This window comes from Fusarium falciforme, chromosome 9, assembly GCF_026873545.1.
Source record: "Fusarium falciforme chromosome 9, complete sequence".
NCBI classification, from domain to species: Eukaryota; Fungi; Ascomycota; class Sordariomycetes; order Hypocreales; family Nectriaceae; genus Fusarium; species Fusarium falciforme.
In genome coordinates this window covers 2,932,045-3,477,705 of record NC_070552.1, presented here as the reverse complement: position 1 = coordinate 3,477,705, position 545,661 = coordinate 2,932,045, and the positions used below count along the sequence as shown (strand labels likewise).

At 48.0% G+C, this 545,661-nt stretch overlaps 153 protein-coding genes and 8 pseudogenes across 161 annotated transcripts, besides 8 other annotated features; 80 read left to right on the top strand and 81 right to left on the bottom strand.

Moving 5' to 3' along the window:
• Nucleotides 1-37,614: 37,614 nt before the first annotated feature.
• NCS54_01196100 (Hypothetical protein) lies at nt 37,615-38,826 on the bottom strand (the record flags this gene model as incomplete). Its single annotated transcript, XM_053157215.1, has 1 exon — nt 37,615-38,826. One exon carries the CDS (start codon nt 38,824-38,826, stop codon nt 37,615-37,617), a length of 1,212 nt encoding a protein of 403 aa, XP_053013190.1.
• A 9,123-nt stretch (nt 38,827-47,949) lies between these two features.
• Nucleotides 47,950-49,976, top strand: NCS54_01196000 (Hypothetical protein; the record flags this gene model as incomplete). Its single annotated transcript, XM_053157214.1, has 6 exons — nt 47,950-48,231; nt 48,290-48,350; nt 48,402-48,572; nt 48,629-48,844; nt 48,900-49,106; nt 49,174-49,976. The coding sequence occupies 6 exons, from the start codon at nt 47,950-47,952 to the stop codon at nt 49,974-49,976; spliced, it is 1,740 nt and encodes a 579-aa protein (XP_053013189.1).
• Nucleotides 49,977-78,070: 28,094 nt separating this feature from the next.
• On the bottom strand, nt 78,071-80,009 carry NCS54_01195900 (Hydroxymethylglutaryl-CoA lyase; the record flags this gene model as incomplete). Its single annotated transcript, XM_053157213.1, has 2 exons — nt 78,071-79,454; nt 79,507-80,009. The coding sequence occupies 2 exons, from the start codon at nt 80,007-80,009 to the stop codon at nt 78,071-78,073; spliced, it is 1,887 nt and encodes a 628-aa protein (XP_053013188.1).
• A 304-nt stretch (nt 80,010-80,313) lies between these two features.
• NCS54_01195800 (PKS-ER domain-containing protein) lies at nt 80,314-81,559 on the top strand (the record flags this gene model as incomplete). Its single annotated transcript, XM_053157212.1, has 2 exons — nt 80,314-80,924; nt 80,980-81,559. The coding sequence occupies 2 exons, from the start codon at nt 80,314-80,316 to the stop codon at nt 81,557-81,559; spliced, it is 1,191 nt and encodes a 396-aa protein (XP_053013187.1).
• Nucleotides 81,560-81,766: 207 nt separating this feature from the next.
• Nucleotides 81,767-83,417, bottom strand: NCS54_01195700 (Hypothetical protein; the record flags this gene model as incomplete). Its single annotated transcript, XM_053157211.1, has 5 exons — nt 81,767-82,584; nt 82,661-82,758; nt 82,824-82,999; nt 83,062-83,133; nt 83,205-83,417. 5 exons carry the CDS (start codon nt 83,415-83,417, stop codon nt 81,767-81,769), a joined length of 1,377 nt encoding a protein of 458 aa, XP_053013186.1.
• A 733-nt stretch (nt 83,418-84,150) lies between these two features.
• On the bottom strand, nt 84,151-85,464 carry NCS54_01195600 (Isovaleryl-CoA dehydrogenase; the record flags this gene model as incomplete). The annotated part of the gene is made up of 1 exon (XM_053157210.1): nt 84,151-85,464. The coding sequence occupies one exon, from the start codon at nt 85,462-85,464 to the stop codon at nt 84,151-84,153; it is 1,314 nt and encodes a 437-aa protein (XP_053013185.1).
• Nucleotides 85,465-85,960: 496 nt separating this feature from the next.
• Nucleotides 85,961-86,839, top strand: NCS54_01195500 (Hypothetical protein; the record flags this gene model as incomplete). Its single annotated transcript, XM_053157209.1, has 1 exon — nt 85,961-86,839. One exon carries the CDS (start codon nt 85,961-85,963, stop codon nt 86,837-86,839), a length of 879 nt encoding a protein of 292 aa, XP_053013184.1.
• Nucleotides 86,840-87,247: 408 nt separating this feature from the next.
• On the bottom strand, nt 87,248-87,975 carry NCS54_01195400 (Lipase esterase family protein; the record flags this gene model as incomplete). Its single annotated transcript, XM_053157208.1, has 4 exons — nt 87,248-87,380; nt 87,429-87,501; nt 87,561-87,822; nt 87,886-87,975. 4 exons carry the CDS (start codon nt 87,973-87,975, stop codon nt 87,248-87,250), a joined length of 558 nt encoding a protein of 185 aa, XP_053013183.1.
• A 4,165-nt stretch (nt 87,976-92,140) lies between these two features.
• On the top strand, nt 92,141-92,596 carry NCS54_01195300 (Hypothetical protein; the record flags this gene model as incomplete). The annotated part of the gene is made up of 3 exons (XM_053157207.1): nt 92,141-92,273; nt 92,324-92,373; nt 92,423-92,596. The coding sequence occupies 3 exons, from the start codon at nt 92,141-92,143 to the stop codon at nt 92,594-92,596; spliced, it is 357 nt and encodes a 118-aa protein (XP_053013182.1).
• A 394-nt stretch (nt 92,597-92,990) lies between these two features.
• On the bottom strand, nt 92,991-94,132 carry NCS54_01195200 (Hypothetical protein; the record flags this gene model as incomplete). The annotated part of the gene is made up of 6 exons (XM_053157206.1): nt 92,991-93,180; nt 93,251-93,347; nt 93,398-93,654; nt 93,704-93,762; nt 93,804-94,054; nt 94,111-94,132. 6 exons carry the CDS (start codon nt 94,130-94,132, stop codon nt 92,991-92,993), a joined length of 876 nt encoding a protein of 291 aa, XP_053013181.1.
• A 535-nt stretch (nt 94,133-94,667) lies between these two features.
• On the top strand, nt 94,668-96,002 carry NCS54_01195100 (Hypothetical protein; the record flags this gene model as incomplete). The annotated part of the gene is made up of 2 exons (XM_053157205.1): nt 94,668-94,872; nt 94,930-96,002. The coding sequence occupies 2 exons, from the start codon at nt 94,668-94,670 to the stop codon at nt 96,000-96,002; spliced, it is 1,278 nt and encodes a 425-aa protein (XP_053013180.1).
• A 773-nt stretch (nt 96,003-96,775) lies between these two features.
• On the bottom strand, nt 96,776-98,489 carry NCS54_01195000 (General alpha-glucoside permease; the record flags this gene model as incomplete). The annotated part of the gene is made up of 4 exons (XM_053157204.1): nt 96,776-97,747; nt 97,803-98,145; nt 98,206-98,272; nt 98,336-98,489. 4 exons carry the CDS (start codon nt 98,487-98,489, stop codon nt 96,776-96,778), a joined length of 1,536 nt encoding a protein of 511 aa, XP_053013179.1.
• Nucleotides 98,490-98,892: 403 nt separating this feature from the next.
• On the top strand, nt 98,893-101,491 carry NCS54_01194900 (Hypothetical protein; the record flags this gene model as incomplete). Its single annotated transcript, XM_053157203.1, has 3 exons — nt 98,893-99,223; nt 99,293-100,558; nt 100,614-101,491. The coding sequence occupies 3 exons, from the start codon at nt 98,893-98,895 to the stop codon at nt 101,489-101,491; spliced, it is 2,475 nt and encodes an 824-aa protein (XP_053013178.1).
• Nucleotides 101,492-101,915: 424 nt separating this feature from the next.
• NCS54_01194800 (Beta-glucosidase) lies at nt 101,916-104,503 on the top strand (the record flags this gene model as incomplete). The annotated part of the gene is made up of 3 exons (XM_053157202.1): nt 101,916-102,059; nt 102,117-102,571; nt 102,622-104,503. The coding sequence occupies 3 exons, from the start codon at nt 101,916-101,918 to the stop codon at nt 104,501-104,503; spliced, it is 2,481 nt and encodes an 826-aa protein (XP_053013177.1).
• Nucleotides 104,504-104,912: 409 nt separating this feature from the next.
• Nucleotides 104,913-106,034, bottom strand: NCS54_01194700 (Quercetin 2,3-dioxygenase; the record flags this gene model as incomplete). Its single annotated transcript, XM_053157201.1, has 2 exons — nt 104,913-105,665; nt 105,732-106,034. The coding sequence occupies 2 exons, from the start codon at nt 106,032-106,034 to the stop codon at nt 104,913-104,915; spliced, it is 1,056 nt and encodes a 351-aa protein (XP_053013176.1).
• Nucleotides 106,035-106,719: 685 nt separating this feature from the next.
• On the top strand, nt 106,720-107,584 carry NCS54_01194600 (Peptidase-S9 domain-containing protein; the record flags this gene model as incomplete). Its single annotated transcript, XM_053157200.1, has 2 exons — nt 106,720-106,971; nt 107,039-107,584. The coding sequence occupies 2 exons, from the start codon at nt 106,720-106,722 to the stop codon at nt 107,582-107,584; spliced, it is 798 nt and encodes a 265-aa protein (XP_053013175.1).
• Nucleotides 107,585-107,900: 316 nt separating this feature from the next.
• Nucleotides 107,901-109,498, bottom strand: NCS54_01194500 (FAD-binding-3 domain-containing protein; the record flags this gene model as incomplete). Its single annotated transcript, XM_053157199.1, has 6 exons — nt 107,901-108,098; nt 108,154-108,343; nt 108,406-108,454; nt 108,509-109,226; nt 109,290-109,427; nt 109,484-109,498. 6 exons carry the CDS (start codon nt 109,496-109,498, stop codon nt 107,901-107,903), a joined length of 1,308 nt encoding a protein of 435 aa, XP_053013174.1.
• Nucleotides 109,499-110,190: 692 nt separating this feature from the next.
• NCS54_01194400 lies at nt 110,191-112,512 on the top strand (annotated as a pseudogene). Its single transcript has 8 exons — nt 110,191-110,255; nt 110,316-111,069; nt 111,121-111,154; nt 111,204-111,324; nt 111,389-111,409; nt 111,471-111,850; nt 111,907-112,081; nt 112,134-112,512.
• Nucleotides 110,191-112,512: a sequence feature.
• A 17,195-nt stretch (nt 112,513-129,707) lies between these two features.
• On the top strand, nt 129,708-134,281 carry NCS54_01194300 (Hypothetical protein; the record flags this gene model as incomplete). The annotated part of the gene is made up of 3 exons (XM_053157198.1): nt 129,708-130,249; nt 130,317-130,982; nt 133,396-134,281. 3 exons carry the CDS (start codon nt 129,708-129,710, stop codon nt 134,279-134,281), a joined length of 2,094 nt encoding a protein of 697 aa, XP_053013173.1.
• A 3,565-nt stretch (nt 134,282-137,846) lies between these two features.
• On the bottom strand, nt 137,847-138,938 carry NCS54_01194200 (Hypothetical protein; the record flags this gene model as incomplete). Its single annotated transcript, XM_053157197.1, has 1 exon — nt 137,847-138,938. One exon carries the CDS (start codon nt 138,936-138,938, stop codon nt 137,847-137,849), a length of 1,092 nt encoding a protein of 363 aa, XP_053013172.1.
• A 511-nt stretch (nt 138,939-139,449) lies between these two features.
• On the bottom strand, nt 139,450-141,239 carry NCS54_01194100 (MFS domain-containing protein; the record flags this gene model as incomplete). The annotated part of the gene is made up of 4 exons (XM_053157196.1): nt 139,450-140,450; nt 140,505-141,035; nt 141,095-141,168; nt 141,223-141,239. The coding sequence occupies 4 exons, from the start codon at nt 141,237-141,239 to the stop codon at nt 139,450-139,452; spliced, it is 1,623 nt and encodes a 540-aa protein (XP_053013171.1).
• A 718-nt stretch (nt 141,240-141,957) lies between these two features.
• On the top strand, nt 141,958-143,804 carry NCS54_01194000 (Hypothetical protein; the record flags this gene model as incomplete). Its single annotated transcript, XM_053157195.1, has 2 exons — nt 141,958-142,093; nt 142,144-143,804. The coding sequence occupies 2 exons, from the start codon at nt 141,958-141,960 to the stop codon at nt 143,802-143,804; spliced, it is 1,797 nt and encodes a 598-aa protein (XP_053013170.1).
• Nucleotides 143,805-143,832: 28 nt separating this feature from the next.
• On the bottom strand, nt 143,833-145,660 carry NCS54_01193900 (Zn(2)-C6 fungal-type domain-containing protein; the record flags this gene model as incomplete). The annotated part of the gene is made up of 2 exons (XM_053157194.1): nt 143,833-145,390; nt 145,443-145,660. 2 exons carry the CDS (start codon nt 145,658-145,660, stop codon nt 143,833-143,835), a joined length of 1,776 nt encoding a protein of 591 aa, XP_053013169.1.
• A 538-nt stretch (nt 145,661-146,198) lies between these two features.
• Nucleotides 146,199-147,578, top strand: NCS54_01193800 (Hypothetical protein; the record flags this gene model as incomplete). Its single annotated transcript, XM_053157193.1, has 1 exon — nt 146,199-147,578. The coding sequence occupies one exon, from the start codon at nt 146,199-146,201 to the stop codon at nt 147,576-147,578; it is 1,380 nt and encodes a 459-aa protein (XP_053013168.1).
• Nucleotides 147,579-147,958: 380 nt separating this feature from the next.
• On the bottom strand, nt 147,959-149,572 carry NCS54_01193700 (Zn(2)-C6 fungal-type domain-containing protein; the record flags this gene model as incomplete). The annotated part of the gene is made up of 2 exons (XM_053157192.1): nt 147,959-149,360; nt 149,418-149,572. The coding sequence occupies 2 exons, from the start codon at nt 149,570-149,572 to the stop codon at nt 147,959-147,961; spliced, it is 1,557 nt and encodes a 518-aa protein (XP_053013167.1).
• A 985-nt stretch (nt 149,573-150,557) lies between these two features.
• NCS54_01193600 (MFS domain-containing protein) lies at nt 150,558-152,313 on the bottom strand (the record flags this gene model as incomplete). The annotated part of the gene is made up of 4 exons (XM_053157191.1): nt 150,558-150,866; nt 150,920-151,773; nt 151,827-152,152; nt 152,207-152,313. The coding sequence occupies 4 exons, from the start codon at nt 152,311-152,313 to the stop codon at nt 150,558-150,560; spliced, it is 1,596 nt and encodes a 531-aa protein (XP_053013166.1).
• A 1,817-nt stretch (nt 152,314-154,130) lies between these two features.
• NCS54_01193500 (Hypothetical protein) lies at nt 154,131-156,188 on the top strand (the record flags this gene model as incomplete). Its single annotated transcript, XM_053157190.1, has 1 exon — nt 154,131-156,188. One exon carries the CDS (start codon nt 154,131-154,133, stop codon nt 156,186-156,188), a length of 2,058 nt encoding a protein of 685 aa, XP_053013165.1.
• A 678-nt stretch (nt 156,189-156,866) lies between these two features.
• Nucleotides 156,867-157,860, top strand: NCS54_01193400 (Hypothetical protein; the record flags this gene model as incomplete). Its single annotated transcript, XM_053157189.1, has 3 exons — nt 156,867-156,932; nt 156,984-157,273; nt 157,326-157,860. 3 exons carry the CDS (start codon nt 156,867-156,869, stop codon nt 157,858-157,860), a joined length of 891 nt encoding a protein of 296 aa, XP_053013164.1.
• A 3,150-nt stretch (nt 157,861-161,010) lies between these two features.
• Nucleotides 161,011-163,020, bottom strand: NCS54_01193300 (PepX-C domain-containing protein; the record flags this gene model as incomplete). Its single annotated transcript, XM_053157188.1, has 1 exon — nt 161,011-163,020. One exon carries the CDS (start codon nt 163,018-163,020, stop codon nt 161,011-161,013), a length of 2,010 nt encoding a protein of 669 aa, XP_053013163.1.
• A 598-nt stretch (nt 163,021-163,618) lies between these two features.
• Nucleotides 163,619-165,384, top strand: NCS54_01193200 (MFS domain-containing protein; the record flags this gene model as incomplete). The annotated part of the gene is made up of 5 exons (XM_053157187.1): nt 163,619-163,806; nt 163,884-164,194; nt 164,263-164,926; nt 164,986-165,091; nt 165,145-165,384. The coding sequence occupies 5 exons, from the start codon at nt 163,619-163,621 to the stop codon at nt 165,382-165,384; spliced, it is 1,509 nt and encodes a 502-aa protein (XP_053013162.1).
• Nucleotides 165,385-168,020: 2,636 nt separating this feature from the next.
• NCS54_01193100 (Hypothetical protein) lies at nt 168,021-168,551 on the top strand (the record flags this gene model as incomplete). The annotated part of the gene is made up of 2 exons (XM_053157186.1): nt 168,021-168,137; nt 168,195-168,551. 2 exons carry the CDS (start codon nt 168,021-168,023, stop codon nt 168,549-168,551), a joined length of 474 nt encoding a protein of 157 aa, XP_053013161.1.
• A 374-nt stretch (nt 168,552-168,925) lies between these two features.
• On the bottom strand, nt 168,926-169,895 carry NCS54_01193000 (NmrA domain-containing protein; the record flags this gene model as incomplete). The annotated part of the gene is made up of 2 exons (XM_053157185.1): nt 168,926-169,588; nt 169,641-169,895. The coding sequence occupies 2 exons, from the start codon at nt 169,893-169,895 to the stop codon at nt 168,926-168,928; spliced, it is 918 nt and encodes a 305-aa protein (XP_053013160.1).
• A 306-nt stretch (nt 169,896-170,201) lies between these two features.
• On the bottom strand, nt 170,202-172,389 carry NCS54_01192900 (3Beta-HSD domain-containing protein; the record flags this gene model as incomplete). The annotated part of the gene is made up of 2 exons (XM_053157184.1): nt 170,202-170,223; nt 171,689-172,389. The coding sequence occupies 2 exons, from the start codon at nt 172,387-172,389 to the stop codon at nt 170,202-170,204; spliced, it is 723 nt and encodes a 240-aa protein (XP_053013159.1).
• An 817-nt stretch (nt 172,390-173,206) lies between these two features.
• On the bottom strand, nt 173,207-174,549 carry NCS54_01192800 (PKS-ER domain-containing protein; the record flags this gene model as incomplete). Its single annotated transcript, XM_053157183.1, has 3 exons — nt 173,207-173,463; nt 173,554-174,177; nt 174,273-174,549. 3 exons carry the CDS (start codon nt 174,547-174,549, stop codon nt 173,207-173,209), a joined length of 1,158 nt encoding a protein of 385 aa, XP_053013158.1.
• Nucleotides 174,550-178,196: 3,647 nt separating this feature from the next.
• On the top strand, nt 178,197-179,502 carry NCS54_01192700 (annotated as a pseudogene). The gene is made up of 4 exons: nt 178,197-178,542; nt 178,598-178,962; nt 179,012-179,052; nt 179,103-179,502.
• Nucleotides 178,197-179,502: a sequence feature.
• A 1,341-nt stretch (nt 179,503-180,843) lies between these two features.
• On the top strand, nt 180,844-181,591 carry NCS54_01192600 (Ysc84 domain-containing protein; the record flags this gene model as incomplete). The annotated part of the gene is made up of 2 exons (XM_053157182.1): nt 180,844-180,916; nt 180,975-181,591. 2 exons carry the CDS (start codon nt 180,844-180,846, stop codon nt 181,589-181,591), a joined length of 690 nt encoding a protein of 229 aa, XP_053013157.1.
• A 1,018-nt stretch (nt 181,592-182,609) lies between these two features.
• On the top strand, nt 182,610-183,818 carry NCS54_01192500 (Cyanide hydratase; the record flags this gene model as incomplete). The annotated part of the gene is made up of 3 exons (XM_053157181.1): nt 182,610-182,657; nt 182,705-182,798; nt 182,860-183,818. 3 exons carry the CDS (start codon nt 182,610-182,612, stop codon nt 183,816-183,818), a joined length of 1,101 nt encoding a protein of 366 aa, XP_053013156.1.
• Nucleotides 183,819-186,370: 2,552 nt separating this feature from the next.
• Nucleotides 186,371-187,197, top strand: NCS54_01192400 (Cauli-VI domain-containing protein; the record flags this gene model as incomplete). The annotated part of the gene is made up of 2 exons (XM_053157180.1): nt 186,371-186,482; nt 186,563-187,197. 2 exons carry the CDS (start codon nt 186,371-186,373, stop codon nt 187,195-187,197), a joined length of 747 nt encoding a protein of 248 aa, XP_053013155.1.
• A 556-nt stretch (nt 187,198-187,753) lies between these two features.
• On the bottom strand, nt 187,754-189,577 carry NCS54_01192300 (Hypothetical protein; the record flags this gene model as incomplete). Its single annotated transcript, XM_053157179.1, has 1 exon — nt 187,754-189,577. Exon 1 carries the CDS (start codon nt 189,557-189,559, stop codon nt 187,754-187,756), a length of 1,806 nt encoding a protein of 601 aa, XP_053013154.1. The 5' UTR covers nt 189,560-189,577.
• Nucleotides 189,578-204,153: 14,576 nt separating this feature from the next.
• NCS54_01192200 (Zinc knuckle) lies at nt 204,154-207,733 on the bottom strand (the record flags this gene model as incomplete). The annotated part of the gene is made up of 4 exons (XM_053157178.1): nt 204,154-204,414; nt 204,470-205,252; nt 205,310-205,698; nt 205,753-207,733. The coding sequence occupies 4 exons, from the start codon at nt 207,731-207,733 to the stop codon at nt 204,154-204,156; spliced, it is 3,414 nt and encodes a 1,137-aa protein (XP_053013153.1).
• A 989-nt stretch (nt 207,734-208,722) lies between these two features.
• NCS54_01192100 (Hypothetical protein) lies at nt 208,723-210,871 on the top strand (the record flags this gene model as incomplete). The annotated part of the gene is made up of 2 exons (XM_053157177.1): nt 208,723-209,459; nt 209,515-210,871. The coding sequence occupies 2 exons, from the start codon at nt 208,723-208,725 to the stop codon at nt 210,869-210,871; spliced, it is 2,094 nt and encodes a 697-aa protein (XP_053013152.1).
• Nucleotides 210,872-211,509: 638 nt separating this feature from the next.
• NCS54_01192000 (Hypothetical protein) lies at nt 211,510-212,970 on the top strand (the record flags this gene model as incomplete). Its single annotated transcript, XM_053157176.1, has 8 exons — nt 211,510-211,630; nt 211,695-211,798; nt 211,838-211,904; nt 211,957-212,111; nt 212,185-212,222; nt 212,275-212,412; nt 212,466-212,885; nt 212,937-212,970. The coding sequence occupies 8 exons, from the start codon at nt 211,510-211,512 to the stop codon at nt 212,968-212,970; spliced, it is 1,077 nt and encodes a 358-aa protein (XP_053013151.1).
• A 312-nt stretch (nt 212,971-213,282) lies between these two features.
• Nucleotides 213,283-215,148, bottom strand: NCS54_01191900 (Carboxypeptidase; the record flags this gene model as incomplete). The annotated part of the gene is made up of 4 exons (XM_053157175.1): nt 213,283-213,906; nt 213,962-214,565; nt 214,625-214,741; nt 214,793-215,148. 4 exons carry the CDS (start codon nt 215,146-215,148, stop codon nt 213,283-213,285), a joined length of 1,701 nt encoding a protein of 566 aa, XP_053013150.1.
• Nucleotides 215,149-217,030: 1,882 nt separating this feature from the next.
• On the bottom strand, nt 217,031-217,870 carry NCS54_01191800 (AB hydrolase-1 domain-containing protein; the record flags this gene model as incomplete). Its single annotated transcript, XM_053157174.1, has 2 exons — nt 217,031-217,363; nt 217,445-217,870. 2 exons carry the CDS (start codon nt 217,868-217,870, stop codon nt 217,031-217,033), a joined length of 759 nt encoding a protein of 252 aa, XP_053013149.1.
• A 425-nt stretch (nt 217,871-218,295) lies between these two features.
• On the bottom strand, nt 218,296-219,027 carry NCS54_01191700 (Hypothetical protein; the record flags this gene model as incomplete). The annotated part of the gene is made up of 1 exon (XM_053157173.1): nt 218,296-219,027. Exon 1 carries the CDS (start codon nt 218,962-218,964, stop codon nt 218,296-218,298), a length of 669 nt encoding a protein of 222 aa, XP_053013148.1. The 5' UTR covers nt 218,965-219,027.
• Nucleotides 219,028-219,374: 347 nt separating this feature from the next.
• NCS54_01191600 (uncharacterized protein) lies at nt 219,375-220,956 on the bottom strand (the record flags this gene model as incomplete). The annotated part of the gene is made up of 3 exons (XM_053157172.1): nt 219,375-219,977; nt 220,031-220,562; nt 220,616-220,956. The coding sequence occupies 3 exons, from the start codon at nt 220,954-220,956 to the stop codon at nt 219,375-219,377; spliced, it is 1,476 nt and encodes a 491-aa protein (XP_053013147.1).
• Nucleotides 220,957-222,579: 1,623 nt separating this feature from the next.
• NCS54_01191500 (Hypothetical protein) lies at nt 222,580-224,435 on the top strand (the record flags this gene model as incomplete). Its single annotated transcript, XM_053157171.1, has 8 exons — nt 222,580-222,835; nt 222,887-222,975; nt 223,037-223,391; nt 223,439-223,593; nt 223,646-223,755; nt 223,807-223,894; nt 223,951-224,062; nt 224,119-224,435. 8 exons carry the CDS (start codon nt 222,580-222,582, stop codon nt 224,433-224,435), a joined length of 1,482 nt encoding a protein of 493 aa, XP_053013146.1.
• A 101-nt stretch (nt 224,436-224,536) lies between these two features.
• Nucleotides 224,537-225,293, bottom strand: NCS54_01191400 (Hypothetical protein; the record flags this gene model as incomplete). The annotated part of the gene is made up of 2 exons (XM_053157170.1): nt 224,537-224,946; nt 225,089-225,293. 2 exons carry the CDS (start codon nt 225,291-225,293, stop codon nt 224,537-224,539), a joined length of 615 nt encoding a protein of 204 aa, XP_053013145.1.
• Nucleotides 225,294-225,837: 544 nt separating this feature from the next.
• NCS54_01191300 (Hypothetical protein) lies at nt 225,838-227,229 on the top strand (the record flags this gene model as incomplete). The annotated part of the gene is made up of 1 exon (XM_053157169.1): nt 225,838-227,229. The coding sequence occupies one exon, from the start codon at nt 225,838-225,840 to the stop codon at nt 227,227-227,229; it is 1,392 nt and encodes a 463-aa protein (XP_053013144.1).
• A 715-nt stretch (nt 227,230-227,944) lies between these two features.
• On the bottom strand, nt 227,945-228,868 carry NCS54_01191200 (Aldolase-II domain-containing protein; the record flags this gene model as incomplete). The annotated part of the gene is made up of 1 exon (XM_053157168.1): nt 227,945-228,868. Exon 1 carries the CDS (start codon nt 228,860-228,862, stop codon nt 227,945-227,947), a length of 918 nt encoding a protein of 305 aa, XP_053013143.1. The 5' UTR covers nt 228,863-228,868.
• Nucleotides 228,869-229,404: 536 nt separating this feature from the next.
• NCS54_01191100 (CBM1 domain-containing protein) lies at nt 229,405-230,928 on the bottom strand (the record flags this gene model as incomplete). Its single annotated transcript, XM_053157167.1, has 1 exon — nt 229,405-230,928. One exon carries the CDS (start codon nt 230,926-230,928, stop codon nt 229,405-229,407), a length of 1,524 nt encoding a protein of 507 aa, XP_053013142.1.
• A 665-nt stretch (nt 230,929-231,593) lies between these two features.
• On the bottom strand, nt 231,594-233,261 carry NCS54_01191000 (Hypothetical protein; the record flags this gene model as incomplete). Its single annotated transcript, XM_053157166.1, has 3 exons — nt 231,594-232,852; nt 232,899-233,001; nt 233,052-233,261. The coding sequence occupies 3 exons, from the start codon at nt 233,259-233,261 to the stop codon at nt 231,594-231,596; spliced, it is 1,572 nt and encodes a 523-aa protein (XP_053013141.1).
• A 1,458-nt stretch (nt 233,262-234,719) lies between these two features.
• NCS54_01190900 (Hypothetical protein) lies at nt 234,720-235,907 on the top strand (the record flags this gene model as incomplete). Its single annotated transcript, XM_053157165.1, has 1 exon — nt 234,720-235,907. The coding sequence occupies one exon, from the start codon at nt 234,720-234,722 to the stop codon at nt 235,905-235,907; it is 1,188 nt and encodes a 395-aa protein (XP_053013140.1).
• Nucleotides 235,908-236,231: 324 nt separating this feature from the next.
• NCS54_01190800 (Hypothetical protein) lies at nt 236,232-237,023 on the bottom strand (the record flags this gene model as incomplete). The annotated part of the gene is made up of 1 exon (XM_053157164.1): nt 236,232-237,023. One exon carries the CDS (start codon nt 237,021-237,023, stop codon nt 236,232-236,234), a length of 792 nt encoding a protein of 263 aa, XP_053013139.1.
• A 1,881-nt stretch (nt 237,024-238,904) lies between these two features.
• NCS54_01190700 (Pre-mRNA-splicing factor CWC24) lies at nt 238,905-239,730 on the bottom strand (the record flags this gene model as incomplete). The annotated part of the gene is made up of 2 exons (XM_053157163.1): nt 238,905-239,417; nt 239,530-239,730. The coding sequence occupies 2 exons, from the start codon at nt 239,728-239,730 to the stop codon at nt 238,905-238,907; spliced, it is 714 nt and encodes a 237-aa protein (XP_053013138.1).
• A 558-nt stretch (nt 239,731-240,288) lies between these two features.
• Nucleotides 240,289-241,527, top strand: NCS54_01190600 (Hypothetical protein; the record flags this gene model as incomplete). Its single annotated transcript, XM_053157162.1, has 1 exon — nt 240,289-241,527. One exon carries the CDS (start codon nt 240,289-240,291, stop codon nt 241,525-241,527), a length of 1,239 nt encoding a protein of 412 aa, XP_053013137.1.
• A 238-nt stretch (nt 241,528-241,765) lies between these two features.
• NCS54_01190500 (Zn(2)-C6 fungal-type domain-containing protein) lies at nt 241,766-244,501 on the bottom strand (the record flags this gene model as incomplete). The annotated part of the gene is made up of 10 exons (XM_053157161.1): nt 241,766-241,906; nt 241,956-242,310; nt 242,357-242,832; nt 242,877-243,343; nt 243,387-243,660; nt 243,755-243,892; nt 243,938-244,020; nt 244,068-244,122; nt 244,170-244,198; nt 244,246-244,501. 10 exons carry the CDS (start codon nt 244,499-244,501, stop codon nt 241,766-241,768), a joined length of 2,274 nt encoding a protein of 757 aa, XP_053013136.1.
• Nucleotides 244,502-244,956: 455 nt separating this feature from the next.
• On the top strand, nt 244,957-249,791 carry NCS54_01190400 (Hypothetical protein; the record flags this gene model as incomplete). The annotated part of the gene is made up of 11 exons (XM_053157160.1): nt 244,957-245,441; nt 245,491-245,573; nt 245,620-246,071; nt 246,122-246,465; nt 246,515-246,758; nt 246,802-247,397; nt 247,449-247,791; nt 247,836-248,148; nt 248,196-248,812; nt 248,859-249,322; nt 249,377-249,791. 11 exons carry the CDS (start codon nt 244,957-244,959, stop codon nt 249,789-249,791), a joined length of 4,356 nt encoding a protein of 1,451 aa, XP_053013135.1.
• Nucleotides 249,792-251,004: 1,213 nt separating this feature from the next.
• NCS54_01190300 (Hypothetical protein) lies at nt 251,005-253,230 on the bottom strand (the record flags this gene model as incomplete). Its single annotated transcript, XM_053157159.1, has 1 exon — nt 251,005-253,230. The coding sequence occupies one exon, from the start codon at nt 253,228-253,230 to the stop codon at nt 251,005-251,007; it is 2,226 nt and encodes a 741-aa protein (XP_053013134.1).
• Nucleotides 253,231-253,554: 324 nt separating this feature from the next.
• Nucleotides 253,555-254,655, bottom strand: NCS54_01190200 (Hypothetical protein; the record flags this gene model as incomplete). Its single annotated transcript, XM_053157158.1, has 3 exons — nt 253,555-253,830; nt 253,918-254,419; nt 254,471-254,655. 3 exons carry the CDS (start codon nt 254,653-254,655, stop codon nt 253,555-253,557), a joined length of 963 nt encoding a protein of 320 aa, XP_053013133.1.
• Nucleotides 254,656-255,599: 944 nt separating this feature from the next.
• On the top strand, nt 255,600-256,426 carry NCS54_01190100 (Hypothetical protein; the record flags this gene model as incomplete). Its single annotated transcript, XM_053157157.1, has 3 exons — nt 255,600-255,812; nt 255,905-256,185; nt 256,276-256,426. 3 exons carry the CDS (start codon nt 255,600-255,602, stop codon nt 256,424-256,426), a joined length of 645 nt encoding a protein of 214 aa, XP_053013132.1.
• Nucleotides 256,427-257,475: 1,049 nt separating this feature from the next.
• On the top strand, nt 257,476-258,386 carry NCS54_01190000 (Hypothetical protein; the record flags this gene model as incomplete). Its single annotated transcript, XM_053157156.1, has 2 exons — nt 257,476-257,765; nt 257,813-258,386. 2 exons carry the CDS (start codon nt 257,476-257,478, stop codon nt 258,384-258,386), a joined length of 864 nt encoding a protein of 287 aa, XP_053013131.1.
• Nucleotides 258,387-262,013: 3,627 nt separating this feature from the next.
• Nucleotides 262,014-263,946, top strand: NCS54_01189900 (Hypothetical protein; the record flags this gene model as incomplete). The annotated part of the gene is made up of 6 exons (XM_053157155.1): nt 262,014-262,105; nt 262,210-262,701; nt 262,755-263,236; nt 263,284-263,765; nt 263,833-263,861; nt 263,904-263,946. The coding sequence occupies 6 exons, from the start codon at nt 262,014-262,016 to the stop codon at nt 263,944-263,946; spliced, it is 1,620 nt and encodes a 539-aa protein (XP_053013130.1).
• Nucleotides 263,947-264,558: 612 nt separating this feature from the next.
• Nucleotides 264,559-265,136, top strand: NCS54_01189800 (N-acetyltransferase domain-containing protein; the record flags this gene model as incomplete). Its single annotated transcript, XM_053157154.1, has 2 exons — nt 264,559-264,601; nt 264,655-265,136. 2 exons carry the CDS (start codon nt 264,559-264,561, stop codon nt 265,134-265,136), a joined length of 525 nt encoding a protein of 174 aa, XP_053013129.1.
• A 537-nt stretch (nt 265,137-265,673) lies between these two features.
• NCS54_01189700 (MFS domain-containing protein) lies at nt 265,674-267,257 on the top strand (the record flags this gene model as incomplete). Its single annotated transcript, XM_053157153.1, has 2 exons — nt 265,674-265,685; nt 265,731-267,257. 2 exons carry the CDS (start codon nt 265,674-265,676, stop codon nt 267,255-267,257), a joined length of 1,539 nt encoding a protein of 512 aa, XP_053013128.1.
• Nucleotides 267,258-268,111: 854 nt separating this feature from the next.
• NCS54_01189600 (HET domain-containing protein) lies at nt 268,112-269,136 on the bottom strand (the record flags this gene model as incomplete). The annotated part of the gene is made up of 2 exons (XM_053157152.1): nt 268,112-268,146; nt 268,254-269,136. 2 exons carry the CDS (start codon nt 269,134-269,136, stop codon nt 268,112-268,114), a joined length of 918 nt encoding a protein of 305 aa, XP_053013127.1.
• A 1,855-nt stretch (nt 269,137-270,991) lies between these two features.
• On the bottom strand, nt 270,992-273,046 carry NCS54_01189500 (Hypothetical protein; the record flags this gene model as incomplete). The annotated part of the gene is made up of 9 exons (XM_053157151.1): nt 272,878-273,046; nt 272,721-272,823; nt 272,415-272,667; nt 272,036-272,359; nt 271,874-271,977; nt 271,743-271,827; nt 271,419-271,676; nt 271,247-271,365; nt 270,992-271,184 (listed from the first exon to the last, which is right to left on the bottom strand). The coding sequence occupies exons 1-9, from the start codon at nt 273,032-273,034 to the stop codon at nt 270,992-270,994; spliced, it is 1,596 nt and encodes a 531-aa protein (XP_053013126.1). The 5' UTR covers nt 273,035-273,046.
• A 603-nt stretch (nt 273,047-273,649) lies between these two features.
• On the top strand, nt 273,650-274,695 carry NCS54_01189400 (annotated as a pseudogene). Its single transcript has 3 exons — nt 273,650-274,137; nt 274,185-274,412; nt 274,470-274,695.
• Nucleotides 273,650-274,695: a sequence feature.
• Nucleotides 274,696-279,481: 4,786 nt separating this feature from the next.
• Nucleotides 279,482-281,383, top strand: NCS54_01189300 (MFS domain-containing protein; the record flags this gene model as incomplete). Its single annotated transcript, XM_053157150.1, has 4 exons — nt 279,482-279,571; nt 279,754-280,940; nt 280,991-281,096; nt 281,144-281,383. 4 exons carry the CDS (start codon nt 279,482-279,484, stop codon nt 281,381-281,383), a joined length of 1,623 nt encoding a protein of 540 aa, XP_053013125.1.
• A 2,280-nt stretch (nt 281,384-283,663) lies between these two features.
• NCS54_01189200 (Hypothetical protein) lies at nt 283,664-284,410 on the bottom strand (the record flags this gene model as incomplete). The annotated part of the gene is made up of 1 exon (XM_053157149.1): nt 283,664-284,410. One exon carries the CDS (start codon nt 284,408-284,410, stop codon nt 283,664-283,666), a length of 747 nt encoding a protein of 248 aa, XP_053013124.1.
• A 3,228-nt stretch (nt 284,411-287,638) lies between these two features.
• On the top strand, nt 287,639-289,303 carry NCS54_01189100 (MFS domain-containing protein; the record flags this gene model as incomplete). Its single annotated transcript, XM_053157148.1, has 3 exons — nt 287,639-288,136; nt 288,197-288,937; nt 288,986-289,303. The coding sequence occupies 3 exons, from the start codon at nt 287,639-287,641 to the stop codon at nt 289,301-289,303; spliced, it is 1,557 nt and encodes a 518-aa protein (XP_053013123.1).
• Nucleotides 289,304-291,446: 2,143 nt separating this feature from the next.
• On the top strand, nt 291,447-292,294 carry NCS54_01189000 (AB hydrolase-1 domain-containing protein; the record flags this gene model as incomplete). Its single annotated transcript, XM_053157147.1, has 2 exons — nt 291,447-291,878; nt 291,932-292,294. The coding sequence occupies 2 exons, from the start codon at nt 291,447-291,449 to the stop codon at nt 292,292-292,294; spliced, it is 795 nt and encodes a 264-aa protein (XP_053013122.1).
• Nucleotides 292,295-293,683: 1,389 nt separating this feature from the next.
• NCS54_01188900 (Hypothetical protein) lies at nt 293,684-296,112 on the bottom strand (the record flags this gene model as incomplete). The annotated part of the gene is made up of 2 exons (XM_053157146.1): nt 293,684-295,867; nt 295,921-296,112. The coding sequence occupies 2 exons, from the start codon at nt 296,110-296,112 to the stop codon at nt 293,684-293,686; spliced, it is 2,376 nt and encodes a 791-aa protein (XP_053013121.1).
• A 736-nt stretch (nt 296,113-296,848) lies between these two features.
• On the bottom strand, nt 296,849-298,276 carry NCS54_01188800 (Hypothetical protein; the record flags this gene model as incomplete). The annotated part of the gene is made up of 1 exon (XM_053157145.1): nt 296,849-298,276. The coding sequence occupies one exon, from the start codon at nt 298,274-298,276 to the stop codon at nt 296,849-296,851; it is 1,428 nt and encodes a 475-aa protein (XP_053013120.1).
• Nucleotides 298,277-299,976: 1,700 nt separating this feature from the next.
• Nucleotides 299,977-302,221, top strand: NCS54_01188700 (Hypothetical protein; the record flags this gene model as incomplete). The annotated part of the gene is made up of 6 exons (XM_053157144.1): nt 299,977-299,986; nt 300,060-300,442; nt 300,496-300,743; nt 300,811-300,959; nt 301,012-301,346; nt 301,391-302,221. 6 exons carry the CDS (start codon nt 299,977-299,979, stop codon nt 302,219-302,221), a joined length of 1,956 nt encoding a protein of 651 aa, XP_053013119.1.
• Nucleotides 302,222-303,081: 860 nt separating this feature from the next.
• NCS54_01188600 (Stress-response A/B barrel domain-containing protein) lies at nt 303,082-303,509 on the bottom strand (the record flags this gene model as incomplete). Its single annotated transcript, XM_053157143.1, has 3 exons — nt 303,082-303,112; nt 303,172-303,350; nt 303,405-303,509. 3 exons carry the CDS (start codon nt 303,507-303,509, stop codon nt 303,082-303,084), a joined length of 315 nt encoding a protein of 104 aa, XP_053013118.1.
• A 1,035-nt stretch (nt 303,510-304,544) lies between these two features.
• NCS54_01188500 (N-acetyltransferase domain-containing protein) lies at nt 304,545-305,307 on the bottom strand (the record flags this gene model as incomplete). The annotated part of the gene is made up of 2 exons (XM_053157142.1): nt 304,545-304,933; nt 304,995-305,307. The coding sequence occupies 2 exons, from the start codon at nt 305,305-305,307 to the stop codon at nt 304,545-304,547; spliced, it is 702 nt and encodes a 233-aa protein (XP_053013117.1).
• Nucleotides 305,308-305,973: 666 nt separating this feature from the next.
• NCS54_01188400 (Hypothetical protein) lies at nt 305,974-306,607 on the bottom strand (the record flags this gene model as incomplete). Its single annotated transcript, XM_053157141.1, has 2 exons — nt 306,438-306,607; nt 305,974-306,391 (listed from the first exon to the last, which is right to left on the bottom strand). Exons 1-2 carry the CDS (start codon nt 306,599-306,601, stop codon nt 305,974-305,976), a joined length of 582 nt encoding a protein of 193 aa, XP_053013116.1. The 5' UTR covers nt 306,602-306,607.
• Nucleotides 306,608-307,885: 1,278 nt separating this feature from the next.
• Nucleotides 307,886-308,959, top strand: NCS54_01188300 (PKS-ER domain-containing protein; the record flags this gene model as incomplete). The annotated part of the gene is made up of 1 exon (XM_053157140.1): nt 307,886-308,959. The coding sequence occupies one exon, from the start codon at nt 307,886-307,888 to the stop codon at nt 308,957-308,959; it is 1,074 nt and encodes a 357-aa protein (XP_053013115.1).
• An 802-nt stretch (nt 308,960-309,761) lies between these two features.
• On the top strand, nt 309,762-310,607 carry NCS54_01188200 (Hypothetical protein; the record flags this gene model as incomplete). The annotated part of the gene is made up of 1 exon (XM_053157139.1): nt 309,762-310,607. One exon carries the CDS (start codon nt 309,762-309,764, stop codon nt 310,605-310,607), a length of 846 nt encoding a protein of 281 aa, XP_053013114.1.
• A 1,091-nt stretch (nt 310,608-311,698) lies between these two features.
• NCS54_01188100 (Hypothetical protein) lies at nt 311,699-313,283 on the bottom strand (the record flags this gene model as incomplete). Its single annotated transcript, XM_053157138.1, has 2 exons — nt 311,699-313,163; nt 313,210-313,283. 2 exons carry the CDS (start codon nt 313,281-313,283, stop codon nt 311,699-311,701), a joined length of 1,539 nt encoding a protein of 512 aa, XP_053013113.1.
• Nucleotides 313,284-316,657: 3,374 nt separating this feature from the next.
• On the top strand, nt 316,658-319,032 carry NCS54_01188000 (Hypothetical protein; the record flags this gene model as incomplete). The annotated part of the gene is made up of 8 exons (XM_053157137.1): nt 316,658-316,967; nt 317,033-317,189; nt 317,241-317,448; nt 317,497-317,555; nt 317,608-317,758; nt 317,809-318,059; nt 318,112-318,276; nt 318,636-319,032. The coding sequence occupies 8 exons, from the start codon at nt 316,658-316,660 to the stop codon at nt 319,030-319,032; spliced, it is 1,698 nt and encodes a 565-aa protein (XP_053013112.1).
• A 578-nt stretch (nt 319,033-319,610) lies between these two features.
• NCS54_01187900 (HpcH-HpaI domain-containing protein) lies at nt 319,611-320,580 on the bottom strand (the record flags this gene model as incomplete). Its single annotated transcript, XM_053157136.1, has 5 exons — nt 319,611-319,765; nt 319,820-319,936; nt 319,990-320,212; nt 320,265-320,393; nt 320,449-320,580. 5 exons carry the CDS (start codon nt 320,578-320,580, stop codon nt 319,611-319,613), a joined length of 756 nt encoding a protein of 251 aa, XP_053013111.1.
• A 1,818-nt stretch (nt 320,581-322,398) lies between these two features.
• Nucleotides 322,399-322,908, top strand: NCS54_01187800 (Hypothetical protein; the record flags this gene model as incomplete). Its single annotated transcript, XM_053157135.1, has 1 exon — nt 322,399-322,908. One exon carries the CDS (start codon nt 322,399-322,401, stop codon nt 322,906-322,908), a length of 510 nt encoding a protein of 169 aa, XP_053013110.1.
• Nucleotides 322,909-324,613: 1,705 nt separating this feature from the next.
• Nucleotides 324,614-325,528, bottom strand: NCS54_01187700 (annotated as a pseudogene). The gene is made up of 2 exons: nt 325,379-325,528; nt 324,614-325,333 (listed from the first exon to the last, which is right to left on the bottom strand).
• Nucleotides 324,614-325,528: a sequence feature.
• Nucleotides 325,529-327,002: 1,474 nt separating this feature from the next.
• NCS54_01187600 (Hypothetical protein) lies at nt 327,003-328,068 on the bottom strand (the record flags this gene model as incomplete). The annotated part of the gene is made up of 4 exons (XM_053157134.1): nt 327,003-327,045; nt 327,100-327,179; nt 327,249-327,585; nt 327,635-328,068. 4 exons carry the CDS (start codon nt 328,066-328,068, stop codon nt 327,003-327,005), a joined length of 894 nt encoding a protein of 297 aa, XP_053013109.1.
• Nucleotides 328,069-328,510: 442 nt separating this feature from the next.
• Nucleotides 328,511-329,766, top strand: NCS54_01187500 (Hypothetical protein; the record flags this gene model as incomplete). Its single annotated transcript, XM_053157133.1, has 2 exons — nt 328,511-329,442; nt 329,496-329,766. 2 exons carry the CDS (start codon nt 328,511-328,513, stop codon nt 329,764-329,766), a joined length of 1,203 nt encoding a protein of 400 aa, XP_053013108.1.
• A 239-nt stretch (nt 329,767-330,005) lies between these two features.
• On the top strand, nt 330,006-330,404 carry NCS54_01187400 (Hypothetical protein; the record flags this gene model as incomplete). Its single annotated transcript, XM_053157132.1, has 3 exons — nt 330,006-330,141; nt 330,203-330,244; nt 330,292-330,404. The coding sequence occupies 3 exons, from the start codon at nt 330,006-330,008 to the stop codon at nt 330,402-330,404; spliced, it is 291 nt and encodes a 96-aa protein (XP_053013107.1).
• A 100-nt stretch (nt 330,405-330,504) lies between these two features.
• Nucleotides 330,505-331,764, bottom strand: NCS54_01187300 (Hypothetical protein; the record flags this gene model as incomplete). The annotated part of the gene is made up of 1 exon (XM_053157131.1): nt 330,505-331,764. The coding sequence occupies one exon, from the start codon at nt 331,762-331,764 to the stop codon at nt 330,505-330,507; it is 1,260 nt and encodes a 419-aa protein (XP_053013106.1).
• A 637-nt stretch (nt 331,765-332,401) lies between these two features.
• On the bottom strand, nt 332,402-333,629 carry NCS54_01187200 (Mannitol-1-phosphate 5-dehydrogenase; the record flags this gene model as incomplete). Its single annotated transcript, XM_053157130.1, has 2 exons — nt 332,402-333,543; nt 333,590-333,629. 2 exons carry the CDS (start codon nt 333,627-333,629, stop codon nt 332,402-332,404), a joined length of 1,182 nt encoding a protein of 393 aa, XP_053013105.1.
• Nucleotides 333,630-338,834: 5,205 nt separating this feature from the next.
• On the bottom strand, nt 338,835-340,616 carry NCS54_01187100 (Glucose-6-phosphate isomerase; the record flags this gene model as incomplete). Its single annotated transcript, XM_053157129.1, has 4 exons — nt 338,835-339,352; nt 339,397-339,503; nt 339,550-340,083; nt 340,129-340,616. The coding sequence occupies 4 exons, from the start codon at nt 340,614-340,616 to the stop codon at nt 338,835-338,837; spliced, it is 1,647 nt and encodes a 548-aa protein (XP_053013104.1).
• A 1,337-nt stretch (nt 340,617-341,953) lies between these two features.
• Nucleotides 341,954-343,996, bottom strand: NCS54_01187000 (Hypothetical protein; the record flags this gene model as incomplete). The annotated part of the gene is made up of 4 exons (XM_053157128.1): nt 341,954-342,160; nt 342,212-343,746; nt 343,801-343,929; nt 343,975-343,996. The coding sequence occupies 4 exons, from the start codon at nt 343,994-343,996 to the stop codon at nt 341,954-341,956; spliced, it is 1,893 nt and encodes a 630-aa protein (XP_053013103.1).
• Nucleotides 343,997-345,623: 1,627 nt separating this feature from the next.
• Nucleotides 345,624-348,386, top strand: NCS54_01186900 (Coatomer subunit beta'; the record flags this gene model as incomplete). The annotated part of the gene is made up of 5 exons (XM_053157127.1): nt 345,624-345,641; nt 345,759-345,843; nt 345,890-346,774; nt 346,820-347,399; nt 347,444-348,386. 5 exons carry the CDS (start codon nt 345,624-345,626, stop codon nt 348,384-348,386), a joined length of 2,511 nt encoding a protein of 836 aa, XP_053013102.1.
• An 867-nt stretch (nt 348,387-349,253) lies between these two features.
• On the bottom strand, nt 349,254-349,735 carry NCS54_01186800 (TM2 domain-containing protein; the record flags this gene model as incomplete). The annotated part of the gene is made up of 2 exons (XM_053157126.1): nt 349,254-349,540; nt 349,588-349,735. 2 exons carry the CDS (start codon nt 349,733-349,735, stop codon nt 349,254-349,256), a joined length of 435 nt encoding a protein of 144 aa, XP_053013101.1.
• Nucleotides 349,736-350,295: 560 nt separating this feature from the next.
• On the bottom strand, nt 350,296-350,964 carry NCS54_01186700 (Hypothetical protein; the record flags this gene model as incomplete). The annotated part of the gene is made up of 1 exon (XM_053157125.1): nt 350,296-350,964. Exon 1 carries the CDS (start codon nt 350,914-350,916, stop codon nt 350,296-350,298), a length of 621 nt encoding a protein of 206 aa, XP_053013100.1. The 5' UTR covers nt 350,917-350,964.
• Nucleotides 350,965-352,098: 1,134 nt separating this feature from the next.
• Nucleotides 352,099-353,422, bottom strand: NCS54_01186600 (Carbohydrate esterase family 4; the record flags this gene model as incomplete). Its single annotated transcript, XM_053157124.1, has 3 exons — nt 352,099-352,911; nt 352,955-353,192; nt 353,238-353,422. The coding sequence occupies 3 exons, from the start codon at nt 353,420-353,422 to the stop codon at nt 352,099-352,101; spliced, it is 1,236 nt and encodes a 411-aa protein (XP_053013099.1).
• A 1,886-nt stretch (nt 353,423-355,308) lies between these two features.
• Nucleotides 355,309-355,970, top strand: NCS54_01186500 (N-acetyltransferase domain-containing protein; the record flags this gene model as incomplete). Its single annotated transcript, XM_053157123.1, has 2 exons — nt 355,309-355,702; nt 355,753-355,970. The coding sequence occupies 2 exons, from the start codon at nt 355,309-355,311 to the stop codon at nt 355,968-355,970; spliced, it is 612 nt and encodes a 203-aa protein (XP_053013098.1).
• Nucleotides 355,971-357,015: 1,045 nt separating this feature from the next.
• On the top strand, nt 357,016-358,467 carry NCS54_01186400 (EKC/KEOPS complex subunit BUD32; the record flags this gene model as incomplete). Its single annotated transcript, XM_053157122.1, has 1 exon — nt 357,016-358,467. The coding sequence occupies one exon, from the start codon at nt 357,016-357,018 to the stop codon at nt 358,465-358,467; it is 1,452 nt and encodes a 483-aa protein (XP_053013097.1).
• A 4,312-nt stretch (nt 358,468-362,779) lies between these two features.
• On the top strand, nt 362,780-364,621 carry NCS54_01186300 (Hypothetical protein; the record flags this gene model as incomplete). Its single annotated transcript, XM_053157121.1, has 1 exon — nt 362,780-364,621. The coding sequence occupies exon 1, from the start codon at nt 362,846-362,848 to the stop codon at nt 364,619-364,621; it is 1,776 nt and encodes a 591-aa protein (XP_053013096.1). The 5' UTR covers nt 362,780-362,845.
• A 3,889-nt stretch (nt 364,622-368,510) lies between these two features.
• NCS54_01186200 (FAD-binding-3 domain-containing protein) lies at nt 368,511-369,328 on the top strand (the record flags this gene model as incomplete). The annotated part of the gene is made up of 2 exons (XM_053157120.1): nt 368,511-368,808; nt 368,865-369,328. The coding sequence occupies 2 exons, from the start codon at nt 368,511-368,513 to the stop codon at nt 369,326-369,328; spliced, it is 762 nt and encodes a 253-aa protein (XP_053013095.1).
• A 1,331-nt stretch (nt 369,329-370,659) lies between these two features.
• NCS54_01186100 (Hypothetical protein) lies at nt 370,660-372,600 on the bottom strand (the record flags this gene model as incomplete). Its single annotated transcript, XM_053157119.1, has 7 exons — nt 370,660-371,123; nt 371,181-371,215; nt 371,271-371,749; nt 371,819-371,842; nt 371,902-372,037; nt 372,089-372,373; nt 372,437-372,600. The coding sequence occupies 7 exons, from the start codon at nt 372,598-372,600 to the stop codon at nt 370,660-370,662; spliced, it is 1,587 nt and encodes a 528-aa protein (XP_053013094.1).
• A 475-nt stretch (nt 372,601-373,075) lies between these two features.
• On the top strand, nt 373,076-374,294 carry NCS54_01186000 (VOC domain-containing protein; the record flags this gene model as incomplete). The annotated part of the gene is made up of 5 exons (XM_053157118.1): nt 373,076-373,495; nt 373,549-373,597; nt 373,657-374,056; nt 374,108-374,217; nt 374,263-374,294. 5 exons carry the CDS (start codon nt 373,076-373,078, stop codon nt 374,292-374,294), a joined length of 1,011 nt encoding a protein of 336 aa, XP_053013093.1.
• A 528-nt stretch (nt 374,295-374,822) lies between these two features.
• On the bottom strand, nt 374,823-375,901 carry NCS54_01185900 (FAA-hydrolase domain-containing protein; the record flags this gene model as incomplete). The annotated part of the gene is made up of 5 exons (XM_053157117.1): nt 374,823-374,854; nt 374,907-374,981; nt 375,031-375,246; nt 375,309-375,654; nt 375,710-375,901. The coding sequence occupies 5 exons, from the start codon at nt 375,899-375,901 to the stop codon at nt 374,823-374,825; spliced, it is 861 nt and encodes a 286-aa protein (XP_053013092.1).
• Nucleotides 375,902-376,357: 456 nt separating this feature from the next.
• Nucleotides 376,358-377,296, bottom strand: NCS54_01185800 (Hypothetical protein; the record flags this gene model as incomplete). Its single annotated transcript, XM_053157116.1, has 3 exons — nt 376,358-376,906; nt 376,962-377,173; nt 377,242-377,296. 3 exons carry the CDS (start codon nt 377,294-377,296, stop codon nt 376,358-376,360), a joined length of 816 nt encoding a protein of 271 aa, XP_053013091.1.
• A 397-nt stretch (nt 377,297-377,693) lies between these two features.
• On the top strand, nt 377,694-378,628 carry NCS54_01185700 (annotated as a pseudogene). The gene is made up of 5 exons: nt 377,694-377,735; nt 377,803-377,905; nt 377,953-378,122; nt 378,173-378,417; nt 378,466-378,628.
• Nucleotides 377,694-378,628: a sequence feature.
• Nucleotides 378,629-379,113: 485 nt separating this feature from the next.
• On the bottom strand, nt 379,114-380,781 carry NCS54_01185600 (Hypothetical protein; the record flags this gene model as incomplete). Its single annotated transcript, XM_053157115.1, has 2 exons — nt 379,114-379,205; nt 379,266-380,781. 2 exons carry the CDS (start codon nt 380,779-380,781, stop codon nt 379,114-379,116), a joined length of 1,608 nt encoding a protein of 535 aa, XP_053013090.1.
• A 661-nt stretch (nt 380,782-381,442) lies between these two features.
• NCS54_01185500 (SnoaL-like domain-containing protein) lies at nt 381,443-382,127 on the top strand (the record flags this gene model as incomplete). The annotated part of the gene is made up of 2 exons (XM_053157114.1): nt 381,443-381,472; nt 381,531-382,127. The coding sequence occupies 2 exons, from the start codon at nt 381,443-381,445 to the stop codon at nt 382,125-382,127; spliced, it is 627 nt and encodes a 208-aa protein (XP_053013089.1).
• A 258-nt stretch (nt 382,128-382,385) lies between these two features.
• On the bottom strand, nt 382,386-384,663 carry NCS54_01185400 (Fungal-trans domain-containing protein; the record flags this gene model as incomplete). The annotated part of the gene is made up of 2 exons (XM_053157113.1): nt 382,386-384,219; nt 384,281-384,663. 2 exons carry the CDS (start codon nt 384,661-384,663, stop codon nt 382,386-382,388), a joined length of 2,217 nt encoding a protein of 738 aa, XP_053013088.1.
• A 1,539-nt stretch (nt 384,664-386,202) lies between these two features.
• Nucleotides 386,203-387,967, top strand: NCS54_01185300 (MFS domain-containing protein; the record flags this gene model as incomplete). The annotated part of the gene is made up of 5 exons (XM_053157112.1): nt 386,203-386,241; nt 386,310-386,452; nt 386,513-387,324; nt 387,396-387,751; nt 387,827-387,967. 5 exons carry the CDS (start codon nt 386,203-386,205, stop codon nt 387,965-387,967), a joined length of 1,491 nt encoding a protein of 496 aa, XP_053013087.1.
• Nucleotides 387,968-388,434: 467 nt separating this feature from the next.
• NCS54_01185200 (Hypothetical protein) lies at nt 388,435-389,264 on the bottom strand (the record flags this gene model as incomplete). Its single annotated transcript, XM_053157111.1, has 3 exons — nt 388,435-388,597; nt 388,655-389,136; nt 389,205-389,264. 3 exons carry the CDS (start codon nt 389,262-389,264, stop codon nt 388,435-388,437), a joined length of 705 nt encoding a protein of 234 aa, XP_053013086.1.
• Nucleotides 389,265-389,759: 495 nt separating this feature from the next.
• Nucleotides 389,760-391,825, top strand: NCS54_01185100 (annotated as a pseudogene). Its single transcript has 2 exons — nt 389,760-391,478; nt 391,550-391,825.
• Nucleotides 389,760-391,825: a sequence feature.
• Nucleotides 391,826-393,183: 1,358 nt separating this feature from the next.
• NCS54_01185000 (FAD-binding-3 domain-containing protein) lies at nt 393,184-395,240 on the top strand (the record flags this gene model as incomplete). The annotated part of the gene is made up of 5 exons (XM_053157110.1): nt 393,184-393,295; nt 393,357-393,437; nt 393,498-393,643; nt 393,704-394,317; nt 394,373-395,240. The coding sequence occupies 5 exons, from the start codon at nt 393,184-393,186 to the stop codon at nt 395,238-395,240; spliced, it is 1,821 nt and encodes a 606-aa protein (XP_053013085.1).
• Nucleotides 395,241-395,591: 351 nt separating this feature from the next.
• NCS54_01184900 (FAD-binding-2 domain-containing protein) lies at nt 395,592-397,450 on the bottom strand (the record flags this gene model as incomplete). The annotated part of the gene is made up of 2 exons (XM_053157109.1): nt 395,592-396,338; nt 396,389-397,450. The coding sequence occupies 2 exons, from the start codon at nt 397,448-397,450 to the stop codon at nt 395,592-395,594; spliced, it is 1,809 nt and encodes a 602-aa protein (XP_053013084.1).
• A 3,288-nt stretch (nt 397,451-400,738) lies between these two features.
• Nucleotides 400,739-403,731, bottom strand: NCS54_01184800 (Hypothetical protein; the record flags this gene model as incomplete). Its single annotated transcript, XM_053157108.1, has 2 exons — nt 400,739-403,167; nt 403,554-403,731. 2 exons carry the CDS (start codon nt 403,729-403,731, stop codon nt 400,739-400,741), a joined length of 2,607 nt encoding a protein of 868 aa, XP_053013083.1.
• A 5,727-nt stretch (nt 403,732-409,458) lies between these two features.
• NCS54_01184700 (Hypothetical protein) lies at nt 409,459-409,824 on the bottom strand (the record flags this gene model as incomplete). Its single annotated transcript, XM_053157107.1, has 1 exon — nt 409,459-409,824. The coding sequence occupies one exon, from the start codon at nt 409,822-409,824 to the stop codon at nt 409,459-409,461; it is 366 nt and encodes a 121-aa protein (XP_053013082.1).
• Nucleotides 409,825-412,937: 3,113 nt separating this feature from the next.
• On the bottom strand, nt 412,938-414,212 carry NCS54_01184600 (Chitinase; the record flags this gene model as incomplete). Its single annotated transcript, XM_053157106.1, has 1 exon — nt 412,938-414,212. The coding sequence occupies one exon, from the start codon at nt 414,210-414,212 to the stop codon at nt 412,938-412,940; it is 1,275 nt and encodes a 424-aa protein (XP_053013081.1).
• Nucleotides 414,213-415,229: 1,017 nt separating this feature from the next.
• Nucleotides 415,230-416,453, top strand: NCS54_01184500 (Hypothetical protein; the record flags this gene model as incomplete). The annotated part of the gene is made up of 4 exons (XM_053157105.1): nt 415,230-415,303; nt 415,353-415,685; nt 415,777-416,003; nt 416,062-416,453. The coding sequence occupies 4 exons, from the start codon at nt 415,230-415,232 to the stop codon at nt 416,451-416,453; spliced, it is 1,026 nt and encodes a 341-aa protein (XP_053013080.1).
• A 2,308-nt stretch (nt 416,454-418,761) lies between these two features.
• NCS54_01184400 (Glycoside hydrolase family 12) lies at nt 418,762-419,610 on the bottom strand (the record flags this gene model as incomplete). The annotated part of the gene is made up of 3 exons (XM_053157104.1): nt 418,762-418,811; nt 418,863-419,215; nt 419,261-419,610. The coding sequence occupies 3 exons, from the start codon at nt 419,608-419,610 to the stop codon at nt 418,762-418,764; spliced, it is 753 nt and encodes a 250-aa protein (XP_053013079.1).
• A 1,946-nt stretch (nt 419,611-421,556) lies between these two features.
• On the top strand, nt 421,557-421,979 carry NCS54_01184300 (Hypothetical protein; the record flags this gene model as incomplete). Its single annotated transcript, XM_053157103.1, has 2 exons — nt 421,557-421,682; nt 421,731-421,979. 2 exons carry the CDS (start codon nt 421,557-421,559, stop codon nt 421,977-421,979), a joined length of 375 nt encoding a protein of 124 aa, XP_053013078.1.
• Nucleotides 421,980-426,202: 4,223 nt separating this feature from the next.
• On the top strand, nt 426,203-426,805 carry NCS54_01184200 (Hypothetical protein; the record flags this gene model as incomplete). Its single annotated transcript, XM_053157102.1, has 2 exons — nt 426,203-426,470; nt 426,549-426,805. The coding sequence occupies 2 exons, from the start codon at nt 426,203-426,205 to the stop codon at nt 426,803-426,805; spliced, it is 525 nt and encodes a 174-aa protein (XP_053013077.1).
• Nucleotides 426,806-431,406: 4,601 nt separating this feature from the next.
• Nucleotides 431,407-432,269, top strand: NCS54_01184100 (HET domain-containing protein; the record flags this gene model as incomplete). Its single annotated transcript, XM_053157101.1, has 2 exons — nt 431,407-431,945; nt 431,996-432,269. The coding sequence occupies 2 exons, from the start codon at nt 431,407-431,409 to the stop codon at nt 432,267-432,269; spliced, it is 813 nt and encodes a 270-aa protein (XP_053013076.1).
• A 293-nt stretch (nt 432,270-432,562) lies between these two features.
• On the bottom strand, nt 432,563-433,423 carry NCS54_01184000 (Hypothetical protein; the record flags this gene model as incomplete). The annotated part of the gene is made up of 1 exon (XM_053157100.1): nt 432,563-433,423. The coding sequence occupies one exon, from the start codon at nt 433,421-433,423 to the stop codon at nt 432,563-432,565; it is 861 nt and encodes a 286-aa protein (XP_053013075.1).
• A 528-nt stretch (nt 433,424-433,951) lies between these two features.
• On the top strand, nt 433,952-435,718 carry NCS54_01183900 (Hypothetical protein; the record flags this gene model as incomplete). Its single annotated transcript, XM_053157099.1, has 5 exons — nt 433,952-434,195; nt 434,245-434,789; nt 434,837-435,183; nt 435,238-435,322; nt 435,368-435,718. The coding sequence occupies 5 exons, from the start codon at nt 433,952-433,954 to the stop codon at nt 435,716-435,718; spliced, it is 1,572 nt and encodes a 523-aa protein (XP_053013074.1).
• A 376-nt stretch (nt 435,719-436,094) lies between these two features.
• On the bottom strand, nt 436,095-438,329 carry NCS54_01183800 (Pyruvate carboxyltransferase domain-containing protein; the record flags this gene model as incomplete). Its single annotated transcript, XM_053157098.1, has 5 exons — nt 436,095-436,250; nt 436,317-437,058; nt 437,112-438,007; nt 438,099-438,243; nt 438,322-438,329. 5 exons carry the CDS (start codon nt 438,327-438,329, stop codon nt 436,095-436,097), a joined length of 1,947 nt encoding a protein of 648 aa, XP_053013073.1.
• Nucleotides 438,330-441,164: 2,835 nt separating this feature from the next.
• NCS54_01183700 (PKS-ER domain-containing protein) lies at nt 441,165-442,338 on the top strand (the record flags this gene model as incomplete). The annotated part of the gene is made up of 2 exons (XM_053157097.1): nt 441,165-441,821; nt 441,865-442,338. 2 exons carry the CDS (start codon nt 441,165-441,167, stop codon nt 442,336-442,338), a joined length of 1,131 nt encoding a protein of 376 aa, XP_053013072.1.
• A 1,032-nt stretch (nt 442,339-443,370) lies between these two features.
• NCS54_01183600 (Zn(2)-C6 fungal-type domain-containing protein) lies at nt 443,371-445,399 on the top strand (the record flags this gene model as incomplete). The annotated part of the gene is made up of 5 exons (XM_053157096.1): nt 443,371-443,555; nt 443,607-444,053; nt 444,101-444,295; nt 444,344-444,621; nt 444,675-445,399. Exons 1-5 carry the CDS (start codon nt 443,383-443,385, stop codon nt 445,397-445,399), a joined length of 1,818 nt encoding a protein of 605 aa, XP_053013071.1. The 5' UTR covers nt 443,371-443,382.
• A 317-nt stretch (nt 445,400-445,716) lies between these two features.
• NCS54_01183500 (Hypothetical protein) lies at nt 445,717-446,967 on the bottom strand (the record flags this gene model as incomplete). Its single annotated transcript, XM_053157095.1, has 1 exon — nt 445,717-446,967. The coding sequence occupies one exon, from the start codon at nt 446,965-446,967 to the stop codon at nt 445,717-445,719; it is 1,251 nt and encodes a 416-aa protein (XP_053013070.1).
• Nucleotides 446,968-447,262: 295 nt separating this feature from the next.
• NCS54_01183400 (Hypothetical protein) lies at nt 447,263-449,190 on the bottom strand (the record flags this gene model as incomplete). Its single annotated transcript, XM_053157094.1, has 2 exons — nt 447,263-448,863; nt 448,908-449,190. The coding sequence occupies 2 exons, from the start codon at nt 449,188-449,190 to the stop codon at nt 447,263-447,265; spliced, it is 1,884 nt and encodes a 627-aa protein (XP_053013069.1).
• Nucleotides 449,191-450,382: 1,192 nt separating this feature from the next.
• On the bottom strand, nt 450,383-451,300 carry NCS54_01183300 (Hypothetical protein; the record flags this gene model as incomplete). The annotated part of the gene is made up of 1 exon (XM_053157093.1): nt 450,383-451,300. The coding sequence occupies one exon, from the start codon at nt 451,298-451,300 to the stop codon at nt 450,383-450,385; it is 918 nt and encodes a 305-aa protein (XP_053013068.1).
• Nucleotides 451,301-451,771: 471 nt separating this feature from the next.
• NCS54_01183200 (PWI domain-containing protein) lies at nt 451,772-454,179 on the bottom strand (the record flags this gene model as incomplete). Its single annotated transcript, XM_053157092.1, has 4 exons — nt 451,772-451,864; nt 451,912-453,974; nt 454,023-454,109; nt 454,158-454,179. 4 exons carry the CDS (start codon nt 454,177-454,179, stop codon nt 451,772-451,774), a joined length of 2,265 nt encoding a protein of 754 aa, XP_053013067.1.
• Nucleotides 454,180-454,397: 218 nt separating this feature from the next.
• On the top strand, nt 454,398-455,322 carry NCS54_01183100 (Hypothetical protein; the record flags this gene model as incomplete). The annotated part of the gene is made up of 2 exons (XM_053157091.1): nt 454,398-454,552; nt 454,602-455,322. The coding sequence occupies 2 exons, from the start codon at nt 454,398-454,400 to the stop codon at nt 455,320-455,322; spliced, it is 876 nt and encodes a 291-aa protein (XP_053013066.1).
• Nucleotides 455,323-455,421: 99 nt separating this feature from the next.
• On the bottom strand, nt 455,422-457,670 carry NCS54_01183000 (HAUS6-N domain-containing protein; the record flags this gene model as incomplete). Its single annotated transcript, XM_053157090.1, has 2 exons — nt 455,422-457,314; nt 457,362-457,670. 2 exons carry the CDS (start codon nt 457,668-457,670, stop codon nt 455,422-455,424), a joined length of 2,202 nt encoding a protein of 733 aa, XP_053013065.1.
• Nucleotides 457,671-459,009: 1,339 nt separating this feature from the next.
• NCS54_01182900 (MFS domain-containing protein) lies at nt 459,010-460,289 on the top strand (the record flags this gene model as incomplete). The annotated part of the gene is made up of 5 exons (XM_053157089.1): nt 459,010-459,105; nt 459,164-459,212; nt 459,260-459,479; nt 459,521-459,618; nt 459,661-460,289. 5 exons carry the CDS (start codon nt 459,010-459,012, stop codon nt 460,287-460,289), a joined length of 1,092 nt encoding a protein of 363 aa, XP_053013064.1.
• Nucleotides 460,290-461,992: 1,703 nt separating this feature from the next.
• Nucleotides 461,993-462,369, top strand: NCS54_01182800 (Hypothetical protein; the record flags this gene model as incomplete). Its single annotated transcript, XM_053157088.1, has 2 exons — nt 461,993-462,070; nt 462,124-462,369. 2 exons carry the CDS (start codon nt 461,993-461,995, stop codon nt 462,367-462,369), a joined length of 324 nt encoding a protein of 107 aa, XP_053013063.1.
• Nucleotides 462,370-463,428: 1,059 nt separating this feature from the next.
• Nucleotides 463,429-464,162, bottom strand: NCS54_01182700 (Hypothetical protein; the record flags this gene model as incomplete). Its single annotated transcript, XM_053157087.1, has 2 exons — nt 463,429-463,643; nt 463,697-464,162. 2 exons carry the CDS (start codon nt 464,160-464,162, stop codon nt 463,429-463,431), a joined length of 681 nt encoding a protein of 226 aa, XP_053013062.1.
• A 337-nt stretch (nt 464,163-464,499) lies between these two features.
• On the top strand, nt 464,500-466,099 carry NCS54_01182600 (Hypothetical protein; the record flags this gene model as incomplete). Its single annotated transcript, XM_053157086.1, has 3 exons — nt 464,500-464,742; nt 465,862-466,000; nt 466,053-466,099. The coding sequence occupies 3 exons, from the start codon at nt 464,500-464,502 to the stop codon at nt 466,097-466,099; spliced, it is 429 nt and encodes a 142-aa protein (XP_053013061.1).
• Nucleotides 466,100-466,138: 39 nt separating this feature from the next.
• NCS54_01182500 (Hypothetical protein) lies at nt 466,139-466,648 on the top strand (the record flags this gene model as incomplete). The annotated part of the gene is made up of 1 exon (XM_053157085.1): nt 466,139-466,648. The coding sequence occupies one exon, from the start codon at nt 466,139-466,141 to the stop codon at nt 466,646-466,648; it is 510 nt and encodes a 169-aa protein (XP_053013060.1).
• Nucleotides 466,649-467,863: 1,215 nt separating this feature from the next.
• Nucleotides 467,864-468,730, bottom strand: NCS54_01182400 (Hypothetical protein; the record flags this gene model as incomplete). The annotated part of the gene is made up of 1 exon (XM_053157084.1): nt 467,864-468,730. One exon carries the CDS (start codon nt 468,728-468,730, stop codon nt 467,864-467,866), a length of 867 nt encoding a protein of 288 aa, XP_053013059.1.
• A 987-nt stretch (nt 468,731-469,717) lies between these two features.
• NCS54_01182300 (GTP-binding protein) lies at nt 469,718-470,844 on the top strand (the record flags this gene model as incomplete). Its single annotated transcript, XM_053157083.1, has 2 exons — nt 469,718-469,899; nt 469,947-470,844. The coding sequence occupies 2 exons, from the start codon at nt 469,718-469,720 to the stop codon at nt 470,842-470,844; spliced, it is 1,080 nt and encodes a 359-aa protein (XP_053013058.1).
• Nucleotides 470,845-471,051: 207 nt separating this feature from the next.
• NCS54_01182200 (Hypothetical protein) lies at nt 471,052-472,339 on the bottom strand (the record flags this gene model as incomplete). Its single annotated transcript, XM_053157082.1, has 3 exons — nt 471,052-471,787; nt 471,831-472,231; nt 472,277-472,339. The coding sequence occupies 3 exons, from the start codon at nt 472,337-472,339 to the stop codon at nt 471,052-471,054; spliced, it is 1,200 nt and encodes a 399-aa protein (XP_053013057.1).
• Nucleotides 472,340-472,789: 450 nt separating this feature from the next.
• Nucleotides 472,790-473,213, top strand: NCS54_01182100 (Mitochondrial import protein 1; the record flags this gene model as incomplete). The annotated part of the gene is made up of 2 exons (XM_053157081.1): nt 472,790-473,053; nt 473,103-473,213. 2 exons carry the CDS (start codon nt 472,790-472,792, stop codon nt 473,211-473,213), a joined length of 375 nt encoding a protein of 124 aa, XP_053013056.1.
• A 438-nt stretch (nt 473,214-473,651) lies between these two features.
• On the top strand, nt 473,652-475,230 carry NCS54_01182000 (Hypothetical protein; the record flags this gene model as incomplete). Its single annotated transcript, XM_053157080.1, has 3 exons — nt 473,652-473,735; nt 473,795-474,718; nt 474,772-475,230. Exons 1-3 carry the CDS (start codon nt 473,664-473,666, stop codon nt 475,228-475,230), a joined length of 1,455 nt encoding a protein of 484 aa, XP_053013055.1. The 5' UTR covers nt 473,652-473,663.
• Nucleotides 475,231-475,707: 477 nt separating this feature from the next.
• On the bottom strand, nt 475,708-477,493 carry NCS54_01181900 (annotated as a pseudogene). Its single transcript has 4 exons — nt 477,053-477,493; nt 476,732-477,007; nt 475,837-476,685; nt 475,708-475,791 (listed from the first exon to the last, which is right to left on the bottom strand).
• Nucleotides 475,708-477,493: a sequence feature.
• Nucleotides 477,494-483,634: 6,141 nt separating this feature from the next.
• Nucleotides 483,635-486,392, top strand: NCS54_01181800 (Hypothetical protein; the record flags this gene model as incomplete). The annotated part of the gene is made up of 6 exons (XM_053157079.1): nt 483,635-483,682; nt 483,740-483,772; nt 483,825-484,327; nt 484,801-484,927; nt 484,984-485,072; nt 485,126-486,392. 6 exons carry the CDS (start codon nt 483,635-483,637, stop codon nt 486,390-486,392), a joined length of 2,067 nt encoding a protein of 688 aa, XP_053013054.1.
• A 291-nt stretch (nt 486,393-486,683) lies between these two features.
• Nucleotides 486,684-488,261, bottom strand: NCS54_01181700 (Hypothetical protein; the record flags this gene model as incomplete). The annotated part of the gene is made up of 1 exon (XM_053157078.1): nt 486,684-488,261. The coding sequence occupies one exon, from the start codon at nt 488,259-488,261 to the stop codon at nt 486,684-486,686; it is 1,578 nt and encodes a 525-aa protein (XP_053013053.1).
• A 1,299-nt stretch (nt 488,262-489,560) lies between these two features.
• On the bottom strand, nt 489,561-490,870 carry NCS54_01181600 (ATP-dependent RNA helicase FAL1; the record flags this gene model as incomplete). Its single annotated transcript, XM_053157077.1, has 3 exons — nt 489,561-489,619; nt 489,664-490,704; nt 490,750-490,870. The coding sequence occupies 3 exons, from the start codon at nt 490,868-490,870 to the stop codon at nt 489,561-489,563; spliced, it is 1,221 nt and encodes a 406-aa protein (XP_053013052.1).
• Nucleotides 490,871-491,175: 305 nt separating this feature from the next.
• Nucleotides 491,176-492,729, top strand: NCS54_01181500 (Matrin-type domain-containing protein; the record flags this gene model as incomplete). Its single annotated transcript, XM_053157076.1, has 2 exons — nt 491,176-491,268; nt 491,320-492,729. The coding sequence occupies 2 exons, from the start codon at nt 491,176-491,178 to the stop codon at nt 492,727-492,729; spliced, it is 1,503 nt and encodes a 500-aa protein (XP_053013051.1).
• Nucleotides 492,730-492,974: 245 nt separating this feature from the next.
• On the top strand, nt 492,975-493,960 carry NCS54_01181400 (Structure-specific endonuclease subunit SLX1; the record flags this gene model as incomplete). The annotated part of the gene is made up of 2 exons (XM_053157075.1): nt 492,975-493,210; nt 493,258-493,960. 2 exons carry the CDS (start codon nt 492,975-492,977, stop codon nt 493,958-493,960), a joined length of 939 nt encoding a protein of 312 aa, XP_053013050.1.
• Nucleotides 493,961-496,066: 2,106 nt separating this feature from the next.
• On the top strand, nt 496,067-501,676 carry NCS54_01181300 (Hypothetical protein; the record flags this gene model as incomplete). Its single annotated transcript, XM_053157074.1, has 6 exons — nt 496,067-496,483; nt 496,567-496,615; nt 496,664-497,482; nt 497,644-497,735; nt 497,781-500,452; nt 500,497-501,676. 6 exons carry the CDS (start codon nt 496,067-496,069, stop codon nt 501,674-501,676), a joined length of 5,229 nt encoding a protein of 1,742 aa, XP_053013049.1.
• A 589-nt stretch (nt 501,677-502,265) lies between these two features.
• Nucleotides 502,266-503,605, bottom strand: NCS54_01181200 (GTP cyclohydrolase 1; the record flags this gene model as incomplete). The annotated part of the gene is made up of 5 exons (XM_053157073.1): nt 503,077-503,605; nt 502,827-503,027; nt 502,704-502,768; nt 502,619-502,657; nt 502,266-502,571 (listed from the first exon to the last, which is right to left on the bottom strand). Exons 1-5 carry the CDS (start codon nt 503,588-503,590, stop codon nt 502,266-502,268), a joined length of 1,125 nt encoding a protein of 374 aa, XP_053013048.1. The 5' UTR covers nt 503,591-503,605.
• A 653-nt stretch (nt 503,606-504,258) lies between these two features.
• NCS54_01181100 (TAFII28 domain-containing protein) lies at nt 504,259-505,277 on the top strand (the record flags this gene model as incomplete). The annotated part of the gene is made up of 2 exons (XM_053157072.1): nt 504,259-504,855; nt 504,909-505,277. The coding sequence occupies 2 exons, from the start codon at nt 504,259-504,261 to the stop codon at nt 505,275-505,277; spliced, it is 966 nt and encodes a 321-aa protein (XP_053013047.1).
• A 1,889-nt stretch (nt 505,278-507,166) lies between these two features.
• Nucleotides 507,167-508,217, top strand: NCS54_01181000 (Hypothetical protein; the record flags this gene model as incomplete). The annotated part of the gene is made up of 2 exons (XM_053157071.1): nt 507,167-507,181; nt 507,249-508,217. 2 exons carry the CDS (start codon nt 507,167-507,169, stop codon nt 508,215-508,217), a joined length of 984 nt encoding a protein of 327 aa, XP_053013046.1.
• Nucleotides 508,218-510,846: 2,629 nt separating this feature from the next.
• On the bottom strand, nt 510,847-511,767 carry NCS54_01180900 (NmrA domain-containing protein; the record flags this gene model as incomplete). Its single annotated transcript, XM_053157070.1, has 1 exon — nt 510,847-511,767. The coding sequence occupies one exon, from the start codon at nt 511,765-511,767 to the stop codon at nt 510,847-510,849; it is 921 nt and encodes a 306-aa protein (XP_053013045.1).
• A 1,545-nt stretch (nt 511,768-513,312) lies between these two features.
• On the top strand, nt 513,313-514,253 carry NCS54_01180800 (SurE domain-containing protein; the record flags this gene model as incomplete). The annotated part of the gene is made up of 2 exons (XM_053157069.1): nt 513,313-513,487; nt 513,535-514,253. 2 exons carry the CDS (start codon nt 513,313-513,315, stop codon nt 514,251-514,253), a joined length of 894 nt encoding a protein of 297 aa, XP_053013044.1.
• A 300-nt stretch (nt 514,254-514,553) lies between these two features.
• On the top strand, nt 514,554-515,570 carry NCS54_01180700 (Hypothetical protein; the record flags this gene model as incomplete). Its single annotated transcript, XM_053157068.1, has 2 exons — nt 514,554-514,816; nt 514,907-515,570. Exons 1-2 carry the CDS (start codon nt 514,572-514,574, stop codon nt 515,568-515,570), a joined length of 909 nt encoding a protein of 302 aa, XP_053013043.1. The 5' UTR covers nt 514,554-514,571.
• Nucleotides 515,571-515,691: 121 nt separating this feature from the next.
• NCS54_01180600 (Conserved oligomeric Golgi complex subunit 2) lies at nt 515,692-516,588 on the bottom strand (the record flags this gene model as incomplete). Its single annotated transcript, XM_053157067.1, has 1 exon — nt 515,692-516,588. The coding sequence occupies one exon, from the start codon at nt 516,586-516,588 to the stop codon at nt 515,692-515,694; it is 897 nt and encodes a 298-aa protein (XP_053013042.1).
• Nucleotides 516,589-519,509: 2,921 nt separating this feature from the next.
• On the top strand, nt 519,510-521,354 carry NCS54_01180500 (BZIP domain-containing protein; the record flags this gene model as incomplete). Its single annotated transcript, XM_053157066.1, has 1 exon — nt 519,510-521,354. The coding sequence occupies one exon, from the start codon at nt 519,510-519,512 to the stop codon at nt 521,352-521,354; it is 1,845 nt and encodes a 614-aa protein (XP_053013041.1).
• Nucleotides 521,355-525,084: 3,730 nt separating this feature from the next.
• On the top strand, nt 525,085-530,557 carry NCS54_01180400 (Hypothetical protein; the record flags this gene model as incomplete). The annotated part of the gene is made up of 2 exons (XM_053157065.1): nt 525,085-525,139; nt 525,237-530,557. 2 exons carry the CDS (start codon nt 525,085-525,087, stop codon nt 530,555-530,557), a joined length of 5,376 nt encoding a protein of 1,791 aa, XP_053013040.1.
• Nucleotides 530,558-531,327: 770 nt separating this feature from the next.
• NCS54_01180300 (Poly [ADP-ribose] polymerase) lies at nt 531,328-533,687 on the bottom strand (the record flags this gene model as incomplete). The annotated part of the gene is made up of 3 exons (XM_053157064.1): nt 531,328-531,450; nt 531,504-532,790; nt 532,839-533,687. 3 exons carry the CDS (start codon nt 533,685-533,687, stop codon nt 531,328-531,330), a joined length of 2,259 nt encoding a protein of 752 aa, XP_053013039.1.
• Nucleotides 533,688-535,414: 1,727 nt separating this feature from the next.
• On the top strand, nt 535,415-537,043 carry NCS54_01180200 (annotated as a pseudogene). Its single transcript has 2 exons — nt 535,415-536,912; nt 536,985-537,043.
• Nucleotides 535,415-537,043: a sequence feature.
• A 1,491-nt stretch (nt 537,044-538,534) lies between these two features.
• NCS54_01180100 (Hypothetical protein) lies at nt 538,535-540,889 on the bottom strand (the record flags this gene model as incomplete). Its single annotated transcript, XM_053157063.1, has 2 exons — nt 538,535-540,269; nt 540,324-540,889. 2 exons carry the CDS (start codon nt 540,887-540,889, stop codon nt 538,535-538,537), a joined length of 2,301 nt encoding a protein of 766 aa, XP_053013038.1.
• Nucleotides 540,890-545,661: the final 4,772 nt, after the last annotated feature.

Here is a 545,661-nt window from a genome sequence, read left to right as displayed (position 1 = left end):
TCTTTTGTTATCTCGGCCGCGAGTATAATTCCCATAGGCGGCCTAAAGTAGAGTATTATATTAGCTAAGATCTAATAGCCTGGGTATACCTTATTAAAGATAACTTCTAGCGCTATATAGCTAGTACTATTAACTAGCTTTAGGCCCTAGTGGATATTATAATTTATAATAATAGGTATCCCAGGTATGAATATAAAAATAGCGGCTATTAATATTAAACTATTATCTCCCTAGTTAAGGATTATAATAGCTTCTTCCTCTGTTAGCTAGCTGTCTTTCTATTTATGCTTAGAGATAAAGATGCGTATTGTTAACTATTACTAGATCTAGAACGCTAAGCTAGCCTCTATATTTAGGTTCTATTGATTCCGGTTTAGTAGTATTATTACTATAATACTTATTTCCCACGGAATTTGCCTGCCCTCTTAGTAGCACCTAGTATTAAGAAGCTCTAGATCTATATAATCTTGTATACCTAGGCGGATTTGCCTTAGTAAGCGCTATAGTTCTAGGTCTCCGGCAGCGTGGACCTATTTATCTAGCATAATAACCGCTATGAATCTTTTCTATAGCGCATACGCTTTATTATATTAGTGCCTTTACTTTAATCTAAATAAGTTATTATCGTCCTATAAGATAGCTATGCTAGGAAGGAGGATTAATCTCTCTTATATAGGTTAGAATTAATAGAAATCTCTATAGAATAAAATAATAGGGATGCCTCTAAAATCCTACTAGTAGCCATAGAGCCTATAGAGTCGCTTATTTATGGTATATAGTATCTATGCTCCGAGCATACTAACCTCGTCGATGATAAGCAGGTCCTTTTCCTGCTAGTCTATTTGAGACTAGCCGTTAATATATTGCTCTGCTGGATTTGACGATCTAGCCCTATTAATATCCCTAGCTAGGTCAATGCGTAATACCTAGTCCTTTGAAAAGCCATAGGCCGAGTGGATTATAATGCTATTGATCCGCGCTGCTGTAGTCCCTAATGTTACTATTACTAGAAGATAATTTAAAATGCCCTTACTAGCAAATAGTCTAATAAGTGCCTTAATGACTTGTAATTTCTTAGTGCCCCCCTCTTTACTAATAAACTCCTAGAGTGGTTTAATATTGGGCCCATCGCGTTATATCTGATCCAGCTGGCAATATATTAGTAAGAGGGCGATGGTCTATTTTCTATTTAGTATAAATAGCTCCGCTACTTACCTCCCTGCTTCGCGGAAGGATATCAATGGTCCAAATATGACCTTAGCGGTTAGACCCTTATCTTAGGCTATTATCTTAGAGTCCGTAGCTGTTATATAGATATCTTACTCTTTAAAGCTACCTAGCACGCTTTATAAAGCTATATTATAGCTATTAGTAAGGCTATTCTTAGCTATATTTAGTATTCCCTAGATTATTCTCTTTATTTCCCTAAAAGTACTTATTTATTATGACTTTATAGACCTTACTTAACTCTATACTAAGAGCTTGGCTCCTAAAAATAGCTATCCTAGTAAGTTTATTATTCTTACTTAACCTTTAGGTTCTATACTAGCTTAAAGCTCGGCCTTTAAGCTTAATACTAATTATTAAAAGCAGCAAAAGTGCTACATTATTGCTATTAGCTCTTTTAATTTAGCTATGATTTGGTTTCCTCCCGCGGCAGCTCTTATGATATTAACTAGACGTATTATATCCCTGATATTATTAGACTAATACGCCGCTATAGCTCCCCTATTAACTTTATTTACTCTAAACTTAATAGCTTCTATCATAGGATTACTATCCTTAGACAAAGTAGCCTATTACTTAGTATTGCGCTTTGTGTTTTCTGCGGAGCGCTAGAGTAATTAAATATTATTAGCGATAAATAATAATTATTAAGGCAATGCCTACTTCTTATATATTTAAATAATATTAATATTGCCCTTTTCTATTAATAAAAAAGACTCCTATAGTATAAATAATATAAGATATTATATAGTAGCCCTTTATTTATAAAGTATTAGCATATTTAGTATTAGCGTGTTTAGCCTCCCGCTAGGAATATCACTAAACTACCTTACCTTTAATAAATGGACCTATTATTATTATCTTAACCTAAATCTATACTTAGGTAGCTATTAATATAAACCATAGCACGCTTACCTAGCTATCTTAGACTCTAGATCTACTTGCCGGCAAATAGCTACCTGCTCTTAAATAATACCTTACCCTAGCTAGTAAAGACCTTACCCTTACCCTTATACTTAAGTTTAATAAGCGATAAATAATCATATAGGCATAGGTCCCGTAAGAGATCGCCCCGGTAATAATAGGCTTTAACAAAGGATATTCTCTAGCCTATTTCTTCCATAAGGACCATCTCCTCTATAGACTTATTTACCACCCCTAAGCCACTTAGTAATTAAAAATAGCGCTATTATTAAAAGACTTACTAATAAAGTAAGGAAATATTTAAAAATATCTAAGTATTACTACTTATAAATTCTATTAGGTACCCTAGTAGGTAGGTAATAACCTTAACCTATAATAGTAGCCGCTCTATAAAGACTTAATTCGCTACCCTTATTAAGAATTATTATATCTTATTCTAACTATCTCTATCCCCTATAGTAATATTAATAGTATTAATCTAGCTATTTATTTCTTTCTCTTAGGAGATATATAAGAATTCTACCGCGGCTATAATATGCTTTTATACTAAGTCTTTAACCTTTATTACATAATTTATTAAGTAGAATATAATAGCTATAGTCTTATATTATATCGCGATAAATAAGATATTATAGTTATATTAGAGCCCTATAGTAATGGCCTTATTTTATTAGTTTATTATGCTATAGCTTCGCCGAATTTATAGTACCTTATTAGCCTTAAATATAATCCTCTTAATTAGTTTCTAGGGAGCCTTAAAGTAGCAAAGGTCTTACTTTTTATTCTTTTTGCCTAGTAAGTACTTTATATAAGTAGGGCTATAAGTATAAATCTATATAGCGCCCGCATAGAAGTTAGCTTCTTTATTAAAGGAGGTAGCGAATTATTAGCTATTATATAGTAATAAGGAGATATCTAATATTACTAACCTCTCTGCCTAAATAGCATAGAATCCCTCTTAATCTAGTTCCTATATTAGATATTAGCTTAATATAGCTTCCTTAAATTAGACTATATATATACCATGGCTGACTATACCTCTAAGAAGATATTATTAATATATTAAATAACCCGCTCCTAGTAGGCTATTTAATTCTCGCCTTACAAGTCTGCTAATACTATGCTTAGGTATATATTCCTATATAACCAAAGTAGCCTATAGATATAAAGCGCCCCGTGCTTATTAGTCTTAATAGCACTAAAATATTAGCTAATACGCCTAAATACTAACTCTATCCTTACCTTTATATAGTACTTAAAGAATAATATTATCTCTTAGTAAAAAAATATAGCTAAACCTATAAAATCTAATATAGCTAGCTATATATACTTATATGCTATATTAAGGCTTTAGAGGAAGGCTTTGGCGTCTTTAGAGTTATAGGTCTAGTATACTACTAGCTATAGCTTTATTAGGTTTATAATATTATTTAGATTTAATATAAACCAAATAGCTAGTATATTATACTAAAGTATTAATAATTTAATCTTTTATTATATACTTAAGTGAAGCTCTTAGGATATTAGCTACTAAAAACTATATAAAGAAAGGCTCCCTAGGAGCTCCTTTATGCTATTATTAATCATTTTGCCTAAGCTTTAAAATTTAATCTTAGCTGCCTCTAATCTCTTTATACTTAGTAAATATATAATTCTCTTTACTGTTTAAAAGCTTTTCCTTATTATGCTTAATATACTTATATAGTAATTCCTTAACCTTACTTTTATATTAAAAACTAAAAAAGCAAAAATATAATAATTAGTAAACTACCCGCTATAATATTATAGTATTATATTAGCTTATATCTAAAGGCTTATATTCTAAGATAATAAAAGGTTCCTTATTACTATTTCTACTCTATTATTATTAATATTTATATCCCTAATAATACCTAAGATAGCCTCTTTAATTAAATAAGGGCTATTAATGCTAAAAGGAAATAATATAGGGAATATTTTTATAAAGAATAAAGTATTAAAAGAATTAATAAATTTATTACCTTAATAAATATAAATATATAGCTTAATAGTCTCTTCTCGCTACCTATCTACTAATCTAACCTATGTTCTCGGCCTAACTTAATCTCTAGATATATCTCCTCTTATAGTATTATAAATAAATTATAGTTTTTCTATATCTACTATATTTAGCGGGCTATTAAGAGTAAATATATTACTTAAAGTAACCTTATTAATTAAATAGGTAGAATACTTAGGATCTACCTTATTCTCGCTTTCTTCTCTATCTAATTTATTCTAACCTAGCTCTCGAGATAAACTAGCTAATATATCTTAGCCTTAATAAAGTACTACTAAGACCTCCTTAATCTCTATAGATCTCTTATTATCTATCCCACGCTCTGCGGGCAAAATGACCTAAGCTATCTATATCTTTTCCTATACCGATGGTTTATTTCGCTCTATGCGCTTATATACCTATGGGGGCACCCTATAGAGAGGGCCGCCCTAGCTATCTATCTTAGTAATATTAATCTTTATATCTATATAATAAGGATTATTTTTTTTTAACTAGACTAGAGCCCCCTTAATAACTTAGCGCCGCATAGATAAGAGCCCTAATAGGTTAGTTAATATTAGTTTCTCTGCGCCTTACTATAATATATAGATTTCTTCTATAACTCTTATAAGTAAATAAAGTAGGACCTTTATAGCTAGCTCTTATATATTATTTAAAAATACCATAATATAGCCCTTAATATGCCTTAGATACTTTATAGTTTATTATTTTCTATCTAGAATACTATACCTCGTAATAAAGCTATAAGATAAGTTTAATGCGATTAACTTCTCCTTAATCAGAGTTAGACCCTTAAGCTTATTAGGGAATAAATACTTATATCTAAGATAGCAATATACTTAGGCTACTAGAGATAGGCTACCCCGCTTTAGGTAATATATATATTCCGCGTAGCTAAAGATATTATTCCTTATGGGAAAATATCTCTAGTATAAAAATAAGGAGCTATCTCGCCTCTTAATATAACTAAATACCTACTTATCTTATATTACTTCTTTTAATTTATTTTTTATATACTTTTAGTAATAAATTATATAGGTATATATTAGCAATATATTAAAATTATAAAATACCTTATAAAACTTCTATATTATTAATATCTTTTACTCTAGCAAAATAGGCCTATATTACTCCTAACTATTAGATAATTGCTCTTTCTTATTAAAATCCTCCTCTAACTAACGTAGGATACTAGCTAGCGCCTTCCTGGCTCTTACTTCTCTTATCTGATATTGCACTTTGATTTGAATATGCTTTTGTAGTAGCTAGCCTTTACTAGGATAATAACTCCTAAGCCGTTGCCGTTTTTGCCGCGCCGATAACTCTGGATATACTAGCTCTATTATATATGTATTTCCACGGCAAGGAGACTAGGTCGCTTCCTTGGCCCCTTTCGTTAATAGACTCTGACCTAGAAAACCAGCATCCTCTAAGTCCGCCCTAGTCGCCGCTGCACCGAGGGCAGCCAGCCTCGAAGCTATATTTGTCTAATGTTTAGAGATATAGCTATCTCGCCTAGGCACTTTTATTAATATATTGGCTTTTAGCTAGCTTTTCCTCTTTATGCTCCTAGGCGGTTTAGCCTAGCCCTCGGCTTCGCCATACTCCTACCGTGAACTATTAAGACTATCCGCCGTAATGCTAGCCCCTAGCTTAGTATCCGCTGGCTCCTTAGGCTAGATAGGTTAAAACGTAAGCGCTATATTTATTAGTCTTTTATGCCTTGGCGGACATTTCTGCTTTTTTGCCCGCGCTTTATACCTTTGCTTTCTAACCCGACGCGCGATATTAATAATAGCTACTAAAGTGCGGCTCTATAAAACGCCGGGCACTTTATTTTGCTGCTTATATTTATGCTTATCTAGCTGACTGAAACATCTAATGAGATTAGTAGTAAGTTTTTCTAGCTATGGGATTAGCTCTCTAGAGTCTCCCTCGCGATTTCCCTCTTTAGGAAGAATAGGCCGAGTGTGCTGAAGGATGGGATGTATATCTGCGGGCACTAGAGACCGCGATAAACCCTTTTGCCCTCTATATCGCTGCTTCCTAGAGGCCATATTGGCATAGACCTGCGTATGTATTCCGGCGGTAGTAATTACCGCGGCCTTATTTCTCTCCTCTAGACCTATAGGGTCTTCCTGAACTTCAGAGGATGTCACGACCTGACAAAGCACTCGTCACGTGATCAATCGGGGACCCACGGTTACCCACTAATTAGGACGCGGTCACCCGTGCCAGCTAAGTGATCACGGTGATTACTTTATGATCACCTATAATCACTTATATAATCACTCTAATCAACCTCTCGGAAACAAGTAATTAAGATAAACCCCCTAAGTATATAGAGTATATTTATTATACTTTCTTATATAGTAGCTACCTTAGCTATTAATATAACTTAGTTATACTTAATACCTTTTAAGTATATTACTAGATATAATAACCCCCTTATTTAAGTATAGCATAATTAGTCTATCTGCTAATATAAACCTAATATAACTAGTTTATCCCTTAGGAATATATACGATTATTATACATTAATAGCTTTTATTTAGAGAATTACTTATATTACCTTAGATAATATTAAACATAATAGCTACTTAGGTAACTCCCGCGAATAACTACTAGTAAGTTCTACCTACTAATTACTTACCTATACTCGCTCTAGCTAACTTAGATAAAGAAATAAACGATATAGATAGCTTTAATAATAAGGAAAATAAATAATTATAGGCCTAGATTATTACTATAAGTAAAGAAATAAATAGACTCTATAAACTTATTAAAAGAATAGGCGAAAATTAATGTATCTAGAATACATAATATCTAGATAATATCTAGAATATTACTTATATAATAGCTACTACTATAAATAAAAGAGATATAAGAGAAATCCTAAAGCTAAACCCCCTAGAACTATTTAATAGGACCGCCTATAAGCTACCTATATTCCTTACTTAGCTAAGGGCATTTATAATATACTACTTAATATAGTTTACTTTGCCTATTAGTAAGGTTTAGTATGCTATAGGAAGACTTAAGAATTACGCTATAATATAATTTAAACCTATTATAAGGGAATACCTTATAGCCCTAGCTAGCTAATATTTGCCTCGCACCTATTACCTTTACTTAGACTATAAAGCCTTTAAAGTAGCACTCTAATAAGCCTTTAGAACTATTAATAAAAAGGCATAAGCTAAAAGGGAAATTAAGGCGCTCTAATAAACCTAATTTGCCTCGGAGTATAGAATAAAATACCTTTAGCTCGCCTTAAAGCTTAACTAGAATTAAGAACCTCTAATATCCTTTTTCTTTAATAAACTAAAAAAGGAAGTATAAATAGAACTTTATAAGAAAGAATAACCTAATAACCTTATTAAATATATTAGCAGGGTAATTAAGATTAATAACTAATAGTTCTCTTAGAGGAAACTCTAAAACCCTAAGTCTAGTAGCAATAAGGCTAATAACCCTTGCTTTGATGCTAACTAAGGTAAGAAAAAGTAGAATAATACCTCGTATGGCATTAATCTAGGACTTATAGAACTTAGGGTAACCTAATAAGGACCTAAGGATATTAAATATTATTACTACTATAAAAAGAGTTATAAGGCTAATAAATGCTATAAGAAATAATAAGATATTAAGGAGGGATATTACTAATTAAGGCTATAATAAAACCTCTTAGAAGGTAAGAAGCACCTAAATATAATTAACTAGGATAGTAATCCCTAGATAGCTATCTATACTACTAAGATACTTGGGATAGCACAAATAGGATATAATAATACTAGCGCATAGCAAGGAGAAGTTATTATGCCCTACTAAGCCGCCTACCTAATAAAAGAATAAGCTATTAATAACTATATAATTAGTAATATCACGAAGGAGTAACTCTATAAACTAATTAAAACCCTAAAGGTCTACTACTTATACCTTATTGACCTAGATATATAAAACCTATTACTAGAACTAGATAATAAGAAGGGAAACCTAGATAGCCTCTTATAGCAATAAACCCTTGCTATAACTAGATGCATAGAACTTAGAACAGAAAAACCTATAGTATTAGCCTTAGCCTAATAACTATTATTATTAATAAGTAAATAAGCTAACTTTTAAGAAGCTATTATGGAAGGATTTAATTACTAAAAATGAATTATAGGATATAATAAATAGACCTATATACCTATAATAGTCTATTATAGGGACTATTAATAGAATAATCCTATATAATATAACTATACTATATGCCCCTGGTATTAAATTAAGGTATCTTAGGAATATAATAAAATCTATAAATAATAAAAGGTAAACTAATATAATAGACTATTATATAATAACTAGGTCGCTAAAATAAATAATAATAATATTAATTAAACTAAGTTTAAGTATAATGCCTAGAAGCTATAAAAAGAACTATACTAAGGGTACTCTAAGAAGCCCTAGAAGAGCGATAAAGAATTATAAAGAGAGGAAAACTACCCCTAACTATATAATAAGAATAATAATAGGTACTAGAATAGCCTAAGGGAGAAGTATATCTAAATCGCATAAGAGCATATAGATATAGTAGATAAGTATGAAATCTATATATAAGCCTATTACTAAAAGATAATTAAAAACCCCTAATATCTAGAAGTATCTTTTAACCTATAAGATAATATAAGAATATACCTAATATACTAGGAATATATTAGTATCTCTTAGATATTATGCTAATACTATTAGTATAAAACCTACCGGGAAGAGAAATAAGAGCAAGATTACTTCCCTATCGCACTACTATATTAGCTAAATAATAAACCTTACTTATAGTATAAAATAAAAGGTTATAAAATAATATACTAATATAAATCTATTAGCGTCGCGAATGCATAATACTCCTTAGAATTATACTATGTTATTTAGGAAAAGAAATAAATTACCTATAAAATTAAGAACTAGTAAAAAGCAATTAGCTAGGAGGGTAAGAAAGATCTAGAAGCTAAATAAGAATAGCAATACTAGGATTAGCTATATAGCTAGGACGACGTATATAACTATAAAGCTTATGCTAATAGCGAATGCAAGTTTAATTACTTTAGCTATATAATATTAAAAAACTAAATACCTTGTCTAGCATAGGGCAATAAATAGATAAACAAAGGAAAAAACTACCTTAAAGAGCCCTCTACTCTATAAATAGAGCATATAAGCGATAATACCTAGAACTAAAAGTATAAGTTAAGGGTAAATAATTAAATACTTTAGTAAATAGTAGAGCTAAGTAGAATTACTTTAACCTAGCAATAATAAATAAGCTTAAGCTACTATAGAGGCATAAATAAATGCCTTATTTGGTTATTAACCTAAAAGGAACCCCTTTTAATTATAATAATAGAGTTATTAATTATAAGATTAATTACCTTAAGGTTTTTATTAAAAGAAAGAACTAAGGGATATTATTTAATATTATACTTAATAAGTACTATAATCTTATGCTTAGGTACCTATAGTTATGCTAATTTAATTTATATTTTAACTAGAGAACTAGCTAGGTATTTTCTTTTAATAATAAGGTACCCTTTATAATAAATAATAACTTAAGGAATAATATAAGATCTTAAACTTCTACTAAAGACGCTAAAGAAGTTAGGCAGAGGCAAATATAAGATACCTCTTTGCCTAAAGAAATATAATATAAATACTATAATAAATAAAAATAATAAAATTAATAAATAATTATATATATTAGAAAATAATTTTATAAATTAAAAGAAAACCTAGAATAAGTTAAGAAAATATTAAAAAAAAAATAACTTAAGAATATTCTACTATAATACTATATTTATAAGAAACTCTTTGTAAAAGAACTTAAAATAGGTCTATTAGAATATATATACTATAACCTTAAAATTAAGTTTATTAATAAGAAGTAACCTAGCTTTAATAAACTCTACCTACTTAATAAGGCATAACTACTAGTATTAAAGGAATATATTAAAGATATACTATAGAAAAGATATATTAAGGAAAGTAAGTTATTTATTAAATACCTTATTATGTTTATCCTAAAGAAAAATAAAAAGCTCTAACTCTACGTTGACTTTAAGATACTTAATATTATTATAGTTAAGGATTATATATTATTGCCCCTTATTAATAAGTTAAAGGATTAACTTTTTAGTATAAAGTATTTTACTATATTTAACCTTAAAGGAGCCTATAACCTTATTTAGATTAAAAAAAGATATAAATAGAAAACTGCTTTTTATATTAAGTATAAATTATTTAAATACCTTATTATGCCCTTTAGACTTATAAATATACCTATTATATTTTAATAAATAATTAATAATATACTATAAGAATATCTAAATATATTTATTATATATTACTTAGATAATATCCTTATCTTCTCTAAAAAGGAAGAAAAACATATAGAATATATCTATAAGGTACTATAAATACTATAAGATACTAAGTTATTAGTAAAACCTAAGAAAAGTAAATTCTATGCCTTAGAGGTAGAATTCCTCGGATATATTATCTCTTATAATGAGATATATATAGACCCTAAGAAGGTCTTAGTAATTAAAGACTAGAAAGAATTAACTAATATTAAGGAAATATAAGCTTTCCTTAGTTTCACTAATTACTACTATAGATTCCTTAAATAATTTAGGAAGATCATAGTATTATTAACTAAACTTATAAAGAAAAATAAAACCTTCCTATTTAGAGCTAAGGCTAAGAAAGCTTTTAACTAAATTAAAGAACTTATCCTAAGCGAGCTAATACTTAAGATATTTAACTTGTCTCAATAAATCAAACTTAAAATAAATACCTTAGACTTTACGCTAGGCGCTTAGATTAGATAATAAGATAATAAAGGACTCTTATACCTAATTATATTTTACTCTTATAAGTTATATAAAGTAGAACTTAACTACCTTATCTATAATAAAGAATTCCTTACTATTATTAATACCTTTAAGGAATTCTAATATTACCTCCTTAGAAGTAAGCACTAGATTAAGGTATATATTGTTACGACCCCCGCACGTTACGACCCCCGCGGCTACGTCACGTGTTCTCCACAAAACCCAAGTCCCCGACCACCAATCAAAGTAAGACCGACACCACTAAGGACCGACACCATTCCTAGACCACGTCGGTCCTAGAACGACATCACGCCTCATCGCGATCGGCTTCACTCGGAGAAGCCCAAGTATATAAAACACACTCATTACACTTTCCTATATAGTAGCTACCTCAGCTATCAATACAACTTAGTTACACTTAATACCCTTAAGCACATTACTAGACGTAACCCCCCTTTATTCAAGCACAGCGCGACTAATCTCTCTGCCAACATAAACCCAGCACGACCAGTTTATCCCTTAGGAATATATATAATCGTCATATATATAGATTATAAGAATATTACTTACTTTATAAAAACCTAAGAACTTAGCAGATAATAACTATAATATGCTAAATACCTTTTAGAATTTAACTATATTATTATCTATATTAAAGGAATAGAAAACAGCAGGGTAGACGCTATTAGCTAATAACCCAACCTAGATACTAAAAGGATTAAAGCAAAGGAATAACTTCTATATTTTATACTAAAAGGATACCTTAAATAGAAGTTTATTAGGTAAATGTAGAAGCTAGTACCCTTATTAGAATACCTTATACTTATTAGAAAATATAAATAACTAGTTATAAATTCTATTAAGTATATACTAGGATATTAATAATAAAGCGATAGAGTCTAGATATATAAGGGAAAGATCTTAATCCCCGATAAAGTACTCTAAGCTATCTTTAACTACTATTACTACTAAGTTATATAATATAGTAACCTAGAAGAAATAACTAAAGCTATATAATAATACTATAATAACTATAACCTTAAAAGTAGAATAAAAGGAAAAATATATTAATATAGAGGATACTAAGGGAAGACTGCTAATGCTAGGCGGGACGATAGGCTAATACCCCTACTAGAGCACCTTTAGCTTATTAGAAGCTATAGAAAATAAATTATCGATTTTATAGACTACGCATAAGGGTATAACTAAAGGGAAGATAGACTCCTTATATTCTACGGAGAAATTACTATCCCTAATAAAGTATTTAAACTAATCTTCTAATACTACTATAACTTATTTTCCTATAATAAAAACCACTAGCTAATATTTAAATAAATAAACCATATCTATAATAATAACTAGTTTAAATAAAAAATTAAATAATAGACGCGAAACTATATAAACTATAACCCTAATACTAAAACTACTACCTATAAATAGGATAGGGTTATAGGAACCCCTTATTAAATTATTAGTATAACTTATACTATAGAATAAGGCAATCTATTTTTAAAGTAGATCTAGGAATATAATAAATAATTCCTAGATAATAAGAAAATAAATAAGTAATAAGTCTTAGATAAATTATAATATAGCCTTATATATAAAATATATAGCTACTTATTATATAGATACTAAGAAATTAATAAAACCCTAGAATAAATTAAGATAATATTTACCTTTCTTAATATAAAGAAAACTATTATAATAGTTATTAAATAATATAACCTCTGCGCAAAGACTAAGGCATAACGCTATAAACCCTATAATAAGCTATAACTACTCCTAGTTATATAATAACTATGGGATTTTATTACTATAGATTTTATTACTAAACTACCCCTATTAAAAGAACTAGCTACTAAAAACTTCTATAATAGCATTCTTATTATTATAGATAAACTTATGAAATTTTCCTATTTTATACCCTATAAAGAATTAATAATAACTAAAGAATTTACCTACCTTTTCTACTTTTATATCGCTAAGATATATAATATACTACTCGAAATTATTATAAATTAAGGACTATTATTTGCTTTAAAATTCTAATAAAGCCTTATAGGATACTTAGGAATTAATTATAAACTCTCTATAGTATACTATAAGGAGACAAATAGTTAGATTAAATGCATAAATTAAATACTAGAATAATACCTTTAATACTATATTAACTATAAATAAACTAATTAGGTTAAGAAGCTATTAGCTATATAGCTAGCCTATAACATAGCTATAAATAAAAGCATAAGGATTATATTAGCCTATGCTAATTTTAGATTTATACTAGATATATACTAATAAATATAAGATATTATTATTAATCCTAAAGTAATCCTTACTAGTAATCAACTAAAGAACCTATATAAAGAAATATAAATAAAACTTAAATTCATTAGAAATAAAATAATAAAATACACTAATAAGAAAAGAATTAAGGGACTAATCTTCTTAGAGGAAGATATAGTCTATTTTATAATAAAAAACATTAAGATAAAATAATAAAATAAAAAACTTAACTATAAATATATTAAACTATATAAGATTAAATAAAAAATCTCAGAAAATAACTATAAACTAGACTTATTATTAAAAATTAAACTTTATCTAATTATTTATATTTTATTACTTAAATTAATAGAAAACACTATCTAAGTTAAAACTAGTAATAAGCTAGAAATAAAAGTTAATAGACTAAAAGAATATATTATAAAAGCTATCCTCGATATAGATAAAATTAATAATAAGATAATATATTTTATTAAGTAGAAGAACTATCTAGACTTAGAAAACATATAAGAACTACTAGAATACCTTATTAGTATATAATACCTTCTAAAGGACTTCTACTAATAACATCAAAAGAAAAAACAAAAATAGCATTCTAATTAATAATATCTATAATACTAATAAGCTAAGCGGCCACTATAGCCTCTAACTCTACCCTCTTAGCCTTATCTAATTTATCCAACGAGTTTAAACCCCAATACACTATTGCCATACCCTACTTATAAATCTGCTTCTTTTAGCGACGTAGATATATTAGACGGGAAAGCCGCTTATTTACCTATTACTATAGGGCAATTAATTCTTCTTTAGCCCTCTCTTCCTTAAGCTTAAGATAGCGCTTCTTAGCTATAAGGCGGGATACTATTAGATAGGTTAGTAAGAAGAAGAAATACTAAAATAAATCATACTTACTAGTAAAAACTAATACCCCTAAACCATTATAAGCATAACCCCAATAGATATACTCTAAATAATAAGATATACCTTTAAGTATCTTATATCGCAAATATTTCTAGGTATAATTTAAATAAGATATAACTTTAAAGCCTATTTCTTTAATTAGTTTAAATAGATAATAACGACGTATAATAAACTAAGATTTCACTTTTAGTATACTATTAGTATTACTAGAATATTTAAGAGAGAAGGTTTTAATAAACTAAGGGAAGTTAGGCGATTAGCTTTATAGGCCTTAAGGATAAAACCTAACAGAGGGGAGATATTATATTATAACCTAATAAAGCACTTATTATGTGATTAATCAAGGACCTATGGTTACCTATTAATTAGGACGCGGTTACCTGTGCTGGCTAAGTAATTATAGTAATTACTTTGTGATTACCTATAATTACTTATATAATTACTTTAATCAACCTCTCGGAAATAAGTAATTAAGATAAACCCCCTAAGTATATAAAGTATATTTATTATACTTTCTTATATAGTAGCTACCTTAGCTATTAATATAACTTGGTTATACTTAATACCTTTTAAGCATATTACTAGATGTAATAACCCTCTTATTTAAGCACGGCGCGACTAGTCTATCTACTAATATAAACCTAGCACGACCGGTTTATCCCTTGGGAATATACACGATCGTCACAGAGGAAGAGGCTCCCTTTGTGATACCTAGTCTCTCTATTTGTCTCTTATTTATAATATAGTTTGGTTAATGCGCCTAAAGAACACGGGATATCTAGAAGGTATGCTATGGCCTAATTAGGCTTATGAGACTTACTGCTGGCGTATTTACTAGAGCTACGCTCTTCCTTTATATTAATATAGCCTCGCACCCTCTGAATAATATTGACCATAGCTGCCCCCTCCCTCTAGCTCCCTTAGTGGCATATTCTTGTCTTTATATTATACTGCCCTGCTGTTAGGATCTCCCTTATTGGCATTTCCCGCCAGCAGCATAAGTCCACGCCTATAACCTAGACTCTTGCTTAATTGCTGACGTTGCCCTTTGTGGCGCCGCAACTCCTATCCTTTAAGTCGGTGCCACACTTAAGCTAAAACCATTGCTACCCCGATATTAGCTGATTCTATGTCGGCACTTCGCTCTTTATTTATAAGCTTTACAGAAAAGGACACTACTCTATCCCCTATAGTCATATCTCACCTCTGACATTTAGCATATATTACTTTCGATGATATCTCTGCCGCTAGATTGACCTTGCTTATGATCTAAACCCCGCATTCTTTATCTATTTGAAACCTAAAGCTTTCCCGGACCGTCGTCTGGACTCTAATCTGCTAAACCCCGCACCCCAGATACTACGACCCGCGAGAACTACCGGTACTACTGCGTCTACCTGTATCTATATAGAGACTAAGCCATTGTTACCTCTCTTACTTCTTATTCTGCTGTTCCCTTCCGCGGTATCTACCGTCCTATTACCTCTAATGTTCGTCTCGGGTATTCTTAGCTCGTTTCTGACAGCTACTGCTCTAATGTATTATGTCTCCTCCTGCTCCCTTCCCTAACCGCCCCTCGAACCCGCGTAAACCTCTCGAGAGCCAGGTAAGCGCGGGTAGTGATATATCTATAATACTTTTCGTCTAGCTAGACTGCCCGTCTAAGTTTGCCTATTAGGACTAGCATTATATTAAGGGGCTTAATGTAGAAGCTATAGCGAGGGTCTTCTTACCTGCCCTGTCTTGGATTCTAACCCCTGAGTATGCGTAACTTCGGTTAGACCCCGATAACCCCTCTAGCTATATCTTCTTTAGCCTTAACCTTTCTATCTATAATTAACTAGTCGTTGCTTTAGAATGGACCGACCAATGGTTCTTTATGAATGGTCGTGTTTATCTATATGCCTTGACCTAGGATATTAAACAGCGAGATAGTTTAGAGTCAGATACTAGCGCTATCACCAAATATACTATTCTGGCTCTTATCATCTGTGATCAGGGCTATTAGCCGTAAGCATGCTATATATAACTAACCTTGCCAGTCCCCCTGACTCGAGTCAAAGCATTCTCCCCCGAAAGTTTACCTCTATAGACTACTTCCCCGCTATTCCTCCCGTTGTCGCATTTACTAGCCCTATTATCAGTTCTAGCTATATATTACTACGAAAGGAGTCTATTCTAAGACTCGATAGCATCTAATTAAAGTGCTATGGCTTTATCTAACTTTCTACCTTTATTGCCCCTAGAAACCTTAATAAGACTCCTTTTAAAGGCTTTTATCTATTCTAGGTCTTTATTATCTTCCCTATCTATACTAATCCTTAGGCATCTCTTTATAAGAAAATAGTCTAGATATAGGATACCTAGTTCTAGCCTAATGCACTTTTTACTTACACGGGCAAAGTTATTGGCCTGCTCGACTATAATATTATGGTGTACCCCCCCGGCTTTAACCAGGACTATATTTTTATTATCGTACTAGATACCTAGACCTTTCTCGATAGGGCCATATCTAAATCGCCCTCCGCAGCCCTACTACTCTCTACCTTACTAAAATAGTCCTCCTCTGGCCCTATGGCATTTAGGGATGCAAAAGCTATGTTTTCCTCGCCCCTAAAATCAATAGTTTACTAATCTCCTCCTATCCCGTCTACTCCTCTTATATCTGCTTCGCTCGAACCGAGTACCCCACTGGCCAAGCGAGCAAACTCTCACTGCGATTAGACCCCTGCGAAGAAACGACGCCTATCCCTGGCCTCTTTTAGCACTATTCCCTCTTCTCGGAGCAATAAGCCTGTTAGATCCCTCACGGCTTTGGCTTTCTTATAAGATGAACTTGATGTATCGGAGTCGGATGTTGCCACTACCTGTCGTCTATACGCGCCTGAGTCCAATTTAATCACGGCCTTTATGCCAGACTTGCCCCGATTGCATCGCAATTGTTATCCCCTAAAGAAATATTAGGAATTTGACTAAGAACCCATTAGAAGAGTGCCCTTAATATACTAACAAATAGCGACGTCGTAAAGCCACAAATTGACTGATATCTATTGGCCGTCCATTGTACGATATTTTTAGTCTTGCTTTGTGTTTTATGACCCCTTACTTCCTATACCCTCTTAAGGAGACTTTAATCCAAAGCCAATATTTGCACTTGACGTATCCGTTTCCATCTAATACATCGCGAGATCGCTCTCCCAAACTGTCATAGCCAACTTCGTTCCTCAAGGCTCTATGCGCAAGCCGCGACCGGCTTGCCTCTCCTGTCTAGAATATAGCCCGTGACCCCGCCTCCAAGCACTGCCACTTGTGCAATCTCTATAACTAATTAAAACCTAACACGTTCCGTTGCTCCTTACTCGACCTTAATAAGATAATAAGGCTTATTGGCTGAGGACGTAATGCTATGTCTACTTTTCCCCAACCGTTATAGTTAAACTTAATGCATATCGACATAGTGGCTAAAAGTCGAGCATTATGTTAGTGGCGTGGTTTAAACCGTGAGCATATTTAGCTGTTCTACCTTAGATAACTCTTTGCTGTTGATAGATTTCACAAGCCTCTCCTCTAATGGCAAACTCCCGCAAAGGTAGCTTTGCGATGTGATTTTCGTAGTCCCCAGTAACCGGCAGGGTTACAGCAACTCTATGCAGGACAGAACCGCGCATATCGCCATCAGCGCTAGCACCAGCCACTATCATAAAGACGCATCTCCCGTCGATGGTGCGGGCTCCTAAATCGATGATACCTAACTCCGTACTCGGGATGGCTTGCGTGGTAGGAAGGACAATCGGGGCTTCCACCAAGATCGATTATCGGCGAAGTTGCGCGAGATAAGCAGTCCCTTCGTTCATGCCCGGCATCTGTCCCATCTGAAACTCCATAAAGTCACCCCAGATGGTGTGTTTAATCGCAGTCAGGAGACGCAAGCGGAAATCGCGTTCTCTCTGTAGCTTTACCGCCCTGACCGCCTTGCGAAAGTTCCTCTTTAGAATTGTTGTAATGACGCTGATTTGTCGAGAATTATATCGCCTACCACCAAAGGCACTGGCGACCTTGCGAGCTCTGCGACTTTTACCCTAACTGAACAGAACCAGGGTGATGTCGCGATGTATTTGATTAGGAACAGGCTCATGCACAGTGCCCAAGTGCTCTTCAACTGTGCAAACACCTAACCATCGGCCGTCGACTATCACGGTCCCCTCCTTCATCCGAACAAGTCCTAGTGGTTTCACTGTATCCAGACAGCTTGAAGCAGAGAGCTTGTGCCTTATATCAAAGGCTGGTAATATGCAGCTAGGCTTGCCTCGATGCGTTAGAGGCGCGAATGTCGCTACCGGCATTAGAAGCTATCTCAAGTGACCACAAGAGATAGCCTGCTCGAACCACTTGCTCCAAGCTCCTTTGTTCGTCTCGCTTGTCGATGTTGAGATCTCTACCCCGGAAGCAGCCATAATGCCGTAAACCTCGTCACGGGGCAGCTCAGCCGACCGATTTCCTAGGAGCTCTATTACCCGTGTTCTATCGCCCCGGGCCAAACGCGAATTCGCTATCCCACTGAAGTAACTAAATAATCTATGAAACTCGTCTCCTAAATATTCCTCGATTATTAGCGTGTCGTAGATATCTGGTAACGCTGGGAAGAGAATATCTGGAATGATAAGGGATATTAGTTCTTTTCTAATTTATATTACTTGGCTGGCAAGGATGTATTCCTATAAAGTCTATACTCGCGTGGCCCAGGGCGTGGTCGTTAGCCTTGCTAGCCCTCTTATTCCTTTGATAAGCAATTTTCGCCGATATCCCGTCCTCCAAATTGCACCTTGCTCGGCCTATTCTTCTTCCTTATGCATTCTAACTGCAGGCTTGAGCTATCCCGCTATTCGATCTACGCTCGCCTAGGATATCCGCAGGTTGCAACTTAATACAATCACCATAGCGATAGCATCGCCAAAAATGCGACCCATCAGTGGAATTTATTGGTTCATATCTGCATCGTCTTGCTGATTAATACAGATTGTGTCTACCCAGCAATAGTCCACTGTACTAGCAAATCGCTGCTCATTGACTGCTTTGAGCGCTTGTCGGCCTGGGCTTTCTAAAAAGCTCATATCGAGAGGAAACCGTTGCTCACTCTAGGCGTGTGACGCGGCTAGATATAGTGGTGAGGTGCCCAAGACCTACTTACTAACTATATTAGTCGAGAGATTAATAAGTCTAAATGTTACTATTATGAGCAGAGGTCTAATGCCTTAAGTAGACAAAATAATAATATAGACGCTTAAAGTCTACGTATTATAGAGCGAATATAATAAGAGCCTAAGTGGGAATAGGCATCTAGTATTTGCGATAGGCATAGAGGTGGAGTTTAAAGCAGATAAAGCGGCCGATTGAGGCTGACTCTACTACCATAGGTAACACCTCGCCTCTGCTCTAATAGTGCCCTGCATGGACTATTATTTCCCCGAGGAAGGCGGGCAATAGCTTCTTTTATTATAATCTAATAATTAAAGGCGCTTATATTATATATATATAACTACCTTATTTAATTTTTACTAATTATATATATATTAACTTATAGCTTACTTTATAATAAGATTATAAGTCTTTTTATATGCTTATAATATTAATTTATAACTTATTATAATCCTGCCTTATAATACTATTATTATAACTTAACTCTTTTATTCTAAATAGTTACCTGCCCCTATTTATTAGTTGCCCCCTATAAACTGCCTAATATCTTAATACCTGTTTTATCTCTAGCGGAAGATCTAAACTCTAGTCTCTTCTATTCTCCTACTTGCTTACTGCTTTAGAAACAGTGCTAGGGTTATATTATTTATATAATTGCGTCTAAAACGTGACTAATTATATATATATGCTTTTGCTCTTACTTTTACTCCTGCTTATAGATTATAACTACTTATCTTTTTTTAACCTTAGTCTCCTTATAAGATTTAATTATTTAATATACTCGTTATAGATCTAAACAATCTCTTTTATTATGATAGCTACTAGTAAATTCTTATATATAAAAGATGCAGCACTGTGCCACAGACTAGCATCTACCGGCATATTAGTATGTTTCACAACCCTCTGCGTGCCCATAAACCTGCCGAGATTAAGTCCTTTAAACGATTAATAGACTATCTGCCTTATATACGGGATCCGGATGAGATTAGTAGACTAGTCCGACCCTCGCTAGACTCTGTGCCTATTCCGTTTCTTATTACCTTCTATGACGGGATTTGCTGCCTTCTCTATGAGGACGATCAAGCACGCTACATTTGCCGCGGCCGTACCGCCATGGAAGAGCACCTGAGGAGAAGGCATGATCGGCTAATGCGTAAACCAGGGCCGCAGGGTAATGGTGCGAAGGGTGGTATAGAGGGTTTAATTCGCGCCGGGCTGGTAAAAGGCCCAATAACCTGCCAGACGCTGTTTCACAATCATCGGAGTAGCTAGTTCGCAGTCAATTGCCCAAGGCACGAAGAGGGACCTAGTTTGCCCTCGCCCTTACTTGAGTTAAGTGTTAGAATGGCGAGCAGAGATCTAGGTCATTTAATTACTAGCGAATTATAGCACTTGATCGACCTTTAGCTAGCGGAGTCAGAAGAGGGCTCGATAAGTTAAGGCGATATTAATATTAATTTAATATCTTAAGATATATGGCATCGATCGTAATGGCTTTATATTACTAAGTGGCCTCGCTTCTTAGAGCCTTATTAGGGGAGGCTATTAGAAGTTGTAGCCCTTATGTTCCTCCCTGATTTAGATAAATTATATGACTATGGTGTCTAGGGTAATTAAGATGGCCTGCTCCACGTTATTCTTCTATCCCTTAACCGCGTTATTGCCTAGGCGTAAAACTCGCTTAAAGAGGGAAAGCTAAACGTCTTTAATTAGCACTGGCTTAATTCCTTTATTGCTAGGCGATCGTCATAGAAGCTATTAATCTACGATTTAAAAGAAGAGATATATATGAAGTATATTTAAGTATTAAAGCACTTAATATATTATGTCTTTTATCTTGCCTGGCAAAAGGCCCTTAAGTTTTAACTTACTAAGATGTAAAGAATATTAATAATTTAAGCTATTAGCGCTGTAGCTAAATTAGCCCAGAGTTATAGTAAGGGACTAGCCTTAGATTAATGTAGGAGTTTGAGCAAAAGGCTTAATAATAAGTGCTTACTATTTCTAGTTTCTCTCTTAGACTATAAGTTATATAGAAATATTTATAATAGTATTATAATTAGCTTCTTAGTAGTAATAGTAATTAGTTTACTTATAATTATACTAAGAATAGGTATTATATAAAAGCTTAATAGTATTACTAAATTTATACTTAGGCTATTAGCACTTATTAAAATAAGCTAGCTTTTAATTAGTAAGTAAGCTTTACTAATAATTAAGCTTAAGAAGGCTAATATTTTTACTTAAGTATTAAAGGGGATATAAAATTAATTTATAACTAAAGAATTAAGTTTATTTATTAAGTAGTTACTTAAACTTTAAGCTTATAAAAAGGCTATTTAAAATAATATAATAAGCCTTAGGCAAATTATCTAATTAAATAATAATAAAATACTAACTTATAAAAATATATAATTCTTAATAATAAAACTTTATAATCTCTTTATTATAAAGATAAAAGTAGCTTAAAATAACTTAATTAAGTTATTACTTATATTATTAAATATAAAGAAATAAGAGATTATTTTAATAATAAGTTTATATTATTTAATAAATAATCTATTAAATAAATACCTTAGTTAGAGCTTTTTAAACTATTTAAAAAATAAGGTCTTTTATAGTTATAAATAATAAATTATTAATTAAGTATTAAAGAAATTATTTTTTTTAAAATGATTTTCTTAAAAATATAAAAATAACTAAATAAAGACTATATATTATAATATAATATCTTTTTATAATAAATTTATTTCTTAAGTAATCGCGGATACGTTGCTTATCTGTGCCCCACTTGCCGTCTGGCCTCATCACTACGTCCCGTACGCAATACTGATCCACAACACCAAGAACTATCAGGCTGCGATTACGACGGAAGAGCCTCCCCTCCCAGATCTAATGCCTCATCAGGGTACATGCCTTGATCGACTCAAAGAGGGTCATTTGATCAATGACCACCGCTCGGGCCTCCCTCAAACGTGGCACGGCCGATCACGCGCCCTCGCAACCCCTCAGCAAGCCACCTCAGCTTGACCAAAGTGATGCGCAGTTCAAACGGCAGAGTGCATGGTTGTTTTGGTGTTGCTGCAGGTTTGAGGCATTTCCGGCAACATTGGCTGGGAAAACACCGTATCCTGCCCGTTTTATCCGCCTTGGCTGCTGCCGGTAGATAAGCAACTCATGGGTCTTCGTATCGTGTGAGGTAGGATAGGAAGCTTGGTTATGACCAGCACCTGCAACGTAGCAACAAGATTTTGCTTTGAGGGCAACTAGATAATATAGACCATCGAGTAAGCTCTAAGCGATTAGTAAGGGGCGGGCCGGTATGCCCTCCTACCATTTGATCTAACAAGGTGTACGGGGTAAGCGATGGCTTTAGCTTCCCACTAGTGTGACTTTGAGTATTACCTTAAACTAAGGCAAGATAACGACGGGCTAATGATTTCGAATCTGGTCGCACTTGCAGCTGAGCCCGTTAGTTTCTCCCCCCACTGCTTTACCACGATTTCGCAATGTCGTATACGTCTTCCCCTAAGACGATTGCGCCATACCCCCTCCCACCGCGCTAAGTTAAATAAATACTTCCCCGCCCACCTACCGCCCGCCGATTAAGCGCAATTGAAGTCCGATGCTTATGTGTCCCCGCTACGACTTGATTAGCTGCCTGTAATTAGGCACTAGTCTGGCATGTGCTTATGTTCGCCCTGCTTGTATGTGGTAAGATTCGACCACTGCGATGGGGCTTTGTGGCTGTAGCTGATTAAATATGCTAGCGATAGGGTCCTCGGACAAGGGTCCCCATCAAAATCAAAAACGGCAATGGATCGGCATAGTTTTCTCTTTCCCTAGATAGGAGATAACGTAGATCACCTTAACTATTGTAAGATAATCATGGCAGAGCCTTATGACTGGCCCTTCTAGAACTTGACGCGTTTACCATTGAACGCACGCCCCCAGACGCTATCGCCGCGTTTCCTATGTCTACCGTCTTGTTACACTTCGCGGACCAGTAGGTCTTATTTGTGCCCTCAGCTGCTCAAGCAATGGTCCATTCGCGTCTTCGTTTTTGTCTGTTCAGCATGCATAAGTGCGGGCCAACTTTCCTCATGCAGTGCTACTTTTCTTGCCGTCTACCTCCCTTTGTGACAGATTGTTGTGCTAGAACCCTCGACTGCTGTTCAATGTGGCTGCCGCCATCATGTCGGCAATTCGTTTCTCTCTTGTCATTCGTCGGGCGCTCTACAGCCCATGCTCTCCTCAGGCGGTCAATCGCACTGGGCCATAGCCATCTCCGCCCACGCGTATGACAAGCCGGATATGACGAGCGGCCCCAAACTCGCTGGCGCCCTGGATTCTGAGAAGGGCGAGCACTCCCTGAGGAGCTGGACCCGCCGACTGAAGATTGGGGGTGCGACAACGTGAGGTTGGAAGTGGGCACTCCAAGGTTACAGAACTGAATGTCGGGTGATTGTCGCGCGACCAAGTCATGGCTACTCTCAAACCGAAGAATAAAACAATACCTATCTAAGCTCCGATATCTTCCAGCACTAAATGCTAACCGCTAAGCAACTTGCAGCTCCTCATCAGAGCTGGCCTTTGTCCCGCACCTCGCCGCGGATGCTGGCGATGACTCTTCTAACAACATATTCACTGACCTAGCCTTATACGTATTCCAGTTGGCCCTGCGCCAACCTGTGCACTGACAGGAGGTTACATCTAGGCTGCTGGCCCTCCTCCGGGAAAGGGCCACCACGCAACATAAGCCAAGCTATGAGATGGGCCGATAATGTTATCCTGGCAATGGGCCCGCTGGGCAAAATCACAGCTATCGTCAGCGCCATCTAGGTCGGAGGTTCGTCATGGCTTAAAGCTATCACTGGTAGAGCAAGGGAGAGCCGTGCTATCCTCGCTCTGGCTGCTATCTGGTTAGCATATTAGCAGGGTGCTTTTATTCTATAGTCAGCTTCTACGTCTCCTTCGTGTTCTTATACGAGCCATGTCGAGATGGTTGAGCTTCTTCTTACTGTTGAAATGAGCATGTTATGTTGTATTAAAGAAGAAGAAAGACTAGTGTTAATAACCAGAAACTATTAATAAGAAGACATCTATATCCTCGCCACTAATAGATCGGAAAAGCCATTGACCTATTAAATAATAGATCTTAATACTTGCTCTAGGCGCTGCCGCCGAGAAGTAACGCTACGCCGACCGAAGTCTAATATGGTAGTCATGGCGCGCCAGCAACGTTCTACAAGGACCTATGCCCTTACTTAGAATTTATATTTTATGAGTATGATCCGAAGTTTTAGAGCTATCCTTCTCTTTGCAACCTTCCGTACCTCGACCTAATTATAGACCGGTAAGATGGCCAAAGTCTTAGCCGCTTTATTAATATTCGTAACCGCCTGGCTTTTAGCCGTAAGTAACCCTATAACGGGAGAAGGGGTGGTTTGCCTTGGAGTAGAGCCTGCGTCGTAGCTACGCGTAGTCACTTAAGGGGAACCCTACCTTGTCTTGTCCCCCGTAGTGAGTAGCAGCTCCCACGGGAAACGCCGGACTAGAGGGCTCTCACAAATATACCCTAACTTTCTCCGCTGACTAACCAAAGAGATTAAAAGTACTCCTCAGCGATGCAGATCTAGATCCAACTCTAACAACCCATCCCAAGCAGTATTAGATGTTCGTTTCCTTGTCCTGCTCCGCGGTTGATCTTCAACTTCTACATATTGGTTTTAATGCTAATGGCGATAGGCTTTCTTCGAAGTTCAGGCTAATAGATGTGATTGATTTATTAGTTGGATTGCTAGTATAGGATGACTCGCTAGTCGTTGCTATAATGTATTATTATGATATTTGCTATCATCGACTACGAAACATACCGCTTAACCCACCTATGGAACTCTTAGTTAACCTAGCCTACTAGTAGTCGCAATACCGCGAGCAAGCGGTATAGGCTATCCACGGTAATAGTGCTGCTAGTCTCAAGCGGGCCACACACCTTAACCTTACTCCCTCCGTCGAAGGCAAAGTATAACTCCTAATTCTCGCATATAATAAGGAGGACTGGGAGGAAGACAGATTCACCAATGTACCTAGGTCCTTAGAAGGCAGCGACGCAAACTTGGCTATATGCCCGTACCAAGTAGCTAACTATACCCCCAGCTAAGCCTTACCCTTAGCACGCCATCGGATATTAACCTTGGTCTCGACAAGCACGCCTGTGGGCTTATAGCATAGCGGGCTATATGTCAATTAATTAAAGGATTATGCGCTATCGAAGCCGTCGACGAAGTCGGCGATGTAGGTGGCGAGATCCCTATTAGGCTGGAGTAGAAGAGCATAGTTAATTATTTTCCCGCCTAAGGTCTTAAGCTCCCCGCGCGAGGGTGGAATAAAAGCCTTAGCGATAGCGGCTTAAGTTATATTCTTAGCGCCGACATATGGTACGCTAGAGATAGCTAGGTGAAGGGCGGGAATATAGATATGGTTATTCTACGTCGCTTTAGAATAAATCATATTTATAAACCATATCGTAGTAGCGACGATATTGCGAATAGCGCTAAGCTTGTTATAAAGGGCGAGGTAAAGGGCGAGGAGGCTAGCTATCCTGGCGTTAAAAAATATAAAGAGATAGCTAGTATCGTCTACCTCTTTCTTATCTACGACTAGAACTCTATCCTTAGTCGCGAAGCGAGACTCGCTAATTACTAGCTTATCTCTTAAGATCTTTTTTAGCTCCCGCGGCAAGTATCCTTCTCCTTATATCACTCTCCAAACGTCGTCAAATAAGCCCAGCGCCTAGGCATTCCCTATCTTCTTTACCGTGTCCCTTAATATATGAGGGTTAGGGCTCGTCTATATGACAGGTTTCTCGAGCTTAAAAGATCATCTGGGTTCTTAACGGGGCTCGTAGATCGTATACGGCTGGTGGCACTGCTTCGTTCTCTTAAGCTTAAGGCAAAGGATTGCCGGTCGTTTGTGCTAAGCTTGGCGGTGAACGACATGGGCGGTAGAAAGATATGTAGAGAAGTCCCGGCCTTATATATCTCACACGTTGAGTGGATTCACTTATATCGTCGTCGTCACCTTGGTATGCTTCATGGCCTGGGCGGCCTTATACGCTGCGCATGACCAACGCCAATGGGTGATATATAATTCATTAAATAGCTACACTCCTACTAAATCACTTAGTATATTCAATTCCGCGCATCGCGGCTGCTTCGTTAGATGAAGAAGAGGATATCTCACTTATGCACCTTGGCGGGCTTACATAATAGATCTGATTTGCACTGGCCCTGATGCAGGTATGATTGCCCGTCTGTTGAGACCATGTCACGGCCCAACACACTCCGCGAGCACGTGATCAAAAGAAGGCCCACTACACCAACCAATCATTATGGGATCAACATGGATCACGCCAAGACATCATGATCTCGCCGCGATCCTCATCGGGATCACAGTCGGATCACGACTAACGACCATGATCCCTCATGATCCAAAGAACAACTCTCAAGTACATAGGACACGCTCATGGCACTCTCTTATGTAGTAGCTACCCCAGCTATCAATACAACTTGGCTACACTCAGTACCTTCTGAGCGCATTACCAGACGTGGCAAACCCCCTTGTTCAAGCACAGCGCGACTAGTCCTCTTGCCAACATAAACCCAGCACGACCGGTTTATCCCTTGGGAAAGATACGATCATCACAGACCGGATGACTAAGATGGTCCGATTTGCTAGTGGCTGGGATGTGGTTACTATATAAGCAGTAGTGCTCCTATCAGACACATATCACCTAGACCTTTCAAGAACACATCATCTTCCACTCCCGCAGCATTGCTTTATCAATGTCTTTGGCTTCCCGCATGTACTGGCTATATGCTAAGAGGGGGAGGTACGCGACGGAGGCTTTCTATAGTTAAAGTAATATAACTGGTTTATAAGGGCATTATAAATTTAATCTTTAGATACCAGAGACTTGCTCTTTAACTAGATATATATTTAAAATAGATAATATTATAACCCACTTTAGAATAAATGCCTCTAGCGCTAAGCTCTAGCCTACTAGGACAAGGCCTACCATCTAGCTTTTCTCTAGTCTAATATTAAGACTCAAATAATAATAAGGTTAGAGTAAAACTCTATCTAAGTATTATCCGAAGCCAAAGCATCAAAGTATGCCCATCGAATCAGTTCCTTAAGCTAAGGCCAGTACGTCTCGATAACCCACTAACGCAGAATTTATAAAAACGCTATAATCTAATAAATGCCAATAATATCGCTAGTTAAGCCAACACATATGTCTAACTAGATAACCTATCTTATATTAGCATAGCCCAGCCCATAAGCAGAGCCTCTTACCATCTCGTTACTACATCGCATGGCAGCAATAAAATTCCATAAATAGCCTTATATAATTAGCCCTAGCATAAAGCCAATGTCATCAAGGGAGGGTCCGGAGCTTGCGCAGCGGCTAATCAGACGGTATAGGAATTCCATTTGCGCCTCAAGCCAGGTTGCTACTTATAGCGCTGTATTATCACTGCCCTCGCCGGAGCGTTTTATCTTAATAGGGATTACTAATAGTATTTTTAGCAAAGAGATCTCGCCAGTAATGTTAATAGAGTAGAAAGGAAGTTAGCTACAGAGGTTATTAATAAGGTTTCCTATATCAGGATCATTAATATTATAAGCTAGGTCGAGGTAAATATAGTAATTAACCTTTTTATCTAGCGCACTTAGTAGCTTATACTCTTTTATAAATATAGCGGTTAAGTAGGCTATGAACTTAACTAGAGTCTTATACATCTAGCCTAGCTAATAGCGCTATAATGCTTGTAAAAGAATCTTATAATATACATCGCTGCTCTAGCCACACTCTACCTGGTCGTAACCAGCGCACTTAGCTACTGACTTAAGAATATATATAGCGTTATCCAGCATAGGTATTATGCTAAGTGCGTCCCTCTCGGTTGAGAAGAAGAAATCAGCATCGGCCATCAACATGCCAAAGTCATCATGTTACGACCCCCGCGGCTACGTCACGTGTTCTCCATAAATCCCGAGTCCCCGACCACCAATCATAGTAGGACCGATACCACTAAGGACCAATATCGTTCCTAGACCGCGTCGGTCCTAGAACGATATCGCGCCTTATCGCGATTAGCTTTACTTAGAGAAGCCCTAGTATATAAAATATACTTATTGCACTTTCCTATATAGTAGCTACCTTAGCTATTAATATAACTTGGTTATACTTAATACCTTTGAGCATATTACTAGACGTGATAACCCCCTTGTTTAAGTATAGCGCGACTAGTCTATCTGCTAATATAAACCTAGTATAACTAGTTTATCCCTTGGGAATATATATGATCGTTATATATTAATAGCTCTTATTTAGAGGATTACTTGCGTTACCTTAAATAATATTGAATGTAATAGCTACTTAGGTGATTCCCGCGAATAACCACTAGTAGGTTTTACCTACTAATTACTTACCTATACCTATTCTAGTTAACCTGGACGAAGAAATAGATGACGTAGATAGCTCTGATAATAAGGAAAATAAATAATTATGAGCCTAGATTACCGCTATGAGTGTAGAAATAGATATACTCCGTGAACTCATCGAAAGAATAGGCGAAAACTAGCGTATCTAGAACGCAGAATATCTAGATAACGTCTAGAATATCACTAATATAATAGCCACCGCTATAAATAGAAGGGATATAGGAGAAATCTTAAAGCTAAACCCCCTAGAACCTTTTAATGGAACCGCCTATAAGCTACTGATATTCCTTACCTAGCTAAGGGCGTTTATAATATACTATCTAATATAGTTTACCCTGCCCGCTAGTAAAGTCTAGTATGCTATAGGAAGACTTAAGAACCACGCCGCCGTATAGTTTAAACCCGTTATAAGGGAATACCTCATAGCCCTAGCTAGCTAATACTTACCCTATACCTATTACCTCTACTTAGACTATAAAGCCTTTAAAGTAATACTTTAATAAGCCTTTAGAACTATCGATAAGAAGGCATAGGCCAAAAGGGAGATTAAGGCGCTTTAATAGACCTAATCTGCCTTAGAGTATGGAATGAAGTACCTCTAACTTACCTTAAAGCTTAACTAGAATTAGGAACCTCTAATATCTCTATTCTTCGATAGACTTAAGAAGGAAGTATAGGTAAAACTCTATAAAGAAGAATGACCTAATGACCTTATTAAGTATATCGGCAGGGTAGTTAAGATTAATAATTAATAGTTCTTATAGAAGAAACTTTAGAACCCTAAGTTTAGCAGCAATAAGGCTAATAACCCCCGCTTTGATGCTAACTAGGGTAAGAAGAGGCAGAATAATACCTTGTATAGTATTAACCTAGGACCTATAGAACTTAGAGTAACCTAATAGGGACCTAAGGATATTAAATGTTATTATTGCTATAAGAAGGGTTATAAGGCCAATGAATGCCATAAGAAATAATAAGATATTAAGGAGGGATGCTATTAATTAAAGCCGCGATAGAACCTCCCGGAAGGTAAGAAGTACTTAAATGCGACTAACTAGGATAGCGACCCCTAGATAGCTATCCGTACTACTAAGATACTTAGAATGGCCTAATAAGGATACGATAAGACTGGCGTCTAGCCGGATGAACTAGATATGCCATATAGCCAAGCCTACCTCTTAAAGGAATAGGCGGAATATAATGTCGCCTGCGGAGCATACTATGGCTTAAGGCTATATATTATAGAACGACCCCGTAGGAGCAGACGCTCGTATATTATAGAGCACGTGGGATAGAAACCACTCTTAGAGCCTAATAAGGAAGGATAATAACTAGGCAATCCCTTATTATAACGAATTATCGCTGTGATTAGGCATGCTAAACCTAAAACTAGGGAATCCATAGCGTCGACCTTAGCATAATAACTACTATTATTGGCGAGCGAATAAGCTGACTTTTAGGAAGCCACCGCGGAAGGATTTAACTATAAGAAATGGATTATGGGATATGATAAATAGACCCATATGCCTATGATAATCTATCGCAGGGACTATTAATAAAATAATCCTATATAGTGTAATTGCACCTTATGCCCCTGATATTAGATCGAGGCATCTTAGGAATATAATAAAATCTACGAATAATAGAAGGTAGACTAATATAGTAGATTACTATGCAATAATTAGGTTACTAAAGTAAATAGTGGCAATATTAACTAAACCAAGTTTGAGTATAATGCCTAGAAGCTATAAAAAGAACTATGCCAAGGGCGCTCTAAGAAGCCCCGGAAGAGCGATAAAGAGCTATAGAAGGAGGAAAACTATCCCTAATTATACGACGAGAATAATAATAGGTATTAGAATAGCCTAAGGGAAAGGTATATCTAGACGGCACGGGAGTATATAGATATAATAAATAAGTAAGAAATCTATATTCGAGCCTATTATAGAGAGTTAGCCGAAAACCCCTAGCACCTAGAAGCATCTTTTAACCTATAAGATGATATGAGAATATACCTAATGCACTAGGAGTATGCTAGTATCTCTTAGATGTTATGCTAATACTATTAGTATAAAGCCTATTAGAAAGAAAAATAAGAGTAAAACTACTTCCCCGTTATATTGCTATACTAGCTAAATAATAAACCTTACCTATGGTATGAAACGGAGGGTTATAAAGTGGTATATTAGTATAAATCTATCAGCGTCGCGAATGCATAATACTCCTTAGAATTATATTATGCTATTTAAGAGAAGAAATAAATTACCTATAAAATTAAGGATTAGTAAAAGATGATCTACCTGGAAGATAAAGAAGACCCAGGAGCTAAATAGGAACGGCAATACTAGGATTAGCTGTATAGCTAAGATGACGCGTATAACTATAAAGCCTATGCCGATAGCGAATGCGAGTTTGATTATTTTAGCTATGTAATGTTAAAAAACTAAATACCCTATCTAATATAGGGCGATAGATAGGTGAATACGGGAAGAAACTACCCTAGAAGGCCCTCTACTCTATGAATAGAGCATATAGGCGATAATACCTAGAACTAAAAGTATAAGTCAAGGGAGAATAGTTAAATGCTTTGGTGGATAATAGAGCTAAGTAGAACTATTTCGACTTAGCGACGATAAATAGGCTTAAGCTACTATAGAGGCATAAATAAATGCCTTATTTGGTTATTAACCTAAAAAGAACCTCTTTTGATTATAATAATAGAGTTATTAACTATGAGATTAATTACCTTAAGGTTTTTATTAAAAGAAAGAACTAAGGGATATTATTTAATATTATACCTAATAAGTACTATAATCTTATGCTTAGGTACCTATGGTTATACTAATTTAACTTATATTTTAATTAGAGAATTAGCTAGGTGCTCTTTTTTAATAATAAGATACCCTCTATAATGAATAATGACTTAGATAAGAGATCTTAAATTTCTACTAAAGATACTAGAGAAGCTAGGTAGAGGTAAATATAAGATACCTCTCTACCTAAAGGAACATAGTATAAATACTATAATAGATAGAAATAATAGAATTAGTAAATAATTACATATATTATAAAATAATTTTATAAGTTAGAAGAAAACCTAGAATAAGCTAAGAAAATACTAGAAAAAGAATAACTTAAGAATATTTTATTATAATATTATATCTATAAGAAACTCTTTATAGAAGAACTTAAAATAGGTCTATTAGAATATATATACTATAACCTTAAAATTGAGTTTATTAATAGGAAGTAACCTAGCTTTAGTAAACTCTACCTACTTAATAAAGTATAACTATTAGTATTAAAGGAATATATTAAAGATATGCTATAGAAAAGATATATTAGGGAAAGTAAGTTATCTATTAGATACCTTATTATGTTTGTCCTAAAGAAGAACAAAAAGCTCTAACTCTGCGTCGACTTTAGAATGCTTAACGCTATTATAATTAAAGATTATATACTATTGCCTCTTATTAATAAGTTAAAGGATTGACTTTTTGGTATAAAGTATTTCACCGCACTTAACCTCAAAGGAGCCTATAACCTTATTTGAATTAAGGAAGGATATAAGTAGAAAACCGCTTTTCGTACTAAGTATAGACTATTTAAGTACCTCGTTATGCCTTTTAGACTCATAAACGCACCTATTGCATTCTAATAAATGATTAATAATATGCTATAAGAATACTTAGATATATTTATTATATATTACCTAGATAATATCCTTATCTTCTCCGAGATAGAAGAAGAATATATGGAATATATCTATAAGGTACTATAAATACTATAAGACGCTAAGTTATTAGTAGATCCTAAGAAAAGTAAATTTTATACCTTAAAGGTAGAATTCCTCGGGCATATTATCTCTTATAATAAGATATATATAGACCCTAAGAAGGTCTTAGTAGTTAAGGACTAGAAGGAATTAACCAATGTTAAGGAAATATAAGCCTTCCTTGGTTTCGCTAACTATTACTATAGATTCCTTAAATGATTTAGGAAGATCGTAGTATTACTAACTGAACTTATAAAGAAAGATAAAACCTTTCTATTTAGAGCCAAGGCTAAGGAAGCTTTCGACTAGATTAAGGAACTTATCCTAAGCGAGCTAGTACTTAAGATATTTAATCTATCTCGATAAATCAAACTTAAAATAGACGCCTTGGATTTCGCGCTAGGTGCCTAGATTGGATAACGAGACGATAAAGGACTCTTATATCCCATCACATTCTACTCCCATAAGCTACATAGAGCAGAGCTTAACTACCCTATCTACGATAAAGAATTCCTCGCAATTATCAATACTTTTAAGGAATTTTAATATTACCTTCTTAGAAGTAAGTACTAGATTAAGGTATATATGGATTATAAGAATATTACCTACTTCGCAAAAACCTAAGAACTTAGCGGATAATAACTATAATACGCTGAATACCTCTTGGAATTTGACTATGTTATTATCTATATTAAAGGAATAGAGAATAGCAGGGCAGACGCTATTAGCCGATGACCTGACTTAGATACCGGAAAGATCAAAGCTAAGGAATAATTTCTATACTTTATATTAAAAGGATACCTCGAATAGAAGTTCGTTAGGTAAACGTAGAAGCTAATACCCTTATTAGAATACCTTATACTTATTAGAAAATACGAATGATTGGTTATGGATTTTATTGAGTATACACTAGGATATTGATAATAAAGTGATAGAGTATAGATGTATAAAGGGAAGATCTCTATCCCTAATAAAGTACTCTAAGCTATCTTTAATTATTATTACTACTATGTTATATGTTATAGTAACCTAGAAGAGATAACTAAAGCTATATAATAATATTATGATAATTATGACCTTGAAAGTAGAATAGAAGGAAAAATGTATTGATGTAGAGGATGCTAAGGGAAGACCGCTGGCGCTAAGCGGGACGATGGGCTAATACCCCTACCGGAGCACCTTTAGCTTATTAGAAGCTATAGAAAATAAATTATTAATTTTATAGACTATGCACGAGGATATAACCGAAGGGAAGATAGATTCCTTATGTTCTACGGAGGAATTATTATCCCCGATGAAGTATTTAAACTAATTTTCTAATACTACTATAACCTATTTCCCCACGATAGAAACTATTAGTTAACGTTTAAATGAATAAACCGTATCTATGACGATAATTAGTTTAAATAGAAAATTAAATAATAGACGCGAAACTATATAAACTGCAACCCTAATACTAAAACTATTACCTACGAATGGGATAGGGTTATAGGAATACCTTACTGAATCGTCGGTATAACCTATACTATAGAATAGGGTAATTTACTCTTAAAGTAGATCTAGGAATATAATAAATGACTCCTAGATAATAAGAAAATAAATAAGCAATAAGTCCTAGACGAATTATAATATAGCCTTATATGCGAAATATATAGCTACCTACTATATAGATACTAAGGAATTAATAAAACCCTAGAACGAGTTAAGATAATATTTACTTTTCCTAATATAAAGAAAACTATTGCAATAATTATTAAATAATATAACCTCTGCGCAAAGACTAAGGCATAACGCTATAAACCCTATGGTAAGCTATAATTACTCCTAGTTATATAATAACTATGGGATTCTATTATTATGGATTTTATTACTAAATTACCCCTATTAGAAGAACTAGCCACTAGAAACTTTTATAATAGCATTCTTATTATTATAGATAGACTTACGAAATTTTCTTATTTTATACCTTATAGAGAATTAATAATAGCAGAAGAATTTACCTACCTTTTCTACTTCTATATCACTAAGATATATAGCATATTACTTAAAATTATTATAGATTAAGGACTATTATTTACTTTAAAATTTTAATAAAGCCTTATAGGATACTTAGGAATTAATTATAAACTCTCTATAGTATACCATAAGGAGATAAATAGTTAGACTAAACGTATAAATTAAATACTAAAATAATACCTTTAATGCTATATTAATTATAAATAAACTAATTAGGTTAAAAAGCTACTAACTATATAGCTCGCCTATAATATAGCTATAAATAAAAGTATAAAAATTATACTAGCCTATGCTAACTTTAGATTTATACTAGATGTATACCGATAAATATAAGATATTATTATTAATCCTAAAGTAATCCTTACTAGTGATTAGCTAAAGAACCTATATGAAGAAATAAGAATAAAACTCGAGTTTATTAGAAATAGAATAATAAATTATATTAATAAGAAAAGAATTAAGGAATTGATTTTCTCGGAGGGAGATATGGTTTATTTTGTAATAAAAAACATCGAGATAAAACAATAAAATAAAAAACTTAACTATAAATATATTAAATTATATAAGGTTAAATGGAAAATCTTAGAAAATAACTATAAACTAGACTTACTATTAAAAGTTAAGCTTTATCTAATTATTTATATTTTATTACTTGAATTAGTAGAAAATACTATTTAAGTTAAAATTAGTAATAAATTAGAAATAGAAGTCAATAGACTAGAGGAATATATTATAGAGACTATCCTCGATATAGATAAGATTAATAGTAAAATAATATATTTTATTAAATAGAAGGATTACCTTAACTTAGAAAATACATAAGAACCTCTAGAATACCTTACTAGTGTATAATGCCTTCTAAAGAACTTCTACTAATAATACTAGGATTAAATAAAGGCAAAGCATTAAGGAAGTTATCGCCTAGACTAAGGGACGCCTAGTTAATATCATTAGGAATATAATCAACCTAAAGATCACAAATAATAGCGTCTTCATAAGTATCTAATATAAATAAGATACTATCCTATTGCTCCACCTCTTAGAGACCCCGATAGGTAGCCTCTAAATGCTTCTCCTTCACCTAGGCCTAAATCTTATAAATGCGCGATAAATGACCCGCGGCAGTAGCCAGACGAGACTATAGTATAGCTATCTCCTCATAAAGCTTCAGTAGGTTATTACTAGCCTCGCCCTTATCTATCTCTAACTTCCTCTCTTACTTTATTAAATTAATAACTATAGATATTATTAGGAATAAAGAGTCTAGCGAGAAAATAAGGCAGACTAGACTCATAGGATAATACCATATAGGTATTATTATAAGATTTCTTACTATAGATATACTCGCTATAGTAAGTAGAATCCGCAGATATTAGGCACTTCTTGCCCGAATAAAAACAGCGAGTATAAGGTATATTAGCCTCCTTATTAGTAAATTTAATAAAAAGGGCAAGAGTATTAATTTCCCTATCCTTACGGGAAGACTATTTAGAGATACGGTTAGATATCGCGCGATATAATAATAAAAGGTCTAAGTTAATATATACCAAAATAGAATTAGGGAGATAAGAGTATGTAGGTCTTAAGGGTAAGACCTAATAGAGGGGAGGTATTATATTATAACCCCCGCGGCTATGTTATGTATTCTCCATAAATCCCAAGTCCCTAACCACTAATCATAATAGGACTAACACCACTAAGGACCGACATTATTCCTAGACCGCGTCGGTCTTAGAACGACATCGCGCTTCATCGCGATCGGCTTTACTCGGAGAAGCCCTAGTATATAAAATACACTCATTATACTTTCCTATGTAGTAGCTACCTTAGCTATTAATATAACTTGGTTACACTTAATACCTTTGAGCATATTACTAGACGTGATAACCCCCTTGTTTAAGCATAGCGCGACTAGTCTATCTGCTAATATAAACCCAGCACGACCGGTTTATCCCTTGGGAATACACACGATCGTCACACATCATATAATACGTCTACCTACTGGAAGACAGGCTTACTCATTAAGCCAAGGATCTTACAGCCGCGAAGTAGCTGGCTAATAAGGCGCTAGCGGAGGGCAAGCAATGAGCCAGGCATCATACCCGTATTAGAGAAGTTACCTATCTTAATGCGCCGCTTAAAGAGGTTCATAGCTGCGAGGTGCTTTCAGGGAGAAGAGGCACCGCTCTACGTAGAGTAGTGCAATGCGCTGCGGGATAAGCGCGTCGTATAGCATAGGCAAGGCATTACGTTATTATCCCTATGTTGCTCATCTAACGAAGATAGGCTCGCTTCGTTCTCCGAGTATACAGAAGCGGCTATTGCATAGCTAGTCTTTCACTTCTTGGGCGAAGCTATCTCGGGCTCGTCATCGGGCGGTAGTATCAGACGCATACGCTTACGCTTACAGTCTTTTCTCTAGAATAATTCTTCGGGACAGAGATTAGATACCTTAGCTACTTCAACGCTTAGAAGCCAGTAAAGAATATCCTATATCATAGTAATTGGCGTATTAAATCATGGCTCGATGCTAGCCGTATTTGGTTACAAGTAATGTTTTGGTTTGTTGGCACGGGTAACCAGAGCGGGGTTGAAATGGTCACGTGCCTTTGGCACGCGTTAGTGTCCTATCTATTGTAGCGCTGGTTCGAAAGCCAAGAAACGACATCTCCTTCATAAGGTAAGCACAGGGCTGCTCCACCAACCAGAAAATACCCTGATTCTAGGCCAACAACGTCGCGAAATGTCACTCGCTCAATTTTGCACTTAAGGTGATAATCGACCGTTCCCTTAGACCGAAGCCGCTTTTCCCGATCTTATGAGGACCGAGGAGTAAGCGACCCGGCCTAGCAACAACCGATATTGCAACAGTGCACGGACCCTGCGCACCCATTTTTGTAGCCGATTCTTGCAGAATCGATATTGTCATTGACTACTAGGCCGAGAGCGTTGGTTGCCACGATGACCCGGCCACGCTGGTAGAGGTCCCGCTCATGGCCCTGCATCCAGGCCCTTAGCCGCTGTGCCTTGCCATCGGCCGTGCTGACGTCGCTGTAGTATGCGTCGCAGCCCAGGTCTTCCGCGAGCCCCTCGGTTGCCCTCCGGGTTGGGCAGTACACAATGACCTTGGCCGAGCTGGCATACATGCTGAGCTTCTGATCAATCAGCGCCCTCATGAAGCTCGCAGTCGAGGCCCGTCTGTCGTCACTGTTGCGTATGTCGATGGCGATGACGCTGTAGCTAATGTTGGGCCGGCTCGTGGGGTTGCGGAAGACTGCGGCGTCTTTGGGGTCGCAGTGGATGAGATGGAAGAAGGGTGCCTCGTCTGCGATGGCTAGCGTTGCTGTCAGGTAGACCATCTGCACACCGCGCCGGGCCAGGAGACCAAGCTCACGCAGCTTCGGCCGGAACTTCAAGTTGCCCTCAAGGATGGCATGGCATTCGTCAACGACGATGCGGTCCAGCTGGGCCTGGGACTGGAGCACGTCGAGGTAGGTCTGGAAACGCTTGGTCAGTGCGGTCTCTGGCGTCACAAAGACGATCCTGGCATGTCCAATCGTCTGATCAGATCGCCACTGAGCCGCCGCGATGTTCATGTCCCTGGTACGATCACAGAGATTGCCCTGCAGAGATACAAGGGGCACGATGACGACTGTGACCCCGCCGGGGCAGCTCGCCGCTGGCAGCTGAAAGAGCAGACTCTTGCCGCTGCCGGTGGGCATGACGGCGACGATTGGGCTCTTGTTTTGCATGATCGCCCGCACGACCAGATGCTGCCCGGGTCGGAACGTGGCATTACTACCCAGCAGCCTCCTCAGCTCGAGAGCCAGGTCGACCCTGCGAAGCTGCTTCCAGCGGATGGCCTGGAGCTCTTGGAATTGTTCCGTGTCGATGTGGGCTCTTGACCTTTTGGAATTGGATCGCACGGTTGCCGAGGAGGCATGGAGTGCAGAGGGGAAACCGAGCAGGTAGTGCCACTGCTGGCTGAGCTGCCGGAAGCTCTCGCGGCGCTGGTAGGTCTCAAAGTTGGCTTCCTGGAGACCCCTGCCGTAGACCATGCCGACCGGGGTCGTCCATCTCGGCCAGACCCTTGGTCTTCCAGAGGAAGGGCGAGAAGGTCCGCACTTGATCAGATGGTATGTTGGCAAAGGCGGCCTCGGAGAAGGGCAGCACCAGCCACAGGTAGTACACCAGCAGCTCTCACCATGACAATAAGAATAACAACCTTGATTTTATCAATATTACCCAGCATCACTGCGCAATTCAATAGCACCTTATGTGCTCGTGTCTGTCCTGTGGATGTTTACTGTCCTCCTATTTATTATTCAACTCTTTCCAGACGGTGATTCAGCTCCCTTAAAACAGGGTCGTAAGACTTCTCCCATTGCGGATATCTTCGTTTGTATGCACCAATGAGCTCATGCATTCGGGTTTCCATATTGCGCACAGCCTGTGCTTGCTTTTTTCGCTTAACAACAAGACTCTCCTCATCTGAGGTAGCCTCGGCCTCATCACTTCCCGAGACTGAATTTGAATCGCTGTCTGATTGGATCGCAGCGCGATTTCGACGCCTTTTGCGTCGGTTTAGTTGAGGATGTCGGAGATGTTCATAGGCCTCTAACCCCTTTCTCAAGAACCAGACACACTCGTTGACCTCGTCACATTCCTCGAACGTTTTAGCGACTTCCATCTGCCTTATCTGGCACCATTTCTTTGGAAAATAATATCTCTCAGGGGAGTTATCTAGTTCCAGTATCGGTGTTGGAGAAGTGTTTTGTGGCAGCCCAGTTGATGCTTGCTCCCGAAGACCAACCAATTGAGCATAAAGTTCACCCTCAGGTATTCGAATCAACTCCTGCTCGGGTTGTATGACATAGGGCATATAGCTCTTGCAAAACAGAGTAGTTGCTAGTTGCCAGCCGTCAATAGGATGGTGTTTGATGTTGGATGCTGGCAGTGGATGTGCAAGAGTTCCAGTCTGCCGGGACCTGGCGTAGTGTCTGATGAGTCCCTGATGCGCACTGGGCCACCACGTGAACTGTTTTTCCTCTTTATCCTTGCGTATAAATCCCCGACTGTGTGGATATGGGAGAATCCAATGGCTTCCGATAAATGACCTTTTTAGCTCCTGCCGCCACTTCCACGCGCCAGCCTTACCTCGCGCGGTTTTGACGGCATGGAAGCTCTGTTGGAACAGCATGCGATATGGCTTCTCGCTCCACCCCTGCCGCTCAAAGTGATCATCTATCGATTTCCAGAGCCAAGCAAATAAGACATGAATATCCTTTACCGCCAAACGGTTTCCATGTGCAAGCTGAAGTGGCTGGTACTCTTCGAGCATGGCATCATTGACACTGTCATAGCAGAGGGGAATCACTCCTGACAATGCAGCCTCCATACATTCCGGTTTTAGAGCCGACTTAACGTGAAAGAAGACGTCCTTGCGGAAGGCACACAGGCATAGTTCTCGAAGGTACCTCTCAACGAGGTCGAGGCACGTGGGAATGGCACTGAACTCGAGCATCCATTGGTAAGCCTTGTTCACTCGGATAAAGTCGATTCGTACATCTCGGACTTAGTGGTACCGAGCGCGGTAAACGGTCTGCATAGATGGGTTATTAAACATCATGTAGGCAGCATGGGGTTGGCGGAAAGTGAGCGTATTCTAGTCGATCTTATCGAGAAACTAAGCATAGCTATACATCTCTATAGTACGCCTGAATCCAAGGCCTTCATAGCGGCGGAGTCTATTTGGCTAATGCGCATCGGGTTAATATCATATGTCTCGCTAGTAGCCGCCGACCTTTTATATTAACCCGCCTATATACGAAAACTAGAGATAGCAAAGAAACATAAGCATAATTCTTATATATTCTTAGGTTATAAAGTGGGGGTCTTAGAAGCTATATACTATCTCGAACCCTAAGCAAAACTTATTAATATTTTAACGCACCCATTAAAGTAAAGTATTAGTTATAAAGCTATAATAAGGGGAGCTATTATTAATAGGTATAGCAAGGCGCCTATTATAGAGCTCTTGGGATCTTATCTAACTATTAATAGTATAGAATAATGCCTTAGAAATATGATATTCCTCTCTAATGCTAAAGGATTTTTATATTAATCCTAGTAAGGCATAATAGCATTAAAGCTTTATATATAGGTATGCCTTAATTAACGCTTCTAATTAATAGCTAAGATTACCTCTAATAAGTTCTTATATCTTTCTTAACTTCTTATTAAGAGTAAATATCTTAATAGCTATATTTATAAATAAATATATATTCCCCGCTATAAAAACTTTCTTAATATTAAGGTAAAATTAAGAGTAAAAAAGGCTAGTAGCGCAGCGTAGAGAATACTTCCTAGTCTTAATAGTTAAGCTTCTAGTATCTTAAAGCATACTAAATAGATAAAAGACTTACTTTTAAGTCTCTTAGTTACTAGTAGACCTACTATTAACCTAGAGGCCATAAGATTCTAGGCAATATCGCCAATATAGTAGCATTTCCACTTATTTCTCTATTAGATCCTTAATAGCTCTAACTACCAGTTAGCTCTAAGGTATAACTTAAGATGCTTACTAAGGGTAAGTTTTTTTCCTAATATTAAAATAGATATCTATTATTATATAGCTCTTATTAATAGCGCTAGTCTAATACTTTTAAAATTGTAATATTATTTTCTCCTAAGTAATATCTTTTATAAGAACCTTTAAATTCTTTGCTTAAAAAAGAATAGTAATATCCTAGAACTACTAGAACCCTGGTTCTTAAACTATAGCGAGGATCTTAGCCTAAATATTTACTAGTGCCTTTAGTAATAGATAATATATTAATTATTATTCCTATGCTACCGTATATATATGCTGAGAGTATATCTCTACTCTACGAGTAGTAAAGTTATAATAACTATAGTTATAGCTTAATAAATAATGCTAGATATAGGCTATATTATAGCATTAGTATATCGCAGGGAAGAAAATATTATCTATTTATAGCTAAAAGTCTTTATCCCTAAGCTTACTATATATCTACTCTTCTTAATATAAGTTAAGAAATAAAAAATATAAAGATATATCTTTAAACCTAATAATATGGCTAAAGGTATAATAAGGAATTTAGTTTATAGGCTAATAGACTTAATATTATTTTCTATTTATATTAAGATATATAACTAGGATTAATTAGAGGTAAAGATTAAACTAAAGATTAGATATAGTTATCTAAGTAGGAGATTAGTAAATACCTCGCTTAGCGATAGTAAGGTTACTTAGGAAAGCTATAATACTATTTATATCAAAGGTAACCCCAGTATTACTTAAAACCCTTTTATCTTTATCTAAGCAAATATATAGTATCTCGGCTCTAGAGTTAAGACTATAAAAGGCCTATCTTCTAGATTCAGGGCTTATTTTTCTAGCTAGGTTATCTTTCTAGTATGCAATAGCCTCCTTACTAAGGATATTAGGACCTAATTTAGGTATAAACTCTAGGTATATAGCGAGGCTAATCTATTTGTTAGGATCTTCTATATGGTTATATTATGTTACTTTATAGTAGTTATTATAGCATCCTTAAAATTTAATAAGTTATTCTATTAGCTCTTATGCGAGGTACCTAATTAGATCTGGCTTACTATTCTCTATTTATGGTGAGATCTCTGAGGTCATATTAAAAGTAATAGCCTAGCCTATGCCTAGGCTCTTATATCTCGGGCTAGATACCATATCTATAGCCTCTGCGAAAGTCCCAATATCGGTCATAATATGCTCTTTTATATCTTATAATAATTAAGGATTAACTGGGGGTAGGAACCGAGAGATGTCTATCTTATCTAGCTCTGGTATATTAGTGGGATTAGCTAGGTTATAGGAGTCGCTAAATATGTTTACTTATCCGGCGCCTTCTTTTAACGGTAGAGGAAGCAAAGGGAAAACTAGGCTATGAGAGTCAGCGTGTATTATATCGCGTTGCATAGGTGCCGCATTCTGCCGTCTCGCCTATCTCCGCTTTATATCCGCCATAGCCTTAGCTTTAGATATGGAATACCTTCGAGGCCTACCACGCTTCCGCTTTGATGGGATAATATTATCTCTGGCGTTATCCATGTTGTGATTATGAAATAATTAAGGGAAAGAGATTCCATAGGACTATTATCTAATAAATCGGTATTTCCCAGTACGGGCGTATATAATATATTACTAAGATCATCTAGAGGTTAGAACTCAGTCCCATTTCAACACTCCATACATAAACTCATCGCAACCCCTTAATTAAACTCATATTATATAATATGCGTTTCAACGGATGTGCAATTAATCCGGTGCTGCTTGGAGGAAGGTTTTAAAAAGCAAAATACAAATGCCAAATGGGGCATGGCATCTACTGCCATGCACTAACCTAAATACGGTGACCGCAAAAACCAAAAGCGGTTGAGTTTGACCGCTAAAATCTAATTGGCTGCAGCATTTGAGTTGACGACGAGGTCAATAACTTACAAGACGAATATTACCATAACGACAAATATGAACTTATTAATATATAGATAATATAAGCTTAAAGACCCTATTATATGCTTGAATTCTATTATTAATAGTTTTATTATAGGTTTAGGGTCTAATTTAAGTCGGCAAATATACGATAGTAGGAGGTTAATAGGAAACTTAGTAATAATAAGGCAGTATAGTTTAGCCTGCCTTCTTAGTAAGTTAATTTCTATAAATAAAGGCAGAGGAGGCTTTAATAGTTTAATAACATTAAAAAATAGTTATTATTAGTAGCTAGTAGATAAGCTAAGCGGGGAATTAGACCTAGGTATAATAAGTTAGGTTATAGGTAGGGATAAAATTAATAGCTAATAGTAATAATAATAATTAGGGAAAAATAGGTTATTATAGGTTAGTTAATATTATTTAGAGGTAGGCTAGGCCTAGTAGTTAGAAATATAATTAAAGAAGTATTTTATATTTTAAGATAGTATTATAAGGTAATAAATATAAATAAGATTATAATAATAAAGGAGCTATTAAGGTATATAGGGTAAAAAGGGAAAGGAAAAAAGAAAAGAAAAGTAAGATAGTAAGATATAATAAAAATAATAATAAAGATATATATATATTTTATTAGGAAAAAAGAGAATTAAGTAAATTAATTAATATAAATTAATTTAATTAGTAAGGGGAAAATAAGTATAATAAGTTATATAAAGGGAGGGACTATTAGATTACTAGGGGTTATAATAGATTAGATATTAATAAGAGTATTAGAAAAGTATAAGGATAATATAGTAAGAGTTAGCGGATAAGAATAAAAAATAGGTAGGCATAGATAGTTAAACCTAGGGGTAAGATTAATATTTTAAGGGATTTAAGGAGTAATAAGTATGCATAGATACTTACCCCTAGGTTTAAAGGGGGGATTTTAAGGGATTTAAAATAAGGAGGGTATATAGATACCTACCCCTAGGTTTAGAGGTAGAAGAGAACTTAAAAGAGGTATAATTTCTAGGCCTAACCCTGCCAAATACGAGCAGTTTTCGCTTAGCAATATTACTCCAAAGCATAGATAGCAAAACACGATTTATATAGGTGATTTTACTTAAATCGCCAGAGAATAAATTATCAGGGCTTTAATAAAGCTGCTAAGGGTCTTATTGTGATTTTAACTAACGGCCGGGTTAATAGGCCCTAGAGAAATATTATAAAGAACCGATGTATAAGCATACCGGGCAGGTTTATGGATTTACCTAAAAATAATGCATCGATACTAATAAACCTAATATTCTAGTAATAGACTAGTATTAATAATTAATTATTATATCTAAGAAGTTAGACTCTCTTAGGGGTAATATTAGTAGGATTTATAATTAATATAATTAATTCTAGTATTTCTAAATATAGAGTTATATAAGCGCTCTAATTAACTCTAGAGTATATCCTTAAGGACTATGTATTTTAGGGAAAGCTACTTAGTATATAAGCGAAAATCTATGCATTAGAGGCATATTAATATATACTATAACTTATTCCGTATTATATCCTATTCCTATTAGTTAGCCTAAGAGTAATAAGGCGGCCTAAGCATTAGGTATATAATAGGCCGTAGAATAAGATAATAATTATTTATTAAGGCATACTAGAGGTATAGCTCCTCTAAAAATCATTATAGTAGAGGTAAGAGTAGATACTACTACCTAGCGCGTTGGTAAATTAATTAAATTACTAATAGGCCTTAGATTATTATAGGATATATCCTTAGGAGATACTAGGTCATAGGTAGAGTTAATTATATAGACCCTAGAGTAAGTAAAATATTTCTAATAAACTAGCTTTTATTATCTCTATTATTATTAGAGGCGCTAGTTTCTTATTTACTTATATTAGCTTTTAATCTTAGATAGGTTTATAAAGGCTTAGTAACTTATTTTTTATTAAGTACTTATATTTAATAATCTAATTATTTATTTTTTAATATAGCTATAGTTTTTTTTTTAATTTTAGTTATAAAGCTAGCTTTTAATAAGTCCTTATGTTTTAAGTTTAATTAATATAATAATAATTATAAATTATTTAAATAAGAAAAACTTATTATATCTTAAATAAAAATAATAATTAGCGCTAAATATAATATAAAATATAAATTAATATATTTATAATTTAAAATTTCTATACTAATTATATATAAGTTAATTATATTTAATCTTATATATATTTTTTATAAACTAATTAAGGCATTATAAGTAAATACTTATAGGGATACTTCTAGCTTAAACTAGCTTCTATTAGGTTATGAGAGGAATAGTAGGGGTACCGCCTGGATTAAATAGCTCTAGTTAGCTACTATTAGATAAAGGAAAAGAGCTTAGTTTTACTAGCGACCTACCCTATATGAGTTTATTCCTCGTCTTTATAGCTAATAAAGATCTCCTTAAATAGATAAAAATCATTTTCTTAATAAAATATAACTTAGCATACTTTTCTCTATCGTCTAATGTACTTTTTACTCTATGTATCGTTATGGTGGAGGTTTAGTGTGTCAAAATGTCTCTTCTGGCCCTTTCATAACACAAAGGTCAACCCGGACCCTTCAGACCATCATAGATTATAAAGGAAGGGGCTGAAGAGGTCATCTTACGGCTGCAAGCAATGTGATGTTGCGATTTGTAACTCACAAGATTGTTGGGACTTCTATCACCATATAAAATAGGTAGGGATTAATCTTGGCCGGAACTACGTCGCCGATATTGAGATGTCTGACTCCCACCTTTTGAGTATGCATGTGTGTGGAAAGAGATTTTCCTATCCCTTCCAAACCTACAAGGATATCTTGTAGTAAGTGCCTAGCGTGCCATGCTGGGGAGACTATGGTCAAGGTGATAACTGACTCAGCAATGGCAGTGGGCGAATTGCCGAGCCTTCCTGCGTGCCACAACTCCGTTTCACCAACCTTGTTGATGAATGACGATCTATTTAAAACTAGGACCTTCGAGCGACTAATTAATTATCTCATTCCTTAGTTCGCAGCGTTGCCTTGCTATCGACTGTCGTAGGGTAGGAACAAGGCCTGCACCCAGCCCCAGTGTAGGTATCGTGTAGTAACTATTGCTCTAGGATGCCTCTTCCCCTCACTTGTGTTGCAATTATGTTTTTTGGGAGGTACTGTGACCAAGGTGGCCTTGTTAAAGCGTCCTCGCAACTACCTCAACAATGTGTCTCGATAGGCGACCGAATCGTCATTCTGCATATAGCCACGATCTCAATTAGAGCCCGTCTTCTGCCACTACGGCATCTGGAGTGCCTTTAGTGTAGAGGAGATTTCATTTATTTTATCGAGGCTGAGGCCAACTTAACCGTCCTCGAGGGTGGTATGGGTGGCCTTGGCGAGCGTGTCTGCGCTACCCTGACATCCGAGAAGAGTCGAGACCAGTGCATTGGCGGCTTTAGCTGTTTCCCATGGCTTTCCCGAGTCCGGCTTGGCACTACTTTTAGTATAATGCTAGGTGGGACTTTGGCCTAGGGGAGCATGTTAGTTCTGGAATGTGGGCGATTAACTAGTAGACCGGAAGAAAGGATCATAACTAAGAGGCGGAATGCCCCCCTTGAATGGTTGATATGTGTTTCTAGTCAGAAATGGCCAAAGAGGTAGATCCCGCGGGACCTTGGGCATGATTGGGGCATCCTTGGACGAGTAATAGGTCTGGACCCTCCCCTGGCCCGTCTGCCACCTCGATGCCGCAACCTTGTCTCAGCGGCGCCACCCTCGGAAGATGTGCCATTCGAGAGCACAGATAGGTTTAAGAATGCTCAGGCACTCCCGTGAGCCCAACCAGGAATACGAGCACGTGAGGGATGGCTCTGGCCGCTTTGCGGCGCTCCTCCGCGTCAAAACCTTCCGCACATACTAAGCCCAGACATTGCTCGTATCCCCGCATTGCTCATGCGACAGCATTACTGATAACATCCGTTGTCAAGGGCAGGCTTTCATCTACAATCCTTCATCCTAGGTTTAGTAGTATACATAATGTCTTAAAAATATCGTTGATATCGACACTTTCAAGGGTTCCCTAGCCACATCCATCGCCAAGGAGCCATGTAACTATGCCCAAGCCGTGCCTGTGGGCCTGACGCTCCCTTCGTGTAGCTGCGTCTCTAAATAGCACACGTTGTGGCTGGAGTTTAAGATTTTCGAGGGATTTCTTCCCCCATCATCACTCCTGCGTGGTGGATTCGGTACTCTAGAGAATCGCCGTGCAGATACTGTTGATTGGAGGTGCAGCAGTTTACGAAGGATTTTAAGTCGAGGCGGGCCGAGCACCGCCGTCGCCGTCTTGAGCCAACTGCAGAAGATGAAACATGCGGACGGGGAACCCATGCTCAACTCTACGGGAGTGGCACCACACCCATGCAGTCGATCCCATGGAAATGCTCCTACAGGATGCAATTCCCTGTGCCTCGCTTGTGCCCGCCTGACTGCGGGACATAGCTAGACGGCCCTTGCATAGAGCTGTGCCAACGTTTCTTCAGCTTGCTTGGCTTCGGTTGACGATGCCGGCGAGGATTAACGTCTTCAATGAGGTAGCAGAGAATGTTTATAAAAGCGAAGAGGCTGCCATGAGTTCAGGAGGCATCCTATCCAAACCATTGCCTTCGACTTCTTGTCCTCTCCCGTTGTAACGACAAGATGTTGGGCAATTGTCTTCTTCTCGCGGCCACAGCTGCCATTTCTTTCCTTCCCAGTCTCGTGCATGCGGCACCGGCACCCATAGTCGAACGTCGTGAGGATGGTTCAGTTGCCATTGGTATAGAGCATACCGATGACAATGGTAATGTGCTGGGCAAGAGGAACGTCGTTCTTCAGGACTTTATCGGGTGCGGCGACTGGAAAGAGGACATCATTGCAGCGTGGGAATCCATGCTTTCGATGGGCGCCTTGATCAAGGACAAGATGGATTTCAACGAGCCGGTATGTACTGTCAGACCACATCAACACTGCCTAGGAGCCATTGCTAATCATGACCAAGGTTGCCAAGGATTATCTTGGAGATCCATCGCGGAACAAGGGCAGCCAGGATGCCATCAAGAGTTAGATTGCTGTCCCAAGTCGAAACCCGTCTGTGTGCTTATTCTTGCCAGAACTTATCCAGTCTGTTGTGACCTGGCGTCTGGGCGAGGGTGTCCTCGATTGGAAGTTGCAGATGCGATGCGACGACATCAACCGCAAAATCGCGGCGATAGGCGCGACATTTCCTCAGGGATGTCCCACAAACCCGGGTGCACGTGAGGATAAAGACCAGTATTACAAATGTACGTACGCACCCCAGATGTTTCACGCCTGAGTTGCTTGTCTGACCACTTTATAGGCGAGAGCGCGTGCTGGAAATATCGGCAATTCGGTGGCGGCTGGGTGCACAACGCAATGGCGTATACACAAGGAAGGGGTAATGGCAAAAACGTTGGCTACATTAACTTGTGCCCTGGTTGGTTCAAGTTGAGAACCTGTGGCGACGCAGCTTCCGCGTATTCGATCCATCCAGATCCCGACTACAAGTACAATATTATCAACTACCTGTGTAGAGGCAAGTCGCTGCTCCCTGCCTCCGTCCACCAGAGTGCCGTCTAATCCGTATACAGAGCAAGCCTTGGTGCACGAACTCTTCCATATTGATGCCAACTGGAAGCAACACGTCCCTGGACACGGCCATATCGGGGATACGCAAATCCAAATCCTAGTTCAAGACAAGTATTACGATAGAAGGGACGCCTACGGAGTGTACGCCAAGTTGATGGCTACCTCGGCGGGGAAAAAACACGATGTCGGTCGTCTTGTCTCAACAAACGGTATACCATCGCATCCCTGAGCCGCCTAAGAGGACTTGCGTTTTGTGCTAACACGTGCCATGACCAGCCGATAACCTGGCCCTCTATTTTCTCGGCAAATGGGTCCAGCAGAAATACGGTGTCTACCCAAACCAACCGTTTCCGACCGTGAAGCTAGTGGGTATTGTGGAGGGCAAGAACCGGAAGAAGCGCGACGACGCGTCCATCGACGAGACCTACGACACGCCCGATGTCTGGGATCCGTTCGTCGCGGTTGATGGCAACGTAGGCTTGGGTGACCTGAACGACCTTGCTGTCGCACTTGGCGTCGAATCCAAAGAAGAAGCGAAGACGCTCTACAGCGACGACGACGACACCGGTACCTGCCTCGACTTTGAGGCACAAGACGGGGACGACGAGATCCCGGTGTGCTCCGATCGAGGTGAGGTCGTGGAGCTCGAGGCAACTGAAGACTCCCTTGAGGCAGGTCCTGTGGAACCCATACCTGCAGGCCCAGACCGTAACGGCCCGGACGCCGAGGTTGTCACGACTGACAACGCAGACGCTGCGCCGACTGGAATCCAACTCCCTGGCGGCCCCGACCCCAACGGCCCAGACGCCGAGGTTGTCACAGCTGGAGACCCCGAGCCTGTCCCCACTGCAGACGTGGTGGATGCCATTACCGCAGGCCTGGGAGGGGCCTTCCCTGCAGGCCCGGACGCCGAGGTTGTCACGCAGAACGCGGAGCCTGCCCCGACTGAAGGCAACCTGCCTGAAGGCTCCGACCCTAACGGCCCAGACGCAGAGGTTGTCCCGAACCAAGGCGCGCAGGTGATCCCAAACAAGGGTGCGCACAGTTCGATTCCTTCCAATTCAACAGCATACGAGTAAGAGTTCAGGGGCTGGATCAGGCGTCACGTGACCACCCTGAGCGGCATCGCCCAGTCAAAGTAGTTACGACGCTGATTATATTTGGATGTGAGATGGCACACCGGGAATGCGAGGCAGAGCAGGTATTGATGTCGAGGTGTTCAAGTAGTCTAGGTAGCTGGCCAAATAACTATATATCATCTCTGTTTTAATACCACTGTGGAATGCTTATACCATATATGCTCCTGTCCTTGAATCTTCTTGACACCTTAAACGGCGTATCTTTCCATAGAGTGCCATCGTATTGCGGCTATGGTAGAAAAATGCGAAAATCCTCTAAATGCTTTAACTACTATAACGGCGCCAAAGTATCCTTCTCTAATCCCTTAAACTATGCTCTCTGCTCGCCTAAAGTCTATATAATAATCTTTAATGTCCTTAAGCTCGGTAACTATAGCATTTTGGCGCAAAAGTCGCGCTAGGCTTGATCGTCCTCGGGTATATAGATGATAATAGAAAAGTCCTAGGCTTATAGATGACTGTCGTAGTACTGATTATAGCCGCGGGTAAAGTGCTAGCTAGCCTCGATATGTCTAATAGATGCGCTGTATTATGACGGGAGTAGGGTATCTATTAAGATGAGGGGCGCTTTGGTGCCCTTAGAGCCAAAGCCGACGTAGAATGTATTTTGCGAGTATAAATAAGAGATAGACTTAAGGTATTTGCTATTTATTAGCGGATTAAGTAGCAAGGGGTGGTCACTCTTCTTACACCGCTTGGCAAACCATAGGGACGTTTAATAGTCCTCGCTTCGGCTATTATTTGAATTTGTTCATTTCCTCTGCTTGCTATAGATGTCCTTTCTTGGCGGTGAGGTATATTTTCTGACCGCCCATGGCATAGCGCCATATCTAGATGCGTACCTCTGGCGGTAGACAGAAGAGTAATAATTGTGGTTGATCTGTCTAAGCGCCCGAGAACTTTTCTTCCAAAGATACCAGAAAGAGGGGTTTGCTAGTTTTAGGGTCGAATAGAGGCTTTAATAACTCGGAAACTACGGGTTAATATTTCTCGGGAAATAGCTTAGCGTATATCTCCTTGATTTCTCGCGGAGTGAGTGGCTTCTGAGGTAGCTTAGGGCCGGCATATTCGTAGGACTTGGCGGTGGATGTCGAGGGTGAGCTTATAGAGTCGCTGTCATCTCGTCTTCCTAATAACCGTCGCAGAAAGTCCATGGTGGGAAGATGCGCGCTGTGATGGTATTATCGGGCTTGGCGATCTTGGCGGGAGTGTTAAGAGCCTCGTTATTAGTCGCAATGAGTAATTTTAGGTAACTAAGAGTCACGTGGCAAGAGAGTGCATAGGACTAAGCTCAGAAACATGCTATAGTTTGCCGGAGCTAACATGCCTTAAGATAATTAAAAACGCTAGCAAAGCAAAACTTAGTGACCCCAAAGACTCAAACCCCCTTCAATCCAGAAGATCTCAACGTTAGCATCTACTATACGATTTAAAACCCCTTCTTATCTATCCTTGACAGCTCGCCAGTCCCATTTCGAGATATTAAGATAGCTTCCACCTCCTCTGCTATATAGTTTATCGACCTACTAGCCTCTAATCATTCTACGCCCTCATAGATAATTGTTACCGGCTTTGGAGATGGCCCTGGCTATATCTTTGTAGCATCGCGGCCCTTAGCCGTATATTAAGATATTAAACTTACCTAGGGCTAGATCGCGAGGGGCATAAGGGCGAGCTTATTGTAACTTAGTGAGTCTATGGCTAAATATAGCTAAAATAAGAGTAGACAGAAGATCTTGATGCGTCTTATTGTCTTCCTTGCGAGGCCTGACCCATGGGAAATACTAGATAAAGACGAGGAGCCCTAGTGGTCTTTGGCTAGAGAGCTACTAAAGGTCGTCGACGAGGAACTATCTTTACCTGTCTACTTCTGGTTCGACAGCATCTTCTTCCCTCAGTCTAAGGATAAGCCTGCCCTCTCTTTTGTTTTTTAATTTAATAAGAGACTCATTTAGAACGCCTATATGAAAGTGGGTATCACAGAGCTAAGCGACCTTAACTAGGAGAGATAGATAATCGTAGAGCTTTTCGGCGAGGCTTATCCCTTTTGTTTTAATAAAATAGAGGGTAGATATCTCTTTTTCCTTATTTTTTATACGCTATTGCCTCCTTGACTATAAGTCCTGGCCCCTTATTATATTAAGACGCTAAGGTTAGCTATAAGGCTATTTAAAAAGGAGAAAAGAATTAAGAAAGAGTTAATTAAGACTAAGGTAAAGGTATAGCTAGTCTTATTAATCGGGAGCAAGTTTAATTTGCCCTCTTTAAGCCCCTCTCTAAGTCTAGTTTTACCTCCTTTAAGAGCTAGCATAGAAGACCGGATCGAGGTTATTACTAACGACGCGTAGACAAGACCCGCGCGGGTTAGAAACGGGCTCGAGACTCTATAAGCTCCATCTAGCTGACCATCGAACTGAAGATCCCGGAGCTATTAATCACACCGGTCTGTTGTTATTAGGTTAAGAAGATCGTCTATATCGATAGAATCGACAGCGGTCATCATCTAGGCAAGCCCATCTCGAGCCGCAGGCCCTAGATGTGCTGCCTAGTTCTCTACTTCGCTTGTATTATATAGATCCATTGGGATCCCGGCGACGAGATGCTCCCTATTCTTCTGTGGCCGGAGGCGATGGCCGTTCCACATCTCCGTGAAGTCTGCAACCTCTTGACGGATCATGGGTCTATAGAGAGCATACACCGCGATCTGGTGAGCAAGACGGTTTGGTTGGAAGAGGCCGCTATCAATCAGCTCGTGTGAGAATGCAATCCAGCGCTGACTGATACCTTTGAGGAGCTTTTCCCACTAAGACTTGATCCGTTGGTTAGATATGCTTAGGCCCTAGATATAATAGGAGCTTAGTCTCGCTCCCTGCCTATGGACTCGTTGGTTATTATCCTCAGTGGTATACCAAAGCTCTATCTAATTAAGGTCAGCGAGAATTACCTAGGCTCCGGCCTAAAGAAGAGTCTCAATACTATGATCCAAGCGGGTAAAAAGGGGGCAGACCCCTAAGTATAATATAGTCTATAGAAACTATTTAAGTAAACTTAGCATAGTTATATTCCTCTTGCTGATATATATCTAGATAATGGCTCTTAAGTACGTATCGATATAGGCATAGATAGAGAAGCCGAAGTTCTTAAGCTTCTTATACCTATCGAGAGACCACATAAAGTTAGGCCCAGGAACCTAGAAGTCCTTCCGGTGCTTTTAATTAGCAAGGCGTCTTTGTTTGGCCTGCTTCTTCCACTGATAAGGACGCTGGCACGGATGCGGACGTAATGGTATATATACCCCTCTGCTAAATCCTCTAATGCTTGAAGACTAATAGTTATCTTGGAAGAGGAATTCTTTTGCTTTTAAATAGCCTCCTGTCGTTTAGCTAGCTCTCAGAAGCGCTGCTTTATGCTATGCTTTAGATAATACTCCTATATAGTCTGCTTAGAGATCTTAATACTATGTCGCTTAAGATCATAGATAATAGAAGTATTACTATATCTATATTAGTAGAAGTAGCCTTTAAATAGCTTAATGAAGGTATTAGTATTAATCTTTAAGTAAAAGAGGGAATACTCCTAGGTACCCTATTTTACTAACCTCCTTTTTAGGGTTCTTATGTCGAGTATATGCCTATTATTATAGAGATAGGTATATATAGTATTAATAAATAGTCTTTCTCGCTATTACTTAAGGATTAAGTCTTTGACGCGCTCTAAGTCCTTATAGGGCCTCGGTATTATATAAGATATAGACTAGGGGGTCGAGATTATAGTAGAGGTCAGAGTTTATACCTCCTTCTAAGGCTTCTAGCTATAATATCCTGCCCCCTCTAAACTAGTATTATTAGAGCTTCAGCGCTAATAGAATAGCATTAGCACTACTTTATATAGTATTAGCTCTGCTATATTAAAAATAGTGTGCTATTATATTAATATTATATTCCTATATAAAAACGCCTAAGCCTAGGAGCACCCTAGTAGGCGCCTAGTAACTATGAATATAATATAGGCCTAATAAACGCAATAAGGCTACTCTCTTCTTATGATGATTATATGTTTCCTAAGGGATAAACCGGTTATGCTAGGTTTATATTAGTAGAGAGTGCTAGGCATAGTCTAAGCAATAATAGGTATAAGTTATATCTAGTAATATACTTAAGGGTATTAAGTATAACTAAGTTATATTAATAGCTAAGGTAATTATTATATAAGAAAATATAATAAATATATTTTATATACTTATTATAGTTTATCTAGACTAATAGTTTTAATATTTAGTCTAAGGTAAGACTAATATTTTTATTTTTTAGTCCTAGGGCTAATAAGAATAAAGTTTAGTCTTTTTAATTCCTTACTTAGTTAAGGTATTCTATTAGGCTTCCCTGCCTAGCTTATATTATAGCTATATTATAAGGTCTTCCCTTTATTTATTTTATCCTTAAGACTAATTTTAGTAATTAAATATTATTAATAAATAATTTAATTCATAAAAATCTTATTTCTTATTAATATAATATTAGGCTAAATTTCTAAATATATTTGTTTTTATAAATTTTCTAAAATATAAGGTCTTTTTTTTTATATTAAGGCTTTTAGTTCTAAGATTATATCTTATATTTATTATTTTTATTATAGTCTAGCCTATAAGGTTATCTCTAGTTATTTTAGTTATTATTTTAATTATATTAATATAAAGGTTATATATAATAAGGCTAGAATAGCTTCTTTTTATACATATATATTAGCTCCCTTATAGTAATTTTTATTAATCCTAGTAGTAACTAAAAATATCTAAGAGTATAAATATCTAAAAGATAAGAAGGCTAAGGTAAAGGCTATTCTAGAGGAGGTAATAGCTAAACTTACTTATATGTAAAAATAAAAGAGATTACTTAAAGCGCAAAGTAATAAGGCTTTTAAGTATAATTTATATATTTTAAAGAAATTAGGTAAGCTCTAAGAAGAGTTATCTATAGTTATAGAGATATATTCCCTTAGGGCTATTAATTTAATTAATTAGAATACTATTAGTCTTAATAAGCTTATACTTAGTAATCTTAATAAAAATTCTTTAAAAGGTATTATATATTAATAAGGTATTTTAGGGGTTCTTAGGTATTTTCTAAGTCTAAGTAGTCATTTTATTTAATAAAATATATTATTTTATTATTAATTTTATTTATATTAAAAATAGCTTTTATAATATATTTTTTTAGTTTATTAATTTTAGTTTTAAATTTATTTTTAGTTTTAACTTAAATAATACTTTTTATTAATTTAAGAAATAAAATATAAATAATTAAATAAAGCTTAACTTTTAGTAATAAGTCTAATATATAATTATTTTCTAAGATTTTTTATTTAATTTTATAGGGTTTAATATATTTATAATTAAGTTTTTTATTTTATTATTTTATTTTAATATTTTTTATTATAAAGTATATTATATTTCCCTCTAAGAAAATTAATCCCATAATTTTTTTCTTATTATTATAATATATTATTTTTAATAAACTTAAATTATATTTATATTTTTCTATATAGGTTTTTTAATTAATTATTAGTAAGGATTACCTTAGGATAAATAATTATATTTCTTATTTATTAATAGGTATTTAAAGTAAATCTAAAATTAATATAAACTAATATAATCTTTATATTTATAGCTATATTATAAGCTAGCTAGGTAGCTAATAGTTTCTTAACTTAGTTAATTTATTTATAATTTATATAGTATTAAAAGTATTATTTTAGTATTTAACTTATATATTTTATTTATTTATTTATTTCTTTATAATATATAATAAAAAATATATAATTAATTCCTAAGTATCTTATATGGCTTTATTATAATTTTAAAGCAAAAAATAGCCCTTAATTTATAATAATCTTAAGTAATATATTATATATCTTAATAATATAAAAATAAAAAAAAAAAATAAATTCTTTAATTATTATTAATTCTCTATAAGATATAAAATAAGAAAATTTTATAAGTCTATTTATAGTAATAAAAATATTATTATAAAAGTTTTTAATAGTTAATTTTTTTAATAAGGGTAGTTTTATAATAAAATCTATAATAATTAAGTCTTATAGTTATTTTATAACTAGGAATAAATATAATTTCTTATAGGGTTTATAGTATTATGCCTTAGTTTTTATATAAAAGTTATATTAATTAATAACTTTTAAGATAACTTTCTTTATTTTAAGAAAGGTAAATATTATCTTAACTTATTTTAGGGTTTTATTAATTCGCTAATATCTATATAGCTAATAATTATATATTTTATATATAAGGTTATATTATAATATATCTAAGACTTATTACTTATTTATTTTTTTATTATCTAAGAGTTATATATTATATTCTTAGATTTATTTTAAAAGTAAAATATTTTATTTTATAATATAAATACTTATAATAATAATATAAAATATTTCTATAATTTAATTATATTTATAGAATTTTAATAAGTCCTTATTTCCTAGCTATATATTATTATAATATATTTTATAGTTAAGGTAATTATTTAATCTTATACTAAGGTTATTTTATATAAAGTATTAATATATTATTTCTTAGAAATCTTTATTATTAAGTTTCTTATTATATTTTATAATTTAATAATTATATTTAATAAATTCTTTTATATATTTCTAAGATATAAAGATATATTTTTAATATATACTTATTTCTTATTAGCTTCCTACTTAGTCTATTTATCTAATTATAAGTCCTTTAAGTTCTCTAAGGGTAATATTAATAATACTCTTATATTTTTATATATTTATTAAGTAATATAATAATATTTATTATTTAATATATATAATTATTTATTATTTAAAATATCCTTTTTATATAAATTATAAGAGTTATTTTTTTATTTTAATCTTTTTAATATCTAGGTTAATATATATAATAAGTAAGTGGGATAGTTAAGTAAGCGGGATAAAAATCCCTTAACCTCTATTATCTCTATTTAATTAATTAATTTCTTATTATAAAAGATATTAAGCTTAAATACTAAGGCTAGAATTTTTTTTACCTTTTAGGTCCTTTAAAATAACTTAAAATTAAGCCTTTAATAAGCGGTGGAGATATATAAAGTTACTTATATAAGGCTTTAATACTAGTAATAAGATATTTAATTTTAATATAATATTATCTAGAAATCTTATAAGTTATTTAATTTAGAAAACGAGATTTTTATTTATTTTATTCTTAACCTAAATTTATAAGGATTTCCTCCTTAGCTATATAGTATAAAAGAAATAGCTAATTAATTACTTATTAACTATAATGCGCTATTAATTAGTATATATTAGGCTTTAAACTTTATTAGGTAATACTTAGAGCTTAAGATATGTTTTTTTTAGAAGTATAATTATTAGAGAGCTAAGTATAAAGATTTAATTATTATCTATAATTAGTTTTAGCTTATAGTAAATATAATCGCAAAGTATAATATCTAATTAAATAATATTTATAACTTTAATAAGATTAGCTTTCTTATAGGTATAATTATAAGTAGAATAATTATTCTAGGCTTAGAAAGGTATTTAAAGCTAAAATTAATATAACTTAGAAATTAAGAATAGATTATAGTTATTTAAGTAATTAATATAAAAGGCTAGGTAATCTAGCTATTTATTATTAATATAGGCTAATATTACCTCGCTGATTAGTACTAAGAAAATAACCTCCTAGGTAATTAGGTTATTATAATAACTTAAAATAGCTAGACTAATAATAAGATTAGTCTTAAGTAACTTAAGTATTTTAATTAATATATAACTAATTAATTAATTAGTTTTTATTATCTCTTAATCCTTAATAGTTATAAAAATTATTAGTTTATTAACTTTAAGAGATATTATAAAGAAAAGAAAATTATCTAGCTTTATATATTAGCTTATTTCTCTTACTTACTTTAGTTACTTAATATTAGATACTTTAGGCTACTTAAGAAGGCTTATAGTTAAGAAATAAAATATTTAATTAAATACTTTATAACTTATATTTTAAAGACTAAGTTCTTTTTAGTCTTTTATATAGTATATAAGGCTATTATAATAGAAAGAAATATTAGAGGGGCTTTTAAAAGAGCTAGCCTTATTCCTCTTAACCTAAAAACTATGGTTTTAAAGCTTAATATATAGCTATAGACTTTAATGCCTACTAAGAAGGGGGTTAAATTATTAACCCCTTAGGTCTTAAAGACTTTAAAGATTATACTTAAGGTTAATTCTTAGTCTAAATACCTTTAGAGATAAATTAAAAGGCATTAAAGTAACTCCCTAGAGTTAATTTTAAAGGCTTTAAAGTCTTTTATAAAGGAAATAAAAATAATTATATATAAAATAGCTTTAATAAGAGCCAAGGTCTAAGACTTTTAAGAGGTAAATAAGATACTAAGTTAGCGCTAAAGGGTAAAAAGAACCTAACTTTAGAGAAGAAGGGTAATAATAGTAAAAGAAGTAAGGTAAATAATTAATTAAATAGAGGTTAATATATAGGTAATAATAAAATTATTATAAAATAGTAATTAAGGAAGGTTAATATAACTAAGTATTTAATATTATAATATTTATAATAAACCTAGGTATAATATAAGGACTTATTAAGTAGTAATTAAGATATCTAGGGAAGAATATAATAAGTAGTTTAAATTAATTAAATAGTTTTAGTAGTCTTAAGGGCTAGAAGTAAGGTAAGGTAGGCTTTTTATAATAAAATATAAATTAGATATAATCTTAACTTTAAGGCCCCTATAAGGATTAAGCATAATTTATATTTTATTATATTAGAGAGAAATAGGGATTTTATTTAGGGACTAAAGGGTAATTAATAATCTAAAGAAAATATAGAAATAATAATAAAAAAATAAATATATAATAAGGTAAGAGGGCTAGCGTAATTAAGTAATTAGTATTATAGTATTTATAGTAAGCCTAGTTATAATATAAGGACTTATTAGGTAATAATTAAAATATTTAATAAAGAGTATAATATATAATTTTAACTAATTAAATAGTTTATAGTATTTTTATTATAATTTCTATTAAGAAAATTAGGATTTTTATTTTACTTACTTAATTGTCTTACTTACTTATTATATATATTAGGTTATTAATTAATAATATTTACTTTAATATTTTTTATTTCTTTAATATAAATAATAATATAATTAAATTTTAAAAAATATTTAATATATTATAATTATTATTTACTAAGTTTTTAGGTTTTTATAAAATAAGTAATATTTTTATAATTTATATATACCTTAATTTAATATTTATTTCTAAAGAAATAATATAAAAATTCCTTAAAAATATTAATTATTATAAAGAATTTTTTATTATAAATAAGGTAATTAAGTTGTATTTTATATAATTTATAAAAGTAAAATATTATTATATTACTTTATGCTACCTAAAATAGGGATTAAAGTATCTTAATTAATATCTTAGTAGTGAGTTAGGGGAAATGGGTGCTAAGCCGTTTTAGGCTATTAGGCAATTTCTTATACGTAGAAAAGGAGTCAAAGGCCTTAGACCTTCAACCATCATCATCTTCTTCACCAATCAGGTCGAGAAAGGGGAGCTTTGGGGCTCTCTTTTCTGGCGTAATTATTATTACTATCAATTAATTAGTTGCCCTTATTATTTTCTATAACATTAAGATTATAAAAAAGTATATAAAATCCCTCTTTAAAAAGTCACTAAAAGAAAGACGTATTAGAAGATTTTTAGCTATATGGTTAGTATATTTTATTTTCTCCAATAAATCTAGTGCCCCCACACAAGATATTCAATACTCTTGCTTTTATAACAACCAGGATATATCATCAAAGGTAATCTAATTAATTAAATAAGAAAGCGCACTTCTACGCTGCTAATCAATAAACTATAAACATAACCACTACCACTAGCTCAAAAGGCGCGAGGCATTAGGAACCAATATAGAAGTTAAGAAGTAGGCGATTAAGGAAACCCCGAAAAGTCATTTAGTCGCGAGGAATGCTAATTATGAATGAATTTTACCCCTTTTTGATCTAGATTCAGCAAAACTATTTAATTAAACCTTCCCCTAGGGACTAAGATTAAAATAGATCCTCCTTATACCCTATAAAAAGCAAATGCAGGGAGATAGAGGAATCCGCCCACGATAAATAAGGAAAAGAAGGATATTGCTAACCTATGGCTAGCATAGAAAGCATTATTTCCTAATAAGATAAGCGACTTAGCCTTCCTTAACCTACCTAAGGATATCCTCACTAAGTAATAATAGAAGGTCTTGGCTATTAGAATCCTAGTTTAGGCGGCCATAGGAAGCGAGACCCTTATAGCCCTCGTCCTCGTCCTCATGACATTTAAGAAGATACCCATCATAAACCCCTTTCACTTTCCCCAGCAAAGAGGTTTAAACACGAGAGACTTAAGCTCCTAGAAACCATCTAATTAAACGCCTAATACTATAAGTACCATCACTCTAACTGCGGAAATGGCCCAGAATAATAAATCCACTAACTACGGGCATAAGTCTAATACCAGCCAGAGCATAGAAGCAAAAGGCAATAAAGCTACTAAAAGTAACGACGAGGTCACTAAGCTCTTAGTATAACTCTTAACTAAAGGATTAATTAGTCCCTCTTTTGCTATCTTACTTAACCCTCTTCCTCCGTTTAAAGGAAAGGATATAATTAAATACCTCTGGGTCTTTAATTAGCAGGCTGACCTTATGAATATCCCTAAAGATAAGAGAGGGGCGCTTTTTAAGTCATACTTTGACCTAGAGATTAAGAAAGAGGTCCGATAGGCTATAAATAGGCTCAAATAGGTAGCTACTTAAGAGAATCTAAAGGAGTCCTTTGCGAGTAAGGACTTTAATTAATCTAAGACTATTAAGGAAAAACTAGAAATGCTTAATAAGACCTAGTTAAAGGTAGATTTCTATGCTATCATCAAATGGTTAAATAGGCACTAATACCTCTTTAGGTAGATTAATAGCAACTAAAAGGAATCCAAGGCCTAGTCCTAGGCTATCTATAAAGCGCTTTTAGAGGAAGTTATCAAGGGTATTTGCGAGAAATATAATAAAAATATCCGCGATATTATAGCTATAAAGTACTATAAACTTACTTAAATGATTAAATAGTATTGCGATAATAAGATCAAAATTAGGAAGACTTACCGCCCCTAGACCAAAGATGATACTCACTGAGTCACCTGGGCCCTAACCCCTCTAAGGAGCCTAAGCCCCTTAGCAAAAGCAATAAAAGCCCCGAAGATCCTTAAGAAAGATCCCAAAGAGCCCTCTAGCTCGAAGATAGACCAACTAACTACATAACTAAGTTAACTCACGATCAATATTGTGAAAGGTTAAGAATTATAGCTCTAGCTCGCGCAGATTATCAAAAGGGAATATAATAGGCAAGCGGCCTTAGGAACGCCCTAGCCCTTCAGGACAAACACCATATCAATTAATTAGACACAAGACTACTAGAATTTCTATATAAACGCGGCATATGGGTCTAGGCGAAGCCTCTACTAGAGTGACTTGGCGTGCTAGTATTACACTAGGAGAAATTACTTCCTAAATAATTACTCTGACCTCGCTTATGATAAGAGCAATGGAATTATGAGCTATAACCCCTAGGGTAGAGCTACCCTCCTCGGAAAAAGCGATAAGATATTGCCGCCGAATCTGGTCTATATTTTTAGGAAGTTTGGAATCAGGAAGCTAGTTCATAACTAACTAAGTTGCTTCCCGAAGTCAGATATGTTCCACCTAGTTAGACAGATAGAACAGCATAACCACGCCGGAATCAACTTTAAACCGACGCAGCAAGAGGATATAGTAATTAATGATTTTATATGAAAGAACCCTAAAGCCATAAGCCTCTATTAACCGCAGTATAAATCCCCTAAAGGATTTGATTAATTACCTATAGATATCATGAAAGGCAACTAGGATATTCTAGATAGTTAGAACCCGCCACCGGGGACCGCTACTAATATAATCCTAGTTAATAAAAACTCTTTACCCTTAGATCAATTAGAAATGCCTTAGGTGCTCACTACGACTATAGTCACCGTTAATATAAATACAAAGAAGAGAGTTTATATCAAAGATATTATCGAGGTTTAAGAAGCGGCATAGCCGATTCGGAAATCCACCCTAATAAAGAGGCCTATAGCTATTGATAAGAAGAAGAACCAAAGGTTCTAGATGCTTAAGGAGAAGTAGGCCTCTATTTTGCGAGAATTAAGAGATAAATATCAAACTAAGAAGATTTTTATTGCTACTAATAAGCTTTTTATGCTATTACTATAGCTCAAAAGAGAAGTAACTAAAGATTATCGAGATATCGCTAATAGTATCAAACAGATTACCTATATTAAGCTAGCCCTATATACTATCGGGGAGACATAAAGACCATCTAATTAGAAGCCTTAGGGCACAAACGCGATCTAGGTTAGCGAGCAAGACTAAGGAGAAGCCTATTGGGCTAAGATTAGCAAAAGAGCTAGAATTAATGTAATCCTTATTAACGACGAGCCCCAAACTAAATAGACTAATAACAACACCAAGGACCTTTAACCTAGTGACTATATTATAATAACTAATATAGGAATAAGCCAGGAAGCAACTAGGACTATAGAAGTGCAAAGAGACACCACAGAAACCTTAAGAGAAACCAGAACTATTATAGACCACGATAAAACAGCTGATTAGATAATTAACACTATTAGACTAATACTAGAAGGTTAGGGCAAGACAGTTACATAGTCATAAGAACTACCCCGGATTTTAGTCTAACTTAATAATATAAAAGGCAAGGTGGTAGAGGCTATAGTAGATACCGGCTCTAAAGGGAATATAATCTCAGAAAAACTTACAAAAGCCTATGGTCTTAATATCACAAAGATAAGAGCCTCTACGACGTCCTTCTCTCAAGACCAGATCACTATGCTTAGCTAAGTAACCATTCAATTATACCTAGGCAATATATAGATCTAATAGAGGATATATATGGCGCCCTCTAGCGGAATCTTAATTCCCTTTATCCTTAGTATACTATTTGTTTATTCAGCAAGGGTATCATTTGATCATTCGATAAGGGACAGTTCTATGCTCCTTAGATACTAGCTAGGCAACACGCGAGTAGTTACCCTAGCTACCAGTTCTATTAAGTAAGAAGCGCTAACCTACAGTATAGATAGCAATATATTATTAAAATAAACATTAACCTTCTCTCTAAACCTAAGGTTAACTAAAAGAGCGGTTTAGAACTAGACAACGTCCCGATATCACTATAATGGCTAAGCTAGGAGTTAGGGGAGGAGGTAATCAGTATCATCAAAGCAGAGATAATTAAGTAATACTATATAGCCCTTAAGGATATAAACCATTTAATCAGAAAATAGATAAAGAAGAAATACGAGATATAAAAAAGAAAAAACCTACCCGACTAGGGTAAGTTAAAGGAAATTTTAGTTAATACCCTCTATAAAAAGAAAGGCATTAAGATCTACCTAAGAGATAACGTCCTATTAAATAGATCTACCCTAGAAGGTAATCTAGAATAGAAGGCTAAAAAGTAAAAAAGGGTAAAGAAGAAATTATAAGAAGATTTGAAATACCGGGACTAGATCACACCGAAATTCTTAGATATCAAGCGAGGAGCCTAGATCTACAAAGAGCGACTCTAAGGACTAATTAATTAAGTAAATAGTACCCTTACGCGCGAAGAACTAAATATATTCCTCGAGATTATATATAATAGAGAAATAGCGCTTATATAGGAATTTTTAGAGTATAGAAAACTTAACCTGCTAGTTATACCGCCATAAGTTATTAGGGTAATTAAGCATAGAGCCTAGTAAGCAAAAGGCATACCTATTCCCAAAGGGTACGAGAAAGAGGTTATTAAGCTATTAAGAACCCAGATAGAGAGAGGGATCCTCGAGGAAGGTTATGGCCCCTATAGAAACCTATTCTTCCTTATTTAGAAAAAGGACGATTAGTTTTAATTAATCAATTCGGCTATATTAATAAATAAGCACACAATATAGGATAGCCTTATCCCCCCGGGCTATGATGAGTTCTCCGCAGATTTTACTATATGTAAGATATTATTACTTCTGGATTTCTTCTTAGGATATAACTAGATAGAGCTGGCGGAGGTTAGTAAAGACCTAACTAGTTTTATAACGCTAATTAGACTACTAAGAATATATATATTACCGCAAGGAGCCATAAACTTAGTCGCCTAGTTCACCCAAAATATCCTCCGAATCTTAAGAGATCTAATCCCTGACGTTTATTAGTCCTTTCTAGATAATATCTACGTCAAAGGACCTATAACGGATTATAGTAGGGAAGAAGTAGCACTAGGGATATATCACTTTGTTCTAGAGTATTTAATTAACCTTAATAAAGTACTAGTAAACATTAAGCTATTAGGCTACATAATTATAGGTTAGAAATCTTAATTTTACAGAAAAACGGCAATAATTACTAGCTACCTCTGCGGGACTTATGGGAGGAAGCTAGAAGAGAGGAAGGTTATGAAAATCTTAGAGTAAGAAGTCTGCCTTAATATGGGGGAAATAAGGTCCTTCCTCGGTATTATAGGATACTACCGCTAATAGATTAAATGGTTCGCTTAGATTGCAAAGGCCTTAATAGACCTACTAAAAAAAGACGCCAAGTTTATCTAGGGACTAGACTAAAAAGAAGCTATAGAAACGTTAAAGAAAAAGGTTATGGCTCTACTAATCCTTATCACTCTTAACTACTCTAAGGAAGCTAGGGAAATAATCCTTATAGTTAATGTAAGCCTACTAGGCTAGGGGTATATTTTAATATAAGTAATCAAAGGGAAGTAGAAACTAATCTAGTTTAAATCTAGATTATAGAACCTAGCTGAAACTAAGTATGACGCGACAAAAAGAGAGTATAAGGCAGTCCTCTATGCCTTTCGCCGCCTTAGGGGCATAATCTATAGCATTCCCTTTATTCTTAAGACTAATTCGCAAGTATTAGTCTACTAAATTAATAGCAAAGCAAATAATATACCCGGTTCCCTTATCTTAAAATAGATTAGTTATATTCTTCTCTTTGATTTTATAGTCAGACATATACCCAGAAAGAAGAACCATATGGCTAATAGATTATCACGGAAGCATGCGAGACTATCTAATTAATTAGATACATAAATTAAAAGGGATATTAAGGACTTCATTAATCTCTACCTTAACATAGTTCACATTAACAGGGAACCTGACGTCCTGAACGGCGTCTATTCCTAAGAGTATAAGGATATAGCTAAATACTTATATACCTTTAAGAAGCCTAAGGGTCTAACTCGTTTATAATAATAATAATTTAAAAAGAAAGCGCTCTCTTTTTTTATTTAAGGACGGCATCTATAGAAGCAGCTAAAATAAGAATATGACTCGCCCCTACTAATAATAGATAACCCAGAGATATAAAAGAAGTTAATTAAATTATATTATTTCGATAGTAGCCATAAGGGCAAGGAAGTGACCTATAACCTTGCGAAGAGGAGATACTTCTAGAACAGCATGTGGAACTAGGTCTCTAAGGCAGTATAGTGCTGCCCCACTTGCCAAGCCTACGCTCCCTAGAGGCCATTAGAGGCCATCTAGTATACTAAACCATTTGATCTTATGGTCAAGGTCTATTTCGACTGCTAGTATATGCCGCTAGACTAAGGGTTTAAGTACCTCGCGGAGGCAAAATGCGATATAATAGGATAAGTAGAAGTGATTCCTCTAAAGAAGATTATAGCCAAAGCGCTAAGGCGCTTCGCAATTAACCTTATCTACTGATTTAGCATGATTTCCATGGCGGTCATAGATAGTAGACCTAAATTTAAGAAGGAATTTCTACCTTTACTCGAGGAATTAGGAATTCTATGCATCGTTATGTCCCCATATAACCCTAAAGCCAATAGCATTAATAAAAAAGGACACTACTTAATTTCCATGGCCTTAAGGAAGCTAAAGAAGGAAAGAAAGCCGAGATAATATAATAACCTAGAAAGAGCGCTATTCGCCGATAGAATAACTGCAAAAGCGCTATATAAATACTCTCCCTTCTATCTTATCTATGGGTAAGAGCTAGCATACCCTCTAGAAGTTGATCTTCCTACTTAGCGATTAATTAATTAGGATAAAGTATTAATAGCCAAAGACCTAATCCTTGCGAGGGTTAGGATCCTTAAAAGGAAAGGTAAAGATATGGAAGTAGCGCGGTAAAAAATTAGCGTATTTAGGGCAAAAGTTATAAAGAGATAAAATAAAAAAAATATCCATAGGTTAAGAAAGACCCCTCTAAAGGTCAGGGATTTAGTATTAAGATTTAATATTCCCTAATCAAATAATATATTAACAAAGATAAAAATAGCACGCAAGTAATATAGCCTATTTCGCATCTTTAAGCATTATAACGGGGCAAATCACTATAAACTTGAGACACTTAATAGCTATAAGATCACTAAATCTATCTATAGGGATTACCTAAAGAAATTCATAAAGGATAAAAATAGCTAGTAGGAAGGGGAATTAGATAAAGAAGAAGTCCTTAAGAAGCTTAAAAAAGAAAAGAAAAGACCAAAAGGCAGCGGAAACAAAGAAAGCATATAAATAATAAGAAGTAAGAAATTAGCAGCTAATTAAATGGTTGGCCGAGAAAGCAATAATAAAAGCAATAAGATAGATAGCGGGGAGGAGGATCTTAGCGAAAAGAATAAAATGCCATATCTAAAGAGAAATACTCTAATACGCATAGAAATATAACTCCCTAGCCTCACTGCTAAGTAAGCTACTTAATATAAGAGCCTCTAAAATAAAATAAAGAGGAAAAAGGGTAATACTAAAAACCTATAAGGACCCTTAGGTTTCTAGTAGGGGAGGAAAAAATAAAGGAGAAAGTTTTAATACTATAATATAACCACCGGAATTTTTAATAAATTTAGGCATTTATTTTATAAGGGACACATAAATCATTTAATTAGACATTAGGGATACCGCCTAAGACACTAGAGACGCTATCTAAGATAGGCAGGACATATTAAAAGACAGCGGCGATACCATCTACGACAATTTAAACGCAACGCCTAAATTCCCTATTTCATAAGAAATAAATTTAACGCATAACTTACGCAGGAGAATAAAAGCCAGATAATAGGACTAATAAGAAGATTAATAAGAAATAAGGAGCAAATAATCAATTAAAAGCAACTATGGACGCAAAGCTAGACCTTACTATTAGTCAAGCAAAAATAATAACGCCTTACCTATACTTAAAATTTATCCCTTAGCGAAAAAGCTTCTAAGACTCAAAATCCACCCCCTTCTAGAACCCAGAAGAATTAGCCTTCTCATTAAGAGCCAATTAGCGTATTCCCTAGAGAAGCTAACAGTCCTACTCTTAATTCCTATCCTCGGAAGGGTATAGGCAGGAAATGCGAGGATAAGACACCTAGTTCAATTAATTAATTCTAACCTCATTAGGCGGATCCTTCAGAGTATCCTTCCCCTACAGAGGCTAGTCTAAAGGACCTTCAGTAGCAGATTTTAGCTAATACCTAGGCAGAAACTCCCACTTATAAGGCTTCTAGTGCTAAACGCAGTTAATATATTTCCCGCCTATAAAACCCTTAATCGAGACATAAGATAAGAAGAGGTAGAGGATATACTCCTTATTCTAGCTAATATTAATTAAGTAGGATTAGCAGCAATATTGACAGAAGATGGGGTTATGGAACCCGAGGAGGGCAATCCTAAGAGCTTTCCAGTGCTCTAGGCGAGTAATTAATTGCTTAAAGAACCATCCACGAGGATAGGCAAAGTTAGTAGGGATATAGATAGTCTAGAGGGAATGATTTAATATCAATAAAATGAGCTCTCTTATGACTGCATTGGGAGCGCCGCAATGCTTAAAGAAACATTTCGCGATAGCCTTTAGGTTCTTACGGCCCATATCATTAAAGGCAAGCTCAATATATAGAGAGAAATTATCTTAGTTAAGGGCAAAGCAAGAATAGATCTAAACCTTAAGGCACTTATAGACCTATTTAATCATTTAGTTAGAAAGGCTATCGAGAGCAGAGAAGATATAGGAACTAGCCCTGGGGAGGTTAGCTATCTAGGCCTCTATAGGAGTTACCTTAAACCCACCACGGTTACTCTACTAAGAAGAAATACCCCTCTAGAAGTTAATATAAGAAAGCTAAGGTTAAGCGAGAGTTTGAATATTAGGGAGGACATTCCGTCGCTTATTAGTGAGGATCTTATAAGGAGTCTATGTAGATATAGTAAATTAATTAATCAAAAGCATAAATAAGAGTAGTAAAGTTAGAAGAGAGGAGAATAAGAAAATAAGGAGTATATAGAAGTTATATATGTATAGGGTTAAAACATATAAAGAAAGAGGAGCAGCGTATTTAGGTAATCTCTACATAGGGAGCTATAATTCATAGCCACCCTCCGCGCATATTAAAAGAGCTAGATAGTCTCTTAAGACAAGAATAATATACTAACCTTCTTTTATACTTCACACGCAAACCAGCCTATTACTTATTTTCCTTAAGGCACAAAGATATAAACCCCTCCCTATTCATAATTACCCATACTAACTATTTAATTAGAACATAAAGCCCCTTTCTGCCTGTTTAAGAATATATATCTACCTCTGTTTAATAAAGTAAGATTCTTTATCTAATAACGGCGAGATCAGCGCAGACTAGTGACTAACCTTAAGATTAATCTCTTTATACTCTAGAACCAACGAAGTTTAAAAGACTAAGTAATCCTCTTCTATTTAATCATATAAAGCGCAACTATATAATAACTATATACTATGCATATTATATATAAATTAATAAAAAGACTTTCTAAGAGCAATAACTCTATATCCCCAAGTGCACTTTAAACCTTTAAGATACCTCTACCCACGCAACTAACCATTTTCTTCGCCCCTATTAACTACTCGTAGTTCATAAAGAAGGGGAAAATAGCCTACCTAGTGGCTCAGGTTAAATACTTTAGAGGAGTAGAAAGCTTCCTTAAGAAGAATAAGACTAGCCCTAATATAATTAAAGAGCTATACGACTCCGAGCAGCCGCCCTTCTTTTAGCCACGATAGAAATAAGACCATTAGGACCCCGCTACCTTTAAATACCCCAGCGCATTAGATAATTATTAATTAATCAAATTAAAGCTTAGGAAAGATAAATTCTAGCAATACTACTATAATAACCCCGCCTATAATATATCATAGAGGGAGCATACACTAGCTCTATAGCGCTTACACTAGGACCTAGAGAAGGACAAAGAGATACTCCTTAATAATTCGATCTCATTAATACTATAAATGCTTAGGAATAGCCTCGAGAAGGTTATTATAGCTACGCGGTATAAAATTAATATCTAAGAGAAGAAACTAAAGTATAACTCCGACTAGGAGGAGCCTTCGCCCTTCCTCCCCGATAACTATAAGAGAGTCCTAATAAACTATGATATGGGTTTTAGAGGGATTTAGAGGTAGCATAAGGCCTATAGAGGAAGAAAATTCTTTATAGGATTCTTTAGGTTTAAATATAATAAATACTTTACCATGTTTATATGGGATAGGGTTAAGGGCAATTTTTATTACTTCAATATAATATTAATTAATCAAAAGCTCCATACAAAGCTCGCCTTTATCGCCTAGTAGGAATACCTTATAAGCGCCGGTTAACTATACTACTTTAACTTCTATTTAATCCCTTTGACTCTATAGCAAGGAGAGTAGGAATATAGTCTCCTTAGTATATTCTGCCTCTTTTAAACCCTTAGAGGACTCATAGGAGTGACTTTAAGCGAGTTAGCTATGATTTGCCCTCCCACGGCCTTAAATATCAACGGGAATAAGGAGGTACCTTTATAACTATTTGATCTATTAGTCTGCGACTAACTATTGGACTCGTGGACTAAAGGAGGAAAGCCTAGAGATATCCTATATAACAATAACCTAGAGGGGATCTAAGGCATTTATTAGACTATGATCTTTAATGAGCTAAGAATTAAGGATAGTTACTTCTAGCATAGGAGCACCCGCAATAAGGTTATAGCAAAATAGTAGTCCCTCTACGTAGATTTAATTAACTATAATCTAATTAGATTCACTTAGAAGGTACCCCGAGACTAGCTTTATACCGACTAGGGAGGATATATACCGGCAGACATAAGAGATATTAGCTATATTAGTAATTAGCAATCCCACCGCTTAATCCTAACTCCCTAGGGTAATCTAGGTAGTATAGTAGAACTTCCTTAGGGACTAAGGCTATTTATAGTCCTTAACTCTAGGGTCACATTTCCTAACCTCCCCGCGCGACTAATTAAATAATATACCAACTAAGGCATAGAGATCATAGATAACTTCCCTATTTACTAAGAGGGAATAATTATCTCGGCTAACGATAATAAGCCTGACCTAAAAGCAAAGAAGCCAATAACAAAACCGGCCGGCCTAAGGCCCAAAGCTCAAAAGTAAACCAATAAATCCTCAACTTCTATACCTTCTGATCAAAAGGATTAGCCTTAGACCCCAAGCAAACCTTTTAAGAATCTATCCCTAGGAACCCCAAAGTAGCCATAACCTTCGTTGAATAGTAGCTCTAAGTACTAATAAAATAGGAGCCCTTCCTTATCTAAGGGTATAGAAGATATAACTACGAGGCAAAAGCTATTAGGTTTATCTAATCAAATAATAACTAATTACGGATAGGGTTAAACCAGAGATAGGCATCCCTATATCGTCGAAGAAGGGCCTTATATCCGCGGCGCTAAAGATTTCGTCTACTTAGACTATAAGACCAATAAGGGATCTATATTAAAGCGAAAGGCAATTAGGGCAAGGATAAAGATTATATTAGCCGACCTAGGGAAAAAGAGTTAGCTTAGCATGGTGCACGGCTGGCCTACATAGCGATTGCTAACCGGCAACTATGCCACTCACCTCCCTAACGGGATAGTAAGACCTTCATAGTAGGATAAGCTTCTAGCCGCCGCCGCTTAGCCTTAGATACCTACTATAGTATCAAAAGAGAGCCGAGATAAAAAAATAAAGAAGCAGCAAAAAAGCAAGGATACTTAATTAATTAATCTATGGTGGCTATAAGCCTAGCATAGTGCTAGGTAAGGCGCGATAGGAATAACATATAAAGAAAGGGGATAGGTTTAATGAGGCTTTTTAGGAACCATAAAGACAGGTATTAAAGCCTTATAGGGAGCTATAAGTTAGGGGAAATAGGTGCTAAGCCATTTTAGGCCATTAGGCAATTTCTTATACATAGAAAAGGAGTCAAAGGCCTTAGACCTTTAACTATTATTATCTTCTTTACCAATTAGGTCGAGAAAGGGGAGCTTTAGGGCTCTCTTTTCTAGCATAATTATTATTACTATTAATTAATTAGTTGCCCTTATTATTTTCTATAATATTAAGATCATAGAAAAGTATATAAAATCCCTCTTTGAAAAGTCACTGAAAGAAAGACGCATCAGAAGATTTTTGGCTGTGTGGTTGGTGTGTTCTGTTTTCTCTAACAAAGTAGTTTTAATAATAAAGGCTTTATACCTAAAGCCAGAGGTCTTAATAGGCTTAAATCAATAAGGTTTATCTACGTAATTATTAATAGCTTTAATAACGCGCTAAAGCTAGCTTTATTTATAATAAATAGCTTGCATCTTAACTAACTAAAGAAATTAAAATCCCCTTTATATAGTAGCTCTCCCCTCTAATATTAACCTTCTAATCGCAATTTTTAATTACTTAAAGAGGTTAAAATTACTTATATTATCCTCGTAAGAGGAGGTTTAACTATAACTAATAATAACTACTATAACTAACTAGTTAACTAATTAATAACTAGTTAACTAATTAATAATATATTAAGGAGATTATAATAGCTTTTTATAGAGACCTTTAATTAAATAATTAAAGTAATATAGCTAATACCTATTAGCATGCCTTTTAATATAACTAAGATAACCTGCCCGAGGAGGTCTATAAGCTTTATAAGGGCGCAAAAAGTATATATAATAAGCTATAAGTAATAATATTAAATAATAGCCTTAAGAGTATTAAGATAAGTATATAATATAATAAATTAATACTAATTAAACTTATAATCTTTAGTTATAATATCTTTCTTTTACTTAGCCTTTTTTTACTTAATTATAATACTAATAAAAGGTTTAATTTTATTAGAAAAGAGCTTTTTTTATTAGGGGCTCTTAAAAAAAAGCTAGAGGAAGGGAAAGATCTTATCGGCAAAGATATTAAATTCCTTAAGGACTTATAAGATAATAAGTAGTATAGGGCATAGGTTATAATGCTCGTAATGACTATAAAGACCTTTTACACTGCTAAATAAGAGGATTAAAGAAGTCTTACTACTGGCTAGCTAGGATTTAGCTATATAGCTATAGGCGTAATTATATTGGGAAATAGGGGTTATTAGCGTTATAGGTTTTAGAGGGATTAGTTCTTAGAGTTAGCGTTAGAGTTCTATAAACCTAAAAAGAGTCAGCGCTGGGGCTTAGCGCTAGACTCGGTGGTAGATAAAAGTCTATAGGTTTAATTAATTAAACCTATCTAGTTAAATATATAATACATACATCTTAGCTCATATAAATATATAAATAATAGTAATTTTAATAGTAATTTTAATAATAAAAGAGTAAAATATAATAAGATATAAAAGCCCTTTATTATTTTATTATTTAATCTAAGTACTTAATATAAAATTTAAAGTATTTATTTTAAGTTTAATTTATTAAGATAAGTTAAATATCTTAAGTATTAGTTTACTTAGGATAAATTCCTTAATTATATTAAAGGCTTTTCTTATTTTATCTTAAAATATAAATATTTTATTTTTTTTTATAAGGTTAATTAATAATATAATAGTTTTCCTAAATTACTAAAAAAACCTATAATAGTAATTAATAAAACTAAGGAAGGCTTATATTTCCTTAATATTTATAGGTTTTTTTTATTTTTTAATTATTAAGATATTTTTAAGGTTTATATATATCTTATTATATAAAATAATATATCTAAGGAATTTTACTTTTAAGGCATAAAATTTATTTTTCTTAGGTTTTACTAATAACTTAATACCTTATAGTATTTATAATACCTTATAAATATATTTTATATATTTTTCTTTTATTTTAAATATAATAAAAATATTATCTAAGTAATATATAATAAATATATTTAGATATTCTTATAATATATTATTAATTATTTATTAAAATATAATAGATATATTAATATGTCTAAAAGGCATAATAGGGTACTTAAATAATTTATATTTAATATAAAAAGTAGTTTTTTATTTATATCTTTTCTTAATTTCGATAAGGTTATAGGCTCCTCTAAGGTTAAGTATTTTAAAATACTTTATTTTAAAAATTTAATTTTTTAACTTATTAATAAGAAATAATAATATATAATCCTTAATTATAATACTATTAAATATTCTAATTTTAATATAAAATTAAAGCTTTTTATTTTTCTTTAAAATATAATAAGATATTTAATAAATAATATATTTTCTCTAATATATCCTTTATATAATATATCTTTAATATATTCCTTTAATATTAATAATTATATTTTATTAAGTAAATAAAATTTATTAAAGCTAGGTTACTTTTTATTAATAAACTAAATTTCTAAGTTATAATATCTATATTTAAGTAAGCCTATTTTAAGTTCTTTTATATAGAGTTTCTTATAGATATAATATTATATTAAAATATTCTTAAGCTATTCTTTTTTTAATATCTCTTTAGCTTATTTAAGGTTTTCTTTTTACTAATAAAACTATTATATAATATATATAATTATTTACTAATTTTATTATTTCTATTTATTATAGTATTTATATTATATCCCTTTAGGTAAAAAAGTATTTTATATTTACCTCTTCTTAGTTTTTTTAATATTTTTAATAAAAGTTTAAGATCTTATATTATGTTCTAAGTTATTATTTATTATAAAAAATACCTTACTATTAAAAGAAAATACCTAGCTAATTCTTTAGTTAAAATATAGGTTATAGTATTATAATTATAAGTACCTAAGTATAAGGTTATAATACTTATTAAGTATAATATTAAATAATATCCCTTAGTTTTTTCTTTTAATAAAAACTTTAAAGTAATTAATCTTATAATTAATAACTTTATTATTATAATTAAAAAGGGTTTCTTCTAGGTTAATAATTAAATAAGGTATTTATTTATACCTTTATAGTAGCTTAAGTTTATTTATTATTATTAAATTAAAGTAATTTTATTTAGCTCTATTATTTACTAAAGTATTTAATTATCTTCCCGTAATTTATACTTTTAGTTCTAGGTATCTTTACCTATATATTTTATTTATAAAGTAAAGGGCCTTTTAGGGTAATCTTTTCCTATATTTATCTATTTATTACCTTATACTAAATAAGATATCTAATTTTTTAATATTATATAGCTATAATAATTAAATTTATATTTATTATCTATATAGGCTTTATAATTATAATTATCTACTTAGCTATTAATTTATTCTAAATAACTCTACTTTGTAATTTAGTCTTTTTTATTTAGGTAATTACTTTCTAATAACTATAGGTTTTCTAAGTAGACTTTATTAAGGTCTCCCTTTTAGATATAATTAATATACTCTTATAAGACCTTATCTATAGGTTTATAATCTTTCCTAAGGTATAATTAGATACCTTTATATTATTCTTTATTAGTAATATTCCCTTAATAAGTCTTAAAATTAAATCCTTCCTTTGCTATTTATTTTATTTATTTATAAGTAGCTAAGACTTATTATCTATATTATAGGTATATTTCTTTATAGCATAAAATAACTTTTATATTAAGGTAGCTTTTATTAAATACCTTTTCTTACTTTATTATAGCTTACTATATTATAATAATAATTTATTCTTTTAGGCTAATAGCTCCTTTTTTTATAAGATAAAACTATAATATAGTAATATTAAGCCCCTTATATTATTTCTTTATTTTATATTAAAAAGTTTTATAAGCTAAGTAAGGTTTAATATTAGGCTAAGGTAATTAGACTAGAAAATAATTATTTTATTATTTATTTATAATATATATATTATAATAATAATCCTTATATAATACCTAAGAGATTTCTTTATATTATAGGTATATAAATATTATATATAAGTTATCTTATAGGTTATAATAAAGTTTAAGCTATCTTAGGTTTATAGCTATTTCCTTATAATATACCTATATATAAATATTCTCTATATTATTTATATTTTATTATTTCTTAGCTAATTAGATATATTAAGTAGCTATATTAAGCTAATAATATTTATTAGTCCCTTTATAAATTAATATTTTATAATTATTTTCTTAAAGTATTATATATAAATTATATTATTATTAGCAGATTTATAAAGCATCTTATCCCTACTATACTTATACTCCCGCAAAGTATTAGCTATAATTAATAGGTTTATAATACCTATTTAGCTAGGTAGCAGTAATTACCTATTATCTATTAATAAGGCTTTCCTTCTCGCTATCTAATTTTAATAAAGTATTTTATATATCTAGGTTAATAAGATATAACTAATAAACCTTCAGGGATTTAATTAATTTATAGAGTTATTCTTTTATAATATTATTAATTATATAATTATTAATAGCTTATTCCTCTATTAGGTAAATAGCTTAATATAATATAATAACTTCTTTAGGTTAAAGTCGTATCTTATTATATCCTTTTTATATTATTCTAAGTATCTTAGTAATATAAATAGCTATCTAGGGGTTATTATCTTAGTTAATTATATTTAGGTATTTCTTACCTTTTAAGAGGTTTTATTATAGCTTTAATTAATATCATCTTTCTTTAATATCTTATTATTTCTTTTAATATTTATTAGCCTTATAGCCCTTCTTATAATAATAATAATACTTAATATCTTTATTATCCTTCTAGGCTACTCTAAGTTCTATAAGTCCTATATAAGTTTTATAAAATATATTACCCTTAGCTTATTTCCTTTTTTAAGATTAATTAGTATTATTCTTATTACCTTAGATTTATCCCTTATTAGATTTTTCTATATATTATTTAAACTATTAGTTATTAATTTTAATAATTATATTAATATAATCTTAGAAGTTATTAGGTTTTTTTACTTTATAAAGTTTATCTTTAATCTTATCTTTAAGTCTTTTATAAAATATAATTTAAAAAGCGCTTATTCCCTAGTTAAAAATAAAGTAATTTATATAAACTTAGCTATATAGGTTAAGGTAGCCTTTATTTATTATAAGTTCTTAAGTTTTTATATAGCTTATTATTCTTTATATTACGGCTTGGTTACCCGTAACGGCGCTGTAAGCCTCTATATAGGCAGCTAAAGCACTACTATGATTGCTATAATAGTAATTATAGCTTAATCTTTTGCCCTGTGGCGTAACAGCTAAGGTGCACTATTATACTTTATTAATAATTTTAAAATTCCATTTAATTATATCTTTAAAATTATTATATTTAATAAAGAAAAATTAGGTTTTTTTAGTAAGCTTATTTCTAAGAAAGTTATATAGCTTAGGCTTAAACTAAGTAAATATATTACCTATATAATATTTATTAATATATAAGACCTTACTTTTAGTATTAGCTATCTAAGTAAAGAAATATTATTAATATGCCCTATGAGATTTAAAGAATATCTTAATATAAATAGCTTATTTATTAAATAGCTCTAGGTCCTTAGGCTTAATAATCTCACTAATATCTTTATAGGTTATATTAGTAGTATTATACTTAAATATTAAGTTATTAAGGTTATAGACTTATGATTATATTAAATTATTTTACTATACTTAAAGTATAATAAGTTAATTAATTTAATCCTATTATTTATTAATAATTTATTAATATTATTATTACTATTATTTTATAGCTTAATAGAAATATTCTTATATATTATTTATAGATACTTTTATACTTATAAGTTATTTTTAAGTAATCTTAGTATTATTTTATATATTATTTAAGAGGTTATTATATTAGGTAATTAAGTAATTATATTTATTTCTAAGTTTATAAACTTTATCTTTATATAAGGCTAAAATAATATATTCTTTATTATTATTATTTATATCTATTAAGATATTAGGTTCTTTTAGCTTAGTTATAAGCTATTTTTATTAAGAGGTAATAAGTAGCTTATTATAAGAGGTAAAAGGTAATTTAATATTAGGTATTATAATAATAATATTACTTAGAGTATATAATATATTACTAAATAAGAGTTATTAATATATAATAATTATATATATTCCTTAGAGATAAACTAATTATATTAGGTTTATATTAATAAAGAGTATTAGATATAATCTAAGTAATAATAAATATAAATTATATCTAGTAATATACTTAAAGGTATTAAGTATAACTAAGTTATAGAGACCTTTAATTAAATAATTAAAGTAATATAGCTAATACCTATTAGCATGCCTTTTAATATAACTAAGATAATTCAGAAGATGGAGTGGAACTCGGTCAATGACGCCATGCATTTGCTCAAGACAGGCAAGGCTCTCGGACGGATCGTACTTGTGAAGTGACCAAATACATATCGTCTAAATAGCTTTCCATAGCCCCTTTAACTCTGCGACTTCAACAAAAGAACCCTTTCCTCCCTGTAATGTGCCATCCCATCTGTTAATGACAATTGATGTTTCTGACTCTGCCTTAATTTTGCCCAGGTCTGTTGCACTTGCGGAACCTAATGCCATCCAACCGTAATCAGAGCCATCGTGAGCGGCTGGCCATGGTGGCTGGTAACCCTCTCGACTCACTGCACCCAGCGAAAGATGCTAGTTTAGTATTGTTGACTTGGTAGATCGAGAAACCTGCAATGAATGCTACTTTGGCACTATGCCCACCCCTTCCTAGGGGAGTGATCTACAAAGTTAAGCCCTGACCGAGGGCTTTGGCCGTCCCAGAAAGACTTCCAGCTGAACTCTTTGGCTTTTTCCTGGAACTTCTTTATTCCATGTTCTCCCTCGGATCCAGGTGCCATCATATTACCAAATGTTGTTTCGATCAACTTTGCCTGCTCGACGCTCTCAGGGGCATACCAGCCCAACCTTGTAAGCTCCTTATTGATGGTGGCGGATCGTGGTGCACATCTCTCGAGCTGATGAAGATACTCGCTCAGCTTCGCTTCCAAATCGTCCGTAACCAAATGAAGGGCACCTATCTTGAGGAGTTCTTCGGGCTTCATCTCTCGGCCGGAGATCATGGCCTCTCGTGCCACAGAGACTCCCCACTCTCGGACCAGGTACTTTGAGATGATGGCCGGGCTGACGCCAATCTTGATCTCGCTCAGGGTCCAGCGGGCCTTGGGAGAGGCAAAACGGACGTCGCATGCAAAGCCAAGGCCTACGCCGCCGCCGAAGCAAGGACCGTTGATCAAGGCGATGGTCGTCTGTGGGGCATGGTCGATGGCGTCGTAGAGGGCGAGCACCTTATCGTAATAGCTAGACTCGGCAGACATATCAGATGTATTCGTATCGCCGCTCAGGTCCATGCCAGTACAAAAATGCTTGCCCTCGGATTCGATGATAATATGGTAAACAGATGATTCGTTAGCGAGACCTCGGAAGAGATTTGTCAGGCCCTCCAGCATGCCATTTGTCAACGCGTTTCCATTTGCGGGCCTGGATAGCGTGACCTTGAGGGCTGTGCCAGCACAGGAGACGCGGTACTCGCCCGTGTCGTCCGTCACCTCCCACGAAATCCTGGTCTTGGAGGCGTCCGTCGCCTGGACTGAAGCTCGCTTTGCGGCGATAGCTGAACCGACCCTGCTGCCGTATGGCTGACCCAGCTGCTTCGAGATCCACTGGCCGACGGCGATGAGTTTGTCGAGGTCGACACCGGTATTGACGCCCATCTTCTCCAGTGTGTACACCACATCCTCGGTGGTCACGTTTCCTTTCGCCCCCGGTGCATATGGGCATCCACCGAGCCCTGCAACGCTAGAGTCAAACGTGCGAATGCCCATCTCGTAGGCGCGGACAACGTTGGCTATGCCCTGACCGTACGTGTCATGGAAATGACCCGCCATCCGGTCAGCAGGCACGCGCCGGAGCAACGTCTCGAGCAACAGCTGGGTATCTCGAGGAGTCCCTGTACCTAGAGTGTCGCCCAGACCAACCTCGTAGCAGCCCATGTCAAGAAATCGCTGAACAATCGGAAGTACGACGTCCGGAGGCGTGGGGCCGCTAAAGGGATCCTCGAAGATACACGAGGTAACGCTGTCGCCATGACGGTGAGGTCGGTTTCACATCTGGCTAGGGATTCACTTACGCTCGTACTTTGATACCCATACCCAGAGCTTTCTTTGTCACCTCCTCGGCCTGGTCGAGGGCCTCAGCGACAGTGCACCCCTGATTCGCCCTGCTGAAAGCTTCCGTTCCCGAGGCAAAAACAACGATCTCGTTGGCGCCAGCCGCGGATGCCCTCTCCAGCCCCTTGAGATTAGGCGCCAGCACAGGGTGTCGAATGCCACGAGTTTGCGGGCCAAGGGCTTCCAGCACCTGGGCTCCATCCGCAAGCTGAGGAACCCATCTGGGGGAGACGAAGGACGTGGCCTCGATGTCGCGGAGCCCAGTCTGGGCAAGTCGCTTAATGAGCTCGATCTTGGTGGCCGTGGGGACGAACGTCTTAATGTTTTGCAGTCCATCACGAGGCCCTACCTCTACGATGCGACAAACATTGGACGGCCGCGAGGAGGAGAGATATCGACGACTGGCATGACGGCTCTGGGTTAGACGCCTGCTGATTGACTGGGCGGCGGTTATTCTGGCCATAGCAAATAGCACGTGGAAAAAACGTCATGGAAGAGCATCAAGAAATTTTTTTTGTAGGTTTTTTTTATCTTATCTCTTTCAATTCATATCCAAATGGAATCCTTGATTTCATCAATACCCGCGGTCGGTTACCCAACTTGGATGGTGGACATGGATTGATGCTAGGCAAAGGTCACCGAGGCCCGGCGGGTAACTACGCTGACTAATCTCTATCAACACAAGTGACAGTCAATAACATACAGCCACTCACTCGCCTCGGCTCATGACATGGGCATTGGCATTGGTATTGTAGAGATTAGCAGTCATGACTTTGATGCTAGCCCTCAGGAGACGGTCCTCTGCAAGCCGGCAGGCACCAGGACTGCTCTCTCGCCAACTCAGCACCATGAGGGCGGTTGTGGTTGATGGCGACAACGCCGTCCGCGTCGACTACCACCGCGATGTCCCCCGACTCCAAGACGACCGCATCCTCGTACGGCCTGTCGCTGTTGCGCTGAACCCCACTGACTGGAGGCATGTGAGAGGGGGTCGGGCCAGAGACGGCTGTATCTTGGGCTGTGACTATGCAGGCGTCGTGGAGGCTGTGGGAAGTGCCGTCACCAAGCCATGGCAGCCCGGCGACAGAGTCTTTGGGTGCGGCCACGGGGCCAACCTTGTGAATCCAGACGATGGAGTCTTTGCCCAAGTTGCCTCGCTCATAGGTGACCTTCAGATGAAGATCCCTGACAGCTTGAGTTTCGAGGAGGCCGCTACCCTGGGGCTGGGCTCTATAACCGTTGGCCAGGGGCTGTACCAGAAAGCCCTGAAGCTGCAGCTACCATCAAGAGATGGCATGCTCGAGAAGAAGGACATTGCCGTTCTCATCTACGGTGGTGCGACTGCCACTGGAGCTCTCGCCATCCAGTTTGCGAAGCAGTAAACAGTCAAGTTTTTCCTGGCCTCACCTCCTAGCCCGCTGACGCTCCTCTAGGTCTGGCTACACCGCCATCACGACGTGCTCGCCTCGCAATTTCGATTATGTCAGAAGCTTGGGTGCTGACGCTGTCATCGACTACCATGCCGCAGACGCCGGAAATCAGATCCGTAACCTCGCCAACAACCAGCTCGAATTCGCATGGGACACGATCAGCGTTGCTCAGTCGGCCGCCATCTGCGCGGATGCCCTCACCACCTCACAACAGCGCCAACCCATCTACGGCACGATTCTTCCCACTAGGAGCCCCCGGGAAGATGTCGAGACAGTATCAACCGTCATGTATACGGCTTTTGGCAAGGACTTCAAGTTTGGCCCCGTCGAGATGCCGGCAAGCGAGGACGACTTTCGATTTGGCAAGCAGTTCTTCCAGCTGGTAGAGGACTTGGTAGCGCAAGTAAGCACGCCTTATTTCTATATGAGCCCGAGTATTTCAGCTAAGTTGGTCTTGCAGCGTCGCATCCGACCCCATCATTTCCGTGTCAGAGACGGTGGCCTTGAAGGACTTATCCAGGATCTCGAGGATCTTGAAATGGGCAAGGTTCGAGCAGAAAAACTAGTCTATGTGGTTAATTAATAAATCCAAAGATGAAGATGATTAAAAAGTTGACTTGAATTACCAGTACGAAAAAGTACAAATAACTACTGTAGAAATGTATTGTTGGTATCAATGACGTCTCCAAGAGGGGTCATCGGCTGCAATATCGAAGAACACAATAGTCCACATGACAGGCACTAATAAACAGATGTCTGACTTTCACAATGTATACTTGGAAAGGCTGGCCTATACTATCCCCTCTTCCCTTAACTTCGCTCTCTCTTGCTCGTTAATCCCAAGCTCAGACAGGACTTGGTCCGTGTCCTGTCCCAGACAGGGAGGCACGCTTCTGATGGCAGGCTTGGTCTCGCTAAACTTGACAGCCGGTCCGATCAGGCGGATGTGGCCAGCCTCGGCGGCATCAAGGGGAACACTGGCAATCATATCCCGGGCTTCTGCCTGAGGATGGGAAAAGGTCCTCTCCATGTTGTTGATGGGTGCGAAGGGCAAACCTGTACCCTCAAACTTGGTCATCCACTCAGCTGTCGATCTCTTCTTGAACTCGGCGTCGAAGATGGGTCTCAGCAGCTCGCGATTCTCGACGCGTTTGGGATTCGTCGAGAAGCGCTCGTCTGTAATTAGCGATTCAAGCCCGACTAGCCTGCACAGGTCGGCGAACTGAGCATCGTTTGTGGCCCCGCAGACCAGATGCAGGTCCTTTGTCTTGAAGGCATCATAGGGCACGATGCTCGGATGCTGGCATCCCCACCGTTCTGCCTCAATGCCAAGGTTCAGCCACGAGAGGCCAACATTGGTCAATAGGCTGATTTGCGTCTCAAACAGGGAGCCATCAACACGCTGTCCCTTGCCACTCTGCCCCCTCGCGTGCAGTGCTGCCAGTATTGCACCATGCATGTACAGGCCGGTGGCCATGTCTACCATGCCGATGCCTGGCCGAACGGGGGGCCCGTCTCGCTCGCCCGTGACGTGTAAAAGACCAGCTTCAGCTCCAGCAATGGGGTCGTATCCACCGCGGTTGGCGTAAGGCCCCGTGGTCCCGTATCCTGCAGGTGTTTGTCAGCTTGTTTCCTTGCGGAAGAGGCAAAAATGTTAATGTCGAGCGGGTACCAGCAGACGTACCTGAGAGACTTGCGTACACAAGACCTGGGTTATGCTCCCTGAGCCGTTCATAGCCCAGCCCGAGGCGGTCCATTGTTCCGGGCTTAAAGTTCTCGACGCTGCAGATTGCGCCGGATTAGCCTGGGAGATGCCGGACGCACCTGGCGGCAGATGTTTTACTTACACGACGTCTGCCTGCTTGGCGAGGTCAAGCAGAATGGCTTTGCCTTTGGCCTTTTTGAGATTCAACGTGACGGATCTCTTATTTCGGTTGACCGAGGAGAAGTAGTTGGACATCGGCCCTGCTTCGGGCTTCCACTTGGCAGGCTCTCCTGGCATCATCCAATGTCTCGTGTCATCCTGCACGAAAAAAAGACTGGGTAAGTATTCGGGGCTGGAGGGATATGAATAATTCAACTTACTCCTTTCATCAGGGCCTCGATCTTTATGATGTTAGCGCCGTAGTCGGCGAGAATCTGCGTGCAAAAGGGGGCCTGAACTAGTTGAATTCCGTTTCAGTGAGACTTGCTCCCATTACTTCTGTTTCTGGATGTGGATCTCTTACAGCCAGGACCCGCGACAGATCCAACACCCTGAGTCCCTTCAGCGCGCCGTCCTGGGTGGCCTGGGGTTCTGGTCTGGACGTGGAGAAGCATCTCGAGATGCTATGGCGTGAAGACGCTGGCTTGACGCTTCCAAGGACGGTAATAGGTGGCGCAATCAGCGTGCATCTTTGCAAGGCTCGCGTCTTGGGGGTGGTTTGCCTCAAGAACAACATGTTCATTGCTGTTTAAAGATACATTTCCTTGCAATCAGAGGTTAAAATGGCTACTATAAGACAGCGGGGCACATTTATTTAATGTCATTGCCTCCCGTGAATTAAGACTGGGTCCGTTATCTGGATTTGTTTGATCAGTAGGAGTAGACCCGTTTCTAATAACCTCGGGGGCATAGCACCACTTTGCCTCGGGGACTGGCCGTGCCTTTCTCCTCCGCATATACCGACCTTAAGCCCCGAGGTGCAGTAATCTGCAATAACATTGATATATAGCCCACAAGTGTTGGAAAAGGCAAAAATCATGCAGGAGAATAAGTGCCTATACGTCTCTATCGCGGTAGAATAGCCGTTAGCGTAGAGATCTCGTTGCGGTCCCGGTATATGAGTACATCAATTATATCTTTAATACGCGGTTACACTAGGCTTCTAAACTAACGAGACAAACAATATGAATTTCGAACAAAGAATAAATCTAGTTCAGCCCTCATTCAGAGCCCAGCGGCCTGTGGGTGCCTAGACCGGCAGTTTGTGCATGAGATGGATCGGCATCTCTGCGTGGGTCTTGACGTGGCTCGTTAATACCACGAAATTCGATGGGTTTGCACACGGAGAGAGTTGTTGTTTAGACTTGTTTCAACATACCACGCTGGAGATGAGGATTCACAAACTACCAAGAACCCGAGTTGGGGGGTTTGCTTTATTTTTTAACACAATGAATACTATTCTGCCAGGTCTAATAACTCTTTGGAAGCCCAAGAACCCGCTGCCCGATGTAGTTCTTGATCATCTCTCCGCTGATTGGGGCGATGCGCGAGAGGGTTGACTCTCTCAGATACCGCTCCACATGATACTCCTTGGTGTAGCCCATTCCACCGTGTGACATGACGGCTCTCTCGGCGGCCTTGAAGGCGGCCTCGGCAGCCAAAAACTTAGCTGCGTTTGCGTACTCGCCGTCATTGTATCCCTCGTCGTATAGCCGCGCCGCCGTGTAGATCATGAGTCTCGCACTCTCCAGGTTCATCCAGCACTCAGCCAGAGGATGCTGGATCCCCTGATACTTACCAATGGGTGCTCCAAAGACGACCCTCTCATTGACGTAGTTGCAAGTGCGCCGGAGGGCCGCGTAGCCAATCCCGAGGGCCTCTGCTCCGACCAGGATTCTCTCGGCGTTCATCCCATGCATGGTCATCCTGAAGCCGTCTCCCTCACCTCCGATTCTGTCACTGGCGGGGACCTTCCAGTCCTCGAAGAGGAGGACGTTAGTATCGACTGCCGAGCGACCCATCTTAGGGATCTCAGTGATCTGGACTGCTTTGCGGTCGAGGTCGGTGTAAAAGAGGGACAGTCCTTCGCTTGGCTTCTTGACCTGGTCCAGCGGCGTCGTCCTGACCAGGATGAGGATCTTTTCAGCCACCTGAGCAGTTGAGATGAAGACCTTGGAGCCCCTTAGCACATAGAAGTCCCCGTCTCGAGTTGCCGTTGACTGCAAGCGCAAGGTGTCTAGGCCCGTATTGGGCTCCGTAACCCCGAAGCAGGCTCGTTCTTTGCCTTGGATCAGAGGCATAAGCCAGCGATCCTTTTGCTCCTGGGTTCCAAACTTGACAACAGGCTCGAGGCCAAAGATATTCATATGAACCGATGACGCCCCGTTCATGCATGCGCCTGATTCTGAGATGGTGTGCAACATTGTGGCCGCCTCGGAGATGCCCAGCGCCGAGCCACCATACTCCTCGGGCATGCAAATCCCCAGCCATCCGTTGGATGCCAGGTCATTGTACATCTCCCAGGGAAACTTGTGCTGGTCGTCTCTCTCCAGCCAATACTCGTCAGGGTACTTCTCGCAGATCTTGGCTATGGCCTCCCGAACGGAGCGCTGGGACTCGCTCCACCCAGGCAGGTTGCTGGGCAAATACTCAGATGCGCGCGCGTGGATGAGGCGGGCGGGAGAGTTGGGCGTAGGGGACGGCGATAGAGGCGGTAGCTTTGCGCGCTGTGTCGTCGTCCAGGGCAGAAGGGAGCGCGGTGGGATGAGAAATCTCTTGGCCATGTTGCTGTAGGGAGTTAACTTATTGTCGGCGGTCCCGGGATGTCAAGACGTGTGAACAGGAACAGGAAGCGGCGACAACTCTCCCGTCATAGTCCACCATTCGAATGGCTGATAGATTGATGCATAAGAGGGAGGGGATTATACCAGCCTCATAAATGCTTCATGGCAATTCTACCGACAGCGGTCGGCCTGACTGGATGACGTTCAATTTGGCTTGCCACGCAGCTTAGTCTCCCAAGGGACAAGGTTGCAAAGCCTCGGCAATCAAAGGTAGCCGGAAGGGTGGGCCCCTAGACACCAGACGTAAGGCGATCCAGACAATCACAGCAATGTGGCCGCACACATTGATTGTTGCAATAACGGTAGAAAGGTCATCGAAATGCTACTTATCGAAATGCTACTTAGCCTGCCTCTCCAGCATTGGCAGGGAGAAACTGCGTCTCTTCATCCCTGCGTACTCCCCTCCACACACACACATACCACCTCGGTTCGAACCATGACGGCATCGTTCCAGGACCAAGGGCTCCTGCTAAGGCACCTACTAGATGCCTGCATCCCATTCGCAACGGGATGCACTTCGGGCATGATTGCCACGATATGCGTGCAGCCGATCGATACCGTCAAGGTCCGCATGCAGTTGGTGGAGCAAGGCCCTGGCAGGTCGTCACCGTGGAGGGTAGCAAGAGACATGACTCTGCAAAACGGCTTCCTCAACCTCTACCAGGGCCTGTCTGCCGGGCTTCTCAGGCAGTTGGTATACGGCACCCTCCGACTCGGGCTCTTCTCGACCCTGGAGCAGAGGCTTGAGCGCCGGGCAAGGGACCAAGGGACCACGCTCGGCTTCCAAGGACGGGCTTTAGCGGGCATCACCGCCGGAGCTGTGGCTGCCTTGATTGGGAATCCAACAGAGGTGGCACTAATCAGGATGCAGGCCGACGGTATGAAGCCCCTGGAACAGCGCGAGCGATTCACATCAGCGTTCAATGCCCTCGGGCGCATCGCCAGACAGGAAGGGGTCTTGAGCCTCTGGAATGGCGTGGCGCCCACAGTCATCCGGGCCATGTCGACCAACTTTGGCCAGCTGGCCTTCTTCTCCGAAGCCAAGCACCAGATCAAGACGCACACCCACTTATCGACCCGAAAGCAGACTGCCCTGGCCGCTTCCTTCGCAGGGCTTGCTGGAGCAATCATCAGCCTGCCGTTTGACTTTGTCAAGACGCGCCTGCAGAACCAGTCCATGACGGGTTTCTCCCGAAGCTTGCCAATTTATGCTGGCACCGCCGACTGTTTCTCCCAGGTGATTCGGAGAGAAGGCTTCTTCAGGTTCTATCGAGATTTTTGGCCCTATTTCCTCCGGGTAGGACCGCACTCGTGAGTGGCTTCTTCGGCACCCTCTGTTTCGAGTCCGAGATTGACGTTTTGAACCCTACCCCGAACAGAGCAATCGCACTTTTCCTCGCCGACTTGATGAATGACACCATCAGGGGCTGGGGCTCTGGGCCTCGCAGTGAGGACTCAACCTAGCACGATACTTTAATACATGATTAACCCATTTTAAATGTGATATTGCCACCTTTTGAAGGGTCATTCCCGGGACCGGCATTCGAGTATGGCATTTGGGATGAACGCGGACACAAAGGAAACAGGGAGACAATGATTGGTTTTAACGTGCAACTGGCAAAGAGAGAATTGGGTTACCAATCAAACCCGACACGCTTGAATCTGAGATGGCAGTGTATCTGACGTCACTCAATAGTCAATTCTCTACTCCCCATGTATTCTCCTACTTCTCCCTGCTCAGGATCCTGCCAAACCAATCTACCATGGTCTCCTGGTACTCGATCGTGGAACGCATCTCCGGGTACGTATAAAAGGCGTGGGGCAAGCCAGGGTAGATCTTGAGGGTGACGTCGACACTACACATGTTAAACATGATGCTTGATGAAAAAGCCGGCAAGGCTTACTCGTTAGCCTTGAGAGCTTCAGCATACGCAATACCCTCGTCTCTAAGGGGGTCCATTCCCGCCACCTGAATAACTACTACCGGTCAGTTCCGCTGGCTCTTCCCCCAATGGGGCATTCAAGGGTTAACCGACGTGCTGGAGGAAGCCCTCGGAGATCTGTAGCCAGGAGGGGGCTGGCTCGAGGGTCCTCTTCGCCGCCCCTGGGAAGGTAGTTGGCCCAGAACCAGCGCATCCTGTGGGCGCTGACGATGGGGGCGTCTGCATTCTCCTCATAGGACCTGCACCCTAACTCCTGTGGATGGTGGTCGGGGTGGCAGGTCACGGGAATGTTGAGCAACTGTCCCTTGATGTTGTCCAGCCCCTCGTCACGGACCAGACGGGAGATGACCGCCGCCTTTGCTTCCAAGTCAGGTAAAGCAACTGATTAAGTGAGGGAAAGGGTTGATATTGGACTCACCACGTTGGCGCCGGCACTGCCACCCCCAATTATCGTCTTGCTTGGGTCAACCCTCAGCGACTCTGCGTTTTTCAAGGTATGAAAACCCATGTTAGTGATGAGTCCGGCTTTGGTCTTGACCCAGCCGAGAGCTTACCCATCTAAGGACGTCAAGGGAGTCGTTGATGGCGTACGGGAAGGGGAATTCGGGCGCCCTTCCCACATGGTATTAACTAACATGAAAACTCCCCTTGGGTAGGGAATGTCGCCTACCTCCGATAGTCAACACTCACAACAACCGCGTTATTTCGGACGCATATCACTCTGTTCTGGTTTTCTTCAGTTTCGGATGATCCAACTGTCCAACCTACCAATAGAGTTGAGCACAATACAGCCTGAGAAAGGTGTGAGATCGATCAGAGTCTCACCTCCTCCATGTATGTTAAAGTACAGCGGGTGCCCTCTGGTTAGATGCGCCGGCTGGTAAATGCGACTCGTGATCATGGCCTCGTCGCTCACGGCTACACTGCTTTGCCAGATGCTCAGATCACGCCCGACGGCCGGGGCGTGGGCGGGAAGGGGAGCTGGCCGATAAGGTATCTGTCGAATCTCGCGTATCGGGAGGCTATAAAGCTCATCTGCCATCTTGTCGAGTAGCTTTTGCCTCTCCGACACGGTTTTCCATTCCTCGCTCGGAGCGGAAAGATGCCCATATCGTCCAGTATTGTTCTCAGGGTCCATCATTTGAAATGTCAGCCAAACGAGCCGAATCAACTTTGTTAATGCGATGCACCCTCTCGGGCTCCTTTGATGTTAACGGTGCGTTCTCTGGCTATTCTTGAGCCTTGACGTCCCAAGCAACCCTGAATACGATTTTGGAGGCTCCTGGAAAGCCTCGGCGTCCAGTAGATGACCGACTGGGTTGGCGGCAAAGGACTGGCCCCCTAATAGCCGGACCTCGGCTATCAAAGACACCCCGAGAACAGTAACATAAAGAATAGAAAAGAGGGATCAAATCAGTCCACATAGCAACTGAACGGGTCACCAGCACGATAGACCCCCGGCTATCTAGAAATAACACATCTTGGTTCAAACCAGCCCTCCGGAACACCCACCAGGTCCCATTACCAGGTACCAGCAGCAGCACTAGGACCAACACTATGGAAAGCCCGCACCAGGACAACCATTCTGTTCAAGGTCGCGTCATAAGGCATCGGGCTCGCCGCGCGTGTCTTGCCTGCCGCGTCAGAAAGGTTCGTTGCGACGTAGTCCTGCATGGTACGCCTTGCACCAACTGCAGGCTGGATCTTGCGGAATGTGTCATCAAGCCGAGACGGCCTCGATGGTGTGTATATGCGACAACCCTTGTGTAGTGCGTTCCAACTACCCTTTGGTATTATAGGTCCTCCATGGTGGCGCAGGCCAACGACCAAGAGTCCATAGCCGCGGTCAACAACCGTCGTCACCAGCTACAGGAGCATCAACGGCTATCACAGCAATGCCAATGTGCGGCACGGCATTGCAACGAGGGGCCAAAAGACGGGGACAGTATCTCGGAGACCATTCCGGCCCAAGATGCTCTACCTACGACCGGGTCAAGCCGCCAGGGAGATGACTGGGATTCCCTAGACGCTTTCCTAGCAATCCTAGACGACGACAATCTTCTGAAGGGTACGTGTACTCCTGCACTGGATATCCAAACCGACGACCGGACCGATCAGGCTGTGGATTCTTCCTCGGATACGGCCCATGTCAAAGGGCCACTATCACTATTCTCCCAGCCCATGTTCAAGCAGCTCAGCCAGAAACAGCGGCCTCTCGATGACGAGTCACGTTCCCCCCCACAGCCCTGGGGAAAGGCCACGGGGGCCTTTGTCCTCCATTCATGCTACCCCTTCGTCTCGGCGGATCAGCTTTGGCGGTTGGCGCCCGACCGGGTTGCTTTCCTGGAGCAACGGGGATGTCTTCACCTGCCTTGTGCCGCCATGATGGACCGCTTCATCAGACAGTACTTCCTCTACGTCCATCCCATTCTGCCACTTGTGAAGGAACAGAGGTTCTGGGACATGTACCAGAGGCAGAATTGGCACTCGCGGACCCAGGACACCATATCTTTGTTTGTTCTCCAAGCCATGCTCTTCATGTCATGCCCTGTAAGGTCCCCCCTGGAGTTACTCAACTGATCGTAGATTCGAGTGTGCTAACTCTTCTCGTAGTTCATACCGTTGTCGGCACTGGGCGAGCTTGGCTTCTCTTCAGTCCGAGAGGCTCGTGCAAAGTTCTACTCCAAAGCAAAGGTGTGCTTGTTAAACCTTTCCAAACAGAAACAAGCATACTGAACTCCTGACCAGACGCTGTTTGACGTCATCGTTCACAGAGACGACATCAGCAATGCCCAGGGAGCTCTGATGCTGACGTACCATGCGTCTGGCCTCCATGACAAGACCAACACGTACTGGCTAGGGATTGCCATTCACTTTGCTCGGAGCGCCGGTGCCCACCAGTACAACTCGATTGGTGCTTCTGATCAGGGGGACGCCGGGCTCCTCAAGCGCCTATGGTGGTGCTGCATCCTTCGTGATCGCATCATGTCACTGGGGTTGCAGAGGCCGCTCCTGATCAGGCCTGCCGACTTCGACTTCCACCTGCCCGGCCTTCAGGAGACAGATCTTAACGACGAGATTAGAGGCTCAGAGGTGTACAGTCCTACGACCAAGAAGGTCATGGCACAGCTGGCAGCATCGCTGTGTGGCCTTGGCGTCGCTCTCAACGACATCCTCGCCATCATCCATCCCATCAAAGAGGTTCCCAGGTCAGAAGATCCATTGAACAGCATCGAGACTTTTGAGTCTCATATCACGAAACTCGAGGCTTGGCACGATACGGCCGTTGCCATCTTCACCATTCCGGCTGAGGCAGAAATCCACGACTCTCTGACTCTCTTCACGAGCGCCATGTACATCTATTACGAGTGAGCTCTCTCCTTCACTTACTTGCGCGCTCCTCGCTGACCCATGGGCTTCCTCTTGCTCTCTTGGCACAGCGCGGCCAAAGCTCTCGTATACAATTACGTGACACTGCTCCCCATTCCTGGCTCGGGCGAAGAAGCTACGCAAGGGTTCCAGCGCTTCGCCTCGCAGGAGGTGGAGAGGTCCATTGACAACATGACACAGGATCTGACACGGCTGGAAGAGCAGGGCCTAACCAAGTACCTTCCCAACACCTTGTGAGCAAACGACCCAGCCCAACACTGGAATATTGATAACACTGCTAACTCGTGGCAGTGTCGCATTTTCCGCGTTGCCCTTTATGTGGCGAAGGTCGAGCGACGGTCCTGAAACGAAGCAAGGACAGCAGCACAGCAAGGCTAAACGCCTCCAGATCTACGTCGACATATTCAGGGGATTTGGGAAGCTCTACGATATCACAGACAGCCTGCTTGAATGCATTGACGACTTGGCTGAGTCTGAGAGTCCGGCTGTAGATTACAAACTTCCTCCTTGATTTGTGACAGGTGTTTGACCGTTACTCACTTGCCTCTAATAAAGAGAGCTGATATTTAATGAATAGTATCTTATCATTTACATACTATGTATTCTGGCGGCAATTATAAGCGCTGGCGGCTGAAGGAACCCTTTTTAAAGTTCATACATCTTGCCCTTCAGGCCTTAACTGACCTAGGGCAAGTGAGAGGCTACGCATATTTGGACCCAGCCGTATTGAACCAGCCTATGAAGTATAGATGCATCATACGCGATTTTAATAACGTAGCCTACGCCCGATTTGCCTGACTGCTTTATGCCTTGGGAAACACACGATCGTCACACTTTCCATTCTGAGATAGATATGAGGCTCCCAACCCTTTTCGAATCAGTATGATAAAGCTGCAAATCACGATAAGTATCTATAAGATTACGTGATCAAAAAGACTTAATATGTAAAAGAACCAATGACGAGGGAACTTGTTTCTCGAGGCGAAAGGTGTACTTCTGCCGAACTCGGAGTAAAATGTAAGGCATGCAAATGCCGGCTGCTGCAGCTGAGAAAAAAGGCCAAATGCATTTCGCAGCCCGGAAGTTCCGATCATGTCTACGAACCAGCCTCGCAACAGCGATTTTCGGCGACACCCCGGCATCTCCGGAAAAGCCACGCAGAGGTGGGTCAAAGTATACCCGCTGAAGCAACCAAGTGTAGGAATGTATATTCACATCATGCCCATACTTCGTACTTCATCACAAGCAGCATCTCGCACGCAAGTTAAACAGACACCGCCACAATGACCACAAGAAAAGGACCATTCAGGCTTGTTACTGTCAACACCGCGCCAGAACGTGCAAAGCGTCTTATTGCTCGCTTGATCACCGAGGTCCAAGATGGCTATGAGATTATTCACGTCGACAACTGTCAGAGTGAGTTGGCTGACGGAGCGTCCCTCGTATTTTACTAACGTATTGGCTAGGTATTGATGAGGTGATCCCCAAGGTCACTGAGCACAAGCCCAACGTTTTGGTAAGTGCGCCAAATGACTGAGAGCTTACCCTAACCTTGCTTTAACCAGTTTTCTGCCTCTATGTGGTCTCCCGAGGAAGCTCAGCAAATTCACTCTTTGGCCAAGTCTATCGTGCCTGACATCAAGCTGCACGCGATCCCAACCGGATTGCAGGTTGAACGAGGACCAGATGCAATCGTTGAGTATCTTGTTGAGAAGGTCCCCCCTCTGCTGGATAGTTAGATTGAGCCAAATAGCACATCAAATTGGACAAGTAATAAAGACCAAATTAGACCATGTATAACAGATTGTGTGGAATGAGTCCTGCATCACTTCACATGCATACCGTAGAAGATTATTATTCATTTTTTTTTCTTAAGTCTTATACCAACTGAATCATTGATGTATTGGAAATTTGATATCTGCAGGCGAGTATATTTACTTACATGCAGCATAAAAATTTCTTCCTCCAAGGCGCAGCAGATTCCTATGACACTATCGTCGGCAAGTCATAATACCTCAGTTGTGAAATCTACATAAGACCTCGTACTTTTGTATGATTTCGAAAGGTGTGTGTGTAACATGTAGTTTCTCATTCAATTCAGCGCTTGATGCCCTTGAAGGCTGCAGCTGATCACTATTCATTTTGGAATGTGCTGACTAGTGTACCAATGTGCGGCAGGATCTCCACCCTGAATTCATCACCATGCTCAAGAGTCTCCCTGGGCTTTCTGCCCATACCCACTCCCGCTGGTGTACCGGTAATAATCACGGTGCCAGCCGGAAGGGTCGTGCCTTGAGATAGAAAGCTGATCAGCTTAGGAATGCTGAAGATTAGGTCAATGTGTTGAGTAAGCGAATGAACATACACCTCACAAAGCAGTTCTTAACACTTACTCTAAAGAACAATCTTGTAGCACTTTGCCATTCTTCAGGCCCCGAATATGCAGCTTGGAAGGATCTGGGATAACTGACGGGGAGACTAGGACGGGCCCTACAAACGTGATAAGTCGTGTCATTTGAAAAGAAAGGAGAAAAGCTTACCAATGGGACATGCCCCGTCAAAACCTTTGGAGAAGCACCATTGAGACTGGTTCAATTGTGAGACGCGGCTTGAGACATCATTGGCTGCGGTGAACCCCAAAACGTATTCCATTGCCTCCTCTTCGGACACATTCTTAGCCGCTTTGCCAGTAACGACCGCCAGCTCCGACTCATAGTCACCACTTCCATCATTTTGGGTTATCTTGGGTAGCAATGTGACAGCAGGCCAAGGGTCACCTAAAGATGTGCTAGGCTTACTGTGGCAGCGTATTAGTTGTGTAATACCTGAAGTTGATGTGGACGTACAGAAACAGGGTCGGGATTGTCGGGATGTCCATGTTCACTTCTTTCGCATGTTGAACATACTAACCAAACAGTCAATATAGAAAAGTCTTGATATACGGACTGGGGCACTTGCGTTTAATCCGATGCATCGGATGGTTCCTACTTCTTGTTGGGCCAACGGTGACAGTATTCGCTCAATAGATTCGGTTCTATCTGTGCGAGAGCCAGGCGACAAGACTGACTTTCCGGAGAACACATTGACGGCAACGTCCTTGCCATCACGGGTCGCTAAGCCGATGTCCAAGTCCTCCTGTGACGGCTCGCCAATCAAGATACTGGATGGATCGGACTTGGGAATAAATCGTACGAGACCTATGAGCTGTTTGTTAGCTAATCGACACTGGATTGCAGTTCTGAGAGTCACTTACACTTGAATGCTGGAGAACTCATTTTGGTCGGTTTAGAAATGATTCCAGGATGACAGAACTGACCTTTGAGCACTTGAAGCAACGCGCACTCTCTTGAAGACCTGCCTTTGTACTCGCTGTGTGGTTGACGCTTTAACCGGGGAGGGTGATAGTGTTGATTCCATTCATCTTTGCCGGGGCCTCCTGTATCGGAGGGCCTGGACCTCGGATATGCCGCTGTACCCCGGAAACCCCCTCGTTCAACGCCGCAACGGCAAATCCGAGCACGAGGATTGAACCAATCAACGGTTACAAATTCGAGGATCATTGGAACTCGGATGAAACTGTCCCATTGCGGAAAAATACGACCGAGCCGCCCTTGATATGAGGCCGAATCAATAAGGGCATCGAGTCCTTACAATTTCAGCTAGCCATTGATACTCCAGGCTTGGTTCCCGATTTTTAATCAGCATTGAGACCCGCCCGTGACAGTTGCAGTTATAATTCGTGTCCAAGCATACCATTACTACGTCACGTTATCTCGGAGTTGGGAGCCTCACAACGTCATTTCGTCAGCCATGGGTTCTCAATCGGGTCCTGGTGAGGGCTTTCGCCAGCACCTCCCGGATCTCAGCCTGCCGCGATTCCAGGACATGCGAAAGCAGGATGCTTATCAATACGCCGATACTTTCAAGAAAACTGGTCAGCCTCCGTGGCTCCACGGCTTGTATCTTCACTGGCGCAAGTTGTTTCAGCAGCCTTACCAAGGCATCACAACAGATGGTACGTACTATGATGACGTGACGACGGCTGTATCCGATCTTGACTGACATTTGCCAGGCGTTGCTAGAGAGGGTTTATTCGAATTGCAGGATGAGGGCATGCCAATAGACGCCATTACTGAGGCTGCGAACAATGTCTTTAATAGCCTGAGCGATGACCAAAAAGTCAAGACCTGCTACCATATCGATAGCCCCGAGTGGCGTTCATGGTCAAACCCAGAATTCCTCCTTAGCGACAAAGGCATCCGGCTTGATGAGATCACTAGCGACTTGAGAACTAAGGTTCTGAGAGTCTTGGAACTCACGCTCTCGCCCGAAGGCTATCAAAAGGCTATTGGAGCGATGCGAGTAAATCATTTCCTGGGTGTGCTTGTAGAGTCGCCTGCCATTATGAACGAATTCTCCTACAACTTCGTTCTGTTCGGAGAGCCCTCAACTACTCGCCCTTGGGGATTTTCGTTCTACGGCCATCACCTCTGCCTGAATATTTTCCTCTACAAATCTCAGATCATAATATCTCCCTGGTTCACCGGCGCAGAGCCTAACCTTATCGATGACGGACCTTACAAGGGCACGCGGATTCTTGATAAGGAAGAAAGTCTAGGACTGCGTTTGATGCAAAGTCTTTCTCCAGACAAGCAGAAAACAGCGCAAGTCTACAAACTGATGAAAGATCCCGCGATGCCCCACGGCCGCTGGAATCACGATGACCAACGACACTTATGTGGTGCCTACCGTGACAACAGGATCGTGCCTTACGAGGGTATCCTTGTGTCAGAGATGTCGACAGAGCAACAGAATTACATACTCGGAATTGCGAACGAGTTCCTTCTTTATCTTCCTGAAACAGCGAGACGACTGCGCTTGGAACAGATCAAGAGATGGTTTCACGAAACCTACTGGTGCTGGATCGGTGGCTATGGCAATGATGATCCGTTTTACTATCGGATCCAAAGCCCGGTAGTGATATTCGAGTTCGACCACCACTCAGGCGTTTTCCTCAATAACAAAGAGCCTGCAAAGTTCCACATTCATACCCTGATGAGAACTCCCAGTAGAGGGGACTACGGCATGGCGCTGAGGCCACTGATACCAGGAGTAGAACAAGGCTATCTTTGGACGGGAGAGTGATAGAAGAGTAGTAGGGATAAAAATGTTCTATACTCATATAGTTTTATGCTCGTGCTGTAGGAATTCCAATCTTGTTATTGCTATTAAGGCTACTCATTACGTAATCTCTTTTATACGACTACTGCTGGTACGACTGTACCAACATCAGTACCAACTGCCTCCAGAGCACTTAACAGGGTGTAGATAACATCGACGCGCCTAAGGTCAACATGTTTATACATACCGGCCTGAATCTTCTTCTGATCATCCTCTGCGTACTCATCGAGCCGGATGGTATACTTTCCACCATTGTCCAGCCCAGCGATAAATTTTTCGGCTTATGCACCACCTTCAAAACCCACCGGGTAAGTGATACAGAACTTGGAGCCTCTATAGTTCATGAAGCAGAGTTGGGATTTTCCGCCGACTGTGATCCTGAGGCTTTCGCCGAGATAGTAGGGCAATGTAGGGTTAGGCATCCGGAATCCCGGACTTAGTGACTCAACGCTTTCAGGGTGCACATGAGAGGAGCATAATAAAAATCGCAATCGAAGTAAGTAATTATACACTCTTTAGATGACACATCTTGGAATCAGGTAGTACAATAATGGTGAACACCAGTCCTCCAACCCTCGTCTGCCGCCGCATTTGAGTCATGGAACAGACACGAGGCAAACTTCAGAGAACTTCAACTTCATTTCGACGCCTCACCATGATGACTTCCTTGATTACTATAGATACCTTGCAAGACAGTGTTACCGTACTATCAGAACTAATCCCATTCATCAACATCATCAGTCAGTCTTGTAAGACTCAAAATGACGAGCAGGGATTTTCTTCTCGAACATGATATCGAGCTCATGGAACGTCCTGTCCTTGGTACCTGGGACATCAAGGTAGACAGCCACGATCATCAAGACGGTCATGCCAAAGAAGACCCAGCCAATGTGACCACCCATATTGCCCTGATCCTTGTTGAACATGTAGGGCAAGACAGTCACCCAGACAGTACTGGTAATGGCCTGGAATCCGAAGGCAATTCCTTGAGACTTGGCCCTCAACCTAGAAGCAGACACTTCACCCGCCACAGCAAGACTCGAGCCAACAGCTGGTCCATAGGCAAGACAGGTAAACTGCATGACTATGCCAATGGCCAGGAGTGTTTTCTCAGATTGGGGGCAAGAGGCAGCAACACCCATGATAAAATAGATGATAGCGCAGATTGACATGCCAAAGAACATGAGGGGTCGATGTCGGAAAAGAGTCATCATGTAGATATTGATGACACATGACAAAATTGAAACACCGAGTCCGATCTGCATGAGCTTTATTATTAAGCCACTGCTGAGGCCGGTTTGGTTGAGGAAGTAGGGAGCATTGGATGACAAGCTGGAACCTACGATCTGCGGCATGTACATGCAGATCAAGATGATACGAGTTCGACGCCAGTTGATGCCTTTGAAACATTCTATGAAAGAAGCCCTCTCACAGCTGATGAGGCGCTCAGCCTCGATTGTTTCTTCGATGTACTTGAGGTGGGCATCAAGATTTTCGTCGGCCGCGGAGAGCTTGGTCAGGTGCTTCAAAGCGAGATCACGCTTGTTCTTCATGACGAGCCAGTAAGGCGATTCGGGGAGAAATGGGAGACCGAGTGCAAGAATGCCTGGGAAGACCCATGCAGCGGCAAATACAACTCGGAATGCCGATTCGTTCATGATACCGACTCGAGCGTAGGTCGTGGAAATTGCGATGAGGAAACCGACGTTCTGTGTTGATGTTAGCAAGATGACGGGGGGATTCTAAGTTCGGGGAATCACAAACCATCATGAGAATGTTGAGAGACAATGCAATGCCACGCAGAGGCAGAGGAGTGATCTCGGAGACATAAGTCTGGGTAGTTGATTGGAACGCACCCACGGCAAAACCTGAGATGATCTTGGCTCCCATAAATTGTGCTGGTGTTTCAGCCAGGTAGGCCAAAGCAATTCCACAAGAGACTATGATGACGCTGAGAAGGAATACGGCGCGTCGACCGAGTTTGTCTTGGACAAAACCAGCAGCGAGAGAGCCGAAGAGTTGCATGATGTTGTATGTGGCGTTCCACAGCGACTGCCAGTAGGCTGGGATGATGAGATTTCCGTCAACCTCGCTAGCGAACTTGATTCTATCATCATTATTACACACAAAACTTGTATGCAAGGGTGAATAAGGCTTGAGGTCTTACTGGAAAGCCGGCAAGGCCAAACAAACGGCAAGAGCAAGGTTTTCGTAACCAACCAGAGTGGCACCCACTGCTCCAAGTTGTTTCGTTAGAGTCTATATCTTCTCCAAATTTGTATGATGAGGAGACATACAATTGGCGTAAAGAGCCCAGAGGATAGCCTTTGGGTTCTTGCGAGCGCATTCCCAGGTGCTCACTTGGTGCTCCTGGATGTCGACAGCATCCTCAGAATGAGTCACCTCGGCTTTTTCGAGCCCTGTGTCATTGTACAAATCTTGATGGGTCATCTTTGAAGCAAAAGAGGAAAAAGAAGAAGAAGAAGAAAAGTGGTTATGTTGAATATGGTCCACTGCAAAGTTGGTGGATGTTGAGATGCGGAAACAAATGAATGCTGCAAGTGTCCCCTTTATCAACTTCGACAGGAGTAGTAAACAGCCCTTTTGTGCTTTTCGCTTTTTTTCGACTACTCTCTTGGTGGATAATGATACCCTACCCGAGAAGTCCAGACTCATCTTTTGCGGGGTCCCCGCAAAATGAGGAGAAGTCGGATATCCCGGTGCTGCTTGGATATCCCGACCGCGGTCGGTCATCGGGATAATATTGGGACGATCGACGCATTACAGACCGAGACTTTGCCAGATTATATGCTAACTTAGCTTCTCTTAAAAATGATCACTCAAGTGGTCAATCATGCGGTCGGGCAATCACAATGTCATCACAACTTTCGGCTGTAACTCCAATATGCAGAACTCGTCAATGCCACCCAGTAACCCCAAGATAGCCTGCCCAATGCGAGTCTTGCGAACTTTGGGGAAGGTCCAAGTTGGGGATGAGCTTTCCTTTCTAAGCTTGATCAATGCAGAACCTGTCACCAAAGCCGAGGTCGTTTTAGACTATGGCCGATGCGAAGGTGGCTTCCCAATCTTCGCCATCACTTCCGCATCAGCGCCCCAGGGTCAGCGCCAAGTCTCATTTCAAGTCACTTACAGCGAGACTATCGATGGTATTGAACACGAAAAAGGTATGTTTAATCTTGTCGTTCGCCTCACCTGACCCCCAAAAGATACCAGTGTTAACCCTGGTCCAATAGGCGATGGCCCGTTTTTCCTATTCTCCAATGCGATGGATAGCTACAGGGTCTGCCTGCATCATGCCAATACTGGTGCTGATGCTCAAATTGCCAAGTCTCGATTTACTCAAGCATCTCAAAGGTATCAAAAGATCACCTTAATGGAACCAGACACAGCCCTGGTGTTCTCCCAGATCGGCTTTCAGGCAGTACGCCCGGAAGCTACGATCAAGGCCAGGTTTCATTGCTCCGATGAGACGATTAACCGCATCTGGAGAGATGGTGTGCGTACGGTTGATATGTGCACCGTCGATCGCGAAGAGACTGTTCCAGCCTGGGACGTTCTTGATCAGGGAACTCGTGTCTTTGGTGGCCACTGGGCGCCTTGCAGGCAAGGAACGAGGTGGTCCAATAAGAAGGTGGCGTTCCAAACAAAAATCGAGAAGTCTGGCGCCAGCTGGGCAGTTCGAATGATAACAAATGGCCTTATCTTCTGTTTAGACGTACGAAGCAGGAAACTGACGGCCGTTGAGGGATTGTCAAACCAATCCTCCATTCTGCCTTCATTCGAGCGAGGATTATGGCAGTTGCCGGAAAGCCTAGACCTGTCTGGATGGTTGACCATTGAGACGCTTGCCGTTGAAGACCGTCTAACCGTCAAGATTCAAGGTCAAGAAGTGGCCAACGTTGCAGAGATTGAGGTCAAGGCGATGCTAGGCAACAATCTCGTCAATACCGGCTCAGTTGCGTTTGGCGGTCCACCTGGCTGGGTTGCACTGTACCGCGACCTATCAGTGAGAGACCATGACGGCCAAATTCTGTATGAGAATTCTTTATTGCAAAGAGACGCTGATCGTACATTGGCCGACTTTCAAGTGGGGACAAACAAGCTCCCATGCACCATAGACGGCGCAAAGCGAGACAGGGCTTGCTTTGGTGGCGATGTCTTTGTTACTGGTCGCTCCATTGCATACTCCACCGCTGATGCTGATGCTTGGAAAGGCACGATTCAATTGCTACTCAGTCACCAGAATAAGGATGGCTATCTGGGTAACCTCTGCCCGATACAGGCCCCAGAGCATACCGGCCAGGACGAGCCACCATACTACGGACAATACTCCTTGACATATGCCCTGCTACTGATCGTGTCAATCAAGGATTACTGGCTGAGTTCGGGTGATCAAGCTCTTGTCGAAAGATTATTTCACCAACTTGAACGTCAGATGAACTTCACGAGGAGATTCCTGAACCACGATGGGCTAGTTGAAGCTCCACCATATCTTTCAAGTAAGTTATCCCTGATCAGTCCTTTCTAGTTGCTCATTGTACTTATCAAGAGTAGTGACATGGTTCCCTATGGGCGGGCCTGTCTTCGGCGTTTCCGCAGGCTTGAACCTCGCCTACTTTGACGCACTCAACGCCATGGCATTCATGTCGAAAGATAAGGAAACAGAAGCCCAGTACCTGACTCAAGCCAAACGCTTGAAAGAGGCCTTGATTAGTGTTCTTTGGAATGGAGAACGAGGCACAATGCGTCCAGGCCTCTCTTTGCCCGCCGATGGAGTGTTCCAAGACGTGAATGCCTACGCAGTCACTCTGGGCATTTCTCCAGAGCATCTCCATACAGTGGAAGGCATATTTCCACCTAGTGAGTGTCTACCACCAGCATTCCGAGGCCTCGATAGGTGGGACAAGTTCGGGTTGACCAGTCCATATGCGTCTGGATTTGCTCTCGAAGCCCTGTTTGCTAAAAACGAGGGTATGCAGGCGAGGGATCTGCTGCTCAGCGTTTGGGGTGCAATGGCGGATCAAGACAGCCCTAATTACTCTGGGGCTCACTGGGAAGCTATGAAAACAAATGGTACACCTTTCAATCACGATGTGTCACTGGCTCACGGATGGTCTACGTGGCCAGTCTTTCTATTACCCAGGTATCTTGCGGGAGTTTATCCCCTTGAAGCAGGCTGGAAAAAGATTGGCGTAGAGCCTGTTTTTGCAGGCCTGGACACGGTGGAATACTCACTTGATACTCCTCAAGGGCATCTCAAAGTTGGACTGTACGTAGAGGAACAGAAGAGCGCTGGCACGATCAAGCTGCTGGCACCTAAGGGTAGTACGGTCGTGCTCAAGGCACCAAAGGGTTGGTCACTTGCGACGGGTGGTTTCATTGAAGGCGACGGAACAGAAGTATATCTTGAGCTGTTGAAGGAGAGTAAGTAATTTTGTCTTGGCCAATAAACTTCATTGAAGTAGCTATCAATGGATGCTTTCCAGGCCACTGCACCGCGACGATGAACTAACAATGCCACTAATCGTCTTAGCGAAATGACCATCTTTAAAGCTATGGATTTTCCCACAGTTGCGCAGGATTTCTTGTTTCGCTCTCTCGTGTGTCATGTGGCATGCTCGCGCTGATCCAGGGAATGGGAACTCACGCCCATGGTGACTATCGGAAAAGCCGAGACGCAAGGTGGGGGGTTTCATCTCCTCACTGACTTGGCTTGGAATTTCCGGGATTCTGCCCACATCGGCTTTTGACTGCGGCACAACAACCACCTATCAGGTGCGCCTAGCATATATATGCGCTTGTAGCAACTGCACTCCAGTCACTCAAGCCAGCAGCAAACTATATGCAAGTACAACAATGACACTATACTCGGAAGGCATGGATACACAGGAGATCCTGAAGAGTCTAACTCTGGAGGAGAAGGTCCGACTACTGTCCGGCACCCCTAGTGACTTTGTCTCGATTTCTGGCATTCCCGAAAAGAAGATTACACCCCTCAAGGTACGCGGCATACGCTTTCCGAGATAGTATGTTGACATCCGCTGACCATCTGACTAGACGGCCGATTCTATCAGTGGAATACGGCCTAGTGAGTTTGATGGTACTCTAACCACAGCTTGTTTCCCCAACACGGCTTGCATAGCTTCAACATGGAACACTGAGCTTCTGGAAAGAATGGGCCGAGAGCTAACTCGCCAGGCCAAGACCAAGCATGCACAGTTGATCCTCGGCCCTACAATCAATATGCATAGAGACCCTCGAGCTGGGCGTAACTTTGAATGTTTCAGCGAGGATCCACTCCTCTCTGGCTACATGGGTGCTGCCATCGTGAATGGCATTCAAAGTCAAGGATTTGGTGCCTGCGCAAAGCATTTTGTATGCAATGACTCAGAGACTCAGAGACGATACTATAATGTCGACGAGTCTCCTTATGGACGTACCTTGCGGGAGATTTACCTCGCTGCTTGGTCGTTTCTCTTGAAGAGATCAAACCCTGCAGGGGTGATGACAGCGTAAGTGATGCATAACTTGCCGAGTGTCTTGTTACTGATGAACTATCAAGGTACAACAAGGTCGATGGAAAGTTTTGCTGTGACAGCGAAGCCATCGTTGAGGACATTCTCCGAAAAGAATGGGGTTACAAGGGTATCGTCATGTCCGACTGGTTCGGCACTCGCTCTACCGTTGCTTCTATGAAAGCTGGTGTGGATGTTGAGATGCCTGTTCCGGTTTTCAGAGGCGAGAAGCTGGTCAAAGCTGTGAACAATGGTGAGATCAGGCAAGATCAGATTGATGCCAGTGTGTCAAGGCTCCTTGACTTGCGCCGCCGTACGCGAAATGCGCAAAGCGAGGGGCCAGAGAAATCGGAAATCTTTGTACAGACCAACGAAATTGCCCGACAGCTTGCTCAGGAAGGCATCATCCTGCTCAAGAACACGAAAGAAACCCTCCCCATACAGGGATCTAATGACTTGCGAGTTGCAGTCGTTGGAGAATACGCCAAAAACGCTGTCTTCACTGGCGGCGGAAGCGCATCCTGCAACCCTCAGTATCGCCAAGTTCCGCTTGACCTTCTACGAGAAACACTACCAAACCCGGATTGTGTCTCATACGCCGCCGGCGTTCGCCTTCGTCGCATTATTCCTGTTGCCCCCCCAGAGATCATCACAACAGATCAGGGTCAGAAGGGCGTCGAGATATTGTACTTCAACGCTGGCGGTGATAAGCCTTTTCTCACTGAAATATTAGAAGAAGCTACGATCAACCTGATGGCTCAACGCAAGCCAGGATTGGAACTCCCCGGCTCTCACATTGAGATGTCCACCAACCTTGTACCGAAAACCACTGGAACCCACACCCTTGCCCTTCGACACTCGGGATCTTTCTCTGTCCGAGTTGACGGTATAGAAGTGTTCAAAGGTGATGCGCCCGACATCACTACGGAACAATTCTTGTTCAATCTTCGCAAACTCGAGTCACGTGTTGAGCTCCCAATGGAAGCAGGAAAGTCTTATAACATTCGCATCAGTATGCAATCGAGACAGCCTGTAGTTGGAGAACCCACTCCATACGGTCTTACGCTCGCTTTTGAAGAGCAGTATTCTGAGGAGCAAGCCATATCTCAAGCAGTTGAAATCGCAAAGATGTCCGATATTACGATCATCTTTGCTGGTCGTAGCGAACAATACGAGTCTGAGGGGTTCGATCTGGAAGAGATCACTCTACCGGTCAACCAGGTAGCAATGATCAAGGCACTTGCAGCCGTTTCAAAGACAGCCGTTCTTCTACATTGCGGAACCCCAATCGACATCAGCAGTTTCGTCGACGATGTTGATGCTATTGTCAACATGCACTTTCCAGGCCAAGAAGGACCCCAGGCTATGGTGGATATCCTCACTGGAAAGGTCAACCCCAGCGGTCGGCTGACTACAACTTGGTTCAAAACGCTTCAGGACTGGCCTAGCTTTGGAAACTTCCCTGCAAGAGATAATAATGACGGTAATTTCGTCATAAAATACGCTGAAGGATTGGCTGTGGGATATCGAGCTCCAGTCTCGACTGCCCGGGTTCAGTTCCCCTTTGGTCATGGATTGTCTTACACCTCTTTCTCTTACGAGGGCCTACGTGTCAGCTTAGACGAATCGTCAAGCCCTACCGTCTTGAAGGTCAGCGTTCGAGTGACAAATACTGGTAGTGTTCCGGGCAAGGAAGTGGTACAGGTATACATCTCTCCGCCGGACAATGTTTCCGACTGGAGACCATCCCGGGAGCTGAAGGAGTTCACTAAGGTTAATCTTTCGGCTGGTGAAGCAAGGGAAGTTTCTATCGACTTGGACATCGACACGTTCTCGAGCCACTGGAGCGACAGTTTGCGTGCTTGGACTTTGGACAAAGGAGAATACACGGTAGAAGTAGGAAGCCAACGTGCGACATTTGTAATTTAGTTTAGGATAGACGTCGATAACCAGAAACTTAAGCAATTATCATTTGATGTTGTGCCTTTTTCAAATACGAAAGCCTAAATCGACATTGTGTGCGTCTAGCTGGTACTCAGGCTGGAGGGCTTCCTAAAATGATGCGTGGTCAGGTAGAGCTCCAAACTTAGATAAGTCGTTGAAATAGTTAACCAGAAAACCCCAACATGAAAGACAGCGATAGCGCCACGGATTATTAAACATGGTAGCAGAAGAAAATCCCGCCATAACTGACAATTTACATTCCAATATGCGAACAATTTGCATCTGAACGTATAACTTGCGGATCTCGACGATGGAAGCTTGATACAAGTGCTGAGTGCTGGATTTTTTAAAACAGATGCTATTCATATAATGTAGTACCGAAAATCACAATTTTTTACAACTCTGCAAACTCGACGTTGAGTTCTTTGCAAACCTCCAAAAGCTTGGACTCTTGCCACTCTGTAGCAGCTTCAGGTAACACAACCCCGGTAGCTGGCGATCCAGCGTTCTGTACCACTTCCTCAATTCCCCGTCCATTTGCAAAAGACCAGACTCTAACGTATCGACTGCCAAACTCTAGAGTGAAGGTTTCACCAGCAGCGATAACGACGGTCTGGCCCTCCCGGACTTCATTCCATGAACTGCTGTTTCCTGACTTGATCTTGACCTTGAGCAAGCCTTCTTGAACGATGAAACAGTGATCAATGGACGCGAATGTCAACCACCGACTTAGAGGTGATTTTCCGTACACACTCGATGACTCAATGCTGGAGATTGAGAACTTGCCGCTAGACTGCGATGAGAGGATAAAGGGCCGCGACATGACGCCACCGAGCAACCATCGTGGTCCCGTATTCGCGCGCAGGAAGTATGCTTCTCCAGGCCCAGCAAGCTGACTCTCAGAATCCAGCCAGTCTCCGACCTCTGGCGGCTGGTAGTCACGCTTGAAGTGAACGTCAAACCGGTCCTTAGCCGCCATCATCTTTTGTATCAACATAGACTTGATGTCGCGATCGTCATTCTCAGGAACGATGAGGCCGTTGTATATCTCTCCAACATATCTGAAGAAGTCAACCCAGTCTCCAGGGGCCACCAAGCCCACAGTCTCGGTATGAGGCCCAAGCAAGAGAGGGTTATGAATCACATTCTATCATGTCTTGTTAGTTAATTTGGGCTCTGGGCTTTGTGACAGAGGATGAAAGCGTGAACTCACGGGAGGAATGTAGGCAAAGTCACCAGGACCCATAATTCGGCACTTGTCACCAGACCATAACTTCAAGAAGCCCTTTGTGACAAGAAAGACATCGTGAGCTTCCTCGTGCCAATGAAATCCTGGAGCGTCGGCCAAGACTGCCCCACTGGTGAAAACAGCCATGCCGCCATTGGTTTGCTTGGATGAGGCTAAGATTCTGAATACGCCCTTGCTGCCGGGAATGCTGATGCGCTCTCCTTCGAGCTGATCAATCACGTAACTTGTCCTCTCATTGGGAGGAGATGAATGCAGAGGAACGCTCATGGTCGATTTGGAAATGGAAATTGACTAGGCAGACAGTGTTGAGGTTCAGAACAGAGGAATGAGTAAGCAGTTGGTAATTGGTAGTTGGGTGCGTTGAATGAAGAGACAAGCCTAGATTTCCGGTCTGGGTTCTCCGCCTCTTCTATCACTTTCAACTTTCTCATAGCAGCTCCGGAGTTTCCCCAAAACCCCGCATTCTCCCCGGGTTTCCTACCTCTTATCCCCCAGTCAGCGACAAACTCTGGGTCCGGCAAGATAGCTCGGCATTCTGCGTCGGAAATGCCGCAGCTCAAATGCCAATCCCCACTTCCCACTGCGGCATCTCCGGACCATTGACGCAAGGGAACGTACGTGCATCTGCTTGAAATGGTAGAGGCCACTGTACACGCGGCATCGAGCGACGCCGGAGTGCTACTCAAGACTTTACTAAGTATCTTTTTGATTGTTGCATGATCATTGACGATGGGCAATCCTACTTCCTTTCGGGCTGTCTACAAGCATGCTGAAGCACAAGAGATAGATGTTGACGTCTACCTACCATTTGAGCATGTTGTTTCTTCCTCGAAATGTCCGGTTGGTATGTCGATTCTTGTTATCATCATGGTAGTGCCTGAACCCGTGTAAGGCTGACAGCTTTTAAGTAATTAATATTCATGGCGGAGCTTTTATGCTAGGCTCCTCCAAGATGATCAACAGGGATCAGGTCTCGGATTGTCTCAGCAGAGGATGGATTGTCTTAGGCCCAAATCATCGACTTTGCCCTCAAGTTAATCTTTTGGAGGGTCCAATTCAAGACTGTCGAGACCTTTTGGCCTGGATCCACCAAGGAGGTCTTGCAACAGCTATCCGCGACCTGCCTAGTTCGAGCCTTGTGCCAGATCTTGACCATGTCTTTGCATTTGGCACATCGTCAGGCGGACACCTTTCACTTTGCCTGGTAGGTTACTCCACTTTGGCCCAAATATCGCTATGGATGAAAAGAATGATGACTTACTCGTCCACAGGGATTCGGAGTTCCTCGTCCCGTTGCTGGAGTGTACGACATGTATGGTCCTTGCAATTTTGACGATGCTTTCTGGACCACGAAGTTACCAAACATGACGCTACCTCCGGGACTGGCAGACTCCTTCATGAACAAAGTATTTGACGAGGACCCAGTACCAATCACTGGAGGTGTCTCCCTTGAGGGTCAGGCCACGGGACCACCTGACTTCAGTGACCCTCGTCAAGCATATGCGTTGACACAGCTGGCGAATGGCAGAGTATTGGATGTAATCTTTCCTTCCAAAGACTGGCGCAAGGTTGATCCCGCATTGAACATCGGCCCTTCCTTTCCTCCCACGTTCATTGTGCACGGTATGGAGGACACAAAGGTTCCGATTCATCTTAGCAGAAAACTTTTTAAAGATTTGAAAGAACAAAACATCAAGTGCGAGATGGTAGAGGTCCCTGGGGAAGAGCATACCTTTGCTGCTAAGATGGAAGTCGGTTCTGTTACCTGGCAGCTTCAACAGCAAGGCTTTGACTTTCTTGAGACTTTGATACATTAGTGGGACCTCGACTTGCTTCCTATACTAGACCAACTTAATTTCTGATGGCCTTGTTAAAATGCTCGTAGGATACTGATGTACCCTTGAAATAACTTGTGACTTAATGGTAAACATTCTGTGACTGCTTTGGCTACTTTTCACAAAAGGACAATTACTTCTTCGGAGAATTCTCCGCTACCAGCAAGTCATAGCTTCGTACTTGACTTTCACACTGACGATAAAGATTTGACAAACATCAAGCATGTAGCTGACTAAAATGGATTGTATGAACTTTCGAAATAATTACACTCAATATGCCTACATGATCATTCACACCTTAGTTGCTGAAAGGACTGTTCTTTACTGCGTCCTCCACAACCTCGAAGGCATCATATCCATAGAGCCACGGCTGCACCTGTGGGCAAGTCCACCTACTTGGGAATGGGCCTTGGAGTTCTTCAGCGCCCAACTGGGACAGGAAAGTCTTGTCTCGAGCCTCTTGAGCGGGTCCATCTGGCATATGAAAAGACTCTCGCTGTCGGAACGTTAGGAAACAAGAGATCAATGTTACACTTGGAACTATTACGTACCTGTTTAAATGTCTCTCTAACAATAGCCTCACCGCGAGACTTGCGTAGCTTTTCGTACATATTCAAGGCTTTTGGAAGTTGGTTCTTCGATTGTATATGTCCGAGAAGAAGTCCCAAAACCGCCCCGTCCTCAACGGCTGAGTTGGCGCCTTGGGCCAGGTAAGGAAGCATTGGATGACAGGCGTCGCCTCTGTAATAAGTTGGTCAATACTCGTTCTTGTTTGTGAGGTTTTAGGTGGCGGCGTGACCTACACGAAAACAAAGTTGGAGTTGTCGTTGATCCACGAATCGAGCTCTTCTCCTAGAATGTTCATTAGCTCACACAGCCAGTTATTAATAGAAGGTTCACACGCACTGTGCATCAACTTCCACTTATCGACCTTGTCCACTTTGCTCAGGAACCTCCCCAAAATTGGGTCCCAGTCATTGAACAACTGTCGCATCTCCTCCACTGAGCCAGCTTGTCGGCTGATGCCCGATGGTAGATCATCCGGTACAAGGAGCACGATGTTGTACATCTGTCCGCCACGCATGGAGTAACCCACAGCGTGAGCCCCAGGACCAATCCAGAAATGCACTGTTGGTCGTTGGACCCATTCCCGAAGCTCTGGGTCGTCGAGCTCATTCACGTCCAGCACCACTCGGTATGCCAGATCGCCAGTCGGTTTGGGCTTATCGTCAGTGGAAAGAAACTTGGAGCGGCATTTTGACCAGAGCCCATCTGCTGCAACGATAAGGTCACCACTGTATTTGAAACCGGCCTCGGTCTTGACCTCGGGAATATCAAAGTCAATATCGTCCACTTTATCTCCGAGCTTGAACTGAACGCCCAGTTCTTTTGCCTTGTCGTAGAAAGAAAGCTGAAGGTCGACGCGATGTAGATCAATAAAGGGAGCCCCGTACTTCTTCCGGATGTGCTTATGAAAGTCGGGTTCTATGGCAAGAGTGTTACCTGAGTATCTATGGACGACTAGCGAGGTTGGCTCAGCAGCAGACTGCCATAGTCGGTCAGGAAGGTCCCATTTCTGGAGAATACGTGTGCAGTTGGGAGTGCATTGTAGACCCGCTCCGACCTGTGTAGATCCTCACAGTCAGTATTCCGAGGTTTGGGCGTCAATGGCAATTTCATGGCTTACTTCTAAAAGTTCCTTGGCCGATTCCAAAACTGTAACCTGATGTCCCGAGAGAGAGATTGACACTGCTGCGGCGAGGCCTGCGAGACCCGCTCCGACGATAATGACTCGAAGTTGCGTATGCGATGGCTGATCTATCTTCTGGCACGTTAGTCAATGCTGCAAAATGTCAGTTAATGCAAATCTGGATGGCCAACCATTACGCCCGGCATTATGACTGCAAGTTGAGGATTAGCTGCTTGAAAGTTGATGAAAAGTAGTTATCAGATGCAGGTACTAATTCAGCTACCTGGGTCACCTGGCGCACCTCAATCGGTTTATAGGAAGCCTGTCCGAAGTTCATTGATGTAGGGTAGTCGAGGCAAGAATCGGAACAGCCGAGGTTACATGGATCAGACCAGGACCGTAGCCCGGCTTTTCCGCAGTCGACTACTCTAGCCTGATTCAGCTTAGGGACAGCCCATTACGACGAATGAGAAGCCTAAAAGAAGTTCAAGGTTCAGATTGCCCCATGATTTTTTACCCAGATTTGCCTCAAGCTTGCTCAAGATCTGGAGACCCCGCATCCAGACCTCGGCTTTTCAATACTCCGAAAGCGCAAAGTCTGTGGGGAACCGTCATGGTTTGCTTTGACGTGTATTCGAGGCTTTCCGACACCTCAAAGATCAGACCCTTACAATCTATAACCTCCCAAAGTCGTTCACATGGACGAGTCAACCGATTCCCGTGTTCCGCAGACCAACAAACCTTCGGGTCAGCGTCCACGGCGGCCTCGGGCTGCTCGTGCATGCGATCTGTGTCGGTCTAAGAAATACAAGTGTGATGAATCTTACCCCTGCTCGTATTGTCAAAGTCAGTTGCTAAGACTCCCTCACCAATCTAACATTTCAGTGACTGACCAGTTAAAGGCCGCAATGTCGAATGCGTCTATAAAGGTCAGGATATGTCGCGTATGCGCATGACATCAAGGTAGTTATCAACTCGCCATGTTGCTGTTGAGTCTTGGTGGCTCATTGAGAGTGTCTACAGCTACGTACGCCAATTGGAAGATCAGGTCAAAAGTTTGTCCAGCATCGTGGAAACCTATGAGAAAGCAACAGTCGATGGGCCTGGCAATAGCCCAGAAGGGGTAGCATCTAGCCTTTCTGCATCGCTTCCCAATCCTCAGCACAACACCAACGTGGAAGCTTTCCCTACCCCGAACAGCACCTCGTCATGGCATACAAGGGAGCAAGAAGTATCTGGCATGAACACACATACGAGGGACGTTGAGTTTTATGGGAGTTCGTCTTCTGTTGCCCTCTTGTCTCATGTTCAACGAGGCGCAGAAGAAGATCACCCCGACGACGACGCGGGTGCCCTTCTCTCTACTTTGCACAACCCAGCTTTTGATCCAAGTGGATCGCAAGACACCCAGAGAAGTCGGAGAAGTACCGAGGACTCTGACAACTCATTATGGTACCTGCAATGCCGTCCCTTTATTGACGCCTTCTTCTCTACCATTCACTATGTTCACCCCATCCTGGATAAAACCTCCTTCCTCCAGCGATGCGAATCCTTGTGGTCTAATGAGGAGGCTGGGAATGCGAGAATTACAAGCCTTGTAGCTTTATACTACAGTATTTTGTCGATAGGCGCTCTAGTCGGCACTCGGGATGACGAGCTCATCGATGGGATAACTAACCTATCTTGGAGCCGCAAGTTCTTTGATCGAGCCAAAAGCTGTTGCAACCGACTTGGAATGGTTACAGACCTCGAGATGGTTCAATGCTATTTCATTCTGGTACGTCACTCCACGCCTTTAAAAGCAATTGGGCCAGGCTGACGATTCTAGGCCAAAGTCTGCCAGAATGAGCTGCATCCACATTGTCAGTCAACTACGGTCACCTTCTGTGGGACTTCACTCACCTTTTCTAGTGTCATACATGTATGTTGGCCTTGCAATAAGAACAGCTCTAGCAATGGGCATCAATCGTGAGTCGGGGCCGAATAGCAAGAAACCTCCGTCCCTGCTGAGAGCTGAGTCGAGGACATGGTGGTATGTTAACCATATAGCCCAACCAATGTGTAATACTATCTAAATACTGACGCCTGAGCTACAGGGGTCTTTACTCGCTCGAGACGTATGTTCCATTGTTGGTATTCCCTTATTCTTTGAGTGACTTCTAACTCTTTACCCCTAAGTGAGATGTCTTTCGCGATGGGAAGACCAGACACATTGGGAGCCGACCTGTATCACAACCGACGATTTCCGCTTATCAAGACCACCCAAACTGAGGAGGGAATGAGTTCAGAGCTATCCGAGCATCCTTGCTGCGCCATAATAGAGCAAATGGTACACTTCTCGAGGATCACGAGGAGCATCAGCCTCAGCATTTATTTACCCGAAACGACAGTACCAATGATGGTGGCTTTGGCCGGTCAGATTGAGAGAGATTTGGAGGGCTGGGCTCAAAAGCTTCCCGAAGCTATTCGTCCGACAGGCTCATCATCTCATGTGCCTTCTCTAAGAGGCGTCAAAGATGTCCAGTGGGTGAAGAGACAAAGGCTTGTGCTGAACTTGAGTATGTCCCATCTGATACCACTTACATGTAAAAAGTCACTGACAAGATGATCTTAGGATACCATAATCTGAGGATTCTTCTCTTCGGGTCTTTTCTCCTGAGATCAACTGCGCAAGAACGAGCTTCGATCACTGAGACCAAGCATGGGATCCAGAAGTGCCTCGACTCGGCAAAGCAAACGATTGAACTCATCTATCAAACTTATCAACACAGTGACTTCTTCCGTACATGGTACATTTAGTCGACGACTATCACTTTAGAGTTTGTACTGACAAAATGACAGGTTCTACAACACCACATATACTGTATTTGCTGCGAGCATCATTCTCGTGTACGTAGCACAAGAAGCAGTCGAGACTGAGATCCAGCCGCTACTTCGCTTAGTCGACATGGCTGTCGAGATTCTCATGATCATGGATGAGTGTGTTGTCGCTCTACAAGCGGCAAAGCTATTACAACAAGCAAGAGAGAAGGCTACACAGAAGTCGTCGGCCAAAACCTTGACACCCACTAATCCAGGGGCGTCTTGGCCAGATGGCATGGTGTATCTTAACCATTACTGGGGGCCACTCAACCTGCTTGACGGGGATATGGACCAGAACCTCGCGTTGTCCTCGATAGACTTTGATGAGGCAAATTTGTTTATGCCAATACCTAACTAGTTTAAAGAGACTTGTAGTGCTAAGTCAAAGTAAGAATGCCAAAGCGATACCTCTTACTGCAACTAATACCTTTGATTATGAGACACTGATAGCGAGGCTACTCAGCAGATTTAGAGTGACTCTAATTACTACTAAGAGAGTGTTCTTTGTTTATTATGAGACTATGTCAAAGAAGAGAGCATCATATTGCCCAAATTAGCCACACGGAATAACTATATATCTAGAAAGATTAAAGATATTAACTTCCTAAATAATAACATAGCTATTTATAATAATAATAGCCCTGATAATAAACTACGCCATTATTATATAGTCTTACTAATATAATATAAAGGAGATAAAATTCTTAAATAAGATATAAAAGATAAGTATATAAGCTATCACAGGAGCCTTTAAGATAATTTTAATAGCACTAGTAGAGACAGAAGCCAGCATTACTTCAGTTGGCGAACATCATACGCAGGCAGGCACGCAGCTCTACGTCAGTATGTAAACAGTGCCGAAGACGCACGCGCTTGCGACACTTAGGGTGAGGGATACACGGAGGTATCTATCGCCGTTGACGAAACCAGCACTCGCCCACGATGGCGCAATAGAACGAATGGAGACGATCGAGCCATATGCGCTACCACCGTGGCATAGGCACATGGTGGTGGAGTACGACTCAGACAAGGAGGCAGCGGCGGATGTAGACACAGACGACGACGTGACCGAGACCAGCAGCATGAGATAAGTGCTCATCGTAACGAGCGCCTCTGCGGGAAACGGAATAGTAGGCATAGGCGGCGTCGTACGCAACGTCGGTAGTGGAGGAGCGGGTGACATATTGGCAAAATGCTCAGTCACTCTGAGCCCGAAGGACGAGCAAAACGCATATACAGCCGAGCTAGAAGCGATAGCAGTAGTCCTCAGGTGCATGTATGACGGTCTCCGACATCGAGAGGTGATCATTGCAACAAGAAACCGATCGGCGCTACAAGGGATTGCGAAACCTCGACAGCAGTCAGGGCAAGGCACCATCCGGGAGATCTATAAACATGCGAGACAACTGGAAAAGAGTGGCAACGCCATTAAAATGGGCTGGGCATTATCCACAAACGAGTCTTTCACACTAGGAGCAAACAGCAAAGGCGTAATCACGAAAAGCCATAGACAGCGGATACAGAGCAACGAAACCGCCGTACCAGACCCGATCGGCCCGACTGAGAGTACTACTAGCACAACGTCGGCAGCACATAGTGCTACCTGAGAGCATAGGCAGCTATTCGAAGCAGCTCGATTAGGCATTGCCCGGCAAACACACGCGCACACTATATGACGCCCTGAAGAGAGGCGAATCTGACATCCTAGTGCAAATACGAACGGGAATGGCACGGGTCAACACGTATCTGCATAGGATAGGCGCAGCAGAGACAAATACGTACGACTGCGGCCAGGAAGCAGAAAAGGTCGACCATTTCCTCTTCTGATGCACACGATGGGACTAGGAACGAGAGCACATGCGCAAATTCGACCAAGAAATGATGGGCAATCTATCGTTCTTCCTGGGAGGCAAGACAGCAGAGGCGGGCATAGGTGGAGTCCGAACTTAGGAGCGGTGCGAGCAGCGATCAAGTTTGCGATAAGCACAGGCCGTTTGGATGCTACACGGACATGAAAAACATACTAACAAACCAGACAAGATAATAAGAACTAACACAGCACAGCCTCTGGTGGACAGACCAGGCTTCAACTGCTGAAGATGGGATGCTGAACACTTGGAGAAGTTAACAGGTCTGTCGCAGGGACAAGCCGCAAGGGTCGGCAAGGATGAAGTTTTACGGGTCTTAGGACCATAAGTCGGGAAAAGTATGTCACGAAGTTCAACGCTATAGGCCCTATAAGGCGTATTCTCCCGGGCGTAATAAATTCATTCATTCATTCATTCAGCTAGATTACTAACCCAGTTGTTTCCTGAGGCCATGAAGATCATGCCTCCCTGCGACAAATGGATAAGAACGCCCACCCGCTATTCAATTATCTCGTCATCACCAGCTATGAGCCGGTCTCATATACGAATTGGGCTAGAATGCATCAAAATCCATGTAGGCCAGATCTGTACTGAGCAGGAAGAGCAAAAGAACCTTGAAAAGCGGTTTGCCTAAAGAGCCGTTGAGATATGAGGTGGCACTAAAAGCGAACAAATATCAAAACCATTCGGAACAGGCAAAGCTGAGAGGTCATCCTTGAGCGGGCTTTTATGGGTTTCTAAGATAATATAAAACGAAAGACGTAGGATAGCAGAGACATGGCATCAGATCTGAAACTTGTGGGATATCATGTAACTATTCGTCGTTCGGAGGTAAGGTCAATGAGGTTAACTAAAGAATTCAAGGTTAGTAGATTCTTGGCAGCCGCCTAGTACTTGGACACTTACTTTCAGATACTAACATGCATGCCAAAGGCCTAGAGCAGAGCCGCAATACCAGGGAATGCTCCCTCTCTCACCAAGGAGAGGGGGGAAAGATGGCACACGTCGTAATAACCCGTTCAGTGATGTTCAGAATAACTAGTAAACTCCAATACGGGTATTACTCATTAGTATTGGTCCTTAATCATCGTGGAGTCACCTTGCATACTCTTATAGAGAAAGCAACCAGTAGGCACAAGAAGGTACCTTCAAGCATTGACAATGAGTATAGGTCGAGTTACAGTTACATAATTAAGTTTCAGCACGCGTATCAGATCTGCCAGACGATTGTCTCATAGAAACCCCTGATGACATTTGAGAAAGAAACCAAGGTATCCTTGTGTTTCAGGTTGCGATGGCAGTCCATCGTCCCATAATAAATATCAGTCACTGTCCTCGCATAGGTACCTATTGTGCGATTCTAGGTCACTACATTATTATCACCCATACTCTCCTATCCGTCTGGTACGGCTAGCTCGCTATCGCTCCTTACACTCTCTCCTTCCGTTCAGCCGTCTGTCATATCGACTACGTTCTCCACGTCCACATCTACCTACCAGGAAGCCTAGGCCGTCGCCAAAGTCTCTCACAATGAAGTTGTCAGTCTTCGTCATTGCCGCCTTGGCCAGCCTTGGTACGTTTCTATCGCCCCTATTCCCTTTATTTCACATTCTCGAGCTTACACTTTGGCAGGAGCCGCGCAATCCTGTGCTGGCGGTGCAGGCTTTTGCGATGGCAGCGGCCATTGCCAGGACGGGTCCGGGGTGGTCAGCCCCGATGTAGACCCTGAATGCGTTGATGGAGACGCTGCTAATGGGGGCGCTGCTAGAGGTAGTCGAGGTGGTGCGGCAGCTGCCGGTAATAATGCCAATGGTGGCAACGGTGGAAACGGTGCCAATAATGCCAACGATGATGACAATGGGGCTTCCAGGAATAATATCAACCAAGGCGGGCCCTGCGCCGGCGGTGCAGGCTTTTGCGATGGCAGTGGCCATTGCCAGGACGGGTCCGGGGTGGTTAGCCCCGATGTAGACCCCGAATGTTTTGTGTAAATGAGATGTCGGCCCTATCCCAGCTGCCTAGCGGATTCGGAGGCGAATCTAATAGGTTTTCTATATAAAAAAAAAGCGCCAATAAATAGGTATAGCAAATCTATTATAACTTAATAAATTAACAATACCTTGTATATAAAGTATATAAATAATAAGTACTAGCTAACCCTAATTAAGTTAAGCTTTATTTATATAAAGTAATACTAAAAATATTAAAATAAATATAATATACTTTTATAAATAAATTATTAATAAATATTAATTAATCTTAATTTAATATAATAAGAAAATATAAAATAGACTTAATATATATTTTATTACTTTATTTTTTTTAATTCTACTTAGTATTACTTTAATATTTTATTTACTTTTATAATAATATTTATTTTAAGAGGTATTACCTTAAAATTATTTAAAATACTTTAGAAATATTAAGTTAAGAGAGAAATATACTAGGCTATTTTAAGCTATTAGTTTTTTTACTTATATATAAATAAAAAGTTAAGAGCAGGTTTTACCTTTACTTTATTATAGCACTAAACTCAGTTATTTATGCCTCTACAAGTATAGCTAATCAGAGCCAGTAACTTATAGTACATACTATAAACCTAGCCTAGGCTCACGGTCAGACTTATAACTTATAGTAAGCCGCGACTTATGATTATAAGCTAGTATGAGGTATATAAGATTGTAAGGATATGGGGCGGCCGTTGAATCCGCCGACCAATCGGGGTAACCCCGGCTAGTCATCACATGCGCAGAGACCTCCTAAAAGCTCTATAGCCGAGCCACCATGGAAGGCTCGGTAAGTTAAAGTCTTACATATAATAAAGACCTACCTTTAATCTACGATTTTACCCTAATCTAGCCATTAAGGCCCACTATTTTATAATTCTTTAATTTCTTCCTAATAGATAATTAGCATAAAATCGAGATAGAAGGGTTAAGAGAACCTTATTACTCCCCGAGATAGCTATCTATTCCGTGGGCTATTGCTAAGGGCAATCTAGGAAATACCCTATTAAACCTTCTTAACTTAGAAGACCTTAAAGAGCTAATCTAAGAGACTAGAGGATATTATAATTTACTACTACCTATAGGCTAACCTTATAGCGGCCTATCCCTAATAAACGAGGTAAATATTATAAACCTCCTCGATATAGGCTAGTAATAGATATTAGAATTACTATAATTAATAAGATCTTATATAGAAAGAGATATCTCGCCGGGAAGAAGATAAAGGTTAACCTTAATAACCTCTTTTTTATTCTTATTTTTAGCCTTAACCTTATTAAATAAATTAAGAAAGAGCTATAAGTATAAAAAATAAAGGCAAAAGAGATAAATAGAAAAAAAAAAATAAGAAAACCTCTTATTAAAGATTTTAAAGTACCTTATAGACTAACTAGCTAATAACTAGCTAAGGGACTATAAGAGGCCACTTAGATATAACTATAAGATCCTAACCTAAGAGGCTATTATTATTAATATTAATAATTAGCTTAAGGTAATTAATATAAGTAATTAACTTTATATAGAAACAATACTAAAGTAATAAATTAAATAAGTAATAAATAAACTTACTTACTTATTATAAACTAATTAGTATAATTATATTATAAGCTTAATAAAAAATCTTATATAAGAAGAATTTAAGGTATTTATATAGAAATAATATATTAACTTAGAGCTTTAAGAAAGGTAAATAAGAAATTAACTTATAATTATAAGCTAAAAGCCTAATAAGGCACTAATATAGTATTTTACCTATTAATATATACTCTATAAGAGCTTATTAAAAGAATAAAAAGATAATAAGGCTATAGCTTATTATTTCTTTTATAATCTATATAATAAATTAAAGAAAAAGCTTAAGAGGTAAAAATATCTCTTATAAAAGGCTTATTATATTATATAGGAAGCTAAATGCCTCTAGATTTAAATTACTAATTAGAATAGCTATCTTAAGAAGAAATAACTCTAAGATAATACTAAATAGCTAAGTAAAAGGTATTATTTCCCTAATAGCTTAAGCTATAAAAGAAGCTTTAAAGGAAGTTCCTTTAGTAAATATCCTTTATGCCTTATATTAAAATAAAATTACTATACTATAAGTGGTTTAAGTATATCTATATTAGCGCTATACCGGGGATAAAGAGGAAATAAGCTATTACTAAGGTATAATAAATATAGCTATTAGGGCTATAAGACCTAAGTATATTATACTAAGATATATACTAATAGCAATAACCTCCTTATAAATTAAACCCCCCTTAGAAATAAAGCTATGCTATTAGTAAAGGTTAATAAAGTTAGAGCCTAAGAGCTTAATTTATTAGAAAATTAGAGAAAATAAAGATTAAACTTAAACCTTTATCCTTATTTATATAAAAATAGGTATTAATTAAAAAGGTAATTATAGCCTTTATATTAATTCTCTAAGGTATAGCTAAAAAAGAGATTAAGGTTCTTATAAATATTAATATAGAGATTAATATTATTAATATAAAGCTTATATAAAAGCTTAGTCTTAGGCTAATAAGAGATTATATAGCCCTTAGGCTTAAGTCCTTTGGAGGAGAAAGGGTATACCTAAGAAATACCTATTAGTTAACTTTTTTCTTTATTAATTTATATAATAAATTATAAAAAATATAATAAATACGAGCTAGGTTAGAGTTTAAAGATAATTTATATAATATTATCTTATTAGAATTATTAATAAGATAAGAAAATATAGTAATTAATTATATTATTAATAAATAATATTATATTATAATTATTACTATTAACCTAATATTTTTTACCTAAGAAATTATTAAAAATAAAAAAAAAATATATATATTATATATTATAGTATTTTTTATATTAAGGGAGGTTACTTAATAAGTACTTAAGGATAAAATAAGTATAATTATAGAAATACCTAAAGAGCTCCCCTTAGAACTTAAAGGACTAGAAGGGTTTTTTAATAAGTAAGTAATAAAAAATATATTAATACTCGCAGAGGCTATATATAAGATTAACCTAATTAAGGGTAAAAAACCCCTATATAATTTACTATACCTTATAAATAAAATATAATATTAGGCTTTTTAGGAATATATTATAAAGAACCTAGAGAATAGATATATATAGTACTTTATAAGTAGGGCTAATATATTAATACTTTTTATTCTTAAGAAAAATAAAGGGCTAAGGCTTTATATAGATTATAAAGAGCTAAATAAGGTAATAATTAAGAATTATTATACCCTTTTACTTATTAATAACTTATTAAATAGGCTTTATAGAGCTAAATATATATCTAAGATTAATATCTATAATGCTTATTATAGGATTAAGATTAATAAAAAAAATTATTAGAAAATTATTTTTTATATAAGATATAGCTACTTTAAGTATATTATTATATTATTTAGACTAATAAATATATTAGCTACCTTCTAAGTATATATTTATTAATTACTTATGTAAAGGACTGAAAAATAGAGACTATATAGTCTTCAAAGACTATAGGGTAGGTAATAGAAATAGGAGGTGAATTGGCAGTGGAATCAGTCCTTATAAAAAGCTGATTAGCTAGATAAGGGATCATAGGATAATAAAAATGGGTCACAGAATAGGTAGAAGTATAGGGTAGAAGGCCAGCTTCTGATTAGTGGTCTTATGGCTTATATTCATTGGAGATCTTATCTATATTTCTAAGAGAGGGTTTATAGCTTATATAGCAATTTACTTGGAATCTATTAGCCCGATTCGGATAAAAGTTATACCGTCGGATAGCTCTAATTCCGGGCTTTGAAACCCTATTAGTTTTGCTAATAACGGATAACTAGAAGCCGAGTTATAGCATAATAGAAGTTAAAACCTATAAGGTTTTAAACTAGGATATTTAAAACCAGATAGGGAATACCCTATAGAAAGAGACGGGTTTAACGGAGTTATCGGGCTTATAATAAAGTCCTAAGTCCGAAGTCACGTGACCTTCCTAAAAGGGAAATAAGCCCAGAAAGGGCAGTATTGACACTCCCTTATATCTTGCTTATCTAAGCAACTATTGCTTAGGTAAGCCATCTATAGGAAAGCGCATAAGCTAAAGTATAGGGTAATAAAATCCTAGGCTTATATCTTATAAGCTTATTTTTCTAGAATTTTATTTATAAAAGACCTTCTGAGAAATAAAGTATTTTACAACTTATTAATTTACTTAATATATATTATATCTTATATATAGATAATATCTTTATATACTCTTAGATTAAGGAAAAATATATTTATTACTTATAAGAGGTTTTATAATAGCTTATTAAAGTATAGCTCTATAGAAAGCTATCTAAGTATAATTTTTATTAATAAAATATTAAGTTCTTTAGATATATTATTATATAAAAGGGCATTTAAATAAAACCTTTATATATTAATTTAATTAAGAAATAATTAATATTAACCTCCTTTAGAGATATATAAGTCTTCTTAAGATTTTATAATTTTTATTAAAAGTTTATTATATATTACTTAGCGATAATAAGCCCTTTAATAAAATAACTAAAAGGTAATAAAAATAAGAAAAAGACTAAAAACTTTAGTTAATCTAGGGAAGCTAATAATACCTTTAAAAGCCTAAAATATACCTTTTATTTTATAATTATTTTTTATTATTAAGACTTATTAAGACTAATTAAGGTTAAAATAGATATATTAATTAAAATAATCTTAGGTATTTTTACTTAACTAATAGATTCTTAATAGCGACTTATTACTTATTAATTATAAAAGCTTTAGGATATAAAGTAATATTAGGCCATAAGGCAATAAGAGTTATTAGCTATAATTAATAGCCTTAAATATTAAAGTTATTACTTATAAGGCCTCTTAGAGAAATTCTTAATTCTTATTAACTACTAAGCCCTTATAGGTATTATAGAAGTATTACTAAAGGAACTAAGAGGTAGACTAGTAAGATAAGTCTATAAGCTTTTTACTTTTAACTTTAATATCTAATATTAGCCTAAGAGTAAGAACCTAGCTAATAGCCTATTAAGGCAGCTAGATTATATAAAGAGAGAAGTATTATATAAAAATATACTCCCTATATTAACTAAGAAGCTAGCTCTTATATATAAGTTACTATTAGAGCTTTAGTATATTATTACTAGCCTTAAGGGTAAAACCTAAGTTATAACTATATATATATATATATGCTATTAAAGTAATAATAAGAGGCCCTATCCCGTATAATAAGTATATGCTAAAGAGTAATACTTACTATATTATATCTATAGTTATTATTAGGTGCTAGAAGGCTAGGTAGGAAGAGATTATTATATCATAGACTACTTAGGAAGTAAAGAGCTCTAATTAAGTCTCTAGGGAACTACTTATAGCTAGGGTTATTATTTTAGAGTAATATATCCTATGCCTTATTATAAAATAACTTATAGAGGGTAAAATAATATTTCTTTTATTACCTTCTAAGAAACATAAAAGTATTAATTAAGGAACTATAGAGCTAAGATTAATAATATAAAAAGCTAAAAAATAAGGTATATAGGATTACTAGTAAATATAAGAGCTATATTATTAATAGACCTAGATTATTATAATATAAAGATTAGTTAGTTATCTTAGAGTAGAGAGCCTTAAGGTTAAAAATACTTTGCTAATATTATAATAATCTAAGGGTAAGATATATAAGTACCTAAAAGACCTTAGACCTAATAAAAAAGAAATTCTATTAGCTAAGTATAATAAATAATATTTATAAGTATATTAAGAGTTACTTAATATATTAAGATATTTATATATTAAGGTATAAATTATATAATAAACTTTAATTATTATTACTTTTATTATATCTATTTTAAGAGATTAGCCTTAATTTTATAATTAACTTACTAGAGAGTATATATAGTAATAATAAGAGCTATAATATTATATTAATTATTATATATTTTATAATAAAATATATAATATTTATTTTAATTATAAAAAAGCTTAAAGCTATAGGCCTAGTAATATTATTATATAAATATATAAAAAGCTATTTTAATATACTTAAAGGTATTATAAGTAATAAAAATAAACTTATTATTAATAAATTCTAGATAGACTTAATAAAAAAAAGAGTAATACTTTATTAATTATTAACTACTTATTACCTATAAATAAATAGGCAAATAGAGCAAATATATTAGACCCTAGAGAAATACCTAAGAGTATATATAAGAGATAAGCTTATTTATTAAGTAATATAACTCTTAGAGGCTACCTTTATATATAATAATAGCTAATATTTAATAATTAAGGTCTCTCTTAATAAGGTATTATATAGGTATTACCTAAGGTATATTAAGTATATCCCCTTAGAGGTAAAGATAAATATCTAAGGTATTACTAAGCGCTTAGAAATACTTAGCTAAATATATAAGCTAATAAGGGATTATTAGTATTATACTTTAGAATCCTAATCTAAATATTATAATATAAGGTATAAGCTATAGGTATATTATTAGGGATAATATATTAAAGTATTTATAAAGAACTAGAAATTTAAATACCTTAAATTAGCCCTAAGATTTATTAAAGTAAAAATCCTTATAAGAAATAATAATTAAGCCTATATTATAAAGCTACTAGAAATCTACTAATATATATATAATATATTTTATATATTACTTTTTAAACTATAAAATAATTAGCTAAATAATATTATAATATTAGAAGCCTTATTAGAGCTTAAGGCTAAGCCTAATAAGTAAGAAGTAAAAGAAATAATAAATTATAAGCTTATTAATAAAGTATTATTTTATCTTATTAAATAAAAGGGCTAGCTAATAGAATATAATACTTAGGAGCCTAATTATTACTTAGAAAATATAAAAGTAATAATTAAGAAATATTATAAGGTTCTAAAAAGAAGTTATAAAAAATAAAATAATAGCTAATTAATACCTAGCTAGAATATCTATAAGAAAATAAAAGTATTAATTATAAAAAAGACTTAGATAGGAAAAATAAATAATAAAAATTATAACCTAGTAGGATTATAGGAAAATAATTATTATTAAGTTATTATTAAGTATAAACTAAAAATAATAAAATATAAACTATAGAGAATAAAAACTATAATTATAAATAATTACTTAAAGGTTAAAAGGACTAATATTAGACTTATTATTATTAATAAGCCTAGGGTTCGCTAGGCCCTTATCCTTAGCCTTAGCCTTACTATAAGTAAAAGTATAAATAATATAAGCTCTCTTAGGAGTAAGGGGAATAAGTAATAAGTTATTATTAAAGCTATTATTATTATTATTATTATTATTATTATTATTATTATTATTATTATTATTATTATTATTATTATTATTATTATTATTATTATTATTTATAAGGCGCTTTATACTATAGGGAATAAAAGGAATACTAATATATACTATAGTATAAGTAATAGCGAGAGTATTAGCTAAAATACTAATAAGGGCATATATAATAAGTAGCTAGGGTAAATTATAATAAAAGGAATAAGCTTTCCCCTTATTAGGGATAGCTATAGTCTTAGCGGACTAAAGGCAAATTAGTATATAATAGAGGGAATAAGGCTTAGTATTATTATAGGTATAAGCGGGCTAAGTAATATTAATAAGACTATAGATCTTAGTCTTATTAGTATAGACTTAGGCCTATATACTAAGTTAGTAAGAAATATAAGGTAAGAAGAAAAAAGACTTATACTTATAAGAATATAAATAAATTAAAGCTTATAGATAGAAGTAAGCTTAGTAAGCTAATAGCTAGCTATTATTTAATTATTAGTATTCTTAGCTAGGTTAATATATTAATTCTAAATATTATTCTAGGTAGTATTATAATTATTAAGAGTAATAATATAGTATTAAATAGTAATATAAGAGGTTATTAGGCTAATATTTATTAAAGAGTTAGTATTATTTAAGTAATATTCTTAGAGGCTAATATAAAAGTTTTAGTATTATTAAGTAATACTAAGGAGCTTATTAGGAATCTAGGCTAGAAGTTAATAATATAAAGCTAATAAATTAGCTAAAAGAACTTATAATATTATATCTCTAGGTATAATAATTATAATAAATATAAATAATATTATTAATACTAGTAATATATACTAAGTAAGTATCTTTATAAATATAGGCAAGATAGCTAAAATATAAGTAATTATTAGCCTATTAATTACTAAAATTAATATTATTATTAAAGGTATAATAAGGCCTAAGAATATAGGTAATAATATTAAGAGTAAATATTATAAAAAAGAAGCTAATATATTATTAAGGGAGAGTAAAGTATATAAAAAAACCTTAGTAAAAAAATAAGATATTATTATAATAAAGGAGATTAAAATAAAATATATTAAGTAATAAATATTATTTATTTAATAAGTATTAATAAGTTAAAGTAAGGATAAGGCTTTAATAGAGCTAATAATATTAAAGGATTAATAAAGTATTTTAATTATTTATATTATAATAAAAGGGAAATAAGGATTAATCTTAAATATTTAAGGTAATATAATAAAGAGCTTTTATTAAGGCTTTATTTATAGACTAAAGAACTTAAAGGAGTTATTTAGAGCTTTTTTATTTACTTAAAGATCTTAAGGATTAAGATCTCTAGAGAGAAGGTAATTATAAGGATATAAGGCGGCTATTAAATCTGCTAATTAATTAAGGTAACCCTAGCTAGTTATTATATATATAGAGACCTCTTAAAAGCTTTATAGCTGAGCCACTATAGAAGGCTCGGTAAGTTAAAGTCTTATATATAATAGAGACCTACCTTTAATCTATGATTTTACCCTAATCCAGCCATTGAGGCCTATTATTTTATAAAGATATACTTATAAGTACTTTTTTATATATTAGTTACCTTAGCTATTAATATAACTAGGTTATACTTAATACTATTAAGTAAATTACTAGATAAGACTTATATCCTTATTGCTTAGACTATGCCTAGAACTTCTTAATAATATAAACCTAGTATAACTAGTTTATTCCTTAGGAATAATATTATTATAAATATTAATAATATTATAAATTATTTCTTATAATTTCTAATATTCTTATTACTTTTAAGAGTTATTATAGCAATATCTATTAATTATAAATTTAACTTAAAATAATTTAAAAATATTTTATTATTTAATAAACTAAGTTAGGTATATTATAAATATATAAAATATAAATATCTCTTCTCTTATAATATAATTAATAAAATATAAATCTAATTAAACTTATATTTTAATATTTTATTATATTTAATAAATTTGCTAAGAATAAAGCTAATATAAATCTTAACAAGTAATTTGTCACGGCCAACACATCCTGCGAGCACGTGACTAGGAAGGGGGCCCACCACGCCGACCAATCACCGCAGGATCAACTTGGATCATGCCAAGCCGTCATGATCCCTCCGTGATCCTTAGCAGGCTCACAACTGGATCACGACTGACGCCCTGTGAGTCACCATGATCCAACTTGATCACCTTAGTATATAGGACACGTTCATTGCACTTTCTTATGTAGTAGCTACCTCAGCTATCAATACAACTTGGTTACACTCAATACCTTTGAGCACATTACCAGACGTGACTTACACCCTCTGCCTCAGAGTACGCCTCCTGATCCCCTGCCAACATAAACCCAGCACGACCGGTTTATCCCTTGGGAAATATCCTCTCGTCACATAATTAGAAAACCTCTTTTCTTTTAGTTAAGCTTTTTAAAATATTATACTAGCCTCTATATAGGTTAATAGCTATATAGTTCTTAAAATAAATAGATTTTATATATAAAATTTATAATTAGCTAAATTTTAGTCCTACCTTTTTAAAAATAATTAGATTTTATTTATTAAATTTTAATTACCTATAAGTTATAAGATAAATATAACTATAATAATAGATATAAACTTATTAATATATAAATAATATAAGTTTAAAGACCTTATTATATACTTAATTTCTAATATCAATAGCTTTATCATAGGTTTAGGGTCTAGTTTGAGTTGGCAAATGTATGATAGTTGGTTGGCATGCACCAATGCGACGCGAAAACGGGCCCCGTTTCGATATGGGATGACCCCTGTGATAATTGAGAGGCATGATTGGTTCAAAATTAAGAACGGGCCCCGTTTCGGTCTTTAATTCTTGAGTCGGTCTGGTATCTTGGCCTGGCTCCTTCAGATCCAGAGACGAGGAGGGAGAACGAGCAAAAAAGCAGTACACAACACACATCTACAGATGAGTCACGGACCGTAAGCATTATCATCAATCAATAATCATTCACACTTCTCCATCTTCTGATCATCTTTCCCAATCATTATACGAACACGCGTGTCTGACAGTAATACTTGTTAAATAACGAAAGTTTCGAGTGTATTTGGTGCAAAGATCTCCGTTGGTTGAAGCCGGCGGGGTGAAAGACCTTGCTTATAGTAATATTCCAGAAACTTGTCAATGACATGCTCGTTCTCCTGAAAGCCATCGTTCCACCATTTCTCACGCCCCATCAGCCTCTGGGTTTCCTCGACATGATCCTCTAACCAAGGCATAATATATCGTAATGCGGCGCGGCTTGAGACTGCGTCGTAAGCTAAGTCTAGCGCCTGCGCAAAAGCCTTAGTTAACGACTTTGCAATCCAGGGGTTGGACTTGTATACACTCCGTTTGAGCGCTATGACATGCATGATGGGGAACATGCCCTTTTCTTTGAAGTACTGGGACTCAACCTCCTTATAGTTATCGAAGAGTCGTCCAACGTTGGGCGACGTGCCCATTGACGAAGGCTTGCTAGCACTGAAAATGGCATCGATCTGGTTGTTGGCGAGCATTTCGGAAAGATTCTGGCCCGCACTAATGGGCGTGACCTTGATGTCTTCTGGCAAGCTGTGAGAGATTTTGCTGATCCGTGGCTGAGCGGATGGCTCTATGGCCCCCACGAAGAAATACACACTGCTCAGCGGTACACCAAAGTCCTCTTCCAGAATCCCGCGTTGCCACACCGCCGCTGTCACTGTGGACAAAGTCAGAAAATGTATTTTAAAAGGGACGGTGCGCCATGTTGGCCGATTGAAGACCAACTCTGATATTCAGGAATGCCAATCCTTTTCCCTCTCAGGTCCCTGGGTGTCGAAATTCCAGCATTCTTGTTGACATAGATGGATTGGTGGCGGAAGAACCTCGAGGGGAACACAGGCAGCGCGATGAAAGGTGGGTTCCCTTGGGCCAGTGTCATCACATACGATGACAACGAGAGTTCTGAGACATCGAATTCTTGAAACCGCAGTTGACGAAAGAAGCTGGTGTAGGGCAGGACATCAGCTGCTAGAACCAAACGAATGCAATGATATTGGGAGCCTCTTACGTTTCCTCGACACGATAATTCAAGAAAGTAAGTTCTATGCCTTCGGGACGAACTCTTCCATCTTCAATGGCCTTCACTCGGTCATAGTCCCAGCAGGCAAACGACAGTCGAAGCACCATTTTGTGAAACGGGATACTTCGTGTCTAAAATTCTTTAAACCCCTCAGAAGTCCGCCAACTGCTCTGCCAAAATACATATAGTACCTGGTGGGGCAGTCAATCGGCTGAACTCGGCCTGGGGACCAGAAGTCCGAAGAGTCCGAATACACCTACCCCATCTGTCGTACGGGCGGGCGGCCTTTGTAGATGAAACCCCACCGGCACCGAAGTCATTAGCATCGAAAGTTTTCAGCCGTCGGCTTTCGGCTTTTGTTAGAGCGTTAATTCCGCTTAGAATTCACGTGAGCTACTTTCAGCGCTGATGAGTGCATACGGTAGGTCTCGGGTCATAGCATCTGCATAGCGTAAAGTTGCCCACTGTCGATCGTCTAGCGGACCTTGAGAAGTTGGGTGTGTTTGCTTGATAATGGATAATTTCTCGTGGCAGAAATTTTCAGTCTGAAGAAGAATTTGACTATGAATATTCCATTCGTACCAGGCTTTGTTTATCAAACCCGTCCGGCATATGGCGATTTCTCGAATGTCGTCCGGTAGACTGCTCTTCCGTCGAATGGCCCGGAACATAAAATGCCAGCCTTTGTCAATGAGCCACTATTACTAACCGCGGAGAATCACATTTCACCTACCGCGTGCAAACTCAGGAGCATGTAATAGAGTACGATCAACTGGTAGAAGTCCCAGTTCGCCCCGAACCTCTTTGATCAACTCAACCACATGCTGATCTTCGGCACCGAGGTTTGCAGGGGGATTCTCGAGATAATCAAGTCGCATGGTATCGCGGAAATTGAGTAAAGGGGTTGTCTCAGCTGATTCACTTGCAGGGAATCGAAGTCTTGGACAATTAAATAATCACCCGTGATTGCCAAGGAGCGTGGAAAGCAAGCGAGGCCCCTCTGGTGCGACTGCTGCACAAGTCGCGAGTTCTTATTACCCCACCGGGAAAGGTGGCTGGCTTATTGCTCTGGACTAACTATTCGTTCTGCAGAACTTGGACCACGGAATTTGGAGATTTCGATGCAATTGACAAATGGCACTATGACAAGTCTAATCAGGACCTGGTCCGGATCATTCTGCTTTACAATGAATAGTCTTCGTTCCAGAGCCTCGAGATCTGGAATTCCTGGTCAGGCACAATCGTACCCAAGTCAACACTTCTCCGGCGATGGGTGGAGTGAGCTATCGGTGGGGTAGGACATCCATGGCCTTCTAAAAAAACGTGGAGAAAAGCGGACACATGGCAGTCCACCACTAGGCAGATCGCCACCACCTCCACCTCGGATTCGGCAGCGAAACCCTATCACCTATGAAAACCATCGGTTGAGCTACTAATAGTTTTTTTTCTATAAGAGACTTTTTTTACGCTTATAAACTATATGGCAGCTAATAGTTTTTTTCTTAACTAGCTAATAATGTTAAAAATAAGAGTTTTAAAATAATTAAAGCTTTAAAAAAAGATATACATTAATATTTATATTTATAATTAAATAGTAATTAATAGTCTAAGCATAATAGTTATACAAGAAGCTATTATAAGCTAAAATATAAGGCCACTAGGTATCTTTGGGACGGCGCAATTTAATTAGCACTAAACCCCTGCCGTGACCAGGCGGGACCGTTTAACACAAGTCAAGGGATAACACAGCATGAAGGCTGAGTTAGGTGCGGAAAAAATGACCAAGCCCCCACCAGCTGAAACGAAAATGCAACTTGGCTTTGGCCCTCGTGACTGATTTCCAGCCAATACTTGTCGCTAGATGGACTGATTCAGCCTTGTCAGTTTCTTAGCTTGCCGAATTTACAGCGGCTGCAATATATCACCAATAGTCCAAGCCATGCCGTTTATGATATTACAAATCTAACCAGTAGGCAACCGCACATTGTTGAAGCGACAGCGATTTCCCCTTTGGATTTGTTGGGGGCTATGCCTTTGGGCTGAAATCTTTGCTATGCCTCAATTCTATTTACTCGCGATTCGGTACAGCATACGGGACATAAGAGAGCCCTTATCGCCAGCGCCGAGAATGACACATTGACTTGAACCCGTCATGAATCTCAGACCAAATCTCCCTGCACTGAGATCTCAAGTCAAGGCCGAGTAATACTCTCTTCCTCGCTGGAGTGCTGAATCACTCTCGACCACTCGCTCAAGCCTCACACTCCAGTCACCAAAATGGCCTGCAGCAATTATACCCACACTCCGCTGCCTCACTTCAGCACCGCCGCTCTCATCGACCTGCTCGGTAACCTCAACGAGACCTGTCCCCACGATCTGGTGGATGGTATCGGATTAAGGGATGCCGTTGCCAATGAAATCTTCCAAGGCGAGAAATCTTTCTTTGCTGGGAGTCTCGGCCGCTGGTCGCCCTATGCGGCGGCTATCATCTTCAGCCGGCTGATCGATTTCAAACTGCCTCTTTTGCAGCTGATCTCCGAGCTTCCCCGTCCCCAGATCATTCCTGGCTGGCAGACACAGGTTTTTGCGGTTCTGCACCTCATTGGGGACCCTATAGACTCGATGAGCGGTTATCTCTTTACGTTGGCGACCTGCATGGTTGTCCTCAAAAAGACGACGAAGGCTATGGTTAAAAAGGAAAGGGGGAGGGCGGAAGCCGAAGTCGAGAAAGAGGTTGAGAGGAGATCCAAACTCATCGCTTTGGTGTACCTGTCATACGCCTCAAACGGCCATCCAAAAGAGATCGAAGATTTGATAAGGTAATTCATCTCCGGCCAAACTCCATTGTTCTCCTGCGGAGATGGTCTAGGTACTAAATCGTCGCAGATGCGAAGCAGCCCCCCTGGCTACCTTCAAAGCTGCAGCACTAGCCCTTGCCGCGGACCGTGGTTCCAACTTCTGGGCAGTGGGAGTAGCCATCTTCGGCTTTTCTATGGCCGTCATGCTCAAGTACGTCTATATTGACGCCGAAACTTTCGATGTGGCCAAGCCTCAGCACATAGACATCTGGAGTCTCTCCTCATCTATGACTATGGTACATATCGTCCCCAACGTCCTCCTTGCCTCCATCATCAGCGTGCAGCAGTCACCCCACACGGCTAGGCGGTCCCTCGCGCAATTTGAAGAGAGCCTTCTTGGTCGAGTGGCAGACGATGTTAGAGTCAGAATGCAAACCAACTGGGCTCAGAGGGATCCTGACCAACAGATCAGCAACGGGGCAATTCCTAACTGGAGGCCAGATCGACAATACGCAACGCCCCCGCGACAACTCAACGCCCCTTCCACATTCTGGCGACGAGTTCTCGACGTTGTGGCGTTTCTCATCGTCACCACCGGGTCCGCTGGTGCCATATTGCTGTCAGCCGCGGTCCCCCCCGAAGGGCTCAACTGCCGTACGGTGATCAAGTTGATCATGGTGTCGATCTACGTGGTGAAATACGCGGCGCAGCTGCTTGTAAATCGAATGGGCGATCCGTCGAACCCCATGAAAATGTATGTGACGGGGACGATGGATGCCATATCTGTGCTCTTGTTTGCATTTATCATCTTCAGTACCCAGACCGGGATTCTCAATCGCGCCGGGTGCTACCGACAGTGCAAGAACGGCGGCGAATGCGCCATCTATCCTGCCTCGGTTACCTGGGGGGTTGTTCAAAAGAGGCTTCGTGGAATGTACCCGGGCATCTTATTTGGGTTTCTTGGGATGCAACTTATTTTCTGTGCTGGGCTTTTGTACGTTTTCCGGGAGGCTAGGAAGGTGTTTTTACAGGACGATGAGCCCCTAGCTGAAAGCGAAGGTGAAGGGAGAATGGACCAAAGGGAGAACCAGGACATACAGCTCAGACCTCTTTTGGTTCAGGGGTGATCACGTGATCACGTGAGTTCGTGAGAGGATAGCAAATGTTGTTGTGTCACGCAGGGATGCTGAGTACACTTGACAAAAGGTAGTTATTGTTATCGTGATTGTAGTTATTCTGAGTTGAGTTTTTTCATAATCTCAATGAGAGGCCCTTTGGGGCCTTATATCTTTGAATGATCCCATCTAGGACTTTGAACCTTACCCAGGGGGTTAGGTGATATGCAACCCCTCTGTTCATCACAGAGGGGGCATCAAAACATGGAACTGCGTCGCTCCTGTAACCACTGTCAACCTACATGTCTATTGTTCCTCCCGCTTTCAGTGAAAGAGGAGACCCCGGTCTGGGTTGGGTTGTACCTGGAGCACTGTAACTTGCGTGGGAAATGACATGGCGCCGGGAGTCAAGTGAAAGAGGTTTTCAGTGACAGGGGATGAGATGATTGGTCCGAAAAATAGCCAGAGGGACTAGCGGACCGGGTGAGGCCCATGCATCGCGGGGGTAGTGAAACTCTATGGACGTCAGAACCCTTTAAATAACGAAAGTAAAACTAAAGAGTAAGAAAAAGAAAAAGAAAAGTGCAGGAAGATATAATTTGGAAGCGTAATGATATAGTATAGCCCACTAAAAACCTTGATATAGGAGCCTTGCGTCCTTGTCCGAGTAGAGCAGTTCTCTTTCGCCAGAACTCTCTGGCCGTGCATAAAGACTTCGTAGTCGTAATCGGCGCAGTGATTTCCTCCAGAAAGCTCCCCAACATGGCAGTCAGCGCATGAGTTGTAGTCTTGGCAAACCTGGCAATGCACGCGGGCGCGCTCTGCAGGAATCGCAGCCTCGCAGCTGTTGCAGGCGTAAGCCTGTTCAAACCTTTTGTTGGACCGCCTTTCGGGTACTATTAGACTTTGATAGATCCAGAGCGCTCAAAGCCAAGCGCTGAGAATAGAATGGTAGAAGTCTAGCATGCTTGAGGGAGGTAGAGGTGAAGGAGACAGCATTGGGCTCACGCGCAACTTCCGCAGCATCGGTTTTGGGAGTTGGCTTCAGCCGTTCAGCTCCGCGGAGCAAACCTTCCTTGACTCGGATACGCGGCCGTGGCGTTCCGGGGTCGGCTGCACTCCACAGTTCAAGAGCTCAGTCGCGCCCCAGAAAGCAACAAAGTGACTCCACGCGAGCTTTCAGCTTCGCCAGCCGGGTTGCAGGATTGGTTGCGTGTCCTCTTTGGGGCGTGCATAGGTGTGTCTGTTGCAATGCGACTCTCATTTTTACCAGACGCAAAGGAAAGCACTAGCCAAGGAACACGGCCCCACGTCCTAGATTCCGATTTGTCGCGGGTTGGCCTGTCATCGCAGGAGAAGGCCGATGCAGGCCGTGCGCATAGGGGCTGACTCCAGGTCGTGAAATCGGGTCCGCTTTTGCATGTCACATCGTCTGACAGGCTGTCCCGACCCTCGGGCTCCATCACTCAAAGGACAAGTGAAGGTTAGGATCTCATCAAAGCCCAGTCAGGGGAATCTCGCTGCAACAGGAGAAGACGAACCTATCAAGGATAAAACCAACCACTCCCCTCAATCATTTGCGAGAAATCAAGAGCTTCAATACACAGTCAGAATCCCCGGTTGAATGTGACAGCATTCGACGAATTCTTAGTGCACGGTCCTCTATTAGCTTTTAATCTAGCGTGTAAGCTACTTGAACACTAAACCGTAACTCTCTATCCAGCTGGCAAGGCTCGGGGCGCCACGGCGCTGAGCATGGTACGGCACGAAGGAGTGAGCCGTAGCATATGAAAAGGCCATATGCTCCTTCAGAACGGTGAAGGGAAGTGAGCCTTTGAACATAGAAGCGGCTAAAATGTCTGAGAAGGCCTACATCTGCCAGGTTTGCAACATAGCGCTTCCCCCTAGCCGGGCACGCGTGCATTGTCGTATTTGCTCTAACTACGATTCATGTGCTGATTGTCATGTCACAGAGTCCGTTTCGGGCACACATTGCGCGGAGCACCACTATGAAGTACACATATATGACCGCGCAATGCTATTGAAGGAAAGGAACAACTTGACCAAGAATCGGGAAGATCCACCCAAAGAGACATCACTTGGGACCTCCTCAACAGCTCCCACCGCCTGCATCTCTGAAGAACTACTTGCTTCAGAAACATACTGGGGCCAGCTTATCACCCAAACAAAGACCCCATCGCCCATCTTCTCCCGCCTTATCACGGCAATCTTCGTATACTTCGACGCTACATCCGCCGGCGTGCTCCAACCAAGCGAATTCTGCGCGTTCATGTTTGCGGCTGGCTACTCGTCAGAGCAGTTTCCTCCATTGAAAATATCGACCAACGACTCCGTTTCACCCACTGATCTGCATGAACTGGACGCCTGGTTGATGAGCTGGTTCCAGTCGTTTCCACTTGATCACCGCATGGCGACGCGGGAGTTTCCCCCACCGCCTCCGATAGAGCCGCATAACGGTCGCATTCGTATGCGGGATGAGATTCTTCATGCGTTTATGTACCCACCGATCCCAGTGGTCCCGAATGGACTACCGATGCTGTCGCGACTAGGTCTAGAGCAGTATTTCACCCATCTAGCATTACTAGACCCAGGGGATTTATGCGTCCGCCTGAAGCACCTGCTGGGTGCGCTGCCGAAGCTGATGGATCCGGAGACAGACTGCCCATTCGAGACACAGTTTGTTCCGGTCACATGCTTCACGCTGATGGCTGACCTGGAGGAGGGGGAGAAGAGGTACATGATCGAGAGGCAACAGAACGACGCGCGGGACGACATAGTGACGAAGGCTGAGGAGGCTCATGATACCTTTGACCCGGAGCAGATGAGGCATATGGCGATATCTCGAGCTATGTGGGCTGCAGGCGGAGGCTGCTGGGTTGATAGTAATGGTTATAAACATTATTCCGAGGGTTTATAAGCTCTTATTACTTACAAAGATCTTCCTATCTAAAAGTAGTAGAGCGTTCTTTGATCTTATTTAATAAACACCCTGTTGACTAATGCAGATTGGGTTAAATCCACAGCGTCACCGTTTCTATGGGATGCCAAATCTCGAACATGCTTGTCCAAGATAAAACAAGAGATTCCCTCATTCTCCTCTCCAGCCACGCTAAGGGACAAGCACAAGATCCTACCAGGTCGTGAGTGAGAGAGCGCGGCTCGCTATCTAGCCTCAATCGCCAAGAGGAACTAAGCGAGGAGGGTGTGCTCCTAAGGGGCCAATGACATCTGTCGCTCTTACCCTTGACTACAGTGCAAGGGAATCAAAGTTAAGGAAAATTAAGGCTTCGCTGGTTATTGGTTACTATATTTCCATCATTCAGCTAGTCAAGCTCGTGAGACGTTATTTGATATCCCTGTAATACGAAATCATGACAAATTCACATATATCCTCGGATCTATTCTAAGGAGAGGCAGCATGTATTATGGGCAAGTCAAAGCAAGTATATACAGATATTACTAGATGATGACCCTACGGCTAGATGATCAGGTTCAACCGGACCTAGGTGCCTGCTATTTCTCCGGGAAATACAAAGGCTAAAAACGTCCTTGGTTTGAGATCATCACTCCCGCATTCGTAACATCGCCCGAATGCCTATTGGCCAGTTCCCAAAGCTCTCAGGGGAAAGAGAAAACAACGTCGGTCCACTGCCGTTTTTCTGATTTGATGCAAACCCTGTCAAAGGCTTAAAAACGGCTTGGTTAACCGGCTGCAGCCACAACAGCCCCGTCGATGGGGTAAGCAAGGCAGATTTCAACACACGCTATTCCGTACATAGGGGCTTAATGGTGGGTAGCTGACGGAGTAGCGGATGCACAGGGCCACCGTGCGTGCATGACACTTGTGATAGACTGGTAAATGCAAGCAGCAACTCGAAACTAGGGGACCGAATGAGCAATCATTGGCTGTCGTATGTTTCCTCACTTGTGAGGTGACGCGTTAGGCCGTATACCATGTCAGCATCAAGTTGTCGTTGGGCAGACTGGCCTGCTCCGCGGAGATCGTTGAGCCCCGACCAGATGATCTGTATTATCCATCCGCCTTAAAAAACGAAAAAAACTCCTGCTGCATTGCAGGTGTTGGCTGTCACCGAGCTTCCTGTCTCACCCCACTGACTATGAATACCGATACATTGCTTCGTGTACCCCGGGGGGGAGCCAAGGTGAATAAAACCGGCAAGATGCGGCATTTTTCAACTCATATTGCCCAATTGTCATTGAACCATTGCTGCCTGAAACACAAACCTGCAGCAACGCCAAAGCAGTCACGCACTTTGCCAGCCGTATTGCACATTGAGTTTATCGAGCTGAGGTGGCTAGCTGTAAGTTTGCAGGGGCATCTCATCAATTGCAGCCAGGACGTTCGAAGGAGGCCCGAGCGTTGATCGTTGACCAAATGACCCTCTGTGGCATTCGAGTTTGGCAGGGGACGTCATTCCGTCGTTGCAGCCTGATGGTACTTGGCATTGTGGACAATTCTCGCAAGTAAGGCTCTGATCGCAACAGCGCGTCCGCGATTACTGGAGAAATCGAACTGATCTGCTCAATGTGGCTTTCAGGGGCCATGGCGGTGTAGAACACAGCCACCAAGAGAATGAGGGCTAGTCTCGGCGGTTACTTTCCTCAACGTGATAGGATATGGAATACGGAAGTGGAGGGAAGGATGCTACCTCAGCTATTCCCTTCTTGATCTTTTCTGAGCTAAAACTTTCCTCATGTCAGCAACCAAAATATCAAGCTTCAGTCCATCAAATATTCTAAACCCCTAATAACTTATTCTATAGCATAGGGAAAAATATGGGACCAGGTTCATTTGGTTATATTTTTCTTATTCTATTGGGCATATTACCTTCGCTCTGTTTTGCATAACTTTTGTTCTCTGAACTCACTGTCATCCCTAGCCCCCATGTTTCAATGTGAAAGACTCACCTGCGCATGGCTCCCATGACCGTCAAGGATGATAAGTCTCGCATCCGAGGCATCTAGAGGCTCTGTCTGGGGTAAATAAACATCTTTCAGCCACTCAAGAGCTATATGGTTGTCGGGCCAGCCGTTCGGCGATGTGATGTAGTGCCAGTCCGCTATCGCCTCAAACTCCTCAAGGAACCACTGCTTCTGCAGCTCCTTGCCTTTGAAAATGATCCCTGGTTTGAAAGTTCTACCAGCTGCGGTGACGGCCTCAATAAACGACGTCCAAGCGCGCGACTGGGTGCCTTTCAACAGCGCCTTCTTCGTCGGGTCAGAGCACCTTGTCAGAGTCCATCAACTTGATCAAGGCCTGTCCCCTGCCCGATCCCGCACGCGATACTTAGACACAAATTGCCTCCAGCATTCCCAAACTTGTCCATCAAATATGGAAAACGGCCGATATTCATACCTACTCTACAGAGACGCCACACAAGTCTTGGAAGACTTCGTTTGAAGCCATGAACTATACTATTAAGCTATGGGCCGAGGACGGCATCGTCAGGCTTATCAAGTCTAAATACCCTTGGCTGCTCCCGATATACGAGGGTTACACTTTTAATATACAGAGAGCAGACTTGGCTAGACTTGTGGTAGTCCGCGCGGAAGGGGGCATGTACGCGGACTTGGATGTCCATCCGATGTCAACTGAGAGGATAGATTGCATACGCCAACTTAACCTGCAAGCTATCTTTGCTCCTACCGCGGGAACCCTTGGGGTTAGCGGACATTTCTTCATGGCGGAGAGAGGATCGGCTTCTATCCAATGGACTCTTGAGGAGGCGAAGCGGCGCAGTGGTTCGGCGTCGAGCCGGATTCTTCTACCGTATCTTCGAGTCTTCTGGTCCACAGGGCCAATGGTGGTCACTTTCGCGTTTTTACAGTATGTATGCATGCGCAGCCCAGCGGATCACTATTTGAGTGTGATGCAGGAGCAATATGGAAGATCAGTCATTCAACACAGGGCAGGGCGATCGTGGCATGGTCTGGACGGGTATCCGCCGAATTGGTTTGCAGACCATATCGAGATGCAAACTCTGTGGTTGTCTATTATATTGTTAGTTGCTGTTCTGAGACTTACATATGTACTGTCTCGGCATGGCCAGCGGAACCGGTCGGCTGCCATGAGGACAAGCCCTAGGTTATGAAAACCTCATGGCTGTACTACAATTGAAGCTTGCTAGGGTTAAGTATGTTAGTAGCCGTGGCGAAAGACAAAGGGTCCCTTGGTGATCCCCCGCCGAAAGGGCTGGTGCCTGTGAGCCTGTTGTTTCGCGGGATCAAACAAAGCGACGCAACACCTCTCTACTGATATAAACCTAGGATAACTAGTTTATTCGTCAGGAACTATATAACCGTTATAATTATCAGTTGAGTGCAATATAGAAACAGCTGGTTAATTGAAAAGCATCTTAATACAAGAATTGCTACAGTATGTCTTTCATGGTATAAGACATATCGAGACGGTACGAAAGAAACATAGGGAGGCACTCTAACAGCACCAGCTAATATACATTCTAACAGGCGGTACAACCCAGCCAGACCGCAAACCCGACAGAAGGTACAGGGATGGACAGGGCCTTGCCAATGCCCTTGCACAGAGTGCACTCCCACACCGAAGCCTCGCATTCAATCGTATACTTCATCCTCCCATGCTCGTTGGAGTTATCACCGGATCCGGGCCTCGGAAGGTTGCGCATAACCAGTTCGATGGTGCTAGGCATCCTGAAGTACTTATCGACTTTCGTCTCATACAGGCGGCATGACCCTTCCCTGCCAGGGCGCGTGTCAGGGGATCGGCAGACTTCGGTAGTTACCTCTCGCTCGCTCGTGAACTTTGAGGACTTCGATAGTTCTTCAAAGACAGAGGCCATCTTGTCCAAGGCATCGGTCGCCGGGTCGCCGGAGCACTCCCACCTGATGGTGCACTTGTCACTGATTGAGCGCTTAGTGGTGTCGCAATTATAGCTGTCTTCGTTGAAGGCATCTCGGGCTGTCGCCATAATGCGTGCGGCCGGCTGGTTGTAGAATTCAACCCAATCAGCATTCGTAGAGCCCCTGATCTCCGTTTTCTGAGGCTCAGGGGTTGTCGGCTTAGGGGAGGGCTTGGGTGGGGACTCGCCCGGGAGGGCGTAGGCCTTATCAAAGTGGTTGCAAACATATGCGCTCGAGCACCACGTGCCGTCAGCCAGCTGGTAGACCTTATCCTTGTGGTACGAATAACAGGTCAAATCCTTGTCGGATTCGAAAGCGTGAGCTGCGATTCCTGCATCATTGGGGTCCTTCACGTCGGCCTTGATAAGGACAGCAAAATCATCGCCGTTGGGCATAGTGAAACCGATGCCTCCTTGCTGGGTCCAGGGATATTGGCCGGACCACGGCACGTTGACCACCATGGTTGGGTTATTTGTCTCGTCACCGTTACCCGTCCAGACGTGGCTGTTGTAGTAGAACGCCTCGCGGGAGGTTGAGCCGCCATCAGGGCCCTGGCCGATGCCGCAATCAGCCAGGACGAGGTGCTCATTTGGGGTATTTTGCGAAGTGGCAAGAGGAATGCATGAAAGTAGGGTCAAGGCCGCGGAGGCGGAAATCGAGTTGAAAAATGCCATGATGCGCACAGGAAGATTATCCCACGATTGGAGGAGGTGCTTGTATTTTCTGTTTCATTATCATAATGCCCAGAACTCAGACTGGCCTTTATATTGAGTTCGATGTCTCAGCTCTCCATTCCCTCCGCTGAATTGAGGCCTCATCATTGTCTGAGTCTCATGAACAGCATCTGCATCATCCCTGTCAAACTCGGGATGTCAGATTTAAGCGAGCGGGGGGCCCATGGTCGCCGAACATTGTCAATCCACTCCATTGGGCATGATGTATTTAAAGACATAAGCGGGGGTTACTTGAGGAAAGTCGAAGAGGTCCCCGAGATCCACTTCTAGAACACAATTTTCGGGCTTTTGCGATGGTCGGCGATGACCGTCGACTTACCCCTGAGTAGGTACTTATGATATTTGCTCTCCTGGTGATGGTACGGCCTCTAATTGGCTGAGCCTCACAGAATGCTCTCACATCCGAAAATTAGAGAATGTCAAGACAACAGCCACTACCTAATCGACTTCCTTAGGCATGCTCGACAGAGACCTCTCCCTCCTTGGCTAACATAGAGCGCAACGCATGGGAAGGGCTCGACCGACTCCGTTCATCCTCAAGCAGAGCCACAGTCCTCTTAAAATGCCTGGGCGGTACGTTCATTGCGTACAGTTCATCCAATCTCTCGAAGGAAAGACCCTTGGTTTCTGGGAAAAGGTACCACCCACCAGCACTTGCAATAAGCCCAGTAGCCAAGAAGATAAATCCGACCTTGCCGCCCAGGTCTCCAGCGTCAGGGTTGATCATGTACGGGACAGTGAACTGCATGATCAGGCCCCAAAGAGAGTTGGTGATAGTGATGAGGCCCTGAGTTGCTGCCCTAAGCCGCATCGTGGCGATCTCTGAAGCGAGCACAAAGCCTGTGGCACCAATGGAAAGTTGGTATATCAACGCCCAGACATACAGCAAGGCCACGATACCCCAGCTTGCTTGACTCCGGTTTGGAACACACCCCAAGACTCCGATTATCAGGAGCATGAGGCAGAGCATGAACTGCGGACCCACGATCAAGGATCGGCGGCCGTATATCTCTGTAAGCGGAAACGCGGCAGTGCTGGCAAGAAGCATGACGACGTATAAAGCAACCGAGGCCCCAAAGTAGTCCTTTATGCCAATGAGCTCGAAGAAGTACGTCGCGTATCCGATGACAAACGTAGCACCGATCATTTGCTGGGCCGAAGCTGCAAAGATGGCGGTGAAGGTGCGCTTGCGGTTCGCTGTGTTGAAGCATTCGGCCTCGAGTTGGACGTTGACACCCAACAGTCTGCGAGGAGGGAGGTCATCAAGGTTGCCGTGTCTCTCGTTGGTGAGACGAATCTCCTCTTCGATGCGACAGACTTCAATGTTGTAGTATTCGGATTCCTTAAACCCGTAGATGCGACGGAGGGCTTTTTTTGCATCGGCGTTGCGGCCACGGCGAACAAGCCAGTAGGGAGACTCGGGGAAGAAGGGCCAGGCTAGGGTCAAGATGACTATTCACTCTTCTTAGTCTTTGGTTGCTCCCAGGAGCTAGACATTCGACTTACGAGGGAAGAAGTACATGGCGACCACCGGAAGCCACCATTGCCAGAGACCTGAAATATGACTGCTGCCTTGAGACACAATCACGATGGCAAACTGCCCAAAGACGATGCTGGTGTTGAAAAAGCACAGAAAGAAGCCACGAAGTTCAGGACGACACGTCTCGCCAATCCAAAGCGGCGAAATCGTAAACATCATGCCGATAGCAATGCCGTTCACGCCACGACCAGCAAGATGCATCCGCCAGTCAGGCGCGAGCTGCTGCAGGAGGACCCCGGCGACTGAGATGAGAGATGCGGCAAGGATGCCCCATTTGCGGCCGAACCGGTCGAGGAGAGGTGCAAAGATAAAGGTAGAGACGATTTCGGTGGCCGGGGCGATGGAGTTCCAAGCTGAGAGGTAATGCGCGGGGATCAGGTGGCTGCCATCGGGCTGAAGGATGCCGAATTTCTCTCTGAAGGCGGGTAGAGCTGCGAGTTGGCCGCCGGCTACAATGTCGAAGCCTTGCATGACAACGCCGGACGAGATGAGCAGAGCTGGTGCGGTTGTTGGTGATACTGAACAATGTAGACTGAGGGAATTTTCAGTGACTTACCCCAGAGGGCGAATCTCGACTGCGACTTGAGAATCTTCCATTTGTTGGCTGGATCTACCACAGAGTAGTCGACTCTAAACTAGATGTTAGCGGATGATCACCGTTGCCATAGGCTAGAAGAGGGTTACCCGTGAATCAAAGTCATGTTGAGGGTGAGCCGTCGCTTATGAGTCAACTGAATAGTCAGTGAATAACAATAAAGTGCAAGCTGATGCTGTGTTGAAGTTCCGGAGATGATATCAATCTCGAGAAGGATCCAACCGTCTTTTTTATACAAGTTGAAAGGTGACAGTTAACCGGACCCAATGACTCGGTCTATCGATGCGGGGGTCTGGGGTTAGTCGCATGCAAATCCGGGGGACATGAACATTGCTGCTCCAAGTTTGGTCGGGTCATCCACACAGTCGAGTCAGTCGAGTCTGGAGATGCAAGTGGAGAAGCCGAAACAAGCTCTGAGGTGATTCATGGTGGAGGCGAAGACATGCACTTGGCACTAGCGCTGAGGGTCCATCGCGGAGCTCCAGATAGCTCCGCGAACCCTGTCAACCGGAGGGTTTTTATGCAAAGAGCACTACTCCGTAGACTAACTTGGGTCAGCCGCCTTTGGATAATGTAAGCCTGTTGGATCCATTGAATAAAGTCAAATGACCGATCAAGGGTCATGTAACCGGCGACTGTCAAAGAACGTGATGAGGGAAGGGTTGTTGCGTCAGACGTTAAATATGCTTCTTACAATACTGGACAAATCCTCACTCAGAACCAAAGTCTGTTGACTGATCCTTTTATTTCACGATTGCAGGCATCCAGCCAGATAGCCAAAGACATTGATTGTTATTCTCCTGCATTTTGGTTGAAGTGCCGAAATGGCGGACAATGCCCAAGAATCAGCGCGACCAGCTGAGCAGCCTAGATTTCATTTCTTCACAAACACCTGGATCAACGACCCATGCGCTCCAGGGTACGATCCATGGACAAGAACATACCACCTTTTCTACCAATGTATTTCACCCCTTTTACACTGGCAGCCAGTCAGCTTACACAAGTCACAGGCAACCCAGCAGGATGCGAATGGGGAAACATGTCCTGGGGCCACGCGGTGTCCAAGGACATGCTGACCTGGTCTTCGGTCTCGACATCCCCGGCACTCGCCCCAGATCAACCTTATGACTCTCAAGGCGTGTTTACCGGCTGTTGGATTCCTCCCGCTGATGCCGGGGACAAAACGTTGAGAGTGGCTTACTCCTCTGTCCGGCATCTCCCATTCCACTGGAGTACTCCACCATACCTACGCGATGCAGCTGGTCTCGCAATAGCGACTTCACATGACGGCGGCGTGACATGGGAAAAGCCACGGGGAAACCCAATTTTGGCCGGGGAGCCGGCTGGACTGCGAGTCACTGGGTTCCGAGATCCCTATGTGACGCGATTGCCAGCTATCAGCGAGGCTCTGGGCTCGAGTACCATGACTCGCTATGGGTTGATATCTGGTGGAATCCAGGGCGTGGGACCCACGACGTTCTTATACGCGATTGACGATAATAAAGTTGAGGAGTGGACGTATCTCGGCCCCTTGGTCGATGTGCCAGCCAGGTTTCAGCCGTCAAAGAAGTGGTCTGGCAACTACGGGGTCAACTGGGAGTGCACCAACATCGCTACATTGCATGCAGGCTCAGAAAGTCGCCATTTTCTTATCATCGGTGCTGAAGGTGACGTGGAAAAGGACCATGTGAAGAATCGCGGCCACCCTGCAGGAGCTCCATCGCGTACCGTGAGAGGTCAGGTGTGGATGTTGGGCAACCTCACTCGGGCCGACGACGGGGTCAAGTTCGGGTACAAGCACGGGGGCTACCTTGATCACGGTTCCCTCTACGCTGCGAACTCGTTCGTTGATCCCGTCTCGAAGCGCCATGTTGTCTATGCATGGATCCCAGAGGAGGATATCCCTCTTGAAGCTGCGAAGCGGAAGGGCTGGAATGGCTCTCTTGCTATTCCGCGTGAGATCTTTCTGCTTCGGGTGCCGAATGTGGAGAGGACCCTTCGCGGCACACTTGTAGAGTGTCATCCATTTGAAGTCAAGACCGAGGCAGATGGTTCTATGACCATTCTCACCCTTGGCGTAAAGCCCATTGACGAGATGACTCGGCTCCGAGAAGCATGTACCAGGGTTCTCAAGCTGGAAACCACAGCGATGCTGCCGGATAAGAATGGTCTAGCACATCTGACAATTTTCCAGACACAGTCATCGAGTTGGGAGCTCGAGGCAGTCATCTCGATATATTCGGAATGCGAGTCTGTGGGCTTCAACATCCGCCACAACAAGGACCTGTCAATCCATACAACCATTACTTTCTGTACCGACACAGAGACTATCATTGTCGACCGCGAGGCTTCAACAACTGACGCAACAATCAACAAATGCCCGGATGCTGGGCCCTTTACTCTATTGATTCGGAAGGAGGACAATGGCTTCGAGATGGAGAAGCTGCACCTGCGCATCTTTTCTGACGGAGATATTCTTGAAGTCTTTGCAAATGACCGTTTTTCTTTAGCCACTATGGTGTACTCGAAGAGTTATAGCCAGGAGAACAGCGGGATCACAGCGTTTGCAAATGGCAGCGCAGGTAGTGCCGTTTTTGAAAGCGTGACAGTCTGGGATGGACTAGATGCAAAGAAAGTATGTACCAGCATCGACTCGCTTACAGCAGAATAAACCTCTTGTTTCCATAGGTCTAGCTTACTTAGTCTACTTTATCTGATGCATGAAACCAACTCTCAATCTCAGCTAGACGTTGAGCAAGAGCTCTCTCCATCAACGACAAAGAAGGGCTGGCCTCCACAATCCGCCGGTCCACGGTGCTCGTCGACTTCAAGCATGCTAGAAGCCGAGGCCAGTCCACTACACAGCCATTTCCGAGACACGGTGTCCGAGCTGCCTGTATGACAGCCATCGATGTCATGAAGATAGAACCGTACAGCGTCCAGCGATTGACGATGCAGTTGCGAATGCATATTAGCAGACTCGGCATTAACTGGATATACGCCTGGAAGAACATTTCGCAATGCTTGAGGATTTCATTTGTGGCCACCCCATCCTGGATGCACTGGTACACTGCCGGCCAGTAGATTGATAGCTTGCAGCAATAGTATTGCACTCGGAGAAAGTTTCCCAGCGGCTCAACAAACATGTGAGTGCTGCTAGGAACATGCTCCGAATTCTGAAAGCGCACAGATTCCGGCAGGTACCGATACCACTCCTCAAGCTGCAGTTCTAGCTCCAGTGCGATGTTCGGAGCGTAGACGATCTCTCCATGATGTGTTCGGCGAATTGCCGTGTTGCAGCGGTGCAGCATCCGCCGCATGGAGATCTCGGCCAGAAAATATGATTGCGTCTGGTCTGTAGGAGGACCGTCTGGTGATATGTTGCTGGCTGGTGTAGTCGTCGAGCCTTGCGGCGAGCCTGTCTCGATATCGAACTGCCATGCACGGCGACTGTCTGGTAGCGAAACCTTGTCATCATGGTCCCAGATTCCGCTCCCAATGACATCGAAGTGAATTCTGAGCTCGCTCTCCAGGAGCAGCACCGCCCAGTATGCTCGTTTTACATGTTCGTAAACCTCGCCGTCGTCATCACCAACGTACTTCAATAGGTTCTGCACCTTGAATGAGGCAATCATGGCGTAGTCGTATGCCTGGGAAGGCTTGGACAGACAACAATGGTAGATGCTCAGAAGCACTAGGCACTGCACGCTCTCAACACTCTTGTCGATGAGTACTGCCGGTACGGATGCCATGGCGGCCTCAAGGTAGAGCTCGCTGGTCTCGTCGCGGGAGGATACGCCTAGCTCGTGGTCTTGCTGTGCGAGAACACCAAGTGCGGCAACCAACAGAACCATGCATGTCTCAGAGCCTGGCGGCAAAGACCCCGAGATGATGCCAAGGTAGCGTTCTGAAAAGCGCGGGCGGAGTATTGGATACCAGATGTGGACGTGTGCGGAGAAGGCGGCGAGGGCTGACAAGGCTTGTTCTTGCTGGATGAGACGCACTCTCAATGAATTACCAGTGCCAACGGATGCGGCGTGCCTTTCGAGTGTGGCAAGCTCCTCAGCGAAGCCGGGGCCAAGGCCGAGAATGGTCATCATGCAGCCGGTTCCGAGCAGCTGGAAGGGCAGTTTCTCTTCGCCAGTGAAGACTTGGCTCTTCACATGCCCTGGTGCTACGGGGGGTGGCTGGGTAGAGCACAGGACGCTGGTGATGTGATCGAGCCGCCGGTTGATAGCGGCGAGTTCCACCCCTACTCTACAAATGCGAGTCAGCAAGGGCCATAAGGATGTAAAAACAATGATCGTACTTGGACGTAGGGGCTGGTTCGCTCTGCTCGTAGTGACACTGAAGCCCACGGGCACGACAAAATCCACAGTCAGGCTTCCGACTGTCACATCTGGTCCTCCTCGCTCTGCAGGTGCTGCACGCCGTCGCTGTCCGGGTCCGTCTCCGCGATGTCCCCGAGCGAGAAGCCGGCGGGCTGTCGGAGACAACGGGCAGGTCCTGGATATCAGTCTCCATCATTCCGAGTTCTGAAGCAGTTGAGGCAAGATGACAGTTCGGGAATGTGCGTCCATCTCCGCGATATGTCTTTATGGCCTGCTGGGCGGTTCTCAGTGAGGGGGTTGAGCGGGGCCTGCCATCTGCCACACCAAGCCATGCCGAGCCCGGCTTGCAGGCATCATCGCGGAGATAAAGTTGTATCCCGAAGCTACTTCATAGTACGCTGATAAGCCAATCATATCAGCTTTGTGTCCAGGAATTCCCCACTTGGCGTCTCTCCCTTGGCTTATCTGGCGTCGTCGGACGATCGGGATAGGGAGACATGCGACGGCCAAGAGGTCAAGTTACACGCGTGAGCCAACATCAACGCAGCAAGACAGCGCATCTTTGTCTCCACATGATGCGAAGCGGCCATCCGGCCATCGTTGATGCTGCTACAATGGCCATATATATAAACTAGCTTTTGACAATTATTGATCTCACTGGCTTGACAACCACTCATCACGGCATTATCAAAGTCTTTGACCCAACCAATCACCACTAGAAACCTCAAAACACCATGAACTTCAGCTCCTCCCTCGGCAGCGACCTCCTCAGCAATGCTGCGAAGCTGAAAACGGCACGCACCGGCCGCGTCTCCAGCTGGGACCACAGCGGCCTCAACGAAGATGCCTGGGTTATTCAGCCCGGTGAGACGGCTGTCTTAGCTGACCTCGAAGGCCCTGGCTCCATCACCCATCTGTGGTTCGTCCAGACTTGCCGCCGCATTGTTGGTCCTGGTCTGATCCCCTACTCCAAGTCCGGGGTGGCCATGATGGAGGTGCACAACGCTCTGGGCCTGAACTACGAGGTCAGCGACCCGGACTACTACCGCAAGGTGCTCATCAAGATGTACTGGGATGACTCGGAGACGCCGAATGTGCTGGCACCCATTGGCGACTTCTTCTGTCTGGGCCACTCTATGGCTGCCAACTTCCAGTCCCTCCCTTTTACCGTGTCTGTGAAGCCATCTGAGGAGAAGAAGTTTGGAGGCGCCGCGGCGTTCAACTGCTATCTGCCCATGCCCTTCAACAAACGGGCCCGCATCGAGATTGAGAATCAGAACGACCAAGCCTACATTCAATACTTTTACATCGACTACGAGCTTTTCACGGAGCCTCTCAGCAAAGACACCCTCTTCTTCCACGCGCACTGGCGCCGCGAGAACCCCACAAACGGCTGGGCCCCCGAGAGCATCCAGACCAACAGCCTGGAGACGCAGGTGCCCAACCTCGACGGCAAGGGCAACTACGTCATCCTCGAGACAGAGGGCGCGGGCCAGTATATCGGCTGCAACCAGAGCGTTGCGCACTTCCAGGGCACGTGGTGGGGAGAGGGCGACGATATGATCTTTATCGACGACGACACTTGGCCCCCATCGATGCACGGCACCGGCGGCGAGGACTACTTCAGCCAGGGCTGGGGGATGCAGAAGAACGCGTACCCCTTCTGCGGGACTATCATACACGAGGAGGACGTGCCGAATCACCAAGTTAGCTACAGGTGGCACCTCGCGGACCCTGTGCGCTTCAGCAAGAAGATTCGCGTCACGATGGAGACAGGGCATGCGAACCATTTGCGAGATGACTGGTCGACCACGGCGTACTGGTACCAGACCCTGCCGGGCCCGAAGCTCGAGATCTTGCCAGTCGAAGAGCGAATTCCCCGCAAGCCTGACTTTCCGGCTGGTACGCACCCTGCCCTGCCCCAGTTGGAGAACCTGGATCCTCAGAGGAAAGCCATGGTGGAGCAGAATAGGGAGCGGATGGATGCGTTTGTGCGGGATAGGGATGCCTGGTTGGAGAGGCGTGCTCGGGACTCGCGGGAGCGTGCGAAGAACAACATTGAACATTCTAAGGACATTCGTCGACGTTTTCTTGAGGGCTTAAAGGCAGAGTAAGCAAATCCATGGTGTTTGTAGGCAAAGCCACAAGGGGCAGTCACTGGACTGGCAACAGGTGATTCAAAATGGACTTTATATCGCCCTTGACGGTGTTAAATGCATAACATAACTATATATGCTGCTCTGAGGTTAATCTATACCGCGTGTGCTCTACCCTTTCCTGAATAATCTCCGCGAGTGCTGCCAGAGACTTGCTGTATGGAGACAGTACCGCAAAAGACTCAGCTGCAAGGGAGAAACAGTGGAAGACCTGCGGGTTCAAAAGTTCCTTCATTCCATCCGTATCAATGGCTCTAATGGCCGCCATAGTGATAATGAAGATGCTGTGGATACTATACATTAGCTCCTCCTGCCAACCTCATCTTGAATCATGTACGTTACCTCGCGACCAAGGTCCAAGTATTTATCATGCACGTCTGCATCGATTTTGTAGCAGCCAGGACAAATGAAACATAGTCGTCAAAAAACTTGGTGCAGTACGGCAGAATATCCTCATCCACAAAACCCAGTCTGATGGTTTGATAAACAGCTGGCCAGGAAATGGAGGCCTTGCAAGCAAAGAACTGGGCTTGCAAGAATTGGGCACGAGGAACTTCAGCTACCTCGTACAACGCCATGGGCTGCTTGTGAAACACAAGTGACGACGGTAGATACTTGTACCAGCCGTCCAGCTGTAGCTCTAGCTCTCTGGCTATGACTGGTGCATATCTGAACTCGCCCTCGGTGGATTTGCTGAGTGATGTTGTGCAGCGCCGCAGCATTCTGCGCATAGCTATTTCGGCTAAGAAGTAAACCGGGGTGGTATCAGAGCTAAACTCAAAGGTCTGTGACGATGGAGACGACATGGCGCTATCCCCGGGGAGGGAGAAGTGCCAGATCCCGTTGGGAGACGGCAGCTGGACTTCTTCCTCGTGTTTCCAGATCCCGCTGTCTGGGAGGTCAAGCTGGACAGACAGCTCGCTTTCTATCAGTAGTATGGCCCAGTAGGCGCGGCGCAAAGCTTCCACCGTCTTCGTATCACTTCCTTGAGAGTGGATCTTGAGCATGTTCTGTGCTCTGGCTGAGGCCATGAGAATATGATCGTGTGCCTGACATGGCCGGATGAGGTGCATGTAATACACAGCGAAGAAGGTCAGGCACTGCAGGCTCCTGACACTGAAGTCAAGGAGAACTTCGGGAAGCAATTTGGATGCTTCGGCGAAATACTCAGCACCAAGTTGTTGGTCAAGGGCTGGTGTGATTGTGTCTGCGGCGGCGAATGACCCGAGAGCCATGACCAACATAACTAGACAGGTGTCTGAAAGCGAGGGGCTCCGCCCGTTGATGCACTGATGAAATAATTCTTGAAAATCGGAGGAGAGCACCGGTAGCCAGACGTGTATCCTTTCAGAAAAGGCGTGGAGGGTAGAGGATATGCTCTCTGGGGGCAGTAAAAACATCCGCGTAGGAACAATAGTCTGGTCTCGCCTTGATAAAAAGCCGGTAGATCGCTCCATGCTACTCAACCAGGCGCCCATGTCCGGATCGAGGCCAAGGAGGATCATCATGCTTCTCCGCTGAAGAACCATGATGGGGAATTCGGAATCTTCTGGCTCATACTTGACCTCATGGTCACTCGAGGCTCGCGGAGAAGTTTGAAATGACGAATACAGTGAAGCAGTTCCGCTGGCTGCAGGGAGAGACCATGAGCGAGCGTCCTTGCCCCGCCGCTGGTCCGACACGAGGAGGCCCATGATATCCTCCAGTCGTTCGCGCATGCCAGCAATGTCAAGCTCCAGTCTAAATGTGACGAGTGAGTCCTTCAGAACTTTTGTGCCTAGTGATGAAATTCCTCACCTTGATGGTGGCGGCTGGGGAGCAGCCTGATAGACGCAGCGACTACCCTGGAGCTGACAGAAGCCGCACTTGGGTCGTTGGCCATCGCATTTCGTTCTTCGTCCTCGACAAACATCGCAAGCAATGTTTAGCTTCTTTCTCTGGTACTCCCCCATTGCTATAGTGTGGATAGTCCAAGCGGCTCCGGTTTGGTGATCTGAGTCTTGTCAACGTGCCAGGTATAAATATGTCATTTCGAGTCCGGGGAACGCGAAGGATGTCACTCCACTCACGCGTCAACCCCGCAATCACGCGTCCTGGTTCAGGAGGCCATGACTCCGTTGACCCCGTTGAACACCTGTCTCTGCCCAGGAAGCGTGCAATGTGAGGAGTCTCGAGCCAGTTGGCGAGGAGAGTTGGTCGCTTCGCTCAAGGGATCTGCGGCCGCTTGGTTCCTTCTAGCGGCACGCTAGAATACTTCCTGCTTCTTCTAGAAGCCCTAACGAGCCAGGGCCCCCTGCAAGCTGAGGTGCTGAGGCGGGGTTTAGCTCTTCAATTGGTTGGCATGGATCCCTGTCCTTGCTCTCGGACCCATTTTCCGGTGCATTTCCCGACGCACGACCGTAAGCTCTCGGGCCGACAGTTGCACGTTTGGACAGGGGTCTGATCAATCAAGGAGATATGATTTGCACGGGCTTCATTGATGTGGCAGGCTCATGATGACTTGATTCTGATATTTTAAAGGCTTGACACATGTATATATCTATTTAAAGAGTGACTTTCTTTTTGTTTTTTTTTGTTTTGCCAAGGTCTAGACGCAACTGTGTGAACGCTGATATGCTAGAATTACTCAGCAACCTTCATGTTCTGTTGACGTGTTTGAATATATCTAACCCCTGCCTTTCCATCCATCTAACTATGATCAATTGAATGTAAAATGTTGCTACCCTGAGTAGATCAACTCAGGTAAGCGGTTTATATCTGGCGTCTATGAAGTATCTTGACACCAATAGTTCCGAAGGTAATCTACTCCCAAGGCAATTATCCAAGCGAAGTTGAGCTTCAGCTACGAGGGCAGTGGTGATTTTACTATGTGCCCTCAAGCAGCCTCACTAAATTGGCCATGCTCAACATTTTGGTGTCCCAACCCGTGATGATGATCTAGCCCTGTGCCTTCTCGTCGTCTAGGCTAAGAGCCGGTCCATGGCCAGCGGCAACCTCACGCTCTAGAAAGGTGACGGTAGGCTCCCACCCAACGCTCTTCCGAGCGCTGCCGACTTCGTTGTACAGCTCGTCGACTTCTTCCAAGGTGAGCCCCTTGGTTTCATAGATAAAGAAGTACACAAAGGCAACGCAGATGAAACAGGCGCCGAACCAAATGAAAAAGATCTTGGATTGGAGGTTTGCATTGCCTGGCCCATAATTGACGAGGTAAGGCGTTGCAAATGCGAGAGCCCAGTTGAGGAGCCACTACATGAGTTAGTCATAAGTTGGTCTGTGGAGAGTCGGGAAACATGTCTTACATTGGTTGCGGTTGTGATGGAAAGACTCTTGGCGCGTGTCTGCAGCGGAAAGATCTCACCGGTCACAACCCAAGCGATAGGTCCCCAGGTCGACGCGAAGAAGAAGATATAGATGCAGATAAACGCAATGCCAGCCTTCTGAGCCGCGACGTTGTGCACGATGGTAGTACCGGCACTGTCCTGAGACGTAGTCAAAGTGCCTAGCATGGCGACGATGAATTGCGAGACGCACATGCCTACCGCGCCCCAGAATAGCAGTGGGCGGCGTCCCCACTTATCGATGGCGTAGAGCCCTGGGATCGTTGAGCCCACGTTGACGCACGAGGTGATGACCTGGACTATAAAGGAGTCGTCCATGCCAGAGTTTTTAAAGTACTGCGTGCCGTAGTAGAAGATAAAGTTGACTCCGGTGAACTGCTGCAGGGCCTGAAGACCCATGCCTGTCCACTGTCTCTTGGCGATCGGGCCGCGGAAGCAGTCCAGGTAGCTCGCCTTGCTCACACTCTTTTCGTAGTCGTGGTTTGCTTTGATCTCGTTCAGCTCTTCCAGAACGGCGGGATGGTCTGGAGCGAGTCTCCTCAGCTTCGCCAGGGCCTGGGCGGCCTGTTCGATCCTATCTCGCATGACGAAGTAGCGAGGGGTTTCAGGGAGGACCAACATCCCGCCAATCAGGACGATGGAGAAGGCAAATTGGACGGCAATGGGAATTCGGTATGAGCCAGTATCATCTCGACCTTGAGTTGCGTTGTTGACCACGGCGGCCAGGAGAAGCCCGATGGTTATGGAGAACTGGTAAGCACCGACTATGGCGCCTCTGATCCATTTCGGGGCAGTCTCGGATTGATAAAGCGGAACTACATGCTTGTTAGTACAGCGGCTTCTATTGGGATTTGGGATAGGAACTTACTTAAAGCTGAGATCAGACCGACGCCATACCCAGCAAAGAACCGACCAGCCAAGAAGAGAGGGATGGAGACAGCCGCAGTCTGAAGAATGACACCAAAGTTGAACACCCACGACGATGCGATAAGCGCCCATCGACGGCCGATATAGTCTCCAAGGAACGGGGAGCATAGAGCGCCGAAAAATGTGCCTGCCGAGAGGATGGAGACAATAGCGGACGACTGGGAGGGAGAAACATCAGGCTGGCCGTGAGAGTCGGTGTAACCAGTCGAGAAGAGCTCCTTCCAGTAGTCCATGGCTAAAATGCCGCCAATCGTACCGGTGTCGTATCTGAACTTCGGTTAGTGAACATGTCATGGCCTATAAAGACGGTTGAGATCATACCCAAAGAGAACGCCACCGAAGGCGACAAAGGCTCCCACGGTGATGGCCGGCCAAGACTGGCCAGCCTCATCTTTGGGCACTGACAGAGCGAGCTTTGGGGCGCCCATTTTGCTGATTTGGTGGCTGTTGTAAGCTGTAGAGTGCCTGATAAGTGTTTTGCTTGTAGAGAATGAGGATGCGGGTTGGTTGTTGGGTCGTCATGTGTGGTTTGGGAAGATAGATATAGATTCTCGGTCACACGCTGGGCGAGGCAGAAGCTTGAACCTCCTCTGTTTGCTATCATCTACGTTTCAACCGACGTATCATGGTGGGTGTTGTTTAATGTGGATGCGTGGAGATGCTGAAGAGGGGAAGCTCGGCCATGCCGATGAGCTAAGGCAGTTGTTGGTTCCTTGTTCATTCGACGGGATGTAGTTGCTCAGGATCGGTAGATAAGACCAACCACTTTTGCCAGAGTTGGAAGGTAGGAATGTTAGATGAGACGTTGATTGAGAGCTCAAGGGTAGAGAACCCGGTCACAGCGGCGTTGGCCGGGCTGTTTTCATGCAGCTAGTCATCAGCTCATTAGGCTGGAGCAGCAGCAATCCCATGATGATCAGGGATCATTGGATGGCTGTCTGAAGCAGAGAGGCTAACCAGGTGTAAATCGCTGCATGGAAGCATCCACTGTCAGGTACATGGAAGCATGCCATTCCACATTGCTACCATGGATCCGGTTATTTTGTGTCTCTTGCAAGGGTAGACCATAAAGGGGCCACATTGAAACTCCAAACGAGTCCGTATCTACTTACTGCCTGCTGTTCTATTACTCTTTGCTGAATAATGACAGAAGAAAATAACACTTATCCGATGGGTAAGAGGGAATAGAGTACAGAGGCCTTGACTCTACTGTGGCAGTAAGAGCACAAATGGATATGCCTAGTGAGTATTGAGAATTAGATCGCCGTGATCTCAAAGGTTGGCTACGATGCAATGACCACAGGCTTCGAGCTCTATCCAAGAGGAGTTCGCTTCCAGATCTCATCTTGGCCAATGATTGCCACGACGACAGAGCCTTTACCCTCTCTCCTTTACCCCCTCTCTTGTCTTCCTACCCTGTGATCAGCACCACTTTCGGAGGCCCAACGGGCGTTTTCCGCAGATGTGGGCCGCGGACCGGATTTCGTCCTCCGCGAAGTTTGGATGACAGGCCGGCTCCAGCACGACAAATGCAACTCTATGCATGCTAAGATCGTCTAGCGACCTTCTAGAATAACAGAAATGCATACGACTAGAGTTGGCACGGTGAGCTAGCGTCTGCGAGAGGATGTTTTAGGACATGTGGAATCGTTCTCTGAATGTTCTCTGCGCGATGGGTTGTAATGCATGATGACGAGTTTCAACACCAAGCCTTTTACGTACCTGTCGCACTTCTTGATGACGACATCCTAGGCCGACATTTGGAGATGAACTGACTCGTAGCAAGGACCGGGGTTGGATGGCATGCGTCCCCACGATCGCGGAGGAGCTAGAACTGTCCGCGAGCATCCCGGCCCATGAACTAACCGCTAAAGGCAGGCCTCCATTCCCAGACCCTCTTCCCCGCACGCTCTCCCCGCAACCTACCCCCGATCGATTATACCCTAACTAGACAGTTACAGGAGCTGGAGTGGCATGACGGGCGTTTCTCCACGACCGGCACGAGGAGGGAGACGCATTTGTGTCCCATGTGCATGGGCTCGGGCACGAGGTTTGAGTCGTCGTGAGGTTAGAGTTAGGTTGGATCGTGAAAGACAGACGGGCGCTTCGTTATTATCCGGCAAAACCTACATATATCAAGCTGCTGCGCTTTCGCTTTGTGAATAAGGAGCGTCTCATTCTCTCCTCAGTTTGAATAATTTCGCATCGCCACTACCTACTTTTCTTGACCAAGACTGTCTTCAACATGCATTTCCCCCTTCATCCGTTGTCGGCGCAGACGATCGCTCTGCTGGCGCTCTCTGCGTCAACAGCAAACGCGGCCTCTGTTCCAAAACTTCCAAATTGCCGCTCCCACCAGTACCCAGGCCCCCGCAACCCTAGCTTTGAGGAAGGCCTCGAAGGATGGCGTGTTGCGAGCGGTGATGCCTTCGGAAGCAACTCAGTCTCTTCTGAAACCTCCTACTGGGGCGGCCCCTTCGGCCAGGCCGGCAAAAGCTTCATCCTGGGTACCGCACAGGGCGGAGAGAAAGCCGTGGGAGAGTTGAAGTCGAGCTCTTTCCGGGCGAGCTCCGTCATGAGCTTCCTCATTGGCGGCGGCTATGATGCTGAGAAGCTTTACGTTGGTCTTGTGAGAGACAAAGACAATAAACTTCTTCTCAAGCAGACAGGCGCCAACGATGAAGCTTTGATCCGTGTCACGTGGGATACCAGCAAGTGGGCAGGACAGAAAGTGCACATTGTCGTGCACGACAGCAGCACTTCCGAATCGTGGGGTCATATCAACGTCGACGACATTCGCGTTGGCTGTGATGCATTGGGAGATGGCAAGGACCTCACATTCAACATTTTTGGCCAGGCAAATCAGCCATCCGCTCACAGCTCGCCTTCCTGCTCCCTCATGGCAGCAGACCCTATGCGTCCCCAGTTCCACTACACTCAGTACCAGGGTTGGATCAACGATCCGGCCGGACTCAGCCAGTGGAAGGGCCGCCATCATCTCTTCAGCCAGTTCTACCCTGACGCTCCTTTCTGGGGTCCCATGTACTGGTCGCATGCTGAGAGTGTTGACGCGGTACATTGGCGTGAGCTGCCCATTGCCTTGTCTCCCAAGGACACAGATGACCCCAAGGATACTTCTGGGCGCTTCACGGGTGCAGCAGTCGTCGATAAACTTCATGGCAATCAGCTGCGCCTCATCTTCACCGACTACACGGACACAGCTTTCCACCCTGACGTAGTGCAGGAGGTGGTGTCCACCGCAACCAGCAAGGACGGCATCCGCTTCGAACTCGACTCCAACAATCCTATCATCCCACGCCCTCCTCCAGGCGCACCCAAGTTCTTCCGCGACCCAAAGCCCTTTTACGATCCTACAGACAAATCATGGAAGATGGTCATTGGCTCAAGCAACGATGTCAGTGGCCGAGTCTTGCTGTACAGCTCCAAGGACCTGCTCTCCTGGAGCTACGTTGGCATCTTGTACACAGGCGACGGCAGCACGGGCGACGTCTGGGAGTGTCCAAACTTCTTTCCCCTTGGCGACAAGTGGGTTCTCTTCTACGGCGGCAACGCGCTGGGATGGTACGAGACGGGCACGTACAATGGCACTGTCTTTACGAGCGAGAAGCGTGGGCTCATTGATGCTGGTCCTGATAGTTATGCCATGCAATGGTACAAAGATGAGACGGGCCGTGACTTGGCTATTACTTGGATGGGTAACTGGCCTACGTCCAAATGGCCGAGCCGCATTAATGGATGGGCCGGTTCGCAGTCAGTGACCAGGGAGCTTTTCATCCGTGATGATGGGGGTCTTGGTAGCCGTCCCATTAAGGCGCTCGACAAGCTTGCAGCTGGCCCGGCGAAGAAGTTTGGACGGCGTAGCGTTGGTGAGACTCCTCTGGTCATCGGCAGCTCCAACACAGCGAGACTGCAAGTTGCGGTAGACCTCGGCGCTACAACGGCGTCGTCTTTCACTATATCGCTCTTCAAGTCAAAGGCAGAGTCGGTTCTGTTGACTTACACCACGGCTGACCGGACTCTGACCCTCGACACAAGTGACGCTGGGTACGGGCAGGCGGGGACTTGGAAGGCCGTCATTGATGCATCGCACAAGGACAAGCTGATTCTGGATATCTTTGTCGACCGATCAAGTCTGGAGATCTTTGCTGGTGATGGAACAGTCATGACTGCTAATGTTTGGCCGCGATACCAGGAGTCCAAGGACATCACGATTGCTGGACGTGATGGGAATGCAGTCTTGGATTCGGTCAAGCTCGCGCCTCTTGGCTCCAGCTGGTGTTAGAGTAGCTGTAGATTCTCAAGTAGTGACTGATGAACGACTAGGGTGATGGATCACGCTGTTTCTTTCTCTTTGGTATATAGTTATCTTGCACTTACGATAAATGTACTGCTTCTGCGTGGCTAATTATGGGGTTACATTGTGTTCTTTAAACTTCAGCCACTGAACGTGTAAAGACCGAAGGCTTCACCACAGTGACGACGTGACCAATTCCGCATATTCTCCATGAATTACCCCATCTCCTTGGCTGGACGGAATTCAAGCGCGACACTCCTCCTCGCCCATGCACGGACCCAACCTCTAAGCGATGGTCTGCTTTAGCATCAGTAAAGCAGGGTTGACTGTGACGACCTGCCTGGTCGACAAGGGACAGTGCTGGGATGCTGCAGCGTTAGGGCCAACGCCATAATCTGGGGTGGTGTGGAGGGAATGGGGTCAAGCGCGACGCTAATATGGATAGCACCGAGTGTGATGCGGGGAAGTCTGTCCTCATAAATGGGCCGTTGGATTATCCTTTCTTCGTTATCCGCCCTCCGTTTCCTTCAACTCTCACCTAACTCCCCTTCCTGAGGTGGCAGTATGGCAGAACCGACATCAACTCCCGGATCCAAGCCGACAGACACAGCGCATCTAACCATCGAGGCGTGGTCACAGGGGTTCTTAATTGGATCTCTGCTCATCATGGCCAGTATTACCCTGGCAAACATGCGATCGGGGGTATTACTGCATAAACTCATTCTAGTCGAGGTAAATCGCCACTCGAATCGAAAGTCAAGCAGCCGCTTATAATAACTCCAGCTTATCCTAGCGGCACCGAATGGCTTCTTTACCTTCTTTAACCCCCCAATCTGGGGCTGGTATCTCTCTTCGACTGCTGTCCTCCTTATCGCATCCTGGACATTGCATAATGTCATCTCCTGGATGAAGAACAAGCCCTTCTTACAGCCAAGGGGTAGCTTGATATATATCAGCACGATAGTTCTTGTCCAACCGTACTGGGTGCTCGAACTCTATGCGAACTTTACATATTTTAACAACATAAACCACCGTATTTTCGTGTCTAGCAGGCCATTGGAAGCTCTATGCCGGTGAGCCTCGTTAAAGAGTGCTTGAGAATACTGACTCACAGTTCACGTCTAGCGACCCATGGTGGATCTTCACCACGGCGAACCTCTTCTGGAACATCAAATACCGCTACGAGTTCGGTCTGATCGAGATTATCCGCGTCTCGCCCCGTTTCGGCATTTTGCTCTTCAGCATGTGTCTCAGCCTCCTCTTTATCGCTCTGGACCTTCTTGCCGTGACACCAGTGCTAGGGCTCGGCGGCATCAATCCCTTCTGGAAGTTTGCGTCCGTGTTCAAGTGCTTGACCGATACAATCATACTCGACGACTTCAAGACGGCCCTGGATAAGCTTAGCCGCCATAAAATGAATCAGATCTACCAACTCCCCTTTAGTAACTCGGGGATTGGAGTACCTGTTGACTGGGCTGATATGAACGGGAGAGGAGCTGTTCGGGCGTCTTGCCAGGGAAGTGATGATATGGTGACAGTTCGGCAGGTTGAGAGAGTTCCTGATAATGCATGCCTGAGCATATCAACTGCAGACGGTATTCCTTCGCCGCTACCTCTTGCATTCATGCGGGGTGATAAGGGCTATATGAAACGGGAGTGAAGATGGCAGCTCTCATACTAGTTAAAATATTTAAATACTATTAAATACTCGAACAGCATTGCAATAACCGGTCTCCTATGGGGGTGACAGCAACGACAGAAACACCAAAATCGATAACATGATAGTGCAAGTCCCTGGCGCCCGGACCTCTTGGGTGAATACTTTATTTTCCACGGCTCAGAAATCTCTGAATAATTCTTGCTGCGTACAAACACCCTTCGTCTTGTAGAGTTGGGGTAATAATCCGTAGTGAACATGGCGCGCCATCGATCGCCTCCGGGGTGTCTTACACACCTTAGCAAGTGGATATTGATAGATGTAGAATCTCAACAGTCCTGGGAATTGAGAATGAACTCGAAGGGTAAAGGAGTCACTTGCAGTTAGGAACAAATGGAGCTGTTGCGACCTGGGGCTCGGGATCTTTGTTTCGGCAGACCTTGCCACAGGGAATAACCGCTGCGGGATACTGGCAAGAACGTCAGGTCATACTCATCGTACAAGGCACATACACAAAGGTAACTTACATCCAAAACGCTCCACTTCACGGTATACACTGGGATCCCATAGGTATCATGAGGTACAGCCATACTTACTGCACCAGGCGCGAGAACCACGTCCAGCTGGTTTTCCATCTGCTTCCAGGCTTCAGCATACACACCGCGCGCGATGTTGAGCGCATGGAATTGTTCCGCAATTCCCAACTCGGCGATACGGGTAGGCCACCTTGGGAAAATGGATGCATCTGGCTTGCCACGGAAGTAACCAAAGGCTCGCCAAGCTCCTTTGAGAGGTTTTTGGTGCCAGAAGCACTCAGGCCAAAGAACTGATAACCAATCCTAGCACCAAGGCCGGGACTTGACTCATGGCTGGCAGGTAAGTCAACAACATTGCGTCCTGCGTCGCGCAAAATAGAAGTTGCTTCGGTGAGAGCCCCCCGTGCAGGAGGGTGCAGAGGATAGTCGGGGTCTTCAGCCATGACACCAATGGTTAGTTTCCGGCCAGGTCTGGAATCAAGGCTCCGCCAGGGGATATTTAGAACTGTGGCGTCGTATTTCCACGGCACACATCTGGAGACCGTTTCCGTGAGGAGGTGCAAGTCATCAAGTGAATTAGCCAAGGGGCTAACAACTGGCATCACACTGGAGAGCCAAGGCACTGGAAAGGGGTAGTGTGTCTGTCCCGCGAAGGGGATACGGTTTGCAGTAGATTTAAAGGCGTAAACACCGCAGCAAAGGGCAGGTATGCGGATAGAGCCGGCCAAGTTATTTCCTACGCTAAGTAGTAACCCTTAGAAAGATATAAGAGCCTTTTCCTCTTTATGAGAGCTATTAGTAATAATAGAAGTAAAATAAGGATATAATATCTTAAGTAAGATAATATTATAAAATAATATATAGTTAAACTAATATATACTTATTATTATAAACAGGCTCTTAAAAACATAGGTTAACAGTAAATTAAAGCATAGCCTTAAGGTTAATCCTTTTATAAGCCTTAATATTAAGGTCTCTCTTCTACTCAGGAGCCCAGATGAGATAGGAGACAGGGATAACGCCCCTTAGTGACCTTACTAGTATCTCCCTCACGTGATCTTTAGTTCGTGCACTACTGAGCTAACGTCTGTCTTAATTCTTTCTCTCCACCTTTCCTTTTCATCTATGTTATCCACCACCAAAATTCCTCTTTCCAAGCATGCCAAGTCCAGGTACAGAGTTAAATTAATTTACCTCCGTGTGACTAGTTAATTAACTAAGCCTAGATTGTCGAACATGTCGTCTACGACGGATCCGTTGTGATCGTACAGAGCCGCATTGTAAGAAATGCCAGAAGAAGGGGCATTCTTGCCCTGGATACGGCATCCAGTTCCGTTTCGCCAAAGGGATTGCAAGTCGTGGCCGCTTCAAGGGCGCTGCTTCACCGAGCGAGACGAAATCTCAAGCAAGTCAATCATCTCCAAAGAGTGAACCCGAGAGCGAGGCATTACATGCACCCCTTTTCGACGACATCCCAGAGTCGACGCTGAACCATCTTATCAACTACTATTCCACCAACCTCGCCCCCATCAACGTCTGGGTCAACACGGTGCAGAACGAGTACACGCGCCTCGTCATCCCGCTCGCCAAGACGCAGCCATCCCTGCGGTTCGCCATCCTCGGCATCGCCGCGGCGCACCAGGCTGGCGCCTCACCCGAGTTCTCCCAGTCAGCGTGCCGCACGGCCATGGAACTAATCACGGAGCGAGTGCGAAGGCTGGCGGCCATGGACCTGCAGGAAACCCGGTCCTACATTGAAAATGACGACGGCAGCCACGAGGCTATCCTCGCTGCCACCCTCATCCTGTCCAACCACTCGCTACTGGGTTCTGATCTGCCGCTTGCTCTCTTTCATATCGAAGCCGCGCGGGTTCTGATCAAGACACTTACATCCGAAGCCATGTCCAAGAGGGCCGTGTTCATGTTTCTCACGAACCAAGTAGCGGCCCTCGACGTGCTAGCATGCGCCACCCTTTTCAATCCTACCCACATCAAGGACCCTGTTCTCCCAGAGCTTGGGCGTGGGCCTGTCATCTTTGGCCACTACCTCCACATCATTCACAGTATTACAATGTCCTCTATGCAGCTAGAGGATGACCCTCCATCCATTGCATCACTCGAAGAGAGGTTTGAGCTTGCCCGAGGCTCAACACTGATGGCCATAGGACGTCTTGAAGCCCTACCCGATGGGCCACACCGGCACGACGCCATCCGCCTTGTGCAGGCTTTCCACCATGCGGGCTTGCTCTACGCCTGCAAGCGTCTCAATATCCACGAGGACGAGAACTACCACTCCATCAAGCTGTTCAGAGTATTCGAGCAATTCGAGGACATCAACCTCAGTCTGGCAAACCTTTCGTGGCCCGTCTTCATGGCAGGGATATGTAGCTGCGGCAACCCTGAGCGTATTCGTATCATCAATGGCCTGTGCAAGACGCTGGTGGACAGTTCCCCTTTTCAGTACTACGCAAATATCCCCACGTTTCTCGAGGAGTTGTGGGCCAGGGATGATGGAGACTGGACGGCGCTGGCGAAGGAGTGGGAGAACCAGGGGATGCCCGTATTAGCAGTATAATCGTGGGTGCTATTTGACAAGGCAATGGGTACTTTCCTCTATCTACATGTGGTCACGAGGGATCTTGTAAGAGTGTTCCCGCTCAAAGATCTTGTCCTTGTTCTCCCACGCTTCCATCCGCGTGTTGATCAGCCAGTCCGTCTTGGTGGCCGTCATTTTAGTCCAACCATCGATAGCCAGACTCAAATCCTCGCGGCCAAACTCTTGACGAAAGTTCTGGTCAGCCTGTGCCGACAGGGGGTCATCTGGCCGGACACTGCAGGTAACTTTGGTAAAGCCCCCAAAGCGCCATCCATTCTCTTCATTCTCAAACAGTCCCTCGTCAGCGTCAAAGCTAATGGTGACCTCATCTGTCTCCAAGTTCTTGGCGATGCTGTTCTTGTTCCCAGGAGGGCGCAGTGTCTTGGCCTTGAGTGGCGGGCTGCACACAGGAGGTTCGAAAGCCGCTAAACGGTCATCCTCCGGACAAGATGGCCGGATTGGAAGTTCCAGAGTGCTGGCAGCACAATCAACCGTCAGAGTTGCAGCTTCGGGCGAGGGCCATACGGTCGGGAAATATGACGACGATAGCGCGAGACGGAGAACGCTTCCGACGCCTACGCGTTGGCCGCACTCGTTCAACTTGACGACTACGTCGTAGAAATGGCCTGGCTCGAGAGGCTTCAGGTCTACATGACCCTCACGGTGGGTGAGATTCAAAACTCCGTAGGTGAGCCTTGTCGCTGAACCGTCTGGCAGCACCTCGGAGACGACGGCTGCGATGAAGGCGTTTGGCTTGTCGCTAGCGATGCGAAGACGAACCATGATGGGACCAAGGAACTCCAGAGGCTGGGTAAGCGGCTCAGTGTCAAACACCTGGGAGCCAGCAGCCTCGTCACGTTGGTCACCAGGCAAGTCCGAGTCGAAACCGTAGGGAACCCATCTCCCAGCGGCGAACCCAACAGTCTGAGGCGAGCAGAACGAGATGTGCTGCTCGCTTATCAAGGCACCATCAAGCAGCTGTCCCGGCGCAAGACTCAAGACCTTGTTTGAGCCCCTCCCGCTAGGCCAACTCGTCTCAGCAACCCATCGTCCAGGCCGATGGGTATAGAATCTCTGCGGCGGCGTCGTGTCTTCCAGATAGCACCGCAACATGGGCTCATCCATGATGCCCGTCTCCTTACCCTTGAGCCACTTATCCCACCAACGCAGCATCTCCTGCAGGAAGCCAATCTGCGGCCTGGGCACTGCAAAGTTGGGGTACTTGTGCGCCCAGGGCCCAACTAGGCCCTTCTTGGGACACTCGAGGTGCTCTAGCATGCGGAAGATGGAGTTGGAATAGGGGTCGTGCCAACCGCCGACGAGGTAGACGGGGCACTGGACGGCGCTGTAGTCCTGGCAGATGGACGCATGCTCCCAGAACTCGTCACGTCTCTGATGCTGGTGCCACCCCTCAATATAAGGCGAGCCCGTCTCCAGGCGTTCCATCCACATGTCACGCCACTTGTCGCCGACGAGGGCTGGATCGGGCGGCGTGGGCGCAATGGAGAACATGGTGGCTCCCCAGAGGAAGTTGTCGACAAGCTGACAGCCGCCCATGTAGTGGACGTCATTGTCGTAGCGGTCATCAGTAGAGCAGAGCGAGATGACCGCCTTGAGCTCCTTGGGACGTCGAGCGGCGACTTGAAGCCCGTTGAAGCCTCCCCAGGAGATGCCCATCATGCCGATAGACCCAGTGCACCACGCTTGAGACGCGATCCACTGCAGAATCTCCAGGGCGTCATCCTGCTCCTGCTTGAGATACTCGCCGAGTAGGACGCCTTCCGAGTCTCCTGAGCCTCGCATGTCGACGCGGACGCAGGCATACCCATGGGCGGCGACGTAGGGATGATTGAGGGCGTCCCGAAAGGAGGTACCATCTCGTTTTCGGTAGGGCAAGTACTCGAGGATTGCTGGAACATGGCTGGCGTCTGCATTCTTGGGCATCCAGATCAGGGCCGAGAGGACAGTGCCGTCCGAGAGGACGATTTTTTCATCCTCTAGGACGCGTATTGGGAGTTGAGAAGTCGACATTTTGGCCTGTGAGTGCCCGGCATTGGATCAAGACGAAGATGATTTCTTGGGTTTTGTGAAGCTAGCTAGCACAGGTGAGAGAACAATTACAAACTGGCCAGCTCATCAAATCCCCCCTGGATCAAGCGATCCCGACAACGTCATAGTAACACCAATGAGGCATATTCTTACCCCATGGGTTTACCCCTCAAAGATAGGAAGAAGGAATATAAGCCGGTGATCCGGAAAGATAAACGAGATAGGCAAAATGACTCAGACATTGGTGTTTTGCTAGTTTCTCTATTTATTGCCTGTATGCGGAATAGCCTTAAACTCTTTCAATTTCTTTCCCCTTTGGGCAAGCCGACGGATCCAAGCCCCCTCCGCTCCTCCTTGATAACTATCGAGTCATTTCATAATTAGAATCGTAGCGAGGAGCTAATGATCCCTGTACTCCGCGTTGTTCACAGAGTATGAAAATGGGGCCGCTTCTCGCTTCGATTCTGTTTTGAGCCCGTTCTCATCTCAACCCAGCTCTCTCTTGTCCAGTCAATCAATTGAGGGAAAAGCAAGAGAAGAAGAAACCTCTCCTCTCCTTTGACCAGTGCATGCATGCAAAATGTCGTCGATTGACAACAAAAAGTCCCCTGGGGACATCAACACCATCACGGTCGTCCGTGGCGCGGAGGCTGAGATGACCACCGTCACAAGCCACGATGTCGGTCACACGACCGAATCCACCTTTAGCAGAGTCTCAGTCTGGCTCATGCTCATCTTCATGTCCATCGCTACAGCCTCAGATGGCTAGTAAGTTTCCATGTCCTCTCATATCATCCCTCTCCCTGCGATTGATCGAATCAAGATTTGACATGATGTGCATCAAGTAACGCCGCTGTGATTGGCAACATCTCTCTACTCTTTGACGTCCTGTACCCGGGTGCCTTGACCTCAACCATGTACTCTCGCCTATCAAACGCTTTCCTGATTGGCATGATCCTCGGCATGGTCGCCTTTGGCTACATCGCCGACCAGTTTGGCCGCAAGACTGGGGCTGTCATGACAACTATTATCCTGACCGTCGGTGTGATAATCAGTGCAGCCGCAAGCGGCAAAACGGAGACGGGCATGCTGTGGATGCTGGTCGTCGGACGAGGCATCGCCGGAGTTGGTGCCGGCGGCGAGTACCCAGTCACAGGTGAGCCAGTCATCTACCACCCTCCTGTCCCCTTTTCTCCGAGACCTCTCTAACACATTCCTGTGCAGGCGCTGGTGCCATGGAGGCCACAGATGAATCAAGCGGATTCCGCAAGCGTCGAGGCTTCGTCTTCGCCATTATGAGCGAGGTCGCAGCCTCGCTGGGCTATTGCTTCGGAGCCCTCGTGCCCCTTATCCTCCTCCTGTGCGTCAATCAGCGCGAGAACCGATACGAACTTGTCTGGCGGTTGGCCTTTGGCCTTGGCATGGTCCCTCCCCTGGTTATCTTCTGGTTCCGTCTCAGGATTGCCGTGTCAACCGCCTTCCGCAAGTCCGCCCTTCGGAAGCAGAAGCAGCCATACTTGCTTATGGTCAAGAAGTATTGGCGTCGACTCCTCGCCGCCGGATGGACTTGGTTCATCTACAACTGGATCTCCATTCCATTCGGTGTCTTCAGCTCAACTGTCGTTTCCAGAGCGAATGCGTCCGAGTCCATGATTAAGACCCTCGGCTGGGGTGTCATAATCAATAGCTTCTATCTCCCTGGCCCGTTCCTTGGTGGATGGCTGGCCGACAAGATCGGCAGGAGGCAGACCATGACTCTGGGATTTGTTCTCCAGGCTGTGCTCGGATTTATTCTTGGAGGAGCCTATGACAAGATTCAGTCCATCTTTCCCCTGTTCGTCGTCATGTACGGCATCTTCCTTACTCTAGGAGAAGTTGGCCCTGGAAGGTGAGTCTGGGAATGACGTCCGATTTTGGAAACAAGTCGACATGCTCATGGATTGCTAGCACCATTGCTCTCATCTCGGCTGAGCCATTCCCAACCTCAATTCGTGGCCAGTGCAACGGTCTGATCTCAGCCTTTGCTAAAGTTGGTGCCACCGCCGGCACAGAGGTGAGCAGAGATATGCGTCCCTGTATCCCTCGTCGCAGCTAACAGCCTCCCAGGTCTTTGCCGCCATTCTTACCAACTACAAACACAGAGAGGAGAAAGGAAACCAGACTGTCTTCATGATCGGCTCGGCGTTTGCTCTCCTTGGCGCAGTCCTCGCCTGGTTCCTGCTCGAAGACGTTAGTCTTAACCTAGATGATGAAGACGAGGAGTGGAAGTGCTACCTCGCCGCTCACGGTTGGGAGGGGACTTGGGGAGACAATGAGACGCAGGACCCGCGTAGGGCGGTGCAGTAGTTAACTAAAAAGTATTAAATATTATTTAATTACTTTATGCTACTTAAAGTAGGGATTAAAGTATCTTAATTGTTATGCGGATAGAGCTAGCTGAGTTATTTCTTATGCTAAGTAATAACCCTTAGAAAGATATAAGAGCCCTTTCTTCTCTACTAAAGCCACTAATAATAAGAGAGATTTAATAAGGGTTTAATATCTTATTAAAGATAGTATTTTTTAAATTATTTAAAAGATTTAAAGTATATTATTAAGTAATAGAAAATAACAACCTTAGATATATTATTATAATCTATAAGATATTTATTTTATAATATAAAATTATCTTAGTATTAAAAAGGATTTATATTAAGATTAAATAAATAATAAGTAATAAATACATAATATATTTTATATATCTAGCTATAATATAATACCTCTTAATATAAAAAATATTATTTTTTACTATTAGCGATATAGAATAAAATAGGTTTATATATGGTATTTTGTTTTTTACCTTGAGACTGATCGGTAGACTATGTAAAGGGCTAATAACCCTACCTGTCTCTCTCAGCTGCTGGTCCAGCCATCTCGTTCTCGCGATACCCTCGCTGAAAAAGATGTCGGTCAAACAGAAAGTCTATTTGCAATGTTCAACGTCAGCGCCCGGTTACTATAACCAATATGGACCTACCAGCTGTTGGGCCAAAGCGGCCCTCTTGCACAAAGCAACAGGGACCTCTTCAGCAGACACCTTTTTAGCGTGGATATGTTTCAAGGTGTTCGTGGCACTGAGATGCTGGGTAATGGTGAGTTCTTTCTCACTCAAGAGCCCCGACTGTCGAGCAGGATCCAGTTCAACCAATTGGCCTTCCCTTGGTGTTCCTGCTCTACTGATTGCTCGCAACTTGGCAGCGTCAAGGATCTAGTCTGAAGGAATCGAACTTAGGTGCTTGGAAGCATGAGCTAATGCGAGTGTCTTCCAATCTGCCATGGCTGAAACGGTGTTGCGTGGTCTCGAGGCTCTGGGAAAGTATGAGGTGTGTTTGGAGACTGCGATCTTTCTTGCTCTTTTAAAAACGAGAAGAAATTAAAGAAGATATGGTAAGAGCTACTGACGAGAAGATGTACGAGACAAGATCAGACCTTATATAGGTGATCCGGCCGAGCTGAATGTGAGCCAGCTCCTCCATATGGCTGTGTAATTGTGTCAAGGCCCATTGTAATGCGACAACCTTATTGGCCCTGTGAACCTATCGGGGCGGGAAAGTTGTGAGTGGCGCATTTTGTGCCTTTAAAGGGCAAAAGCTCCACCTGATAACTATCACTTCCCACTCTTCCCCGTCACCTCCTCCGTTTGTTCCCATGACAATTGCTCTTATACGACCTGATTGATTCACCACCGACTCGGTTACGCTCCGGTAGTTTTCTTCGGATATATTAAGCGCCTTGGTCCCTGTCCTGCATCCTAGTCTAAAGTCGCCACTTGACGCTAGTTGTTGTCCTCATGGGAAGCTGCTTCAATTGTCGTCGGCGTAAGTAGAAGTGCGATGAAGGGCTTGTTCACATCCTTCTTCCACCTTCTTATGATATTAATCAAGACCGGTAGGCGACCTTTCTGTCTGACGCGCAGGAAACTTGGCCCAGTTTGTCTAGGGTACCAGAAACCGCTGCGTTGGGTGGAGGGGATTGCGTCACGACGTTTTGCCGGCGCTGCTTTCCCCGGCGAGAATGCTTCCACAGCTGGTCGGCAGCCCACTCCCAGGACCTTCATGGCAAGCGTTGCAGCTTCTATCCATGGGCTCGGATCATCGATTGACCCTGCCGGCCCCGATCAAGTGAATCACACCCCGTGGGAGAACCCCTGGATAGCTGCAAGCGGGTTTGGGTTCGCGAATGAATCAACATGCTGTCTATCAGTAAATGCCGCATTGGCTGGGTCTCAAGAGACCTTCAAAACGCTTTCAGCCCTTGGCCATAGCCCGCACTAAGATGTAGGAGTAGTCTTGATGTCAGGCCTAACACGGCTTCACAAAATGGGAACTTCTTGCACAGTTCAGGACTTTACACAAACCATGTCAATCCAGAGTAAATCTCTGTTGTTTATCGGAGCAGCCATCCAGAATGGCTTTGATGACGAAGGTCAAGAATTTCTATATCAACATTAGAGCACCTCGATGTTGCTGTCAGTACCCTTCGCACCGAGATAGCCCGGGCGCGAGGGACCCCACAGGCCGGCACGTTGACCGCTGGCATCTTATAATGCACTTTTCACGGGAGTCTGCTTTCCAATCCTTTCGGCGATTTGTGTGCTACAGGTGGGGGCATTCCCGCAACAAAGGACTAGCTAATACAGATAATTTCAATTCCTTCAGGGGTGGCCTTGCACTCATCATCTACGCTTGATTTCAGATGGTTACCTCCTCCAAACCTCGATGGGAACGCTCGCCACAGGTTTGGAACAAGATGCGAGTTCCCGTCAAGCACTGGAGTCTCTGGGTGCCATGGACTTGCCCTCGTTTGTGTTGAGTAGGAAAAGTCCGACTATTGGGATCTGGAGAAACTTTCGTAACGCCCAGGACTCGTAGAAACAAGGCAGACTCGACGGCGTAGAGCCTGTCACTGGAGTTCCAAGGTCTCTCCTTGATATCTTTGCCGCCATGGCTGGCGAACCTGGGAACGACATTGCCTTGCGATTCTGGTCATGGCAGCGCGATGGAGGAGACCCTGCTCAGCGCTACCTGTGGGACTTCTGGAGATTCTCCCGCATCTTGGATGTCCGTCAGCGTCGGCGCTAGCGATACTCCAACGACGACTTCATGCCTACGGCACAGGGCGACGACGAGTCGAAGGATTTGGCCCCAGATACAGACATGATTCTGTTTCGATTGATGGAATCCGTCGAGGCTGCACATCAGGCTTTCAGTATCCCATGCCCCAAAAACTTGCCTTCCTACCACGGGCTTGTGTATCCGCTGATGACCATCAGTCTTGAAGTTTCCCACCTCAAGGGGGGTCCCGAGTGGAAACAAACTCTGGTTGAAGTGCACTCCCGCATCGAGGAGATTAGTCCATTCAGACTTGCGAGAATGGCCTTTAAGCTGCTGGATGATGCTTGGCTGGAAGAGTCTTCTGATTTTGATATTGAGGGTACGGCCAGTCGGATGGGTGTCTGGATCGCCCTCCTTTGAAAATTACTCGCAAACATTTAACAACATGGGCAGGGCTGTTTCACAAAGAGAAACAAAGGAGGCAGAAAATCGGTCCCACGCTTTTTATATGTTGAGTGGTATCATGGGGCACTGGCAGGGGCAGGCGTAGTTGAAGAGTAGACCGGGTTAAGGGTCTTGGGGGGTCAAATCAGGCAGAAGCTTGATAACTCATTCATAACTAAGATAATTTAGGCGCGATACTTCTATTATTCATGAATTTACATTTCTATACATATTAATGACCTCCACTTTCTCGGCCTTTTCTACTTTCAACACACTTAACAAGAAGAATCTTCAAACTTGGAACAAGTCACAGTCCCCATCTAGCAACATCACTTCATCCAAGGGTTCCTCTAAGCATCCTTCTTAGGAAACGAGGACTTATCCAGCCACGTTTCAAGAGTCATTAGCTCTGGGTGCTCCTCCCTGAGTTCCTTGATGTTCGCTCCATATCCTTCCTTCTCGAAAAATGTAAACATGGTACCCATCTCTTCCGACAGCCAGAGCACCAGTCTTGCTAACAGAGCCCAAGTAGCCGGCACACCTGACTGTATCTTTTTCGAGTACAGCGTCGCCATCTGTTCGTAGGTTAACTCATCTCCGGCGAGAGAAATTGCCTTCCCGTTGAATTCGCGCGGTGACATGAAAGCCTTTGCGGCGAAGGCCCCAATGTCAGCAGTGGCAATGAGCTGAAGGGGGCGCGACTTGACGACCAGCCTCCATGACGTCGCAAACACCTTTCCGAGGAACCCGCCATCGAAGTTCTCCATAAAAGCTACAGGGCGGAGAATAGTCCATCCGAGGGCAGCCTCCTTTGACTTCTGAACGAGGTGGTGCTCAATGTTGTGCTTGCTCTTGAAGTGCGGAATATTAGTGGCATTTTCAAAGGATTTCGCGCCACTACGGTCAACGGAGGAGTAGACAAAATGCTGAACGCCATGATTTATGGCAGCATCAACAAGCGCCTTTCCCTGCCGCTCCTCGATAATTGGACCGGTCTTGTTCATCGCAGGTGTCTATTCCAATAATCAGCTACTATAACATACCACAAAACGAGACAATGCTAACCTGAACGCTGAAGACGCCCCATATAGGCACCTTGGATGCTGCCTTGGCAGTGTCGAAAATGCCTTCGGCATCATCCAGATTACCCTGAACCAGGCTGATTCGAGGTGACTTTTCGACTAGTTTCTTGGCAGAAGGTGATGATGAGTCTCTCGTAACGGCTAGAATATCGAAATCGGCATTGGCAGCAAGTAGGGCTCTAATGACGGAGCCACCCTGCTTTCCGGTGGCACCAGTGATGAGCAAAGCTCGAGACATTTTGGCGAATGGTGTGAGTGATAAGAGGGGATGTTGTGAATATTGGGCCAAGCAAACAAACGGTAGACAGTTGGCATTTTATATCCCGACTCTGCGCCAAGGTCCTATCTTCTTCGTTGCTTGCGCATGAAAATCTCCGGGTCATGACAAAGCATTCCCCTGGCTTACAAGTGTCGGAAGTTCATCGGACACCGATGCTAGTTTCCCCGGGGGTAATACGACGTCTAATTGGCTGGGGTCTAGGAGGCGTCTTCGCGTCCGGAAGCTGGAGAATGCCAAGACACCGGGTCGGATAGTTTCGACCAATCAATGCCCAACAATGACAACTCTAGTTCCTAGGTTAGTCAGCGGAATGATGGGGGCGCTATTCAAGGTCAAAGGATTTATATTCCATTCTGCCTACTCGCGTCCTTTGCTATTTGATTTCATCCCTCTTCTGCTTCTTTCTTTTGGATTTTCCAACCTTGAGACCCTACATCAAGCATGGCCTTAAGCCTTTGTTGTGGATTGGCATGATACTTTATTTGATAGAAGTCATTGCTAAGATTTCGAAGCCTCCGGCCCTCTGTTTTCACATATCTACTGCGGTTGCGCCAACAAAAATGATAGTGGAGATCGATCAGTACATCGAGCCGTACGTTAATCGATCGCCTAACCAGTGCCAATCTGGTGGGGCATTATGGCGCCTAGTCACTGTATGGGGCAAAAATAGAGTCCTCGTCTCTGGCTTCGGGTAGGGCTTGCAGCTCAGCGACATTGGAGTCCAGCACATAATCTGGCTCATCGCATCAGGGCCTAAGACAGCTGATCGGTGTGTATCACGTACATTAACGGTCCGAAGACCTTGATTAAGAAAGGCTGTATGCATTCATCATTGAATCAACTCGTAGAGGGGCGTTTTTTCACATCTGCTGAGGCATACGGATCACCTATCCTTCGAGGTTTGAATCACAGTTTGTCTCGGCCATATAATACCCATACACCTCCCCCATCGTGGTCCATATTCCAACCGCACTCGCAAGCAAAGCAGGAAAGGGAAAACAGCAATAGATTATCTGCATCTATCAAACAGTCACAATGGACGGCTTCATCGTCTGGGCTCGTGAGGTCGACCTGACCCTCGTTCGTACCCTAGAGACTCTCCATGGTTTCATTGACCTCGTCTATGGAAGAGGACAATGGGCACATCGGACCGAAGGAACGAGAATGGTAGTGTGGACCAAGGTGCAAAACCCCCCAGACCTGTCGAGAAAGCTGTGGGAAATGGGAGCCTAAAAGTGAAGAACTCCCATTGAGTGACACTGGGTTCCAGGTTTCATGTGCCCGGGCAGGACAACCAACAAAATAGTTGTTAGGATTCTAGCAAAGGGACTACTATTATTGATACTTCCAGCCAAATAAAGTGGCCGTCTCATCCAAGTGTAGCTGCAAACACGCCGTAGAGAACTCAATACCCCACCTATATCAACTTATGCTGTGCCAGGCTGTCTACAGTATCCCCCAAACAATCCTCCACGGCTCTTGGTTTCCACCCTAGAATTTTCTTTGCTTGGAGATTGCTTAATGTCCTCCTCTGTCCAAGTTGGGGAACCAAACTTCGCACTTGAGGGTTCACGAACCCGATTGTCTTTACCATCCAATCCTGTAGCTGTCTTTTCGGTACCTTCGCCGCTTTCTCTGGTCTCTGACCACGTATAATGTTTGCAACATCCATTAGAGACAGGGGCGCTCCGTCCCCTCTTGCAATAAAACGTTCTCCGCCTGCCTTGGGATGTGTCATTGCAAGAATGTACATGTCTGCCAGATCGCGCACGTCCACGAGGTTGAAGTAGATGCGGGGACAAGCCGCCATTCCTCCCTCAAGCATTGTCTTGATGAGACCAATGCTTGAAGAGACTTTTTGGCCCAGCACAGGGCCAAAAATGCCCACAGGGTTGAGAACGACAAGTTCGAGCCTCGAGTCTTGCTGCTGATTCACAAAGTCCCAAGCTGCACGTTCAGCAAAGAGTTTGCTCTTGTGGTAGACCGGAAGACCTTCTGGGTCTGACCAATCCCTTTCATCAAACCTATCCTTGTGTTGTTTTCCGTAGCCAATTGCTGCAAAGGATGAGGTAAATACCACCCGCTTCACATTGGCACGCGCCGCCATCTGGAGAACCCTGAGCGTCCCCTCTTTCGCCGGTATCAACAGCTCATTTTCATCCTTGGGCGCTTGACTTGGAAAGGGTGACGCAACATGATGAACATAGTCGCATCCATCCATAGCAGCTTCCCAGCCTTCGTCTTTAGTCAGATCTGCCACGAAGAAGGCGAGTTTGGCGATGTTGTTGGCTCCTGCAGCGTTGAGATCCTGGCGAACAGCCGATTCTTTTGATGAGTCGCGAATTGTTGCGCGAACATTATAGTTGCGGGAGAGAAGCTGAAGAATGAGGTGTGAGGCGACAAATCCGGTCGCCCCTGTGACGAGGACAGATTTCGATGCTGGAGACGACATTGAGAAAAGCCAAGGGACTGAAGAAGGCTGATTGGACTCGGAGACCAATAACCACATTGAAGACAACAGCACTTTATATACAAAAGGTGGAGGGCCCAAGCTCAGGATGCCATTAGTCTCATGGCTTATGTTGATGATTATGGCTGACGGATTTTTCTCACAGGACAAGTGGCTTATATAAAGCGCCAGTGTTGGCCTCAAACCAAGGTAGTGGCTGGCCTGTGGACCAACGCGTCACAGAGATGCTCTCACAACGAGGCAATCAAATGTTTGCTTCATAGTTAAGAATAATTTGCTCATATACGATCAAGAATTTTGTGTTATTGGCTTAATCGATTGACATGGTACGTGGGAGAAGCACATTGAGCAAAACCTACATCTTCGGCTTTTCAACTCAAGTCTCTCGTTCATCTTCCATCTATTGGGACAACGGTCTCGAGGGCTAAAGTAGTATCAAGAGCGGTCTTAGCCCTCAAAAGCGTGCACTGGAGTCTTTATAAAATTCGCCGGGGTTCAGTCGGTTCATGGCACCAACCCTGTTCCAAGTAAGGACTCAAGAGTCTGTCTTGTTGTCACGTGCACGTACGCCAATATTGGACTTGAACGGAGAAATCTCACAACGCAAGAATTCTGTAACTTCAAAGATCTGACATGCACACTGGACGGGGTCACGTTGTTTAAGGGTTACTCGGCGAAAACGCAATCGAGAACAAAGTGGATATCCCAGAAAATGCCGAGTCAGCCTCTTATTGGGCCACAAACATGACAAACAACACAGTGTCGGATTCTCAAGCCTTTATCATGATCACGTAGACGTTCACACCTGGTAGACCAGCTTCTCAGCACTGATCGGACGCATATGTCCCTCGCCGCCATTGACGTTTGACCTTTGCGACACCGACCCAGACCCCAGTAGAGCAAATCCGTCTGGAACAACTCTCTCAAAGCCGCCAGGCATAATCCTCACAGGATTTGGCTCGATTCTCGACCGTCCTAAAGGCGTCCCAACACTGAGAAAGCCATAGTACTGTCGGGCAAACTCAAGGGCCTCCTGGCTCGCTGGGAGTACTGTATCTAGATTTCGCGGATTAAGCGTCAGCAAAATACGCAGCCTCACATAAAAGCCTCAATCCCGACATATGCGAAACATGAGATAACACTCACCGTTATACCCGACCTCAACTCCCAGTCCTTCCCAGACGGCACCATAGATTGGCTTGATCCTCAGCTTGGATGGGTCGTATCGCCCACCAACTGGGCCACGAAATACAGCAAATTTGGCCCCAGTGGCCAACGTTTCGTGGGTTCCATAAACGGTCTGTCCCTCCGAAATGCAATCCAAGGCAAAGTCAACACCGTTTCCCCCCGTTGCGGCCTTGACTTGTTCAACCCAGTCGGCAGCGCGGTAGTCGACAAGAACATCGTAGCTGTAGGGTTCTTGTCGTAAAAAGCTGTGCTTGGACTTACTCGCCGCACCGATGAGCTGGATTTTGGTCCCAGATGCCGACGCCGAAAGGTGGACGAGTTGCGCGGCGTAGAGGCCCACAGATGTGGAGGAGCCATAGATGAAGACATTAATCGGCTTGGCAGTGTCCTTTTCTGTTTGCGAGCCAGAGAAAGGGTTCGGCAGTCCGAGGCGAGCATAGAGACCTTGGGCGGCAGTCAGGCTGCACATACTAACAGTTGATGCCTCTTCCAAGGACATCCCGGGAGGGATCGCCCAGATTAGGTCGTAAGGGGCGGTGATGTACTCGGCAAAAGCTCCCGGGCGATCATTTACAGAACAAGCTATAGTTGTCAGCTCAGGTCCAAATGCTAGCAATCAATCTAGGCCGCCAGATGACGAGGAATCCATTCGTCCAGTTTGCCGACTCGAAACGCACCTCCTTGGAGAAACCCAGCAACGCGCGTTCCTGGCTTGGCTCGAGGGTCCGAAGATCCACCAAGTTCCGGGCTAGCTTCAACGACCACGCCGGCAAAGTCGGTTCCTATAACCCGCTTCTCTTGGGCAGCAATGGGCGTTGAGACGTAGAGTTGGTCGACTGGGTTGAGTGCTATCGCTTTCACCCTGATAAGAACGTCTCCGATTTGTGGAATGGGGCGGGGCAGGTCTTCAACGGATGCGCTCCGGGTACTGGTGGTTAATACAAGAGCCTTCATTTTGTCGCCGTTGTTATGTATGCTGAACGAGATGCCAATTTCGGTCTCAACGGCGAGTCATCATGGCTTTATGTATTGACTTGTCCTGCCACAGGAGCGAGTAAGATTCATCGGCCCTTGTTATCACTGGATTGATAATCGACCAAGATGTTTTATTAGTAAGCAAGACCAGAGATATGACGCGTCGTTGAGCTGAACAGGGTCTCCGCGTCAGCCAGAAATGACGCCATCGCCTTGAACTCCTCCATCGCTCACGTCAGCCACACACGCCACATCAGCCAGCTTGCAAAGCCCTCCGACACTGAGGTCCTCATTAAAATCCACGTGCTGAGATAACTATCCTACTTGTCCTGTAATACCGTATCAGGATGATCCAGGTTTACTGCGCGGCTAAAGCTGATAGACAAAAGATAAGCTCTTTCAGGTGTCTCTTGCACCTCAGTAGATAGATTATATCTCTAAACTCAACGAATGCCATCAATGCTGAGAGAACGATGGTACCCAGTACCCAATCCATTGCCCTAATTTTCTGTGTTACTAACAACCCAATGCTCCGAACCATCGTGAAATGACGCTCCCAGGTTTTAGTATTAATAGCCGTAGCGAACCAATTTTTTTTTTTTTTCTTTTTTTTACCCCATTAGCTATGTGGATCTGAACTTCAATAGCTGATTGCAGTCAGGTAGGCTTGTCAGACGGAATGAATGTCACTCACAACAACCCTAGACTTGCCCACAACATCGGCAGCTCTTTGTTAACCCTCGCCGTTTTGATTCAGATCTAATCTACACGACCCCTGGTTTTTATTATATGCTCAGTCATGCTTGGAAATATTGATATCTTGACCCTTGATATTCTACTACTTCTCACCACGGTTGATGTCGCCACTCCCGAGTAGCGGTCACTCCCTTTTGTAACAAGTTCCATTAGAAACCCCTCTTTCCCTTATCAGAGCTATCCCCGTGTCACACTATAAAGCCGTTCTTTGGCCAGAGACGAGGGCGCTTGGTCCATTCAGTGTCCTCGGCTCTTCTGCCCCGATGTTGGAGGATGCCCCGGCGGAAATAATTGGAGAATAGCTACTTAGACTGAGCTTCACTCATGCATCGTGGACGTTCCTTTAAGCTAACGAGATAAAAACGTTGAATGAATCGCGTCCAGAACGAATGGGAGGGAGATCCAAAGGGTACACGTAGTATTGAGCAGCTCCTCTACTTTCGTCGAGCGTACTGCTGCAAGGTGTTAGTTCAATTTTTTTCTTCTTTTTTTTTAAGAACAAAGATTGAAATCCCAAAGCCATATTCAGGAGCCGGTAAGGCCCGTAAGGGTGATCTGGCAGCCCAAAAGTCGATGCCGTAGACAGTGATTATGATTGATGAAGAATCGCGAGCCTAACGGCCCACTCGGCAATTACTCCTACTTTAGCGTCTCCCTTCGGGGATCGGCAGCATGTTAAGCCTCAAACATCCAACTTCCCGGGAGTTGTATGGGTCAGGTCGATGGGTCACGTCGTTCGAGGTTCCAGGGGCGTAACCTCTGATACAGAATTAGTAAGCGTAGCTACGGGGTCGCACCGTTCCCGGCCAAGTAATGACTTCAGGTTGGTATTGGATAGACTCCTCGCTCTGCGCCACTGCTACAAAGGCGCATCAGGTGCTCTCCCGATGTATCCCTACCATAATACGTATAGCTATCTATTGGTGGCTCACCTGTCATGATTCATGCCTGCAGGTCAGGCACCTAGAAAGGCTGATCTGCGTGAGCCAGAACCAATCTAGAAAACCCACGACGCAGATAAAATCCTGGCTGTGGTGCGTCCGAACGTTGTGATTGATCAGTGCGAGCCCTTGCTCTACTAGATGACGTTGGAGAAAGATCTTCAATACTAGCGGCCGGGGCACAACGGAAGTCAAAGCGCATCAGGGGCTACCTGACAGGATTCTTCTGCATGCCAGTAGTAGATCGACTTTCCAGGGCCCCTGAGCAGGGATGCACCTCGTTGCTACTCCGTAGATTCTCTGGACTACCAGCGGACTAGGCTTGAGCTGGTACTACTCCGTAGTAGAGGCGCCACTCGTTCCACTTTTCGGACCATGGAATTGGTTCTTCATCCTAGCTAGCGGTTTGTCATGTCCTCTTGGGACTCCTAATGACAGACTGTGTTCTTGGTGCAACTAGGTTTATCTAGTCGCCGACCTGGAGACAGCATCGAATGAGATAGCATGCCAGTCGCTATTCTCATGTAAAAATGTCTTTGTCGGGGGCAATCTGGAAGGTTCCGGTTGTTGTCTTACTCGCGCTGACGAAAGGAAGTAAGACGGGGGAAAGATGACCTAATAAATGCCGAGGCATACTAGCAACTTTTGCAAACCCATCATGAATCGACTATCATATATGAGACAATCGATAGCATCGCCCCTCTTGGGCGATCCACGACACTAGTATCAGGGTCTTTTTGCTGGTGTCGGGATTTCATGAACCGAGGGCCAGTGCTTCCTTTTGTGCAAATCCTCGCCCCAGTCCAGTGTATTGGGCCAATTCGAACAGCAAGGGTCTCGGGGACTGACTCGTGTTGGGTCCTGGGTCCATTGGCGACGAGAACTTCTGACTAAACAGCCGAGACCCATCGGAGGCGTTCTTCAATTCTACTACGTATGGGCCCTTCATATACGAGGTAGCCCAATGTCAAGGTGGCATCGTCATTAAACGTCTGTCTTGAGTGAAGCCTCGTCGTTCCGTCGAAGAAAAACGGTAGCATAGGTGGCGCTTCACTTCCCTCCCTGTTGGCCAACTGACTCGACAGCCCACGGAGAGCACATGGGAGTCAGTTGTCTTGATGCACATCAATGCGGCACGGAGAAAAACAAGGCCTGAAGATGGGGCCGATCTCAGCCAGAGTGGCTAGTTTAGCTCCAGTCTCCAGACCGACCCTGAGCTTTACGAGATCTGGGTCAAGACATGAGATTTTAGCGCCGGCGTTCCCCACATATTCATGACTCGGCACTCATTACACCGACGCGTCACGGAAGCCATTGGGCTGCAGGCTACCGGGGTCGGCGGGAGTTTGGACACTCAACTGGAAACTCTTCCTCGACAGAGAACCCGGTGATTTTCCTGGTGGAGCCGGCCAGCAGGATGGTTTCTTATCGCGGGGATCGGTACCACACTGCGGTTTTCCTGCCATCGCTTCCCTGGACTTGAGAATGCCCTACGAGGCCCCAAAGGGGGACTGGCTGTCCCTCTCGAGTGAGATCGCTTCATGTCCACGCTGCTGTCTGCCACATGATATAGTACTCGAGACCAAAACCGGCTCCAGGAGACCAAGGCAGCCAGCAAAGACCACCAGGGGCAATTTCAAATATACTTTTGGCGGTGCACTTACCTCACCGTAGCCCAAGCCCCTCAGAGTCCGGCCCGGCCCCTAGCCTCTTCAGTTCTGTTGGCCGTCTTGGTCCCAAGCCACTTGTGGGTTAGGGCCTTCACGGGTTTCTCGGCACCGGGGTGTTCTCTTCCAATAGGGATCGGCAGTTTAGCAGAGCGACTGAATCAAACTGCCCAGACTGCCGAATTTAGCATTGGAGTGGCCAACCCTCTTTAATGGAACACGTCGTCCATCCCGAATTGCTTTTTTCCGTCCACCGATTCACATTCCTTCTTCAACTCGTCTTCTTTCTTCACCGTTGGCGGAAAGGCCCGAGACTGTTGGCAACATGACTGGCTTCATGGTCCCGGACAACTATGTCCCAGACTTGCCAAATGATACCGACATGAACATTGCGTCCATTGCGTGGGGCCTATCGCTCGGTATCACCATCTTTAACTTTTCCAAGGCGGCCAAGCAGACGAAATCCGCTTGGCATAGGAGGAAGAGAATCACGGCTTATGTCGCCCTGGTCTGGATTGAGATCATCTCCAGTTTCCTATTGGGTGTCATGTGCTGGTTCTATCTTCGGAATAAGATCGAGCCGAGTTTGCAGTTCTTCTTTTTCATCAGTAAGGACGCTCAGGGTGGGGTTTCCGGATTTGACAAGCTGACTCTTTGCCATAGTCGTGTGGTGGTCGACACAGGTTCAATGCTTGATCCAGATCATCATCAATCGAGTTTCCTTATTGATGGTCGTTCGAGCAAACGGTACCAAGCTCAAATGGATCTGCTTCCTCATCCTTTTCGCCGTCAACATCAGCGTCTTTTGCATTTGGGTCCCGGCCCGTCTCCAGATCAGCGAGAAATACATCCACCTCAACGAGATTTGGGACCGTTGCGAGAAAGTCATCTTTGCTCTTATGGATGCTGCTCTCAACTTTTACTTCATCTACGTCGTTAAGAAGAGGCTTGTCGCGAATGGCCTGCAGAAGTATACACGCCTTTATCAAATGAACTTGTTCCTGGTTGCCATTTCTATTGCCCTGGATGTAAGTATACCCAGTTCTACTTTCAGCAACGTCTGCTAACCCGATACAGGTCCTTTTGATTTGCATGATGTCGCTGCCAAACAGTTTCGTGTATGTTCTAGTAGACACGCCCAATCTTGTATCTCACTAACCCATTGCAGGTACATTCAATTCCACCCCCTCGTCTACCTTCTCAAGCTACACATCGAGATGAACATGGCCGACCTGATCGGAAAGGTCGTCCGAGCCAGCAACAACCAGGACCACGACTACAGCTCTCGATCGAGGACCAATGGTACATCTCGCCAACACCCCAGCCGCTTCGGCCACACACTGGCCAGCGCTCACCACCGAACCCACATCGAGCTTGGCGAAGAGGATGAATACGAACTTAAGGAGCGAGAGAAGATAGAGGGTATTAAGAAGACGGTTGTGACGAAAGTGACTCGCACCGGCCCCAGCGAGAATGACGATGATTCTCACGAGGAAAACGACGACAGAGAGATCAGCGAGAGCAGTTCAACGAAGCAATTACATCAGCGCCAATACAGTGTCGGATAGAGAGACCATCATAAACGCCAGGCATATTACAGAGAAGGGGAGAAAAAAAGAGAGTACATAGAAATATAACCATAATGTATAATGAAATAGATGCCAGTCTGTACATCTACCGACGTCTACTATCCCTTGCTATCCGAAACATGGAGCTGAGACCCTGATGTATTGGTTTCGCCTTTTAGTCAAACAGGAGGCCGATGGGCACTTGCCTGGTGCATTCGTAAGACTTTTGTCTGGGAAGTCCTTTTCCCTGTCGTTAGCAGGGGCATCACAAGCATTTTTTGTCGCTTCCGCGAGTCAGTACCACAGACAGAGTCTGTAACAGCCCTCGCAGAACGTTGCAGGTCTCACTAACCCTACGTCGTCTCAATGATGAACGATCGGACAGCCGGCCCCCCAGTCAGAGTAATATAGGGTGACAGTTCATGGGGATTCTCGAGTGATGGAACGAGGAAAACGTCGTCGATGTAGAAGCCAGCCATGGTACTAGACAATGCATGATATTCTTCTCTTATCTTTACCGCAAGCGATAGCCAGGAATACGCGTGTTCTGGTAAAAGGACGACAGGAGGCTTAGCATGTGAGATGGCGACCGAGTTGATGACGCTATGGATGCATATGCGCAATGCACATTGAGTACATTATGGAATATCTCAATATGGCCCCCTTCCACCATCAAAACAGATGGATACTGTAACCTTTTCCACTTCATAATAGGTAGTTCGTGGCCAATCTCAAACAGACCGCAGCAGGTGTATCTCTAGGGTAGGTAAGAAGAGATGAGCAGGGAAATGCCCCCCAAAAAAACATGGGAATAAAGATGAGGCGCAGCCACTAGGTCCAGCGTGTGATTTGTCATGCCTTTGCCAAGAAGCAAGTCTAAGCCACTGCGTCGTAAAGCGACAAAATTTCTCAGCGCTTTTTATGAGTGGCTGATGCACCCAGGAACGCAGTCAGCTGCAAAGCTGGGGTTCCGGAGCAAATACGCTCCAACGCTCCAATACGCTTTGAATACGCCCTTCAATGCCTTGCGACCGTATTTGTCAACTTTTACATGCCATGATTGGCCGAAGCTGTCAGCCGCAGCATGCCAAGTAGGCTCATTCAATACCTTTGAGGCTGGGAAACGCTGGCTCTCAGTGAATGAAGAAGGGGAGATCCCGACGTTGTGCCTCATGTGTGGCAGGCCCTTCTTTGAGGGCAATATAAGTACATCGCCTTTCCTAAACAACTTCAATTCTACGCACTCCTGTTTAGCAAGCAACTCAAGTTGGCACTCAGTTCATCATCTTTACTACACTTCATCAAGATATCTTGCGTCTTAAATACACCATACATACAAACATGGGCTTCTTCAAGGCGGCAGATATTCGTCACGAATGCGACAAGGCGGCTCAGATACTTAAGTCGTTTGTTGGTATGTTTTCAGTAGCACTTGATATTCTTCAATGCTGCAACGACTGATAACTGGATAGAAAAGTCCAAGATTCCTTCGGAAGTCATCGCAGGCGCCCAGGGGCTGGCAATCTTTACCGGCTTCCGTGCTGGCATGTACCTTGCAGGCGCTGGCGGTTCCGGAATTGTTGTCGCTCGTCTTCCCGATGGAACTTGGTCACCGCCTTCTGCCTTCTCGGTGCGGAGTGGTAGCATCGGCCTTGTTTATGGCCTAGATGTTTACGACTGTGTGTGCGTGCTCAACACACAAGCTGCCGTGGGCGCGTACAAGACGTCCGAAATGAGCCTTGGCGGCGCCGTCGCCCTGGCAGCTGGACCAATTGGGGGTACCGCCAATGTGAAGGAGATCAAGCCAGTCTGGACATACACCAAATCAAGGGGGTTTTACGGTGGCTTGACTGTGGATGGAACAGTCATCGAGGAGAGGCGTGACGCCAGCGCCGATTTCTACGGGTCCAGCGTTTCTTCCAAGCAGATTCTTGAGGGCGACGTCGAAATCGTTCATGGATCCCACGACTGGCGTGCTGGAGCGAAGCAACTCATCGAGGTTCTGAAAACCGCCGAAGGAAAACAGGGAGATGCAAAGATTCTTCAAGAAATCAGCGACCAGCCGACTCCTGGTGATCTGAGGGAGTGATACAGGTGGAGAAAGAGAATGGTGGCCGTATGCAGAGTCGGAGAGGCATTCGAGTTAAGATGTTAGAGTGCTAGGAGTTTAATACTGTTGACGAGGTGATGGATGCGTGGGAGATTTGGATGTTTATGTGTCACTTCTACTGATTTATAGAGTTTCCGTTAATATTTCGAGACATTTGAGACCAGAGATTCGCAGAAGAGCTACCCAAGTGATGTCTTTACTTAAAAACACTACGCTCCCTTCGGGCCTTCGGGGCCCAGGCAAGAGACGAGGCGACAAACACGTCCCTGCGAACGCAAACCTCGAGCGACATCCGAGACTTGTCCGAGTACCGTTCCGAAGTTGCTCAGGTGCATTGCATATTTGCGCGAAATGTTGAGCATGACTTCAGAATCAGAGCAGGACACGAGGCCTATCCATGTCAAAATTCTTCTTGATACATCCATTATGCACTTCATGGACACGAGCAACGGCTTACAATGGCCGCAATGGCACCGTAGTAGTTGGTTTGCGGCCCGCTGCGGCCCGCTGCGGCATCGTCAAATGGACACCAGCCAAGACACCACGCTGCGGGCCGCACAAAACATCCCGCTCTAGGACCCTGTAATCTCTCCCTGAGGCTCAACAACTATCTTCTCGGGCTTTTCTCGCCATCATCATCCCTGACAACTTTACAACTTGCTCCTTCCATTGGTCCAGGCTCCGTCTCAGCATGTTCTTCATCCTGCAATGCAGTTGCGTTTTAGTCACAGATTGATCATGAGCACATGCTGTCTGAACCCGCTCAGCCGTCATGGTTCGTGATCGGAGCAGCCCGGAAGATGCGGGCTTCTGGACAGAGTGTACGCCCGGAATGGGGCGAGGTGATGGAAAAGCTGCTTTGAACTACGTTGCAGGCCTGGGAAGAGTCGTATAAATATCTCCCATCTCTCTCTCGAATTGCTATCTTCCATCTCACAGACACACGCAACAAACAAAGCCCTCCATCATTCACCAAACTACACTTTCAATCGCCAACATGCCCATCACAAAGTACAAGGCGGCCGCCGTCACCTCCGAGCCAGGCGTATGAATACTCAGAACATGATGGAAGACTTTTACTAACGAAGTCAGTGGTTCGATCTCGAGGCCGGCGTTGTTAAGACAATCGACTTCATCAATGAGGCTGGACAGGCGGGGTGCAAGCTGGTTGCCTTCCCCGAAGTCTGTAAGTGAGCTCCTGATCTCGGAATCTGGGTAAACAGATTCATCTAACAACCATTGTATAGGGATCCCCGGATATCCTTACTGGATGTGGAAGGTGACATATCTTCAGTCCCTGCCAATGCTCAAGAAGTATCGTGAGAACTCGCTCGCAGTTGACTCGGAAGAGATGCGCCGGATCCGTCGTGCTGCTCGCGACAACCAGATCTATGTGTCCCTTGGATTCTCCGAGATTGACCATGCCACGCTTTACCTGGCTCAGGTATTGATCGGACCGGATGGATCTGTCGTGAATCATCGCCGCAAGATCAAGCCCACTCACGTGGAGAAGCTGGTGTACGGCGATGGTCCCGGTGACACCTTCATGTCGGTGTCGGAAACTGATATCGGCCGCGTGGGTCAGCTCAACTGTTGGGAGAACATGAACCCATTCCTCAAGGCGCTCAATGTGTCCTGCGGAGAGCAGGTTCACGTCGCTGCCTGGCCCGTCTACCCAGGCCGCGAGCGCCAGGTTGCACCAGACCCAGCAACCAACTACGCCGATCCAGCCTCGGACCTGGTAACCCCCGAGTATGCCATAGAGACTGGCGCCTGGACTCTTGCACCCTTCCAGCGTCTTTCTGTCGAAGGGCTCAAGAAGAACACCCCCGAGGGAGTCGAGCCTGAAACCGACCCATCCGTCTACAATGGTCACGCGCGTATCTACAGACCCGATGGAAGCCTGGTCGTCAAGCCAGACAAGGATTTCGATGGCTTGCTCTTCGTCGACATTGATCTCAACGAAACTCATCTGACCAAGGTCCTGGCCGACTTTGCCGGACACTACATGCGCCCAGATCTCATTCGGCTGCTGGTTGACACTCGTCGCAAGGAGCTCATCACCGAAGCTGACCCTGTTGGTACAATTGCTACTTACACCACTCGGCACCGTCTGGGACTAGACAAGCCCCTCGATGGAGAGAAGAAGGAGGAGGAGTCTGCAAAGGAAGGGACTCAGAAGCAGAAGAGCTCTGACGTGCTCTAAGCTAGATAGCTTGGATTACAACTGTGTAGAATAGCTGTGATCCTCCTTCTCCCCTCTTCAATTAAACATGTGCTTGGCTTTGGCTCTGTGTTGGCTGACTATTGCATCTATTAATGGTGATTCTTGGGTCAATTAGTATCCTTTGCTTGATTGGTAGTGAAAGCATCGCTTAGCAGGGACAGGTTGGATTAACTCAGCCGCTCATGTTACGATATAGACATATAGATGTTGGGAACATAGAAGAGAATGTTGTTCAACCTAATCCTCTCAGTAAACCTCATGACGCCCAACACTGTAGCGGGGGTCTCTGCTGACATGTCCGACTCATCTCTCATCTCTCCTCTCTCTAGGCCTGTGATGGGGAAAGAAGGAACTAACTGCATCCGGTATTTTGCGGCATTCAGCTTTCATAGCGGAATATGTCAATGGCTTTGGTCTTTGTTATTGTGGCTGATGGCTTCTTTTGGGAAGTGTGGCTAGGATCAATAATTGGCATCGTGTGTTAGGGTTGTTCTGATTTCCAGGACGTGCTTTGCGAAATAGGCATTAAGAACGTAACGGTATGACGACATTGTGATCAACTGAGAATTGGGGCAGTCATGGCAAACAATCGTTCTGAGGTAACAAGGTCAACCTGTTTAGAATCCTCCACTTTATGTGCACTGGCAGGATTTATTTCCTGTACCACCCCCGAGCGTAGAAAGAACTTAGATCAATTATGCATTTCTCTCGGTTGGTAAATTCTCGTTCCCTATGTAGAGGAATATCCTTTGACTCCTAATGACTTGACCTCGGCTGTGCGTTGGAGGCGGGAAGGTTTGTGACATAATAAAAAGACCTAGCCGGAAATATTAGGTGCTTAGGAAGGAAATGAAAAGTATCGTAGATGCGAATTGATCCTTCAGTCCTGGTTTAATAATGACAACTCTAGTCTAGATCGAGTCCACTGACAAGCCTGATCAAGAACTGAAGAGTGAGTGGGCAAAAGGCCAATTCCACATGCCATGAACTCCGAAGATAACCGCCTAACAATCCCGTCCTATATGCTTGCTAGGACGCATCTGGCAAGATGCATACTCTCCTTTCTCTGGACCCAGTTTAATGGTTGTCCTCCTTTTTGAACAAGGCTACGTGTTCTGTTGAAATGATGCCAGCGGGAGCAGATGCCCGTCAGTTCGGTAAGTTGCACTTTGAAAATAGTTAAAGGGTATTTGCAACAGGACAAATCATCAGGCAGACGAACAACGAAAAGTCCCAGGGCTAGGCCCTCAGCCTTTCAGGATGACCCGGCTCTGGAAAGCTTCTGTTGCGTCCCATGGGAGGTTCACACTGGACCATGCTTGTGCCAAGATAACGGCGAGGCCACGATATAGTTGGGTGGCATGAAATTGGACTGGAACCACAAATCGATCAATTCTTCTTGTTTCATGGAATGATTCCGAGTGTTCACCAACTCTCTTTGTTACGATTTTGACGAGGAGAAATCTGACAAAGTCAGAATTGTTATTGGCGCCATTCGCAATCTTGGCTAGACCTTACTTAGGAAAGGCTTGAAAGAAAAGAAAAAGAGACAGAGAGAAAAACGACACGGTTGTACTCATATACTTGGGCCATTCAAGCAATCCTAAGTGGTGAGGCTCAGTGCAATTGTGTGACTACTAACAAGAGAAAGATCTGTGGATTTCAACAAGCTGCAAAAGAGCAAAAGCTGGTTCGCCATCCTTCGGTTCCATTGCCGGATCAAGCGTTTTGCTGCCAACACGGTGACCTCAAAATGAGTTACTGGAAGTTCCAACAGTGGAGCGGTCTCGCTAGACAAGCCATAATCGAATCATTTGGGTTGTTAATGATAATGACAACCCTCTTTTCAAAAGTGGGCATCAACCCAGGCAACGAAGAAAACCCTTACCAAAATATTGCAGTAATAATCTTGTCGATGGGGGCAACCTTTGACGTAGCAGCGGTGGTGCCGGCGACGAGACCAAAAGAGGACAAGGTGGGGAAAATAGGGACCCACATATAGCACTAGTGGGTGGCAAAAGGGCTGGAACGCTCTAGGCTTTCATTCAAGGGTCCTCATTCTCATGCAAGGCCCATGCGAGGTAGGCTGACGGCTGGGGAAGAAACGATACGCCGTAGAAGTTGACGGAACATTAGAAACCGCAAGTCCAATTCTCTGTCACTCAAGCAAGGGGTTGCTGTTGTTCCCATTGGCGTGATTAGCTAGCATCTTTCATACGGCCATCCTGAGCTGACTGTGGAAATTGCGCCCTCGGTCATCGTCCACCTCCTGGACTCTCGAAAGCCAGCAAGGACAGAACAGCATCTAGCAAGCCGTCCTTCTTGGGTGTGATACCGCGGTGTATAAAGTATTCGTATTTCCCCTAATAAAGTCAGCTTCCCTAGACTCCTATTCACATGATTACACTCCTCACCACTTTCTTTCCCATCTCGCTGTTCAACCTGTTTGCTTTCAGAACTTCTAGGAGCAATTCTCTCAATTTCTAACCGTCAACCCAAACCGTCTCGTCCTTGGGATAAACGGCTTAAACATGGCACGCCGGCCTTACACCCATTATGGCGTTCGAATTGGCCGCCAGATTGGCGTGTTTACCGATTGGAGCGACTGTGCTGAGCAAGTCTCCGGATACTCTGGTCAGTGCTGTAAGTATTCGATGTCAGCTAGTTCTGGTGGACAAGAGTTCCAGTTCCCAGAACTCTGACAGCTAACCACTTGACTTTAGATCGCGGCTTTCACTCCTATCGAGAAGCGTTCAACTTTGCCTACGGCGAGCCTGAAGCTCCGGCGCAGCTTGCGGTTGAGCACACGTTTGAAGCTGCCGCAACACCCGAGCCCGAGACTGTCACGGCGCCCGAGCCCGAAATCGCTACTATACCCGAGCTCGTAACTGTCGCGGCGTCTGAGCCCGAGACTGCAACAACATCTGAGTCCGCCATCGTCATGGCGCCCGAGCCCGAGACCGCTCTTACACCCGAGCCTGAAATTACCATGGCGCCCGAGCCCACAACTGCAATTACATCCGAGTCCGCAACTACCACGGCATTTGAGCCTGAAACTATGCCTCAATCCAGGACAGTACTCGATGCTGAGCCTGGGCACCAGGAGCCGCCGCCAGCAAAGAAGGCCCGCCATAGTGAAGGACAGGCCACTGAAACGTTTTCTGACACTCAAGAAAACACCTTTGGCAGCAGCGACATAGTTGACGAAGCGGGCAAGTCGTCATCTAGTGCTGCCGACCCGTCCGAGATCGTCTACAACGATATAGGACAGGCGAAAGAGCGACTGTCGGCTCTCATGGAGGGGGGTGGAGCAGTGAAAATCATCCCAGTGTCCCCCAAGAGGAAGTGGGAGGAATAGTTTGACTCTTTGAGTATTACCTGAGTCCACTACTGAGGGTAGGGAGGCAGGTTGTTCGTGTCTGTAGGAGGGGCAACGCGGTGGATGTATTTTATTCTTCTTCACTGTCTGTCTTCTTCTGTTATATCAAGGTCGTAAGCCTTTTGTAATCCCAGTGTTGCCGAAATGCCCGAGTCATAGCAGAGGACCAGGCCTCCGCTTATCCCATATTTATGGGGAACGCAGACGCATTACATATCATTGAGGCTGCCTTTCATGGAAGAATGGAACCGAGGGTCGGGGAATTTCTTAGGAAGTCTACGTGAATGAGAACAACTCTCTGCATCCTACCCCATGCGCATTGCCCGTTTTCGTGGTCAATTCAAGGAGTTAAACGTCATCGAAGTAACCTCAACACTAATATACCTACCTTGGTCAAACTTACCTACATGCGTCTTGGTTCCAATGCATTCCACCTCCCTTCGATAGGCCGGCTCGTCTTTGATGTCAACAATGCCCAAGTCCCGACATAATTTCCTGAGATCGATTGCCTGTCGCCCTCCCTACACTGTTCCAGCTAGAGATAGTCCTCTTCAGTCTGAACTTCGAAGTTGTCGGAGTACAGCCTCGCAATGTCTAGTGTAGGAGGCAATTCCAGCTTCCGAGGCTCGCGGTAGGCCCACTTCAATTGCCAGTGAAGATAATCGAGGTGTTTTGTCTCCTCAACCAGGTTTTCAAAGTTCCATGGATGACCCGGGTTGAAATCACTTCGAAGAAACGAAGTTTGGTTCAACAAGTGCCCGATGGCTTCCTCCAATCCCTCGTCTATCAAGAGATGCCCTTTTTGGCCTCGCTTACGCACCACCAAGCCGCGGTCGATGCATGCGTTGTACGCCCTATTCCAGGCGATGTCACGGTGGATGGCCTGCTGAAATACGTCGGTGCAAAAGTCGGCGTGCGGGCCTGCTTCCAAGATGAAGGTGAAGGACTCGGCGGGGATGCCCACACTGGTCACGGCGAGGGCATCGACCAGCCACTCAGCTACCCTCCAAGGGAAAGTTATGAGATCCACGTTCCTGCGGTCTTCAGTTCTTCCATCCTTCTCTGCTTGTAAGAACTGAGCCGCGAGGTTCGGGTCACCGAGCCTTCCCTCAATACAACCCAGCACACTGACACGACGTACAACTCGAAGCCGTGGATTCTCCTTGAAGAAGGGTGCCAAGCCCTGAACATGAGTTGATGGGGTGCCCACAGACGGGTGGTCCTCGTATAACACCAAGTTCCGGATTTGTAGGCGCTGAGTGGTTGGAAGACGCTGAAGAAAGCGAATGGCGGTAGCGGCAGCCGAAAACCGAATCTTTTCTCGGCAGCGGACACCCCTTGGTGTATGCAATTGGTCGTATACTCTAGGTGGATTGTACGCCCTCGATGGCGTGTAGTACCAGGGCTCCAAGAGCTTCCAAGCGTCATCAGCCTTGAAACGGCTTGTCGCCTTCGCTACTTCTGGCTGCGAGGGAATAGCCCAGGGATCAAACCGAAGATCCAGAAGTTCATGAGCTGGACAAGTGCCCATCCATCCTGGAAGAGCCCCAAAGACCAATCTAGCGAATTCAGCGGGTTCCTTTTCCGCAAGGAGTCGCAGGCAGTAGGACATGGCTGCCTGAATCGCCCAAGAGCCTCCGACCCACTCCGGCCTCAGAGGATGCCCACTAGGGCCATGGTCTATCGACCCGAGGCCATCATAACAATCGATCGAGGATGCCAGCGCCAGATGTTCATACCCAAAGCGATAGCTTGGTGCATATCGCCCATGACGCCATTCATAACCACCCTCGGAGGGGTCAGTCTTATCTTCCTCAGAGTCGGAGTCGGGGCTGAAAATGGCATCCCGGTTTCCCTCGGAGCCGGACTCGGACTCGGACTCGGACTCGGAATCGGAGAAACTGTGCCATCTTCCAGTTTCATAGTTGTCCAGACAATGTTTGTGGTACCTTGACTCCTTTTGAATCTGTGGCACAAGTGTCGGAAATTTTAGGGCAAGCTGGGAGTACATATCGGGAGTCATGAATCGAGCGAGGCGTACCACCAAATCCGCCTCGAGCAAGCTGTAGTAGGTGCAGACGTAGTTGAAGCAGCCAGCCAGACCCCTCCACTCCTCGCGGTAAAGTGTCGAGAAGGTGATGGTGTTGATAGCGAGCGGCATGTTCTTGGTGTCGTTGGCAACTGAGCGGCAGGTGTACATGAGAGAGAGGTCGATTGGGTTGTTATCAGCGGTGGTAAGCTTTTCGGAATCACCATCAAAAACATATCCTCCGTCGACTTGGAAATAGTACTGAAAGATTTTCTCCCGTATTTCGGGTGGGAGGGTAACGAGGCTCGCCATGGTGTTGATCTTGGTGGAGGTGCTTGGTCTTCGTGCCAGTGGGTGGGTGGAACCTGGTGGGGGACAGGTGGTTTTATAGGTGAATGGGGAGCCGGAGGTGGTGGTGTGGGCAGGGGTATGAGTCATGGATGGACTCTGGCCGAAACCTTGAACCAGAGGCCTCACAGCATCACCAGCACAACGAGACAAGATGCATAAGAGAACACAATGAGTTTATGGGGTATCATAGTTTATTATTATATCACTTTATGCCACCTAAAATGGGGATCAAAGTATCTCAATCAATATCTCAGTAGTTTCAACAGTAAAGGCTCTATACCCAAAGCCAGAGGTCTCAATAGGCTCAAATCAATAAGGTTTATCCACGCAATCATCGATAGCTTCAATGACGCGCTGAAGCCAGCTCTGTTCATAATGAACAGCTTGCATCTTGACCAACTGAAGAGGTTAAAATCCTTACAAAAGCTTAGACATCAGCATTCAAGTTTGCAAATCAGACGGGGCGGCACATACTAACCCCTTCACGTAGCAGCTCTCCCCTCCAACGTCAACCTTCCAATCGCAATTCTCGACCACTCGAAGAGGTCAAAATCTTGAAGGATCACTGCAAGTTAATATTAATCTCAATGGAAAGAACGGAGATTAGAAACATAGACTTACCGCTTCCGTTATCCTCGTGAGAGGAGGTTCAACCACAACCAACAACAACCACCACAACCAACCAGTTAACCAATCAACGACCGGTCAACTGGTCAACAACACGTCAAGGAGATCACGATGGCTGCTTTGTATCCATTAATAAGTTATTAATGAGCTCAGAAATCAACCAATGCTTACCTTTCCGCAGAGACCTTCAACCAAACGATCAAAGCAGCGCGGCCAATGCCTATCGGCATGCCTTTCAATACGACCAAGATGACCTTGCCGAGGAGGTCCGCAAGCTTCGCAAGGGCGCAAAAAGCACACATAATAGGCTACGAGTGATAATATCAGACAGCGGCCTTAAGAGCATTGAGATAAGCACGCGATATAGCAAACTGATGCTGGTTGCTAGAGAAAGTAAGCATCGGCATTGGGTCAAAGGCAAAAGAATTTGTACTAACAACTCGTGATCTTCGGTTGCAATATCCTTCTTCTGCCTGGCCTCTTTCCACCTGGTTATGATACCAATGGAAGGTTCGACTTCGTTAGAAAAGAGCTTTCCTTATTGGGGGCTCTTAAAAAGAAGCTAGAGGAAGGGGAAGATCCCGTCGGCGAAGACGCCAAATTCCTCAAGGACTTGCAAGACAACAAGCGGCTAGACTATAAGTTAATAACTATTTTCTTTTTCAATCTTGGAATCCTACTTACCACGGGGCGTGGGTCATGACGCTCGTAATGACCGTGAAGACCTTCCGCACCGCCAAACTGGCATTTGGTTAGATGGGTTTGTGTATCGATGGTGTGGGGTCTTACTGAGAGGATCGAAGAAGTCTTGCTGCTTGTAACCTTAATTAGCAACACAACATGTAGTTTTGACCATGGGAGGGGATCATACTGGCCAGCCAGGATCTGGCCACGTAGCTGCAGGCGCAACTGCTGCAGTGAGCTTGAGTTAGGGAGTCTGTACAAGGGGATGGAAAGTGGCGAATCTCTCACTGTTGGGAAATGGGGGTTATCGGCGTCATAGGTCTATCACGAATCAGCAAAAAATAACATCAAAACGGAAATGGGAGCCTTGGAACATACTTCGGAGGGATCGGTTCCCGGAGTCGGCGTCGGAGTTCTGCTAATGGGATCAATGTCAGAGCTGACTTGCTTTGGTGCGGCACATCGCTACTGTAAGTTACCTACCAAACCTAAAAAGAGTCGGCGCCGGGGCTCGGCGCCGGACTGAAACTGCCTTGTTAAGCAAGGTGATGCGGAAAAATCTCTAGGTGGAGCATAGGGCGCTTACCTCGGCGGCAGATGAAAGTCTATCCCTTGAGTTATGTTAAGCCTCCCGGCCATACCGAGCCCTATATCCCCCTATTTGTCAGGAGGTATATAAGGGGAATATAATAATGCGTTATTAATTAATTCTGCTTTTATTACCCTATAAATTATTTTAAATTAATTAATAGCTTCTTAATTAATACTTATAGAGATATTAGCGGAGGCATTTAATATATATAATAATAATAGCTTTATTAATAAAGATAATAGCCGTTAAGAGTATAAGGGTAATAATACTTAGAGACTAGCTTTTTTAGCTATTAAAAATTAAGGCTTTAATTTTTAACCCTTTAAGGTACTATAATAAAAGCTACTTATTAATAAGCTACCTTAAAGCCTATTATTACTTTTCTAATACTTTATACCTATTTCCCTAGTTAATACCTAGGTTAAATATATTAATAATTAGGTTAATAGCTTACTTTAAAGTAATATTATTAATAGTTAAGAATATAAAATAATAAAAAGGTTATACTTTTATACTTAGAAGCTAATTATTACTATAAAAATATATATTTAGCTTAGGATCCTTATTTATATAGGGGTTTATAGTAAAATAATAATTTAAGACTATTAGAAGACCCCTTAGCTAGAGGATTAATAGCTTAAATACTTAATTATTAAGTTTATAACTTATAACTAATTTTAATTTCTTTATTATTACTTTTAGCTTTTTAATTATATTAAATTTATTAATAATAATAACTTTCTTATTATTTTTTAATATATTAAGCTATAATCTTAATATATTTAATTTATAATAATAAAGTATTATAATCTAGGCTTATATCTTATTATAAATAAAAGTATAATTTAATATATTAAAAAGAATAAGTAAGTTATATATATCCCTAATAAGCCTATTAATATAGGCCTTAAATGTTACGACCTGATAAAACACTTGTCATATAACTAACAAAGGACCTATAGTTACCTATTAATTATAATGTGATTACCCCTGGGAGCTAAGTAATTACAGTAATCACTTTATAATTACCTATAATTACCTATATAATTACTTTAATTAACCTCTCGGGAATAAGTAATTAAGGTAAACCCCCTAAGTATATAAAATATACTTATTATACTTTCTTATATAATAACTACCTTAGCTATTAATATAACTTAGTTATATTTAATACCTTAAGTATATTACTAGATGTAACTTATACCCTCTATTACTTAGACTATGCCTAATATTCTCTGCTAATATAAACCTAGTATAACTAGTTTATCCCTTAGGAAATATATAATTATTATATATTAATAGCTCTTATTTAATAATATACTATATACTCTAAGTAATATTATTACTATGGCACCTAATACTAAATTACTCTCTACCTCTCGCAATAAGCTACTTATTACCCCCTAATAGGGATAGCCCATAATTAAGCCAGAGGAACCTAATATCCCGATAGATATAGATAATAATAATAAGGAACATATTATCCTAGCCTCACATAAGGATAAAGTCTATAAACTTAGGAATAAATATAATTACCTAACTACCTAGTATAATAACCTCTTAGATAATATATAAAATAATACTAAGATTACCTAAGAATAACTTATAAGTATAGAAGTATTTATAAATAATATATAAGAACATTTCTACTAAGCTATAAAATAATAGTAATAATAATACTAATAAACTATTAATAAATAATAGGACTAAATTAATTAACTTATTATACTCTAAGCCTAGTAGAATAATCTAGCATAATAATAGATCTATAACCTTAGTAGCCTAATATTTAAATATAATACTACTAATATAACCTATAAAGATATTAATAAAATTATTAAGCCTAAGGACCTAGAGCTATTTAATAGATAAGCTATCTATATTAAGATATTTCTTATATCCCTTAGGGCATATTAATAATACTTCCCTACTTAAATAGCTAGCGCTAAAAGTAAGGTCTTATATACTAGTAGATATCTTATAGGTAGCGCACTTACTTAGTTTAAGCCTAAGCTATATAATTTTCTTAGAAATAAGCCCACTAAGGAAACCTAATTCTTTTTTACTAAATATAAAAATTTTAAAAATATAATTAAATAGAACTTTAAAACTATTAATAAAGAATAATAAGTTATATAAAAACTTAAGAACTTATAATAAATAAAGGCCGCCTTAACCTATATAGCCGAGTTTATATAGATTACCTTATTCTTTAACTAAGAAATAAGTACTCTCTAAATTATATTTTATAAGGGACTTAAAGATAAGATTAAAAATAAACTCTATAAAATAAAAAAACCTAATAACCTCTAGGACTATATCGATATAGCTATTAAGATTAATAATTAATAATTTAAATAATATATAGAGAAATCTAATAAAGGATAAATCTAAGGCAATAAAAATAATACTAATTAATCCTAAAAAAGGGAATAAGCTAAGGGTAATATATTTTATAAAACTTATATAAGATCTATAGAACTTAGAGTAGCCTAGAAGGATAATAAAGATATTAAATATTATTATTACTATAAGAAGGGTTATAAGGCTAGTAAATACTATAAAAAATAATAAGATATTAAGGAGAAATACTATTAACTAAAGCTATAATAAAACCTCCTAAAAGGTAAAAAGCGCCTAAATACGACTAACTAGGATAATAACCCCTAGATAGCTATCTATATTACTAAAACACTTAGAATAGCATAATAAGGATATAATAAAATAAGGCTCTAACCTAGAGAAGTTACTATACCCTACTAAGCCGCCTACCTAATAGAAAAATAAGCTATTAATAATTATATAATTAATAATATCACGAAGGAGTAACTCTATAAACTAATTAAACCCCCAAAGGTCTATTAATTATACCTTACCGACCTAGATATATAAAACCTATTATTAGAACTAGACGATAGGAAGGGAAACCTAGATAGCCTCCTATAGCAATAAACCCTCGCTATAACCAGACGCATAGAACTTAGAATAAAAGAACCTATAGCATTAGCCTTAGCCTAATAACTACTATTATTAGTAAGTAAATAAGCTAACTTTTAGGAAGCTACTATAGAGGGATTTAATTATTAGAAATAGATTATAAGATATAATAAATAGACCTATATACCCGCGATAGTCTATCACAGGGACTACTAATAGAATAATCCTATATAATATAATTATACCCTATGCCCCTAGTATTAAATTAAGGTATCTTAAGAATATAATAAAATCTATAAATAATAAAAAATAAATTAATATAATAAACTACTATATAATAATTAGGTTACTAAAGTAAATAATAGTAATATTAACTAAACTAAGTTTAAGTATAATGCCTAGAAGTTATAAAAAGAATTATACTAAGGGCGCCCTAAGAAGCCCTAAAAGAGCAATAAAGAATTATAAAAAGAGGAAGATTACCCCTAACTATATAATGAGAATAATAATAAGTATTAAAATAGCCTAAGAGAGAGATATATCTAGACTATATAGAAGTATATAGATATAGTAAATAAGTAAGAAATCTATATTTAAGCCTATTACTAAGAGTTAGCTAAAAACCCCTAATATCTAAAAATATTTTTTAACCTATAAAATAATATAAGAATATACCTAATATACTAAGAGTATATTAATATCTCTTAAATATTATATTAATATTATTAGTATAAAACCTACTAGAAAGAGAAATAAAAATAAGATTACTTCCTTATTATATTATTATACTAGCTAAATAATAAACCTTACCTATAATATAAAATAAAGGGTTATAAAGTAATATATTAGTATAAATCTATTAGTATTATAAATATATAATATTTCTTAGAATTATATTATACTATTTAAGAAAAAAAATAAATTACTTATAAAATTAAGGACTAATAAAAAATAATTAGCTAAGAAGATAAAAAAAACCTAAGAGCTAAGTAAGAATAGTAATACTAGGATTAGCTATATAGCTAAGACGATATATATAACTATAAGGCTTATACTAATAGTAAATATAAGTTTAATTATTTTAGCTATATAATATTAAAAAACTAGATAGCTTATCTAATATAGGGTAGTAAATAGATAAATATAGGAATATATTATTATAAAAAGCCTTATATTCTATAAATAAAGCATATAAGCGATAATACCTAGAATTAAAAGTATAAATTAAGGGAAAATAATTAAATACTTTAATAAATAATAAAGCTAAGTAAAATTACTTTAACCTAGTAATAATAAATAAGCTTAAGCTACTATAGAGGTATAAATAAATGCCTTATTTAGTTATTAACCTAAAAGGAACCCCTTTTAATTATAATAATAAAGTTATTAACTATAAGATTAATTACCTTAAAGTTTTTATTAAAAGAAAAAACTAAGGGATATTATTTAATATTATACCTAATAAGTACTATAATTTTATGCTTAGGTACTTATAATTATACTAATTTAATTTATATTTTAACTAAAGAATTAGCTAGGTGCTTTTTTTTAATAATAAAATACCCTTTATAATAAATAATAACTTAGATAAGAGATCTTAAACTTTTACTAAAGATATTAGAGAAGCTAAGTAAAGGTAAATATAAGATACCTCTTTACCTAAAGAAATATAGCATAAATACTATAATAAATAGAAATAATAAAATTAATAAATAATTATATATATTATAAAATAATTTTATAAATTAAAAAAAAACCTAGAATAAGTTAAGAAAATACTAAAAGAAAAATAACTTAAAAATATTTTATTATAATATTATATTTATAAGAAACTCTTTATAGAAAAACTTAAAATAAGTCTATTAGAATATATATATTATAACCTTAAAATTAAGTTTATTAATAAGAAATAACCTAGCTTTAATAAATTCTATCTACTTAATAAAATATAATTATTAATATTAAAAAAATATATTAAAGATATATTATAAAAAGAATATATTAAGGAAAATAAGTTATTTATTAAATACCTTATTATATTTATCCTAAAGAAAAATAAAAAGCTCTAACTCTATATTAACTTTAAAATACTTAATACTATTATAATTAAGAATTATATATTATTACCTCTTATTAATAAGTTAAAAGATTAATTTTTTAATATAAAATATTTCACTATATTTAACCTTAAAGGGGCCTATAACCTTATTTAAATTAAAGCAAGATATAAATAGAAAACTACTTTTTATACTAAGTATAGACTATTTAAGTATCTTATTATGCCTTTTAGACTTATAAATATACTTATTATATTCTAATAAATAATTAATAATATATTATAAGAATATCTAGATATATTTATTATATATTACCTAGATAATATCCTTATCTTTTTTAAAATAAAAAAAAAATATATAGAATATATCTATAAGGTATTATAAATACTATAAGATACTAAGTTATTAATAGAACCTAAGAAAAGCAAATTCTATACCTTAGAGGTAGAATTCCTTAGATATATTATCTCTTATAATAAGATATATATAGACCCTAAGAAGATCTTAGTAATTAAGGACTAAAAGGAATTAACTAATATTAAGGAAGTATAAGCCTTTCTTAGTTTTATTAATTACTATTATAAATTCCTTAAATAATTTAAGAAGATTATAGCACTATTAACTAAACTTATAAAGAAAAATAAAACCTTTCTATTTAGAGCTAAGACTAAGAAAGCTTTTAATTAGATTAAGGAACTTATCTTAAGTAAGCTAGTATTTAAGATATTTAACCTATCTTAATAAATTAAACTTAAAATAGATATCTTAGACTTTATGCTAGGCACCTAGATTAGATAATAAGATAATAAAGGACTTTTATATCCTATTGCGTTTTACTCTTATAAGCTATATAGAGTAGAGCTTAATTACCTTATCTATAATAAAGAATTCCTTATAATTATTAATACTTTTAGGGAATTTTAATATTATCTTCTTAGAAATAAGTATTAGATTAAGGTATATATAAATTATAAGAATATTACTTACTTTATAAAAACCTAAGAACTTAGTAGATAATAACTATAATATATTAAATACCTTTTAGAATTTAATTATATTATTATCTATATTAAAGGAATAAAGAATAATAGGGTAGATATTATTAGCTAATAACCTAACCTAGATACTAAGAAGATTAAAGCTAAGAGATAACTTTTATATTTTATATTAAAAGGATACCTTAAATAGAAGTTTATTAAGTAAATATAAAAGCTAATACCTTTACTAGAATACCTTATATTTATTAGAAAATATAAATAACTAGTTATAGACTTTATTAAGTATATATAAGGATATTAATAATAAAGCGATAAAGTCTAGATATATAAAGAAAAGATCTCTATCCTTAATAAAGTACTTTAAGCTATTTTTAATTATTACTACTACTAAGTTATATATTATAGTAATCTAAAAGAGATAACTAAAGCTATATAATAATACTATAATAACTATAACCTTAAAAATAAAATAAAAGGAAAAATATATTAATATAAAGGATATTAAGAAAAGACTATTAATACTAAGCGGGATAATAGGCTAATACCTCTATTAAAATACCTTTAGCTTATTAGAGGCTATAGAAAATAAATTAATGTACTTAATAAGCGAGCGACGCAGTCAAGCGAGTGACGCACTTTTTTTAACCTCCTCTATAGTAATCGCAATAAAAACACCATAAACCATCTAATCAATTAAAACTACTTACTATACTCTTCCCTAGATGTCTTAATTACTACCTGATAGGTCCTTGCATTATGCCCGGGCTTGCCGCAGACACCACAGCGCCGAATACCTAGTCCGACCGACCTTCCTCGACCACTACTCCTCGACGATTCGGCCACTACCTGCGCATCGATATCCATTTGATCAATTACTTGCCTTCCTTTCTCTACCGTTATTACCCCTCTTTTCTTTAATCTAGTCCTTTTTGCCCTCCGGCGCCGGCTTAGTATCTTATTTGCCTATCGAAGGTCTTAGACCTCTGCCCTCACGAGAGCCATCTCATGCATAACTGCCTTTGTTCCCTTCGTAAGAGACTTTAATGCTTTAAGAATTAACTCTGGAGAGCTACTTTGGTGCCTTCTAATCCGTCTTTTAAGGTATTTAGACTAAGATTAGGCCTTAAGCATAGTCTTTGGGGTTTTTGAAGCCTAAGGGGTCGATGGTTTAGCTGCCTCCTTAACCGGCGTTGGCGTCTATAGCTAAATATTAAGCTTTAAGACCACAGTTTCTAGGTTAAGGGGAATAAGACTAGCTCCTTTAAAAGCCCCCCTAATATTTCTTTCTGTCATAGTGGCCTCGTATGCGGCGTAGAAGGCCGGAAAGAACTTAGTCTTTAAAACATGAATTATAAAGCATCTAATTAGATGCTCTATTTCTCGACCATAAGCCTTCTTTAACACGCTAAAGTACCCGACGTTAAGGGGCTAGAGAAGGTAAGACGAATAAGGTAGTATACAAAGCCAGATAATCTTCTTTTCCTCATAATATCTCTTAAATTCAATAGAGTAGTAACTTTTATGGCCATTAAGGATTAAGAGACGATAAGAACTAATTAATCGATTAGTTATACATCGGTCAAAGTGCTTAAGCCACTCGAGACTAGTCTTATTATCGGTCTAGCCATTTTGGGTCATCGCAATAGCCTAATTGCCCGGGAGGTTGCTTTCTTAGTACTAATTAGCGAGGTGATATTGGCCCGCACCGATGATAAACGGCTGGATCGCCTAGCCTTCTGCATTGATCGCCTAAATGACCGTAATCTATTCCTGGTTTCCAGGCTGCACTGATTTCGGCTTTGAATGCCTTTCTGCACCTATGATAACTATTCCGCTTATAATCATACCTATAAGAAAGCTAGTCTCGTCAAAGTTATAGATATCATCTGATTGGATGCCGTACTTCGCGATTGTGTTCGCCATAAGCCGAAACTAATCGCGGATAATCGTTAGGTCTTCGCATTTAGCTCTATAGTAGTCGTATTTACGAAAGAAACGTATCTTAAGGTTAGGGTGCCGCTTAATGAAGTTATAAGCCTAATGCGTGCCAACTAGTGGCGCATCGCGGTCGGCAAGCAATTAATTAGCTATTTCTTTCACACCATATAGCCATGGGGGAAATCCTCGCGAATCTAGGTTGAGAATAAAGTGAATAAGGATATCTTCCTCTAGATCTGATAATTTGCGTGATTTGGGGATAGTATTAAGTCGAGCTTGAATGCTATTTCGTCGCCGATATAGCCTTGGCTCAGAGACCTAGTAAGTCTTTGTAGCCTTTCGGATGCTTAGATTTGGATTATTTTAAAGAGCTTGAAGGGCAAGAAGGGTTCTAGCCTTAATATTCGACTATGATATATTTTGTGGTTAGGAATCAATTGATTAAATAAAAAGTTAGATGTAAGAGGGAAAAGTGCGTCGCTCGCTTGACTGCGTCGCTCGCTTATCAAGTACGTTATTAATTTTATAGACTATGCACGAGGGTATAACTAAAGAAAAGATAGACTCCTTATATTTTATAGAGGAATTATTATCCCTAATAAAGTATTTAAACTAATTTTCTAATACTACTATAACTTATTTCCTTATAATAAAAACTACTAGCTAATATTTAAATAAATAAACTATATCTATAATAATAACTAGTTTAAATAAAAAATCAAATAATAGATATAAAACTATATAAATTATAACCCTAATACTAAACTTATTACCTATAAATAGGATAGGGTTATAGAAATACCCTACTAAATTATTAATATAACTTATACTATAGAATAAGGTAATCTACTCTTAAAATAAATTTAAAAATATAATAAATAACTCTTAGATAATAAAAAACCTAATAAATAATAAGTCCTAGACAAACTATGCTGTAAACTTATACGCGAAATATATAATTACTTATTATATAAATACTAAGAAATTAATAAAACCTTAAAATAAATTAAAATAATATTTATTTTCCCTAATATAAAAAAGATTATTTTAATTATTATTAACTAATATAACCTTTATATAAAAACTAAGGCATAATATTATAAACCTTATAGAAAACTATAACTACTCTTAGTTATATAATAACTATAGGACTTAATTACTATAGATTTTATTATAAAATTACCCCTATTAAAAGAACTAGCTACTAGAAACTTTTATAATAGTATTTTTATTATTATAAATAGACTTATAAAATTTTCTTATTTTATACCCTATAAAGAATTAATAATAATAAAAGAATTTATCTACCTTTTCTACTTCTATATCGCTAAAATATATAATATATTACTTAAAATTATTATAAATTAAGGATTATTATTTACTTTAAAATTCTAGCAAAGCCTTATAAGATACTTAAAAATTAATTATAAACTCTTTATTATATATTATAAGGAGATAAATAGATAAATAAAATATATAAACTAAATACTAGAATAATACCTTTAATGCTATATTAACTATAAATAAACTAATTAAGTTAAGAAGCTATTAGCTACCTAGCTAGCCTATAATATAGCTATAAATAAAAGCATAAAGATTATATTAGTCTATGCTAATTTTAGATTTATACTAGATATATATTACTAAATATAAGATATTATTATTAACCCTAAAGTAATCCTTATTAGTAATTAATTAAAAAACCTATATAAAGAAATATAAATAAAACTTAAATTTATTAGAAATAAAATAATAAAATATACTAATAAGAAAAGAATTAAGGGATTAATTTTTTTAGAGGGAGATATAGTTTATTTTATAATAAAAAATATTAAGATAAAATAATAAAATAAAAAACTTAACTATAAATATATTAGATTATATAAGATTAAATAAAAAATCTTAGAAAATAACTATAAACTAGACTTATTACTAAAAGTTAAGCTCTACTTAATTATTTATATTTTATTACTTAAATTAATAGAAAAAACTATCTAAGTTAAAACTAGTAATAAACTAGAAATAGAAGTTAATAAACTAGAGGAATATATTATAGAGATTATCCTCGATATAGATAAAATTAATAATAAAATAATATATTTTATTAAATAAAAAGACTACTTAGACTTAGAAAATATATAAGAGCTATTAAAATACCTTATTAATATATAATACCTTTTAAAAGACTTCTATTAATAATATTAAAAAAAGAAATAAAAATAATATTCTAATTAATAGTATCTATAGCACTAATAAGCTAAGTAACTACTATAGCCTCTAACTCTACCCTCTTAGCCTTATCTAACTTATCTAAAGAGTTTAGACCCTAATATATTATTATTATACCCCGCTTATAGATCTATTTCTTCTAGCGATATAAATATATTAGGCGAGAGAGCTACTTATTTACTTATTATTATAGGGTAATTAGCTCTTCCTCGGCCCTTTCCTCTTTAAGCTTAAGATAATACTTCTTAGCTATAAGATAGGATACTATTAGATAGGTTAGTAAGAAAAAGAAGCACTAAGGCGAACTATACTTACTAGTAAAAACTAATACTCTTAAACTATTATAAGTATAGCCTTAATAAATATACTCTAAATAATAAGATATGCCCTTAAGTATCTTATATTATAGATATTTCTAGGTATAATTTAAATAAGGTATAACTTTAAAGCCTATTTCCTTAATTAGTTTAAATAGATAGTAATAGCATATAGTAGATTAAGATTTTATTTTTAGTATATTATTAGTATTACTAGAATATTTAGGGAAAGAAGTTTTAATAAATTAAAAAAAGTTAGGCGACTAACTTTATAGGCCTTAAGGATAAGACTTAATAGAGGGGAGATATTATATTATAACCTAATAAAATACTTATTATATAACTAATAAAGGACCTATAGTTACTTATTAATTATAATATAATTACCCCTAGGAGCTAAGCGATTATAGTAATTACTTTATAATTACCTATAATTACTTATATAATTACTTTAATTAACCTCTCGGGAATAAGTAATTAAGGTAAACCCCCTAAGTATATAAAATATATTTATTATACTTTCTTATATAATAGCTACCTTAGCTATTAATATAACTTAGTTATACTTAATACCTTAAGTATATTACTAGATGTAACTTATACCCTCTATTACTTAGACTATGCCTAGTACTCTCTGCTAATATAAACCCAGTATGACTAGTTTATCCCTTAGGAAACACATGATTGTTATATTAAAGTCTAGATAGCTATCTAACTAGGCCTTTTTATAAAGTAGATTTAATATTAGCTTAGTATAAAATATAACTTAGTTAATATTAAGAGGAAAAAGCTAGTATTATAATAAGGGAGGAAAAAAAATAAGGAAAAAAATAGCTAATAAAGGGCTCTTAATAAGGTTAATAAGGTTAAGGAAGTTATTTATATTATTATAAAAGCTAGGGATAAGATTATAATATTAAACTTTACCTAAAGTATTATTATTACCCTTATTTACCTATTATTAGAGTTAATATATTATATCTTTATAAATAACCTCTTTTTATTACTAAACCTTTTTTACTCCCTTTATTAATATAGCTATAATATAATTAATATAGCTTAGCCTAATTATAGTATTTATAAAGGTCTTATAGATACTAAAAAGGCTAATAAGGCAAGGAAATTAGGGTTTTAATTTAATAAGATTAAGGTTATCCTAATAATAGATAATTAGGTAAAAAGACTTAATATTCTTCCTTATAATTTAGCTAATAAATTATCTTTTTTTTCTCTAGGTTAATTAGATCGCTTAGAAGGATAATACTTTTATATTATTTCTTTTAATTATTTTTATTAATAATAAGAGATATAATTATTAAAAGAAAAAACTATTAATAAAGACCCTAATAATATAGCTAATATAATACTTTTTTAGTAGCAAGCTAATTAAGCTTATATTAATCCCTATTATTACCACTTCCTATAATAATAAAATAAATTATATTAACTAAGATAACTAAAAGAGGTTATATCTAGGCTATAATTATCTTATCTACCAGGGCGCTTAATAGGCTATTACTTAGACCTTCTTATTAGATATAGTCCTTATAAATAGCTTCTTCTTATAGCTATATAGGTAGCTAGCTTAGAGCTATTATATTAACTAAAAGAAATAAAGGGAATGCCTTTATAATAAGGTCTTTAAGGCCTTTTATCTATAGAGCTAATTAAGGTAGGTATTCTAAGCCAGGGATAAATTTACGCCTATGATATAATATAAATATATCTAAAGAGGTAAAAAGTCGGATTGCCTTACTTATAAGGGGCTTTAATTAAGGTAACTAAGGTTAAAAAGTATAAGGAGGCCTTTAGCGCTAGTAAGCTATAATAAAAAAAGGCGCTAATTAATTTGGGGATATAAGTAGTATAATGTAGCGATTTATAACTTAAGAGATTGCTGGTACTTCTATTATAGGCTAAATTAGGGGGGGGAATAGGTATCTTTGATATGGCGTATTTTAATTGGCTGTAACCCCCTGCCGTGACCTGGCGGGAGGTTTAACACAACTCAAGGGATAGGTTTAATTGATCAAACCCATCCGGTCAAATGCATGATGCGTACATCTTGGCTCGTGTGAATGCTGCGGGATCGTTAGAGATGGAACCTCGAGTCAGGGGCTGTACCTACTGCGAATGACAGTAATTTCAACAGTAATTTCAACAATAATGTCCTCCCTCAGCGGGAGGTTGTACGTTCGTCCGCTTGGGCCCTGAATTGAGAATCCAGGCGAGGCCACACAAACTGGCCGAGGTTGAAGAAGGTAATGGCCCAGTCAGACACGACAGCACCCTCTTCTGTCATCAACCTCTTGAAGTTGGTGTGTCCTAGCCTTGATCTCAACAGGATCCTCGCGGCTCTCAAGTCTTCACATTGTACAAACATGTGGAAGACGGTTTGTTTGGGGTATCCGCATGAACAGGCGGCAGAAGTCGCCAGCTAAGAAGACAAAGTCAGATGTGGGTATTCTCCTTCCTCCGTGAAGGATACGTACCTTCCTCCCATGCAGAAAGTGGTTCAGTCCAATAAACTCGGTCCTGCATTGTAGCAGCTTAGTGCTTTGAGCACGAGTCAAGCCCTTGTAGTATTGGAGGCTCTTGGGATCCCAATCTTCAACCAGGGCTCGGGGAAATTGATGCTCTGGATGCTTCATTGCTCGCTTCCGGCGGTAGTCGTTCCAGAGTTCGGAGCTTCTTTTGGCAGCGTCCTGCTTCGCGCACTTGGCGATGGCGTCTTTCCGTGTCTTTGGGTCAAGCCACTTGGCCGCCAACTTCTTTGCATCGCCGCCCAGGTTTCGCGCAACTCGCTGCCAGGCGCTGCCACATAGATCCTGTGCTTCCCGGTCAAGGAGTTGACACGGATGAGCGGCTAAGATGGGGGACTTGGGGGACACATGAACGGGGCTAACATATGGGGGTCGATCCAGCACTTGCAGTGACTTGGCCCGGTGAGATAGCATGAGCCGGTAGAGATAGACACGGATGTGCTCAATGTTGAGCTCTTTCTCAAGAACGCGGGCGCTGCAGTTGCTAAGTGCACCAGAAACTTTCTTGAGGCAACTGTACTGTAGCCGCTCCAGCCGTGCGATGTTTTTGCCGTTCAATGCCCAATTCAGCCTCTGGTTAGGGCTGAAGACAAACCATGCAGCACAAGCATAAGAAATGGTAGGGCGGATCTTGGTCAAGTAGATTTGCCGAGCATCTTTGAGCTTCAGACCCCAGATGCTCCCCGATATGCGCCGCAGGTACTTCAACTGCCTGTTGACCTTCTTCTCGATCTAACATCGGCCGTCAGCTCAAATATGGTCAAATACAGCCAGACTAGTGTGGCTTACCTGTTCAATGTGGTCGTCCCACCTCAATCGGTGGTCCACGGTGACTCCAAGAATCTTCATCTTGGTTTTGAGGCACTCGTTCGGGTTGTCGAGTCCAGTGATCTTTGGAAGAAGTTTGCAGTCAGGGTCCTTGCTCCTGGGATGCTTGAAGTGCATCACGTTGTACTTGTGTGGCGAAAATGCAACACCGGCTGGCCCAGCCCAGCTGAGGATGTCGCCGTGGACCTGCTCCAACCTTTTGCAGTTGTCGATGTATGAGTTCGAGACTGCCAGCAGGTAGGTGTCATCCACATAGGCGAATGTGTAGATGGTGACGCTGTTGCTGGTTGTCTTGTTGATCTGCTCAAGAATGGGTGCTGCGAAAAAGAGGAACAGGATGGGTGAAAGCGCTAGACTCTTTGTTAGCTAAACTGTGGCGGAAGAAGGAGGGGTAGGATGCTTACGAGAGCCCTGCGGGATGCCAATATTCACAAAGAACGAGTCTGTAGTGCTGCCGGGCATCTTCAGGACTGTGCTGCGGTTGGAAAGAAATGACCAGACGAACATGATGATCCACCTGGGCAAGCGCTTCTGAACCAAGATTTCGAGGAGCTTTGCCCTTGCAATGTTGTCGAAGGCAGCCGAGATGTCGAGACCCATCAATGTTGCTTTTCTCACCATCCTCACCATCTTTCTCCTGACCCTCTTCCTCGTCTTCCTTGTCCAAGCTTGATAGACAGGATGAAGAAGGTCTTGGACGGCGTGGGAAGTCGATTTTCCAGCAGCACCGTACTGCGAACCGGGGAGGAGGTTGTGCGCCATGGCCAGATCCCTGAGACGATCCGCCATGATCTTCTCTAGCAACTTCCCCAGAGACGGTAGAAGCGCAATAGGCCGCCAACTCTTTGGATCGCTATACGTCTTCTTCTCTTCCTTGGGGAGAATGACAGTGATGGCGTGTTTGAAGATGTCGGGGTGGTGGGAGAGCTCGAGGCAGGATTGGAACAATTTGGTGAGGACGGGGACGAGCTGGACACGGGCCATCTTGAGAGCTTCGTTGGCGATCCCGTCGTTTCCTGCGGCCTTGCAGGTTGACAGGTCCCGGATAATCCGGTCCACTTCCTCTTCCGTCAAGGATTGGTCGGCGTGGTGCTCCATCCAAGACGGGCCCAAGTCGGGAGGCTGAAGTTCGGGCGCAGACTCGCCATCGCTAGTCTCGGGCCACATGCTGTTCCTCAAGCAGGATCCCTTCTCATCTTCGGTCGAGTAAGTGACGCCGTTGGATTGGAGGGTTGGGATGCGAGCCTTGTCCTTGGGTTGGCATATTCGCTTGGCCAGCCTAGCTATGTGATGCACGCCGCGTGGGTTCTTGGTCCTGTCAGGCACGAAACGACGCCAGCTTTCGTTCCTCTCCTTGGGTCCACCCCCGATGACTCTGTGAGCCCACCGATTCCAGTACCGACCCCATCTGCGACCTTTTCGTGGCTTGGGCATGACCGTGGGAAGCCCTTCGTTTTGCAGCACTGATCGCGCGGCAGCGCTCGGAGGCCTGACCGGCGGTTTCAACGGGAACGCTAAACGTGTCGGCACGCATTCTTGGACGACGTTGAGGAGGACATCGCGGATTGCGGCGGCGAGTGCATCGAGTTGCTCACGCGTCTTGGGCTTGGGGAATTGAAGTTGTTTCAGGGCATCGGCTATGGCGGCCAGGTACCGTTCCTTCGGGGTCTTCTTCCAGAGGAAGCGTTTTGTCTCATCTCTGAAGACCCCAATGTCCAATAACGTCTGGATTGGGCGATGGTCCGACTGTTTCCAAGAGGCAATCTTTTGGACGGCGCAGCTCAAAAACCGAGGGGCCATTTCCTCACTGATGAATGTGAGGTCAATGCATGACACATATTTACGGACACCCTCTCCACGGGTGTACGTGACCGTCCCTGGCTTCGTGACGCATCGCATCTTGGCCCCTAGCATACCGTCATGCAGGTGATTGGCCTTGGAACAGTTGGACTTTGGCTTGAAGAGCCGGCCAGCCCACTGCGGATGATGAAGGTTGAAGTCGCCCACGATGATGTCGCGCCGAGAAGCTGTCGTGTCCTCAATGAATTGGGCAACGTTTGCTTTCCTATCCAGGTTGTAGATGTTATGAATGGCCACCTGGCCCGCCGGGGTTGATAGGTGCAGCGTGGCAGCGAGATTGTTGTTGTCCTTCTCATGGTATACCACACTCCAATGTTCCTTTGGGATGGAAATGTGAACATAGAAGCACACTTTAGTCAGGGGCACGTGCTTGGTAGCATCCTTTTGCTCATTAGGATTGTCACCTTCGAGAAGCGGTCTCTCCGAGCGGAAGTCCACATTGTAGGGGTGACACCCCAGCCACGGAACATTCGAAGGAGGATCCTGAACTGCTATAATATCAGGAACGCGTCCCGGCGTGTTCATTGCGTGTTCAATGTCGAGAGGAAAAATGTAGGAAAGTTGCAGTGTGTTCGCCAAAAGAAGAGGTGTCGGAAGATGGAACAATGACAGCCGGATCAGCGACTCCTCTTACCTCAACCATATCTTCTCTCATTCAACGGCGATACGAGTCGCCTCGGAGCTCACGGATATCGCCGAGAAGTTTTTTCTTTTCTATTATCATCGATGATGACTCCGAAACAATTCATTGGCCATGATAGCAAAAGACAGTTATCAAAAAATTCCCGCATTAACACCTAATACGTAAAATATCAGGGGCTTGGACGGCCAATTTTCTTCTCAGTTGCGTATGATACCAAGTCTAGAACAGGTGTGATGGATTAATAATCCTCCTCTTTTCGGTTTGTGAAAATAAAAGAACCCAACGGTCTAGATTTCGCCACATAGCTTTTTCTGAGGCACAATATCTATAGTCTGCTCAATATAGAGGTTAATTGAGTCCACTTAGTGCGCCCCATATCTAAGCCAACTGGTTCCAGACCCGCGTTGGAGACTCCATATCGTTGTCTATTCCATCTTCAGCCCTGTTCCGTAATTGTCAATGCACTGCGGAGTAGCCTTCCGCACGACCGAGTTGCCCATTTCCCGAACTTCGGCCCAGCTTGATTACCAGCCTGCCAACTTTGGTTAGCAGCCACTGAGATGTCTCTTGAGCAAACGGCCAATTTCCGCAGAAAGTATGACAGACAGTTATTACATTTTGACAGACTATTGTGGTGGGGTTGAGCACTGATCTGACAACGTTCGGAGCACGCCGTCTCGTCCATGATGTTGGTATTTCGCTTAGGCACGTTGCGGGACCAAAGACACTGGGAAGAGTTAACTTTGGCTTCTGCACATCGTGAGCACAGCAGACCTCTCTAAAGCATCATTTTCATGCCTCCGCATTGCCAATCACACCTATCACACACATTCTATCTGTTTTCAAACCTCCCTCCCTTTTCCGTCTCAAAATGTCTGCACCTCCAATCACACAAGAGGGGGCCAACAATAGACCCAGTCACCGCAATGGATCTAGGGACATCTCTGCCAGTACCGAAGAGCCCCAGTTCTCTAGTCTATACGCGGAGAGAACGGAGCAAACGGTCCTCGAAGAACTGAGGAGAATTAAAGCCCAGTTGAAGGAACTCAGCCTGAGACTTCCCGCAGCCCCAGAGCTCGACGAATATGAGTGCCTGGATATGCGGTACATGCTCAGATTGGCCTCGGATGAGGAACTGGTGGCCAGACTTGGAGTAGAAGGTATTCGGGATGCTCTTCACAAGCTCGGTGGGCCCTATCTACAAATCAAGAGCATCCGATACATACCCAAGCCTAGCTCTCCGGTCCTCGGCTCCGATGGTCGAACGATATCCGATCGCTGCGCATCGCTATTGATGATTGTCGGGTCCTACCAGGCCGAGTATGAGATTCGTAACAGCTCTTCACGAATCAGCGAGGCCATTTCGTTTTCATCCAATTGTTTTATGCTTCAACGCAAGTATCAAGTCCAAGTCGAGGATTTCGACAAGGACGAGAACAGGGGAACGTTCCCTCACTGGACAACGTTTTTCAGGCATTACACTCAACAATCCGACATTCAGGTCAGGGTTAGCTTCCATAGGTTCCTCATAGAGACCACCTCCCTCCAGACCGCCCTTCTCATTTGCCGAATGTCTATCAAGATAAGATTCACGACGTTCAAAGCCATGTAAGCTCCTTCAACACTGCACCTCAAGACGAACGCACTGACGACAAATCCCCAGACCATTTCCGCAACAAGGTACCCCGATGTTCTGTTACAAATGCAACACGCCCGGTCACTTCAAGGAAGTCTGCGGGTATGGCCAGTTTCGATGTGGACGTTGCTCAGGACAACACAGCACTGCCAGTTGTCAGTCAGGTGACAAGCTCCGGTGTTGTAATTGCATGGGGCCCCATGCAGCCTGGGATCATCGTTGCACAGACAAAGGATCGCAGAGAGAGCACTCCAAGGCCAGCTACCATCGCAAAGTTGGCCCTTTCTGGGCGCGCTGGGTGAATTCCGAGGACCCGTCCTCAGCTTCGAAGAAACAGGCCAATCCAGGGCCTGAAACCAGCGAGCAAGAGCCTCAGAAACGCCAAAGGGTATCGGAAACTACTCTCACGAGCACGACTCCCTCCACGACAAGCGTAGCGAAAAAACAGGCAGCCCCCAAGAACCCGCGAGGCAGGCCTCCCAACTCCGCACGTGTATGTAAGGATCCACGGCAAACCTCGATCCTGCAGTTCCATACCCCAGTCACAGCTTCCACAGCCACTGTAAGCAAGCAGACTACAAACGAGCCACGCTCTGGCACGCCTGACACATTGGGAGACACTGGTATGGTGGACACAGAATCCGGTGATTCATCGGAGGAAGACATGAGTATGATGGACACAGATGCTGCTAGTTCTCATGAGAGCGCCGTGGCTCAAGGTCATCACGGAAATGGTGATCCAGGTGCAGAATCCCAGCCCACCGCCCGCACAGACATGGATGTGGCCGACTCCACGATGGCCGATTCCCAGGGGAGCGCAGAATCCCAAGTTCCAGTCTCAGGGTCGGGTTCTGGTACAGCCAACGCTGAGAAGAAGAAGAAGAAGAAGAAGAACTGGTGGAACGGGAGAAAGAAGACCGGCAAGAAGGCTGCCCTGGCAAGGGACGAAACCCACGAACGGGCAGAAGGTAGTGAGGGTACCAAGCCTCAGGAGAAGAGCACTTCTGAGGCTAAAGTGCTCAAGGATCAAACCCACTGTCCCGGAAACAACAACAACAATAATAACAACAACATGAAGAAGAAGACGAAGGAGGGCAAGAGTAAGAATAAGAATGACGCAAAACGACAAGGTGGGGGGGCTGCTACCTCTCAGGGGAACAAGACTGGATGTAACGGCGAACTTGACGCCAGCCTCGATTCAAGCAACGGAGCGAAGGAGGTTGCTCAAGGAACTTTGACTCCCGGTGGCAAGACAGGGCCAGGCAAGGGCAAGGGTAAGGGCAAAGGCAATGGCAAGGGCAAGGCTCGTAAGGGGGCCAAAAGCCCGGAGAAGGATGTTGATATGGACATTGATACAGCGACGGCAATATGTTCTTTATTATAGTTGAAGCCCGGCCCTTGATGGGTTAATTGAGCCACGAGATCGATACAACGACGGACTCGGGAGTCCAGGTTTGTGAGGAAACACATAGCTAGGGTAGAGCGAGAATGAAGCACTGAAAACCCATCGTGGAGAATGACGAGGTGCAGTCGGACTGTCGGGAGTCATTTCACCACTGGGATCTAGGAGGCAAAGGCAGGGAGAGTTGCGGTGGTGTGTGCAGGTAACGATCGAGAGAAAGAGAGTAGGGTTTGGTGTTTGGAGAACTAATATTATTCACTTTTGTACGTTCTATAGTTGACTACCTCATTCAATGCATGTTTTGGTCCCTTTTGACAAGTGCCAACAAGGCAGCAATCGGGGTCACTTGGCAGCCAACCGAGAGCCTGGGTGATGCGATTGTTGGTCCAACATCCTTGCAAAGCATCTGATGAGAAAAGAGAGAACACAAGCTTCTTGAAACGTGATTGGCCCGAGCTGCAGTGTGATGCCAAGCAGCTGAGGTTTAAAACCTGGTCGTCGCCCATTTTTCTGGATGAGGGATATTGTCGCCTAACACAGCTTGCATGCTGCATCCTATTTGAACATCCAAGCAACATACAGCCCGTACCTAGACACAGCTTATACTCAGGTCAATCATAATGACGGGGAGAAACTCTGTTAATGCTCCTGATGATGTTCATTTCACCTCGTTGGCATCAGATGAAAAAGCTCTAACCTTGAACCTAGGTGGCATACGACCAGGACTCGGCGTTGGGAGATGTAGGCATAACTTCTTCTCGCCGCTCTTTATAATGGCTTATTGAACCTCGTTCCATTGACTCAGGCCTGGATAACAGGATAGGGCCTCTTCGACCGAAAGTCTCAGAAGCTCCATCATCGACTACCGACAAGAGAACGGAAGAACCTATCATCGGTACAAGGATGGGAGTAAGCTACTTACAGCAGTTACTAGCTGTACAATCAAAGCTGACCACCTCATTACCAACCTCAGAATACAACCTTCCCAATGACGAGTTGGAGAATGAGAGGCTAGGTATTCTCGTGCACCCCCTCTTGGAAAGTTGGCACGCTCAGACTCTGTCTAGACCTCCAACACCATATGTTTCTCCTGACGTTTGATAACAAGCTGGGCCTCTCGCCTCCAAATCTTCCCGATTCCAAGCCTGCACGGGTCCTTGACTTAGGAACGGGCACAGGGCTGTGGGCAATAGATTTCGGTGATGAGCATCCTGAGGCCGAGGTATGTGGACGGACTTCACTTGGAGCTCGACCCAGGGCTGGAACGAGGTAGCTAATTCTTTCCAAATTTAAAGATCATCGGAGTCGATCTGTCTCCTATCCAGCCAAGTTTGTAAGGTGGCCACTTGCCTCTCTTTTTCTCTGTAGCTAACATCTTCAACTAGCGTTCCCCCAAACGTTCAATTTCTCGTTGACGATATTGACGAGGAATGGAACTATTCCGAGCCCTTTGATTACATTCACAGTCGAATGATGAACTTTAGCATTCAAAACTGGGCCGAGTATCTGCAAAAGATGTTCCAGTAGGCACTCATTCTTGCCTTGTCTTTTTGATATGCCATACTGACCTAATCAGGAACCTTACCCCGGGTGGTTACGTTGAACTCCAAGAGATGGATGGCTTTTACGCGTCTGATGACGGCACTCTGTCCGATGACCACGCGCTGTCTAGATGGTGCACTTTCCTAGGAGAGGCAGCAGTAAAACTGGACCGATCATTCCAACCAACCGACCAACTTGCAACAATCATGAAGCAGGTTGGATTCACTGACGTTGTCGAAACCCGGTTCAAGTGGCCGATAAATCGATGGCCTAAAGAGAAGAAGTACAAAGAACTCGGGGCGTGGAACAACCAAAACGCAAGTCAGGTTCTCGAGTCTGCTACACTCGCACCCTTCACACGAGTCCTAGGATGGTCAACCGGGGAGGTCAATCTCTTCCTCGTGGATGTGAGAAAGGACTTGAATAACCCGGACATCCATGCCTACTCACAGGTGTATGTGCACAATCCCCTGATCCTTTCTCATCATTGCTCACTAATTCATAGCCGTTCGGTTTATGGACGAAAGCCTCAAGCCTAATATGACATTGCGAGTTACTACAAAGGTTAGACCCAATGGCACGACCGTTAATGCAATTGACTTCGACCCCCCGAGACAGCTTTCCTTTATTCCTGAAGTCCAGACATACGAGCAAATTTGTCATTCTTTCGGTCGAATTCAGGTCTAGTCAAATTCCTGCTGCATGGTGTCGTCTTGTCATGCAAACCCGAGTTTAAACCTCTCGGATAAGGATCATCATCTGCGGTTGATTTACCGCTCAGAGATTGAATCGAATCATATAAACATCTCAATGTCATCTATCTCATTCTCTTCATAAGACCCGACTATCCATTAGTAACCGTGCCCCTGTGGAATGTGCAGAGGGTTCGCGGGGGGGCGAAGGCCAGATCCTCCCTTGCCCTGGAAATGTCCCTTTTGTGTGGTAAAGTTCTCAATAGTGCCCAAGTTCTTGATTCGTCCCAGCAACAACTCCAACACCCGGTAACCGGCTCCTGCGGTGTATCCAGGCAGCTCATGGCCCGCCAACTGAACCTCGTAGTAAGTCAGGCCACGCTCATGTCCCCATTGTCCGACGGTGCCCGCTTCACTCAGTCTTCCACCATTGTACTCTGGGTGGAAAGGTACGTAAAACTGCTTGTCTTGGGGATACTTTTGGAACCCCTGCTTGCCGTTCCAGGTGGCGTTCTGTAGCGCAAAAAGTGTGCCGTTGGGAGGCAAGAGGAAGTCAAGACGTCCAACGCCAATGATGGTGTTGTTGGTGTGTTCGATCACGCGGCGGAGGACGTTGTTCTGTGCTGGTGCAAGAGAAGTGTCGGAAGAATTCGAGTTAGGATCGCCTTCGCCAAAGACATTGTTAGGAGTGCACTGGTACCAATCAACCTGCGGTGCGTTGAGAGCCTTCTTGACATCTGTGCGGTTGAAGTAGACCTGTGCGCCGGGGGGAGCGTAGTCGCCCTGGGGAGTTCACGTCAGTATAGTTGCACCACAGATCTGCTGGAGAGTTACCTACCTGATTCACGATGCCCAACTGTGCATAAGTGTGAGGGCAAGTGTCGGTAATGTGGTAAATGTTAAAGCAGGGGTTGGAATCAAGGGCAGCGCCGTAGGCATAGTCGAAAATATCGCAAGTGTAATTGCCCGAAGTATCAGCGTATGGGTCAGGGAGGACTGGGAAAGGTCCCTTGGGAGGTGGGAAAGTCCCGTAGTGATCGATGTAAGTGGAAAAGTTGCAGTGCTCATGGGTCCACCGAAGGGCGTTCAGGGCTGTCTGGTTGAGGTTGATGAGGTTCTGCCAGTACTCAATGTATGGGTAGATGACGGCCTGTTGTTGCAGGGTGCCGTCTCCGATGATGGGATCGTTGATGGCAACACCGCCCAGCTTGTAGTATGTGTCGTCATTGGCCGTAATGAAGGCGTCAGCGATATATGGGACATAGTAGCCAGCATACGACTCTCCAGTGATGTAAGTCGTAGCTCCTTGAAGCTCAAATGCCTCGATAAAGTTACGCCAGAAGCCGATGAACTGAAGACCAAGCTCGACCTCGTTGGTGATGTTGGGCTTCCCCTGGCTGTAACCGACACCGACAGGCTGCTCAATCCAGATGACGTTGGTCCTGAATTGATTTGTCAGTTTTGACTGTAAAAGGTCTGTTCATCGAGGAAATAATCTCACAGGTTTGTCCAGCTGTATGAGTTTGGAGTAGGGGCCAAGGTGCCATCTTGCCAAAGAAAAGGGCCGTTCTCAGTCAACAAGCCACTCAGAGAACTGCAGCCCGGACCTCCGTTGAGCCTTGCGGATATGGTTAGCGTGCCATTTCAGATGTTCTCATGGCCAACTTACCAGATAACCACTTCATCACCGGCATGAGGGTTGGTGCTGGGAAAGAACCAAAAGTACAGTTCTCTGGACTCATCAGGGTCTTTAGAGATTGGCAGCAGACCGGCATATGACTCGCCAATGTCAAAAGCTACCTCTGGAATGGCAGATCCATTGACGACAAACTTCTCAGTGCGCTTGTTGAGGAACTTGGACTTGCTTCTGGTCTCCAGAATCGGGGCAGAGGGGGGAACAGGGGCGCGCTTCTGATCATAGCGACGGGGATGCTCCTTATTGAAGGCATTCAGGGCATCCCGGTTGAATGCTGCCTGGGACAGGGTCCCAAAGGCAAGAAGAGCGCCAAACAACTTGAACTGCATGGCGGAGAGGGTTATGGCAGCGTGATCATGCCAAGAGAAGAGGCTACCGAGCCAAGTCTCGAGGCTCTTTATAGAAGAGCATATCGGCCGTCAATCATGGCTCATGTAATCTATCTCTCTCGCGTCATCTGCAAGCTGATGTCACGACAGCGGATCACGGCACGTTGAGAGGGACGAAGATCTCATGTTTGGACCACTTTTCGTCGGGCGAAGCAACGCCGGCAAAGTCGGCAGCACGCATAGTGAGGACCTTTGTATCGCACAGCCCAATGAGGGACAGTGTGGGGACAAAAGTTCCGCCTCGCCGGGGGCTCCAGTGTCGAATATATTTCGACCTCGGAGGTGATTCATGTGCGACCTTCCTTTTCTGGGGTCCTTGTCCAGTGTTTCGTCTTACATAGATTCCTCCAGGCCGCAGTGATTGGCCTCTGCGTCTGTTGATGCAATGCCCTTTTGTGCATTTCTCCACAGCTAGCGGTATGTGCGATAAAGGCTGTCCAATCGGTTGCCTCGCAGGATTGGGATCGGCCACATCACGCACGCTCGTGTACCGTGACGCGTCGGGGCTCTCGAGACCCAAACGCCTCCGAGCCATCATCGTCTCTGCCTGGAGATGCAATGCGAGGAAGTCATGAACTGCATCGCTGTGCGCCATGGCAGCGCCACCGCGTGGATGGTTGGTGACAGTGCAGCGGGTGACGCCGGAACCTAATTTTAATCCAGCCACAGCGCTCTAGCCAGTGAGATGCAGGCTCCAGATTAGCTATCGACCGAGCAGTGTGGCGGGGACCACGCACAAGCCTCTCAGAATCTTGACGGAACGTTGCTGCACCTCTCTCACTCAGGCTCCTGAGGCGACAATTCCAGGTTAGAGTTTTCTAGTTCATCTGCTTCTCCCATCGAGAACGCCTTGGCGTCTCGGGGTCTTCGAGAAGCAAAATGTCAGCTGCCAGACGTTGTTGGCGAAACCTAGAAATCCTTGGCGTCTTGGCTTACCCAAGAGGATGGTCCCAGCTGATCAGTTGAGATGTGCATGTATCAAAGCTGGTATTCCAATACTTGGATAGAGGCTCCTTTACACAGTCAGAGCAGGGGTCAATTCATACAATTGCTCGGTGCATTGCTTTTTCCCCGCTCTTATCATCAAACGCCATCAGCCACAACAACAAAAGCCGCATTTATCAACAATACGTGACAGCATCAAAACCCAATCGCAAAACACCGCAACCCAGATATTATAATTCCATGGCTGCCGCTATAGAAATTCAAAGGTGAAGAAACGAATCTTGCAGACAAGATGCCACCTTTCCTTCCCCTAAGAGGGGACTACTCAACAAGTGTCTTAGCCCACACCGCCACGATCCAAAGCCTTGAGATTGGTCTCAGTGTCAAGATCGCGCCACGTGCTGATCCATGGAGACTTGGCAAACTCTAGTCAAGGTTTTCACCTTTGACCTTTACCAGAGTTGTAGGGTAGGTCGCAGAGTCATGTTAAAGTCAGTCGACTCTAGGCTATACGCTGCTGCTTGGATAAAAAGGCCTCGATGGGCAACACGTCACGAAGCAAGGCGAATGGTGAAGTAACCTGTATAGGAGTTAAAAGCCTTGTTGTGCAAGGCTGGAGTATTCTATGCAGCAACTCATCAGGGTCAGGGGAGCATGTGTGTCAAATCATTGAGCGAGTCAGGCTGAATAATGATGCACTATCGCTGCAGGCTGCAATGAAATGACCCCATGAGTGCTTGTATTTGACGGCCATCCAATTCTTAAAAATAATCACTTATACTGTCTCTAATTACCTAATACCGCTACTAGGTTAGCCAATGCTGGACGGCTGCTGCCACCCTAAACACCACTCAAACGGGCTATTTCACGGCCGATTCTAAGCGTCGATGCCATCAATAATTTCAACCAACCTGGACAGAAAACCTGGATCCAAATAAGGGCTATGTCCAGCGGCAAGTCGTTCAATCTTCACCGTATCGCCCATGGCCCCTGCCATTGCAAGCTGGCCCTCAATCAGAATAGCTCGATCATTTTCGCAGGCCACGTAAGTTTTGGGAACCGCAATGTCCGGGGCAACAAACTCAGAGGGCGTCTCAAAGCTTGCTGTGCTTTGGTATACGCAATTGGCGAGCATTTGGTCTGCCAGCTTCGACTCGATATCGTGGTAGAATGCATTCTTGGCATTCTCATTCAGCGGAAGGTAATTATCCTGATAGAGTTAGATCTCATTCCTCTCAACTCCTCAAGGCTACAACGTCGGCAGCCCAATTGGGCAATGGACGCCACTTACTGTTCGGTCCATGAAAGGTCCATACGTTCCGCCGATCGCCGTTTTCAACGATAGACCTCTGGCCGGCAAAGCAAACGATGCGACGTAAACGATGTGCTTGATACCTCCCTTCAAGCCCTTGTCCCTTCTCTCGTGGATCTGGTAGCCCTGAACAGCTGCAGATCCGGGGATACCGCCATAGCTGTGGCAGACAACAATTATTTCCTTTCCGTCGTTCAGGGGAGATTCCATGGCTTCGTGAATAGCTACAACATCGTCCAGGTGAGTCTTGCTTTTGATGTCGGAAACCTGTCCAACAGAGGCATTTCTGGGCTGGATGACGGTGAAACCCCTCTCTGTCAACTTGTCTTTCAGCATGGTATAGTGGCTAGGGAGATGCCAAGCTCCATGCACCAAAACGATGGTCGGCTTTTCTGAGATAGACATGGCTGGTGGCAGGTGGTTGGTTACAAAGAATAGCAATGTTGGAAGATAGAGAAAGAGGAATAAAAATTAAATTAAGAGCTGGGTATCGTCTTTTTAACATTAATGCTTTTGATGAATCCCACGTCAGCCCTAAATCCGTCTTGACACGTCATGGTTGAACTATGCACGGCGGCGAGAGCTGCGCTGGCCTGGACCCTGCGTTGGGGGCTGGGCGGTAGTTGCCGGGTTAGCGTTTTTGAGAATCATCAGATCACTTCATAGTTGAAGAATAATACTGCTTCAGGTAGATAATAGATACCACATATTTTGGCTCTCTCGGGGGAAGAAATGATTGGGTGGATATGAGTTGAGATGTTTGATCATGTGCTACCTGGTGGAATGCTTGTTGCCACCTCCGCATAGTATCCCCTCGATCAGAAATCTAGTTAGACCACGAAATTACTCTTGGGAGGCTCAGCCCCTAGAGCCAACTCCATCTCCGGATCGCATTTCTTCATGGCCTTTTGATATGCTTCTCGACTTCCCACGCGTTGAAGGTAGCTCAGCACATTTGGATACTCCCCCAAGCTGTACGGAGTAAAGTATCTCATCGTTGTGAGGGTGAACACCGCCATCACATCTGCCACGGTAAACTCGTGACCCGCAAGCCATTCATTATCGCCCAGTCTCTTTTCGAGAGCATCCAAGGTCCGATTGAATTTGTCCCGGGAGAGGACCATCAGCGGGTGGTTGACGTCCAGTCCGGCTGCTCGAGTAATCATTGTGCGACCCAGTCCAGGTTGAAATGTTCCATCAGCCCAGTGCCACCAGTACAAAAAGTCTGCATAAGCTGGGTCGGCGGGACTCAGAAACAGCTTTCCGTTGCCGTACTTGTGGCAGATGTATTCGATGCAGGCGCAGCTTTCCGCCAAAGTCAATTCGCCATCTTGGATAACAGGCGCAGCTCCCATAAAGTGTAATGCCTTGTATTCTGGCGGCGCCAAGAGCGGAGCTCTGCTGTATGTCTTGAGCTCATATGGGATGCTCAACTCCTCACACAGCCAGGGGATCCGCTCAGACTGGGAGACGTGAAGGTGGTGGATGACAAGGGGCATACTGAAAGTGATTTGGGACAACCGGAGGGATTTTGAAGACAAGGAAAAGATTCGCAATTCAGAGGCTCGTTCACGTAGTCCTAGTTAAGAGCGAAGACATCGACTCCATACTTATATACTTGAAACCGAGGTACCTTTCCTTTCCGGGAGCCACTTTCCGAGGCATTTTCCGGTCCCACCAGGTTTGCTAAAGTTGCTAGCCAATCAGCTCATTAACCGACACGGGAATTGGCTCTCACCGACGGTCGTAATCAGATGATGGGCCGCTTGACGAAGGGTTTTTTGAAGACCACCAAAAGATTGATGACGCGTGATTTCATTTAAGAATCCAAAAGAACGAAAAAGGCTAGTTGACAGTCTCGTATTATAGCTGTCTTCGGTTTCATTTTCGGCCCCTTTATGATTTATCCTCAATCGCCATCCCCTGCTGGCATGTCCAAAAAGTCCCACGTCAACGGTTCTGTGTCCAGAAGCGAAGGGTCAATACTCATAGCGTCCGGAAAGAAATTGGCCATTTCAGCGTCAAACAAAGAGTTGAACACATCCAAAGTTGGCCATTCGCTGGCAATTGCATCAAGTTGCTGACGTTCCGCCAGATTTTGCGGCCCGTTCAGTTGAGTTGCTTCTGGTTGAAGGCCAGGACTTTTTGGTTTCATGAAATCCAAACTCCTTCGATCCCCCCCGTCTGAAGGTGGTCGCAAATCGGCCTCCGGTTCTTCGGTGTTCTTTGCCATGGCCTCGGCCAACGGCTCTGTCACCAAGAACGGCGTGGATAATAGCCCGGCGCTCCCATCATCACTCTCAATCCTTATAGTATTACTCTCCTCGCCAGGGCGTATGTACCCACCCTCACTCGACCGCAAAATTCCAGTGAACTCCAAGATAGAGGACCTAGCGAGGGAGGCATCGGCCTTGAAGCTGGTAAACTCAGCGATGTCGGCATGTTTGGGCTCATTGCTGACGACGGGCGGGTTTCGCTGGTGGATATCATACAGGCACCGGGCGTATATTTCCTGCCGTACGCTTTAGTCTTTCTTGGTCATTACCACCAGCCCAGCGGACTTACCAGCAGTGAGGCAAGCTTCCAGTACGGGCTCATGGCCTGCATCATCCTGACGTTCGCCCCAACATTGGCGTAGGCCCTCTCTCTGATGGTTGACTGGGAACACCACAAGAATGGGATATGTATGGCGCAGCTACAATATGCTGCGTAAGCAACATAACTTAGCATCGCACTGGGCCGGGTACTCTTCGATAGGACACCGTTGATAAGTTCGGAGGCTATGCCAGCATGCTCGAAAGCAGTTTGAGCCGATACCTGCCGAGCAGATGACCAACTCCCGTCGCCTTTAGTCCAACAGAAGAGAGGAACTATAGAGGCATGGAGAGCACAAAGAGACTGGTGGTAGACGAGGTTGGTCAACAAAATTGTAGAGAATTCTTTCTGTTCAACGCCTCTCATGTCGTGGGGATCCAACTTGAAGTCTGGCTGCACCGCCTCCCACCAAGCCGATAGTTTATTCTCAATGGTGCAAATGTCTGCAATTTTGCTATCCATGCCAGCTTCTGGAGTTTTGACAGCACAGACAACGTGGCACCTTGCAAGAGAATGATTAATTTTTCTCGAATGAACCAGGGACACATTTCTCACCAAAGAGTCAACCCTCGGATCAACTCAGCAAAGATGCTTCTGCTGTTTCCTTTTGAGTTCAAGTATGAAGAGGGAGCTTTTGAGGCACCTTGTCGGAAATCTGGTTCCGGCCAAGGTAAAGCTAAAGCCTGAATATCCGCGATTGAATCAAATCGAAACAGTTTTTCCGAGCTGAAGCAATGCATGAGATAGCAAGCCCAAAGTCGCCTTCGTCTTATCTCCGAGGTTAATAGCCCCGCGTTTCGCGATCTTGGCGATCCGAGACCAATAATATGGATCAGCTGGCACGCGTTGCCTATTATAAAATGAGACATGCCCGATACCATGATTATGTGAGACATATTGTACCTTTGTGAAGATAACTAACCCGCCATGAGCCCTGGCTGTGCCAGAACAAGGCAAGGTTGAAGAACGTGACGAGATTGTCCTCGTGGAGCTCCTCGGCATCCTGAAACACTAGTTTACCGGCCTTTTTGGCCCATTCAATCATGACACCTTGGTCCTTAAGGATGAATCTATTAGTTTCATCGCGATAGAAGCTATGTGATCAATGTTAGCCTCGAAAAAAAAAAAAATTGGAATCCGACTTACTTTGCTCCCCAAGCGCAGATGCTTAGAAGAACGTGAGATCTGACATTACGTGCTGCAAGTGTTGCGAGGAAAGTCGGTTTATGAAGTAGCAAGTCCGATTGGTACACATTGCTAAAGTATTCTTCAACCAGTCTTGTTATTAGCGAGACCGGTATTCCGTGATAAGATTCTTCATTCGGATGACCCGGAAGAACTCTGGGCTTTAAGCAACGCCCTTCTGATTCACCAGAATGAGTCTCCTGTTTGCTCGATAATAACGTCAATGGCCTGGGTTCTCGTTGGTCTCGGACAGTTTGGTCATGATTGGTGGTTTCGCTGTAAATGCATCTGTGGTTGAGCCGAGTGCAACGTCGACAACGTGGCCGCTCACCAGAGCAGCGAATCTAGAGTTATCCTAGTGTTGGTGAGAGAACTTGATTGGATAGCGCGACAGCCAGTACCTTTTGTTTTTTGCAAGTGCCACAAGCCTTGCTTGGCCTCCCTGGAGCAGCTGGCATGACCACGCAATTGAAAACATAGATGTCATCATGTCAACACCAAGGTAGGGTCCACGGTTGCTCGAGTTGAATTGAACTAGGAAAAACGATTGTCCGACGACGCATTTTGTAGCCATAACGTTATTTGTTTGACCATTTGCCTTTTCCCACTCGCTTACTACCCCCACATATGGCAATATTGATATGCTCTCCAGAGCCCCAGAAGTCTCAGATTGCTATCGATAAAAGTATGAACAAACGAGCTTGTGTCCAGCTTGTAATTCAAATCTATGCTCCTCTCTTAAATGCTTGCCTGATGGGGCAACCTGCACACGTCTCTTTCTGGGGAGCTCCAAGTTCATACCCCCAACGGATACAATAAACCCGAGCTACCGACAAAAACATCAGACATAGCGGGCGACTCAAGCATGATGATCAGGCGGCTTGCTCCCCCTGCCTGCTATAACACCTCCTAACCTTAATTCTACCGGGGTCAGCCGCTGATTGTGGGGTTAAGGTCGCACTGGAAACAGCCGAGGGACTTGATTGAAGCGCATCACCCCCAAACCGGCGGGGGATCGGCGTAATACCAGGAACCACACCACGACGGTTGGTCGCCTTGTTATTTATCCGTCGAATCCCCGCATACATCACGCTTTGCGGTCAAAGAGCCCGAGTCTTGGCACTGTCATGTCTGCAAGGTTGGCGCAATTGAGCTCTGAGAGGCGGAGTAACTGCCAGACTAAGACATGGGCACCGTTTGACCTGTCCATCATCGGGTCAAGATGTACCGAATGATGCTATAAATTAGACGAGCGTCTCTGTCTCATGAGCCCCAGAATACTTGCCACTTGTCTCTCGTATTCCTCATTTGGTCCCCGGTCTACCTTTGTCAACATGACAGTGAAACTCTTGACCACGCTGGTCTTTGCCGCCTGCGCAAGCGCCAAGTGGATTGTTCCCGGCGCTAGATGGCTCGACACTGATGGCAACATCTTCAACGCTCATGCAGGAGGTCTGTGTGTTGACCAAGAGAGCGGTAGATTCTACTGGTTTGGTGAACACAAGACCCAAGGCCAGGAGGAGGGTGGCGGCATCTCTGTCTACAGCTCTGATGATCTCGCCACGTGGACATCACACGGCCTCGCTTTGAGTATGTGACATGGTTTATCCCTGCTGCGAAATATCATTAACAATTCTATAGAGCCTGTCGAGGACCATCCCTACATCTCCCCCCACAGCGTCATCCAACGCCCCAAGGTCTTGTACAGCAAAGAAACGGGCAAATATCATGTACGAGAAACCCTACCGTCCAGTTCATAAGCGTGAAAAGCCCATTTGCTAACCCCATCAGATGTGGTGGCACGCCGATGATAGCAAGTATAGTCTGCTCCTCCAGGGACTTGCTACTTCCGACAAGATCGCCGGGCCATACAAGTTTGACCACGCTGCCGCCCCTCTCGGAAACTGGTCTCAAGATTTTGGTGCCTTTACCGATTACAAGACGGGAGAGTCGTATTCCCTCTACTCCAATGGCGATCGTGTCGAGGGCCGCGACGTTTACATCAGCAAGTTCAACAAAGACCTCACAGAGGTTGAGGAGGTCACCTACCGCTTCAACAAGTACGACTTTGAGGCGCCTACTATTATCCAGACCGACAAGAGCTACTGGGCCTTGATGAGCCACAAGACTGGCTACCGCCCTAACAGTGAGTGCTGGGACTTTCGATGCACATGCAGACACTCACCGCTTTAGATGTTGTGGCTATGCGAGCCGACAAGCTTGAGGGCCCTTGGTCACAACCCTTCTTCGTCTCTCCCGCCTACACTCGAACTTTCAGCACTCAATCCGGCTTCTCTTGGAGAATCAAGGGTACTAAGAAGACTACCTACCTTTACATGGCCGACCAGGTACATCCACACTTCATTGTCTTATTAAGGTCTGTAAACTGACTTGGCATAGTGGGATTTGCGATCTCTCTGGGAGAGCCGCAATGTTTGGCTGCCCATTGAGATCGACGAGGACAACCGCAGCCTCAAGGTTGTTTGGCACGACATTTACGATCTCAACGTGTATGAAACCAGAAGGGATAAATAGAAATGCGTACGCTAACTGTTTTGCAGTAAAACCGGCGAATGGAAGCCCGTCAAGGGAAAGACATATGTCTCGAAGCAAGCAAAGCTGGCTGGAGATGCTCATCTCCAAGAAGCTGTAGGTTACTTTATGTTGCAAAGCACATGAAATATGCTAACCGTAGTCATCTCCAGACCTTTGGAAGCGACCATGTTATCGCGACAGGCATCTATGGCAACGATAGCACCGTCACCTTTACCGTGAATGGAGAGGGCCAAGACCAATGGGTCTCCTTCTATCATCAGAGTTAGTGGCACCTTGTACTGCCTATTCTAGCTGCCTCTCTAACAGCATTCTTTCAGACATTGACGACATGGGCTTCGGTGACCAGCCCATGGGCGCACCCGATCGCATCAACGGCACCTGGCAGATCCGCCGCATCAGCAGCGTCGTCGTCAACGGCGAGACCGACAAGGTCCACACGCTCTATCAGAAGGATACCCACAAGGGAATCCTCTTGTCCACTCCTCTTCTCCTTCCCCTCAAGAAGGGCAAGAACACCATCACTGTTGGAGGTCTGCACAACGGCTTCGATTACAAGGGCGCGGATCTTGATCGCATTGTTGTTTATCCTCCCGAGAAGAAGAAGGGAAAGCGTAGCCATGCTCGATGGTTTTAGAGATAGACTGCATTGAAGCCGAAAATACAACAAACCTAGTTGCGGCCAACTTGGTCATCTATTAGTCGCAAAATCTCGTCCGCAGCTGTAGCCCTTCCACCTCAGTTTCGTCTACAAAGCTCTGCTAGTGACATTGACATTGACTTGGCTGTATACTTGGCATTGTTGTCCAGAGCCACATCGATTAGGTTCGTGAGCGAACGTGCCATTTCCACGGCCTCAGTTTCGGATGTCAGACAGTGAGTGCCGAGGTTGATGTAAATAACAGGACCTCGACTCAGCCAAGCCGCCAGATCGCCATCAATATTCTCTAGCGGCTGAAGAATAGGCCCACATCCAGGAATCTTGTCCACACACGCCTTTGGAGGGCCCACCAGGTCCAGGCAGGGAAAATCGGTCTCGAGACGGCCGCTAATGGGAACCCGATCAATGCCGTCGAGACTGGTATGAAGCATCGACAAATTCTCAATGAGCTCGAGTTGCGGAATATTAGTAAGCTCTCTTACTTTGTCTGTCATTGTGAGTTTGTGATTGTCCTCCGCCATGATTACGATCAAACGGAAAAGAAGATAGATGTTGAGAGGGACATAGAGCCACGGGACAGGCATGGGAATTCCAGATCCCACAACAGCCCATTTCAAGAAAAAGGGCACCACGAGGCTCAAGGTGGTGAACGTAGTCCTTCATGGAGTTGGGAGAGAAGATGGTGAAGGTAAACGCTTTTGAGACGCGACTTTTCATGTGCTTCCGCGCTGTGATACCTGGTGAGAAGATGGGGTCGATGAGAACGATATCTGGCTCCAAGGTCTCAATCAGGGTGCAAATCTTGTTGAAGATGGCTGTAAAATCTGATTTCATTTTGCGAGACAGTTACTAGCTTTTCTTCTATTTCTATCCGTACTTGTTGTTTTCATAGACTCTAAGTCCCTTTGTTGATTGTTCATCAAGATATTGAGTGACCCCATGTCACAATCCACAGCAACTCCTGTCTGTTTGATGGAAGAGAAGCCGACGACAATTGCTTGCGACAAAGGGCCAGGGTTGTGCAAAGTATAGCCATATAATAGGTTCGAAAGAACAAGGCAAAAAGAGATGCACAACGAGTGCGCAATAGTAGTCTAGGGAAAACACCCCTTTGTTCTGTCCTCTTTTGTCCACGTAAACACTCATCTCCACCAGCCAACGCGCTCGAACATCCCAAGGATAGACATGTCCATGCGATCAGTTCATGACATTAGAAGACAAGTGTCGAACAACAGTACACAAGCAGAAATTGCATTCCTATAACGACTTTATAAAATATGTGCCTCAAGTTTCCTCCAAGAACATTTTTTCATCATCCCGAAACTAGCCCATCTAACAGACTATATCGACAACTCAACACTCGCCTAAATCTCTCACAATGCCTCCGCCTCCGGCCAAGAAGAGAAGCTTCTTTTCCCGCTGCCTCCCGTTTATCCTCTTGCTTGTTCTATTAGCACCCTCACTGACTTGCGCCTGGTTGTTCATCAATGACCTATGGACCAAGATCTTCTTCACTCTCTTCATTCTTCGGTACGCTCGTCTTGTTGGTCATGTTCTTGGCTCATGGATCTACAGACCTTCAGAGATAGTGCCCGACCCGGCCTTTAAACAGGAGGACGTCACTGTTATTCTCCCTACTGTCGACCCTCAGGGTCCAGACTTTCGAGAATGTGTCCTTAGTATCATGGCTAACCGGCCCGCCTCGATTCTGGTCGTCACAGTTGGAGCTCAGCTCCGTGAACAGTGTAAAGCGGTAGTCGAGAGTCTAAGCAACGAAGTCAATTACAAGGGAGCTTACCTCGCAGCACTCCCCGAAGCCAGTAAGCGTCGCCAGGTCGCCCATGCCGTGCCCAAAATCAGGACTGCCGTCACAGTTCTGGCTGATGACCATGTGTTCTGGCCGAAAGAATTCCTTCCGTCAGTTCTTGCACCCTTGAATGATGGCTCAGTTGGTATGGTGGCCACCAAGAAACGTGTTCGCCGAACTACACCGGGAAGTTGGGGCTGGTCTTCCCTCGTCAACTTCATCGCCTGTAACTATCTCCAACGGCACAACTGGGAGCTACGAGCTTCCAGCGGCATTGATGGCGGATTGTTTGTCATCTCAGGAAGAACAGCTGTATACAGGACAGAATTTCTCCAAGGTACCAACCCCAACCTAATGGAGCAGTTGTGCAGTGAAAAGTTCTTCTTTGGACTCCTAGGAGGCACAGGGCTTGGGCCCGACGACGACAACTTCCTGACCCGAGCGGCCATGAAGAAGGGTTGGCGAATTTTCTTCCAAGATACCGAAGACGCGACTATCGAGACAACCCTCGGTGAGTGGCCCAAGTTTGGAGACCAACTCTTGCGATGGGCAAGAACCACATTCCGAAGCAATCCAGTGATGCTTAGGAATCCCAACTTTCTTGTCTCATATGCATGGAGCGCATTCATGGTATACTGGGCAGCCTTGGTCAACTTTGCTCTCCTCTGGGACGCGGCACTAATCTTTTCGGTAATCAGCATTGAGAACGTGCTGCCTTATCAAATTGCCCTGCTTTCTGTCTGGATTGCATGGACAAAGGTGATCAAGATCTTCCCGCACTTCTACAGGCACCCGTCTGATATTCCGTTGGTCATCTTCCAGATTCTTTTTGGCTATATTCACAGCTTCTACAAGCTGTGGGCATTGATCACATTCTGGGACTGTGGCTGGTCTGGGAGAAACCTTGATGATGTCAATGCTAACCAGGCCGACACCTTGGACACAAAATTCGAGTATCTGTAAAACTATGTCGTAGAAGCTAATCAAAAGGATCTAGGGACAGGCTGCCGACCCTAACAGGTGAGATAGACTTCGCATCCTGATCAGTGTTGAAGAGTTCAATGCCATGGGCATGAGAGCCCCGGCTTTTGACCAACAGTAGTAAGCATTCTTACCTTATTTTTAATTCATTCTTTTTACCACATGTACGCCTATTCTTACATCTTGCGTGTTTATCAAGTACTATTTCTTCTCAATAACTAGTGACTGCCGCCAAAACACTATTATTATAACTGGAGGGTACCTATCCATGGTATTGCGTGGGTTTTTCCAGCCCTCGAGCTCGCTGTGTTTCACTAGCCCACTGAGTTAGCATTTGGATATGATGCTATTATGTGTTGACAATGTGCTTTTTTAATATAGTTGAAGCCCGGCCCTTGATGGGATAACTGAGCCGATAGATACTTGGAAATCCAGGCCCCGATGCTCAGGTGATTATGAATGGCAAGAATTTCTACATGGGGGGCATGGATTGGACACATAAACCAGGACGAGAAGCGCGGGTATTCTTGGACTCTTTTCTTCTGAAACTTGGTGTTGGAACATTTTGCAGGAATAGGCTTTGCCATGTGTATTACACCGATTCCTCTTTGCACAACAATAGCCCGGAAGCTCAATCTTGGTGGTATCCCCATTTGGCACCAAGACAGAATCGTCCTTACTGGACATAAATGACAGCCTAGTTCTTAAAGTCTCCGTTCGACAGTTCATCTTCCAAATCATAGTACACTTGAAACTCGCAGTAACAGATCTCCGGGTCGCTCTCAACGTCAAAGTTGAAGTTGGCTTCCTCATCCGTGATGAGAACTTTGGGGACACCATTCGCAGCAGCAGCCTCAGCAAGAAGCTGCACGCGGCATGTGTTTTCCATCGAGGTATACAACCAAGCAGCCTCATCCACAGTCTGTCCAACGGTGAGGATGCCGTGGTTTCGTAGGATACAACCCTTGCCTCGTGGGCCCAAAGCCGCAGCGATGCGATCACCCTCTTCGCTTCCCAGTACCACTCCTCCGTAGCTATTGTAAACGCTGTGGGCATCTCCTCTGAACTTGCAGGCGTCCTGTGTCAGCATTTCGAGCCGACGACCGAAGACGGACCACGCCTTTCCATGGATGCTGTGAGAGTGGCAGATGGCGTGTGTGTCAGGTCGAGCCTTGTGAACTGACGCATGGATGAGGAAGCCAGCTGTGTTTGGAGGTCGAGATCGGTTTCCGCCGATGACTTCGCCGTCAAGGTTGACAAGAATCATGTCGCTGACCTTAAGAAGTCCGAAATGACGACCCAGAGGGTTCGTCCAGAAGGCATTGGGAAACTCAGGGTCGCGAACAGAAATGTGACCACTCATCCCTTCGACGTAGCCCTCTCGATGCCAGTGACGAAAGGCGGCAGCCATATGCTCCAGCTGCCATTTTCGGTGTGATGCAAAGTCTGGATGTGTTGGGATTCCTTTCAAGACAACATCGCCATGCGACATTGCTTGAAGTGGTGTCTTGTCCTTGAGTTCATTGCCGTGAGCTGTGTGTGAAGCTTCTTGGGGCTGAATGCTAATGGTGCCGCTGGGGGCAACTTTGGTGGTTGTCAGTGTTGTGGAAGACATTGTGATGTGTGTTGATGATCTTCTGTTGCAGTGAGCACGCTTATATACAGCATGCGGGCTAAGTTTACCCCGCTTGTCAATACTGAGAGGTGCGCCCTCCAAGTATAACAGGTCATATCAATGTGGGGAACCGAGCGAGCTGGAGGAGAGGCTACTGGTGTTAGCGGCCGCATTATCAGTCTGTTAGTTAAGCGGGGAGCCAGCGTTATGCTCCTATCAAGGCCCAGCCCTTTGCTTCCTTGGCTTGGCAGCGATCAATTGCTTATCAGACCTTCGGCAAGAGACCTCGTCTCGCCGGTGCTGGCAATTAGGCTCCTACTGTAACTGCATACTTGGTGGGGCCTCCAAATTGTCTTCAAGGCAGGGAAACTAGGTGTGGCGGGAAACGAACATTCACCAGACTAAGTGTCCATATGGGTGCAAAATATTGGCCTTTTGTACAACTATATACGGTTCTTGAACCTAAGTATTAAACTATACTGACAACTATACATCCGGAGATGCGAGGGGAATGGCATCATAGGATACCCTCAAACGTCCGTCTAGTACTTGGCACGGAGAGCCCTCTTCATACGCCTGGTGGCGGAGCTGACGCACTGCGAGTAGTAGTCGTTGTGAGCGACGCATGAGGTTCCAGGCGCGCACTTGGTAGGGCCAGTGAAGTGGAGTCCGCCACACTGTCCCCATTGCGCAACCTCGCTGCCAGAGTCGGAGCCAGTCTCAGCGGGGGCGCTCTCGACGGGGGCGGCTTCAGCAGGAGCGGTCTCAGCAGGCGCAGCGGCTTCAGAGGAGGCGGCAGCGGCAGGGGCGTCCTCAGTCTTCTCTACCTCCTCCACGGCGGGGCTACTCTCAACAGTCGATGGCTCGGTTGCGTCAGACTCGGTCTTGTCAGTGGTGCTAGAGGCCGCTCCGAGGTTAGCAGGGCCAGCTCCACCCTTGACAAGGCTAGAAACCTCGGAAGCAGCAACAGGCTCGACAAGGTACTCCTTCAGGTTGGACCAGGTAGACAAGGCGCCAGAGCCAGAGAGAGATGGCCAGTCACCGCTGCTCGAGTCGACACTGTTGATAGCACAAGCTCTGCCGAGAGATGACTCGCAGGAGCTGGCAGCCGACTCGTCGGGGACGTTGAAGAAAGTCGACACGGAGGCGCCACTCTCGGTGATGGGGGTGTTGACAGATTCGAATGCGTTACCCTCGATCAGGGCGGTGGCACCGTTGTAACCGTCAAAAGCGTGTCCTTTCATGTTGCTGAACAAGTTGTTGGTGGCCTGGAACGTGCAGGTAACGCCATCAGCGCCAAGCTTGGGAGCACGTCCGGAGACATCGTGGAAGTAGTTCTTGTCCAAGGTAACCTGGTCTCCCTCACCAATGAACATCATAGTCCAGTAGTGGTTACCGTTGCAAGAAGCAGAAGTAGTGGTGACACCGTCAAATTCGTTGTTGGAGAGCGTGAGGCGGGATCCATCGTAGTGAGAAACAACAAACATGCGGCCAACGAGAGAGAACTTGCAGTGGTCGACCCAGACACCATCGTTTCCACCCTGAAGGTCGAGAGCATCGCCACCCCAGACAATTCCGGGGTTGATGTCGGTGAATTCAATGCCCTGGATGATGACGTTACTGGCACCCTTCTGGAGCGACAGGCCCTTGCCCTTGAGAACACCCTTGCCGTTGGTGCCGATGATGCTCTTGTTGCTTCCAACGGGTAGAGCGCTGGTACCGGCGGTATCGTAGCTGATGGAGCTCACAGCAGTGTTATCTGAGCCTCCACAAGAGAGATCTCCGAGGTAAAGCTGGCCACCGTTGGAGGAGCTGCAGCTGATGCGATCACATCCCGCGCCAGTCGCAGTAGTTCCAGTAAAGTCGTACTCCTTGTCAATAACAATCACTCTCTCGGTATCGTCCGAGAGCCACTCAGCGAGCTGCTCGGCAGAGGAAGGGGTAGCGGCTGCAGCAGCACCACCGCCAGTGACACCGCTTGCAAATCCATAGGCAGTTCCAACGACAGACTGAGCAGTTGCCACGGAGGCAGCGGCGAGAAGGACAGAGGCGACTTGGGCGAGCATTTCGAAAGGATAGAATGGTCAAGAATAAAGCCAAAGGGTATTAACAAATGCACTGAGGCCTGCCCAAGTGCTGAATTATCGAGGATACTGAACAAAGAGACAAACGAATGTAGAGTAAAGAGCGAAACACAATGAATGAAGATGCCTTGACCTATCCAAGGCTGAGATCGCACCTGGTCTTATAATATCTTCGGCTTTCTGGTGATGGCAGGTATTGGAGGAAAATTGACCTCGCCAAGTAAGTAGCCTTTTTAGTCTTCCCCACAGTTTCCCCTTAAAATCTCGTCCCGTTATCATGTTTCACGTGGCACAGGAACATGAAACACGGACCAAATACCTTGTTTGAAAGGCCAAGCCCTTTTCCGGTGGGAATACGCGTACCGTATCCTTGGTTGAGCGCTTGTGTCACCACATCTAAGCCGCCTGGTGTTTCTGCCAAGCTCAATCGGCAAGGCTAATTCCGATTCTCTCAAGACTGGTCAGACGTCTGTACTACATTTAGCTTAGCCCCTAATCAAGGGCACCGCAACCATTGCCATGGGTCACCGCGTTCACCAGGGATGTCGCATCAAGGTTGGGGATGGTTATTCGAACATTTCTCGAATGATCGACTTGATCATTAGGCTGTATGAGACCAAGTCCAGCCCTATACCGCTAAGCTTCTCTCACAGCGGATAGATAAAGTTCTCATTCTCCAGGTCAGTCAAGTCCAGCATTGCAACCTCTACCTTAACCTTGACCATCTGCCCATTCTCATCCAGCTGCTCGACATAGCCACTGCCATCCTGGTCGCTGAGCTCGGCTAGCCTTTCTTTCCTGACCTTGTTTCTGCGGGCCAGGATGAAGTGGATGACCCACAGAATGACCGGCGTCCCAAACCAACTGACGACAATCATGGAGGCCCAAGCTCCGTAGTACCTTGGCCTGGCTGATGGGACCCAGATCTGGGGGGACACGAGATTTCCAGCGCTATATCCGATCATGAACATGACGTTTCTGGTCAGTTTCTTTGTATATCCGGCGGCAGAAGAGTTTGTCCATCCCAAAGCGATGATATACGCAACACCATAAGTGTGCGCCGCCAGGAACATGCAGGCGAGCAAGGAGATGGTTCGATCCCAGGGTACAGTGACCATTCCAATACCACCAGCAATAGCTGGCAAGCACCAAAGGGTGCAGTGCAGTGCAAAGTTACCAGGGAAGCGTCTCAAGGCAAACGCTGCAACGACGCAGTTGATGATGCCAAAGCCGCCGCCAGCAACCGCAACCAAGGTAGACTCGAGAGGAGTGACTCCAAGGGACGTGACGAGTAGGTTCTTCTGGCCATAGGTGAGGTTGTTGCAGTACATCAGGGTGAATGCCTGGAGCGCAAACAACCAAGATACCGGGTCCTTCATGGTTTCAATAAACTGCGAGCGCTTGAACTGCTTCTGTTCGATCGAACTTTGCTGAGACTCGTGGACGCGTCGGACCACGTGCACTTTTTCTTCAAGAGTCAAGAACCTAGCCTCAGCGGGGTTGTTGGGATAGTCAAACCAGACCCAGATGGAAAGCAGTAGAGTAATACCACCGGTGACCACATGGAGTAGCTTCCAAGGGAGAACAGGCCCACTACTCCAAAGGAGGCCATATGCGACGAAACCAGCCACAATGGGGGCGCCTTGGCATGTGATCCAGAGGACAGGCTGCAGGAAGGATTGTTCTTGGCGATTGAAGAACATGCCAATGGTTATTTCAATAGCAGGGACAACCACTCCTTCGGCAGCGCCTAGGGCCAGACGGAGTACGATGAGTCCTGCATAGCGAGTTGCGACACAGTGGAGGAAGATGACAACGGCCCATGAAAAGATGATGCCAGCCACAAACTTGCCAAAGGGGAGTCGTTGCATGAGGTAATGGCCTGGCCATAGGAAGGCGAGGTACCCTAATGATGTTAGACATTGTCTTTTATGGTCGAGGATCTAACCTACCAACGTAGAACATGGTGTTCAAGTTGTTATATTGAGCCTGTGAGATGCCCGTCTCTTCAAAAAGGCCAAGGATAGCTGCATAACCCAGGGTAGACTTATCAATCTGCACAATTTGTCAGTAGCCATGTCGGGTATCTGGGGTATGAAACGGACAAATAGCATAATGTTGATCATCGACAGCAACCCCATCAGTCGCAGGTAGAGCTTCCTCTTGACTTTGGCTGCATGTTCGGGAGTAAGAGGAGCAACATGGTATCCATGCTCCTCAATCAAGCGCAGGGTCACGTCGGCATACTTTTCAGTCACCGTCTTGCCGTTCAACACCCGCTCGACCTTGGTCTGTGTCTGCGTTTCGTTACCCATGATGGCGATGGAACATGAGATAAGAGTGCAGATCCAGACATGGCGATGAAACCCCATTCTTATAGGATTTCATGCCAAGAACCATGGTCTGATGGATACGACACTGCTCTCACTCATGACAGCTACATAACGAGCCAGATACATGGGAACCGCTGCACCTTTCGACCAACAGAGCATTGCGAAAATGACGACATGAACGCTATCTAGGCTTAATGAAACGCTTGAAAATAAGCTTGATTGAGATTTCGCCAGATTGGGAAGAATACGTCGGGAATGACGGGCGGAAGGATGGGCCCATGTCGCGATAACGCCATCGAGAATCCATTTTGCGCCATGGGAAATGGATCCTTTCTGCACGCGAGGACCCAGTCCGCTGGATCCGACAAGAGGATTGATTGCGAATTATTGCCTTGACTGGTCTATGCGTACTGCTTGGCGCTCTAGTTTCCTTTTTCAAGGACCTTCTTCTCCAGGGAATAACGGCATCTGGCCGAGCTAGGTTCGTATTTTATGGCGTGGGCGGCGGATCGCATGCGTAGCGCGATCGATAGAGTTATGGTTATCTTAAAAGAGCCTCATGATGGCATGAACATGTGGATGAATGGTACGAGGCCCCTGGTAAGGTTGAGGTTGACCTCTGCAATTCGCTCATGCTGTGACTGGGCCCGGCATTGTTTGTAAGATTGTTCAGTCATGGTTTGTGGTAGACCCTTGACGCGAGACTATTGAAGGGCGATTCCGGAATACGGAGGAACTGTTCGATCTGTTCCAACAAGATGGCTCATGTTAATAGCAACGCATTGTGCGTAAAAACGACACAATCAAGGGCACATGGATGCGACATAATAGAAGTCAAGTATTATTATCTGGTTTCATGGTTCAATCAATTGTTCCCATGCACCTTTCCCACTTCCTACTATGGCCGACTAGTAGTGTCTCCAGACGAGAAGACAATGATGGCAGGCACACAAAGCTGGAGAATAGCACGGCAGTAACAAAATCGTGCCAAAATCATAATCTGAAGTTTGCAACTAATCAAACAGAACAGATTCGCTCGCCTCGACCGGCTATTCCAACTTTTCTCTGGGATTGAAGTGGTTGCAACTTCTGTGTGAGTCTTGACCTCACGCAACAATGCAACCAGATGCACAGCCTTGAGCAAAATTCAGAACCGCCAAAGAGAAACAAATAATGAAACACTCCAGAATCAAAGCCTTTTAGCCTAACGGTGGAGCACGTGGGACCAAGATGGACCCATCGAGTCAGTCTCTAATCAGCAACTTGGCCAGAAAATTTTCATGATAGCTTCAATTTAGGGCACCGGGCTTAGACCTATTTAAGGTAGCGCGCCCGCATTTCGCCCACTTTATAGACCTACACAAAATTTCTCGACCATTTCCTGCTCGGAATTGTCATCTCGGATCCAATACAAAGACATCTCTGAAGTTAATCGGCAAGATGAGCTCTTCTAGCGTCCTGCAGCCGCCTTCGAGCAGCTTGCCACCCCTGTTCACCTTGACGAAGCTCTCCGAGACAAATGTCTTTAACGCCCTGCACCAGTTGGCTGCCATCTATTGTCCCTTGTCGTTTCCCTTTTCTCAGGAACTCAGCTCACAGGCAAAGCACGACGTCACTCAACTCGACGTGGATTCTGGTTACACATCTGGCAACGAAGACGAAGACGCAAATGACTCCAAGCAGACTATCACCACTCTCCGTGCGGATGCATTTGAGAGATCGTTCGTGGAGCGCTGGTTAACGGGCTTCATCTCGCGTGCCGAGACCCTTTCCATCTTCACTTCTGAAGAATCAAGCCAACGGGCTGTCGACCAGGCCGCGTATATCTTTGAGTCTCTATTCACGCCGGCCGTGGACGAAGATGAACAAGACACATCATTTATGAGAAACTTTTCTTTCGATACACACATCCCAGGACAGGCCACTGGGAAAATCAAAGTGCAACTGAACGACGAACTGGCGGGTACGACTGATACGGACTATCAAGACGTCGGACTGCAGAGCTGGGGAGCGTCTATAGTTTTCTCCGAAATCATGTGCACCTCACCAGCACGGTTTGGGCTTCAAGATATTCCTTCGACGTCAGATACGCGCATTATCGAGCTTGGGGCTGGTACAGGACTTGTGAGCCTTGCCCTAGGAAAGTTGCTCCCCTCCCTGGGCGTGAGAGACTCAAAGATAATCGCCACCGACTATCACCCTGCCGTCCTTGACAACTTGCAATCAAATATTGCACTCAACTACCCCAAAGATGGTTCTTCCTCGATCAGCACCTTCCCTCTCGACTGGGCCAGCCCTTCACATGAACATCCATTCGATGTGCCAGCCACGATGCTCTTGGCAACCGACGTAGTTTATGCCCCCGAGCACGCACGCTTGCTGTGTCACTGCGCAACCCAACTCCTCTCGGATGACGGAACATTCTGGATGCTCATCACGATCCGCTCCGAGGGCAAGTTTGCCGGCATCTTAAACACAGTTGAGGCCGCCTTTACGGCATCAGACCGACCTCGAGGCAAGTCAGGGCGTAGACTTGAGATTCTGGAGCGCGAGAGGTTGGATAAACGTAGCGGCGTAGGGCGTGGAGATGAAAGCGGTTATGAACTGTTTAGAATTGGGTGGTCATAGAGTGGGAGGTTGGTAGGAATACCTGGATAGACGATAGACGATAGACCATGTATAGACCCAGCACAATATTGTACAGGACTCAAACCTACATATCTTACCATGTGACCAGGTGTGCATCATGTGTAAGGGACGTTTTCCAATGTTATCTCTCTATATCAGATGGGTTTTCGAGTTCCCTCACTCGCAATACAAAAATCAATAGGATAACAGTAAACTGTGGAGAAGACAAATTAAATTATAGTCATATGCCGCTGGGGATAATTCTAGTCGCTGAATGCTAAATATGGACAACGAAATCGCATCGCTTTACGCCCGTTCTACCTCCTACAAGTTGGCAACAATGTAGCCACTCAGCGCCAGACCCAAGAGACCCCAGGTCCCACTAAGCTTGGAGGCATCTGAGCAGCCGTCATCATTGTTCTTATTCTTGCTCTTGCTGCTCTGGCTGGTGGTTGTATCATCGTCGTCGTTGCTGGTGCTGGAACCGCTGCCCGTCTTGGTGCCGTTGCTTGCATCCGAGTCGCTGCCGCCAGAACCGCCGCTGGAGCTACCGCTGCTTCCGCTAGAGCCTCCCGAGCTCGAATCTCCCCCAGAGCTTCCGTGAACCTTGCGCTTGCAGTGCTTAGAACTAGATCCCGCTGTCGGCGCAGCAGTAGCGGTCGACTTCTTCTTGGTCGTCTTCTTCTTCTGGACTTCGAGAACGGTAATGGGTGTCATCCAAGCGGAGCTCTCGCTAGGAGCCAGGGTGGTGGTCGCTGCGTCACCTGACGATTGCGTCTTTGTCGCACAGACAGCCGCGGATCCCAATTCGCAGTCGTAAGTGGTGGTGTTGAATGAGACGTCCACCATGGACTTTTCGTATGTTACAGTAATGCCCGTAAATTCGCCCCCGCACGTGTATGGCGATTTAAAGTTGGTCTGGCAGGCGAGGAGGTACTCGGTCTTGGATGCCTCCTCGGTGATGATGGATGCGTAAATGTTTTTAACCGTACCAGTCTGACGGGGAGGAAGGAAAACAGTCTTGACGGCTGTTTTTGTCGTCGAGCGGCCCAGTCCAAGGGCGTCAGCCAGGAAAGGCGACGAGGCAAGGAGGCCCCAGAGCAGTGTTGATTGCATGGCTGCGGATGGTGTTGATGAGGTTGTCAAGCCTGGAGAGAAGCTAGAGGCCGGGAACAGCTGGGTATTTGTAAAATTTCCTCATCAGCGCAGGCAGATTGCTTCTTCCCTGCAGGGCTGGACCAGCCACGGAGTCAGCCTTACAGGGGTATCTGGTGGACGGCGAATCACCCAGCCCCTGAGACATTGGCAGATTTATGCTTGTTTACCTCTTGCACCATGGCACCGTGCTTACCGCAGATCGCGTGGCACCACGTCAGAATTTAGCTGGGCCTACGGTTCCTGTTCATGAATATTCGGTGTGCCAAGTCCAATGACAGTTGACGGTAAATTCATCCACGTCCCGCTCCGCGGCAGGGGTCAAGCCCAAAGTCCCGTTAGTGTGAAGGATTCGCTGCGCAGAGGGGATCTTTGTCACTGACCTGAAAGCTGAACCGTGTTTCCCAGCCAATAATATGCAATAATTGATGATGGACAAGCTGATCATTGCAACAATGGCCTGTCGTGACGTACAAACGTTACCCCATGCTTACACTTGACAAAATCGAGCATGTCAGATCCGCGCACCCTGATGCCAGTCTTGGAGCCATGACATCTTCTGACGTCGGCCCTACCGGTATAGCCACAATGGTTCGGTCCCTATGCTTGGCCGGGAGCCAAGTTTTGCCAAGCCTCTTCATCTCTATAACGAGCTTAATGCGCGCAACTGTAAAATGCCAGGGTTCAAAGCTTGTCTCTCGGGGACCTAAAAACACAGGCCTCATTCCACCGACATTTACCGGTAGTGGAACCCCATGGGACAGCAAAGAAATGAGCAAAATATGCCCAAAACCAGCGGATCAAGGTCAAGCGAGATTTGCACAGCCACCTTGGACAACTGTGCCACGTCTCTGCTGGTCAGATCTTGGCCCTGACCCAGCCAATCATAATACTGATGAAGCCCAGCTCCCTCCCGCAGAACAAATGCTTCTTCCATGGGTCCTTGTCAAAGACCCACGGGACGGGGAATTCCACTCCGCCAAGGGCAGCTCGAAACAATTAAACGCCGATTGTCGACTCCCCTTGATATCGCTTAACGCATCCACTCTTGCTGCTCCGAGGCATATTTTCCGTCTCTCGCGAAACTTTATCATGATGCCATGTCAATAGTGATATATCGTTGGTGAACGTATTGCAAACATCTGCACCGGAAGAGCCGCACCAATCCACGCATGAAATCTAGAGTATCTTGGGGTGTGGCTCGATTTCCCCAAATCTTAGCGCTGCAGGGTCCGTTACATCGTAGTTTGTGAGGCTTTTCAAAACTGCCGATGGGCGGCCTCTACCCTATACTACAATAACTAACCATTAGGAGCAGCACCATTAGGTCGACGAGAACACCATCTTATGCGGTAGTTGATTTAATTACTTTGAAAACTAGCCCAAAAATTACTTCTGAACTCCTACCTGACACTCAGTTTGTCTCCGAGGCCGCCTTAGCTAGGAGAGAAATAAGCCATGCCTACCGAATGTGTCTTCCTTTACTACCTTACATGCCAAGGAGTAGCCTTATCGTGCCAATGACACTCAGTGAAACCTGGACTCATCATGGTTGACGAGGCATAATAGACGTGACAGGCGACAAGTGGAGAGGAATGTATCGGGCTCCATTCTCAATCCAAGTTGCCCGCAATTGCAGGAGAGGGGACTAAGTGATGCCTGTGATTTGCTCGGATATGTAGTTCATCGGGCTTCATCTCTTTCAACAGGGGTCCTACCAACGGCAGTTCAACAGCTTCTTGCTATTTGCTCTTTCTTCATGCCTTAGACCTACCCATACACCGACCCCCTTTTCTGAATTACTTCGCCTGTCGGCCAACTCCTTTATCTCTGTTGTGACATCTAGCTCCTGTCCGTCGTTTCCTCCTCGCGTCCACTCTTCCGGCGCATCTGCCGTTCCAATTTTGATGCTGCATTAAATACACCCATGGTTGCGACTCCACAGCTCCTGCAGGTTGGATCCTTTCTGTATCTCTGAAGCGCACAGGCTTCGCAAAAGTATTGGCCACATTGGGTTACGATAGGGCGCTTGTAAGGCCCCTCGCAGATGGGACAGGAAAGGGGAATTTTGTCCAGTGTCGTGTCGTCGTCTGCATTCCCGTTATCCTCACCCTTATTGGTGTTGCTAGGGAGCTTCTTTTTGTTGTGCACCTCCCACTCCCTGTCAAGCTGCCAGCCTTGTTGCGTGTCGCTTCGATCATGAAGGAACACGCGAGAATCTCCAAAGCCACACCAGCCCGTTTTCGCGTAGTCTTTGCACACATCGCGAGCAAAGTCGGTGGTTGTGGTGATGCGCACGTTGGATGCGGCACGAGCTGGACCCTTTGCCATGGGCTGGTCATACCAGTCTTTTCGCTTCGTTGCATCGTTAGTGGGATGTAACGGTTTGCTCAGAAGGCTGTAGGCCCGTGACCTTCACTCGGGGTGGTCTTGACATTTGTTGAGGTCGAGACGATGCCCTTCTTACCACGCTTGATCCGGGTCCTTCTAACGTGTCATGTTCGTCGCTTGAAGACGAGGAATCATCTGGATTGCCACGCGCTGGCTCTATCGTTGAGCTCGCTGGCCGTTTCCTGAAGCTCTCCTTTGCTCGCCGCCCTCTCTGTTTGAAGGTGATGGGTGCGGTCACTGCGGTTTCGGCCGGACTTGGGCTGGCCGATGCAGACATTTTCGTTTCTGTGGAGGGAACTTTAGCTAGAGAGATGATCTTTTTGCCCAAGGCCAGCAAGAGTTTCGGCGTGTGGTGACACCTGGGAGGTCGTGATTGAGTTGAGTGTGGCGGGTTAATCCCATGAGTGCCCAAGGACCTCCAAGCCGTACCTCGCCCCAGGTGTTATTCCATTAACAATTAACAATTAGTGGGTGACGCAGGAGGTCTAGCTGCTACGCCCTTATGATCTCAGTACTTACTCCTAAGACCGAGTCGAGGTGAGGATGATGCACTGTCTCTATTAAGTGATTTGATTGGTCTCACCCCCTTGGGGTACTTGCTTGGAGGTCCTTGGGCGCTCATGGGATGAGGCTTCGCATGAAACAGCAAATTGTACCAATCACGTGATGTAACCACACCCTTTATCAGTTCGATAAGCGTGCTGAGTCAGCTACTTTTTGTCACTCCCCGAGATGATTTTCCGGCCCGCCTCCAACTCCGCCTCCGTGCGATCCCGGTTCCGGCCCCGGCTTTTAGTTTCCAGGCCTTATCTGTAAACTTCACCGTCTGGATACGATGACACCCAAAGTTGAGTCAAGGCATGTTGCCGAAACTCTACTCGCTCCACTGGGTCTCGAAGTCACTTCATGCCGTGAAATCCAGACATTGTGGGCTGGCTACGGCCACATCTGCGCCATCACGGTCAAGGCCGCAAACGAGGCGATTGCCGCTTCCGTGCGCCGCCTTTATAACGATTCAACCAATGGCAACACTTTCCGTCTGATCCTGAAACTCATATCTCCTCCTCCCGGTAAAAAGGATGAGGGTCATCTCCGAAAAGTCCTGAGCTATGACGTTGAACAGTTCTTTTATGAGGAAATCACGCCTCGTCTCGAGGATGACATTGCAGTAGCACATTGCTTGACCTCAAGCAGACGTCCCAATGCCGAGGGAAGCAAGCTACAAGGACTCACTGCAACTGTGCTCACCGACTTGCGCATCAAGTTTCCTGTTGCAGGCGAAAAGAGATCCGTTCTCAGTCCCCGCCAAGTCCAATCTGCGCTGCAGTGGCTCGCAAAGTTCCACAGCAGCTCCTGGAAATCCTTGCCCACTAACCTGGACGATTTTCTCCTCCCACCACTTGAAGAGTCGAAGCGAAGAGAATCGCAAAAGGGCGGCGACAAGTTATGGTTGAATGGAGGCTACACCTATCTGGCAACCCGGCGAAGCGAGTATGCCTCTCTGGCCGAAGATACATATTCGGAATGGACCGAAGCTTTCTGCGCACCCTTCGAAGGCTCTGTTTTATCTACTGCCGAGGCGGTGGCCGAATTCCTCACGCCGCGTGGTCGACCTTTTGAGACGTTCATCCATGGCGACGTCAAGTCTGAAAATCTCTTCACCACCCAATCGGGCAACGAGGTGTGCTTCTTCGACTTTCAGTATGCAGGACTTGGTCTAGGCGTCTGTGATCTAGCCAAGCTCTTCACATGCTCTGTTCCTCTCAACATGCTCACTGAACACGACGCGATTCCAGACGAACTACCGATGGATCAAGGGGAGGAGGCCCTGCTACAGCTTTACCGCAAAACCTTGCTCAGTCGGCGATCTCCGGAAAAGGAACCCTTCAACTACGATTGGGAGGTCTTTGTCAAACACTGGGAGGCAGCTCTTGTTGATTGGTGTCGCTTCCAGGCGTCATGGGGATTCTGGGGTAACACGGAATGGCTCGAGGCAAGAGTGAGAAGTATTCTCAAGGATGCATCCTGGAGGAAGTGGTTGCGACACGAGGTTTCTGATCGAAACGGAGTTTGATAGAATATCTAGACCGAACGAAAGATAGAGATAAACGTGGATTGCTAGACAACAAGAGTGCAAGTTTCGAATGTCCATGGATTTTGACAAAGTGGGACTGGATGGGCGGTAAATGGAATGAAGATCAAAGTTACTATATGTTACAGAATAAGCAGTCGTTTGCTTTCCCTTGTCCGTTCAATAATATGCCCGTCTAATGTCTAATCACACAATTCTATCCCAGCCAAACAACGCCGTGTTAACTCAAGTTGTTGAAAATATCCATCACATCTATACCCAGCAAAAGATCACTTCCCCCCATCCATGAATCTTGAGGAGTAAAATACAGAGCCGAGCTCATGGAGGCAATGTCCTGACTTGTCTCCAGAGTCGTAGGGGGCTAATCAACAATTAGCATAACAGTGAGCGAGTGAAGTTTTGTAACTCACTAAAATTACATTGGTCCCTTTATCCAGCTTGCTCATAGAACGATCTGCTGATCCCGGGACTTCTGGAATTTCCAACGAAGACATGCCATCACCGTGCGATCGCTGGGGATGAAGCGAACCCCCCAGGTCAAGGCCTTGTGATGTTGTCTCGTTGACGTATTCTCTTGCGATGTAGGCAAACTCGGCAATGAGGGATCCAGGAAGAGACCCTTCGCTGGCAAATTCGATTCGGCTAAAGTGCCCTCCTGCAATGTCGAGAAGTGCAAGGTTGCTCCTTGTGTCAGGATGCGTCGGATCGTTGATGACTTGGTCAAAGAGGACGAAAAGAGCACAGATCGGGATCCCGGCCAGAATCCTATTTCAAGTTAGTAGAGTTCGTGAACATCTAGGTGATTACAGACCACAATGGAGTGGAAGGTTCCACATCGACGTAGGTGATGATCTCTAGGATGGATCTAGACACGGCAATGAGATGCTCTCTTGAGAGATTCTTGTTTGATTCGCTTGGATCGCGTTCCCCATTAACTTGAAGATAGCATCGCAATAGAATCAGCTTGAAACTGTAATAGAGGTAGTTAATCCAAATCGCAGATGGGCCTGTGACCGGTCGTCGAAACAGGTGAGGTTGGCAAGAAGGCCCCGGACGGAGTCCTTCAGGGATGGAGAGTCGCCACTGCTCGAGATCTTCGAAGAGTTGGCTAATGGTAGTCGTGTAGTAGTCTATTCCTTTTTGACAAATCCCTGCGCAGAATAGACTAGTCATGGCTCGCGAAAGCAGCCGGGAATGTCGAGCAAATGTGAGGACCCAGTTGAACGACCCAAACATGGATTCCGGGATATGCGGCATGGGCGTGATTATCTCGGCATCAACCAAGGTCTGCAATGTTATTAATGCAACATTCAAGCTGGCGGACTACTTACTGAGCTGCGGCCAAAGTGGAAGCTGGACATCTTTTCGATGCAATACAAAACCCAGAATATTCGATGAAAGGCTTTGGCAGAGGGGCCTTTGGTGATGGCTGGTCCAAGATCTTGAGCCATTCGACCAGCTTGGGTCATGATTCTCTGCTCAATAGAGAGACAGGAGATGCCCAAGGCATAGACGGCTGCAGTAGTGATGGCCTGGAGGGCCACCAGCGGATCATTGGACTTTTCCAAGTCAGGGATAAGAGGTAGGGCGACTGAGAAGAGCTTCCAGGCCTTGCCCTTTCCAGGCTCAAAGCTACCACCGCCGCTGTGCAAGCAACCTAGCGCAAGAACCAAGTGGTAGAGTGCTGAGAAAGCGGGTTCTTCGACGAGGATGGTGGGTAGATTTGGAGAAGAGATCTTTGACTCGAAGGACGCGCGATCCAGATGTGGAAAGAGAGGATGAACTCTCTCATAATACGCTGAAACGATGAGAATTGCGCATCAAAATGGCATGAAACTTACCTGCAATGTGTCTGGCCGCTGATGCATTGTCTACTTGGCCACTCTCTGGCGGGCTCGACATGGCGGACTCCGTATCGGGCGATCTCACTCGATTCTTTAGGATGGTTGAAATCCTCCGAACAAGATCGTTGACCTTGTTGTTTCGCAGCTTTGTCGAGAGAGACTCGAGTCTACTGTCGGAGAAGAAGGTGAGTCTGTACGTGCCACCTATGGGCTTCATGTCAAAAACGGCCCATGTCGATCGATTCCTTAACCTACTAAAGAGGCCGTTGCCCTGGTGGTTTTAGCGCATGACTGGTGCTGAGCATCGCAGAGAAGGGTGTGATATCAAATGGTAAGACGGCTCGCAGTTGCAGTGAGTTTCTTACCTTGAGAGTAAAGCATTGCTCTTGACTTAGATTGTTACCTGGAGGTGCTCCGAAGAGTACGCGGTCGATGAAAAGGTCTCCCTGCGCAACTTGTAGGGCGACCTTTTTCTCCGGAACGTGAAGGGCATGATTTGTTTCCTAATCCATTAGTATCAGCGTGGTTAGGTGTGTAGAGCTGCTCACCTCTATTGCCGTCGACGAGCCTTCGAGTTTGGCCAAGACCGTGTCACTTGGAATCACTGGGTTGCTCAACAAAGCCTTGTTGACTGAAATAATGTCAATAAAATGTCGGAAGAATACTTCTTCGACTCACCATTCTTTCTCAATGGAACCTTTCTTCTGCCAAAGTGACAGGTGGCCCCTCGTTCCTGTGCGTGTCAGCGCCGTGCATACCCCAAGGACGGCCACTACTCACCATGCAACTGCCGCAAGGGGGAGGATATCCTTCAAAAGATCTTAGTAGCTGCCGTCAGATCTCACAAGGTACGTACCGGAGCAGCGGATCTTCCTCATCTTGCATTGGTCGCAGGCCTTGGACCTCTTGGGCCCGCGCAATCTCGTCTCGGATCCGGGCGGAGTTTCGGGCATCATGTAGCTTCCGCGGCATCTGCGCGTGAATTCAGCTTCGTCTGCATCTGCATCAAAGACGGGAGGGAAGTGAGCGGTGTCCGGAGTAGGAGCGGCGTTCTTTAAGGCCAAGCAGAAGTTTGCCTCCTCGAGAACGGCGTTTGGCATCGGCGCCGACATTCCTAGATGGGTTTAGTCCACCGAGAAGCGGGTCCAATATCTCACAATTCCGCGCCACTAGCCAGGATCCCTTGACTGCAGATCCCGTTTGTGAGCAGCCCACGGAGGTTGGAGGCATATGTCACGGCGCCGTTGATGACGTCCCAGCTCAGGAGAAGTAATTGTCTCGGGATTCTACAAGTAGAAGCGCAGCAGTGAGATTTGAGCCGCATGTGTCATGGATATCCTGTTTATATGCTCCGAATCGTACCGAAGCTTCCGAAGGCCTCCCACCGATATCTGGTCAGGGCATGTAGATAAAAGCTTTCCCCCCAGGAGCTTTCTCTGGTATTGTGAGAATATCCAATCGGGGACTCTACAATTCAGACCATTCTTAATTCCCTTTCTCCTTGCGGCCTCTGCCGCCTCTTGTCTTGTATTCCACTCTTTTACCCCTGTCCTATTCTCCCTCCACCATGTCTCCCACGTCTAGTACCCCGATCGAGGATTTCACTGGCATGCACCAGGCCAGTGAAAGCGAAACCGAGAATAGCAACAACGTTGAGCCAATGGCTCAACTCGCTCGATCTTTTTCCCTTACCAGAACCTACTCAACTCTCTCTGCCGGCGTCAGCCCCTTTCTGCTCCAAGACTCCCGCCTCGATCCCAAGTCGCCCAATTTTCTCCCCGAGTTCTGGGTCAAGGCCATGCTCCATGCATTTTCCCAAGACCCCGAAAAGTTCCCACGTCATACCGCCGGCGTGTCTTGGCGAAACCTCAACGTCCACGGGTTTGGTGATCCAACCGACTACCAAAAGGATGTGTTGAACGTTCTCTGGCGTACTCCTCTTAGTGCACTCAACTGGCTCGCGAATCGGAAACGAAAGATTCAGATCATCAAGGAGTTTGATGGTCTCGTCGAAAGTGGAGAGCTATTGCTTGTGCTTGGACGTCCTGGAAGGTACAGTGGGAAGTCATCCCTACCAATGCTCTCTCTTACCCTTGTATAGTGGTGTCTCGACCCTGCTCAAGACTATTGCCGGCCATACCCATGGCCTCCACATGGAAGACTCGTCCGAGTTCAACTACCAAGGTAGGCATCAACTCCAGTCCACTTTGGCCTAATACTAATTCCTAAGGTGTCCCATGGGACCTGATGCACAGCAACTTCCGTGGAGAGGTGGTATACCAAGCAGAAACCGACATCCACTTCCCGCATCTCACCGTCGGAGAAACCCTCCTCTTCGCAGCCCTTGCACGTACGCCACAGAACCGTGTCTCCAACACGTCTCGAAGAGTCTACGCCGAACACCTTCGCGATGCTGTCATGGCCATGTTTGGAATCAGCAACACCATCGATACAAAGGTTGGCAACGACTTTGTCAGAGGTGTCAGTGGAGGGGAGAGGAAGCGAGTCAGCATCGCCGAGGCTACTCTCAACCAGAGCGCCATCCAATGTTGGGACAACAGCACTCGAGGTTTGGATAGTGAGACTGCCCTGGGTTTTGTCAAGACACTTCGTCTGGGCACAAGACTGGGGGGCACTAGCGCTATTGTTGCCCTCTACCAGGCTAGTCAGGCAGCTTACGATGTATGTGACAGCCAAGCACTCGTTCACAACTCATGCTAACTGCCGTGTAGGAGTTTGACAAAGTCTTGTTGCTGTACGAAGGTCATCAAATCTACTTCGGTCCCCGACAAGAAGCCAAGAAGTACTTTGTTGACATGGGCTATGAGTGTCCCCCTCGACAGACCACGGCCGACTTCCTAACCTCCCTGACAAACCCCGAGGAACGCATTGTACGTCCTGGCTTTGAAGGAAAGGTGCCCCGCACCTCAGACGAGTTTGCCGACGCTTGGAGGATGAGCGCGCATAAAGCCAACCTTCTTCGAGACATTGCAGCGTTTCAGAATCGATATCCTGTGGGTGGTGAAGAGGTTGAGAAGCTTACAAACATCAAGAAGGCCCAAAAGGCACGATTCATGTATGCAGCCCCCTCCTCCCCGTGCATCACTCATGCTAATCCTCCAAAGGTCCAAGAAGAGTCCATTCACGATTTCCGTACCCATGCAGATCCGTCTGTGCATGACCAGGGGAGTCCAGAGGCTCCTCGGCGACAAGACCTTCTTCATCGTCACTGTGGGAGGAAATCTGTTCATGTCATTGGTCCTCGGCAGTGTGTACTTTGACCTCGCTGAAGCTGCCGAAACCATGAACAGCAGATGCTCCGTCCTCTTCTTTGCCATCCTGTTCAATGGTTTGAGCAGTTCCCTGGAGGTATGTGATCAGCCGCTGTCATGAACCAAGCTTACAATCTTAGATCCTGTCACTGTACGCCCAACGACCAATCGTGGAGAAGCACTCGAGATATGCATTGTATCGCCCCCTCTCAGAAGCAGTCTCCTCCATCATCTGCGACCTGCCGTCCAAGATTCTCTCGACCCTTGCCTTTAACCTTCCGCTCTACTTCATGGCCAACCTACGTCGCGAGGCTTCTTACTTCTTCATCTTTCTTCTCTTCGGCTTCACGACTACCTTGACCATGTCAATGATTCTGCGAACTATCGGCCAGGCTTCGAAGACAGTCCATTCAGCGTTGGTCCCTGCTGCCATCTTCATCATCGGCCTTGTCATTTACGCTGGCTTTGTTCTGCCCACTCGGTACATGAAAGGGTGGCTCAGATGGCTCAACTACATCAACCCAATCGCCTACGCCTACGAATCCCTGGTTGCCAACGAATTCTCGGGCAGAACATTCCCTTGTCAAACCATGATCCCTGCTGGCCCTCCCTACGAAAATGCTGGGCCTCGAGAGCAAACCTGCTCGGTAGCTGGTGCCTCCCCCGGAGAGAATTTTGTGGCTGGTGACTTTTATATCGGGGCTGTCTATGAGTACTACTACTCTCACTTGTGGAGGTGAGTCTTTGCTACATCGCATCCCGCTGAACCGGTATACTAACTGGGCAGAAACTTTGGAATCCTCATTGCATTCATCTGCTTCTTCTCCTTCACGTATCTCATCGCAGCTGAGTTCTTCTCCATGAGCCCATCCAAGGGTGAAGTCTTGATCTTTCGCAAGGCTCACCCCCTGAGCAAGTCCAAGGTGGATGAAGAGACAGGCAATGAAGCTGTTGCTTCTTTTGGCGAAAAGAGTCCGGATACAGACACTCTGAAATCCCCTGCGCACTCTCAGACTGCTACATTTGCCTGGAAGGACCTCTGCTACGACATTGTAATCAAGGGACAGACCCGTCGCATTCTTAACTCGGTTGACGGATGGGTTCAGCCCGGGAAGATCACTGCACTGATGGTAAGTTACACACAGGCATTACAGAAAATTTCTGACTTCAAAAGGGAGCTTCGGGTGCCGGAAAGACTACTCTGCTTGACGTACTCGCAGATCGAGTCACAATGGGTGTTGTCACGGGTGATGTGTCGGTCAATGGATACCCACGTGGAAAGTCATTCCAGCGAACAACTGGATACGTTCAACAGCAGGATATTCATCTTGAAACCTCGACTGTGAGGGAAGCTCTCCGGTTCAGTGCTGTGCTCAGACAACCAGAATCGACCACCACCAAAGAGAAGTACAAGTATGTGGAAGAGGTGATTAGCTTGCTGGAGATGGAGCTCTATGCGGATGCGGTCATCGGAGTTCAAGGAGAAGGTTCGTGACATATGCTCTCGTATCGATTCAATCTGCTAACAAGCCAGGTCTCAACGTGGAACAACGGAAGCGACTGTCGATTGGCGTTGAACTCGCAGCCAAGCCTGAAGTCCTCTTGTTCCTCGACGAGCCAACATCCGGTCTCGACAGTCAAACTGCCTGGGCTGTTGCCACTCTTGTCAGAAAGCTAGCTGATCACGGACAAGCCATTCTATGCACTATCCACCAACCTTCTGCGGTTCTCTTTCAGCAGTTCGACCGTCTTCTACTCCTCAAGAGAGGCGGCCAGACAGTGTACTTTGGTGACATTGGTGAGAACTCAAGCACCATGACGTCGTACTTCGAGAGAAATGGAGCTACCCCGTGCACGGAGGAGGAAAATCCAGCCGAATGGATGCTCCGTGCGATCGGCGCTGCTCCCGGCGCTCATACAGACATTGACTGGGCCGAGACGTGGAAGAACAGCGCCGAGTTTGGCGTGCTTCAGGACGAACTGAAGGTCATGATGAAGCCGTCAGCCGCTCAGTCGGAAGCGCATTCAGCCCAAACGAGCTACGCTGCGTCGTTCTCGCAACAGTTCTTGTCCTGTACTATGAGGACTGCTGAGCAGTACTGGAGAACGCCCACTTACATCTACGCCAAGATGATTCTTTGCCTCGGAACAGTACGTTAACTTCCTCAAGCGCTGGTATATATCTAATTGCAAGCAGAGTCTCTTTATCGGCCTTTCCTTTCAGAACTCGCCTTTGTCACTGCAAGGCCTCCAGAACCAGATGTTCTCGACCTTCATGCTTGTTGTCACTTTCGCCTTTCTCGTATACCAGACAATGCCCGGGTTTGTCTCTCAACGATCCCTGTATGAGGGTAGAGAGAGATCGTCAAAGACATACGCTTGGTACAACTTCATCCTCGCAAACGTCGTCGTCGAGATGGTATGGAACTCGGTTGCAGCTCTCGCTGTTTACCTCCCCTTTTACTTCCTCGTTGGCATGTACAAGGATGGAGATATCACAGACACGCAGAACGAGCGGGGCGCTTTAATGTTCTTGTTGGTTTGGGCCTTCATGGTTTATGAAGGAACCTTTGCGCACATGTCTGTTGCGGGATCTCCGACTGCCGAGGTCGGAGCCACCTTTGCACTGCTCCTGTTCATGATGACTCTCGTTTTTGCAGGGTAAGTTTGCAGTCTACTACTAAACAAAAAGAAGCGATGACTGACCCGCTACAGTGTCCTTGTTCCATACTCGGCCCTTCCTGGGTTCTGGACGTTCATGTACCGCGTCTCCCCCATGACATACCTCATCGGAGCCATGCTCTCCACCGGCGTGGGCCTGCAGAATGTCGAATGCTCAAACGTAGAGCTCTTGATGTTCAACCCCCCGGCCAACATGACATGCGAGACATACGCTGGACCCTTTGTGCAGATGGCGGGAGGTACTCTACAGAATCCTCAGGCCAACGACACCTGCTTGTTCTGCCCTGTCGCGTCAACCGACACCTACCTCGCCACGGTGGATATTCATTACAGTGAGCGGTGGAGAAACTTTGGATTGATCTGGATCTACGTGATTTTCAATGTCTTTGCGGCGTTGGCGGCTTACTGGCTGTTGAGGGTGCCAAAGAAGCGTTCTGGGCGCTCGTGACCGAGACTTTTTCCCTACTCCTGTTTCTTCTTGACTCCTTAGAATATAGATATTCCTACCATCCCATCAGCCTAGCTGGTCGAGCATTCATTTACTTTCATATCCTCCCCTTTATTCTGGCCAATCGAGAGTTGAGCGAGCTCACTCGAAATACCATCACACCCCTTATATTATCAACCTTGTTATAGACACTGATGCCACCACTCACCTCCATACCTTGCTGCCAGTGATGTTTGCCGCATACGCGTAAAGCTCGCAAGGTTGAACATCCCGCTTATCTTGCTCATCACACCACACTCGTAGCCATCTCATGCACGTCGTCATCGGGTCACCTTGGCACTTGCGGGGTTCCAGGCACCAGCTCCTGCAGCCTCACTTTTGGTCTTCAAGGGGATTCTCAAATCTCTCAGAAGTTACGCGGCTGCTGGCACATGATGTCACGTCACATTGTCCAAGTTTTCTCAAGTCGTAAGCCTACTTTCAGGCGGAATGAATGTGTGTCAGCTGGCGGCCAAGGCGGCCCTCAAATAAGGCACCTGCATAATTGGTTTGCCTCATGCTGTCTTTTTTGAAGTGCCTCAATTCCCCAGAAACGGTGTTGAGAGGTTCCCTCGTAAGACACGGGAGGCTTGTAGCTCAAAATCGAGATCCGTATGTCGTCCCCTCTGTGGTCCGCCTTTAATGACACGCAGAAACTATCATATATTTATAAATATACTATAATCGATATTAAGTACTTAATATATTTAAAATTAATATATATTAGTTAAATTTTAGTGATTTACTTAGATGTTAGGTATATTTAAGCTATAATTACAAAAAATCTTTTTTTTTAATTTTAATAAATAATACTGTATAAATTCATTATATTTTTTAAGCTAGAAGATCATACATTAAGTACTAATAGGTAACCTTAAAGTGTGGTAATCGTCCCAGGAGATAGACAGAGTCCGGCTTCTCTTCCTACTTCGGACAAACGGGTGTCTATTGCGCCAACGTCCAGGAGGTGGCCAGCTATCCGCATGTTCTGACTAGTATCTGCCGAGAGTGTATAGAAAGGGCTCAGAGGGCCAATGTAGCTGCAAGGCAAAGTTCTGGGACGCGGAGGTACGCAACAAGAAGCAGCACAAGGGGTTCCACTCGAATATAGGGCAGGAGAGAAGCGAGAGCTCTGTATAGCGTTGTATTGACGTAATCAAGTTTGAAAACGATATCATTCCACCTCCCAAGGAACCTTAGATGTAGCTTCTATGAAGTTGCTCATGAATTTGGTAAAAGTCTTCCAACGACTAGCATGGTCTATAGAGTTGAAATCTGAGCCGAGAGGATCTCCAGGTGTGAGGTAGAGCACCCCAGCTCTTGTCCAGGCCGAGGCAGTCTTGCGTAGGATCCATACTAGACACTTCCATTCCTCACTCGAGTATCCCACCAGCGAAAGGCTGTGGTGGCCACTCTGTAGATCCTTGAGGAGATCTGTAGGCACAATAGGCTCTGTCTCATAGAGTAAAATCGAGAGCCCACGCAGCTGCCACTCTCCTAGACCAGTATCAAAGGTCAGCCAGTCATGGGGTACCCGTAGGGCGTCAAAGCACAGAGTTGTTGCTTGAGTGGTGGGGTTGACCTCGGATATGGAAACCCGCGCTGTACTCCCATTGCGAAGAACCGTTACGTGTGTATTTTCCATGGCCGAGTCAAAGTCGATGGTATGCATCCAGACCCATAGTGTCTCAACGATTCCCTCCCAACCTGCCCAGGTCCAAGACGGGTATGCAGTCCTTCGGCGGGGAACTGCACCTTGCAGGATGCGTCCTCTGCCGGATGCAGCATGTACCCACGACATTCCTGTCACGAGTGTTTGTTGTAGTACAGATTGACCGTAATGATCGCCGACGAGTAGGGGGATCCCGATGGCAGAGGTGAAGAGAACTGATCCTCCCGCTGCCCCGTTGTCGGTTTCTAGATGCATTCTTTGAGAAGAGTTGAGTACACCGGCCACGGCGTTGAGAGAGTCTTGATCGAGCCTGACCTGCCGCATGCTGAATCTGTGTAGTAGAGTTCGAATCTCATCGATGTGAGCAGACGGCCAGAGGAGGCTCATCGACTCGTCGAAGCGAGAAAACGGCCCAACCTCGAGATGCCTAAAGTTTCGGAGTCTATCGCCAAGCTCCCAGATACGCTCGCCATACTCTAGGCTCTCGGCGCAGGCGATGGCCTCGCATTCAAAGTAACACTGCTTGTCTGTGAAGACTAAGAGTCTCCTCGAAAGCCAGGCTTCCTGAAACGTCCATCCGCGGGTGCTCCATTTGGTACTCGCCGTGTCTGACAATGCATCAGGTCCTAGCTCGACAACTTGGTAGCTCCCTTGCTTGACGGGGCGCTGAAACTGCTCTCTGGCTCGTCGGTGAGATACCCCAGGCAGCCCGTAGGCAGCACTGTCGCCACACGCAGCCACGATGGTCAGCTCAGCCTGGCCAAAGACTTGGTCCATCTGGTTGATTTGCCTCATCTTGACGACCAGGTCGGTCTGGTTAATGCAGTACTGGTCTACCCAGAGATAGCGAAATCCGAGAGCCTTTGTCACTTGGATGGCATCTAGGATGACTGCTGAGGCGGTGGGCGGTACCTGGACGCCGTTGGTCGAGGGTGTTGAAACCACGTCTCCCCACACGTAGCTCAGTGCTATGTACGGATACGACATATCCAGCGTCTTGATCTCGCAGTTGGTGCAGTCGATCAGAATGATCTCGGTGTTGACGTTTGGCGGTGGACGGCAAGATCCCTCGTGATGCGTCCTGCACTTCTGTAGCCACCCGGATGCCAACTGAGGGTTGAAAATAGGAGGTAGTAGCTTGGGCATGTATAGTAATGACCCATCTCGTCTGTTGTCGCCAACCGTGAGAACGGGCATGTTATTGTCTCTGTTCAGAGACAGCATTTGAGCCCTCTTATCTCGGCCACTGAAGTCCTCGGGAGTGTAAGGCTCCGGAACCACCATGAGGACAGAAAAGTCGGCTTCGAGTCCAAGTTTGCAGGGGATAGTCGAGGTTTGAATCGAATGAGGGCCAAAGAGCTTCGCGGAGAAGGGTAAAGCCCAAAGGGAGTCATTGCCCGTCATCTTGAGGGTCTCGTTCAGCTCGCCCAGCCGAGTTATCAGTTGCTGCTTGTTTTCCCACATGACTTTGCACATCCTGCAAGGACCATGAGGCTTGTCTTTGAAGCTATCGCCGAGATTGGCAATGAGCACGCTGCAGATACCAAAGTGAGCCATAAACTGGTAGTCATCATTGTAGGTCTTTGGGTCCCTTGAGGCGGAAGAGTGCTCAAACAGGTTGACCGCCTTTTCGAAATCTATCGTCTGGCAGACCGTGCACAGGTTCTGGTCGACGGTAAGTGACTGCCATCTTCTGGCGTCTTCATCAATGTTGGGAATAGTAGACATGATGGGTTGTGAGTAGTTTCGTAAAGGAGTGAGATTAGATACAGACTAATCATGAGGATGAGACATTTAAGACATTAGTCAGATAGTGATGCAGCTGCAGCTGCCTTGTGACCTGGGCCGCCCGCCATGCTCCAAGAGAACTTGGCATTTTCGCAAGGAAAGTCGGGATAGAAATGCGGCCTATTCCTTAAAATATGAAGCAGAACGAAGAGAAAAGACGAGCATGAAATAGCTCCAGTTTGAGTGTCAAAAGCGAAATAGACTTTATCCCCAAATCTCCACTAGTGTAGACCTTATTCATGCCCTTCACCCGTCTGAACCCCACTATAGCTGTAACTTTGTCGGCCTTGCAATGTCCGGTGGAGCGCTGTACCACTGTGACATAGCAGCCCACAGACCTTTGTTTCCTGGCAAGCCCATGGCGAAGATGTGAGCGATGATGAGAAAGCGTACCCAGTAATCAAGCATATCGTCGACTAGGTAGAGATAATGCTTGGCGAGTTTGCATTCCAGGATCTCTGGATCCAGTGTGGTAATCACTGCTTGCCTCACAGGATTGAACAGGTTCAGAACCGTTGCTGCGAGGAAGGTCACAGTGGACTGATAAGGTGTTAAAATGCAAGTCTTCGACAGCAGAGGGAACATTGAATGACAAGAAAAACCAGTTGAAAAGGCAGTTAAACTTACGTCGAGAACTCGAGCATTTCCTTTCGCCTTGTGCCAAATAAAACATGCATACAAGAACAACAGAAACGATGCAGCCCACCATAACGTCAGAAGAGGCGTGTCCCACTCCTCTAGGCTTCCGATATCTGCCTGAAGTTGAGCCTCGCCGTCTTCGTCTGTCGAGAAAGACTTTGACCAGATCGAGTAGCTTTGGACGTGAGTGGCAATGGCGAGGTAGAGAACAATTGCGGCGGGAAGGAGAAGTGTGCACCGGACAACAAGGGGGAAGCAAGAACCTTTCCCAGTCAGAAGCTCTAGAAAGCCGCCTCCAAGCTCGAAGAGTGCCAGTATGAGAAATATATCCGTAACATCAAGGAGTGTCGAGGATAGGGCGTCGAGGCGGTTGCTCATGTAAGCCATGCGGTGTGGTTCTGCTTGAGGAATCTCATACGGACCACGGGGCATGAACAACCATCGCATCGCAATTTCGAGCATGATATGTGCGAACTGGAATGTCAGAGCTCTGCTTTTGTTAGGACGTCTGTTAGAAATGTCCGATGGTGGTTCAACACACAGAAAGGCAACCGGATAGACGATCTTCATGTATGTGAAGGCCAACGGTGCTGGGTTATCCTCACGACGAGCAAGGGACAAACTCGAAGTCCACAAGGCTAGGAGAGGGAGAATAAGTACTCCCAGAGAGATGGCCGAGATCAGACTGGAAGACGTGTCGTCTCGAATTGCGTCTTCAGAGTCCATATCGAGACTGTTTGCCGGGCTTGTTTAAAGAAAAGTTGCGGTTTGCTGTGACGCTTGAGTATGTCACGTTGCTTCGATAAGAAGGAAGATCAGTTTAGCAGCACCTGGACCGGGTTTTCTGCTTTATCATCTCGGTGTTGGCCCCTCAGTGTCGACATGCAGGCTGTGATGGATGCACTGAATACGAGGTTTCAGGTTTCAGCCATGGCGTTAAAGAAGAGCACATAATACGATGCCAGGCAGCAAGGTATCGGCATGTATTCCTGTCTTGTACTACAACCGTTTTTGTGCTACATCGAGCTTCCTGGAGACGAGAGCTTCATTCTTCTCGATTTTCGGTCTTCGAAGTCTTCTAACCACCTCCTGTGGCTGCCAGATTCAGGCTTGGGCTGTGCCGAATAGCTTCACTAAGGGTATACGTTTAGACTCGAGAATTACAAGATGAACTACCAATTTCAGCGCTTCCTCTTTCTTATTTCTTATTCCGATTATTTACGGAGGCTTGTTGAGCCCTCAACAATAGACAGCCAGGGGTAATGTCACTCATGGCGGGTCACCGACACCACCAATTCCAATGACACAATGCTTCCCTAGTTTGCAGCTCTCTCCGCCATTTCACGGTAGTTGGTTGACCCCAGAATAGCATTTGCCAAGATCTAGATTGAAGGGACCATGCGGCTGAGGCACTGCCACCACTAACTTGATGTTGGCGTTGGAGCTAGCCTATCAACACTAGAGACGGACCAGCTTCGTCACTGCCTAAGCAAGCTGGCGTTTCACTTTCTTCCAAATTCATTTTTCCTCTGGCTCTTTATCTTTTCCTTTCTTAATCTATCATCAACTAGGTATCACATCCCGACCAGAAATATCGTAATCACCTCCCCTCTTTCTATCCAGTCTGAAGGCGTCTAACAACCCTACGCGGAGTCTCATCACCAAGAAAGATGAAGGTATCAAGAGAGACCCTCTCGGTCACTGCGACAGTGGCTATTTACCCCGCTCGACTGATCCAGCTCGGCAGCCTGGTCATCACGGGCTACGCAGTGTGCTACCTCGTTTGGATGCATCACTTCCACTACTGTGCCTTCTATGGCTGCGGAACAAGGGTCCCTGATAGCGTCTCTGTACCGCTCGGTGAGGTTCTTTTGATCACTGCTGTAAGAAACAATGACTCATCTTCCCCTTTGTAGCCCCGAACTCTCTCCCCCAAGACTTGCAAATCTGCACGAGACTGATCCGAATCTCACAGTCTGTCCTCGTCACGCTTGAGTGGATGCTCTTTGGAACTATCCTGGCGTTGAAAGCACATACAGGAAAGCCGGCTCTAGTCGATACGTCGGCACAGTTTGCCTGTTCATGTTTCTCGCTGTTCGTCTACTCGATTGGCCTCGTTGCCTTCACATCTATCCCGACAGTCCGAGCAACATGGCCATATTGCTACAACATGTGGAGGAGCAACGTTTATGACCCGCCCGAGAAATACTTCTGCATCGTGACGCAGAATGCCGTAACATGTGGACTGATCGCATGGTGAGTGTTTGTAGCATCTGCTGCTTTGCTTCAAGACCTTTTTACGGAGTTGATTGAGAGCTATTAGCGGCTTAAGCTGATACTGGACAGGATCACTACCATGCTTGTTGCTTTGCTCAACTTGATTCAGTTCCGGAAAGATCGTGCTGTCGGGGCCATTCGACTTGGTGATGATACGCGGTCGCCCACTGATGCTGACGCCGTGTCGATTCCAGATGTGACCATCGATCATTCGGCGTAGAATCATTGAACGAATCATCGCTAACTTGGCCGAGTGGTTAAGGCGCTGTGTTTAGGTTCTCATCAGAAACCAAACCCGCAGTGGGAAACCGCGGAGGTTCGAACCCTCCAGTTAGCATTCATCGATTCATTTCTTTTTGATTCTGTTTTTTTTTGTCACAGTTGAAATCCGGCCCTTGATGGGATAACTTAGCAATAAGACAGCTCGTCAGGAAGTATTTATTACTGTGGTTGAGGGATGCTGGTTGGGTGCCAAGGGAGCTGCTCAATTAATGCAAACCTTTCCCATATATCCTGCTCCGTATACTGAACAGTCAATTATATCGGTTTCTTCTCTTTTGATGCAATTGCTGGCATTTTCGGTTGCCTATCCGCCCTTCATGCACCCCCCTCACCCTGCCGTCAATCAATACGTACCCTCGCTATCAGTACGTGACGCAAACATCAGGTCATCACAATGCAAGATTTTACCACAGATGGCTTAGGAAGCAAAACGTAAGCACAAGTCTCTTCATGCTCATGCGGGCGTAAAAAGAATGAGACGACAAGCCCACGCTTTCTAAGGAGTGTTAGCTTGGACCAAGATATGACAAGATATATATATAATATAATGAGAGTATATGGATATTTGCCTATTCTATTTCATATTTAGGTATTGGTACGCTCATGGCTGAGCCAAAGATGAACTAGTCCTTCTAATCATCAAGAAGCGTTGGAACACGTGCACTAGGATGATACTGTAGACTGTTCCCCGCTCGATAACCCCCCTCTTGATTTTTACACGCTCACAACCTTGCACAAAATGACTGAAAACAACCATGGCTGCATTTTAGGTGTGTGCCTGGTATGCCACCTTCAATGGAGGCGTTTGCCTTCCCATTTATGCTTATGCCAAGCGTCTGTAGAAAGCCACAGTTTCGAATGGCCGTCATCAAATGTTAAGTATATGAGGTGCTCTTTCACTTATAAATAAGCGTAAACATCGCGCCCCAACAATATCTCATCTGTTATTTGTGTTATTCTACTATTTGTTCATCACACCGTCTCACCATGTCTTCACCTAGAGTTTGGCATATCAGTGGCGCTAACACAGGCCTGGGCCTGGAACTCGCCCTGAAAGCCGTTGCTGAGGGCGACCGCGTCATTGCCGCCGTGAGATCACCCCATAAAGTACCCGATACACTGAAGCGGGAAGAGGTCAAGGTGCTCCAATTTGACCTCGGCTGGTCGCAGGATCAGATGGACGCCTATGCCAAGGAGGCATTTGAAGCATTTGGCAAGATCGATGTGCTCGTCAACAACGCGGGATATGCCTACATGGGTGCCATTGAAGAGTCAGAGTATGTCACTTGTTCAACAATGTCAACATATGCTAAGGGAACGTTAGGGACTCGGCCGTCAAGGCACAGTTTGACACCAACGTATTTGCCATGCTGAGAATCATCCGTGGCTCACTTCCCCACTTCAGAAAGCAGAGGAGCGGCCTGATCATGAATCTCTCCTCTGTCGGCGGTATGCGCGGCTATCCTTCTAACGGCATATACTGTGCCACCAAGTTCGCTGTTGAGGGACTCACCGAGGCTCTGGCCGCCGAGGTAGCTCCATTTGGCATCGACTGTGTCATTGTTCAACCTGGCTACTTCCGCACAGCCTTTCTTTCCAATCCCTCATCAGGGGCCAACCTTGCACCAGCTCTCGAGGCCTACAAAGGCACTCCAGCTGATGAGGCTCGTCAAGCGTTTGAAAAGTACAATGGAAGGCAACCTGGGGACCCAAAGAAGGGAGCAGCGCGTATGTGGGAGTATGGTGCTGGGGCCGGAATGTTTGCAAACCAGAAGAAGCTATTGCGGTTGCCGCTTGGGAGTGACTCAGGTGCTATCATGAAGGAGTTGAGTGGGGTACTTGCCGAAACAGCTTCTACCTATGAAGATGTATGGAAGAGTACCGACTTTCCAGTTTAAGGCTAAGGGTTCTGTAGTTAATCCACATTTTCCTTCTGCTAATTTCAACCGGACTGAAATCTGCCCTTGACCTGTCCTTCCTCCCCGAGACAGTGGCTTGAGGCGACATTATCTTTTTGAATGCTATATTTCAAGGAGGGGAAGGACTTTATTTCACCATGTAAGTATATGAGCTAATGTGTTCTTTGCTATAGTTCAATCCCGGCCCTCGATGGGGTAACTTAGCCAGAAGACCGTAAGTATATGAGCAACCTAGGACACTGAGGTCGGCGCGTTTCCCCACAACTTGGCAATAGGCCCACGAGTCCAAGTACTGAAGTTGCGTAATGCGAAACAATCATACGCTTAGCCCTACGAGGTGACTAGAACTAAAATATTCTCCCAAAAAGAGCTCCCTTAGCTATAGGTTATCTCCTCGGAGATATCGTCCTGGTAACCCCCGCCTTGGCGAGCATTTCAACAATCTGGCCATGATGATATGACGATGCGGTCATCTGTGCCCGTTGCCAGGAGTACACGAATAAGGAGTTGACTTTGTCGATGAACAACTGGACAACCTCGACGCTTCCACCCTGAGCAACAGCAAAAAGGGCTGGCTCAAGGCACTGCCTGGTACCCTTGCACGCGACGCAAGCATCAAGGAACTGCCCCGTAATGCCGATATCGCCAGTTAGAGCCGCTATGTTGAACGCGGAACTGTCTTGCTTGCAAACGTCGGCCATTACCTGCGACAGCAACTTCTGTACAAATTTGGCTTGCCCCGATATGGTGCTGACGAAAAGTGCCTCACTCCGCACCAGATTCTTTTCCTGTGGGTTGGCAAAACCCAGCAACACTCGAAACGCATTTTCTTGGCCGTGATACGATATATTCCAAACCAGTTCGCTTGTTCCTATGGTCAGATACCTAGAAAGATAAACGTCTTTCATTCCAATAAGCTTGAATACTTGCGGGCGAAGCATCTTCTTCTTGTCCCGTACCGGAGCGTTGTGGGATGAGATGAGCAGAGTGAGAGGGACATGTGCCACGCTGCAAGCCCACTCCATCATGGCCAGGTACTCCAGCTCTTAATCCGAGTTGGGAGCCCAGGGAGGTTTAACCAGCGCGTGTCCATTGGTAAGGATTTGATCGAAAAGACTCCAAGTTTTGGATTTCAACATAGAGAATGCCTTGGTATGGAAGAAGACGTTGGACGATGCGCATATGAGGAAAGGGTGGCTGATTTGGAACTTTGTAAAGGCAACATCTTGATCAAGGTGATCTAATAAAGTTTTATTATTCGTATCGAGTTTAACCACTTTGTCACCTGGGCTATAATAGATATATGATTAGGGATTTATATTAAGCTAAGCTATATAAGTAAACTTAGGTACTTTAACCTACTCGCATTTAATTACCTTAAATTGTTACTAAAAAATGAAGCCTTGCAAGGTATACTTAAGAAAACAGACCTTTGGTAAAGGACGGATAGAATACAAGAGTGAAGAAACTTCAACGAGCACACTATCAGACAGTCATCAGATAATAGTAAGAAACCACGTCGGTCTCTTGCAATGACCGACGTCAGATCGGAGTGAGAAAATCATAACGTGTGCGCTTCCGGCTTCAAGTTAGGAGCGGGAGCGGGAGAATGACCTTGAGATGGAAGGCTGCCATCAGGGCAGACGGCGTCTGTGTTGTCCATCTTGTGTTGGGGTAGTTCGCTGACGACATACGTGCCGCGGTCCTGGACGAGGCAACCATCATCACACGCACGAAAAAGGCCGTGCTACCCGAGGGTTTCACGTACAGGGAGGTCAATGTCGCCCAGACCTTTCTTAACAATCTCAACCAAATTGGCCAGCCTTTGCAAGAGCTGAGAGACAAGGGGATTAACAACAGAGCGGATCTGATGAATTGGGTGATTGAGAAGATGGGCAGTTAGTGACATGATGCACGTCTAAGCTAACAAGAACCTCCTCAATTAGATAGAGGGCCTCACCCGGTCTCTCCCCCTATTTTCATTAGCCCATTTTGGATTTTTGTAAGAAACATTATCGATCTCTGGTCGTGATCAACGTCAGATTATTGAGAGATATACTGTAGCAATGAAGAACGGGAACTTCCCAGGGCCTATTTAGCGTACATCCACAGTTACATTACTAGTTCGTTCACCTCCGGCGCTCGCCATGACTCGGAATGGTGAGTAAAAGGTAGTCCCCACACCTTTAAAATCAGGCTTCGGAGCTTTCTGGCCATGGAACCAATGATTGAAGTTCGTTCCTGTCCTGCCGATGTAGCGGGACGACAGATCCGCGCCTTCAGGACACCAGCTTCGCCGTTTTATCCGGAACAGCGACAGGTGCTACGTGCCGAAATCTCGAGTACAGTATATTTAACCTGTAGGCGCGGGAGGTGTGAGGATAACGATCTGTACGTTGCGGAGGAAGATATCCGTACCTCCTGTGTCTCTGTAAAGCGCTCTTCTCTCGTCTTCGTGGATTGTGCTTCCGGCGCAGATTGAGTAACAATGCCCATTGAACCCGGCAAGGCGACCAGCCGACGAATCTTAGTAGCTATCTGTCAACAGAACTGTGAGGTGGTGAAGTTTGACGGATGGGCACCTATTCGTAGATTGAGGGCGGAGGGGCGTCCCCGGTGGTAAGATATGAGGTCGCCCACGCTGAGGCATAAACCACTACCACGTCGAGTTTGCTCAACCTGGGGGCATCACCGGTTCTGTCGGCTTTCGGCATCCTAAACGAACAATCAGGGTTCCTGAAAATCGGAGATGTTTGCTCATCTCCTTGAAATGTGCAAGGTGCTTTTTAGGTTCGGAGTATTTGTGGACCCTTTTCCCCACCTTCCTCCCAGTAACTGAAGGGCTTTAATGGTGGGCACTGAACACCACAGTTGCATCCATAGTGCACCTAGACCTGAGCATACATCCGCCAACAGTGAATACTTGGCTCTGAGGCTTTTCTCGAGTTATTGTTGACGTGATTATCATCGAGTGGCGCTATCATGTGTAAGGTGGAGTAATCCAATCGCCTGACGGACCAAGCCATGAGGACAGCTTCAAAACTTGGAACCCCTCTAAGGAGGTGGTCGGTGCCATATCGCTCCTCGTATTAACTCCTTGGTTCATTTCTTTCCCCTGATAGCTTCACCAAGACGAGTGATGGCATCTTCAGCAGAGCATTCGGTCGGGTCAATATCGACCACGATTCGTCCTCTATCATGCCGAAAGCAAGCGCTGTTGGCGCTGCTATTGTTGTTTGTTGTCCATTGCGTTACTGCCGAAAACGCTGCCCAAAACCCCAGGGATGATTTCTGTCGGAGATTCTCACACCAGACGACGGTCATCGACGACAAGCTGTATATCGATGGTGGCTGGGTGAATTTCAAGGACTTTCAAAAGGACCACATCAATTATTCCAGTACGTCGAACTCGATAGATGTGGGATCCGTTTTGCCGAACATCAAATGGGGTGACCAGATTTGGGCTAACCTAACAACAAAGATACTTGGCTGGGATATCACGACCTGAACAAGCTTTATAAAGATTGGCCCGATTTGAACATCAGCTTAAATAAGAACGACAGGCAAGTCAACTCTCGGACTTTGAATTGCTGCGTTACAGAGACCATGTCTACTTCATGGGCACCTTTTATGGAGCTCATACTCAAGATCCATCAGTTGGAAGGATATACTGACTTTGGCCTTGAAGCATTCCAACAGTAAATGGTGGGGTTCTATGGGGTGATGATGTTAATAAGCGATTCTACCTCTATGGCGGCGACTGGAATATCGGTTATGCGCAAAAGTTCTACCACCTTTTAAGCTATGATATTCTCAACGACCAGTGGGACGACTTTGGAGCGCCCAATCTTGACCCCCCGCCAGAAATTGCTTCCTATGGTGCTGGAGTCGGTGTATCGGAGACCGGTATGGGTTACTACTATGGAGGATGGATAAGCAATGCCTCCATGAGTGGGTGGACTCAACCACGACAAATGAGTCGGTACTTCTATTCATACGCCTACGATAGCGGCGACTTCAGCCAGGAAGCTGGCCCAGACGACAATCCGCGAGCCGAAGGCACAATGGTATGGATTCCAGCCGGTGATCCACAGGGACTGCTTGTATACATGGGGGGCATTGTCAGTACACATGGCAATGGTACCACAGCTCCCCAACCATTTGACGAGATCTTTGTGTTTGATGCGACGGGCAACTCATGGTCGACACAGACAGCAACCGGAGAGATACCACAAAATAGACGCCAATTCTGTGTTGACGTGGCCTGGGCACCCGACAAATCAAGTTTTAATATGTAAGTGCTGATATTATCCCCAGTGGCATAAAGCGCAATGCTGAATACAAAAGCTACCTCTGGGGAGGCCTGAGCGTACCACCCCCAGTTGTAAACACCACTTCATTCAACGATGTGTACATCTTGACCATCCCCTCATTCATCTGGGTGAAGGCCTACCCTAACCACCATGGAAATACCACTCTGCCCCCAAGTTATGGCCACTACAGTGCTTCCTGTAACATAGTCAAGTCGATGTCGCAGATGCTGGTCATCGGCGGCACCTACCCGGACAGTGATAACTGCGACCTCGCGTATAACATCTGGGCGCAGCACAATTTTTGGACTGGAACGCTCCATAACGAGGGCAATAACGGGACGTACTGGGCGCAGTACGATCCCAACGTCACCAGCAACGTTGTCCCTGTCGACGTCTATAGCGTCGTTGGTGGAAATAAGGAAGGACATGCAACTCTCAAGGGACCCAAGGACGGATTTGACTCGGGCAACAAGCCCCTCCAGGACCTGCTGGCCAGGAGACCATCGATTTCGCAACGTTCTCCGACCCGCGATCTCACCCCCCGACCAACCCCCCCACGCCAGCGCCGGTCTCTTCCGGATCCAAAGGACTCTCTACCGGCGCCATCGTCGGCATCGTTATTGGCAGCGCCGTGGGGCTAGCACTCATTCTGCTCGTGTGGTTCTTCATCGGCAGGAGTGTCGTCCGCCGTCGGGAGGAGCGGCGACGATCCGAAATGACGCAGCCTTCGTACAGCGTCGTCAGCAGCACGGCCGGGGCGCCAAGCATCGTCAGCCCGCCGGAGTCCATGGGACCCTGGAGTGGAAGCCCGCCGCCGGCAACGCTGCCGCCACCGTCCGAGCTCCCCACACAGCAGGCCGACTCCGTTTTCGTTCGGAGTCTGTTGCCTGAGCGTCGCCGTAACAGAGTTGTATGCACCCTCTCTGCGGAGCGTTGCAGTCTTGGCAGTGAGAACTTTGAGTCAATCCGAGCGGTCCTCCAAGACATACTCGTTGTTGGGACGCTGACGATACTCGGCCAGCTGCTTATGCAGCATGTCAACCCAGTAAATGCAGCGGTTTCTGTCTTGATCGTTCGCATCAAAGTAACACTTGTACTTCGTATTTCTGAAGATTGTGTCGTCTACGTTTTCCAACTTTGGGTAAGCCTCGTCCATGTCATCCACACCTGATGTCAAATCCAGATACTTCAAGCTGTTCACACCAAAGTCAGCCAAACGATTCTGAAATTCGACGTAGGTCAGGCGATCGCCGGGCCCTGAGCCTTGGTTGCTCATTGGTTTCCAGCTCGCTTGTGAGCCTCCCTCCATACGCCTCCCCCACCCTTGTTTATCGAGTCCCTTGACATCACTATAAGCTGAAGAAAGTAGTGAGAAGGAGGTGAACCTATTGGTGAGCAGTGAGACGCACCATATAAAATCGTAAACCTCCCATAGCTATATTCTCTCGCAGCAATGGTAATAGGCAGGAACCTTGGCGGCTTCACCCGGTTTGGCAAGGCAAAGGAGCCATGCCATGTCGAGGCCAAGCAGCCAAAGACGGATGATTAGTGAGTGATGAGTTGGTCAGTGTAAAGGAGGTAAATGGAAAAGAGAGTGACCGAAAGAATGGGAAATGATTCCCAGCTTGTGCAAGCGTCAGTTGCTTAATGTGAGGCGTTGTAACCAAGAGCGTGCCAGTGCCAGCCGGCCCCGACAAAAACAAAGGCCCCCATAGAGCCGAACTGACGATCCGGCTCACATGACCAAATCTGGACCGAGGTCGAAAGAGTTTTCCGAGGCGCTCTTCTTTGGGCCAGGCTGAAGTGATCAATACCCCTTCTGTCACTAGGTTCACAACATGTCATCAGACTCGCCGTCAATCTGCTACGCCGGTGTCCAAGGTATTTTCATCAACACTAAAGATGGGCCTTGAAGTACTGACATTGCGTTGTAGATGTCCCCCTCATCCTGCGCTTCATCAAAGAGGCCGCAGAGGAGCAAGCTCCCGGCGCCATTGTTGCTGCGACAGAAGAGCGACTCGCCAAAACGTTGCACTTTGAGCCACCCTCGGCAGACAGTGCCCTATCTCCAACACAATTTGCGTGGGCGATACTCATCTACTCACCAGAAGGTGAAGCTGCTGGGCTTTTGGTTTACCTGCAAAACTATTCCACATGGACGGCGGCTCCTGGGGTCTGCTTGGAAGAGTTGTATGTTGTGCCCAAGTATCGACGGTACGGGTATGGACGCATGTTGATTGAAGCCATGGCCTCTGCGGCTCGAGAGGCTGGCTGTGCCAAGATGGATTGGGTTTGTCTTCAAGACAACCAGCGAGCTCTGAACTTCTATCGGAAGCTAGGGGCTAAGAATATGCAAGATTGGGCAGTGTTGAAGGTTGATCAAGAGGGCATTGAGCAGTTGGCCGATGGGAAATAGACCAGACGTGACCTCGGCTAAATAAGGAACTTGGAAGTGGTACATTTAGATAGTTGGAACTTTTATATACTAACTGAATTCGAATCACAAAGCTTCGTCGAATGACAGGGAAATCAAGGTGTGTTTGGGAAGAAACGGCACCTTGACAACCTGAGACGAGACACTGAACTCCCCAACACTCTTGTCACAGTCATCGGGCCCATAATGGCTAGGATGGGTGGAGACCCCTGCTGAAAGAAGTCAACCAGAGCCAAGCATTGCGGAATATGCGTGTTTCCCCAAGAGCCCACATTTTGTTAAGCGACGCCTTGTGGACCTGGGTACCATCCAAATAACTGACCCGACGGGACCGTGTTGCGCTAGTTTGCGCCCTGTCATGTCATGTCATAGACCCTACTTACTTACAATGAAGCACAGGGCGTAGTCTGCAAGTTGCCCTAGTCACACAGGGCGTACCTGAATGACATGTCCCAAGCCCTCGAGCTAGAAGTCCTTGCAAGATTAAGAAGGTTTTGTCCATTGTGCGTGTCCAGCAAGATGTCTCAGGATGTAAGTTCACTTCCTATCACAAGAGCACCCCCTGATCGTTACTAGCTTGTCAGTGCCACAAGCCAAACTGAAGACGTCGAGATGCGTGCACGCTCGAACAACGATGCTGGCTCCATCAGGTCAAATGCAGATAACTCTGACCTGGAGCAGTTACTGATGGACCTCGAAAACGGCATCGTCGGTTGGGAAAGCGATGAAGACCCCGAGTACCCTCCAAATTTCACTCCCACTCGCAAGTGGTTCATTACCGGCCTCCTCTCTACCCAGGCCTTCATGACTCCCTTTGCTTCGTCCATCATAGCCCCCGCCATCAGTTACATCGCAAAAGACTTTGGAATACCGGATATTACAAAGAGTGCCATGCCCGTGAGTATTTTCCTCCTTGGGTATGCCGTCGGGCCTTTGTTTCTATCCCCTCTTTCCGAAATTTACGGGCGCAGGATCATTATGATGGTCTCGACCCTCGCATTTTGCCTTTTCCTCGTCGGCTGCGCACTATCTCCTTCGATCGAACTACTCATATTCTTCCGCTTCATGTGTGGAGTAGGAGGGTCAGCCTCGCAGACAGTGGGAGGAGCCGTTATCGCCGACTTGTTTCCTGTTGCCGAGCGCGGTAACGCCATGACTGTCTGGATTCTGGGCCCGATTCTTGGGCCCTCGCTGGCGCCTCTCACAGGAGGTTTCATTGCCGAGACGATAGGTTGGCGTTGGGCCAACTGGATAACTCTTATTCCCACCTCGGTGCTTCTTGTGGTCATGGTGTTTGTTTATCCTGAAACTCGCCACGAGGTGCTTATCCAACACAAGACTGCGAAATTAGCCAAGACCCTTGACCGACCAGACCTGTGTAGCTGTTACGCAGAGGCAGGAGAAAAGGCTGCTAAAAGAAGCAGTATCATCCTGTCTGGCCTCATCCGACCGCTTAAATTACTCTTCAGCTCGACAATCATCTTGGGGATGTCCCTCTATGTGGCATTTGTCTACGGATGTCTCTATCTGCTGTTCAATACTATTCCCATGGTCTTTCGCGGCAGCTATAACTGGTCAGCCGGCATCTCTGGCGTCGTCTACCTGGCTCTCCTCTTCGGATACCTCGTCGGCCTGTGGGCATTTTCCCTTCTTTCCGACAAGACAGTTCGGCACATGACCGAAGCAAATGGAGGCATTTATGAGGCCGAAATGCGGCTTCCTTTTTGCATCTACTTTGCGGCACTTCTCCCTCTCTCGTTCTTCTGGTACGGCTGGAGTAGTGATCAGGCCGTACACTGGGCTGTGCCAATCTTGGGACTTGTTCTCTTTGGTATAGGTTTCGAGGGCATTTGGCTCCCTACCCAGATCTATATCGTCGATGCATACTCTCGATATGCCGCAAGTGCTCTGGCTGCCTCCTCAGTGATGAGGAGTATAATTGCGGCATTCCTCCCTTTGGCTGGGCCCGCAATGTATGAGCGGTTAGGGGTTGGCTGGGGGAACTCGGTTCTGGGGTTTATTTCTTTGGCCATGGTGCCTATTCCGGCCTTGATATACAAATTTGGAGGGAGGATAAGAAAGAAGGAGAGTTTCAGACTTTGAAGTGCTTGGAGTCGCACATAAGAAGAGCCTTCCGGATGGACAAATCACAGCCTTCCAGAACAACAAGTAGGACCTCAATTCAACATAACGTGCGCCAAGACTAAGAACTTCACAATCATGCATCCGGTTCCCTTTTCCCTTGAACTACTAAGGTACTCGGGCCGGATCTATCGCTCATCCACCCATTCTCGACAGAGATGCTCAGCAGGATCTTGTTATCAGTGCCGTTCCTTGCCTTCACAACAACAACAACGTCTCTCATGAGTTTGAATTCCTGCGGCCCTAGTAGCAAATTCGGCGATGATGGTTTTGGTGAGGCTATAGGATTCTGGCTCAGCGCATCTTTCCTGAACAACACCAGGAGCTCAAGGCCATCGTCACCATAGGTATTCCAGAATTCAAGATGGAAAGTCGGTAGTGAGTCTGTGTCTCACATAGTGCTGAACCCAAGCGAGAAATATATACCCTCGCCTCCGGACCCGATGGCCTCTGTCCAAGGATGTGGTGTACTTCCAAGCGAACCTCGATGGCTTTCATTATTGCGCCAGTATATCATTGACTCACATAACCCACTAGGCAATAAAATAGGTGTCGTCGCCCACAGTCCGTACTCGGCTGGGAGGTGTCGAAGATGGAGTGTTGTTGGTTCTTCATTAATTGAAGGGTCGTTTATGAGTGAGCGAACATAAAATGTTCTTTCCTTGAGGTCAGAATGACTTCTAGAGTCAAGTCCTTTGGGGAGCAGAAACCGTGAAGGACGGTGATATCGAGAATAGCCACCGTCACTCAGTTGCAAGGCGATGCCTATGGTTCTATCCTCCTCAGAACAGTCTGCTAGAAAAACCAGCCAGAGATTAGACATGATAGCTATCCTCTGCGTAAATATCTCCTGATAGGCAGAAGTCAACCAAGGGGGGCATTGCTCGTGTTCTTTTGATCCTGGCGTAAACGATCTGTCATATGGTATCGACAGAACTTTGAGTTTAATCAATGTACCGACTACTTGCTGGGAGAAGTCGGGCATACCGGAACCATCGGCGATTTCAATGTCCCGTAACGTATGTCGAATTTTATGGCATCCCTCAAAGTCCCCTAGTGATGTAGCCAGGATACTCGAATGGACCCGCAAACCTTTTTCGGGGTTATGCTTCCATGCGAAGATGCTCTGGTCGTTGGAGGACTGCAGAATTTCCATCTGAAGGCGAAAGAAGGCCTTGTCCCCTTCACCATAGAGCAACGACATATTGACGTTAAAAAGCCCCATCAAACTGTAGGCCCTGTCTTCGACCCTGGTCGTCTCCCTCGTCGCTGCCCATGATAACTTTTGGGCGGCGCAACAGCTATCCAGCCACCCTGGAAACTCAAATAAGAACGGGTCGATATTCGTAATCTCGGAAATCTCTTTGGCAAGACTGCGCTTGGTCCCAAACTCTCTCCATTCGGCTGACAGGAACACCACCTCGGCCGGCGCGATGAGTTCCTGGAGGGTCCATCCCCGCGTGAACCACTTGCTCTTTTGAAGCTCGTTGCTCCCAGGTTGGCGGACAGTCTCGTAGTTGCAGTCATTCAAGTAGGCGAAACACGTGTCTGCGTGCTGATACCAGCGGTACATGGAGTTGATGGCCTCGGAAAGCTCAGTACTTGACGACTTGTCGATACAGCACGTATCGATCCAAACGTAGCGGAATCCTTCCTTCTCAGCGATGCGGCAGAAGTTTTCCACCTTTTGCCAGCCCTTTCTCAAGGGCGCCGTTCCCTGCGTGATGTCCTGGAATAGGACCTCATCGTCCTCCCATCGGTGCGAGAGGATAGCATAGGACACGCGAGTTTCGTCAGTAAACTCCTCCAGCGTTTCTGACTCAATCTCTAGTAGCCACATGGTTGTGATTGAAGGAGTTTCCGTCTAATAGGGGTTTTGTGACTCGCACTCAACGAAGCTATTTCGAGGGATATTCTGGCTTCAACCCCCGACGCTTCCGTGGGGTTTGTCGCCTGACTTTTATCAAACGATTGCCGCATGTAAGCGCCCGGAATATTATTAGATCCGATTCAACCAGACAAGGCTCTCAAAGAACAGTAAAAACTCAAAGTCAAGACCAAATGGTCACTGAAGTCTATGAGGCCCTCATCCTTCTTATCCTCTAGCTAAGTTGATCTTCATTGATACAACTGCTTGGCCCACGTCTCCTGCGAATGTCAACACAGCGAAGCGGCAGTGAGCGAGGCCGATCTAAACCCCGAAGAAAATTGGAGTTGAAGAAAGCACCAAGAGTGCCGAGGTCATTCTTGTTGGCCGGCACTGATGGTGGTGGTGTGGAAAAGCTGGAACTCCACCATTTCACTCCGAGGCCGCTTTCCACATGTTGTGTGGCAGGCGACCAAGAGCTTTGCCTCACAATCCAAGTCTGTGTCACTAAAGAAATTGCTCGATGCTTGCTCTGAAACCGGAATGTTTACGTCAGTGAGCAGTGACATGGAACGGGTGGTGGCCTATACTCAACTTTGAAGATCAGGCTCGGAATCAACAGAACTGCAAAGCGTGACTTCCGCCCGCTTTGTATGGCAGCTTGGCTGGAATGAGAGGCAAGACAAGGTCCCGCATGCCGCTAGTAGCGACGGTGATACCTCTAGCCACGGCCAGGCTCTTCGAATATAGGTGGGTGACCTGCGGGCTGGGGGAAGCAAAGGCCCGCTGTGCATAGCCGAGCTGAAAGCATGGATGCAGCCAGTGGGCACATCCCAGAGCTCCCTCGTATCTCAGATCAGAGGAGCGCCAAATTGTGTGGGTGGCACAGGGGCGGGGTTCTGTGCTTGCAGCTCCTCTCTCCATCACATGGTCCAAGCCGGGCAGCTAGAATGTGACTGTCGGCCGCTAGTTCTGTATGGGACATGCTACGAGACAGGAAGAGTTGACCATTTTCTCAACTTAATCTTCAGCTACCCATACCAAACAGCAACATGGGGGAACAGCAATTATCAAGCGGAGGAGCAGATCCAACATGCTCCGAAAGACTAGACGATACAAACATCATTTCATCGATGTATTACCTCGACCGAACACCGCTATACGAGGTTGAAAAACCATACAGCATGCGTTATCTACCCGAGGAGGGCATTCCCCAGACCAACTACAAGAAGGTCAAGTATCCATTGACAGCAAGGAGCATGCAGCGCCCTGATGTTGGGCCCTTTCGTTTGAATGAATGTGGATTCCAGCTCGTGAACCTCAATCCAAGGACGCTGGCAGGCCATCAAGTAAGTCTGCGTATTTGGCTAGGTATTGAGAAGGGCTAACTGTTTACTCTGTAGCATTTGGAAGCCCATCAAGGGACCTCTGAACAACTGGCCACTGGGCCTTTGCGACACCCGATCGGTCGATTTCGAGAAGGATACAATAGCTGGGGGCATCGTTTTTGACGATTTCTACACAGAGAACCTGCAGATTCTACACAATCCAGACTTCCAGTGGTACTATCTACCGGACCAAAATACCTGGGAAGTTCTTATGTTCAAGAGCGCCGACAGCGACAAGAACAGCCCAACACCCGGTATGCCCCATTCCCCGAGGGGGCAAGAGTAAATATAATTACTAATTAATTTTTAAAAAAATAAAATTTCTCCTTAAAGTTTATAAGCTATATATTTAGCTAAAAGAAACCTTATATATAAAGTAGCTTAGAGAGTTAATATTAACCCTATCCTAGCAGAATTGCCTATAAATAAATACCTAGGGACTAGGGAATAACAGGCATGCCTTCTAGTATAGGCACCGCCGCAGTTGCTATTAATCCATCCTTTAGGTATTTAAACCTCGCCTTAAATACCCAATAAGTACCAGAAAAGAGGAGTGTGGCCCCAACTATAACAGAAGCCCAGTTCATGTTGCCGATATTCTCACCAGCATCGACCGGGACGTAGAGTGGCATGCTACCAGTAGCAAGTTAGTAAGAGGGACCCTATCTAATGCAAAGGGGCAAGCAATGGCTTACACGTAGATAACAATAACCAGACTGGCCCATGCAACGGAGATGTAGTTGATCAGATATCCCCAACGTCCGAGATCAAAATGGGAACGATCTGGGAGTACCGACCGGCCTCGAATAAGAGTCTACCCATACCGTGAGGATAAAAGCGCGAAAGCGGGGTGTGAAAATTACTTACTACAATAACAGGAAGCGTATATCCGAGTGTAAAAGACACACCGGCTCCACTGACAATAGCATTGAAAGCCAGATCACTTCCCAAGGAGATGACACCAAGCACAGCCTCAACCACGACCAGAACCAACATGAAGTTGAGTGGAATCTGCAGTTTGTGGTTCATCTTCTCAAGCCAATCGGACCACGGGAATGCCCTGTCCTGTGCCATTCGCCATCCAAGGCGGGAGCAGGAGGATAGAAGACCGGTGGACACCAGCAGCTAGAATGACGAGTTAGCTGCAGGCTACATGTGGGATGTGAGGTATTAAGTGCATCACCGACTTACATTCACAACAATGAATACAACTGCAATGAATATGCCTCCACCAATGCTGCCGGTCACGTCCGTTAACCAGTCGACGTAGGGAGAACTACCAATTAGCACGACTTCGAAGCAGTACGGGGATGGGTACTCACAGAGCTACTGCGTATCTCTCGAAGTTACCGCAGCAGAACAGGAGCACGAGGTCGGTGATCAAAGTCATGACGCCGGAGAAGACCATGGACCAGACCATGGCTCTCTAAAAGCCAAGTTGTAAGCGGGAAGTCTCCCATCACACAGGGTGAGAATGAACTTACCGGTGCGTCTTCTGCGGCATTCTTCATCTCCTCCACCAAATGCATCATGCTGTCCGTCCCGTAAAGTCCATACAGGGGGTTGTAGAAACCGAGGATAAATACCCATCCATTGCTGCTGTATCCTGAGTTATTCAGGAACGTGGTGAAGACAAACTTTGCGTCCGCCTTGGGCGCCGTAACTAGCACGGTGATAGCCCAGCCAAAGAAGCCAAGGACGGTAAACACAGCTCCCACAGTACTGTAAATGGGGAGCACCTCGGGCTTGAGGTTGAGCAGGATAGGGACGACGAGCAGAAGCAAGTAGATGAGGAAGGTCTGGTATGGCTGAGGAAGCGTCAGGAGGCTATAAAATGGCAGGTTTTCAAGGGCATTAAATTACCTGCCAGTCAACGTTGGGGTGAAATATCGTGACCATGGTCGAGATAATATTCGCGCTGTTCAACGTGCAGGATGCACCTGTTGCGACCTCTGCGAGAATCAAGCACCATCCGACCGCGTACGAGAGGAATGGTCTGTATGTCGCCGTAGCTAGCCGTTGAACGTAGAATTGCTGGCCGCCCGCCGTTGGCCAAATACCGCAGTACTCGGCAAGAGACGCCATGAGCAGTGTCTGCCCGATGGCAACAATGATACTATAATAATTTAGCTGGGGTCACTCCATCCCCATTCGACCCAAGGTACTCACGATCCATATATCAAGCCGACCGGTCCGCCCAGGTCAAAGATGGTTCCATACAAGACGACAATGCAAGTCCAGGTCGCCGAGATCATGACCTGGTAAGCACATACTGTTCATATCAGCGTTGTTGACGAACGCAGTGGTAGCAGGTACAGGCACCTACTTGTCCAGAAGTTGTACACGCGCTTTAGTTCGGCGCTCTTCCCGAGAGCCATCAGAGCAGCATCGTCCGGGTTGATCAAGGAATCACCATGCTTCATTTCTTGGCCAGCGTCGTGGCGGGGGGGCTTTTCCGTGCTGCTTACTTTGGCAAGCTCCATTGTCGTCGTTCCGTGGATGAAAAAACTTGGTGCTGAGAGAAGAGCGCACGACGTGGATGGGTAGAGTGGTTATAAATAAGGTGCGCAAGAGGGTAGTCTAGAATCATAGAAACTGGAATACAGGCGCCTCTTGCCTTGCCATGGGTGACGCACTTGGCGAATCGGAAATCACCCTTTATCTCGGGCTGATAGCGTAGCTTTACCACAAAGAATCAACCGAGTTTAGCTTGCGGGGAGATAGGCGCCCCCATTCCAGCCGATGCACGGAACCTATTTGGGGACCTGGATAATTAGCCAATAATCCACAGGAATGAGCAACTTCAGCTGGCCAAAGAGGTGGGGCAGTGAAATAACAAGACATTCGAGGCCCGGTTTCTCTCCCGGGTAGCCCCATTGAGTTTGATCTCGGCGAGTCTCTCTGCCGACCAGCCGACTTGAGATTAGCGGCTCTCAAGACTCAAGATACCATCATCTTTCTCTCCCGACCAACCATTCCAGGCTTAGACTCTAACCTACTATCACGATACCATAGAGTCGTTCAGACAAGGCACCGTATCTATAAAGAATGGAAGGGGGGGTTGCTGGAATCAGCTTGACACAACAACAACAACAGCAACGCTCTTACTCTCCCGCATCCTGTCCTCAGCATTTTCTATTGTTCTTGACACCATGGCTATCGCCACTAACAAACCCACCTTTGCACGTCTCGACGCTGCGCAACCGTCTACAACTCCCGAAGCCCTCATCGAAGCTATCAAACGGGATGGCGGAGTAGTCGTTGAGAACCTCATCTCTCAGCAACTTGCGGAGCAGGTCAAGAAGGACCTCCAGCCACACTTTGACTCGGACATTCCCGACAAATCCGGCTTCTTCCCTGCGACGACGCAGCGAGCAACAGGTCTGTTTGCCATTTCTGACGCCTGCGTTGAGCTGGCTTGTAACCCTCTCTACATCGATGTTGCCAATGCTTTGTGCTCTTCATCCCTTACATACTGGGATAGAGAGAAGAGGGTGACTGTAAGCGGCAAGCCCATCATCTCATCTACCGTCGCTTTCCGGGTCAACCCTGGTGGTCAGCAACAGGTGCTGCACAGAGACGATGAGTACATCTACTGAACCCACCACTCACTACTTTGCTAATTGTATCAAGTGACTACCATCCGTACGACAAAGAGCTACCGGTTATGATCGGTTGCGTAACCGCCTTAACTAAGACTACGAAAGAGAACGGCGCTACGATTGGAATACCAGGATCCCATCTCTGGGATCCCGAGCGACGACCATATGATGAGGAGGCTGTTCCTGCAGAGCTGGAGCCTGGCGATAGCTTTATTTTCCTTGGAAACCTCTACCACGCGGGAGGGAAGAATATCACCCAGTTAGTACCTTTCCCTAGCCACCGCATACTCAAGCTGGAATACTAATCGATATCCAGGAATGAACGCCGCGAAACAGTCGGCATCTTTCTCTGCAAGCCAACCCTGCGACCTGCTGAAAACCAATTCTTGGTGGTCCCTTTGGATAGGGTGCGGAAGCTGAAACCGCAGGCGCAGAGGCTGCTGGGATACGGGGTTTGCAAGCCGTCTCTGGGGTTCATGAACTACCAGGACCCAATGAAAGTATTGTTTGGAATTGAAGATGAGGAGACAGTCTTGATGTGATTGATCACATTAAGTAAAGAGACGCTAGAATACAATGAAGGGAATCATCTGGTGCTCATTCTCTCGAGCGTACTGTATCCACCTTCCAACCGCGTGTGATTCTGACGCCGCCCAGTAGGCAATCAAAAACTGTATCACCGCGGTGTTGCAGGAGAACCCAGTGGCGGAAATCGATTTGACAAAAAGGTCGTGGATAGTACATTGCCTCTCCTTGTTGGCTCGGCATTCCGTGCCTGCGATAAAGAGAGGAAACGATACGTAGAGGGACACCGCAGGCACTGGCCAGGTCGTGATAAACATGATTTCGTCAAACAGAGAGTCGACCAATGAGGGAATAGCTTCTTCGGCCTTTGACCATGATGCAATGGCTTGGTAATTGTAAATCATGCACGCATAATACTGTGCGCGCATGACAGCGTCTAGACAAGCCTGCATCACGACGTCTTGTGATGACCCAGAGATGATGCCAGCACAAGCAGAATTGTAGACTTGCCTGAGCTTGGCTTTCCAACCATCCATATCGACATCTTCGGGTTCATGTCCCTGTTCCTTGGCGTGAAAGCGGTTCCTTTCGACCATGGTGATTGTGCAGAGCAGCTCAGTAAAGCCCCAGAAATGGTCGTCAAATGATGACGGGGACAGGGCTGGATGTTCCCGACCCGGATTTACTGTAAAGGAGGAGATGGTACCAAACGCTTCTAGATAGACCACCTCTTCAAGGAGGAATTGAGAAATAAGCCGCTGAGGTGACTGCTGGTGAGTTTGTGAGCTATATCTATCAAGGCTTGCGCGGCATCCTCGTAGATGAAGCTTCCAGTCGACAGAATTAGGGATGAGCATCTCTGCGTAGCATAGTGATACTATGGTGGTGGTGATCTCGATCAACGAGGACGGGTCAGGCACCGGGCTACGGCCCAACTCGGAATTCAGCTTGGCGTTCAGGTCGCGCAAGCTAATGTCTCGGAAGTGATGGACCACGGGTGCCGCTTCGTCGTCGGCAGATGTCACCCATATGTGGGCAGCCGCAAGCCCTAGTATCGATACATGCAAACAGGTTGATCGCTGCGCCAGGGGCAGGACGAGACTCCGCCATGGGTTTTTCGGCCCGTCGAGCCATGCCAATAGAGGGGCAACCTCGTCGTGGAAGTGGCAAAGTAGCATTTCTCTCAGGGCTTGCGACGAATAGCGGTTAAAGAGTTGGGCGTTTGTCTCAAGATGGGGCGTTTGTATCACGTCGCGCTCAACATCTGCAGCAGGGTTACTGGTCTCCCAAGGGGAGCCACCAGGTGAGCCTGTCGTACCACGGATTGGAGGATCATTTGACCTGCTTGGTGATGGCAGTGGAAGCTTTCTGCCCCTCAGTTTACCCCTGCTTGCTACGCCCTGGTCCCATCTAAGGAGAAGGCTGTAACCGGGACAACTCAGCGCTCGACTGGAGCACTTTTGACAGGATGGGAGGCTTCGATCGCATTTGATGCGGCGCTTTGTGCAGACCCGGCAGTCTGAGGAATCAGCGGATGTTTGAAGTTGGATGGATTGCCGCTCTCGACTTGCCTCGGGTTGCCGTCGGGCGATCGGAGGGCAGAGAGTCAAGACGGAGATTTCGCATCTTGACATTGCTTCTTGGCTCGACCTCGAAAGACATATGTGCGGAAACAAAACATTCAATTTAGAAGGTTTGGGCTCGTTCAAAACAACAACATATCTCGGCGTGCTTCAAGTGTTGATAAGCAAAGTGAGGAGGTGTACTCACGTGATGGCCACAACCCCGCACTCTTTGAGGGCAACGTCGGTGGCCTATCCTCATGCCAAATTGGGAAGCTCCCATTGCTGGTCATGATACCAGCCAAACATGAAACACAGATGTCGGTCGTGGGAGATGTTAGTACTGTGTTTCTCGCAAGGCTGTAATTCTCTACATGTTATCTTGCCTAATGAGCTATCTTGTTCTATCTCTACTGCGATATATAGCCACAATGTTAAAGAATACTATTGAGCTGTAGTGGTCGAGAACCATTACCACTGGCCGCAGCTAAGAGGAAGCCGTTCAGGTCAAGACAAACATCCGGGAAACGGTCGCTCGCTCATGACCAAGGGCGCCGATATCGGTCACGTAGGGTAGGTGGTTCGACATGATCAAAGAGATAAAAGGCGTTGCTTAGGCAGAGTTCAAGAAGCTGGAGGATACTGCGAGAGAAGAGATGTCGAAGTCCACGGGAGGGAGGGTGTGAGAATGGTCTTGCCAGAAGTAACGTCTACTGGGCAAGAACGACCTCCACCCACCGTGGCGCATGATTCTTCGACGCCACTCTGTGGCGCCATGATGGCTGTGGCGCACCGGAGAGCCCTTGGCTTGCTCCCTGAAGTCTTCGATCAAGTCATCTGAGGGCAGGGGAAAATGAGAAGCCCTTCCATGCTGTTAATGTGTGTTCATCTTGAAAGGCGCGGCCGGTATCATCATCCTTGTGTGAAGTGTTGGCCTCGGTTGCCATCTCGACGCGCTTCCGCTGCGCACGGTCCTAGCAGGAAAACCACTTCATGAACATTTAGAAGCCTCCAACCGCAACTCACACATGCAACGTGGAGGACCCAAGACAGCGGGAATATGCTCTCCATATACATTAGAGCGTCTCATTCCTTCAAAAGACTCACGATCGCGGCGTCGTGCCATGCATTGATAGATATTCAGCGACCCGCGGATGGCAGTCTTGATGGTGTAGGGTAGGCGCCAATTTCGCGAAACCCTGACCAGTGACACAATTGACGCTATGCTGATTTTGATCAGTTATGTCAAAACAGGGACACGACCTGAGCTAGTGCGAGATCTATCTAGATGGCATCTCGGGCGCAACTTGTGATGGCTCGCGGGCCAGCATCCCAATTCTAGACGACTCGGCCGTGACCTTACATGGGAGGTTTATGTGAGGAGATGGCCTAGACAGGCAAATGCTCTTGTGACTTTGATGCTCTAACGGCCTTGGCCTCTTGTCGCCAAGGTGCTGGCTGAAGACAAGCACTCTGGGCGATGACGCGGCGCAGCACGATCCCTCCAATTTGCGACTCTTCCCCCATTTGGACGGCGATCACCCGCTCTGCCAAGGATGAAATCAACTACACGAAGATTCGTTTCGGCAGTTGATGTATGCGAAATCTGGACGTTAACGCGCTCTTCTTCCTGCTGAGTTTTGCGACAGAAGAGCATCAGGGTCGGCGATACCGAGCAAACTCTTTACCTTGCGCGCCAATGACGACACACGAACGGACCCACATTTCCACGTTCTGATTGGTGTTTCACCTGCCTTCACCTGGCCACCTTGATCTCACCGTCCCTGATCAATCACCATCTTGAAGAATCACCGCCCCACGCCGTCATGAAGAACGCTGTCAAAGAACTTTTCAGAAGTACCTTATCGACTGTGGCGAGACCTTCACTTTCATCACACTGCCAAGTCCAAAACCTGGCATCCGTCGGTCCATGACCGAACCACAAAATGTCGGCCCTCAGTCCATCTTGGAGGACAACAATGACGTTGGCCTACCCCATGGTTGACCCTCATGGCCCGCAACCGCCTGCTACCGTTACAACCGGCTCGTTTGCTATGCTTAATGGAAACAACCATGCCACACCGCATTCGTGTATTCGTCCGAGGTACTCACCCCCATTGCGGAGAAGATCCCCTCCCCCCATTCACGCGTTGGGGGTAGGTCTCTGTTGGTCCAAGGTTTAAGCGCTCTCGCTCCCCGCGGTTTCATTGCATTGCATGGGCAAAAGTTCTCTGTCAGCCAACTTTTGCCTACCTGGGGTCAGAAATCTGCGGAGCTTTCCCCCACGAGTGAGATTACCTGCGCTGTGATCGCCCGACCGTGCGCCTCGAGATCAAGCCATATTCTTCACGTGTGAACCTTGCCCGTGCTGGTTGAGATACTGCAATACCACCCGACCGCGGGCATGCTATCAGGGCACATCCAGACACACAGCAAGGTCTGCGCTGTCAGTCTTGACCAACATGATCCGTTTATTAAGCTTGCGTCGAGCCAATGACGCCTTTCCCGTCTGCGAACAGAGTGCCACCATCACCATGCAGGGCGATGGGGGACCCTCATGTTTCACCCCGTCCTCCACAGGCCAAACTCCAACTTCTGGAGTCGATAACAATAATCTCGCGCCTTTGCCGCTTGCCATCGCTCAAAACTCTTATCCTCGGACCTCTGCCTGACGTCATTCCCTCAGTAACACCGAGCGAAGCCGTCTAGTCGTCTCCTCTGTGGGGCCGACCATGTGGACCGGGTCCGGGCTTGGCAGATCCCGGAGTGCCACAATCAATAACATTGCTCGGGTGCCGGCACGGAATGACGACACGGGGGGGGAGGCACCCTGTAAGGCCAGTCCCGCAGTCCGACTGGGGGAACCGCACGACTCAGAACGGGGTCCTTTTTTCGCTTCGGTCCAAGGGTTGCTCTGCTTGCGGAGATCCATACCTTGTCACATCTTTTCACGTGTGTGTAATAACATCTCCGTCGTGCGAGGATGATCATCCTAAGACGTGGATACAGTTAATTCTTGTGGACCGTCGTGGAGTTCAGGGTTCAGAGTTTTTTTCCGTTCAGAGATTTTTCGGGTCCCTGCCATGTCCATGTAGCAGATATAAAGTGACAGATGCCTCGGTCGGTTGATCTGCAAACCATAACCGTAACACATACGCCTGCTTTTGTTGCTCCTGGGTGAGCCTTGTTGATTTTGTTACAAGCAGCTGGTTTTGCTTTCGCTCATTTGGCATCGTTCAATATGGCGCCTCCAACATTTGCCGGCCTTTCTGGCAAGAAGTTGTCGCTGGCCATCTCGACTGTGGCCACGACCGGTTTTCTGCTCTTCGGAGTAAGTAATTTAATTTCCCTATCCTAATCCCTATCATAATCCTCATCATAATTCGTCGTGATGGATTTTCGTGCGGTCGTTGGCCACCTTGGTGGTACATTACCATATCCATCAACACCAATGCCCAACATCTCAAGATCATAACACTTGCTTCATGATCGTAAACTAACCTAAGGGTCAAGTTTGATCAAGGAGTTATGAGCGGTATTATTGATGCCGATCCTTTTCACGATTACTTCCCTGAAACCAAGAATGAGACCATCCAGGGGTTGGTCACTGCCATCTACGAGATTGGCTGCTTGATGGGAGCCATGTTTATCCTCTGGATCGGTGATCTTCTCGGTCGACGACGTGCTATGATCATGGGAGGTGTCATCATGATCATCGGTGTCATCATTCAGGTCTCTGCCGTCAAGGGTTACGCCCAGCTTGCTCAGTTCATCGTCGGTCGTGTCGTCACTGGAGTCGGCAACGGTATCAACACTTCGACTATCCCTACCTACCAGGCCGAGTGCAGTAAGACCAGCAACCGTGGTCTTCTCATCTGCATCGAGGGTGGTGTCATTGCTTTCGGTACTCTCATCGCTTATTGGGTCGACTATGGTGCTTCTTACGGACCCCAGGACCTCACCTGGCGATTCCCCATTGCCTTCCAGGTCATCTTTGGCTTCGTTCTTTGCATTTCCATGATCTGGCTCCCAGAGAGCCCTCGATGGCTTCTCACCCACGAGAGGTATGAGGATGCTGAGCGTGTCATCGCCGCCATTCGTGGCTACGAGATCGACAGCGACGATACCCGCCAGGAGCGTGACTCCGTCCTCGACTCTATCCGCGCCTCTGGCTTCGCTGGTCAAAAGACCACCCCCATCAAGGCTCTCTTCACCGGTGGAAAGACCCAGCACTTCCGACGTATGCTTCTTGGCTCTGGTTCCCAGTTCATGCAGCAGGTTGGTGGTTGCAACGCCGTCATCTACTACTTCCCCATTCTCTGCACCAAGATCTTCGGAGACAAGAACCTTGCCATGCTTCTTGGCGGTGTCAACATGATTGTCTACAGCATCTTCGCCACCTCGTCTTGGTTCATCATTGAGCGCGTCGGTCGCCGAAAGCTTCTCCTTTACGGAACTGCTGGTCAGATGTTTTCCATGATCCTCACCTTCGCCTGCCTTATCCCTGGTGGTAAGCACCCCGAGGATACCGCTTCGTCCAAGGGAGCCCTTGTTGGTCTCTTCACCTACATTGCCTCTTTCGGAGCTACCTGGCTGCCTCTCCCCTGGCTCTATCCCGCCGAGGTCAACCCCCTCAAGACTCGAGGCAAGGCCAACGCTGTCTCCACTTGCACCAACTGGCTCTTCAACTTCCTCATTGTGTAAGTCTAGTCGTCCGCAAAAGCAGATGACATGAACTAACATTGTCCAGCATGGTCGTTCCCGACATGATCAAGAGCCTCAGCTGGGGTACCTACCTCTTCTTTGGCGTCGCCAACGCCTGCTTCTTCCCCATCCTCTACTTCTTCTACCCCGAGGTAAGTTCCCAACGCCTATCTGCAAGAATCCCTTCTAACATTTCTAGACCGCAAACCGCTCTCTCGAGGAAATCGACATCATCTTCGCCAAGGGTTACGTCGAGAAGATCTCCTACGTCAAGGCCGCCAAGGAGCTGCCTTTCCTCACTCAGGCCGAGGTCGAGCAGGAGGCTATCCGCCTCGGACTTGTCCAGTCCGCAAGCCGTGGTGCTATGCCCGAGAAGCCTGATGCGGAGGATGTCCGCAACGACTCTGGTTTCAACTCTGACAACTCTGACAAGTCGTAAACTGTGGGGCCACAGGAACCACAAGATCACAAGAATCACAAGAACCATAGAATCACATATCAATGTGATGGAAGGATGAATCGGATTGGAATTGTGTTTTGAAACATTTTGGATACCCATAGACAGACCTGGCTGTTAGAATAGACCAGCGATACTGTCTGTGCTCATAGAGCATTGACAAAAATTATAGATCTCGCGTTGAGAATCATCTTGTCTCGCATGTGGGGAACCCTCCAATGGGTCGATTACTTGTCTCTGCACCATATTGCGTCTCTCACCCTTGCGCGCTCGTACCGCGGCATTTAATAATTCCCAGACAGTTCTTATCACCCACCTATGAAAAGCACACCTTGAGGGGCCATCGTTACATAAAACGTGGGTCCTATTATCTATCATGACACGGGGTTCCTGTCGATCATCCTTGTTCTGTTAGGCAACCGTATATTTAAACTGGAGAACCAATAACTGCGGAGCCGCTCCTCCGGCATAACTTCTAGTTTATGAACTGTGTGGACCCAGCACACACACGTTCGTCTCGTTGACATATTATAGGCCAAGAGGTTGTCTCAGTTATCCATCTTTTCACAACCAACAGGTCAGCAAGCCCACAGTTTAGTGGGTTGTCGGTTTAGTTGGCTTGAGATATAGTCTTTGATGGAGCGCCTTAGTCATGTGTTCTCCCCCCTCCTGCCTCTCAAAGTAATGGGAAGCGCACTCTGCTGATCTCTCTGACTCCGCTATCAATAACTCCGGGGTTCGTTATTTCACTCCACCAACTCAGTACAATTGTGGGCTAGGAACCTGACGTCATGTTTTCAATTTGCTGATACCTGGCACTTCGCTTTCCGAAAAAGAGGACCTCGGCCGCAGCATTATCTCTTCACCCTGGACAAAGGATACAGTGGCACCTCACAAATCCCTACACCGATGCCGATAAGTTAGGACTAGGCTCTGCCTTTGGTCAAGCTGAGCCTACCACCCCTGAATGCATCTGCAGCAAAACCCAGCCACACTGATCAGATAGTCGCTGGGAAACAGGTACCTCTCTGTGATTGCGCTTCAACTCTGTTCGAGGTTGGTGGTGCGACGTCCGTAGGTAAGTGAAGGTGAAAACAACCTCATCTACGTCACTACGTACCAACACCAGAGGTTCCATTAAGGTTAACTCACAACGGGACCACATTCATAACCCTAAAGCTTCAACGGCGGACCCTAAGGAGAAAGTCCACAAATCCCCGCAATGAGCTTTATTTTCCCATGGGGTATGAGAAGAACACGTTTAGAGAGAGATGCGTGGTAGTGCTGAGCAGCAAGAAAGGACACCCGAGACAAAATAGTCAGAAAAGGGAGCGTTCGGTATTTCAAGAGGCGGTCATCTTTTGACAACGTGAGGATTCTAGAGTGAAGGTGAGCGGCGTCTTCAAGAGTTCATATCCGATGGAGTGCTTTGCATCCATGAAAGCGACCAAACGAGATCTATCAAGGTAAATTCACTAATTGTATGCTTGGCCTGGGGGGCTTAGTGAAGCTCCCGGCCACTACTGTAGCCTTCGTGAAGCATGGGACTCTCCAATTTGATGTCAAGCGAGGGAGAGGAGTCTCATGATCTTGGACCGAAAGCGAGCTCTAGATGAGAAGACCAAGCTCACAGTAAAGTGCCGTAGCATATCTGAAGGAGCATGCGTTGATATTTTAGAGCGTACGTTTGAAACCGTCCCTTACAGCTCGTAAGCTTGAGTGAGCCCTTGGGCTCTGTTCTGCCAATGCAAGCAGCTAAACGCGTACCGTCTGTGAGCAATTCACCGTCGAGGTGTTTGTCGGCTCTTGCCACCCCCTCACGAACACCTAGCCCTCCAGGTTGGCCCTTGCATCAGCCATGTCGATATGTTGTTTACTTGGCCCCGATGCTCTTTAAGATGAAGGAAATACGCCTTGATGACCCAATGATGCACGATAGGCAGTATTGATTATCTGTCACTCCTGCGACGCCGCGAAGTACGCTGGCATTTGGGGCAGACATGTATAACAAGCGATGACTCGGGGCAGCACATGTGCATTTCTCTCAAGACTTTCAATTCAGGCATCAAGGAACTTACATGTCGATGTAGACGGCGTGGAATGACAAATTAAGAGAGTATGCAGTGATCCATCTCTGCCCTTAACCGCGCGCACATCGACCATAAAACCCAGAGAGTGAGTCCAGCAGGGCACAGGCTGCAAGCTCAAGCAGAATAGGATTCATACATGCCCCATAGCTGATGCCATCCACCGAGATCTCGCTCATGTCCCTGGCCAAGTCCCATCCCATCTCGGTTGCCTGCCACTCTCAACATTCCAGCAACCACCGACCAGCTCCACCAGTTCCTTCAAGTCGATATCAGCCTCAGGATTGCCTGGCAAATCGGGCCACATAATGGTAGCAACCGTTTGTCCAGGGCTGAAGGTGAATCTCCCCCCAATTGGGTCCATTGTCATGACGCCGCTGCTACCATCAAGGTATCCCTGCGCACAGTAAACCTCTGCATTACCAGCCCGCTTAACAAGCTCTGCAAGCTGACCGCCAAGCTCCGGGTGAGTGAACTTGCCCACCCAGATACCGTGGGGTCCCTCGATACGGGCGCAGAAGTTGGTTTTGACAGTCTTCCCGAAGCTGATATCCAGGACTGACAGCCTGGGTTCAGTGGAGAAGGGGGCGGGTGAATAAAGGACTGTAGCCCTCTCAACGACGACTAAGTCGGGTACATCCGAGACCGGGAATCGCTGGATCTGGGTTGATTGCTGGCGGTTTTCGCCAGTGTCGCCAAGGTTCTCATCGTGGGGTGTGGCCGCTCCAGCTCGTCCAGCGAAGAAAGAGTTCGCGGAAGGGTCACACTGGGCGGAAGGGGTTGATTGAGATCGAAGAAGAAAACCTCCCGTTATGGGGCGGTCGTTTCGGTCGCCATGTTGATCTTGCTCATAGGATGAACGGCGTCGATGGTAGGGCGCAGAGCGGCGTGAGCGTCTCTCCCGAGATCGTTCTGGAGCCATGCCTGGAATTAATGGTTAGGTGAAGGCGGTTTTGGGGCAAGGAGCGAATCTTACTGCGTAAATGACTGTGATTTCCTGCAGCTGGCATGAGGTTGTGAGAGTGAAGAGAGGAGAGAGTGTTTGTGGTTGCGGGAGTTGGTAAACAAAGGCGTTTTCGGGTTGCCAGCTGTTGACACAGGCAAGCCGGCATGACACTGCAAACCTGGGCTATTAGCGAATGGGCTCTGAAGAAATCAAGATCGTAAAAATTTTCAATCCGACCCTTACCGCTTGCAATAATTCTCCAAAAAAGTTGATCATTTCATTGGAATTGGTCGCCAGTGTGAATGCGACCACTGAAGGAGGTCCTGAACGCCGCGACGGTGAGATGGTGAAAACTTCATGAGGTTGCAGAACTCCACGTGCAACCATCAAGAATTGGTCGGCCGTGATGTATCTCGTAGTAGTTTCTTCGTCTTCGGGAGTTTCGATCGGAGACAAACATCAAGACGATCTAAGGCATCAGCGAAAGGCATCGGCTTCTCGAAAGCTGGTCATGTCCAGCGACCAAGGAAGCCTGACCATATCAGCACACCTTTGAAAACTTCAGAAATAGAGAAGTGCCTTCTTGATATCGTATGAGTCCCTGCAGAGAGTTCCCACCTCGAGCAATGGTAACCGATGCATGACGTTGGGCATGGTCATTGTTGATCTCTGCATTTCTCCTCTCAATCCAAGAGAGTGCTGGTCATAGGAGCAAGGGGAAAAAAGCGATAGTCAATCACTGACTGCATTTGAACGCAAAGCCCTCGACTCCTAAAGCGCAGATGATGTTGGTCATTGCATGGAACTCGTCAAAAGTTCATATCCTCTCCTCGTTTGACGGGGCCACTTTACAAGCTGGCAACTAAAACTTTTGCATCTCTGTAACCTCAGAGAAGTTGATAAGAGCCAGCCAGGCCATCATGTGTACCATGTCTTCGGTGTATTTTCGCCGAAGCTGTCGTCCTTGATCGCTGTCTCATCTCGAAGAAGGGTATGTTCCGGCGAAATAATCGAGACTGGAGGATTTCTCCGAATTACGCCGTGAGCCGAGATACCTAGCGTCGCAGGGCCCCTGAGCACAGGAATGCAGGCGGAGTTGCAAGCGATTGGCGATGCTCACATCGGAATCGACTGGCGCGCGCCGGAAGGAGGCAATGACGCGGGAATAATCAACTTGCTATTATGCGGCCCCTAGGCAATCATTCATTCTAATGACCCTATCATAGACGCCTCTTAACATGTTGAATTCAGACTTTAGAGCACAGAGTGACCACGTTGGGCCCTCGATCGGTTCTCGCGGGAATACAGCCTGAGTTCACTGATTCGAGTGAAACTGGAACGTGCATATCCGCGGGATACAAGCCTTGCTCCACAGCGCCAAGGATGCTCTCTCCATCCGTCTTTCTGTATCAAACAATGAGAATACAACTTGCAGGTCTCGGAGCAAGATGTTAGGTGGTCTATGTATCTATCTAGTCCGAAGTCCATAGAATGGAAAGGGTAATAGTTCTTGAAAGACCATTTTTAACGTCAAAAATGAGCCTCAATGCCAAAGATGACAAGCACCCGGGGGTTCAAGACATTTCCGAACTTGCATACTTATCCGTCGGAAAAGCAAGAGAACCGGAACAAACCGAAAGCAAGGACCAATCATCAGAAACGTGCATGAGCAGACGACCAGGATATCTGATCAGACCTGGTGACCGACCCGTGGGTTTCAGTCAAGTCTCACTCACGCCAAGACCATACATGACAAGGAGGTTGGGCTCCCTTAAGCCTGTAGCGAGTCAGCAATTGTCTCCATAAATAACCCACTGGGAAAAACTCAGGTCTTGGCATCCATCACATTGAGAGAGATGGAAATATCAAGGCCGTTTCGATGCCCCATTTCTTGATGCACAGTCGGCCGCTCAGCTGGTAGCATGGGGGTTCGAGACACCAAAGATGTCAAGTTCAGCCTTGACCGATCTTAAAGCCCTTCTTGTTCATGGTAACAATTTGAATAGAATAGGTAGTTGAGAGATTTCCAAGCAAGAAGTAATGCTTTGGATCTCTTTTATTTATTATTTCGTGATCTTTATGAAGTCTTTATAGCTTACTGTAGGGCAGGATATCCTGATATGCGTGCCGTCACAGAGGTGAAAGAAAACAAAGCTGGCCGTCACACACAAGTTACCTCTTTTCCATGAGGGAGCGGCCTTTCAATTGTCCACCAGGATGTTTCTTTTTCTCTTAACCAACGTATATACCTAGATTGGCAATTACTGGCTCGGCCATCATTGCTCAATGAGGAATACGAATTATTAATTGTTAATGCCAATAGAGGGCCTTTTGTCGTGCTCGCTGGAAGGATTCAACCCAACAACGGACCCAGACCGGTGATAACAACACCTCCACTTTGGTGACCTATCGCCTGTTAGACGAGCCAGAGAATATGACGAGAGAGGGAGCGCGCCTTGGCTCAGCAAGATGATCCACCTTAGCTTGATGGCTGATGCTCGTGATAGATCTATTTAAAAGCTATTCTCTGCCAAGAAGCTGGGCGGATTTGTTATCTGTGACTGCTGAAGAGTTGATCTCGTTGCGCACAACTTTCGATACCAGCATCTGGCGACAGTTGTTGTTGCGGACGCTGGAGGGACACGAACAAACAAACAAGGGTGCCATAGGAACGTAGCATCCAACATGATTCTCTTGAACTCAAAAGAATTGCTACAGTTTGTTGGTTCGGCCACCGAGATTAAAAGCCGCACACGAGGCCAGCTTATCAATCTACGATCCACAGGGCAGGGTCCCGTCAGCAACTAAGAGCGGACTATGCGTACTTAAAGATTAAGCATCATTTTTAAGCGATCTTGGCACCCATCTCAGTACAAACCGCTCCAATCGAGCCCTGCCTTACGAGCCGCTGACCATGCCTCAAGAGCCGCCTTCCCTTTCTCACGAGGTGATGATCCCCCACGCGAGCCAAGCAACGCCCACGCCTTGCAGGGTCGGATTCTTTTCGATAGCACCCAACGGGACGGAGTCGGCTCCGATTGTGATGCAGTAGTAGCTCTGGGAGAAACACAGAGTCCGAGGAGGCTCTTGTATGATGAGGCTCGGGGTAGAGATCTCCCGAGGCGTTGATAAAATCAAGACGTTGGACGAGAGTGAATCCCATTGACGAGCAGCTCACTCTTCACCATCTTTGCAAACTTCACAATGGCGACCGAAAAGTCAGAGCCTCACCAAAAGGCTCTCTACGATGAGAAGGACGCCACGGTCCAAGTCTCCGGAACCCCGAGCGATCAGGACAGTAACTCACCAGCCGAAGACGAACCAGTGGACAAGCCGATCCCCTGGACATACAAATGGATTGCCCTAGCTTGTGTCATCGCCTTCCCCATTGGCCAGAACTGGACGAACGCAAGTCTGGGTCCGTTAAAGAACACTCTCCGTGAGGAACTCAACATCACGAACGCCCAGTTTGGAGTCATTGCCAGTGCCGACTCGTTTGTCAACTCCATCTTTCCCATCATGGGAGGAATGATTCTGGATTGGTGGGGCCCTAATCCCGTCACGATATGCTGCACCGTCATCATCTTTATCGGGTCTGTGATTGCTGCCTCTGCTATTCACGTTACTGCTTGGAGGATGCTGGTTGCCGGTCACATCGTCATGGGCTTTGGCATTGCTGTTCTTGACCAGGCTCAACAGAAGGTACCTCACCCAGCAATAGCTTCCGCTTGTGCTCAGGTACTAATGTTACTCACGGCTTAGTTTATCTACCATTGGTTTGGTGCCGGTGGTCTCGCCTTCGCCTTCGGCCTCGAAAACGCCCTCTCCAGCACGGTCGGCCTCGTCGCAGGCATGGTTGCTGTCCCGATCCGAGACAAGACTGGCTGGTATGGGTGGACATTTTGGGTTCCTGCCTTCTTCTGCTGCGCCAGTATGGTCATCAACATCTTCTATGTCATCTTTGAGAGGACATGGATCCCCAAGTCGTATCGCCTCACTTCGGCAAGGGCCAAGGCGGTTGCGAAAAATCATGGACTTAATGTCAAGAAGACATGGTCTTGGGGCTCGCTGTTTCATCTTCCTTGGCAGTACCTCATGCTTCCCGGAACGCAGATTCTGCAGAGTGGTGGAGCCAACGGATTTGGTGTTTCTGCTGCTGATATGATTCGCATGAAGGGATACAAGGAAGAGACAGCAGGTTTCATGACCACAGGGCAAAAGGTTATTCGGATTGTTGGTGCTCCCATCATAGGATGGCTCATCGACAGATATGGGCACCGATTTCACTTGGTCGCCCTGGCTCCTCTTGTTTACATCCTTGCCAACTCGCTGATCGGACTCACCAACGCCCACCCGCTCGTGGCTTTGATGTTTCAGTCGATTGCAGGCCTCATCAATGGAATGCCTCTCAATGTCAGCATCCCTCTGCTCGTGGCCGATCAAGACAAACTTGGCACTGCTTTTGGAGTTTGGCGTGCTTTTAATAACTCAGGCGCCACTATTGTGAGTACCCATAGCCTCGTCGCCAGTCGATTCACTAACTTGTTCTAGATGGAAGTTGTCTACGGTGTTGTACAAGACGGCACTGACAAGATGGGCTACGGACGCGTGTTGATCGTGTCGTCCTGCATCAAGGCGGTGGGTTTCTTTATCGGCCTGTCCTACATCCTCGTCGACTACAAGAAGCTTGGTCGGGGAATCACCATGACCAGAAAGGAGCGAGAGAGGCGTGAAGGAGATATCACAGACCGTGACAGTGATCCACTCACCAAGAGAAGAGTGTATAAGCCATGGACCATCTACACTCTGTCGGCCTTGGTTGCTATGATTGCGACGGGTTGGACGCTGTTCATCAAGTATCTCAGCTAGTTTGGCCATAGTGCTAGTTGATCTTGTTGGGTAACCTGTAGTTACCACAGCCAAGACGGACCCGATCGATAATAAACACTGTCGTTATTCTAGGCGAATTGAAGCTGTCGCATAAGGCCACTGGCCATGAACGAATGGGAATTTGTGAAATAGTGATTAAGTTTCAGAAGTACGTCAGTGATTAGGGCGTTTGTTAGGTGTGGTTGGATGGAAGACTCGACTATTCTCAACAGTAAATTAGAGACACCATTCCAGGGGGTGTAGCAAGCAAGACAGTCGTTAACGCAAGTTAAGTATCAACCCTAGTGCTGGATGAGATCGAGAGCTAGCTCTGTCATGGAACGTGACTCACGAACATGTTCTTCAGCACCTGCGATCAGTACATAATGCACAAGTATATATACCTGGCCATATCCTCTCGATAGCTCACCACTTTTACAGCTTGACACACACCAATTCAACAAAGAACATAATCCAAACCACCACCGCACCTACACATCTCTTTCAAACACTCGTTTAAAACAATCCAATGCCGAAACAAGCCACAACCGTGGTCCGAGACGACCACAAGAAATGGCGTTGCATGCAAATGTTCAGAACTGAGGTCCAATGCTATCATTACAACAATATGGACAAGAAGCAGTGTGCTAATTGCAAGAGTAAACGCGACGCTGGTGACGAAGCTATTAATTCATCTTTGGACAAAATTGGAACACTTAGCAGGGTTGACAAGGATGGAACAGAATGGTGGCTATATGACTAATAGTCTTAAGGAGACAGTTTCATGATTTAGTCGTTTGAAGCAGATTTTCAGAGCATCGAATATATTCGTTTAATAACAGCAGAACCTGCTTGGCTTGTAGCGTGAGGAGAGGACATGGCAAGGATGAATCCATCTCCGTGCTAGGTTTAGCGTTGCACTCATCACTTGAAGCGAGACATGAAACTTGATTTACCTATACTCTGGCCATCAGAGTATCCCACCTCATATCCGGCTGGCTCTCATCCTGATACTGTCGACCCTCGCCATCCCACTCTGTCCAACTAGTTTCGTTGTTGACACCCTCAAACTCTGTCCATCGACCCAGCCTCGCCTCACAAGTCACATTCCGTTTCTTGAGGCGGCTCATGAGACGTCTGCCAGGGGTTGACTTTGAAGGTTGCAGAGCAAAATCTTGGCTGACGGCGAAGCCATGGAGGTAAACGCGTCTCAGCGACGGAAAAGCACCGTCTTGAAACAATATTTCCTCAAGCATTTCCACAAGAGCTCTGTTCCCAGTTCCCATACCGTTGTTCAACATGAAGCAAACTTCGCCATCGATGTCTCTCTCAAGTTCTTCGGCCCCGGGTCTTTGTTCCAACACCAGTGTCTCCAGAGTCTTGCTCGAAGCTAACAGTAAGTGTCTCCAGTCGGCGAGGGTTGCTGCCTCCGCACGAGATGACCATCTATAAACCTGGGCTGCAGTGGAAGGGTCGTTTTCACAGGGCTGACAAAGGTAAAGATGTGTTAGATTGGGCAGGGCGATCTCGAGTTGGGTAAAGACACATCCAAGTGGTCGCGGAATCACCCACTCCCCATCCAAACTCCCATAGTCTGCGAAATTTCCATTCTCCCATACTTGTTCCTCGGGTAAAGACAAATGAACTGGATGTGCTGCTTGGATATTCGAGACGGGCCGGTCAAGCAGGCCCAGCTCCAAGCGCTCCAAAACATGGGTACATGAGAGTATCCACTTGACAGCTGCGGGTGGAATCTATACAAAGAGCTTGATGAAGCGGAGGCGTTCAAGAGATGGGCCTCGCAGCAAGAGGGCACAGTAATAGTAAAGTGCTGATGTCAGAAGTGGCTATGGCTGCGCCATCATCCTGTCAAGTAAGCTCGGTTGCATTGGCGCTTGGTATGGCCTATTTGGGGCACTTAATTCACAGGGATTTTCAATGGTTAGTATCACATGGCGTTTCTGGAAGAGTAGAGGAGTTGTGTCTTCATATAGGAAACGTGATCCAACGGGACAAGGGTGGAAGGATAGCAGATTTGAAGCTCCACAGTATTAAAGGCGCCATGCTTCCTCACAATTAGATCTTTCAAATATCCAAAGTAGTGATTGACTGTTGTTTTTGGCTACCGGGTCGTTAATCCGCCATGCCTCGACCCTCAATGCTCATCGTCCCCGGGGCTTCCGGCCTCGCCGAGTTTTATGACCCATTCGTCGAAGCCGTGGTAGCAAGAGGCTACGATATCGAAGCCTTGCATATCCCCAGTGTCGGCCTCGTGACTGGTGCTAGGGAGGGGCCGCTACCGACCATGTACGACGACGCAGAATTCATTGCGAAGCACGTCCACGAGCTTGCCGATAGCGGAAACGACGTGATTCTCATTACTCACTCCTACGGCGGCACGCCAGCTACGGAGAGTGTAAAGGGATTAGCCAAGAAAGAGAGACAGGGGCAGGGCCTTAAGGGTGGAATCATTGGGATCGCCTACATGACATCTCTGGTGCCCAACGTTGGAGGGTCAGCTGGAACGGTCAAGGCAGCCTTTCCATCCGAGGAAAAGGTTCCCATGGCAATAGATGTTTGTTTCACAAGCCCAGTAGTATTCAAGGTCAGCTCACTAACAGTCCAAAGGAAAACGGCTGGTTTTACTATCCAGATATCCCAAAGGTCGCTGAGCTATCGTTCTCGAACATGCCCAAGGACAAAGGCGAATTCTGGGCTGCAAAGCTAGCAAAACATTCATCCACGAGCTTTGCGAATCCGTTGACATATGCTGGTTTCAAGGATGTCCCGGTGTCCTATCTCGTTTGTGAGAACGACAGGGCAATCTCGCCCCGGGTTCAGAGAGCTGGCATTGAGATGATTGAGAAGGAGAGCGATAACAGGGTTGATGTTACAAGCATCCTTGGAGATCATGTTGCGCCTTTGAGCTCCAAGATTGAGGTTGTCGACTGGATTGTTGGCGTGGCTGAACGCATGAGTAGCCTGTCTTGAAGCTATGTCCCTTTGGCAGTCAATGCGGGTGTCTGGTCTTTGAGGACTCGCACGCTTTTAATGTTCTTAATAATGGGTACAATGAAATGGATCTTCTGTCCATCTGGATTGGACGGCTTTGTTTGAGCAGTGAAGCACCCCTTCGTTGGAAATGGAACCCGACAAAGGCACAACACATCGAGACAGCTCTTTGTTCCTTGCGCACAAAGACCTCAATGCCGGGACACTCCTCTTCATTGTTGATCACGCTTTGAGACTGAAACGTTCAGTCTCTTATGGATAGGCTTTGAACAGCCAAAGAAAGGCATAATCAATTCAGATCATTGTCACATAAAAACAACATCAAGTATAAGGCACTATAATACTTCCCCGACAACTCTGAATCCCTTCCCATCAGATCCCTCAACTTCAACATCGACATTTTGCTACAACAACCATGTCCCCGAATAACAAAGTAGCCCAGATTCATGAGTTTGAAATTCCGCGACTGTTTAGCAGACGGCCGAAAACAAGCAGACGGCAGTTCCGATACTGCGACGAGACTCATGGCGCCATCTTGAACGCTCTGCTGGACAGAGCCGACGAGCCCAAAGATCTCGGTGGGGTTTTAAATCAGAATTTCAACAGATTCCAAGCCCTAATGGGGAAATGCAATCTGGGTCCCAGAGGCCGCGGGTATAGGAAGACTACTCTGCCTACCATTCGGCGTTGCGTCGACTGGGTTCGAGCTCAAGCGCTCTTACATGGCGCCTTGATCTCAACGCCAAACGGACTGGTTCGAGTACCTGGACACTTATTCAAAACTGATGCCGAGGCGACTGAGTGGCTTGAAGCCAAAATTACGGCAAGAACTCGACCTCGCGTGTCAAAGAGATCACGAAGCTTGCCGTGTCAGCACCAGCCTACTTCACCAACCCCGTCACTCCCAGCCCTAGAGACTCTGTCGTTATCTGACAATGAACCTGCTGTAAGTTGATTCACCTAGCCTAACTACTTTGAAGACCTCTGCTAACCATATTGTTCAAAGGAACTTGTTACTCCGAACAACGCACCGAGACGAGTGAGTTTCTCTCAGCCATCGCTTAGGCGTTCAAGGTCATCTTCACGAACACGTCGCTTTGTACGTCGTCGAACCGACGAGCTGAGAGACGAGGGGAGAGTTCTCAGGTTCTAGGAAATACTGAGGCGGTTAGTTCTAGGAGATTAGCGCAGTCTCATCCCTTAGTTACATAGGTACAAAGTATGAGAAAGAGAACTAGCCATATGGTAGTGGGTGGGCTGTGGTCGAAGACGCGTGTTCATTGATATCATAGGTACTCCGCCTTCCTAATCGTTAGGTACATAGAAATGGTAAAGGAATGTTATACCAAGGGCCGAAACCTCTCTTCGTTACCTCCACTCAACATGGCCCCCATGCATCTTGTCCATGTGATCGTAGACCAGCGCTCCCGAGGCAAACGTCATCATACACACCCAGCACATATGGGCTTTGCACCCCACACAAGTGATATGGTTGCATCCTGAAATCTTCTCGAGCGGTGTCTTGCACTCGGGGCAGTCTTTGATCCCAACCTCTTGCTTCAGCTTCTCAAAAGCAGCGTAGCCGCCTGACTTGATGTCTTTGTACTCCGCGCATGTCATCTCGACATGAGGTTCATGACATGAGGAGCAAGTTCGCTGCAGACAGTTGGAACAGGTGTGAGTCCCGGCTGATTTCGTTGTACGGTAGATATACCCACAGTCAGGAGTAGGGCAGGAGCGAAGTTTGTTTGGAGTACCTTGGACAGTTGATTTGAATGATCTCTCCAGGAGATCTTCAAAGGCAACTGATGACAGATTTGCATGCAAATCCTCAAGGCTGATGGCCTTATTGCATCTCCCCTCGTCTCCATGACAGAGAAAGAGAGAGCCAGCACCGGAGGTTGAAAGTGCTGCACAGCTGTTTTCGAAGCAATCTTGGCAATACACATGGCCACACTTGACCTGAACAGAAGAGTCTGCTTCAGTCCAGCAAACAGAACACTCCTCGGAATCGTTGTATCCGGAGTCTCTCCGCGTTTTCTTCTGTCCAGCAAGGCTGCCGCCATTCGCAAGTGCCAGCGCAAAATCGTAATCTTCCAAGGACCCTGAGATGGCGATCTTTGATGAAACAATGTCTAGGGATGCCCGTTTAGCACCAAGCTTCTCCAGGATTGCTTGAAAGCCCCCCTTCAAAGCCCAGAGGCGCTTCTCAGGATCCAATCGAATGGTATGGTCCGAAGAGGCTTCCTTGTGCAACAGACTGGTGAGGTGTCCTTGCGCCTTGCTACATGCCTTTTCAGTCCCAAAGAGCCGTACAACATCCCTGGTCTTGTCTCGAACGACAACCACCCCAAGGTCTTGCTGTTGCTCCTTGATCAAACGCCAGAGGTATCCGTTGCCCTTGAGGGAGGGATCCCAGAGGTTTGATTGACCATCTTTGGCAACGACACCACTGAGGATGTCTTCTAGGGTTGACTTCGCACTCGCTACTTCCGTATCGGACTCTCCCTCGAGCTTAAAGGTCGTTGAAGTGGGATATGCTCGGAAATACACGTACTTTTCTTTCCAGGCACTCGCATGGCTGCTCACCCGAGGCAAGATGGCGGCATAAATGTCGCCCCGGACCTTGAACTTGACCGAGTAGACCATCTGGACAGTCAACTTTCCCGGTTTATGGAATGGTAGCGCCGTCCCATTGAGCTGAGAAGAAGCATCTCTGGCACCCTCCTCATTGAGGAAGCGTGCCGTAGCTTTGACACGCTTGGCTGATGTTTCCATCGTCACCTCCCAATACTCAATGGGGCCTATTCTTGTCAGAAGAGACCGAACCATGGCTGAAGCTTGCTCATCATCGATCGAGTAACCTGGGACGTGCAGTACTATCTCGCGTGGCTTGTCGGCGTGTAGTGAAATGGCCTGAGATATCTCTGTCTTGCTGGCAGATCCAGGGACATCAGTCAGTCTCATGATCCAAGGGACGGGACTATGCGAGCGGAACATGGCGGCTGGACTTTTGTATGGCGCTTGCGCCTTGACCTTGCAGCCTAGTATCGTGTAGGCCCCAGTCGTAAACTTGCAGTGTACTCGTTCAGCAATGTCTTGTTGGCCAAACTTTAACATGACATCCCGGACGGGCTTGTGCCAAGAGACATGGACTTTCTTGCAGTCCAGGCGCCCGATAGTTTGTCTGGATGGCATACGAGCTGCCACCGGAGTTGCTTGGACTCTAGAGGCTCCCCAAGTGAACCCCCCTCCAGGCATGAGAGCGCAGAGCTTCTCGGAAAAAGTTGGATCCTCTGCTCGGATGTTGGCACCAAGTACTCCATCCTGACTCATAACCCATATATTCTTCTCGGGGACGTCAAAGCCGAGTTTGTCGAGCAGGCGTTTGATCGTTTGGGAAGAAGTGCCTTTGGGTAGGCCACTGAGGTGAACGGCCGAGAAGTCGCTGGGGAGAGAGATGCTGGAAACGCGACCGCCGTCTTCGAATCGAACAAACGCGCCGGCAATGGTGCGGCAGAAATCATCTACTTCATCACAATCTTGATCTGCCTGCGCGGCGCTTAGCCAAATGTTCTGAGTGGCAGTCTAATCTTAAGACTTACATCTCGTGACGCTGAAGGAATTGAGGGGGTTTGAATGGTTGGTTTCTTGTCGTGGCTAAACGGACAGGCAGATCCCTTCAAGCATCTACCGCTCAGAAAGAATTTGCAAGGCACCACGGAGCGGCTGTCGGTAGTAGACTTGGAACCCGGGTAAGGCCGGAGGGGGATATTCTCGACTCTCGAGGCACTCATGGTTACCCTACGCTGCGTGGCAGGAATCCGATGAAATGTGAGGCCTCTAAAATGAAGCACCTGGATCGGGACTAAATATGTAATTCTTCAAGCATTTCCAGCAGAAAAAGTGGAAAAAGTGCATTGTTATTGCTGCCCAAGGGCAGCAGTGGACGGCCTCCCGCATATGCCCCTCTTCCCCCTCAACTACCAACGCGCCGACTCGACCTCCCTGATTAGCCAATGGACTTGAGTTCGTTATGTCAGCTGATCTATTCGAGGTATTGCCTGGAGCCAAAGCATTCATCTGCGTATCCTAGAATAGCCCTACGTCCGTCGTTGACACCAGAGACGTCTTCGGCGAAGGCAAAGATAGGTCATGTTGGATACCAAGGATCTAAAATCCGATACAACTAGTTTACAAACTCGCTAACCTGGTTTCTCGATTTCCACTTTTCGAGAGTTAGACTCTTTAAGTGCGTATATAAACACAGCCAGGATCATTTGGAGGCAATACCCGGCCGGGTTCAAAACCGCCCTATCCACCAACTTCGTCCAGCTCGTTTCCAGTGACGTTGGGGTATGGGATGGGAAATATGAGCCATTTATCATGTACAACAGAATACCTATGCTTTTTTCCTCTCTTTAAATCCTAGGTTGGGCTCTAGAAACATGAGCTCTGGTATTTTGCATAGTAGGTTCATTAACAGCTTAGCATTCCTCTAGAAGTAGGGTCGAGTAGTTGCTTCATAAATCCTTAACGCCAGAACCGAGGTAATCTTCGAAACCAATACCTTTCTGATGTAGCAGGTAGCACAGTTTCGACTGTGTCCTGGAATTCCTTGACCTCTTCGTCACCACAAGACTTACCAAGTAGTTCGTCGTGCCATTTCTGTGACCGATGCCTAGCTCGGACATGCTTGGGATCAGAGAACCATTCCACGTCGTTTTCTGTAGATCCCCACTTTTCTCCCATATCCATACGATCTGGGAAGTGTGGTGCTGTGCCTGACGAAGGGTAGAATCGGTTGTTGTCAAAGAACGCCCATGCCCTTTGTCGGTATATATCCGAGTGCAGAGAAAGGTCGGCTGTAACACTGGAACAAAGCATCTGGTACATTCCCGAGCCCTCTTCGTGGGGTACATCCATTGCCTCCCCGCTTTCAAAATCACCATACATATGATGGAGCGAAGGGTTGGATGGCTGAAAACTCATCCTCCTATCATGAAAAAAGTTTTTGAACCAGCACCGGAGGCGATCCCGCCCATCTTGACCCGCTGTGGCAGACCTTACCAGGACTGTAGCAACGTCAAAGCCTGCACCTTCAACCGGGATTGGATGCAAAGCCTCAACAGATTTCAAACCCATATCCGAGGCGTAGGCGCACGCGTTGACGTAGAGGGTATCCGGGTATAGTAATCCAGTGCTGTAAGAATAGGGAGAGCTCACTGGTATGTCTGGCAGCCATGAATCACTGCACTGCGCAAACATAGCCGCGTAGAGGGACTTGACGTATTGGTGGACGCAACGAATGGTCTCTCTTTCCAAGGGCCCAAGTCTCTGGCCTTTGTACTTATATGATGGCATTAAATCTCCTCCAGTCACAAACCCGGTTATTGGATGGCGGATCGCACACATCATCTCATATCGTAGAAATGCTGTTAGGAGCCGCTTCCTTTCCGCATCGGTAAGCTGGGTAGCGTTGAATCTGGGGCTGACAGCTTTGTCTTTGAACCTCAAGTGAGTTCCTTTTGGCGATAGGTCGGGAAGGCAGACATACTCTCGTGGCGGAAAGATAGCTGTGGCCTTGGTAAGATAGTCCTCAATGAATAGCAATAGTCGAGCTTGTAGTCTGTGGACTTCGTCAATGAGGCTGCCATCACGCGTCTTGAGAGGATTCGGGAGCCGGTTTTCTGACCAGCGGGCATAATGACGGCGAAGTGTTTTCGAGTATTGACCGCGGTTATCAGGTGAAGGAAGTAGAATGATCCCCATGGCGTCCTGTATCATGTCATCGTCGAAGTCCAGGGCAACCAACATACGTGCAATGTATGCTTTAGACATGAGGTACTGGTGAAGCATAGCGGGCGATGCCTGGGCGAACCGCAATACGGAGCGCCTGCTGCGAAGAGAAATCAGGATCTGCACACGGAGCTCCGAAGGTAGCTTGTTGAAAGGATCCATCTTGATAGGCTTTGGCCAAACTCGGGTCTGGAACTGAATGTCTGAGTTGAGTTGAAAAGATGGTCAGGATGTTGTTAAACAGTGAATGTGGGCTGTCGGGGGAAAGTTCTTGGAGAGTCTGGGTGATTTGAACCAAGAGGTTTGAGGTGGAGGGCTATTTATACCAAATTCTTGTAGGAAAATAGGCACCCAACGTTTTCTGAGTCACATGCGGGGGGGAATTTTGAGGAACGGCGAACGGCACCTGTAACCTTCGCACATACCCCAGATGACCAATAAATAGAAATTAAGAGCATATCAGAGATAGGTCCATTAAAGTTAATTTCGTCCTATTATTACCTTCTGCCCGAGGATGGGAAAACCAATTTGACCTGGGCAATAGTGATAACACTAATGCATTAGTTAGTAACTACTCAATGATTAGACACTCTTTGCCCCTAGCGGATTTGAAAGGTATATAACCCATTGTAGAAAGCTTAACCGGTTCATCTCCATACGTTTTGGCAGTGTTTTCTTGGCATACAGTTTTTTTTTTTTAAGAAAAAAAGTAAATTGTTATTCTACCATCCCGAGAGAGTGCCTCCCCGCCGCCATGGGGTTTTGGGAGTCTTGAGGTCTGGCTATTGACGGCCTTCTTCAACACCTGGACTTGATGGCAATACCAAGTCAAATACGTTGACGATAACTTCTACGCGTTGTGAATGGTCAACTCCTTGCGATTATATATTAAGCAATGCCGCCAAGACGAGCTCTAATCTCTACCATCCACCGCAGACTACCTGGCATATCGTCCTCAGTAAAACGCGTCGTGAAGCAAGCTTTCGGAGGAACGAACATAGGCACCTATGCGACAGTGCCAATTTGCTGCGCGGGGTTAGGGTTAGGATTACCCATATCCTGCCATATGCTCGAAGAATAAGACATCGAGTCGCATAAATCATTTGTTACGGAACGCCTAGATTCCTGATTGGTCAAGCACAGCCCTATTGTGTGGCGCTCAGTGGCTCATAAAACCAGCTCTTCAACCACTTTCCTTTATAGAAATCAAGGGTCTTTATTATCCTCTTTCAGATGCTCAATACGGTGAAAAATGGCTGTTCGTCACATCATTTAAAGTGTTGTGACGCCCCTGGTGATGTTGTTTTCGTTCGGTGGGGTTTCAAGCTCGGGCTCGACATCTGGAGGCAGGCGGCGGTTCGAGCGCTGGTGCGGTGAGCAGCTTCTTTGACTCTTGCTGAGACATTGCCATGATTGATTATTGGTTGGAACGGCACTTTTATGACAAAGAAAAAGAAGGCAGGATATGCATGAATAAGAAAGGTGGCCCTCTTTGAGACTTGCTGGTCCAGACACCATCGAAGACATGTTCGGCGAGGCGAAGTTCACCAGCCATAGTTCCGGATACACTCACCAGACAAGGAGCTCATGAAGAAAAGAAATGCCACCTAAAAGTCGTGGGGAAAAGAAACGGAGGTCTGCGACAGCAGCGGAGAGAACATCTACCCAGCCTGTGGAGACATGCAAGCTGGTCGTGTCAAGCAGCCCGCAAGCAAGGATACGACAGGCATATTGAGACACTTGACTGCTCAAGTCAAGCACGGCCTCGGCACTTCAATGCGAGGGCAATTAAAATACTGGGCCTCCGCTGCATTCTGTTCGTTCTCCTTCCTGGCCCAAGAATTTCTCCAAACTTTCTAACCATGGCTACCAGTGAGACCCAGATCCCTCCTTGAGTTCGATCTCTCTTGTCGATTCATGCAGGGCTAATTCACGGTGCACACAGCTATCAACTCCATCTCCCTACAAGATGAGCATTCCCCGCCTGCGAGCCTGCGCCAGATGATGGACCAGCAGCCCGTCCCTGTCCTCGACCAAGAGACAGTGGGCTTGATCTCCCTTCCGGGCGAGAGTGCTGCTGAGCAGGCCCTGGCCACGCTCGACGCGTTCAAAGCTGCTGTGGCGGCTGAAGATGCTGTTGCCCTCCAGAGCCTCTTCTTTCCCGAGCAGGCCTACTGGAAGGACATACTGGCTCTGACCTGTCATTTGCGTACCTTTTTCAGCCCCGAGGTCATCGTCGCCAACTTTCTCCACACAACGAAGCTCCGGGGTGTCTCTACCGAGTGGAAGCTCGAGGGAGCGACTTTTATCCCTGCCACCCCAGCTTTGGTAAGGGGACCCGAGACGAAGTGTGCATTGACACAGCTGAGTAGGGTTTGCAGCAATTCATTGATGCTTCGCTTTCTTTCACGACCACCTCGCCAGCTACGAAGTGCAGCGGAAGATTCCTGCTCCTACCAGTCAAAAATGACAAGAACTCACTAGACTGGAAGATTTGGATCTTTAACACCAAGCTTGAGGGCCTGGATTTATATCCAGAGGATGAGTCGCTGCTCCGGTCTCCTGGCAAGAAGACTGATGGCCCCGAGGATATCAACACGGATGTGTTCATAATCGGCGGCGGGAACGCGTAAGTGGTGGTCAAGTAAGAGAACCAAAACTGAATCATTTGGCTGACCAACTCTCTTTCACTGCAGTGCTGTGGCTCTCGCCGGTCGCCTCAAGACCCTTGGTGTTGACAGCGTCATGGCTGAGCGGAACCCTCGGGTGGGCGATAACTGGGCTCTTCGCTATGAATGCATGAAGTTTCACATTCCAACGTCGTTCGCCGAGCTGCCTTTTATAAGTAGGTCAGACACAGCATTGTGTATCATGAAGGAGACTGACCCGAAGCACAGCCTATGACAAGGAACTCCAAGCTCCTCACTTGCTTACCAAGGATGAACTGGCTGAGCAGGTCCGACGGTTTGTGTCGGCTTTTACTCTCAACGTCATCACTTCGGCCCAGATTAAGTCAACAGTATACAATCAGTCAACCCAGCAATGGACCGTCAAGTTCCAGACTCCGGCTGGCCTGCGCACGGCTGTCTCCAAGCACCTGGTACAAGCAACGGGAATTGCATCTCAGAAGCCCTATATACCGTCCGTGGCAGACGGGCATCTGTACAAGGGCATCAATATTCACTCAACTGCTTACAGGAATGCCAAAGCTCTGAGCGAGCAGGGTGTCAAGGTGAGGTGTATACTCCCGTCGAAGCAGTATCTAACCACCTCTAGTCCGTTATCATCATCGGTTCCGCCAACACAGCCTTCGACGTGCTCCAAGACTGCCACGACGCCGGTCTCGAAGCAAAGATGAACGTCCGATCCCCAACATACATTGTCCCCTTGGACTACGTCTGTCACTCTAGTAGTCTCGGGACTTACAACTTTGGAGTCGAAGCAGCTGATAGGATGTTCCTGACGCTACCCTCCACCGTCGACGGTCAGCTCGCACGCAACCTCTTTGCTATGTGGGCATCTAAGGAACCAGACCGCTACGCCGCCCTCGCTGCTGCTGGCTTTCCTGTCCTAGATAGCGCCGACCCCAGTCAGGCCCTTTACTCCAACCTGGTTGAGAAGGCCGGTGGGCACTATGTCGACATCGGTACTACTGACCTGGTTGTGGAGGGCAAGGTCGGTGTCAAGGCAGAGGTAGAACCAGTCGCGTTCACTGAGACGGGTCTGCGCTTCTCGGACGATAGCACCATCGACGCCGATGTCATCGTGTGGTGCACCGGATTCGCCGATTTAAATGCGCGTAATATCACGGCCGAGATCCTTGGCGGTGACGTTGACGTGGCTGAGAAGGATCTTTTGGGTCTTCGTGACATCGCGGAGCGCCTCGAGTCGACCTGGGGCGTCGACGCCGAGGGTGAGATTCGCGGCATGTGGAAGCGTCATCCGCGTTTGGAGAATTACTGGATTACGGAAGGTTATACGCAGCAGCATAGATGGCACTCCAAGACGCTGGCGCTGCAGATTAAGGCCGCCCTAGAGGGCATCCTGCCTCCGGCTTATGGAGATACTCTCCCTGTGGGGACGGCACGAGCAGGCTTGGGCTCATAGAGAGACCTTCTGTATATCAGGATAAGTTAGATTTAGCTACGCATCTAACTTTAGGAGCCCCCCTCAGACAGCATAAACGTATACTCTCATCTTAATAATTTGGTCTCCATTCATCTATTAGTCTACCCACAAGGGTAAGACTTTCTCCCGATATTAATCATCCCTTAATTGATATCTAGCTTGTATTAAAGCTCGTTAGACGCCTCTCAATTAGAGCTCGCCATAGTTAGCAGCATCATCTTGATTTGATCCCTGAGCCTCCACAATCTCCTCCGCCAGAGTCGTCCAAAAGCTGCACCTTTCCTTCCCGTTTTGATCATCTGAAGCCAGCACGAATGCCTCCTGGCCGCTAGGAATCTGTACCGTGAGCACGTTTGCGAGTTCATCGCCAGAACCATCCGCAATCGGCCACTTGGGGGGTTGTTAACCGGCAATCAGTGGTAGACTTAGACTGTTGGGATCACCAGAAGCTGCAAAAGACGCGAAATAGGTCTGATATGCCGCAGCGAGATTGGTGTTGGTAAGTGGCCGACTCCCCAAATGCAGAGACTTGATCCTTGTCTCCATTGACCTGGCCGATATATGTCTGCACCCATTGGAAAAGCAAGGCCTGGTCGTATAAACTGAGTTCACGCGGTTTCCAATCAATAATTTTTTAGTAATTTCTATTATTCAACGTGGCAGTCCTCAGTGGGCTTTAATTCTCACGTTTTGACGTATGGGCTTCCGAATCTAGAGTGTGGTTAAAGTGCGATTACTATACCTGACCCATTAGCAACTGGGGTTTTTAAACTAAATACGAAATATGCCTTATGGGAACCATAAAGTGAGTAGTTCGCAACAAATCCTATTCAGTGAATTTAGGCGAGGACACTTCGGGGCTTGAATGAGCTAGGATATTGCATGTCTATATCGATAGTAACTCATTGTCAAAATAAACCATCACCAACCCTTCATGCACGCTCTTGGCAAACGTCTTGAGCTCAGCGTGGCATGGGCACTCATTGTCGTAGTACGCCATGTCGTCCGAGTTGTCAAAGCGGGAGACAGCCGCCACGGTGAATCCTTGGGCACGCTGGTCGGGTTTAGGTCTGCCCACAGTTACCAGTCGAACATAAGGCTTTCCATTCTGAATATTTGTTTAGCTATATTCATGGGAAGAGTAATCACTTGCAAGACGGACCTTGATGACCTTTGGGGGCATACTATTGTATATGTCCAGCACCTTTTGCTGATCCTCCTCAAGAGGAATCTTGAACAAAGTAACACGAAAAATTGGCTGGCTCATGTTGAAGCTTGATATGAACTGGAGGGATGATTGAGTTGTCAAAATAATCTAGGACGATGATCAAGTAGACAATGCCATATTTATCTGTGTATGAGCTTTCGGGTTAAGAAGCGCTGCGGAAAGCAATCGCGGCGTCGGAATTGATCCGCGACGGACCTTTTCGGCCGAGGCGATCCGAACATGGCGGCACCTTTCCGAAAAACCAATCAGGCTGCGGAGACGCAACGAGATGGAAAGACTAGCTATAATAAGTTATTCCTTTGAACAAAATGAAACTCGGATACTTGTTTCTTCTAGTCTGCACGCTTTCTCTTTCGTCCAGAACTTCCGGCTACTCGTTAGGGTTAGGTCCCGGATTCGTCAATTCATTGACGTCGGCATCTACCTCTGTTTCATGCGTATGCCGCAGCTTGGCAACTACTTGCTGTGTCCTCTTCGCCCTTGGACTGCTCGTCGTGTCCGTGGATTTCCCCAGTGGATCAACCCATCCCGCCGCCCTCGCAACTGGACTACTAGCTGTTTCTGCGCGAGCCGCTCGCTGTGTCCATCATCACATCCAACGTTCCCGTGTCGTGTTGTCCTGGAGATTCTGCTGAGGCTAGAGTGGCTTCACGATGACTTGACACGAGACCGGAACCTGATGAATAATCGCGATTTCCGCCCACATCACTTCCTCTTGTTCCAAGAACACGTTGTCAAGCAGTGAAAAACTCTCTCCCCGCCCATCATTTGCCACCTCGCTAATAGCTTAACAGGCTGGACAAACATCTAAAGGGTGTATATAAGCGGATGTCTCTGGTGAGCCGCAGGCAGCCGTGAGATGTAGTGCTCAAGTTGATAAGGGAAGATTCGATCTGGGGTTGATTTTTGTGCCAATGTCTTAAACTGTAATCATAGTCTGATCTTTAATTTGACTTATTTACTACCCTTAGCATCTAGAATACAAATCCTAGGCCCCCAGGACTCTCCACATAGCCTATCTCATCCTAGATATCACCACTCGTACGTATCTCAGTTTATTCTGGGCCTCCTGGACTATACCACCTTCTTAGACTCACGCGTCTCTCGAATCATGACAGGCTCCTCCTTCTTTCCTCCATCAAACGGCATCTTCCCAACCTCTACAAATCCCATTCTCTCATATAAACCCTTGCCTGCATCGCTAGCCTCAAGCACCGCGGCAACACCCTCCTCCTCGCTGCGGTCAAGACCCCATTGGACCAGCTTCCGGCCAATGCCTCTCCGTTGGTGATTTGGAGACACGCTGATAAAGGCAAGACGCCATCGCTCATCGGGGTAGAGCCGCTCAGCGTTACGGGTCTCGGTCGCGATTTCTTTGGCATGGCTAGTTGAGACTGCTTCGGATGACCGGCCAAAAGCGAAGTGGTAAATCCACTGAAACAATAGCCCAAGCCTGATGAGTCCTGTACCACGGTCTCCGGTCAGTTGTGATTTATTCAAGTAGGAAGGTGAAGCAGAACTTACTCTTGTTGAGAGTATCGCCTTGCCAGCTCCTAGCCGTGTCGCTTGAACCGTGACGATGCCAAACAGCAAACCCAACAGCATCGGCGATATCACCACTCGAGCCGTCGCTAGCAACCATAACAACAGCGCCAGGCGATGAATACTCGCTGCGAAGTAGAAGCTGCCAAACTTGTCGATACTGATCAGGTCGCTCTCGACGACCGGGAACGACACATGAAAAGATGGGATCGTCGATCCATATCTCACATGCGAGATCGATGAGTTGATCGAGTTCCTGGATGGAATTGACTCGGATGAGTTTGAGAGAGCTCATTGTGAAGAATTATGAAACAGAGAGTCGAGTTTCAAGGTTTACTTGGTCTGACATCTTCACTTATCCAGAGATGCGTTTTGTTATATATCTGTTTTGATCATAGGTGCCTATACTCAGTTTCAGGGAACACGCATTCAGCCTCCCGAATGCGAGCGAATGCGAATAATAATGGAGAGATCACGGCGACCAGTTCGTCCGTCTCACGCCTTTTGATTGGTAGAGGGCCTACATCCTCGTTATGTGTGGAGTCATTCTCCGGGCTCCGCGGATTCTTGGCAGACAAGGAGCCACAACCTTATTTGGCCAAAAGTCGGCATCCTCGGATTCCGCCTTACTCGTCCTCAGCTGTTCGGTGACGTACTTGTAGGAAGAGAGCCGCTTAAACTGGGATGTGACTGAGACATGTCGCCATCCTCATGGAGTGTTGCTGACTGCCAAGACAATACGCCACCACCTAAAAGCACGTGTAACCAAAAGAGGAAACATTCCAACATTCAGCTATTTGCATTACTTCATGCACGAACGCTCAGACGCAGACTCGGCGCCACTATCAAGACCAAGATTAATATATGCCTCTACCAGTCTGCTAAGCCGCTGCTTCTCTGGATCGTCGGCAATGCTGGCAATATTCACCGGATAGGCAGACTAGAGCTATCTAGCAACAAGCTACTTCCTCTCCTCTTCATCTTCGGTATGCGCAAAGTCCTTCAGCAGGTGAGCGGCGTTTGGATCCATGCTATCGCGTAACACCATGAAGATGGCCTCGGCGATGTAATAGAAGCGGCTCTGATCACAAAGTCCTTTGGCACACAGCACTGCAGTTGACAAAGCAGCGTCGTGATCTTGAGGGTTAGCCATGCCGAGCATCTTGAGCGCGTTGAAACCGACAAAGAGGAGGTACGTGACCATGATGGTGTCCAAGTGCTCAAAGCTGTGCCGTGTGTAATACAGACGTACGACGGACTCCATGCACGCCCTTGATGAAATCACAATCTCCTCGGGGGAGGGTGACAGTATGTTTCTTCCATAGTCAGAGCCTACTGAGGGCTCAAACAGATTCATCATGAGATTATAAACGTGCATGCTGGAAAGGATCAGCTTCGAAACACGTCTTTATTTTGGGGACGTACTGGAGCTTCAAATGCCTTGGAAGGGCAATTTGGCCAGGTGACAGAGAAGCCGGCAGAGACTGCATCCATTCCAGAAGCTTGGCGCGATATCCCATGACCTCATGAAGGCTCAGAGGGCCTCTACCCTTTCCAGAGCCAAAATTACGTCTCCCAACCTCGTTCATGATTGTGCGGAATCCGATTATGGCGCGGAAAACGGAGGTGTGCTAAATAGGCCACGGTGACCCAGCATGAGGGTACATGACGAATATTTCTCCCAGGTCAAGCGGGAGCTCAATGACAGGAGGCTCTGAGAGCAATGGCTCCAGTTAAAAGTGAAACTGCTGCATCCTGCAAGTTCAAGAGTAAGACAGCCCATGAGGTGCATCAGCTTGGATACCTACGCCTGCCAGGCAAAGAGACTCCAGACCGTCATTGCATATACTGTGCGTTGCCTCAAGCTGCGAGAAGCAAACGGCTGTATGAATAGCCCCATATTAACACCCATAGCGATGCACTGGGCCAGGTAGGATGCCCCAATCTTGTCTATGCCATCTATGTTGCAGCTGATGCATATGATGGCCCCGCTTGTAGTGTTGTGATGCGCTTCCTAGAATACCTCTAGAGCTCCCAGAGGCGCTTGGCCTCGGCTAGAAACTGGTAGCAGAGAGTGTGCGGTTTCCAAAAGGAAGAGCGATCTGGCAATTCCTGCTGACCATGCTGCGTGAGAACATAAGTACTTTGCTTATCAGGTCATTTTTCTGAAGTAGGTAGGGTAGGTTTATTGCGGAATTCTAAGGCTATTAAAAGCTTTTCAGTGTACATTTAACATGAAGTGCGAACGAAATAGGCCATCCTACTCGCAGTCGTATTACATGACTTGTCTACTTGTATACGTCAAATTTCTCTCTTAGGGCCCTATTGTTAGCCTGTTTCCTGTGGTCCTAGTCAAGCTGGCATGGATCATGAAGCCGTTCGATAGTGTGTCTTCCAGAATAGATGTGCTATTGCGTCATAACCACCAAAAGAGCGTCAATACCATGTACCACGACAGCACATAAGATCGCCATCAATTGCATCTCAACTGTACACCAAGTAAGTGAGTGCCTTGATTGCTTATCCATCCCAAATCATGTCACTCTGATAACAACGTGATAGACCACTCCCCATCATATCAGTCGGTGAAAATTCACCTAGGTCACGTCCCGACCTGGATGGAATGACGGAGAACCAAATCCGTCATCCCGTGCCTGGATCATCGGGTCACACCAAACCGATCAAGGTTAGATAGTCCGGCTTGCATCATCCCACAAGCGGGTCTCTGTGGATTTGTCAACGAATGCGGCGACGGGCCGATGTCGATATCTAGCCATGCCGAGGCAAGTGGCTCGTATAAGAGAAGTGTTGGCCCCGAGTTGAACTCGAGTGGATAATTCAACTTTTAAAAATTATAGTCCTACACTGTCACCATGTCTCTACCGACCACCTTCAAGGCTGCCACTGTGGCTGGCAAGGGAGAAAACCACATCACATCAGAACGATCCCTGTCGCCGCTCAAGTCGGGCGAGGTCGCCATCAAGATCACAGCGACCGCGATTAACCCCGTCGATTGGAAGATCCGCGACTATGGCTTCTTTGTCCAAGAATGGCCCACCGTTCTAGGTTCTGATGCCGCTGGCGAGGTTGTCGCTCTTGGTCCAGACACATCCCGTGTGTCGGTCGGCGATCGCGTGTTTTTCCAGGGAATTCTTGGCAACATTGAATCGACGACTTTTCAGCAGTATTGCAAGATGCCTGAGACTTTGCTAGCCAAGACCCCAAGCAACATTTCGGATGAGCAGGCGGCTGGTATTCAGTTGACCACGATTGCTGCTGTTACCGCTTTTTACGATAAAACTGGCCGAGGACTACCAGCGCCATGGGATGAGGGTGGTGATTCTGTCGGCAAGGGCAAGGCGGTTGTTATTCTCGGCGGCAGCTCTTCAGTTGGACAATATGCCGTTCAACTCGCCCGTCTATCAGGCTTTGAGCGTATCGTTACAAACGCCAGTCCCGCACACCACGAATACCTTACCAAACTCGGCGCCCACGCAGTTCTGGACCGTACAAACACCTCTCTGGAAGACTACGTCAGCACTATCGGAGACTATCCTCTAGAATTCGTCTTCGACACAATCGGCGCCCGAGTGACGCAGAAGCTAGGAGTCAAGATTCTCCAGTCCCTGAAGGTCGAGGGTAGCAGAGTCGCCACCGTCAGCCAGGCAGACAGCGAGGCAAAGGAACTAGGCGAGACCAAGGAGCCCAAGGTTGTCGTGCAGGGTGTCATGGGCTTTGGAAGTGCCCCTCATCTGAGATATCTGAGTGAGCCTCTTTCTGAGCACCTTGGTGGTGAAGAGGGATGGATTGCAAAGGGTCTGTTTACTCCGAACCGTGTGACGGTTGTTCCTGGTGGTTTGGATAATATTGAGGAGGCTCTTGCAAAGAACAAGCGGGGTGTTTCTGGCGAAAAGGTCGTTATTCGACCATGGGACAAGTCTGAATAGATTAAAAGTAATAGATATAGAACCCCAATATTACTTGTTGAAGAAGAGCCCGAGAGCTGCCTATTGATATCGAATTCGTCTTGGCTTCTCCATTCAGGCTATAATTCTCAAGCTAACGGCTAGCTTTCTTATTGCCAGACACATAATCCGCATGCGCATCCCAGTTGTTGTCTTGGAGAAGGCGAATAGTTCAAGATCGAGTCCCCGGCTGTTCAAGTATCACATACAATTGAACTTTTTTGCTAGATTCTAGGTTGTACTAGATATCTCGCCGCATGCCCAGCAGAAATGCCGATTTCCAAAGTGTAGTTTACGATGAATAGATCGTTGGGCATAGCATACCTAATCAGTAGGCAGTCTTCTTGTTTATCCTACATGAGATAGCAACCTCATACGAATCGCAATTTTCTCAAACTGCCACCTCATCTTCAGTTATCAACGGCTTGTTCCTACCCCGCCTTGAAGGATGCCTTCACGAACCTCCACCCGAAGAGGCGTTCCTTGGCGAACTGACAAGTACCCTTTGTGGAACGAGAGGCAGCCTTAGCGCTTCGGTTCGAGTTAGTGGTGCCATGACGGGCTTTAAAAGCCTCCCGAGTCCGAGTGCGTAAACCAATAGAAACTCGCTATCCCCGCGCATTCCGCGGCGAGACTGGAAAAGCCATGATCTGATGGTTGGCTTCTTCGCCACATGCATGGGGTTAGAAGGTGATATAATGCCTGAATGGCCTCTGGGGCCCCAGAGTGGAATCTTTAAAGTGGAGTTGATCGTCGATACAAGTTGTGAAATCGAAAACGCAAGATGTCTTTTTCTCGAAATGGATTGCTCGTTATCGGCGCTGGAGGTATGGGCCTTGCCATCGCTCGTCGCCTAGGTGCAGGACGTCGTGTCTTCCTCGCCGACTACTCCAAAGACACATTGGAGTCTGCTGCAAACAGCCTACGAGATACTGGCCACGATGTGGAAACCCAAATAGTTGATGTGTCCAGTTACGAGTCAGTTACAAAGCTGGCCAAACATGCGACCTCGACTAGCACTCTCAATACTGTGGTCAACACAGCCGGCATCTCTCCCTCGATGGGAACTGTCCGACAGATCTTTGAGGTTGATCTGCTTGGAACAGCCAACGTCATCGATGCTTTCCTCGAGGTTATGCCTTCTGGCTCCTCACTGACGACAGTCGCCAGCATTGCCAGTGCCTTGTACGCCGGCGCGATCACCCCAGAGTTGGAACAACATCTCGCCACAGCTCCAAAAGACAAACTCCTCCAACACGCCAGCATTGACCTTGAAGGAAATCCAGGCATCGCGTACGGAATCTCAAAGAGGGGCAACATTGTTCGAGTCCAAGCCGCCGTCAAAACAGCCGGAACAAAGGGAATCAGGATCAACAGTATCAGCCCGGGCGTGATTACCACAGCAATGATACGTGCGGAGTTGGAATCAAAGGCTGGGGAGAATATTCGACAGATGGTAAAGGCGACACCCATTCAGAGGGCAGGATCTGCGGATGAGATTGCGAGCATTGTTGCATTTGTGTCTGGTCCAGAGGCTTCCTTTGTTAATGGTGCGGACTTTGTGATTGATGGCGGCTTTGTTGCTTCGACTCGATTTAACCGTCCGACCGAGGCATCAGAGGTTAATTAGGTACAATTTCTTTGGTCCGAGGTAATAAGAGTCTGTGTCGCCGACTATCGGGAAAGCAAGGAATGCCAAGAATAGTGAACAAGTATTCTGAAAAGAATTGCTCCTTTGTCTTTGTTGACACGGGATGTGATGGTGAATGGAGACTAACCCTTTGTTTCCTGAATAATACTTGCCAAGGACGAACCAACAGTGAACAAATGCTTGTTCGCGACCACTGAACATAGGAGCACGCTTTGTTTGAGTTTCACGCAGAAGCCAAAGAATAACCAGTGAGTGCGAGACAATCAAACTCTTCAGAGAATCAGAGCATAATAGCGTATGCCACGTCACTGAGACAAAGGGGAAACTTGCGCGTATCACAAAGAAGCAGAGATCCAACATGTATATAAATGTTTCTCCATCCATCACCTCTGTCAAGAACCTCATCATCTAGTATCTCACAATTTGACTTGAAACAACATTACACTTTTCACAACCACAAACATCAACACAAACAACATGGACAACAAGGACAGCACTCAGCAGCCTCGTTCTGGTCCGGGTATCCCCGACCTCCCCGCCGACTTTGACTACGAAGCGTACGCCAAGGAGAAGGTTGAAATCATCACCGTCACGCTTGTAGACTGTGGAAGGCCATGCGTTGTCGAGTACGGTGTTGTAAAGGGCAGAGACGGGGTGAAGCGTGCCGTTCGCAAGGATTCAAAGTAGAGTGTTAGTGCATTCTACCTACCTAGGTGGCATGGTACTGTCGAGTCTAATGCTCGGAGAATGGATGGAAAGCGGTTTAGTTACTATCGTTATCCAGATAACCGGGACTTGACAGATATCATCTAGATAAATAGAAACACAACTTTGTACTGAACTATCAAGTGTGCTTTGCGTCCTTCTCCCATGCTAGAACTGGCTTTAGTAGGACCAATACTTTATATATCAAAACATAGGTTAAAATCGACCAAGATTAACGCTAAAGAGGGAGAGACTAAGCCCAGAAGTGGAATCTACCTATTAATTAGCGTACACTAGTGAAATACCCTGCCTTATTAGATTACGGAGCAGTCCACTCTGTTATACATACGACACACCAGTCCATCTCATTTCACCCTAAAAGAAACATGCGCGGTTCTTCCCAGCTCATTGAGCCAAGTCTCCAGATCAGACAACAGCCCCTTTACCAATCCATCATCAATGACCTCAACCTGCCAGCAACACGATATGGCCAACACCTTGCCCTTGACAGCAACAAAACTGAGACACAGAGCTGTACCAATGCCAGTGGCACTCTGAGTAAACGTAGCACACTCAACCGTCCACTTGTCTCCTTGTCCATCCCCTCCGTCAATCACGCCGAGATTGCTAACCTCCCAGTCGTGGGTACGTTTCTGCTTTGATTCCAGATCCTTAAAGTATGACCTCCAGTCACCGACAAACTTCATCAACCCCAGCATGTCGTCCTTGGTGCCCGAAGCAAGTTTCTCAGAGATCCCTTGCCTCATTTCTGCAGCGACGGACCAAACTGTGGCCTGGAGGTCTGTTTTGGACTCCGGGTTGGACTTGAGATCGCTGACCTGCTGGCGAACCTTTGCCACAATACTCTCATCATATTTGTAGCCCCAGTAGGTTACACAGTTCATAACGGTCTGCTCCAGGTTGAGACTCGCATGCTTAGGGGTTCTATAGTTGTCAAAACGCCGGAAGCAGACAGGTGTGCCACTCTGAAACGCCGGGGCTTTCTCCTTGGGGAGACGCGTTGCCATGGATACGAGTATCAGCGCATGAGCAAGACCAGTCAACGTTGTTTTGTGCTGACGACACGTCTCAAGAAGTTGTGGCAAAGCATCTTCCTCAACCACTATCGTTGACTGTCGAGTCGTGCATGGCGTTTTTTGTACCGGTGCCCATGCTGCAGCGTAGGGCGAGTCTGGGCCGTCGGGTGATCCCTTGATCATATCATGCACCTGTGCGAGAATGTATCCCCAAGAGATGGGGAATTTGAGGACATTGTGCGTCGGAGGCGTCAGAGCCGTTACTGGAACCTCAAAGACTCTATCTTTCAATAGTGGCCCAGTTTCCTTGCCATCTGCTAGAGCGTTGAAGCTCGCAAGGAGGCTGTCGTGAAATATCTTGCCACTCTTACCATCCCCGGCTGCGTGATCCCAAGCAAAGACGATTTCAACAAAGTTGGAGTTATCGGGCTTCAGAATAACTGATCTCCAGGGAGGCCGACTTTCCAGATTTGTGAAGCAATTGTTCACTTGCCATTCCAACACCTCTTGGACAACATTATCGCAGCTCTCAGCGTCTTTGGCTGTCCGCCACTCGATGTGGTTTTTCAGATCGATGTGAGTCAGTCGTACCCAAGATGGCTTCTTGGACTCAGTATTTATCCGACCGACTGTGAAGAACGGATGCTGGAGAATGGCCCGAGCAAACGCAGTCTCGACCGTATTCTCAATAGATTGATCCGAACCAAGCAACGCGTCGGGAATCACATAGCGACAAGAGATGGCGCATACATTATAAAGTCCCAACGAATGGAGAGTTGATTGGTATTTCTCACTGCCAAGTGTTAACTGCTGACTTAATGCGTGAAGCGGTAACTGACAAATGGCCGAGTCTTCGTATGACTTTGGGTTTGTCCTTGGTTGGAGAAATCTTTTGACTTCGAAAGGGAGCCATTGCGGTAGTCGCTTCTTGCGTCAATATTCTAGAGAAATTTCGGGATGAAGATGAAGATGTAAGAACGCGTCATTAAGTGGTCTGATATGGAATGTAGGATTGAGAATAAGCGAGTAAGGACTATCATGAGGCCCTGGTTCGGATTATCACATTAAAACCCTATTGGTTCGTCTCCGAGGTTTGCATGTCATAATCGGCCCATGATAATTTAACTTATCACGTGACTTCCCTAACACCCAACCTCGATCCAGAGCGTGCGGACCGGGGAAGAAGCGAGACGCCAAGCCAAAGACACTTATGTATTCTTGCGTAAGAGTAATACAAGAGAGGAATAGTATCAGTAAGTGATATGCCTACAGAAAAGCAAATACTTATACTGTCTTTTGCACTATTTAGATAAATTTTATCCTATACTTACTTAACAAGGCTTAAGAGAAGTTAGATGTTTATTATCATTATGGCATTCCGTGTACTTCTTAGGCCCCTTGAATGAGTGGGCATATTAAATTGCTTCTAGCTTCTATTTAGAGTTGCTCTAAAGCCGAAAACCAGGGTGGTGAATGTTGATCATTGCAAGGGAGAAACTAAACAACACTGCTTCTCATCTGGTCATCCAAACAAGAGAATGCATTTAGATATATGTGGGCAGCTTGGTCAAGGTAGGCACCTAGGCAGTGCCCTAGCACCTCAAACAAGTACAAGGCTCTCTTCTTCAACACCCCGAAACATGTCTTGGCCGGTATATGCCAGCCCAATGCGTCGATACCTATTAATTCCCTCCTGCTCTCGCCATAAAACCATATACACAACACGGCGTGAGTCTTTCCTGTTCATATAACAGCCAAATATCAGAGCAACGAGCCGAGCCTTCGCCAACTTCTCGTCCGAGTACTCAAAGGGCTGCGTGTCTCCCAGAAGCTGACCCTCGATCATACAATCTTTCCCCCGGACGACAAGCCATGATTTGGTATCCCGTTGACGTGTGAATACGTCAACCGGCGCCGCCGCCCCGGCGATCGTGATTGCTGCGTGGTCACATTTCCCATACGGATCATGACCCATGAGCCTGTAGTCTATGTCCACGATTCTCACCAAAGTCTTTATCTCGTCCCTAAGGATACCAGCCCTGCCTTCTCTCGAGAGCCCAGACCAAGACGGTATGTTCCTATTCCTTGACCGCAGGTGCGTGTTGCAGCTTTCTTGATGTGAGAAATGAGAATTGCTTTTAAACTCAGAAGACCATAGTAGGTCGCTTGGCAGGGTGGCTTCCCACAGCCCACAGAGATATCGTCCCAGCAGGCCTCCTGCACCGTTCTTGTCAATCTGCTTTGCAATAGAGGCTAATGCAGGCAGTCTTTCCGTGTGATATGTGATGCCTCTTGCGCTGTAGTGAGCGATGATGTAACACCACGACACGAGTCTGTCGATCCCACTGCCCCGATGGATGACGTACTGGTAGTCCGTCTTGATGCTTTCTCCTGGGTTATACTCGAGCGAATAAACTCCCTGATCTTGCAGCTCTCCGCACTCACATTTAAGGTATGTCCCACACTCCCAAACAAGCTCGTGCGCCGTAAAGTAGATGTTGCGCTTGGCCAGCATTCTCTCTTGAAAGACCCAGGCTCGAGAGAGGAGTGGGAGTTCATCGGCTTCCCAGAAGCCCTCGGCTTTTTTCCATACCGCATGCTCCACCCGCGTTTTGGAAACATCTTTAACGAGAGCTCTGATAGAATGCCCTTCCCGTGTCTTGAATTCGACCCGATGCGCTGTTTGTCGCGGGGCGTAGAGTCCTCCATTGCCGTCTTTTGCATACGCCGCGCCTATGACAAGATAGGCTTCCCCGTACACATACGCCATCTTACTACATTCTCTATGCCAATCTTCTTTGTCTCCTTGAATTATACACAGTGAGTCGATCCAAATGTACTTGAGGCCCAGCTTATTGGTCAGATCAACTGCGTCTTGGAATGTTTTAGTGAGTTTGGAGAGACTCAAGACGCTTGATAATCGTTGCTTGAGATTGTCCTCGTTCAAAACTGGCATCTTTTGTGCCTCCTGTCGCGAGCCCCAGCAATGGCTCAGTGCGGTGTACTTTTGCTCGCCGTTTGTTGCGTCTCTGAGGATAAGGCCCAAACCGCCATTCATGTTGACGATCTCCAGTAATCGACTGGGTTTCTTATTCCCTTCTCTTAGCCCGCTCATGGACCGGTGAAATCTCGAGATGTTGCACATGTCGTGGTTATTGCAAGCATCGAGATGAGATGTGATGAACTCGATGCACTCTTGACTCCTTGGATTTGCCGGAAGATGCCGTCTAGTCCCGAATTCGGGAAAAGGGATATCCCCATCTTTCTGTGAAGCACTATTAGTTATGTCCCCAGTTCCCTTGATCTGTATCTCGTACCTCTCCCGAGACATCAAGCCAGAGCACCTGATCTGCACCTCCCTTTGACGAGGCCCATTTCAGGCAAACCTGCAGAACTCTACCGCTGGAATAAGATGGTCCTAAGATTATAGTTGGATCATCTTGAGCGTCTAGAGTCCAATGCGTTGAGAAGAGTTCCGCGGATAGCGTCAATAGTTTGCAGCGCGCACAGCCACTGTCTCCAGAGGCTTTGAGCACACTGAGAGGGCCCTTTACCTCGTAGTAGTCAACACCCAGCCCGCAAGCTAAACATTCCCCTTTTTCTCGCGAGGTCGGCCCATCTTGGGCCATTCCTGATATGCGAGCGGTTGTCGACAATCAAGCGTTGTCATGAGCTGGAGGATAACCCTCTTTAGGGACGCACAGCTGTGCGTTTCAGGAAGGAGAAGGAGGGGTGTCTGGGACAGCCACAGCCAGGGCTTTGTTTCTACTTTTTGGCAAGTCTGCCTTGCAACGCCAGTGACCCGAAAGGGCCAATTAAATACTGCTTCCAGAAGGTCACAGGTCAGCACTTCACCCGCAGAAGCTCGTTCACCCAGGTCAAAGTACACCAGTACATGGGATCTTGACTTATGCTCGTCTAAGTGTAGCAATAAAGATAGACTAAACTTATAGGAGAATATATAAAGTATTACTATAACTTTCGTCTCCCTTAGATTATCTTAATTAATTATTCATATAATTCTCCTTATTAATGGTATAGTATTCAAGGAGTTAGGGATGTCTTAACCCACGCGCGGGCATGCCACAGCCTGATCTTGGCAAATGCAGTCAAATTTGGCAAGCTACATGCAAGCTTCGCCTCAATGCTGCCTAACCATTCTCGCCTCACCGACAGCGCAGAATGTCTTATCGTGCCTAAGAAACAACCCTCAACATCCCCTCAGGCGCTTCTCTTTGTGTCTCTACCCCAAGGGTCCAAGAATCCAGGGGCATCTCGGCACTCACCATGTCGGATCCGTTCTCGATCGCAAGCGGCTCAGCCGGGCTTGTGTCCCTCGGACTCACATTGTGCAAGGGCTTAGCCGAATACGTCTCGGCTGTCAAAAGTCATGGTGAAGATGTTAGAAACCTCGAAACGAAGCTGAAAAACCTTCAGATGTTTCTTGCGGCTGTCAATGCAACCCTGAAAGAGCTGCCTCATCTGCAAGGATGTCAGCTGCCTGGAGATGTCGTCAAGGTAGTGGAGGCTTCACTAGACCAATCCAAGAATGGGATGGTGAGACTGGCGGGATTCTTGGAAGAATGCTCAGGAAGAAGTAAGTGTACTTACCTAGAGTAAACAAACCTAGCAAAGTGACTCTTGCTGACTTGGCTCGTTCAGTTCAGTCAACAGGTTCTTTACCTGCATGCCCATCAAACCTCCATAAGATGGGAAAGAAAGCTGTATACTATTTCCGCAGGGGAACCTTGAAAGAGCTTGAGCAAATGCTCGGATCTGTCCAAGACCAGCTCAACCTCTCTCTGACTCTACTAAACGTGTGAGTAACCAACTGACCTAAGAAATCGTAGTACTAACAAACACGACGTAGGCGTTTCTTGACCTCTCAATCTCAAGATTATCGCCAAATCACCGAGTACATGTCATTATCGACTACAAGACTCCTCAGCCTCCAATCCTCTGTCGCTGGCCTCGAGAACAACCTTTCAAATACTTCTGAGACCGTCACCACTCTATCTGAGGAACTCGCCATGGCTCAAGACAGCTTGCAACTTACTACTACGCAATTTCATGAGTTAGTAAGTAGCAAATTAGCACGGTTGTGAGAATTAGGCTGATCACTGAAGGCAACATCATTGCAGCGTCTCCTCCAGAGGGTCATCTCCCTTCTTGCGCTTATTGCAATGTAACGTACTGGTTCTTGGACGCAGACATTGTGCTAACAAGCTATTACACAGCCCTCTCCTGAACATGACCTTGACCGTCTTGAGACGTGCCTACCGAGATGTACCACGGAGCATTCTTTCGCTTCCTACAGACAACATCCTCTTTGAGGATATGCTGGGTCGGTCATTCAGTCTTCAATTCAGCTTAGTCTGTGAATGGAAAGTACGTTTTAGCGCGAAATATTTGAGAAGCAACACACTAAATCTGTCCAGATTTTCGAGGCCTTCCTCACAACCCGTTTTGAAGATATCCCAGGCGAGTCTTTTGTCAACTCCGGTCAATATCATCTGCTTGATGGACTACAGAGCACAGTGCTCCCGAGGTCGCGACGAGGGTGGGCCAATTCCATCTTCCCCGGCTCCAAGGTAGTCATGTCTCTACGAGCTGAGAACCACTTCCCGGAGCACTGCCCAAGATGCGGTGCTGCGCTAAACAACGGACCAGGGAGCCGTGTGGTAAAATGGTTCGTGATTAGATGTGGAGGCGTGTATAAAAAAGAACGCTAATACTCATAGCACCACTATTGGATGCTGGACCGCTTTCCAAGAGACCAGAGACGCGATTGAAGATTTTCCAGAGAATGGCCCCGAGCTGGAGGCTCTGGCCTGTTTCTCCAATCAAGTCACTAAGACTCAAGAGATGGACTTGAAACCATTCACACGGATTCATTTTCATAGCCTGTATTACAATACTGAGACATATTGCTGTCCAAAATGCTTCCTAGGATTAATCAAGCTTGCCCGTTTCTTGGCTAAGCAGGAGGGACTGAAACCATTTTTTGAGATTTGATAATTTGTCCAGATTTACGAATCAATTATTAGTCATGGGGGTGCTTGCAAAAAAAATTCTTGCTTCTCTAGATCTTGCCTCACTTTTTTTCCTCTGTGTTACTAAACCAAATATGATCTACGGGACTGGGTTTCTGTAGCACCTAGTAGATGCATTCTCATCTGTATGCAATTTGATGAGATGCCTCACGCTATAACTACCTGAGCTGAGGTTCTTTCAGGCAAGGCATGTCTAACATGGTGACCCATAGGTACTTTGTAAGGCGAATCGTAAAAGTGGTAAAGAACACGACCACGATCATTCCATTCAACCTCCGAGCCAAGGGCCTTGCTCTGTACCTCGTCGTGCAAAACATGGCCAACGCCTTCAACCAGTTTTTCAACCCCATTGTCCTGCAGGCCATCACTTGGAAGTACTATGCAGTGTACATTGCCATCGGCATTGCCTACGCCATCGACATCTATCTGTGGTTCCCTAAGATGAAGCAGCTTACCATTGAGGAGATCTCCCTTGTCTTTGACTTTCCTGGAAGGGACGGTCGCAAGATGGCGGCGGCTGCCCTTGCGAATCGAATACGTGCGGGGGGGAACACTGATAGGGAGTCTAACAGTGTGAAGGTGGACATGAACCATGTTAAGACCAAGTAGATGAAAGGCTTATCTCAGAGTCAGGTTGAAGCTAAACAGATCTGTCTGTTTGATCATTTGGGCCTTGCCTTCAGGTATTTGACGGGGATACACATAGGACAAGTCGATCCAGACGAATGAGTCTTGGGGATGAAGTTTGTTCGTCAATCATTGAAACTTTTCATCGTGAAGTATCCGTTTTCATAGCTTGGCCAGCTCAATGGCAAGCAGCTGTCCAAAGGTAGTCATGATGAGAAGACTTGAAGCAGGTCAAACAAGATGGAGTGACAACGGAACATCGAGCTCTGGACAGGCTCGATTCGGCAGGTCATCCCACAGCTGCCAGAGGTGAGTTACGGAACTAAGATGGTTTTTCGGCATTGAGGTTTAATTTCGGCATGCGTCAGTGACGGTGTTTTGTTACAGCGGCCAATGGCTCCTTTTTGGGACATCACCAAGTTTACACACTGAGACACAAAACACTCGGAGAAAGTTACCTCGATGCAAGCACATGTTCAAAGAGTTATAAACAGAGTGACTTAACATCTACCAACCCCGCCATGACACGTTTTGCTGTTTGGCATGACGATGAAATGCCCTCAGTACTGGTCTCGCCCCTTTTCCTGCGGGTGCGCGTTCGTGGCAACAGCCAGTTCCCGCGTCATACCCTCCTCCAAGATGCCAAGACCAGTGATGATAGAGACCATATAAAATCCTTCCTGTGCCCGAGAGCGAGCCTGGGTCCCATTCGTGCCTGTAATTACATCAGCATTCTACCCTCCATCAAACAGCATGGTCCTTGACTTACAAAAGATGGCCGTCTTCTTGCCAGCCAGCTTGGCTGCTTTGAGAGCCTTCTGAATAGCTGCTGCATGCTCTTCTGAGCCTCGGGTCACTCCCATTTGCTTAGCGAGATCAAAAGGCCCTACGAAGTCTATCAGTCTACCGTTCGACCTAAAACGACACGCCCAGACTCACCTATCAGTAGAACATCAACCACCTCCACCTGGGCAATCTCGTCGACGTTTTCCACTGCAGATCTGAACTCGATCTGTGCCGCGACTAGCAAGTCCTTGTTCGCCCTCTCATCGTACTGACGGGCGGGCAACCGGTGGAAAGAGTGAGGCGCAAACATGGGCCCGTACCCGCGAGACCCAACTGGAGAGTACTTGGAGTATTGAACAATCTTTCTTGCATCATCCTATCCACAGTTGAGCACGTAATTTCTGGCTGTAGCCAGGACTTTCACGCACTGCAGAATGGCACATGAGCGTCAAAACACCATGACAGCCAGCGTCAAGAGCACGCTTAATCATCCACTCCTCATTCCAGGGAACACGAATTATCGGACTCGCTCCTTCAGAAGCAACTGCGTTAGTCAACTAAAGCATGACATTAGTGTGTGCTCCGACTAAGATGCGCCAACTTGCAAAATACCTCATAATAGTCCTTGTCAGAGATCAACCCATGTTCAGCATCAATCAACACCCCAGCCGAAGCTGGAGGAAGGAGACAAAGATGCTGAACCAAGGACAGAACGTAAAATAGCAGAGCTTGGTAACCTATCATGACCCAACGCGCTAGTTGCGGTGAATGCGAAGTGTCCAGCACGAGACACAACCATAGGTTTTACGTACGACAGCCAAAACCCGTAAGCTGTCTGACGTCCTTACAGGGCTGTGCGAATTGGCGTATTAAATGCCATGTCGAAAGCGGCGTGTTTCTCTGTCCCGACTGGGTGATCAAATCTTGGCAGCAGGATAGATTGAGAAATAGATAATGGCACAAGACCAGGGGCCAATTGTTAATTATTTGCAATTCTTTTCATCCAGGTGGATAACCCGCGGTTTAACAGTCACCCAGAGTACGGAGGCAGCCTGCAAAAGTTTTGTCCTGCCAAGATGTTAAGCCGGCGCCACAAAAAGCCTCGCAAAAGCAAAAAAAGAAAAAGCGGTCAAGGCCTGTTACACCCAATTTCTGTGACGATCTTCCTGAGCAGCTTCATAACTGATTTCTGACTCTTTTTCTAAGTCCCTAGCTATGGCCCCAAATACCGATATCGCGACTCGTGCCTCCATTGTGGCTCTGAAGGCTCCCTGCAGCGGCAAGACCACCGAAGAAGTCGCTGCTATAACCGGGCTTTCAACTCGTCAAGTTAACCGCATTTATGCTCGTGCGATCGATCGAGGGTTTGATCCTAACCTGCAACCTCTTGTTATACGCGATGAATACCTTCGTGATGCCCCTCGCTCCGGCCGGCCGACGAAGCAGATAGAAGAGGCGAAAAATGAGGTTATTTAGAAGGTGCACCGCGACTATTACGGTAGGGAAAAATCATGTGCTAATATTGTTGGCGAGCTTAGCTCTGAAGGCTATGATCTCTCCGTAACTATGGTTTAGAGGATCCTTAAGAAAGCTGGGTTCTAGAAGACTAAGCCGATGAGGAAGCCTAGATTGATGAAGAAGATGAAGAGTGAGTGCCTCGCCTGGTGTATCGCTTATAGAGATTGGACCCTTGACGATTGGAAGAATATCATTTGGTTAGATGAGACCTCTGTGATTTTACTTTATCGTCGAGGAGGTTATCACGTATGGCGGCGCGCTGATGAATGCTTCCTCCAAGCTGTATTCGTGAGAGATGGAAAGGAGCCAGCGAATTTATATTCCGGGGCGCCTTTTCCTATGAGAAGAAGGGGCCATTCTATTGCTGGGGCCCAGAGACTGCGAAGGAGAGGAATGACTCTAAGTTATTGATTGACGATCTGAACGAGGAGCTTGAGCTGATTATGAAGGCCTGCGTAATCTGCCGGGTAAGAAGCTTGAATGGAAGTGGAAGAAGGAGACCGGCAAGCCAACGAGAGGCTTGGGCAAAGGCATCGACTGGTGGCGATATCAGCAGACGATCTTATTGCCGAAGATGCTTCCTTTTGCAAAGGAATGTCTTCGTGAGAGACTAGATATGGTTGTTTAAGAAGACAAAGCTCCCTCGCACGCACATCACGCCCAATAGCGTATATATGATCCTCACAAGTCAACGTCTGCCTCGCCGTGATAAGAGGTTTGCATGCCTGACAATCCTGCCGTGTTGGGTACCAGGCGCGCGGGTGAAAGAAAACACGGCCGGTTCTCACATACAATTTTTCTAGGGCGAGCGGCCTCGTAATCCTTCACCCGCGTGCCATGCATCTGCTGTGGCATGTGAGCTAAATAAAGCAGTCCTATCGCGAGCATGGAAGTGTATCAAGTTCCCACCGGGCGTTGCGGTTATGCATTGTGACATTAACGCATCTGCGCCGCCTCGGCGGTAACTTGGCTGACCATTATAAACCCATGTACTGGTCGCTCCCCTGTTAAGTCAACCATCGATGGGTACAACCTCTTTCCACCATGGCGATGGAGCTGAGTGAATGGTCCCACTCTCGATCGAGTTGGACTTCACTCCATTCCGACGACAGAAGCGAGCAAGCCGCGTCTGAGACTCCTCGTAAACCCCAGTTCCAATCAGGCTGGAGATTCAGTCTCTTACTCGGTACTGCCAGCTGCGCCGTCGTCTTCATCATCAACCTCGCCGTCACCATATGGGCTACCACACGGAACAAGAAGAACAAGATCGGCCTGCCAGTTCTTCGAGAAGGCCGGTGTTCAGACATGCGCCTATGGAATTCCGGGCTACATCTTTTAATCAACGCCCTCAGCTCCGTCCTACTAGCCGCCAGCAACTATGCCATGCAATGCATCTGTGCCCCCACCCGTGCCGACATCGACAAGGCACACTTTGAGGGGAAATGGCCAGACATTGGTGTGCCGAGCGCACACAATCTTAATCACATCCCCAACAACCGATATCGTCTATGGCTTGTGTTGGCGGTTACGTCACTGCCGTTGCATCTTGCGTAGGTCTAGAATCCTATTTCGTAGCAAACCTGAGCACTAAGTTGGGACTGTCAGTTATAACTCGGTCGTGTTTTCATCTCTTGCAACAGTGAGGTACGACATTTGGACCGTCGACTCTCGATTAGACAACTTGAAATGGGAACAGTTCGAATTCTTTCAACGCCATTGGAACGTCAGTGACAATGGCCGTACCGATGAAGCGATCAAGAAGAATCTCCAGGATTGGACCGGACCTCGGATATGGTTCCTAAACAGGAGTCTGTGGGGATCAGCCATCAGCCCACGCCGATGGAAAGCCAGTGTGCTCTTGCAAGTCTTTCTCCCCACCACGAATCCGAGTGCAATTTTAAGCTAATGAAGTCTGGCTCTAGGTACTTGGTCTGTCTCTCACAGGTTCTTTTCTTCCTCATCTTTAGCATCCGTCGGCTTCCAGGCCTAAGAGACATGGGAATTCCAGGAACTCTATAGAGGCTCGGTTTCGGTGCCGTAACAGAATTGACCCTGATCAAGATAACAGGGGGCGGCGCCAGCGACAGCTTGACAATGACTCAGAGTGTCCTTCTCGCCAGTCTACCCCATCTGGTTTTCTCTAGCTTATACTTTCAATACAACGCCCTCTTCACGGGCATGCTAGCAGCCAACGAGTGGAGCGACCTTGGACGAAAGAGAGAGAGGTTACGAGTGTCATCAGAACCGAGAGGAGAGCAGAGAGCACGATACTTTTTGCAGTTGCCCTACCGTTGGAGCATTCCTTTGATCCTCATGTCTATGACGATGCACTGGATGCTGTCTCAGAGTATATTCATTGTTCCAATCGAGTTCGAAAAGGAGTTTATCACCACTTGTGGCTATTTGCCCATGGCCATTATTGCGGTATTTGTCGCAGGAATTATCATGGCACTAGCAACAGCCTGCCGCCGACTGCCAACTGCCATGCCTGTCGTGGGAAGCTGCAGCTTGGGGATAGCGGCAGCTTGGGGATAGCGGCAGCTTGGGGATAGCGGCAGCTTGTCATGGTCTTGAGGGAACTGAACGACCAGATGACCCTCTCGTCCCATTGCGGTGGGGGTCCATGGCCCATCCCGAGGATGATTTAGTAGTTGGCAAGCCAGGCCACTGTGGGTTGTCAGGGGGTTATGTGGAGGAGCCTCAAGAAGGCGGTCTATACTCATAGAGAGCTTCGACCATGGTGTCAGCGAATAAGACTTGACGAAGGCGCCAGCTCTTTCATGTCTGACACACTGTTGTTCCTGTCGAGCAAATTGAGATCACACGGCGGCAGCCTTTAGCAGGGATGAGAAGTTCAGGGCAAAATGGAGGCATACGGCAATGAGCAAAATGCAGATGCTGTAGCGAACCAAAAATTGGGTCAGATGATCAGTCCAAGACTCAAGGCGCACCATCTTATGTGTAGGAATTGTCAATATGCTGGTAATGAGTGTAAGCCAATCACTTTCTGAACCCAGCGACGCTCAAAGCGCCCGAGGAAAGTCGAGAAAAGGAAGCCAGTGAGAGCGTGCTGCCGTTCGGATTATTGTGCGTGGAGGTCGAGGTACTTGACAAAGTGTTTTTATACAAGACAGAGAAATAATGGTAACTAAAGAATAGAATGGCCTCTACAAAGCATCTCCCAGCAACTCCCTCGATATGCAGTCCCGATCTAATGCCCCTTCTCGCACATCTATATACACGATGAATCACAGCTCCCTTAAAGACCACAGAAGACGTCAACGCCGGTGGCAAAGAGAGAGCCAGGACCGGGCAGGAAGCCAGCCAAAGTGCTAACAATAGTGCCCACAGCACCGCAACCACCATCCTCCTCCTTGTTGGTCGAAGCAAACTCAATCTCCAGGCTGTCAGCCAGCAGGACGCCATCACGGTACAAGTTCGCCTTGATCATGGAGGGAACCTTGTGTCCCCAAGAGTGGTGCTCGCACTGAGCGCTTCCGATATCGCAAAGGCACTCGGATCGGACAGTCGCGTCCTTGCCTCCACAGGCGTGAGGTCCCTCCCATCGGGGGACTCCCTCCTGCCAGGTCGTTCCGTAGCAGTTGGTGAAGACGTCCCAGCCCTGGGGGTTGCTGACTTCCCTGAGAACCTCCCAGAGAGACTTGACCAGCGCCTCACGGGCGTCGTGGAGGCCAAGGTCAGGGATACGTCCCCACTGGCCGTTGATGCGGACATTGACACGGCGGTTGCCATCTTTTGTGTAGTGGGTGCAGCCATCAGCAAAGGTGTCGTAGAAGGTGTCGGAGACGACGCTTCGGCCGTTTCCGTCAGCGGCGTAGATCTTTTCCCAGGTCTCCTTGAAGAGGTCAAGGTTTCCAACGTCAACTTGGTGGTCGCTGTAGCGGACCTCAACCTGGATCAGCTGGCCCAGGGCGGCGGGAGCCAAGGCGGCGAGGACGGGGAGTGTGAACTTCATGGTCTTGTGACGTTAGCTGAGTCGGGTCAAAATGAGGACTATACATACGAATAGAGGTGGTGGTTGTGGAGAGTAGAACTGAGGCGAGATGAGTTGTCGTGGTTCAATATCGAGGCCATCGCGACCTTTTATGCATAAGAGACCTATGGATCTCTCGTGAACCGATTGAGAAATAAAGTTCCAGCTCTCCCCATCATGAAACCGGGTTTCCCGTCGGTATAATTACCAACACGAAAATTGCAGATCGCAGTCCAGGGTCCGAACAACTATACCATTGACAAGATGTTAAGATAGTCAGATTTCAGGTACAATGTAGTATTAACTCAGAATAAGGTTTCGCCAAGAACAATGCGCCCATATGTGCCCAAAGACCTTGATGGAGAGGATAATAGCACAAGTCGTGAGATCCGGCCTGGCAGTCCTTCATAAACTAGACCGACACAAGAATCGAACTCTAATGTTCCTCTCCGGTCCCCAAACAGCTCGTCTTTATCGTAAACTACAGCATCATACTTCTGTTCCTGCATCAACATGCCTGCTCCCGTCGGCTGACGTCCGTCAGGTGGTCCCGTCTCGGCCGGACTCTGAACGGACCATTCCAACTGTAAACTATCCTCCACCTATTGGGACAATTCATCGTGTCTTTATTATGGATCCCCTCGGGTTTTACCGACTGACCAAGCCTCTACGCATTACGTAGCAAGGGCTGCCAAGCGAAACAAGGGTCCCTCTTGGCCAAAGTCAATTCGACATGTCATTTCACGGGGCGGATGGCCGACGGATACGGAGTAGAGATGGAGGTTTATGCAGTAATGAAATGGAGGACGAGGTCGGATAACGGGTCGTGGGTTGTGGCTATTGACGCAGCTGATGTTGATGGCAGATGGATGGCGGTTGAGATCAAAGAACCCAGTGGCCAGAGCGCGCAGGACAACCTCGCTCCCTTGACTCTCGAATCGGCCTTGTCAGATCCGACTTCCGGACATGGCCAGCGGCGCAAGGCCCTACCGATATGAACATGAGCCTAGCAAGGTAAAGGAACGGATAACCTACCTGCGACAGGGGATAGGACCTTGTTGATCGAAGGCGGAATTTCACCGTACTGGACCCAAGAGACCTGAAGAAGCCGAAAACGCCGAAAACGCGACAGATTCGATACCCTAGAGACTGAGTGACCAAGTAGCCTTTGGCTCTACATCAAGACGAGGGCTATTTGAGTATTGCGATGGACTCGTTCGTCGTTGGAAGCGACAGTGGCATGCGAGGGGACGGAACAGCGTCGATATGCAAGGTTCTTCTAAGACGAGACTACACCATCGCAAAGGCGGCCATGCCGTCGCGCTCATCAGCAGCCGTCTTGGTAGATGTACCCGAGAGAGTTGGCCTTGGTGCATTTCACCTCTACCCTAAGCACCGATCTTCTAGAATGTCCATGTCGCGATGTATGGCCATGGAGTCAAGAAACGGTTGAGGTGGGAATCATTTCGCCATCATATTGCCATCCGTGACTCAATATCTTTCCGTTCGAGACGAATCCGCAGCCTAACCACCATCATTCAGCCTGACGTAGCCATCTACTGCAACAGATGATCCCCCTCACACCCATGGCAGCCATCTACGTTTCCATAAATCTGCCGTCATTGAGCATTCTTCTCTTGTTGGCTGGCATCGTCTACTCGGTGCGGTCAACGTGCTTTCCGGTAGATGATACTTCCCTACCCAGATTGTCAGTTCAGTTCCATTCAAACTAGATGTTATTCCCGACTCACAATGGCTGCAGGGAAGCCGCCCATGGGTAGAACTCTTCGGGTGTCATGTCTCCCATCACGCGGAGATCCCGATCCGACTTCTAGCCGCTGAGATACTTCCACAGAGAGACGTCATTCCCGATGCAAAAACTCGCCCACCAACAACAGACCATACGCCAAAAGTGCCACATATGGTTGTCCCAGATGATCAAGTCCGAGTCCGGGTCTATGACGTACCCGAGGACCAAGACGCGGGGGACCTTTGCGATGCCGGCATGACGAACGTCGCCAACGAAGGGGGTACCGTCGGGGATGGGGTGCTTGTAGGCCCAAGAGAAGCGAAGTTCATATTGAAACCGACCTGCTCTTTGAATGGCGGCCCATTCGGCGCCGTGTCTACCCCAAACATACTTGCCAAAGTCAAAGCCGGCGGGGAGTTCAATCTGGAAGGGCGTGTCGGTCGGCGGAAGTCCAGCGCCGTTCCACATCAACTGTCTCTCCTCGAGTCTGGGAAGCGGGTGGTCGGGGGGATAAACAGCACCGTTATGTTTCGTACCTTGGACGAACAGGATGGATCCGTATCCTATAACCCTGGTGAATCTTTCTTCTTACATGGCGGCGATGAGTGTCGACCTGGCGATGGATGCGAGAAGAAGACTTTTGTTGGTGATGATGAAGGGGAAACAAAAGGCATGCAGCATAAAAAAAGAGCAACAACTTGGACTGCTGCTGCCACTGGCGTTGCCAGTTCGCTACGGTCCTTGTCAGTGCCCGCTTGATCCTCAACACCAATGGCCCAAGTAGGCAGAAGAGCATGGTCGAGACTGGAGATTTCCAAGGCAATGCCCCATCAGGAGAATAACAAGACCAAGTACCCAACAAGGCGAATTTCTGGTACCTGAATAGACGGCAAGACCCAATACGACGAGATACGCTGTCAACTTGTGAGGACGGCTTGGCCGACTCCATCAAAGGCCTGCGATTGAACATGAGGGCATCTACTAAGAACAGGAACAGCCTTGACAAAGAGTAAATAAAACTCTCAAAACATCATTCGACGGGTATCATCAGAATTTCGACAATCCTCACACTATGCTTACCTAACTGTACGGCAGTGATCACAACCGTCCTCAATCCAAACACCACCAACACCATGTCTCCGAATGACACCTCCCAAAATTCCCAAGATAAGCGACTGCATTAGCTTTATACGCAATCACATCAAGAGCCGACGTTCCGGGTCCCAAAAGGCGAATAACATCGAGTCTATATGGCGTCTTTTCTCTGGGCACAGGCTGACGCAATCGCCATCCCCTCTCTCGCAATATCCGAACCCCATTTAACAAGCAGCGACATTACCCATGAATTGAATGGCTCGTTCCCCATAACAAAAAGTTCTAGATTGATCCTTTCAAATCCACTGACGATCATCATGCCGCCAGACTCCATCTCCAAACGCGAGCTAGCCAACGCAAGCCGCCGCGTCGCAAATATGACCCCTTCGCAGATTGAGAGCAAGCGCTCCATTGACCGTGAGAACCAGCGTTATTGCCGCGCCAAGCGCAAGACCAAGCTCGAGCAGCTGCAGCGCCAGGTTGAAGCTCTCACAAAAGAACTCGAGACTACGAGGAGGGAACTACAGGGGTCGCAGGCGAGGGAGAAGTCTTGGTCGGATACTTTTACTGCGTTGAGGTTGCTTCCGCCTGCAGTGACAGAAGACAAGGGGGGTGTTGAGTGGATTGAGGATAAGGTGGAAGAGGATGTCCTCCAGCCGTATGGAACTCTACCTTCACTCGACTATGATCCAAGTATCAGCACATACACCGACTTCGACCTACCTCCTCTCGACTCAAGTCTCTCAGATACATCCTGGGATCTCGACGTACCACCAACCCCAGTCTACAACTACGCGCAACCTCTGGGATCCCCGTCAAGACCACTCCCCTGGTCCAACCACTTCAACTTCAACATCCCCCAATCCCCTCCAGCCTGGAAATCCATCCCCCTCCTGCTCTCAGCAACAACCCAACTCGACGTCGTAATCCTCACCACAACTGATACATTCCGTCGCCACGGCCTCCGCCAAACAACAGCTCCCTTCCCAAGCATCTCTTCCCTCTTCAGAGCAGGGAAACCCCAAGACCCACAGAGCTGTTCCATCTCAGACGCCGCAGCCGCACAGGTCCAACGTTCACCCTTGCAGTCCCTCCTCCCGCGCGTGGGCTTCCTGTTCGTTCTTTCGCACCTCCTTCGTTGGTACATCTGTCGCACAAAAGAGAGCTATGAACAACTCCCGGCCTTTATACGACCTACCAAGCTACAGACGAGTGTGCCGCATCCGGCGTGGATTGACGTGATAATCTGGTACGTCCTTTGACCAGATGAACATCTGAAACAGTAAACACTAACAACCACAGGCCTCAAGTCCGCGACGCAGTAATCCAAACCATGGACTGGTCCCGCTTCAACGAATACCGTGCCATAGTCGCAAAGTCTCTCAACGTAAACTGGCCGCACACCGACCCACGATCAATCCTCGAGCCCTGCGAGGACGGCCGCAGCTACCGCCTGAGTTCAGTGTTTGAGCGACACATCAGCACGCCCGAGAACTGGAGCGTGGACAAAGAAGCAGGAGAAGTGTTTCCGTTTTTAAAACCAGTCTGCAGGGAGGTTAGTGTGTCTGTGTGAAAGAAAGACTCGGTAGGACATGTTTCTTTGAGTTATGTGAACGTGTGCTCGAGCTTTGATGTCACGAGAGGACTCGTAGGCTATCTTGGTTGAAAGGAAGAGATAATATTATCTCGAAGAGTTAAAAATAAGTCATCGTGAGAAGTATATCTATCCACGATGCCGCCGTTCACCAACTCATCCACAACTCAAACAACTAAAAACATCAAGCCAACATCAAGTCAACTACATTGCACACCATGAAGGTCGCTGTCTTTGCCTCCATCGTCTTCCTCGGCCGTCTCGGCCTTGCCCTTCCTCCTCCCCAGCCTGTCGTCATCGAACCCATCGACGCCGCGTCAATCGCCGTCGAGCCTATTGATCCTGACAGTGGCTGTAAGCCCTAGTAAGTCCATCCTCCTCAACTCCATACACATTCTAACAATTCCCAGCCAAGTCCCCGGCTGCTGCGTCCCAAGCATGTGTCGCTGCCTCGACGGTAAGTCCAACACCCCCTTCATATCCCAACTTCAACTAACTTTCTAGGCAAATACTACCTCTTCAACAAGGAGAACAAGCAGGGCGGTGGAACCGGCTGCAATCCTCCCTGGGGATTCCTAGGCGATACAGTCGGCGCCATCCCCGGATACTGCTGTTAAGCAGGACAACCTCTAAATGAAAACATTGTTTACATGCATGACCTTGGTAGTTTCCCAATGGACCTGAACCTCTACATAGCTTGATCAACCAAATCTCCCTCTACAGATCTGGTCTCTCGACTTTGGTGCCTTTACATGTGTCGATTCCCTCGGCGATGACCTCCAATTCCATACGATTCCCGAACAATGGTCCAGCGGTAGAGTTGGCGTCTGCAGGTGTATACATGAACCATCCACTGACGGGCCTTGCCGTGACTCTTCCCTCCTCTTCCTTCTTCTCAACTCCCACATTTCCCGCGAGGAGATACGCCATGGTATCTGTCCCTGGAGTTGGATGGTCAATCATCTTGAGCGGTGCCTTGGCATACCCAATCGTGATATCCTCCATCGCTTCAGACTCGTAAACGACTCCATCCAACACGACCGAATTCTCACCAATCCAAACTTCTTCACGCGGATCAATCCTCGGCGCTCCAGAACGCTGAAAGTGAAGAAACCCCGTAATCCATCCCGAAACATCCCATTCCACAGCTCCTTCGCCACAAGAAAACTTCTTCTTGGCCCGGACAATCTGCTCCCAGAAAGACTTTGTCTCTTCGCTCTCCGGATGATCCCAAGTTCCAACGAAACGAGTGAGAATAGGACGCAAGTTCTTTGCAAACCGAGCAGGCTCTTGACCGAAATCCTTGAGACGATCAATCTTGCCAAGCAACCTAACCCAATCCTCTCTCTCACCCAGAAGCGTAACACTGGGTATCCCACAAACAACCATGCCACTAAACTCAAAGAAATACTGCATCAACCCCATCATCAAAACCGTAGCAGTAACTTCATCATCCCTCGTAGTAGTGCTGAACCCAGGCATGACCCAATCAAGCAACCACTCCGTCTTGACCCTCTTCTGAATCTCTCCCCCAAAAGCGGCGATGATGTTCTCCCACGAAACCTCCTTGACGAGAATCTCCTCCTTCTTTGCGTGCTGGACAAACAAGTCTCTCAGATCCTCTGCGTGCGCGCCCATGTAAAAGTTGACTTGCGCGAGAATCTCAAACCAAACCTCGTCAGGGCGAAGCTGGAGATGTTGATGGTGCGCCCATGCGTCAATCGCCCCGCGAATGAAGCCATCTGAAGAGGGGTACGTGTTTTCGAGGTTGCTGAACGACGACAAGAGGAGCGAATGTTGGGGGTCTTCAGAGTTTTTGTTGACTTCTTCAGGACAACTGCGACGAAAGAGATCGTCTACAGACTTGGCGATGCCTTCGTTTCGGAGAGGGATGGGCTCAACGTCTGAGACTTGAACTGTGACTGAGGCGGCCGACAGAGCTGCAAAGCTCACCAGCCAGAACGTCCATTTAGCCATGCTGCGATATCTTGGAGTTTGACCACATCAAAGCCACAGATGCAAGAGAGAACGTCTGCCTGGAGACCAAGATATTCGCCTCCTCAGGACACCGTCGCCAGTCGGTCTGTGTTGAATGGTCAGACCCTGGCAAAATTAGCGTCCCCATCAACAATTTGGATGTTTACGTTAGACACCACGATAGCTTCGTAAGTAACAACAAATGCAACGTAATAAACTTCAAAGCATCCAAGTATCAAGTATCGTCAGCCAAGTACATGTATCGGCCAAGTATCGTCATCCGCCAGCAAGTCTTGGTACTTGACTATCCTACCTACCACAAGAGTAAGCCATGTTTCACTGCCATGACATGGCGTAACCTTGGTTGCTTAATTTGACCTCACACGATGCATCACCAAAAGGTCACGATGATTGAGGCGATGGATGATATTGAGGAACCGATGTATTCATGCTCCTAATCAATCTATAACTGTGGCCTCGAAAGGCAGGCTTCGAAGTGAAGACCCAAATCCAATCCGTCCTAGCGCCATGCTTCCGGTAAAGAACAAACATGTCATTTCTCGTAACGCCGCGGGCCACCCATTATCCTGTTCTGGCCCTGTTCCGTCCCGTCTAAATTGAGCGATTGTCGGATCCCTTAGTCCTCGGCGCTGTCGGCCTGGACGCGCTGCACAACTTGCACAAGCTGGGGGAAGATCTTCTCGCTGTCCTGAATGCCGCACACCTGCTTGACAACATCCTCGGGTCCGTTCTCTGACATAATCTTGGCAAGCTGCTTGGACTCTTCGTCATCCTCGACTTCCTGGAAACGGAAGGCCATCTCGATAGCGTCAAGGAGGTACTTGATGGACTGGCCGTTTTCGGCAAGCTCGGCGGCGGGGCCGATGAAGCGCTCCTTGCGGGAGAGCTTTCGGAGAGGGGCACGGCCAACACGCTCGACAGCATCCTCAAGATGGGGGTTGCCAATTCGCTTGACAATCTTGTTGACGTAGGCAGCCTGGGCCTCCTCATCGATGGCGTGCTTGGAGACGATCAGAGACTTGGTCTCCATGAGGGCACCTCGGACCTCGGCCATGATCTCCTTGTCCTGGAGAGCATCGTAGACGGTGCGCTTTCTTCGGTTGTAACCGTGGTAGGCAGCGGTGGCATGGCCAGTGTTGACAGTGAAGAGCTTGCGCTCAATGAAGGGGCCGAGGTTGTCAACCCAGTTGATGCCCTTGATGTCGGGAATGCCAACATCCTCGAAGGGAGTGCGGTCAACAACCCACTCAAAGAACTTCTCGAGGGTAACATCAAGGCCGGCATCAGCGTCCTGAGCGGGGACAATTCTGTCAATAGCAGAGTTGGCGTAGCGGGCGCGGAGGTGGTGGTCCTCAAGACGCTCGGGGGAGGTGTTGCGGGGGTCCTTGATGTGCTCGGCAAGGGTATCAGTGGCGCCAATGGCGTTCTCGCAAGCAATAACGTGCAGGGGAGCGTCGTCGGTTGATCGGCGGTCGATACCCTTGGCAATGACGGGAGCGATGAACTTGAGGATGTTGGGGCCGACGGAGCAGGTGACGACCTCTGCTGTGCGGATCTCCTCGATCAGATCCTCCTCGTGGGTTCGCGAGTTGATGGCTCGGTAGTTTGTGATGGTGTTCTCGGTGGTACCCTCAGAGCCGACCTCGATGACACGGTATGAGGGGGTCTCGTTGATGAGGTTGACAATGGTGTCGTTGACATCGGCAAAGACGACGTCGTAACCAGAGTTGTGGAGGAAGCAGGCGACAAAGCCACGGCCTGGAGAATTAGCATAAAGACTAGGAGCGATCAAATGTGGACCTACCGATGTTGCCAGCGCCAAAGTGAACAGCCTTCTTAGCCATGATGGATGGTATTGTAGTGATGGTATTTGTAGTGATGGTAGTAGATGGTGTAAGTCGATGGACCTAAGTATGGCCAAGAGGATTCGTGGTCAAGTAGGGAAAATACACAAAACCCAAAGAGCTATTGATGGATGAGATGAGGAGAAGGAAAACGGTGACCGTAATGAAGGGGGGAAGACGAGTTTATATGGATGTTGCGTCGAGATGGGAGGATGAAGCAAGCCACCCTCTTGTCAGTGACGACGACGACGGGAGACGAGATACAAAGATACGTACCTTACCCACGCCGCCCACCTCTGACACATTCATGGTGGAAGGAGGGAAAGACAAGGCGAGGCAGGGAAGGTGCCCGGGGTGGAGACGAAGGGGGCCCGATTCCATCATCGCCTCCATCCCCGTATCGGGCCCTCTGGGTGACCTCAGCGACTTTCCCACCGGCAGAGCGGGGCTTGGCGCCCGAGCTGGGGGTACGTACCATACCCCTTCCGAACCGTATCAAACGAATCTGATCGAGTGCATCAGACCGAACCAGGGCATGGTTCGGAGTCTCAACGAGGTTGCAAGAGACCAAGGAACAGGGGCCAGAATGATGACACTACGCAGAGCGAGACGCCCGGCGATAGGCCTGACCGGGGAGACTCCACCGGTGGATACGGCGCTACCGTTTGCTCGACGGTGACTGGAGGACGGCAGGCTAACGGACTGCAACCGGTGGCAACCCAACAGACGGCTACCTCAGACGGAGTACCTCCATACTGACGGGCGGCGGATGGAGGCTGTTGGGAGACCCTGCAGGTTCGCCAGCAGGCAGGCGGGTTTGCAGGGGGGACAGGGTACAGCCCAGCGAGGCCCTGCCCTGGGTTGGCCCCACTGCCAGAGCAGAGCAGAGACGTCCGCTGGGCCGCTTTGCCTGAAGCCGCTCACCCATTCTAAGGGTCCCCTTGACTCTCACGCCACCTCCATCATTGCCATCCAAGGTCCAGCGATTGAGATGGAAAAAGGCTCGGTTTCAGTTTATTCGTTGGGTGATTTCAGCATCGAGGAAATTGCGTGTTGAGAAGACGAGGCTGCCCTGAGAGTTGAGTTTGACTGTGCCCGTTGTGATGCATCACTTCCCGCAACCACGGCCCGCTTGACCAACAGGTCAACATCAGCATCAGCATCAGCATTAGCATCAGCCTCTCTACAACTCAATTCACCATCTTTCTTTGACTGCGCACCGCGCGGGAACGACCAGATCCCCCAGGTACCACTCACACACACTCACACCGTCAAGTGGATCAGAGAGAGGGGGGAGACTGGAGATCCACCGTTTTCGTCCTCCTCCTACCGAACTCTGACGTCGACTGCATCTTGGCCTGGGATCCATTCCGATACGTACTATCAAAATATTGGTTCTTCTTTCCGTCCATTTCTGATGATGCTCGTTGGCTGAGGAGGCCTCTCCTTTCTTGGGTAGCCTTGATGGTCGGCTTGACATCACCTGTCTCAGCAACCTCCTATTGCGAAAAGTTGGATGACTTCAATCCGTGCTCGCGCTACCGAGGACGCTGAAAACGCCATTTTTTCGGTCAACCAAGAATCCGAGGCATGATTTCTACAACCGAGCTGAGCCCCTTTTCACCCAATATCTCGACGTGGCCTCACTCTCCTAGGTACACGCAGTCCGTATGAGAATATGTCAAGTAGCTACGTAAACATGTCATGACCCGTATCTCGGCGCTTCCTCCATGTCTTTCTTTCACGATAATGGCCCGTGGTGGCGCAGAGACAAAGAACGCAGGGCCTTTTCTCAGCGCAAACCAGGGGTGTGCAAACTCCACTCACCCTGCGATTCGCCGCGTTGGTGGCTTTGTGGAGAAGTGGACTTGGGTTTCCAAGTTGGCGCGCTCACGGCGGCGGCGACGGCGGATGTTTCTTGACTCGGCCATTGGATTTTGAGGCATTAGTTGAAAGTGACTGATGCTGCGTCTTCTAAAAGGCTAAAGTGAGCAGAATACTGAGGCGCAGACAGAGTGGAGAGATGTTGACGTTTCCCCCAGCAGGTCCAGGCTGTCAGAGACTCGGCCTGGACCCTGCTGAAATGGACAGATGCATGTGAAGCCCTTCTGAAGGATAGGTATGATATGCATCTGCCACAGCACCCATTGTTCGTCCATGACAATTTCTCTCCCGCCCGCTGCAGTTTAGAGGCATCCTTCACACGACCGCAAGCCAAAGCCGACGTCTCTGAGAACACTGACATGTCCCACATGTCGACACGTGTGGTTTCCGCTCCACTGATAGGGCCTCCTCATGTCTTACTGTCATGCCCGCATGTCCAAGATGTGCAGTGCACTTGATGCGAGGCGTTCTTGTCTTCATGTGCGCAGAAGCAAATGCTAAGTAATACCTCGGTATCATGTATTCTTTCAATACAAGAGTCAATCATCCATCATCTCTTCCGTCTTGAGGGTTCAGTGACACTCTGACAGACATACCCTTTACTCAAAGAAGCACCAACTGCATGCCCGCTACGTCATTATCCCCAAGCTGATCCCCCTCTGACTGAGACTCTGAAAGATCCAATCCAATCTCACGAACCCATCACCGCCTGCACCAGGTGCCGGGATCAAGGCCCCCCTCACTGAATCCCTGTCCAAAAGAGGCTGACTCTTTTGGGTTTCACCAGACACACACACACCTCAGGGGAAAACGGAACAGTTTCGTTTCGGGCCACCGTAATTGTTATGCCACGTCCAACAAAAAGCCCGCATAATCCTCCATGATTACAGGCCGCAGAAACCCCGAGTCGGCCTTATTCTTTTTAATGATGGGCTTACATTTGAGGACTGCGCAAGCCTTGGTAATAAACATGTCATGATCAAGATGAAGAGCCCAAAGGTCTGGGCTTTCAGATAATTCCCGCAAAATATTGTTGATGCCCTAATCGTACAAGAAATGATTCACATCCCAAGACGGCACAGCAAGATAACAACATGATTTGTCCGGCGCAAAACCCACGATGCTGCTGCAAAAAGACCTCATCCTTGCCGGACCACAAGCCCGACAATGCCGCCGTTTCCTTTGCAAGCATAGCCTCCTTTTTTTCCGCCGCCGCACCGTTCTCAGCTCTTCTGCCACCGTCTTATCCCAAGATAACGAATCCAGCAAATCCCAGTCCTCCATCCAAGTGGAGCTGAGGACAGTTCTCCTTGGCACGCATGGCCAAGGCTAGGTTCAAAAGGATCGTGGGGCTCACGCTCAAAAACCTCAAGTTATGGTTACGATTACTGCCGCTGTCTCATTGGAGCCAAGGGAGAGCGGCCTCCGTATCACTTTTGGTCGGCTCCCGCGCCAAGGCACGTTTCCGCTTCGGCTTGCCCATTCGTTCTTCTACCGTTTGGCTGAGACACAAATCGTGCCTGTTGATCTGCCTCTTGGTGATAACAGAGAACCAGTTGATTAGTCAGTTTATTCAGGCTGAATCTTGTGAAACCAACCGGTGCAAAAGCCGAACCAGGCACGACAGGCCAAATATCCCGAGTCAGGGTCTCACAGTAACGTCTACCGTTCACGACACGACGTCCTCTCGTAACTTGATCGTGACAATCTCCAACAAATCAAGGAAACGAAAATCTCACCATCGATCCTCGCGTCTTCTACAACATCACATCGATCGTGAAAGGCCTCATCCACAAAAAAAGAGCTCAGTCCGAAATCTCCAGTGGCGACGTCAGAGCCTCCACTCACACCAAAATCAGCAGTGCCACCCCGTTTCTGTCTCTAGCCTCTTCCCCCGTGAATTGTTCCGCCTCTTGTTGCATCGCACAAAGCAACAGGCCGGTGTGTGTGGAGTTGGGCTAAACTACCGTCGTCTACTGTAACAGACGACAACTGACCAAAAGTCAGAGGAATGGGGTAAAAGCAGGGTCGGGCAAGGGGGCAGGTAGGCAAGGCCAAAGACGGGGTCAGACAAAGGGTCCAAACGGGAACGCCCGCCATCGTCGACGATCGTCGTCTACAAGTTGCACAGTCTGAGCGACGATAACCACAGTCCGAGTCAAGACAAGCATAACTCCCGACATCGGCCGATCTGTTCTCATCAACACATGCACAAACAACAGAACCCATGATAACGTGCTCCCTCAATATCTCATGTCCCGTCCAACATCATGCCACATGATAGTCCTCCCCAGGTTTCCCCAAAGTCTCGGCTGCACCCCGAGCAAGCTCTCAATGCAAGCCTTCTCCGTTTCCCCGCGAAAAGAGTCCGTCCCTGAGACACCACCGTCTCCATCGAGAGAGGGCTGGGTTGGCTCATGCAAACCACTTGCGGAAAGGGTCATGAGAGGCCCGCGTGTCCCGTTGCTCTTACTCTTACTGCCTGCCATCATGTCGTGCTTGATAAACGTGCCATCCAGGTCAAAAGATACAAAGGTACCATGACCCGATGCTATCCCCATCGCCAACTCAACCCCGTCACTGTCGTGCAGCGAGGCGCAATCATGAGTTCAAACTTCCCCGTCTTCCCCATACTGCTACTCAAGCCATCCTCTGTACTCCAGTTCGAGGCCCATCTTCTCCACGTCCTTCCCCAGGTCCATCCTATCTATCTCCGCACACTCCACCATGCTCACCTCACCTCACTCACTCACCTGGTCTCACCACTTCCGCTGTCTCAGTCCAGTCCGGAAAATCCCATCACTCCATCACTTGCCGACTTGTTCCGGACACATGGAAGCCCGGACCTTTACATTCCAGAGCCCCTTCTTGGCGATCGGGCTCTGCCCACCAACACCTTTCCCTCGGAGCCTCTCCGTTACACATGTCCCTGTCGGCAGGCATGGGTTCTAGATACATGCATTGATATGTAGACCTATACAGAGGTGGATGTATACAGAGGCACACTGCAAATCCCGCAACACGCCAGTTGCACGTGCCGCCTGTCTACTTGCTCTGTCCATTGACATGTTGGATATCAAGCCATACATCAGATGCATCAGCCACTCATCATATGGGATCCCATGCATCGGATGAAATCAAGCCAGCATAATATCGGCCGAGGACCTTTCACGGACGACGGGAACGAATACGTATGTTCCATGCCTACGCCGCAATGCATCGAGACTCATCTTGCAACACGGCCGTATCGATTCATCATGCTATCTTTTCAATGTTTCATTATCCACAGTGTTCCATTTGTCCTCCCATTACCATTTCCTTTTAGTTGGCATACTTCTTGAACGCACCAATGAGGCCGCCCGTCGAAGCATCGTGACCCTCGCCGTTCCCCTCCTCATCGAGCTCCTTGAGAATCTTCTTGGCCAACACCTTGCCCAGCTCGACACCCCACTGGTCGAAGCTGTTGACGTCCCAGACCGCTCCCTCAGTGAAGGTCAGGTGCTCGTAGTAGACAATCAGAGCGCCCAGCTCAGCAGGGCCGATGGTGCCGCCAACCAGGATCGAAGTGGTAGGCCGGTTACCAAGGAATCGCTTGTGAGGAACAAGAGCCTCGGGAGCACCCTCAGCTCGGACTTGCTCGTCAGTCTTGCCAACCATGAGAGCCTCGGCCTGAGCAAAGTAGTTGGAGGCCAGCATCTTCTGGTGAAGGTTGTTGGTGATGGGGTTGTGAGACTTGGCAGCCAGGATGAAGTCGGTGGGGATCAGCTTGGTTCCCTGGTGGACAAGCTGGAAGAAAGAGTGCTGAGCGTTGGTGCAAGGCTCACCAAAGAGGATGGGGCCTGAGTTGTTAGCATCTGACTGACATTCACAGAGGTTCACTTACCAGTGGTGTACTTGGCAGAAGATCCATCAGAGGTGATGGTCTTGCCGTTGGACTCCATGGAAAGCTGCTGGAGGTAGGCAGGGAACCTGTGAAGGTACTGGTCGAAGCTGCTAATCATTAGAAGGCATTCATAACCTCCCACGGGAGACTTACGGAGCAACCAGGTGGGTCTGGGCCTGGAAAAAGTCAGAGTACCACACACTCAGAAGACCACCGAGAACGGGAATGTTCTCCTTGAGAGGAGTCTCGCGGAAGTGCTTGTCCATGGCATGAGCACCGCTGAGGAACTTGTGGAAGTTGTCAAAGCCAATGTACAGAGCAACGCTAAGACCAATGGCACTCCAGACAGAGTATCGACCACCGACCCAGCTCTCAAAGCCAAACATGTTCTTGCTGTCAATGCCAAACTTGGTCACCTCGGACTCGTTGGTGGACAGAGCAACAAAGTGCTTGGCGATCTCGCCCTCGCCGTTGGTCTTCTCGAGGAACCATGTCTTGGCGGTGTTGGCGTTGGTGGTGGTCTCAGCAGTGGTAAAGGTCTTCGAGGCAATGAGGAAGAGAGTAGTCTCGGGGTCAGAAGCCTTGAGAGCCTCAGCCATGTGGGTGCCGTCAATGTTGGAGACAAAGTGAAGGGTCATGTCATCGGCACCGTAGTGCTTAAGAGCCTCGGTGACCATGACGGGGCCGCTACATCATGTTAGTGCTGATAGCTCTAGTTGGATCCTCACTTACAGATCAGAACCACCAATACCAACGTTGATAATGGTGGTGAGCTTCTTTCCGGTGTATCCCTTCCACTCGCCGCTGCGGACCTGCTCAGAGAACTCCTTCATGTGGTCCAAAACCTCGTTGACACCAGCAGTAACGTCGACACCATCGACCTTCATCTCCCAGCCGCCAACGTTTCGCAGAGCAGTGTGGTAGACAGCACGGTCCTCGGTAAAGTTGATCTTTTCGCCAGCAAACATGGCATCGCGCTTCTTCTCGACGCCGGCCTGCTCGGCAAGCTTGACGAGGAGGTCGAGGGTCTCATCGGTAAGGAAGTTCTTGCTAAAGTCGAAGAGGATATCGTTGCTGCCCTCAGCCTTGAAGGTTCGGGTGAAGCGGTCGAATCGATCGGGGTCAGAGGCAAAGGCCTCCTTGAGGACAAACGACTTGCCGACGCTATCGCGGTGAGCCTGGAGGTCCGACCAGGCGGGGAGGGTGTTGGCGGGGGCCATTTTCGAGGTGGGGGATGATGATGTCGGTGATGTTGGAAGTCGACAGAAGCAAGATCAGATCTACCCGATGGACACAAGGTTCGGGCGAGATTGGATGATGGTGACGGGAGAAGAAAGATTGTCGAGACGCAAAAGAGAGGGGGAGACGAGGATTATGACACAAATCGGAGGTTCCAAGTTGGGCAACCTCCTCTGGCTGGTCCCTTCCCTCCCTTCCCGGACTGCATGGCGTGGAGGGGGAGGGGAAGGAGCACCCAGCGGCGTCGGCGGGGGTGGTCGGCGTGGGGCATCATCCCACCGAGCGCTCATGTTCACATGTAGGACGATTAAGCCATGTCATGACGCGTTTAATTAGGGGAAATTAATTAAAGGCTGAATGATACATTGATTCTTGTTATTATCTTCTCATTGACCTGGAAACCTAGAACTCAAGTTATGCAGTCGCTCAATCGTTGAAACTGATCTGATCAACCTCAAAAAATGTCAAGTTTAACCCCTCCAATGACAACATGGCTCTGCAGCATGCTACTCCAAGCTTAGCCAGGGAGCTATCTAGTGGATAAGGAGCTGTGAGCCCCGCTCTAGCATGAGAGCTTGCTTCATTACAGAGCCATTTACAAATCATCAAGGTTGGCTGACTGACGCTCTGATTACTTTCGTCATGTCTCCATAATCAGTGAGAGTATCATCCAGCAGGTCACGGTCAGAACATGGCACAGTCAGAACATCACGGCACCTCTTCGGCCTCGATCCTCCTCCCCGGCTTCATCGCCGACCGACCTCCGTCACAGGTCCGAATACCAGTTTCGGCAATAAATCCAGAACCCATCACCCCCATCCACCGCGCTACCGGTAGCTACAGTAGCGCGATTCACAATAACCTGACACACCGCGGTGACTCGCCGGTCTGCTTTTCCGCTGCAGGTTTCCTCGGAAACATCGCCGAACACCATTGGCCCGCATGGTTGAGAAAATTCGTGACTCGGCTGGTCATGATATCGCATCATAGAAATCGCTCATGGGTCTGACACTGAGTGATGGTGGGTGGAAAAGCCTCAGTCACAGAACTAAACACTCACAAATATATCACTAACTCCAAAGCGCCAAAGCAAGGCTTTCTTATCTACATCATTCTCTAGGCTCCTCAGGTCTCCTAGGTTGCTTGTCATGGCCACACGTGTTTCCCTTGGCAGCATGTCTGCCCTCAGCTATCTGGCTCAAGTAAGAACGGCACCTTGTGGCCTGCCGGTCTCTGAGTGAAGGGTATATCCCAGACTCGAGCCTGCTCGCTGTCTATGTTCCCTCCTGCAACTCCAACCCTAGTCTACAGCAATCATCTATCGGTTGTCTGTCAGGCTTCCAACAAAAGATGGATCCTTGACACTACCGCCCGCGTCTCCCAGGCCGGCAATCGGACGGTTGTAGCTGAATCCTTGGAATTGGTTCTGCATCGTCTCGGAAAGCATTGGGCCCTCGACGTAAGAATCTTGAGGGGCTTCTGATGTGAATTCGGGGTCAAAGTTGGCCGTGTCGAGAGCGTCCGTCTAGAAATATCAGTCAGCAAAGGTAAGGTCAAAGAGAGCAGGGCTACATACCACATTGGGCTTGAATGTAGGCTCATACTTGCGCTGGAGCAGCTTGCGCCAGTCGATAGCATGGAAGAAGGGATGCGCCTTGATCTCGGCCGAGCCGTTGGCACCCAATCGCTCCTCAGGGTTGCGGTTCAGAAGCTTGGTCAAGAGATCCTTGGCCGCAGGAGGAACCACATCGGAAAAGTGCAGAGGCTCTGACAGAATCTTGCGATACATCTCATTAGTATTCTCATCGTAGAATGGTGGCAGGCCTGTCAACATCTCGTAGAGAAGGACGCCGAGGGTCCACCAATCGACAGTCTTGTTGTAGCCCTGGCCCATCAGAAGCTCAGGCGCAAGGTACTCAGGGGTACCGCAGAAGGTGTTGGTTCGGTCCTCGTCCTTCATGTCGAGCTTGCAGAGACCAAAGTCGCACAGGGCGATATGGCCTTGGTAATCCAGAAGAATGTTCTCGGGCTTGAGATCGCGGTAGATGACGTTGAAGCCGTGGAGACACTCCAGGGCGCAGAGAAGCTCGGCCGTGTAGAAGCGGGATCGGTTGACGTCGAATCTGTGCTCCTTCTGGAGATGGTGGAACAGCTCACCTCCGTTGACAAAGGCGAGGACAAAGTACAGCTTCTCGGGGGACTGGAAACTAAACTTGAGGGGAACGATGAAGGGGTTGTTGATCTGCGCCAGCACAGATCGTTCGGCGAGGGTGTGGGCGACTTCGGATCGAGAGATGATGTGCGCCTTGCGGATCGTCTTGAGGGCGTAGATTCGGGTTGTGTCCTTCTTGCGCACCTGCATGACCTTGCCAAAGCTGCCCTTGCCGACAACCTTGAGGAGCTCAAAGTCTTCAATCTTGAGCTTACCTGCCCGGGTCTCGACGTACTCGACGCCGATCTTGATTCTGCCGGTGCCGTATTGCACGTCAACCCACTCAACACCGCTGTGGCCTTCCTTATGCTCAGCAGCAGCCTTCTCACGGTCCTTCTTACTACTCTTGGAGTCTTCACCACGGTGTTGTCGCTCCTCAAAACGAGGGTTGATGCGCGCTACACCCAGGAAAATATCCTGACTTCGGGTTCCTGGAGCGGAAGAGGGGTTGCGCAGATACAGGTGGATGACGAGCTCCGTCACTCTTGAAACATCAAACTTGTACTGAGTGTTGTCGCCAGCCCACAGAGGGTTCTCGGGCTTTCCATCGACCGAGTTGACAAAGACCTGAAGCTTGTCGAAATCGAGGAGAGCGTAGGGCATGTACTTGCCGGAGATTCGACCGTGGTTGGTGGGGAGGGAGCCGAAGCCGCCAGCAGAAGAGTGTGGTCGGCTAGATCCGTTGACAAAGGAACCTGCGACGCGCTGCGACGATCCGGGTCTAACGGAACCTGCCATGTTAAGGGCATTTCCGGAGGATAGCGATCCTTGGTGTGATGAAGCAAAGGCGCTTCGGTGCTGCTCGGGGAGGGAAAAGCCTTGGCCTTCGTAGAGTGTGACGACGAGGATACCGGGCTTGAGGGGCTTGACAGGAGCTTGGGTCATGGCCTCGGAGGCGGCTATTCAAGTCAGTTATCGACTGGCAGAAGGCTTCTTCTTCTTCTTCTGCTCACCTATGGCACTCTCGGTGGTGGGAGTGACGGCTCCGCTAGCCTGTCCTTCCTTGTCCTTGTCTGTGATGGTCGAGGTGGACGGCGATCGGGCAAAGGCGCTCAAAGGGCCCAGATGGGTCTCCTTCAACTCTGGTAGATGTCAGCTTTGTACCAAGAATTAGGAACGTGACATACTCTTGGTGAGCTTCCACGACATGATTGCGACCGACGCGGTATTTGCAAGAGATCAAATGCGCCCGATCGATGAAGCCGGTTCGAGGATCCAAGAGATCGCAAACGAAGATTTAAGCGATGGGCAGTGCTGCTCGCTGACAAACTCCTGAGCAAGCAAAGATGGTGATGGCGTGGCAGACGAGATTCAACAGGTCGATGATTTGTAACCCCGCATGCGAAGGAGAGAGCGTGGTCCAGCCGCTTTCGGTCGAGGTAGGATCGCGAATCGACGAAGCGAAGGAGACGTTGCGATGAGGAAAGAGAAAGGGGAAGGGGAAGGGGTTGAAATCAATACAGACGGAGGCTTGTATCGAGGAGGGAGGCGAAACAGCGAGAGATACGGGGGATGGGAGAAAGGGATAGTGATGAAATCCAGGGCCCATCAGATTGCGGCTTGGGTTGGGTGGCAGTGGGGTGGACCTGAGTAATGGGGATGTTCGCACTGTGGCTGGGGCTGTGGAGGCGCTGGAGGGTTGGTACAGCCAGCGCGGAAACACAGTGCTAGAGTCTGGTGCGGCGGACGGCAGACTGTGGGGAAGGTCTGGAACACTTGAAGCCTCGAGGCCGCGGCTGTGTTGATCTGAAGCGAGTGACTGACCTGAAATTCAGCCAAGTTCAAAAGGGGCAAATGAGATGGGAAGCGAGGCTAATTATTCGTGCAACTATGCGCTGCTGGCCTTTGGGTTTACGCTGCCCAATTCGAGAGCCCAAGAGACAGAGCAAGGGTGCACAATGATTGTGAAGTGAGGAGTACAGCCACACTTGTTCAAGATACGAATCAAGACGCGTGTCGAAGCTGATCTTGGCTGGTTTTCTTGGACCTGAATAAGCATTTCAAGAATGGCACTAATGTTGCTGTAAATAGGATGCCTACAGTCGCAAGATGCAGCCGTATGCACGATGGTGTCTGTACGTAGTATGGAGTTTATCTGTAAATAGAAAACTCCACCTGGTCGGTACAATCGAGTTGACTGAGTGACAGTTTCAACATGAATCATGCCTGACGGTGAGGTTCATCTGAGAGGCAGCCCGTGATATGTTGACAATGTCCAAGAGGTAACATAACCGAGATGACTTGTGGACTACGCAACAAAGGTCAATGCTCGATGTAAACAATTTAGTAGTAGGCTGAGATGAAGAAATAACAATATTCCCCAATAAAACTCATCCATTGGAAGCATCATTCCCAATCATGATGCTGTCCTGCTGTCCTGCTGTCCTCTTCAATGTTTCTGGTGACACCTACCCTACAGACCCCCTTTTCTGGGGCACCCCCTGCAGAGGGATGTGGGGGCCTGACACTTCAGGCCAAAACCTCATGGCCAGCCTGGCAAGAGCCGCAGGACACATTTCGAGAGCTCGAGATTCATGTGCAACAGAGCTCCGAGCTGCTGCAAGATATCACGATTGACGATTAGCAGCCGGATCGACTGCCCCCCGTACAGTGTCCTTCTCCTTTGCAGCCTCAACTTGATTTTGCGACAACCTCCCGCTGCATGGTCGCCTCCTCCAGGGATTCCTGCCGCTAACCCCACTACTTGGACATCACCGCCCTTGCTGGCCAGCTTGCATCTTCAACTCTGCGCCAACGCACAGCGACACCCGACAAGATGAAGTTAGACGTCAAGGTCAGTCTCGTGACTGCTTCCGTGCGCCAGAGTCAAGCCGTGGCAATCTCCATTGCTATCTGAGCTTGGTCTTGACTCCTCAACCTGCGATCTGAGCTGACACGTTTCGCAATCCAGCGCCAGCTCTATGCTCGCAGCGAGCGAGTCAAGGGCATTGACTTTCATCCTCATGAACCATGGATCCTCACAACCCTCTACAGCGGTAAGCTCTACTTGGCTGTTTGACTTGCTCGCAGCTGACAGTTCAGGCCACGTCTACATCTGGTCCTACGAGACCCAACAGATCGTCAAGACGTTCGAGCTCACCGATGTCCCCGTTCGCGCCGGTCGATTCGTCGCCAGGAAAAACTGGATTGTCTGCGGTTCTGATGATTTCCAACTGCGTGTCTACAACTACAACACCTCCGAGAAGATCACTTCGTTCGAGGCGCACCCCGACTACATCCGAGCGATTGCGATTCACCCCACTCAGCCATTTGTCCTGACTGCCTCAGATGACATGACCATTAAGCTGTGGGACTGGGAGAAGGGTTGGAAGTGTGTTCAGGTCTTTGAGGGCCATGGTCACTACGTCATGGGTCTTGCCATCAACCCCAAGGACACAAACACCTTTGCTTCTGCCTGTCTCGACCGGACAGTCAAGATCTGGAGCCTCGGTTCCTCCACTCCCAACTTTACCCTTGAGGCTCACGAGACAAAGGGAGTGAACCATGTCGATTACTACCCTCATTCCGACAAGCCCTACCTCCTCACCACCTCGGACGACCGAACCGTCAAGATTTGGGATTACACCACCAAGTCTCTGATCGCTACCCTCGAGGGCCACACCAACAACGTCTCGTTTGCCTGCTACCACCCCGAACTGCCCGTCATCATTTCCGGTTCCGAGGACGGCACGATAAGGATATGGCATGCCAACACCTACCGATTTGAGCAGTCTCTCAACTACAGCCTGGAGCGAGCTTGGTGTGTCTCGTATCAGAAGGGCAAGCAGGGTGTTGCTGTGGGTTTCGATGATGGTGCGGTTGTTGTCAAGCTTGGTCGTGAGGAGCCTGCTGTGTCTATGGATGCTTCTGGCAAGCTTATCTGGGCTCGTCACAACGAGGTTGTCTCTGCCATCATCAAGGGAGGAGGTATGTATGCCTGAGATGTGTCGAGATGAACGCTAATAGCAGCAGATGCCTCTATCAAGGACAACGAGCCGATCTCCCTTCCCACCAAGGATCTTGGTACCTGCGAAGTATACCCCCAAACACTCATCCACTCCCCCAACGGCCGCTTCGTTGCTGTGTGCGGTGATGGCGAGTACATCATCTACACTGCCCTCGCTTGGCGAAACAAGGCCTTTGGCTCTGCTCTCGACTTTGTCTGGGCATCCAAGGAGAACAGCAACGACTTTGCTATCCGCGAGTCTGCCATGAGCGTCAAGATCTTCAAGAACTTTGTCGAGAAGAGCGGCGGTCTTGATGTCGGCTTCCAGGCTGAGAGGCTCCACGGTGGTGTTCTTCTTGGTGTCACCGGCCAGGGTGGCGTGTCTTTCTTTGACTGGGCGACTGGTGGCCTTGTGCGAAGAATTGAGGTTGAGCCCAAGCAGGTCTACTGGTCCGATAGCGGAGAGCTGGTGACGATTGCCTGCGAGGATACCTTTTACGTGCTGCGCTTCTCTCGAGAGAACTACGTCGAGGCTGTGCAAGCCGGTCTTGTCGAGGAGGATGGTGTTGAGGCTGCATTTGAGGTTATCACTGACATTAGCGAAACGTAAGTACCCTTGATACCCGAGTGTGAACCTGCTGACCAGACAGCGTACGAACCGGCGAGTGGATTGGCGACTGCTTCATCTACACCAATAGCACCAACCGACTCAACTACCTCGTCGGTGATCAGACCTACACCGTCTCCCACTTTGACAAGCCCATGTACATCCTGGGCTACATCCAGCGCGACTCTCGAATCTACCTCGCCGACAAGGATGTTGGTGTTACCTCGTTTGGCCTGTCTCTTCCTGTGCTCGAGTACCAGACTCTTGTCCTCCGAGAGGATATGGAGACAGCTGCTGAGCTGCTACCGACGATCCCCGAGGACCAGCTCAACAAGATCGCGCGATTCTTAGAAGGCCAGGGCCACAAGGAGCTTGCTCTGGAGGTGGCGACCGACCCCGAGCACAAGTTTGAGCTTGCTCTTGCTCTCAACGAGCTTGCCATTGCGCTTGAGCTTGCTCGCGAGGCCGACGCCGACCACAAGTGGAAAACTGTTGGAGATGCTGCTCTGGCAGCCTGGGACGTTGCTCTCGCTGCTGAGTGCTTCACCCACGCCAAGGACCTTGGATCTCTACTGCTTCTGCACTCGTCAACGGGTGACCGTGATGGCCTGACTGCTCTGGCCACTCAGGCGGAGGAGGCTGGCGCGCACAACGTCGCCTTCTCATGCCGCTGGCTGCTCGGTGATATCGAGGCCTGCACTCAGATTCTCACCAAGACCGGCCGACTTGCCGAGGCCGTCCTCTTTTCGCAAACCTACCAGCCCAGTCTTACTGTACCTGTAGTGAAGGAGTGGCAGGAGAACTTGGAGAAGAACAAGAAGGGACGGGTAGCCAAGCTCATCGGTGTGCCCGGAGAGGACGAGGATCTCTTCCCCGAGTGGGAGGAGTGGTTGAGGCTGGAGAACGGCGCTGAGGCAAAGGAGAAGGTTAATGGTCAGGATGCCGAGGAGGAGGAGACGGATTCGGACGACGAGGATGACGAGTAGGGGCTGGTCATTGTGTTTACGAGCAATGGTGCTTAGATGGCTGGTGTAGAAAAGGTTTGGTTCATTTTTCGTCAGGGTTGCCATGGCATCAATGAGTATAATGAGAAATATTGTCAGTTTGTGTGTGCATTGTGTGTCATGGGATGTGGGCATGAGGTTATTCGCGTGGTCACGTCTGGATGGCCACGTGCTGCCAAATGTCTCATTTAACACATGGTCGTTGGCGTTTGTGATTCAAAGGTGAAATGAGGTCTACTCGGTTAATATCGTTCAACTCAATTAAACGCTAGCTAAGGTAGCTCTCTGACGGCCTTGTGAAGCCATATCTTGGCAGGACCCCGAGCGTTGGTTAGTTCAACGGCTAGCGTGGTAGAGGGCAATCATCACTTCGTGTGAGCCTACGCCGGCGTTTGACGGTGTTTGCGAAATCCCTGGATATTCGCGAGCTGAAGAAGCATCATGTACGAGGCGTGAGGGGGGAGATGAAGAAGAGGAGGTGGCTGCGCCTTGGGCGACACCTGCTTGCGTTTAATTTGACCCCTCATTCTAACTCTTGTACAAGTGAGGCCATCACCAACTGTCCAACTCTACGGTGATGCTATGTCCACGACATAACAGCCCGGTTTAGGCCTTGATATTGATCTTTGATAGTGGGGCGTAGGAAACATGCCGTGTCTGATTGCTGCCTTGATTAATGCGGTTTCATGATTCCCATGGAACACGCGGCAGGTCTTGATTTGCGGAGTAAAACGGATAGTGAGACTACAAACGGGCAGATGACGGTATCGTCACACGGGAATTCATGTCTCGGATTTCAGGTCATTTAATTGCTACTCTACCAGGAACAACACACCAACCCAGAGTACCTCAATACTGCCATTCCTTGGAGCTTCCACCAGGACATCCAGGGGTACCGTAGACACCACCAACGATCCAGAGAATCATGTCGATGAAAGCCCAGGTGCCCAGACCACCGAGAGTAAAGAACTTGAAGATGGCAAGGGGCCAGTGGTGAGCGTAGAACTGGTCAACACCCAAAAGACCGAGGAATAGGGAGAGGAGCATGGCGGTGCGTTCCTGGCGATAGCACTTTTCCGTCATGGGACGTTCATCGAAACCTCCCCAGCTTCGCTTGACGAGAGAAGCTTCATGTTCTAAAGAGTGTTAGTATAAGACCGTTTATGAGGAGTGGAAGACATGCCGGCGTGCATGTAGAGAAGGGCGATGCCGACAATGGTGGTAAAAGTGTAGGTCAAGAGAAGCTGCTTCCACTTTCCAAGAGCAAAAGAGACACCCTTTGCAACACCTCGGCCGACCTTGTCAGCGAAACCAGCGTGAGTATGATCCATGATGATGATGGAGAGAGAAGTGGAGGAGGTGAGATTGTTGACATGTCTGACTGAGGATCCACGCGCTCTTTATGTAGAAACCTAAAGGGTTAATCACGGTCTGTTTGCCCGAGCGTTGAATTCCCATGTGATGTTTCATCAAAGAAACCATCCGAGGGATATCTTGGCAGTGTCATTCAGGCATCGAAGAATGATGCTGATAAAGGACTAGCTGAGGGTTGTTTGCTCACGCATGATCTGTGCTCCAAGTCTCTTTCACCATCTTCTAACAAACATCTATTTTCGGCTAGGTCCCTTGCATGTCACCCACACTGGAAGTGTGCGACGTGTTGGTTGCACCCAACAAAGACGGTTGCCAAGAGTCTTTGCCAAGTTGGTAACTTTAGGAACAAGGTTCATGTCCGGTAGGGCTGTAATTTCACGACAAGGAAGCTTAAATTGGGTTCGAGGACAATGATCGCTCGCAATGTTTAATTAAAAATGCTAATAGACAAGCAGGCAGGGTATCACCCAATTAACCTTCAATGTAACAGACATCCACCAAGCTGTTCGAGCGATATTTACAGAGCAGCAACGACGATACCGGCAACAGCGGCGGCAGCGTAGATCATGCCACCCTCACGGGCAGCACCGTTGGTGGCCTGGGCGGGAGAGGAAGAGGTGGGAGTAGCAGCGGCATCGCTGGCAGACTCGGCAGAGGCAGAGCCGCTGGGCTTGGAAGCACCAGTCTCGGCCTCGGTCTCCTCAGCAGTCTTGGTGGCCTCGGCCTTGTCACCACCAGCGGCGGCGGCATCGGAGCAGATGGGGACGGCGTTGGCGTACTTGGAGAGGGCAGGGCACTCCTCGAGGGCAGACTTGATCTCGGCCTCGTTCTTGGAGTACCAGCCGAGAACCTCGGAGCTGTAGCTGGCGTACTCCTTGGAGAGAGAAGCGGGAGTGCTGAAGGAGCAGGGGTTGGTCTGGGGGTGCTCGGTGAGGTCCTTGACGATCTCGGGGGCGGGAGTGGGGAGGGTCTTGTAGACCTCCATGATGGCCTCCTGGCACTCCTTATCGAGGCCGGCGACAGAGTCGGTGGCACGGGGGGCGAGGAGGTCGCGCTTCATCTGGGGGTGGGCCATGAAGTTGCCCTGGGCAGAGACGGCCGAAGCCAGGAGGGAGACGAGGACGATCTTGGACTGCATCTTGGATGGAAGAAGAATTGTAGAGCGAGAGACTTTGAGCGAGAGGATGGTTGAGGATAGAGATCTGGATCAAGAAGGGAGACAGCTTCTCTTATGTACCAGTCCGCATCCCCAGGCCAAGACACTTGTATCCCTTCCCCAGACCATGCTCAGCCCAGCGGGACGCTACACCCTGGTCCTATTCTCGATAATTTCCACAGAACCACACGACGCTAGCGCTTATCCCGAGTCGGATCAACCCAAGGCTGAATGCCGTTTGGTTCATTTACGCTGTCTGCCTCAGGGGCAGCCACAGTCCTGCATGCAGCCTCACACTTTATGCCGCTTTTGGGTGTTGATGAGCGTTGTCATCAGCCCTATGGGAGAATAGGAGAGGCTCAAAGTGCGGCAGTTCAGGAACCGTTTGCACATTGACACACCAAAACACAAAGTGCAATGTTTTCGTGTCTCATACATGTCTCTACCACCTCCCAAGAATGCGTCTCTCGGCATCCAATGTTTCTGCTTTTCGCCCTTGGCAAAGACGGCGCCCTGCCGATCACAGCCTGAAACTACGGGGATGGGTCAGTAAACCAGCCAATAGAAGCCACGCCAAAGACATGTTTCCGTTGTCATGGAGGTTGCCGACTGCCGACCGTCTTCAAATGAGCCTTGAGCTAGTGGAGATGTGGAGGCAAGCCACACAGGAGCTGAAATCGCCAGAGTGATGCTGGACTCTGATGATTTGTCCATGGATATTAAGGTAGACATTGGTGTGAAGCTTAGACCTGATGACATTGGACATTCAGGTCAAAGTTCAAGCCATCCCGTCTAGAAACGGGCATCCTGAAGCTGTAGGCCCAGCTAATAACAAGCATTTTTGGTGGCGCCGTTACCCCTGAGGGTCTGGACTCTAAGATTGGCATACCCCTGTCTCATGCATCAGTCGGCGTGATTACTCCCGGGGAGAGTCACTGCCCCAGTATCGGAAGCGAGAATTCAATGTCTGAGTGTAAGCACAGGGAATCCTCATTGGGATCAACATTCAAGATAATGCGCATGGAGATTCTCGGGAATAATATTAGGTTATTACTTCCAACCAACAGCATAGATATAGAAAATGTTCTGTCAGATCCGCCCGTTCCAAAACCTTGGCTGACATGCGACACTGATCCTTCACAGCGATGCCGCTTGTTCCGCCTGTCATTCGGTGTCGAGAGTCCCCGGCTCAGGCGTGTCGTTGCAGGTCCCAAACACAGGCTGACATCCTCTTCCACAATGCTCCTCTGTCGAACCGCACCATCCTGCCCGAGAGCAGCAAGTCTCGCCGAGGGGCTCGTGACGACACGTCGCTTCACCGTATCGTGAGCCGCAGCGACCGTTAGACGTCGGTGGGAAGCTGGAGGAGCTTTCTGAGCTGGGGTCATTGCTCGTCGGTTGATTGCCTACCTTGCGGTACCAGTTGTCTTTTGGGTCTTGGAGACACTCGCCTACTGTGACAGCTCTGAAGTCGCTGCTTTGGATGGATTGCAGCATGTGCTCGGTGAGGTTGTAGACTGTCTGGTAGACGGGGTCGTGATCGATGTGTAGCCACCTATTGGTTTCGGGGTCTTTGCCCTCGACAGTATTATCCCAGATGGCCTTGGACGCAGCAATCATGTTGGGACTATCATGGAGATATCCCTCAGTGTCGAGGTTAAAGTAGGTAATGTGATAGCCAAGCTCATCAAGCCAAGCATTGGTATCTTCATTGCTGGCCGAGTACGGCGGTCGCATGTACGTTGGAAAGTATCCCAAGATGTCGGCGAGAGCAATCTCATTGTAAATCATCTGGTTCCAGAACTTGGACCTGCTCAACGTCGTGAGGCGTTGATGAGACCATGTATGACTGGCGACCTGGTGGCCGTCTCTGATCATTCGTCTAATGAGAGCAGGCCATGCTGTGTCTGGGTCGTTGATAGCTCCTTTGCCGAGGTTTCTTCCAGTGATGTAGAAGGTTGCTTTAGCGTTGTATTCCTAGACATGTTAGAGGCGGATGGTCTGTGGGTGGGTCACTCACCTGGAGGAGATCGAGGAGATCTTCTGTGTACGTGAACGGCCCATCATCGTACGTCAACGCAATATCGCCATTTCGACTACACCGATTGATGGCTTCACCGTAAGGAATGTCTCCAATCCTGGGTCGAGCGATATTGGTAGTGTCGGGGCCATTGGGACGCACATTTGCGTCGCAGGCTGGACCGTATTCAATCTGACACGCTGGAGCCGAGCAGTAGAGGTATCCAGTTCCACACCAGCTGCGAGATTAGCATTTCTTTGGTGTTGACGATTCCTTGACTTACCCGGAATTCGAGCAACACTCATCCTCCGCGCAGACCGTGCCAAAGCCAGTTCCACATCGACCGTCTGATTGACGCTTAACATGCTCCCCAGTCCCTTCAGATCTCGCGAGTAACATTCGCTTCTCTGGACGCCCAGCACTTCTGCAGACGAGGGTGGCCAACGCCAATGCCCCAAAGACCTTCATAATGGACAAGTAAACGAATGACTTAAACGAATGGATACCTCGAATGAGATGCGATAACATCAATCCTCATGTCCCCTGGGCCCTAACCTATATAACCCCATGTCCCCTTGAGTTTAGTCGAAGCACGACTACGCGGCTTCCAACGAAGCTGCTAGACTCCCGTCTTACAATCATCATGATAAAATTGAGGCGCAAGCCAATATCTGTCGTCATGTAACACCGCAGGTCGTGGCGTCGGGTGGCCGATAACGGGCCGCTGACGGGTGAGGCCCCGGGAGCCGGCTCCGAACTCCGATGACACTCCGCGATTGACGTCGCAAGGATGAAGTTGAGCTCTTCCAAATTGAACCTCCTGAATAGTGCTTAAATGCGTATGCTTTGTCTAAACTGGAGTCTGAATGCTATCCAGGTAGTCTTCTTGATGTCAAACAATGCAATGAGCCTATCGATGCCCACGTGAAGGGCCTCGTATTTCGGAGGAATCTTTGATTAGAACCCCAAGTTCAGACGAGAACGTTGATGCCGTGCTCATGTTTAGCTATGCTCGTTTATCGCACGACATCTTGCTGCTCAGAGGTTGGCTGACGGCCCTGTAGCATCTGCGCCACTGTCCCACCTCGCTGAAGACTCCCCGTTTCAAAACCCAAGAGCGAGCTTAGTGGAATATAACTGAAGTGGATATCTTAAGACATATCACTGGTAGTTTGTCCCCCTCAAATCGCAGTGTCGCTCGGATGCTGTGCTGGCTTGGCTTCAAGGCTACCAACTCGGAACCGGGACTGAGTCTTGGACATTTGGCGCATCAGCTCTGCATAAGACACTTTGCCAATCAACTCACAGAAATTCCGTCACCAGATCTCGACGAGTATGGATCGTGGGGGTTCATCCGAACAATCCATACATTTGGTTGGAGGCAGAGATAAAGATCACAAGCTGTGAAGCCACCCATGTTGAAACGACGCATGCAAGTAAGCTTGAATGCCATCGCGCTAAAATATCCATGTTTTCTCTCTAGCCCCAAGACGAAAAGTGAACCGAGTTCGTATCGCCGCCGCCGTATTGGGCTCGGCACGGTACCTTGCAGGAGGTTGCGTCAAGCAAGTACATGTGAGCACAATACGACAAGACTTGCATGCATATGGAAAAGCCACTTTTGCAACCTCGCCTCTAAGAAGATCCCCTTCGGGAGAGCCGGGTTTGGAGAGTGGGCCAAGGCTGTCAAACAGCGGCCTTCTGAGCGAGTGAATAACTTGCCAGCACTCAAACATGTAAGACTGATGCATAATACGAAGTAATAAAGGTCTAAGGGTTAATCTGTCACGGCCTAGTATTAGCGCCTAACAAGTCTCGTACTATATGAAGGGCTTCAGATGTCCATGAGCTGGAGTAACCTGATGGAAACTGTGGCAGGGCTTAGTCGGCCCCACGAGGAAAAAAAGTGACACAATGGACCTAAAGGGTTTATTCCTCCTTTAGATTCGGCGAAAGCTGGGCTATAAAGGGATTTACATAACCTGACTTCTATGTATCGCCTCGTGCCCTCAATGTCCCATGCCCCTTGCATCGACGAGGCTGGTTGAGGAGACAGAGTGAGCAACGAGTTGAGACTTACCTATAGCACATGCTATAAGATATTAGTCTTATTCTCCTTTCGAGGGAGATACAATACTGTACCCAGACAGCGATTCTCAGCGCGTGCTTATAAAGGAGCCCAGGAGAACCCAAGTCCTCCAGGAAAAGAGAAAACTGCTGGTCTGACTCGTCTTGGTGACAGTTAAACCTGCAGAGTAATAAATGTGGAGCGGTTTCTCAGCCCTCAGTATAAATACAAGGGTGATGAATTCATCCCCGCACTCTTACGGCTTACGCGTCAAGCAACACCCAAGATGACAACCCCCAATGCCCTGAGACTGGAATTGGCGACTCCAGAGGATATCCCAGCTATGGTAGATCTCTGGTTCGAGGCGTTCAAAGACCCTGACATGCAACGATTGTGGCCTGGTACTCTAGGGGTGCGCAAGTGGTGGCATGATGCCAACTATCACGATATTATTAATAAACCATTGGCACGCTATGTCAAAGTGGTTGACCCTGATACACTGGATACCCAAGGTCGGCCCCGTATAGCAGCTTATGCTAAATGGGACACGGCCATGCCTGAGGAGCGAGGTCGTCGATATCCGCCTTGGCACGACGATATGCCGGGTGAAGAGTGCCAGGCTTTCTTCCAGAGAGAAGAAGACGAGAGAAAGAGGGTTATGGGCGACTATAAGCATTACTGTATGGAAGACTCAGCCCTGTGAGCAGTTCTTGAGCTGATACAGACGCAGACCTCGACACACTTGCTACACACCCTGACTACCAACGACGAGGGGCCGGATCCATGCTTATGAAATGGGGATGTGACCTTGCAGATAAGGATGGAGTTGGGGCTTATGTGGATGCGAGTAAAGCTGGTGCGCCGTTGTATGAGAGGTTTGGTTTTGTCGACGAGAGTGAGCCTGATGCTGGTGAGGTTGCCTCAATGGCTCGAAGGCAGCGTGAGTGATATTTGTAAGCCATGACGCCTTGGACATGGATCTTGATACTGAAGGGGGATTCGGTTATGTATGAACTGATGCCGTGGACGTAGATAGATCCGAGTTCGATGTCCGGAAGGAGGTGGTGAAGGAGGGCATCAGAATCTAGATAATAAATAGATACATTCGACATGAGTCTGGGGAATTTCAAGCAACGATAGGCAGACTCATGCTGGTAGCTATCGTTCATCGCCTTGACGTTGAAACCAAAGTTGAAACTCGAAGGGTGGCAGCAGCCTCGCAAATATGACAAGTATAACACTGCTGGCATAGATGATTCTCGCCATGTCAATCTCAGTTTGATATTGGACCAGATTCGCCCAATGCTTTCATCACGCCGAGAATCCCCAGGGGCTTGGAACAGACATGCTAGCTGTAGACGTCGTCTGCCGGCTCCCTAGGAGGAGAAGGCGAGTTCGTGGCCGTACATGTCGTCCAATTGATACCCATCGTTGTGGCCACACCAAATGACGAGGGAGTCCTTACATACTCGATCGTTCCTCGGCGGTCCGAATGGCCCGGTATCCTTCTGAATGACCAACGAGGCGTCCTGAATAGTTACTACTGTCGTGGCCAGTGAATGCAACGCGGATTATGTACAAGGCACATCAACTAGAGCTATGATCAGGAGAACCAGCTCTGTGCCATGGTTTTAAGCTGCTCAATAGTAGCGATGGCCAATGCGATGGCCGCTGACCAAAGTGCCCGATGGATAAGTGGCCTGTTGTCCAAGGCAGCAATAAGGCTCTCATGGAAGATGTCAAGACGCCTTGCATACGCAACCCTCCCCAACCAGCCTGAATTGCACATATGAGCGCCACCAACCAAGCGATGCCCAACAGTGTGCTTCGGGCACTGACGTATCCATTGGCATTCATGGCATAAAATGCTCAATCCCTGGGCAGACATTACTCGCATGCGCTACTCTTCAGAAACCAACTATCGTATCACCCTCCTGCTTATCTTGACCCTCGCTACTCTCAAGCCACTCTCTATTCAGCTACTCCGGTCCAAATGACACCTATGATGACCGAAAAAGATCAAGAGATCTGCATGTTCTTCGTGGACGACTCCAACATCTGGATCGAGGCCCAGAAGTTCGCCGCCTCGGGGAATAGCCACATGCCCAAACTGACTGACCACGACCGCGACCCGCGTCTGAGGATCAACATCGGCAAGCTGGTCAAGACACTCCTGGGCGGTCGCTTTCAAGGCACGTCGTATCTCTATGGCTCTCGCCCGCCACCCAACGACGCAGTGTGGAACACGTTTGAGAAGTACAACTTCCGAACCAAGATCTACGATCGCGCTCGCGGCAAGGAGAAGCAGGTAGACACTGCCATGACGGCGGACATGGTCGCAGAATCTGCCGAGCTCAGCATCGGAGCTAAGTCTGCCCCAGAGATCAAGGAGAAGAATAAGAGAACCATCTTTATCGCCATCACTGGAGACCAAGACATGGTCCCCCCAATCAGACGAGTCTTGGGCTACGGGTTCCGGGTTGAGCTCTGGGCCTGGAAATCGGGCATCTCTTCTGAGTACCGTAAACTAGCCAACGATATGGCTCTGCTGTCGATAAACTACCTGGAGCATGTATTCAAAGAAATCTCCTTCACGAGCTACCGTTCCACTAGGCGGTCCGGAAAGGTCGATCCAAGCTGCACGCTTGTGCTCTACGAGTTTACCAGCCCAGAGTCCACCGACCCCGTCGACCCGGAAGCTGTTGTCTGCAATGTGCTCGATGGATGGGGCCGCTTGTCCTTCATAATCCCATCCAACGTGACAAACGAGTTCTACGTCGAGTTCCCCGGAGTCAAGAACATCAATGACATGGATGACCTGATCGCCAAGGCAGAGACCCAGTTCGAGGGACTGTGGAAGGTCATGTCGTGGCCTCGATACGCGAACCGCTTCAACGAAGGACCGCCGGCCATGGTCGAAACTAGCAACATGTTTGCGCCTCTGGAGGGTGACGGGGATAAAAAATCCGTGGATATCATGGCCAAGGAAGAGTCCCAACGCACCCAATACAGCGCCAACGCGTCCAGCGCCACAGCCAACGTCAGGGACCCATCCAACCCCTGGAAGCTGCCCGCCGGGGGTGAACGGAGTGAAAACGCAGAGGCAAGCAGCCTTAGTGATCCCAGCAACAGCGACAGCAACACCGAAAAGTGGGAGACGGTAACTCGCACTAATTTGAAAAGCGGCCATCATGCAAAACAGCCATGCCCCTACGGCATTCGCTGTGGTAAACGCGGCGATTGCGGTCATCTACACACCAAAGAGGAGCGCAACCTGTTCCAAGCTCTGCCAGGGCAGAACTTCAAGAAATGGAGGACGAGCAAGTGCCGTTACGGAGACAGATGTTACCTCGGGAAAAGATGTGCGTACTATCATACGCCGGCTGAGGCATGGTGCACCCTATGCCATGTCGAGGGCCACAGCAGGGAAGGCTGTAAATATTAGGAGATTGTGTGATATCAGGTCTTGAACATGCCAAAGTCGCAAGTGGAAGAAAGTCTCAGACAAAGCCACGATAGAGTGAGCATGAGAGGGTGCCGCGGATGGGTGTGGACTGGGTCTAAGTGGGAGAGAGCTCGTTGATCCAAATGTCTGTATATGCCTGTGTCACAAGTGAGGCTAGAGGGCGAGTCAATCGAATACATTGTTGAGCATTGAAATCAATTCCACGTCTCGACGACCGCCATAACTTCTTCAGCGTCTTGAGGCTGGAGCCTATCCAGACGGTTGAGAGATGGGCTACCAAGCTCTCGGGCGCCGTGACTTGATTAAAATCTCTGGGTCTGGCCCATGGAGAGCTACGACCCCAAAACCGGCTGCTCAACGTAGGAGACCATCTCAAGCTTGTCGATTTTGACTGTGTCGACAAGATAGGGAACGACTCACTCGGAAATCCTCCACCATGGGCTCGTGTGCTTGGGTCAGAGGCTGGAGCGCAGCGTGGGTCTTTTGGAATCAATGGGCCACGGACAGACCAGTTCGCTATTGGTTCTTTACTCTACGCCATGACCCGTGGGCATGAGCCGTACGCAGAGCTAGAACCGGGACCGCACATTGTTGATCTGCTTCAGGACATGAAGTTTTTTGAATTGGGCCAGGGTTGTTTAGATGTCATTATCGACCGATGCTGGAAAGGCCACTACGACTCGGTCGAGAGCCTGGCAAAGGAGACGGCATGCTTGGATGGTGCTGTTTCCCTACCTTGTGCTGAAGCATTGGACGAAAGCCATGTTTCTGAGATGCAGGATCGATGCCAACGGTTGGTGGACGATGGCATGCTGGAGACGGATGAGTAGATGCAATCTGACGGAACTGGATACCTGAATCCTTGGATTTGCAAAAGACAGCAAACAGACCTACTTGGTGTCTGGTTCGGATCAACCACCTTTGAGTGTAGACTGATAAACGGGAATACATGCCGATTTCAAAGACAAACCCTGCAGGCATCCCGCCACTTCCCGGCTGGCATTTACCTAATCACCTCTGTGTTGATATTTGGACGTGGGATGAGAACAGGGACCTGAATTCCGCAGTGAAGGAATAATTCCGTGGGATAATAATGGAAATGTAGCTTGATCTATTGATCATGAATTGTTCACTTCGAAAGGAAGCTGGTCAATTATAATGCTGGAGATAGTGATGAATAGTTATCGATTCTACTGGTCCATGCATGCTGGCTACTCACGCCCTTTGGTATTTGAAGGTGGTGAGTGGTTTCTGACATGTAGCTGAGGTAGGGTAACTAAAGGCTGAACCGCCCAGAGTGATGGACATACACCAGAAATACTTTTGGTTTATATTTTCACATCTAGGCAAATCTCCATCTCCTATTCGACCGAATGCACCCTCTGCCCTGATTTCACGCTGAGAGCATTCAGGGGTCTTGGACTTACGCGTCCCACCAGAACATAGCCTGGAGGGTCTTGAATCCACCTTGAACGTGAAATAAGCTCTCTTGCATGAGAGTTCTTTATCATATCATGGAGATGTGGATGAGTTCCTGCAGGAAGCCACCGAGCCTAGCTGTTTGTGGCGTTGACCGAACTGCACGACATTCTTTAGCTGCCCCCACGCGCTTTACAACGACGACCACAAGAGAATTCAACTTCATGGGCATGAATTGAATATTCTACTCTCAAATGACAAGGAGAGATGTATGCGTGTGGCCCTGACCTGAAACTTGAAGTGGGAGTAATCAGGGAATTGAATTCCGCAGAGAGGAATAATTCCGCGAGGATATGAGGAAGTGTAGGCTTTGTTGAGCAGTTTACTTCTTATAGAGAATATTGGCTATTGATATTGCTGCTGCGTAATATAGGTGATGTAATTTTCGACTTCACTAGCTCATATCGTGATGAAGCAGTGGGCATCTTCCTTGTGGTTCGTGTACCAAACTATTGAGCACTCTTCCTCCACCTGGTCTTGGAAGTGATCGCCCGACGACAGAGACCTAACCTCAAGGAGAGTGACCAAAGATGACACGAAAACATCAGTAATCAACACTCAGGATTGGTCACAAACGAGCAAATCCAAGCGCCTTTGATCCAATTCTGGTGACATTCGCAAATCGAGGCTTGGCTCCTCCCGGCCTTCTGGATGGTAGTGGGCTTGGAATGACAATGGACGAATCCGTTTGGCTAGGTCGTCTAGCAAGCATTAAATCTCTTGCTATACCGTTCGTGCCGTCTGGCTATTACTGGGCCACCCACTCTCCCCCGGCTGGCATTTACCTAATCGGCTCTTGGCCTTTGACCCACAGACAGTTCCTCGGCCTCATTTCGATGGTCGCGTGTCTAGAAGACGGATCTGGACTTTTACTCTGTCTCTACATGGCCTGTATGTTCTGACAATCCTCGTGTGATCGATCTATGCCTTGGTTGACATGGTCAACGTTCGGGAACACCCGCGATCCTACACGTGGAGTCTTATCCCACGCTCCGGATATTAAGAATTACATGTCAAGCACGGAACGAGAACCGTTGTAACATCGTGGGTTTTGCTCCGAAGAGCGTGGATATTCTTAACCCTGTATAGTATCACATCCGCGATCCACTCACGGAGCTTTGTGACAGGCAAGTATGAGCGAGATCCGAATTCATCTTGGACCCGGTCAGCCAAGCTATCGGGTCGCTTGGAGTGTCTGTGTGTAGGCCCCTGAACGTGGGATACCAGTGAAAAGGAAGATGAAGGGAAACAAAGTAACGCCATCTCACATGTTGTGGAGCTTGTCCAAGCCGGCGGTACCAGGCCTGTAACGTCAAGGGATGCACGGAGGATTTGACAGAGATTTTACGCCTAGACGCTTCAGTGACAGGGTTTTCGCTTGGCAGGCTGACAACCGAGGTATTTGCCAAGAAGAAGCTTCCGAAAGAACCTGCTGCTAAACTCAAATGGCCTGTTATCAATCTCATCTACAGCCGCCAGACGCCTCTCGAACACAGACCGCGTCATCCGCGCGGTCCGCATTTGGACCAACTGTTTTTTAACTCGGGCTGAAGGATCACCAAGCTATTGCCCTTTGGGATTTTGTTGCTTCAAGAGTGGATCTAAGAGTGACGTTGCATCCACAGCAGGCGAGGGATGGGCACCTTGTAACTCATTTTTTTCGGCCCAGGAGAGTCATTATTGGGCAATGAATGTCTTGGGCGATGAGAATTGCTCGCGTGAGTGTAAAAATTTGCCGCGCTAGACGGGGCCGAAGGATTGGCGCCACGTTGGATGCCTCTTCCTCCAGCACAGTACTGTACAACAACGGCAGAGCTGAACAGGAGACTTTTGTAAACTTCGCCTGCTCCGATCATTGTAGTTTTCAGATCTCGGTGGACGGAGAGAACCGACCACCCCGACGCGTCGAAAAGCTGCTTTAAACCCGGTTGCCTCACTGTAAATCATTGCCGTTTATGTTATTGCCCAGCATCAAGGGTCACTTCCTCGAACTCCACTGGTTGCTCGCTGTAGTCAAGATCCAGCGCTGCTTGCGTCGGCGAGTCCGCCTATTTGGTTCATCCTCCGTGAGACTGAGAAGATGTTCTTCTGCAGAAGCCACGCGGGGGATCCATGAACCGGGGGGTCGCTAGGCAGCTATATTCTGTACCCCTGCAACAATCAGCATCAGGCTAGGAGTGTGGCGGTTTGCCTTACGTACGGGGCTTGGCTAGTTGAATGTCTTCAACGGCGGCAAAAGTACAGTCGTGGATGGAGCGAGATGGACCGAGGAATGGAGACTCTACAGACAAAACACGAGAAATAGAGGGTCTTGGTGATGAGCTTCTCGTACAGTTGAAAAAAGACCCTCTTCACTTCATGTCTTACTGATGCAGGTCGGCAGATGATCAAGCTTACCCAACAAGGAAGCTTACCCGTTGATCACTCTCACATCTCCACGTTGTTGGAACCACTGTTGGCCCATGGCAAATGCAAAGGATTCGATCGATTCAAAGTCTACCCACGCCAAGCCAGCAAATCAACGGCCATGGTTCATATACCCCCATGCCCGAGCTCGGCCAAATACATTCGGCTGTTCCGATCTTTCACCACTCTCCGTCAGTGGACCTGCTCGGCCAACCCTTCTGTCTTGGCTTCTGGGACTAACCCTGAACGCAATGTCGTCCACGCTGAGATGATGGTCGCATGATGGACAAGATCCATCTGATTAGCTTGCCCCTAGTAACAGACACAAACCTTGTAGTTTTATCTAATCAATCAGTGGGTCATCTAAAGCTGTACATATGAAGCTACCATCGCCCACTGTCGATCACTCAGTCCAACCCTCATCAGCTCTCTTTTTAACTCACACTTTGATCAATTGGATCAATTGAGTACAATGTCGTCTCCTGTGCTCAACAAAGAGACCCTCGAGACCAACGACCATGGTCGCGAGGTCACCAACGAGCCCCAGTCGGCTGCTGACGCCGTCCGCGACCTGACCTCCCCTGGAGTCGTCCGCATCAAGGCCATTTCCCAGGTCATCACCTTTACCGACCGCATCTTCATCTTCTTTGGCGTCTTCCTCATCGCCTACGCCTACGGTCTCGACGGTACCGTCCGCTACACCTACCAGCCCCTCGCCACGGATGCTTTCCACGCCCACTCGCTTTTGTCGTCCGTCAACACGCTGCGATCCGTTATTGCTGCTGCTGCTCAGCCTACGGCTGGAAAGATTGCTGATGTCTTTGGTCGTGTCGAGCTCATCTGCATGTCCGTCTTCTTCTACACCCTTGGAACGATCGTCGAGGCCGTCGCCCAGAACCTTGCTACGTTTTCTGCCGGCGCCGTCATTTACCAGATCGGCTACACCATGGTTATTCTCCTTGTCGAGGTCATCATCGCCGATATCACTTCGACCCGAGCTCGTCTCTTCTTCAGTTACATCCCCGCCCTGCCCTTCATCATCAACACCTGGGTTAGCGGCGATGTCACTGAAGCTGTCCTGGGCGCCACGACCTGGCGATGGGGTATTGGCATGTGGTGCATCATCTACCCCGTCTGCGCCGCTCCTCTCATCATCAGCCTCATGGTCGTCTCCCACCGCGCCAAGAAGCAGGGTCTCCTCGTCAACTACCGCTCTTCCTTCCAGCAGCTCGGCTTCCAGAACTTTGCCATTAAGCTCTTCTGGCTTCTCGATGTCATCGGCATCATCCTGGTCATTGCCATCTTTGCTCTGATCCTTGTTCCTCTGACCACTGCCGGAGGCTTCAAGTCCCAGTGGGGACAGGCCCATGTCATTGCTCCCCTCGTCATCGGTTTCGTCTGCATCCCTGCCTTTATCTTCTGGGAGCTCCGAGCTCCTCATCCTCTCGTTCCTTTCCAGAAGATGAAGGATCGCGCCATCTGGGCTCCTCTTGGTATGGCTTGCATGCTCAACTTTGCCTGGACCATGCAGGGTGACTACCTGTTTACAGTCCTCCGAGTTGCTTTCGACTTTAGCGTCTCTGCTGCTACCCGAATCACCTCGCTCTACTCTTTTGCCAGTGTCATCACCGGTACCATCTTGGGTCTTGTCGTCTACAAGGCCCGCCGTCTCAAGGTCTTCATCGTCGCCGGTACCTGTCTCTTCCTCGTCGCTTTCGGTCTGCTCATCCGCTACCGAGGTGACCCCAGCAGCTCCAACAAGTCTGGTGTCATTGGCGCCCAGATCGTCCTGGGTATCGCTGGTGGTATGTTCCCTTATCCTGCCCAGGCCTCTCTCCAGGCCTACCTCCAGCACGAGCAGCTTGCCATCATGACTGGTCTCTACCTCGCCCTCTACAGCATTGGTTCCTCTCTCGGAAACAGTGTGTCTGGTGCCATCTGGACCCAGGTCCTCCCATCGCATCTCGAGAAGAACCTGGCCGGCATCAACGATACTCTCGCCGCCTACGCCTACGCTCAGCCTCTCACTGCCATGCTTGAGTACCCCGTCGGAACACCTGAGCGTGAGGCCATGATTCGGTCGTACGAGGATGTTCAGCGCCTGCTTACCATCACCGGTATCTGCCTTGCTGTCCCGCTCATCGCCTTCTCGCTGTGCCTGCGCAACCCCAAGCTCACCGACCAGCAGAACCTGGTTGAGAATGAGAAGCCTGGTGCGGCTGTTGAGGGAGGTGAGAATAAGGCCTAAGTGCAGAAAAGTATGATAATCTGTTAATATACCTAATTTGTTATTTGTGTGAAGATTAATGAACTTGAATGTGACCTGATAACCCTATGACCCCATGCGAATCCTACATGGCCGAGTGATTCCAATCATGCTCCGACGGACTGCATGTGGGCGAGCCTGGCGACATGCTGCTATGATGTGTTCTGAACCGAGAACACTGAAGGTATCAGACTGGACTTGTACGGAGGGAGTTCGAAAGAAAGTACCCGAACAAAGGATCTCCTTGGGCGATGAACATGCCCCCTTTGGGACCGGCCAGCCAAAGGGAAGCACATATTATTTACCCTGGCATCCGCTTTAGTCTGTTATTGATGAGCATACCACGATTAAAAGGCCAAATGCGCATGCAGTCGTGAGCGGACGATACACGAAGACCAGGGATCCTTGGAGTCGCGTACGGGAAGCCGACGTTCCGCAGCGTTGCCGAGAAGATGAACACAATTCACTTCAGAATATGCAACGATTCAGCACTTCAGAGACTCATCTCAATCCCCTTCTCGACGCTCACCTTTGACATGGTGATGGGGTCCGGCCCTGGCGACAGGCAATACTCAATAAACACCGACGAGGCAAAAAAACATGCGATCAGGCGACAACGGGCTACACCAACTCTACCAGATGACGACGCGTTGAAAAAGCGCTCCTAGATGCCGATCCCTGATAATCTTCAATGACAAAAACGACTCGAGACATCATGATTCCTCCTCCATCAACGTATCCTAACATCCGAGCCCGGTCGCGCAACTGATCAAATCTTGTATCTTCAGTCGGCGTTTGAACAGACAGCGAGAACTCTTGCTTTCTCTTCACAAGTGGCGACCTCGTTAATAATCTTCAGGCTTCCGTCAGTGATGCCTCAAGTATGGAGCGACATATTCGACTCACTCCTCGTTTCTTTTTTCAAGCCATACATTCATAGCGTTGGTACTCTTGTTCTTTTGCTCCGGACCAGGAGAGTCACGCTTCGGATGGTGGTGCAAAAAGCAAGCGTATTCGTACTCTGGGAGAGTAGCATGAAGCTGGTTCCCTTGGAGCGTCGGTGTCTCTTGTATCCATTGGAGAGTGGCTGTCGCAGACGTTAGTAAGTGACAGAGAGAAAAGGCCAATAGTTACTTGCGTGCTTGTCTAATGGTTTCCCGACTCGAGGTCTTCCACCCGCTCACCGAGGAGCCACGCCACGATGGGCATTAAGATAGCTGAGAGGTCCTGCGCAATCACAATAAAGCGAACGCCATGGACGGCCTCTCGGGGATCGATTTCAAACTCCAAGGGAATTCTGAGCCCTCGGGCTGCCGCCGCCTCCAGCCTTTCTGGTCGTGCTCTAACGTACGCCTGACGTCGAGGATAGTCTGGAGCATGGAGCTCCCATCGCATGTGAAGAGTGACGTGCCAGACATACTCGGTCTGGTCTTCACCGTTCTCTGTTAGCGAGTTTGCGTTGCTTGGATCCTGCGACATAATAGTGCAATAAGCTATGGCGGCTGGGGTGAGGGTGTAAAGGAATGAAGTAATGGTGATGGGGGTTCTAGTGGTGAGGTTGGTTGAAGATGTGAGGTTAATGGTGCAAGTTTTGAGTGAGAGAAGGGGTCTTTTTATGTTGGAAGGTGAAGTTCCTGGCAGCTGGCGGCAGCTGTCAACAATACACTGCACAACAATAGGGAATGCGTTTGCACCCCTTGACTTCAGAACATTCTCAGATACGGCTCAATAGATGCGTCTGCGCATTCAACGCTGACGGCGCTTTGATGAGTGACAACAGCGATTGATAGTAGCGTTTAGTTTCTGTTCCTTGTTCTTTTTCGACTTGGTTTGGTGTGTTCTTCTCGTCGCAGTATCGTAGGGGTTCAAGTATGGGACCAAGCGTTCGTCTCTGGCGTTTCATTTCCATTCCCTTCATGATAGTTGAAAGTATTTACATTCACCTCACAGAGACTTGGTTTACTTGTAAATAGAGACACCTTAGAGTCGTGGACTTGTGGTAGCTTAATGTTGATCTTGAAGGCTTCGTTGTGAAGGGCCCACCATCACCACCATTACCATCAACACCACCACCACCACCACCTCCAAGAAGCCTTCCCACCATGTCGGCGGATGGATATTCTACTGGCTCTATCCGTCCATATGAACAGTCATAATGGTAGTCACCGTCAGAACCGGTCAAGTATGACCACTCAAGTGGCAAGGCCCCGGCATGGCGATGCCCATCTCGATCTCTGTCACGCCTGGAACATCAGGCTTGCCGTAAAAGGGTTCATATTCTGTTGGGTTGAGTCCAGTGGAAATCTCCAGAAGCTCAATCAACTTCCTCCCTGTGTCGATTCCACCAGGGTAGTTTCGACGGTGGATGTTCGTATCAACAGATGGCTCCGTACGCATTGTGGCTAGGTGGTAATGGAATTTGGGGTGCAATCAATGTAGTTGTCGGATGAAGTTGAAGTGAGGGCTGGAATGACTTGGAATTGGTCTTATCATTGTAGAACCTCGGTGGTTGTTGGCGCCGCCGTCTCCTTCATGGCCTTTCTCGAGGTTGCACTGGAGTCTTGCGGTCAGAGAGTCTATGTACTTTAGGTGTCCCGATCTTTTACTCATGAAGGCGTGTGGACTTGACCAGAGCGGATGAGACGGTGAAAGGGTGCGCGTTTCCATTTAGACACGAGAGCCCATGGTCGCGAGCGGCCCTTTGATCGTGTAGGTACCTTTATCTATCCAACCCAGTGCCTACCAGAATTCTCCATCATGAGGGTGATAATCCAAACGCTCCTAGTAGCGGGGTCGGAGAAGCCATGGGCTTCAACAAAGGCCTTGTGCCATTTCTTGTTGATCTTTTCGATGGAGATCTTCTGGAGGGCACGGTGGCGGAAAGCGCGAGAGCCCTTGGTGCGGCTGCGACGATATCGGGGATGTTTGGCCGATGGCCAAATGTCGTGGGCTCGGCGATGGGTGAACAGCTCGGGCGATGCTGATTTCTTCATCTTGGAATGAAGATGAGGAGAAGATGCCGGGACGAAGAAGATGAGAAGATGACGATGAGAGGATGAAAATAGCGTGGTAGAGAAGAGAGAGGTGGTGTCTGTGATAAAGCGTTGGGGCTTGAGTGTGATGGTTGATTGTGTAGGCGATGTAGAGCAGAACAAGACAAAATGTGCCCGAAAAGTGAACGAAGCGTGAACACAAAATGCAGATTCTGAATTGGGAAGATTATTAAATATCCCAAAAGGGCTTGCAGTGCATTTTTGGTCAAACAGTTCTGGTCTCATCGGAGATTGATAACCAGCAAGGTGCAAACAAACAACATCACCGTCACCACAACACTCGCGTTTTTCGCTGTAATCGTTGCCGCCAAACCCGTAAAGCTTGGTCAAAATCCTATTAAAGCCGATAATTTTCATGATAGAAGTGGTTTTAAGTGCATCGGCCTGACTTGCTTTCACGTACATCACCAGGGACATGAGAGGGGCCTGGAGATCATTATATATGCCATCACCATCGCGAGAATAACCACCTCCCTACCCAAACGCGCTGCCTAACTCATTTACCCCGTTTAAGTATTGGTACGCAGTTATATAAATATCCGACAACTCACGACGTCCTTGAGCTTGAAATCATGCCCGGTACGGTGGTTGGGGCCATGCCCTTGGTCGACACTGGCAGACGGCCCTTGACACTGTCAGGCCGTAGCGAGCTGCCATTTCCCCCACGAGAGAATTAGCAAAACCGGGAGGCCTTTTCAGATTCTTTCAAGTCCGAGTGGGATGTAGCTGGGATCTCTCCTTTCAATCTCTTCGTTTTCGCCATCGCTATCCCTTCACCCATCTTCACACCAACTTCGCCCATCCACCTACCACTCACAATGACAGACCCCAACATTCCCAAAGCGATGGAGCATCGCTTGATCCCATCGGTGTTCAACGACGGCAGTTTTCCCATGGCATGGATTGGCGATACCCCGACCCTCGACGCAAGGCGCGAGTATATACGCGCCTACCTGGAGAGGCGTTTGCCACATGGCGATATGGAGAACCAGGAGAGGAAGCTACGTGACTTGGCTGAACGGAAAGCAGCCATGTTTCTGATCAATGACAATGTCATCGAGGTTGGTGCGGATCAGTTTGAATGGCTGATTGATGAGATGCTGTGGCATGCTTGGCGTATGTGACCTTATCCTGATCCTTGGAATCGCTTCTTACCTTTCATCTCTATCTAGTTGGCTACCTGGGACAGGCTCCGTTATTCCCATGGCGATGCCCACAGGAGACCGGTGAGCCAACGAGAATATCCCAGGCCTTTGAAAGGTGGCTGGACGTTCACGGGAGGGAGGGAGATCTGGTCCAGGGTTGGAAGATCGCCTGGGATGCAGAGTCAAGGGGCGCAGAGCAGCGCCATGTTCCGGGCAGCGAGGCTGATTTGGCTACTCAAAGCTCGAGCAACTCTGACAGGAACAACGAGAGCGAGCAGTTGCACCAACTGGAGCAGCAGGTGATTCAGCTGCAGCAGGAGCTACTGCAACAAGACGAACAACTCTTGCAGAAAGACGAGAGAATCCGAGAGCTGGAGGAGAGACTGCGACAAGAGGACAACCGACAAAAACAGCTGCAGCAGGATGTATTACTACTGCAGATGGTGCTTTCGACGGAAACGGGACGGCCATCAAGAGTAGTGCGTCGCTAGAAGGGGTGAGTGTAATGGATTGGGATCATGGCTGGTGCTGCCGCTAGGAAGGGAACCTCGGTAGACGGAAAAGCAAATTTAGAAGGTCGAGTAAAGCTAAGAACTACGGCTCGATAAAGAAGCTAGGACCCAATAGCAAGAACGGTTGGAAGTGAATAGCCGAACAGGTGACCAGTTAACCGATGGCTTAGGCGGGAGGCACGGAGTAAAGAGTGAGTGAAACATCTATAATGTTGTCGATTAACCAGTCTGATCTTGTTTATTGAGAGTGATATCGAGGAGGCGAGGAGGAGGATCAAGTCTGATCATGGCAAAGAAGAGCCCGCCCTCAAAGGCCACGGCCGATCAAAGAATGCCCAAGGCACGGTGACAGAGCCATCCGACCGAGCAGCGATACACGAAATCTTCAGGGCTAAGTCCTTCATCGGCGACCAATACATAAAACCATTGTTCAAGAGCATCTGGGCGTCCGTCATCATGCCTCGGCCTTGATCACCTTGCAAGGAGACAGAATGAGATGTACAAATCGACTCCCGTCTCCGACCCCCTAGTCACGATTCGAATGAATACCGCAAAGCCCCCCAAAAGATAGGAACTCAGCAACAACGCTCTAAAATTGTCCTCGAAGAGATCCGCCAGCATGAGAACAGGCCTAGGATCCGGGGAGCGAACAAAGGCATGCAGCAATCAGTGCCCAACAAAGGATATCCACTGACCATCCACCAGGCAAGACAGCGCTGATGTAAAACGTGATGGAGCCCGTTTCACTAAATCAGCTCGCTGTAAAATCACATCTTTGTTGCAAAGACTGACATTTCTCACCCATTTCGGGCAAGGAGGTATCGCATGGTCGATCTCATGCTTGGCGGTGGTTGGGGCTGCGCAGAAAGGACGAAGAATGGGTGATGCTAGACTATGCGAGGTACTACGGCAGGTACTGAATAGAAGGATGAATAATAAAGATAAAAATTGAGGTATCCCGCTACTATCCCTGGGTGCGACGTGGAGTAGCGTCCCGGTGATGCGTGACATGGAAACACCGCTGATTGCGAAGGATGCCGAACAAGATCATCTCCAGGCTTGCCCTATCCCTATGGCACGAGTAAAAAATACGACCGCAATCGAACATCCAATTAAGAGTAGTCATATATACTTGGACGTCGTTCAAATAGAGCCCATGCTGGACCCCACACGACCGGGTTCAACGCCATCCCAGCCCAGCTCCATACACTCACCTCTAATGCTACTCTCTGCCATTGTTTGGGAGGGTTAGTCCTTTCTATAACAACTAAATACTTGTATGCTCTTGAAAGATCACCCGCTCCGACCTCCTAGCTATACTGGCTCAAGAACTCAAGAGACCCTTCGTGTTCGCGGAGGATTGTCGCTACATGTGCCTCGCTCCTTGGCTTGATGCTGACCTTGAAGGGAAGGGGAGCCTGCAAGATCCCCGGGTTGTACGCCTCAGGGTCAAGATGCATAACCTCACCAGTCTTGGGATCCGTAGGCTCGGCGAACTCAAAGGCCCAGAGCAGCTTGGAGGCGATGCGCCACATGTTACGCTCCGCGAGGTGGATTCCTGGGCAGATTCGCCTGCCTGCACCGTAATTGTAGTGGTCGCGGTTGGCCCAGTCCGGACTTCCGGCGTAGTCGTTTGCTAGCCTCGGGTGCTGGGCGTATCTGTCAGGGTTGAAGGTTTCGGGGTCCTCGTAGATGTTCTCGCTGTGGTGAATTGCCCAGGTCGGGATGAAGATGGTGGAATCCTTGGGGATCAACATGCCCTGATACTCGTCGTCTAGAGTGTACACCGAGGTCAGCATTCAAGACTGGCAGCTGGAGAAGTAGAACAAACCTTGGCGAACCTTGTGCGGCAAAGCCGTAACGGCACTATCGGTCAAGTGTCAGCTGGCAATAATTCCCTTTGGCTTACAGGCGAACGTACACAGGCCTCCACCGCATCCCTTCCTTGACGATACAGTTGATATATGGGAGCTTTGAAAAGTCGTCCCATCGCGGCGATCTTTCCGTACCGCAGACCAAGTCAATCTCTTCTCGAGCCTTAGCCTGCACCTCGGGATGCAGGGCAAACGCCAGAATCAAGGTCAGAAGCTGAGCGGCGGTCGTATCGGCGCCTCCCTCGATGATCTCCCCCAGCAGGTTCGTAAAGGCATGCTGAGGGATCGAAGAGGGCCATCCCTTCTTCTCGTACTCGTCGAGTAAGGTGTCGACGATGCATCTTCGCTTCTCACCCTTTGCTCGGCGCTCCTCGACTCGACGACGTGCCTCGCCCCATGTTCCATCCATAGTCTTGCCGGCGTCAATAGCGCGACGCTTCCAGAAAGCAAATGACGAGGGCATGTATTGCAGCCATGTGAAGACGTCTACGGGAGGGTTTGCGCCAGGTTCCATCGCGGCAGTCCACTAGGTTCAGAGAAAGATATGTCAGCATGCGTCCGCCCTGTGCGTGTCGTTTTAGTCCACTCTGGTTACCTTGTCCATGACATTGTAAACACCCTGCGATCCAGTCAGCTTCTACCTCCCTGTAGAGGGGCTACTTAATAGAGTCCAAGTACCTGGCACCAGAATGAGTCCGAAGTTGGGGCCCGGCATCCATAGGTGATGGAAGTGACTACGGAGGCCGTGTACCTGCGAATCTCGCTATAGAAGTTGTCGGGGTTATTGCACAGATTGCTCATAAGCACGGTAGCCCTATAATAGGTCAGCCTTGAGAAGTGTTGACCTCCTCTGATGGAGTCATACTCTGCTTCCTGCACGCGAAAGTGGTTCTCGTCAAGTTGCTTGGGCGAGAAGTTGTGCGAGATGATCTTTCGCTTCTCTCTCCATGTCACGTCCATTTGCTCCAAAGCAAGATGATCGCCCTGTGTGAGCAGCTTCCCGACATAGCTCGGGGGCCTGTCGGAATATATACTGCCCTTCTCTACCAGCAGCTGATGGATGGCTTTTCGATCACAGAGCACCACCGTGTTTGAGGGTCCTATCTTGAGGGAGAAGACGGGGCCGTAGATCTTGGTCCACTCCTTCATCCTGCCGCAGAATAAGTTAGTCAGCGCTGAAGTGATAAAAAAGTCCTACTATGTCTGCCCTTACTTCTTGTATAACCCCGTGGTTGGGAGCATGTGGGCATTGCCCAGGATAGGCACCGTCGGGGGGCCTTTCGGCATGCGTGGATCCCGCTTGCCAATCTGCAACACGCGGTAGATGACGGCACAAAGGCCGATGACAGCGAATGACAGGGAAATGCTGAGATTCATGGTGTCTGAGTGGAAATAGGGTAGGGTTGGAAAGCAGCTTAGAGCTGGTCCGAAATGGAGTGGAGGCGAGGCGCCTAAATGCTTAGCTTGTCATCCTGTTCAAAAGGCTTCATGAAGGCCTCATGACTACTGAGCAAGCCGAAAGACTTCCCTCCCGTGGAGCATCTTCGGGCAGACTACTATAAAGATTACGGTGTTCGAACAGACGAGTGCGCCCGGCGGCCGGAAGTCGCCCCGAAAATCCTCCGGACATTGACACGGCACAATGTCGGCCGGTCGGCCCCACCAGCCGGCTTCCGTTCTCCGACTCACATCGGCCGACTAGAGTAACAATTGAGCAGCGCACGATTTGGCGGCTCGCCTCCTTCTCATAAGGAGGGTGCGGCCGTGTCAGGTCGGTATTGTCTTTGGACAAACAGTTCCTCTACTACTGCCGTGCAGACCAGACACTCCAAGACCGTTTTCTCAAAAAACCATGACCAAGCCCGACGATTCCAAGATCAAGGTCCTGCGGCTGGGGCACGTGTACTACAAACACAAGGACTCAGCCAAGGCCGAAAAGTTCCTGGCGGCCTTTGGCTTTATAGAGGTCAAGAGAGAGGGGAAGAGGATCTACTACAGGGGCTACGGGAGTGAACCCTTCCTCTACTGCCTGGAGGAGTCTTCTGCCAATGAGTTTGGAGGGGCCGCTCTGGTGGTGGAGTCTCCCGAGGACCTCGAAAAGGCTCGCGCGATCTTTCCAGATGCCACTGACATTTACGATCTTGACGAGGCGCCAGGCGGAGGGCGGTGCGTGACAGTCAAGGACCCCATTGATGGCTGGCCTCTGCATCTGGTCTATGGCCAGACGCCTATAGAACCTATCAAGGATTACCGGTACCTTGACTTCAATTTTGTCGGTTTATTCCCCCCTTTGACTGAACTGAAGCTGACCTCCCCCTTCTCAAGCCTCACAAGAAGAACCGTGCGGGTAACGAGTTCCAGAGATTCGAGAAGGGTAAATATCTTATATATGCAACGAGTGCAGGCCAGGTCCGCTGACAGGTGCCCGTTCAGGACCGGCGCTCATCCACAAGCTGGGGCATTTTGGGCTCTGTGTAACCCAGTTCCAAAAGACGTTTGACTTTTACACCACAAACTTCAACTTTGTGCCAAGCGATGTAAGAAACCGCGGCACACTGCATCAGACTCTAGCTCACGACGTGATGCAGATTCAGCACGACGAGACTGGACGACATATTGCCTCATTTTTACACCTAGACCTGGGAGAGACTTTTACAGATCATCATAGCTTCTTCATCTTTGAAGGTCCCAAGTCTCATGTCCATCATTCCTCGTTCGAGGTTCACGACTTTGACGTCGAGGTGCTCGGGCACGACTACCTGCGTGACCAGGGCTATCAGAACTGCTGGGGCGTTGGGCGGCACGTCCTGGGTAGCCAGATCTTTGACTACTGGTGAGAAGAATGTCTTTGTGTTGGCTTGTTGCTGACTTGCTGGGGGATCAGGTACGATCCGTCTGGCTTCATCGTCGAACACTATGTAGATGGAGACCAAGTGAACTGTCACTCCAAAACCAATATCGAACTTGCCACACCCGACGGGCTTCACGTCTGGGGTTAGTTGTCTCTGGTCCTTGAAGATGAAGTACTGACCGGACCAGGACCCCGATTACCGGAAGGATTTCTCACCTGAATGGGGTGCGGCGTGGATTGAGCGTCAGTGGTCGGCAGATGTGGTCACAAAGCAATGAGAGTCAATTCGCATTGCCCAGCCAGAGTGGACAAGTCGGAGAGTGTCGGGGGTACATATCGAGTACAGTATGAGAGTCTAGTGTAAAGAAAAATAGTTCCTCTCCCAGGCATGGTGCTTATGTCGACCACTTTATTCGTTGTTGATGTGGCTGGCTGCCCATTTAGGACCATCATTGACACCAACAGCCTTTCCTGCTTCACTGGCTCTTTCGCCATCTCTACCAATATGTAATGACGCTCTCCGAGTTATTCAGCGTTTTTTTGCACTGAAAATCTATTCTTTCACTGTGATCCTTATTACCCTCCGATGCCACCGCTCCCGCTCGCTACCTATGCAGGGAGAACTGTTGCCACAACACACGTCGGGCTTTCCACTTCAGCCGCTTGCCGGGCGGTGCAAAATCTGAATATGCAAGCTTATCTTTATAGAATAAGGCGGGTCAATTTAGTGTGAGTTATAAGTCACCATCTACTCGTAAAAGACCTCATTGATGAGAGTACCTGTGCGATAACACGTTAGCAACTCAACGCATCAGGATTCATCTCCACCTACCAATTCCATCAATCGAAACGCGCATGTCATCGCCGCTCTTGAGCCAAATCTTGGGGTTTCGGGCAATTCCAATACCTTGGTCGTGTTAGCAGCTTCAAGTGAAGGGCTCCCGTGCACTGCTTACCGGGCGGAGTGCCCATCATGATGACGGTGCCGCGCTCAAGTGTGGTTCCCTGGGATAGGAACGCAATCGTCTTCGCGACTGAGAAGATCATTTCCCTCGTGTGAGAGTCCTGCACCGTTGAACCATTCAAGGTGGCTCGAATGCCGAGGGCCTGAGGATCTTGGATCACGGACGGAGATACCAGGACGGGGCCGATGGGCGCTGAATGATCCAGTCCTGGGAGCACGTTGATAGTCAGCCGTGTGTCTTCGCTGTAAAGCGCTGCTTCATTCATTTACCCTTGGAGAAGGACCATTGGCTGTTACGGAACTGCTCCGTCCGGGCGCTCACGTCGTTACCGCAGGTGTAGCCCAGGACGTAGTCCATGGCCTCGGCTTCAGGTATGTCTTTTCCATCCTTGGCAATCACCACCGTGAGCTCCGCTTCGTAGTCGGTGGTTTCATCCTGCACAAACTTGGGAATGTAGATCTTGCGAGGATGAGGCCCGCTGAGTGCCGTCCTAGGCTTGATGAAAAGGACAGGGTGAGTGGGTACGGGCATGTTGGCTTCTTTGGCGTGGTCGTGGTAGTTGAGCCCCATACATCGGATCAGTGGTACCTCGGAGACGTCGAGGGGACTAAGGAGCTGCGGAAGAGTAGGTTAGGGACGCCTGGTCGTAGAACAGGCATGGCAGACGTACCTGATCTACCGCCATGACTTGGCTTGTCACGCTGCCATCAAAGGCGGATCCATTTATCAGTTTCGCTTGTACGCTCTTCTTCTCCTTGCAAGCAAGGCCGACGTCGATGGATGTGTCGCAAAGCTGGCCGCGATGAATCAAGCCATCTTCGACAGCGATGAAGCGGATGAGGTGTGTCCACTTGGGCGCCATTATTTGTAACCTTCTAAACAGTATGAATGAGATTGACGGCGAGATACGGCTTGGGGCTGGCTCGATTCTTCGTCAAGACTGTCCACCTGGACTTTTTGTACCTGATATGTGGGCGGGTCGAGGTTGATTGGGAGGATGCAGCTCGGGCAGAATCACCCCGACAGATTTTCGCCGAAGAGAGGGCCAAATCCCTCCGATCACAGACAGACTCGGGCGGAGAGTTGGCTGTAAGATCAGGTGAAGTGGAACATTGTCCACCCTAGCGTCCCCGAACGAATACATCAGCCACAGAGAACAAAGAACGCGTTTACTGAGCAGGACAGAACATCCACCACGATTCACTTGGGCCCGATATGGATACATGGATGGGTAGTTACTAGATCCTTTTGCTGTATGGCTCTCTACGAGCAGCATGCCGTGTTGACAACTATCTGACTATCTCTACACTTTTCCCTCTCACGCCGAGACACCAATGGTCATGCCCCCATCCACAGGAAGAACCTGTCCAGTAATCCACTGCGACTGAGGCAGACACAGAAAGAGAACAGCCGCCGCGATGTCATCCACCGTCCCGAGACGGGGCCAGGGCGTCGCCTTGACCATGGTCTGGTGGATGGAGCTATTCTCGAGATTCCCGCGCGCCATGCCCGTGGCAACAACACCTGGCGCGACGCAGTTTATGTTGATGCTGTCCTTGGCGTGATCTAGTGCTCCCGCTCGTGTCATGTGGTCGACCGAGGCCTTGGTGGCAGAGTATGCCACCTCGCCAGGGAAGCCAGTCACCGAGGCACACGATGAGATGTTGACGATGCGTCCCCGGCTGCCCCATTTCTCGTCAAGCTCTTGCTTCAGGAACTGTCTGATGGCGCTGCGGCTCATCCTGGCTGTGCCGAGCGTATTGACCGCCGCCATCTTGGCCCAGAGCTCCTCCGACTCGTCCGCAAATGAGCAGAACGGTGCCCAGTAGCCTGCGCAGTTGATAAGTATGTCGATCCTCCCAAACCTCTGCTCCATCTCCGTTAGCTGGTGTACTTCAGTAATAGGAGATGGTAAAACTTGCCTCAAGGGCTCGGCTGAAGGTCTCCTGCACGGCCGTCGAGCTCGCAATATCCGTCTGTAAAAAGATAGAGTCGCCGCCTCGGGCCGCAATGATATCGCCCGTGGTCTTGTCTACGTCTGCTTCATAACCCTGGGCATTGGCCTTTTCTTGCAAGTCACAAAGAGCAACCTTGGCACCTTCGCCGGCGAGGGCTATCGCAATCGCGCGTCCCACTGGCAGCAAGGTTAGTTCTGATCTGCCTGGACGATTGGAATAGTCTCCCTCGCGGGCACAAGCTTACTTCCAGACGACGCCCCTGTGACGACAGCCACTTTTCCGTGCAGCTTTCCCTTCATGGCGTAAGAGCTAAATGATACGACAAGATGAAATTCGCTTCAAGGTTTCTCGTCACTTCACCAAGTCTCGCCAAGGGTTGCCTAGACACCACCGCCCAAGATTAAGCCCAGGGATATATCTGAACATCATCATCAAGGGCTTAGCAGCAGTTCCTCTCACCGGCCGGTTAGTGGTTCTCGCCAAGTGCCGCGCCCTTTCACATCAGCGCGAGATCAGGCCGACGTTGGTCCGTCCGGGGCCCCGCAGTGGGGCCGTTTTATCGGGCAGCCGACCCGGCGACATGCCGATGGAACCAAAAGCGACTTGAAAAGGTGTTGCTGATATCGTACAGCAGAATGAATCACGATTGAAATCGAACTTGAGTCTCCCCCTAGAAATCTTGATCGAATTTGAGCCATGTTCGAGGGCAAAGTTTACTGCATCTCCGGAGCCGCATCGGTGAGCTGACCCTCATGGTTCTCGCCGTGCACCTTGGCTAGCACGGCGGCTAATTGTATTTTTGTAGGGGATAGGTCGTGCGACAGCCCTTCGGCTGGCCTCGAAGCGAGTTTCGGGCCTTGCTCTCAGCGATTTGGACATTCGCGGTCTCGAGTCTACCGCCCAAGAGTGTAAGTTGATCAGCATCATGGCATAGATGGGAACCTGACTTGAGCAGGCAAGCGACTGGGGCTGCAAAACACGACCGTCACTAAACTCAACGTCAGCATCCGAGCAGACGTAGAGGAATGGGTCCTTGCAACTCATCGCAACTTTGGCAGACTCGATGGCGCTGCCAATGTGGCTGGAGTGGCTGGCGGAACGGGGGAGCAAACCGTTGAGACGATTGTGAGTGCTCCAGGCTTATGCCCCCTCGGTGTTTGTTCTAACTGTCATAGGACCAAATTGACTGGGATAAGATCCTGAGCGTCAACCTCAACGGCGTCCTTCACTGCATGCGGGCTCAGCTGCCCCTGCTCAACCGACCTGGAGGCTCAATTGTCAACGTCGCAAGCACGTCTGGTAGGCGCGGTTTGCCACACAACGCCGCATATTCAAGCAGCAAGTTTGCCGTCATCGGACTTTCAGAGTCAGCGGCAGGCGAGTACGCCAAGCAAGGGATTCGGGTCAACTCTCTTCTCCCGTGAGTCGTCTCAGCCCGCCAGCGGCTTCTGCTGACAGAAAGTTTCAGGGGACCGATCGACACAAAGATCTTCCGAGATGGCGAATCAGCAGGCCTGTTCGACTCGGTGAGCATCTCCAAAGATACCCTGCTTGGAAGGATGGGCACGGCCGAGGAAGTTGCAAACGTTCTGTGCTTCCTTTTAAGTGATGAGGCTTCCTATGTGACAGGAGGTGAGTGCTCCATTAACCATCCGTGTCAGAACCAAGCTAAATCTGGGGGCTTTACAGCGCATTGGAACGTGGATGGAGGATATCTAGCATGCTGAATACACTTTAGTCGTGAAGCCTGGTCAAAGTCAGTGAGAGTTTTAGCTAGAAAGGCTTGGTTGTGAGTGACGAGTAGGTGAGCTATACGTAGGTAGCAATAATAAATAAGAGCTTTGAAGAATATTAAGAGATCAAGAGCTTCTCAGAGCGCTTTATAAAGGTTATTCATAACAAAGTATTGAACCATGGTGATTCAAGTCTGAGTATTGAGTTATCAGGCTTAGGGAGAAAGCTCTCTTGTTGGGAGTAGAGAGTTGACTGAGATATTGGGATCGTCATTTAACACGCAATCAACTACGCAAAAAAGGAAGAGACTGTGATTTTAAAAGAATTCCATTCAAGTTTAAGTAAAAGCGAGAAGAGATCGTCTGCTACAATCCGATGCCAACTAATACACAACAAAACAGTTCTTGCCCTTCTCAAAAGCACCATTGATCTGCTTGGTGTATTCCACCAGCCCACCGAGAAAGTTGAGCATCTCTGCATCACAAGGTTAGTCCAAGTGTGAACCACATGCTACAAGTTGCAAAGCAAACATACCTTTAGGCTTGCCGGGGATGTTAGTACCCATGTACTCCGACTTTGTCTGGGGCAGCAGCGTCTGGTCACCGATCTGCTGGACGAGATCGCGCCACTCCTGCTCGGCCTCGCGAGTGGCATCGATGAACTGGCACTTGTCCCGCCGGAGACGAAGAATAGTCTCGCAAATCCAATCGCCCTGGACTTCGGCGCAGGTCGGGCCGTTGCAGAACGAGGTTGGACCCTGAGGCCCGTACAGGAACATCATGTTAGGGAACCCAGCCGTCATCATGCCCAACTCGGTAGAGGTGCCGTTCTTCCACTTGTCCTTGAGGGTCAGGTTGTCGACCCCCTTGATGTCGATGGAGAGGAGGCCGCCCGTGACAGAGTCGAACCCGGTTGCCAGGATCAAGATGTCGAGTTCGTGAAGTTTCCCGTCCTCTGTGATGACGCCCTCTGGGACGACCTTGACGATGGGGTTGGCCTTGGTGCTAATCAAGTCGACATTGTCCTGGTTGTAGACCTCGTAATATCTCTGCTCCAGGGTCGCGCGCTTGGTGCCAAAGTAGTAGGGGGGCTCCCGAGGGGCCAGAAGCTCAGCAATCTCGAGCTTCTCGATTCGAGGGAGGGTCTTCTTGCGCCAGAACTCGTACGCATATTTGTTGGCGATGGGGTGACGGATAACGTCCTGATAAGTTCCCAACCAGAAGGAGAGCCCTCCCTTGGTCCAGATCTCTTCAAAGAAGGCCTCCCGCTCCTCGTCCGACACCTCGACAGCCGACTTAGGGCTGAACTCAGAGTCAAGGCCAGCAAACTTGGACACGCGACGCTCAAAGATCTCGGCGTACTGTGACTTGATTTGGTCCTTGTCTTGAAGAGGCGTCTGGCGCATAGGTAGGGCGTAGGTCGGGCTTCGCTGGAAGACGGTCATGTGAGCCACCTCCGGGGCGACATCTTGGATGACCTGAAGGCCGCTGGAACCGTTACCAACTATGCCCACTCGCTTGCCCTTGAAGTCGATGCCTTCTTGCGGCCACTTGGATGTGTGGCAAGAGATGCCAGCGAAGCTGTCGAGACCCGAAAAGTCGGGGATGTACGGCTTGGCAGCGAATCCAGTGCAAAGGATGAAGTGGCGCGCTGTACGGTTGGCACCCGTGTTGTCGGCAACGTTCCAGATGTTATCAGACTGGTTGAACTCAGCGGAAACCACGCGTGTGTTGAAGAGGATATCCTTCTTCAGGTGCAGCTTGGATTCGACGTGGTCAAAGTATCTTCGCAGCTCATCGCGGCCTGGGTACTTCTCCGACCACGTCCAGTCCTGCCACAACTGCTGATCCGAGAACTCGTAGAGGGGCACCGGGGTGTCTACACGGGCACCTCGGTAGGCGTTCCAGTACCAGACGCCTCCGAGATCACCGGCGTCGTCGATGGCGAGGCACTTGAGACCGGCCTCTCTCAGTCTGCGAAGGACATAGCATCCTCCAAAGCCGCTGCCTACGATGATGGCATCGTACTCGGGGGTGGAGACGGAACCCATGACTGACGGTGGAGTTTATGCCTTGGTTTGGGATGGCTGTTGTTGTTGTTGTTCTTTCAGATGCTGTTGTTTGTTTGAGTTGTTGTTTGTCTGCTATATCAAGAATGGCTGCGACCGCTGGCTCGTCGGAACCAAGGCTCGCAAGGGAGGCTGCTTCCTTTATAGATACGACAGACACATGCGCCCATCTTTTCAGGGGGCAATGGTAGTCAAGCCAGCTGCCTGCTGTGTAAGATGGCTTGACGGCCTCGATAGACTTGCAAGTCGAGTCCTCGTGCAAGGGTTTGGCCAGCAAGCTCTACCTCTTCGTACCTTGGGCGTGCTGCGGAGTAATCTTGTCCCATCCGTCGGGCCAACTCTCACGATCGGTTCAATGCCCAGATTCCACCGAGCCAGGTGAGCAAGTCGGGCGATGCAACCCTGCATTGTCCAGCATCAAGTTGCCTGCTCTCACAGGCGACTCTTCGGCTCAATTGCTTCAGCGTGAACGAACAGTCATTGCCCCGGGCCTCGCGCCTTGCTTGATCTGGTGAATGGTAGAGCGCGCCATGGTTTTAATAGGCAGCTGGCCGGCAGTCGATGGTGTGCAGAACAACACCATTTCCCTCAATTCCTTCTCCTTTCTCAGACAAAGGAAAACTCATTGTGCCAACCAACAAATATGGATAAGAACGGTTTTGTCAAAGATGATGTGAGTATCTGTTTTCGCCGGAAAAGATCGTGCTCTGTCTGACTTTCCTGCCGCTCAGGCCGCGTACAGTGATGCGAGCAAGGCGTTGACTTTCTTACATATGCCACCGACCAAGGTATGCCTTCATATCGCCTGGTACTATGCTCATGTTGACCTTGAGCCGCAGTACCACAATCCAAGCCTTACCAAGGAAGAGCAGGAGGTGACTGACCAGCTCTACCGTGGCTGGCTTCACTACTGGAACCATGAGTCGCGCCAGGACTTTGCCAACGGCATGAACGGAGCACGCCGCTTCTATGACTTTGAAGACATGCTTAGCTATGACATGTTTGGCAACACCATCCGAGGCAGCTTCAAGGAGCACTTTGAGTCCATCTTCCCATACTGGAACGACGGGCACATGGAGTACAAGGACTTTGAAGTCACTGCTCTGTCCAAGGAGTATGCCTTCTCCACCATGATTCAACACACCTGGGGCACTGCCGGCGGGGTGCCGTTCGACACTGCTTTCAGGAGGACCGGAATCGCGAGGAAGAATAGCCAAGGCGAGTGGAAGTGGATTCATGAGCATCTGAGCTTCCCCACCGATATGAAAACCAAGCAAGCCGACTTTACAGCCTCGCTCGACCCAGTCAAGGCGACCAAGCTGGCGTAGCGATGACTTCCAGGGTAGAGCAAGGACCGAATAGGTTCAGATAGCTGTGCGGACAAGCAGACGTTCATTTCCTGCTGGGGCAGCATGTACATGTCGATTGATACTTTGATAGCTTCTGAATTCAAGTGCGAATGTTTCCGGCACTCATGGCTGTGGCATTGACACAATAAACACCCGGACAGCGAATTTAAAGAGCCATATCCTTGAGTATGACAGCTCGTCATGTGCCTAACCTCTTGGCACAGCGATGCTGCCAGTTCACGGTGACTGGTCAGCTTCCTGGGGTGGAGCAAGAGGGAAGAAGAGGTCGGCGTAGGAATCAAAAGAGATGTCATCTAGTTGGCCTCGCTCCGATAGCATACCAATCCAGTTAGTTGTCATGGGGGAGCCTGAGGCAGTCTGGGTCCTTGCGCCTGGTGCAAAGCCTTCGAGGTCCGGAATGAAGGCTGACGGATCGAAGAGTTCGGGCATGAAGTCGGCGGGTGCGAGCGGATCCATACCGTCAAGGCTTTCAGTCAATCTCCCTTCGAGGCTGTCTTTCATGTCTGCGAGGGCTGGACTGGGTGCAGCCCCTGCTGACCTCAGTCTGGCGCCTCGCTGCTTCGCTGCAGAACGAACCTCCAACTCTGCCAGAAGCCTTCTCTTGTGTCGCAGAAGCTTCTCTAGCGAGTCCACGTTGCGTAACAGCGTGAGAGGTGTGCCCCAGAATAGTGAGTAGCGCTGACAGGTGAGTCGGAGGAGGGCGAGCTTCGACTCAGTCTCCGCTTCCGTGCCAAGTCCATACACCTTGCGGAGGATCTGCAGCGACGCAGCCAACCACACAGTACTAGCCAGGAAGGGGTTCAGCCACTTGACATGCCACTCGGGGGCATTTTGCAAGACAAACTGTATGTTGTCTGCAGCCTCGAGGCAGTTTCGTAGGCCTTCGCAGTTTGACATGGCGCCCGCAGGGGGCTGAGGGGTTGACGTCCAACCAAAGGGTGGATCAGGGGCAATCTCTGTAAACAGTGTGCCCGATGCGATCTCGCCGAATGCTTGATGGTGGAAAATCTGAAAGCGTGCCAACTGTGTCATGAGGAAGAGAGAATAGCGTGCCACGTCCACTAGCGTCGCCTGGGCAGCCGACGACCCCGAGTTCGGCGGTACCTGCGCGCTCTGAGCGTGGGAGAATAGCCTCTCCCCTTGATAGGCGAGCTTTGTCGGCAGGGCAGAGACGGTCTGCTGCAAGGCCTGGCTGAGAAAGTATAATTGCTGGTCACCGGCGATAGGGGACTTCTTGCAAAAGACGTTCTTGAAGTACTGCTGGAGATCAGTCGTCTCATCTTTCCCTCTCCAATCAGATCGAATGCCCTGCAGACTGCCTCTCGCCAAGGCCTGGCCATCCCGCATTATCGAATTGAGAACGATGAACCATGCAGTCGGGCTGTCGTTGTCACACTTCTTCAGCCTCTTCCATCTTTCGCCCGGCTGCGGGTGGAGGAAGCTGCTCTGGCGGTATTGACCGTTGAACCAATCACGATCGGGTATCGGGAGATAGATTTCGTTCACTGACCAGTCAATGGCCAAGGGACACCTCTTTATCGTCGAGGCAAAGACGTCCATCTCCCAGATAGCCCACCAGCAGCGTCGTTCCTCCTCCTTGCCAACCCATCGTCGGATACCGTCCTCATCGCGCGGGGGTAGGATCGGCGCGCCGTAGTCGACGAGGTTAAGATGTTGCTCGTAGGCAACCCGGACGCAGGAGCCCAGCAGTCGCCACCCCTTGCCCCGGACACCTCGAATCAACTCATTGAAAGTACAAAGAACCATGGCTTGTAGGACAGAAAGGGAAGGAACTTCATCGTCCGTCTCTCTAAGGGAATCATCAAGTGCTTTTGTGGCTATCTTGTGGAACTGATCCGACGATGGCAAGCTACCAGCATCAGGACCGCCCGCCTCTGAGCACGCTGGAAAGAACTTGATCGACACGGAGAACATGGAAGCGAGCAGGGCTACCAGGGTGGAAAGAGACGTGATGGTCTGTATCTTTGCCCCGAAAGTCGGGCGATGAAACAAGGAAAAGGCCGTCATGTTGTCGAGATACAGGTCGGTCCTAGGTTACGCGTCAGCTTGTGCATCACGGACATTGCACAGCGAGCGAGTCGCCGACGTACAGTGTCTGAAGGTTATCGACTGAGATATTCAGCGCGTCGCAGGCCTGGTCTATCAGCCTCTGGGCTCCAACAAGGTTGATGAAGAAGCCGTCAGACGAAGCTGCAGCCACCGACTGCTGCGATGGGGGCTCTTGACGCGATTCATGGGTAGGATGGATGAGAGAGGAGAGGCTGATGGCGCGGACGAAATTTGCGGCAGCCTGGTCTGAAGAGTCCGACACATCCGTAGATGCATCGTCAAAAACCGTCGAGATGGGCGAAGGGGGGTAGGAGGCAAGATCGATGAGGCTGGTGATGCTCGGGCGAGCCTCATGTCCAGGCGGTGGAATGGGCACGTGACCTTGGAGCGTGTCACGGTCTGAAGGGACCTGCGACATGGACATTGCGTCTTTGGGCACATTTTCGCCGCTGCCACCCTTGTGTCCTTCGCTTTTCGAGCTGCTCTGTCCATGGTGTGACCTGTTGCGAGGTCGCCTGCGTTCCCGGAGTCGTGAGCCTGGGGGGTGAGGATAGAGCCCGTCAGCAGCTGGTTTGCCAGACCCAACAACCTGGACAGAAATCCCAGACAGGATAACTCTCACAGGGACTTACCAAGCTTTGGCCCAGGTTTCATTCGCTTGGACGGATAGGCGCAAGACTGTGACGTCCTATCACAGGGGCCACAGGAGGGCATAACGCGGTCGCTTTGCCCAGTCATCAGCGAATTGTTCCAAAGGCTCGTTCACGGCTACTCGTCCATCACTTCTCTTACCATTTCGTCTTGCGTCTACATAGAGTCAGTCGAGTTAGCATTGTGCCATCTCAAAGACAGCTCAGGAGTTTTACTTGCCTCTTGCACAGGTTGCAGGCGAGCTCGGAGATGTCTTTGTGGGCCCCTTGGTCTGAGGACCATCGTCTTTCTGCGTGTTCGCTCATTGCTCCGAGTTTGAGGCCTCGCTGTCAGAGATTGGACGAGTGTGTCGGTAGGAAAGAGGATGAAGAGAGTCCGAGTCCCAGGCCTCGAGGTTGAAGATCGACTCTCGGTGGGCAAGCGCGCCCTCGGCTGGACCTAGGCCAATGGGATCACAGGGAAAAGAAAGAAGACTCCCTGGCAAGCGAACTGTGGCTTGAGGAAAAAGCATGCTGATTGGTTGCCAAGGGCTTCCCCAGACTACTGGGATCAGGCTTCAAGGCGGGGAACCCTGTCTCGACGCCAACTTGCCCTTGGCGAAAGTTGGGGAAAAGAACAGGCCACACCATTGGCTCCTCCTAAGCCTGGTGGATGTGGTCCGTCTGTCTTCCCCTCATCGGTCTAATTTCACGTCGGCCTAATTACAAAAGTGTCCATATCAATGGTCGAAGACGTGAGTGAACGGAGGGGGATTTCCGTCCTTCTGGGAGCCCCTTGTACAAAGAGTGAAGGTCGAGGGAAACCTGACAGACAACCCATGGTCTGTGCAGATGTGTGGATGCTACCCTATAGAGCAGAATTTAGAAATGGTGGTTTCCGTGCAAGAAAACACGACCCAATTGTGAACTAAAGAGTCGACTCGCAGTGAAAAGAGAGCACATGAGGCTTTTTGTAATTATAACAGCCAGGGAGTTTATCTAGACTCAGCTACAATTGGCGATAGATTGGCCCGAAAACATCTGGAGTCAGAAGGCTAAACCGGTTCAATCTTTATGTTACTACCCGTTCAGCCTCACCCTTTAGCAATTGGCAGCAGACTACCTAACTAACTAACGGCTCGATTTCGGGACATTATAGCACCCTGCCCTTCTTTGAAACTCATTTTAAATCTCTTGTTGAAGTGAATAGCTTGCATCGTATAAGACAGGGCCTACTTCGTCGTGTTCATGCCAATCTCGACACTCTCGACTCCTCCTTTACGCTATAGTGAACTGAGTAGAAAAAGACACAGGCAGACGCCCACTCTTTCATTATGTCGACCAACCCCAAAGTCACGGCTGGGAATATCTATGTTCGTCTCTCGTTTCCTAACAGGTAGTCAGGCATCAACTCGGTGTCGCCGGCTAATCTGAAAACCAGACCATCCTGGTAGCGGGCATGGGAAGTTTTGTGTTTGGATACGCCAACAATGCCATTGCCGGAAGCCTTGTGCAACAATCCTTTGTCAACAAGTTTCTCAGTGACGGAAATGCCGATTCTGTCATAGGAGGCATTCTTGGAGTGTACGTTTGGGAAGAGCCTGGGTAACAACTTGCATTGGCTAACAAATCGGTCTGAAACAGCTTTCTGGGTGGAGGGCTTATAGGATCCGTTATTCAAGCCCCCATCTCGAACCGATTCGGGCGGCGCATCGCCACTGGTTCTGCAGCAGTTCTCACAATCTTGGCCGGCGCACTACAGGCTGGCAGCGTCCACATCGCCATGTTCATCGTGGGCCGGTTCATCTGCGGTGTCGGGGCCGGAATTGTCATCACCAACTGTCCCGTCTACATGAGCGAGATCTCTCCTCCTCATGTTCGAGGACTGCTGGTCGGCAACCACGCCATCTCGATTGTCTACGCCTACATCTTTTCATCCATTATGGCTCTAGCATTCAACTACGTGGATACACCGTACCAGTGGCGACTGCAGTTCATCCTTCTCACCTTCTTCGGCCTTTTACTCTTGGGCTCGTTGATGGTACTGCCAGAGTCTCCACGGTGGCTCTGTGAGGTGGGCCGGTATCCTGAGGCATGGGAGATTATCCAGAGTCTCCACAAGCACAAAGATGGTGTCGACAACGAGACAGCTGCCACCGAGTTGGCTCAGATAAAGGCTGAGATTGAGGCTGAAAAGTCCCTGCCTGTGGGATACGTGCACATCTTCCGAACCCCGGCACTACGCCATCGTGCCATCTGCTCCATCCTGACTTGGGTAATGGGGCAGTCCACTGGCATTCTAGTAATCGCCAACCTGACTCCTGTTCTATTTGGAAAACTCGGCTACGGGCCTACCTTGCAGCTCGGACTGTCCATCGTCTGGACCGTTTGTGCCTTACTCGGATGCTATGTCAACGCGCTTCTTGTGGACCGGGTGGGGAGAGTCAAGCTTCTGGGTAAGTCGAACATGTCATCTCGGACAAAAGCCACGCTCGTAGGCTCGTTATGGCTAACACATATGGCGTAGTTGGGGGCGGCTTTCTCTGCAGCGCCATGCTTGTAGTTGAGGCCGTACTCCAGAAGTACTACCTTGGCTCCGATAATACTGCTGGGACCAATGCGGCCGTTGCCTTTTACTTTTTCTTCATTTTTGTGTACGGATGCACCGTAGATTGCGCAGCCTACATCTACATTTCTGAAATATGGCCCACCCACCTTCGAAGCTACGGTAACACCCTCGGGATTGTCACCTTCTTCTCCTGCGCTATTGCATACACCAGCCCGGCAACTCTAGCGATGGAGAACATTGGCTGGAAATACTACTTTGTCATGGTTTCTGTTTGCTGCGCTTCTTCCATCGTCATGATATTTGTATGCCCCGAGGTAAGTTTCACTCCACCAACACTTAGAGCAATCTCCTTCGAGGGGAGACCAAGACTGACAGATACGGCGCTACAGACTGCAAAGCTCTCACTGGAAGAGATCAATGCCCAATTTGGTGAGCCAGTTGCGACTCTTGCCCCTGCAGTGGGCGTTGAGCATGAGAAGGACCTAAATGAGAGCGGCCATGAGCTGAGGATTGAGACTGTTAGCAAGTAGATGTAGGCTTGTTGCTGCCAAGCACTAATGGGACTCCCTGGAATCCGATGTTACTCGGATCAGTAGGGAAGTTCATGATACAACTGGCCCGCTGATTACGGAGAGCACTAAGGAGAAGCTATGGCGATGAGTAGGATTGGGAATCAAGGTAGCACTAGCAGTAGTTAATGAATGCCTCCACTTTCCCTCATCGTAATAATAAAATCAAAATGACGTGATAATTTTGAGGATACGCTTCTAGGTAGTTATCAAACCTACTTTATTTTATGGAATACCTCTAAGTGGACTACCTCTTCCTCTCTTTTATGTCTCAAATGAAGGGAAGTTGCACTCTAAAGGCATTGTCTTGTGCATGAATTTCTTTCAACAAAACCTTGGTCGTATTTTGCATCTCAACTGGAGGAAGAAGAGCAGCACAACTGAACAAGTAGCGTTATACCAACAATTACTGGATCAAGCAAAGCCGTCTATGCCTCGGCGACCACACCCTTATCCTTTAACCCAAGGTGTCCATTAAATATCTGCGAACGGTGGACTTGTGTAGATCTCGTCAAGGGCTCCATGTCCGCAGCAAGTGACTTGTATTCCTCTGAATTTTGTAAGTCCTCCCAAGCTTGCAATGAATCAAAGCTGAGTGGTGTCAGCGCTGGAAGAAAGGTTGATCAATGATATGCCTAGGCAACTCACCGCAACCACAGTGTGCTCAGGGTCGTGTCCCTGCATTCTTTCAAGACCAGCGTGCTCTGCAGCCTGACGGGGGCCTGGCGAGCTTGTGTTGAGAAATTGACCAGACGGTCCAGAACCTCTACTCGCCGACTCTCTTGACCGGCCCAGTAGTGAATTGCCACCACGACGCTGGTCTTCGAGTCGGCATCGGGGTCATCCTCCCGCTTCAGGTACCCACCGTACTGGTCGTAATGATGGAGGTCATAATCTGAACTCCCGAGCCCCTGCACAGTTCTGAGCAGTCTGTCCCTATCGACAAGCTCCATCTCGCGCTTGAAAATGTCTGATGACACATGGTCTATGAAGAAGCCGATGGGGTGAGTGTACCCTTCCAATCCCCAGAGTGTGTCTTTGGCGCCGTCCAAATCGTAACCCCAGTAGTATGAATCGCCGTAGGGTTCTGTCTTGGAAACCTCGCAAAGGTGGACAAGCCTTTCTCTCCACTGTGGAATAGGGCTCAAGATTAGCGGCGTGTCTTTCGACGAGAGAAATGACAAGGGGTCACACTCACAAATTCAAGAGCTCCATCTCTGCTGACAACCCGAGCAAGAACAAAGAATTTGGGAGCCATTGTAAAAGACGAGTTCGGGTAACGGTATCCTTGCAGGACTAAGATCTATCCTCGAGGGGTCCCTAGCTGTTATTAGTAGCGCGAATAGCATGGGATAGTTCAGGGCTGATCGAAGAGACGTCGTCGGCTATGCGGTCGGTGTCTTTTCAAACCATCCGAACATTGCCCCGTGCCGAAGTTGCACCTCCGGGACAACTTCCGGAGAGCCCCACACTGTGCATCGCCTAGTCTTCATCGGCGGGGACCTAACTACACAGTAGTCTTTGATGTAGAGTCGGACAAACAGACTGGTTACCGGTTATTGAATACCCAAAATGGTCAATAAGATCTTTGTTGTCCGTCTCAATGTGTTGGATGGAAAAAGGCAAACAAATGGCACGGAACCTGGGAGTGAGTACCTGACGAGCGACTTGATCTCGAAGCGTACAGTCTAATTCACGTGTGAAGCAGTAACGGGTGAAGAGGGACGAGATCGAACTATCCAACCGGCTGACCATGACTGCGGCCATCGCATCTCTTTTGCTGCAGCTGTGGCAAGTCGTCCTAGCCCGTCTGTTGGGATGGATCTCGACCGTACAAAGTCGGCCGACAGCCCGGGGCGGCACCATCTCGACTAACGACCGCTGCATCGCGAGAAAGATTGACCAAGACAAGGTCGAATGTCTTGTTGTTTTTGGCACGCAGTCAGGGACTGCCCAGACCATCGCTGAAAGGTTAGCCCGAGAGGCGCACGCGAGGTTCGGCCTGGGATGTCTTGTCGCTCCTTTCGACGACTATGACTTTAACAACATGTCCGACATCTCAGCGAACACGCTAGTCTTGCTGGTAATGGCTTCCTATGGCGACGGCGAGCCTACGGACGACGCATGCCAGTTCTACAGCCTCTTGACTGACGAGTCGTCGTGGCTCGATGAGCTTGGAGGCAACGGACTCGGAGACCTCAAATTTGGGGCATTTGGACTTGGCAACAGCACCTATACCCACTACAACAAGGTGATGCGACAAGTCAACGACCGACTGCTTGTCAGCGGTGCCCAGCGGCTGGGACCTCTGGGTGAAAGCGATGACAGCAAGGAGACGCCAGAGGAAACGTTTCTTCAGTGGAAGGAAGACATGTGGTCACATGCCGTAAAGGAAATGTCGTTGGAGGAGCGCGTTACCATCTTTGAGCCTTCATACGAGGTCTCGGAGGTACAGACTCAAGACGACAGGACGGACAAGCCCTCCACTTTGTCCAAGCACCACGGCCAGCACCCGCTTGGAGCCACTCCTGTTCCCATTCGCTCCTCGCGCAGTCTCGTATCTACCTATGACAGAGACTGTGTCCACGTCGAGCTTGACCTTTCAGGTTCTGGCCTCTGCTACGAGACGGGGGATCACCTTGGGGTCTGGCCTACAAATCCGCAGGCCGAAGTCGAGCGCTTCCTGCAGAAGTTTGGACTGTGGGAAAAGCGCAAGACGGCCATCTCGATCCACAGAAGAGAGGGCGACTTCTCATCACAAACACCATTTCCGTCTACCACTTTTGTGGAGGATCTTGCTCTTTACCATCTCGACATATGCGGACCCGTCTCTCGTCAGTCGCTTTCTGTCATGGTCGACTTTGTGGCTGATGAGGCCCAACGCACTGCTCTCAAGCAACTTGGAGCAGACAAGAGCCAGTTCTTGAAACTGACAGAAGGCAAGTACTTCAACACGGCTTTGCTCCTGGAGCATCTCTTCCCTGGCGGTGAAGCTGTGACGGTACCACTTGCAGTCCTGCTCGAGTGCGTGCCCAAGCTTCAACCCAGGTTCTACTCAATATCCTCTTCCGCCACCGCAGAGAGGCAAAGACCCACTATCACGGTATCGGCGCAGTCACTTCCCGTTCCTGGAACCTCACGTCGTTTCCTCGGCGTGGCATCCAACTTTATCCTAGACTCTACCCGTACCAGAGAGTCCCAGCCCGTTGGGGCCAACCTGTTGCCCCCCAAAGCCGAGGGCGATGGTCCCCCAAGTCTGCCGGTTTTCGTTCGAACCTCGAGCTTTAGGCTTCCAGAAGACCTGTCTGTTCCCGTGTTGATGATTGGCCCCGGCACAGGCGTCGCACCGTTCCGTGGATTCATCAGAGAAAGGGTAGAGCAGAAACGACAGGGCCAGGAAATCGGAACTCTCACGCTATTTTATGGCTGTCGCAGAGCAGATGAGGACTTTTTATACAAGGAAGAGTGGTCAGTAAGTATCGGGACAATGCTCAAAGACGTCGACGTGGTTTGATAGACCTAACTGACAGGAGATCTACGCAGGCATACCGGGATGAACTTGGCGACAAGTTCCAAATGCACGTAGCTTTTTCTCGACAGACAGAGAAAAAGGTCTATGTCCAAGACATCCTGATGGAAAAATGGGAGGAGGTGACTCGCGTTATTCGCAACAACGGGGCCGTATACGTCTGTGGCGATGTACGCATGGGCAAGGGTGTGTATTCCACCCTCCGCGACATTCTTATCAAGGGAGAGGGGATCTCGGAAGATGAAGCCGAAGACAGACTGAGGGACATGAAGCAGTCTCGTTTCTATCATGTAAGAAACCCCCCCGTCATCTTTCTATTTGCATGGCTAAGAAGTGTCTAGGAGGATGTTTGGTGATACGAGCGAGACGCTGCAAGAGATACATGGCGCGATTACAGAGTCACATGTTTTGGCCGTCAGCACAGTCCAGCTTTACTCCCTTGGGTTCATGTCGGTTCCGACAAAGGGTCTCTTCCCGCATGGATCTATGCAGTATTTGACAGTCAACACTAGTTACGTAGCTATCTAGGCAATATGGTTGCTGACGGACCAGAGTCTTGAAATATGGACGTCTAGCTACTTTAACGTGTTGTAGTTAAGCGGATGGATATGTGGATACTACATAATAGACGGCCAGGCAAAAGAGAAGCCACAGCGTGACGGTTCCAGCAGTTCCGAGCCCAGTCAACCCGCCCTTGCCCGCTTGACTCTGAGATAAATGTTGATTTGATCCGTTGTTGACCTGAGTGGTGTTAGTATTTGATGGGAGTGCTGGTTCACCCTGCGTAGCAGGAGAAGGGCCTGCCCTACCTTTCTGGAGTCGCTTTCAAGCTCGCCAACACATAAAGTGTCGAGTATATCGAGCGCATCACGGCTGTGTTGAATCTCGTCAAATGCTTGTGAGGCATCTGTGCCTGCAAATTCAAGTACGGCCTCTGCGCCGCCCCTGGTGTGTCTGTCAGAACGGACTCTATGCGACGATTGGAGAAGAGGAGAAAGGAAGCCACAGACGGGTGATTCTCGATGAACTGAGTGCAATTGTACACTTTGCCGTGGATTGCCACGTAGACCGCACCGTCCGTGTTTCGCTCGGCCACGTCCTGGAGGCTGTACTTGGTGGCCGCCATTATTTGGACCGCTGGGGCGACAAGTGAGTCAGTGCTAGGTCAAAGACTGGAACCTCGAGCAGAGAAGGGAAGATTGGTGAGGAACGGCCATCGTCGTTAACTTGCTTCGCCATTCGTAGACGGGAGGGTGATTCTTGTGACTGAAGCCATGTTTGCCCGATTCCCAAGTAGTCGGTCTAGTCTACTCTCTTGTCCCCGGGCGATCCTCGGACGAAAGGTAAAGGCTACGGGCCATCTTCGCTGTGTTGTGTTGACACAATCAAGTCCGTCCTCAGGCGTTGAAGAGTGTATTTACAGCTGTTACTTATTGATCTTTTCGTTAAAAGCGGCACAAGCTTGTTCTGCAGCGACCTCTTTGTAAACCTCAGACAGGCACCCTCTGCACTTGATCAAGGACGAGTGTTAGCCCACATACCTCCGCTATCTGGTTGCACACCTACCCACTCACAGCCTATCAACACAGATTCCGCAAATCTCCCAATGACTTTGCTTCAAGAGTCGACAGAAAAAGGCGGGGACAAAATGCAGACCAGCCAGGACACAGGCAATCAGGGGGGTGTGACCGACACTGAGTTCCTCATTGTTGGATGTGGTCCTTCAGGAGCATCTCTGGCGTGCTTCCTAGCGTCCTATGGTTAGTATGGAACAAAGTTTCTTTCACAAGACGTTCCTCTGCTGACATGGTGAGGCATAAGGCCTAGAAGGCATCATGATAGGAGCGGCGCCCGGCACAGCCAACACGCCCCGTGCACACATTACCAACATGGCGGCCTTGGGTAAGTAGGCAGTTTGATAGCAAGGTGTTCCATGGAGTCTGGCTCACAGTTGGGGCACAGAATGCTTGCGCGACATCGGACTCGACCGAGACATCCTCCAAGTCGCCTCTAAGGGGCATTGCATGGTACACACCCGATGGTGCCACAGCATGGCAGGGGACGAGTTCGCGAGGCTCTACTCCTGGGGCAACGATCCCGCGCGAAAGGTTGTCACATTCACCAGACACCTTGGCAGTTGTCCAGAATCTCTAACGTCTCCTGTGTAGGGCGACTATGAGACGGCGAGTCCCTGCGACCCTGTCGATGTTCCACAGACTCTCCTTGAGCCTGTTCTAATCCGCCACGCCTCCCACAACGGCTTCCGAGTAACTTTCAACACAGTTCTCCTGTCCTTCAGCAAGGACACAGCGACTGGCTTGATAACTGCTGTAGTTCGCGACAAGATCTCCCAGTTGGTCTACCGGATCCGAACCCGCTACCTTTTCGGGGCGGACGGAGCCCAGAGCGAGGTCGTCAAGCAGCTTGAACTCCCATTGTCCCGGAAGCCCAGTCAAGGTCTTGCCATCAACGTACTGGTCAAGGCGGACCTCTCCCACCTTGTTGACTCTCGCAGAGGTAACCTTCACTGGATCATGCAGCCGGATCTCGAGCATCCTGAGTTCGGCTGGCTGGGTATCGTGCGCATGGTGAAGCCGTGGGATGAGTGGATGTTTATCCTGTTCCCTAATCGTGACTGGGATACCAAGGGCCAGCCGACGAGCGAGCAATATCTCGAACGCATCCGCCAGTTTATCGGTGACGACACACCAGCCGAGATCTTGAACACGTCCAAATGGTTCATCAATGAGATTGTGGCCGAGGAATATTCGCGTGACAACATGTAAGCACCCTCGCTCTCCCAAGATGCCGCATCATACTCACCTTCTTCATGACAGATTCTGTTTGGGCGATGCAGTGCACCGCCACCCTCCGATGAACGGACTGGGGTCCAACACATGCATCCAGGATGCCTTCAACCTGGCCTGGAAGATCGCCTACGTCCACAACGGCTGGGCCTCTCCCGCCCTCCTCCAGACATACAGCCAGGAGAGGCAGCCTGTCGGACAATCCATCATCGCCCGGGCAAACCAAGCTTTCCGTGATCACTCTGATATTTGGAATGCCATCGGTGCTCTGCCCTCTGACGATGTCGAAGCCCGGCGTCGCATCCTAGACGAGCTCAAGTCGGCTACTCCCGAAGGTGAGGCACGGCGCAAGCTTTTCCATGCAGCCATCAAGAATTCGTCTCACGAGTTCCACGGTCTGGGGATCGAGATGAACCAGCACTACTCGGGCGCTGGCATCTACGATGCTGATGAGCCCAAGCCCTACTCACCAACAGGTCGTGCCGCAGAGGATCCCGTGCTGTACCACGAGCCCAGCACGTACCCTGGCCGCCGACTGCCACACGTATGGCTCAACATGACGATCCCCTCAAACGCCGTCAGCACGATAGACCTAGCCGGGGGCGGCAGCTTTGTGCTATTCACCGGCATAGGCGGCGATGCTTGGAAGACGGCAGCCCAGCGCGTCGGCGACTACCTCGGAACCCCTCTCAAGGCCTACTCAATCGGCTTTCGCCAAGAGTGGGAGGATTTCTACTTTAGCTGGCAGGAGGTCAGGGGGGTTGAGGATTCAGGGGTCGTTCTGGTCCGTCCAGACCGAGTTGTCGCCTGGCGAGCTCAAGAGGTGCTACCTAGCGAAGAGGAATGCGTGGAAAAGCTTTGTACCGTGATGCGAAGTATTTTGGGGCTTACTTCATGAAGCTTCATTTCTATAACCTTTATTAAATGTTTCCTTTCGGCCTTTCTCTCCCTAAGTGTGAAGCGCCCTTTGCGCGACTCTTTGTCTGACCATACACAATGTCCTTCTCCATACTCACTTTGGCTGTGGCTACACGATTGAAGCTTATATCCAAGCTTTTATAACTTAATCAAACTTCAACAAGACTTGAGGACTCGATAAATCACGCCCTGGTAGTCGGACATGGGGCAGCGATAGCCTCAGTAAGGCTTCTTACATGCTGGCTGTCCCACAATGAGCGGAGCAGAGAATAGCGCGACACAACAGCGATTTCAACAAGGGGGAGGGTTTCACTGTCTAAATACTCCAAGGTTATTTACCAACCAAACTCATCCCTGCGATATAACCAAACGTCATGGCTGGGCCGATACTCGAGCCTCCTCCGGGGTACTCGCCGCGCATGATAGAGTTGGCGTCTAATCCCACAGCATACAGCCCCGGAATGACCTTATTAGATGAGTCAAGAACTTGGGCGTGTGCATTGGTATGCAGACCATAAGTGGAACAGACGTTTCCGGGGTAGAGAGTCAGAGCATAGAAAGGTGGCTGGATGCAGGTTCCAAGGCTTGGGTTGGGGAAACCTGCAGAGGGGTCGCCGTAAAAGAGATCGTAGGAGGACTGACCCCTTCCGAACTCGGGGTCTAGACCCTTGGCCGCATTTTCGTTACACGCTGCCACAGTGTCTCGAAGTGCCTCAGGCGGCACTTGGATCTTGTCGGCCAACTCATGCAGCGTCCCAGCTTTAACGAGATAACCTTGAGCAATCAAGGAGCGAGGGGACATGGGCCACGGGAGAGCCATGCCCATGCCGTATCGTCTCAGAAATCGGCTGTCGGCGACAAGAAATGACTTTTCTATTCCCTGCTCGTGCATTGTCTGGACAAACTCCTGGTACGGCTCGGCCTCGTTGGCGAAGCGTCTCCCGGCTGTGTTGATGATGATGGAGCCTGGCTTGGTCCGGTCGACGGAGAAGTGCGGATACCGTCGAACTTGGCCGCTTCTTGTCCGCAGCAGTGATACTGGAGCAAACAGGCCGTTCTTGGGATTTGGAGGTGGCATCTGATCTCTGTGTTAGTGGCCAAGTTGCTGTTGTCCTCGTTGTGACTTACCGCAGCCCCAACCTCTCTGCCCATCCGTTGCCCATCTCCGACGTTTCCTTTCGGCTGTACACTCCAGTCATGGGGAAGATACGCTCGCGCGTCCTGGGATCTTCCAAATCCACCGCTGGCCAGAATCACTCCCTTTGTCGCCACAAACTCCTTGGTATGACCCTGCGAGTCTTGGGCCACGACACTGAAGGCGCCCGTGCCGTCTATTTGCTTCAACCGCGTCACTGGAGAACTTGCCTGTAGCTCAACTCCTGCATCGTCGCAGCCCTTTACCAAGCGAGCGACGAGAGCATTGCCGTTTGCCATCTCGGACCCTTTCCCGTACAGCAACACATCAAGACCAAATCGAGTGATCTTGCGGATGCATGCAGCCAAATTAGACATGCTTTGGAACGGACTCGACAGCACTGGCAGCTCGGCGGGGTCGGCCTGCATAGATCCAAAGGCATGATAGCCTTGCAGAGTGTATCTGATACTCCGCAATCTTTGTCTCCCAAGCTGTCGTCCATCGTACTCTTGCGTGAGGATGGTCCGGCCAACGCTAGCGCCCTCCTTTCCCACATGGTAGTCCGGCAGCGCCACAGGCTTGAACTGGACGGATGTATTGGCCTGCATCCATTGTAGCATGATGGGAGCGTTCTGGAGGAAAGATGCAATTATGTCGTGGTCGTACAGATCCCCGAGGACGTTGCGAAGATACTTCTCAGCAGATTCTCGACTATCCACCACGTTGATTGTCTTCTGATGCGCATTATTGGGGATCCAGGCTCCTCCACCCGAGAATGCTGTAGTTCCCCCGAAAAAGTCGCTCTTCTCAAGCACGAGGGTGCGAAGACCGTGTTTGGCAGCAATCACGGCAGAAGTGAGACCGGCGCAGCCCGATCCTATCACCACCACATCGAAGTGCTGTGTATCGTGTGTACCGGACGCAGGATGGCTTCTGCTTGCTGTGGTGTTGAGCGCTGCTTTGCAAGGTGCAGTGGGAGTCCCAAGTTGGGGACGACAGCGTCGGGGCCAAATGCCATGGGCCGATCTCTGAGCTTGGCGAATTACGGCAGACATGACTCACGGGCGATATTGGGAAGTAGACGAGGTAGATAGGTCTATATATTTAGGCGCCTTTTGATGTAGTATTTAAACTGACAGAAATGGCGGATCAACTAACCGACTTGGACGAAATCAATGGCACAGCTTGGGGCTTGAATTACACCGAAAGACGCTTTGAGAGACAGTGTCAGATTAAGCCGATCCCTCGACACCCTTATTAACTAACCCCATTCAGAGAGAACCGGCCTATCTTTCTAGGGCCTGGTGATATTATCGGGTTGATTTCGTGTAGAAATTGAGATCCTTACTAGTTTATTATCGAGTATTGGCTCGATGTAGCACGATATTGGCTCTGGTCTTTCAGGGCCTAACGAGACGTAATGACACAATTAATTTCGTCAATTCATTCTTCAAGGCATCGAGACAGCACCTTATCAATTCTACTAGAACAGTAACAAGCTGCCTGCCTGGCTGTTGTTGACAAACCCCCCCCCCAAGAACCAGCCCTTCCAAACTGAAAACCCCAGGCCTCCTTCCTCCTAGCCCACGCAGAATCGACCGTCCATCCACTTCATTACAAATCGTAATCTACCACCCTGGCCCCTCCAAATCTGCCGATAAACCTATTATGGACCCTTTCAATGGCGTCGATGGGATGCCCGTCCACGATAGCGAACGAAACCGATCGGGTCATGGAGTCCCAAATAAGAGAGTCTTCGGACTGAGTATCCAAAAGTCGGCGTGCCGATGCCTCCACGCTCGCCCATTCGATCTGACAGTCGCAATGTCCCGTCTGTTCAATCTGCTGCATGGTGATGAACCAAGCGCGAGCTCGCCTGGGCTCGTTGTTTGCGGCGACAGCAGTTTCTTCCTCGCTGGGGGTGCCGATGGGGCTCTCTATAGCCCCAGGTTCTTGCTCGTCGAGACCATTCTCCAACTGGGAGGCATCGGCGACTGGTCGAGGAGTGGGTTGATGGCGGGGGAGTCGACCCCGACGGGCTTGAGAAAGGCGCCGAGAAGATCGGGAATGGCGTCGGCGAACCAAGACGTAAGCTCTCCGAAGGAGCCAGCGGTGTCTTGGGGGCTGGAATTGAGGCCGTGGGTGACGACGGCGATTGCTGCGAGAAGATGGGAGACGGGGCATGGTGTTGTCGATGATTGGAGAAGAAGAGGAAGGCGAAACAGGCGACAAAGAGAGGCAGGCCGCGGCGAGAGCGAAGAATCGATGGCGAAAATGAAGAGTCGAGATGTGAGAAGGAAGATATTTATGATGGTTAGTCTCAATTCCTGAGGCGCGTCTTGACATTTATGTTGTTTTTGCCCCCAGCTGTTGACAGCTGCCAAGCAGCCCATCACGCCAACACCTGTAGAAAGTCTCTTCAAACGTTTTAATCCTATATCGAGTAGTTATTTTTGCAATGACATTGCAGTCCATGTTTGGTCGCGAAGTGAGGGCTTTCATGAACTCATCGGAAAGAGTGGTGTTGGATGCGCGGTTCAAAGCACAGTCGGACGGGTTCAGGTTTGAGAGTGTCATGTCATGGTTGGGAAAAGATTTGACCAAGCCACGTGTTATGGAAATGCAATATATTTCGGCATGTTTCTATAGGTAAAGTATAAAAGAAACGATTCAAGTTATGGTAGTTGCAAAACAGGGACATTACATCCCAGGTGTCCCAAGCAACGGGTAGTGGTCTCTGCTGCAAGTTGGTCCCAGACTGTGTCAGGTTACCGATCTGATAATAAGCTGAAAAATGAAGGGAAGTAACTCCCGGGGTATTGCAGAAACCTGCTGGTAGGCCTCCAAGAGTAGGCTATGTGCCATGGGAGAACGAGCGTCAGGCGTAGCTATCTGCTCGGCCATCTTCACAGCACTCAACATTTTCGTGAATATCGCTCAACTTAGGGCCGGCAATGAATCCTCCGTCATCCATTTGCAGTTGATTAACTGGGATGTCCCCCTTGGAGTCGACTGTGCCGACATGTTTTCAGCCATCAGCCACGGCGATGACCTTTGAAGAACTCGTGGAGCAGAGCCTCATCCGAGGTGTTCGAGCTCCTCCTTATCTATCCTATATGGCGTTCGACTAGGCGCCAGCGGCCCAACGCTGCTGGATGATATTGACGAAACTCTCTTATATATAAATAGTTGGCAGGTTCGCGATTGCTGCTTTTTCCCCGGGTCCAATGACTGATCACTCGTGCTCCTTGGCGATTCTGGTCAGAATTGACCTCAGGGCCGAAGGAGAAACGAAATGGTTGGGTGGCAAAACTCTCAAAGTCTTTCGCTGGGGTAAATCGTATATCTTGGACCCATTTGCATTGCTGTGATCTTCCAGGTACCAAGAGCAGTAAGCATTCATCGCCTTGGTGGCCCCCATCGGGCCCCCCTTCCAGCGGGATAGAGATGCTCGTCTGAGCAATCATCTCTGGGTCATATATATCTGGCCATGCTCTCCCTTAGAGACCTGGTGATAGGTAACCTTCTCCTCATGGATGCGGGCGGTGGTGGGAGCGACGCCAGCTGCCGCGAGCGTGTCGAACTCGGCAAGTATGTCATGATATCGCCCTTGTTACCCAGGACACAATCTCCTTCTCGAAACCCGCCTTTTCGACCAGCGGCATAGCCATCTCGAATACGTGCAAGAGTCTCTGTTCCCGTGGCTATCCCATTCGGTGGGCCCTCCATCGTTGGGTCCGCTTGGGTGGTAAGGGGAGAGGGGATCTCGGCAGCTTCAGGGGTGCCTAAGACCCCAGCTTCGTATAGAGGTGTGGCTGTACACTGTAATCTGGGTGTTAGAAGTTGCTCAGATTGTGCAGGTTCAACCCCGGCCTTCATGGTCTCCATTGCACACGACGCAACCGTGAATGGTCCCATCGGCCTGCACATGTAACACATAGCTGCGTTGCGACCCTCAACACCACAGTTTGAACATCTTTCCTGGGGCGGAGCCGCAGGTGTCTGGTCTGGCGGCGGCTCTTGGTGCTTCTGAGCCGAGGCCTGGGCGTAAGCATCCTCTAGCCACTGCCCCTCTGTCGCCACATGTTGCCCCTGCTGCTTCGATGGCTCAGATCGTGCTTACAACTACTGTAGGAGCTGTATATGAGGGTCTGAATCACCCTGCATTAACTCTTCTTACCGTCGGGGAGGCTGATGCCTGTTCTGGCCCCAAGGCTGTCCTCCACGCTGTCGCTGCTGTTGCCGGCCTACATAATGCCTGACGACATTGCTGCAGCAGAAGCAAAGTTGGAATCGTGATAGTTTCTCTATACATAACCTGCCTAAGATTACAAACTTCTGCTTCAAGCCTCGGCTGTGGGTACGTTTTTCAACAGGTTTGCAATTGCAAAATGTTCATTCTTCGTCGCGAGTTCAATGGCGCGTTTGAAGCCCGTTCCATTCAACATATTGCCCCTTGCCCCAGCATTCAGCAGGAACTGGACCATATCCAAGCGACCATGCTCAGCAGCTCCCTCGATAGCGTACCGCCCCTCAACGTAGGAAGGGGCTCCATTGACATCGGCGTCGTTGTCAATAAGTCGTTTAGCGAGCATTATATCGCCAGATATGGCAGATCCTTGAAGAGCCGTGATCCCGCCATAAACGGAGGGCTTAGCATTGACGTCAGCGCCGTTGTCGAGAAGGAACTGGACTAGGTCCATGTCCGGTTCATCTCTGGAAGTGGCCGCTTGGAGTGCGGTCCGCCCAAATCGATACGCTGGCGCCTCATTGATGTCGGCCCCACGGCCAACTAGCATCTTGACAGCTTTCAAGTTTCCGTATTCTGCTGCTAGCTGAGTCGGCGTCCTAGGCTCCCAGATATAATACTCATCCTCCTCGATTGTCTGATCACACCACATATGGTTGATGATTGCATTGCGCTGAGGCTCGAGCATGCGAGCCAGAATCCCCTCCCACCTGCTGTCCATCGCGCCATGAAGTGCTGAACTTGGCTTTCCGTTCGGCCGATTAACTGGAGCATTGGAATCCAGAAGATAATTGCACAGACCCAGAAGTTGGTCTTCTGGAAGATCAAAGCAGTTATGGCAAGCAGCCTCGAGGGCCGTTAGCCCACCCACTAGGGCGGGTGGAGCGGAGATGTCAGCCCCTCTGTCTAGCAAAAGCCACGCAGTTTCAGGAGTCTTGCTATCCAATGCTGCTTGAAGTGCGGTACGGCCATAATTCAGATATGCCGGTGCATTTGGATCCGCTCCATGATCGAGAAGGAACCCAAGCATTTCCAACTCTCCCATCCTGGCCGCCGCTTGAAGAGGATTCTCTTCGAGCCCAGGAGTGTTGACATCTACTCCAAAGTGAAGCAGGAAGGCTGCCAAAGATGTATAGCCAAGTTTTGCTGCTTCGACCAGAGCTTCCATGCCTTGCTCTTCGAGATTCACGCCAGCCTCGATGAAGATTTGCAGGAGCTTAGAGTCATTCTTATAAACAACGGTTTTGAGAATACCATCCCCGTTAACGTCCGCTTTGTACTTGATCAAAAGCTCACAAACCCTGCGAGATTGCTTTTGTGACTGCAGAGCGGTTCGAAGAGGTGGGCTATCCAAACAGGGGCAATTGGGGCTAACTCCGTGTTTCAGCAACGCGGTAGTGGCCGCGATATACCCTAGCCGGATGGATTCACTCAACGCTTGCTCGAGCTGTTGCTTTGAAACCGTTCTTCGCTGCCTTTGTAGATAGGCATTGAGGGAGTCGTTGCCCTCATTTGCAGCATCGACCAAGTCCTCAATTGTGAAGCCTACATCGATGGCTCCGATGTGTTCCTGCAGAAGCCTGTAGATGTTTCTGCAGTTCAACGAAGACCATTGCATGATGTCCTGCTTTTCCACTTTACATGAAGTGTTTGCATCGTGTTTCAGGAGGACGGCCACAATATCTGACTCTTTCGACAAAACCGCTTTCGCAAGCGGGACTTCATGGTCTCCACCATATGAGAAAGATCCCTTGTTAACATCGGCACCCAATTCGAGCAGAAACGTAACCGCATGGACGTCTTCGCGGCTTACTGCCGAATAGAGAGGAGTTCGTCTGAATCTCTCTCCGTTCATGTTTGCTCCTTTTGTAGCAAGCATCCGAGCAAGATCGAAATGGTTCCCTTCAACACAAAGATGGAATAGGTCAACCCCTCTTTGCCCATCGAAGCAAGTCGGACTAACGCTTGAGAGAGCTAGTTTCATGAAGTCCATGTCGCCAATTTGTAGTATTTTATCCAAGATGCTGTCAAATTTGACGCCAAGATCCATCAGTGCTGTCAGAAACTTGACGTTCTGAACACGAACAGCAGACTTCAGAATCTGAGTGGCAAACGCATGGATTGTTGGTGTGTTGATTCGGAGGAATCGCTCTAAGTGTTCGGTGTATTTTTGGTCAATAACCCACTTAAGAAAGGTATCCATTCGGGTGTGCTCGAGTTTGTTGTTGGATGCAAAATACGCTGCGAGGCTGAAGATGGCGGACAGACTGGAGGGACTAGTCGACCGGGAGTCAAGGATGTGAGCAATCTTGTGGGATAGCTCCCCTTCACATCTCTCAGGTATGGATCTTCGAAGCTTGTTTGTGACGACAGAAACATTTCCCGCAAGCTGATGATCCGATATTGGCCCGAGTAGGTTCAATAAGACACCTCGTCGTGTCTCAGGCGGAAGGGCAACAGACACGCCTGTGGGCGACAACAGGCCTCCATCTAGAAGAGGATGGATCTGCAAAGTTGTGAAATCTGAACTCGCGGTTAGCTTAGAAAACGAGTTGAAGCTTTGTGACGAAATCACACCTAGCTGCTCGAGGGTGGTTTGAAGCTTAAACCACGGTAGATTCGTCATGAGTTGAAAACTAGAGCGAGTATCGAAAATCTCGAAGTTGAAGAATTGAGAAATTGGCGACAGACTTCTTCCTGAATATTGCGGTCTCGGGGAATTGGTGGTTCCGGGACTGGATGGATCTTCCATGATTGTCACGGGAGGTTGGCGATACGGCGTTGGCCGGATTATCTCGCCATCTCCGTCCAAGTCCCACATCCCTAACGAATCAAGCGAGACTACGACTCAATTCTCAGCTTAAATCAGAGCTGTGGGGTAGTATATCTTAGGGGGCAATATATCTTACAAGAGTTGTTAATGACAACCTCGATCTCCATAGCGTCGGGTTGAACTATCTGTTCCAGCTCGAACGGCGTGTCGAAGAGAGCCTCCTGAGGTGATACTTGGATAGAAACTTGAGGCTCATGAGACTCTACCTCATTGCCCATATGGGTGTTCAACGGATTAAGATTTGCTCCTGGCATGTTTGCCACCGCTAATGGTGGAGGAGTCCGGACGGATATCCTTCCTAGAGATGGATTTGGAAGCTCTTTTGGTTGTCTTAGCAGACTGCAGCACAACGAGATGTCTGCGCACTTACGATTTGGGGGTATAGTGACATGACGCCTACGCCTGTGTCGCGCAGTCTCTCTCCTGACGCGGTCCGCTGGCAGCGGCCTCTGCAGCAGGCAGGGCTCAGACTCCTTCCCAATTGCCGCGCGACGCTGGATTTCCTGGTCAATCCAGATCCACTCGTTGGCTCTCACGTTCTTCAGGTTTGAGAATCTGTGCTTATACTGTCTCTCTCTGCCATGGTCGTGTTGTTAGTTTGCAACTTGATGATCTGGCGACTCGGGTTACAATAGGGGTAGTACGTCGCTTTGAAATTGTGCCTTCCTTCCATGTGGGAAATGACCTGGGCTAGAGTTTTATTCTGGGAAATGAAGAGATCGTGGATTTCGTCGGTATGTTTGGCCCAATCTAGGGCTTCCGGGTCATTCGTTTCCATCTTGTCAAAAGGGACATGGAAGTCAACAGGAAAAGGAAGAAAAGGCAAGCAAAGCCAATTTGGACAGAATAGAATTCGGTGACAGGTCTGTTTGAGTTTGCGCCGATGTCATGGGGAGCCGGTCCATTTATGTGCATCTTTGTGGCACTTCACGTGGACGGCATTGTGCTTTTGGGTGTACTTTTGTTTGCGTACTTTTGCTTGATTAGCTCGAGTGCCTGCCTTTCCATTTGAGTGAGGTCGGCGCATAAGTGCAAGAAAAGAAGCGCCACATTTCGTGGGAAAGGCGGTGTCTTTGATGGAATGGCACATAATTGGCCCGCAAAAGGACAATGGAAGCAGCATCCATCACCAACACACGCCAAAAGACCAACGATCGCCCTCTTCTTGTTGAGAGCCAGACGACGAGATTACTCTGACGCGGCTTTTATTTGATGAAAGAAATGAAACAGACATACGGGGGTTTGCACAACTTACCACAGCTGCAGAAAGTTTCAGTTGCGGCGTTTGCCCAGTCCCTTTCGTGTGGCTTGAAATAAGCAGCCTCGAAATGACACGTGTCATGCGACCCAAGATGCGGACTCGTGGTTTGGGGCGAAGCATGTACTGTCGGTGGTAAGGCGACTGATTCTCAAAAGTACGATCCTCAAGTTTTGGGGCACGCCTACATAGGACAGGTCGCCATCCATGTCTCGGGTTGGTGGCGGCGCCCTAGCATAGAAGGACATCCTTTACACATCCTTGACCCCAGCTCGTTCCGCACCTTACGAAAAGGCAGCGAATGAAGAGGCGTGAATTCGACTTGGGCGAGATTGACCTGGGTGAATAGCCGTAACAAAGATACAATCTTGGCTCGTCGTCATCGAATAGTTCAATGCGTCGTGTACCTATGTTCTAATATCCACAGGCCACAAAGGTACAGCACGGGAAAGGAGTGGGAAGGAGGAATACAATCCTCACATGGAGAATATAAATATCTCAACCTAGGTTGCCGTTCGATGCTACTTGGCAACTACTACCCAGCATTATCATCTCTAAGTTCTGTGCTTCCCTCGACTTGACCTTATACGTCTAATTCGACCTTCACAACGCGATTCCAGTCATCATGGCCAGTCAACCAGACTCGTCAATCATAGTCGAGCCGAGCGAATGCTCGACTAGAAAGGATGACAGTTCAAGTTGTTGCATATCAAGTTTTACCCACCAAACGCAACCCATAACCACCCATAAAACGTGTGTACCTCGTACTAGCTTTATATCCCAGGACAAATCTGACTAACCATTGCCCTCTAACAAAACAGGAGGGATGGTGTCACCCAGGGATTGGTTCTCCCAGAAGCGTCATTGTCGATGTTGACCCGATATGTATATGAAAACCGAAAAAGCGAATTGACGATATCGGAGCGGCTGCAGCAGGAAGCAAATGCAAAGGTCTGACTATGACTGGGAGAGTTTATTTCGGGGGGAAGTCTAATCGAGTTGTCGCCGGCGGACCTGTCTAGTCAGACTTTCCTATCTTGATATGCTATCCAAATATTATCTCTGCTATCCTGGTACATCTAATACGATAGATGTTTGATAGGGCTAGGCTCTCTTATCCTAGCACTAGGATACATATTAGGATAAGCAGCTAGCTCTAAATTAATAGCATTTATCTTATAGTCATGAAAGAAGCGGTCAAGGTACCCCTCTGTGTACAATATCTCCTCTCCCTCCTGAAATCTATCTCGTCTTCCCGTCGCGTATCCATCGCGATGGCCGTCATTGTAACCCTCGGTCTACCCTTATATATAGCCGATCTGGCGCTATGGAAGATCAGTCGAGTAAACTCTCCTTGACAGTGACTCTCGAGAACCTCCAACAATAGAAACAAATCCAGTCATAGCATAATTCCTCCCTGAGCCGGCGCCCCTCGCGAAAGCCGATTTGGGCTCCGATGAGGAAACCGTTGCGATGACTGGTCAGATACTTGTCCGGCAAAGATTCATCATCTGGCTGGGTTGGGAGGTTAGGGGTAGTGGTCTCAGCGGTCGTCCCAGTGGTTCCCCCTTCGGCTGTTTGATCGGTTACACCATCTGGCTTAGGCTCATCGGCCACGGCGGCGATTTTGAATAACAAGCTCCCTGCTTGGCTGTTGTTGAGGCCCCCCAAGAACCAGCCCGTTAGCCACAAGGCACTCAATCAGTACACCTCCCTATCCCCTGCGCAACTTGTCGAGCAAGTGAATCATGACAACCGACGAGCCAATCTCTGGTCTTCAGCCAACCTGGCAACAAGGTCCTTCCGCTCGTCCCACGTCCCAGTCCTTACATAAACCCTCTTTCCAGTGAACAAGCTTAAGGGAGGGGGGATCATGCAATATTTGTTTGCCAGAACAGCAACATCGTAGACTTGTTCGGGTGTTAGATGAGAGGCCGTCTCATCTCCGCCGTAGAGAGCACCAAAGGCATTCTAGGCCGTTTCTGGGCAGTCGTCGGGAAGTTTGATCTCAGCTGGCGCACCGTTTCTCTTGCGGAATGCTTTACTCTCCTCGAAATCGGAGTTTAGCATGGTCTTGAAGACTGGTGAGGTCTTGCCGAGTAGATGCGACGAGATCTGGATCTTTTTCTGCTCAGGACCAACGAGGAGCATGATGTCGCATCGAGATTGTACTCGAGTCTTGCGGCTAGAGGCGTTCGAGGAGGTAAAGCTTGGCCTGCACTAGCTCTTGCCACTGTGAGAACTCGGGAATCGTTGTTGTCTGGTATAGCTCTTCCTGTCCGTCGTCGCCATTCCTCCACGATACCTCGTCTGAGAGCGGCAGACGGGGCGTTCTTGACTTGGAGGGTGCATGCCTTTTTCGAGCAGGGACAGCCGCCGGTAGACCTAAGCACCTTGCAATGTTTACAATTTGCAAGCTTTAAAGTTACCTCTTTTGTTGTGTTTATTTGGCTATGCCGCTGTTAAATAGCAAATTAATGTGAAGACGCGTTCGTGTGGCTCGGGTTGGCCTTGAACTGAGAGGGCAGCGGGGCAAAGGCAGATGTTGGTCTTGAGGCGGGGTAGAAGCGCCGCTACGCTGCAGGCAAAAAGGTAAGAGAGAGTCGGGTAATGCGGCGAATTCTGACCCCGAGTATCTTGCGATGGTGTAGGCTGGTGTTCAGTTGCCCCGATTTTTGACTCCTGTCGGTAGCATGCGAATTTGACTCGAGAGGATGTGAGGGTGAAGTTGCGTGGGGCTTTTTGTGGTTGTGAGAGGTCCTTTGTTGGGCAGGTACCTCCTTCCATACAACCTAGTCCTTACCCGCCATGAAGGGACGAGGAATGCAACAACTCGTCTCATCCATTTCCCTTGGCCAAGAAACGCGATTGCTCGGTGGCAGATATCCAGATGGGCTGAGGCGTTTGGTTACGCACTGCCCTCGCAAACCTAGAGTTCCGCGACACATCTGGCCATCGATGCACCGTCAGGGTAGTTCAATAGAACTTGAGGAGTTTTTGCTTGAATGATAAAAGAGTAATCAAAAAATAGGAGAAGAAAATACAAAGTGTGATAGAGTTATTATAGAGTCTTTTCTAAACATTATCATCATGTCGAGATTTGCCTCAGTCGAACACATGACCAGGAGAATAGCCAGTCCGCTCTTGAAGGATGTCTTCGAGTCGTCGGGCCCAACTGGGTGATCCTCCGCGGTAAGCTGCCCTGTTGGTGCTTTGCGTAGTAGTCCCATGCTCCTCGTCCAGTGTTGGGGCCTTGTCGACTCCAGGGACTTGGACAAGCCCAATGAACAGGTCGATCTCAGCTCGCCAAGTCAGTCATCTGATAGTGCATTGCAATCACCTCAGCCTGTCGCTCTCTGCTGATGGCGGCATGAGGTCGCTGTAGCCCATGTCAAGCCATGTACTGGCGCATCGCGAGCCCATGCGGGCAGCGACAAAGACGGTGGCGAGGACGAGGGTGCCAGCGAAGACGGCCAGCCCGCGATCGGGGATGCCTCCGTTGCCAGTGGGCAGTGGGGCCGAGTCGGACATGGCGGCGGCGTCGGGATCCGATATGGCGATGGTCTCGGCTTGTCGCGTTTTGGGTCGCTGTGGTTCATTCATGAAGCCCGCCTTGGTGGTTTGGCCTGGTTGCCCTGTGCCATGCCGATTGCCATCCATGACTCTTGTCGTTCGGCGGTGCTTATATTGACGCGTCCCTGCATCATGTAAGTCGACCTTGGTTCGTACTCCAAGTCATCTGACAATGCATGACGATGGCCTTGGCCTGTCGTGTTCTGATTGCGACATTGAGCCGCTGTTGTTCATTCATGAAACCCGCCCTGGTAGCTGAGTGAGCCCCAGATGATATCGGGTGGTAAGAGCTTCTCTCGTCTATGGGGAGCCTCGTCGATGGGGGGCCTCGTCGGGTCGGCGAAAAGTTGCCATATCCAGTCTGTGCAAGTAGCATCGAGACTTGACTCTAGAACGACTCCTATAGCGGTCGTTCCAGGGACCGTCACCCTTGCTTGCCTAAGCAACATCCGGCCTGCATTGTACGTGTAGCTCGGTGAAGCCTTGCGAGATCAAGTAATTCCAGAAGGTAGGATTGGGGGCAGTTCTGGTGAGCTTCTTGAGGCCGACCGCGGCGCCGACTAGGGAGAGCCGGTCAGTGCGATCTGAGTCTGAAGTCATAGGCTCGATTTTGACAGAAGAAAATACTTCCTGGTGAAGAAAATGTGAAATTGGTGAGAGTGTTGCTTGTGGTCACGGTGAGAGACTAGCTAACTACGTGACTGCTTTCTTGTCAACCAAGTTGTGAAGGCTTCCTGCTTCTCCATGTCGGCATGCGGCAAGCGCCACTCCAAGATGCTGACGCCTTGTATTTCATGAACAGAGGTAGGGTGCGACCGGGACTCGTGATTTACGTATTTCAGGTTGTGGTGATCTCTATGGCCACGGGGGGAGCAGTGAGTTGGAGCTTGATTATGCTACTGGTTAACTTACGTGCCTGATCACATGATTATATGATCAAAAGGAGCATCTTCTATTAGATAAGGCCATGTGCACCGGGTTAGCCATAGCTGGCAAAAGATCGTCGAAACTGCGGCAAAGCCTCAAATCCTGACCTGCCTTGGTTGGCAGCCCTAGAGGCAATTCAAGGAGGAGGAACAATAATAGAGATAACAAAATTCTGGCTTGACCCTACTTTCCGGCACTTTTAACCCTTCACCCGCACTTCCATCTACCTTAGAACAACCTCTGGCTGAGGATCATTCTCCCTGTCCCAAGGGAACCCATTCCTCCACATAAGCTCGTCTCTCGATTTCTCAGTTGACATGACCACCACGCACGAGTAGTCACTGACATTCATGCTGACAATTCGGTAGAGGCCCCGAGCTATGTGCTTTGTCACCTGCATGACCGCATGGTGAACATGTTCGTTGGTGCCCGTTCGAACAATCCGAAAGTTAGAGTCGCCGTTGATGTTGATGAAAATGACAACGACTCTATTGATATTGACATTGCTAAGTTCTGGAGCAGGTGGAGGCCATGAACCCGGGTTGGTAGAAGGGTCAACTGTATAATGAACTGTGGGCTGATTCGCCATGATACTTGATTTTCTTTGATATAATAATCGACGCGGCTCTTCTATCAGCAAACGTTTTGGGTTAACTTCTAAAAAAAAAAGGACCATTGGGAGAATTGATATCTTTATACACAAATTTAGCGATACTTACAACCAACACATTTGACTTGAGACTATGCTCTTTCTGGCTGTTGGTGATGTAAATAATAACCCTTTCCCTGTTCCGCAGTCATGCAGCAACGTGCATGATAAGCATGCGGATCAAAAATCCCTCACCCCATCATATTGCCATTTAACTGAATACTTGGCATTATCGAAGGGGAAACATGGCATAGGTGCCAGCAGGTAAGCGATCCATTCCACGTCTGTTGTCCACGTATTAAAGCTGTGGAAATGGATAGTTCTTGCATATCTTTCCATCTGTTCTACTAAAGTTAGGTTTCAATGGATATCTATCTATTTTACCTAAGGCTGCGTTGATGGAAGTAGAATGGACCACCGGCCTGAGTACTAGAAGTCTCGCGTGCCAGGTACCTCCAAGACGTCGCCCGGGGTTTTGGGCTCCTACACGTGGAGCACAGCGAAATGGAAGGGCTATCTATGGCTCGCCTCGTATGATCATGTCAATATATCCTCGAGACGAGTGGGCGCCTCGCTGGCCATATCGACATCCAGGCCTATACGGCGTATCCAACAGACAGCCTCCGGATCGAACCATTCAGGATGTGGTTTCTTGTCATATGGCGGGTGATCGTCTCTGGACCCTCTCCCCCAAACCAACAATAACCCGCAGCAGACTAGAAACAGCTCGCCGTTCACATACTGCAGTTGTTTCCCGTCGTAGACACTGGCCCTGCCTGGTCAAAAGTTCCGCTACTATTCAAAGAGACTTGCTGTCACTACACTACCTTCCTTTTTGGTATTGTCACACTAGCCCTGCCTCGTAAAAAGTTCCGCTACTGTTCAAAAAGATCTGCGACCAACGGGCGGTAATCTGCAGCTAATGCAAAGGCGACTTGACTCAACTATCGTCGAATGACAGGAAGAGATAGTATGTCTTTGTTTTTTGTTTTTCTGATAAGCAGGTAGAAAGGCTTGCACCCTGGACCACACAATGTTATTAGATTGACTCTGGAAAAGGGCGATCGAGGACTAATAAATTGTAGTTGGCACTATCGTCGACTATCGAGAAAGAACAATCACATAAGTAATATGGAATGGCTAACATCTATTTCATTTCCAACCCGCCGAAAGTCTATGAATTAAGTCTGCCGAAGACTAATTCCATCTTCACCGTTATCAGTGCCCAAGCGATGGAACTTTGCTCTTTTTTCAGCCTAAACATTCCTTCCTGCACATAGCCCTGCGTGGAACCAACAACCAACGACCAACACCCACAACGTTACGGAGTAGACGGCAACCACCACGGCACTTCGTGGCCGATACAAGCGAGAACAGGACACGGTGCTGGATCACGCCCAGGTGGCAGAGCAAGTACCTTCCCGAGAGACAACTCATAAAACATGCCAGAGAGTGGAATTTGCTCAGCCCTGAATGACCAAGTTCAAGTATATAAAGGGGTGACAATCCCTGTGAGAAGAAAGCAAACCTCTCAACCCGACTCACCACACATCACAAGACTCATCAATCCCTGTAAGACACCGCAAGGCAAACTCAAAAGGCACCACCCAGCCAATCGTTGAATCGCCAGGATCAATTCTCTTCAACATGTTCGGAAAACAAGGCCCTGCGAAACCACTCCTCACGTTCGCCCTCTTGGGAAGCATCTTGGGTAATGTGGTCGTCGGCTTGCCCGTCGACCCGACTGCCGATAGCAAAGATGATGGGGTCTCGAAAGTACAAGAGATCTTTTACTCTGTAGATTGCGATGCCGGAACTTGGGGAGTAGCCTCCCGTTGCCAAGCCTGGTGTAGTAGCGCGGGTCGTCTGAACTTTAACACGAGCCGATGCCCAATTGGGAGTCATAATGCTGACGACATCTTGTCGGATTGCTACTGCGTTGGAGAATGCGCGATTTGTAAGGATGAGGATAAGGATGAGGATAAAGCTCAGGATTAGGAAGGGTTGTTTGAGCTTATCGTAATCTTATCAGCCTGTGGAAGTATTGTATTATCACGTACAGCCTCATCATAATGCTGTGAGGGTGTAATTTTAATATGCTGTGGTGTCGTATGTCCGATTCCCGCGGTGCCATCGTAACCCAAAGGTATGGTGCTACGGGATCCGGTGCGAGAAAAGGAAAAGTCGACGAGTTTCTCCTTGCATGCATGCGAGTAGCGAAGTCGAGATGGCTGTTTGCACTGGCTGTCACTGGTTCCCAAGAGCTGCCAGGCGCATTTCTACAAACACATGACAGTTAATTTTTGACAGTGGACAATACGTTCTCAGCAGGCTAGCCCAGTCACCCGTTTCCTATGAGTTAGGCCAAACAGCGAGCAGGAAGCGACGGACCTGTCATGGAAACTTTTGACGGTAGGGACAAAGACTTGGATCCATGTTCACCACTATCCCCCGCCCTTTCTATTGCCCAAGTAGAGTAGAGATGCAGTGAACAAAGGGCTACGGGAAGAGATGACCTGCACCCTACCGTTTGGGCGCTACACGCCAGACTTTGAAGGGTCAGGTACCACCATTCTACAGCTTCGCCATCTTTCGTCGCAACAGAAGAGCTTGTTATGTGAACTCATTGAAGTTTTGGGAGGTTGATGTCGCTTGTTCATGTGGGGGCCACTTGTGTAACACGCCACAAACGGCCACAACAGCCATTGTCAGGGGGTGAAGGCTAGCTTGCGAGCTGTCATTCGTAGATCTATATCTTATCAGATCCTCTCCACCAAGATCAGATCAAATAACAAAGCGGCGGCATACATCAACCGTCGCCCCCCATCTCGGCTGGGCCGCAAGTTGTACAGGCCCCCATCCACTAGGCCATCTTGCTCAGGCCTTGGATTGGCAACCATGGAATCCCTGCCCCCTTGTGGCGAAGAGTGATTTTTAAAATTAACTCTAATTTACTGCCGTGGAAGGCGGGGGTAATAATACACTACTAGAATATGCTGTGAAACCCTTTTTACTAAGTAGATGCCACAAGTCCTTACACCCGGTATGCTGTGTTACTCCCATCCACCGCCATCGTTATCGAGCGTCCAGAACATAGCGCCGCCCATGCACAATCCATCGGCCCATGCCATCTTCAGTGCCAACGTATCACCGTCGTCATAGGCTATCCACTGATCACTTCCCCAGGTCGCATACTTCTGCATGGCGGTTCTGTCAAGCTCAACGGTGGCATCGTTGGCCGATATGGCCGTTTTGATATCACTTAGCACCATGACACCTGTCGGATCTGCGAGACAAGAACCCGGTTCGCTGGGCCCCGACGCAGCACATCCAGCGGTTTTGCAATCAGGGGAGGAGAGGGTATAGCCGCGGCCGTATAGGGGGATTCCAAGGTTGATCTGCGACGCATTGGTCTGGTTCGCCCACAGCGGCATAAGATTGGTGGCGATATCTAGTATGCTGGCCTGGTAGGTGACAACATTCTTTGTTGGCTCGGCATCAACCCCCCAGCCGTGCAAATCGTAGGCCATGTAGTTGAAGAAGTCGACATATTTGCCCATACCGGCAGGGTTGAAGCCCTGGAGGCTACCCCAGTCCGATGGCAGTGGCACTGAGATGCCATAAGCGTTTCCGAAGGCGGCTCGGAGCTCCCGGACGAGGGAGACAAAGTTATCTCCATCGGCGGTTGAAGCTGCTGGAAATTCCCAGTCCAGGTCGACACCTTGGAAGGAATTGGTCTCCATGAAGGACTTGAGAGACGAGATGAAGGCGGATCGGGAGGTCGATGAAGCCACCATGGAAGACCAAGATTTGCTAGAGAAGCTGCCGCCACCTATGCTAATCCACGTTTGCAGTGAGCTGCTCTGCAAAGCGGTGAACTGCGTATAATAGGGGACGTCTTTGGGGTCTTCAGCGCCCACTGCGAAACTCTTTGAGTCGAAATGGGCAAACGCCAAGATCAGATGGGTTAACCCTTTGGTCTGGATCTGGGAAGGAAGAACGACATTGCAAGACCGGTCCCATGCCTGCTTCACCCGCCAGTATCCAACGCGGCGGCCGTTGGTCGCCGACTTACCGCCGGTAAAGCAAGAATTACGGCTGGTAGAGCAAGAAGGGACTGTAGGTATAGAACAGCTCCCGTACTCTGACTGACAGCCGTCTCCGCAGTAGATATCCGATGTTCCGCAGTATCCCGATGAGGAACAACAAGTGTTCAAAGGGCAGCGGGCTCCACCATTGTCAGGACCGCACTGAGCGAGGACAAGGTTGAGTAAAAGGCCGAGAATCAGGGCCAGACGGCCGACGATAGAAGTGAAAGAAGCCAACATGGCCGAATACACTTGAAACGATGCCAGAAAATCGGAGTGCCAGTCACGAATTTCAATCTTCTTGGGCTTTATATTATAGGTCTCATTCCGCATAACCCCAGTCATCACGTCGGTCTGAAAACCAAGCCCTGGTAATGTTCATTTCCGCATTTAAAATAACACTCGCACAAAGACCTCATTTTTTTCCATTTGCCGCTAGCCTGCTTCCTTAGTTAGCAGAACGAAAAGAAACGAGTGGGCCATCGTTACCGAGAAAGAACACTGCCGAGCTGGAAGCGCTCAAACCACGCTTGAGCTGCAAAAGCAGCCATATGTCACTTGCTTTGATTGGTTGTTAAGGAGCTCCAGCCTCAGCCTTAAATGATCTCTCCACACCATAAGCATGCACCAACCTCGAAGAGGTTGTCGCTGAATACCGACTTGTGATGTAATTGGTCTCTTGCAGTGCCCCTGAGGGAAGTGGAGATAGCAGAAGGTGGTCCGTCAGCCTCCTGAATCTCGGCTAATTAACCATAACCTCGGCGCTTACTCCCTTCTTAGCTGAGCGTTAAAAATAGATCCATTCATTCGTTGTCAACCTACGTGGTCGACTCCACAAGGCAAGGTAGACAAAGCATGGTGCGACTGTCAGCATTCTGCTAACTCTTTCATCAGTTAACTTGCTTGAAGCTGGCATTTCCCCTTGGAAGATTCAGGAAAGCTATAGTACTCATTTGTAGGCATGGAGGTACTAATTGTTAGCAGGTGCCGGATGGACGCGTTATCGGGCCGACGTGAGAATGACAGGTCGGCTGTCTTAGTCTCAACCCCTCGCTTATGTTCCCTTGAGGCTTGGGGCTAGGGACGGGCTGGAGTGGAGCAGGACGGACAGACTAACCAGCTTCTGCTAGGGTCGTTTTGAAGGGTGATCCCTCATAAAGGCATTGTGCCCCGCTAGGATCGAGGAGGATCTTGCAACGAACGTCTTGAGGCCTTCGCCTGCGTCGTTTGCCAGAACCAAACAAGCGATTTGTCGCCATGGAGTTTTCCCTGCTGTATTTTCTGTGGATATTCTCTCCAGTCTTGGCATCGTTCCCTCGCGACTTTGAACTGTGAGCTCACTGATCATCCCTTGACCGAATTACCCCTGACCGTTCCCAGCGCATCCTCTCTCATCCTACCGCGCTCAAACCCCACTAGCAGAGACGGCAACTGTGGTTCTAATTCCGAGACTAACGCGACATGCCTCACCTCCACTTTCGGTAACTGCTGCTCTTCCAAAGGGTTCTGCGGCAAGACTTCAGCATACTGCGCCGAGGGCTGTCAAGATGCGTTTGGCACCTGCTCGTCAATGCCTGACGGGCAGCTTGTTAGTACCTCAGGATCATGTGGTGCGACTTCCACAAGCAACATCACATGTCAAGGGAGCACATATGGAGACTGCTGCTCTGCATTGGGGTACTGTGGCAAGAATGTGACCTATTGTGGTGACGGGTGAGTGCAGTCTTAGTCCGAGAAGAGCTGGATTTTCTCCATCGGCTTCCCAAACCTCTTCTAGATGCCGCTGACATTGGGATTTGAACAGGTGCCAAAGTGAGTTCGGTACTTGTTCATCCGTTGACGAGGACGAGACCTCCACGACCACCGCAGCAACCGATAAGACTTCAACCTCGACGGGGGCGTCATCTACGAGCCTTGGTGCTATTTCTATTGACGGAAACTGCGGATCTAACTCGGATATCGACGCTATCTGCAAAGGCAGCGAGTTTGGTGATTGTTGTTCAGCATTGGGGTATTGCGGCGGGAACTCGAGTAAGTGAACTCGCCCAAGGGACGTATCTAATCCAACAACGCTGACTCGACTCTCTAGGCTACTGTGGAACGGGCTGCCAATCCAAATTCGGTTCCTGCGATCCGACAACCTCGTCGACAACCTCGTCAACAACCTCGTCCACAGACTCGTCGACAACCTCATCGACAGACTCGTCGACAGGCTCCCTCAGCACCGGTGCCAAGGCCGGGATCGCGGTCGGGTCTGTCATCGGCGGGATTGGAGCAATCGGGCTTCTCGCTTGGCTCCTGATACGAAGGAAGAACAACAAAAAGCCTTCGCTGTCAAAGATGGATGAAGCTGCGGGGATACGTAATAACGAGGCGAGATATGAGATGCCTGAGCAGAGTCTTGTTGAGTTGCCTGCTGATTATGAGAGGGTTGACGATCGGGCTGCGGCAGGGTATGATGGGGCATACAGGGGACATTAAATTCTGGTTCTGGGTTGCAAGTTGGCTCTATAAAATGTAATAGCTCATAATATTGCTGTGACACTGGTGACGTGTGGCACGAATCGCCAAGAGATCTTGAGGAAACCAGCGGGCTAGAGTGTGCTATTGATACACATAAGAATTGGCTCGTGCGCTCTCGGGCCGTCCCTGAACCTTGTCACTGTCCCTCACAACTCTCAAGTTAAATAAGGACGGAAAAGTCCTGGTTTAAAAAATAGCTCCTAATCACGCCACAAATTCGCTCAATCAAGACAAGATTCACTTCCTTAAAACTCGCTACCCGCGTCGCTACTGCCACCATCGTCGTCTTAGACCAATCCGTGTATGGCTCTTGGACGGGCGCGGCAGCGCGTTGTCGGACCCCGAGGCCGAAAAGGCGACACCCGGGCTCCTAATGATGGTTGAGAAGGCGTCTTCTGACCCGCGACTGCTCCCTTCATAGCCTTACTCTCGGGGCGTTCTATGCGATAGCCGTTTTTTGGAGAGACGCGTCATATGTCCCAGGAATACTGTCGTGGTTGAGAGGAGCAACCCTTATAGGCATGTCGTCACCTCGATACAGAGCCTCGTCCATGTCAAGCGGCGCAGGGGTAGGCCCCCTGAGACGCACGTACTGGCGTTAAGGGGTCTAAAGGTGCATCATCATGAACAGAAGCCTGATCTGGGGTCAAATGCGCGACATCCAGAGTCTGCGATGCCTGATGAGTCCGGCTCTTCTTGCGGGCCCTCTGAAGAGGCCGCACCAAATCCAGGCGGGCTCTCCATCTTTGCCATCTTAGTGCAGTCATCCCGTTTCTCTTGGGCTGGCACAAGCAGCGAATAGACAAGCGGCAGCCGTCTGCCATCACCGAGACGCATCCACAGTCTCAGTGGAGTTGTTTTCCCAAGTTTGAGGGCAGCTCAATCATTCCGCGGCGAGTGCCAAACAGTGAGCTTTCTTTCGTGCTTGCCAGTCCCTCACGTCTACGCCTTTGCTTCCCTCTACGGCTGTGCCACCTTTCAAGCCTCAGCTTCAAACAGTGAGCCGTCGCATGTCCCTCGTCCATGATCTTTGGCGTGTTGATATGCAGGTGCCTCAGTTCTGAGATGCTCTGTTGCGTCCACGGAATACCGTATCAACACAAGCGCTTCCATTGTTGTTGGGGTTGAATCATCCGGCACAACCAAGTCTTGTACCAGCACAAAGCTCTGATGGTAGGGAAACAAAGACTCAGGTAAGTTCCCATATTTATCACAGTTTCTACTCTGTTTAGTTACCGCAACAAAACAAACATCCAGTTAACAAAGAGAACAAACACAGTCAGGTACACTTGCGTCGGCTCCATGCTTGCATGCTGCATATCAGGACGTATTCAAAACCCAGGACAACGTGAAAGAGGGGGGACAGATGGGGAGCGCGGTTGACGACCAGAACCGCACTGCGAACCTTGAACGTTTAGTTTAGTAGTAGGCTAGCTGAGGGGGAACACTTTTGGGGAAGGTGGTGTTCCCATGTACCCCTTCTGGAGTTCATTCTGATTGAAATCTTAGGCTTCGTCCCTACTCACCCACGCAGTATGTATCCTTCGAAAGTGTACCGGTCTCTGAAGTGCCTAAAGCTTGACCTTTTTGGAAGCTCTATTCTCTCCAATAATGATAACATGCTCTTCACGGCAGTTCTTGCTAGAAGGGCCTGGCTTGTCGGGTTGTTCATTCGAGTTTGAAAGGTTCTTTGCCTGTGTCCAACATGGCTGTTCACTGTTCAGTGAAATCATCGAAGTATGTTTTGTCTCCTTCTGGGGTAGTCTCAATTATCGAAAGCTCAGCATCCATGATTGATCGGAGGTAGTCTAGGCCTTTACTGCCTATAAGGAACGAGCGCTTCTGGCGAATTCCACTCATTTGTGCACAGGCTTTGAGGCAATATTATGCAACCATGCTCCTCCTTTAGATAGTATACGTCCAACCCCTCCTCGGCACTTGCACTAATAATGCTTCTCGACTGATTATCTAGCTTCCTTGTTCACCGCTGGTTTTTATTCTAGCTTATTGGCCAGTCTGATCATCTTGCTGGAACCAGTGCATGCTGCCACAGGGTAACCGCCGGCGCAACGTCCCTAGGCGAAACTTAAGTCTCATTAGGATCAGTAGCACATTGTGAAAGATTCTTTTACGAGTTCATTTCAGATTTCACTGGCACAGTTGATGGGTTGCGATGAATATGTCTTGGTAAGCTATGTACAAGAAGTGGTAGTGCAGAAGGTACAAAAGTTCATCATCATGGTCAAGAGTGATATCCCGCAATGGTTTAGTTGACGGAGATGGTGTAAGCAGAGGTCTTGAGGACAGCGTTGGTACCTAAGACGGTCAGCAATTGAGCATAAATCATAATATGGAAGCATCACTCACCCTCGAAAGGCTCGGTACCAGCCTGGAAGCTGGTGGCAACGTAGTTGCTGGGAAGACCCTGCTTGCTGGTCAGGTAGTTGAGGAACTCCTTAAGATCAGCCTGGAAGTTGCCCTGGTTGCTGGAGGCGACGAAAGAGATGACGGTGACGTCGCCGTTGGGGCCCTTGTAGACGTCCCACGGGATACCAGCAAGGGTAGGGCGGTCAATAACACCCTTGCCGGGTGTGGAGATGGGGAGGGCACCACCGTAGGCACCGACCCAGATCATGATCTCGTAGGCGTTCTTGGAGGACGCGGTGGGGGCGAACCAGAGATCATAGGAGACGTTGGCGATCATCTTGGTTCCGGTGTATCTGGCCAGTTAGACAAAGACAAGGTTGAGGGATCGGGATTCTTACCGCCAGATCCAGCGGGTGGAAACCGACTTGATGTCGGAGATCTTCTTGTTGATCTTCTCAAGAGCCACGTTGGAGTAGGACTTGACCTTGCCGGGGCCACCAGCCCAGGTCCAGCTGGTGGACCAGACAAAGCTGTTGCTCTTGACCGAGGTGAAGGTGGTGCACTGGGAACCAGAGGTGGCATCGCCCTTGCCCCAGTTGTTGTGGTAGACGGTGTATCCAGAGGTGGCCAGAGAGCCAAAAGCATCGCACCAGGTGGTGTCTCGCTTCTCGATAGTCTCGGTGGGAGTGGTGGGAGTGGCCACAGCCGTGGCGGCAAGGAAGGCCGAAACAACACCAAAGAACTTCATGGTGACGATTTGAATGTGAGACTATTGAGATGAGATGAAGTTGAAACTGGTGATGAACAAACCAACAGAACTTGGCATTAGCCAAATACTTATATAGGCCAGAAGATCTGCCGTCTCTGATAGAGTAAAATCCTAGTCCCTTAATATCCGGGCTCCTGAGATTGGCCCGTGTGTTGGACCTGAAACCCCTGGCTCGGCCAAGAAGTCGTATGCGGCAATGGGCCGTTTTACGGGACCCCATCAAGTGCCGACAAAACCGAACCACATCAGGCTAAAACGGGATATTCCACCAATGGTGTAATTCGCCTTAGAGCCATTGTTTAGAGTTGCATTCCCGGGAGTTCTCCCAGCAATAAGGGCCGGGCCTCGTGGCGTGAGATGAGCCTATGGGAGGTCGGACGATTAACCTAGCTCGATTGAGCAGGTTCTCGGAGGGGATTGTTCGTTTCTAAAAGAGGAAGTTGGCCAACGCTAAGCTATCCCCTTTGAGCGTGAAAGAGAAGGTTCTTGCGCCAGTGTCGGTTAGATCAGTAGAGTAGAGTTTACAAGCAGACGTAAAGCTTTCGTATAGGACGGTGAACCTGCATATGTTGAACTGTATTCTCTCGGGAACTCCGTTATCCCTGTAGTGTTTCGCGGTTCTGAGCAGGGTTGATCCATCGCATGGGGCTGTTCAGCTGGCTGTGCATTGTCCATGAACAGCTGATGTGCACAACAAGTAATCAAGGTACCCTATTGTCACGTCGCTTCTGTTACCTTGTTGTCTTTTTCTTTGTTTGTGCTGATGTTTGAATTTGTCAAGCTGTTCGGTGTATGTCATCTTTGGGCAAGGTGTGTGAAAGATGGGTTGCGTAAGTCCTTCACAATGGAGAGACACAACCAAGCACAATTGAATCGCTCTTTGTGCAGATTGTGAATTGAATTAAGCAATCTGTGCTGATTGTTCATGCCTCTCCAAACAACATGATGAAATCAGGGTGATAACCGTAGAGCCAAACTGATGGCATGCTTGTGTTCTTGGACGGATAGATGGCAACAAATACAAATAATTTCCACACCTCTCACAGCGAAAACTTTGCCTAAACTGTTGACTCTTCGTCACTGTTTACCATGCATGCCTTCGTTTTGACCAACATGACGCAGCCACCAGTCATGAGTAAACTCCGCTCACAACTTGCCAGACCACAACGGCATAACATTCTTTGCCCGCCTGCGCAAGTATAAATACCCCATGGACATCCTCAAGATGTTCTGTCCTTTCGAACTCATCCAACACACCTTTGTCGTCATACTCAAGCCCGAACACAACCATCCTCCAGGGTGGCTTGAGTCTAAAATGTACAAGTCTTCTCTTCTGCCTTTTATATATTAACCATTACCTTCACAGTAACATTATGTACAAGCCTAAGTCACAGCACTTCAAAACACCCTTCCTAGTCTTTCGCTCTTTTAGTGTCATAGACTCTGGTGTCGGTTCCCTTCCCACTTATTAATCCTTGGACATCATATATGCTCAGGTAATGGATTTATCTACTTCCAAAACTGTAACATAATCTCGCTACCAAAAGATCATCACATGAATACACCTTTTTTCTCTACTTATATCTTTCCCCCTCTTCTTTCACAGCCATGATATTCATAGAGCCACAAAGATATCACTCGACACTCACTACCACCACTAACCTCCAAGTAAAGCAATACTTAAAGATTTTATATTAGTCCCAAAGCAGACATTCTATAAATAATGAATTAGACCACCATTCACTCCTTTGTCTAAAAAGAGACGCAAGTCTTAGCGCCATCACCTGAGCAGTGGCCGCGCACTGGCAGGCAAAACGCACATTTTATATAACCAGATCTTGTTTTTGGTTTTTGGATTTCTTTCTTCCCACAAAAATACAAAAAAATCCACAAGACGAAAGGAATTTTCTACGCAAATCATCAAAATGCCACGATCTGGACGCTTCGCTCGCACCGTCCCACGCCGAAGAGCATTCGGCACTGCCATCCGGGGATTTCGCCGCGCGCGACGCCGCGCCCTCGTGGCTGCGGTCGTTGCCACAAGCGGACAGGTCAGTACCAGATATGACCCTTGGGACTTACGAGCTAACAGTGACTAGATACTCTCAGTTAGAGAGACGGATCCCGATATTGATATCGGAGGTCCCGAATACAACGACGAGGAGGTATTAGATGAATACCTCCGAGGGCATGAGAGAGGTTTCCGCCTCGGCCTTCGCCGAGGGCAAGAGCTTGGCTACCGACGAGGAGCTTCCATTGGGTTTGCCCAAGGCCTCCGCCAGGCTCAGGAGGAGGCATACAACGCTGGGTTCCGTGATGGGTTGGACGACACTCACGAGTATCAGTAAACGGTAAGAGCACTGCCGCCTGTTCTCTTTTCCACTCTAACGGTTCATGGTAGGAGCGAGGGTGGGAAACGGATGAGGTTACCCCGACGCGGAGACGCCCGTCGACGGCTACCTGACCGGAAACGGACAGGAACTTTCGCTTTGGCTTCCTCGAGGGGACCCAGCCTCGGGACATCCAGGGACAAGCAGGGTCATGATGGGGGCCACCAATATAGATGTATCGCCAGAAAAGACATTTTTCGGGAAGGACTCGACTTTTTATATGACGAAGGTTATCTCGGGGGGCGGTCCACGAAATCTGATGGAGGGAATGTGTCTGGTGAAGGCAGTGACTCAAAGGTATGGCGTTTCTGCCGTCGCTGTTGCGACCACCAGAAATATCACCACTGCCAACGCTTCCGCTCAGACAGCAAATGACGACACCCTCTTCGACAAGAGACTGAAGACCGCGCTCTGCTTCCATCGACAGAGACTGCAGAGCTGCACGAAGATGAAGGCGCCCGACCCACCGACAGCGTCGATGACGAGCAATTACTGGACGACCTTTTGGTCTTCGACCGTGAACACGGATACGTTCATGGGCACAACCAAGACTCTTTTACTCTCCCCAGAAGAATATTTGCTTTACACCTATAATATAGAGCCACCCCCTCAGGCAGTTATGCGCGCTTGCCGCGCCGCCATCGTGGCCTCTACGAGCGTGGCCGTTGGCTTTGAGTATGGCCTTCGTCAGGGTTATCAGTGGGGTATGAGGATGGCTACAACGATGGTGCTGCGAACGGCAGCGATCAGGCTTTAGGTAATAGCTCTGCCGTTTCTTCCCTTTTCCATTCTAACAGTTCATAGTAGGAGAGAGACCAGGCCTCATGGAAAGGCGATCTCCAATCACACGCCATCTGAACGCCCACCACCCACCGAACTGAAGGAGGAGGTATCATCGACGATGAAGAAGAGCACTCCAACGAAGAGGAACGTCTAGATGACTACCTGGGCGAAGACTATCAGGGATTTCTTACCGGTGCGCAGCTTGCGTTCCTCGAGGGGCGGGGTTCTGGCTACTCAAGTGGCCTCTACCCTAGGTACATTCAGGGGCAAACCGAAGGATATAACAAGGGCCACCACGATGGATATGCTGCTGGCACATGGCACAGGTTCCAGGAAGAACAAAGCCTATCCTCCAATGAAGGGTACTTGGAGGGAAGATCCCAGACCTTTGGGGGCGGAGATATGCCCGGGGGACAGTAACCGGAAGTCTGCGTTGATGGTAAGTGCTCTGATGTCTGTCTCTTCTGTATCACGAATGATTCAATTCAGCAGTACATGTTACTTTGGGGGCACGCAATCATCGATGTGAAGGCCAGAGAGCGCAGTCTTTGTCTAGGTGCCCATTTCCACCAACAAGGCAGGGCGTGCGTTAAAGCACCATTCTTCCCATACCCACTGATTCCTTTGTTATGCATTTGTCATATTGTTTCCAGTGAGAAAGCTCACTATATAACATTCTTTAGCTCTCCTGGTGAGAGCTCTCTTTCATTAACCCAATCATATAGTAGCCAACACTACAGCGACAAGAAACTTCTATGAGTGCCTCCAGGGTCACCAGCGAGGCATCGCATTGGCCTCCGCCAGTAGAGGTTTTCAGGACCATGGACATCGCTCTGCCTCTGGATAACAAGGCTAAGATCCTGTCCCCTTCCCAGGCCTACCCACTGCCTCTTCCCCAGGCCTACGGGCCACCAGCCACTCATTCCGCCCCTTCTTCGAGCATCGACAAGGGCTGTCAATCGTTGAGGGCCAGTGGCGGTGAGCCTGCTCAGCTCATTGACTCAGAAGGGGCTCAATGGGGTCATTAAACGTGCGACGGCATTGGACATGACAGTCAGTAAGACTGTGAGGTGAGAGATCTGTCGTCTCTTTCCTTTTCTACTCTAACCGTTCACATTAGAAGCAATCTAAATTCCCTTGCATCCTCGACAGTGGACAGCCAAACTTCCAGTCACGTTTCATTGTCACCAGAAAATGAAATTCACTCTTTCTCTTTTGAACCATGGTCTTACTTGCTGCTACTTCATCGTTTGGCCTTTATCTTGTCTATCCTTTCTCGTGGGTGAGAAGCTCTCAGCCCGCTCTCTTTTCTCCCTCCGAGAGCGAGGACTATATACCTTTATCTCGGCTGTAGATGGCTGTCTCGCAATTCTATAAGGGCAGATCCTATACCGTTAAACTTGAAGCCGAAACAGTGCCTCACTTTGTCAACCACACACCGGGCGAAGAGCAGCCCGTCGAGAACCCCACCTATCAAGCTAAAGGGGTCGATTACGGATGAAGAAGAAACCCATATGATGAAGAACACCTCGAAGGCCCTATCAGCAGACATAACCAGGGATTCCTTGCAGGCGGGTGTCTCGGCTTCCTCGAGAGACGATGTTACGGCCATCCGAGTTGCCGCCACCATGGGTATTTTCATGGCCAAACCGCAAGGTAAAACGAGGGCCATCAGGATGGACATAACGATGGGGAAGTGTTGGACTCTTGAACACACGTTCTGTTGTTTTCTGAGAGAACGTGCTGCATAGAGTCTAGAATCACCACCTAGCGGACACAAGCACCAACGCAAGAACGAGCCCAATAATCGATCCCCCAAAGCAAAGCGGACATTCGCAGTCATACTGTACGGATCTACCAGTTCGTACGCCAACACTTGTTTGGTCCTGCAGGGCGAGACGGAGTTCTACCATCCTCGAACGTTGGCTGAATGACGAGACCTCGAGCGGCTTCAGCCCATGTCACATGCCGACGCGGGTCGACGGTCCCTTTCCGGGAACATTAGAGGATAGGCTCATCCATTCTAGTTACTGGTAAGAGCTCTGCCTAGGCCTTTGAACAGCCTTCAAGTCACCTCTTTCATCTCGGAGGGGGATGGGCATCTTCTCTTTCCCTAAGGACGTGTCGGAGAACTGTGTCTTTCATGTCGTAGCCCTACGCATACGAATGTCGCTAGTTTCAACGCGCCAGTAGGGAAGCCGCTGGCGTAACCATCACCACCGTCTCCACAGCCGATGAGCCTGAGCGAGAAGACATAATCGACTATACGCCGGTCAAAGGGAAACCGTCGAAACCCCTACTACCCTCCTAAACCAACGAATGAGAGACTGCGGACGAGTGCTATACTATACTGACGAGGAGACGCTGCGGGCATCGATAGGGATTCCCCTCGGATTACTCGAGGGGCGCCGATCTCAATACGTCCGGGCAAGTTAGAGGGTTCTATATATGTGCCACCGGAAGAGATGGCTTCCACAAAGACACCACGTTTTATGTTAGAAAAGGCTGAATATGCCTGGTGGAGAGGGTCACCTAATGGTGTTTCGCCATGGCCGACGTATCGCCGCCGTCGCTGCCACTAGATAATACTCGCAGCGTAGTGTTCATGGTCAATTGCTACGGTTCACCGAGTCAAGTTGGAGGGCAAGGTTATTGATGGCGAGCAGGCAATGCTCTGACATTTTATTAAGTGATATAGGGCCCCTTGCCCAGTCTGGCCCAATGGGCCATCCAGTCTATACCACCCCAAGGACCTCACAGGTCGGGAGAGGCGTCTCCATTAGAGGAGGTGTCGCCATGCTTGTTTCTTTGGCCTTGATCGTGGCCTGGCTCTCGGCGATGTTTCTTGCTTGCCTGCCAAATGTTAGACTGATCCTGCACTCGGCCAAGAGATTCTCACTATACCTTCATCGTCCTTACTCTACGAGATCCAGACCATCCCCGCACGGAAGGTTGTCGGGGTCGGCTCGACCATTCCTGGCCATAGCCTTGAACCTCTTTTGAGTGAGGTGCTTCTTCAGTGGCGCCCAACTTCGAGCCGGGCCTTGGCCACCTTGAGGCTCTGTTCCCAATGCTGGGAACTCCCGCTCGTAGGTCTCCTTGGTCTGGGAATCCATCTAAGCTCTTGTTAGTACCTAAGAAAAAGGAAAAACTGAAGGCTTAGCCTCGTACTTGTCGTGTGTGTGTGTGCGTGTGTGTGTGTGTGTGTTGATGAGAAAGAAAGGAAGACAGGATGGGAGGGAGAGGGGGCATTATATAAACGGTTGCTGCAGTGAATCACAGCGCAGGGGCCTTGACCCTTCGCGACAGTGATTCACAGTCAACAACCGTTTATATAATCCCCCCTCTTCCTCACGGTTTCCCTTCCTCTTCTCTTCTTCATCAACAATACAACAAACATGGCTGAACATTTGGAGCATAGAGCCTGGTCATCCATGTTCTACCCCGGTGATTTTGCGATGCCTTGGGTTGGCAAAACCCCAACCATCGATGAGAGGCGGCGGTACATGGCCGCATACCTCGCGCGGATGATTCCATGTGTAGGTAAAAAGCCAGGCGACTACGAACAGGAACTCCGCCAAAGCGCCCAGAAGAAGGTCGTTGCCAAGTACGTTGCGGACGGCACAGCCAGCATGAGGGATGGCACCTTTGAGTACCTGGTCGACTGTGCCTTCTGGAGGCTATAGCGTAAGTTCAAATCACATCGTACTTGGACATTGCAGGTTTCGCTAATCACGTCTTTAGTGGGCAAGATGCACCCAAACATGCCCAAGTGGCCCTGGACCCCTCCAGCCGAGGACCCTGAAGGCAAGACATCGTCTACGTTTGCCACTCTGACCAGCGACAACGAGGTCAAGGCCATGGCAACGAGATGGCTGGCGAAGCGTGGGAGAGAGACGCCGCCCAACGAGTCTTCTGAGCAATCCGACCTGTCCAATCTTTTTCTGGTATTCGCACAGAGGTCGTCGGAGCCGACAGGATGCCAGTCGAGACAGTGGTAGGACTGGCAAATACACTGGCACAAGAGGAGCATCGCGACAACCTCCATCGTTTCCAGGGGCGGGGGAAGCTGGATGCATGGTTTTGCCTCAACGAGGTCTACAAGACAGGAGACAAGGCCATCAACGTCCTCGATCCGCATGGGGCAGGCTGTCGAGACCACACACAAGTATGCAAGCCTGTCATGGTAACTCTGGATGAGGGAGTGAGGAAGCTGCGGTTCTGGGATAATGGGGTAGAGCAATGAACTTGAAATGAAACTGGTCTTGTGGATGCTTGTTTTGATACATCAAGACATCCCATCACGCCTTGTCTCACATACATACCTCGCCTCTCTGATGAGCCGTGTCCTTTTCTGGTAATGCACCTTGAATGCTAAGATTTCACAATAGATTCCATCCTTCGCGGCCACTATTGGCACTTTCTCTGGCTCCAAGCTTAGCCCTCCCAAGGGCATTCAAGACTCGATTTAGGCGCCTCCTGGTTCAGCTTCAAAGGCTGCAGCCAAATCCGTGGCCCTTCCTCTGGCTCCCAGACTCGTGTCTACTCAACCAGCGGCACCCAGGTCTACGGTAGCCCGGCCAGCGGCTCAAAAGGTTGTAGACACAAAGCCCAAGGGTGGTTTTAACCTGACGGAAATGGCCATTACACTTCCCTCGCTGACTCCAAGCGACCAAGGTCAGTTCCTGCCGGTCAACGGGTTCGAACACCAAGGGCGGTACTATCCCGAGCCACCCTATCAGCCTGATCGTACCCATCGCGAGGCGTGGCGCTTGGCATTGCCGGGGCTCCCCTTACCCTCAGAAGGAGAGCCATTCAGAATTGAGCTCTCAGAGCAAATGGATTTTGTTTTCCTTGTCTGGGGCCCCAACGGTGCGCACTGGAAGTACATCCAGGAAAAATTCGTGAACCCATCCCTCAACCTCTCCTGGGGGTACAAGGGTCCTATCCCAGGAAATGCCACCGCATTGTTGCCCCGGGGCCCGGGGGGTGCCGGCGTCGCCAGAGTTACCCGTGTGTTGGATCTTGGGTTTGCGAACGTCCAGCGCCCAGGCAACCTGGAACGCATCCAGGACCTTTGGTCGAGCCTCTCTCATTGGATCCAAGGCGTCCGAAGGGGCCAAACGATTCCCCTCCACAACTTCCTTGACCGACAGAAGAGGAAGGCTAGGGAGGGTCTCTCCAGGATAGGGGCTGGAGAGTTGATGCCGGATTACATGGGCCCAAACCTTGGGGGCAAGTCGACGGATTCACGGGTACCTGCAGTAGGGTTGATGCAATGTTGGTCTGGCAGGGAGGAGCAAACTTGACGCCAATCAATCACTTGAGTCATCGCCAGTACGGGGGAAACAACAAAGACCAGGTTTTCTTCCAACAGTAGCCACGCCTGGCATCCCCCTACACACGACGTCCCCTTCCACCCAGACAGAATGCTGTACTAACCCGCCCCCCTTGTTCCATGCCACTCACAGGCGCTCAAATTCGCTGGCATTGCGACCCAGCCTGAAATGGTTGGTCAGTAAATCCAGGTTGCTGGATCCATCGGCTTGCAGATGCCATTGTTCCCAGACGTTGGTTGGGATCCAGGTCCAGACCATAATAGTCGTCTTGGACGTATTGCGTGTCGGCACTCACATTGTATTTCGTGGTCACACATATTCCTAGGCAGGGCTTCCTCCCTTGGTTTTCAGCTGCCGCTCCTGTGAATGGGTACGTGGAAGCTGTAATTCACCAATCCATTAATATGCCCGGCTCCGAAACTCCTTGGGGAAGCCATCGAACGCTAGTTGGACCATAAGCCACGATACCATCTGGGGATCGACGGGTCTCAGGCTCTCGTCACTCTTCTTCATCGCCCCCTTTGCCCTCTTCCAAAGAGAATCATCCTGTCGGCACTCTTTGGCGAAATCACGGTGTCAAGTGAAAGCGGTAAACTCGATGCCGATTTCCATTGAGAGGTACTCGGAGAGGAGAGGGTACCAAGGAGTCCCCTTCAGAGGGGCATATTGGGTCGTTGTGTGACCAGCAAGTTAACTCGCTCAGCCAGGCCCTGAGGAAACGTGGAACATTCCTCCGTGTTGTGGGAGAGGGTGTTGCAGAAGATGCATCCATGCACGTAACCGTCTGAGCGAGGCAACATGCAATCGCGGACGATATGACTCGAGCTGGCGCAGTTGGCGCACCGTGGAATGCTCTCTGTCTGAGTCATCTCCTCATCTTGGTTGTCGGTGCTGGTGCTGAGGCCAGGCCTAGAGCTGGAGCTTGTCTGAGATGGAGGCGAATGTTGGCCTCCGTCGCTTCGGTTAGATTCTTCGCTAACCGTCTTGATGTTGCTGGTATTGCTGTTGGTTGTAGTAGAATGTTGTTTGGAAGCCTTTCTAGCGCTCTCGTGTCGGTCTTTGGCACTGGCCGACACTGACATCCATCCTGTTATCGCAGCTCAACTCTTATTAGGCCCCTTCTGGCAGATAGGCAATCCGTTTGATGGAATTGTAGAGGTCTTGTCTGTTGGGGCCGTGATTCAATTCCCCAATGTCACTCGTTCCAGTCGACAAGGGGATTTTATCAGAAGAATACAAAGTCCTGTAGCATCTGATTAGGTTATAACTCAATAATCTATCTGGTCTTGCCTCTGAATGAGAATGCATGAATCTGGAGTTATCTAGAGTTGGTCTGAACGGCTTCACTGTTGACGACATCGGGTGAAGGATTTGTCGCACCGTGATTCACCACAGATTCATAGGTACGATGGCTTAGTAGTTGACATAAGTTTGGCTCAAGTGTAAGAGTACTGGTCCTGAATTATCAATTCAATCTCTTTGCTCCTCCAGGGAAGGAACATCTTCGCATGGAATGTCGTTGTGCTCTGTGGGTCCGGTCGGCCCAGGTCCGTCGACAATCGAACACGACAGTCAAACACTGCAGAGGTCAGGTTTTCAGCACGTTCTTCTCTTCAGCTCTCAGGAGTGCTATCAATCATGCATGCATACCGTTGACCCCTACAGGCACCATTCGAAGGGGGCCAGGCGTCGGCGTTCTGTCGGCGGAACATTTTCACAAGTCCATCGGTTCGAACATCAGCTCACGGTCCCAGAGAGGAGGCACGCAGCCTAGGGAACTTGAGGCCCTACCAGAGATCATGCCAAATGGCGATGTCGTTCTCGGTTTTGGCCCCAAGAAGCAAGATCCAACTTTCCTCCCACCTGCCAAACTTCGCCCGAGATCCGAGTCTCTTCCCACTTCCTCAGCAGCACGCCGTCGGTCCCTATAAGATCAAGATCCAAGTCTCTTCCCACTTCCTCTATAGCACCTCGCCAGTGCTCAAGGCCATACTTAGACCCAACTTCAGACAAGGGCCCTGCCAGAGATCATGCCAGCGGCATCGGCCCTAAGAAGATAAAGATGTCGATCTCTTCCATCTTCTCAGAAGCACTTGACGTCTTCCCTCTCAATGAATCATGTCCCCCTTTCGCCGCAATTTCGTATACTTGGGGAGACTCTCGTATAGCAGAGCCCATCCGCATCAATGGGCACTCATTTTTAGTCCGGAAAGCGGCGTGGGATCTACTCAATGAGCTCCCGTCCTTGGACATGGACTGTGATCCCCGACCACAGTTCATTTGGATTGATTCGATATGCATCAACCAAAGCAACATTGCCGAGAGAAATCACCAGGTCAGACTCATGCGAAAGATCTATTCGTCGGCGACAGTGGTTCTTGTCTGGCTTGGTAGGCCAACTGCAAAATCCGATCTCGCCATGTACAGCTTAGCATCCCTCACCCACCATCTTTTAGGCAAGTCAACCAAGAAAACGTCACGGGTTCTATCGGGATCAAGAGTTCTCTACGGCCAAAACCCAAATAAGATCGGCTACTCCTATCAGGGGGATCCCGGTGCTCTTCGGATGGTCCTCGACACAAAGATTGGCGACGCAATCTTCAGCCTCTTCAGCCGGGTATACTGGAGGAGAATCTGGATCATCCAAGAAGTGCTTCTGGCTAGCTAGAGAGATAAGAATAGTCTGCGGCCCAAGGTGTATGAACTGGAACAAGCTGAACAACTTCTTCGGCGACATGGAGTTCTCCATGCTCCAATCAGGAAGTCAGTTTCACGGATCTCAACGGGCTTCAAAGATAATGAACGCACCGGGGTATATCCTAGTCAAGGAAAATGCGTTTCTTGAAACCAATCCATAGCTGAAGGAACAAGGAGCCCCGATCTCCGACTTACTACTATCATTCGGCAACTTCGAATGCAGAGACAGGCGCGACAAGGTCTACGGCATGCTCGGGATCTCGAGCGACATGGTCGATGTTAACTATGCAAAGTCGGTCCAGCACATCTACAACGACGTTATTCGTCGTATAGTCAGGGGAGGTCAGATGGATACAATCTCGAAGGCAGAGTATTTTGGCAGACGGCTGGCCTCTGCGCTCGGGATCCGTATGGATGACCGGCAACTTATCAGAACAGACAGTCTCTTCATTTGCCCTCCAAGACTACTAACTTGGGCGGATGAACGTCCCTTTTGGGAGAACGATCCGGCAAGGGTACTCCCCAGGTCCTATTACAACCACGTAACCAACATATTGACGTTATCAATGACGCCGTCGCGACCGACGCCCCAAATTTCCCAAAGAGCCATTCTCAGTACCGAAGATAGCTTGCAGTCATCCCAGGCTGTTCCTCCTGCTGGCCAGATATCTCCACAGGCTGTCGCTCCGCAGATTGTGCAGCCAACTGACTCTAGTTCTCTTTTGGTAGGATATAATGAGCCTGATGAGGAGTTTCATTTTATCGTTTCACATTACAGCGACGCGTCAAGCGTTTGGGTTGAAGGCTCGGAGCCACCGACTTGTGCCGAGTCCTGGTTGGAGTCTCGGAGAGCCCATGTTTTCGATGTTCTGCCTCCCTATGATCAACCCAGGTGTAAGGATGACTCTGAGGTACCGATCACGTCTAGCCGCTCTGTTGACTATTTGTCACACCGGTGGATCGATGAGGAGATTGGTCCATCATGGAAGGCAGTCAGCTCGGCGAAATCGCTCATCAACAAGGGTCGCCTGGAGAATGGCATCTGGAGAGCATGGACAAAGTTCAAGAACAACTTGTCAACAATCCCACCGGAGGAAATAAACTGGTAGGTACCCAAGCAACTCACCATGATTGCATATCTCTGACAATGACTAGGTTCAAGGATTGCGATGTCACCTGGCTCTACGGACCCCTCTATCCAGACTCTCAATCTCACCCTACCGATTGGCAAACCGATGACAAGTCTATTCTGAGACGACACCGGACATTTTATTCTGAATTCTCATCCCGAGGGAAGAAACCGATCGACCTTAAAGTTCGTATTCGGGAAGAGGTGGAAGTCATTGGCCATGATGGTGGTATTGGCTATTTCGAGGACGAGAATGATGATGACACCACAATTAAGAAGTATACAGATACCGCATTGTAGAAATACATACACCTCTTCGCGCAATGTACCTATTTACGAGCTAGTTGAGACCTCCCCAGAGGCTTCCCCCGTCGCGTAGACTTGCGGCTAAGCCAGATGTTTGTAGTTAGACTTGGCAGGACGACACATCGCCATGATCACCACAAACCGCCGTCTTTACGATCTTCTAGCTCAGTTAACCCATCGAGGGCCGGGCTTCAACTATAATAAAGAACACATTCGCCGTCTTTAAATGGTGTTGAGACTGGGATTACCGCAATCTATACAAAGCAGTCGGATCCATCCTTCTCACATCACCAAGACTTCCATCCCAGCTCCAGAGCGTTATCTGTAGCTTCATCCGCCGCTTGCTCCCAGAGTGACCTCTTCCTCATTTCCATCCAACCAAAAATCCCGTCTTCAAACCCGTCTTCGTCCTTGGCCTTCATCCGCCGTGAAACGATGGGACGTTCCATCGGGCTGGGCTTGCACTCCACCTCCTCGTCCCAGTCCGGGGTGGGGATGGGGTCAAACTTGACGAGGTACATCTCACGCGCCTTTTGCTCAGCAGTGCGGCACTCGATGTCTGCGTCCGGATACATGAAGAACCAGCCGCGATAGATTTCTCCCTCACAATCGCCATCGCTTTTTGGCCAGACCAGGCCAGGAAGTCGACTGTCCGTGGCGGTATCTTGATCAGAGGCGAACTCTTCAGCCAAATCATCCTCCAACCCCTGGCCGTTTCCGCATTTCTTGAGGTTCATTGCCTCGTTGACTTTGCTGATCTGGCGCCAAATGGTTCCTCGAACCTCCATCTCTCCACGAAAGTGAGTGAGGCACTCTTCAGCCGTGGCGCCGGGAAGGAAGAAGAACTCGTAGCGAAAGCTGCCACCTCTGCACAGCTGGTGGTCCACCTCGAGACTACTATAGAATAGAGAGCCGTCAAAATCGCGTGGCACATCAGGATGGGTCATGTAGAAGATCCAAGAGGCGAGAGGAGGCAATGAACGCTGAACCCCCGGGCTCTCCCATGACATCAAGGCTGGTGTACCGGTGTGGTCGTTGAAGATGCGGTTGTTGTACACAATCCTGTATTTGGGTGGAAACTTAATGTCGGGGGGACCATTTGGATATCTCTCCTCCAAGGTTCGAGGTCGTGTCTTTGTTCGGACCATGCTAGCGAAGTTGATGGCGTTGGGAGTTGATTGAGGTATTATGAAACAGGCAAGAGTCGAGGGCTGGCAGCATTTCACCGCCCGGCCCAGTCTGGGAACAATCCCATTATGTTTACCTGGCCAACCACCCATAATTAAGAGAGCCAATCCCATAGAGAAATTTACCGAAACGTTCAAGGTTGGTGCCAGGGGTGCATCATCCCAGCATTCATCCAACAACGAGGTGGCCATTGCACCTCCACACGGGTCCGGCCCGCTGACGAAACTCGGACACCATGTCAGACGATCTACCGGGACAAATGAAACACAGAGGCTCTCACTGGATGAGAAAGCCTGTAAGTTTGTCGATCCGATCGCGCTAGAGCTTCTCCTGTGCAGTTACGTAGGGCTGCGGTGACCAAAGCGGTGCTTATTCTGGGGTAGGTTGACGACATCTCATCCATATAAAAGAAGCTGACCACCTCCCTTGACTGGATTTGTTTCTTCTTTCCTTTAATTAAGATGCCTGGTTGAGTCCTCTGTATCGCCATGGCTGTTATATTCCCGAATCTTGGCTCCATTTGCCATCTTGTGGCTCAGTGGTGGCGGGCAGCTGTCTTAGGCGGCACATTCTACACCATCGCCACGATCATCTACCGTCGTTTCTTTCATCCGTTGGCAAACGTTCCAAGTCCTTTTCTACCAGCTGTGACGAAAAAGTATGCCTGGTACTTTAACGTGCCTTGCAGTGGCAAGTTCTACAAGGAGATTGAGCGGTTACACGACGTCTACGGTGAATAGCCTCCTGCAAACACGAGGAACAAAGCCACTGACTCTCACAGGTCCAATCGTGCGCATCTCTCCAAATGAAGTCCATCTCAGTAATCCAAAGCACTATGACACAGTCTTTGGCGTAAAGTCCGACTTTTACAAAGATCCCGGCTTCTACGGCGCACTCGGAGTCGAGTCTGCAACCTTCACCACCATCTCCAACAATGTCCACCGCCGACGTCGCACCGCCCTGAACCCCTTCTTCTCCCGCCGAAAGGTCCTCAAGCTTGAGTCATTTGACGTCATTCATGACAAGGTCGAGAAGCTGTGCCGTATGGTCTCTGATGACTGTGCTGCCGGGCGGCCTACCAACTTGCATGCAGCGTTCCGAGCCATCAGTGTCGACGTCATTACTGATTATGCCTTTGACGATTCGTGGAACCAGCTGGATGACGAAGATCTTGGAGAATGGTTCAGTAATATGATCCGTAGCTCGGCGTCTATGTTCTGGACGTTCCAAGCATTTGCTTCACTGAGGGTTCCCATCCAGAGTCTGCCCGACTGTGTCGCCAAGCACATGAGTCCATCCGTCGCCGACTTTGTGGGCTGCAAAGACGTGAGTCTCATAGTTCACTTACATCCCTGATGCTGACATTTTCATAGCGAACGAGAAAGCAAGTCGAAGACGTCCAAGCACGCATCAACCAAGGCGTCCAGCCCAAGCGCACCACCATCTGGCATCAACTCCTCGACCCCAACGCCACCGAAGGCCATGTCGTACCTACTATCAACGAACTCGTCGACGAGGCGTTTGGCATATGCACAGCTGCTGCCGACACGACTGGCAACGCCATGAGCATGGCTGCCTTCCACGTCGTGACGAACCCCACCATTTACGACACCCTTAAGAAGGAACTCCAAGAGGCATTTCCTAATCCAGATGCCCGATTGAGCTCCTCTGAGCTTGAGAAACTCCCGTATCTGACGGGTGTTATCAAGGAGGGTCAAAGGTGAGTCCAGGCCCTACCCCTTTTTTGACCCAACTAACCAACATCCATCTCAAGACTCTCGTATGGCGTTCTAAGCCGCCTTCCCCGCGTCGTTCCAAAAGGAGGAGTCGAATTAGAGGGACACTACCTGCCCGAAGGCGTACGTCCCTATTCCCCCAGAAGTCCATTCGCTAACAGGCAACAGACGGTCACAAGCATGTCCGCCTGGATGATGCATCACAACTCCGAAGCCTTCCCAAACCCCGAAGTCTTTGATCCCACCCGCTGGACCGATCCTTCAACATTTCACGAGCGTGACAAGTGTCTTGTTCCCTTCTCTCGCGGCCGTCGCATGTGCATCGGGCATGACCTTGCTTGGTGCGAGTTGTACGTTACACTCGGCACCCTGTTCCGCCGTTTTCCAGATTTGCACGCGTACGAGGTTAATGCTGAGGACATGGTTTACGTGGATTACTTTACTGCATATCACCCCCTTGAAAAAAGGAGGTTCAAGGTTGTCAGCGGCGACATGGAAAAGTCATCTATCCACGTGTAATGCTTGGAGGATGTGAGTGTCTTACCCATGCCCCCTCCTCCACGCGAAACCGTGGGGTCTCAGGGGAAGCTGTAACATAACCCAGATACTGCCATTGTCGGAACCTTCAAGCATCGTTCTCCATGTCCTTATCATGGTTTCTGTATGACACGAACTCTGTTCTGCCAATGGAGTTTGGAATAAAACAGGTATTGCTTTTGGGTTGAATCTATCTGCCTATTTCAAGATTCTCCCCTGGCCTCTTGGTGCATTTTAGGCCTTTTTTTCGTATGAATTCACCCCCAGAGCTCCAATGTCCGCAGTTGACAACACACTAACGTTAGACAATAAAGAGGAGGCAAAAGCTTCATCCCCCAACGCAAACTCACACACTACTTTACATACCGTTCGCCTTCTCCTCCAAGATGGAGATCACACTGGGAGTCTCCTGAGCAGGCTCTGTGGGCGCGCCGTTGGCGCTGCTAGGGTCCAGAGTCTTGGGACGAGATGCAACGGGCTTCAGAACGGGGCTTCCAGGTCTGCTGGTGATAAACTGGAGGGGTGTGTTAGTCGAACCAGGAAAATGGGTACATTGACAATAAGTAGCACAATGACTTACGTTGCTGGCAGCGCTCAGCAGAGCAATCAGAGAACTCTGAACCACATCCTCGTGGATGCCGACTCCCCACACTGTCTGCTTAGTGTTTCCAATCTTGCACTCAATGTAAGAGGCAGCCTTGACACCACGACCCTCGCCAATGGCATGCTCCTTGTAGTCATTGACATCCAGGTCAACACCAACGTCCTTGAGAGCATTCGCCATACTGGAGATGGGTCCATTGCCACGTCCACGGAGCTTAATCTCTCTACCATCGACTGAAACAACACCCTCAAAAACACGGTTCAGGTTCTTGGTTTCCTGTGTCTTGCCCGGCGCAGGCGGCGCGGGAGATTGTGAGCGGTCAGGGGTAATCGAGTAGTCGACCAGGCTGAATCGAGGGTTCTCATTAAGGAAGTAGGTCGTCTCGAAAAGGTCGGTGATTTCCTCGGGTCGAAGCTCACGGCCAAGACCATCGGCCTGCTTCTGGACAACGCTAGAAAACGCAACCTGCAGACCTCGAGGGATGTCCAGAGAAAGCTTCCGCAGGATGATCCAGGCAGCGCCGCCCTTGCCGCTCTGGGAGTTGACACGGATGATGGCCTCGTAGGTACGCCCAACGTCCTCGGGATCCAGGGGTAGATAAGGCACTTCCCAGTAGTCCTCGTATGACTTTCCTTCGCGCGAACGGATTTGCATGCCCTGTAAACGTATCAGTAAGTGGTCAAATGGGTTGAAGATTTCGGAGTCCATTCTGCTTGCCCTGTAAGGATGTTAGCAAAACGATCAAACATATTAGGGTTTGGGTTACGCGACTTTTTGATAGCATCTTGATGTGAGCCACTGAAGGCGCAAACTACTAGAGAGCCGGCGTAGGGAGCGCGAGGGTGAACGGGGATCTTGTTACAGTCCTCAACCAGGTCGATGATCTGGGTCAAGTTGGAAAAGTCCAAGTTGGGGGGGACTCCTTGGGTATACAAATTCAGCGCCAGCGTCACCAGGTCGACGTTTCCAGTACGCTCGCCGTTTCCAAAGAGGCATCCCTCTACGCGGTCAGCTCCGGCCATCTGGGCCAACTCTGCTGCCGCTGCTGCGGTACCCCTATCGTTGTGGTTGTGGACACTGACGCAAACCGTCTGACGCTCAGAGATATTTCTGCAAAAGAACTCAACTTGATCGGCAAAAACATTGCAAGACGCGTTTTCGACTGTTGCCGGCAGGTTGACAATCATGGGTGTCTCGACCGTGGGTCCCCAAGCCTCCCGAACAGCATTGCAGACCTTGACGGCAAACTCAGGTGAGGTATCGGAAAAACACTCAGGGCTGAACTCAAACTGCCAGTTTGTGCCTGATTGAGCGGGATCGTCCTTTGTCAGGGACCTGACAACCTTGGCACAACGCACGGCGAGTTCCAGAGTGTCCTCCTCGGAGTGGTTGAAGACGATTCTCCGGAAGCACTCGCTGGTGGCGAGATAGATGTGAATAATTGCGTTCTTGGCGCCAGAGACAGCTTCGACTGTGCGCTTGATCAGGTCGGGTCGGCATGGTGACAGCACTTGGATCGCAACATCGTCGGGGATAGCTCCAGGGGTCTCGACCAGGCGTCTTGTGAAGTCGAAGTCGGTTTGAGAAGCAGAAGGGAAGGAAACCTCGATTTCCTTGAATCCAATATCGCAGAGCATCTTGAAGAATCTCCATTTCTCCTCTCCGTTCTATCCAAATTGTAAGCCAGCCGTCCAAACAAGGTCAAGGTGCTCCCAGGTCCAGAACACCCCCACTATACCACCAATGAGATATACGCACCATTGGGTCTGGGTTGCTCTGGTTTCCGTCTCGGAGACTGGTCTCCAGCCATCGAGGGGCTTTCTCAATCGATTTCGAGGGCCATTGGCGATCAGGAAGGTTCATGCGAGGGAAGGGCTTGTATTTCTTCCATGGTTCCTTGAGCCTAGAATTTAGAGGCACAGTGTCAGTTTATACCTTCAAATACAGTACGCCAGTGTAAATAGAGGCCACAACAACTTACATAGGCATCTTGAAAGTGGCTTTGGCGCAATTTGCGCGATCGTTCTCGTGGTTGTTGATATAAAGGTTACAAGTCGCCACCGCGGGGTTGCGTCACGTCGATGCTCCAGGAACGAAAACCGTGCGGGCAAGAGTAAAGATCAAGATCTTAAGTAAAATAAAATCTCAGATCAAGATCCCAGATCAATCTAGAAGTAGGAAAAGACGATTGATGGGTTTGCGACAAGATTGATGGAGGCGGGGTCGAAAAAGATTCCAGGCTGAGTCACCCCTCCTCCCGAGTCAGAGTTTTGAAGAGGCCGTATATTGCCGCTCCGGTACCGCCCCCGCGAGAGTCACGCTTTTCGGCCCCGAGCGGGGCCGTCTCGCGTCTGCCGTGAGTGCCGACCTCGGTACTTGTCTCCAAGCGTTGAATTGCGGGTGGGCTGATGTAGCCTCTGCCGCCCCGCGACATGACTTATGGCAGGGATTTGATAGGTTGCATGCGCGCACCAAATGCAACTTTTCTGGTTGGACATCCGGTATCGGATCCTTGCATGTAAATATCTACAATTGACTGCCATCATGGGTTGGAAGACTCATTTGCGGTTCCACAGACATCCATCGAATGCGTGTTTGCAGGGAATTCGATGACTCTGTCTTCCTGTTGCACCTCCCGCCGCAAGGAGGGGACGGGAAATTGACTAGTAAACCGTCAGTGCGGAATCACGGAAAACTCTAGGTCCAATCGGGGAAAATGCCATGTTACGAATACACATGTCTCTCACGCCCTACCTTCAAAAACACATCTACAACCCGGCGGGCCGTCCAGCCATGCATCCAGCCATGCATCCAGCGGTGACTCCTTGCAGGCTTATGAATGATATGACCAATGCAAGTCGCTGCTTTGTCAGAGAGTCTTCTCGTATGCGACTCGATAGGGAAAGATTCCGTCGTGCCATCGAAGTCATGCAGCTTGAGTTAACGAGACACCAGAACGTCAAAGATATCTAACTGCGCTTGAAGTTTAGACAAAGCTTATGGAATAATATTGAAATAAAGAGTAAATCTTTAGAGCTCTTTTATTTACTCTATTCCAATTCTTGTTATCCTTTATTAGCTATCATTAGGGAAGGATAAGCTAATTGATCTCTTTGTACTGCATCTCGCCTTTTCTTCACTCTCATGTCATAGTCGCTATGCTGGTTGAGGATATGCACGTCCATCCCTTTCGAGACCGGACGACTACGTCACAACTGCCCATATCCTGAGCGGTCAATGGTGTATGTGACACCACCTTGCTGAATATCTCATTGTGGTTTTCGGCCTGGCAACGCCAGTGAGTCCGTGGCGATACTGGATTTACATCTGACGGCCAGGTCTCTCATGTAAGGGACACAGCTGAGTGTTTGCTTTGGAGGCATCGGTGCAGACCTGTCTCTATGGGTTTCTCATGATCCCGCTTCTCCGTGGGACAGGATCGCATCATCAGAAGCTTAGCCGTGAGATATAACTTGCGCCTCAATTTCGGTTGCGAACTTGACGTTGTTTGATGACGCTCAGTCTCTGGTTGCGCCTACAAACCAAGAGTCCAAAGACGGTGACTTCGCAGTCTATTGTGTCTAAGTTAGGGTGAAAAGTCCCACTGTGGAACAATTTACTCTAGACTGCTTCCTTGTGTTCATCGGGGTGATGTTTGCCCTGACCGGTGCGAGATGCAGTTGGATAATAGACTGGCTAAGAGGTAGGCGCAGATTACAGCTGTCCTCAACAGACCAAGGCGCTCTATCACCACATACATGACAACTTGGGATGGAAAAAGTGCTTTCGGGTTGCATACATGCAGTTGTCCATGTCCATGTATCGCGATCAGGCCATGGCGGGCAGCGGGCGTGTCTGCCCGCGCCCAATCCACTAACAACGCCGCCCTGCTTCGCCAAAGAGGATCGCAAGACATAAGGCTCGTGGCATAGCGGCACAGTGTTTCAGATTAGGATAAGGGCCTCATGAATAAATGCTTTGAAGGTGTCTCCATAAGCGTTAGCTGAGACTAAACATCCTGGCACTTGATAGTGGTGTAAACAAGTCGCCCCGACCGTACGTCGTCAACAGAGAGACGCAAACTGAATCATGGAGGGCGAATATCGAATGCTATTCCATCGCGCATTCTGACCTCTTCGTTACATGTTCGTACGTCATTAACTATATGTAATCAGAGTCTCGTCTTCACCTGGAGGCATTCATTGCAGCCTACCTACCCTGGAGAATTGAGGTTGCGATAGACTCATTAACCTTCTGGGCTCTAAAATTAACCTTAATGCTGACAACCCGCCTTATGATGACAGTTAGGTCTGAAAATAGACGAGGAAAGCGCTGGGGAAGGAAGAACCGGACGATGAAGCTATCGCGACTTTCAATGTCGGATTAGGCATTAAACGGCGACACTCAAATGTGTTGTTCCATAATTAATCAGTTCGGGAGCAACCAGACAATCTCTTTGATCATGTGCAAAAAGGACCAATATTACCCCGAGAACCCCTCAGCAAACAGTTATACGAGAGTGCACAAGCAGTGTTGCCCATTAACTAACCTGTGAGAGGAAACGTGGTCTCGCACATTGCAAGCCACATGCGGACTTGGCGCCAGAAAGAAACGAGGGGGCACATAAGCTTGTTTTCAGCTCCGACGACCCGACGTTCAGCTCCCAGGCAGACGTTTCCTTAAAGGAAGTTGATACGGCGACACTCACTGTAATAAGAGAGACATCAAACAAGTGTTTGGAGTTTTGCATCGTTGAGGGACCCTTTGAGCATCTGTTTGCACGCAACACCACAAACGACAGCGGACCCACTATCACCACGCACAATGACAGAGTCACAAGCTTGGGTGTTTTCCCAGCGTGGCCTTCCCTGGGACGTTCTGAATCTCACAACTCGCCCGATCCCGACCCTACCACCACCTCTCCCACTTCCCAGCGACGTTCCGAAGCCAGAAGAATGGATTCTCGTCAAGGTCGCATTTGTTGGTCTCAACCCCGGCGCGATCTTCCAAATGACTCTCGTCCCGCCTTTTATCCGACAAGCTTCCTGTGTGCCCGAGATGGACTTTTCCGGTACCGTGATCGATGTTTGGCATCCTGATGAAAACGCGGGAGAGGCAAGCAAGCGGTTCAAGAAAGGTGACAAGATCCTCGCCATGCTACCGGCTAGTCACACCCTTCCCACAGGCACTGGTGCTCTGGCTCAGCACGTCCGTATTCCGGCTAGATACGCCGTCCACAAGCCCGAGCATGTGAGCTTTGGCGACGGAGCAGGATGTTTGCTACCTGGCTTGACAGCGCGACAGCTGGTGAATGAGTCTGGTGCCAAGGCTGGAGACAGAGTGTTGGTGAACGCGGCCAGTGGAGGAATCGGAACGAATGTCGTGCAAATGCTTCGAAAGGTTGTTGGAAAGGAGGGATGCATCGTGGGTATCTGTAGTGGAAAGAATGCTGAGATGGTCAAGAGTATTGGAGCCGATGAGGTGAGTGAGCGAGTCCTTGGAGGTTGCATCTCTGACTTTGTAGGTCATCGACTACACTCAACACAACGATCTTCCTGGACATCTCACGACTCGCTTTTCCTCCAACCCCTTCAACGCCATCATCGACACCCTCGGTCACCAGTCACTATACCTTGCATCTCCCGCCTACCTCGTTCCCGAAGGAAACTACTCTTCCGTCGGCATCAAACCGCCAACCTTCTTCGTCCCCGACTTTCTCCGCGCAGTACTCCAAATGAAGCTCAACGAATGGTGGCCAGTCTCGCGATGGCTCGGCGGAGTCGGACGACGATGGTTGGGCACATCGATGATGAGCCCTACCCTTGAGGATCGTCAGGCCGCTGTCGACATGCTTGGGCGAGGCGACATTCGACTGGTGAGGGATAGTGTGTGGTCGTTCGCAGAGACAAAGGAGGCGTATATGAAGCTTGGTGGACTTCATGCCAGAGGTAAGGTGTTGGTCAAGGTGGACGAGCAAATTGGAGATGATGAGTGTTGAGTGATGAGGGAGGCTGTGCTGCACTCCGCTCCGTGTATTTTAATGTTTATTCATCATATCCGTGTATTCTCATGAGAGAACGTAATGAAGCCGAGTTATCATGTTCAGCTCTTCAAGACAACCGTCATGCAGGCTCTCAATATTATCTCAGCACGGCCTTCGTTCAACATATCCGTTCTGCCGTTCTGCCTCGTCCTGCAGCTAAGCTGAGAAGACCTTATATCGTCATCGGGGCGGGCTGGTTGGCCGGCAGTGAGCCTCAATCACTTAAAGCATGGCTTGGTATCTTACATGCATAACAAACGCTGACGTATGAAGGAATTGGCAGCGCGGGTGGAAAGAATTTATGTGCTTCTGGAAAGCCTTATAGGGCTATTTAAGCGTAGAGCAGGGGTGGAGAACGAGAGTGTCAACTCGAGTCTCCCCCTTTGCAACCACGTCATCCAAGGTGTGAATATCCCTGCTTCTTTCGGGGAATTTCACTCCTTCAGGGGATTCTTCGACCCGAGACACAATTCAGCCCATGCTCAGACGGAATCGGACTTGTAACAAGTTCAAACCCGCCATATCTAAGCCACTCTGTTGACGACCGTGCCCATAAATAGCGTTCCATCGAGCCAATCTCAACGACAGCTTCGCCCCGTAAGCATCAAACCACCCTTGACCTGTAAAGCCTAATCGATGGCCTAGTCGTTCTGCCCTGGAAGAATAATGTCCTTTGTCCGAGTCCGACCCTTCTTTGCTCCGCAACCACAGCCACAATCAACCCCCCAAGTCCGTAGCAGCTGCGTCCTCCACCGCGCGTCCCAGAACAAGGCAGCAAGATTTCGCTTCGTTCTCGCGTTCGACTAACTCCATGACCTACGGGCACGGTGATGATTGCAAAACTCCTGCTCCGTTGACATTGTGAGAGAGAAAAAAGATGAGCCAAATCTACGCGGCCCGGTTTCTGCGTCCGTAACTAAATGACCCCTTCACCCCGCAGGAATTTCCCGCGTAGAACCTTGTTACTGTAAAACCTCTCTACGGATACGGAAATACACAATGGCTTCGCGTTCAGACTCTGGAGTTCCTCTCCTCAAGACGTGCCAGACGTGCTTCCACGCCAAGATCCGATGCGAAAAGTCACAGGACTCGGGCAAGTGCGATAGATGCCTGCGGCTCGGAAAGACATGCGTCTTTAACCCGTCTCGGCGCCGGAAGGCCCTACGGCCAGGGTAAGGTGGACGGAACCCGTGAACTACAATTGACCGCTGACGGCTGGATAGACCACCAAAGAATCTCGATGCAAGCCCTACGAGATCGAGATCACCATCAATCACGTCTGCCAATGCAGCTTCTACTTCGAAAGATGCCACTGGCAGTTCACCGGCTTTCTCCAACACGCCGGGCAGCATTGACACGGACGCGACTTCAAGTCCGTTTGCCCGCGGTCTGCTATCATTTGAACATGGCCAAGATCTTTTGGACTTGTTTCGGACCAAGATGACACCCCATTTCCCGTTTGTAGTGGTCCAGGAGAACGTGACTATCCAGGATCTCGTCCGGGAGAAGCCAGCACTCTGCGTGGCCATACTCTCAGCAGCTTCACATGGGGATCCCAAGCTTCAACGCGCTCTGGGTCAAATGTTCAATGAGATCGTGGCCGTTCGATTAATCAAGGGCCCTTTTGCCACCATCGACATGTTGCAGGGGCTGCTGGTGCACTTGGCATGGTAGGTCCACATGCTCGGTAGTCTTCTTTAGGTGCTGACAGTTACAGGGCACATTATCAACAAGGGAGGATGAAGTACTCTCAGCATCTGTCACTAGCTGGTAGTATTGTCTCGGACATGAGGCTGGATAGACCGCGGGTGGCTAGTCTCTGGGCGCTGAGCAGAGAAACGAAGCAATCTGTCGGCAGTCTCAACCACGATGAGATGCGAGCCCTGGCAGGGATATATTATCTCTCGTCAAGGTATGCAAGACTATAGATATTATGCGATTATATGCTGACACTTCACAGTTCGGCAGTTCTACTGCAAAAGTCTCACCACTTCAGATACACCCCTTACATCCTCGAGTGCTGCCATCAACTCACAGCAAGAACAAGCCAATCAACCGATAAACACCTCCCATACATCATCTACCTTCAGAAACTTACCGAAGAAGTCGACGACGCCGTAACAGGAGCCACTTCTGCACAATCAACCACAACACAACAACTTCCAGCCGAACTCCATCGGATAAGAGAACGATACATGACGACAAAAGCGTCACTGCCCTTTCCTCTAAGTGAAAGTCGTGAGTATATGGGTGTATCCCCCAGTTTCGCATAGCACTGCTAACAAAAGCAGCAACCATTCTCTTGCAGCTGCACGTCCTCGATCTTCTCATCTGTCAACCTTCACCAGACGGCGTCTCATACGGACCCAACGGCTTCCAAAGCCTCCAAGCAGCAGGCGACCAAAACCGTCTCCTCGACTGGCTATCCCAAAGCATCTCGGCAGCCAAATCTCTTATCAGCGTCGTCCTCGTCTTGCCTCAAGGTGAAGAGGGCGCGATGCCAAATACCGGGTGGATCATGCTCTATTGTGCGGTGTCGCTCGCGGTTCGGCTCGATCTCGTGGCTGCGCAGGCGGAGAATGCCCAGACGACAGGACATCTTCGTCGTATCCTCGACATGCCTCATACTCTCCGACAGATCGTGCTTCGAATGGAGGCTGCTTCAGGCCCAGATGCAGGCGACGGAGAAAAGGATCCATTCTATGGTCTCTCGCGACGAGCAAGGCGCATAGAAAAGTGGTATCTCGAACGTTGCGGTCCAACCGACTCACCAGATGTCGCAAGCCTCTTTAACCCATCTGTATCCTCACCAGCCAATGCCCTCGCCGCTCCAGATCTCGGTCTCACACCATCATCTTTCGGAGAGCCGAGCAGTATGGTACCGAGTCTGCAAGTAACAGGCGAGACGGACGAATCGTGGACGTCGAACCTCTTGGCCGACCTTGATGCCGAGATTGGAATGAACAACTTTTTGTATACGGGGCCATTCGAGTTTCTAGGAGACCATCAGTTCTAGAGAAACATGAGTTCCAAGGCGTTAGATATACCCGAATTTGCGTGGGAGGCCGCCGGGGCGAACTGTTTTTATATAGAGCGGGACGGTCGGACACGGACAAGGGGGAAACATCGGAGTTTGAAGGGGAGGCCAATAAATCCCATCTTTCACCGTCGGATGTCATTGCTTTAAAGTCTATATATTCTTCTATGCCGTCGGATACCATGAATTATACATCTTTCATCTGCATAAACCGTCGGATGTGCCTTATACATCTGTCCAAGTCCGAAAACTCCGTCTATATTCCCATGTCCGATCCCTTCATGTACATCGTTCATCTATTTTGACTTGGTCTTTTTCTTCCCAGCTGTCTTCTTCTCCTTCTCTTTGCCCTTCTTGATAGCATCCACCAACTCTTCAATCTCTTCCTTCTTTTCTTTTTCACTCTTCTCCTTTGCCTTCTTCTCGTCCGCTGCCTTCTGAGCAGCCCTCTTCTTGGCCTGGATCTTTTCCACCTTTTCAATCAGAGCATCACTCTCCTCCCATAGCTTCTTGGCTACTTCCTCATCCTTGACTTCACTGCGTGCAAAGTCTACCTCCATGCATTCCTTGATGAGCTTTCCACCGGGGCCTCGAGCGAATTGGTTATCCATAGCAGCGTAAAGGATGGACTGGGCGGCCATTTGAGGAGACTTGAGGAGGAACCAGGGCACAATGTAGCCGGCAAGGTAGATAGCAAGACCCCAGAGGGAACCACGTGTCAACCAACGGCGAGTGCTTGGTGTGCGAGCAAGACCGGGGTCGACAAAGATCACACGAGCGTTATTGGGAAGCTTGTCGGGTCGTTCGTAGGCGTCGAGGTGCTTCTGGAAGGCCTGGCCAAAGACATTCATGGCAAGCTTGCTGCGGGCGTACGCAGTTCCTGGGGTCCAGTTCTCCTTGGAGACTGTCTTCTTCAATGAGGGCGAACCAATGTAGGAGGAGCATGTCGGGATAATAACTCGAACGTCTCGATCGATGGGTTGCGCTCGGAGCGCAGGGCTGAGAATGCCCAGCAGGTGAAAGTTGGCCAAGAAGTTGACCATCCATGTCTCCTCAATGCCCTCTTCAGATTCCTTCCTCTTCCCACCAGGGGCCGTCATGGCAGCGGCGCAGAGAATAACCATATCCAACCGTCGGGGCGGCGCATTGTCGATCCATTTCGTCGCAAACTTGCGAATACTGTAGAAACTCGACAAATCGACCTGCTCGGCGTAGATGAGCTGATTCTTGGTCCTTTCGCGTAGGTCTTGGATATATTCGACGAGGAACGGATCGGAGGCGGGAGTTTGCGTGAGCAGAACCAGCTGCGCACCGCGAGAGGCGAGTTGGAGGGCTGTTTGGGCACCGATGCCCGATGTTCCGCCTGTTAATAGGACGACTTTTCCGTGGAGGAGACGTTCTGAGGGATTCTTTCGACCGGACATGTACACCTTGAGAAGGGTAAGGAAGGCCAGGGCGAGGATGGTGAAGATGATGGCGCGGCCATGTTGTCGAACTGGCTCAGGGATGCCATTTTCGATGACGCCCATCACAAGAACGAGAGGCATTGTGGCGAAGCCGGTAGGCGAAACGAATTCAAAAGACGGTTATAGTACAGCGCATTCCGGAAAATCCGATCAACGGTCGCCGACGCTGCGCAATGTGCTGGCTGAAAGTGTTGGCTGGAGTTTTTGATGTCGTGGCCCTGACGCTCAAGTCCAAGTTGCACGTGACGTCTTACATCCTCTAAACTCCTTCCTCACTCACTTGAACCTTCAACTTCACAACGAAACAACATCAAGAAAGGAGCTATTATTAAGTTACTACTGCCTCTTCTTCTGCTTCAAATCATGAAAAAGTGAATTAATCGTGCAGTCTGTCGTCCTTCTTCTTCCTCACCCAAATCTCTCCCACCGGATCTCCCTCGTCAGCGACACACACCCAGTCTCCCATGCCATGCTCAGCTGAGGCCTTTCTAACGCCTCGACCACCGCCTCCAATGATCAGATTTCCTGGACGATAGTTCTCGTCCATCTTCATTCGACGAAGGACACTTCCATGGATGCGTACCCCGTCCGGAATGTCTCGCACTTCACCACATGGAAGTGGCCATCGAATCGGCCTCCATGATCCATCAGACTGAAGATCCATCCTTCGGAATGGGAGAAACTCCATGATCTTCCATGCTGTGACAGCCATGGCACCGAGGCCTTGACCGTATTCAAGTGAATCATGTATCCGAGCACTGCAAGCGCCGTGCATAATGTCGTGGAAACAACCTTGCGAGTCCTTCTCCGTCTTCTCATCGGTGGGCATAGTTGGTGTACGACTTGGTCCTCCGTTGGTACTGGAAACTCGAAGATCGGGGATCGAAGTCAGTCGTCCACGGTCCTCCTTCTCTTCATTCCATTCATGGGCAGCACAGCATCCCATCTCGGAAACCTTTTCCGCGTCGAAGGGAAGTCCAGCCCTTTGAGCTTCTCTCACCATCCAAGCAAGTGGTATATGGCTGGTGCTCTTGGTGTTTTCCAGCATCTCCCAACCTCCACCCACATCAGCATGCCCTCCAGAGAACCACACCTCGTCGATATCCTGGCCCGATTCGTCCTCATCGGCGTAGTTCATCTCGGATAGTGGCAACCCAGAAAGGTTGGACATTGTGTCTGCATCGCAACGCTGCTTTGAGCGCCCCCTCTGACAAGACTTGGAACGAGCGCGATAGGGGGCATAAGTAGACCCCCTTCGCTTCCTCTCTTCCGCAATCTGGCTATCACGTCTTCCTCGGTCATCGTGTCCATGCACGCCCTCGCGCAAATCGTCGATTACCTGACCCAAATGATGGTGCTTGTCATGTTTCTTGTTTGGAAGATCTTGATACATCAGATCCTGACGAAACTTGGCTCGCCGCTCATCAATGCTGACCGCGTGGCGGATCACTTTGGCGCTACTTCGTGCAGTGTAGGGAAACTTGCTGCGTTGCATCCAAGCCGTCTCGAATCGGGGAACCGAATTGACCGTATCGAATAGTCCAAGGAATCGGATGCGACCGACAGGTCTCGAGAAGGTCTCGCGGAATCCTTTCATGAATCGAAACATCTCGTCCCGCTTCTTTCGCGCCTCCTCAGCCTCTTTGTCGTCACTCGTGGTTTGTTCTCGCCCTTGCCATTGGGCAAACGCTTTCCAGGCAAACTTGACCATCTCTTCGTTGCCATGAGACAAGAGGCCGATATAGTCTAGCATCTCAGCCAGGAACCGTGCGATGTACGCCCCTCGACTGAAGCCAAACATGTAGATCTCATCACCGGGGTTATAGAATCGCATGAGGAAGCGGTATCCGCCCACAACGTGTTGGTCGAAAGAAGAACCAATGGCTGAGTCCTTGGCTTTTTGATACCAAGAGCTTATTCGAGCGCGGAGGCCGGTGTGAGTGAGTGAGCGGGAGACGACATATGTGCCAATACCCGCTTCATCATGTCAGCTACGAATTTGATGGTGGCGAAGAACTCACGTTGGTAGTAGTGGTACTGATCATTCGCAGTCCGGTCCAGCATTCGAAAGATCTTGAGGATATTGCTGTCGCTGTCGTCGCCGTGGAACTTGTTTCCAGTTCCATCGAAGCAGAGCACCAGCTTCCGCGGCTTTCGACCGGGCTCAGCACCTGGAACGACGGGGCCCATGGCAGGCGTTGATGGTCTGCTCTGAAAACCATGGGAGGTGTCGAGAGGGTCCTTGAGAGAGTCCTTGAGAGACCCATTCTGGGCGGCACTCGGCGCAAGGTGACTCCAGTCCATGGTTACACGGGTGAGCTGTACTTCACTCGATGTGATACCCCGTCGGAGTTTTGGGTGGCTGCATTTATCGATGTACCGCAGAATGCACACGAGAGAAACGAGCAACCAGCAGTTCACCAGTTGCCAGAAAGAACGAGGAGGCCGGGGCACGACATCTTATCTCTTCCCTACGAAACATGGCCCAGCCTAGTCTTGAAGCTTGTCTCAAAGCTCGACAAGGCACCGCAGCGACCGCACGCCGGGCGGGCCGCAGAAGATGACCTCTTGTCGATGCGATGATCCCAAGGCCAATGCGGTGTACGACCTATTCATTCCGGTCTTGCCAATCCCATCCCCGCAGACATGGTTGACCAATACGGACAGCCCTAGACTGCATCGCGAGCGCGGGCCGAGCAAAGCTGGTAAGCATGTCTCAGCTGGCAGGCCGATTGAGGGCAAAGCCTGTGGATGCTAGTGGACGAACGAGGTCAAGGGCTCTCGCATGTGGCTATCTGAAAAAGCCCAGCCGCAATGGAGATCCGACGATCTCTGCCGTCATGGGTCTCGCAGGGCGACTCAATGGGCTCACGGCCAAGGCCTGTATTGGCTTGGGCCAAGACATTGTTCACCCCAGCGCCAAACCAGCTCTCGAGCTTTTCCATGTCAAGCTGTCAACTCCACTGCCTGACAAGGATGATATTTTACCCTGCGGGTCTTTATTTCGCCAACCAGCGCCAGTCGATCGTCAGCAACTACCGAAGACATTGGGATTGTCCACATTGTTCCCAGCAACGCGTCCTTGGATTTGTCCTCATCTTGGCGTCGAGTTCAGGGTCTCGAGCCACCCCTCGCCACGGCTCTTTACTCGCCTGCTGACATGTTTGGAGCTGTCATTGAATATCCCTCGCCTGCCTGGCTTCAAGCAGTGTCTCGGATGATGCCAATCGGAGGTCGAGGCGTTTATTTAGCCCCATCGCGGACGCTATCGAGGGCCGTCCCTAGGGAAGGCTAAAGACGCCCCCTTTTCCGCCGAGTCATTCGTTACACAGCGGAATTGAACGTTGGATGCCGGTGCCGCTGAGGTTTGTCACTAGAGAAGCCATCGACGTTGGTGGCAGACAAGCAAAGGATGAAGCAAGAATGCATGTCAAGGTCTGTCTGTCATTGTCTTAGATGCATAACAAGATCGGCTGTAAACAAAGACTCGCCAATCTCACAGCTTACTATTCTTCCACACTGGCTTGCGCTTCTCGACAAAGCTCAAAACGCCCTCCTTCATATTCTCCCCGCCATCCAGCCCCCGATATATTCCTTGATCGACCCTCCTAGTGCTCATCTTTGGATCCTCGCCGTCCCATCCCCCGAGCAATCCCTCGCGCGAGACAATGACGGAGTCGGGTGAGTTGTTTGCCATGTCGACCGCCCACTGAAGCGCCTCTTCGACGACTTGGTCGGGCGCCACCATCTTGTTCACGATGCCCCATTCGACGAGCTGCTGAGCCGTGTACATGCGGCCCAGCAGCGCCATCTCGGATGCCCGTTGACGTCCCACGATGCGGATGAGTCTTGGGAGGGCACCGGCGATGGCGACGACGCCACGAGTGACTTCTGGAAGTCCAAACTTGGCCTTGTCGCTGGCGATGATGATATCAACGTTGAGCACCATCTCCATGCCGCCTCCCAAGCAGAGACCATTGACAGCTGCGATGACTGGCTTCTTTCCACGTCGGTTACTCAACCCTCCAAAGCCATTCTCAGCCCACTTTTCCCCTTCCAGGTCATCGCTTCTCTTTCCCTCGCTATTCTTATCATGCCACTCCTTCAAATCCGCACCCGCGCAAAACGCCCGTCCCTTGCCAGTGATGACGGCGCATCGCAGCGATGGCTCAGCATCATACCAGTTCCACAGCTTGTCGAGATCAATGTGCATCTGGCGTCGAAACGCGTTGAGCTGGTCTGGACGGTTGAGGGTGACGAGAAGGACGTGAGGTCGTGGGGATGAAAGCAAGACGCCGGGGATAGTGGGGGGAAGGGACGAGAATTGCTGAGACATTGTGATGGATTGAGGGAATGTTGTATGGGAGATGGTGAAGAAGTGAGCGCCGTGGTGAGTGTGATAGTAGCTGGGCATTAGCTATGATGTCCAGTCGTAGAGGTGATGGTTGATGGTGACGATGACTGTTTCAGTCGTGGTGGTGATGATGATGATGATAACGCAGTAAATCTGCTTTACTCTAATATCTTACTGACTCGACAGCAATTGATCCCATTAATAAAGAGACATAGAACAGAGTAGAGAAGCGACAATGAGTGACAGCTCCTCAATTAAAGAGCGTTACCCCAGATTCCCCAGCCGTAGCTTTTTGTGGGGAACCTCGGCACCTCGGAAGCTCCCCCATCAAGAGGGGAAACCCGCAAGACGATCCCCCTCACATTATAACCGTAACTTCAACTGGGGGAATTAAAAAAAAAATCATCTTTAATCCATGGAAACGCCATCCTCGCCTTGGTTATTGGTATTAAACATCCAGATAGTCTGATCGAATAGTAATACATTTTGAGCCTCTCATCCCCGCCATCATCAATCCAGCGCGTATACAAATCATCCTGGAAGTCCTCGCTTCTCGCTCTCGGTAAAGAAGATGACCATACGCCAGAGCTTCTTGACAAGATCCTCTGCCTCATCGTCGAGTGCCTAGTAAACAGTTAGCCGTGATCATCAAATAAGACAGGTGAACGTACCCCCTCCAGTTCCTCCACCAATGCCGTCGCAGTCCCGTGAGCTCGGAGATGCTCCTCCACAGCCTCGACGAGCATCTCCTCTTGCACGCCAAGATACTCGACAATCTTCTTCTCCACAAACGGCCGGAGCTTGTCCCGCACGATGCCCTCGTCCATGTAATCCCACTTGACGTCCCAGCTCCACAGACCTTCCTTATCCGAGGGAATCTCCTGCGCAAGAGCCCGAACAGCCTGCGAGATCTCTTCCTCTGTCATTGAAGCCGTCGCGGACGTGGGTTCGAACTGGATAGGGATCAGCTGTCGCTTAGTCGACGCGTCACCCTCCTCATCGTCCAAAAGACCCTCCACCTCGGCGATGGTGCGCCGTTGAGGAGCCGCCCTGGATGCCTGAGCCTTCTGAGCTGCGGCACCGAGTGACAGCTTGAACGGCTGAGGTGCTGCCACCGAGGGAGCCTGTCGCTGCTCCATCTCCTCGGCCTGCTTGTCGAGGAATGAATCTGCCATGCCACGTGCTCTCTCCATCTCGACCTTCTCACGACGTTGCTCATCGTGCTCAGCTCTCCTGTCCGCTTCATCTCGTCCCTCCTCATCTGCTCGATCGCCTGACCTCTTACGGGCCCATCCACTGTGATCTCGGTAGTACGAGTGCGCCTTACGACTTGCCTCCTTCTCATCGTCCCAAGACTTCTCCCTCTCAAGCTGCTCCTCCTTTCTTCGTTCCAAAGACTCGGCGTCCTGGCGTTCGCGCTCTCGCTCGCGTTCTATTGCTGCTTGTCTCGATCGTTCTCGGTTGCTCCACTTCCGCTCGGCTTCGAGGTATGCCTTTTCCTCTTCGGCCTGCTTCTTGGACTGCTGACGGCGATTCAACTCTGCGTCACTAGCGTCTGTATCCTCGTCTTCCTGGTTGATAGACAGGTCTGTGTTGGAGATGCCGCCATTGACAAACGCAATACGACCCTGCCCGTTCTGTCCCTTGGGTCCTGAAGGCGCATTCGGGATGCTTCCACGAGGACCAAGGGGAATGTTGTTGGCGCTCGCAGGTGGTGAGTCAAGTCGAGATGGCCGAGAAGGTCCGTTTCGTCGTCTCTCCATCTCCTCCATCTCTTCCTCTCTTCTCAGACGCTCCAGATCCCGCTGATTACTACGCTCGCGGAATGCCGCAATCTCCTGAGCCACAACTTCTCGCATCTCAGCCGGAATGTCCGCAAGCTCATCGTCCTGCGCGAGAGGGATGTTCACGACTTCGACGTTGTCGCCAGACTCGGTGTTGCCCATCGTGACGTCCTGGGATTCGCTCGATGTGTTGCTGTTGGGGTAAAACATGTCGTGGATAACCTCCTTGAGTGCCGCCTTGGCTGCCTCCAGCTTCTCCGTACCCAAAGAACCATCCTGACTCTCCTCGTATGATTCGATGTACTTGAGTGAGCTCTCGTCGACAGCCACTTGAAGCTTGACCTTCTCAATGCCCTCGTAAGAGTCATCCTTGGGAGCTTCGGCTGTCGCCTGCTGTCGCTTCACAGGGACTTCCACTTCGTTTTCGTGCAGGAGCTTGATCGCAGTCGAAAGCGACCATGGGTCCTCGAACAAGGCGAATCCAAACTTGACGCCCTTGTGGTCTTCGGTCACGCTAGCCGCCGAATCCCACTTGCGCAGCTTTCCAACAGCCCCGAGCAACCGCTCCATACCCTGATCGCCGCCTACACCGTCGGGAATCTGATGTATAAAGATCGTCCGTAGCTTCTCCTCGTTCGTCGGGGGCACAAGCACCTGCGGCGCCTCCCTCGCTCCTCGGCCCTGGTCAGCCCCCCTCTCCATTCCCAAGCCGGGTCGCCCACCAGCACCGGGGCCTGGCATGTCGCCTCTGCCGCCCGCCGTCGGCGTGCCAAGCTTGCCGGCCGATGTACCGAGTCGAATCACGGGGGCGTTGAAGTTGATGTTGGGCATGTTGGCCGGCGCTTGGAAGTTGGGCGGGAGGCCGCTTGGACGATTAGCTTGCGTGGCGCTAGACTGCTGGACACCCGGAGGTGCCATTCCCGGAGCAGAAGACATGCCTGGAGGAGGTCCTACATCGTGTTAGCTGCGTATCGTTAGAGTCTCGAAGGTGGGCGCACCTAGACCAGGTGGAGGGGCCATGCCTGGGGGGGCATTGTGAGATCCGGGGTATCCTCCATAGGCAGGAGGCGCGCCATAAGGGTTATCTGGCCACAGTTAGCACCTCATCACAAAAGAACCATCGCGCAACTCACTTCCATACGGATTGTAAGCCATGGCTGGCGCACGCCGTCGCGTCGCAAGCGCAGAACGAAAGCCTCAATCTCCGATATCGGTCGCGTCCCGTATAGATGCTGTTTTATGACGCGCGACAAAGCTTCCGGTGCCGTCAGATGCGCAATCTTTTTGTCGTTCGAGTCGCAATCGTGGTGTTGACTGTGAAATTCCCCCAGGCACGAGGCTGAACGACTTGTTCTGCAAGGTGGGGCCGATGCATGACCGAGCCCCACAACTTTCGTTTGACCGCGGGCCTTATCGCATCAACGTTTTTCCGCAACATCGCGACTTTTCTGCTGCCATTGCATGTCGACATTCAACAGCTCTCGACGACAGCCAATTGGGCGATTACCTTGGATTTTGTCCGCAAGATGTATGTACAGTGTTGATATTCAATTGGACCAGTTGCTAACTTTTCTCAGGGCTGCTCCATGCAGATTTGGCGGCGCAATGCTGTCGAGGGTAGCTACACCCTCGACACTTCTCACCACAAGAGCCTTCTCAACCTCTCTCGCTTTCCGAGCCGATCCCAAGAAGCCGGAGGCTGCCCCCGTCCGAATGAACCCTCTCGTGGGTAACGTCACCCGTCTTTCGACCCCCCAGCCCAAGGCTCCCGAGAAGGCCCCCGAGAAGGCCCCCGAGGCACCGAAACCCCAGGTCACCAAGACCCCGGTTCAAGCGACCAAGGCTACTCCCTCCGATCTCCCTCCCCCTCCTCCTCCTACTACCGCCGCCGCCGAGGAGTCCAAGCCCGCTCAGAAGCACCCATACTCGGCCGCCTCTGACACCTTCGACATCGTTTCGAACCTCATCGCCAACAAGGCCATGGCATATGGCGAGGCAATCGCCACAAACCCCATAGACCGCCCTCAGATCCGCGCCAAGGCCGTCACAGGCCGTACCGTCTTTGTCAAGGAGCGAATAACCCGGACAAGCGGACCGACTCCTATGGTTGCCCTGAGGGTGCTGGGCAGGATGATTCGAGAAGACCAGGTCAAGAACAAGTACCACAGCCAAAAGTTCCACGAGCGCAAGGGTCTCAAGAAGAAGAGGTTGAGGAGTCAGAGGTGGCGGGCACGATTCAAGCACGGCTTCAAGGCGACCGTCAGCCGAGTCATTGAGCTGAAGAAGCAGGGATGGTAGGTGTATAGTATTGAAAAACATGTACAATAGATGTGAGCATGTATGAAGCAACCTTACGGGGTATGATCAATCTACATTGGTGGGTTCGTTATCGTGAAATTACATGTACTCATCGTCCTCCCAGTCACGAGTAGGACTCGGTAGGGGGCTCGCCTTGATCTTGGGTCGGGACCGGAAAACAGCCTCCATATCCTCCTCTGCCATGAGTTCCTCGGTCAATATCGTCTTGTCCTCCTCTTCAACCTTGGGGAAGTAGCTTCCTTCCTTTCTTGGTGGCACTCTGGATTTTCTGAGAGAACGTCTTCTCTCGATCTGAGCTTTTTGTCTGGCCTTTTCGAAGCCAGCCATGCTCTTGCGAGTTCGAGCACTAAGATCCTCAAACTCGTCATTCACAAGAGTCTGGCTGTTTTCATCCGGGGTCGGGGCCGAATCTGTGGGTGTCGGAGCAATGGGTAGCTCAGGCTCATCAAGATCAGGGAAAGCAAATGATCCATGAGCCATAGAAAGGCGAGTGCGTTCAGCAAGGGAGAGGGTGTGTCGAGGCCTGGGTCGCTTCTTTGGCGAAGGAGACGCTTGTTCCATAGACTCGAGGATCTGATCGGCCATTTCCTGGTTAGGTGAGGGCTCAGGAGATGGCTCGGGAGACAACTCGGGTGAAGCCTCATGTTCGGGTCGTGGAGGAGTCACTGCAATAGTGGGATCATCATCAGGTTCCTCCTCGGGCTCTGGAGAGCTGGTGCGCTCGACCGACGAGGCACGAAGAATACGGGCCTCGTCTTCAGATGGCTTGCGAAGGTTTCTCGTGCTCGACGAAATGGAAGCAAACGAGTCGTCGCGATGGACGAGCTTTGGTCGGACTGGCATTCTCCTAGTCATATCCAGCCTCGTCTTAAACGACTTAATCGGTGACTCGGTGAATGGGTCCTCTTCCTCCAGCTCACTGATCTCCCCCTCTTCTTCCTCCACAGCTGGGGCTGGAATGTTGATCTCCGGTGCGTTCAGCGCAGCAGGTCGTTGCAAAAAGGCCAAAGCCGAAGACTTTTGAGGTTTTGCGCTCTCAAGTTGCTCGTCCAAACCGCGGAGTAGACTATCGTACTCCTCGCCCAAAGCTCGTTTCTGTCCAATGGTCGCCTTTCTAGGGCTTGCTCTTCCGGAATGCAAAGCCTCGTGAGCGCCAAATCCAAAGTCGATACCCTTCTCTCTGTTCTCTCGTCGCTTAACCTTTGAAGGAGATGGCATAGGTTGATGCTGAGATAGTTGCCTTCGGAAACTCTGCCACTTTTCAAGTCGTTCCTTTTGAACTCGAACCCGGCTATCGAGTTGCTCCAAAAGACCGCTTCCATGCTCTTCGATTTCTCCCAGTCGACCTTGTTGAACTCTCCTCCAGACTCGATCAAAAGGCATGCCCAATAGGGCGTCCTTCTTGGAGCTTGCGTCGCCATACAACAAAGTCTCCATCCATCGCTCGTTTCCGGACCAGTTGTTTCGGATGGTGCGCCACATTTCCAGCCTCGCATCGTCAGAGATTGTCTTGCCCTCTTGTTCCAGGGCCTGCAGTGCTTCGGTCCTCTTTGCAATGTCCTTCTCTTTGTCGGTCAACAAGCTGGCGAAATCGCGGAATCTGTTGTTGGCGGCTTTCTTGCTCCTCAAAATCCGGCCGACAGAGGCCTTGTGAGCCAAAACCATAATATTGAGGTCCGTATTGGCGCTCTTGTAGTCGCGATCCTCAAGGGCCAGTCCAAGGGCCAGGGCGGAATGTTCACCGCTTGTTGCCAACTCTTCAGCAATGACATGCTTCAAAACGGCAGAAGAAAAGGCAGAAAGAACCTCCTCCAGTCTTTCGCCCCTGCATTCATCCAGCATAGTCTTTCGTACAATGGCATCTCTTCCAAGGACTCCGCTCTTCTTGGCAAGCTCGAGTGATCGTAGTAGGGCGGCTCGGAGGTTGATCGACTGGACCTGATCGAGGGGAGGAAAAAAGGGCTTCAGCTTCTGCATCCGGTTAGCTGTGCAACTACATCTCAATCCTAATCACACACCTTCTTGGTCTCTTCAGGATCCCACAGGGCAAAGAGCTGGAAGAGAGCCCACTCGACACATTGCACCCTCTTCTTCTGACCCTGTGCACTCGAACCGCCCGTCACAAAAGTCTCGACGCATATTCCCGGCCAATCTGGAAGCTTATCGAGGTCAAGAAGATGCAGGTTGGTCAAGAACAGCGAAAGAGCAGAGGGTCCGTGGCTGACAGCGTGTGATGGTGCTGGTGGAGGTGCATGTTGGGCCGACTTGTTGGTGAAGCCAGCCATCAACCGGGCCGACCGAGTGCGTGTGGGCTGGACGGCAGCCATGATGGCCTCTTTAGTGAATCGGCATGAAGAAAAGGTTCGATGATGATATCTTAAGCGCCGTGGTTATGCAGTTTGTCGTAGAAATATTGGTCCGAGGCTCAAAAGGCGGCGTGCAAATAAGGCTGATGTAAAGTAAACAATGCATGTGGAGGCTTGCGGAGGGGCACGGCACCATCGACGGGTTGTGGGGCCGGTGCTTGGCTTACCCTGGACAACCACATCGACCTCCCGTGAAGATGTTCAACTGCATGCTGGTTCCTTGTGTTACTCGAGTTCCTTGCCAATCGGCTTTGTCTTTCTTATTTTGGGTCTCAAAAGATTACACATGCAGAGCTAATGCTGCTTGCTTTGCCAAGGTGACGAAAGGTCCACACATCTAACCGATGACAATGTTTGCTGTCCGAGTGTTTGCAGAATCACCTCATTGATAGAGGGTTGGGTACCAGATGCCTGGTTACACCAGCTAAGGAGCGGCTCGAGCCTTCTCCGATCATTTACAGAATCACTTTACTTGGCATCGGTCCAAAGGTGGTAATCTGGCCTGAGTCCATTCACAGTCGAGGGCTCTTGAGGGGCACAAGGGTGAAGGAGTGAACGAAATGCCAGAGTATTAAGAGGGTTACCTAACTCCGCATAAGTATAATATATTAATTCATAAAAATATCATAAAATAGTATAATAATATAGACGATTTTTATCTATTTTTATTATATTTTAGTAACTATATTTAGCGAAGAATATGAGGGGCATCAGCGCAGCATGAACAGAGGCTATTGTCACTTGCACCTTACGAAATCCTATCAATGCGAGCTCTTATTTAGAAATCAGTATTTGTTCCATCCTGAAATCTCTTCATGCTGTGTAGTTCTCGCTCAAAACTCTGCCTTGCCACCTGGTGCTTCATCCGATACCTCTGCCCACAGCCGAAACCTATTGCAGCTGCAGAGAGCCCAACAAGGAGCCATACAGGTCCACCTCCATCACACCCAAATCACGGACAAAATGAGATATTTCGATGCCCTTTCAAGCAGGAGGCCCCTCATCAGCGGCCTGGGCCTCCTTGGCGACTCGATCCCGCTCCTGCGACAGCTTAGAGATGTATCAGAGCCTTCTTTACCAGAGCCGAGGCCTTGTTGTCTCAAGCCACCAACGGTTTTCAAGTATGTGGCGATACCTGGCTCGGCTCGGTTGAAGAGGTCGGCTGGAAGATGGTGTTGTAAACTGGAAGAGAAGGGCGCGAGAAAGCCGGTAGATGTCAGGTATAAGTAGGAGTTCTTGAGATGCTTGAACGCTCGAGAACTCAGAGAATTAAGACTCTCAAATCGACCAAGAAGACAAAATGACCCACCCTACAACCAAACAAGACGAAGTTCCCACTCCTTCAGAGGTGGACGAAAGCTCCCCCTTAATCCCGTCCACCCCTGATAACTGCAACGTGAGTAACTCATCTTGGGTTGCAGCAAAATGATCTCCAATTAACAAAATTGAGCAAGTCTGAAACCAAAAGGCCCATTTTCGGACTCCTCTCGGTGCTTCTAATCGGTACACTCTTCCCCTTCCTAGTCATGATCGACACTAACAGTCAGTAGGCGTCTTCGTCTCGCAGACCGACACTTTCCTCGTTCTCGCGGCATACGGTTCCATCACGGCCGAGTTCAATGACCTCAAGAATGCTAGTTGGCTATTCTCTAGCTACATGCTCGCCACGTGTGTTGGGCAGCCCCTGTACGGCAAGCTGAGCGACATTTTTGGTCGCAAGGCGATGCTTCAGACTTCATACGTCTTCTTTTCAGGAGGCAGCATCATCTGGTAAGTCAATTCTATAATACAGTACCATGTTAACAAAATAGTGGCGTCGGAACTTCAATGCCTCAGATCATCGTCGGCCGGGTTATCCAGGGGATTGGGGGGGCTGGCATGGTCTCTCTGGTCTCCGTCCTGATCACAGGTACGTGAGCCCCAATACTGTAGACGGAGCTAACTGCGCCAGATCTCGTACCCCTGAGAGACGTTGCTACCTATCGAAGTTATGTCAACATCACCCAGGCCGCGAGTCACTCATCTAGCGGGGTTATCGGGGGGTCCCTCACCCAAACGATCGGCTGGCGATGGGCCTTTCTCTGCCAAGCTCCCTTGACCATTGTCACTATGGTACTCGTTGCTTTCAGGCTGCCCAACACATACGTCACTACAACAAAGACGTGGAGAACCTCTCTGAAGCGCGTCGACTTTGCCGGCGCTGCTGCTATGAGCTGCACTATCCTCTGTCTTCTGCTCGTCCTCGACATACGAGGGGACAAAATTCCCTGGTCGTCGCCTGTCCTTGTGTCCCTCGCTATTCTCGGCCTCCTTTTAAGCGCTCTGTTCTGCGCCGTCGAAAAGTTCTGGGCAACTGAACCCATCTTCCCCTTGCACCTCCTGGCTAATGGTCATGTGGTCATCTTTTACTCGGTCATGATCCTTTGCTGCTCTACACTGGCTGGTATGATGATGTTTATTCCTCTTTACTTCCAAGTTACACGCAACGTTTCTCCCACGACTGCCGGCGCATCCCTCATCCCATCTGTTCCGAGCAACACACTGGGCGCCTTGTTCACGGGAGCGTACATTAAGAAGTGAGTTGATCCACCCAGCCAAGGCGAAGCTAACGATTCAGAACCGGTCGGTACAATATTCCATGCATAATCTCTGGAATCTGCTCTTCCATCGCTTGGTCGCTATTGCTTGTCTGTTGGCGTGGGTCGACCCCCAGTTGGCAGACGCTGTTTCTTTTCCCTGGAGGCTTCGGTATCGGTCTTGCTCACGCCTCTCTGTATATCGGACTCGCGGCTAGTGTTGAGAAAGCAGACATCGCTATTGCAGGTACTGGGTATTATCTTTGTGGCAACATTGGTGCTGTCGCTGGCTTGAGCGCACACAATGCTCTGTTCTAGACCGCTCTGCAACACTCTCTCGAAGTCAAGCTTGATGGTTTTGTAGATGGCGATGAAGTAGGTGCTCCAACACGTCTTTTGAATGAAGGTGACCGTATTAGATTGCCCAACGAGCGATGGAATCTCTGGAATATGTCAAGGGCCTCACGAGCGAGATGAGGGAGATAGTTACGGAGGCTTATGTTAATGGCTTTCATGCAACGTATGCCTTGCTTATACTCACGGCTGTTGTTACTGTAGTCGTGTCTCTTGAGATTAGAGAGAAGCATCTCCAGTAGAGTCAGTTCTGCAACGTCCGACTGGGCATTGACTGTTGCTTAGTTGTTGGAGTTCTGTCTGGAAAGCAATATTTAGTATGAACTTAGGTAGATATTTAATCATGATTGGCCTCTTTTTAGTAAATATTTATTATATTCATATTCTTCACTCTTCCTACTTTTATGATTGGACGGAACAAGTTCTGGCGTTCATCAGCCACTTGGCCAACTGCTCCGAATACTCGCGATCATCCCCCCTGACCTAGGAGCCATAGGACACCTTCAACCGCATCTGCCACGATATTTCGGTCGAGCTGATGTGGCTCTGCGAGTGGCTCTATCCAGATCCTCGAAAATAGTGCTCAAACACCTCGACGACCGTGGCATACGCCCTGAGAGGTGACCCGGAAATCTGCGGAAGACCCAAGACAGCGGCGGCCTGCAATTGACCAACATATCTCAGGTTACATCCATTCTCTACAAACGGGACTCTCTCATGCTCTTGAATTCAAGGTGGCTGGGCATAATGTGCTGAGGAAAACATCCAGAAGGACACCTTTGGCACCGCCGACAAAAGAAAAGGGGTAACTCCGCAATTGACAATCTTGGGAATACAAATCACGCACTGGCAATCCAAGATCATAATAGACACTGTTGATAGTGTTTTCATGCTCGTATTGATAGGACTTTGATTCAATATCAGCTGTGTGCTCCAGCCAAAGTAGGCCCGATGGTCATCTCGTTGGGCGTTCGCATTACAGTCCTTTCCGAGTTCACCTGGTCAATAGGTAGGCATCCAGCATTTGCCTGTAGCATAGAAACAGTAAGACTCTACTAATTCCCTAATGATACAAGAATTACAGGTCATTACCTACCTACGCTCTGATTGAATCTCAATTGGCGGCCCCTCGTTGTTCCCGTCTGGGCAGGCACGCGAGGCAGCACCTTCCCCCTCGCTTCGATCTTGCCAGTGCCCGGCAGCTGGCAACGCACCTTCCCGACCCAAAGCCTCGAGAAAAAATTCTCACCTTCCGTTGGATTCTAACATCTTCCCCGCATCTTCACAGCAGCAGCATCGCGATGTTTCCTCGAGAAAGTCACGGTCACGGAGGTCGATATTTTGGCCCCGCTTATGATCTCTACGGCCGAGGTGGAAGCTGTGATGGAGGATGGGGACGAGGACGTCGGGGAAGACGTCGAGGTGGACATGGTGCGGGATGGTAGGGAGGCAGAGGTGGCTTTCCAGCTGCTCAATCGGGGCAGAATCATGGCCAAGGCTATGGCCAGGAGGATTACGAGGATGGCAACAGAAGAAATTCGAGCCCTCTGGCTAGATCTGAGGTGTCGGATCTACGTGAGCAGCTCCGGGGCAAAGAAGAAGAGGTTGTGTCGCTGCGCCGTGCTTTGACAGAGAAGAATGAAGCCTTTCAGAGCAAAGTGGAGGAGCTTGAGTCGGTCAAGAGAGAGCTCGAGTCGGCGATACAGGCTAAGCTTGACCTGAGAAGCTAATCGTGTGAAATCGTCAGTCGTTTGAGATCTAAGCTGACTCTGGCTGAGGAGGCCGAGAGAGAGTTGAGGGCGGAGCTCCTGGCTGTGAAAGAGGCGGCGAGTGAAAAGGGTGCGAGAATCGAGGCCCTGCTGAAGGTGCTCAAGGAGCTTGGGGATGAAGTTCGTCAGTAAGGAGCACATGAAAGCCCTTGACGCTATTTCAAGACGGAAAGAGTTGTTTCGGTTCGTTGAAGATGATGGGTTCAGCGTCAGAACCGTGTGTGGGCGCCAACCTGATCGAAGCCAAACCCAGGAGAAGGCTTGCTGCCTGGCGCACGGTGGTGTTGTGTCGTGCCGGCTGGTGATGGTAGCGGCTATTGACTCGGCAAGACGCCTTCGTTTCTTGGATAGAACTGGCTAGATGTAGTTAACGGACGCCCCAAAAAACCATGGAAAGCTCCAGGACGAGCTAATCGGGGCGCTATACAAGCTTGGCATGGAACAGAGTGAGGTACATACAAGGCCGAAGATCGTTTCATAGTATGTTTGTCTGAACAAAACACATACGACATGCCAAAAGGCACGTTGGCAAGGGCTGAGCTTTCTGGAAACGGAGCATAGAGTGATAAGCACCATTCACACCTAGAGAGATGAATAGTATTGACAAGGTGACTTGTGCACAATTCGACCCGTGGTTAGCCCTCAGGCTGCCAGGTTAAATACCATGAAGTTATGTTCTCTCTGAATGAGGGTCCTGTCGCGTATTCATAGAAGGATATGTGCGAGGCGTGGTTCATCGACTCTAGCTGTTCTATGGCAAACGCGATAAGCTCACCTACAGGAGATACTCCTGCCAAGATCGATCAAGTACCTAGTATAAGCCCTCTGCCGATATCCCCAGTACTACCAGAGGTTCCGATCCAGAGTTCCAATCCCAGCCTTGATTCTGTTCTCGCTCCCATCATCTCCAATGTCGAGCACCACCTTTTGTTCCAAAAACACGAGAGGCAATGCATACACCCCGTTCGGTAGGACCGCTGAGTGGCCCCGGGGGCTGCTGAGACTCTCGTTTCGATTATTTCAGCGTGTGCGCTTCGAAGGAATCCCAAACATGGAACCAGTACTGCTGATGGACTGGGTGTCCTCAGCAGGAATGGACCCAAGCACGGAACGAGGACTGTCGACGGCCCGGGTGCTCTTGGCCGGAATAGATCCAAACACGGAATGAGTACTGTCAATGGACCCGGTGTCCTTGGCGGGAGTCGAGGTTGCGTCTTTATCGGGGCGTTTGGCAACTGTGAACCCCCTGTCAGTGAATCTGGGAGGCACATTGGGTAGAGCAACTTACGAAGGGCCTGAAAGATCGCTTCCTCAAGGTCTGACCAGCCATCAGTGGCCTCTTCAGAACGAGGAGTGATCATAGAAGACCAGTCAATGTTCTTGACATCGACAAACTGAGTGTCCGCCTTTGGAGCCACACTAAACATGACACCTCCGACAGGAGCCGAAGGATTCATGTCCCGGACTTGACGATACGCCTGAAGAGCAGTATCCTCGCTGTCGACCCTAAAGCAAATGGTGCTCTTCGCCTCGGCAAGCTTGGTGTAGATGTTGAGCTGTCTTCCTCCCCCGCTGCTGTCACTGTGCACCGAGAGGCCGGGGGCCTTGTTGCTGTCGGTGATCTTGACGGTCTGAAGGGCCATGCTGTCGACCATGACCAAGTCATTTCGGTGTCTATGGCTGCTTTCTCGGTATGCTCTGGGCGGTCCAGAAGGGCCTTGACGCCAGGAGACTTGACGCTTGGATTGCGACATGCTGGGTGATACCAGGGGGTGATTCCACGGGATGGTGAGCAGAAGGAACTTGGAAGAACCAAATTATGGCACAAGAGTAAGGCTAGGTGATTCAAAATCCAAGGCTGTTGATTTTGGAGGAAGTTTTTCTTGCAACTGGCAAACAGCTGGCAGCCCGCTTTGAGTCGTGTTGCCTCAGGTAGCCCTACCAACCGAACACTGCCAAACAGAAATACTTGTCTGATTCACAGACACTCAAGCCCTTTCAATTTCCACCTTCTTTGATAAAAAGATCAAACCTCCGCAAAGCAAAGCAAAACAACACAATCAACCACCCTCTCTCGCCTCTGTACCAACCATGTCGCGAATACAGCAACGAAGCAGCCTCTCGAGAGCGCTCGAAACTCTATCGGGCCTGGCTACCCGTATACACTGCGTCGAAGACAAAGATTTTGATGCGGAGCTTGTCGCTTTCCTGGTCCCACACCTTAATGACGACAACGCCCGCCGCCGCCTCCTCTCTTTCCTCGACCACAACAACGGCATGTGGGCTTGTTTAGCCTCGATATGCGCTGAAGGATACGGGGTCCGCAAGGGAACAGTTGGAGGGTGTGACTGTCCCCATCATGGGAACCCTCGGGCGATTGTGTGTGTCGTCGTTGAGCATGGCATACGAAAGTTGAGGTTTAAGCGTATCCATATGCCGAGATGATTGTTTCCGGGGCTAGGAACATCGGTGTGGATTGTTTACGACAGGTATGAGATCCGCGTTTACATTCTCTCCGAGCCAACTAACATGTCACAGTCCATTATCGGCCAAGGCACCAACTCCATGGCACCAACTCCCATCGATGAGAATCTGTGTGGGCGATACGAAGATCCATGGCTCCGGCCTGGGGGAAGCGGCGGAGCTGGGTCAGAGAGTCAAAGACATGAACCGGGTTGAGGGTAGCAGAACTTTCTACAATTAGGAGAATACGAATGCTTTGGCTCCCATCATGGGCATTGAGCTTGCAAAAGTGACTTCCATCAGATGCCGAAACTGGCACTTACTGCAGGTACATTGTCAGCGTCTCCTATTGATCTGTTCTAGCCTTAGTTTCATTCCCCTTTCCTACCGAAACTCATCTACCTAACTATTAAACCCCCATATAAAGGCTTCCTGTGCGCTTCTGAATATGATACGCCGTCCTCGCGCTCTGAAATATCCCCAGTGACAGGCCCTTACGCTGATATCAACTTGAAGGGGAGAACAGTCAACAAATGCCAAAAAGCGATTATTCAGGTCTAAACCTCTCGGCTTTAAGTGGTTTTTTTTCCCTATAAATGCAGTGGCAGACAGCTAGCAATACAGAGCCATCTTATGGGTAGTTATTGCCTCAGGTAGCCCTAACAGTCGAGCACTATCAAAGGAAGGTGCTTACTTCTCTGATTCACAATCACTCGCGTTTTTAACCTTACATCTTCGAGAAAAACTAATCAATAACAATAATAACACCATCATTAAATCGCAACTCCCATCGCATCAACCATATCATTAGGAGAAGCACCGCCGGCCAACCCGGCACCTAGCTGACCTAGAGGTATCCCCCGTCACCGAGAGTGGGAGTCATTCAAGGATCAGAAATAAAAGCGGTTTCCCTTGCGCTGGTTAGGCGATAATCCGACTATAGAGGGGAGGCGCGTCTATATAGAAGCCTACCTTGACTGGATGATCTAGGGCTCTGGTGAGGACAAGCAACGCGTCGAAAAGAAAGCCGAGGAGGACGCTGTCAATAAGTTCACCCAGGAGGGCAAGACTAAGGTGAAGACTGCCGTCTTCGAATGGGCTGTTGACCGCAGCTACTGGTACATATGGTGTAAGTTTAAGCCTCACCAAAAGGACATTCCCTGCTGACAATACTTGTCTAGTCGATCCCGTCTCTTCGATCATAGACTACTCGCCCCTGTACCCTTAGGGGAGGCTAGAAGAGGATCCCAATGAACCATGCTCCGAGATGTTTGCCAAGATTTTGGCCAAGCGCCGCAACAAGGAGCAGGAGAAGCAGCGCCAGCAGCAGCAGCCTCGGGGCTTTAAGCGACAACAATCCGGCTCTGCTGATGAGCCCCAGAGCAGGCAACTCGAGGCCCCAGCTGCGGAACGAGGCACATCATCGCAACCCCTTGATCTGATCTCAGACATGCTTGTTCAAATACCCGTCTGTGACGATGGGGGGTCAGACTCTGACATGGTTGGCTTCTTGCTCCCTCATCTCGCGAATCCTGAGTCCCGCCAACGGCTCCGTCACTTCTTTGAGGAAGCCGACTGGGATTGGCATTACTGTCTGCCATCCATCCTCAATGTGGGACTCAGCAGGAGCGCTCGCGATGGTGGCCGCCGTTGCCGTTGCTCTTACCATAGGAACCCTCAACGCCTTATAAAGGTGAAGATCATCGGTGGTGACGAACAGCGGGCTCTCTCCTTCCAGGTTGCCTATGAACGCCCCTCCTCTTCGCACGATTGGTGAGGCCTATACAGGTTGCTGCCATGCCATATCAGACGCTTAGCATTGCTAGAGCACCTGAAGGGCATCTATCTTGCATTTTCTCGAACCTTGCCTTCACGAGCACCGTGGGTGGCGATGAGTTCATTGTTCTTCATTTGCCTAAGGGCATTGGAGTGCAAAGTCTGTGACCTGCCTCAGGGCATCAAAGTTCACTTGCCTCAGGGCAAAAGTCCAATGTTTTTTGCTTGCCTAAGGGCATTTGCACAAGCGGACGCATACGTACATGGGAGCTAATTTGCCTTGCACTAATTGGGACAAAGGAGACCCCGAAAGGGAACTCCATCCTGACCAACGAGTCACCCCAGAGCTCGGCGACTGCTTGATTTACCGTATTGCCTCGTTTTTTGCGCCACTTGGCGGCAAATGAACAGGCGAAGATTCGTGTCATGGCTAACCTGAACCTTTCATAGGTAGTTTGAGGAGATCATTCTAACATCAACCTCACGAGAAGCCAGGATGACACTCGCTGGCGCATCAACATCGATCCTCCTTTGGAGCGGTACGAGAGAGATATACCAACGAGCCGAATGAGCTAAGATGTTACTTTAGGTCACCTAAGAAGACAAAATCGCCGAGGATGTCCTTTACTCTGCCAGTGACGCCCTCATTGGTGTCAAGGGCAGCTATCAGGCTGTCTGTCAGCCACCGAAACACCTGGAGAGGCAAGCAGCCAGCGACCATTAGACCGATCACGACGGGTATGAGAACCGTCTTTTTAATCTCTTCCAGTTGGCTAACATGTCACAGTCGGACGCATGCTGGGGCACAAGGAATCAATTCAGCCTTCCAATGATGAAACTCCTAGGAGCGACCTGAGGAAGACACGAACGAGGCATACTGCGAGGCATTGACCCAGACTTTGAGCCAGCTCCATAACAAGGAGTAGGAGAAGCAGCGGTAATGCAAGAACCCCAGAGCAGCATTGCAGGCGACTTGAGGCCCAACCTGAAGAAGAGAACGCGCTTGTGCTCGCCATGGGTCGGATATTGACTCATGATTGACCTGCGTTACCAGTAGACATAACCCTATTGCTGTACTTGATTCCTCTAGGAAGCCCTCTTGGACGATTGGTACTGCCTGGCATTCACCTGCCACGAGGGGCTTGGTATGGTACCCATCATTACATTCTGGAACGAACTAACAAATCACACACAAACGAACACCAAGCACAAGGAATCAATCCACCTCCCCGATGATGAAACTCCCCGGAATAAGAGTAACAGAATGCTCTCCCGTCTTCTCCCTCGTCCTATTCACCAGCCCAGCACAACTCTCGTCCTTCCTCTCCGGCTCCTTCCTCTGCGGCGCTCTTATCTTGGAAGGGTTACACAAGCCGATCGGCGGCGCGGCTGCGAGATTCTTGATGGTCAACTCAGGTCCGGGATCCGGAAACCTCACATCCTCCGAATCCTCCGTCGTGCACCCGTTTCCGATATTCGCGACAAACATACGCGGTCGGTCGAAGAAGCCAATCTCGTCTGCTCCGCTGTGCAGGGTCGTCACTGAGGCGCAGTTCATGTACATCTCGCGGTTGCCGAGCTTGTTGAACCACGTCCATGCGAAGAGCGCGCGTTCCGTTAAGGGAACGTCGGCGGGGACTCGGAAGGGGAGAGTGTTGTTGCCAGACGTGGCAGGGCAGCTACCGATGTAGCTGTGAAGGACATAAAAGGTATTTCCCCCGTCCACAGACAACGAAACCTGACATGAACCACCCTGAGAAACCCCGCCGGTGAAGCTCATCCTGTATGACTTGCCTCCCTGCATCTTTATCACAGGTTCTCCCAAGGATGTAGAAAGCTGAAGATGGTATCCCTTACAGGGGAAGTCGGAGCCATCCTTGCGGAGAGGGTTGGTCATGCTGTAGTCAATGTTGCGGCCAGTGGTGTATGGGTTGAACTCGGATCTCAGAGGAGGGGGATTGGACATTTGCATGTGGCCAGAAGTGCTAGCCACCAAGAAGGATAGGCCAGAAGCCAGAGTGGTGATGCGCATGGTGATGGTCTTCCAGACGGTGTTCAATGTGGTAAGCTGAGAATTCTCCATGGTATGAGGCCGCCTCTATCCTGGAGTTGGTCTTGAAGGCCGCTCTTTATACCCATCCCCAGGACGTCTAGTCATCCAAGCAAGCAGGCAGTCACGGTAGGTTGGCGTTGCTCATCAGTCAATCCGTCACTTGGTACTATGATGGCCGCCACTCATCACTCAATCTGTCGGCAAGACTCAAACCACGAGAGACGCTTTCATGGTCAATATGAGCAGCAAAAAGGATGCATTGTTGTCAACAGCAAGAGTCATGTCTTGACTCAACGTAACAAATGGCAAAAAAAGCAAAAGAGAAGGATGTTTGGTGGAATCAAACCACCTCTGATGGACGAACAGGGAATCGAACCCTGGACCACTCCCAGATGATTCGGACGAATTATGCTAAGGGAGTATTATACCACTAAACCATTCGCCCGGTTATTGTTGAATGTTCAGCTGCAAATGAGGTATATTCAGGTGGGCTGAGTTTGTGGGCTAGGGTTGGGTCTAGATGTCACTGGCGCCAAGGGTCGAAGGTGGGTATGATCATGGGTCCATATGAGCCAGTATCTGGAACGCAAAGGTAAGCAATAAAGAATGATTTGCTGGGATAGGCGCAGGAGATTTGCTATAAACATCACAGAGATGAAAGAGAGAAGTCATTGTGTTTCAATCTGCCACGAGGCGTTGAGTCAATGCGTGGATTACATAAGGTGAGACCTTGATCATGACAATACCCAAGACACGGTATTCATGATCTGACTGATTTAACCAATACCCCTCTTCCCGTGCTATTCAGAGTCAAAGACAGAGTCAAAGATCCTTCAAACAGTCCCAAACATCATTGTTTCTCTTGATACCCAATCCACAGCCAAGCTCTTCCGATCCCGGGGGTGGACCCAGCCACGCGCTAAGCCCCACACGCCACAAGCTACCCTTCCCTTCCAACGTAGCTATCTCCCCCCCTCCTCCAACACCATCACCAAAAAACTCACGAGACAAGACGACATGGCCTCATACATCGAGAACCCCCTCTCGGAGGCGGCTACACAGCCAGCACCAGAGATCCTCGGAGAGGTCAAGAAGCCAAAGAAGAAGAAGGTCCTCCTAATGGGAAAGTCTGGCTCTGGAAAGTCGAGCATGAGGAGCATCATCTTTAGCAACTACATTGCCCGAGACACACGTCGGCTGTGAGTCCCCCTCCTCGTCACACATAGCCCCGTCTAATGTATGGCAGCGGCGCAACCATCGATATAGACCTCTCCCACGTCAAGTTCCTCGGAAACCTCACCCTCAACCTCTGGGACTGTGGTGGCCAGGAAGCGTTCATGGAAAACTACCTCTCGCAGCAGCGCGTCCACGTCTTTTCCAACGTCGGCGTCCTCATCTACGTCTTCGACATTGAGTCGCGTGACGTCGACCGCGATTTAGCAACATACGTGTCCATCCTTTCCGCTCTTCTGCAGTATTCGCCCGCCGCAAAGATATACATCCTCATACACAAGATGGACCTCGTGGTGCCGTCGGCGAGAGAGCAAGTCTACGATGAGCGCATTCGTGTTGTTCGGCAGAAAACATTCGAGTACGCAAACTCGGTCGGTATCGCTCCGTCTTCGGTCGAGCTCACGCCATTTGCAACATCCATTTGGGATCAGAGTTTATACAAGGCTTGGGCATCCATCATCCACGATCTCGTGCCGAACCTCGCCGTTATCGAGCGCAACCTCGCCAACCTAGGCCTCGCAATCGAAGCCGAAGAACTCCTCCTGTTCGAACGCACGTCCTTCCTCGCCGTATCATCCTGGACATCTCCCGAAGGCCAACGAAACCCCACCGAAGACCGTCTAGAGCGCATGTCCAACATCATGAAGCATTTCAAGCAGAGCATCTCCCGATTCACAGGAACACCCCGCAATGCAGAGCAGTTCATCAGGATGGAGCACAAGGCTGGTCCCAGATTCAGCCTCTTCATCCTCAAGTTCACGACAAACACATACCTCATGGTTGTGCTTCCACCAGGAGAAGCCCGGTTCAACGCGGCGATGCTCAACTGCCAGATTGCCATTGAGCATTTCAAATTCCTGGATGGTCCAATCACTCAGGCAGCTTCCAACGCAATCACTGCAGCTGCTTGATGACTTACGAATTATTTGGCGTCGGCGTTTAGATACCACTGTCATGACGGTGAGGGCGTTGGGTTTAGGATTCATGCTAGACTGGGGGTTTTGTCACATAAAAGCGCAATGCAATTGCCATTCTCTATTGGCCTGTCTAAGTCGTTGCCAGTTGAACTGGAGTAGCCGTAAATCTCAGTCATAACCCCAACGCCATCCCAATTATGCCTAAGCCCACTTGACCACAGCGGTTCCGCCCTTCTTGAATTCGGGCATCTCTCCAAGGACGAGGCTGCGGTCGGTGTGGTCCTTGTTGGGAAAGGTCGTAGCCAGCACCCATGATCGAGTTCGAGTTTCGGGTGAAGCTCCCTGGACAAAGCCATAGACATCGTCAACGGTGTTGGTGGTGTTGAATCGAGCAGGCAGACGAGTGCCATCAGGCATCTGAATGCGAATCATGACAGTTGGTTGAGATTCGTCAATGGTAGGGCCAGTGTTGGAAGAGGAAGACGCCGCAGGGGCAGATGCAGGAGCAGGGGTAGTCTCTTCACCAGCACCAGGCACCACAGCTCCCAGTCGTCGTCCAGAGCCGCCAAAAGGCTTGTATTGCTTAGGCTGAGGCTGGTATGGCGTGTCATGCTGGTGAAGCTTGACGTCAACGGGTTGGTCGTGCTGAACGTTCATAAGGTGCAGGGGTGCTCGACCAGAGCGAATCATCTGCAGGTCAACCTGGTTAGCAGGGTCATCGAAGCGACGGAGCTCTCCATCGTCGATGCTGAACCCATCCTGCCAGATGTGGAGGACTCGCTCCTGAGGCTGGGCGTTGGAAGGTCGCGCTGGTCCGAGAGGATCGGGGATGCTTCGGCTTTCGACTCCGTCACCACCAAGAGTCATTCCGGTGCCGCGGAAGTGAGAGGGCTGAGATGGGCCGGACTCGTTTTCAGTGTCTGGGCGAGAGGCGTTGCTGCTCCTATTAGTCATGTTCAGGTCAAGGACACTCGACTTACGCTCTGGCCTTGGCGAGAATGTCGCTGATAATCTTTTTGGGACCCCCTTCCTGCTTGGGATCCTGAACAGCCAGACCCGACTTCTCGCCTCCAGCAAAGAGGTTACCACGTCCATCGTCGTCTTCATCATCCATGTCATCGTCATCGTCATCATGATCATGCTGATGCGATCCACCTCCAAGCGATCCCAGTGTCGCGATGCCCTTCTTCTTCTGCTGTGACACAGGCTTGCGTGTCTGGCTGCTGCTGCTGGCGGCCGCAGGAGCTGGTCGACCGTCAAGAGTTCGTGGTCCGGTGTAGTTGTCGGGAACTGGGTCGTTGGCATCGTCTTCGGCGTCACGGAACCAGGCGTTGCTAGCTTCGGCAATGTCCCAGTTGTGAGCTTCAAGATACTGCTTGGCCTGGAAAAGTCAGTTTCGTACTATTCACGGCATCGCTCTGCTGACCTCTTCTGTGCTTCCGCCGGTCAGGCCGACAAAGTCCACGATCTGGCTCTTGTGGTCTGCCATGTTGGTTGAGGCGGGGTATCTAGAGGAAGAGTGTCACGGACGGCGGTCGTTCAACGAATAAATCCCAAACCTCAAGGATTCACTCAGAAACAACACAAAGCTAGAAGGACAATGACAAAAGTTGTTTGCAAGATTGCTTGGAAGATGAAGGAAGCAGGCAGCTTGCCGCCTCGTCACCAAGCTCCATGTGGCTAAGCGGGCAAGCTCAATAGCGGCGGTGGCTGTGGTGGCTGATACCCCACCTTGACCCCACCGGAACAGCGATCCACCGACCCCGGTCACCTTACGTAAGGCTGGGGAAGCTGTTGGGATCGTCAACACCATCCTCGGCGTTAGCAGTTGTTAGCTTGACAACTCTGCCTGCGATCAGAGAAGCCCGAGTTTTGACAGTTCTAACGACATTCTTGGTGTCCAACCTCCCGCGACCACAACTTGCCTATATCCGCCGCCATGTCCGACGACCCTCATAACCACCTCGCCGAGTCCGGCATCACGGTACCCTCCGATAGCGAACTATACTCTGCCGGAGATGAGCTCTCCTCGCCGCCCTCATCAAATTCACCCGTTATCCTCTACAAGCCTCCTACAGTATGGTCGCTGGTACGAGGGGCCGCCATCAACCTGCTGCTACCATTCATCAACGGCATGATGCTGGGATTTGGAGAGCTGTTTGCGCATGAAGCTGCGTTTAGACTGGGATGGGGAGGCACCAAGGTGAGTCCTTGTATGCGCTCTGGATTCAACATAGTCACTAACAGCTCAGGTCTTTCCTCTATCCCGACGAAGAGCTCACCCCATCGGACCCGGCATCGAAGTCCGAGAAAGGTCATACAGCCCTCGTCCTTCACTGAACGACCTTGCGAGCTTGGAGTGAGGGGTTATCGACGGACCCAAAACAACCACAACTCACGGGCATACCCACATTCTATACGAATGATGGATGAATGCATTGGCATTTTGCGTAATTTGATACTACATAGACGGGACGGGGAACATGGAGCGCGGCGATCACGTTGCGGAAACAGGCGGCTCAAGATGTAAATACCACACGGCTCATGTAAGGCAGCTTCTCTGAAGACACTGTTATCACGACTACAAAAATGCATTCCCAACTTTGAACTGGGATTCATACACTTTCACTCCAACCGTCACAAGCTCATGTCTGATGACCACATCCCGAGACCGACGCCGGTGACGGACCACCGGTCCCGACATTTACCCGCCGACCAAACCCCCGGAGCGAAAAACCTCCAAAAAATTCCCCAGCCAAAAGCCGCGCCCGCCAATCCTCAAACTTCAATTTACCCCACGAACACAGCCCACGATGCTTCCCAGTCGAGGAATTGTGCGCTCCCTGCCCTCGGGCGCCTTTGGAAGGCGACTACCAAGTCAATCCGTACGATATTTCTATGTTTCTGTGTGTCAATGGCTTGTTATGTGCTAATGAGCGGCTAGAGGACGCTTTCTCGAAAATTCGGGGATGCACGGCAATTCGGTACGGCGCTGAGGAATCCTCGCGCTTCTCTTACACCCTCAAGGATCGGAGTCAAGAACATCGCCGCGCCTGTTGTTCTGGGTGGAATTTCCACAACGAGGGCATTCTCCCTCTGGCCGTTTGGAAAGAAAAAGACCGAAGAGCCGGCCGTTGAGGCCGCAACCGCCGAACCTGTGACCCCCGAGCCCGTCACTCCCTCAGAAACGATAGAGGCTACTTCGACTACTGTCAACGATGCTGCTGGTATCCCCGCCGAGACTGTCGCGAACGTGACAACGGCCGAAACCCCCGTCGTCCCCACGGACCTTGACCTCGAGGCTATCGCCAACCTCGCGAGCCCCAACATCCTCAACATGCCCGAGAAACTCGGCTTCCTACACGAGATCGGTCTCGATTATGGCTGGGGTCCTACTTCAGTCATGCAGTGGGCTCTCGAGCACGTCCACGTATACTCTGGCCTTGGCTGGGGCGGCAGCATCATCGCGACAGCCCTCATCCTGCGCGTCATCATGTTCTACCCCCAGGTTCGCAGTCTGCGATTCAACGCCGCTATGCAACAGATGAAGAAGGATCCCCGAGGTCAAGAAGCCATGGATCTCGTCAAGAAGGGATACCAGTCTGGCGACAGGGAGATGCTGCAAAAGGGCCAGTTCCTCAACAAGATGGTTCGAGAGCAGTACGGCGCCAAAAACTCGGGTATGCTGTGGTCTTTTATTCAGATCCCCTTCAGTTTCGGCCTGTTCCGAATCATTAGTGGCATGGTTCACATTCCCGTTCCATCTATGGAGAACGCTGGTTTCCTGTGGTTCACCGACCTCACAGCCTCTGATCCCTATTTCCTCCTCCCTGCTCTGGGTACCAGTCTTCTATTCGGTGCCATGGCTGTAAGTTCTCACTTTCGTTACTTCTCGTGAATCTTGAATTCTGATACCCCCAGGTCAACGCCAAGTACACCCCCGCCTCGCAAAAGGCCATGATGAAGAAGATGATGTGGGTGTTTGGTACCGTCGGCTTTATCGGTACAACCTTCCTCTCCGCCGGTGTCAACCTCATGATGGTTTCAACCGGTTCCGCCACTCTCCTCACTGCCGTCATTCTCAACAACGAGACCGTCCGAGTTGCCCTCGGTCTTCCTATCCTCGAGGTCGAGAAGCCCAAGTACGAGGCCCCTCGCGCCACACAGTCCTCAGGCGTCTCTGGCCTTCGAGAGCGTCTTACCGACAACCTCAACGATATGAAGAAGGGCCTGTCTGATCAGGTCAACAACTATACTGGCCAATACGCTGGTACTGAACAGGAGCGGGCAGAGAAGAAGCGCCGAGAGCAGATGCAAAAGCTCGAGGATCTGCGACGAAAGCTTGAGCGAGACGAGTTTGAGAAAAAGTACAAGCAGTAAAGTATAATCTCAGACGTGTATGACATGTAAATATAGCCGTGTATGGAAACTGTACAATAAGCATGGGGAGTACATGAGGGATGACAATGGACTGCACTGAGGGCATCTCCTCTTTGGCGTGGAAAAGAGAACTGCGCTTGAAACATAATAGAAAACCTCGAGACTTCAAACATGAGAAACATCAAAACTCAGCTGCCAAGAAGCGACTACTCAATTAAAAACGCCGCCTCCTTTTAACGTCTTGTACGTCTCGTCTCGATTATAAACTAGCCAGCCTGCCTGGCCATTTTCCGCCCGCAGCTTGTTTTGCCACTGTAATAAACCCCTGCCTTGTTGGCCTCTCAGGATAATATGGATACTTGGAAATAATGCTGATGCTCTCCCATGAGAAAGCCGTTGAAGCTCCACCATCCGCTCCTCTATACCCAGTCCTCACGTTCCATCATTGTTCAGTAATACATTCAAGAAGGGCAAAGCCTAGAATACGGTTCCGTCACTGTCGATCAAGATCGGTGGCTCCTTGGTGTTGGGCCTGTTGATCTCGGCAATTTCACGACCACCCTAAAGTTGTTAGCTTTGTTTGCAGTATAGTGTCAAGAAACTTACCCTCCAGCTACCGGCTTCCAGCAACTGCGCCAGAGTCATTTCGTTTCCACCCAGCTCAGACTTGAGTGCCTTATTCACTTCCGTGCACAGCATGTCGAGGAAGCCAACCGTGACACCTCTCCACTCAACAATAATATCGTCGCTAGGCTCAAACATGGGGGCAACTTCGACACCCTTGGCGCCTGTCCGTCGTACCCAGTCGTTGTAGTTCTCCAGACCTCTCTCAAGATCATCCTTCTTCAGGTTAAGGACACCCATGTCGACAAAGAGACCACCATTGCGGTACTCAGGGAGACCAGTCAGGAGCTCAGTGCCAGCAAAGTGCATTTTCAGCAGTTGCTGCATGGGCTGCATGAGCGAGTAGGTGAGCCACTGAGTCAGCTTGTGGAAGGGAAGAATAGACTCCCAAGCAGCAGCGTTGGAGCTGTTGGGGAAGGCCGAGACCTTGGGGGAATTGCCCGGCTGAGGCATAGACTGGCAAGGCCAGGCATCGCCGAGGGAGACGCCGTTGATGGCGGTTCGGTTCGTAGGCCAGATAGGGGAAAGGCCAGTCATGAGGACGTTCCAGAGAACGGGAAGGGGAACAATAAGCATCGAGGATGCTTGTGTTGAGGGGTGGCCAAGGAGATGGTCGACAATGCTTCCAGGGCGGCCGTCGAAGCCAAAGAAGTCGTCCTTGGCAGCCATAGCCTCACCCAAGCGAACAAGAAGATCAGTGCGGCCCTCGACACCAGCAATTTCGTTGCCCGGCCTTGACTGGAGACCAGCGGCCAGCTTCTCAACAGTCAGAGCCTTCAGACCATCCTTGTCGACCTGGAACTTGTTGTTGGGGTTTCCAGAGAACAGTCCCTAAGCAGTCAGCAATTGCGCGCATAAACCGTATTGGCCTACTTACAGTCTTGAACATTTCCAAACTGGCCACTGCGATACCCTCTGACCTCCTGTACATGCGGCCATTCTCGTTGCTCTTGTAGCTCCATTGGGTGCCAGCACCAGCGTCAAGCAGCACACTAATGAGGAAAAGATCAATCAAACGACGGCAGCGCTCCGTGTTGTCGACGTTATCGGGCCAAGTGGACAGAAGCTGGGCAATGCGATCGCGACCGCCTACACAAAAGTGCTGGTATCGACCATGGCTGGGAATGCTAGTAAAAGGGGCCTCGTAGTCTCGCTGAGAGCTGTTAGATGCATTCGCGCAAACAATTCTCCTACGTACCTTGATAATTCCAGTGACAAACGTAACCACATCAGGAAACTTTCCCATGTCAACATCGAAATGCTTCAGGTCATTCCGCAGCGCCTTGTCTGTGACAATCTTGCTTCGCTCTCTTACGGCGCCGAGACTTCGAAGGTAACCAGCAGGGTCGAGCTGAGGATCCGGGGGTCGGGGAAGGTCGATCTTGGGAAGCTTAATAGGTGACATTGGGCTCATTGGGGTGCCGGGGGAGGTGCTGGCAGCAGAAGTTCGATTGAGCGGGTTGCGAGAGACTCCAGGAGGAGATCTCAGGCTCGAAGAGTGCGAGTTTACGCTGACATTGGACTTGGACGTGTTGATGGGCTGTTCGCCCTTTGGCGTCTTGTCCTTGCGCGAAAAGAGGCCCATTTTGGCGGGCGTTGATCGAATCGTTACAATTTCAAGTGTAGAATCAAATCTGGCGTCTGCGGTTTTTGGTCTGGGCTGATAAGACGAGACGAAGGTCTTCAGGAGGTGGGGCGTCTAGACAAGACTGGAGGGGAAAGGTCCGTGAGCGACGGGAACGGGGCGAGCGAGGGACGAGCGTCGTGCGTCGAGGTCAGGACGAACGAGGCAGCGATTCGACGAGCTGTCTGCGCGGGATGCGCGGGCGTTGTCCTCGTGCCGGCGACTGCAAGGGAGGATTGGGTCTGCTGTTGAGTGTCTGTCAGTCTCGCCTCAAGCAAAGGCAGAATCAACAGACAGGACAGTAAAGAAGGAAGGGGATGGGGGTCAAAAGACGGGGCGCGGCGCTTTTGAGGGACCCAGGACGGACCACACCCAAGGAACAAGCAACTGAGGTGAACTGACTGACTAGGGCCCAGGCCTGGGGACTTGGGGATTTCGGAGCAGATGAGCAGAGCGTGAGGCGTATCCACCCCGTCCAGAGTCGCGACGTCGACAGGTCGAGGATGAGCGAAAAGAGGCGTCAGGGGGGGACCCTCGACTCCTCTGCGGGGGTTCGGGGGTTGAAGCTAGGCCCAACAGCGGTCCAGGCGAAGGGCTACGAGACTTGGGAGGCGCCCGAGCGTCGTTTAGGGCCCCTGAAGGCGTGAAAGGCGCGTGGTCCGTCGACGATCACGCCCAGGGAGCAGGGATTCGCAGGGGTGCTGGGGGGATGGCTGACGGGCTGCTGGCCGCTGCTGGCCGCTACAGGGCACGCTTGGTCCCTGCGACTGGTTGCTGCTGGAGCGAGAAGCTCTGTGCGTACGTCGTGCTCGACTCGACGGTTGCTGAGCTTGTCCAGTGGTGCTGAAGGATGGGGCTCGCGAGTCAAAGGGGCGTTGTTGGCGTGCTGCACCTTCTTGGCCTTCCGCTTCTGTTTTTATTCCGTGCTTTTGACGGGTGGTCCTGAGCCGCAAAGTTGGACAGGGTTTCCAAGCTGTTGGTTGGTCTGTTGGACGGAAGCTCGTGGTACGGGAGCGGTACGGAGTACGTATTGCAGGGACTGTACTCCGTAGTTATGAAGCTTGTTATGAATGATTGAGCATCAATGTGAGGCTGGCGTCAACTGGCAAGACCAAGAGACCAGAGAAGCAATTTGTCGACAGCCTCGTTCAGCAAGCGACCGACTATTGGAGATGGTCTCGTCGCGCGGAGAGGGAAATGAAGCGGCGAGTCATGAATGCTCATGACAAGCTGCTAAGCTCATGGTACATTGCACAAAGCAGCATAGACCGAGGCGCCTGGGTTATTAGCGGGGGACGGACCAGCCAAGCAGCAGATGCTAACACGGCCGAGAGAGGACCCCAATAGAAAGACAAGCGGGAGTCGACTGCAACGCTATTCGTAGACTGCCGCTGCGGTGCCGCGTTGGGATCGGCGGGAAGCGAGACGAAGAAGCAAAGACGCGGCAAGACAGGAAAGAGAACGAGACAATTCTTCAAAGTCCACTCTCGCGCATTTCGGTCAGACGAGGTTAAACTCCACAATGGGTATCGTACGGCGAAAGAATCGTCGGTCACTGGGGGCAAGCGAGAAGAGAGCAATTCAACCAAGCGACCCTTGAAAGCCCGGCTTGGGGGGGCTTGGGGGCCTGAAAGGAGACAGACCGGACGGGTCCTCAGCCGTTCAAGGGGAGACGGAGACGGAATCAATGGCGAAAAAAGGAAGGGAAAATGGGCTGCAAAAGAAATAATTAGGTGCTCCGTAGACCAAGCGGAAAGGGAAAAAGGGCGTAAAACAAAAAGACTGTGAAAAAGGAAAAAAGGATGAAGAAAAAGCAATGAAGCCGAAATCTAGACAATGTGTAAGTGAGGGCATGAGCCGATTCTGGGATGGAAAGAGCGGCGCGGAAGGAAGGAGCCGCCCGAAGCAGAAATTCTCATCCGCCCAAACCGGAAAGAGCGGGCAATACGATATTTCACATCATCTAGCAACTTGACAATGTGACAGTTAAAGTGAAACGGCACGTCAATTGTTTGCTTGGCCATTTTCTGCCAACAATCAACACCTTTCTTTGCTTCTTCCCTTCTCGCCGGTCCCAGCCAAGGGGCCCACTTCAATCTCGAGATGCATGGGATGGAGACGGAATCGCACGTGGCAGTCAGACAGTGCCGACCGGAAGTGAAGACAGGATGGGATTTGAGCAGAGTACAGTACCATGTACTACCAGACGCTGGTACTGTCCTGTGTAGTACGTGACTTGAGTCAGTATCTCGAGTTGTGCTCACGGATATCCATCTCTCCGTATGCGACACAATTCAACCGACCCTTGTCAGCCTTGGGCCAAACTCTTGTCAGCCCGACTGCTACGGTACTTGTACTGTCTGCACGATGCTATGCAAGCCGTCCAGGCACCGTCACACTTGTCACATAATCCCCCTGGCATCTCGCATGGCCCTGATCCGGGGGTTAGATCCGAGCCTCGGAGGGTCTACAAGATTACTCCGTCTCTGTGTACAGTACTCTTGTGCAGCCTGATCGACTCGTCGTCGATCTACCTTTACCCAGGGTCCTCTTCTTTGCATAGCCTTGTCCCGTCGCTGATCAACTTGGCACCCGACCCGCCAGGTCGACCGCCGGAGCGACAATCGCGGGTCTACCGTCGCTTCTTGTAAATAGCTTACGGTCGGCCTGCCTGATATGATTCCTGTCCAAGAGGGCGCTAACTAGTGAAATAACCTAGTTGCCCAGCAGAATCATCCGGGACTAAACAAGTCAGGGGTAAAATGTCTCTGCCCCTTCGTCCTTGACCAACGGCTTGCTTGTTCTTCCACTGAAGCTGGCCCGTCCTCACATAATAGCGCCTCTGCTAAGAGTCTGTGCTGGGAGCCGTCTTTCAATGTTGTGCATCGTCCATCATCCACCCGCCATCCGCGCCTCACCCGCACGCACGAGCATTGGTGTCTACGAGTAGTTCGGAGTAGACTACTACGTAGTAGATTAATTGGACTGGCTCATGTACGAGAAGAATAGACGGCAGACACGAACACCCACACGATACACGAAAACACACACGATCAGCATACATAGTCGAGAACATGCATAAACATACCCTCTTGAGTACATAAGACATCTATACACATGTATACACATCCTGTACATCCATCGTCGATCCGTCATCACACTCTACCACGTATCCACCACGCCCACCTCTCGCTACCACTCACGCCGAACAGAAGCAAAAGAACCTTCCTTCGCTGACAATGGAACAAAACGCTTGGGACCGCGGCTGGCTTCAACCCTTGAGAGCATCGGCCCGGATCGTCTTCCCCCGGCGGACCCAGGCCGTTTTGGGGCCTCACCGGGTCCCCCTCAGCGAGCATCCCCCATCCCAGCACGGTTCCTTTCAAGCGGAGCTTCTAGGGGATACCAGAGAAAGAGATTAGGGGGATGCTGAGGAATTGAGGTCTTGATCGGACTGTGGGATACCCGACTGCCCGAAAGATGGCATGCTGATATTCTCCATTGTCCGCCAAGCCCCCGTCTTGGCGTTGGTGGTTTAGAACCACTCATCAATCTTGCATCGAGTCGGGCGCCATTGCGATCATCACGGTGAGCTAGCGTGCATCATCAAGGTGAAAAGCCTCAAAAGTCGAGATGAATCTAGGTTGCTTTCATAGGTTGCATCCCCAAAAGCCGAATAAATTGTCTCTCCCGCCAACGTTCCCATGTCTTTTCATGCCCCTGTCACCGGCTCACCACCCGCCATACCCGCCGTCCCTCTCATTACAATAACCACCAGCTCTGCCTTTTGACTGACAAACTCCCGTTCTGCCCAACAGTCCCATGTGGTGGCGTCGGCCTTCGTCCCGTTAGGTTTCGCTAGGCCTGCCCTGGGCACGACCGCCGAGTCCACGCCGTCCCCCGGACTGTGGTCGACCTTGTCTTGCATGACTCTTGCACCTTTGGGCTCTGGGGCTCCATCTCGTCCCCATGGATGGAAGGCAGATCCAAAGGGCTGCCAAGCCTGGTCGAAGGGGATTTGATCAAGGAAGCTTGAAGCATGATCTGACGCAGAAAAGCCAAGTTGACAGAAAACCACAACCAGCCAAGCGAGTCAATTCAGGGTCTCAAGACAACAGCAATCCCCCTGCTCGACTACCACGTTTTTCCACGTTTCGGGGCCTTGTGTGCCACTGGCACGCATGCGCAGCCTGCCATCAGACAATCCTTGCTGCCATGACCTGCCACAGCCCATTCGCTATCTGTGCGCATGTATCCCGAGAGACGTCCCTCGCCTATTTACCGGACGCCTTGTTAACATGATGCCATACCGAGGTTGCACTGGGCTCTACGACTCAGCCTCTGGCATCATGGACCTTGCTCAAAACAGTCAACCCAAAAGCCACATGCCAGCCTTCCCCTCTGGGCTTCTGGAGGAACTGATTCAGGGCATGGCTTTCTCCGGCCGTTTCAGCCATGGCCAGAAACAGACTTGCCCCCCGATGACCCGTCCAGTTCCATGTCATCTTCGTTACATCGTAGAACATTTTGACCGCAGAGCCGGTAACCTAGCCCATTCTCGTCAATTAGACTTCCTCGCTTGGTTTCAGAACACGAATTGCCACTTCTCGAAGGGGGTTTTCTAGAAGCCGTGCAGCTAGCTGTGGCTTTTGGGCTGACGCAGATCGCTTGCAGCTTGTGGCCTCTCGACTGTTTCTCGACTGTTTCTCGAAATGATTCGTCTGTTGGGTTTGACTTGAACGTTTCCGGGCGAGGCTGGCTGAAACAATGAGCACGCACATTAGACTACGGCTAGATCGCCTGTCTAGCTTGACGGGACTCAATTGTCGGTGTAATTGAGCAGGTCTGATGGCGTCACTCATGTCTCGGTGTGAAGGAAAGGTGAGCCTATGATAGTTAGACTTGACGACAACCGGGTACTCGGATGGCATGAGATAGGTCTCCAGCCGAGAGCATAAGCAGGGGCGTACGCCGTGATTTAATCATTCCCGTCTTATATCGGACCTTGTCTTATCACTGTTTCTCGAGATACCGCTTAATCGAGATCTCGGCCGATTCCAGGGTAGGCTGCCTTGATTGATGCACGATGCTTCGCGAAATCCGTTCATGTCGTGATCGAGTTGACAAAAATGTATCGAGTGCTTGGGCCACACACCCTGATAGAGGTTCTGTCTTCATTTCTAGTTGTAGAATATGTTGTTGGTTTGAAGGCCAAGGAGAGGCCAAGTACAATGCCGATGATGGATTAAAGCAATATCCACTGCTTCAACCGATCAACGCAATCCTGACAATGCAAAGATTCATCACAGAGTGAATAAAACCCCAGAGATCTAGTCTCAGTAACTATAAGCATCTGTATACGACTATTTATCTCACCAATAACTGCTAGCCCTGACTCCAGGTAAGTTCTACGCTGGAGTATCCATTACAGCTCTTCAACCTGAGCCCTAATAGACCAGTACCTCTTCTTTTCTTGCAAGATAATACCCTATTTAACTATCCTAATTATTTTGCTATGGCGACAGTCATTAAATTATGTGGAATATCTTCTCCCATTTCTCGGCATGTAACAAGTAGCTTGACGAACACTGGTGGACAGCACATACGACAAATGAAGACCCGTTGTAACGCGATATAATTACCCAGATACGAATCGATAAACTCCCATATGAGCAACTCTACAGGATAGAAACACAGGCATACACCAGGCGCTGGCTGGCTGACCCAACACCTGTTGACACGCTCGGCCTGGTCTGAAGGAAGCTTACCAAAACACTCCAAGTATGCCTTCTGCACATTTCCAAGACATTTTCAGTGAAGCTACAAACCGAACTAGACGATAGGACCTTAGAATGTCACATTTACAGAACATCTTTTGGATCAGGCTGTGCCGTCCGCAGCAACTGGCAGCCCATGGCAGTGTTGGTCCGACTGTATTTCAGCTTCCGGCGCTTTTGCCAGAGCAGCTATTGATTGGCTGCTTCTGCATAGCGAGGCCTTCTCCATGTCGCCAAGGCGTCTCAGCACAGCCTGACGAGGCTCTGGGCAGTTGAGCTTCTGACAGATTGATCAACCCCACCCCATCTCTCCATCTTTCATCTCCTGGTCACGTCGCTATGATCAACGAGACAACCTGATCGCCTGATACTTCACGAAATGTCGGGGCTCGAGATTCTCGGAGCCGTGGCGAGCTCCATCGCCCTAGTGTAAGCCGTGCAAGGAACCATAAAGGCTGTCAACCTGTTGCGAGAGATCCGTCAGATTCGACAGCAATGCGACGGCCTTAAGAAGGAGGTAAGAAGCACTCACTTGTATCTCTTTAATAACAGGGCTAACGCGCTGATAGATCGTTACGATCGACGGGTTCATCCTCGAGGCTATGCGACAGACGGGCCTACCGTTATGCCCACAACCCCCTCCAGGGACGACGCAGGAACACCCGATGGTTTCGCTTGCAGTCCAGGAGCTTCAGGGGATCCTGGAAGCGCTCAATCAGATCGTGTTCAAGTACACAAACGATCGCAAATGGCACGACCCGAGGCGGATAGCAAGGAAGATGCAATGGCTCTCCGAGGGCAAGAAGATCGAGGAACTTGGACGGAAAGCCCGGGAAACAAAGCACGACCTGCACTTGGCGATCACTTTGAGGACTTCATCCTCCGTCAGTAGAATCGGAACACAGCAAGAAGTGTCTGTGGCCTGGACGCCTGTTCGTTTTGACTTCAAAGCTGATAATGGTCTAGGATTCTACACTCAATCAAGCAGCGCACGGTCTATTATCTGGAAGGCCATCAACAAAGCCAAACGGGACTACTCAATGGCCCTCTCTCTGGCCCAACTCAGGCTCCGGTCCTTGGCCCTGTCGAGGGGCGGGTGGAAGAAATCGAGTCAGAAGGCGACTCATGCTCGGAGACCAGCGAGGCTTCCACCCAGTCCATGACGGATTCGTTGCAGCTGGGCGGGTTTCAGAGCCGTCTCCTATCAGATGATAGTGGTGGCTGTGCCATATCCATGCAAGAAGAAAGTTACATGAGCATAACGGCGATTCAGCCTCTGGGAACGCGCAAATGCGGACTAGACTGCCAATGCCGCTGTCACGGACATCAACTCGAAGATGACAGCTATTCGTGGATGTCAGCAGTGTTAGGCTCGTGGCGTGTGAGAAACCAAGCTGTTGACAGGACTTGCGAGCAGCAATGCGGACCAAGCATGGGGCCAGAGTTCGAATACCAACCTCCCAGATGGCTCTGGGCTGGAGTGGCTCCCTTTGGAGGGTATCGAGGCGGACAGCCGACTCTGACCTATTCACTGCGCGCCCCTAGGATTGTAAACTCTACCAACCAGGTCTGGCTATGGATTGGAAAACCGCCAGTGCTACGACACCATATTAGTGAGGGTCTGGTACTTTTTCCAGATGATACCACCGAATTTGGCACTGACTTGATAGAAGTAGGTAGTTGGAAAAAGCTGAATATGGGTAACAGTGCTGACTTTGAATTTTGCAGAAAGCCATCGTTGATCAAGCATATGAGAGTATTGAGATTTTGCTCGAGATGTGGAAAAATGTGCTCCCACAACAAGGACTGCCAAAGTTGTATTAAGCAGAAGCCAACGCAGATTGTAGGCTAGGCTAATACTTGTCTATAGGAGGGTTGGTTATGCTGTCAACTTCACTCTTGTGCACCACTCTAGGAGTGTCGCCGATGACAAGACCAGACATGTTCTGGCAAAGGTGCTGTCGTTTGCACAAGGATATCGGCGTATACGCAGAACCCACCAGGCAGCGAGGCAAGGCGACACGGTTCAGATGCGGCAGGCACTGCGAGAGCAACCGGAAGCTATAAACGAGCTCGACAGCTGTGGAAACGCTCCGATTCATTACGCTGCCATGTACGACAATATAGACGTGCTAGAGCAGTTGATACTTGCCGGGGCTGACACTATCAGACGAGACTTTGAAGGTTGGACTCCGCTTATGATTGCTACAGAAAATGGTCATGAAGAGGCAGCGCAAATCCTTCTACAGAATGACCAATGCTGTCGTCATGTTGACCTACAAAGAAATGATGGAAGAACTGCGCTGCACTGTGCTGTACGAGCAGAATCTCCTGAGTGTGTTCACATGTTGCTCGAGGCAGGTGCGTCTGCGGAAAAACGCGACTTCATCGGCCACACTCCACTGCATCTCCTTGCTCCGAGCCAGGCAGATCAACAGACAGCTCATCGAATCATTCGCCTCCTTCAGGGACAACACGCCAGACTAGATGCGCAAGACAACTTTGGCGTGACGGCATTGCTTCAAGCAGTCAAGCAAAACAACGCCCCAGTCTTGCGCGCTCTTGTTGATGCTGGTGCATCGCTCAATACAACAACTACATCCTCTGAAAATATTCTTCACTTGGCCGCTTATACTGCTTATCTTGAAACGATAAATTATCTGGCGGAACGGCATCTTACACTCGTTGACCCCAGACTGCGCGACGTCCGTGGCCTCACTCCCCTGGGCAGGCTGGGTTGGTGTTGGCAGGCGGAGGAGTGGCAACTCACCGGCAATCTACGCCGACCAAGCCCGGAAGAACAGCAAACATTTGTATCCCTCTACTTCGGATTGCTGTCTCACTACCTGCTACGCCACATGTCAACTCTCAAGCAGCTTCTTCGAGCTGCAGAACAACGGGACACATCTACAGCGAGCGAGCGCATCGCTGCCTTGATTCAGAAGAGTGATGACAGTGGAAGAGGACACATGGTGAGCTGGTATCGTGGAATACTAGGCAATGTGAGGGATGAAAACTGGGATCAGGTTGTCCTGGATGTGCAGGACGAATACGACGAGGTGTATGAGGAGTTGGGTCGAGCGGGCGTTGCGAGGAACAAAACTCTCGCAGACCCAGAGGTCAGAGCGTTTGCCTAATCATTGGATGAAGTTGACTGCTGTTAAGGGATGGGAACGGTTGGCGAGAGGCTTGGGTAAAGAATGATATGTACTGTTGATCTAGCTGGAACTGTTTATACCAATTTGATTATTCTGTCTCATCTTTATGCCATAAGATGTCCCTGAGAATGGTATCTAGATCTTTTTAAGCACCTAAGAGCTACTAGTAGAGTACTCTCTGAGCCCCTTCGACCTGAGTTATCTGCAATGACGGTACGAATGTTGTTCGTCAGGGAGCACGTGACGTCAATACGCCCTCTTTCACACAGCTCAACTCTTCACCACTTGTTCAGACCGAATCTCTTGCTCCTGAGCATAAAGAATATCCTCCGACACATCCTCAATCTGCAAAAACGACTTGCGTCCCTTGACAACCCAAAACCCAAGCGCAATAACCAACATGATACCAAACACTGCAATCGCAAAGTTCATGTCCACGGGCGCCGGGTTCGGAGTCCCAGGGAAAAAGAAGAAAACGGTCGTGATGGCAGCATAGATGATGGACACGGTGTTAAGGACCGGACCCAGTCTGCCGAGGCCGAATTGTCCTCCTGGGGGTAGCTTGTCTCGGCCGACTGCCATTAACACGGCGATTGGGATGGCGTATGAAATTGTTAGGGCGATGGTGCTGACGCTTAGGATGGCTTCGAGAGTGGTGCTGGAGAAGAGGTATAGGAGTCCGACGAGATTGATAATGACCGTCTGGAGAATCAATGCTCGACCAGGGACTTGCCAATAGGGGTCAACGTAGGAGAAGTAGGCTCCATATGGAAACCCTCGGTCTCGAGCAAAACTCCACGTCAGTCTTGAAGTTGAAGTAACCACCGAAATACCCTGTCCGAAGCCGTTGAAGATGAACAAGGCGATCAGGGCTGCAGCTCCTTTGAGACCGATTGTGCTCTGGACAAGCTCGATGAAGGGGAAGCCTGACGCGGGATCAAGAACGGCAGTGAGGTCTTGAATGCAAAAGAGACTGGCGACCAAAAAGACGAATCCAGAGATGGCGCCCAGGACAACAGCCATCACCATTGTCCTCGGGGCGTTGCGGCGTGGAGCTGGGAGTTCCTCCACCATGTGAAGAACAGAGTCGAAGGCCGTAAGACTGTACGCAGCCTGAACAAGGCCCAAGAACCAGACGACCCCATCACTCCATCCGGTCTCGTTGACCCAACCCCCAAAGACAAACTTGGCCGACTGGTACTCAAGGTCCGACTCTATTCCAACCACAGCAGGGAGGGCGATGCAAAAGGTGACGAACAGTCCGACAAACCCAACAGCAACAAAGTTGTTAAAGTAAGGCAGGAACTTTTCAGACCGACATCCGACGTAGTTGACAAAGGTGAAGAAGATGTTAATGCCCGTGTACACGAGAAACGTGACCCATCCCTTGTTGCCTGTCCACTCGGGATCAAACATGAGCTTCATCGAGAGGCAAAACTCGGCCATGAAGGCGACCTGAGAGGCACTGAGGGCAAGCCACCCAAATGTGTTAAGCCAGGCAGTCATGTACGACGTGAACCGTCCGAGAGGTGACCTCCATAGTCGCGATACCCAAAAGGCCTGACCCAGGGCTGTGGGCATGCTACTGCACAGCTCGCCGAGAGAGACGGCGATGCAAGTATTGCACAGCGCAACGAGGACAAGACCCCATAGACAACTGACAGGCCCGCCATTCTCAATAGCCGTGGCAAGACCCTGCGCGCAGACGGCCCACGTACCGAGGACGCAAAAGGCGAGGGAGAGCATGCTCAGCACGCTAAACTTGCGGGTGAGGCCCTCTGCGTGGCCAAACGCCGCGAGGTCGAGGGCGTCCCGCTCGGCCTGGTTCATCTGTTGCTGTTTCTCCATGGTACTCCGGAGGAAGACTCGACGATGGGGTAGTGAAGGGTTGTGGGCATTCTCTGGCGGAGAGGTATGTGTTTGGCGATGTGTTGGATTGAGTGAAACTTGGGGGGATATCTCTTGATCTTATAAGTGCTTCAACGTTTAAACAAAACTAGGGTCAAGTTCTTGCGGGGGAATTCGCCTCTCAAATGGTGTGGAAGACTCCGACAACACCAACACTCTGGCCGGCGGCAACAATCGCCGGCGGGCATGCCGACAATACATAGTAATTAGTTCCTTTATTTTCCTCTGATGAGTTATCTCTGTGTGTAACGTCTCTTACACAAATCGATATCGACGACAGGGTTCTTCAGATCCGCGGCGTCAAACTAGCTCCATCTCCGCATTCTCAAAATGCAAAGTATTCGCCCTAACCGGGATAGTTCGACGGGCGGATGCGGCAGGTCCACATTAGATTGCTGCGGCCCATTTGCCAACTGCAGGATAGAGATTCATCACGGCACAGGGTCCGAGTCCAAGCTCCTGGGCTGTTATCAAATGTTTCATGTCGGAGTGACAGGGGATGTTATCATCAACTCAGCTTTATCAAGACAGCTCGTATTGTCTAGGGAACTTGGTGGCAAAGCCTGGACCTTGTGGTGGAATGAAGGCTTACACAACACCATCTAAACTGAGCCTCCCCAGCACCTCAGACTCCAGAGAGCAGTCAAGACAATAAACACATTCGGCATTGGTCAAACAATTCGTCTGAGGTGGGCCCCACCATCAATCATTCATCCTTGCCAACAATCACCGTGTTGCAATCTAGTTACCCCATGGGGAAGAGGATTGTCAGAAGCTCGACGTTGAACCCGGCGCAGATCCGGTTGTGCTTCAGAGTCGCATGAACTTTCCAAATTGGGATTCCCGTTATCTGTGACTCGACATGCATCTCGAGGTCGGCATCGGATCGAATACCCGCAATGTGATGTGTCACAGCACCGTCATCATATCGATATTTGCAAGTCAAGAGGCAGAATTAGAATAGCTTTTGAGACATTTTTATCATGTAGTTTTGAGGCTCATTATACCCTGTCAAGGCGTACACGTAATGAGTTCCGACTCGACCAGTAGTCCAGTGATATCCCCGTCACAGTTGTTCTGACAATCTACGTTTAAATCTGCATTGCTGTCAATATCAATCCGTCAAGAGGGAGTAATGTCACTTACTCGGTGCGTTACCGGGCCCCCTTCCTCCACGTTTACTTCTTAGCCTGTCACGGCTCTGCTTCATTTCTGTTCCACGAGAATCCCATCTACCGCTTATGAGATGAGATCCGCAACGTTCATGGGCATCTCGTCAATCTGGGTCGAGTAGTACACTGCAAAAGTCAGCTTCGCCCATCAAAAACAACGGAATACTCACACTCAATGTCTCGGAGAATGCGCACATCCTCGGTGGTCACAAAGTTGATCGCAACACCCTTGCGACCGAATCGACCGCTACGACCAATACGGTGGATGTAGTTCTCACGGTTGCTAGGCAGATCGTAGTTGATAACCAAGCTGACCTGCTGCACGTCGATACCACGAGCCCACACATCGGTCGAGATGAGCACTCGGCTGTTGCCCTGACGGAAGTCCTGCATAATGCTGTCTCGCTCCTTCTGAGGCATGTCACCATGCATGCTGCTGACGGTAAAGTTGGCCTCTCGCATCTTGTCTGTCAGCCAGTCGACCTTGCGGCGTGTGTTGCAAAAGATGACGGCTTGCGTGATGGTCAGGGTGTCGTAGAGATCGCATAGAGTGTCAAACTTCCAGTCCTCCTTCTCGACAGCGATAAAGTATTGCTTGAGACCTTCGAGGGTCAGTTCGTCACGCTTGACGAGGATGCGAACAGGGTCCGTCATGAACTTGGTCGTCATGTCGAGGACATCGTAGGGGAGAGTAGCGCTGACGACCACAACCTGGGTCGCAGGAGGGAGGTATCGGTAAACATCGTAGATCTGCTCTCGGAAACCCTTGTTGAGGAGTTCGTCTGCTTCGTCGAGAACAAGCATCTTGATGTGTCTGGTGCGCAGATGTCGTCGTCTAATCATGTCGGCCACACGGCCAGGAGTACCAGAGACAATGTGCTGTCCGTGATCGAGCTTGCGGATATCCTCGCCAACGTTGGTTCCACCGATACAAGCGTGGCATTGCACGTTCATGTAGTCACCCAGGGCCATGACAACAGACTGAATCTGAGTCGCCAACTCTCGCGTGGGAGAAAGAACAAGCGCCTGAGTCTCTCGCACCGCAATGTTGATAACCTGCAGCATGCTGATGGAAAAGGTCGCCGTCTTTCCGGTACCAGACTGAGCCTGGGCGATGGTGTCGCGACCCTTGCAGACCTGAACGATGGCTCGAGACTGAACGGCCGAGGGAGATTCGTATCCGTAAGCGTAGATGCCGCGAAGGAGATTCTCTACTCCATGTTAGCTACATTGTTTGCCTGTTTGTCCTCACATACCCTTCAGCGACATGGACTCGAAAGTCGGATGAACAGTAACCTCCTTGGAGGTGGAAAACTCCATCCTCTCATCGGCCTTGCGGTCAATTCCGCCTCCACCTGAGCCTGAGCCTTCAGCCATGATAGCGACGGTTTCCGTTTCGTTTCAAAAGGATACGATGGGGTCGAAAGATGATGGTTGCGACGAGATTTGTTGTTGGTGTCGGTGGTCAAAGTTTTGGAACTTTAGAGGTAGCACGCGCCGGGAATACTTCGGAATGGCAATGCGCGCCTGGAACGCCACTGTAATCGCGACTGGTGAAGCTCCGCAATTTTTTGAGCAACTCGAGCTCAACTTCATTCGCATATTGCATCGCGTCGAGATAGAGAACCAGGCGCATTCTACACGAGTATTTGAGAAGCTGGTTTCTACTCATCGCAGACGACATGTTGGTCCTTGAAGAGCAGCGCTACATCCATGAGGATCTAGAGCGCCTCGAGCAAGGCGTCGCCGATCGCATTCGCGACGAACCCAAACATGTGAGCAAACCATACCTATCAAACGTCGAATTTGAGATGCTGACTCTATAGATTCGCGATCGCCTCAACAGAGATCACGAGATTTCTCAATTACTAGACCAGATCCAGGTCCAATCAAAGAACCTCCTCGATATCTACAAGGACGAGAACGGAGTACGATCACAAGAGATTCAGCAGATTGGCACCGGCGACCCATTCGAGGAGTTTTACAAGCAGCTCAAAGATGTCCGCGATCACCACGCACGATACCCCAACGAGCAGGCCGAGAACTCGGAGCAGCGGTACAAGGTCAAGAGACCGACCGAGGGAGAGCCCATGCCGTCCATCGTGGACTCTCTGTTCTCCGGAGAAGAAGCGTACGGACGATTCTTTGATCTGAACACCTGCCACGAAGCGTACCTGAACCTTCCCAACGTCAGACGATTGACATATCTCCAATACCTCGAGACATTCGACAACTTTGCCCCTGGCCACGGCGGCGTCAGTCGATCAAACAAGCTGACCGATCAGTACTTCAAGTACGTTGGTCAACTAGCAGAATACCTCGAGAGCTTCATGCGACGGACGAGGCCTCTGGAGAACGTGGACAAGGTCCTCACATCGTTCGATCAGGAATTCGAGACGGCGTGGGACAAGGACGAGATTCAGGGCTGGGAGAAGGAGACGCCTTCAGATGCTGGCAAGCAGGCTTCCGCGGCAGATGCTATCTGGTGCGATGACTGCCAAAAGGAGTTCAAGAACGAAAACGTCTACAAGAACCATCTAGCAGGACGAAAACATATCAAGGCGGCTGAGCAGAGAAAACAGCGCCAGGAAGAATCGACTCCTAGTGGCGCAACTAACGGAGCCGTCTCAGCAACACGATTAAAGGAGCGCGCCGTGGCAGAACGAGAGTACAGAGTGAAGCGACTGGCCAGCGCCATGAGCACCGAGCGTAGCGATACACGCGTCAACGTCGAGCGCAAGCAGGGCATGACGGAGCGCGAGCGTCAGCAGGAGCTTGAGAACCTTCTCAACGTCCCTGAAGGTCCACAGGAGGCTGTGGACGAGGGCGACGGCGAGGACGAAGACGGCGAGGAGAGGATCTACAACCCCCTCAAGCTACCCCTCGCATGGGACGGAAAGCCCATTCCCTTCTGGCTGTACCGTCTTCACGGTCTAGGCGTCGAGTTCCCCTGCGAGATCTGCGGCAACTTTGTCTACATGGGCAGAAGAGCTTTCGACAAGCACTTCAACGAGGCGCGACACATCTACGGTCTCAAGTGTCTTGGTGTCACCAACACGGCGCTGTTCAGAGATATTACGCGTATTGACGAGGCGCTCAAGCTGTGGGAGAAGATCCAGAGGGAGAAGAAGCGCAACAAGGTCGATGAGGGCAGCGTGGTGCAGATGGAGGATGGAGAGGGCAACGTGATGCCTGAGAAGGTGTACTATGATTTGCAGAAGCAGGGTCTCTTGTAGGCTGGGTTTTCATTGGCGTTCTGGTCATGTAACATAGGTACCATAAAACAATTTCATATAAAGGATGGTATTGGATTTAAACCATAGCTTCAACTGCCTTGCTTCCTCAAAGCTTCTGCTTGATATTGGTATGGAGTGGTGATGCTCATAAGATTAGTCATCCGACTCCATCACCCCTCCAACTCGCTCACGCCAAGTAAACATCCTCACATCGAGAAACCCTTTTCTGACGCCTGCAGCCAGGCATGTCGCAGCTTTCAAGACCCCATCCAGCCCTCTACGGTGTCTACGTTCTCCGCTCTACCGTGCGCCATGCCTCTATCTACATAGGCTCCACGCCAAACCCTCCACGACGCCTGAAGCAGCACAATGGTGAAGCCCGAGGAGGTGCTGTGAGGACGTCGCGGGAGAAGCTACGGCCATGGGAGGTCATGATCTTGGTTACTGGATTTCCCAGCTCGATTGCAGCCCTCAAGTTTGAGTAAGTTTTGTTGTGTTGTATGGCATCATGGTGTACTAAGGTTCTAGGTGGGCAATGACAAACCCACATTTGACGACACACATTTCGGCAGAAGAGCGATTGACAAAGGCCGCCCAGAAACGAAAGGGAATGAAAAAGCCGCGAAAACCTATTCATACTCTTTCTTCGGTCGTTTCTAATCTTCACCTGCTCACCAGTGTACCAAGCTTTGCCCGTTGGCCATTGGCAGTGCATTTCTTTGCCAGCGAGCCCAAGAAGGCTTGGGACAAGTGGCTTCAGTCGATTGATGCAGCGCCAAGACAAGGCATGGATGTTCTCACTGATTTTGGACCATCCAAGGAGACTCAGAGGGAATCGTCACCTGCGCCGTGGGGCATTCATGCCTTACCCCTGGATTATGCCCCCATGAAGGGGTACGTTGAAAAGGCACACAACGTCGTCTCCTTCGAGCGAGAAGGAAAATGCGTGCACTGCCATGAAGAACTGGAATCGGGGAGGGGACTTCATCCAATGTGTCCCAACGGTAGATGCGAAGCAATGGGCCACCTCGACTGTTGGAGTAAACACGCCCTCAAGGGTGAAGACGAGGGGGTCATGATACCGCGGTCATGCACGTGTCCGAGTTGCTACAGCGAGATTCAATGGGGTGACATGATGAAGGAGTTGACACTTCGGGTACGGGGACCAAAGGAGGTGGAAAAACTGCTGAAAAAGCCACGGCGGACAAAGAAGGCGGCTGCTGTATCTTGATCATGGTTCTGGTGTTGCATTATCGGCGTTTGGAAAGATACCCTTTGAGGATTGCTCTTTTGTTTGTACCGTACTTTGCTCAAGTCTCATGTCAATCTCTGTGGTTTCGGATGCGGTGTCCCCTGTAACTGTGAGACGGGGCGTGCTGGTCAGCCTCACACAGGTTGTTTCCGACACCCATGCCGCGCATATTCCAGGCTGAGAATAAATCTTCAGACCGGAGGATTGATGAAGCATCAATGCCCGTGTTCAGACTCTCCAACGATCCCCAGCAGAGATCTCGTCATGTCAACCCACAAAGCACCTCAAATCTCGTCACGTCGTGTTTGCTTTGCCCCGGGGTTCCCCGCGAGCCCTGAGTCGCTGACCAGGCCCCCTGGCGGAGCGGCGTCCTTGTGCTGAACGTCATCTCGCCGTGATTGGCTCGGTAGCGGCCAATTATTAACCGACCCCTGCTCATTCAAAGTTCGATATCAGATTGGTTTTTTTCTGGGGCCTGGCTTTTTTCAGCGGGTGCCCTTTCAAGATTTTTAGGGGCCGACCTGAGTTCTGTTCTGGGAGAAGCGGGACATGCCAGCCACACAAACCGCCGACGAGGGAATATGATGATGCCTGTCAGCGCGTGACTCGACTGAACGTCCATGTCACCATCTTGTCCGCATTCGGATGCCATGTTCAATGACGACGTGGCCGTGGAATTAATCTCGGGTCGATCGCTGGTGAGATGCACAGAGCCGTGCCTAGCACATCAATCAACGTTCACGCGCAGCTGTCGAGCTCTGATATCTGCTTTGACCCATGTCAAAGTCCCTCACGAAGCTCGGAAATAGAAGCTGGGAGAAGCATCGTGGGGGCGGCATCCCTGAACCTCTCCCTTCGGACAATCGTCGCAAGGCTCGGCGTGTGCATCAGCCGGGAGATCGGATGTGTTGGTGATATGGTCGCTCCCAAATTTGAGATAATTGCTTGCATGAATCCCCAAGCTGACCCTGTACCCCTTTGTGACCATCTTGAGCACCGCAGAGCCCGTCGATGGGTACTCTGTCTCGGTAATGTGGTTTTGCGCCCGGTCGGATGTCGTCGCCAGTGGGTCCGCACCTGAGCCTTCGGGTCCTTGTATCAGGACGGCGCTTTCCAGCGCTACGCCGACCACAGCGAGGAGAATTGGCGACGCAAAAGACTGGCAGAATGGGAGATGCTTAAGGACACATAATTCATCCTTTCAGACGCGTTCAAATCTCGTTATCGCTCTCAAGAGCTCCTGCCTTTCTCTCGCTGCGGGTCCGAGAACCCACCGGACCTTCCGCCGTGACAGCGACGACGGGGCCTGTGGAAGCCACCCACGGCGGCGGCAGGTACCTTTGTACCTGGCGCCAGTCAGTGCTAACGGAGGTACCTCTCACCTAGGCGCAGCGCCTTACCAGGAACCTCCCTCACACCCTCGTCCCTTCCCTTTCCTTTGTGTGCGTGTGCGTGCCATGGCCCAAGGTCGCCGGTAGGTAGGCTCGACGCTCGCGCCTCCAGATCTGGGATTCCCTCGACCCATTCCCGCCTTCCCAAGTTCCCACTCACACCCTTCACCCTCCACTCCTTCCTCACTCTTCCTCTTTCACTCCTCCATCAACCTTCCACTCTGATGGGTTTGCATGACTCGTTCCTCGCCCATCGCCTCGATCATCACCACGAGGCCCATTGAAGTCGAATATCTCTATTTTCAAGACTTGTACTCTGCAGGTCCTCAGCCTGGTCTCCTTCATCGTCTTACAACGTAGGTATCATATTCCTCGTGTTAGTTGGGTCATACCCGGATCCTCGTGCTCTCCCTTCCACAATAACCTTTCCACCACAGTCCGCCTTGACGTTAACATTTGCAGCGCAGACATAAATCTCGGCTCGTCTTTTCTTCTCCTGCCACCACCTTCCACGAGTGTGGTTTTTCGCCGCGATTGGGACGTCGATAGCCTGCGATGCCGCTGGTAAACTAACGACAACGGCCCCTTCTCGAGTATGAAGTCGTCATCTGCCGCGCATCCGTAAAGTCGACCGATACTTCGATACGTCCCCTCCTCAATATCGCCCTCGTTCATCCTCGACCTCCGCTTCACCATGGTATCAGTGCCAACCGTCGGCGCCGTCGCCGCGTCAAGTTCCCACGGCGCCAGTGCGAGCTCGCGGAGTTCGCCTGCCGTCGGCGCTGGCTCCTCGTCGAAACCGAAGCCAAAGGTCAACTCAAATGGTTACCACCCTATTAATCCGCAGACGCCTCTCAGCTCTTTGTCGAGCGCTCCCCTGGATCTAACCTCGGTCGAACGCCGAGGACAGCCTACGGCAATCCGAGAGCCCGTGACAAAGACGAGCCGCCCGCATGGCCTCCAAGAAGCTCCCACCTACTGCCCAACCGAGGAGGAATGGCGAGATCCTTTCGAGTACATGCGCAAGATCACACCAGAGGCGAAGAAGTTTGGCATCTGCAAGATCATTCCTCCAGATTCCTGGAATCCCGATTTTGCCATCGACACCGAGGTATGCCGACCTTGCACAACCCGCGTGCATCCCATTCAGCATTGTGAAATGTGTCGCTCAAGAGCTCATACTAATTTGTTTAGAAATTTCATTTCAGGACCCGAAAACAAGAGTTGAACTCGGTGGAAGGGAGTACGTGTTTCACCTTGTTTTCGCACCAGGAAGAAACTGACTGGCTAGGTACCCGCGCCAATCTGACCTATCTCGATGGCCTCTCAAAATTCCACAAACAGCATGGCAACAACCTTCATCGCCTTCCCTACGTGGACAAGAAGCCGCTTGATCTGTACAGGCTGAAAAAGGCTGTCGAGTCGCGAGGTGGCTTTGAAAAGGTGTGCAAGCACAAGAAATGGGCGGAGATTGGCCGTGATTTGGGCTACAGTGGCAAGATCATGTCATCACTCTCGACGTCCCTGAAAAACTCGTACCAGCGATGGCTTTGCCCGTACGAGGAGTACTTGCGCCTGGCGAAACCTGGAGTCCACCAACAATTGGAACAGGAATACGGCGGCCCATTGACTCCCAGTCCAGCGCATACGCCAATTAAGCGATCAAATGTCAACACGCCAGCGAGCGGTAGAGGCGACTCCCCAGCGCGAAACGCATCCGATGCTCTACAGGCTAGCATCAACGGGGTGAAGAAGGAGGCGGATCGCGATACTCCAATGACCGATGCGCCAACCACCACTCCAGCACCTACTTCTGGTGGTTTTACCGCAATCAACTCTGGAGGTTTTACCGCGGTTAATTCGGGATTCACCAGTGTCAACCGCAGTACCAATGGTGACTCGAAGAGCTTTACTCCTGAATCTAAGCGATTCGACAGCCCCAGCTCCTCGGCAAAGAACACCCCAGACAACCGTGCGCCGAGCCTCATGGCTACAGCCCTGAAGCGTCAGCTCAGTTGCGACAGCTCATCAGACTCGACGAGAAAAGACGCCGACGCTGGTAAAGACGATGGCGACGCGGGTAGTCGTCGTTCTAAGCGTCTTAAGAAAGGTATGTGCACGCGATTCCAGATCCCAGCTCCATGCAAGGTGTACGCAGAGCATTTTCCGTCTTTGTCGTTGGTGGTACCATGCGCAGGGATTTCAGCTGTGATGATCCATGCCGCTTCTCATTGGCCCCTTGGCAGTTTAACTAACATTTTGTGCTCGCAGATGCCGTCCCCACTGTGGCTGGATCACACATGACGCCATTCCGCCCATCAGTGCCGAGGATTCCTAGAGATGAAGCTACACCAGGAGGCGAGGTGAGTGGTTCTTGCAATTGGCAAGGAGTTTACTGACAAGGACAGAAATGCGAAACGTGTGCAAGAGGAGAAGATGCTGGCTCTCTTCTCGTTTGCGAATCTTGCGATCACTCCTATCATCCCGGTTGTCTGGACCCACCCTTGAAGCGAAAACCAGATGCTGAGTGGAATTGCCCCCGATGCCTCGTTGGAGATGGTCAGTTCGGTTTCGAAGAGGGAGGCTTGTACTCTCTGAAGCAATTTCAGCAAAAGGCAAACGACTTCAAGCAAGGGTACTTTGAAAAGAAGATGCCCTTCGACCACGAACTCAACTGCCATCGACCTGTCACTGAGGAAGATGTGGAGACGGAGTTTTGGCGATTGGTTGCTGATCTTGAAGAGACGGTTGAAGTCGAATACGGAGCCGATATTCACTGCACAACCCATGGCTCTGGGTTTCCTACTGCCGAACGACACCCCAACAACCCGTATGCGACCGATCCTTGGAATCTGAATGTCCTTCCTTTCCATCCTGAGAGTCTGTTCAGACACATCAAGTCGGATATTTCTGGTATGACCGTTCCCTGGGTCTATGTTGGGATGATCTTTTCGACATTCTGCTGGCACAACGAGGATCACTACGCCTATTCAGCCAACTACCAGCATCTCGGCGCGACCAAGACCTGGTACGGAATTCCAGGAGAGGATGCCGAAAAGTTCGAGACTGCCATGAGAGAAGCTGTGCCCGAGCTTTTCGAGACACAGCCAGATCTCCTCTTCCAGCTGGTAACGCTCTTGACTCCTGAACAGTTGAAGAAGGCGGGCGTTCGCGTGTATGCCCTCGATCAGCGAGCTGGACAGCTTGTCATTACGTTCCCTCAGGCCTACCATGCTGGTTTCAACCACGGATTCAACTTCAACGAGGCCGTCAACTTTGCACCCAGCGATTGGGAACCCTTCGGCCTTGCGGGTGTGGAGCGATTGCAGCTGTTCCGAAGGCAGCCATGCTTTTCTCACGATGAGCTGCTTTGGACAGCTGCTGAAGGAAGCACGGCAACTGGTCTCACGATCCAGACAGCGAAATGGCTAGCACCAGCCCTCGACCGCATTCACAAGCGAGAGATTTCTCAGCGGGAGGAATTCCTGTCCAAACATTGCGAGACATCGCCTCATCAATGCCATGCCACAGGGGGCAGCGAAGACACATGTCCTTTGACCTTCAAGGTTGATGACGAGGACGTCCAAGATGAAGACGAGCAATGCTGTAGTTACTGCAAGGCGTTTTCCTATCTTTCACGCTTCAAGTGCCTCAACTCAGGCAAGGTTCTCTGTCTGCTACATGCCGGCTATCATGCCTGCTGTGACCAATCCGAGCAAACGCGTTTCCGAGGCGATGGACACGTTCTCATTTATCGCAAGACAGAAGAGGACATGGCTGAAACCTACCACAAGGTTATGGAGAAGGCCCAGACTCCCGAGGCTTGGGAAGAAAAGTATGAGAAGATCCTAGACGAGGAGTCTACGCCATCTCTCAAGACGCTCCGAGCCATCCTCCACGAGGGTGAGCGCATCCCTTATGAGCTGCCTTCACTACCGATCCTGCAGGAGTTTGTCAACCGATGCAACGACTGGGTGGAAGAAGCGACAAACTACACTGTCCGAAAACAACAAAACCGACGGAAGAACGAAAAGGCCTGGCAGTCTGGAATGCGAAAATCGATCGGTAGCGCCGAACATGATCAAAAGGAGAGAGAGTCCCGAAATGTGTCCAACATTTACAGACTCCTCGACGAGGCTGAACGGATTGGTTTCGACTGCCCTGAAATCGCCCAACTTCAAGAGCGCGCTGAAGCCATCAAGCGCTTCCAGACAAGTGCCATGCAAGCTCTAAAGAACACGGCAGCTGTGCCAACAGACACAATCGAGGAGCTTCTTGAAGAGGGTCGCAGCTTTAATGTGGACACACCCGAGGTCGAGCAGCTTTCCAGGGTGCTGGAGCAGATGCGCTGGAATCAAAAGGCCCGAGCCAACCGAAATGTCATCATGACACTGAAGGAGGTGCAGGATCTGATCGAGGAGGGAAATCGACTGGAGATTCAGCCGTACAACGACCACCTAACCCACTACCGCGAGCAGATGCATGCTGGCCAGGCCTGGGAGAAGAAGGCAAAGGAGCTCATTGGTGCCGAGTTTGTGCACTATCCCCAGCTTGAGGCCCTCTCGCATCAAGTGCAGGTCAACTACTTGCCCGTCTCGCAGGAGACTCTGAACGCTGTCGACAACATTCTCCACAAGCAACGCGAGGCGCATCGTCAGATCATTGACATTACCGAACGATGCCGGAACCCCGACTTTCGCCAACGACCTAAGTACTCGGAGGTGGTCGAAATCCAGAAGAAGTTGGAGGATCTCAACTCGAAGCCCAATGGGACGATTGATCTCGAAAACGAACGAAAACGCCACGAGGACTGGATGCGTAAGGGCAAGAAGCTGTTTGGCAAGTCGAATGCCCCACTGCACATCCTCAAGAGCCACCTCGAATACGTGCTGGAGCGTAACATGGACTGCTTCGATACCGAAAACGACACGCCTCGTCTGCCTGGGGAGCCAGTCTCCAGAGAGGTTAGCCCTGAGCCAGGGGTGAGCAGATGGGAAGACCCGCGGTCTCGGCAAGTCTTTTGCATCTGCCGAAAGATTGAGGCAGGCATGATGATTGAGTGTGAATTGTGCCACGAATGGTGAGTCGAGTTTTGGAGAAGTGGAACAACGCTAACATGACCAGGTATCACTACAAGTGCCTCAAGATTGCCCGTGGCAAGGTCAAGGAAGACGACAAGTACACTTGTCCTATCTGCGACTGGCGGATGAAGATTCCTCGAGATGCTTCACGACCAAAGCTGGAGGATCTGGTGGCTCTAGCGGACGAGATGCCCTCGTTGCCTTTTCAGCCTGAAGAGGAAGAGGTGCTGCGCAAGATCATTGACAATGCGCAAAACTTCCGCAACCACATTGCTAGGTACTGCAATCCACTTTTGTCGACGGAAGCCGAGGCCGAGACTCAACGGTTCTACCTCCGAAAGATCGAAGGGGCCGAAGTTTTACTGGCGTATGAAACGAACTTCTTCCGCCAAGAACTCCACAAATGGTGTCCCGTGGCTCCTGAGGCTCCACCAATACTGGAGGTGTCACTGAGTACTCGAAAGCCTCGGCCCACCAAGCTGCAGAAGATGCTTGTCGAGTACGGAGTCGATAACCCCGACGACCTCCCTGAGCACGCCAAAGGTAAGGCCAACAGCCTGCGACGAAAGGCGGCCAATGCAGAGGCTGCTGCTGCTGCTGCTGCGCAATCACAATCCGCCCCGATCTTGCCTCCAAGTGCGGCCCCCGGAACGTATGGGGGGCCAGCATTCTTTCCCAGGACAGGGGCGACTCTGAGCGGTAGTCCTCCGACTCACGGGCACCCAGAGCGTCGACCATCGCAGTCTGGCTCAAACCACTCGAGGGATAACTCAGTCAGCATGGGTAGTGGGCTACACCCCGGTCTGTTTGGAGCTGGCGGTCCACAGTTAGTTGTTGGCAACTCTTCCATGTCCCTGGAGGAAAAGCTTCTGCAAGGTCAAGACGACGGTATAAGCTTTCACACCGAGGCTGAAAAGAGTAAGGCTCTTGAAATCCTCTCGAGGACGGAGATGGGCAGGAAGCAAGCCGAGAAGATGTGGGGACCAGACGTTTGGGGACCTCGTCGCGGCTCTATGGGTGATGGAAGACGCATGACGCCGAATCCCATGGACGACGACATGATGAAGCAAGAGGACGGAAACGTGGACCAGATGTTCAAGGAGATGACAAACCAAGACGAGGAGGACGACAAGAAGAAGGATGCGAGCGGTGATGTTCACATGACGACGGCATCCCTAGAAAAGGAGAGAAACGGCATGGACGCGCTCCTAGACGGCGCGTAAGCGTAAGCGACGCATGCAAAGAGTACAAGATTCAGACTCGGAAGCGAGGTAGAAGGGCGTTTTAATCGGCTACCAAAACATGGGAAGGAAAGGAGTTGTCTGGAGGGAATGAATGAATGTTCTACAGCGATGGAGGCATGCGAATGAGTGAGAAGGGCTCTAACTCGTTAGTTCTTTTTTTGTCTTTTCTTTTTGAAATGATATGGAATGCATCGACGGAGGCGTCTGGTACTGTATCACGGAGGGTCATCTCTGGCAATACGTAGGTATTGTATTGGTTCATAAAATATGGATGCTCTCGTTGAAAGGAGCAATCTACCTAGCAAATTTCTTTTTCCAGGGCGTTGAGCCCGGACGTCTAAGTTAAGGGAACAAACAATAAATGCTGTTAAACGCCTCCCCTGCTCCTTATCTTACTTAGCCAAGATAGCCTCAACTGAGGAGGCGCTTTTCGTCATGTCCAATTGTTGAAGACAAGGGCTCTTTTTTCTTCTCTTTCTTTGTTGTCCCTGGACGTCCCTGAAATGAAGTAAAGTATCCAACCCCCCAAAACGCCGATAAATGCAAAAAATTATTGTTTTCAGTCTCTTTATCGGTTGATGCCGATGAGGTTGAGAAACTCGTTGCGCGTCTTGGACTTGCGCTCGAAGCATCCGAGGACGCAGCTGGTGATGGTGGAAGTGGTGGTCTTTTCGACGCCGCGCATCACCATGCACAGGTGGCTCGACTCCATGACGACGGCGACACCCTGGGGCTTCAGGATCTCCATGATGGCGTTGGCGACTTCCTTTGTGAGGCGCTCCTGGATCTGGAGGCGGCGGGCAAACATTTCGGCTATGCGGGGGAGCTTGGAGAGGCCGATGACGGTTTCGTTGGGGATGTAGCCGATGTGCATCTAAGGGCGTTAGATGAGGAGTATTGGGGGGTGGATGGTGTGCTTACCTTGCCTGTAAAGGGGACGAGGTGATGCTCGCAGAGGGACTGAAGAATAAGTATACATCTCGACAAGAAGAGTTCGTCAACTTACAAAGACTTCAATATCCTTGACAACAACCATCTCACTATGCCCCTCCCTAAACAAAGCATTGTTGACTATCACAAGCCAGTCAGCAAACCTTACACTTTAGCCCCCGAGGCGTAATCAGCGTACCGATATCCTCAGCATTGACCTGGTATCCCTTGGTCAAGAAGAGAAGAGCCTTGGCGTAGCGCGAGGGCGTGTCGAGGAGACCCTCACGGTCGGGATCTTCGCCGACGCACTCGAGGAGCGTGCGCACGGCGCCGCGCATGCGATCGAGGCGCTGCTCGGCTTGTTCCTTTGTCTCTTCTCGTCGCTCTCGAGTGCCGTGGCCTACCTCGATGTTAGCTAGACATAAAAGACAGGAGAAGGAGAAACATACTTGGCCTACTAAGACCATCAAAGTCAATCACGGGACTAGGCGACCTCGTTTTGACGACAGCGCCCTCTGCAACAGCGCGCTTCTTCTTGGGGAGGGGTTCATCGCGAGGATCCCGCGAGGCCTTGGCAAGACTGTTGCGGCGCTGCGCGAAAGCACCAGGGACGGAAATGTCACCGTTGCTTCGCTTCTTGCTGCTCCCGTTCTTGCGATCGCGACGCTTCTTGCGACGGCTCGAATCATCGCTGCTACCGGTCGAAGACCCCGAGACGCTGGCGGGGCGCTTCTTGTTCGCTGCGACAAGAACGCCGTCTTCTGAAGGAGCCATTGCTATGATGCTAGAGTTGTTGTCGCGCAAGAGTAGTCGGTACGATGAAAAGATAAAGAGTGCAAAGAGCAAGAGGACCAGCAAGCGATTAAAAGAAGAGAAGTGATGTATCGCTCGAGTCAGGGTCCATTCGAGTTTGGAGAGGTCCCGGCCATCGGCGGCCGGGGCGGAGCAAAATTCAAGGATCATGGGGGGGTAGACGCTTGATCTGTTTGGTCTAGCGGGACTTTTTTTTCTTCATAACTGCTCTACGGTTCTTTATCTTATCGGAAACCGTTTGACGTCACGGGTTTGTAGAAAACTTTGTTGTTTACAATGAGCAAAGTATCTTCAAAGGCTTGTTGTATAAAACGAATATGGAATCAGCTTCTACAATCGCCAACAATTGATTTTATGCAGTAAAACAACCAACATATCTTCGTTTTCCCATGCTAGAAAACACTTCAACTCATGTCAACTACAATCCCCATCGTTAGCCCGCTTTGTCGTCAATTGCAAGCAATCCAATTGCTCAATCAGAAAAGAGCGGGGTTCTCCGGCACAGTCAGCAAAACGGAAGATGGAGCCGCACTCCGGTCATGTGCGACATCACGTGATCTCGCAGCAATCACGCTCCGAACATGGGAGAGGACGCGCAACGGATCCTCTTCCGTGTGTAGCATCTTCTTCTCGGCCTTGTATCCCGAAGCCGATATCGAAACTAATCCTCGCTCATCACTGTACATTCGACCGTCGGTTCCTCGCACTAGTCTGTTTCTCGCGATTCTTGTCGACTGCATACTCCATCCAATCGAAACATCAGCGCACCTGGCACGAAGCCCAGCCAGATCTCCATATCAGCCAAACTCGAATCAACCATGGCCTCTCCTCCCTACGCCTCCTCACCCTCAGCCATGTCACCTCCATACCCATCGCCAGCGCAAATCCCCAACAAGAAGCGCTCGTCAACCCTCGACGTAAACAACCCTTCAAAGCGCCGCAAGCCCTCGAACCTCTCGCAAACCTCCAACTCTGCAGCCGCAGTCAACCACCCTCTCCGCCAGACCTCTTTCCCCCCAGAGGCCCGATCCCCGTACCCTCGCTCCCCATCCGTCGACGCATCCTCACACGTGAGTGGAAGCGCAGTAAGCGTCACGGCCAGCGGCGCGCCAAAGAAGAAACGCGGCCGGAAAGCAAAGAACGCGAAGCAGGATGAGGCGCGTGAGCAGACACCCAGCCTCGTAGGAGGCCGCGCTCCTACAGCCGTCAGCGGACAGGGCGGAGATAAGGAAGACGACGACGAAGATGACGAAAAGGCAGAGATGGCGCTGGAGGATGTGGTTGCGAGGACACAGGAGCAGAAGCAGGAGGAGATTCGTCTACGTGCAATGCTTGTTGAGGCCTTCGACAGCCAGCAGTATAACCGATACGAGCTTTGGCGCGCAGCCAAGCTCGCCGACTCTGTCGTCAAACGAGTATGGCACACTCACAGCCTATGATCGCTGAATTCCTTTACTGACTACGGCAGGTGGTCAACGCGACCGTGTCGCAATCCGTTCCGCAAAACGTCAGCACAGCCGTCAAAGCCGTTGCCAAGCTCTTTGCCGGTGAGATCATCGAGGCCGCCCGCAACGTGCAGGCCGAGTGGATAGCAACAGGAGAGAAGCAGAGCGAGCTCCCAACACCGCCCCCCTCCAACAACGACGCAGCCGCCGAGGAAGAAGAGGCAGACCTGAAGCGCGGGCCCCTGCGTCCTGACCACCTGCGTGAGGCATGGCGTCGCTACAAGCTGTCGGGAGAGAGCCGTGGAGTGGGCGTGCAGCAGCTCTGGCATGCGCAACAGGCCGATGGTGTCGACCGCTTCTCGACACGCACGGGAAAGCGGCTCTTCAAGTGAGGCTGGCAAGGAGGGAGCCCATGCACGAGGCAAGCACGCCAAGACATGGCTAGACCCTGTCTTGGAAAGATGTGAACGTGGCAGGGCAGTTCTGGGCAGAGGTTGAAAGAAAGAAAGAAAAGGAGAAGATGAATGGTCCTTAAAGCGTAATATGATACCCTTAGCCAGATCGGGAAATATTGGCTCGATACCCTGCCAGACGAGATAATACCGAATCGGGCATGTTTTTTACTCTAAAAACTGAAATGTCTTGCATCCATCGCCAATGCCTGTCTGTGTCTGTGGTGTCACTTGTTGTAGGTGCCGTTATTCGGTGCCAGCGGGGAGTTTATCGGTACTTGTGAAAATCACATACAAATCTGGTATGGGCTTGCCATGTGGCAGAGCTGGCTAAATCGTCAAGCTGCCAATTAAACCCTCCCAATTTGCTCTTGTTTTTCAGTGTTGCAAACGGTCATCTAGGTACTCTCGTTGGTCGGTAAAAAACACCAAAGCGCGCGGATACGCGGGTCACAGGTGGTGGACTGATCTGATTCTTCTTGCTCAAGCCTCGGTGCCCTTTGTGGCATTGCGCAAGCAAGCTCCGGGGTTCTGCTTACTCTCACCTTGGCCTTGTTACACGAAACGCTCGTCTTGGCCCTCGCTGCCTGTCTCCTTGTGAGACGCTGCCAAGCGCAATCGCGGGGGCATATGGGAAACACGGCACACTAATCTCTCCGTACGACTTGCTCTATAGTCCCATGAGTTGGAGCCAAGCCTTGGCTGCTGAGGTCGAGACTCTGGACCTCGCTGAGTCGCTGCGCTGATAGTGGGTTCCTCCGTCCGCACAGGACCCAAGCAAGACCCAAGCAAGCCAGGAGTTGGTTGTAAGCAACCTCCCAGGGCTGCTGTCGCCTGTCACGGCTAACAACCAGGCAAGCAATCCTTGCTTGCCCTGCCTCAACAGCCAAGACTTTCTGTGGCATGCGTAGTCAGCCAGCTCAACTCACCAGACCTGCTCCAGCGAAAGGCGTCCCGTCAGTGACAACTCGCCGGCAAGCGAACCTTCGAGCAGGGTCTTGGCAAATGTTCCGGGTCCAGACTGTCTTTGGTCCCCGAGCTCACCGACCCCAGACAAGACAGGTCAGGCCAAATCCACCTGTCATCGTCTCTGCCCCAAGCACATTGGACCCAAACCACAAGACACTCATCGCCCTGGATAGTCGGCATCGCACCTCGACCGGATAGAAAGAGCCGAGAGGCTGGCTTGGCAGTCGGCTGGCCCGACAGACCGTGGCGCAGCAGTTGCCAGCCCAGCAATGCGCTGAAAAATATGGGGCGTCTGGGCGGCTGGGCATCCCACAACCAAAGGCCCAGAGACCCAGAGCCCAGAGAGACCGACCGTCCCCTGCAATAACTCGGGATTTCGCTATCATTTCAAGGGAGGCTAGGGCGCAAACCTCGACCAATGTCTCCACTGTCTGCTGTCTTGCTTGTCGTAACGTTGCTGTTCTCATGGGCGGCCGACTGTTCATGACAATGGCAAGAGTTTTCGAGACAGGTCCTGTTCCTGTGCTTCCGATAGTGACGGCGTCTCAAGGCCCCCCCCAGAGCCTTGGCGCCAAGGGCGTCTCGTTGAGCAATGCATGCTCGAAGTCGTGATAGGGTTGCCATGCTTGCATGTATGTTTAAAACCTCCCTGGCGCTAGCGTCTTTCGTCCGGCAGCTGGATCTGCACCTCCCAGGACATGGATCTCTGCCAAGAACTCGGAGCTCGGCCGTCAACGCGCGTCCTAGACTTGGCAGGTCAAAAGGTACATCAAGAAGAGCTCACATCTCATCCCGATTGTCCATGTCTTTTGCATCCGTCTCGTAGTGTAGACCTGGATCAATGAACCACATGTGCCGCCATGACGGGAGGAAAGGTGAGTCTTTGGTCTCGGGGAGCAAGTCTTCTGGCCTCGCCCATAACTCTGACTCGTTGCCCTGCAGAAGGAGGGTTCGAACAACCCATCCGCCATCCGTATTCGTGACAACCAGCGGCGCTCCCGTGCACGTCATAAGGAGTATGTCGAAGGCCTGCAGAAGAAGCTCCAAGACTATGAGCGTCAAGGAGTCGAGGCCACCCTTCAGATGCAGCAGGCCGCTCGCAATGTCGCCGTCGAGAACTCACGCTTGAGGATCCTGCTGGGTTACCACGGCGTCACCGCCGAAGATATCGACAAGTTCTTGCAGAGCTTCCCAGATCAACCCGCCACCGATGCCGCAAAGGCCACCCTATCACAGTCAGCCGCTGGTCAGCCGCCTGCCCTCGGCACAACGCCCAAGATGGCTCTTCAACCCCTGTCTCGACCGCCGTCAGCAGATCCCATCAGGTCAACATACATGGCTCCCCAAATCGCTGAAAAGAGCAGCACCCGCGAAGTCGTCGACGCAATCGTAGGAATCAGAAGGGACGGCAACAAATCGGGCTCATCCAGCTCCAGCGGGCCACCACTTTTACCCATCGAACGACAAACGCTCCTCCAACCTCGACCTCAACCACCAGCCTTACCAGTCTTGCCCGCCCTCGTCCTCGGACAGAGTAGGCCAGAACCTAACCCCCTCGATAAACTGTCAGTCCTCGCAAATGCGAGTGTTCAGCAAGAACCTGGTGCCAGCAAGCACCATCGTACCCATTCCCGCACAGATAGCCTCCTCGTCCCGAGTCCGCCGGTGGTGGGACAAAGCTCACCTACCTCTTCGCATACGACCCCTAGCCGATTGAGCTCGACATCTCCACGGAGCTACGAGTACGGCTCGAGATCACCGCTCGACCTTCCGGTTGGGACAGCACCCAGCTTCGTCACGGAAGTTCCGGGTCGCGGGGAATCTGACTCGACCCATCCGGCGCTGAGTGGTGACAAGGGCGTCGTCCAGAGGTCGCCGGTACTTCGTGTACACGATGAGAGGATCCCCTGACCAAAAAGGGTTGATACAAATAATACCATGTGGCGAGCAGCTTTGCCCGTATGTCTCGTGGTACGCACAGCCCCTGGATGCTCGGTTTCCAGGCCGATAATCTGACGTCGTCTAGACAAGCTTCGAAATCCACTAGATCCCAACGTTCGCCTCTCGACATCTCCTGTGGCCCTGCCACTCAGATCCATTGCCAAGACGATCTTCGAACGGCGTGGCGAATCCCAGATATCGTGCGAGCGTCGATGGTGGTCTCTTACACACTTGTGCAATCAACCAGTCCATAGTGCGCTCTTCGATCTGAAGTACCGGGGTGCTTGGCGTAACGACGAACCGTAGAAGTTTGATCCTCGGTGCTTCGGATGGGTGAGGAGGTCGATCAACTGGATTGACTGAGTTCAACCGAACGGTGTGGACAGAGGATTTATCGACCGCCGGCCAAGTCGAAGGGATGCCTGTCCCAATATTGAAACATCTTTAGCAGTGTCTAGGAAAAGTCCAGACCAGGAACTTGAGAGATTGAAAGTCAGCCTGATATAAGTCAGCTAGACCTCAAGGTCTTGGCGGGAGGCCGCCTGGCAAGCCAATGGGTCCGACGAGACGGGTTTTCGAAGGCGGCTGAAACCCTTGGTCCTGAGCGGGGATGCAGTGGGAATGCAAAGATAAGGCTTCTCCGAGGAACGTCTTGGGTGACCAACGACTCAACGCCAACGACGGAGTTGCAGTGGTTGAGAGAAGAAGGCGCGAGATTGGATAGAAAAGCTCTAGATGGATCAGCAAACGTATAGATCAAGCAAAATAAAGAATTTTGAACAAGGCAGAATATCCTGTGAGCTGAAATTTTCCGGCACAGATTAATATTCTCCCCTGACAAAAACTCGTGGCCCTCGAGTTGCTCGGACAGTTCGCTCATGTCGGGAAATCAGGGATCCATCATAGATCCACAACGGCGTCATACTGGCCCAGCCAACCGAAAGGTAAGCCCGGGATGACGTCCCGACGCCTGATGGTTCGTAACAACCTTGTGAGGTTTTGGTTCAGGTGGTGGTTGGTGTTTTTGGTGTCTGGCTGGTAGTTACGACTGAAGCTGCTCAGAGTAGAATGAACTGGGCGTCGGAGATAGATCTGGGATATCTCCATGTAGTTCGCTCGTAGATCATGGCCGGATCGGCGGGAAAGAAGAGATCAAGAAGAGCAGAGAGGCCAAAGAGGTTGAAGAGGAGAAGTTGGAAAAAGAAAGACAGGGAGGAAAGACGGGAGATAACAGGGTTGAAGCAAGAGCGGAAAGTGGGCACGCGACTGCAATGGCCCGAAGAGGAAGGAAAGGGGGATATTCAGGAGGAAGGAGCCAGCCAAGTTCCTTCCTTCTGCAAAGAGACCGAATCAGAAAGAGAAACGTACCGGTATGGCGTCCGCTGAACAATAAATCCAATGTTTCCAAGGCGCAGCAGCATCTCGTTTTGTTTTACGTACTGGCAACACAAAGAGCTTTGTCCAATCAGATAGTCCGAGTGACGGACAGCGCAATTCCCAGGGTACAAGCCTGAGATCGTTGGCCCCGGGGTGGAGTAGGGGAGCCTGATGGCACGTGCCCGTGGTTGATCGCTGACTGGCTAACTCGTTAAGCTTTGACATTAAGGTGTGGCTTCGGTCCATCGCGGCTCGCTTCCGGTACGTATTCTTCCATGGTTGCTTTCGCCAGTCGGGTAGGGGTATCCAGGACAGGGCATCAACGGCGGCCATGGAATGAGACGTCGTTTGGTTCGGGCTGTAGTTGGCCTGTAGACTTGGAGAATGACGGTAGAGGCTGATAAGATCTGCAGCATGGTTGGTAAGGTTCTGATTGTGCAGACGTTAGCAAACTGCAAGTTACGTACCTAGATCACTTACACCAATCCCTCAGCACCAGGCCATGGTCAACAGCTACGCAGACTCTCCAGGCCTCAGTTGGTGCGGCCTCGCGGGTCAAAAATTAGGGTCGCCGCCCAACATTTAAAGAAACGGTAGCCTAGGATGGCCGCGCGGCCTCGGCAATGGATTGGCCCGTAGTCGGTGGTGGCAGTGCACACCCGACTCGTCGTCATTCAAAAAGGGAGAAAATCTCGAGCTTGGCGCCAACAAGGTCTGCTGGGTCCCTCTTGCGTGTAAATGTGCTCAGTCCCGAGTATCAGATAAGGCATCTGTGGCGAAAGAGTCGAGCCAAGAGTCCTGGCCCTTGATACCGCCTCGATTAACTCTTGGATAGCTTCCGAGTGGGTTAGAAGACAAGGTTTACGAATATTGTGCTTGGCTCAGATGTGTTTATGACTTCATTCAGTCCTAAAAATGGAATATTTTTGGCCAAGGCACATTGCCAAGAAGACAGCCGGTCTAGTAGAGTCTCGTACTTCTTTCGGTGAGCCAGTTACAGTTTGCAGTTGCTCAGTCTATCACGAGGACTTGTCTAGACAAGTTTATAAGGCGATTCTGAGACAATCTCATCACGAGTGAGACATGTCATTATCAAGGATGATATATGAGAGGCCAAGACTTCCAGCTACCTATACTCAAAGTTTTAAGTTGATGATCAATATACCCCGGACAGCTTGGCACATCAAAGACTCTGGGCGCCCAGACATACCTGAGACTCATATTAGAGGGTTAGGTATTCCCTCAGAAACTCATCAAACCCTGTAGTCTTCACGCCCAGCTTCTCGTTATCCAATTCTCCAAGCGACCAGGTCCCGTCAACGGTGTGTAGTTGATAGAACCACCCGATATACGGCCAGTAGTTCCGTCTTGATCCTTGCCTCCTCGCCTCAAGAGCTCTTTCACGCAACTCGTCCACAGTTCCCTTCATGCGAATGTCCACTTTGCAGTTCCTAACCTTGCCGTATATCGTGGCTAGCTCCTTGAGTGTGCTACTTCCCGAACACACAGTCCAGTCGCCGCCCTGAGGCGCATCATCCCGTTCAACGATGGCGGTGGTGAACTCTGCAGCATCTCGCTCTGTAGTCCAATACCAGATCTCCTTGCCTGTCCCCCAAATCTCCATTGTCTTGCTGTCTGGGTCCCAACAACCATTGTGCGCTGGGCTAAAGTGGCCATGGCCAGGTGCCGAAAAGAGCACCTCAGCCAGCACTCCAGTGAAGATGTAAATCGGCTTCAGATTCGAAGACAAGTCCACGTGATTCCTGAAAGATATGAATGGATCATAACTTTCTTGAACACCAAGCTTCATGTTCCTCCAGTCATAACTCCAGCAGTGGGCAACGTATGTCCTGACGCCAGCTCGTTCAGCGGCGCGTAGGAGGAGGAGCTGGCCTTCAAGCTGCAATTGAGGGATACCCTGGTACGCGCAGATAACCACATCGACGCCCTTGCAGGCACGATCTAGAGCCGGAATGTCATAGTAAGCCTCGCTTTGGACGAAGCTTTCCAGCTTCTCTCGACGAGAGGGCTCAAGTTTGGACGGGTTGCGACCGAGAGCGCGGACTTGATGACCGTGAGAGTAAAGGCTATCAATGAGCTTTTGGCCGAGGTTTCCGGTTGCGCCAGCTATAAGAACGAGCATATTGAAGTTCTAATTGGAGGAATAAAGGATGGTGTTTCTGTATTGACTTTGTCCCAAGTCTCACAACTTATACCCCTGTCTTCGGGGCTCGGCAATTCCCTTCGCGACTACTTATCTCCGGCCAATCTGAAGAGACTGATCACCAACACTTATGCAGTCATCTCAGGGACAAGCGGTCAAGGATCGTGCTTATAGCGAAGAGGTTGATTAGTAAAGGTGCATATAATCCTTCGGATGATCGGCAAACGGCCGCCTCGAAAAGCAGCATAGGCCCCAGGTTCTGAAAACACACATGAGCCGGTAAACATAGCAGATTTTGTTTAACCAGGGAAATATGCAATCCTGGGTAGGCCGGCGCATGGCTGATATATTCAATGGACTTGACCTTCTTTAAAAATACTCCGTTATAGTTCTTGAACCATCCCAGTACTCAATTGACTTGACTATAGGGTATTGGCGTTATCACTTGCATTGTCTACTACCTTGTCTGCCTACTATTAGTCCTTGGTACACTGTTAGTAGCTCCTTTGTCTTTGTCCTATGATCATCGAGCCCTTTCCAATCTGTCACCAATAAATGGCGGTCCCTTCAACGACACTAACATTACTTATTAACACGCAGATGCTCACAACACCATCAGCTTGGCTCTATGTCACATCGAGTACATACCTAGAAGTAATACTCAGTCCAGCTAATCCAGTCCCCCCTCTTTTTCGTGTTAAACATGTGAAAGCTTCACTCATCGTCCGAGGTTCAGGGTAAGCGAGAACTCTATCATCGCCCTGGTTTTCCAAATTACCAATATGGTCACCTACGTAATAGAGCTATTGAGTATACTAAGCCGAGTTTCTACCTGTGACCGTACGACTATCGCCTCGTGGAAACGTAGCTCAGGGACGGAATCCGGTGGACCTGCCATATTGGAGAACCTCCGGGACAAACCCCGGCCTTTGCCCCACAACCACCGAAACGGCGCCGGCTCTTGCCCCGATTCCGGTAGTTGGCATAGCCAACCCCGGAAACCACTTCACCTTAATCGCGACCGAAACATCCCAAAAAGAAAACCTCTGCCGATGCATCATTCACCGAATCGGCTCGGCCCGTTATCCTGAAGCGAACAAACATGCCGCAGCTTCTCTGCAAGTCATAGGTTCCCGGGGTCACTCACCACTCGGCGGCCAACGTGCCTGAGGATGATGCTCCTGTTTTATCTTGATTAGGCCAATGGCATGGCACGTGGGGTGGTTGATGGCGCGGTGGGCATGACCTGGGGGTTTCATGGGGCCGGCTGACGAGGGGAGACTTAAACGCTGATTGGTGGCTTTTGTTTAGAGTGCCAGGACGATCCGCGAGGTATTGGTGCTCGGTAGAGGATAGAGTTAGATGAGTTCATGCAATGGCCGTATTATGTCGGAAGCTATATAGGTTTGGGTGTTGCATCATGTAGTATGAAAGCTTGTGTCTGCACCTCGTGTCTGAAGCTTATTTCGCCAGCTTACTTGGTTTCCCCTCGTTGTCCTTCTGCAACTGTCCAACTGCATCGTCATGAAGTCTCTCGTTTCGCTGGCTATTCTGCCTCTTGCTGCCCAGGCAGTGAGAATCGTTCAATCCAACGATGATGGCTGGGCAGAGTCGTACATCCGTACTTTCAACGATGCCCTGAACAAGTCCGGCTACGAGGTTGTTCTCTCGGCCCCAGCTGAGAACAAGTCGGGCAGCAGTAAGTTACATCGCAAACAGAGCTAACATGCACTAACACGTAGTCAGGCTCGCGCGACGAGAAGCCCAAGGATCGCAAGGAGGCATGCCAGTATAACAGCTGTCCCGCCAACAGCGGCCCTGTCGGCTCTGACCCCAAGCGTCCTGATCTCAACTGGGTCAACTCATTCCCTGTCACTTCCATCAAGTATGGTATCGACACCTTTGGCCCTGGTCTGTGGGATGGTGCTGCGCCCGAGCTGGCTGTTACTGGCCCCAACGTCGGTACCAACCTCTGGCTTCAGGTGCCCTTCTCTGGTACCGTCGGCGCTGCCTGCTATGCTGCCCACGATGCTGGCATCCCGGCGATCGCTTTCTCTGGGGCTTCCTCCGGCAACACTGCTTTCAACACGAGCCCTGTTCCCGCTCGCAGTCTTGTGTACGCTGAGCTGGCCACCAAGCTGGTCAAGAAGGTCGTGGACTCTGGAAAGCCCTACCTCCCCAAGGACGTCTTTCTCAACGTCAACTTCCCCAAGGTCGAGGGAAAGTGCACCGACGCATCCAAGTTCAAGTGGGTGTTGAGCCGCATCAATCCTGGTGTCTTCTCTAAGCCTGATACTGAGTGGTGCGGTGATGATCGCCTGCCCACCGAGACGGATGTTATTCTTGAGGATGGATGCTACATTTCTGTCAGCATTGGTGACGCCACTGACAAGACGACGGTGAACGATGAGCGACAGGATGTTGTGCTTGCGAAGCTCAGGGATATGCTCGTGTGCCTGCCTTAAGCAGAGAGTACGGTGCTGATATATTATTGAGGGGACGTGTAAATAGATGAAACGGGATGGATGTAATTATGTACATATACTTGAGACAGCCTGTCAAAGACTTCGGTCGCTTGATTCATTGAAATGTTGTCTCATAGCATGCATTCATTGTTAAGCTGTGCCCATCCCATGCTGCTGAACCTATCGAAGGAGGGACACCTTATCGATAAGAATTGGCGCCTAACTTTCCAGGCCCACCATCAAAGCCTGTGGCTCAACATCGACTTTTTGCGCGACCACCAATATCCAGCAGCCAGGAGCTTCAATTGCCCACACAGAATGGCGCCAATCGACCGCTGCTTGGCCTCCATGGCCAGGCTGTCCCTCCTCCAGACTCCTCGGCCCGCCATCCCCACGATACCCCGATTCCTCGCACCGGCCGCCGCCGCACAGCAGGTCCGTAATGCCTCGGTCGTCCGCATCAGAAAGACCACCAAGAAGAAGAGGCCGATTCCCAAGGATTTCAAGAGGCATAACCTTACCAAGAGGGACTTTCCGCAACATTCGCTATGTGAGGCTATGAGGTTAGTTGGGAGCAATGGGTGGAGGGGAAGACTGAGGATACTGGATCTCAGTCAAGGACAACCCCAATATCAGTGCTAACTCATATCCAGGGTCCTCCGAGCCGTCGAAGTCGGTCAACCCCCCGCTTCGGTCAAGTACGAGCTACACATCAACCTCAAGACAGCCCGAAACGGCCCCGTCATCAAGAACAGCGTCCGCCTCCCCCACCCCGTCCAGAGCGACTGGCAGATCGCCGTCGTGTGCCCCGAGGGCAGCGAGATCGCCCGCGAGGCCACCGCCGCCGGAGCCGTGGCTGTCGGCGAGGAGACACTCTTCGAGGCCATCCGTCAGGAGCAGATCAACTTTGACCGCCTCATCTGCCACGAGGCCAGTGAAAAGGCCCTCAACAAGGCCGGTCTCGGAAAGATTCTCGGTCCCAAGGGCCTCATGCCCAGCAAGCGAATGCGAACCATCGTCCCCGATGTTGTCAAGTCGATGCGAGACTCGGCTGGTGCGGCAGACTACCGTGAGAGGCAGGGTGTCATCCGCATGGCTATTGGCCAGCTGGGTTACACACCCGATCAGCTCAAGGCCAACATCAAGGTGCTGTTGACCAAGATCAAGGCCGAGTGCGCCGAGATCTCAGAGGAGGTGCACAAGGAGGTGCACGAGGTGATTCTCAGCACGACCAATGGGCCGGGTCTGAGCTTGAACGGAAAGCTGAAGGACGCAGAGGAGAAGATTACCCCCGAGGCCTTGTCGAGCATCATGTAAAGTATGCTAGCGAGGGGCTTGTATTATTGTATCATATGTCATATTACTGAATAGACGACCTCGTGAATGAAACAAAACGGCTTGACGTGGGTATCATTATTGGATTTTATGTGTGCTCCTCCTAACCGCCTCGAAGAGCCTTGATGGCATCTGCTTGTGCGCCCAGCACTCTGTATACAGCAAGATATTTCAGAACTCTGTCCTGACCACGCACGCCAGCCTTTTTGGCCTGCTTTAGTGCGTTGCCCAAGTCTAGTAGCAGAGTGTTCCGACAACGGGTCAAGCGCTCCTCCATCTTGATTACAAACGGCGTGTTCTGGTCTAGAGACTCAGTGAGCGTTGCGATGCGACTGCATTCTTGTGCTGAAGCAAGCAGTCTTGTTGGTGAGCTCCCAAGTGTCCCGTCCTCGTCCTCATCTTCCTCCTCGCTTTCGTCGTCTTCCCAATCTCGCTGGGCATTTGAAGCTGGCATGCTGTCCAGCGCAAGACGCTCTTCCAAAGATGTTAATCGTTCAGAGAGCTCTATCATCTTGCGACCTTGCTCGATGGCTGACCGTACGCCACGAAGTTCATCGTTGAGCGCATTGGTCTCTTCCTTTCGTGCTGATACACGGCCCTTAACCTCTTCCACCGCTCTTCGGAAACCTAGCAGTGAGACTTTGACATCTTCAACCTTGTCATCGCCGCCGCGAAGTTCGCTGCCAAGGGATAGAAAGGCCGTATAATTCGAGTTCACAAGCTCAAGGAGTTCTGAGCTGATGGCTGCGCTCCGATCGCGCAAGTCAGAGCGCAAATCCTCGAGGGTCTGATGTCGGTTCGGCAGTGCAGAGAGATATGCAGCTGGCTGAAAGTCCGGAGCAAGAAAGTCTGCGCGCGGAAGGGCTTCAGGGAACGGCAGGGGGGCGTCATCGTCGACGGAGGAGGAAGAGCCGGAGCCGGAGAGTGTGAAGGGAGCACGGGACGGGGTGGATATCCCGAGGCCCGAGAAAGAGGCGAGAGGGTCCGGCGCGGCGGCCATTGTAGGTGGTGGTGTGTCGTGGGTGTGCTCTGTAAGTTGTCTCCCACGATGCTGGAGCACTAGAGGTGAGGTGGCATGGATTGGTGGAGGAGCTTCGTGGCGGCATGAGCGTTATCGGCGGCGCTAACCGTGATTGGAAGGGTCCTACTGATTATCTTATCGATAAACCCCGGACTTGTGCCGTTGTGCTAACCTCTGCTGAGTCGAGACACCCACTCGGCACAAATTACACCTCGTGATGGTCCAGGGTGCAATGAACACTCTTGGCTCTTGAGCACCCTTGAATCATTGGTAGGTCCGTATACTCTGTGGAGGAGTTCGTGGGCTCGTACTCGTACGTCTTACACCCTGGCATGCGGTCAAGAAAAAATGAGACAGCACAATACAGATTTTAAGTCTCCAATGCTGATCGTCTGTGGAGGAACATAAACTGTTACAAGAGATGTCTTAATCCAAGGTATACTTTAGATATCTATTATTTACTATTTAATTACGCTTACTATACTTTTTAAATGTCTTAAAGGACGAACAGCTGATGCCTTATGCTGACGCCTTTTACCGTGCTGAATCCGGTGAGGCGATAATCAGCTCAATATGCCTCCTCTGTCAAGGCCACCTCACCTGAACATCATCTCCAATTCCGCGGGATGAACAGCGATACCTCAGCCTCTGATTGGTCCCGTCTACTGACTGTTGGTTGTGTCCAGGTGTGCTCCGTGCGAAAGCACGATTCGAGACAAAAGGCTTAGCTCGGTGGAGTTTGAAGCAGCTGAGGTGGCCTGGGCGGAATCCCACGCGCTTGGGGGGCGCGATAAGCGGAAGGAAAAAAAGGAATTGAGTCGGGGAGAAAAAGTCTCGAAGAAGCGGATACGCATTGGAGGAGCCGAACTTGAATCGGTTGCCGAGGATAAAGTCGGAGTGGGAAAAGGCGGGAGAGACGACACATTTCCTCTTTGGGAAGACAAGGAGATGCTACAGCGGTCGCTATTCGACAATCTTTGTTGGGAGGAAAAAGACGAGTTGCCTGCTTGCATGCCGGCTCGGTGTGCATCGGTGTCGACTGTAACCTCCCATGGCATCTCGTGAGATGTGCGTCTACTATGCCGAAAGGGTCTGATGGCGTCTCGTCTTTACCATGCCATGTGTGCATCAACGCATGTATGTGTGTGCTGCCTGTCAAAAACCCGAGCTAGATCATGGATCCCATCGCAACCAGTCGAATCTGTCACATCATCTTGCCCTGATCTCGTTGGCAGTTTGAAGACCTTGATGAGATGTCCAAGCTTGAGCGCCATAACGAACCAGTCCAACCCTCGTACTGCCGTGGGATATTTCCGTGGAGGCATCGCTCGGGGCATGGATCAACCTTGGTGCAGCTCGTACGACCGGCCTCTCAGAGTCCCGACAAAGGATATTCAGTCTCTGGGAAAAGACCTCCCGCGCGAGCGGGCCCGGTATTGTCTCTGACCCTTGGGAGAGCACAGGCCCAGAGTCCCTGCTCTGCAAACCACGCGGCCAGGATTTGCAAAGTGGGTGGTGGGAGCGAAGTCGGAGTTCCGAGAATCCTTGGGTTGCACGGCATTTTTTTGCTTCCCACGACACTCACAATCACAGGGTCAACGGATGTCGCTCAGATGGCCCGGGCGTGTTCCGAATAACGCCGGTGGCTTGCTCCAGGTGAGGCCTTGGATCAAGCTTATACCAGAAAGCTGAAAGGTGAAGGCTGAGAAGGGTCTGCTAGGTGGGGCTAAGCCGAGAATCGTGGGGATGTTGTTATCCCGAAGTTCCGCTCCAAAGACGTTGGACGTCAGAGGCACACCGACGGCAGCTCAAACTCGGGCCGGGGATACTGCTTTTCGATCGATCGTCCCTCACCAACAAAATACCGAAACTCTCCTAGTTGCACCAAGTAAAAAACCGCGGCTCAAAATGGACCATCTTGAGTCGTTGTTGGGGGTCACAAAGGATGATGGGTTGCAGAAGGTGGGGGCGCAGAAAAAAAGTCGAGACACAGCCAGCGATGGCGGAGCCGCCTGCGTATGACTGATTGAACGTCCCCATCGAAACCCCATCGCCCATCGACTCGATGCCTGACAGAGAGGCCTGGCCGGCAATCAGAGTGCGAGAAACCCGCTTTTGTGCTCCGTCGTAATTGCTGGTAAGCTCACAACTCGGCGGTTGAGTGGCTCGAGCTGGACCTGCCAAACCCGCACGGGCGGGTGCCTGGCGCGGTTTTCCTTGTGCCTGGCGCCGTGGGTGCATGCGAAATTTTTATCAATCAAATCTTATCAATCAGATCAGATCCACCCATCGCCTCCTGGAATCGGACCATTGGCTTCCCAGGCGTCGGATGCGGTCGGGACACAAAAGTAGCGACGCACCCCACGATCAATTTCCCTCTTGCTGCCTCCCCTTCCCTTTTCCCCTCCTCCATCCATCATCCTCTTATCGTGATTCCAATTGATGACCAGCTGCGACATCTGAGTTTCTTTCCTTTTGCGCTGTCACGAATGGGTCCATCAACACGCTGTCAAATTGACTCTTCTCTGGCTACCAGCCGCGCCTCTAATTCGAAGCCGAAGCCGCACCCACGACCTGCCTGGGTCATTCTGCAGCCTTGCAACAGCTAGGAACGACCCCCATCTTATCAATCTGATCCGGCAATCTGCCAGCACACAGCACCTCACCACCAATTGACGACGCTTTTACTCGACTGAGCATTATCCAATTCGTCCAAGCCGACTTGTCCGATTACGACGCCTTTTCCTATTCCCCCAGAGTTTCCCATCTCGGAACTCCGAACCCCATTTGGCTCATCACGACCGATCGACCGAAAAGAGACCCGCCGGTCTCGCCACACACACACATAACAAACAAGGACTCGTCGTCACCCATCCACATCAGGCCTTTTGTCACCCACCATGACAGGCCCAGCACTTGCTCCATCTCCTCCGCGTCAAGCTGTCGACTCCCCTGGCGCTGGTACTCCCGTCCTCGCACCTGCATCCGCGGCAAGACCTCGTGTTATCTCAGCCGCACCTGGGCCGGCTTCACCAGCCACATCCGCCGCCCCACAGAGGACGCCTCTCTCCATTAAGCCGAGTGCAAAGCCACCTCCACCTGCACAACCTCAACAACGCACTGCTCTCCCTTCCATCAACAAGATGGCCATGTCGTCCGTAATCAGCCTCAACCCGGCGCCGCCGGAGCCTCTCAAGATGTCCATGACTTCCAAGGAGTGGGTGATTCCTCCGAGGCCCAAGCCTGGTAGGAAGCCCGCCACCGACACACCACCCACCAAGCGCAAGGCCCAAAACCGCGCAGCCCAGAGGGCCTTCCGGGAGAGGAGAGCCGCCCGAGTCGGCGAGCTAGAGGAGCAGCTTGATCAGCAGCGTGAGGCTCATGAGAAGCAGGAGACGGAGCTCAAGGACAAGATTCACGAGCTCGAGCTTGATGTCCAGTCCTTCCGGTCCCGATGCATGCTACTCGAGAACATGCTCGACCGGGAAAGACAGGACCGCATCCGGGTTGAAACCGAGGCCGAGACCCTCAAGCGACGTCTAGATGAAGGCGTCTTCAACTCGGGTTACCAGTCACGGAGCATGAGCACTTCCCACCCGTTTGATGGACTTCAAAGTCCAACTAGTCAGCCGCAGAGGCACAGTCTCCCCGATGGCCGCCCGGACCGGCAGTCGGGTCATTCCTTTTCCATCTCCCAGATAATCTCTCCCCCTGAGACCCTCGACATCAACGCATCAAATGATGATACTGCCATCACCTGCGGGAACTGCTCCCCAAACGGGCCGTGTGCCTGTGCCGAAGAGGTGATGAAGACCGCCGCCAACGGCTGCAGCAAGTGCGGTCTAACATCTAGCTGCCAGTGCCTCGGCGAGGTGGCTGACGCCCTCAACCGATCTCAGGACCTTAAGCGTCCGGCCTCACCGTCTGGAGACATTTCCGGCGAGAAGAGGCACCGCTCCAGCCATGACGAGGCTGAGACAGACTTTACCGCCATGTACTCTCGCAAGGCCACCACCAACGTCACCCAAGACACTTACACTGCTCCCTCCCAAGTCCCTTCACTAGACACCATGCCGTTCAGAGACGGCTGTGGATTTTGTAAGGACGGAACCTACTGCGTCTGCGCAGACACCTCACTGGCGACCCCAGCCATGACTCCAAATGATACCCTTCCTCCCATCTCCCAGCAGGTCCAGACACCTCCCCCGTCAGAGACCGATGTTGTTCCTCCTACACTAGCCATGGAGATGACGGCCGATGGTGCCGTCAAGCTCCCTCGCCGGACACAGACTCAGAACCAGTCATCTGAACGTCGAGGCTGTGGCCCCAACGGACCTGGTACCTGTGCGCAGTGCCAGGCTGATCCCAAGTCTGGTCTCTTCTGCCGCCTGATGGCCGCCAACTTCAACCGTAAGGACGGTAGCAGCTCTGGAGGCTGCTGTGGTGGCAAGGGAGCTGGCGGCGGTTGCTGCAAGTCCCAACAACCCAAGCCTGAGAAGATCTCTCTTCCCAGTCTACCTAGCCTGGGACTCAGCTGTGCCGAGGCATACCAGACACTATCAAGTCACCGCAACTTTTCCAAGGCGGCGGATGATATTGGTTCCTGGCTGCCAAAGCTCAAGGCTACTCCTCGTGCCGGAGCCCGTCCAGCACCTCAAGGGGCGATGATGCCCATCGAGGTTGAAGCGGCGAGTATCATGAGCGTGCTGAAGGATTTTGATATTCGGTTTGGGAGAGGATTCTAAGGAGATCCCAAACCGTTAAAAAAAGGGCGAAAATACTTATATGGAGTACATGAAGCGAAACATGAACAGAAAGCACATACGGGGTCCTACGAGTTATGGACAGTTGGGGTTGCATGCCTTATATGGCACATTGGTGCAGGTTATGGTCGGATAGCGGTTGTATTATACCCATGTTTATGGTGAAGATGTAGTTCCTTCACCTTGGTCTCATGCATGAACGAATCTATGCGTTATTTCAAGATGTTTTGTATCACTCGAGATGATGTGAGAAGTGATGTGCAAGTAGATGTGCCGGAGCAATGTCGACGCAGCTTGTTAGTGCCGAACGCCTCGGCAGCTCGGAGGAAGGATTCTAGAAGTAGGGCTTGCACGAACCGGGATGAAGTGGTTAGGATCTAGCCAGTGAGAGGTGTAGATAACAGCAGGCGAGCCGATGAAGATGTTTGGATGGGACGAGCAGGGACGTCCTTGAAGAGGTCTGGAGCTGTATGACATGACATGGATGAAGGGAGTAACGGACAGAAGACGATCTTGGTCCAAGCATCAACGCAAAGCATAGTTACTTGGTACTGACTGGGCGTCATGAGGTGACGTGGTGAGTGAGAGCAAACCATGCACAACTCACGCACAAGCAGCTTGACTGTGAGGAATGGAATGAGCCGAGTTGACAGCAAACGGGGTCTTTGTTACGTCGGTGGCTCTGCGGCTCAGATGAGCTGGAGATGAACAACACGCCATATCAGCGCAAACGAACTGTCAAGCGCCCAGTTCGTAAATTGTGAGCGGCTGACGTGCATGAGGAGTCATGACAACTCGAGCTGCCCGAGGCTCAAAGAGGAGATGCTGGGGAAAGCTGGGGTGGCCTATGCTGGTTGCGGTCAAGGGTTATCCGCCTATAATCTTCTTGAAGCCGTCGTGAACTGTTGGGAAAAAAACAAGAGACGACGAGGTGGACCGGCCGGACAGGACAGGGTGGAGAGTGGCCAACGCACCGGGCGGGCGGCTCACCTTGGGGCTGGACCTGGTACGACTGGGAATAGGTAGGCATGTATGGCAGATGCGCTTGCATCTGAAAGACTGGACGAGGGTGATAGGTAGAGGAGGCTGGAATATCTGGGCTGATGCTGGGCTGTGGAGTTGAAAGGCGAAGATGGTCAGGGCCAGAATGACCAACAGAAGGCGAGACCAGACCAAAAAATGACCAGCAGAGAGATTGACAACAAACTGGAGGAGGCCAGCCGAGCTGAGTATAATCGCCTCCGTGTCGGTAAACTTGCGTCAAGTGTCAACTTGTGCTTGCTCTGGCTGCATAACTGGCTGGAATGGACCCCTCGGCACCGTCCAGCAGAAACATGTCGGTCTGTCTAACAAATTTGAATGGCTGGGCATGTTCGGTGAGAGGGGGGTGGAGGCTTGTTACTTTGTAGATTTTTTTCTTCCTGTGAAGGCCTGCTCTGGCACCCGATGATTGGGGAGAGACAGAGGCAGCGGCGCACTCTCTGCATAGGGGACCAGGGGTGGTGGGCACCGGCGTAGCGTATGATTGGGCAAGGGCCCCGTTGGTGCGTTGGCAGAAGGCATTCGCTGACGGGTGATGGGGGGAGGGGACGCACAGAGACCTTTGTTGTCTTTGCCTCGCATGGAGGGAACTGGCGTGGTGCGTCGAGATTGGTCCGAGGGATGGGGGTGGAAGGATGGAGGGTCTGGGCTTGTAGTGAGTGACTGTAGTGTACTGTAGGTAGCGAGTTGATGGAAACTGTTAATGACCATGTACAGTACAGGAGGGCATGAGTGAAACATCCATGGATGTCATGTTTGCACTTGCTTCTGGCACATGACGGTGCAGTCAGTGCAGCGTTTAAGATGAAGATATCATGGGATGGAGGTGCAGTAATTATGCGCGAGAATGCACCTTGAGCCTTTCAACTCCCAACGAAATTTCATGTGCAGCCATCCAATGCAAGGGATGTAAAATGCCCGACAACCTACCTACAGTGCCTACCTACCCAGGCCCAAATCAATAATCCATAGAGCCAATATCCGAACACGGGGACATGCATGCATCTCATCTTACCGTCTTTTTCTCTTTCTTTACCATCATTCCTTCTCGTCTAAACTTGTTTTTTTGCGTCTCCGTCACTCGTGGAAGTAAACGTCTGGTCCGTTTTTTTGACTTCCCGCTGATCAGGAAGCGAAGGGTGGCCTCTGCAGTGACAACTCAGCGCCTAGAGTCACACCAAAGTCACATTATTGCTCTGTACCTTTTTTCCTTTTTGTCGAGACAACAAGAGACTGGAGGTGTGTACTGTAGCACAAGACTTGCTGTTCGCTTCTTTTTTCATAGTGTCAATCAATTTGTCTGCAAGTCATATTAGCCACCTCAGCAAATCTTCAACGTGGATTTTGTGGTAGTGTACCTACATTCGTTGTCATGAAAGGAACAAGCCTCAACCCAGGAACGGGCATGACTTAGTATTAAGCAATTTAATTGATAGCACATGCCTACATATCACATTTCCACCTTGTCTACATACCTAATCTCGACCAGATGGATGGGTTCTGTCTCAGCGCATGCGCTCAAAGAAGCAACTTTGTTCAAACCAACAGACAGGGGAGTTCCCAGAAAGACCAACTCAGCCTCGAGAATTAAGCGACCGACTCTCACTCTCTCCAGGTCTCTCTTCCCCCTCCATTCTAGCGCCTGCCAACGCACAACTCACCTAATTTTCGTCCGTGTCCCTCCTGCCTGGGCTTTCTCAGGCCCAAGCAAGGTCATAGACCCGGCCCGACCTGACCCAGGCGCTGGCTGACACGTGCGAATGGCACAGGGCTCAGGTACCGGGCCCGCAGCCAGCAGCAGGGGCCCGGCGGCCCAATCGTAGCTCAATCTCGCACCCGCATTGCCGCGTCTCCGTCTCCGAGAGGGGCTTAGCGCGCATCGCCCGCCCGCTCCGCCCGTGGTACGTACCGCTCCGTGGGAACCTGAATGCTCCACCTTGACCGTTCTCTACCACCGCCTACCTCTACCCCATCATATTGAATCCCATCCTTATCCCAGCCCAAGAGAAAGAGACCACCACCCCCCCTCGACCTCGATTCGACTCTTTTTGCCTCTATGCAGTCGGTGCAACCAGCAGGTGCCAGCTGTGAAGCGTGAGCCCCCTTTTGTTGCTGTCGTGTTGTTGTCTTATGAGGCCTACAGTTGCCTCTCTCCCTCTTGCTCACTCTTTCTACCGCACCTAAAGTTGGGCTTTGCTGCTACTTCTCCCCCCACCTTCTTGTCTCCTCTCTCCTCTCTCCTCTCCCCCTCCTCCTACCTCCCCTCTGCTCTGCTCTGCTCTCTCTACCATAGACTTCTCCTCCTCCTCCGCTTTCTGTCCCTCTCTGTGCTTTGTCTTGGGCGACTCCGACGTGCGACTCCAATCCCCGTAATACGATCCATCCCAGTTCCTCCCACGCCAGAGCTGCAGTTTGGAACGCGCTATACTCGATCCTCGCGCGCCTTGTCACTCCTTACAGTACCTCGCCTTGCCCTTCTCCATCAGTTGCTGGCCGGCCTAGCACACCTTCTCTGATTGCTTGCACGACCACCGAGACTCGACTCACCTCGACCTCATCCAATACCCTTCAGCCTCGACTTACTCGCCCGGCAGACCCGTGAGCAGCCCCTCGTTGAGAGCTGCCATAGGAGCTGTGCGGCTGCGACGTTGAGTTCCTTTATGGGCTCAGCATGGTTTCTATGCAACGATCTTTGTCTTCGCCCGTCCGCGTTCACTCCTCTCCCAGTACGTCTGCTCCGACGTCGCCACTGTGAACCCACCAAGGGTTCTCTCGTCCTCTGGCTCCTATGAGCCTCCAAGGTAGTTCTTTGTGCTGATCTAGTTCGCCGCCGCACAGCCGTGTCATCGTCGGTCGCGCAAGATTCGGCGTCGCCCGCTCCGCACATCGATATCCATGTGCAACCCCCCCGAACTCGTCGACGCCGCTCCCCGAGCCCAAACCCAGCTCACAACGCGACGCAAACCCTACCACTACGACGCTCCGACGACAACGCCCATCGGGGCCATGCGCAGCAACACTCACCAGCCATGTCCTCCCGCAAGCCCATCGTGGCACAGCCCAACATGCCTGGCCAGCCGAGCCCACGACACGCTCCCGACGATTCGACCGTGAAACCCGCCGACTCCAAGAACGAAGACGCCCCCTCGCCGTTCCCCAAGCTTCTGCAGGACGTTTCCCAGTATACAAACCCGCACCTGGCCCCCGAAAACGAGAGCACGACCCTCGAGGAGTTGGCCCATCTCGTACGACTGTCCAAGTACCAGGAGCGCAAGCGCGCCAACACCCGTCTGCGACTCCAGAGGAATTTGGTTTCTACGGCCCTCAGCGCCCGTCTGACCCGTTGTGGAGAGATAGCCCATCGTAACTTGGTCGACAGCTTCCGCCGGGACGACAAGGAGAACTTTTCCGCCCTCTACAACGCCATTCACGATGTACGCAACAGTTGTGACGAGCTCCGCCGTTACGCCCTTCTCGATCCCGAGATGGAGGGCCTCGCCTCGGCCGGTATTGGTTCTTCTGAAAGTTTGGATACTCCGACTAACTCGGCAGCTGCTCTTGGTCCTCTCAAAACCATCACTCCCTTCCTGCACGACATTTCCGCCTCTGCCCGGGATACCTTTATGGACTTTCTCACGCAGCTTCGTACGAACCCGGACTACCTGGCCACTCGTATATGTTCCCTGTCAAGTTCCGAGTTGAACTCGTTCTTGACTTATCACAAAGGTTTGGAGCCTGTGGAATCCGTTCTCCCCTTTCATGGTCGATCTGCCGGAAGGTCTCACGCAAGTGCGTCCGGAAGAAGCAGCACCGCCGTGGATATTGAACGATTACTGTCCTTTCAGCGTCACGACCCCCTCTCGATCCTCATCCACACCTGCTTCGCCAACTCTGCCGGACCTGATAGTTCCGAGGACCAGCGGCGTACCGAGATCTGGTCCACTGCTTTGGCACGCCTGATCTCGGAGCCCAAATCCACTGGCGAGCACTTCCTCATCTCGGTCCTCAACATCTGGACCGCCATGCGCGATTGGTCGGGCAAGTCTAACATGGAATGGTATCTGATGAAGATTCTCGAGGACGGAGCCTTCCTTTTGGATCGAGCCGAGGATCAGCATGGCACACGATTCAACCTCTCGGACTGGAACCACTCGGACGAGGTCGCTGCCAAGGAGTTTTACGAGAGGGCAGTGAACCAGCTGTTTGAGTTGGTCGATGACGAAGATGCCACTGGAATCCCTGAAGGACTTTTGGAACTTGGAAATGCTGTCATCCAGAAGCTTGACAACAAGTACGTCGAAAACACCTCCCGGTGGTTGGTTTGGAGATGTCTCTTTTTTGTTTTCCTTTTGGGCGTCATCATTCACCCCGAGTCCTATGGCATGCTGGCTGAGTATCACATCACGCCCTATGCGCGCGAGAAGATTCTCAAAAAGGTTGCCATGAAGGCTCATGAGTACGTCTCGAGCATGTGGAGCGGGAAGCCTTCGGCGACCTGCGTCCCTGTTGAAGTGCCCCCAAAGATCAAGGGTCATGTGGAGAGTATCCTCGCCCGATTTCAGGGATCACAGTCCAAGATACCGGCCGCCAAGCTACTCCCGGCAAGGTCCATCACATCCCTAAGGGAAACCAAGGAGGTTCACCCCTATTTGGTCATCAGCCCGGCAGACTTGGTGACCTTGGTAAATGCCATATTCCCAGAGAGGAGGCCCCAGTCAGCAGCCTCTGGCAGCTTCAGATCGGGTCCCGCCTCCATCTCTGGCATGTCTGCCATCTCACAGCCCATTTCCATGTCAAACCCACGGAATAACTTTGACACTGCTTCGATCATCAGCACCAGCGCCTCGTCCGTCTTTAGTGACACAACCACTCGAGATGGGTACATGGACGAGCAGACGTCAGTGACTCCTCAGCGATATTCCCCTCCAGCAATGGACTCGGAGATGCAGAGGCGCCTCAACAAGTACGAGGACGATGGTTACCGCCTGCGCCTGGCCCTGCACGAGATGACCCAGAACCTAGGCGCCGACACCGTCCGTGGATCTGTTCACCCCTGTGCGGAGCGATGGGTTGTTCTCTTCATCTCAGCTGATGGGAAGAGCTTGTCGACAAACATGACCTTTGATCCTGACGACGAGCTTGACGACGAGGAGAACTCGTCAAGCACCGACACGGACGAGGAAGATGCTTCTGACGGCCCAGAGCTTGACAAGGACTATCATCAACTTCGCGACTCGATCCTGAAGCTCGTCGAAGATTATGAGATTCCTCGCAGCCTCGAACCCGAGAATGGGCGGACCCAGCTCAGCAACCGTGCCTCTGGACTCAAGAGGTACAAGTCAAAGAGCAAGATTATCACTACGGAGAGGTCGATGGCCAGTCGAAACCCGTACAGAAAGCAAGTTGGAAAAGAGATGGGCCAGATAGATTCCAAGCGCGAATCTTCAACTGTATCTGAGCCAAACCCCAAGGACCAGCAACCAGAAGCCGTGCTTGTCACCATGCTGAAGGCAGCATCAGCACAGTCCAAGGCACTGGCTGATTTCGTCTCATCTCATCAGTACTGGAAGACCCTCAACCAACTGAATGCGCTGGAATCACCTTCCCTCCGAGAGAATGGGTTCGCGGTACTCATCAACATCTTTTCCCGTGGACCCAGAGACTCGATTCGGCGGTCAGCATCTGCCATTGAAGAGTACGATGCCTGGCTAGTCTGGCTCAAGCAGAGCCAGGAACGCCACGAAGGCATCATTGACCGGATGATGAAGAGAGTGCGTGCCATGCGTGACAAGATGTGGTATGTCACGGATGTGCGCAACTCGAAAGAATACGCCCATAGTCGCGATATATGCCAGGCATTAAAGACTATGGGCATGCCTAGGCGCTGGAACTCTTTCCAGCGATCTCGTGCTCATATGGCTCGAGGACCAAGCTCGTCATATCTCTATCGCACCGAGTCGCAAATCATGGATCTTCTTGCTGCTTCTGAAGAGCAGGGAGGACCAAACAAGCTCAGTGATGACCCGGCTGAGGCAACGGCCGCTTGGCTTCAGAGCCGCGGTATTGAGAATTTCTGCATGGGTGAGGAGAGAATCCATCGATTCTGCTATGAGGTGGATAAGTGTATCTCGAGACTCGTGGGAGAGACGATCCGAGAAGCCCCGGTTCTCTGGTCGAGCGAGCTGTACAAACGTGACAAGCTAGGCTATGACCGCGCAAGAGCTCGAGAGCGTGAGCTGTCATGGACTGGAGATGATTCTGCAAGCGTCATTAGCGAACACGACCGCAAGTTTACTCCTTCGACAACAAGCCGACCAAACTCGTTGGCAAGAGACTTGAGAGCGTTGTCGATGCACAACCCCAGCCAACAGTCGCTTGATTCAGTGCGACAGAGCATGCCACGGGCGAGCTCAGCCTTGTCTGATATTCTCGACGGACAAGAGTACTTTGACCGAGCATCGCCAGCTCATACTATCGACTCGGCCAGTACCTTCTGGTCACCTTTCCAGCCTGTCATGTCGCCAAGCTCTGGTGCATCCAGATACTCGCCCACCACGAGCTTGACGAATCTCTCCACAACCTTTTCTCACCCCCTGCAACATGGCACTGCGCCCTCCACCGCCAGTTACTCTACTGGACGCCCAGGAACATCGGCGTCCTCCAATGAGACGGTGTTCCAGCAGCAGCGTGTTGACGACGAAAAGGCTCGCTTCCTGGGCGAGCTGAGACAATCCCTCGTCAGTCTCTTACTCTCTGACCTCGGCAACCAAGTTTTCTCTCGAGGCTCCGAGACGGATGCGTGGTTTGACAACCTGGGCCAGCAGTGCATCGATCGGAAGGATGCTCTGGACCGCCGGGCAGCGAGACGTCGATCTGAAATCAAGGAGAAACGAAGCTCTGGTCGACCCAGAGTTATTGAAAAGAAGAAGAGCTTTGGCAACCTTCGGGGAGCCGGAGAGTCGACTTCGGAGCGAGCGTCAGAGACCTCAGAGAGCCTCCCTATTGTTACCAACGATGGACAGGCCACCAACGACTCGACTCCGCGCCTGTCAGCAGCAAAGGAGGACAAGCCCGAGTTTCCTTTCAAGAAGGCTTATCAGCGACTGCTCAACATGTTCTGCGTCCATCCCAACCCCTACGCAAAACTGAATGCCCTGCATGAGCTGGAGAACCTCATTGTCGCTGCGCTGCAGTCCAATGGACAAAAGAGGCCTCGATGGAATAGGTCTGATGCTGGTTCAAGTGTTGTGACAGAGCACGGTAACGCCCGTCCCACGCCTCTGGAGGGAACAATCGACAATGTCAAGGAGAGACGATCTCAAGCACTTCAGTCTCAACTTCAAACCCCCTTCTTTGGTCCACGACAGGCCAGCTCCGAGACACGATCCATCATGTCAGGAGGAAACATCAACACCGATGTCATCACCAAGGAGCTGCAGGCTCTCTTCCGAGAGTCATCGATTCGACCCAAGTCCCTTTTCCGCGACTTGCAATTCATTGCATCTTTCGTACCGCCGTCGGTTCTAGACAAGCAAGAGAGAGGCAAGGCCTTCTGGAACACGGCCTTGGCGGCCCTTAAGCTTAAGGGAGAGGTCTGCCGAACTATGGTGGAGATGGCGGACGAAGTTGTCGCCGCGCACACTCATGTGCGAAAGCCCAGCGATAACACGATCCCGGATGTGCCTCAGTCTTCAACCGGCACTCCCCCGCCACCCTCTACAACCTACAAGCTAGACGATGCTGGCAAGATGTGGGCCATCACGGCCAAGGAAGGAGACCCGACAGCACAGCGTGAACTGGCGCTGTTCTATCTGTCCAACCCCGAGTACGTTGAGCGGACAACTCTTCCCCTCTCCAAGCCTCGCGAGGTGTTCAAGCAGACCGTCATGGACAAGTACGGCCGCAACGAGCGTAGCCGCCTGAGTGGTAGCGGACCCGGCGGTGGTGGTCACGGTCTCGGCAACGGAGGCGGCTCTCGTGGTTCGGGCTTCTCGAGCGGAGGCGGCGACGGAAAGGAGAATGACGTGAGGAGCGACCCGGGACTGATGTGTGTTGCCGTTCATTGGATGGAAGCGGCCGAGCACGGAGGCGACGAGTTGGCGTCTAGTTTCTTGCGACAGAACGAGTTCATGGGTCTTGGTTGAAATCTCTTTTTATTATACCCCCATAGCTGTTTTTGTTTTTGCTGTTTTTTTTGTTTATTGCTTTGGCGCTTTGGCGTCTACTTTGTTGGAGGAAACATGATGTCGATGGATATGAACATGATATGGCCTTTGGTTTAGAGACGCAAGGTCATCTGCGTGGTTTGGTTCATGGCTTGGGCGAACCTCCTGGTGGCTCTTGGGTTATCAACTTTTTTTTTGCATAGGAGCATATGCGTTGGATGTGATGGATGATCTTGTCCTTTTGGCAAATTCTTGAGAGAATGTGGAGGATATACCAAGGTGTGCATCATGGATATATACATTGGTGTCGAGATGGATGTTTAGCGATGAATACGAACAATCATGGTCTTCAACTCACTCATATGCCTCATCTTAGCATTCATCTTATGGGTAAAAGGTTTATTGCAGGTCTGGATACGTAACGACTCTACATACAAGGGCCACATTGCCGTCATCAAGTAAATCGCCAGAACGTCCTGTCATCCGTAGACCGACAACTTGTTCTTCGGGACATTACCGCTTTTTGCCTTGACCAAACTCACCACCTGGTACGCCGACGCGAAAACAAGAAAACTCCAAGATATAGACAGACCCAGGCCACTAGGGAATCCCATATGGGATAATACTCACCCATCAACACCCACAGCCTGTTCATACCAAATTGAAAACGCCCGGAACTCCATCGAAGCGCCCAAAATCCCTCGAACTTGGCGAGGATCAAAACTTGCCATCTAGACAGACTAGGTCTTCTAGATCTTGACGCGAAGGAGATAGCGCAGCTTGACTTGAGCGATGTCGTAGCAGATGTATTCGTTGTAGTACAGAGAGGCGTTCTTAACATTAGTCGGGCCTGGCTTGACCTTGGTATCGGGCTGTGATTCATCGTTAGAGGCAAGGTGTGTAGAAAAGACTCGAGGAAACTTACCATCTTGATGCCCTTGAGGCTCTCATGAACAAAACCAGCATCCACCCACTTGCTTGGACCAGTGTTACCCTGCCCCCATGTGCTGTGCATGCCCTTGGCCTTGGCATTGTCACCGGCGTCATAGTCGGCTTGTGTCAGCTTCTGAAGGGGATCACCCAGCTCAGCCTCACACAGGAGCAGAAGAGCATGGCCGTTGGAGATGTACGAGCAGCAGTAGCCGGCCGACTTGGACGACATATCAGCCAGGTAAATGCCCTTGCCAAACATGTAACCAGACACAGGGGCTTCGGGAGGCGCAATTCGCAGACCCTGACTAAGGATACCGCCAAAGTTGGTGCATCGCGAGCCGTGCCAGAGGAGACGACGGTCAGACTTGATCGTGGCATACTCTGAGTTGTCAAAGCGTTGAGTCTCGCCCTGGCGCTCAATGCGGAAAATGTCCTGGACTTCGTAGCTCATGTGATGAGTGGCGCCACGAGATTCGTTGAGATAGTTTTCGAGGTGGACAAACTCGTTGCTCTTGCGGTCCAAGGGTGTCATCTCCTCGAGGCCGAGACCCTGGAATTGACGGTCAAGAGGATGGACAGTATCCACCGTCTTGCGATCGATCTTCATGATATCGGCGGCATCCTTCATGTCAGACAAGCTCTCCAGAAGTTCTATTTCTTTCTTGAGCATCGAGTTGTCTCGGATGATAGGCGGTCGGTTACGGCCAAAGGCGTGTGGGATCACAGTGTAGAAGGTGTTGGAGAGATGCTCAGTTGCCTGTGGCATGCTCATTCCCCACTTGCTGGCAGCGAGAGTAGGATCATCCAGGAGAGCCGCGAGATCCTTGAGCTGCTGGAAACCACGAGTAATGGTTGCCTTGCTCAGCTTGCCCAAAGGAAGTTTCTTGGCGTCGTAGTTGAGCGATGTCATGGTCGCTTGGAAGTATTGCTGGTTGAAAATGAGCTCCATGAGCTCCTTGACGGGCTTTTCCAGCGTGCACTCAGGGGCGGGTGTTTCATCTTCGTCACCCTCCTTCTTGACTGCCTTGGCATCCTCCTCATCTTCGTCATCGTCAGAGTCAGGGTCGTAGCTGCGCTCAATGAAAGCGTATTTGCCAGGCTTGGGGTTATCGCTTCTGTTCTCCCACGAGAGACCTGACTTGTCCTTGAACTTCTTCTCAAACTGCTTGATAGCATCGGCGAGAGCGCCATTTCCCAAAACGGCTTTCTGGCCACCTTCACCGACACGACCCCATCGAGTCCAAGTCTTGAAGGTTGAACCCTTGGGATCCTTCAAGATCTGTCACAGTGTTAGACGAAGTTGGGCAGACGGAGATGGAAAACTGACCTGAATGCGATAAAACTTATTGTTGTTGTTGGACGAGTTGGACTGGTTCAGGGAGGCGTCGTAGATCATGCCTGAGTCAGGGTCGACGTAGACCTCGTACGTGGGAAGAGTGCAGAACTCATCAAGAGGGATTTTGACGTCCTTCTTCTTGATGAACTGACCCTCAGCGACAACCTTGTCTTCCTTGGTCTTCTCATCCATCTTGACATCCTCCTCCTCCTCCTCCTCCTCCTCCTCCTCCTCCTCAGACTCGTCCTTGACTGCAGCCTTTGATTTGGAGGCCTTGGTGGTCTTTGCCTTGGTAGCCTTGGTAGCCTTGGCAGCAGTAGCCTTGGTAGCTTTGGTCGTCTTGGAATCAGCAGTGGCACTTCTGGATCGCTTGGCTCGAGGCTGCTCCTCCTCCTCCTCTTCTTCCTCTTCCTCATCATCTGTCTTGGAGGCTCTCTTTCGAGACTTGGTCCCGTTGGTGGCAGCCTTGGGAGCAGCCTGGGTGGCAGTCTTGGTGCCGTTAATCTTTGGGGCAGCGGACCAAGTGTAGTCGTCCGCATTTAGCTTGGTGCCTTTGTCGTCGGTATCGACGATCCAAGAGGGGTTGACGCAAGGAAGATCCTTGGCCTTGGCAGCTGCGATCTTGGTTGTTCCAGCATTGAAGTCGTACTCTGTGCAAACAACATGGGTTGTGGCCTTGGTGACGCTTCTGGTGACAGTCCCGCCATGCTTACGGATGACAGTCTCCAGAGAGGAGTGGTTGTGGTCAATGTCGTCAAACTTGCCGCTCAATGCAATTGCGCAGCCGTCCAAAGGCGGATCAGCTGGAGGCTTTGCAGCGGCTCGTCGCCTGGGGGGCATTTTCGCGAAAGTTGGTAAAGAAAGGGTTTGGGGAAAGGGGTGACGTGATGCGAAAGAGTGAGATGGTCAGGTCGAGCTGTTCTTGAGCTGAGCTCAGACGAGGGCAGGCCTTTATGACGGTCTATGTTAGTCTCGCTGTGGGGGCGAAATTAGGGGCTGAGAGCTGCGGCGTCATACCAACTGTCAACAATAACAGACCGAATTGAGCAATCGCCGAGTAGGGGAGAAAATCCTTGGCTAATTGCGCGAGATACGGCTGACGGGGGGGGAACGATTGGTGTTGAGGCGATGCGAAAAGTGAGATGTAACAGGAGAAGATGCAGAGGAGAATTGAGAGGTGGATGGGAATGAGGGTGGGAGGTGCCTTCCCATTTTAAAGTCAATTGCGCTCAAGTGAAGCAGCTCAGCTGGTACCCCAGCTCAAGCTCAGAGGGAAGGTACGATCCAGGCTGAAACCCCCACTTGGAAGCGAGGCGCATTTGGCTGAGGAAAATCTGAAGACATCCATGGATGCTGAGACTTCTTTGAAGCGAAGTTAAACTCAAAAGTCAAGGATTAAGTTATGCATGTTTTTATTAACCGTATCATGTTTATTTAGCAACACTCAATTGCTTTTCTGAGGACTTTTGACAGCGCTTTTCTCCGGAAAACTGACATCTATTCAGTTGAAGTGCTCGACTTATTCTGTCACTGACCCTCTCCCAATTAACCTCAGCTCAGCTCCTTCCTCTAGAGCATGACGCGCTTCTAGGCACCAGCACGCGCCACAAGGGTCAATGCCCCACACGAGAATGTCACGACATCACGTGGATTCAATTAAACGCTTTAAGTGGGAATTGTTGCCTGCTTTTTGAGTCATGGCTCGAATGCGATAGATATCTCTGGGTCTTGAAGCCTGGAGAGTCAAGGATGAATGGTGATATAGAGTCTAACCCTGCGGAGTGAGATCACCAAAAGTTGGTCAACAGAGAGACACCCTGTTCGCAATTCATATCCAAGCTCAACTTCGGCCATGGTTAAGACTGTCGATGTTAGTTGCCTACCCATGTTGCACGGAGAACATTGAACATTCACGAATAGTGCATCAGCGCAAAAACATACATTTGCCATACAACGAGACAGTTAAGATCCAACATCATTTTCCTTGCTGTCGCAAGATAACACCCGATCAATTCCCTCTGGACTGGCCCCAACTGCCAACGTCGTCATAGCCCCTGCTCCACCAATCCAGTTTCCCCCTGGGGTTAGCGAGGGGCCGTCTCACTGGGCTGAGGCCCCTTGGCCCAGCGGGACAACACGCCTGAGTGCAGGTGCACCTCCCGCGCGCCTTCCGTCTCAACATCACGCCCTGTGCCGCAATTCCTTTGTTCTCCATCTCCCCCATCTCTTGTTCACCAACAAACAACACTCCGCCTGGAGTATACAGCTTTGTTATCCACGCATTCTACAGTCAGGGTGATTGCCCAATTCGGTAAGACACCGCTCATCTATCCTACGCTTACTGGATAGTCGCTAACCGATGAGAAGCGGGTGGATCGATTGCCTCGCTTGCTGCCTGTTGAGCTGGGTACGGGCATTCACGAGCACCTTTGGCCAACCACTATATCTACTGCAACCAGCTTGTTTAAGACTTTGGAAGCCCCAGAACGATAATTAAAAGGCCTTCGCATCCCTTCTTTAGCCTTCTACTCTATCCTCCCACCAGCGTTATCTTGGCCGCAATCTAGACGTCAGCAGCATCCAAGACACATCTCGTCATGGCTGACCCAGACACCGTCATGACGGACGGAAGTGCCTCAACTACACTGGATCCTGCAACTGCTGGCTCTCCTATCCAGAAAATTCCCCTGGAGGTCCTTCTACGTATCACCCACTTTCTCACCACCCCAGACCTTGGCAAGGTCCGCCTGTTGTGCCGCTCCATGGAGCAGGCTCTCTACACGTCCTTTACCAATGAGTTTTTCACCCGCAAGCAATTCATGATCTCGGAGGAAAGTCTCCAGGCCTTGATCGATATCTCCAAGAGCCGTCTCAGTCGCCATCTCCGCAAGGTGCACATCGGTTTGGACCGTTTCCCTCAAGTCCCCCACATCCGTGGCAACGACCCCCAGAGTCTGCGTCTGGCAGAGCATTATACCGGACAGTTCACACTCCTTAGCAATGGGTATCACCGCGAGATGCTTGCCGAGGCATTCCGCAACTTGAAGCACCTTGAGGATGTTGTCTTTCGCGACTTTAACTCGACCCGCCGAACCCGAGATGGTCCTTATAGGCAGTGGACCAGCTATGGCTCGACAACAGCATTCAACGAAACCGGAACTCGTCCCAACCAGACCACATGGGGCCCTGAGATCACTGTTGCTTACGGCAGCACTGTCTTCAGTTCCGTTCTCTTTGCCCTTGGCCAGGCTGGGGCTCGACCAAAAGGCATCGAATACATGTCTCGTTCTAGAAATCACCTGCGCGACCTTGCATTTAACATGCCTTCATACATGGAAGCATCCGTGTTCCCGGTTCTGAACAACTTGGAGAAGCTTCACCTGGATGTTTACTTGACTGGCGATGACGGCTTCTCGGCCTACCCTTCAGCTGCCTTTTCAGATGCAAACCTGCGACGGTTCTTACTCCAGGTCACGAATGTCAAGCACCTGCGCATCAACGAAACCCAGGGCAGCGACACTGGACCAGGAGCTCTTCTCGGATGGCTCGGTCAGACTTCATCCCCTTCAACATCCGGGGCTTCGGCGAACCCTGCAGCATCCGCACCAAGCGTGCCATCCGGCGTCCCACCAACACCACCACCTTCCTTCCCCTTGCTCGAAGAGCTCAACTTGGGCATGATGAGCGTATCGCCAAGTCGAGTGCTGGAAGCCCTTGCAAAGTTCGCTCCGACCCTTCAACGGTTGGAGATGCATAAAGTGATACTTACTCGGCGCCTCCCGAAAGACTCGACAGGTCCTCCCCCGAAGGTCAGCTTCTGGACCAAGTTCCTCGAACGGCTCAAGGACGTCCCGAACCTTGACCTGCATCACATCAAAATCAGCTGCCCCCAACAGCAATGGCTTTCACGGCCCGCCAAGTCTCCCGTCAACTTCCAGGCCGACAACAAGAGCGCCATGGAGTACACCGGCCCTGACTGGAAGCACTTTGTCGGCGAGATGATTCCCAAGGTGGTTGTGCACTACACTCCAGACGAGGGGGATCCAGACAGCGATAGCGACGACGGTATTTGGGACCAATACGCGCTTGATTTGTAGCATAGGGCCGTTGCCCGTTACTGACATGATCTGTCTGTAGGCTCCCACGACGAAGACGATGATGATGATGAGGAAGACGAGGATGAGGAAGAGACTTGAGGGGAGAGCTACACCCTCGTCTCACGGGCGTTTTTGGCTTGGCGATGTTTCTGTGGATGATGACTGAAGGGAAGGTATTCCCCCGATCTACTGTTCGTGAAGGTCTGCATGGAGACCATTTGTTGTCACAGAAGAAGCAAGGCATTGTAATGATATGATGGGATGGATGGGATCTTTGGACGATATGAAGCGTACATGTTTCGTGTGGTAGATGTCGCAGCTGATGTCAGTGGGTCATTGTTAGCTAGAGGAGACTGTCTGATCAGTAGAATAAACCAACGATCGCCCCATACTCGACTCTTAAGTGCTTTGTGTATCGTGTAGCTGTGGTTCCTGCTAGTTTGGAGGTTCTCTTGTATGAACTGAGGACGTCAAGGTTTCATCGCACGCTGAGGCCTGTAATGGATAAGAATAAGAGATGACTTCAATGGGTGGCAATCAAGGCGTTGGATTCACGAGATGAAGGATTCACTACAAACGGGACAAAGAGCGGGTTGATAAAGTCCTTTCTAACGTGGATGTATATCCCTTCTTGATACTGCTGCTTCGATGATTAGTTAGGTAGGCAGTTGGGTGCCCCTATTCTACGAGATACCCTTCCTCCTGAATGCGAGGATGGTTCCTTCAATACAACATATTGAAGACGGACTGAAATCATGGCACTGATATAGGGAGGGATCGTCTGATGGATTGATTTTGATCTTGATTTGATTTCATTTTCCACTACCCCCCTCTTTCAGATCATCTCAAACACTGGCGGTGAATGCACACTACATAGAAATACTATACATCATCCTCATTTCGCATTGTTTGGGTATCGCTTTCAAGATATCGTTTCCCAGGGAGCCTCGTCGTTTGTCATTTCCTGCTCCCCTAAAGGCCCAAGCAGGAAAGGCTGGCGTGATTCCTCCTCTTCAAGACTAGTCACATCCGGGCTGTGACTGTTCCCAATCACTTCTCCTGTACTCATTTGCATACTCAGACCCTTTCGATCTTGGCGTGGATCAGAGTTGCATGTTGAGTTCGTGTTTTTGTGTCACTTGGTGACTTTCCGCATCGGTTCGTCGGTCAATGGTGAATTGCCAGACGATACCTGGATTGCCCCCCATCCGATTAGAGCTTGATGATTTCATCATCTCGGCGCGTGATGGGATGAGTGTTGAATAGGCATTCTCGAGGCAGGGCAGGGCCTCGTTCCAGGTTGAATGTTCGGCCTGGCGGGCAGATTTGATTTGTCCCCGACATGTCCTGCTCCGGAGCGCCGACTTCCGGATCCGAATCAAGATTCATCTGCTCTTGCTCCATCATCCATGTCGTGCAATCGGATTATCGGTTCGGGTCATCGGGTCATCGGTCGGGACGCGTCTCAGGGGTTGCGGCGAGCCGGAGGGCTTGTCGCTTCGTTACAAAGTAACCGTGGCTCTGAAGAATCAGGGGTCTCGCTTCGGCAAACGATCCAGACCCCTTCTCAACTAGCCGGATCCTTTTCAATCATGCACCGACACCTCCATTCAGAGAATCAATGCCGAGCCAGTCATTACTGGGCATCCATATGTTCTGGTCCATCCCCATACCATACTCCAGACCGTTATCAACTCCTAGGCCATCCGTACCACCGTCGTATGCGTTGTTGAGTTCCGAAATGCCAAACTCTTGTCGGGGAACGATTTCAGGGGCGGTGACGCTGGTCTTGGCGGGAACTTGAACCTCGACGGTCGGTTGGGGTAGGTCTGGCGAGACCTGGCTCTCGGGTACCCATGGGTCGGCAACAAGGGATGGTGGGAACGTCGAATCGGTCATGGCGGACATGGAAACCGGGGTAATCGGGGCAAATTGAGACGCATCGCCCATGTTGTGGTCATCGGGAACCATGTGTTGGCGCAGGGCCTGCCGAGGATACACACTGTCCATTGGCAGTCGACCATGAGGATCTGGTGTTGCCGAGGGTACACGGATGGCGATTCCATGGGATATCAGCTTTTCCAAATCCACCTTGATTCCTTCCGCTGTCTTTCCCACACAGCACTCTTTGATAGTCTGCAGACAAACCTTGGCCCGTTCCATCACAGCGTCCAAAGTGATGTCAAACTTGGGGCCGTTGGTATGATAAGCGTAGGTCAAGACGCGGGCACACTGATACGCGCAGATAGCCATATCAAGGTCCGTCACGGGTTTTGCGTTGAGTTTTTGCATGGATGAAAAGATGTTAGCCATGGCAAGGGCATGTTCAACGCACTGTCGTTGGCAATGATCGATAAAGGCGTCATCAAGGGTGGCAAGCACAGCTCGGGGCAGGGCTTCTCGAAGACCACCAAGCGCCAGACGATATAAATCGCAGTGGCATTGGCGCCACCAGACGTGGATCATGATAAACACACATATTCGGGGAGAATAGGCGCGAAGTCTCAGCGAGCTTTCGGAGAACTGGAAAGATGTCGGCAGGTGTGCAGCGAAATCACCCAGATCCTTTTGAAGACCCCAAATCCCAGCCTGGAGATCATCCGGCTTGATGTTGCGGGTCAACATAACTCGCCTAGAGAATTCCATGATTCGACGCCGCATGTGCTGTATCCGAATGTGAAGTGCCAAACTTCCAATGTCCTCGGCCTGGGGGTTACGGGGTTTGTCGGGGTCGTGGACTAGTCTCTCGGTGGGCTGCGGTAGGTCAAATTCAAAGTTGCGCTCGTTGCAGGGCAATCCTACGTGGATTTTGTCAGCGCTCCAGAGCGAGTAGTCTCGGTATCCTCCCGAGATGCCCGAATCGACGCAGTAGAGTGCCCACATGAGTCTTCGGCGGGACTCCTGAGCGAGGAAGCAGAGGGTTGGCGACTCGTGGTTTAGACGGAGGGCGGCAGCGTATCGAGATGCTATACTGAGAAGCATGAAAGCACTCGGCGATTTCTTGGAGAGGATGCGGTGCTTGATAATAAGCACAAGCGCCTGGACTTTGATAGTGGAAGGCCGCGTGTAGTCGGCAAAGATGAGAGCTTCGGCATCGTCCATGCATTTCTCGCCATACTCCCGCATGCCAGGTCCCATGTCTGTAAGGTACGATGTAATCCCGACCAAGGCTAGAAGAAGAGCCTTTTCCACCTTGCCCGAGTGGTATCGTTCCATGAGGGATGCCCGATGGAGGAAAGAGTACATGGGAATATGATGGACGTGACGGAAGAACTGGTCAAAAGTCCGACCTATCAAAGCATCAAAGGATTCATCAGGGAAGGGACTACAATCGATTGTTAGCCTGCAGCAAGAGCAATCATCTACGAATCAAACTTACACATCGTGGGAATAGCCTTGGGGTGTTGCGGTGCTGGCAGGGTCGGTCAATCCTGGGTCACTATCATTGTGGCCATCGTCTCGATCGCCTTCCAGACTCTGTGGGCTTCGGTCCTCACTCCTCATGGCGATGCGCGCACGCTTGCTTGGGCGGTAGACGCACTCGATGCCTTGGGAGCGACAGCGGTCGCATGATGGCATATGACCGGAACATCGGGCCTTGCGGCTGTGACAGCTGAGGCAAGCCTGTCGGACACGTCGGCGCGGCAAGCTGCCGGACAAGACGCCTGCGTCGCCGTCATCATAGGAGCAGGGGAAGCCGAGGCGTTCGCAGTTGGAGCAGATGTCGCGCGCGCCGTTGCAGCGGACCTTGCGGGCGCGGCATGTGGTGCATGTCAGAGACGACTTCTTGGGCTTGCGGTCGGGAGAATTGGCGTGGGAGGCGGGCTGGGAGGCGGCTATCGGTGGCTGAGAGACGGCCGACGAAGCCGGAGCAGCAGCCGAGACGGGAACTGGAGAGTCGAGGCTGGGGATGAGGTTATTCGGGTGGTCGCCTGCGAGATCCATGGCGGTAGCAGTCGAAGCGGCGGTTTACGGCTCATGGAGGACCCAAGGGCTAGGAGCCGGCAGCTGGGATGGGCAGACGGGACAAGATCAATCCACCGAAACCGACGTCAACCTCGACGAGGGCCATGGAGGTGGGAAAAGCGCTGCTTTCCAAACAGGAATTGTTCTTACTGGACCTTTTTTTTTTTTTTTTAGAGGTGACGATGTTGAGTGAGTGGGAGTCAAAGAGCGGGCGGTGGTGGAGGCAGGTGCTGGTGCTGGGTTCTGTGTGTTGGTGGGAAAACCGGGACCGGAATGGGCAGGAGCAGTGGTAGTGGGCTCTTGTCAACTGCAGGAGCCATCAGTGTGGGTGTCGATACCGGGCAGTCAGTGCCAGTGGACCTGATGGATGGAGGGACAGCAGGGTCCGGGACGGGAGTTGGAGCCCCTAGTGGGTAGGGGCGATTAATTGGACTGGAGGGGACTTGTTTGGAAGGCGCAGGCGCAGCACACATCAGGCAAAAACTGGCCACAGCAAAGATGAAGAGGTGGTCGGACCGCACAAAATCCTCATCTTGGAGCTCATCAAGACCGCTCTCGCCAGATGGCTTAGATGAGGTGCTGGCGCGGCTGCTAGCTTTCTAGTTCTGGGCTCTGGCTTTTGGGGAGACGCCTAGATCCACTACCGCCAGCCCTGAGCACACCCCTCTAGTTGCTCACATGAGATGCCTTCGCAAGCTGCAAGTTTGGTGGGGCACACATCAAACAAGAAGCTGACCGCAACGTCTCGTATCTGGCCTGGGCTTCTAATTCTCGAGTATGAATTCAACTGCTCTCTATCAGTCAACACACGACATACAAATTATCTCGTCCAAAATAATGCCTCTCGACCCATACGTAAACATGCTCAATCGACTGGCCTGGAAAATGCATGGAACGACGTTTAGTGTGGGCCACGCTCCAGCCCAAAATCTTGGCAAAAGACCCGGTGCCACCCACACCTCATAGGCTGAGCTATGACACAGAGGTTTTGCCGCCAAGCTTGCAAGGGGAAAATCTTCATCGGTCACTTGGGTTCCTTCGGCTTGACCGCAGTCCCCAGGCGGGCCTTCTGGGCTCTTTATCTGGTCACCGAAGATAGGGGAACGTCGGGGAACAGAGCAAGAGGTGGCCGAGTCAGTTGAGTCGTCAGAAAAGAGATTGGATGACTGGACAACATGATATTGGTGCCTGTTCGCCTCGGTTAGTGGAGGTTTGAGCTGTGCCTGATGCCACGTTCAACTGCAACAACGGGAGAGATGCGGTGCAACGACAATCATGTCCTCTGCTAAACCGATCCAACTCCCCTCGTGCTCACCTGCTCAAGAAGTCAGCACAAAGAGGAAAATCTCCCCGGCAGTTTGTTCCCCGCAAATCCATGCCGCGCCTGGGGTGCTCATCTCTCCATGCCCGAAAAGCGTTACCATGTTCCCACAACGAGCAACCCTATCGTCACAGTGTTTCTGCCATCATCCAGAGCGAAAACCTGGGGATGCCAATGAGAGCAGGCTCGCACCGAGAAGCGACGCCCTTCGAGTGCTTCAGGCTCCGCTTCAAGGCCCCTTATCCCGGCGCATGGGCTCGGGGCTTGTCTCCGCCATGGACCAGGTCATAACCGGGATTAAAATCAAATAATTTCCAGGTTTAGCGGGCGAGGGCCGATGCCTGAACTGGAAGATGATGGGAGACGCCGGCGCGTGGCTTGAGGTGAGCGTCTTCAGGTCAGGTACGTACCGAGCATGATTGCTCCTTCCTTGGACTCGCGACAGCTCCTGCTCCTCCCAAAGTCGAGTTGGCTACTGTGGCGCCGACGACCCGAAGTGAGCTTTGCAAAACTTGGTGGGAAGTCGCGACCAACCGAAGCAAAGGGCGGACAATTAGCCCCGCCTGTGTCCACCCTTGACCCTCCTTCCTGCCAATTAGTGCAATTGCTGGGCCACACCTGCGTCATTAACCGACTGCCGCTCCGATCACCGCCATATCACCGTTTAATGCCCCGGTAAAATTCAGACTGACCCTTTCGGTGAGATTATGTAGTCGAGCCGATTATTGCAGCGTCGACGAATTTCAACACCCAGGACGCGATATTGAAGCGAAAAGTTCGGGATGAAATCATTGAATTCTAGCGATGCATTTGATATCAGGTCCAGCATCTTTCAAACACTTTTCGGCTCTCGGCCCAACGGAGCCGACTTCCGGCCGCTCGCTCTCCCTCGTTCGTATCCCCAGCCAGCTGGCGCATAATCATGATGATACCCGGCGTGCTGTGTGGTCATCTATTACCTCATAACCCATCTGTCCCCTGGCTCTATGGCTCTGTTCAATTGAGAGAGCGAGATGAATACGAAAATCACGCTTTGCGATCGTTGTTTCTAGACAGCCTTGTCTGGTTGTGAGTTTGAATTCTCTGTGGCGAATGATGAACTTGCTGGTCTTCATGACACTACCCAAGCTTGCTGACCATCACAGAATCACCATGAACCTGTTCTCCAACGCGTCAACTCGAATTGCGCAAAATGCCTTCCTTTCAACCTCGGTTACTCCCTCGTCTAGTTCAGCTCTATCAACGCCTCGCCACTCCACTTTACATGCCTGCCCATGCCTTTCAGCACCGATCATGACACCACTTAGCCATGCTTGAACGTTGTCAGACACAGCTTCGCCGAAAGAACTCAGCTTCGGCTACAACCGTTTTCACATATTGCCCCTAGCTGCTCCTCATCCCGAGCCCCCGAATCACTCCAAATCCAGATCATGAGAAGGTGGAAATCTAGGCCCAATCCTAACTTGTCAGTTGTCAACGAGAACTCCAGTTTTCCCCGCAGCCGGCGCCCTAGCTCGCGAGCTATCCGGACCAAGCTACTTCCTAGTTCAGGCATCTGTGTGTTGGCTGGACAAGAGGTTGCCATCATCCACAGTCCTGCTCTAGCGCCGATTCATCCTTGATAGCCAGACACCTCCCAGATAAGCGTAGGAGGAGCCCAGGACAGAGGAATACGGATTGCCCGTGATGTCTAGCCATATGACCCTGGAATTGCCGCACTCGGGGACCCAGACGCTGTTCCCCGGGCAGACGGCGACTGTTGTGTGCAGCGCTAAGAAAGCCAGTCAACCTTCGCAGCCCCCGAGGGCCGAGTCAATACCCTAAGTTCTTCTGTCTCGGCGAGGATTTGATCTTTCACAAAGTTGTGATTCATGGCCTGGCTCATTGGCAATGTTTATTCATGCTTCCCCCGTCAATCCTACCCAATTCCAGATGGATCATATTAAAGCACATTTCTCCCAGTCAGGGAACACAGGAACAGGTACAGCTGCATCAGAATCAGTTTCCATATGTCAATCAATCGCTCCTCACGCCGGAGTAGTTGGTATCGGAATTGTGTAGTGGAGCATAGGATCAGGGGGCATTCCTCAACTCAAGCAGTTAATATGACAAGTCGCCTGATACATCCATAGAGTAAGAAATACGACATCATTCTTCTGTATCGTCTAGATTAGTATTTGAAGTTGTTGGACGAAAATCTCGTCTTTCCACTTAACATTGATCATATACCCTTATGGAGCCGGGGTACGGGATTCAGACCACAGTTGACAATCATACCACAGTATTGGAGTCACATATCAACGGCATTTTCTCATCAAGAGTGAAAATAACGGTGAGATGGAATAAAAGGCTACACGTAGAGAAGTTCTGTCTTTGGGTAGTCCATTCAAGGTAGTACCTTAAGGGTTTGGTCTCGCTACTTGAGCTTATATACTTGTTGGTGAGAATCAAATACCGGAGACCAATCCTCCAGAATGCTTCGTCTTTAAACATTCTTTATCGAAGCAATGACGCTCATGTACATCAATGGTGAACGCTCAGAACTTAGATCGCCGTCATGATTCATGATACCAAATCCCGCGTTCGTATGATTCTGATCCGATGAGTTGTCAACATGAATCCGGGTTCGATTATATATCCGTATGGAAATACTACTGTTCGCCTAGGTCGCCCGTTTCGATAGTTGTGATCTCTGCCGCACAAGGTGTGGTGGCTAGTTATGAGCCAGATGAATATGAGTGATGTTGATGGAACGGGAAGAGGACTTTAAGCGGTGGGAGAGCTCCTGTTCGTGGTATTCTCTAATATTCTCTCGAGAGATGTAACAAGGCTCAGGCACAAGCATTCTTTCTAAGTTTGGTCGTGAAACCGGCTAGGGATGATCTGTGGCCGAGAAGGGGATTCTTGAGAGATTAGAGAGATCGTGCCGTGGATATTAGTAGGAAGCGATCTTGGTATGGGAACTATAGAGTTCGATCAGCCAAGCGATGCGTTATCAGGATACTCCTTCTGCAGCGGTGAGGCGGGATCGTGGACCTAGATGAAGGTATTAAGATGCTAGTTGATACCTGAATTAGCCGCGAGGGGAAACAACTCAAGATATTCTCTAAAATTGGCTGAAATCGTTTCGCTGACGCTTGCTATACTATCAGTGACAGGGAGATCATCTCGTAGGTGAATAGGGGTCAAGGCTTCAAGGGCCACCCCTAATACTAGCTGGCGTCCATCTCGGACTCTCATGTTTTGTAAAAAAGAACTAATCCTATATCAAAACAACATCTATGCTGAGTACTAAAGAGCTCGAATTACGCGCCGAGTGAGAAGCTAGGGGCGACTGTTGCGCAAGCTCGAACTCGATTATGGTGCTTGGCCTCTAAATAACCTCAATATGAAGAGATACGTCAGCATCTTGGGTAGCAATCGCAAGTAT